This window comes from Podarcis bocagei (assembly GCF_964188305.1).
Source record: "Podarcis bocagei genome assembly, chromosome: 15".
Taxonomy (NCBI): domain Eukaryota; kingdom Metazoa; phylum Chordata; class Lepidosauria; order Squamata; family Lacertidae; genus Podarcis; species Podarcis bocagei.
Window position 1 is genome coordinate 11,993,682 of NC_138141.1, and position 560,414 is coordinate 12,554,095.

A 560,414-nucleotide genomic window follows, 5' to 3' on the forward strand; every position below is an offset into this window, starting at 1 on the left:
GCTATCTCTGTTTGTCAGGGACAAGCCTATCGTTTTGGTCAAACACTCGGTTTTTCTTTTTCTGCAAAGCTGAGATGCCCTCAGTAAAATAAACAATCCAATTACGCAATAAACAATAAAACACACACACAGGGTTTGCCCTGGTTTGATAAATGGGCATTTAGACATGCATATAATCCACACAAGGTTGCAGAATGAAGGTTTTCTTGCTTTGCAAGGGTAACACAGAAACAGAACGAAATAAGGACACCCCAACTCTTCAAATAATACCCTGTTCATATGACCATATCCAGAGACACTGGGTGGTCTCCAACAGACTCTCACTGAAAATATCTGCACTGCCTGCCCACCTTGAACCCAGCCAGGTTCAAAGTCCTTGTATTACCGTATTTTTCGTTCTATAAGACGCACCAGACCACAAGACGCACTTAGTTTTTGGAGGAGGGAAAAAAGAAAAAAAATATTCTGAATCTCAGAACCCAGAACAGCAAGAGGGGTCACTGTGCAGTGAAAGCAGCAATCCCTTTTGCTGTTCTGGCTTCTGGGATAGCTGCGCAGCCTGCATTCGCTCCATAAGTCGCACACACATTTCCCCTTACTTTTTAGGAGGGAAAAAGTGAGTCTTATAGAGCAAAAAATACGGTAATTTACAAAGCCCCGAACAATTTAGGGATGGCCTGAACCGTTACATCCCAACCTGAACACTGAAGTTGGCAAGGCTCATTTGTCAACAAAGAACTGAGTGTTAGTGTCATCAGCCCAATCCTGTGGGCCCACAGAGATTCAGCAGGCATCTTCTGTTTCAACTTCTCAAATGCTTGCTGAATTTTCTCTCTCTCTCCTGTCAGGCTTATGCAGGCAATTAAGAATACCTCTTTCCATGGTAGTCACCTGTTTTCTTATTTTAACTTTTCATGGATTTTATTGTGTAGTTTATGTACAAGTGTTGCAAACTGCTCTGGTCCCCCCCTTTCCCTTTCGGTATGAATTAGTGTTTGCATGTTGGCACCTGTCTGTCTCCTTTGGGGCTGAAGTCAAGCTGTTGGAAGGTTGCAGAGTCTGTGTAAATATATATATATATATATAATCAGTAGATTCATTTCAAGGCGGTGCTCCTGAGAACGACTAATACCAAATATTACCAGACTTCTAGTCAAGATGGCGACAGGGCAGGCTGTTAGCTCTGAAGCTCCACAGAAACACAGTTTTAATTGAGTTTTAATGGGTTTTCATTTCTTTGAAAACAGTTATTTCCACAACAACTTGCGTTTTGGTGCTGGAGGATAGAGGTATATGTGGAATATCACCATTTCGAATCTTGCTTTTCAGCTACAGTCCTCAAAAAAAGCCCACAACGTTTATAAAAATACAATTGGTGTGCCAAGAATAATATTCTTCAAGCGAAATGAAACAAGAACCAAAAAAACACAGTTGCCAAAACTATATGTATATATAGCTTTAAGAGCTATGGACAGGATTCACCTAAGAGCAGAAGCCCTGCTCCACCCCCAGCACCCAATTGTAGAATTGGAAAAGGTTCAGAAAAGGACAACCCAAATGACCAAGGGGATGGAGAAACTCCTGTATGAGGAAAACTTGCAGCTTTGGGGGGCTTTTAGATTAGAGAAAAGACTGGCAAGAATTGGTGTGATGGAAGTTTATAAAATTATGCGTGGCACTGAGGAAGTGGATAGAGAAAGCTTTTTCTCCCTCCCTCCAACACTAGATGTTGCGGACATCCAATGATGCTGAATGCTGGAAGATTCAGGAGAAATAAATGAAACTGAGATTGCTTTGCTATAAGAAAAAACTGCTCCCTTTCCCTTATGGGGTACCCAAGAGCTACACAGAGTCCTTATGTAGGTTCCCTATCAGTAGGAGAAAATAACAGAGGCCAATCAGAGAATTTTGAGAAGCAAAGCAGCTAGTAAGCCTGATCTTTATTCAACTGTTGCAACAGGGTCCTCACTCACCATACCAGGAGGGAGGAGGAACCCAGAACAATGGTGTGCAAGCCCTTCTAGAGACTTTTGAAATTGCCCACCTTGTAGCTCAAGACCCCCCTCCCCCCAAAAAACATCATACATACATCACAGAAGAGGCGGTCTACAGCAGAATTCCTGTCTGGCAAGAAACCTGTTAATGGGTTTACCTGGACAGCCTGGCCATTCTTTTGATGAATACTTAATTCCTGAGTCCAAGTCACAGGCTCACCCTATTCATCCATAAATGTACCCTTAAGGCAGGATTTGTAAGCACAGAGACAATGGGGAGGCTTTTCCCATTTCCATCCAAACTGCAGAGGAATATTTGAGGTCACTGAAAGAGTCAAAATGGCTGTTTTCCTGTACTGTTTTCAGACATGTGGTTTGTGCGGAGAGGCGGAGACCCCCCCCCGACCCTGGGCGACACCCACGTGGAATAATGACTCAAGACATGTTATGGGATTAAAATTTGGCCTCAACTTTACTAAAACTTCAGATGTACTCACCTTGGCTTAGGCATTGGGCGTTTATCCCTCCTAGTCCCTGGCCAGAGACCTGGAGAACATAAGGGTTATCCAGGATATGTGGGGATTGGGCTGGCTCTGGAGAACGTCTGTTCAAGCAGAGAGCCTGCCCCCCATTTCGCCACCGTCACAGGGGAGAGCAATGACAACCTAACGGCGTATGGCCAATGCCTCTCCTCAAAACTACCCCTTTAACGGGGAACCCTGGGATCGCCGCCGCGGGGGGGGCATGGGTCACTGCTTCACGCCCCCAGCTATGTCCTCACTCTAGAAGCTCTGAAGCCGGCTGAGAACTCCCAGGTAAGTTCTGCCCACTATTGTGTGGGTTGGGCGATCCCTCCCCTTACCTGGCCAACTCTCTCCTGGCAATGCCTCCCCAGCTGGGATTGGGTAACTGGCAGAGGTAGGTAGCTCCCTCTTGGTGTACAACAGCGTATCCAGGCTGTATGGGATTGGGGTGTGTGCTCGCGCACAACCTCGCAAAAGGCGCCCCCCATTTGATGTGGGCAGCGGTCACTATATATTTATGTATATAATATATAAAGAGTATTGCGGAAGAACGATGCCAATCAACATTTGATGATCTCCTTCTACCGGTCAACAATAGAAAGTGTCCTTTCATACTGCATCACGGTGTGGTACGCTGGTTTGACATCAGCTGACAGGAAGTGCCTACAGAGGGTGGTGAATACAGCACAAGATATAATGGACTGTCCCGTGAATCCGCTGGATGACATCGTGGAAGAAAGTTGCCTCAGGAGAGTGAGGAAAATTCTCAGGGATGATTCACACCCTGGCCGGCACTTTCTTGATCTCCTGCCCTCAGGCAGAAGATGTAAAAGCATGATTAGTTGCACCAACAGGGTAAAGAACAGCTTCTATCCGTGGGCTGTTAGGCTGCTGAATGGAAAGATAATAACAGGGCAACTGACTTTCAGGTTTGGTGTGTGTGTGTCAGTAAACGAGGGGAATTAAGACTAAGAGAGCTGAGAGGGGGTGCTCGTGTAATCTCACTGTATACAAGTTGTTGTTGTTGTTTAGTCATTTAGTCATGTCCGACTCTTCGTGACCCCATGGACCAGAGCACGCCAGGCACTCCTGTCTTCCACTGCCTCCCCCAGTTTGGTCAAACTCACGTTGGTAGCTTCGAGAACACTGTCCAACCATCTCGTCCTCTGTCTTCCCCTTCTCCTTGTGTCCTCAATCTTTCCCAACATCAGGGTCTTTTCCAGGGAGTCTTCTCTTCTCATGAGGTGGCCAAAGTATTGGAGCCTCAGCTTCACGATCTGTCCTTCCAGTGAGCACTCAGGGCTGATTTCCTTCAGAATGGAGAGGTTTGATCTTCTTGCAGTCCATGAGACTCTCAAGGGTCTCCTCCAGCACCATAATTCAAAAGCATCAATTCTTTATACAAGTTGTACAAGTGACAATAAAGTATTTTAATTTCAATGTATGTGTTTGCCTGGTACATTTATGAACATTTGTTTTATATCTTAGACCTTACAATTCTCATAACAGCTTTAAAAGAGAATTGGACAGATTGGTGGAGGAGAGGGCAACGGGAGGCTACTAGCCACGATGGAGGCACAGTTGGAGGCAGGAATGCTTATGAATCCCAGTTGCTGGAAACCACAGGAGCGGAGGGTGCTCTTGGGCTCCATTCATGCTTGTGGGTTTCCCACAGGCATGTGGTCAGCCACTGTGAGAACAAATGCTGGGCTAGATGGTCCCACTGAATTACAACACAGGTTATTTAGGGGAATTGAATTTAATCCTAAATTATATTCCGGAAACGTGGGAGATTTCAAGGGGTCAAAAAAAATGGATGTATAGTGGTACCTCAGGTTACAGATGCTTCAGGTTACAGACTCCGCTAACCCAGAAATAGTACCTTGGGTTAAGAACTTTGCTTCAGGATGAGAACAGAAATCGTGCTCCGGTGGCACGGCAGCAGCAGGAGGCCCCATTAGCTAAAGTGGTGCTTCAGGTTAAGAACAGTTTCAGGTTAAGTACGGACCTCCGGAGCGCATTAAGTACTTAACCCGAGGTACCACTGTACCGTGCTATATTAGAAGCCAAAAAACTTGTTTTGATGAATTGCAAGAGCCGCAAAAAAGATTCCATTGAGCACATGGATTGATAATATGGACAGATTAGCTACATGTGAACAAATTGCATGTTGACGCAAATTAAGAATGGATAAATATGAAGAAATCTGGAATGAATATTTAAGCGATAAGGGAAGTGGGGGGAGGAGAGAGAGGTGGGAAAATATTGTTAAAAGGGTGCAGTCATAGGTATATCAGTGTATTTAAATCTGAATTGTCAAATTGTGTTATTATTGTTATTATGTTTTTTGTTGTAGTGTCTTGTACGGTTGTTGTTTGTATTGACAAATAATTAAATAAATTTTAAAACCCACAAAAAACCCACAGGCAATCTACAACCAATCGCCCTGAGTGAAGGACTCTCAGATGCTAGCTTCTTCTTCAGCTGAGCTGTTAGGAATATAGAAAGCTGCCTTATACTGAGACAGACGGTTGGTCCAGCTAAATCAGTATTGTCCTACACTAACTGACAGCGGTTCTCCTGAGTTTCAGGCAAGGGCATTAACAGTCCGGCTTGGAGATGCTGGGGCTTGAACCTGTGACCTTCTGAATTTAAAGCAGTAGTTCTGCCATTGAGATACTTCTCATCTAGTTCCCTGTCTGAGGGTGGATCTATACACAGGGGGAAAATGCTGTAAATAAGTCAGAAATTAAATCGTTATAACAAAAGAAAAATAAAACGCTATGTAAAATTGCATAGGAAAGGTTTTTGCTCTACAGCGCCATCTGGTGTTGCATGTTTATAACACATTCAAAAAGCTGGTTTTCTGACTAACGTAGCTGAGTCCTACGTGTTACTTCAAGGGAGGCGCAAGCTTTTACTCCTTCCCTCCACCATATGGATGACTGTAACAGGGAAAGAGAGTGAAACAAACGCAAACGATTTTTATCAGTGCTGACTGCAAAAAGGATTCTTATCGCCGAGCAAAAATAGTGCAAGGACTTTTATTTTGCTTTTTGAGAGAGGGGTGCTTATTGAAAGCAGGTCTGGCAGCCTCTGGCAATTGGCAATGCAAGGATATAAAATGCAGAGATTAAAAATGGCTCGCCAAAGAGGCGGCGATGCTAGGCGCAAATTTGATGGGCTCCTGTGGTTTAGCACCCTGTGGTGCTGAGAAAAATTATGGCTCCCATTTCTTTATGTGTTTAAATCATGTCCCCTTCCCCTCCCTGCTGCCGCTGCAATATGATGAAGGTTATAAAAAAAGCATAATTGCCAGTCATGCAAGGTACATTCCACATAATTTATTAGGGTGCTTTCTGGGAGATGTTCTGAAGAGGCCAGTATCTCTGTTGAAGAGCTGCCATGCATATTCATAATCGCTTCAAAGCGGCAGATATGCAAATTGGCAGCAGAATTGCTGGCTGGTTTTTAATTAGCACGGCCAGCCGTAGATCCCAAAGGAAGCTGTGCGCTGATCACTTGCTTTTCTCACTGCCTCCCCCCTCCCAAAGATCCATTTCTATTGGGGTGGCATGTGCTTAAATCATTATATGATGCATCCTCAATGAAGAACTCTGCAAATGGCAGGACTGTTGGTCTTTGCACTCGCTATGGTTTGTGGGGTGGCGGGGTCAATCCAGTTTGCTTTTGAAGGGAAAACTCCCTAATTAGCACTTTCGGAAACAGCATGAGAACCAAAACACAGTCATCCTTCAAAATTTGCATGTCTCCAAATTTTGGTTCTCCAACCAAACGACTTTTACAAAAATTGTCATATGAAGGGGAAATGTGCATAGAAATGAATGCATTTGTGAAAATAACATACAAAATTGCATTCTAGTAGGGGAAATTATTGTTTTTGGGGGCGGGGGGGTATTGCATTACTGTGGCACCTTGGTTCTCAAACGCCTTGGTACTCAAACAACCTGGAACCCAAACACTGCAAACCCAGAAATAAGTGTTCTTCTGTTTGTGAGCTTTTATCGGAAGCCAAACGTGCTCCGTTTTGAGTGTTACACTTCCAATTTGAGTGCCACACTTCCGTTTTGAGTGTTACACTGATGATTTTAGTGTAACACTTCCGTATTGATTGTTAAGCTGAGGTCTGTCTGTTTTTGCTATTTATTTTGTGTTTTTGTTTTTGCAGCTTTTTTGTTTTGTTTTTGTGACCGTTTGGAACCCAGTTCAGCTACTGATTGATTGATTGTGTTTGTGTGACTGCAGCACATGGCTTATTGCTTTCATTTTATGGATCAATGGTCTCATTAGACAGTAAAATTCATGTTAAATTTCTGTCTTAGGGGTTGTTTTTAAAAGTCTGGAACGGATTAATCCATCTTGCATTACTTTCTATGGGAAAGCGCACCTTGGTTTTGGAACGCTTTGGTTTTAGAATGGGCTTCCGGAACAGATTAAGTTTGAGAACCAAGGTGCCACTGTAGTCCAAAGTGTATGCAAAAATGTGTTTATTAGGTGACACTCACACTAAAATGCAGATGAATTTTCATGAGGATTAAACATTTATATATATCTCAGATTGCTGCCAAAATGTGGTGCAATGAATCTCTAAGAGGCAAAATGAGAAATAGAGAACTGAAACTGACAGGCCTGCTCATCCCCTTCTGGGGCTGATAGGAGTTGGATCCAAACAACATATGGAGGGGATCACATGGGCTACAGCAATTTAAACCTTTGGGGCAGAGGGAACTTTTAGATTCACCCCCCCACCAGTCTTTGCCTTCTCACCTCAATGGCAAGAAAGGAGTCTTGGATCCTGTCAGGGAATTGCCATCAGCTCAGGAGCGAGAGGGGAAAAGCCAGATGGCTTACAGAGAGCCCCCAAAGATCGTGGGAAGCAGCACCTCCTCAGCGGAGGAGAGTAACCACACCTCCAGCGTAGAGGAGCTGCAGGGCTCGGAGGAGGCGAGACGGTGCCAGGACACCTTGCCTGAGCAAAATGGGGAGGAGAGAGGTCCTCTGTTACCCACGCCCTCCCTGCACAGTAGGCTTCCGTGCTGAGAGGGGAGGCGCAGATTGGGCGTCAAGAAACTACTCTGCTGGGGAAGGTTTAAGGACTGCCCACTCACGGATTCTGCCAGTGAATGAGCCAGCCACGGGTGAGTGGCGCTCTGCATGGTGAAGGGTTTTTGGCACCAATAACGAGGCTTTACAGCCGACCAGGGAGGCATTTGCCTGATTGCTCTCGAGTAACCCCCTGATATCCTTTGCTTGCCAAATGTGTTTATCCAAAGCGCACACAGAACAAAACCGTCGACCACATGGGATGCCCCAATAATTTCAATATAGATAGTGGATATGCAGAAAACACACACAACTATAATTGATAGCTTGGGACCAGATATTTTTGAAAGACTACCTTCTTCGGCATGGACCCATCCACACCATTCATTTAAAGTACTATGATATCACTTTAAGCAGTCATGGCTTCCTCCTAATCATCTTAGGAAGCATAGTTTGTTAAGGGTGTTGAGAGACTCCTATCCCCCCCCCCCAAGCTACAATTCCCAGAGTGGCTTGGCAAGCAATCCCTTTCCAGGGCATGCTGAGACTTGTAGCTCAGTGAGGGAAATGGAGGGTCTCTTAACACCTCTCAGACCCCTTAGCAAACTACAGTTCCCACTTCCCATGATTATTTTGGTTCACTCAGAAATGATATTATAGTGCTTTAAATGTTTGGTGCAGATGTGGGCTATGAGTCTGCCCACCCACTGGGCTCATCACTGAAGGCCTTTCAGAACCAGTGTTGACCCAAGACATTTTTCTGTTCTTGGAAGAGGACAAGGTGATGCCTCCTGTCCATACAGAAGGAGACTGGCCTCAGAGATGAAACTTAATTCAACACTGCTGATGATGGTACAGCATCTTCTACCTCAGCTAAGGCTTAGGGGATGCAGAGCTACTCACTTCTCTGCCCTCCAACACCTTGCTGCTGCTCCCTGTCCCTCAGCATCTGTGGCCTAAGGTGGCTGCCTCACCCCGCCCAATGGTAGGACCACCCTGTCTTGCTCTGGGCACTTTTGCCTTTAGAACAGAAGTGGGGGACCCTTTTCACATTTTCACATTCCATTCTGGGTAATCTTCTGGGGCAGGAGGCTAGGCGTGAATCAAGGCAGGTGGGGAGGATGCCCCTATTTTCATTGGAGAAACGTTGGAAGGTATGGGCTGCTGAGGGGTGTAACTCGGTGTCAGGAGGGCTGAACTGAGGGAGGAATGATGGGAGGCCCCTCCCTGCTCCTGATCAGTATCCTGAATCTTCCCAGGAGCAGGAGGACAGTATAGATTTGGAACAGTGGTTTGCAGAGGGACATAGTTCAGAAGGCAGAAGCTGGGAATACTGGGTGGGGAACAGCTAGGAGAAGTAGCACTGGGAGAGAGAGGGTACCAAACTCACTGTTGCTGGAAGGCATTCATCAGCTCTCCCCAAGGTCAAGGAGAGCAGATAAGGTAGCAGCACAGAAAGCACAGTGGCTGCGAAATCAGGTTGCAAGGCGCGGAAGTGAAGTGGGTGACAAGGGAGGAAGTGGGTGGAACCCTTAATTGGGAGCACCGCTATTCCTAGGACAGGGATTCTTTGTTCTCTCTCTGTGATCATTAAAATTTCTAACTGGTAAGAGACTCCTTTCACTTTGTTCTGCTTATTTACGGTCAAAGTGGGGGAGGAAGCCAAGTCACTGAAGCCTGACACTCGGGAGGGTGTATGGCCTGGGAAGAGTCAAGACGACTAGACAGAGATGCCTGGGAGTGGGTACATTTGGCCCCCAGGCCTGAGGTTCCCCATCTCTGCTTCAGAGGTTCGGCTGGCTGGGACCCATGACAGAATCTTCTCAGTAGTGGTGCCAAGGTTGTGATGCTCCTTCCTCTGAGAAGCCTAGCTGGCTCCTTCTTTCTTCAGGTGCCTGAAAGTTGTTTTTCCTCCTGCTGTTGTGGTTTGTTTTGCCGAAGCTCCTAAATCTTTTAGTTTTCTGTCACCAGTGTTATTTAATTGTGTATTGAGGGCCTCGTTGCAGAAAAGGGAGTGGGTTTATAATTTATAGTTAAATATATAGAACACACCCCAACTATTAAGCAGAGAGGACCCCCTATTTTGATCCCAGACTCTAAAAGAAACACAACCCCTAATTTGTCCCTATTTTGCTGGGGATGGGGAAAAAAAATTCTTAGTGGGGAGACTGCTTTCTGAAAAATGTCCAGTATAGTTGTTGGGTTTCTTCAGTCCCACTGCTAGCTCTCCAGATTTGAAATCTCCCAAGTTCGCTAGAGGCCTTCTGACCTTAGTGCTCATGCATGTGGATGCAAGCGCATGAGCAGTACAGCGCCATGTAGTGTGCATGCTGCAGCTGGCAAGATTTTCTACATACAGTAATCAACCATGGAACTTGACTATTGTGGAGTAAATTAATGCAACACGCAGGAGGGAGATAAGAGCTTTGAGCCACGTACTTGGAGTCAAATGCGGCGTAGATTCCCAGTACACAAGACCAATGATCTGATACATGCATGTGTATATTCCATACAGAAAGGGTGTTCAGGTTTTTTCTTCTTCATTCTTTGACATGAATGGAGGCAGCTCTTACACCTGTAGTAAAACTGTTACTGTGAAGTTTATGATCTACATGCCACAAAATTCAGTAGTGAGAAACCACGGCCCATCACAATGGGAACAAACCTGTGCAAGCCTTGGGCTTGTGTACACTGCCCCTCTTCTCTGCCCCAAAGGAATTTTCAGTTAAAAAAAATAATTAACTGCAGGTTACTGTCACAAAACTGTGATTAATCCTAGCTACGGATTTCAGAAGCAAGGAATCTTCAGAACAAGCTGGGATGCTTCAAACAAACCACATAGGATTAGCCACGGTTTGCTGGGTTCGGCCGACGTGACAAGCCATGGTTTATAAGAAAGTGTAAGCCATCCTTCTGAGCTCCTTTGTGGCTGTGCTGGAGGAGAGGAGTGGGCAAGCGCATGAGCCATTGGCTGAAATAACCATTGAGAATGGACATCTTCCTTGGGTGCATCATGTTGTGGCGAGGTAACATGGGGCTCCCTCCTGTCGACTTGGGTCTCTATTTATTCTTTATTCCTAATCCTTTTTACTAACAAGAGCATATAAATAAACACAATGAAATACAGCTGGAAAACCTCATCTGGTAGCACTTTATAATAAATGGACATGAATTAATACTAAATTACAATGAATTTTCTATGAAATTACATATTACATTCATGCCATATCAGTATCCAAAAAAACGGGAGCTCTCCTGCCCACTGATATTCCAATACATTCCCAAGGAATTATCATCGATTCAACCCTTAATGTAAAGCGATTGATCAAACCTCTCAACTCCTCTAAGAGCCAAAAGAAGGGGCAAGCTGAAAAACTGTGCTTCGTGAGGGAAGAATTGGAAGAGACAAATAAAGCTTTAATGGGTAATCAAAACATTAAAATTGAGGGTGGGGGAATTGTTTTGTCTCGGAAGTTTGTGGTTTGTTCGGCTGACACACTGAGGAAAGGAGTGTGGACCATTTGCAAGGGTTTGCGTGTGGCAGGGCAGATTGTGCCTTGCTAGGAAGGAAGACGAACCCCTAACTTTGGAACAGTGAGCTTCATTGCAATGACAGCATAGGAAAACAACAACCCCATAACAGATTGCTAGGATAACACAGATTATAAATAAGATTATTGGGGTCCTACATCTCTGTTGAAACAGCAGCTCCCTCCTCCCAGGAAAAATACATTCATTTCAGGGACATTTGACCACCAGATAATCCAGAGGTCCACAAACTGTTGTTCACAAGCTGACAATCCAATTTTTTTTTTGTACACTGGAGACATTTTCCTGAGCACAATGTACAAAACAAAATAATAAGTTAAGTGATGATAGGGGCAATGATAACTTAGGAGCTTTCTCTTGAAGCCCTCTTCAAGTGAGAGCCAGTGTGGTGTGAGAGCCAGTGTAGTGTAGTGGTTAAGAGCGGTAGACTCGTAATCTGGGGAACCGGGTTCGCGTCTCCGCTCTTCCACATGCAGCTGCTGGGTGACCTTGGGCCAGTCACACTTCTCTGAAGTCTCTCAGCCCCACTCACCTCACAGAGTGTTTGTTGTGGGGGAGGAAGGGAAAGGAGAATGTTAGCCGCTTTGAGACTCCTTTGGGTAGTGATAAAGCGGGATATCAAATCCAAACTCTTCTTCTTCTTCTCTTCTCTTCCATTTAGTTCTGGGAAGTGAATGGAAAGACTGAGTGCGAAAGTTAATTTTCAATTCTGAGAAATTTGCCCCTCCTAGATTATCATTTTCAACGTGGCTTCAAGTGACCATAAAAAACCTCAACACATTGGGGAGCTTGTTGGGTGCAGGCTCCAAGCACCTAGTGGGGCATTTGCTACCTTTTGATAATGTGGGGAAATGGAGGACCACAAAACCAAGGAGTAGAAAGAACTGGGCTGGCGTCAAGGGCTGGCATAACTGGCAGGGACGCGGACTTATAAAAAATATTGGGGGGGGGCCCGGGAAAGCTCATGAATAATAAATAAGCTCATGAATATGCAAATAAAGTGGCGCCGCCTCCTCGTGAGCGAGCGTGCTGCGCCTATTAATCAGCTCCGGAACAGCTGATATGCGGGAAACGTGGGGCTAGCCGGAGAAGAGAGGGCGAGCCCCCTCCGCTCCGGCCCTAAATAGGGCAAGCCACACCCCCCCCAGCCAGCCGATTGGTACCCGGTCGTTCTCGCGGGGGCTGAAACCGCCAGGAGGAAGGAAATTCCCCCCGGCAGTGCCTTGGCAGTGGCGGTGGTGCTGCGAAGCAGCGAGGCAGGAGCCCCCGCCCCCGGGGATTCCCTAATCTCGCGGGGGACGGCCGGGGCTCTCCGACTAGGGCGCGCGGCTGGCTGGCTGGCTGGCGAGGGAGCAGGTGGGGAGGAGGCGGGGGACGGCGGCGGCGCTCTGCTGGAAGGGCGCCCGAGATTATTGGGGGGGCTGAGCCCCCCCAAAATTTTTTTTGAGGGGGCTCGAGCCCCCTCAGGCCCCATGGAGTCGGTGCCTATGATAACTGGGCAAAAGTCTACAGCCTCACAGCCAATCCTGGGAGCTTCCTGGCCCTGTGAAGTTTTCCTCCTTGCTTGTGTTTATTCATTTGCTGTCTCCGAGTGCTGAATGGAGTGAGGAGGACCAGTAAAATCTACATCCCTTGCTGCCTTTCCATGGGAGGTGGGTCCAAAGAGAAAAAAGCAAGCATATGGGCAAGGGTAGCTGTGGCAAAGGAGCACAGACACCCACTCTGGTAGGGGGCCCGTTGAAATAACATTGCCCAAGGGCTCCCCCAAACCTGGACCCAACACTGACCAGCCCCCTATGTGGTTGGAACCAACCTACAGTTCTTTAGTAGCCATCCTGAGGTTTCTGGCCTTTCTGATTGGTCTGGGTTGCAGGGAGACTTCAACTCCCATCAGCCACAACCAGCATGGCCAATGGCCAGGAATTATGGGAGCTGTAGCCTGAAGCAACATTGGCTTCCCCCTGGTTGAGGTTGATTTGCATTGGTGCCTGCAGAAGTCACGTTGCACATGCTGTTCCATTAAGCATTCTGATTATTTCTGCCCAATGCGGCATTAGAAGTTACAGTGCATGCATTTGCCAGGGAGAAAGTCTCACTGAGCTAAGTATGTGGGGCTTACTTCTGAGAAAGGGTTTAGGATTGGTGGTGCAGGATATTGGGTATGCACTGGATGTACACTGACCGCATTTCCTCCTTTCATGGAGAAACCAGCCTGTGCTCCACCCTTGCCTCCTTTTGACCTCACTGCCGATGAGTGTGATGGAATGCTCTGACCCAGGACTGGTGCAACAGTACTGCATGCACGAATCTCAAAATGCAAAGCCTCCTTGGCTACGAGTCGCGCACTCCCCCCCTGAACTGCATGTTCAAATGTCATGCTCATTGAATGATCAGACGCACCACCTTCTGGTTTGGGAGTGTCTACGCTCCCTAGGAGGAAAGTGCAATCTGCTATATGTCTCTCTGTGGCGGAAGTATCGCAGGGGCTGGCTCCATGCGCAAATTCCTTTGCTGCACCTGCTATTTGAGGAGCTTGCATGCATGTGCTTTGCATGTGTTTAGGCTGAAGTGGGCATGTGCTGCTTGATGGCGAACTCCACCAGATTTAGGCAAACTTAACAGCTGAATTTCTAGGAACGCTTGTTGGAATTAAAAACGGCTGTTTATTGACTTACGGGCCACACTCATGAGTTTTAAGCGGCAAAAAAACAGCTTCAGAGACCAACAAGGCATTCTTACGGTTAGTGCTTATATCAACTCTGCTGCTTTAAAGCTCTGCCACCACAAGGCGAGCTGTTCATGTGTGGTGGATCCCCTCTTCCCCGGGTGCCAAATGGCTTTAAAAAAAAAGATTACTGCAGCACGATGGAAAATACAGGACAATCCACTTTTGTGAGCTACTGTGTGCCTCGTGTGGAGGGATTTAAAGAAAAGTCTGCCCAAAGGTCGTGAGTGATGGTGGTCAATGGGGGGAAGCTATTTTTCATCTTATCCTGGTCCTGAATGTATAAAATGCACCCAGCTGGATGTTGTGCCTGGGAGACCTTTTCATCTGGAGGTTCTGGAGGTGGCAGAGACACAGGTGGTAAAAGGTGACAGGTGACGAGTTCCAGGGAAATGAGATTGTGAAAGGGGCATTTATCTCACCATCTGGAGAGCAGTTCCACTAAGCTCCAGAAAACCTCTTCTTTGCTCAGAAACCTGTGAATTCTCCAAGCCACTTTTTGCTTGGCCAGTGAACCTGTAAACGTTTGGAAATCTGAGCCTGCTCATATTCAACCAATGAAATAAGCCGTAATGGTTACATCTCAATTTATGATCCTCTAAACAATTAACATAATTATTCAGGGGCATTCTCTTTTTTGGGGGGGCGGGGGTTGTTGACTTTGCATCTTGTAAGCAGGGAATCAAACCAGGCATGTTACTATTATGACATTTCCATTCAGAGGGCTAAAACCTTTCATTTCCCCTTCCCAAATGGTTCAGATGGCAGTGTGGTATCCATTTCTCAAATTAACCACAATGTGGCTCTCTCCACATGCCTTGGGATCTGGCGCACTGAAATCCTGAAGACTTGATATCCACTTCTTCAGAACTAACCAGGAATCTACCTGGGTCCAGCATTAAACTCTCGCTCAACGTCCAGTCGTGTGGTTGTTGTTGTTTTTGCAAATTTGCAAACTTGTTTTTTTCCTAATCTAGATATTTATAATCATTACAGTCTTTTAGTTTCTTTTTGTAAAAACCATCAATCTCTTCTCTCTCTCTCTCTCTCTGCATCTATAAATCTCTCATAAAAGCCGTGAAAATGAAAACAGACTTGCCTCTCAATTGCATGTCGCCAAAAGGCTTTGCATTAGAACATCCATAAAACATTCAGTCGTACAGAAAACAGCTTACCCTAAAAACACTTTTTGTTGTTATTATCAAAAACAAAGGGGAAAAAAGAAGAAATGAACTGGCCACAATATGTGCCTTGTAAACGTGTCTCCTTCACTTAAATAATCACTTTGCACATTCGGCAGGTCTCTTAAATGTGCATCATTCGTGTCTGCTTCTGCAACTGAAAGCAGGTGAGCCGGACTCGGGGTAAGGGCATTGTCGTTGAATGATCTCTTTAAAGGGGTGCAGGGCTTGTAAGTGAAAGTTCAGGCTCTCTTCTCAGACCAATGATTTAGGCAAGCAGCCAGGTTTCTCAGGAGGCGTATGCTTCATCACTGACCAGGGTCCTTTACTCAAGCGAGTCACTGTGCTCCAAGCCAAGGTCGCTAACATTTGTTGTCTGGAGTTCCTCGGTCTCCTCCTCCAGCTCCTCCTCTTCCTCTTCCTCCTCCTCCTCCTCTTCCATCTCGTCGTCCTCCTCATCTTCTGTCCCATCAAGTGAGTCATCGTGAGCTGCTGCCATCATGGCCTGCTGCATAGCAATGGTGGCATTATCAGAGGAGAGGGATTGCAGGTTGTCCATGTTTATAGAGCCTAGAACGGAAAAGCAAACAGCTGATATGGAGCACAGGCAAAAGCTCTGCTTATGGTACCACCACCGGGGCAGTGCATTAAACTGACCTCACTGAATTGTTTGAGGATAAAATTGAGGCGAACTGTTGCCCATGCTGAAGGAAATTGGCTTTCTTCAGTCCTGTTATTTATATATGAAAGATTTCCATACTGCCATATAATATCAGTGTTAAAACATAAAACACCATTTGAAAAATGCATATACAGTAGCACCTTGGCTTATGTTACCCTTGGGTAACGTAAACTTCGGGTTGCGAAAGCAGCAAACCTGGAAGTGTTTCACCGTGCACGCATGCGCAGAAGTGATCTACCACACCACGCGCATGTGTAGAAGCAGTCTGTTGCTGCACGCACATGCACAGAAGTGGTCCCTCCTGTTGCAGAAACCTTGGGATCCAACCAGAGCTCCGGGATGGATCCTGTCTGCAACCGGAGGTAGCACTGTAATCAAAATAAAAAATCAACAGCTGCATAAGAAGGTCTTTAAGAGACTCCAGAATGTCAAAAGTGAGGACGCCTACCAAATCTCTGCTGGAAGAGTGTTCCACCAGTATGGGACTGGGGACTCTTGGCTTCTAGTTGAGGCAAATTGGGCCTCTGTAACTCAGGGGATAACTTACAGTGCTCCTCTGGGTGATCTTAGTGATTAAGCTGGAACATAAGGTCTCAGGCAGTTCTTAAGGTATCCTGGACCCAAGTTGTTCAGGGCTGTGAATATCAACACAAGAAACTTGGGTCTGGCCTGGTACTATACAGGCAGCCAAGTAAAGCTGTCTCATGCTGCCATCTGTTGGCATTCTGAACTAACTGGAGCTTCCAGACCAGACCCAAGGGCAGCCCCATATAAAGCGCATAACAGCCATGCCCTGTACATGGACTTGGGGCAGGGGAGGGTCTCTGTTCATCTTCACATCCAAGAGTCTCTGTAGAGAAGGGGGTGGTCTTTCAGAAATTTGGGATCTAAGTTGTTTAGAGCTTTAAATGCTAGCTTCAAATTATTGGAACAGCAGGAAATGAAGCGCGGGCAAAGAGGAAAAGTGCAAAATCAGAGTGTTGCATGGATCCGATTCGAAAAACGTCAGAGGCAGAGAAACCTTATATAATATATCTAAGTAGTTCACCTTTGAAATGCTCAGAGTCAACAGCAGGTATAGGCAACCTCAGCCCTGTAGATGGTTTTGGGACTACAATTCCCATCATCCCTGACCACTGGTCCTGTTCGCTAGGGATCATGGGAGTTGTAGTCCCAAAACATCTGGAGGGCCAAGGTTGCCTATGCCTGGTCAACAGAATCAAAAAGCCAACTGAGGGTTGCAGCCACACATCAAATTCTTACCATCAGGGTTAGTACCGGGGTTGCCTCCTTGTTGCTGCAGTACTCCAGCCGCAATGGAGTTGGGCCAAAATCTCTGCGTAGGCCGGTGCTGGGATTTGATCTTCTTGGCTTTTGGGGCAGGATCTGGGTTGCTTGCATCAAGCATGGGCTGCAGGATACGTCGCCGGGCGTTGATAAACCTTCCCACGAGAAGGGGAAAAACCAGAATGAATGGATGCATTTATTTACGTATTTGGACCATCTCCATGTTAAGTGGCATCATTTTCAAAAAGAAAGACTTCTACACTTCTATTTCTTGTACAACTTGGGACAAGGTTACTTGTGAGATTGCCTTACTCCATATATGTAAAAAGCTAAAGGACCTCTCCTGGTCTGCCTCGCAGAGGACCTTAAGGTCCATGAACAACCATAGTTTAGAGGTCCCGGGCCCTAAGGAAGTTAGACTATCCTTCACCAGGGCCAGGGCCTTTTCAGTGATAGCTCCGACCTGGTGGAATGCTGTGTCCCAGGAGACTAGGGCCCTTCAGGATTTAACCTGCTTCCGTCGGGCCTGTAAGAAAGAGCTATTCCACCTGGCCTTTAATTTGAATTCAGCCTGATCTTTTATTTCCCTTCTCTTCCCTCCCCCTCCCCTTTTATGATGATCACCCACTCTGAGACTCCACAGCTAATTCTCCCTTGATCTCCTCGCTGGCCCAAGTAGGACCAATTCAGCCAGCTAGCCCTGGGGATTATCTAATGCTTATTTCCCCTAAACTGATTTTTGAATTTTATTGTTATTCATGGTTTTATACTGTATTTTATGCTGCTTTTATAATTAAGTGGTTTAAATTTGTTGTTAGCCGCCCTGAGCTCGGTTTTTGAACCGGGAAGGGTTCAAAATAAATAAATTTTATTTATTTATTTATTTATTTATTTATTTATTTATTTATTAATTATTAAAATATACAGGCACTGAAAGTGGATTCACACCATCTTGAGGTGCGTTTCTGCTTTCACAGAAAAAAAAAAGGGTCTGGTTTGTAAATTATCTAACATGATGGATACAGGTGAAATACAAAATATATTAATGCAAACAAACAAACAAACAAAGCCCAAGTCTTTTATAGCAGGGCTGAGGCAGACCTCACGCTTGTGCAATTTACTTAATTCATTTGTTTTACTAGAACCACGAGGTTCACAAATTGGAACCAGGTACAAAATAGTCTCTCACATTTCAAAAAAGCGGGGCAGGCTACCTCTGAGTACCTGCTCAACCCAGGAAAAAAATCTGACTCTCTCTCCCCCCCCCCATTCTATGTTTCTTAGCCCCTTAATTTAAGGTAGGGGGGTATTGCCAACTCAACCAACTAACCATCAACCATGCTAAGTCCAAGATTCTGATTTTCTCCAGAAGCCGGAGATTATACAAATGGAAGCTTGGTGGAGCAAAAATAGAGCAAGTCCTAAAATTTCAATATCTAGGAGTTATTTTTCAATACAACTTGGGATGGAAAGCTCAAATTCAACACCTACTTAACAAGGCCAAAACTCTGTCATATGCGCTCCTCCGATTTTTCTTTTCGGACGGAGCTTTGCATGTTCCCTCGGCCCTAAAGGTGTTCAAGGCAAAAGTGGTACCCGCGCTTGCTTATGCTGCCCCGCTCTGGGCCGTGATGACAGACCTTGCTCCCCTTGAGACTCTGCAAAGCCAATTCCTACGTCGGCTCCTAATGCTCCCCCTGTGCGTAAGCAACGCAGCCATGCGACTAGAATTGAAGATCGCATCCTTAGAAACTTGCCTGTGGAAGCAAGTCTTCAATTACTGGTTATCATTGTGGCATAGATTACCAAACCATTACCTTGTCCAATGCTTATGGCGAGATGAATTCTCCAGCCTTTGGACTAGTAAAATCCATGCCAACCTCCTGAGTTATGGAAGCTCTCCCTTAGATTCCCTAAAACTAGATCAAATCACTGCTCAAAGACTGATCCGCCAAAGACTGGATGACATCGATTTACAGCGAAATTATACGCTGGGGGGAGGTGTTTGTTCGCCCCAGAACATTGGTATCACTTTAACTTATTGCGTTCCATCATACCTCTCCTCCCTTTCGACTGTTGCCCATAGACTGGCCTTCACCAAAGCGAGGTTCAACGTTTTCCCCTCCAATGTCCTGAGACATAGATTCTCAAAGGGCCAAGCCTCCGCCACGTGCGAATGTGATAAGGTGACGCCGGAGTCGCTCCAGCACATTATGTTCACTTGCCCCTTGTTCAATGTGCCACGGGCAAATTTGTTGGGATCAATCATACAGAAACTAGAGGGTACCCCACCAAAATTCCATCTTGCCCAAATCTTGCAGGATAAGGATTCCCACACGACCCTGAAAGTGGCTAGGTTCCTGGTCGCTGTCCTCTCCCAAAAGCGACGCCAAGGAGCGCTACAAGCTAATTAAGGCGTAGCATGCCTTTCCATCTTATAGTATTTTATTGTTATAGCGGTGTTTTAGCGACTGTTTTTTTTCTTTTTTTTTCTTTTTTTTTCTTTTCCCCCACGGCACAAGCTGTCACTTATGTGTTGTTTTTACCTGTATGGGCCTATGGCCGCAATAAATATTATCTATCTATCTATCTAAGGTAGGGGGGAAGCCTTTTAGAAGCTACTATTGTTAGAAAGCCAAAAATCAGAAAATCTTGTTGATCTACTGCAAATCACCCAAAGATCTATCAGGAGATCCCAAGCTACCTGCTGCCCACCACTGTTTTACACTGCAGTCCTATGCATGCTTGCTCAGAAGTAAGCCCACTGAGTTCAATGAGGCTTTCTCCCAAGTAGGGATGGGTGAATCTGCCACTTTCAGTTTCTCTCCTCAATCTTAAGTTAAGTTTTCCGCATTTCCACGGCAGCTTTCAATTGTTTTTCTGTTTTTTTTATACAAGTCCTTCATTAGCATTTTATAGAACACTTCTCCTTAATATACACATTTTTGAATGAAATCTTGCCTAATTTACACGTTTTTGCAATGCAATCCCCCTAATATAATGCATTTTTGTATGTTACTTTCACTAATATATGTGTTTTTATGCTTACTTTACTCTCGTTTATGCCTTTTTGTACACATTACTTGGCTAGAGAATTGCACTGCAAAATTCAGAGAAGTGTGACTTTTGAAGGATGACTGTGTTTTGGTCCTCACATTGTTTTGAGAAGTGTGAGTTAGGTAGTTTCTCATTAAAGTGCAAATAAAATCGAATTTCTCCCTCCTCCTAGTGTTGTGCATGCGTGTTGCCAGAAATTGATTATTTAAGCCTTCTCAGCCCATCTCAATGCAATTAAGGCCTGATCCTCATGTTTATTTTTGACCTGGAAAAATTCCCATTGAAAGGAAGGCTGCCCATCTGGTCATTTTTTACCACCTACGTGAGATTAAAAAACTTTGGTGCATGTACGTATAAACATATCTGGGATATAGCTCCACTTCTGCAAAGTGACATTTTCTTGTTATTTTGGCCTGGACTTCTATTCGGAATGTGCCCTCATGTGGTGAGAGCTGGAATTTAGCAAACCCTGAAAACCTGCATAAAAGTATAACTCCCTCTCTCTCTTACACACGAACACACACGTGTATATGAATGAAGATATTATACACAAATGCCTTACATTAAGGGACGTGCCTTGCAAAAAGGCATACATTAGGCAGAAATGTGTACCAAAATGTGCGTGTTAGGAGAAATGTGCAAGGGTTTTTTTTTTTTGTGTGTGTGTGTTTTAGAAAAGATTTGCAGACTGGTGCAGAAATGGGCAAACTGAACTTAAAACAGGAAAACTGAAAAACTGAAATTGGCAGATACTTTTGTCTATGCAGTTTATTTCTAGGCATTTACCGTATTTTTCGCTCTATAAGTCGCACCAGACCACAAGACGCACCTAGTTTTTGGAGGAGGAAAACAAGAAAAAAAATATTCTGAATCCCAGAAGCCAGAACAGCAAGAGGGATCGCTGCGCAGCGAAAGCAGCGATCCCTCTTACTGTTCTGGCTTCTGGGATAGCTGCGCAGCCTGCATTCGCTCCATAAGATGCACACACATCTCCCCTTACTTTTTTAGGAGGGAAAAAGTGAGTCTTACAGAGCAAAAAATACGGTATTTGCTGGAAGAGGGTTCCTCACTGATTGTCTCCTTCAAATGTCCTCCTGCCTCACATAAGCATACTACTCAAAAGGGGAAAAGAAACATGTGGTTGGAAACCTCAAATGTGCTTCGTCACACGTAGTTCTGCCTGAAAGTTCCCCAGGACCATGTGGGCGAATCTTGACAAAGAATGTCTTAACTACAGAAGGACCAGAGGTGACTGTCAAGGCAGGATGGGCGTCTGCTTGCTCAAAAAATGATAGGTAGCCTTGTCCATTTCAGACCCAGGTTTTAATTTTTCTAAAAAGCATGAAACCTCCTTCAGCCCAAACTTCCTCTACAGGCCTATAGCCACAGGGGAGGAGGAGGGAGGCGGGGAATAACTGAGGAACTTCCAGAGACTCTGCACAGGGAACCTAAAGTGCTTATAAACATGTTTAATTGTATTCAATGTTAATAAAATCATTTACAAAAAATTGCAAACACAAATAAGCCTAATACAGTAATACCTCCTTGAACGTCTGCCTCGTCCAGTGTCCATTCCGGTGAATGTCCGCGGCAAACCCAGAAGTACTGGAACGGGTTACTTCCGGGTTTGCCGCTTGCGCATGCCCAGAAGCACTAAATCATGTTTTGCGCATGCGCAGAAGCACAAACCACTCGGTGCGCATGCGCAGACGCGGTGCTTTGCCCTGAGTCTTTTTCAGCTAGCGGCTGGGCTCCAGAACGGATCCCGGTTGCAAAACAATATACGAATGTACTTAACCATTGTCCTGGTGACTTTGTATTCATTGCCTGGAACCCTGGGGAAATATCATTTCCCCACAGTAACAGTTCTATCTATTGGATAGAATACTGGCTGCATAGTTTTCCATATCTCCCCACAAGTCAAAGGGTTAGAGCAAGGACAGCCAACACAGTGTCCTCCAGCTATTATTGGACTACATTTCCCATAATCTATTCTCACTAGTCAAGCTGGCTGGGGCTGATGGGAGTTCCAGCATCTGGAAGGAACCATATTGGCTATCTCTGGGCAAGAGGCTTACTTTTTTTATATATAAAAAAGGAAAGGAAACTGGAAGCCTGGAATATCCCTGAGAGGCCAGAACTTTCTACAGCTATGGCCCTGCTCTGCTTTGACCTGCGAACAACAACAACAACTTGAGACGAGAGGATAAGACGGTAGGTCAGAGAATGGCATCTTTGGTGAAGAAACCAACCTTTCTTCTTCAATTTCCAAAGAGGAGGTCGATAATTCACTCACCAGTTGTTGACTTGCAAAAGCGTGAGGTTAGTCTGTGCTGCTATCTGCCTTTTCTCGTCCTCTGTCGGGTATGGGTGCTGAAAAAGAAGAGAGAGAGAGAGAGAGAGAGAGAGAGAGAGAGAGAGAGAGAGAGAGATATAACGGTATTGTTACACCACATGCCACTGCAGGGATTATCCAGAGCTCGTCCTCTCTGCGGAGATCTGAACTGCTGTGGATATGTGCACTTCTGAAAGCTCAGCTCGCATGGCTTGTTTTCAGAATGGGTCTCCCACTCACTGTCCTTGTGGCATTGTTTCAAGCGGAAGCGCTCCTTGTCCTGCAACCCGGGACATTCTGCATGCAAAGCATGAACTCCAGCAGGGAGCCACGGTCCGTCCACTACCTTAGGGATGAGGAGCACCAGATATTGCTGGACTCAGCTCCCAACTGCCCCATCCAGCATCACCAATGGTCAACAGAAATGGGAGTTGGAGGGCCACAGTTTTCCCATCCTTGCCCTGGGCAATGTGGCCTATGTGCCAATACGGGCACCCCAGGAACTGTAGCATTTGGGGGATCAGGGAGGGCTAGCCAGATGCACTCTTCAGTGCCATGGGGCCACTCATAGAGAAGCAGCTCCAATCACCACACAAATTAGGCCAAGCACGGGGACCTGGAGAGATCAAGGCCTAAGGGAAGACCCTTGTTTTTTGCCTTAGTTCATTATGGATTTAATGTATTCTACATTCAACATGAATATGGCTTTGACTGGCCTTATGTTTTGAAAGATGCTCTGCTGACTGATATTTCATGTTAACTGAGTTATTTTCTGCTTTGCTCTTAGCCATTTTGGGTTTCTCTTGGGGAGAAAAAGCAGGAGATGGAAAAAGAAAGGTTATTTATGTATGCCACTACTGTGGCCTGTGTTTTGTTATCCCAAAAATGGAAAACCAGCGAGGTCCCAGCTAAAGAAGAATGGCAACTTAGGCTGACGGAATATGTGCAGCTTGCAGACTTAACACATAGAGTAAGAGAACAAGAAGAGCATATGTTTAGAGAAGATTGGAAAACATTTACTGAATATATGGGGGGGGGGAATTGTGTACACTTGAAAACATTGGCAGCATTACGATAAATTCAACAGTGTAAATAAGTTTTGATGGATGCAATAATGGCTTAGTTTTTGTAAAATATGCAGGGATTTATGATATGCAAAATGAACCATGGAAAGAGAAGAGGGGAAGTCATTGATATTTTAAGGATGTTAAATTGTGAAACAGAAAATTCAATAACAATTATATACAACAACAACAACAACAACAACAACAACAACAACAACAACAACAACAAAGAAATGAAATGTCCCAGCTTCAAGTCTCATCTCAACCATGGATCCACAGCAGAAGCAGCTAATATTATGCCTCTGAGATGTTGCTGGACTCCAACTCCTATCAGCCTCAGCCAATGGGAGCTGTAGTCCAACAACATCTGGAGGATGCCATGTTCCCTATCTCTGAAGCAGCGTTCCTCGGAGCATACATAGATGGTGGAGCTGGATTGGGCCCACTTGTGTCTGCTGGACCCACCCTATCCCCACACTTGCATCGATTTCTGAAATAGCCAAGTTGGGGATGCTGTTTCTCAAAGGCTCTCCAACCGTGCCTTTGGAGAAGGACCACAGCTCAAGGCTAGGGCATCTGCCTTGCATGCTGAAGATCCTAGGTTCAACTCCCAGCATCTCCAGGTGGGGATGGGAGAGGCCCTGTCTGAAACTGTGCTGGAGGGATGAGTGGTCATAGGATAAGGCTTGTATGTCCACAGGCTCTTTCGGACATTACGCTGGAAATGGTTAGAGGGTGGGCCAGCTGGCAGACTCTGACTGCCTCTCCGCATGCATTCAGGATAATGTTTGCACAATGCTTATCTCTGAGCTTCAGGCTCTCATCTGCAATATGTGGAATTAGTATTACTATCTTAGAGGGTTGTTTCAAAGGGATTATCGAAAGGATAAGGATTATTCATGGACAATAAGGCTGTCAATGGCAACTGGTCGCAATGGCTATATATTACCTCCCGTATCAAAGGCAGCATGGTTCTGAATACTAGTTGCCTGGGGAACAAGAGTAGGGAGAGGCCCACTGCCCTCATGCCCCACTCGGGGGCTTCCCATAGCAGCTCACTGTGGGAAAGAGGATGTTGGACTCAATGGGCCCTTGGTCGGATCCAGCTGACAGGCTCTTCTTATGTCCTTAAAGGTAAAGGGACCCTTGACCATTAGGTCCAGTCATGGCCAACTCTGGGGTTGTGGCGCTCATCTCGCTTTATTGGCCGAGGGAGCCGGCGTACAGCTTCTGGGTCATGTGGCCAGCATGACTAAGAGCAGTGCACGGAAATGCTGTTTACCTTCCCACTGCAGCGGTACCTATTTATCTACTTGCACTGGCGTGCTTTCGAACTGCTAGGTTGGCAGGAGCAGGGACTGAGCAATGGGAGCTCACCCCTTCACAGGGATTTGAACCGCCGACCTTCTGATTGCCAAGTCCTAGGCTCTGTGCTTTAACCCACAGCGCCACCCGCGTCCCTCTTATGTCCTTACGAGTAAGTATATGAAATACTTTGGACGCTCCAGAAATTCTGTGTCTGTAAATGGGGATGGGAAAATCTGACAATTTTCTGTTTCTCCCTGTTTTCCAGTCTTAAGCTCACCCCTTCACATTTCCACATCAGTTTGCAATTTTTTTAAAAAATGAAAGTCCTCATGAAAATTCGCTAGCATTTTACTGCAAATGTCTCCTCTCTCTCTCTCTCTCTCTCTCTCTCTCTCTCTCTCTCTCACACACACACACACACACACGTATGTATGTATGCAATTTTGGAGGCAAATTTCTGCAAATTAATTTCCCCTAACTTAGTGTGTGTTTGTAACTTATTTTCACAAATACATGTATTTTTACACACACTTTATGTCAGTATATTAATTCTGTGAACATTTTGGGGTTGCAAAATTCAGAGAATTTCAAAGGCTGGCTGTGTTTTGATTCTTGTATCGTTTTGGAAGCTGCAAATCAGTTAAAAGTGAACTGAATCAAATTTCTCCTCCATCCTTACATATAAATGCCAGGTACTTTTTCAGATTTTTCAAATGTTTTTCTTTAAACAGGTTTGTTCTACTGTTTGGGCAGCAGAGGGCAGCAGCAACCTAGCTTAGTGATGGTAGATGAACCGTTAATTCCAATTTTGCTTGCTGTATAGCAAGCAGAACCTTGATCTACAGCTTATCACCACAAAAGCTTCTGAATCACAACAGATTTTGGTTTTTGCTGCCATTCGTGTTTCTAAGTTTTAAGTGCTGTGTGTGTAAAACACACAGTGCTATTCCAATTGCGTTTCTGTGACCATGTTCAAAAAGTCAAGTTGATGGTACTATTTACTCTACATAACACTGGAGAGTAAGTATAGATGGACCCAATGACTCCCAGGCAGTCCCAGTTCTACACGGGGACAGAACTAATTTCATCCCATCCAGATGCAATGCAGATTTTAAAGGCAGAAGTCTTTTAAAATCTGCACAAAATTGTGAAGTTAAAATAAACAAATAGGAGGCCCAGTGGTTGCAGGGTTGCCTCTGTCCTCTTAACTATATGAAGGTCCCACTATCCAAATGCTCATGATAGAAAATTCACTTATCCAAATGTGAAGAATTAGTAACCAAACCTCACTATTCACACCACAGATTCAGATATACGAAGAGCTGGACCTGCGTGTAGTACTGTAAACGAATAAGCAGCCTTAAATAAGCCTTACTTTTTTGTGTTTTGCTGGTTCACACTGCCGTTTCACCAGAAACCATGATGGGAGGGAAGGTGAGTAGGAGAAAGGGGAAGAGACTGGACAAATGAGAGCATTTTTTTCCTTCTTAGTTTGCCTTTTGCAAGGATTCAGGGGGTTTTCCCAGGTTCTTTTTTGTCAATTCAGGGTCAAGATGCCGTGGTCAGGAACGCATTAGAAATTCCCCCATAGGAATAAATAGAAATCGTTGACTCCTTATGCAAATGTTCGCCGAGGAAACAATTTCCTGAGGGAGCACCGTGTTTGGAGTGCAAGACCTGTGTGTAATGTGCACCTCTCTCTCTCTCTCTCTCTCTCTCTCTCTCTCTCTCTCTCTGCAATTCTTCTTTAAAAGACCCATGCCGCCATGTGCTTCTGTCACTCTCAGAGGAAATCGTATGGAAGATTCATGGTTGGCTCTACATATAAACAAGGATCAGCCATGATCTTAACCTGCACCCCCCTCTAAGAGCAATGGAACGTCATCAAGTGAGGGGAGAGACTCCATCAGGCAAGGCCTCCTTCCACCTGCCTTGCTCTGCTCTCTGCATCCAAATGTGTATTGTATTGTTTTATGTACTGCGGCTTGCCGTTGTTTTATTGATTATAGTTTAGATATTATTGTAACTGTTGAGTGGGTTTCTGTTTAACTTTTATATGTTGATATTATTATTTTATACTATTCTAATGATTGTTGAATGTTACTTTTTTGATGGAGGTTGCCTATTTTAAAGTTATGTTTTATTATCACATTTTTGTATTGCATCAGATTGTTATAAGATGTACATTTTTTTGTTTCTTCAGCTTGTAAACCGCCTTAAGTACTGTAAGATAGAAAGGCGGTATACAAATTAAAAATGATGATGATGATGATCAAGTCCTGTTGCTCCCAGGGCGACTAGGATTTCAAAGTGCACAGAGATGAGGATCCCTGCACTAGATGGATGATGCACATTGGAACTTTTTTTAAAAAGAAAAGAAACAGTTAAAAGGATGGAGGTAATTCTGGGACCCTTGGACCACCTTCGTTGGAATCTGCTGGACTGCAGATTCTCAACATGATCTGATCTGAGTCTGCTTTTGAATCTCTGTGAATTCTTCTCCCATCCAACAGGATCAGTGGAGGCTGATACATCAGGGAGAATGGGGCACTGCAAACCCAGAAGTACCGGAACGGGTTACTTCCGTGTTTGCCACTTGCGCATGCGCAGAAGCACTAAATCACATTTTGCGCATGCGCAGAAGCACAAACCACTCGGTGCGCATGCGCAGACGCGGTGCTTTGCCCTGAGTCCTTTTCAGCTAGCGGCTGGGCTCCAGAACGGATCCCCACCAGCCTCAGTCTGCCACTAGCCAGCTCATTGTGGGATGTAAGAATCAGGTGCAGTCAAACACAACATGGCTAGAGTAGACATGAAGGTTATCTCATCCTCTAGCCGGAACTTCCTGCTTTCGATGCCACCTTAACAACAGCACTACTAAGATGCCCCCTTGGCTCCAGGCCAAGAGAAGGAAAGGGGGGCTTTCTCCCATAGGAGATAGTCACCACATTTAAACTATGTTCTAACCTTTTAAGTCTGCCTTCTGGGAACCTTTGTGTGAACAGATGATTACTTGTGAGTAAACGTTTTATGCTTTACAGAAGACTGTGTAGCGTCTTATTTTAAGAGGGATTAAACAGGGAAAATACCAGGAAATATTTACAGAGACTCAAACGAGTCTGAGCAAGCTATCTGCTGTGCGTGTGTTTAGGAAAAAGGGGAATGTTAACTCTGCTGATTTTGTTGAACTTGCAAAGACAAGTTGGGATAGGATATCTTAGACAATATATCCTCCCTGCATCCCTAAACATTCCCACACTCACAACTGCCCGCCTTCTTACAACTGACCCAGAGAGTGGCCCAGGCAGACAGTTCCCTCCTCCTTAGTTTCAGTTTTGCCCTTGCAGAACTTAGCAGGGAGCAGGATGGTGTGAAAAAACAGAATTAGTTGGCCCTGCCTGTGTCATTGGCACTGAATCCACCTACTGTTGCCCTCCCTGCTTTCGACCCCACCAGTGCCACGGGGCACCAGGTGCAACTGCACAAGATGTAGACATCTGTGTTGGAAATGGGTGCATAGCTGGGGTGGCCAACTCTGCGGCCAAGGAGGACATCTGCAGGGCCGCAGCTTCACCACCCCTGGTGTAAGGATTCAGGTATGAATAACCTTAAGCAGCGAGACCCCACTTTTATTCAAAGCTACCTGCCTGGCCTTGGACTTTCCCTTTTTATTTTTTAGCTCAGATGCCATTTTCAGTAAGCGACTCGTACAACACTGGCTTATAAAGAGGCTCTCGTTTAATAAAAGCTGCCCTTGATTTAAAGCCCTCGTGAGGAGCTACAACTTCTAAGCTAAAATCTATAGCAAGTGATATTGGAGCAATTTTGCTTTCCCAAGATGGTTACCTGATGGGTTATTTCTATCTAAGCAGAGGGGGAAAGTGCTCATTGGACATTTTAAGGCATTGCAGAGAGTGATTTCGAGCTATTGTCATAGTAAACTAAACTCAAGGACTGGAAGCTGAGAACGGAGGAATTTAAGAAATAGTACAAAATGCCAAATGTAGCTTAACAGGAAAACGTTTTCCAAGGAAACAATCTGATGGTAGCCCCTTCATTAGGTTTCACTGGGGTATTGCCCAAAGCGGGGCTTTCTTGCGGCTGTGAAAAATTTTTTGATTTGCCTTTACTGTACATTTTTAACCTTTTATTGTTTTTAAATAAAACGTTTTTGGTGTTGGTTTCTTTCGAGTCATGTTATAAGCAGGGTGATCTGGTTAGAATTTGGTGCCACCTGCCAGGGCATGCAGTGGCAGCAGAGCAGGTGGCGGCGGCAGGTATCGTGGCGGCAGCAGCAGCGGCAGCAGCGAAAGAGGAAACGCCAGCCCTGCCAGTAGGTATGATCCTCACCTGGGAAGTGTAGTTTGTTAAGCATGCTGAGAGTGTAAAGAGACCCCTATTCCCCTCAGAGAGCTACAATCCCCAAATAAATAATAATAATAATAATAATAATAATAATAATAATAATAATAATAATAATTTATTACTTATACCCCCCCCCCCAATCTGGCTGGGTTTCCCTAGCCACTCTGGGCTGCTTCCCACAAAAGATTAAAAATACATTAAAACATCAGTCATTAAAAACTTCCCTAAACAGGGCTGCCTTCAGATGTCTTCTAAAAGTCAGATAGTTGTTTATTTCCTTGACATCTGAAGGGAGGGCGTTCCACAGGGCGGGCGCCACTACCAAGAAGGCCCTCTGTCTGTTTCCCTGTAGCTTTGCTTCTTGCAGTGAGGGAACCACCAGAAGGCCCTCGGAGCTGGACCTCAGTGTCCAGGCTGAATGATGGGGGTGGAGACGCTCCTTCAGGTATACTGGGCCGAGGCCATTTAGGGCTTTAAAGATCAGCACCAACACTTTGAATTGTGCTCGGAAACGTACTGGGAGCCAGTGTAGGTCTTTAAGGACCCCAAAATTCCCTGGCGAGAAGGCTTGGTTATTGAACCACTTTGGGAGTTGTGGGTCTGCATGCTTAATAAACTACAGTTCCCAGGCTTCTCTGGGGGAATCAATGGCTGTGGTGTGGTACTGCTTTAAATATATAGTGCAGGTGGGTCCTGAATGTTGCTCTTGTCAAACTCAGAAGGGAGGAGGATGGGGACAAACTAGACTTAGTTAGCTCTGCCTGGCATTGGCCATGAGGGTCTCTTGCTTCCCACCCTACCAGTCCCAAGGGACACCTCCTGCTGCCGAATGAGAGGGAAGTTGCCCGACACATCAATGGCACTTGAGCAATATCTCTGAGCTTGGGTGCCTTCTTAGATTCCCACACGCACATGCAAGACCTCTACAAAAGCAAGCAGAGCTGTCCTGCCTAGGAAGAAGTTTGCTCTTCTCCCCTCGATGGTGCTGCAATTTGTTCCTTCAGGCTGCAGGGAGGACACTTGCAATAAAGCCTTCTGTTTTCAAAGCACCTTTCCCATTAATTAATTAAATTGCACAGCCGGCAAATCAGGGCTGTCAATCAGTTTCCATTGATTTGGCAGGCGGAATCAGTTCTGAGTTGCCCAAGGTCAAACTCTCAATCATGGAGAGATCCCAAATAGAGAACCTCTCGCAGACCTTCTCCCTTTGAGGTGGGGATGAGGAGGAGCTATAGGTATTTTAGCTCAAAGTAAGTAAAAGACGCGGGTGGCACTGTGGTCTAAACCACAGAGCTTAGGATTTGCTGATCAGGAGGTCGGTGATTCGAATCCCCGTGACGGGGTGAGCTCCCGTTGCTCGGTCCCTGCCAACTGCCAACCTAGCAGTTTGAAAGCACAGTGCAAGTAGATAAATAGATACCGCTCCGGTGGGAAGGTAAACGGCGTTTCCGTGCGCTGCTCTGGTTCGCCAGAAGCGGCTTAGTCATGCTGGCCACATGACCCAGAAGCTGTACGCCGGCTCCCTCGGCCAATAAAGCGAGATGAGCACCGCAACCCCAGAGTTGGCCACGACTGGACCTAATGGTCAGGAGTCCCTTTACCTTTACCTTTACACTGTATTAGTAGTATTGGTTACACTGACTGGCAGTGGCTCTCTAGGGCTCCAGGCAGGAATCTTTTCACAACTTTGCCTGGAGATGCCGGAATTGAACATGGGATCTTCTACAGCTGAAGCCCTTCCACATTTGGTAACATGGTGAGACTGCCAGCGGTGGAGGAAGCCTCTCGGGCACCTGGGGCGGTGTGCCCAGGGGCAGGGCGAACTGCCCATAGGGGCAGCATGGCCCATGCCTTCCCTATGGGTGCCGCGCTCCCCGTCTCTATGGGCGCCAAATGCCCCATCCCATCCCTATGAGTGCCGTGTGGTGCCCTTAAGGAGGGATGGGATGGGGTGCATGGTGCTCTTAGGGATGGGGCGCACTGTGGGGCCTCAGCCACCCCACAGACAGCGCACGAGCCTGCGGGCGCCGAGACGCGTGGCTCGTGCGCGCTGCAGGCCCCACGGTGAGTGCTGCTGGCCGATTTGTCACCCCCCGTCAGGGTGGCACCCGGGGTGGAATGAACCCCCCCTTCCTATGCCCCTGGAGACTGCTACCAGTTAGGCCTGAAAACAATCCTGTTTGGCCTTCATGGAATTTTGCATTTGTGAGCTTTTTTACAGTCACACATTACCATGCAAAGTGTTTTTCTTTAAATGTCCCTTTGGGCCACCTGTCTAGCAAAACAGGAAGATGAGAGCAAGGGAGGGCAGACTCCAGGCTTGCTGCATCCACTTGGTGTTGTTGTTTTTTTCAACTAGAACCTTGAGATCCCTAAGTGGAGCTGGGTGCAAAAGGCCCCCTCTTGGAATGAAAGACCAGGTTGCCTCTGAACAGCTGTTGAACACGGCACCTAGTCCTTCAATCTGTTGTAAGGACCAGAACGGGACTGAGGGAGGCTGGAGGGACATTGCTGCCATCGCGAGTGTTGTTGTAACAACAACAACAACAACAACAACTATTATTATTATTATTATTATTATTATTATTATTATTATTATTATTATTATTATTATTATTATTATATTATTATTATTATTATTATTATTATTATTATTATTATTATATTATTATTATTATTATTATTATTATTTTATTATTATTATTGTGGTACCTCAGGTTAAGTACTTAATTAGTTCTGGAGGTCGATTCTTAACCTGAAACTGTTCTTAACCTGAGGTACCACTTTAGCTAATGGGGCCTCCCGCTGCCACCGCTAGATTTCTGTTCTCATCCTGAAGCAAAGTTCTTAACCTGAGGTGCTATTTCTGAGTTAGCGGAGTCTGTAACCTGAAGAGTATGTAACCTGAAGCGTATGTAACCTGAGGTACCACTGTATTATTATTATTATTATTATTATTATTATTATTATTATTATTATTATTATTATTATTATTATTATTTTTATACCCTGCCCATCTGGCTGGGTTTCCCCAGCCACTCTGGGTGGCTCCCAGCAGAATATTACTACTACTACTACTACTACTAATAATAATAAAGTGATAAAATATCAAACATTAAAAACTTCCCTGAGGAAGACTGCTTCCTGCTGCATGGCCCATTTCCACCTGGCCTAGGGGGCGGGGCCCAGACTCACCTTGAACAGGTAAAAGAGGCTCCTGGGAGGCCAGAGGGAAATTGCTGGAACCACTCTTGGGTTGGGGCAGCTGGCTAAAATGTTTTAAAATGTTTAAAACGGTTTTGATTTTGGTTCCTCTGTTTTGTTTTTGTTGGTTTGGGGTTGATTAAATGTTTAGTTGGGGTTGGGCTCGCTTCAGCAGCACAAATACTAAAATTGTAACAATACAGAGAAGGTTAGCATGGCCCCTGCGCAAGATAAGAACATTGGCAGGATTACTGTAATAACCGGCAGTTTTATAAGAATATATATTTAAAGCAGATGAATAAATGAGTAAATTAAGTTAATTTGGAACATGCAGAAAATATAAAAAATATGGAACCACAGAAAAAAAAATTAAGGAACTGCAGAAAGAGGGGGGGAAGGAAGTCGAGTTTTGAAATGTTAAAACAGTTGTAAAATTATTGAAATGTATAAAACTGAAAATAATAAAAATAAAAATAAATGTTTAGTTGGGGTTGGTGGTTATTTTAATTCGGGTACAACTGTATATTGATTATTATGGTTATGATATGATCTTCTGTTGATTTATTGGTTTAATTATAGTCTGCATAAGATATTCTGGTTTTTTTAATGTTTTTTTAAAAATGTTTTTATATGTGCTGTAAGCCACCCTGGGGTGGCTGGGGAATCCCAGCCAGATGGGTGGGATATAAATAATAAAAATTATTATTATTATTATTATTATTATTATTATTATTATTATTATTATTGAGTTCACAGCCCTTCCACATACAAAATCCATTTCTGTTTGCCTCTCCCCTCCCCATTTCAGTGGTGGGGAATCATTTTGTTGTTGCAGTTGTTAAACAATAAGGGGTCAGGCACTGTTGTGGATCTACTGTTGTGGATCACCCAGGGGATGTGCCAGTAGATCTATCTTCTGCCCTCCCTTGGGCTACACCTATGAGAAATGGTTGCCGCGTGCCGTGAAACGCAGCCCATTGAACTGATCGCTAAATGAACACCCCCACACGCCCACACCCCCAAACTGAATGCGAAAAACATTTAGATTAAAAACTGCATCCTAACGACCCCCCTCTCCCCCAAAGCTTCAGGGATAATTGGGACAAGAAGCCTGGAATGCCCCAGAGTCTCTTTCTAACAGTGCTAATTGCATAAATCTGTATTAATTGCTGTGTAAAATAGTGCTCTGGAAAATCTGCCAAATGCCTTTTAATTCTTTTGCAGTTGGAGCCAACTGTTGTGAACGGATGATGGAAAAAAAAAAAAAAAAAACATGCTTCTCAAGGCAGCATCCTATAGGCTATGGCACATTTACAACAATGAGTCACAGAAAGGGCGATAAGATACACATTCAGCCCACCTCTTGTATTTCATGCAAGATTGCTTGCCGTGTTGTATTTTCCTGCCTTGTATCATTTTACAGGCTCCCAAGATCCCAGCATGGCTTTCCTGGCTTCTCCTAGAACTCATCTCAAAACATATATAAAAAAGGATGTGCCCGGCTGTGTAAGATCAGATGTAAGATCCACTCCAGTGATCTGTTTCCAGCAATTGCCAGACAGATGCCTTCCGGAGGCTCGTGGGTGGTATAACAGTCCCCCTTGTCCAATGTTCCCAGCATCTAAAGAAGGAGCTAGGAACCTGGACCTCACCAGAAGTTGTTGGGCTCCAACTCCCACCAGTCTTGGTCACATCGCCAATGACCAGGGACAATGGGTGCTATAGTGCATAATGAGTATTGCACCAGGACCAGGGAGACCTGGGTTCAAATGCTCATTTGATCACAAAGGTGAACTTGAGCCCCCCCCCTCTCTCTCTCTCTCTCTCTCTCTGCCTCAGCGCAGGGCTGTTGTGAGAATAAAATGGAAGCAGGAAGATGGGGACCATGCATTTTGCCTTGAGGTCCTTAGGTGAAGGACAGGATATAAATAAATCACATAAGTAAAATATAAAAAGAACTAATTAAATAAATAAATGATACAATAGACCTATCCTTTTCGAAAGAACTATCTGTGGTCTAAACCACTGAGCCTCTTGGGCTTGCCGATTGGAAGGTTGGTGGTTTGATTCCCTGTGACGAAGTGAGCTCCCCTTGCTCTGTCCCTGCTCCTGCCAACCTAGCAGTTCGAAAGCATACTAGTGCAAGTAGATAAATAGGTACCAAAGCAGCAGGAAGGTAAATGGAGTTTCCATGCTCTCTGGCACTCGTCATGGTTCTCCATGTGCCAGAAGCGGTTTAGTCATGCTGGCCACATGACTGGGAAGCTGTCTGTGGACAACCGCCGGCTCCCTCGGCCTGAAAGCGAGATGAGTACCGCAACCCCATAGTCGCCTTGCACTGGACTCAACTGTCCAGGGGTCCTTTACCTTTTATTATAATATTAATGGTGCCATTATGCATTGTGTAAAGGAGGGCATTGCACTGTAAATTGCAAACATGTTGGGTGGAAATCAACGTAGAACAAAGTGGGGTACAAACATGGGGGACAAGGTCTGCTTGCGCAATGGGATTCCCCCCTTCTTCCCGCACATTCCCTAAACCTGTTCTAGGGGTTCTCCCAACCCTCCAGAGCAGACAGTCCTACTGAGAGAGCAGAGCATGCAACAATGCCATTGAATCCTGCCTAGTGGATTATAGCTGGTGCCAGTTCTACTCAAAGTAGACACACTGAAATTAATAGACAAAACTAACTGGGGACCAATAATTTCAGTGGGCCTACTCTGAGTAGCTTAGATGGAGACATCTCATTGGTAATGAATCTCACTGGCTGACCCATCCCAGGTTGTAATATAAGGAGGGACACTCTCAGCATTAATAATTGTAACTCTACTCAACTGCTCTGCCCCCTTGACTTACTAACATATTTTATTTGTAATATTTAGTTGAGCTTTCTATTTACTTTCAGCTTTGTAACTGAAACCCAGTATAAACCATGTTTATCCCAAATACATGTGTATCACCCTTAGCTTAACTTAATGAAGCAGAATTTAATGAGCCAAATTTAAAAGTTAGGGCTGAAGCTCTTTATTCTCAAAGTGCTGAGGCTGATATTACTTGGTGGGTTGCATATATATGTCACCTGCTTCCTTTCTTACCCAGTGATTAACACATATACTAGACGAACATGGCCATTAGATTCTATGTTGTGCATTGCTTTGTTTACATAACACAGACCTTGCAAAAAGGGTGACATCTAAGGTTTAGAAACATGAACCGACATGAATCATTCTATAGCTCAAAATCAAGCTTTCTGGTGTAGAATCCAGAAAAGGTGCCTGCATGTTTCTAGTTCTCAATGAGATGTGGGAACAGAGTCTTGTAGGAAACACACAAATGAGTGAAATGAAGGGAAGTGGGCAATTCCAGCTTCAGTCCATCATTGGAGAAGAAACAGAAGGAATACTGATCCACAAGGGAGGGGGTGGGGCTGAATAACACATGAGAATGAAGAGGCCTGAACCAGTCAAAGAAGCCCAAGCCAGTAGGATACATCTACAAAAAGGCTATTATGCCCCAAAACTCCTTATGAGATTGTGGGTTGGCATATGCATGTATGTTGGTCGTTGGTTGTCTAGCAAATCGGAATATATTTTCTCTCTTGGGCACTAGGTGGCAGCTATAGCCCTAAGTATGAGAGCATGTATTGCTTCCACATAGTGGTCAGTTTCCCTCTATCCAATAATTTTGGCAAATAGGAGGGAAAATGCAAAGCATGGCTGAGCTTTCCCTCTAGAGGAACTCTACCATTTATTGTAGAATATGAACATATTCCGTGAGTTCTAGACATAGAGAAAATTGGTGCCATTGTGCAAATTGCTTGACTCCTCTTCCTTCCCAACTTCTGCAGCAGCTGAATATAGGCTGCTTGGGACTATGTTATCTTTGGCTAATCCAGAAGCAGCAGGCAGGCGTGACACACAGAATCCTGCCCGGGGGCTTCCTATAGGCATTTGGTTGCCCCCTGTGAGAACAAGGGGGACTTTTGGTCTGATCCAGCAGCCAGGATCTTCTTAAAGTTATTGTGTTCAACAGGCCAAGATACCTTGGAGTGAGATGTTTTGCTTTGTGCCAAAATGCCACATGGATCAAGTGAGTGATGTTTTAAACATTTTAAAATAAGGGGTAGGGATGGGGAGAAATTTGATCCAGTTCACATTTGAACCTGAATTTATAAAATCTGTGCTTTCTGAATCAACAAGGAAACGCAAACACAACCTTCCTTCAAAGTCTGAATTTTGCAATGCAGTTGTCCTATCAACCAATGCATGTATTAGGGGGAAAGTCTGCATAAAAATGAAGACATCAGTGGGACTAACATACAAAAAGCATTACGTTAGGAGACACTGCTTTCAAAAATGTGCACATCAGTCGAAACTACAAATGTCGAAAACTACAAAAATCAAAATGTAAGGATTTCAAAGTCCAGATCCCCAGATCTCAGTCTGTGGATGTATGAGAACTCACATCAGTCGTTCTTTCTGACATGCTCTCTGCCTTTAAGCTAAGCCTACACCAAGCCAAGTGCTGCCAGTCATGTCTTGTGGTCTGTCACATGCTTGACAGCTGCCTCTGTTTCCGAAGGCCAAAGAAGGTAGTAAGATCAATAGATTGATTGAATCCCTGATAGGCTACGAGACACAACTCATTTGATGTGGAGGATTATAAGTAGGTCTGGTTTGCTTTAGTCTGTGACAACTGTTCCACTGTCAGAGGCGCTAAGCTTCCGACTGCCATTTCCTGGATTCACCGGTGGGAAAAAGTGCTGTTGTGCTCAGCTTCTGCTCTCAGGCTTCCCAAAGACACCTGGTTGGTCACTGTGAGAGCAGGATGCAGGCCATGGGACTGAGGTCCATCTATATCTATATTCAGGAAGAAACGTGCTAAGAGGAAGGCACGCTTGGCAAATCCACACCATGATCAACTCCCGCCCGGAAACCCATGTCCCCACTGTGGAAGGATATGTGGATCCAGAATTGGCCTCCTCAGTCACTTACGGACTCATTGTTAAAACCGTGTTTATGGAAGACAATCTTACTCGGCTACAAGTGATAGCTACAAGAGGAAGAAGAAGAAGGAGGAGGAGAAGAAGTAGAAGTAAAGAAGTATTTATTCAGTAGTGACTGGTGAGGCATATGGGTTGGGCACTCCTCCTGGCTTTCCAACATAACGGGTTGCTACCACTTACCAAGAGGGAGAGGAGAGGTGTGAGGCATGGGGTGCTTGGTGCAATTTGGCGGAGCCAGTCCAACACTACCGCCATGACTTGCTGAGCTTCCTGCGCCACCCCTCAGTAAGCGACAGTGACCTGCTGTGCTAGGAAGCCGGGATGGCAGCAGTGCCTCACACGTTCTGCCTCACTGAATGCTACAGAATCTCTCTCTCTCTCTCTCTCTCTCTCTCTCTCTCTCTCTCTCTCTCTCTCCTCTCTCTCTCTCTTTCTGTGTGTGTGTGTGTGTGTGTGTGTGTGTGTGTGTATGTAGTATACAGTGGTACCTCAGGTTAAGAACTTAATTCGTTCTGGAGGTCCGTTCTTAACCTGAAAAGGTTCTTAACCTGAGGTACCACTTTAGCTAATGGAGCCTCCCGCTGCCACCGTGAGATTTCTGTTCTCATCCTGAAGCAAAGTTATTAACCCGAGGTACTATTTCTGGGTTAGCGGAGCCTGTAACCTGAAGCGTCTGTAACCTGAGGTACCACTGTAAAGGTAAAGGTAAAGGTAAAGGGACCCCTGACCATTAGGTCTAGTCGTGGCCGACTCTGGGGTTGCAGCGCTCATCTCGCTTTATTGGCCGAGGGAGCCGGCGAACAGCTTATTGGTCATGTGACCAGCATGACTAAGCCACTTCTGGCGAACCAGAGCAGTGCATGGAAACGCCATTTACTTTCCCGCCAGAGCGGTACCTATTTATCTACTTGCACTTTGACGTGCTTTCGAGCTGCTAGGTTGGCAGGAGCAGGGACCGAGCAACGGGAGCTCACTCCATCGCAGGGATTTGAACCACGGACCTTCTGATCGGCAAGCCCTAGGCTCTGTGGTTTAACCCACAGCGCCACCCGTGTCCCTTGGTACCACTGTAGCTGTATCTATATCTGGTGGAGGTTTTTTTCTGGGGAAACTCAAAGGTACACAGTACCAGCACCCTTTCCCCTAGAATAAAAGCACCGGTTAACAGTAGGCCACTTACTATAACAACTTCATGCTGAGCGGTGGCACCTCCCCCCCAAAAAAAGAAAGGCACTGACTATATCTGCAAGTGCCCATAGACATGTAGCTCAGTCTTGTTAGAAATTAGGAGTGCAGAAATTGAGAGTGCTACTGTATTTACTTTTTAAAAAAGGTTTTAAAAAATGGGTATTTAGCAAAAGCCTGCCTCCTGTTGGCTGTTTCTTTCCCAAGGGTTTCTCCAAGTATTTTCTCATGGATGATTGGCTGGGAACACCCATGTGACCAGTCCAGGGAGAGATGCCCCTGGCACCTTCACAACAATGTTTTCATCGAATACTGAAGATGCACTTCTTTACCCTTTGACCCTTGAGTTGCATATGTTTAGAAGCCACCCTAATCTTGCGATTATAAATTGTTTTTTAACGTTGTATTTTAAATCATTGTGGACATGCCCTGGGACCTTAGGATGATGGGCAGGTAATATTTGTTTGTTTGTTTTTACCCTCACTCTGAGGGCAATTGTCTAAGTTTACCCTCAGTAACGCTGCCCCATAGTCAAACCCGATTGGCTATGTAGTGCTGTGACATTCTATTCACTTGGTGATCCCTGATTGGTTAGGATAAATTGCCCAAGAAAACACAGCTTTAACAGGAAACAGATGAGCACAACCGCACTGAAGCTGGGAGAGAGAGGAGGAACAAACAACAGCAAGCAGGTACACCTAAACGGGTTTCAAAAAGGTGTTTCCAGGAAATATTTTAGTCCCGCTGAAAACAAGATTTTTTTGCAAACTGAAACAGGTAAACATTTGGCACATCCTAGGCCTGGGTACAAAGGTGTTTGATTCTGTGCCGCCAGATGCACCTAATGAGTCCCTTAGAGCCTGAGAAGTCTGTCATTCTTTGGTACAGCGTAGAGGAAGAAGGCCTTTCCTGCCCTGCTTGCCATTAGTATGTGCATGCTTAAGCTGCGGCGGAAAAAACCACTGCTTGCACCTACTGTACAGCTACTAAAGCAGATCCTTAGGAATGGGCTGCTTGGCTTTTCCCTCTAATCCACAAGATAAAGAATAGTGCACAGCTTCCTGTCTGCAGTCTCTTTCTCCGGCTATTGTGAAGATGTTTGTGCTTATCCTAGATAAGCAAGCCACTTCATGGAAACCCGGGCATTGAGCACCCTTTGGACTGGCTTCTCCTTAATGGGAAAACGATCCCAAGGGGTTAATCGCTCAGACACACTTGTTAACTCCTCTCACCATAAGATGCTGGAAGAGCCAGGACCGCATGATATTCGTGGCATGCTTCGGCAGGACACCTCGTTTGTTCTTTGACTTTTTATCTTCGCTGTCAAGGAGAGAGGTCAGGTCCAGGTTAACCTGCAGGGCAGGGAAAGAGAAAGGGAAGCTTAAGCAACAATGCAGGTGGAAAAGGGGGGGAAAGAAAAGGGAAAGAGGGCCTAGGTTGCCATGGTGACAGAGATCGCAACGTCGGTCCGATTTCACGGTGGCTCTTGCGAGGCTGGAGACGCTTGTGCTATTCAGAGAGGAAGAGAGCAAAACTAACTTAGGAGGAACACTTAGAAGCTGGGGAAGAAAGGGAGATCAGTAGGCTTTTCCGCTGTGCCAAAAGTTTGAGTTAAAAATAAATAAATCTGCTTATGAATGAAGATGCAAGACTGGAAGAGCCTTGCAGGGTCAGGCCAGAAGTCCATCTAGCCCAGTACCCTGTTTCATAGCAGCCAACCAGATCCCTATGGAAAGCCTGCAAGCAGTTATCTGAGTGCAAGAGCGCTCTCTACCTGGAGATTATTGATTTGTTTGTTTCCCCCCTTATTTTTATTATGTACTTTGTGTTTTTTATATTGTATTTTCGTGTTGTGACCCACTCTGAGATCTATGGATTGTGTTTAATAAATGATGATGATGATGATGATGATGATGATGATGATGATTCTAGCAACTGACATTCTGGGGCATACTGCTTCCAACAGTGGAGGCAGAGCATGCTATTCATCAAATTATGACCACACACATAAATGGCATGGTTTCATCATACATTTTCATCTGCACAGTGGTTTGGACAGGGAGTGACTTATGATCTTTCTCCTCGGAAAGCACCCTTGCACCAAATTCATGCTGGAAAGGTTGTGGAAAAGCTAATACATGGAAGGAATGATTTGAGCAAAGCTCAGGAAATCTCCTCTCCAAATGCCACTTTGGGAGTCGAGGCACAGACTTGGGGAGAATCATAAAGGAGAAAGTAACTCCAAGTTTATCAGGTAGACCCCAAGCTCCACCCACAGCTTCTCCAGGTAGTGGAGGAAAGGCTCTGGTCTGAAACCTTGCAGAGCCACTGCCAGTCAGTGTAGACTAGACTGAGCTAGATGGAGCAATAGTTTAAGGCAGCTTCCTATGTTTGTGATTCAAGGACCCACCACCCGCTTGAGAATAAGAAAGACACATGGACACGGTATATTAGGTTAATGGGCTAAAAAAGGCCACAACTTTATTGATTACAGGATGTGAGAGGTATTGGCTTAGGCATTGGATAAAACAACAGAGCGTGCCTGCACCCCCTCGGGGAGGGGTGAGTCTATCAAGGGTTAACCACCAGTGGGAGGGGCCTGTTGATGCAAATACAACTGAAAGCTCCCCCTGATGTCACCGGGGGTCGTGCCATGGCTCTAGCCACCAGTAAGGGCATCGGACAGGATCCACGACCACTGAATTCCTTTACCGGAACACCCATAAAGAGGAGGGGTAGGCGATGGCCACACCCTGCCCTCCAATCCACAAATATATTCCAATGCCTAACCGTCAATACCAAAAAGTTGTGACGATTTGCTACGAGGTAGGCGAAAAACCAAGTGGCCGGTGCCAATTTGCCAGTTGGATAAAAATTCCTACCAGGCCCCTTGGCCAACCAAGGTGACCAACCACAGGTCCATAGCAATGTCAAGAACCAAGCTATGAACTAAAGGGAGGGTGTGTGGGTAATCCGACAAAAACCAGCAGCAGAATAAAGGGGATGCGCTGCTGCGGTCGCATTTGGGCGGCTAAACCCCGCCCCAGAGCCTCAACCTGATTGGTTGGCCTTTCATCTAGGGCTGGATCAAGATTTTAGAGGCCCCAAGTACTGAAAAACAAACGGTGCCTGCCGTATGCAATTCAAAATTTGAAAAAAATACTAAACTGAAAAATAAAATTTGATTTTTCAAAGTGACACAAAACTTACATGCATGCTGAAATGAAATAGCGCCCCCCTCTCAAGTTTCTGAATGCAAAATCCTTTCAAACAGAAATTTCTCATATATATTTTTGGGTTCCCCTGCTTTGCTGATGTCTGAAGTGCCTACTGGTTAATATGACGCTGCTTTGGCCTTTTTGATTTCCCTGTAAGTCACTTCCCAGTAAATAGCCTTAAAATACCCTTCAATCTATTAATCAGTGTTAAAATGTAAAATTCTCAATAGGATTCTTCTTAGCAGAAGAAGGTTATTTATTTTTTTAAGGCTGGCAGAAAAGAAGAGGACATGCAAAGATCTTGGGAAGCAGGGGAAGAGAAGTTTTTAATGAGGTTGCAGGAAACTGGAATCTCAACGTCAAGTTAAAAAACACACACACAGACACAGACCCTTTTTTTTTTAAGGTTCTTCATAAAAACATTTCTCCTGCATGAATTAAACATCAGGATGGCAGCCCTGTGTCAGGTATAAATGATTCCCCCAGGTACCGCTTGGGATGTATTGCAAGGTCTGGGCTGAATAAATTACCCAGGCAATACAGAAATAACATTAGGAGTGCTTGTCCAGGGCTCCACCAGTGCCACAATATTCCCAGCATACTTGTATTCAACAGATCTGATCAATTTCACTCTAAGATCTGAGCTAGCAACAGCTTTTACACATTAAATAGAATTGAGATTCAGGTTTTGTTTTCCACTCCTCATCCCCGAGCTGAGAGAAAGACGAGGAATTGGGGGATATGACAGGCCTGCCAATGCCTTTTCCAATAGGTTTTTATATTATTATTAAGCTTTAAGTAAAAAGGGGAAAAAAAGGAAAGAAAGAAAAGCTCTAATGTAGAGAGAGGACCAGAGAGATTTTAAAGGAGCTCAGAGACTGATCGGGTGCAGTTGTGGTCCCGCCAGTGCTGACTCAGTAGGAAATGTCAGTACATCAATGCCTACACTTTTTCATTATTATTATTATTTTATAAAAAAAAGATCTGAGCTTATATAGCAAGCACTGTATGATTTGCTTCTCATTAATACAAAACAGGGCGGGGGCAGAATAAGTGGGACACATTTCAAGAAGTAGGTAAGGATTTTCTGCCCACAAAACTCTGATGGAGAAACTAACTGGGAATGCTATTTCCTACTACAATAAAATCTCCATTATTCGTACCTCTGTTCTCTGAATTTTCCAATTAGCAGAGTGATTTAAGTGTCTCCCAGGATGGAGATGGATGGTAGTGTTTTCTTTTGGGGCGGGGGCGGGGAACCCACTGAAAATTGTATTTAGGGGCATGGCTAGATTCTTAAAGCATTTAGGGAACAGGTGCACAAAAAATTGCATAACATTTGCATATACAAATTAGGAACAAACAATTTCCTTCCAGTCTCTCATTTTTTTCAAACTTAGGGTTGGTTTGCCACATTTTTGCACATTTAAAAAACCCCTAGTAAAAATTGATCAGCATTTTATCACATGATTCTCTAACAGATTCATGTTTACATGCAATCTTGCTTAACATACACATGTCTATAAAGAAATTTCACCCAGTACGATGCATTTTTGCATGTTATTTTCACCAATATATGCATTTTTACACCCACTTTCCTGTAACATATGCATTTTTGTTCACATTTCTTCAGTTGGCGGAATGTATTGCAAAATTTGGAGAAATGTGAATTTCACAGAACATCTGCATGTTGGCTTCTGTATTGTTTTATGATGGGTAAAATAGGTAGATGTGCATTTAAATGTGAAACAAACTGAATCCCCCCATTCCCAATGCAATTGGATCTGTACTGATGCCACTGGAAAATTAAAGTTGCGCATGGGTGAGATCTCACCAGCATTGCACTTTGCAGTGTCCAACAGATATCTTATAAATAAAGTTGTTGTTTTTTATAAAGTAAGTTAATTTTAAAACAGGGGGTTAAGAAGCAGGAGAACTGGGGCCAACTGCAAAAGATCCTGGGGCTGAGGCCCCCCACCAACATCTCCCATGGTGGTATTAGAGAAACGGCTTGGCCAGTGGTTTGTACACTTCTCCCATTATCACCTTGGGGTGGAACTACAGGTCATGTTAAAGCACAGCATTCTTGCTTCCCTTCCATAATGGGGAGTTACAAATTATACTTTGAAGGCATATGAGGCCACCATCTTGCTAAAGCTATGCAGGCCTGGGCCTAGCCAAGGTAGGTTAAAAAAGTAAAGGGCCCCTGCAGGGTTAAAGGTAAGGTAAAGGGACCCCTGACCATTAGGTCCAGTCGTGACCGACTCTGGGGTTGCAGCGCTCATCTCGCTTTATTGGCCGAGGGAGCCAATAAACAGCTTCCGGGTCATGTGGCCAGCATGACTAAGCCGCTTCTGGCGAACCAGAGCAGCACACGGAAACACCGTTTACCTTCCCGCCGTGGTGGCACCTATTTATCTACTTGCACTGGCCTGCTTTCGAACCCCTAGGCTGGCAGGAGCTGGGACAGAGCAATGGGAGCTTACCCCGTCGCAAGGATTCGAACCGCCAACCTTCCAATTGGCAAACCCAAGAGGTTCAGTGGTTTGGACAACAGTGCCACCCGCGTACCTATCCAAGGATCCACATTCCGAAACAGCATTTTCTACATATATTCAGTGGAAGAAGATCCTCTGCCAGGAGAGGCAGCCCTGCTTTGAATGTGGCAGCTTAATACCACCCTTTTATGGATCTTATGCCACATTCTCCTCTTTGAGAGGATAGATCCAGATCTGCGAAGTCTTAGACTGACTTCCATTTTGAATGCTTCAAAACAAACCAGAACCTCCTCACCCTCTTTGGTCCCCCAGTTCTCTTAGGCAGTTGGTCTTACCTGCGCGTTCTGGATCTGAATGGCTCCCTGTGGGATTGCTTGGGTTACCACCTGGCCCTGAGACGTTACCATAGTTACAGGCTGGTAAAGGGCTCCACCTGGCAAAGAGACAGGATTTCACAGCAGAATTTTAGGAAGACAGCTGAAATCTATCGGCAGAACAGAAAAGAGAAGAAGTTTCAACCAGCCTCATGCATTTGAATCAAAAGTTCAGTGGGGGAAACCTGTATCGGAAGAGATCCCCCCAGCCATCTTCACCTGAAAGATCCCATAGGCTGTCCAGTGGTCTTAGAAATCAGGACCAGCCAAAACATAATGGATCTAAAGCCATTATTTGGATTTAGTATATTTCCAGAGAGACACGAGAAAAAATAAACAGAATCATTTCCACCCTGCTAAAGCCACAAGACTTTTCTTGCAGGATCCCCCATAAGAAGGCATTTGGAGGGTAAAGACAAATGTCACAGGCAACATTTTTTTTTGTTTGCTCTTTTCAGCAAACCAGTAAGAATTTGCTCCTCAATGGACACAGAAGGATTTAGGATTTAGCCTTGATGGAGAAATTGACTGAACAAATACAGGCATTTGATGGACAAACACAATCAGACTCATATATTGATTGACAGATGCTTTACACTTATTTCTTATATGAACAATACTTTGGTTTGGCATTTCTCAAATCAGCCTGTTTGTTGTTGTTTTGTTCATTCTATGACAATGTGTCTTAATAGATGGCAGTGCTCAGTTTAGCTTATTGCATTTTCTGGTCTTCTTTGGAACTAAGAAACTTTATTTTGTCTGATTCACTTATGTTCTTTCTTAGAATTTTTTTTTTAAAAAGACAGTTTAAGGATGAAGAGAAACATAAAGGCTTTAAGGTAGGAAAGGGAAACCAGAGACCCTTCATATGGTATTGATCTCCAGCTTGCATCATGATCAATGGTTAGGGATGATGTGTACTGTAGTTGAGCAACATCTCGAGGGCCACAGGTTTCCTGGCTCAGGTGAAGATGAAGGGAGATGTATCATTCTAAGGCTACAGTCCTATGGACACACACACTTACTGAGCTCTGCTGAACTCAGTGGAACTAACTTCTCAGCAGACATGCATAGGATTGCACTGCTAGTGTGGTGAAAGTAATATGAACACATATCCACCGCAGACTAAGCCAATGTAGTGTAATGGTAAGCTTGTTGGACTAGGGCCTGGGAGACCTGGGTTCAAATCCCTACTTAGCCATGAAACTCATTGGGTGACCTTAGGTCAGTCGTCGTGTCTTAGCCTAACCTACCTCACATAATATACAAATACAAATTAATCAATAATAATAAAAAAAATTCAGGGAGGTGAATGTGTCTCTACCCCCATCATTCTGCCCAGAAACTGAGGTCCAGCGCCGAGGGCCTTCTGGCGGATCCCTCCCTGTGAGAAGCCAAGTTACAGGGAACCAGGCAGAGGGCCTTTTCGGTAGTGGCACCTGCCCTGTGGAACACCCTCCCACCAGATGTCAAAGAGAAAAACAACTACCAGACTTTTAGAAGACATCTGAAGGCAGCCCTGTTTAGGGAAGCTTTTAATGTTGAATAGATTATTGTATTTTAATATTCTGTTGGAAGCTGCCCAGAGTGGCTGGGGAAACCCAGCTAGATGGGCGGGGTATAAATAATAAATTATTAGTATGATTATTAAATAATTTCCAGGACATTTAAAATGATTGATCTGAATTTGGCTTCATTTTGATAGGAACAGAGAAGAAAGTTGTAACGCTTTTAGACGGGGAAGGGAGACTCTGCAAACCGCCAGAGTCCATGCTCTGGTACAAAGGAAGCTGTCGTGTCGAGTGAGACCATCGGTGCGTCTATCGCTTGTTTATCTTGACTTGCAGAAGCTTTCCAGGATTTCAGGCAGGGGTCTCAATCAGCCCTACCTGGAGATGCCAGGGATTGAACCGTAGAGCTTCTGCATGCAAAGGAGATGCTCTGCCACCAAACTAGGTGGGATGGGATGAGATGGGACTGGGAAGAATAATCTGCTGCAGATACAGGAATGCTGTGACATTTCAGCAGGAAGAGAGAGTGTGTGTGTAAATCTGATTTGGTCTCAATGACAAAGCAAAAGGCCTGATCCCGATCCATCATTTTCATGCCGGGAAGGAGTATAGCAAGAATCGAAAGTGAGGCCCCTGTGTCACTCTCCTGACAAGAGAATGCTTCTTGAATAACAATTGCTCACTAGCCCTATTCACATGGCAATTCAGGTAAAGTCAATGTGTGGACAAGGGAGGGGGAAGCACAAACAGAGCCTGCACGGGGTCTATCCATGTGCAAACTGGATTCTCTCTGCAATCTGTACTCTCTCTTATTGCAGGGAAGTAGCACACGGAGGGGACAATGGGAACGATCCCATCCCACACATTGACTTGATTTGAATCGGAGCCATTTCCAGGCCCTGGAATGCTGCCTGATACCTATCAGGCCATAGCGGCAGGGTGACACTACTTACCTGGTTTCCAAATTCTGGGGTCACTGTGGGTTACCGGGAGGGAGAGGGGCAAAGTGGCAGGGAGGCTGGTGTGGCATGGACGCAGTGGCAGAACCAAACCACCATTCCTGCCACTGTACCTCCACTGCACCAACCTCCTAAACCCTCCCTTGGTAACCGGCAATGACTCTGGGACTGGGAAGCCATTTTAAACTTCCCACGGTCCCACAAAGTACCTTAATGTTGCTTTAGGGTGCTGTGGAAAAAATTTAAATAGTGGGGTGGGAGGAAAGGGGGAAGAGCAGGCGACGCTCCACAAGGATGCCAGCCGCCGACAGTGGGAAGGGTCTGATTCGCCACCGGAAGACATTCTACCTGTTTGCTCACCTCATTCATCATAACACTTGGGTGCATATGGAATTCAGGGGTTTCATGGAGGCATGGTTCTAACAGACGTGCAGACATCCTCAAGAAACGGTGGAAGGAGACCAGATGAGACCATTTTCTGGGAATCTTTACTAGGACCGTTGGTCCATCTAGCTCACTACTGTCTACACTGACTGGCAGTAGGTCTTTAGTGTTTTGGGCAGGGAGTACCTCTCCGCCCTGTATGGAAAAGCCAGGCATTGAACCTGGGATGTTCTGCATGCAAAGCAGATGCTCTACCACTGAGCTGTGGCCCTCCACTGACAGACAGAAAGTAGTAGTAGTAGTAGTAGTAGTAGTAATAATAATAATAATAATAATAATAATAATAATAATAATTTATTATTTGTACCCCGCCCATCTGGCTGGGCCTCCCCAGCCACTCTGGGCGGCTTCCACAGAAACCAAAAAACACTAAAATATCATACATTAAAAGCTTCCCTGAATAGGGCCGCCTTAAGATGTTTTCTGAATGTCAGGTAGTTGTCCATCACCTTGACATCCGATGGGAGGGCATTCCACAGGGCGGGCGCCACCACCGAAAAGGCCCTCTGCCTGGTTCCCTGTAGCTTCGCTTCTCGCAATGAGGGAACCGCCAGAAGGCCCTCGGTGCTGGACCTCAGTGTCCGGGCAGAACGATGGGGGTGGAGACGCTCCTTCAGGTATACTGAATTATAATAATAATAATAATAATAATAATAATAATAATAATAATTTATTTATACGCCGCCCATCAATAATAATAATAATAATAATAATAATAATAATAAAATTAATAATAATAATAATAATAATAATAATAATAATTTATTTATACGCCGCCCATCTGGCTGGGTTTCCCCAGCCACTCTGGACAGCTCCCAATAGAATATTAAAAACACAATAAAACATCAGATATTAAAAACTTCCCTAAACAGGGCTGCCTTCAGATGTCTTCTAAAAGTCAGATAGTTGTTTATTTCCTTGACATCTGATGGGAGGGTGTTCCACAGGGCGGGCGCCACTACCAAGAAGGCCCTCTGCCTGGTTCCCGGCAACCTCACTTCTCACAGTGAGGGAACTGCCAGAAGGCCCTCGGCGCTGGACATCAGTGTCTGGGCTGAACAGTGGGGGTGGATACGCTCCTTCAGGTAAATGGGCCGAGGCTGTTTAGGGCTTCAAAACCCCTCGAAATATTACAAAAAAGCCCAACAATGCATGGTGAGTGATTTGTGTGTTAGAAGTTCTGTATTTATGCGAGAGAGACATCAGAGTGGGTCTGTGGGTGAATGGTGGTGGCTTTTAAGAGGGGAATGGAGAGTGCAATGAGAGGTGTGTTTTTTTACGCAGCCAGTTTCCCCAGGTTTTCCTCACGATTATGCACAATTCAAAGCTAACTATCTGAGGGAGTTTAAAAATACCAAGCATGCAAAAGACGCGACTAACATGGTCAGACGTACGCTCCACGCCTCCCACCTGACACAACTTGTGAGTTGACTGTTGTCATGGAGATGTTTCCCTGCTGCAGTGCTGATGCGGGCACCACGATTCCTTGGGGGTTGCCGGATACTGCAGTCATTGAGTTAGGAGAATTCTGCAGCATATCCTAGAGACAGACAGAGAGATCGAAAGAGAGGAGCTTAAAACACACGGTGCCCATCACAGGCCTCTGCTGCACTTCAACTCTGAAGACACCACAGAACTCTGCGGATGAGAATGAAGAAGACGTCCGCCCCACAAACAGCTGCATTATAGATGGCATGTATAATCTGGGTGCAGCCTGGTTGGCGTTGACCGTGACAGGGTCTTCTTGGTGGTGACTCCCCATTTGTAGAATGCTCTCCCTGCTAGGTGTATCTTGTTTTTAAAATTCAGGGGGATTTTTAAAAAAAACATTCCTGTTCACCCAGGCATTTGATGGCTGAAATATACTGTTTCTGGCAACCCTGAAGTCATTAGCTGTGAGGGTATATGATTTAAGTTTAAACGTTTTGAAATGTTATTAGTATTTTTACATGTTCTTAAATGATTTAAATACATTTTTCAGTTCTCATCCTGAAGCAAAGTTCTTAACCTGAAGCACTATTTCTGGGTTAGCGGAGTCTGTAACCTGAAGCATATGTAATCTGAAGTGTATGTAACCCGAGGTACCACTGTACATCAAAATATTTAAAAAAAACTAAAAATGCTCATCGTGCCATAACATACAAAGGATGAATGAAAAATGAAAAGATGAACACCAATTGTGAGCAAAATGTGTGGGTAAATAAAAATGTTTTCACCTGGCACCTAAACATTGACAATGCCAGGCACATCTCTCTGGGGAAAGCATTCCACAGGCAAGGAGCCACCACTAAGAAGGCCCGGCCACACATTGACACCCTCTACAACACCCCTGGAAGGGACACACAAATAAGAGCCTCAGGTGATGAACTCATTGTCCGGGTAGGTTCATGTAGGGGCAGTCAAAAACATCTGGAGAGTACCAGGTTGGAGTAGGACTGCAGGAAGGTCTGTAATGGTTTCAGAAATCTGTAGAAATGTCCCCTGTTGATGGGGGCACAGTGATGGTTTGCATGCACATAACTCTGTGGCAGAACAAATGCTTTGCTTGCATAAGGTCCCAGATTCAGCACTCTTCCTCTCCAGTAAAAAAAAAAAGCATTTCAGAACATAGCCATCCCAATTAGTCAAATCTCTGCCCTAGCAACCGGGGGCAACCAATGGGGTGTTGTGGCCATCCAAAAGGTCCCGCCCCACCACAGGGAGGCAGTCCATCATGGAGGCAGTTCCATGATGGAGGACACGATTTGCCCCATGATGGGTCATAGCTCTCTCCTTTGCCCCTTTGCTGCCCCCTTTTACTTCACCCCAAATTTCTTTCTTGGGTGATCACCTCCTTTTGCCTCATGCTTGCAGGGCCACCTCCACAAAGTTGCCTTATTTCCATTTCTATCCCTCTGAATCAAGCTGCTCCAGCAGCAAATTCATGGAAAATAAAAGCCTATTGAATGAATGTGTTGCAACACACTTGTCCTTCCATTTACTGAAACAGTAAATCCGTTGTGTTTGGCGGGCCAAGCATCTCTTGTAGTTTTAAGAGCTTAGTTAAAGATGCTAGCGGTGAACAAGGTCAAATGATAATCACGAATCCAAATGCTACATTTACTATTTTGAGAGAGGAGTTAAGAAAGAAAGAGTAGAGAAATGTGCATTGAAAAGGAATCTACAGTACTGGAGGCAGATTCAGTTTAATTCCTTGAACCTAACTCCTTTTCACGCCATTAGGGGTTCCTAATTTGTGGGGAGTGAAGATTCTAATCTGAATTAGCAACCCTGAGTCGCTGAACTATGAAAAATGGTAGCTATTCCAGATTAATTAATAAGGGATAAAATATTACTGCCTTATCTACATTCCCCTAAATAGTACTTGTCCTCCATTAGGTCTTGCTGACTCCCACACTAGTTTTAAGCTGATGCAAGTCTCCAAGGTCAGGCCTGGAAACTTAAACGGAGGGCTTGCGTTTTATTTTATCACTTTCTTCCTCCAAGGAGCTCTTCCTCTCCCACAATTTATCCTCACAACAATCCTGTGAGGGAGCTTAGGCTGACAGACGGCGATTGACCCAAAGTCATTCAACGAACTTCACGTCTTAGCAGAGATTTGCATCTGGATTTTCCAGATTCGTAGTCCAACATACTGTACTGGCTCTCACATTCTGCATCGAGGCAAATTCTGTAATGTACATAACTTATGTAAATGAGGGTCACCTGAATATATTTACATAGTGTACTTTGTTCTGCTTTTGCGAGCAATAGAAAGGAGCTATGAAGAATACCCACATTTTGGTCCTAATGGTCAGAAGACCCATTCTGGCTTTTGAAATTTAATCAGGTATTGGCTATGTCTATGTCTGCAGTCTATGTCTGCAGTTTTAAGGTCTAGCGACTCTTTCTCTTTCTTTCTTTCTTTCTTTCTTTCTTTCTTTCTTTCTTTCTTTCTTTCTTTCTTTCTTTCAACAACACTGATATTTTCCTGAGGTTGAACAACGTGCAACAGTACCAGTTTCTGTGCTTGCATGGTGCGATCATGGAAAGCTCATGACTGATTGCAGACTGGGGTTTATTACCTGCCGACTAAGCCATATGGCTTATTTCCTTGCTAAGATATTCAGTTGAAGCCCTGCTCTGGGTGTCATTGCCTTCAGAATTGAGATGCAGTGAGGCCCGTGGCTCCTGGGGACAGGGCCTTCTCTGTGGTGGCACCTGGAGTTTAGAACATGATTGTTTGGCCCCTACAGTGTTATCTTCAAGGCACTGATTAAAGTCTTCCTCCTTTATTTGCCCAAGCTTCTGGGAGTGTTTTCTGTGCATAACTTACCAGTTGTGGCTTATTTTGCAATGGATCACTTTTGTTTTTATTGCCAACAGCTGCAAGTTTAATAGTTTTATGAAAAATCAATATTAAAACCATCTAATCCCTCCCACCCTTCTTTCTGACTCAGTCACTGTCCTCCCTTTCCTGTCCTTGCTCCCGCCCTCTGCTTATCACTGTATTTTATACAGACCAACAAAAATAACAGAAGTACAGCTAGGACTGGACATCTGGGCCAAAGTCTAGGGTTCTGCACCTCAGTGTCAAATCAGGGGTGACATATGACACAGGCAATGTCAAACAGGTCCAACATCAGAAATTAAAGTTGGCAGGTGAACGCTGACTGACCCATTGAAGCTGATGCTGGTTGTTGCTAGAGGTGGACAATTCTATCAATTTTATTTTCTCTTTCATCTTTCATTTTTCCAGGCTTAAATCCAAGTCTCCACATTTCAGGCATTTCAGCAATTTGAATTCCTTTTTTAATCCTCACGAAAATTTGACAGCATGTTACTGTGAATTTCTCCCAATAAACACATTTTTATGCAGTTTTGAGCAATGTATACATTTCTGCAAGCAATTTTCCCAATAGAAAGAATTTTTGTTTGTTATTTTCACGAAGGGATGCATTTTAAAATTTGTCTACAACAAAATACACTTTCCCACAAGGAAATGTGTTTACTATCAGGGCAGCAGAAGCAAACACCATTTTATTCCAGTAGTCATAATGCTTTAAGTGAGTTTTTAAAACATGAAAACTCTCGTGCTCAGACAGGATAATAACATTAATAACAGTCAAGTGTCTCATGTTACCCTCAGGCAACAGAACCTCCCTCTCACCCCCTAAATTTGTTTTGGGGGTTCCCCCAATCCTCTGGATAAGATGTGGGGAGGTCTCAGGGCGCATGTGGGAGAGGGGGGGGGGAGTTCTGTTGTGTAAACATAAATTCTTGTGTGTGACGGGCAGGAGGGGATATCTGCTGTGCAAGTGGAAATTCTTGCACTGACAGTAGCCACTAAACTTGATGGCTCTAAAGAGGATTAGATAAATTCACGGAGGGAATCTTCCGCCATCCTTCACCTTCACAGCTGGATGCAGAAATGCTTCCAAAAATCAGTTGCTGGCAGCCATAGGAGGGGAAAGGGCTCTTGTGAGTTTTGCATGGGCATCTGGTTGCGCACTGTGAGAGCAGTGACTAGCTGGGTCATTGGCCTGATCCAGTAGGCTCTTAGGTTTACATAATGGGTGGAGAACTTTTTTGTTGTGGCTTTGTGGCTCTAACACAGGTGTCAGCAAACTTTTTCAGCAGCAGGCCAGTCCACTGTCCCTCAGACCTTGTGGGGGGCTGGACTGTATTTTGAAAATAAAATAAAAATGAACGAATTCCTATGCCCCACAAATAACCCAGAGATGCATTTTAAATAAAAGGACACATTCTACTCATGTAAAAACACGCTGATTCACGGACCGTCCGTGGACCAGATTTAGAAGGCGATTGGGCTGGATTCGGCCCCCGGGCCTTAGTTTGCCTACCTATGCTAACGTATCAGGTATGCAGACAGAGTTTTAAATAATGAAAGAGAAATGTTAATTGTATGCCTCACAACTGATGTAGTATACAAGGCAGTCTAAAGCCACCCCACTTCCCATAAGCTCAGGGTCTAAAATTACTTTGCTGCACAAAGGAAGGATGAGAAAGAAAGAAAGAAAGAAAGAAAGAAAGAAAGAAAGAAAGAAAGAAAGAAAGAAAGAAAGAAAGGGAAGAGAAGGAAGAGGCAAAAAAAGAGGCTCCACTGCATGACATAGGATGATATTGGCTTTTGGCTTTCATTCAAAGCTGCCTCAGAAACTTATGTTGGTTGGGAAGTCAGGATATAAATGCTTGAAAGAGAGAGAAGAATGTTTGCCCTCCAGGAAACCAAAGCCATTACACGTTTACTGAAAGGGTGACTTTTGTGGCACATTGCTGCTTAAAAAAACACACCCTTCTTATTCCTCTGACTTCCACTGTGTCCCCACAATATGGCACTCGTGACTCAGCTTTGAGGCTTGCTTAGTCCATTGTGCAAGCCATCTGCTCCTTTTGGCTGCCACCGGCCTTGCCGGCGAGATGCGCCTCTTGCCGAGGCGAGCTAAATATACAGCGAGAAATTCTCCTCCGTGAGCTGGCGGCACTATCGGTATACAGCTTGCAGCGTTGGGAAAGCCCCAAAGCAAATGATGCAGAATAGAATTATTCAATTATTAAAGAAGACATTCTTGTCATTGTTTGGGATAAGAGGTCACCATTCAATTAACACTTTTTTTGTCGCTGATTAAATATTTGCCTTATCTGAGTAAACCCATACGGCGTGGCATTACTTTCTCAACGTCGTTGCTTGGCGCACAAGTAAACAAGCATCAAGCGCCCAGAAAAAAACAACCACACCCCCCCCCCCCAGGAAAGTCTGAACAAACAACCCAGCACAAACACATTGGGGGCAGATTTTTAATTTATTTTTTTCCTCTGAACTTTCCATGCATTTTTTTTTTTACAGTGCTGAGATCCTGAAGAAGACTTTTATTTTCAGCCTGGCTCGCTATTCCAGACCCCCAGGAATGTTTTGCTGGTTCATCTCAGGGCCACTTGGCCCAATCCAGACCCTGCAGTTGAAAATAGGGACCTGCTTGTAATTGTGACTCTCTATTTAGTACTGTTCTCAGAGCGCTGTTGGTTTTTCTAGTGCACCGGTCACCAACAGGGTGCCTGCGGGCATCAGTGCAGCCACTAGTACAACCTATAGCACCTGATAAAGTAAATATCGCCTCATAAACCCTCAATACACCAGAGACTGTTAGCTCTTCCTGCTCAGTTCCAGTTTGCACTGTCTCAGCCTCCCCTACATTGAAGTCATTGTGCTGCACACAACGGCAACCATTTTGAGATGTGCAGCGCCCCCACGGCAGCCATTTTGTGACTGGCACCCACAGCACTCTCAAATCCCCAAATGTGCTCACCCCCTCCAAAATATTGACAACCCTTGTTCTAGCACAATGAACTGAATATTGTATCAGTTATTTAAATACAGTCATACCTCATGTTACGTTTGCTTCATGTTACGTTCTTTCAGGTTACATCCTGCAGTGACCCGGAAGTACCGGAAAGGGTTACTCCCGGGTTTTGCCGCTCACGCATGCACAGAAGCGGCAAATCACAACCCGCACATGCGCAGACGTGCCACTGCAGGTTGCACTCTTTTCATGTTGCAAACGGGCCTCCGGGAAGGATTACGTTCGCAACCAGAGGTACCACTGTAGTCTGTGGTTTTAAGTCTTAATGATTTTCCTAAAAAAGGCTTATCGGGCACACGAGTCAGGAAGCTAGACAATAACTATTATGCCTTACTCACAAACGGTATAGCAACTGGAAATGCCTGATTCTATCAATTTGCTGCCACGTCTTTCCCCGAAGCCTCACCAAGTAATTTTTTGGAATGACAACTAATGCTTTCCCTGAAATGTGACCCAGGCATTTTATGAACTTCTCATTGTATAACAGTAGAACTGTAGAACGGGCTTTATTGTCTTTAGTTTGTAATGTTTTGCATTTTATTCTACCCCACCCATAATCCCCACCCCGAAAAGACAATAGCAATGTTGTGGTACATACACAGAAGACACTTGGTTCAATCCACACCATGTCTCGGTTGCACTGGGAAAGACTTCTGTCTGGCACCCTGGAGAGCAGCTGCCAGTTAGTGTTGGAAATATTGAGGTAGATGAACCAATGGTCTGACTCAGTACAACCCCCCCCCCCCAGCTTCCTATGTTTTGTTGCGATGTGGTTTATAAACAAACCAATAAATTTGGCAATGAGCTTCCTTCTGATGCTGCTGTTGCGGCAAACCAATTTTGAATGCAGAAATTGCCATAGAGGGTCTTATAAATAAACTTGACTGTGTTCAACTGTTAAAATTCCCATTCTCATACCAACGCCTGAGCCGTTTATTTCATATTGCTGAAGGATCTATTTATGGAAATATTTATATGCCACAATATCATTTAAAAAGTTTAAAGTGGTTTACAATCTAATACCTACTCTGCTCTTTACTTTCACTTTGCAGCTGTGTTCGCACCCAGATCATATATGTTGCTTCCCTGCAAGAAACATGGGTACTATAGTTCACCCCACATAGCTGCAATTCCCAGAACCCATAACAAACTACAGTTCACAGGATTCTTGCAAGGAAGCCATGTCGTTAAATGTACTTTAAAAGTATAGTGTAAGGTAAAGGTAAAGGTAAAGGTACCCTTGCCCGTACGGGCCAGTCTTGCCAAACTCTAGGGTTGTGCGCTCATCTCACTCTATAGGCTGGGAGCCAGCACTGTCCGCAGACACTTCTGGGTCACGTGGCCAGCGTGACAAGCTGCATCTGGCGAGCCAGCGCAGCACACGGAACGCCGTTTACCTTCCCGCTGGTAAGCGGTCCCTATTTATCTACTTGCACCTAGAGGTGCTTTCGAACTGCTAGGTTGGCAGGCGCTGGGACTGAACGACGGGAGCACACCCCGCCGCGGGGATTCGAACTGCCGACCATGTAATCGGCAAGTCCTAGGCGCTGAGGTTTTACCCACAGCGCCACCTGCGTCCCCTATAGTGTAGTGTAGATGGCACCTAATGAACTTTGAAGAAGCTCTTATATTTTTGTCAGAGATCCACACTTTTGAAAAATTGTTTCGGAGGAAGCCCTTCTCAATCTGAGGGCCATATTCCGTTCTGGGCAACTTTCCAGGGGCCACATGCCAGAGAAGGGCAAAGCCAGAGGCAAAAAAGGCAGAGAAATGGATGCGGATTTCATCTTTGTACAGGAAGCTATTTTCTTTACTCTCACCCCCCCCCTCTATCCAGGCAAGAACGAAGCATGATCAGAATGCAAGGACAAATTCCAGCCAGGCAAAAACACTCAAAGCACAGCTGGTGAGGGGTGTGGCTTAGGAAGGGGTGTGTCCCAGGGAGAGCCCCAAGGCCCGGATAGAGTGGTCTGATGGGGTACACTGGTCACCTGGGTTTGAGGGTCCCCATCCCTAGGAAGATTATTTATTTGTTTATATCCAGGGCTTTCCCCCCAGCCAGGACTCAGTTCCAGCACCTCTCAGGGGAGCTCCATTGCCATTATAAGAGAACAAGGGAAGCATTCATGGGGAGTCCCAGCACCTCTTTCCCCAGAAAAATAGCACTATTAAAACCCACCTTTTCCGCAGACCAGGACTCAAGATTGGCGGTGGTGTATAACATGGAGGAAAGCTGATTTTTTTCTGGTACACTTTTCTGCTCTTGCTGATTTCCTCATTTAGGAACCCCATATAAGCTCCCAAGGAACTCCAGTGTTCCCTAGGGTGCAATTTATAAACACAGGAGGTTGATTAAGACTGAGCCAAACCATCATTCCATCTAACTCAGCATCTACACATGTCAGCCACAACCTGCTGCTCTCCAGATCTTCCTTCCATCGCAACTAAAAATTGGCTATGATGGCTGGGGAGCCGTAGACAAAACCATCTGGAGGACTCCAGGTTGGAAGAGGCGTAGCATGAGAAGAGTCTGCTGGATCAGGCCCATCTAGTCCAGCATCCTGTTCCCACGGGGGCCAACTGGATGCCTGTGGGAAACCAGCAAGCAGGATTCAAACACAAAAGTACCCTCCCTTCCTGTGGTTTCCAGCAACATTCAGAAGCATTGCAGCCTCCATCAATTTATCCAATACTCTTTTATAGTTATAGTTTAACTTTGCGGTATGTGAAGAAGTCCTTTCTTCTATCTGTCCTGAATCTTCCAGCCTTGACGCTGGTGGCATCACCCCAGGGTTTTCCAGACTGCCAGGAATGGGACCTGGGATCTTCGGCATGCAAAGCATGTGGCCTAACACTCAGAATGTAGGAGGCTTTCCTCATCAAGAGCTGTTGTTGTTTAGTCGTTTAGCCGTATCCGACTCTTTGTGACCCCATGGACCAGAGCACGCCAGGCACTTCTGTCTTCCACTGCCTCCCACAATTTGGTCAAACTCATGCTGGTAGCTTCGAGAACACTATCCAACCATCTTGTCCTCTGTTGTCCCCTTCTCCTTGTGCCCTCCATCTTTCCCAACATCAGGGTCTTTTCCAGGGAGTCTTCTCTTCTCATGAGTTGGCCAAAGTATTGGAGCCTCAGCTTCAGGATCTGTCCTTCCAGTGAGCACTCAGGGATAATTTCCTTCAGAATGGATAGGTTTGTTCTTCTTGCAGTCCATGGGACTTTCAAGAGTCTCCTCCAGCACCATAATTCAAAAGCATCAATTCTTTGGTGATCAGCTTTCTTTATGGTCCAGCTTTCACTTCCATACATCACTACTGGGGAAACCATAGCTTTAACTATACAGACCTTTGTTGGCAAGGTGATGTCTCTACTTTTTAAGATGCTCATCAAGAGCTACATGAACCTTTTTAACAGATGCTGGGGTTTGAACCTGGGACATTCTGCATGCAAAGCAGGTGCACTCTCACTGAACGATGGCCCTTTCTCTGTTTGAAAATCAGTACTGTAGATGCATCACAGCAAGCTCTACATCAGAGGCACTTTAAAACAAAGCCCTGTGTATTCCCAAAGTGCTCTGTTGCAGTTGTATTTCTGCGCAGCTGGAGTTTCGCTGCTGCCTTCTCCTCCTTTTCTTCTTGGCACTGCTCTAAAGGCCAGTCAGGTGTTTGCCCCATGTTCCTCTCAACAGTTAAAAATACACCTCGCCAGTTGTCGTGGGAGAGATGGGAGGCAGAGTGCCTGAATGTTCGTGGGCAAGAAGTCACATGCAGACATGTGTGCTAGGGGAAAAAAATTGGTTTATCTATTTTCTTCCACTCAGGGATTTTAACTTCCAGAGGTCCTGAGGAAGGAAAAGCTCGACCCTGACAACAACTTCAGCAACTCACAGTAACAATGGTTTAGCAAGACTTCCCCCACAAATGAAAAATGGTGCACAATCATAAAATTCACACAGAAACATATCATTGTTTACTTCAACTCGCTTGTGGGAACAACTCAGAGGCCGTGAAAGAACGAGGCTAACAACAGGAAGATTTAAAGGAACTATTGGAAATGACTATGAAAAGCAGTATATATATGAGATGATCAGAGCTTTCCCCCCGCCGAACTTGAAGCATGGGAAGTCCCAATAAAAAAATTATAATTTGGCAGAATATTTGGATTATTTGATAGGTAGATGTATAATTTGGAATATTTAATGTGATTTGATTGGATTGTTAAAATGGAAAACTTAATAAAAATGATTTAATAAAAAAAGAAAAGGGAAAAAATGGTGCACAGTCGAGGCAGGGGTTTATAAGGGACAGCTAGCAGTGAACAGGGACCACCTCTTCTAAACTGATCTCCGTTTGGTGATATAACAGCATGTGACTGGAAGGAAAGGAAAGGTTGTTTTAGACAGGGGCAAATCATCCTTCTCCTGCTTCCCACAGGAAGCTGGAATCCAGCTGTGAAGGCTTGTGCAGTCTCTGGTTCTGAAATGGATTCTTTTAGTCTGGTGGAGGAGGGAAGGATGAGTGAGTGCATGGAAGCAATATATCTAATTCCCTAAAAAGGCTTGCTAGTAAAATGTTCAGGACTGGGAAATCCAGGAAGCTACTAGATGACCTTAGACAAGCCTCTTGCTCTCAGTCTATTTGCAGCATGGGAACAATATTTGTCTACCTTACTGGATCGTTGTAAGAATTACAGTCAGATAATGTATGTGGAGTGCTCTGGGCTCCCCAGGGCACTTTATAAATAATATTTATTATAGATTTCAGACTGAAGATTGTGGCTCTGCACTTGTAAACTTGACATGAAATTTCTCCCAGCCCTTCCAAAATGCACATCTTTTCAACAAAATTTATTTAGGCGTAGTGCTTACACGAACCAATATGCTGTATTCTTGCAAATAATGTGCATTCACGCAAAATTTCAGACCTTTTGCACTGCACTGTATTAAAATTCAATCACCTATTTTCTTATGCTACTTTAGATACTGAATGCCAAACTGTCGTCATTCTTCTGATCAAACACAACAAGATACTATATATAGATATAAACATATATAAGCATAGATTATACCAAGTCAGAATCTTTGTCCAGTACTGACTACACTGTCTACAGGAACTGGTAGCAGCTATCCAGGATTTCTTAAAGGAAGTATTTCCCAGCCCTATATGGTGATGCTAGAGATTGGAACCTGGGACCTTCTGCTACTGCCCTTCCCTGAAATATGATGCACAAGATGCACAATATGCAGATTTTAAACAACAACAACACCCCACCCCCACCATGAGGCAGTGCAACTGTGAGAAAAGTATGCATACAAAATACTATCGAGACTTCAGTGAGGATGAGAAATTGATAATACGGAATGAACTACTGTGCAGCTATACAGTCCTCTGAAATTTAAACTGCAGATTCAATTTTTCATGGAATTCAAGTGCTGAAGATGGAGACTCACAACTGCAAAATGACATTTCCACAACTGTGTTTTTACGTTTGCCCATCCTAAACCGAGACCTGCAATGTAACATCTGTACAATACTGAAAGTAAGTTGTTTCCCTTATTTGGGTGAAAGTGACGCCCAAATTCAGAGTCCAATGTGAACGCACGTACAGAGTGAATTTAAAATTCTGTGAATGAACACACTAGACAAACATGCTTATTTAAATTTTAATGGAAATCAAACATAACAAGGCTGGAATCCCAGCCTTGAATGCTCTTGTGAAGTCCCAGTGTTTCCTATAGGGAAGGATTAACCCAAGTGTGTGCCTGTGTGAGGAAGAATCAGATGTGTATTGCATATATTACACCCATATTTTGCTTTTTCAATAATGAGTAGGACTTGGAGATTAGCACAATTCCTTTCTTTCAGTTATTTGAGTAGGCACCTTTAAGTGATGAATTGTCTTTGTGTTATATTCACAGATTCATTTCCTTCAATTCAGGGATGGGGACTCCAGATGTTGCTGACATCCAACTCCCATCAGTCCCAGGTAGCATAACAAATGGTCAAGTTAACTCTGATTTTCCTTGGACAGCAGCGTTCTTTTCTTTTAGGTTGTTACCCCTTTCTGTTCAAGTTCTGCCTGCTCTTATCAGTCGCATTTCAAGCTAACATCTGCCCCTTGGGGAATACAGAAGAGGATCTAACCTAAAGATGTCAGGCTCACTTCTCTTTAGATCACGTTTACACAAAGAACTAGAAAGCTAAATTTATTTTAGGCACACCTTACCATTGCTTCAAAATTCCAAATTTTTAAACTTGGTTGCAACACCTCCTAAACCCGAGGTTCTCCCCCACCTCAATGGAAGAGTCAATATTATCAGAACAGGGTACCTGGGCTCATTCAAGACACATTGAATGGATGGATAGCTGAGAAAATTCTGCCAGAGTTGGGAGAGGTGAGAGAAGCAACACTTGAAATCCTTCTTTCCCTTAACAGGGATAGGGAACCTATCGCTTCCCAGATGTTGTTGGACGACAGCTCCCTTCATCCCTGACCACTGGCCATGCTGTCTGGGACTGATGGGAGCCCAACAACATCTGGAAGGCCTCAAGTTCCCCATCCATTTTGGAAGTTCTTGCAGCTTCTGGAGCTGGCAAACTGATGCTGTGAGAGCCTGTCGACAAGTCTTGTGTAGTCACAGGTAGCTAGCTCTCTATTAGAATGTAATTGATGGACAGCCAAAGAAAAGAGAATCACGAGACCTCCAAGTTCATGCTGTTTGCGTGAGCCTCCTCAATTCATATGATTCCCAACAGATGATAAAACAGCATCCTTTTTTTTTGTTTTAAATGCCTGTGTAGCTTCCCCAGTGTGGAATTATTAAAGCCCCCTTCTGCTTTCTCACTTCCTTGGCATGAGGTTTCTGCTCCAGCTGGGGCTGATAAGCTGACTCCTCCATTCCTCGTAGCATCCTAGTGTGAGGCACAATGAGGTCGGGGAATAAGGGAGGGGAACGATGGCGAGAAAGAGAGCCATGATTTTCTCATGCCTGGCAAATGGGAGGCTGTTGTTAGCCAGGGAGAACTGCAGCCATTCCTAACCAAGCTTGTTCTCTGTCTATGTATCTCTTGACTGAGATTTTCCCCAGAAGTAGCAGAAAGGACCTCCTTTTTCTCTACCGTCATCTAGACTGCATCTCTCAAAATACCAAGGAACAGAGCAATCACGATGATGCAAATCACACCAGATATCATGTCAAAGGTAGGAATGGACCAATCTGTCCATTTGGGTTTCTCAGGTTCTCACTTTTCCAGTCTGAAGTCCAGTTCTCCACATTTCAACATCAGACTGCATTTCTTTTCAAAAGTCCTCATCAGCCTTTCAGTGCAAATTTCTCCTAACATATACCTGTTTGTGCGTAATTCTGCACTATATAGTAAAGCGATTTCCCCTAATGTAACACAACTTGGTAAGCTATTTTCACTCATATATGCATACTTCCCCCTAGTATATGGATTTTTGAGCACGTTCCTTGGCTGGAGAAGAACTGCACTCCAAACTTTGGAGACGTGCCCATTTCAAAGGATGACTACTATGTTTCAGTTTGTCTGTTGTTTTGCAAATTGCAATTTGGGTAGGTTCACCTTTAAATGAAAACTGAATAAAATCTCTCCCCCTGCCTCCGCTTCTAGTCAAAGGTAAGAGAAACAGGGAGCGAGGTGGAAGCAGCACCCGAAATTCCTGGCCCCGATCAGTAATGCAGACTATGCTTAAATGCTTCATTCCAGTGTTGTAATATTAGATCCTTTGGGACCTAATATCTTGCATGTGACAGAGTAGAGGCAGCCCAATTCTAGCGTCGCAGTGGGAAGACAAGAGCCCCACACCCTGGAGCCAGAATTGAGCATGGGGTTTAATATTCATCTTTTTTTTTCCTCCCAGAGACGACTTATTCCTCTCTCTCTCTGTAACACGAATCTGAGTAATTAACAACTTGAGAAAAACATTAGCAAGCTGCCTTCAACAAAGCTGGCAGCAGAGTGGAATTTTTAGCCTGCTGTATCATTTTCCAGTGGGGAGCAACCTCACCATGAGCACAGATGATGACTCTTCTATTTCAAGCTGCTGGGATTAATTCTGAACCATGACGAATTTCACACTCTCACTTGCTCTCTCCCGCTCTTTCTCTCTCTCTCTCTCTCTTTTAGAAAACGCATACTTAATGCCAAGTTGCTGTGGAAAAATCCCTGACCGGAGTTTTCCAGTGTTCCTACCCAACTCCTGCGAGATGCAGCCCTTTTCCGGAGCCCCCTAAACGCAGTTTAGTCGGCGAGTTTAGCCGAAATCGACCCCTTTGGCTTTAAAGGAAAACCCAAGAGCATCACATTTATGAACAACCCAACCTGCACTTTGCTGATTTCATGCAACCTGTCCCCTTTGCACTGACACTGCTGACACTGACTTCATGCTCCCTGCCCCCCCCACTGCCTTCAGATTAGATGCGCAGGTGGAAAATTAGAGGAAGTACAAAATGTGTCTCTTTTTCCCATGCGCACGGAGCCTGCTTTGCTTTTTTACTTCCCTAGGTGTAAAAAGTCAAGAGCAAAACAGCTGCAAAACAGGCTATGTTATACAGCAGAACACTTCCATCTTTTCAGTAATAATAGTAACAGTAATAGTAATACTGTAGTAGTAGTAATAGTAGTAGTAATAATAATAATAATAATTTATTTATACCCGGCCCACTTTGGGCGGCTTCCAACAAAATATTAAAAATACACCAAACATTAACAACTTCCCTAAGCAGGGAACATGGGATTCACTTTTAATTTTCTTCACTTCACGTGCCCTTTCTGCCTATCACTTTCCTATGCTTCTTTTTCTTTGCCTGAGTTGCAGACTCCAACTCTCTCTTTTAACGAATAGCGATTTCTAAAGAAAAGAAAAGACAAGACAAGACAAAGTGAACATGATTAGGCCACTGGAGCGACCTGCTTTAGGTTGTGTGTTGGGTGGCGGTACACAATCCAGTTTATTTATTGCAATATTTTCATTTGAAGTCCCCCATTGGGCTCATCAGTTTTTTTCCAACTTTGCTAATAGTAGGACCAGGGATCCTCCAATGAAGCTAAATTATGGGATATTCAGGACAGACAAAAGGAAGTCATTCTTCCCACAACACAGGATTAAACCATGGAATTCACAAACACAGGACTGGAGTGATAGCCACCCACTCAGACAACTCTGAAAGGAGATTCATGGATGATCGTGATGGCTATTATGCTATTTCCAGTATCAGAGACAGACTGCACCTGAACAGCCAGGGGAACAGGAGTGGGAGAATTCCTGCTGTCCTAATTGTGGACTTCCCATATGTATTTGGTTGGCTACTGTGTGAATGGAATGCTTGGGCATGGCTACATTCACAGTTTATCCCATTTCCACAATATCTCCACTGGGACACACAAATCAGGATGAATGCTCAATAACTGTTTTTAGTGCTTTCACTTCTTCTTAAAATCCAAATAATGATATGTGAGACGTGCATGCTATTGAGCTGAGTTTTCTTAAGATATGTACAAGTGTCCCAGTCAAAATAATTTCCAAAGGAAGCTTTGGGTTTCTTGACATTTAAGAACTGCATTAAGAGATTTTAACTTTATCACAGTTCTCTCCTAAACAAATATTTCAGTTCAATTACTTTTGCATACTGGACAAACTTTTCAATATTTGTACAGTATGTAATATTAACACGCTAGTTTTCAATTACTAAATGTAAGCCCTATTCACCTTATATCCAAGCTGGACTTTCCCTGCCCCCAGGATGAACTGCCATCAGCTGCTTTGGGGAAAGGATCCTGATGACTTTTAACATGTGAATATTGTTTATTGTAGGGAAACGGGTGGCGCTGTGGGTTAAACCACATAGCCTAGGACTTGCTGATCAGAAGGTTGGCGGTTTGAATCCCCACGACGGGGTGAGCTTCCGTTGCTCGGTCCCTGCTCCTGCCAACCTAGCAATTCAAAAGCACATCAAAGTGCAAGTAGATAAATAGGTACCACTCCAGCAGGAAGGTAAACAGCGTTTCCGTGCGCTGCTCTGGTTCACCAGAAGCGGCTTAGTCATGCTGGCCACATGACCCAGAAGCTGTACGCCGGCTCCCTTGGCCAATAAAGCAAGATGAGCGCTGCAACCCCAGAGTCGGTCACGACTGGACCTCATGGTCAGGGGTCCCTTTACCTTTACCTATTGTTTATTGTATTTTTAAGATTTGTTATTTAGAGCTACCTGTAAACTACCTTAGAAGGATTTGTATCATGAAAAGTCAGGATATAAATAATTGTAATAAATTAAAAGTCAAATAAACATGCCTGATCAGATCTCCATTGACTGGCAGAATCCCATCCCTCAAACATATCCCAACCTGAAATTTGTACAAAACGTAACGAAAACAAAAACGACCCAAGCAATTCCTCCTGAGGACCCACAAAACAGGCTTACCTGACCATTACCACAGAACCTCCAAATGTCCCTATTTTCCAGGGGCAGTCTCAGATTTACAGATAAGCATTTGCTGTTTTGCATTGTACAGTCCTTTGCCTGGGATTTTCCAAACCACTTGTAAACAAAGAAAAGAGTTCTTAGTTCAGTGCCAGAATGTCTCTCCTCGGAAAGAGTTGCTGACACATATTTTAATTTCCTTACAAGAATGTTTGTTGAACTGGTTTTAATAATATTTATTAGATAGCCGTTTTGTGTGGGTCACCACATTTGCTATATATTCAAATGTATATTTATTGTTGGAATTTCAATTGGTTCTGATGGCACTTATATGAGATCGTGATGTTAAACTGTTAGAAGCACATAGGCACTAGAAGGGTTGACATTGCAGTATCTAAATAAATAAACTGTAATACAATTTATTGTGGGTGAGTTCTTATTTTGTCATCTGTTTACTGGGCCAGCGTATTATATTTATTTATTTGTCTGGAGTACGGATGTGTGCTTTGCGCAATAAAGAGAGTGTGATTGTGAAACGACTGTGTAGCTCAAATTGCTGAGCTGCTGGTCTCTTGGGACTGGCACGGTTTCTCATTATTCCAAGCCTTTGCTCAGCACCCATCACTGGGAGTACCTCTGAAAGGTCATGTGGTTTTGAGAGGGAGTAATTAACATTTCCTAACTTTAATGATCAAATGCCCAGTGACCTCTTCAGCGCTGGGGTTTTAAATGACAGAAGCAGAGTAAAATCTAGCCAGGAAGCTGAGAAGCGATATATTGCCAGGTGTTCCAAAGCTCTCATTATTAGAAAGTTACAGAGCAACCCATACTTATGACTACTCAGATGTAAGCCGCATTGATCTCAATGGGATTTACTCACACTGCTAAGTCTATACAGGCATTCCCACCTCCCTTATGCGTGATCGACTTGTGCTCGACTGCATATATGTGTAACGCTGGGAAATAAGTTAAAAACTCAAACCCAGAAATGGTGTGCGGTTGCTGGAGAGTCCTTGTGGCTCGGAGGGACACCCTGGAGCCCAAAGAGGACATCGGTGGAGACCTGCGGTGCAGCAGGGCTTTGTTTACTCTGCCCAGCCTCTCCGCCTGACAGCAGATTTGCAGGGTAGCTCAGCAGCAGCGGCTGCTTCCCTGCACATCCCCCAGTCTCCAGCTGACCCCAGAGCTTCAATTCTAGTTGTGGATATTTTCTGATAAAGTATTTTTGGTGTGGATTGAAGAGAGAGCGGCAGAGAGGGCATTTAAAGGGAGTTTAAAGGTAAAGGTAAAGGGACCCCTGGCCATTAGGTCCAGTTGTGACCGACTCTGGGGTTGCGGCGCTCATCTTGCCAGCATACAGCTTCCGGGTCATGTGGTCAGCATGACTAAACCGCTTCTGGCGAATCAGAGCAGTGCATGGAAATGCCATTTACCTTCCCGCCGGAGCGGTACCTATTTATCTACTTGCACTTTGACGTGCTTTTGAGCTGCTAGGTTGGCAGGAGCAGGGACCAAGCAACGGGAGCTCACCCCGTTGTGGGGATTCGAACCACCGACCTTCTGATTGGCAAGTCCTAGGCTCTGTGGTTTAACCCACAGCGCCACCTGTGTCCCAAAGGGAGTTAAGAGGGTGCAATGTCACTTACGTGCATGGGGGCCCAGAATGTAACCCAGGCTTCCTCAACCTCGGCCCTCCAGATGTTTTGAGATGACAATTACATCATCCCTGACCACTGGTCCTGCTAGCTAGGGATCATGGGAGTTGTAGGCCAAAAACATCTGGAGGCCGAGGTTGAGGAAGCCTGATGTAACCCCTGTGTAAGTGGGGAGACTGCAGCCTTGCTTTAAAATTTATTAAGCCAGTCCTGCTGTGCTGGGGCCATGGACCTCTGCTCCATTGTCCTTCTTTAATGGCACTACTGATCGACTTCCACCCATTAAAATGAAGGTTGGTATAGAGCTGACAGGGGCGTACAACGGATGTACAGTGTACGCCATACATTATAACACTGAGTAAGACCCTTGGCCCATCTGGCGCAGAATTATCTAATCGTACTGGCAGTAGCTCTCTGGGGTTTCAGGCAGGGAACATACCCAGCCTGACTGGAGATGCTGGGGATTTAACCTGGGGCTTGGTGCATGCAAAGCAGATGCTCTACCACTGAACTATGGTCCTTCCGCATGTATAAGCAGACCTTCAAATGAATCTTTAAACCTGAAGTATACCTGAAGGAGCATCTCCCCCCCCCCATCGTTCAGCCTGGACACTAAGGTCCAGCTCTGAGGGCCTTCTGGTGGTTCCCTCACTGCAAGAAGTGAGGTTACAGGGAACCGGGCAGAGGGCCTTCTTGGTAGTAGTGCCCTCCCATCAGATGTCAAGGAAATAGACAACTATCTGACTTTTAGAAGACATCCCTGTATAGGGAAGTTTTTAATGTGTGATGTTTTATCGTGTTTTTAATGTCCTGTTGGGAGCCACCCAAAGTGGCTGCTGAAACCCAGCCAGATGGGCGGGGGAATAAATAATAATAATAATAATAATAATAATAATAATAATAATAATAGTCTGTCCATCTATACATCCAATGAACAGTCTGTCAATAAGGAAGAAATCCTTCCAAAAGAAGGACAGTGCTGTAGTGTAATGATGAAAGCATCAGTATATGTATATCGTGCTCCTCACCCAGGGCTCCAATTAAGCCCCTTGTATAGTTGAGACTATGCAGACTGCTTCCTTGTGGCAACAGACAGGACTAGAGTGCAGCGCACTTGGAATCATGGCTAATCCAGCCCTGCGCTTTAGACATACAGACAAAATGCCTATTTATATGATGATGAAAGCTGATATTGCTAAGCAGGGAGAAAACACCTCCTACATTTCTGTAGGGACAGTAGCATCAAATATTACAGAATGGATGAAAACATCGCAAGGTGGCTCAAGATATAAATCCAAGGTATTTATAGAACGGTCCTGTTGCTCCAGCACAATCATTTCTATGTAAGTCAAGAATCTTTAGCTGTGCTAAGAAGCTAAAATTCCTCCCATTATACACAGGGAAAAACAAAAATTCACCTTGACACTATCCTAAATTCTGTGCATTGATCACAGATATCTAGCTGGTGCACATTACTCCTTATGAACTTTTAATGTTCTATTAGGCTAGATTAACTCTTTCATTTTATTTATTTGAGGCTCTGCTAGTCCACTCTTCATTAAATCCAATCCAAGAGTGGAGCATAGCATAACTCCCAAAACATAAAACCTCATTATATATAAAATGAATATAACCTTAAAAGAACAACAGCAGCACGTTCATCAAGGGCAACAATAACCTTTTAGCTGAAAGGCTCAGTGAGTGAATAAATATGTTTATAATTGGTGCCAACAATTCCACCAGGGTCTTCATATCTCCTCCTTCTCCCCATCATCTGTGCCCTGAGTTTCAAACACAGCAGTTGCTGGACTAAACTAAGCTGGCTTTTAAACTCAATAAGTAATCTGGGTTGCAATCCATCTTCATTAAAAGCAGTGGGGTTTATTGCCTTCACTGGGCTAGCAAATATAATAGTCAATGGTACTGTTAGTAGCATCTACCAGCATCATTGTGCAAAATTCCTGTAGTCTCTCTGGCTTGAATTTGCATGGACTGTCCAGGTATTTATTCCTTCCTTCCTTCCTTATTCCTCCCAGTATTTTCCAGCTGACTTTATAAAGCAGGGAGCCAGTGGCCCTCCAAAGGTTTCTGGATTCCATCTCTCAACAACTCCACAGCCAGCATGGCCACTGGTCAAGGGATGATGGGAAATGTAGTCCAGGAAATCTGGAAGGCCACAGGTTAGCACCCAACTGGCAAATATTGATGGAATAAGGAGGGGAGGCTAGTCAAAGGATAATTTCTGTCAGTACCTAGGAAACCCAAGTGAAGTCAACTCACTGGGGAATTAGTATTACAGACTATTATAGTTTTACAAGTTTCTACCCTTCCCAAAATAAATGTTGGCAAAAGCAATTTTACACTCTGTTCCAAATCAGCTGTAATGGGCCCTAATCTTTATTAGGGCCCAGTGAAATGTCATAAAATGAGCAGGCTTTTGATTTCACCAGAAACTCTTCCTTAGACTGAACTTCAATCAATCAATCAATCAATCAATCAATCAATCAATCCAGGAAGAAAGAAGGGGGCAGGGAAAAGCATATCATGAAAAGAAAATTGATGGGCATCAAAAGTGTAGTTTGTAACAATCTTAAGAGCGAATTGGAGAAGATGCTTCTCTTATCCATACCTGAAGCAAAAAGTTCATAGGAGTTCACCAACTACTATCAGCAAGCCCCTTTCCCTTGGACTGGGAGTGGAGGTCCTGCAACTGGTGTTGAGCCAAAATAAATAAATAAAAATAATTTGCATGGAAATAATGACAGGAGCCATAATTTGGATTAAACTCAGAACTAAGCATAATCTATAAAAGAGTTACTAGCTTTTTTGTCCAGCGGGACTCCTGGGTCATTAAAAAAACTATAGGGCAAGCTAAAAATTCAGCAGGTAAAACATTTCTCCTGGTCTTGAGATGAATGGTAAAGGGAAAGTTTCAGCTGCTAAATTTCTTCTCGTCATGCAGATGTTAAAAGCACAAGGGCAATCAGTAGATAGACATGCACTGTTCACTTAAACTGGCCAATGTAGTGAAAAACTGAACTCCTTGCTTAGGAAAATGAAGTCCTCTTGTGGTGGGACTGGGCTGAGCCCTCATAGGACTCTGATAGGTTATCCACCCTCATTAGGACCAGAGGCTAATAGGAGTTGCAAATGACTGCTCTTTTTTTTTTTTTAAATGTATTTTTATTAAAGATTTTCTTGGTTTACAAAAGTATGTGCAATGTCTCTTTTTTCCCCAAGTAACATTTTTTACAGGTCAGTTTCATTTGTTGAGACATTAGGAAGAAGAGGGGGAAAGAGGTCTAGGAGGGTGAGTGGGGGTGGAATCTGGTGGCGATGTTTCTATTATACTTAATATATGTGGGGTTTGGTGTCAGCGTCGCTTGTGCAGGTTCTCTACTATTCACTTGTGTTCCTTTGGTGGTGAGAGAGGTTGGAGTTGGCCTAGTGTGTGGTGATTGGCTGTGGTGATCTTTGTTTTCGTGTGTGAGTGGGGTGGGTGGGTGTTTTGGATCAGGTTAGCCATATTGATTTGTATGCTGTTGGTGGATTTTTGTCATTGGCTTGTTGGGCTGTGTATGTGATAAAGGGGAGCCATACTGGGGTGAAGGCATCTTCTCCTGTTTGTCCCCATGTTAGTTTCAGTTTATTGGTTAATTTTTCTAGTAAGGCTGTTTCCCATACTATTTGGTACCATTGGTCCATGCTTACTCCTGACAGGTCTCTCCAGTGTCTGGTTATGGTGTTTCTGGCTGCTGAAAGTAGGTGGGTTATGAGTTCTTTGTGGTGTAAATGGGCATTACTGTCTTGGCGAATGACTGCTCTGAACTTTGTGTCTTTGGCTCACATTATCCCAATAGTGATTGCTGTACAGTGGTGCCCCGCAAGACGAATGCCTCGCAAGACGGAAAACTCGCTAGACGAAAGAGTTTTCCGTTTTGGAGGTGCTTCGCAAAACGAATTTCCTATGGGCTTGCTTCGCAAGACGACAATGTCTTGCAAGTTCCTGCTGTTTTTTTTCCCTTCCCCCCCCCTTTTTCTAAGCCGCTAAGCCGCTTATCAGCTGATACGATCAGCAGATAAGCCGCTAAAAGCCGCTAATAGCGCTAATCTGCTAACCCTTCAATGGGCTTGCTTCGCAAGACGAAAAAACCGCTAGACGAAGAGAATCACAGAACGGATTCTTTTCGTCTTGCGAGGCACCACTGTACAGAAAGGCAAGCATGAACACTCTTGGAAAGCAATGCCACACCATGCTTTGGGAATCTTTTCCAACATGTGCAGGGGCCCTGCTGTGTGAGGAAATAGCACTTGACAAGTTGTTCCCTTGGCTCATGTTGCAGCTTTGGAGTGCCAGCATACGCTTATAAGGCTTAAGGTAATGTGAGAAAGCCCGTTTGGACCCTGAACATCTGTCCTAGGAATCCAAAATCCTGACGCACCTTTGAGGAAGTACAGGAATTGTAACCTTGGTGGTGGAGGTGATGGGGGGGGCAGCAGTTGTTCATACAGTCATACCTCAGGTTGAAGTAGCTTCAAGTTAAGTATTTTCGGGTTGTGCTCTGTGGCGACCCGGAAGTAATGGAGCGCTTTACTTCCGGGTTTCGCTGCTTGCGCATGCACTCAAAATGATGTCACACGCACGCACGGAAGTGACGAAACGCGACCCGCGCACACGCAGATGCGCAGTCACATCTTACGTTTACTTCAGGATGCGAACAGGGCTCCGGAACGGATCCCATTCGTATCCAGAGGTACCACTGTATTAGATTGGATGGAATCAAAATGAACAGACCCAATACTAACCTACGTCCATTAACTGCAGTAGGTATACTCTGAGTAGAACTTAGCTGGATACAACGTTATGATTTTAAAATAGAACTACAATGCATCTCATAAGAGTAAGGGACATGACCAGGGGAAGTGTATGGCAGCTCAGACTACTGCTGAGCAGCTCATTACTAACAGCTCCTTCTGGTCTCCCTTCTTAAAGGTAAAGGTAAAGGGACCCCTGACCAATAGGTCCAGTCGTGGCCGACTCTGGGGTTGCGGCGCTCATTTTGCTTTATTGGCTGAGGGAGCCGGAGTACTGCTTCTGGGTCATGTGGCCAGCATGACTATGCCGCTTCTGGCGAACTAGAGCAGCGCATGGAAACGCCGTTTACCTTCATGCCGGAGCGGTACCTATTTATCTACTTGCACTTTGACGTGCTTTTGAACTGCTAGGTTAGCAGGAGCAGGGACCGAGCAACGGGAGCTCACCCCGTTGTGGGGATTCGAACCACCGACCTTCTGATCGGCAAGTCCTAGGCTCTGTGGTTTAACCCACAGCGCCACCCGCGTCCCTTTGCTCTCCCTTCTTAGGCTGCTTCATCTCTAAAGCAGTATTGGGGAAGACAGCCTATCAAACAGAGAACTGTCCTCTGCAAAGTAGGACACAAGGCTAGCCCAACCTCAGCTCGGGTTGCTGAGTTTACATTCCTGTTTTGCCTGCCTCCATCAAACGCCATGCAGAGAAGATGCTCCATTGCTTGTTCCTTGATTAGATGGAGGATGATGCACCCTCTCAAACTCCAACAACACATGACCTTTGCATAAGTCGATGCTTTTAAAACTAATTTTAACGGAAACGCGTGAACTTCTCCCCCAGCAGATAGTGGAATGTGCATCCTAGCAGCCTTGCAAGGGAAGGAGAGCTAAACCATTCCTTGATGGTAGAATGCCTTGTAAAAATGTCAGGTTGAGGAAAAAGGGAGCGGGGATGGGGGGGTGTTGTTCAGCGCCTCTCCAAGGACCCGATTATTTCCAAAGACTTGTGCTAATTTTCTGATATGATCCTCACATCTTTGTGAGGCGCTAAATCCTCATTACTTTTCCTGACCGATGCATTCTAATTAGATCAACACTTAAAAAAAAATTCACAATAGCCACAGGACGGCTTTCCATCTCATTAACTCCTCACATATTATTTTCATGAAAATTACTGATAAAAATGTGCATCTCCATTTGCTGGGACTTGGAGCCTTGTCAGCTCATATCTAACATCTCTCTCATCGCCCTGGATGCGAGGCGTTGCCATGGCGACTCGCAATAATAGAAACTAATAAATTACAAACGAGATGCTCGTTGAGCAATTATTGTTCTCCTTTATGCAAGTTTCTTGCTAATTTTGATCATAAGGGAAACTACAATAAAGCAGTGAAGGAATATTAAGTCCATTCCTAGAGAATATTTGAAAACACAGACAGGCCGCGGTGGCGGGGTATTTTTTCTTGTTTTGTTTTTAGATCAATGATTAAGTGATTTAGATATTTCAGTGTATCTAAATGGGAAATAAACTTTTAAAAAAATCTCCTCGTCTCTCCTTTTTCTCTTGGGCACCGTTGCCTTCATGCCGTATGGATCTGTGCTGCCGAGAAAGATGGATTTTAGATTATCACCTTAGATGCCCTAAGCTGAATCGAGCATCTCTGAAATAATACTCCACGGTCAGACATCATCACCTGGCAAAGGCAAATGAGTGTTTGTGTCGCGCTCTGTGCTAAGGCGAGGCGGAACTCAGGCAGGTTGAGGTAATGCTAGGTGTAGGATAGATCAGGCTGAATTTAGGGGACCAGGCTGCACTCTCAAACCACAAAGCTGCAGGGAAGAAGAAGAAGAAGAAGAGTTTGGATTTGATATCCCGCCTTTCACTCCCCTTCAGGAGTCTCAAAGCGGCTAACATTCTCCTTTCCCTTCCTCCCCCACAACAAACACTCTGTGAGGTGAGTGGGGCTGAGAGACTTCAAAGAAGTGTCACCCAGCAGCTGCATGTGGAGGAGCGGGGACGCAAACCCGGTTCCCCAGATTACGTGACTACCGCTCTTAACCACTACACCACACTGACTCTCAAACCACAAAGCTGCAGGGAACACACTGAGCCTCAGACCTATATAGCAGCAGCACAGCTGCCTCCTGTTTGAGAGATGCACCTGAACTTATAGATGTTGCTTTGATTAAAGGGGCTGTAGCGATCACACAGGGGCCTCAGACGTTTCACCGTCTATTGATCCCTGTGCCACCACTTTATTTCTCGCTGCCACCACCCAGGCCCTACCTGGGACAATACTGAGTCCAGTCAGGGTTAAATTGGAACATAAACTTCTGTTTATTTATTGCAGTTTAACAAGTGTGTGGTTTCATAAACAGTATCGGTCAATTACATTCGTGGGGTGCCTATCCAGACCTATAACTTCTGCTACCTGCTCTCACTCACTAAACCACCTCTCAGATATTTACTTGTCTGCCTAGCCCCTAACTGTTCCTGGCTCAGCTTATTTCACTACACTAACTCAACCTACCCACAGACTCTATCCCAATTCACTCCCACTCCAACCAACCACCCAACTCCCGAGGAACCTCTCCCTTCGCCCCTCCCAGAGCTGGTTTTATAGTCCCTCTGACTCCACCCCCTGGGTTCTGATTGGGTAACTTGTTTAACTATTTCACCTCCAGCGTTCTCATATGTCAACGTCACAGGGGCCCATCCCTCTTCATTAGTCTCTTACTGACACTGAGCAGGGGGAGTCTCTGGTCGAACATAGTCCCGCATGGAGCCTTCCAAGACCGAGGGTGTAAGTGCCACATCCTCTGGCTGGGGGCAGCGGGGGCACAGGCTCCTCAGGTAAGTAACGCTTCTGAGGTGCAACTTGCGTGCCCCTCCCCTTCTGTTTTAGGAGTCTTCGCCTAAAGAGGCCTCCGACTCCTGGACAGTTTGGTCCATATAACTAGAAGGCTTGCAGTGGTTCTCAACCTGTGGGTCCCCAAATGTTGTTGGACTGCAACTCCCATCATCCCTGAGCTCTGGCCTTGCTAGCTAGGGATGATGGGAGTTGTAGTTCAACAACATCTGGGGAACCACAGGTTGAGAAAGGCTGGCTTAGAGCATGGGTAGGCAAACTAAGGCCCGAGGGCTGGATACAGCCCAATCGCCTTCTAAATCCGGCCCGCGTACGGTCCGGGAATCAGCGTGCTTTTACATGAGTAGAATATATCCTTTTATTTAAAATGCATCTCTGGGTTATTTGTGGGACCTGTCTGGTGTTTCTACATGAGTAGAATGTGTGCTTTTATTTAAAATGCATCTCTGGGTTATTTGTGGGACCTGTCTGGTGTTTCTACATGAGTAGAATGTGTGCTTTTATTTAAAATGCATCTCTGGGTTATTTGTGGGGCATAGGAATTCGTTCACCCCCCCCCCCGGGCCCCTGCTGAAAAAGTATGCTGACCCCTGGCTTAGAGCCAGTGCTGGATTTATATATAAGCTAAGCAAGCTATAGCTTAGGCCCCCACTCTCTTGGGGCCCCCCAAAAAATAAAGGAAAAAAACACCTGGATGTACATTCCCAAAATATAAGATAAAAAAACGAATAAAATAAAACCTATATACAGCTACAGTGTTTTGTGTTGTGTAGGCTCCTATTTGTTATGTGGAAATGGCTTTAGATACCGACTAGGTCCATAAATTACCCTATAGCATATATTCAACACAAAAAACAGTGACAATTTGTTGTTGACAAAGGACAGCTGGACATATAAGGGCCCCATTACCTTCAGTAGCTTAGGGCCTCATCAAACCTAAGTCTGGCCCTGTTTAGAGCCAAACTAACCAATGACATTTGTCACCTAATTTGCCATTGCGTCCCGTTAAAAAAAATCTGGTACACCGACTGGGGCTCTGGAGGTAGAACTGTAGAATTGGAAGGGACTATGATGGTCATGTAGTCCAACCCTCTGCTGTGCGGGAATCTTTGGGCCCAACATGGCACTCAAATCCATGACCCGACCCTGAGATTAAGAGTCTCATGCTGTACTGTGTGGGGCTTTAACCTACCACAACCCCAACTAATATCCACAGCTGTCAACTTTTCCCTTTTCTTGCGAGGAATCCTATTCAGCATAAGGGAATTTCCCTTTAAAAAAGGGAAACGTTGACAGATATGCTAATATCACGTCTGGTTGGGTCCTTAACTTGAACCAGGGCCTCAGTGCGCACGTATAGCTCTGGAACGTAAATAGAGGGTTTCATCCCTCCTCTCAAAACACCCATTTTTATTCTGCTCCAAGTCTAAGGAGTTCAGGGCAGAGCATGTACAGTGGTGCCTCACAAGACGAAAAGAATCCGTTCTGTGATTCTCTTCGTCTAGCGGTTTTTTCGTCTTGTGAAGCAAGCCCATTGACAGATTAGCGGATTAGCGCTATTAGCGGCTTTTAGCGGCTTATCAGCTTATCGGATCAGCTGATAAGCGGCTTAGTGGCTTAGAAAAAGGGGAGGGGAGGAAAAACCCCCCACAGGAACTCGCAAGACATTTTCGTCTTGCGAAGCAAGCCCATAGGAGATTTGTTTTGCGAAGCACCTCCAAAACGGAAAACTCTTTCGTCTAGCGAGTTTTCCGTCTTGCGAGGCATTTGTCTTGCGGGGTACCACTGTAGATGTCTTCCACCCTGCTTCCTCCTGGTATTAGCCTCACAACCTGTAAGGAAGGCCAGGTTGATTCTGAGAGAGCGCGACTGCCCTAAGATTTTGATCAAGTGAAAAATTTAACCTGAGTTTGCCTGGTCTTGGTCAAATGCTCTATCTACCTCAAACTCAACCTGATAAAATATATATGTTGCAAACTATTTAACTGACATGTATTTACTTGCAACACCACTTAACACGTTTTTGCTTCTGTCCATCATGCATCATGGGAAGCAGGTGGCGTTGTGGGTTAAACCACAGAGCCTAGGACTTGCCGATGAGAAGGTCGGCAGTTCGAATCCCCGCAACGCAGTGAGCTCCCGTTGCTCGGTCCCTGCTCCTGCCAGCCCAGCAGTTCAAAAGCACCTCAAAGTGCAAGTAGATAAATAGGTACCGTTCCGGCAGAAAGGTAAATGGCGTTTCCGTGCGCTGCTCTGGTTTTCCAGAAGCTGCTTAGTCATGCTGGCCACATGACCCGGAAGCTGTACGCCGGCTCGCTTGGCCAATAAAGCGAGATGAGCGCCACAACCCCAGAGTCGGTCATGATTGGACCTTATGGTCAGGGGTCCCTTTACCTTTACCCTTATCAAGTTTTTAGAAAGAAGAAAAATAAGGCAGTAAATGGCGCCATTGGTGCCCTATTCAAAGTCTAAATTTTGAAGTTTGTGGCTCACACCATTGCCATATCCCCCCAAAGCTATTTATTTGGTGCTGCTCTTACACTCTATACAGCAAGTTTGGGCAGATCCTAGTGCTGGAGCGAGGGGTTGACGCATCTTATGAGTCTGGCATTGGGACTGGACTACATAAGTGCTTCAGTCTGCAGAGTTTTTTCTTGGGGAGAAATGAGAGATACTCTACTTTGGGATAGCTACATTTACAAATGAGACTCGATAGATTGCTGGATGTAAGCAAGAAGGAGAAACAATGGGATATTCATGAATTGCTACTACATGTGCTTTAAAAAGTATATTCATCTCTCCAAGCTGTTTTCTCGCTGTGCTGTATTTTTTTCCAAGAGGAACGTAAGGGGTAGAAAGGAAAGTTTGTTGTGTGTTTTTTTCTGCTCCTAAAGCAGTTTTTTTTCTTGCCAGTAACACGTAACAGAGATTTATTCGTATCTCCAGGGCTGAGAAATGAAACGCTGAAAAGCAAATTTTCTGCTTTGGAATGCACAGGTATGTTTAGATTTTTTTATTTTTATTTTTTCAAAAACCTCAGGAAAATGAAGAGCTCCCCCCCCTTTTTTTTTTACTGCAGTAAGACTTTTCTTTTCTTTAAAAAGATTTTTAAAAGCAGCTTTGTTTTTGCCAAGTGTGGGAGAAAGTAGCTTTATGCTGTGATCTTGCACATAATAGTCTAGGAGTACACCCACTGCAGCAGCAAATATAAGAATAAAATAAAAAAGGAAGGCCACTTTACAGCTTGATCCTATGCATGTTTACTTCGAAGTAAGACCTGCTGTGCACATATGGGCTTACTCCCATGTAAGTGTGCACAGGTTTGCAGCCTGGGTTTTTGAATTTCCGAAATGTTGCCTCAACATGCTCCCCCACGTGCCACACACATGCACTTTGGCAATCTTGCGTTAAAATGCACACGCAAGGTGGAAATGTGCCACCAACCACCGTATGTATCTGGGAGAAGCTCTGTTTGCGCACCTTTTGCACAGACTTCATAGTTTCCTCAGCCACATTACTTCTAAATTACAATAATGGCATTGCGTCAATGGGAAGTAGCAGGAACAAAGACCTTTTTTTCTGCGTTCATTGCTATTTCTCTCAACAACCTGTTTAGAAGGAGGGGGCTTAACTGGAGAATAGACAATAGAAAGGGCAGGAAAATTTTGAGCAAGGGCCCTCAATGATGGTGATGATGATGATGCTAATAATAATAATAATTTATTATTTATACCCCGCCCATCTAGCTGAGTTTTCCCAGCCACTCTGGGCAGCTCCCAGTCGAGTGTTAAAAACAATACAGCATGAAATATTAAAAACTTCCCTAAACAAGGCTGTCTTCAGATGTCTTTTATAAATATGATAGCTGCGTATTTCCTTGACATCTAATGGGAGGGCGTTCCACAGGGCAGGCACCACTACCGAGAAGGCCCTCTGCCTGGTTCCCTGTAACCTCACTTCTAGCAATGAGGGAACCGCCAGAAGGCCCTCGGCGCTGGACCTCAGTGTCCAGGCTGAACGATGGGGGTGGAGATGCTCCTTCAGGTATACAGGACCAAGGCCAAGGGCTTTAAAGGTCAGCACCAACACTTTGAATTGTGCTCGGAAACGTACTGAGAGCCAATGTAGGTCTTTCAGGACTGGTGTCATATGGTCCTGGCGGCCACTCCCAGTCACCAGTCTAGCTGCCGCATTCTGGATTAATTGCAGTTTCCGGGTCACCTTCAAAGGTAGCCTCACATAGAGCACATTGCAGTAGTCCAAGCGGGAGATAACTAGAGCATGCACCACTCTGGCGAGACAGTCCGCAGTCGAATTCAAATTGCTGATGGACTTTGTCATCATGGACATTCTAAATGTCATAGCTCTTGGCAGAAGGTCCCAGGTTCAATCCAGGAAGGGGAGTATCCCCTGCCTGAAACCCTAGACAGCAACTGCCAACCAGTGTAGACAATATTGAGCTAGGTGGACGATTAGGCTGAATTGGTATAAGGCAGCTTCCAATGACCTGCTATGTTCCTAAGACCTGATGTAGTGCAGTGCCCAATAAACTATCATATTTGACTGGATCTCACTTCTACCATGACCTACCATAATCTCCTCAACTCAGTCAACTATGCAGTACAGTGGTACCTCAGGCTACATACGCTTCAAGTTACATACACTTCAGGTTACAGACTCCGCTTACCCAGAAATATTACCTCAGGTTAAGAACTTTGCTTCAGGATGAGAACAGAAATCGTGCTCCAGCGCAGTGGCAGCGGGAGACCCCATTAGCTAAAGTGGTGCTTCAGGTTAAGAACGGACCTCCAGAACGAATTAAGTACTTAACCCGAGGTACCACTGTACAGTGGTGCCTCGCAAGACGAAAAGAATCCGTTCTGTAATTCTCTTCGTCTAGCGGTTTTTTCGTCTTGCGAAGCAAGCCCATTGACGGATTAGCGGATTAGTGCTATTAGCGCTATTAGCGGCTTTTAGCGGCTTATCGGCTTATCAGATCAGCTGATAAGCAGATTAGCGGCTTAGAAAAAGGGGGGGGGGGAAGGAAAAAAACCCGCAGGAACTCGCAAGACATTTTCGTCTTGTGAAGCAAGCCCATAGGAGATTCGTTTTGCGAAGCACCTCCAAAACGGAAAACTCTTTCGTCTAGCGAGTTTTCCGTCTTGCGAGGCATTCGTCTTGCGGGGCACCACTGTATATGCAAAATGGGGATATTGACATTGACCAATCTTACAGAGCTGTTGTGCACATCAGAACCTGACAATGCATCCGAAGTGCTTTGAAACCTGAAAGTGTTGTATTTCTATTACTAGTCAGGGATTGGACTCAAGAGGGCGAGATGGAGGAGGAGTGGTGGAGATCACCCCTCCCTTTCTCCTGACACTGCAAGAGAAAAGGAAGACAGCCTTGATTTAAAGCAGGGCTTTGAGGAAAGTTACAGCTCAGAGAGGGAAACAAACAGAAAGGTTGTGAAGTGTTAGAAGAAGGGGTGGGGACTGCAGCAGGGCAGCCAGATGACATGTTGTCACTGAAAAATATTTCTGATCCCCCTTCTCCCAGGACACGGCGTTCGCTAAGAATACAGGAACAAAGGACTCAAAAACATTTGAGTGTCCATGAGGGGCCACCATAAGGGAAGATGCTGTTGCTGGGAAGGAGGCAGAGGAGCCCAGTTTGGAGCAACATCATTGTTAAGGCTTGTTGCTTTCTTTTGTCTCTCACTATTAGGATTGAAGAAACCCATTAAAAAAGGACTCTACAGTGGTGCCCCGCAAGACGAATGCCTCACAAGACGGAAAACTCGCTAGATGAAAGAGTTTTCCGTTTTGGAGGTGCTTTGCAAAATGAATCTCCTATGGGCTTGCTTCGCAAGACGACAATGTCTTGTGAGTTCCTGCTGGGTTTTTTTCCTCCCCCCCTTTTTCTAAGCCACTAAGCCGCTTATCAGCTGATCCGATCAGCAGATAAGCCGCTAAAAGCCACTAATAGCGCTAATAGCACTAATCCGCTAATCTGTCAATGGGCTTGCTTCGCAAGACGAAAAAACCGCTAGTTGAAGAGAATCACAGAATGGATTCTTTTCATCTTGCGAGGCACCACTGTACCTTGTTTTCTCTGCTCTTGCTACAACGGGGGGAGGAATAGCTTTCCCAAAGCTTTGGCATTACCACTCCTCTTGCTCTTCCTATTCCAACTGCCCTGGCCTCTTTCAGGAGGATATAAATGCAATGTTGCTGTTGCTGTTTAGTGCATCTTTCAAAGAAGGATCCGTCAGGGATTCCTGCATTGCAGGGAGTTGGCCTACAATTCTCTGATTCTTAGACAAGCAGCAATACTACACTGCAGCAAGCACAGCACCCTTCCAGCAGGCTGTGTGATTGCTCTCCATGACTGGTCAAAGCTGGAGACTGGATCTCATTAGAACCTATGGAATTTCACGGCGGAGAACTGTGTTTACAGGCTGTGATCCAAATCAACTGGGCTGATGAGTGTGCAAAGGAACACACACACACACACACACACACAGTGGTACCTCGGGTTAAGTACTTAATTCATTCTGGAGGTCCGTACTTAACCTGAAACTGTTCTTAACTTGAAGCACCACTTAAGCTAATGGGGCCTCCTGCTGTTGCCGCACCACCGAAGCCTGCGTTACCCCAAGAGAATGTGGTCCTCCTTGCCGGGGTGAGGGTGGGGTGAGGAGGGAATACTACTACTGGTATAGAAGGAAGAGCCCCAAAATTACAATGTAAAAATAATGATAGACATTTGATAGTGCTCCTCTTTAGGACTGAATTGAAGGACAGGTAACTGCATATCCACCAGATCATTCAAATTAAGCTACTGCATTTCTGGGAGCGATGATTTGAATTAAAAAGGGCTGTTTCCCACATTACATGCCTCATTAACCATACTTGTAAGCAAGTCAGAAATAAGGCAGCATTCATGGGTAGACTTATAAAAGCATCGGAGTAAACGGTACTCAGGAGCAGAGAGGTGAGTTCGAGCTTTCATAATGAGAACATTCAGGTGATACCAAGAATATCAGGATTATAGCTAATATTTGTGGAGAGGCCATCAGAGCAAGTGCTTCAGTTGCAGAAGGCCCTGGGTTCAATCTTCTGTTGTTGTTCTATGAACGCATCAGATAGCAGGCAGTGGGAAAGACTTCAGGTATAATCTGACCTGATATCAATTAGATTCCCATGTTCGGCTAAAATTCTGCTAAAAGCGCTGCAGTACAGATTGCTATGGGACTTGTCAACCTGGGAAGGTAGCCTATTTAGGAAACTCTGATTCTAAACCTCCTCTGCCTTGGGGCTATACTGATTCCCGAGAAAGAGTTTGGGAGTAAACCCCTAGGGAAAAAACCATATCTGCTGCCTTGCAGGACATTTTTGGGAGAAAAGGCTAAGGAGCAAACCCTACACAAATCCAGACTGGAGTCCCTAAGACAGTTGGATGGTGTCTTGTATGCCTCCTTCTGGCAACTCCTGCAGCCAAGCTGGTGCCAAGCATATTGCTCTGTTTTCCTTTGGACCACATCAGCAAGGCCGGGGGGGGGGGAGGTCTTATGATCTGGGCAGCCCAGGACCTCCAGACACAAAGCCCAGGCTTGTGCCCCAGAGAGGTTGCTTTGGTGCTGCTAATGCAGCAAAAAATAAAAGAAAAAGAAAAATAAATGCAGGAGGCAACAGTTATGAATAACCAATCTCTGCAGCCCCAGCAGGTGCTGTGATTCTGCGGTGATTTCACTTCACCTTCAGAGGCGCACTCCATTGCCTCTCGAAACAGATGACAGCAACAACAGCTAGTACAGGGAAGTCCTGTTTAGAAGTGCTCACATGGAGTGCTTTTTTCGGGGGGGGGGGAGGGTCCGCAGGGGTCCGCACACCCCTAAACATTTTGTGAATCTAAGTCTGGCCTCATTGAGGGGCAGTATTTCAATATGAGTAGGAAAATGAGAGTACCCCTAAACATCTTTTTTTAAAAAGGCAACAAAGCACTGCTCACATGTCAAAACAACATATGAGTGAGGAGCCAGGCTATGTTGATTAACTTAGCTTCAATCCTATGCACATCAGCTTTCTCCCCCTGACATCAGTGCATTTTCCTGAACGCGGGCACTCTGTATCTGTGGGCAGGATGGCAGGGGTGTACACACAAACACTTCCCTCAACAGCCCTGTGCATGCTCAGTCATTGGCTATCTCGGCAATCAGCAGGATAGATCTGCAAGATGGCTTCCAACTTGTGTTCTCTTGAACACGGGTAGAACCTTCCATGCAATTGTTTGCATTTCAGCAAATATGGGTTGACGCTTCCTGCAGATGTTTCCTGCTCGATGTAGCAGCCAGGGCTTGTGTGCAGCCCCCTATCTCTGCCCAGACTTTGAGTGTTCACATGTTCAAGTGAATGCCTAAATACACCAACGCTGTATGTGTCCAGACTTTCTCTCTGCACACATCTGAGTGATAAGGGGGCAGTGCAAGCTGGTGTGCATAATGTTGGTAGTGAAGCTTTGTTCTCTGATTGCATGTTAATCCAACTTGTGAGTGAGCGTTCCTTCCGAACAGAGCTCTCTATGCACAGACAAACTTTTTAAGAACAACAGCAGCCAAAGCAGAATAGGGAATGGGTCATATAATGTTGACACTGTGAAAAATCGTACTGAAACATAACAGTGCTGAATTGAAGGCTTGTGTTGCACTAATCTTTTTCAAGGGTGGGCGTTAGTAAAAGGGAATCCCCCCCTCCTCCATGGATGTCCCATGCTATCCCCAAATCTGTTCTGGAGGATTAGCAGACCCCATGAACATATTTAGTGGATGCACAGAGAAAGGATAGGGGAAGAACATTCCATGGCACATGGAAAAATTGGTGTGCTGGTGGAACCTAAACTGAATACAACCAGAAAAGTCACATAGTAAGAGATCGCCCCCTCCAATTTACTAGTCCAAATCCCGGGTTCACAAGCCCCATGGGACAGAGGTGGACAAACATGGGTTCTAATTCTCCCCCTTTTTTTGCTAGAACCCCCCAAACCCCCCAAATAGAGCCATACATGTAGAATTCAAAAATTCTGAGCCCAGGAATTTGTTTGGGGCACCAGAACTGAAGCTACTTTGCAGTCCTTTTACTGAAATATCCATTCTACCAGCAGATCTTAATCTAACACCTGCTGACCTCAGTTATAGTTAATTCTGAGATTCTCTGCTTTTCTCCTTCTCTTTTAAAGTAACTTTGGTTCGGGAAGTTCTGCCGGAAGGCGGCTGGGTGAAGTCTCAGAAGCTGGGGATAAGGCTGGGGACTCAGTAGGATTTCCTGTGATCAGGGAAAAGCGCTTCAGTGCCCCTTCCATTGGCTATCAAAAACAGAATCAATCCTCAGTCATAGTTACCCAATAACACTGCTCAATGCTATTTATACAGGTTGCATAAATCAGTTTTGGCTCACCCTGGTGCAGAGTTTTAAATACCATAGCTTCATTTCTCTGATGCCTGGAAATATCCACGTTTCTCTAAGATCTTTTGCCAGTCCACAAAAGAAAAGAAAAAATGAAATAAATGCTAACTTTTCTACAGTAGAAAATACAGAACAGCTTGAAGAAACCCTGAAATTCTTTAAGGAGGCATGCTACATTGAGCATTTTTCAACTATTACCTGTGTGTGTAGGTTTATGGAGGACTGGTTTGGGGAGTAAGGCCCCCCGAGGTCATTCCTGAGTAGGTTGTCGCTGTGCATCTTAGTTTTGAGGCAGGTGATGTAACGATTACAAAAGTCCTTGCACAATTCATTCACTTTCTCCAGCTCCAGGAGGTGAATTCTCAGGACCTGAATGGCTTTCACCATCTAGGGATCAAGAAGAAACCCAAGAGAGCAGAGGGTCAGTCCACTGATAGAAAGCATTCACCATCACATTCAAAAGATAAGCATAGCAACCAGGGGTGCCAAAACGTATCCATTCATTGGCTGCCTGAAACAGTTGGAATATTCTTATGGATTAACAAGCCTCCTGCCTGATTAATTGCCTAGCAAATGGAATTTATTTGTTTCTACAACACAAGTACTGATAGAAACTGCAAAAGACAAGACCATCTTAGAATAGGTTCCCCCTCTCATGAGCAAGATAAAATGTATCTTTTATGAATAGGCCTATTGAGGCACCTCAGTGTATCATCTTAAACCAAAGTATATAATTTTCTTCAGAACTATCTTTTTTCATAGGCAAATTGAACTAAATAAAACTCTTGGTTATTTACCAATGTTTATTTAACCCAGTGGCAGCCCTACTAGTGACCTAAACATATACTAACAAGGATTTAAAAATAATTTTATAAGTTGTGTTTCCTGGCTTTTTATGTTTTGTGGTATTTTATGCATTGTGACTTGCTGTTGTTTTTACTGTTTAGTAATACTTTATTGTAATTGATAGTAGTAAACTGTTTAATTATTGCTTGCTGATATTTAATTTTACTGTTTACTGTTACAGACAGACCTTAGAAGTCGAATGGAATCCGTTCTTGAAGTCTGTTGGACTTCCGAAAAGTTTGAAAACCAAGGCGCGGCTTCCAATTGGTTCCCAATTGCGCAGGTGCACCGGAAACAATAGGGGAAGCCATGCTGGACGTTCGGCTTGCAAAAAAAGTTTGAAAACCAGAACACTCACTTCCGGTTTTCGGTCGTTCGGGAGCTGGCATGTTAGACTCCCAAGGAGTTCGGGAGCCAAGGTATGACTGTATTTTTAAATGGATTGCTGAATATTGCTTTATTTGCTATAAGTTGTATCTTTTAAAGATATTGTGAGCTTTTTTTGTATTGAATCAGATTGCTACTATTAATGTTTGATGTTTTATTATGTTTTTATATGTGTTGGAAGCTGCCCAGAATGGCTGGGGCAACCCAGCCAGTTGGGTGGGATATATATTTTTTAAAATATATTATTATTATTATTATTATTATTATTATTATTATTATTATTATTATTATTATTATTATTATTATTATTAGATGATGATAAAATCAGTGAACCAGGAGTGGGGAAATCTGTGGCCATTCAGATGCCTTTGGATTCCAGCTCCCATAATCTCTGACCATTGGTCATGCTGGCTAGGGCTGATGGGAGTTGGACCCCAACATCTGAACGGCCACAGGTTATCCATACCTGCTGTAAGGTATGCAGAAAGTTTCTAGTTTCCATAGCGATTTACAATTCTGGCATATCCCTTCCTCACTGATACTTAATGTTTGTGACTCTAGGTTTGGTGAAATGCAGCCCAGCCACACTTAGAAAGACAGTGAACTTCACAAGCTAGAACTACGTGTTTGAAACAAAGGTGCACACTCTCTCATTCATAAAATACTAGTCCACTAAAAGGTACCATGAGGGAACATGTCTAACAGTGCTTGTAAAAGTTGTCTAGTGTTTGGCAACTCTCCAGGGCGAAGGAGTTCTATGGCTGCAAGACAACCACCAAAGAATATTATTAATACTAATCATCCTTATTTATTTAAATTTAAAATAAATACATTTATGAAAAACAGACGTACATGCAAGTAAACAAACATACACTCAAACAAACAAATAACAGAAAAATCAAACAAACCACCACACGAAAGCTCATACCAAGAACTAACTTAGTTGATCTTTAAGGTGCTACTGGAAGGAATTTTTTTATTTTGACTATGGCAGACCAACACGGCTACCTATCTGTAACTGAAACCACCACACTATAAGATATAAGAAGATTAATATAAAGCATCATATATACTCCTGGTATTGAACACAATTATAAAATTTATAGAAAAGAAATTTAAAACTGACTTCCAATTAATCTCACTGTACTTTGTCTATCCATTACTTTCTACCACAAAGTTACATATTTCTTATATAATATTCATTCATATTCATCCAATGCCCTTTTAAAATGTGTTATTTTTTTTGGGGGGGGGGTTTATTGGGTTGTTGTTTTTTATTTTGATTATATATTTTGTGGTTTTATATTTTGATTTTGTTCTGTGAACTGCCCTGAGACTTCCGGGTATAGGGCGGTATATAAACTCAATAAAGAAAAAACAAACAAACATACCATTATTGTCAATCTACAGTTGGAAAGTCTCTGAGAATACAGGTGCTGCTTTCAATGAAACTCAGTTAGGATTGAATTTGGTTGGTTTGAGTCAACTCCTTGAAGGCACTCTATAGAGTGCAGCCAAGATGCGCATAGGAGCAATCTGATCCATTCTCAGCAGTAGATTGCAAACGTAGGTGCAGTCACTGAAAAGGCTATAGATTGTTTCCAATGCTAGTTCTAGTCAGTAGACCTACTGAAGTTAATCTACATGGCTAACTTAGGTTCATTAATGTCAAAGGGTCTACTCTGAGTATAACTTAGCTGCAGGTAGGTAGCCTTATTAGTCTGACGCAGTCAAAATATATATAAAATATAAAAAAATCAGTATCTGAAGAAGTGTGCATACATACGAAAGCTTATACCAAGAACAAACTTAGTTGGTCTCTAAGGTGCCACAGAGGGATGCGGGTTGCGCTGTGGGTTAAACCACAGAGCCTAGGACTTGCCGATCAGAAGGTCAGCAGTTCGAATCCCCATGACGGGGTAAGCTCCCGTTGCTTGGTCCCTGCTCCTGCCAACCTAGCAGTTCGAAAGCACGTCAGAGTGCAAGTAGATAAATAGGTACCGCTCCGGCGGGAAGGTAAACGGCGTTTCCGTGTGCTGCTCTGGTTCGCCTGAAGCGGCTTAGTCATGCTGGCCACATGACCCGGAAGCTATACGCCGGCTCCCTCGGCCAGTAAAGCAAGATGAGCGCTGCAACCCCAGAGTCGGCCACGACTGGACCTAATGGTCAGGGGTCCTTTTAACTTTACCTTAAGGTGCCACTGGACATTTTTTTTATAACTTAGCTGGATCAAAATGGAAAAGGGGGGCATTTGAAGGGCAACAAATACTGGAAGTGATTTATAATTTCCTAATTTTAAAATAAATTTTGGAAGAATCTCAGGGGACCACAAAAGCCTCCTGGAGGATTACATGTTCAGTCATCCCTGCTTTAAACAATAGTCAGTAAGAGCAAGCCAGAATCAAACCACGGTTTCTGACTCCAGCTGGCTCCTAAACTATAGCTTTAACAAACCATGCTTCCTTTCTCGAGTTTGGACATGCTGGGGGAATTGCACTTAAATTCCAGTTTAAAACTGGAAGCAAAGATGTTTGGCGTGCGAAAGAGAAGGGTAGGGGAGCGGACAGCATGCTCTTTCGTGGCTCCCTTGTGTGGCAGGCAACCATGGTTTCCCATTGATCTGAACCAGGTATTGCATCCATGTTTTAAAATGGATGTTTCTGTCCTCTAAGCAGGCCAAAAACACCAGAAGCTCCATTTGCAAAACTCAGCATCTCGCTCCCGGAGTGCTTTTGGGACCCAGCTGTAAGTGTTCTATGCAAAAGCGTCCCTGATTATTCTCAGCTGGCCACTCTGCCTAACAAGGCTGGAGAGTGGAAACATGCCTATAAGCTCTCCCATGAGCAAAGCCTTGGCCTCAGTAAAATATACCCCATAAATGTTAAAAAATTTACACATAAAACATTCCATGCATGGAACTGAGACCGTACGTTTTACAGCCCCGGCTCAAAATCTTGAATAATATATAAAATCCCAGCTATTCACCACAGGGCAATAAATCTGCTTTTTTATGTAACAAAGAGTCTTTAAATTTCAAAGCACTTTTTCAACTTGCTAATTTTAGTGGCCACCTTTACAAACTATTAGTCACAGGCTGCTCATGGGTAAGACGACTATGCAAATTAACTTGGGATGGCCCTCTAGTCTGCGAGGGAGCTTGCCATGGTACAATTAGGGAAGGAGTCCAGCACAAACAGGGACACCCCCTTTTTGCTCTTTGCCAACGGATGCCTACCCTCAGGGAAAGAAGCAGCGGAAGCGCTGGACAGTGATGAGAGCCTAGTGAGGATGACCTGAAGATAAGGAGGTGATTTTCTCTCCTAATGCACACTGAAGGCTTTCCAAATCGAATCACAAAGACAGAAGGGAGGCAGGAGGAAAGGGCATGGTTGTGTGTGTGTGTGTGTGTGTGTGTGTATGGGGGAATTGACAAACACAGAAAGAAAAAAGGTTAATCAGAAGCATAGCAACCCAGGATCAGATAGGGGGCAAATTCCTCTCGTTCCCTGCTCTACTCTATAGAGCATTGTTGAGATTAAAGGGATGACACAGCCCCCCCAAAAAAACCTCCTGGGAGTCCGTTGCAGCTGCAGCTTGGATGGGGCTTGTCCCTTGAATGGGAACTGCTGAAGCACTCCTGTACGCCATTGTTCATTTTTTACAGATGACAGGAAGGAGCAAAGCGACGCAGATGGGGTGAGCTGGGATGCCTTTGGCAGGATGTAGGAGCAGTACTAGAGGGACACGGGTGGCGCTGTGGGTTAAACCACAGAGCCTAGGACTTGCCGATCAGAAGGTTGGTGCTTCAAATCTCCACAACAGGGTGAGCTCCCGTTGCTCGGTCCCAGCTAGCAGTTCAACCTAGCAGTTCAAAAGCGCATCAATGTGCAAGTAGATAAATAGGTACTGATCCGGCGGGAAGGTAAACGGCGTTTCCGTGCAATGCTCTGGTTCGCCAGAAGCGGCCTAGTCATGCTGGCCACAAGACCTGGAAGCTGTACGCTGGCTCCCTCGGCCAATAAAGCGAGATGAGCGCCCCAACCCCAGAGTCGGCCACGACTGGACCTAATGGTCAGGGGTCCCTTTACCTTTAGGAGAAGTACTGCTTACTGGGCCTTTCCTATGGAAACCATGATAGCACAGTTGCCATTTTGGATTTTGGACGGGGAGAGCGTGTGAGCTCATGCGCACGCATGCATGTGTGTGATTCAGTTGTATGTGTGTACATGCGTGATTCGGTAGAAAGCAGGAAATGATGACTATGGGCAGGGCCTTTTTCTGGGGGCACATAATAATAATAATAATAATAATAATAATAATAATAATAATAATAATTATTATTATTATTATTATTATTATTATTATTATTTGTACCCTGCCCCCCGCCCTCCCTGGCCAGAGCTGGGCTCAGAGCGGCTAACATCATATAAATAACACAGTATACATAAAAACAGGCATCAATTAATTAAAATACATCTTCAAATTAATTCAGACAAATTAAAATCTGGACAAATTAAAATCTGCAAGGGTATGCAGGACTGGCACCCTCCCAAAAAAATCCCACTGACTACAGGCCCTTTCTGGAGCCACATCCAAGAATCACTAGCTCACGGAAACACAGGGCACCCCAGAACATTCACACAGGAATCCAAGACAGGCGATGACCATTTCACATGGGGTTCCATTCCCAACCTCCATGGGCATTGGCGAAGTGCGCATAAGGGTACCATGTGCTGTGACAGCCCACCCTGCCCCCGTTCTACCTTCTTCAGGGTCCAAAAGGACCTGCACATTGGCGAGCGCACGTCAATTGGATAAGCCTAAAATGTTCACCACCTGTAATACATCTCAGTAGTTTCAACCTGTCTTGTATAGGTTGCACCCAACGCTATTCATACTTGGAGAAGACCTCCTGAAATTAATGTTGTTGTTGTTTAGTCGTTCAGTCGTGTCAGACTCTTCGTGACCCCCTGGACCAGCGCACGCCAGGCACTCCTGTCTTCCACTGCCTCCCGCAGTTTGGTCAGACTCATGTTTGTAGCTTCAAGAACACTGTCCAACCATCTCATCCTCTGTCGTCCCCTTCTCCTTGTGCCCTCCGTCTTTCCCAACATCAGGGTCTTTTCCAGGGATTCTTCTCTTCTCATGAGGTGGTCAAAGTATTGGAGCCTCAGCTTCAGGATCTGTCCTTCCAGTGAGCACTCAGGGCTGATTTCCTTAAGAATGGATAGGTTTGATCTTCTTGCAGCCCATGGGACTCTCAAGAGTCTCCTCCAGCACCATAATTCAAAAGCATCAATTCTTCGGCGATCAGCCTTCTTTATGGTCCAGTTCTCACTTCCATACATCACTACTGGCAAAACCATAGCTTTAACTATACAGTGGTACCTCATGTTAAGTATTTAATTCGTTCCGGAGGGCTGTTCTTAACCTGAAACTGTTCTTAACCTGAAGCACCACTTTAGCTAATGGGGCCTTGTGCTGCTGTCACGCCGCCGGAGCCCGATTTCTGTTCTCAACCTGAAGCAAAGTTCTTAACCTGAGGTACTATTTCTGGGTTAGCGGAGTCTGTAACCTGAAGCGTCTGTAACCTGAAGCATCTGTAACCCAAGGTACCACTGTATTATTATTATTATTACTATTATTATTATTAATAATACCCTGCCCATCTGGCAAGGCTTCCCCAGCCACTCTGGGCAACTTCTTAACCTGAAGCACTATTTCTGGGTTAGTGGAGTGTGTAACCTGAAGCGTATGTAACCTGAAGCATTTGTAACCTGAGGTACCACTGTACAGATTTTTGTGGGCAAGGTGATATCTTTGCTTTTTAAGATGCTGTCTAGCCAGAAATTACTACATGGGTAATTATAAGTGGGTCTACCCTGAGTAGAGGTTAGCTGAATGCAACCTTGGATTTTTATCTGTCTGTTTCCCGACACACACACTTCGGTCTTATTCACACCATACACTGGGACTGTACTTTGTTAAGGGTGCTGGGAATTGCAGCTCTGTGGGGGATAAACTACAGTTCCCGGGGTTATTGGGGGGGGGAGGCGGCTTGTGCTTTAAACGTGCTTCAAAGGTCACCCTATGCACTTATTAAGAATCCATGAAATTTCACAGGTTGAGGCAAACTAATGTGCATTCGATTCGTTGCCTCCCACTTAGGATTGACACTAATGCATTGTCAGAAAAGGAAAGGAAAAGAGGATTTTTATCACCAAAAAAAGAAAAGAAAGGTAACATCAAGTTGTATAAAATTTGTGCATGGTATTTTTTTTGGTAAGCGTTCTTTTAATTTTAATGATTACATGGGGAAATAGTCTGACCAATAAAGTTGGAGGGAAAAAACTGAAGGACCATCTTGCCCTGAGAGGAGTGGAGAAGAAGCAGTAGTGACAGCTTTTTCTGAACAAACAGGTTGTCTCACAATTCTATTACACACACACACACACACACACACACACACACACACTTATTGAGCAAATTGAGTGCTGGACTGGAATGAGTGCTGGTTTCAAATCAGCAATCACCATCCTTCTACCCAGGCTTCCTCAACCTCGTCCCTCCAGATGTTTTGAGACTACAATTCCCATCATCCCTGACCACTGGTCCTGCTAGCTAGGGATCGTGGGAGTTGTAGGCCAAAAAACATCTGGAGGGCCGAGGTTGAGGAAGCCTGCTTCAATCTATTCTACTTCGCAGGCTTGTTGTGAGAATGAAATGCAGGCCGGAGGAACCACAAAGGCCACCTTGAGCTCCTTGTGAGGAAGGGGCAAGATAAAAATGTAATAAGTAACATAAACGAATGATAATAATAAAAGTCCTCAAGGAATGCTCTGTCAGCCCGGCGCGTCCATCCAACTATCTGCTTTCCTGAAAGTCAGCATTCAAGGGCAAAGGCACGAAGACTTGACATATACATGTGTGTGTATGTAAAATAAATCTCTCAATTATCTCAGCTCATTTGCTTGGGGTCTCTCATTTTATGTCCCTGCTTCGCTGAGCAGTATATCTGTCCGGATAAAGAGTTACAGTCCGATGGAATACGTGCGCGGGGTTGTAAAAAATACAGATGCTGAATTAATTGACTGTGTGGCACTCAGCAGCTGATTGAGTTGATAATGGCAAGATCTGACCTTTTTCTAATTTCTAATTATGTGCATCTCGCCTGTGAGGAATACATGATTCTTATTCTAATGATGCTTAATGTCGCTGGCCTTTTCATCTCCTCTTTGCCGTCAGCAGTGGTGGACAATTTACATAGGATTAGTAGCATTAAAATTTTGTAGATACAACAAACAAACTTTGGGGAAAAACCGTATTTGCTACAGCCTGTCTTAGATGGAGCCATTTCTTGCGGAATTCCCACCAAACTGCGACCCAGCGGGAAAATGAGCCAATAAGAGGAACGTGTGAGAGAATGATAATGATAAAAATATCTTATACTGAGTCTGCATAACCCAGTATTGTCTGGATTCATTGATAGTTAGGGATGGAGCGATTTGGTTCACTTTGCATTTTAATATGGGAGCTAGGAATAATGGGAGTTGTAGTCCAAAAATAGCAATTTTCAAGCGGTCCATGAGACAGGGTGGGGTGAGGTGGGGTTTGGGAATCAAAGGCTGACCAATTCTCATGAGTAAAAATGAGAACCTGATCCTGAAATTTACAGATTCATCCCTTAGTGGTAGTGGCTCTCCAAGGTTTCAGAGAGAGAGGTCTTAGTCAATCTACCTGGAAGTGCCAGGCAGTGGAGATGGGGCAAGCCGCCCATGGGGTGGGACAAGCTAGGGCAGAGTACGCTGAGCAGAACCTCCATGGAGTCCGCAGGCCCCATGTTGCCGTTTCTGCAGATGCCGGAGCCACCACAGTCCCCAGGAGAAACGTGTGCCTCGGGCGCGCTGCAGGCCAGGCCCCGTGGTCACCCCCCTCAGTGATGACACCTGGGGTGGCCTGCACCCACCGCACCCCCCTTCCTACACCACCGATGCCAGGTGTAGGAATGATCGTTGGGTTGTGGGGCACACTCCCCGCCCACGGGCAGCCTCAGCTGCCTCCACAACCTTGGGGTGCGGAACACACTCCCCTCATAGATAAGGCCACAGCTGTCTGAACATCTTGCCCTCTGCCTAACCTTCTGCAGTCTCAGTAGTCTGCTGTGTCCTGTCTGTGACCTTTGTCTCCTTCATCATACATTGTGTGCAAGGGGAAAATGACGCGGTGGAAACAGGTGCCAAAATAACTTTGGGCCACCCCACGATCTCGGGACTGGAAGATGTGTAAAGGTCACAGCCCAAAATGCATCTGCCTGGGTTTCCATATTGTGTCAATAAAAGGAGCCTCCACAGAGCTAGCTGGCAGCTTGCTTGTGCACAGCTCACCTGCATTATCAACTCCTGCCTCATGTCCTTCACTTCAGCCAGGGATGGAATTTGGGACCTTTTACTAGCAGTGCATGTGTACACAGTGATAAATACCATATATCACTGGCCAAGCTACATGTTTTTCATGCAGAACGCCCAAGGTTTAGTTCCTCGTACCAAGTGATGGGAAAAACCAAGCCTTGCATGAGATTATGGAGATTTGCTACTGGAACAAACAGCACTGGACTAGATAAGGCAGCATCCTATGAGGGTTACTTCATTGTGAAGTATGGTCACAGCTCCCTGGTAGAACACATGCGGAAGATCCCAGGTTTCCGCAGACAGAAAACAAACCTCTTGGAGAGGTTGGGTGATGTAGTTGTAGGGGGCTTTGTCCAGGAAATTATCTCTGCGTTCCTCCTCCTGGCAGACCAAGAGGAACAGACGACAGCAAAGGTTGCAAGGTTTTTAGCTGGGGCAATCAGAATAAGACCCACTGTTTGACTGCTGATTCAGGACCCTAAACTGTGTTTTATTATAATCGACTTTTATTTTATATAATAATAATAATAATTTATTATTTATACCCCGCCCATCTGGCTGAGTTTCCCCAGCCACTCTGGGCGGCTCCCAATCGAGTGTTAAAACAATACAGCATTAAATATTAAAAACTTCACTAAACAGGACTGCCTTCAGATGTCTTTTAAAAATAAGATAGATGCTTATTTCCTTGACATCTGCTGAGAGGGCATTCCACAGGGCAGGCGCCACTACCAAGAAAGCCCTCTGCCTGGTTCCCTGTAACCTCACTTCTCGCAATGAGGGAACCGCCAGAAGGCCCTCGGCGCTGGATCTCAGTGTTTGGGCTGAACGATGGGGGTGGAGACGCTCATTCAGGTATACAAGGACCGAGGCCTTTTAGGGCTTTAAAGGTCAGCACCAACACTTTGAATTGTGCTCGGAAACGTACTGGGAACCAATGCAGATCTCTCAGGACTGGTGTTATGTGGTCCTGGCAGCCACTCCTGATGTTTTGTGCACATCGTAATGCCCTTTTATTGCTATGGCCAATGGTTAACACAAATAAAGTTTCATTTCATTTCAAGATCCCAGGTATCTCTATCTCAGGTATCTCCAGCTAAAAGGATTAGGAAGCTGGTGACAGGACAGACCTCTGCCCTGAAGAACCACTGCCAGTCAGAATAGTTCGACGACAACTCCCTTCATCCCTGATCATTGGCCAAGCTAGCTGGGGCTGATGGGAGATGGAGTCCAATAACACCTGAAGGGCCACAGGTTCCTCATCCATGTTTGGACAATCCCGGGGTGGATGTATCAGTGGAAAGCAACTTCCTATGCAGAAGCTCAAGCCACATCAGTGCGAGTCGCAGGGAATGCCATTGCAGCAAGAAACACATGAAAACAACTGAGCTATTAGTCATTTTGTGGGATCGTTTTGCTTTAAGCAAAATACCATTCCGTCTCTCAAAGCTGCTCCATATCCTAACACACTGGTGGCGATGGCTGGACGGCTGTTTACTTCTGCAGAATCAATGGTGCTCAGTAAGGAGTAAATGTATTTCCTATACTGCTAATGCTTCGAAGCCAAAGAAATCCAGGGTTGGTGCCTATGTCTTATCTCGAATGCCCTGGTGTAATGGCTGGGCATTCCAGGGGGTGCGAGAAGATGGGATGACATGTTTTCTAGGCATGGAAATGTTCAAGCAGCAACCTGGCAGGCTGGTGCCAAGGGCTTTCTCCTATTTATTGCATTTAATTATGTCCCACAGATGTATTGCAGCGAGTTCAAGTGACGGCAAGGAATGGATCCAGCCGGCCTCGTGGGAAGACGGCAGCGCCTTGCAATGCTCCTGAATTCATTGGCACAGCTTTCACTTTGACACGGAATCCCTTGGATAAATGACACGGGATGCTGATATAAGAACGGTGAACTTTCATATAATCTGTGCAAAAATAGCAGGAGGCAGTCGCAACAAGCTGGTTATACTCTGCAGACAATCTCTCAAAACAAAGGAAGACAGAAGCCCAGGCGTTTAACCCATTGTGGTCTCCTCCAAGCCCCATTCCTGTCAATTTCACCGAAGGAAGCCGCCATACCACTGTAGCCTGGAAAAAATAACAAAATAAATAAACTGTCATATGCATCAAAATGAAAAACGGGAAGCCGAGAATGAAAAAAATCACAGCTGCTTTAAAATGATCAATGTTCTCAACGCACAAGAATATTACTCACCTCCTTGTCCCAGATCTAAGGATTGTAGGTCTTCTTTCTGGTTTGCAGGAAGGGCCAAGATCCTTCTGCTCATCACGTGCTTTGGATATGAAGACAAGAGATCCGGTGGCAAAGTACCTTCAACTGAAAGTTGCTCATCGTGGGTTGAAGTTGCAAAATTGTGGAATGCTCTCATGCTGCAGTTGCTTTCAAGATCGGATCTCTACAATGCGCTCTACGTGGGGCTTCCCTTATGCTTAATCCAGAAGCTGCGTTGAGTGCAGAACGCTTGCAGCACAGTTGCTGACAGGAGTGAGACCCCATCAGCAAATAACACCTGTGCTCAGAGACCTGCTGATTTCTTACCAGGCCAAGTTCAAGGTTTTTACCACTAATATGTTGTTGTTGTTTAGCCATTTAGTCGTGTCCGACTCTTCGTGACCCCATGGACCAGAGCATGCCAGGCACTCCTGTCTTCCACTGCCTCCCCCAGTTTGGTCAAACTCATGTTAGCAGCTTCGAGAACACTATCCAACCATCTCATCCTCTGTCGTCCCCTTCTCCTTGTGCCCTCCATCTTTCCCAACATCAGGGTCGTTTCCAGGGAGTCTTCTCTTCTCATGAGGTGGCCAAAGTATTGGAGCCTTAGCTTCACGATCTGTCCTTCCAGTGAGCACTCAGGGCTGATTTCCTTCAGCACTCAGGGCTGATTTCCACTACTATAGGAAGCCCTTGACAGCTTGGGACCAGTTTACTTGCAACATGGACTTATCCCATCCCTCATCTCAGCTGCTTTGACCTGGCACTGCTTACAGTTGCCACATACGGTAATACTTGTTCCACTGAAATCAATCTTTCAGTGTGGCAGCATCCATACTTTGAAACTCCCTGACTGTTGACAGAAGGCATGTGCCTTCACTGTGCAGTGGTACCTCGGGTTACAGACACTTCAGGTTATAGATGCTTCAGGTTCCAGACTCTGCTAACCCAGAAATAGTACCTCGGGTTAGAACTTTGCTTCAGGATGAGAACAGAAATTGTGCAGCAGCGGCGCGGCAGCTCCATTAGCTAAAGTGGTACCTCAGGCTAAGAACAGTTTCAGGTTAAGAACAGACCTCCAGAACGAATTAAGTTCTTAACCTGAGGTACCACTGTACTCTTTTCAGCGCCTGCTAATAACATCTTTGTTTAGGCAAGCCTATCCATAAATGTGGAACGTTGATGTGTATTCTAATCTAGTTCTTAGCTCAACTATTTCTGAATGTTTTAAATAGTTGTTTTTGACTCCTTTTACAGATAATTCCAGAGTTTTCTTCTTGTTGAGCTTGTTGTTGTTGTTGTTTTACAATCAAACGGTATGTAAAATAATAAATAAGAAAACACACCTGCTGCCAACAATGCCCACTTTTAAGCACCAGGCAAATATGTTCCTGTTCTGCCAGATTTTTGGATATTAATGTGGGATAACCTATGGCCCCTTCTGGCATTCAGCTTTTACTGGGGTGGAGTAGAATGTTTCCCTTGCCATTGATGTTGGAAGGGCAAATACTTTTAGCTTGTCTGCATTTTACTGTTTTGTCAATTTTATGGCATTTTTGTCTTTCAAATACTTGTGTAAGTCCCCTTGTATTTCTAAGTTGCTTTGAGACTTAGTTGTAAACAGCAAATCACCACCACCTTCCTAGCGGTATTTGGTTTACCGTTGTGAAAAACAAGATGCTTGGCTTGATGGATCTTGATCTGACCCTGTAAGGCTCTTATGTGCTTATTATGTGTCCACTTTCACTGCCATGGCACTCTGCTCTGAATGTGGACATGAGCGTGACCAAATATAAGACATCTCTCGGCTCATCCGTGCTCACCTTTGCATTTATTGGCACAGGTCTGGGCTTTCCAAGGTCCATGCCTGAGAGCCTTTCTTCCTGCCTTGGCGCTTCCCCTGCAAAAGTCTGTTCTTTAGCACTGAATCAGAGTAAAGAGCTCTCCACAGAAAACCTGTTTGCTCCAATTGCCGTTTGCTCCAATTCAGCATCAAAAAACTGCCTTCCCCTGCCATTCTCGAACATGGACCAGGAAAGCTTGGGCTTGTGCCTAGAATGCACAGGGCAAAAGTTGAGTGCCCTCTAGGTAACGTGAAACCTAACAGAAATTTTGAAGAGAGTCAAGAGAAAAGTAGGGGGGGGAATGATAAAGAATTAAGTGCTTGGTCATATTATGCAGGTTAATGCCTTTTTTCCCTTCTTTTTTTTTTTTTTTTTTTGCAAACTTCCTTCTTGGTATTTATTACTATTTAAAGTCCACTTAAGATTTCTTTGTGGGGGGTTCTTCTCCTAAAGGTGGCCTAGAAGCTGAGGTGGCAAATGTGCCGTCAGACCCTAAAGAGACAGAAAGGCTGGAAGACAGGATTATACTAGACAGTTAAAGGAATTATCAGCATATTTGCAGCGCGGCTACTGAGCCGTTCACAATGCTATAACTATTCAAAGCTACGTGCTCTATTTGGGTAATAATGGGGCTGGCCAATCACAATGCATGGATTTGCAAAGAGTACCTAAGAGAGATAACTATGCACTAATTATGCAAATCAGGCAGCCATTACCTATGTGCAGGGAACATCATTACTATGCGAAGTATCCCTTTGAATGCCAGTTTCCAGGTGGCAGAGTTTTGCTTGTCCGCAGGTCCTGCTTGCAGGCTTTCCATGAGAGTCTGGCTGGCCACAGTGAGAACAGGAAGCTGGACACGATGGGCCAATGGCCGGAGTCAGCAGGATCTGCTCATGTTATGCTCTGGGTGGCACTTTTCAAGGTATTTATCACCCGTACATCCCCCTTCTTCTGTCAATGAACTCAAAGCAACATGAACAGCATTCCCAGGCAGCCTCCCAACCAGGGACTGACCAGATTGTTATGTACTGAGTTGAATAGGATCCAAACTGCAGCAGTCTGATTGGTCCTAGAACAATAGGATCCAAATTACAGCAGTCTGATTGGTCCTAGAATAATAGGATTCAGAATGCAGCAGTCTAATTGGTCCAAGAACAATGCAGCAGTATGATTGGTTGGCAGGAACCACCCAATCATGCTCCAGATATAAGTGAATCCACAACCTGATTGGCTTACAGTAGAATTCCAGAATTAACCAATCATGTGCAGCCCATTGTGTAAATAATGTATATAAGCAGATACTTTGAGGGGACTTTTATTCATTCCTCCTCACCACTATGAGCTGAATAAAGAGCATGAAATCACTTTGCAACTCTGAGTATATTTCACAGATGCAGACCTACGAAGCTTGAGCAAGATGCCTGCATTAGGTGGGACTGTATTTTCAAAACCAGATGCCAGAGTCTTGCCCTGGTGGCAATAATCATGCAGAAGAGACACCATTATTTACATTTTTCAGCCATAACATTTTAACTGACATCACGTTATCAACACAATCCGACGTTTACATGGGGATCCGTGTATGCAAAATTATTGTCTGTGTGTCCTTTAAATATTTCTCATATCACACCAACCACATCACCCAAGATATGTAACATTTGCCGTGGAGTGGAGGGACGCTGGGTTTGACCAAGCAGACCTGGATATCATTAAGCTGTAATATGGAAACTTAAGAGGATGGCCGACAGTTAACGTTAGCTTTGCTAGCCAGGCTTTTCTGAAACCGTGAACTATTAGCATGTAAGACAGTGGCTGTAAATACCATTTTGCTGAGGCTAGGTGATTCTTGCCATTAATTATTATTACAACACCTGTAATAAGTACAGGTTCTTGGGAGAAAAGCAATGACAAACCTAGACAGCATCTTAAAAAGCAGAGACATCACCTTGCCAACAAAGGTCTGTATAGTTAAAGCTATGGTTTTCCCAGCAGTGATGTATGGAAGTGAGAGCTGGACCATAAAGAAGGCTATTCGCTGAAGAATTGATGCTTTTGAATTATGGTGTTGGAGGAGACTCTTGAGAGTCCCATGGACTGCAAGAAGAGCAAACCTCTCCATTCTGAAGGAAATCAGCCCTGAGTGCTCACTGGAAGGACAGATCCTGAAGCTGAGGCTCCAATACTTTGGCCACCTCATGTGAAGAGAAGACTCCCTGGAAAAGACCCTGATGTTGGGAAAGACTGAGGGCACAAGGAGAAGGGGACGACAGAGGACGAGATGGTTGGATAGTGTTCTCGAAGCTACCAGCATGAGTCTGACCAAACTGCGTGAGGCAGTGGAAGACAGGAGTGCCTGGTGTGCTCTGGTCCATGGGGTCACGAAGAGTTGGATATGACTGAACAACAACAATAAGTACATATACACGGAGCCAGCCATAGACATAGATCTAGGGTATCTGCAACTGGCAAGGGATGCCTCCAGGTGGTCAGTATTTTGTGGAAGGGACGGAAGCACATACTGGAACTTTGGGTTTGCACAATTAAAGTGGATTAAATGGCTCTGTCACCCTGGCAACGAAGAACTGGACTTTTTGTGGTTTGCAAAGTGATGTGTGAGATGCACTGGAGAGTGGGATGCGTGGATGGCTAACGGGAAACCAAATATACACTCTGCAAGCAAATCAGGATGAATGCACACTGCCCCGTAAACAAATCAAAATGGAGACTTAATAAAGGCTGGAGCTCATCTAACCTCCGCATAAGCTTTGTGCAAGCAAATCAGGATGAACGCTCAATACATAGGTCATGTGGAGGAGTCCATGGTTTCACAATCCCTTTGGGCTGCGAGGCTTCCTTAATGATTCCTTGTAATATAAGGCTATTCTCCAAAGGAACTATTGGTAGAGCTAAATAAATGCCAGAGGCGTTCTCCCTTTAGGCACAGTGTCCTCTCTCCAGATTGGCTATTTCCTTCTCAAAAATGTCAATTCCCAAGCGTAACCATTCTCCCAACGTAACTGATTCTATCCTCCCAAGAAGGCAGCCCCCATGAATGACTCCTGGTTCTTAGAAGCAGACTCTGTTATGCAAAAATAAGACACATGCACGTTTTCTCAAATGGCCTAACTTATTCCAGTAGCCCAACCTGAGTTTCCTTGGTCTTAGCCAAGCAGCACGGTCAGAGGTTTCTCCTTTTCCAAAATGGATTAGCTCTATTAAATGTACATACTGCCTCAAACAAAACGTCTTCTCCCTAACAGAGAGCACGTGTTGCGGTGGGGGCCTACAGGCCACCCCACTGTTGCTGGGTGGATGTTTGGAGAGACCCAGGCAGGGATTGGTTAAATTGGGTCTCTGGGGAGATTTTCTTGTTGCCAATTTGGAGGAGGGGACAGAGGTTTTAAATGCTGGATGCCCAGCTCTTGGCTGCTTGGACCGGATCACCCGCCCATCCTCCCTGAATTGAGGGGGGGGGTTTGTTTGCTTGACCTTGCTATGCCTGCTATGACTTTGCTATGCCTGCTATGCCCCTGCTTTTGAGGCAGGGGCCTGGTAGGAATTTTGTCCATTTGGCTGGTTGGCTGGTGCCATTTGGTTTTTGCCCACTGTGTAGCAAATCGTCACAACTTGTAAGGTTGGTAGTTAGGCATTGGTTAAAATTGGTTGGTGGAGGGGTAAGTGCCTACCCCTCCAATGGTGGTGCTGAGAGGGAATTCCGTTAAAGGAATCCAGGGGCTTGCCATCCTTTTCGTCCTAGTCCCTGGCATTGGACTTGGGCAGTGCAAGCCCCCAGGAGCATGTGGGTGAGAAGTGAGGGACTGATGCCCAGCTTCATTTCTCCCCAATATGGTTCTCCCTGACTGGCTTCCGCTGGAATCCGGAAGTCAGTTCTGTCCCTGGGGCAAGGACAGATAGTCGTAACCACTGCCTAAGCAACCACTCACATGTGTGTATTTAAATAAAATTGTGGCCAAAATCATACCAAAAACCTTAAACAAAATTGATGTGTAATGTGTGAGTTATTGGGGAGTGGCTTGGGGACCTCGACGTGCAAAAGGATTCCTGAAGCAATTTAAAGGGACAAGGCACAACATTGTATACTGTGTTCAACGTTGTGGGGCCAAAACTGTGGATCTTCTGCCCAACGAAGGTTAGGTGCCCTCCTTGCTGAACTTCAGGAACATGACAAAGGCTTTCTTATTCCAGCAGGCATTTTAATGTAGTGTTCAGGTTTTATGCTCAGTTTTATGATGATTTTTTTATAGTTTTATTCTCTGTGTGGTTTATTTTTATGTACACCACTTAGAAATGCTAATGGTTAATCGCCATATAAATGCCTTAAATAAATAAACGCCTATTAAAATGAAGCAAATGTACTAAAAGTGTTCGTCCACAAAAATCACGCAATGGCATAACTAAAGCAAACTCACCCCACTCCTCTCTTTTTTAAAAACAGTTTCTTCTGCTGTTGCTTTCCCATGGCGGCTGGCAGCCTCCCTCCCTTAGGGACCATCTTGCCCTGCAAAGCATCTGAAGGAGGACAGTAGCATCCTTCCTCAGATGAAATGTGGGGTGAGATGACCCGTGACAGTGGACTGCTGCCTCCATGGGAACTGCTGACAAAAACTGGTTAAGGCAGGAATGGCAGAGGAATAATGTTTAAAAGTAAGTGTCTGCGCTGCTGTCTCTAACTGCTGAAAATTAAAAATAAAAGCTCTCTGCCTCTTATAGCGCCCTCAAAAGTCATCAGAAAAGTCAACCAAAGAAATGGCAGAACCTGCCAGTTTTCTGTTTCTCTTAGTTTCTCATTTGTCCATTCTTAAGTTCTGTTCTCCACATTTTGAAACCAGTTTGCAAATTTCTCGTGAAAATTCACAAGCATTTCCGGTGCAAATTTCTCCTTGCACAAATTTGCTTATATGCAATTTTGCCTAAACTACACATTTTTGCAAAGCAATTTCCCATAATATAATGTGTTTTTCTATGTTATTTTCACCAGTGTATGCACACTTTATTCTAGTGTGCATTTTGAATCAAAAGTCTCCCTCATATCTAGTTTTCCACTACCATTTTCCCTACCCTCTCTTTTTGCCCCACCCCCACTCTATCTACCTACCGTGCCTATTGATCATCTATCTACCTATCTCCCCTTGAGAATGTTCAACACTCCATGACTAACTGGTCCGGGCAAAACCATTACCAGGTTGTCGAGCTCAGGGTCATCGCTGAAGAATGGTTTGTGCTCTTGTTCTTGCTGGTGTACAAAATTCTCAATGTCGACATCAAAGCTGGCAGAAGTGATGCACTCTGAGCCTTGCGTTGCCTGCTCACATTTCTCAAACAGCAGGGTCAGGAGGGGGAAGAGAGGATGTCTAAAGAGAAAAGGGAAACACAATGTCATTTTCACAGATAAACACAATTCACTTATGCTGTGGATGAGGTCCACCATTTCCTTTATTTCCACTGCCATTTATGCAACCAAAACACTATCACCTGTGCTCAAGTGAGTGGCATTAGCAGTTTTGGAGCAATCCCAAACTTTGCAGAAGGACAAAATAATAATAATTAGAAGGAACTCCTAAGGGGGAGGGACCCTCAAAAAACTGACCAATGAGAATTGAACATATTGGCCACACATTGTTGACTGACTGTTGAAAACTGGGATCTGGAGAGGAGAAGGGAAAGGAACATCCTTAAAACATGTATCTGGCAGGGGGAGTGTAAAGGCAGCTGCTAGCATGGAAAACTACATACAGGGAAACTGTGATGAAGAAGAAGTCCTACTCACACATCTGGGAAGTGACACTGGCTCTTTTCATACGTTTGGGGAATGGTGTGTGTGTGTGTGTGTGTGTGTGTGTGTGGCGCATGGGATTGTGTCCTCAGTCACTGCTCCTGAGCTACACACATCTATCCTCTCCAGTCTCCATGTATACAAGTTTTTTAAAAAGAAATTTATTTAAAAATGTTTGCATACTACCCATTCAAAGAGCCCACACAAATTAAAAACAAGCAACTAAATGCAGCCATCCAGAGAGTAGTACAAAAGAAGACAAATTAAAGCCAAACAATGAATGAACAGCACAAGCTAAGAACAGCAGCAATACAATAGGATGCTGTGCACAAGGCTCTGTATCCTTGTTCAGGAACAATGCAAAAGGCAGTATCTCTTTACAGCTGCCCAGATGCAGAGCTTCATTTGTACTTGCACAGAAAACACAGTGATACCTCAGTTCTCGAATGTCTCCGTTGACAAACGTTTTGGAACCCAAATGCTGAAAAGGTAAAGGTAACGGGACACCTGACCATTAGGTCCAGTCGTGGCCGACTCTGGGGTTGCGGCACTCATCTCGCTTTATTGGCTGAGGGAGCCGGCGTACAGCTTCCGGGTCATGTGGCCAGCATGACTAAGCTGCTTCTGGCAAGCCAGAGCAACTCACAGAAATGTTGTTTACCTTCCCGCCAGAGTGGTACCTATTTATCTACTTGCACTTTGATGCGCTTTCGAACTGCTAGGTTGGCAGAAGCAGGGACCGAGCAACGGGAACTCACCCTGTCGCGGGGATTCGAACTGCCAATCTTCTGATCGGCAAGTCCTAGGCTCTGTGGTTTAACCCACAGTGCCACCCGCATCCCCTGAATGCTGAAAACCCGGAAGTAAATGCTTCCGTTTTTGAAAGTGCCTCGGAAGTCAAACGGCTTCCGCTGTGTGTGTTTCAATTTTCTCAATTGTGTTTGCAGACAGCCCTTTGTGCCTCGGTTTTCGAACATTTCAGAACTCGAATGGTCTTTCGGAACAGATTACGTTCAAGAACCGAGATACCACTGTAGTAGATTTAGCTGAAAGGCAACACAAGGCAATGTACCCCGATTATTATTATTGTACAGTCATAAGTTTGTTGTATAATAAACAATGGCTGTGAGGGAATGTGGATGTGACTGTAATGAAGGGACCCTGTACTTCTGAATTTCCCACTACACTACTGGAGGGTACCCATGTAGACTCTATGGAAAACAACTCAACTACCATATGAAGGTTGGGAGTGTGGGAAAGGAGGAACAATCCTGCTCCATGTGTTGTTTACTCCTGAAACTAAGGTCACCTGCTGAGAGTTTAAAGGGGAAAACAAGTAAGCAGCGTTAAACTGAGGACAGTAAACTCACTTGGGCTACCCATCTGCTAACTGACATTACACTGAGGGAAACTAAGAAGGGCAAGAGGTGCATTGCAAGTAAATTAAGTACTCCACACCTCTGTACACTAATTTGGCAACAAGGCTGCTGAGATTGGCAGCGCAGGCCTAACATAATATCAGATATCCCATTTCCCTCCTGCCTTCACATATGCGAGGAGCTGGAAAAACCATATGCCCATTTCACTAAGGGCTGAAAAGTCACTCTTTATTTAATCAAAGCAAGTGTGTTTTAATTTCTTCGAAACCTGTTGTCTTGAATGCTTTAGTGCTAAAGTTATCCCAGGAGTCCGGTGGGTTGAAAGATCTATTATACACATCAACAAATCGGAGGAACCAATGGATTAGCCAAGCCTTCCAGGACCAAGGCAAAGAGAAAAGCAGGTGAAGGGGTTAAACTCTGGTATAAGTCTTCATTTGCAGCTACTAATACTGCAGCATATTACAGTCTAATCTAGACTGATCCCAGTTTAATGCAAGATTCTTCAAGCCATGAGCTGAATATGGAGGGGGGGGGGAATCCTCCCTGGTCGTAATTTAGGCAGCCCTGCCGAGGCTTAGCTAAGGGATATGAAAGGCAAATTCCAGACGGTGTTATGAATTATTTCGCCTTATGAACCTTCCCACTCTCAACAGATGCCTGCTGTCATTTAAACAGCCTCTAGATCAATTAGAAATGAAAGGCACAAATCGACCCTGCGCAAGGGCACTAAATTACTAGGAACTAATAATCCAAGCAGTAATGCCAGGTGGTAGGAGTTCAGCAACGCACCCCAACCCCCCCCCCTCCACATGCACACACCTTTGCACACAGCACAAATTCCTTCTCAATGTTATGGAGAGAATTAAAGTGCAGGCAGTGGGAGGAGAGAGAGAGAGAGAGAGAGAGAGAGAGAGAGAGAGAGAGAGAGAGAGAAAAGCAGCAGTTTGCAACCTCTTTGTACATGGCTGCGGCTCAAAAAGAACAAAGTCCTAGAAAGTGGAAGACTCTCATAACAGCATGTAATTTTTAGGGTGTGTTTTTTTGTTTGTTCCTTAAAACAGGAGCAAGTTGACATTCTATATCTGTATTGTCCCTGTTATACCCAATTGCAAATTCAAATGTATCCCTATCATGTTTTATGACTTCCCTGATATTGTATGTGAGCTGGAACTGGTCTGTGACCGAAATAATAAATTAATTTATTAAGTTGATATTCAAGAGAAATGATTGCTGCAGGGGAGGGGGGTGGTTCCAGGGCTTTTTGAGCTGTGCTTCATACATCCTGTCCACTTTGCCTCCCTTAAAAAAATAAAAACAAAAACTTGGGGTGGTATCCATTAACATGTTTTGTCAGCACAAAGATTTCCACTTGTGCTTTCTGTCCGTTTAAACCCAAACATAACACAACAAATCCCTGGCCTCGGAATTCTTATCATTTTAAACATATGCCTTATTGCATGTGACTCCTGTTGGGATTGTGGGGTAAAACAAAGCAGATCCTACAAGTCCGGCCACTGAAATTTATTCTAAAACGATCAGTTATGATCTTGGGCCAAAGATTTTGGTTATAATATACAACTTGATGAGTGGATAAAATTGTGGAAAGAAGGAATGAAATTCACTGCATGCACTACAATAAAAGAAAATGTTATGAAAATGATATATAGATGGTATGTAACACCAGTGAAACTTGGTAAGATGTATAAAGTTAGTAATAAAGAAGGAACATTTAATCACATGTGGTGGGAATGTAAGAAAGTGAAAGGTTTCTGGGAAATGATTTATAATGAGATGAAGAAAATGTTGAAATATACTTTTGTTAAGAAACCAGAAGCATTTTTATTAGGAATATTAGGGAATGAAATTAAAAAGAAGGATATGAAGTTATTTAGGTATGCAGTGACAGCAGCTAGAATTTTGATGGCCCAGAAGTGGAAACAGGAAGAAATGCCGACGAGGGAAGAATGGAGAATGAAATTGATGGAATATGCAGAAATGGATGAATTAATGGGAAGAATTCGGAACCAACGCAATCAGAGATTCACCGAGGACTGGAATAAATTTACAGAGTATATCAAAAATTTATGTGAGGAGCAATTAACGCTTGTTGGCTTTCAAGAAGCTCTGTGAAAATGATTGGTAGAAATGTTGCTTAAAAGATATGATAAGATTAAGATTGTTAAAGTGCAATATAAATTTAAGAAATGTGAGTAATTGTGATAATATGGAAAATTGCCAGATAGGCTGAGGGAAGTCTAAAAGATGTATATGTTAGAAATGGATGTTAAATATGGATAGAATGTATATTGGAAACTGAATAAAAATTATATATATATATATATATATATATATATATATATATATATATATATATGAGAAATTTATTCTAAAACGTTTTTTCTACTGTCAATCATCAAAGTTTGATTCTACAAAACACCCCCTTCACTCTACAGTGGATGCTCGGGTTGCGAATGTGATCCATGCGGGAGGCACGTTCAAAACCCGCAGCACATCTGCGCACGTGCGGGTTGCGATTCGGTGCTTCTGCGCATGCACAAAGCACAATTTAGCACTTCTGCGCATGCGCGACTGCCAAAACCCGGAAGTAACCCGTTCCAGTACTTCTGGGTTTCGGCGCATTCGTAACCCAAAAAAACGCAACCTGAAGCGTCTGTAACCCGAGGTATGAATGTAGTTTGATTCTACAAAACACCCCTCCACTCTTATTTTTGCAATGAGTCCTCACCGCAAAAATATTCTGAGTCCAGCAACTGTGGTGTGTGTGTGTGTGTGTGTGTGGAGCCAAGTTCCTTGTCTGGGGGGTGCTTGCCCCTGCTGTCTCCCTCTAGCACTGCACATGCATGTAACAAATAAATACATGTTCCTTGTTTGGAACATTGGGTTGTAGCCAATGCTGGTCCTACTCAAGAGTATACCCACGGAGGTTTAGGCTCCATCTGCACTATACATTTAAAGCAGTATCACTGTAAACAGCCATGGCTTCCCCCAAAGCATCCTGGGGACTGTAGTTTGTTAAGGGTGCTGACAGGAGACTTCTTTTCCCTTCACAAGCCTACAACTCCCAAAATCTCTCTTCTCTGGGAACTGCAACACCGTAAGGGGAAGAAGAGGTTTCCTCACAACTCTCATGACTGGATAACAAAATCACCATCATCTAACAGCTCTCCACATTGGATACAGCCCATTGTAAGTTTTGTTCCTAAGGAATAAATTTTGCTGCCCAGGGTGGAGAAGCAAGGCAAAGATGCATAATACCACTGGCCAGTCAAGTTATTTTAGCATCTGAAGAAGAAAATCCTACACATTCCATCTCCCCATCCTGGCAATAGCAATAAACTGAAGCGTCAATAATTTGCTGCCCTTTCATAGACAACACAAATCAGATGCCTAATGATCAGGTTGGTCCTGCTATTATAGTCAACATTTTAAAGTCTCAGCAAAGCATCATGGCAGAACTGGCGAGACATAGCCAATTTCCATTAGTGGTATCAAGCAAAGTCTTATTAGATGGTAAAGCAAGTGACCAAAAGTGCAGGCCCTCAGCCTACCCCATGATATAAATGTGGTATATTATCTCACAACTGTCATGGATGCTTTGGGTCCCTTCCAACTCTACAGTTCTAGGATTCTGAGTGTTACAGAAAGTTTTATTTTACCGACTATTGATACTATTTCTGTGCATGAAAGAGGCAAGGACACAGTCTCAGCTGGTGTGTTTTCTAGCCATTATCGATGGGAGTGCCCATTCATCATGAGAAACAGTCATTCCTAAAGAAAGTGAAGAAAATAACATAATATAGTGGTGGTTTTATTGATTCAACCCCCCTGGAGGTCACCTCATTCACTGAAATGGCCTCAAACAGAATGTTTCTGTGAAGGCTTTGAAGCTACTTGTGGCAGACAGAAAAAGTGGGTAGCTGACAACATGGCTGCAGAACAAGGATAATGTTGGGTTCCACTGTCACCCTAATTAATTGATATTATTATTGCCGTTATTATGACTACTAAAATTATTAAAATTTGTTTACCGCCTTATACCTCAAGATCCCTTTAACCTTTTTACCTCCAGATCTCGGGACAGTTTGCTACCATAAGATTACAATATAAAAGCCACAAAATACATAATACAAATAAGAACAAAAACAAACCATCGCTGACAGCTGCAGCACCAAAAGCTTTGAATTCAGGCAGAAGAAAAGTACATCTGCTTGGGAGTGAGGGGTCAATTAAGAGGAAGCAAGCCCTACTAATACTCCACTGCCAGCAGCTGCGGTTAGGGAGTAATTTAGGCTCCTAGGATCTGATTCAAGTTGCGCTGCCTTCCTCTGTTGTATGTTTCTTGAACTCTTTCTGATGTTGCCCTCGGACTGCTGCTCAGCTTTGTCTCCGAGTTGTGCTTGAACCTAGACTGCTTGACCTTGGTAGGTTTGGACTGAGCTGCATCTGCAACCCTGCTTTCATTGGGAAATGTTTATAACTTCTACAACAGGGAACCCGGCCTCCGAAGGCAAAGGTGTAGCTACACAACTGTAGAACCTGGATTTTGAGAACCATTTTAGGTGGCCACTCATATTACTTCAGTCACGAAGCACCCCATTACCATTTCTGTACTCCTCCACCCTCCTCCATTTTTAACACCAGATGTCAAGGAAGGCAGCCCTGTTTAGGGAAGCTTTTAATATTTGATGAATTATTGTATTTTAATATTTTGCTGGAAGCTGCCCAGAGTGGCTGGGGAAACCCAGCCAGATAAGTGGGGTATAAATAATAATAATAATAATAATAATAATAATAATAATAATTACAGCTGCTTCTACACCCCTAACATGCTAGAGCAAAAAGGCCTGTACATGCTCACAGAATTCTTTCAAAATCAGGGCTGGCTGCAAAACTGTGGCTTTTTCTTTTTTCTGTAACAGATAAGGAATGTAGAAGGGTTTTAAAAAAGACGAAAGGAAGGATGCTGTCAGATGTCATGATCAGCCTACGCCTCTGTGGGCACTGCTGCGGCTTCTATCATCTGCCACTCTCTAGACGCTGGTTGGGAGACTCATGGACTCGACTTTGCTCCCAGGTTTCAGGTCTAGTTGCCCCACCAATCCTTGGAGTCAGGGAAAAATGGGAACTGGTAGCTGGACCATAAAGGAGGCTGATCGCTGAAGAATTGATGCTTTTGAATTATGGTCTGGAGGAGACTCTTGAGAGTCCTATGGACTGCAAGAAGATGAAACTATCCATTCTTAAGGAAATCAGCCCTGAGCGCTCACTGGAAGGACAGATCGTGAAGCTGAGGCTCCAATACTTTGGCCACCTCATGAGAAGAGAAGACTCCCTGGAAAAGACCCTGATGTTGGGAAAGATGGAGGGCACAAGGAGAAGGGGATGACGGAGGACAAGATGGTTGGATAGTGTTCTCGAAGCTACAAACATGAGTTTGACCAAACTGTGGAAGGCAGTGGAAGACAGGGGTGCCTGGCGTGCTCTGGTCCATGGGGCCATGAAGAGTCGGACACGACTAAACGACTAAACAACAAAAATCAACCACCATGCTGGGTAAACTTGAAAATTTACCTGGCTAAAGCTAACTACCAAGTACTTGCAACGTCTTGGTGGTTTTGACACATTTGACAGCTCACTGACTACACCTGTACATCTGAAGCAGCTTTGCAAAAGGTTAAGACGGCATACCAGGCTTGGGGTGTTTGGGATATGCTGTAACGTCAATGGCACTTCATAATGATGTTATTTCAGGATATAAGCAAGGGCTGGCATGTATTAAGAGTGCCGTAATGGCATCCTCATCAGCTCAGAAGCCAAGCACAAGTTTCCTGGGGAACTTACACCAGCTTTGCTTTGATGCAAAGCTCAAGAAACACACACCAGCCATTCTCCACTGAATTCCTAGGACAGTTGCAAAAGGCAGAGCATTCCAAAATTTCATTGCTTTTGCAGACATCTCAGAAGCCCCTTATCCAAGTGGTTTTCTAGGTTGCTTAACTCTCTCCCCCCATTAGTTTAAACTTTAGTTTAAACTAGCCACAGTGTTAGCATTTTTTTAAGAAATGAGAAGTGCTGAATCTTAGCCACCATCCTAGAGGAGCTTTACCTTCTTGTTAAAGTCAATAGGACTTAAAACTGCCACAGTGGATCATACCCATAGTTCTCTGAACACAAAGCACTCTCCTTCTCAACTTCATATCTCCACTAAGGTCATTTTTCAAAGTCATGAAAGTTTGACTCCTTCCCTACAGATTCCTCCCAGGTATCAATATCAGCAGAAGATATCCTTTTGGTAGTTCCACTGATCTCAGATGGTGAGAGACAGCCCAGAAGAGGGAATTATATGTGGCAACCCCTAAGTTGTGGATTTCCTTCCCCATGGAGGTGCACCTCACCTAGTTTTCATCGTAAGCTAAAGACACACCTCTTTACCCTGACCTTTGACACATGCATATTTGGGGATTCTAATCAAAGAGTTGTAGAGTTCGAAGGTACCCAAAGGACCATCTAGTCCAACCCCCTACAATGCTGGAAGCACAGCTAATATCAGTTAATAGATCACAGAATCACAGAGTTGGAAGGGACTATGAGGATCAACTAGTCCATGGGTAGGCAGCCTAAGGCCCCGGGGCTGGATCCGGCCCAATTGCCTTCTAAATCCGACTGACCGACAGTCCAGGAATCAGCGTGTTTTCACATGAGTAGAATGTGTCCTTTCAGGGAGTTCGTCTGTCCAGGTAGTTCTTTACTTATTTGACGTTTGGGCTTAAGTCTTTTAACGCACCTCTCCCAGTCTTAGCTTCATCGGTCTTCCTGTTTGCACCTTACCGCTTCAGTCCCAAATTGGTCCTTCTTTTCTTTTAACTTCGAATCTTAAAGCTTAACCTACTCACGGGTTGTTGTTTAATAGCCGAATTGTCCCAGGAAAAAAAGGTCAGCGCTCTCCGGCAACAGCTGCGCGGCTTCACTCCACGGAAGTAGCGATCGACTCTCAGCACCACGTCCAACCCCTGTTTCGCTCCGGAGCCCCTCGCAGGGCTCCCTTGCGAGTTGGGGGCGTGCTGAAGGTGCCCGCCGAGTCCCACGGTCACAGGCTTCTCCCGCCTGTGGTTTTCGATAGGGTCCCCACTTCACCGTAGCGGGAAGACCCAATTTCCGAGGAGCTATTCCCTCAAGACTAGAGGGAATCCGCCATTGCCGATGGCGCCGCCTCCGGAAGTCTGTGTCCTTTCATTTAAAAGGCATCTCTGGGTTATTTGTGGGGCATACAAATTTGTTCATCTCCCCTCCCCCCAAAAAAATATAGTCCACCCCCCCAAGGTCTGAGGGGCAGTGGACCAGCCCCCTGCTGAAAAAGTTTGCTGACCCCTGTAGTCTAGTCCAACCCTCTGCAATGCAGGGATATTTTAACTGTTTTAAATACAGCCATACCTCGGGTTAAATATGCTTCAGGTTGAGTGTTTTCAGGTTACGCTCTGCAGTGACCCGGAAGTAACGGAACACGTTACTTCCAGGTTTCGCCGCTTGCACATGCGCATGCGCTCAAAATGACATCATGCGCATGTGCGGAAGTGGTGAATCGCGATCCGTGCACGCACAGACGTGGGTCGTTCGCATCCTTAGGTTCCACGGTATTGCATTTTTAGATTGCAGTGACCCCCTCTGGGACCTTGTAGTGAACAGCAGGTAAGGAATCTTAAATAATAATATTAAGAGTAAGAGCACCCCCTCAGCAAGCATATTCTTTCCATGATGATTGAACAATATTGGTCAGTATTGCTGTGAATGTACAGTATTTTTTTAAAAAATCAACTGGAAGGACCCTAGGCTGAGTAAAACGAGCCCTGATATTGAGCAGAACGCACTGGCGAATCCCCCCCATCTCCCTCACTCCCTCCCTCTCTCGAGCCATTCAGAATTTGGAGGAAATAAATCTCTCTACACTAATTCAGGGAAAGTTTGATCCTCGTCAGCGCAGAACAAATAAAAGGGCTGAACTGGCCTGACATTTTACTGCAGAAGAGAGGTCGTTTTCAGCCACTAATAAAAAGGATTTGACACACGCTAATAAAGAGAAATGAATTCCTCTAATGGCCTAATTTAGCACATTCAGCACTGTTCTGCCTGCAAGTGAGCCAGGAGGGGAACTGCCAGGAGAGAATGCGGACAGGGGAGGGAAGGCTGGGGAGGGGGGGGGGAGGAATCAGGATTTTAGAATATCAGTATGTGGCTCTTGCTGCCCAGTTTCCCGTAAGGAGCAACAGATAGGGATAAACTGTATGCCACTCTACATTACAAAATTAAAAGACAGCAAAAAACACATTAAAACTCTGATGTTGTGAAAGGTAAATAAAACCACCACCCTCTTTATTTATTAACAGGGTTCTCATTTCATACGGAAAGGGGAAAAAGATGCTGTTTGAGGATTATTAGCCCAGGGGCTGTTATCCTGGCATAAAATCCCATCTATACCACAAACAAGGATGTTGAAGCTACCAGAGCATGCTTGCTGATTTATTTTCTGTCATTTGCAGGTCACCATGTCATTTTATGGAATCTGAATCCCATCCCCAAGCATTATCAGGCCTCTCTGTGTTCCCATATAATTAGGGCCTGAGAAAATTGCTTTGCAGGCCAGATTTGGCTCATGGGCCACCAGTCGGCCATCACTATTTTGAATAATTTCTTATCCCAGGGGGGAAAAAAACCACCACAAGAGTCGAGTCAAGAGCATTTGGCAGGGGTTGTTGACTCACCAATCACCTCTCATATACTCCTTGAACATTGCAGGAAGCCAGAGGTTTTAAATGAGGTTCAGGGACTGTTACCTCGGGATAAATGACTGTGAAACGAGGTCTGGGAATTTGTAGGCCAAATAATGAATAAACTGTGGCCGTATTGCAGCTCAGTGTCCAAGCTGAACGATGGGGGTGGAAAAGATCCTTCAGGTATACTGGGCCGCGGCCATTTAGGGCTTTAAAGGTCACCACCAACACTTTGAATGGTGCTCAGAAACGTACTGGGAACCAGTGTAGATCCTTGAGGACTGGTGTTATAAGGTAGACTCTGCACACAACATACCCTCCGACACGTCGAGGCAAAAAAAGGGATGCTCTCCCAGAAGTCAAATGGCCTGCGTAAGATCATGGCCCACAAAGACCCACATTTTGGGGGGCCAGGCTCTCGCATGAGAGCACAGCACCCAAAAGCATGTGTTCTAGGGCACCATGTGAGGTCGCAGCCCTGAAAAAGTGCTTTCTGGGGTCAAGATCTGAGTGCAAAGATTGCAGCGCCCAAAATGGCTGCTGTGCTCTTGCGCAAAAAAGGGATGTCCCCGTTACCCAGACAGTTGAAAGGTATGCGCACATGCGTTCTGATGTGAACGGTCCCTCTGTTTCTATATATATATGATGAGCTTTCGTGAGCTGACCTTCTCCCTCCATAGCGAAGTAATGCTAAGTGACTTGCTTTTGCCAGAGCTGTTGGGACATATTTAACATCGCGTATAACGCAAATAGGGTGACCATTTACATAGAGTCCCCAAAGAGGAAATACATCATCTAAAAAAGGACAGCCATTTGCATAAGATTTGTGTACACTAATTTGTATGTATAGATCAGGGGTCAGCAAACTTTTTCAGCAGGGGGCCGGTCCACTGTCCCTCAGACCTTGTGGGGGGCCGGACTATTTTTTTTTGGGGGGGAATGAATTCTTATGCCCCACAAATAGGGGGGGGCATAAGAATTCATTCATCCCCCCCCCAAAAAAATATAGTCCGGCCCCCCACAAGGTCTGAGGGACAGTGGACCGGCCCCCTGCTGAAAAAGACTATATGGAATTGGCAGAAATGACTGGCAGAATCCGAGACCAGGGAGAAGAGTCAGTGGAAGAAGATTGGAAGAAATTTAAAGACTATCTACAGAAATATTGTAAAATTAATGAATGATAGAATGATGTTGGATAGCAATTAAGGGGTTTCCAGCTGTAATGATTTAAGAGAATATGAAAAAAGGGTTATAAATGGGTTAAAATTTAATGGTAAAACCTGATTGATAATGGGCTAAAATGAAAAAATTTAAGGTTAGACCGTTAAGATAAATTATAGAAAGAATTTGCTGAAATAGTTAATTGAATTAGAATACAAAAAAGGGAGGTGTGAGGAGGTCGATGAAACAAGTAAATGAAAGGTAAAGATATGGAATACTGGATGTGTGTATTGTTGTATTTTTTATGTTTTTCTTTTTATGTATTGTAATGTATGTTCTGTTAAACTTTTTATTGTTTTCCTTTTTTCTTTCTTTTGTAATCTTTAAACTTCTAATAAATATCATTTTTTAAAAAAAACAAATAACCCAGAGGTGCATTTTAAATAAAAGGACACATTCTACTCATGTAAAAACACGCTGATTCACGGACCGTCCGTGGACCAGATTTAGAAGGCGATTGGGCCAGATCCGGCCCCCGGGCCTTAGGTTGCCTACCCATGGTATAGATGCATACTTCAGAACTAGTTACTATAATTTAAATAGCAACCATGGTACATCTCCACATGCTGGGTAAAACTCCTCAGCCTTGTGTCTCGGTGCTCACTGTGGATGGACAAATTCTAGATGCCTCCTGCTCTCTCTTCTTAAGGATCTTTAATTTTAAACCAGAACTGGACAGGGCAGCCCTTCGAACAGAGAACTCTTTGAGAGATCTGTCCTATGTCAAGAAAGAGACAGAGCCCTCTTACTCATGAATGTCCATGACACAACTTAAGTTCAGCACCTTTTTCTAATCCTTCCACGTAGGAGAAAGAAATGTAGATTCGGGCTTTTATTTAGTTTTTGTTTTTCATGGCAGGGGAGAAACCATTCTTATGTACATTTTCTGAAGAGAAAGGGACTCAAGTCTGCTTTGCAGAGGCTAATAAAATAATAATAATAATAATAATAATAATAATAATAATAATAATCTTCACAGCATTTCTGTTCCTGCTTTGCCCAAACCGGCAAGGAAACCTCAGCTTCTAGAATATGAAAAGGTTGCGAAGAAGAAACCGTCACGCATGACGAAATTGAAAGCCATCTCGCTGAATAGCGGGGCTCTGGAAACATGTTTTGTGGAGGCAGAGCAAGGGGGAAGAAATAATTTTGCAAAGTTCTTTTTATGGGTGATAAAACTCCCGACACACTATAAACCCGAGCAGTAACTTCATAGCCACTCAACCATTTTCTTCCGAGTGACCTTGGCCAGGAAAGCCAACCTCAATTAGAGAGCCAACCAACTGTACCGTGGTCTGACTGCCGGGCAGTTCTTGCCTTCCCCCATGAGTGACCTTGGAAGCCTCTGCCGCGTGCAAGGGACTCGGCGTTTCGGCTTTTACAGCCAACACTAACAGACAGAAAAAATAATTTAGCAGGGCATTAACTCTGATATTTAGTTCGGGAGCCGAAGTTGTCTTTCACCTACCAGTTGCTTACTTGCCCCCCTCTCTTGCAGATCCACAGGACAGCTGGATCCGCACTGCTCATTTATCACAGATTGGCACAGAGGGATCTGAGCTGCTCCTTCTTCCACTATAAAGTGTGTGTGATTTGCATGACTACCACTGATAACTGTTTACAGGCACTGCGCCGTGTGGCAAAACCAAATGAGGTTAGCAACACAGACTGAAACCTGTGTCTCAGGCCTTTTCCATACCTGGATTACTCAAAGCTTGTAGCTGCAGATACGAGGGATTACACCTGGGATGTGAAGTCTACGCTCAGCCACTGAGCTATGGTCCCTTTTATTAAAGAGCAAAATTCACACACACACACACCCCGTGCTTGATCCTACATGCAAGAAGGTATTATTTATTAAACTATTTATATTCTGCTGTTTTGGGCTTCCAGTTCAACACTCATAGCAATAGTCCTGGATCCAACTTGATGAAGAACTGGTTTCTACCAAAATATTCACCACTCAGGTTGGTGCAAAATGCAGTTCAAAGGCACAGCAGGTGCTACATATGCCTATACAGTGGTACCTCTGGTTGCGAACGGGATCCGTTCCAGACACCCATTTTCAACATGAAAAGAGTGCAAACTGAAGCGCCGTATCTCTGCAGGTGCGCAGCGCGATTTGGCGCTTGTGCCCATGTGCGAGCAGCGAAACCTGAAAGTATCCCTTTCTGGTACTTCCGGGTCGCTGCAGGAAGCAACCTGAAAAAACGTAACATGAAGCAAACGTAACGTGAGGTGTGACTGCACAAGCAAAGACCCTGGTCCAACAACAACAACATGCCCCCTGCAAACACAACTTAGCGTGGCAAATGGTTCTGTTCTGGAGACTGGTCAAGCAAAGACTCTCCTCCCTGAAAGGGAGGGGAGTGGTTGTGGGCGGGAGCCCGAGCACCGCCCAGCAGGGGGCGTTGCCCCCTGCCTCCAACTCACCTGGCTGGCGCTCACGCCCCCCCGGTGGCCACCCAACCAGGTGTCGCGGAGGGGGCGTGTTCAGCAGCCTTTTGCTGCAGCGCCAGCCACTCCCTGGCCTCATTCCTCATCGTCGTCCCGTCGCGAGTCACCCACCCTCCACTCCCTCTTAGTTAGGGCTTAGGTCATTGGCCTTGCTATGGACCTTAGGTTGGTCGCCCTGGTTGCCCGGGGGGCCTGGTAGGAGTTTTTCCATTTGGCATTAGGCTTTTTGGTTTTTTCGCCTACCTCGTAGCAATCGTCACAACTTTCTTGGTATTGGTGGGTAGGTTAGGCATTGGAATAATGTGTTGTGGTGTGTCGAAGTGCTAGGTGTGGTCATCGCCTATGCCTTCAATATTTAGGGGTATTCCGTTAAAGGAATCCGGCGGTCGTGTATTCTGTCCGATGCCTGCTTGGCGGGAGGCCATGGCACGACCCTCGGTGACAGCAGGGGTCAGCCTATAGTTGGATTAGCATCAACAGGCTCCACCTACTGGTGAATAAACCCACTTGTTTCGATCCAATGCCTAAGCCAATACCTTTTCATTGCTGTAATCAATAAAGTTGTGGCCTTTTCGAGCCCATCAACCTTATATCTCGTGTCCTTGTGTTTTCATTTCACTTCGCGGGGGTCGGGTTCTCGAACCACAACCGGGCATTTCTCCAAGAAGGCTGAACTGAAGGCATGCCTGTTGACATCTGTGTGAGGTGGTGATGGAGGATGTTGGCATCTCTGTGAGCTGGGTGAGGGAGGAGGTGTTACTGCCTCATCAGAAGTGGATGGGACAGGTGAGGTAAGGTAATGACTACCTCTGGAGAGGTGGGACTGGACAGGATTTCTGACAACTCTGGAGGCAGAGTTGGTGGCCAGACAGGCAAAATGGACAAGCCAGAGCTGGCCTCTCGGAAAGCCCCAGAGGTGGAGCCCATGCCTTGCACTGCAGGGACTGATGAAGGGATGGGACAAGACAAGGAAGATCCATCCACACACACCCCCCATGGGAACTTCCCCATTATCCTTTCCCTTATGTTCTCCCAACCCAGGTAGAGGCCTTCCCAGCCCACTAGATGCCTCCGCAGGGTCACCTGTCAGCCCCATTCTCCCTCTCTGTCCTGGCCCAGGCAGCCCCATTCTCCTTCTCAGGGTCTACAACAGTGACAACAACAGCAACAATGGCAAACAGCTAAAGGAACAACCTTAGCTCTTATTTGGGGAGCAATGGGGCTGAATGGTGTGCCACTATATCCAAAGCTCTGCCACTAGCACCAGTCATGGCAGAAGGTTGGTGGCGCTTTATAGAAATTTAATAAGCCTAATCTTATGCTGGCTACTGCCAGTGGAAACACCAATGTCAGTAGCCTGTCAACAGCTCATGATGCCATGTGGAGGGAAATCTTCACTGCATCCTAACAGAGCCTCTGAGTGTCCCTATTTTTCAGGGCCATCCCTGATTTAGAGAAGCCGCCCAGGTTTCCGATTTGATCCTGATTTGACTCACCATGAATGGCTCCCTTGTCCTCTTATAATGGCAATGGCACCCACCTGAGAGGTGCTAGAACTGAGTGCCGGTGAGTTCTGCTGAAAAAAAAAAAGCCCTGGGTTTTTCTAAGGTGGTAGTGAGGAGGAACTAAGAGCCTTGGAAGAGCCTTGGAGGGACTTTCAGAGCCTGGGTGCCACTACTGAAAAAGTCCTGTCCTGTGCATGTGCTGCAAAGGATGAAGTAACTTGGAACAGAACATTCCCAGAAGCAGAGGTGCCAAGTTGCCCTCAGCATTGAGGGAGGCACAGCATGTGTGTGTGACATCACACGTGTTGAGCATGTGTGACATCATGTGTGTTGAACGTGTGTGATGTCACTCGTGTGCCGTCACACTGTCTGGAGGAGACCGAGCCCTCTGGAGGAGCCAGTCACTGAAGCTGCGCCATGCTCAGCTCCACACTTGGCCTCCTCCGAGCACTATCCAGTCATTGCTCTTCTGCTGTAAGCTACAAACGGAATTGCAGCTGAATTTCCGGTTATTTTGATGTGTCCACCCCGTTATGTTCTGTCTGCTGCTATGGGTATGACACAACTGTGAGGATGGGGAAGTCACAGTTCGCCTCAGCAGCCATTTTAAGGCTGATTTTTACCTTTGTGCCAAAGCACTTAAAAAAAAATCAATAAATTAAAGCTCTGTTGGATTTTTTAATTTAAAAAAAATAGTTTTTCAGTGTTACAAACTTTTCACGCAAATCCAAAGCTCAGAAATGATTGTGACCTAGAAGCAGTGGGGGTTTTTTATAGATAAAAAAGACAAAATAATATATTTTTTAATTAGCACCATGACACTTTTTCATTTAAGCACTATTGTGTGATTCTTTTTTTAATGTAACCGAAAGAAACATATTAACTCTACTGTAAAAGATGGATTACACACACAGAGATATGTATAAAATGTCGCTTACTGGAACAGGAATAGTGAAGATGTTCCAGAGGTTACAGTTCACACCTCTTGAAAACTATGGCAGAGTAGCACTAATGTGATCTATCCTTGCGGTGATTATTCCATTCTGTCTAAAAAAGAAAATGTAAGTCGTTCTGCAGGCAAGGTGGGCAGGGGAAGATGCAAGTCCCACAGGGGGCAAGCAATGGCACAACAATTTGATGCCAACTTCATGCAGATGCCCCACAGAGTGAACAAAGCATGGCAATTTCATGCTAACGTCCTAGTGCAGAACCACCTTTAGTTAATTCATCACCATCATTGTTGTTGTTTTGTCGTTTAGTCGTGTCCGACTCTTCGTGACCCCATGGACCAGAGCACGCCAGGCACTCCTGTCTTCCACTGCCTCCCGCAGTTTGGTCAAACTCAAGCTGGTAGCTTCGAGAACACTGTCCAACCATCTCATCCTCTGTCGTCCCCTTCTCCTTGTGTCCTCCATCTTTCCCAACATCAGGGTCTTTTCCAGGGAGTCTTCTCATGAGGTGGCCAAAGTATTGGAGCCTCAGCTTCAGGATCTGTCCTTCCAGTGAGCATTCAGGCTGATTTCCTTCAGAATGGATAGGTTTTATCTTCTTGCAGTCCATGGGACTCTCAAGAGTCTCCTCCAGCACCAGAATTCAAAAGCATCAATTCTTCGGTGATCAGCCTTCTTTATGGTCCAGCTCTCACTTCCATACATCACTACTGGGAAAACCATAGCTTTTACTATACGGGCCTTTGTTGGCAAGGTGATGTCTCTACTTTTTAAGATGCTGTCTAGGTTTGTCATTGCTTTTCTCCCAAGAAGCAGGTGTCTTTTAATTTTGCGGCTGCTGTCACCATCTGCAGTGATCATGGAGCCCAAGAAAGTAAAATCTCTCACTGCCTCCATTTCTTCCCCTTCTATTTGCCAGGAAGTGATGGGACCAGTGGCCATGATCTTCGTTTTTTTGATGTTGAGCTTCAGACCATATTTTGCGCTCTCCTCTTTCACCCTCATTAAAAGGTTCTTTAATTCCTCCTCACTTTATGCCATCAAGGTTGCGTCATCTGCAATCAGTACTAATTTCCCTAGATTCCCACTTTTCTCACATGGACACATTGCTGTTTACCTGTATTCTCCAGCTTATTTACCCGTTTGCAATTCAAATGGATATTTCTAACTTATCATATTTTTCGCCCTATAGGACACACTTTTTCCCCTCCAAAAATGAAGGGGAAATCAGGGTGCATCCTATGGGGTGAATGCAGGCTTTCGCTGAAGCCTGGAGAGCGAGAGGGGTCGGTGCGCACCGACCCCCTCGCTCTCCAGGCTTCAGGAAGCTCTGCGCAACCCTTGGGAGACCGGCTCCGAGGGTTGCGCAGAGCTGCCTGCAGTCCCCGGCTCAGCGCAGCTCTGCGCGGCCACCGGGAGCCAGGGGGGGAAGCTCCGCCCCGCTCCCAGTGGCCGCACAGAGCTGCCTGCAGTCCTGGGACCAGCGCAGCTCTGCGCCGCCATCCTGAGCAGGGCGCTATGTCCCGCCCCGCTCCGGATGGCGGCGCAGAGCTGCCTGCCGTCCCGGGATCAGCGCAGCTCTGCGCGGCCATCGCCAGCCCCACAAGCTCGGGGGACAGCGGGGAGGCAGAGCGTGCCTTCCCACTGTTCCCCGACCTGGTTCTTCCAGCCTGGGGGGGGGGGAATAATTTTTTTTTCTTTATTTCCAACCAAAAAAACTAGGTGCGTCCTATGGGCCGGAGCGTCCTATGGGGCGCAATACGGTAATCTGATTTCAATAAATTTTATAGTTCTTACTTAGAGGTGGGGAGTCCTGTTTGGATGTTCCAGGAATTCATTGCTTTTGGGCTGTCGAATGATGTCTGGACACTTAAGTATGCAAAACAGCATGGGTAGCATTAAGCATGTGAAGTCCTGCGGCCTTGATTTGATCCGCACCACCTAGATAGGGCAGAATTTCTCCTCCAGCTCTCGATTTGATGGCTTTTTGTTTAGTCCAGGTAATTATCCCAGCAGTAACATTTTTCATGGCCTTTTAAATCTGCCTCACTTGTCTTCCCCCCTCCAATAGTTAGAGACCATAATACCAAAAATCTGTCATCAAGCGTGATCAAGAATTCCCAGAGTTAGCACATATAAGTGCATTTACATTACATTAAAAGTCTCTTAGATGCTCAGTGACTCATTGTTTATAAGGCCAGCAGGGACATATACAACAATTTACTCCAATCTGTTGCACACACACAAGAGTGCTCACACATTTATTGGATTCAGGCCAATTTAGTTGCAATCAGATTCTACTGAAATTGATAGAATTTGGGGGTTAGAGATCTCTCAAGAAATCAAGCAGGAGTGTTTGAGAAGTTCAATACCTCCTTCAATGTCTGCAAGAACTGGGGTGAGAGTCACAGCCCACCTGAGTTTTCTAATTTCCTCCTCCCTCCCAATACATTTTCCTTTGGTGCTGTTTCTTTTTAGATTCTTTGAGCGATCTGTAAGCCCCTCGAAGCCTTTTTATTTTATTTTATGGCTGAAGAGCAGGAGAAAAATTCTTTAAATAAATATGTAAGGTGCAAATTAAAAAAAAAATTACTCTAATGTAGAAAGAAATACACCCCTTCACCCACTTTTATTTCTCTATTTAAGTATGATATATTTAACTAATGATAAAAATAATGGGCATTGAATAAAAAAATTTTGAATTGTTACTGGTACAAACTATTACTTGCCTGTATGTCCACCAGCCTAAATAACATCAGATGTTATTGTACATCATAATGCAATGGCAATAACTCTGCCATTCCTTCTCTTTCATAACTTGGTCTACAAGTTAAAAATGATATTATTTTGTAAGCCTATGAAAATGAATTTTTATTTTTTAAATGTGTTTTTTTTTAAAAAAAATAAATGTATAAAAAACAAATTTAAAAAGAAAGAAAGAAATCCAATGCATTGCACCGCAGAGGGAAAGACTGCAATGTACAACTGAAGCACTATCATGCCATTTTAAACAATCATAGCTTCCCACCCCAAAATCCTGGAGGCTGTAGTTTGTTAAGGCTCTTGAGAGATGCTAGGAGACACCTCTTCCCCTTTCAAAGCTACAATTGCCTGTGCGGTTCAGCAATCAAATCCCCCTCTTCCATAAGGGAACTGGGGGCCTATTTACTCTCAGCAGCCTTAACAAACTACACTGCCATGATTCTTTGGGGGAACCCATGGCTGTTTGAAGTGGTGCGATACTGCTTTAAATGTTTAGTGCAGTGGCTCAAGAATGGAAGCAAGAAGAATTACCGATGAAAGAAGAATGGAGGGTGAAGTTGATGGACTACGCAGAATTAGATAAATTAACAGGAAGGATTCGAAACCTGCGGGATCAGAGATTCTTAGAAGACTGGTGTAAATATATGAATTATTTGAAAAGTAATTGTGATGAACAGATTACGCTAGTAGGATTGCAAGAAGTTTTGTAAGGTGGATTATTTGAAATATTTCAAGAAAGACTATGAAGAGAATTATTAGTTAAGGATAATTATATGTAATACAGAAAGTAAGAAATGCAGAATAAGGGATAAAAACGGAAAATCATCAGAGGTGTTGACAGAAGTCCAAAATACTGTATAAGATGAGAAGTTATGTTGTATGACTGTTGGAACTGATATGTTAAAAAAATCAATAAAAATGTATATATACAAAAATAAAAATAAAAATAAATATTTAGTGTGGATGGGGTCTGCGACTGAGCCATGTAACTGTTGTTTGTTGTCCAGGTGTTGTTTTTTTACAGATGGGCAACCTCTGGACAGGGGCAGAGGAAGGGGGTGCGGTGGGGGCGGGTCACCCTGGGTGTGACCCCTGAGGGGGGTGACAAAATGCCAGGCGGCACTCACCGCGGGGCCTGCAGCTCACCAGAGCCACGCGTCCCAGTGGCTTGGGCGCGTGCAGGCTCTGCACTGCCTAAATGGTCCACCCGCTGCGTCCCTCCCCCACAGCTGTAGGGCGACTGAGTGGGAGGAGGCAGGCAGACTCCAGAGGCCCCACGGTGCACCCCGCCCTCGCCCTGCCCCAAGGGCAGCTCACCCCGCCCCTGGGCACACCCCCCCAGGCGCCCGAGTGGCTTCCTCCGCCGCTGCTTCTAGACCCCTCCTGCTCTCATGTCTAATGGTTGTTCATATTTAAACCAGGCTTTTTCAGACAACTGTCCTGTGACAGCCCTTCAAAGGCAGGGCTGTGCTCTGAAAAGTTCACCACGTGGCCATCCGAGTGCATGGGCTACAGACCCCATAGCACCACTGCTTCCTTATAAATATAAATATGTCGCATAAATATGTCTAGAAATAAAATTATTGATTATTGCCTCATAAGTATAGAAGAGGCAGAAAGAAGAACTAATTTGTCCATGGCTAGGGGGCACAATCTGGATGGTTCTGCCAGGGGTGCAAGATCGCCTAGCTACGGCTCTGATAAGGGGTAATCAGAAGGAACCATGGAAGGGAAGTCGATGTTTAATATACTGCTTTGTTTATGTGATTACGAAAATTATAAATAAAATTTATAATAAACTTAAAAAAAAAATTAAAGGGAATATCCTCAATTGGAAACTTTGGAGAGCTGCTGCCAGTCAGTGTAGTATACAATATTGAGCCAGATGGACTGGTGGTTTGATCTGGCATAAGGCCTATGTGCCTAACAGTAGTTAATCCCCATAACTCAAGGCAGAATGAGGCATCAGGATGCTGGATGTGTCTCCATTTGCTTTTTAAACAGTCTTGCAAATATGTCCACAAAAGTTACTAGCATGAGGGATTTTCTTTTCTTTCTTTTTTAGTGGTCTACCAAGAGATCACTAACGTGTGCTGCCTCGTTCGTGGCAAGATCATCCCTCCCATCATCCCTAGCTAGCAGGACCAGTGGTCAGGGATGATGGGAATTGTAGTCCCAAAACCTCTGGAGGACCCAAGTATGCTGGTAGGGTGAGGGGGGCTGGGTTGCGGGATGAGTTTACCTTTCTGTACAGTCAGCATGGAAACCAGGCAGACGGATGGGAAAAGAATGGAGAGATCAATGCCAGCAGCCCTCTATTGTCTGCACAGAATTCACGGTTGCCAGTGCCTACTAGGAAAATGGTTAAGTCTAAGGCTGTTTAAAAATCAAGTAAAAGAGAAGTGCAGAGGACAAAGTCAGGTGGACTTTATTTGTTCAGGGACTTGTTGCCTCTGATGTCTACCCAATAATGAAAGATTTAGCATTGCGGGGTACCATATTTTCCCGTGTATAAGACAATATTATTTTCTTAGAAGCTCAATAACTCTAGGCAATCTCCCCCCAAGAAAAGCTCAACAACTTTGGGCAATTCCACCCCCCCCATTTTTTGTTGTGGTCTAAAAAAATTAGGGGCTGTCTTAACACGGAAAAATACGGTATGTTGGGAGAGGAACTGGCCTGATTAAACACTGAAGCCCCCAGTCCTAGGGATTTTGTTGACAGAGGAGCTGCTTGACAGGCCTCAATTTATTTTCAGTTATTTCGTCCCTCATTTCCTGTGCAAAATGTTAGTGCAAGCTTTAAAATAACGGGACAGTTATTCCATAAAACTTTGTGCAGGTTTCAGAATGCTTCGAAGCATCAACGAAGAACTTGTAAGCAAGGTTTTGAGGTTTGTTGCAACCTGCACGAAGAGTTTTCCGCAGAATCTTTTTCAGCGGCGAGCAACCTCAAAGCCAAAGGCTCCCAACAGAAACATTTTATTCTATTGTCTCCAAGAAAAAAAGCTGCTTTTACTAGATATTAAAGGAAAATAAAATAGAAAATGATCCCCACGCAACTGAGTGAGTTATAAATTTCAGCACTAACCATAAATCTATCAGAAAGTGCATTTCTCTGGATGTCTACGGAAAGCGTAGAGTGCACTCTGGCAGAAGAAAGCTTCCGGATATAAATGGGGGTTCCGCTAAATGTTGCAATGACTGCACATGAGTTATGACTTTCAGGCAGCATCACTTCCACAACAGCCAAAAAACAAACAAGCAGAACACTTCTGTCCATTACGGTGAAATAGATTAAACCACTGTAGACAAAAAATGTGTTATCCTCAACCAGCTCTTTAGAGTCCAAGCTGACTCACATCACCACTAAGCACATAATAGGTGCAAACCACTTAAGAACCATCTCCCTCTCCTGTGACATAGTGGTTGCCCCACAAAGGATTTTTTGTGGGCTGCCATACACGCTCAAGCAACAATGCTGAATGCACTCTTCCCATCATCACAGCTAGGACCGCTGGTACCACAAATATGGCCAGTGAAATAGAAAGGGCCTCATTAAAAGATGCAATAGCCCCAACTGGTAAGTCAATAGGGATACAGGGTAGAGCAGGCATAGGCAAACTCGGCCCTCCAGATGTTTTGGGACTACAATTCCCATCATCCCTGACCACTGGTCCTGTTAGCTAGGGATCATGGGAGTTGTAGTCCCAAAACATCTGGAGGACCAAGTTTGCCTGTGCCTGAGGTAGAGCATCTGTCTACGCCAGGAATGGGGAATCTATTCACACACACACGCCATGATATTGTTGCAGTCTAATTCCTGTTAGCACCAACCAGCAAGGACAATGTTCAGGGATAGTGAGAGATATGGTTCAGGGCTGTAGGTTCCTAGTGGATTACACCCATTGCCTTTCTTTGAGAGAATAGAGCAGGCATAGGCAAACCTGGCCCTCCAGATGTTTTGGGACTACAATTCCCATCATCCCTGACCACTGGTCCTGTTAGCTAGGGATCATGGGAGTTGTAGGCCAAAAACACCTGAAGGGCCAAGTTTGCCTATGCCTGGAATAGAGCCACTAAAGCAGTGTTTCTCAACCTTGGGTCCTCAGATGTTGTTGGACTACAACTCCCATCATCCCTGAGCTCTGGCCTTGCTAGCTAGGGGTGATGGGAGTTGTAGTTCAACAATATCTGGGGACCCACAGGCCGAGAAAGGCTGCACTAAAGGCTTTCTGTTCAGGCGTCGGGTTTGGGGGAATCCAATCCCTCCCAGGGTGGCAGCCAAGAATCAGATAAACAATAAAAGTTCTTACCAAGTAATTTTATTCAGTATTCACAGAGAGAGACGAAGGAAAGCAGTCTTCCCTAGATAATGGCGTTGCTCCGAGTAAAGTCCCACCCCCTACGTCTCTCCTATTCTACATCAGTCCTACGTCGGCTAATCTGAGCTTTCTGTCTCTGAGCTTTCTGTTCTACTACTCTCAACTCTCACCTGGTCCTGGGAGAGGAGAGGAGAGGTCAGGAATGCTTTCCAAGGACACTGAGTCTGTCAGCTGTCTCTCCCCTGGTGCTTCTTCTTCTTCTTCTTCCTGCTGTTCCTCTCCCAGTACTTCCCAGCTTCTCTCCTCTGCAGCCTCTGAACTATGCCCTTCTGCAAACCACTGTTCTGAATCTATACTGTCCTCCTGTTTTGGGGAAGGTTCAGGAGAAGGGGTGACGGCCCCCACCATTCCTCCTCAGTCCAGCCCCTGACATCAGGTTGAAACTTCGCTTGGCTCATGATAGCCTTTCCTGGATCTCAGCTTATTCTTGCTGCTCCTGGATCCTACTGTGGTGACTTCCTTGCTCAGCTCCGACCAGCGCACTGTTGCTGCTATGAGGTATGCCAGCTCAACGAAGGAGCTCAGCTAAATGAGAACCAGGAAGTAAGAAATGAGAATTTGGCTGTCGGAATTTAAGTTTCTCTGAAGCTGCATCTCCTGGTGTGTATCTCTTCCTATCCTTAGCTGCTTCTATGGAGCACATCGCTGAGTGTACACAAATTAGACACGTACACCAGTAATGGCCTTAAGTAATCCAGAGCATTTTTCAGGCCAAGGCACCAGTTATTAAACTGCCTTTACTTTGCATTTGGGAGTTGCATGGGCCCTCCTCCACGCATTTCCATAGCAACTAATGTATTTCAGATGGGAAAAGTGGCAGAAGATGGAAGAGATCAAAGGCCAACTCCGTAAGTGGCATGAACAAAACAGGAGATGGGCATAATAAAGTGTGCCACAACTGAGTTTTGCTGTTGTCTCTTGTAGGCATGGACATACTATGCACTGGTGTGTGTGTGTGTGTGTGTGTGTGTGTGTAAGAAAAAAGAGACAGAAATGTTCCTGATATATCACTGATACACAGCCAGATTTCACATACATTAATATTATTTTGCAATTAGCATCACTCATTATTTTTGTTAAGGTAAAGGGACCCCTGACCATTAGGTCCAGTCGTGGCTGACTCTGGGGTTGTGGTGCTCATCTCACTTTATTGGCCGAGGGAGCTGGCGTACAGCTTCTGGGTCATGTGGCCAGCATGACTAAGCTGCTTCTGGCGAACCAGAGCAGCACATGGAAATGCCGTTTACCTTCCCGCCAGAGCGGTACCTATTTATCTACTTGCACTTTGACGTGCTTTTGAACTGCTAGGCTGGCAGGAGCAGGGACTGAGCAATGAGAGCTCACCCCGTTGCAGGGATTCGAACCGCCGACCTTCTGATCGGCAAGTCCTAGGCTCTGTGGTTTAACCCACAGTGCCACCTGCGTCCCTATTACATATATAAGAAAGTGTATATAGTTTACACCAGGAGAAAGTTACTTCTTTAAGTTCTATATGGATACTAATCAACGTCAGGGAAGTCTAAGACATTTTGCTGCACAAAATGGCACCACTTCTGATTCCACATTCACACACACACACTTTATTTCAGTCCAAAGAACCCCAAAAACAATTTCAAAAGCAAAATAAAACAGAAATACAGGGAAAGGGTTCCAAGGCGATCGCTATGTTTCATCCGAGCATGTAAGTTTCTGTTTCTTAATGCTTCTGAGAGGAACTTAGCCCCAATCATTCTTGTTACTTTAACTATTAAAATACTGAATTTTCTGTTTCATAACAACAAAACCCACCCACCCTCCATTGTTCCTACCCACCCACCTATCCAGCCACAGTCAATGTCCTACTGACCAACACAGAACAATCATGTAGACAACAACAATGAGGATTTAGGAAATCTATAGGTGCTGAACAAAAATTAGGAGCAATGGCACTAGCCCTGCTCATGGGCTTGCAGTCTAGTAGACACAGAGCAACTGGAAAAGGGGATGGAAGGAAAAGAGTAAAATAAGGACACCCAGGTACCGCTCCTTATAGAGAGGCTCTCCCAAACTGTGTTGTACTTTGGCCAGGTAGCACTCCTGCACGTTCCATTCAGAACCAGGCACTTTGTCCTGAAGTTTTGGATTTGTGGAAAGAGATTATCTTTCCTAACACATCAATCACCACCAACACAAACTTACTGCTATCACATTCTCCTCTTACTGCTCTCTTTTAGCTTAGGCTGGGGGATTTGGCGCATCAGCATGCAGGTGCGAGACGAGAAATTAAGTGCCACATATATTTTTCTTTTTTATCTGTCCTCTCCAAGAGGAGAGCATAAAAGATACAGCTTAAGCCTTAATTTGAATTGAATAGGGCCTTGTTAAATTTATTGACATGAAATGAAAAATCCCCAATGCGGTTTTGAACTGTCATGCTACCCAGAGGCAAGAAATTTTAATTAAAAAAACAAAAAAACAACAAAAAGAATCCCCTCTAGGCACTCGGTGTGATATACAAGGCTTCGATTCAAACACACTTCTTCTTCTTGCCTTGCCACCCTACCCCACCCGCCGCTGTTCTATCCTGCACCCCTTTTCTCGAGCTCCTTTCTTCACATATAAAACACAAATCTGCTAATATGCAGTGTGAAATCAAAAATTACAAAAGGACTCAAAATTGCAGGCTGCCTCACTCACGCAGCTCATCTGCAGAGGGGTTTTTCACATAGCGCTGGCATCGCAGGTCCCCTTCAGGAGTGTTGACAAACTCAAGCACCGCGCCGACAATTGGCTGCTCATTGGCAGTCGGCCGTGGGTGCAGAAAGCAAAGAGTGATTCCCCAAAATGAGTTATCACTGGTGGTGTTCAAGCAAATGAGTATTATATGCATGCAATCAATTACCACCGCTATTATGTCACCTCTGGTGAAGGCTCTTCTCTAAGATGTTATTTTTATGCTATACGTTTTAATATTGTTTTAAGTGTGCTTTTAGAGATCGACAAGTGGGACCAGCAACAAAACATGCTCCTCTTCCAGGTTCCAGTCAGCCATGACTTCTTCCAGGATACTAAAAGATGGAAAGGGTTTCGGCACAGCAACTAATCCTCTTTCTCCCTCCTACAGCTTTATTTCCAACTGACAACCAACTTCCTTTGCACCTGGTGGCTATGGAGAATACCTGTTTCTCATTTGGCTGCTTTGTGGAGTGTATAGCTGTCAACTTTTCCCTTTTCTTGCGAGGAATCCTATTCGGAATAAGGGAATTTCCCTTAAAAAAAGGGAAAAGTTGACAGCTATGGTGGGGTGAGCAGTGCTGGCTCCCTTTTCCATGTTCCTACGGAATGCAATGGAGCTTACTCCCAGGATAGAGGGATGCGGGTGGCGCTGTGGTCTAAACCACAAAGCCTCTTGGGCTTGCTTGCCAATCAGAAGGTTGGCGGTTCGAATCTCCGTGACAGGGTGAGCTCCTGTTGCTCTGTCCCAGCTCCTGCCAACCTAGCAGTTCAAAAGCACACCAGTGTGAGTAGATAAAAAGGTACCACTGTGGCGGGAAGGTAAACAGCATTTCCATGCACTCTGGCACTCGTCACAGTCCTCTGTTGCGCCAGAAGCAGTTTTGTCATGCTGGCCACATGACCCAGAAAGCTGTCTGTGGGCAAACACCGGCTCCCTCAGCCTGAAAGCGAGATGAGTGCCACAACCCCATAGCCGCCTTTGATTGGACTTAACCGCCAGGGTGTTCTTTACCTTTACCTACCCCCAGGAAATTTTTAGATTTCTTTAAATCAGGAGCCAACCTTACTTTTGAGTGCTCTGAATATGTCCGACCCCTAAAACTGAAGTGGTCTGCGTTCAGCCAGCGAGAATCAAGATGCATTTGCATTGCCAAAGAAGAAACGGATCACTCAGACAGGGCCCCTAAGCCATTTTCCCTCCATCGTTCAAAACATTCACTGCCACATCACCATTCTGTTGCCTGTAATTTAACTCCAGCTCCAACAAAGAAAGCAAATCTCTTTTAAGTCCTCAGCTTGAGGCTCACCTAGTTGAACATGCACTGGAACCTGTCTTTTTCAGTCTATTGACAAAGACGGCTAAGAAGCAGCCTCTGTGCAGCATCTCGCTGACAAGATAGCCCCAGGCCAGATTCCAATAATATCTCAGCATGCCGCTACAGGGATGGGAAGCGACATTAAAGAGCAGCCTGGCAGCAGAATCCCTCTGTACCTGTAGACAGCTCGCTTGTCAGCCTCCAGTTGTGCCTGAGGGTCGATGGGAGTGCTGGGGATAGGAGTGTTGGTGGCTGCCGAAGGTGTGTTGATGTGTACTGGCTGGGCTTTGGCCGGCTGTTGCGCTGTGGCAGTCATCTGTTAAGAAGAGGACAGGAAAGCAAGAGGTTTAAAGGCAAAAGAAATCAAATTATGCACACGCAGTTGCTTTTGGGAGAAGCGGGGAACTTCACTAGCATTTCTACGGGTCGCTTGAAAGTAGGGATGTCAGAAAGCTCGGTAGGAAATGGAAGCACAAATGGAAATTGCCACCATTCTCACGTTCGCCCGAGGTCAGGAATGGAAATCACGCAAGTGAATGCAACTGATATTTGCTAATCATTAGGGGGGTTTTCTTTAGTCCACCAGCATTGCATAAATAACCACATTGTTTTCTGCATTGCTTTTGACATTTTCCTCCCGTCGAAATGCATTCAGTTGCATAATTATGTCAGTTTGGGCCATAGTAACAAGACAGATAATGTACATTTTAGCAGAAGCCAAACTGTAGCAGAACAGAAACAGCGCTGGTTGCAAGAATACAGGTTGGAACAGAAAACTGATGCCTTCTTACATACTTGCTTACAAGCATATCAGAGCGTGAAAGAACAACATTTTCTGTATTCCATATGGAAATTTCAGTGCCACCAGCCTACTTTCTTCTATATGTAGCTGTTGAACTGTGTTTATGCCAAAATGATGCTGGCGTTTGTGGAGTTCCAAGAATCTTTTGCAGTTCATTGATTTGTTCTTGAAACAATTTTTAATCTTCTCTTTAGTCATGGATGCATGTTTGTATATAAAGGTTTTTATTAAACACTGGAAACTCAAGCCAATGCTACACATGAAGACACAGGAGATATCTGAACAGAGTGTTCTATTTTAAAAACGTATGAAAGAGGGCCTCAGAATCAGATCAGGTTTGTGACACTGAGGAAAGGGATATTTAACCCTGCACATGCCATTTCCCCAATATAACATGCTTCCCCAGAAACTGCTATTTGACCCATGGAAGGTAAATATATATAGAAAGTAGATGAGGTCAGATGGCCTAACCTGTTGCAGCTCTTATTCTATACACGATTTTTATTCGTGTTTTTACCCTTGTCTGTCTCCAACAAATTCATTGCAGTATATAAACTTCTTCCCCACTTCTTTATCTTTAGAACAACCTTACGAGTTAGGCAAGGCTGACCCAAGAACACCCTGTGAATTTCATGGCTGAGTAAGAATTTGAATTGAGCACTCTACCTATCCTTACCCAACCTGTGTCCTCCTGATGTCGGACTACAAATCCCATCAGCCCAGCCAACACAGCCCATGGTCAGGGATGATGGGAGTTGTAGTGCAACATTTGGAGGGCACCAGGTTAGGGAAGGCGATGCTAACCACTACACTGGTCAGCAGAATATGAACTCCTCTGCCTCTTTTTTAGCCCTTAACCCAGATCTTTTAATAGTAGCATTTATTCTCTCCACCCATCAAAGTAGAATCAAAGATGGTATCTGTTTCATGCCTTACTTTTAGTCAAACCATACATGGAATTCTCCAGCAGAAATCATTGTACAACCAGCACAGAAGCGGTTTGGCTGATGGGTTCTAGGCTGGGCGCTCTCTTTTTGCATGTGGCTTTTGCTAAACTATTATTGCTCCTTGGAATAAATGCAATTATCCCCATGCCTAATGGAGTCCCCTGTTAATGTGCTATAGTGCCAAGTTTAAAAGAGAAATAAAGAGCAAGGCCCCTGTGCAAATACCTCGAGTAGGTAATGTATCTGTATAAGGTTTCCTGGCAGCGAAAAGGGATTCCATGCCTCAGAAGTAGATTATGAGATCTAAATGCCCTTCATGTATTTTGCAGCAAATAGACAGAGGTCAGGCTGGTTTCAAGCTATACCAATAATGTACTAAGCCAGCCTTGGAAGAGGAGACAGGAATGTGGGCAATGCAGAGGTCTTTCCAACCTATTCTGCTCAAGAAAGTCAATGGAAAGAGACTCTGTTGGAAGAGACCAAAAGGTCACAGCTAAGAGGAGCAGGATCACAAGCCCACTGAGTTGCTTACTTTACTCTCTTCAGGCTGCAGTTCTATTACAGCAGGGTGAGGAACCTCTGCCTTTCCAGAAACTATTGAACTACAACTCTCATCACTCTCAAGCGGTATGTACAATGGTTGGGGGCTATGGGAGTTGCTGGCCAGCAATATCTGGAGGGTCACAAGTTCCTCACCTGTGTGATAACACCCTGCAAAGTGAGCCCCGGAAGTCTTGCCTGGCATACACATACTACCAATCACAAGTGCTAGGTACCTGCTAAGTTCTGGTGTGAAAGTTTATTTTCCCCCAAGATGATCATAGGACGTGTCCTGTTGAGTGGTTCAAATCAAAGCCTCAGATAGCCCAGCATATTTTAATAGTGACCAGCAAGATGTGTCTTGGAAGCCCAGAATCTGAGCATTAAATCCCTCTCTTCTTGTTGCCAGCCACTGGTATTCAAAGGCATGCTTCCTATGAACATGGGACACGGGTGGCGCTGTGGGTTAAACCACAGAGCCTAGGACTTGCTGATCAGAAGGTCGGCGTTTGAATCCCCATGACGGGGTGAGCTCCCATTGCTCAGTTCCTGCTCCTGCCAACCTAGCAGTTCGAAAGCACCTCAAAGTGCAAGTAGATAAATAGATACTGCTCCGGTGGGAAGGTAAACGGCATTTCCGTGCACTGCTCTGGTTTGCCAGAAGCGGCTTAGTCATGCTGGCCACATGACCCGGAACCAGTACACCGGCTCTCTCGGCCAGTAAAGCGAGATGAGCACCACAACCCCAGAGTCGGCCACAAATGGACCTAATGGTCGGGGTCCATTTACCTTTACCTTTACCTATGAACATGGAGATTCAATATGGCCAATGTGAATAGGACAGAATCTCCTACATACTTACTTGGGAGCAAGCCCCACTGACAACAGTAGGGAATGCTTCCAGGCAGACAGGCCAGAGTAAGAAATCACAGAGAATAAAGCATATGGTCTCACGTCATCCTGAAACTGGTCACTCCCAAACATAATAAATGTGGACCATTTCTAAATCAAGGTTGTGAAAAATGTATTATTTCTGACATAAGGGGAAGCTATGGAAAGGTGACCTATTTCAATGGGTTTATACTCTGCTTCTTCCTCCCAAAGGGAGCACAGGGTGGCCAGCAAATATATAATTAATGCAGGGGTGTCAACTTGAATGTGGGGGGCAGGGGGGGAGGTAAGCCCCACCCCCATTATTGATCACATGACACAGCACACACACACTATTTGAATGGACATGCCATCAACTTGGTGGGGGCGACTCCCTCAAATATTTTATTGACCTCAGTCCCTAGGAGTTGGCTTCTATGAATTAAAGTAACAACAACAACAAACCCCACTTAAAAACCAGCAGGAACATATAAAACAAGCAGAACTCAAGACCAGCAAGGTCAACAGGGAAAAAACTGTACACCCCAAAGGCCTGGTGGGATAAAAAGGTCTTCACAGCACACCTAAAAGTAGCCAGATTGGGAGACAACTGAACAGAAAGCAGACAGTGGTTTCATAATCTAGAGGCCACTACCAAGCATGTGACGTGTCACCAAAGCAAAGCAAGAAGAGCCCTGGAAACAGCTGTAGTAGCACTAAGAGAAAACATCTGGGTTGATCTCTGAAGTAGCAGATTGTATGGAGAAAAGGAGTTGAAAACTTCAGAGTAAAATAAAACAAAGGGTGTGTGTGTACAGACAGACACACACACACATATATAATAGCAATGGCAACAAGCTGAGAAAGAAAGGCACAAAGGGAGGGCTCAGACTAAAACTCCGAAAAATTCATGGTGCAAATGCCTTGTGGTCTCCATTGTTGCTGGCCTGAACAAGGCTAATGAATCACTATGGGCTTCCAAAGGGCTTTGGAAATTCTAAACAGGATTTAAAGCAATTGTATTGCCTCCATTGCTGCGGACTGAATGCATTTCACAGCCAAGTGACCAGAGGTCTGTGTAATGCAAGAGATTTTGGAGCTTTTAAAGAGATGAGAGGAATGTAAAGTGAACGTTAATGCATTTTAACAAAGTACCATTGTCGCCCGTTAACGCAGCTCTGACATGAAGCCATCCAGCCTGCCTTCCCCAGGTCACTTTCTTTGGACTTAATTAAACCAGAAGGTTGATGCTAATGATTGATCAAAGCACCAGCTTGCTGACTATGACGAACTCCTGTTGGGGAACGGTCCAAGGCTGCACTGGCTCACAGCACCTCTTTAAGAAGAGGCAAATATGAGAAGGTAAAATAAAGGAAGCGTTGGTGGCAAAAGAAGAAACTACAGTACCAGTATGTCTGTTTATAACTTGTGCATTTATTTACTACATTTATACTTATCTACATATTTATTTATATTGCTACTTTTCTTGATACCATCCATGTTGGGCTACTGCAATTCTCTCCTGGTGGGACCACTGTTAAAAAACAGTTAGGAAACTACAACTGGTCCAGAATCCATTTTAATTATTTCTAAAAGATACGCCTTGTCTTTCATCGACCAGTTGGCATTCCCATATTAGCTTACCAAAGGGTAAGAAATAAAAATAAGCTACAAATATTACAAATGGAACAGAACAGGGTAAAAACTGACAGTGGCTTGGATTAAGGAACTTGAGTCTTCACCTGACATGGAAATGGGGGACCAGAAACATGATGTTCTGGTCCTCCATTCGCTTTCATTTCCATGATAAAGCGGGTTCTCCTTCATGGAGAGCACGTGTTGTGGTGGGAGAAACCATGACATCCCCTGTTGCTGGGCGGGTTAGTTTGGACAGCCATGAATTTGATTGGACACCTTCAATTGTTGCTGGGGACAATTTATTGTTGCATTTTATTTGATTGATGGGGTGCTATATATGTTCCCTGCGCGCAGCGGTGAGCTTCCTCTTTTCGCTGCGCACATCGGATTACCTGCTCACCCTCCCTTTATTTAGGGTTTGTTCGCTCTGACCTTGCTATGCCTGTCATGGGGTCATCTGCTTTGGGGCAGGGGCCTGGTAGGAATTTTACCATTTGGCTGATTGGCTGGTGCCATTTGGGTTTTGCCTACTTTGTAGCAAACCGTCACAGCTTGTAAGGTTGCGGTTAGGCATTGGTTAATTTTTGGTTGGTGGAGGGGATGTGGTTGGCTGTGCCTGCCCCTCTAATGCTGCTGCTGCAAGGGTATTCCATTAAAGGAATCCAAGGGGTCGCCATGCTTTTGTCCAAATCCCTGGCAAAGGGCTAGGGCCAAGCAAGAGCCTATGAGAGCATTTGGGGAGAGGTGAGAGTCTGGTGCCCAGCTTTATTCTCTCCACAAAATTGTTTACCCTTACTGACTTCCTTTTTTTAAAAAAAATTTTATTAGGTTTTATCAATAAAAAAGTTTAGAAAAACGAACAACAAATGCAAAATACAAAAACACAGAACTACAAAATACAAAAATACAAACATTAAACACAAAACCCCCCCAAAAGAAAAAACACATATAAAAGAAAAACAAAATTTCTCTCTTAATCTCTCCACTTTAGTAACTTATTTTCCTGACTTCCTCGCGTCTCCCATTTTTGTATCCCTTTTAAATTTAGTTCAGCAAATTCATAATCTATTAGTTTATCTATTATTAATCCCCTCGTATTTTTTACCTTGTTGCTAGAGCCCCTTCAATTCATTTCAATGTCATCAACATTCAAAAATTTTACAATGTTTCTGCAAATAAATTTTAAATTTCCTCCAATCTTCTTCCACCGACTCTTCTCCCTGGTCTTGGATTCTGCCAGTCATTTACCCTTACTGATTTCCGCAAGGGTGCAGTTGTCAGTTCTGTTCCTACCACCAAGTGGGAACAGATAGTCACTAACCAATGCCTAAGCAACCACTCACACACTGTAATTCAATAAAGTTGTGACCAAAATTGTGCCAAAAACCCAAACAAAAATGATGTGTGAACTGTGTTTTTATTCAGGGGTATCTTGGGGGTCCTGGACACGCAACATGAGAAATGAGCATCAGCAGAAACATCAAAATGTATGCCTCATATATTTAATCAGGATAAGGTTTGTATCACCCAGACTCTCACTAGTCTCTCACTAGCATGAAAACACCTAAGTCAATTTGGGGTATACTGCTTACTGCAGTATACAGATGATTCCACCCTTCTCAGTTTTACAGCTGTACCAGATTTATGTAGTCTTTACTGTCCTAGAGCGAAATACCAAGACACAAAATCAGAAAATAAGAGGCAGCAAAACCGTCTTCTTGTTCATCTGACTGACAACAATCAAGTGCAGTTTCACCGCATGTACTCTGATCACCGGGGTTCATCTGCAACATGCTTGGAAAGATATTGCATCTTTAATGTATGCGCTCACTTTTCAGGACTTTATTCCCTAAACTTCAAGGACAAAATAGCAGGGAAAGAACTTCCATTAGAGATGCTTTAATTTATTATAAAGCAACATATGAAGTGCAGGATTTTTATGCAGATTCCCAATTTTCAAAAGACAGATTCTCCTGTGTATTTGGAGAGATTATGCTCAATATTACTGGCCCCTAGCAGAACCAGAAGATTATTAAAGCAGTTGCTCTGTCCTCAAAGGATGTTTTTCCCATTGCTTCCTCTTTATTTTCATAAAATCCAGCCCTTTTATGACAGTCAGTTCTGTTGCCTTTGAAAAGCCCCATCAAGCAGTCTTTTATATGGTGGGGGCAGGGGGAGGGAATATTTATGCTAAGCTACTGGAATAGGAAGTCTACTTTTGCCTTCTGTCCGGGCTTTTCTGTAAAAAACGATGCTTTCACACAAGGAACCCTTTCAGCAAAATCACAAACAGGTATGTTTCAGGAGAATCTAAATACCTTCCCAGGTGGGATGAGAGCCCACAATAACATCGGACATAAGACCTGTTTGGTGGGTTAAAGGCCGGGCAGAGAGTTTCTGCAATTCCCCAGCTGAGAGGTGGTTTGGGGCCCCTGGAGGTCTGAAGATTTGCATCTGAGATCCAAACTACGGCGTCTGGAATAAGGTGATGCTTTGTATGTACAAAATGTTTTTTTAAAAAACTTACAGTTTGTTTGATATGTTGTAAACCACTTTGGGAACAATTTTGTGGCACACAACTAAACAGGCTATGATGATGGTATGCTACAGAAGTGTGAAATCCATAGGCCCATGGTACATTAGGAACCTCAATGGTCATTTAGTCCAACCTGAATCCAGAGGCAAGTTCATTTCGTACTAAACACTCATAGGAATTTCTCTCTTACAGGCCAGATAACAGAATTAGAAACATAGAATCATAGAATCATAAAATCATAGAGTTGGAAGAGACCACAAGGGCCATCGAGTCCAACCCCCTGCCAAGCAGGAAACACCATCAGAGCACTCCTGACATATGGTTGTCAAGCCTCTGCTTAAAGACCTCCAAAGGAGGAGACTCCACCACACTCCTTGGCAGCAAATCCCACTGTCGAACAGCTCTTACTGTCAGGAAGTTCTTCCTAATGTTTAGGTGGAATCTTCTTTCTTGTAGTTTGGATCCATTGCTCCGTGTCCGCTTCTCTGGAGCAGCAGAAAACAACCTTTCCCCCTCCTCTATGTGACATCCTTTTATATATTCGAACATGGAATTAGATGAAAGCAGGAACATCTTTCAAACTAGGGCTATGCAAGGTCCCCCTGATTTGGTTTGGCGCCTGGTCCAGCATTTGTAATTAGGTCTCAGTTTGGGTTGGATCGATCTAGGGTGGTGGTGATGGGGCAATGCAGAAGAGACCTAACTCCTATTACATCAGGGTAAAAGGCTGCGGTGGCCCTTGGGAGTTTAAGGATAGCTCCAGACCACCAGTTTACTGAGCAATCATCCTGATTTGCTTGTACAAAGCTTACACAAGTTAGACTGCCCAGTCTTTATTGAGCATTTATTCTAGTCAGTTTGCAGGGTGGTTTATATATATAACAGTGGACATTCAGAGGTGGGTTTATGGCAGTCTAACCAGTTCTGCTGCACTGGGAGCTGGCTCTAGGGGGCGCTGCGGGGTGTTGAAACTGTGACGCAGTTAACTGAGCAGAATAGAAGCCAGGGGGTGTCGTGGGCAGATTTTGGCTCTGCACAGGGTGCCACTACAATTTGAAAGCCTGAAATCCTCATTTGCTGATGCAACATTTACACATCTTCCTGCTAATAGTTCATTACTCCTGCATTTTTCAGTGTGTTTCTCAGTCAATACCTAAACTCTGAAAAACCACTTTAAAAGGTTGGGGTGGACAGGGTGGCAGAGTGATTTAATCCACTTTTAACTGTGCAAACCTAAATTTCTGGTATGCACTGCCACAAATTTCTGTCTCCATTTCTGGTATGTAAGTAAAACTAAAAAGGTAAAGGACCTCTGGATGGTTAAGTCAAAGGCGACTATGGGGTTGTGGCACTCATCTTGCCTTCAGGCCAAGGAAGCCGGCATTTGTCCGCAGACAGCTTTCCGGGTCATGTGGCCAGCAGGACTAAACTGCTTTTGGAGCAACGGAACACTGTGACGGAAACCAGAGAGCACAGAAACACGGTTTACATTCCCGCCGCAGCGGTACCTATTTATCTACTCGCACTGGTGTGCTTCCGAACTGCTAGGTTAGCAGGGGCTGGGACAGAGCCACAGGAGCTCACCCCATCACGGGGATTCAAATTGCTGACCTTCCAATCGGCAAGCCCAAGAGGCTCAGTGGTTTAGACCACAGCGCCACTCACATCCCTTTTTTCTGGTATGCGCTGGTATCCCTGCCACAAAACACTGATCAGAGGCAACCGTAGCTTCCCAAGGAAACTACAGGGAGGGAATGCAGGGAGAGAGTTCAAGGTGCTTGGCCAGGAAAGTATTTTGCGGATCAGGGTCGCTGGGAGGGATGGGGGGGGGGGAAGCAACTGGAATCTGAACTGTTTCTGTGTTTGGGCATGGTGGTCATTCCTAATGGATTCGGGCAAGAGCGTCGGTGTTCTATTTCATTTTTAGCATCTTCTACTATTGCCCTTCTTTGCACAAGTAAAAGAATTCAAACAGACTTTGGTGGGAAAGTGTGACAGTATGATGAAGCTCTTCTAGTGTCAGAATCCGCACCCCCCCTCCGAAACTCCCAGTAGGAATGAACAGTTAACTACATTTCCCCGCTGCCTCTTCCGTCTCCAGTTTCAGCTGCCTAAGCAGGAAAGAAGTCACACTCAAGGAACAGCTAATGGGAAATGGAGCTGTGTTTTATAAAACACCACGTCTATTCAACTTAGTTCGTTGGAGTGGGGGTGGGGGGGTGGGAAGAGAAGTGAAAGAAGGAACCAAGAGGAGCAGCGAAGCGAACAAACGATGACACAGAAGTTCCAAGAGCCATAAAAACCCCACCAAGGTATCATTTGTGCAAAGTGACCTTTCTCACCAGAGGGACACATTTAAGAGATGAGGATAAAGAGGCCCGTGTGACTTTGAAAGAGGCTCATAACGCAAAGATTTCACTCCAGCCCAGAAATCCTCTACGAGGTGGCAAAGTGGCCTTCGCAATGCAGGGAGCTGCACCTTGCCACATATCTCAGAAAGCCAGAAGCGAAACAAATCGGCTCTCGCGCTCACACTCTCTGTGTGTGCACAGAACAATTGCATTCCGCTTTCCACTCCTGCACCTACCCAGGGTCAAAGCCATTTCCTCTCGTATTTTGTCAGTGCTTGGAAGGAACTAGTTCGGTTTAGTGACATTTGGAAATATGTGAACTACACCTGAAAGTAGTGACTGCCGGGTGAACAAAATGTGAATTAACTTCATTTTGGGGTATTCTAGCTGAAGGTGAACTAGAAATCATTCAAAGTTCTACCTCAAAATGAACTTAATTCACTCACTTCACTAACGTGGTTTTCTTTCTTCTTCTTTTTAAATGCTTTAGACTCTTTGGACCTTTAAGCCTAAAGATAATACTTGTTAGGGGAAAGAAAATTAAATAATTCACATTCCACTATGGTGTGTTTTGTTGTTTTTCTTAGTCTTCTTACATATATTTCATACTTTAGCACAGCAGCGTGTAACCCTTGGAATGCTGTTTTTAGTGGGGTTTGTGCTGAGAATTATATGCATGGGCTTGAACGATGAACCGAATGTGAACAAAAGCAGTTTGCTTCGCCAAAGGGCAAACACGAACTAGAATTAGTTCCTTTCCAAGCTCTGTACTGTGGCAACCAATGCCAGTCTAAAGTAGCCCTGCTGAAATTAACCAAGCTAAATTAATGAAGCCAATTAATGAAGTCTGTTAACTTCAGCGGGTTGACTCTGAGTAGAACTAGCCCCGGATGTAACCCTTTACCAGGACTCTCCCATTAACCTTGTATGCTGCATGGATCTGGCCCAAGCCATTTTTCTGCCTGAGGAATAACTAGTACCCCCAACCCCCAGTCAAGGTGCATAGGGTTGCATCCAATGTTAGTCCTACTCAGAGGAGGCCGTTTGTATTAAAGGACACAACTAAGTTCCACTCCTTTCAATGGGGCTACTGTGAGTAGAATTTGGTTGACTACAACCAATAGTATCTAAAAGCAGTCAAGCTACCGTATTTTTTGCACCATAACACTCACTTTTTTCCTCCTAAAAAGTAAGGGGAAATGTCTGTGCGTGTTATGGAGGGAATGCCTACGGGTGGCATGCCTACGGATTTTCCTCCTCTAAAAACTACGTGCGTGTTATGGTCGGGTGCGTGTTATACAGCGAAAAATACGGTACTTTCACACCTGAGACAATAAATCCCACAAGTATGTTTCCTGACATTAAAAACTAACTAACCATTTCCTTCCCTTTTATGACACCCCAGATCAGGCATAGGCAAACTTCGGCCCTCCAGATGTTTGGGACTACAATTCCCATCATCCCTAGCTAACAGGACCAGTGGTAAGGGATGATGGGAATTGCAGTCCCAAACATCTGGAGGGCCAGAGTTTGCCTATGCCCGCCCTAGATCATTTGCCTGAGAAGGCTTCCTTATTCTGGCTAATGGTTAGAGCTGGCCCTGCTGCTGCACATTGAGTGAGGCACAGGTGAGGCTGATATGGCTGCTCTAGCACCCAGAAGCTCTTGCAAAAGGGATCAGAAAGAGCTTGGTAGGCTGGCCAACAATTCATATTATATTATATTATATTATATTATATTATATTATATTATATTATAATTTTATTTTATTATTTTTATCTAGTACTGTACACGTTTATTGCACAGGTTGCTCAGGTAGTATACATGCCCGCTCCTCCAATTTTATCCTTACAATAACCCTGTGAAGTAGGTTAGGCTGAGAGATGGCAACTGACCCAAAGTCAATTGCCAGTGAACCTCATGGCCAAGTGCGATTCAATCCCAGGTCTCCCCATGCCAAGTCCAATGCTCTAACCACTACGCCACAATAGCTTTGACTAACAGGTTCTCAGAGAATCAGGACAAGTGATCCCTAGAAGGAAATTATGCTTTTGCTTTTCTAGGATCTCTTATGAGCAAACACTCCCTTGGTTTTTAAAAGCAATGGAAAGGCAGGGTCAGGAGAAGGCTTGCAAAGTTTGCCTTGTTATGGGGACATGGCTGTTATAAGCATGCTCCTTTGCGAAATGTGGGGAGGCCGTGTGCCACTGAGAAGAAGAAGAAGAGTTTGGATTTGATATCCCGCTTTATAACTACCCTAAGGAATCTCAAAGCGGCTAACATTCTCCTTTCCCTTCCTCCCTCACAACAAACATTCTGTGAGGTGAGTGAGGCTGAGAGGCTTCTGTATTAAGTTTTTGGTTTTCGAACGTTTCGGAACTTGAACGGTCTTCCAGAACGGATTACGTTCGAAAACCGAGGTACCACTGTATTAAATTCTGTTCTCCACATTTTGTAGCAATTTGCTATAATTACTGCCTTAAAAGCCTCCTGAAAATTCATCACCATTTTAGTGCAAATTTCTCCTAATAAACACATCTTTATATGCAAAAAAAAAAGGGGGGGGGGAGACGTGTGACTAGCCCAAGGTCACCCAGCAGCTGCATGTGGAGGAGCGGGGAAGTGAACCCAGTTCACCAGATTACGAGTCCACCGCTCTTAACCACTACACCACACTGGCTCACAAATTGGGCAATGAAATTTACAGCATATCAGATAGGGTTCCCAATTGTTCCTCTGCATGTGCTGCTTGCCTTTGACGCCATTTAAATTTGGCACCAAATGCCAGACGTGCTGATCAGGAGCCCTCAAGCCAGTGTGGTGTAGTGGTTAAGAGTGGTGGACTCGTAATTTGGTGAACCGGGTTCGATTCCCCGCTCCTCCACATGCAGCTGCTGGGTGACCTTGGGCCAGTCACACTTCTTTGAAGTCTCTGAGCCTCACTCAACTCACAGAGTGTTTGTTGTGGGGGAGGAAGGGAAAGGAGAATGTTAGTCACTTTGAGACTCCTTTGGGTAGTGATAAAGCGGGATATCAAATCCAAACTTCTTCTTCTTCTTCTTCTCAAGTGGATCTGACCCTGGCAGCGTGGCTTCCATTCGGCACCAAATTTACATGGCACTGAGTTGCAAGGGAATGATCAGGGAAGCTGAGATTCTCAATGTGCAGTATTTTTGTCACATTATTTGTCCTGGAGGTTAGAGGTGCCCCATCAATGTCTTGTCCCCATGTGGACTCAGGATAAGCTAATAAGAATTACTGCCCAGTTACTCACCTTCTAGGCAGGTCTTCTCAGGAGTCACTCCCATCGAGCCCAATGGGATTTACAAATGACTGCTGTTCCAAGATTTGCAGCCTTCATTTGCTTATTTGACAGGAATACTACTGTTCCTTCCCAATATGTACTGCTAATTCATAAAAGTAAATGAAGTATGAGCAAAAACAGGTCTCCTTTTAAAAACCTAAACATATATTTGACATCCCATTTCTGTTTTTGTATTAAAGGAAGATTTTAGTTCATTTACTGGTAATATAATAATAATAATAATAATAATAATAATAATAATAATAATAATAATTTATACCCTGCCCATCTGGCTGGGCTTCCCCAGCTACTCTGGGGGGCTTCCAACAAAATATTAAAATACAATAATGCATCAAACATTAAAAGCTTCCCTAAACATTAACTTCCATTTGGAGAAGGTAAAAAAACACACCTCAGGACTCTTTTTTTATGCTTACCTCAAACCACCTCAGCATTTCAAATGCCAAAAAATTATGCAATATCTAGGGTTTTTACCCACTTAACTAAATATTAGTTGATAATCCTTCCCCCCCCCCATGATGACCATTGTATGGGACCATAACTTCAACATAGGGTGCCCTTTGGCAGTAATGAAGTGTAAAATCATTAAAAATGGGGGGGGGGGGAGAGCCACCATTCATCTTTAGAAGGAAAAACCATATTTGATGGTTTCTTTTTACCAGCTCTCTCCCAGGCCACTGTCCCTGAACTTCTGAGGGCAGTGGAACTACCAATCTGATCTTAACACGCAAGAGGTTCTGTAGGAAATGAGGCGGTCTTTCAGATGTTTGGGACATAACAGCTTTGCTCCAAGGTACATAAATAAATGTGTGTTTGTGAGAGGAGATGGCTTGGTTGTAGAGATGATTGCTTGCTTGGTGTGCTATTTTTATAACTTTGCAAAAAACAAAAAAACAAAAACAGAACCCAAATCAATAAAAATGTAAAATGCAAAAAGAAAGAGAAGAAATGTGAAATGATCAGCATGGAACAAACTTTTCTGAAATGGATAACTATAGATAACTTTTATTTAGGCTAATTTCAGGAATCTTTAAGGAACCACTTAAATAATAAGTGAGCATCTGACAAAAGCGAACCTGTCAGTTAAAAGCTTCCATGAGGATTCCAAGTGCGTCAGGGCTATTAATATATACTTCTGTCCAAATCTGCAAAGCATCAGAGGACATGGCTAAAATCCAAAGGCAGAATTATGCAGAGAACAGGACTTTTACAAAAAAATGCACAGAGACTGGATGCTCAAATGCAGTCGCTTTGTGGCTTCAGCAGATGTGTGCGTTCACAAAGGAAGAGATCAATAGCATTTCATTGTCGTCCCAACCAGCAAAAATCCCTACAGATCAGAGGGCAGAAAAAGATGTCAAAAATCTGGAAGCTCATTCCAATAACACTATCTCTGTGGCAGATGCTTTCTTCCCAAGCACTCCTCTGTTAAGACTCTCACAGAACAACTTGTGCCTGCAACTTTGCCTGCCAAAGCCCAGGCCATTTTCAGAATTTCTGGGGTTGGGGTTAGGAGAAAGCCCCTCTTTCAAAGATTGGATTCATCTTTAGGAGATAGAATTCCCTAAGGGAACAACACTGATCCATGTTTCAGCACTGCTTCCGGGGGCATTCTTGGGGAGGGGTATGGTGGCAGTGGCGTAGCGTGGGGGGTGCAGGGGGGGCCGGCCGCACCGGGCGCAACATCTGGGGGAGGCGCGCTCGCCGCCTCCAGAGTCGCCGAAGAGCCTCGGGCGCAGGCTGTAGCAGAGCCCCATGTCTCGCGGAACCGACGAGCTGGCAGCGGCTCTCAGCACTGGCGGCGGTCCCCGCGCGTCAGGGCCGCGGAGGGCGCGCCAGGCAGCCCCTCCTCACAGCCCCCCCGCCGCCGCTGCTGCTGCTGCAGCTGCTGGGCCATGTTGCATTTTCCTCGCCTCTCTGCCCTCCTCCTCCTCCGGGCAAGCAGCGTCGTTTGGGCGGCAGCACCAGCGGCAACTCGCCTCAGATCACGTGACACAGACCCGCCGCCGCCTTGGCTACCTTACCGTAAATACCGCAGCCCAGGCAGCAGCAAGAAGACGCTGCAGCGGCGGCAGGTTAGGGGTTAGGGGGCGCAAATTACTTGCCTTGCCCCGGGTGCTGACAACCCACGCTACCCCGCTGTATGGTCGCTGGCCCCATAACTCTGTTCTCATGGAGTATTCTGTCCAAATGAATAGCAAACTAGCCACTGCTTTTATGTGGCAAAAGAGTGCTTTTATTCCTGTAAAGAAGAAGATATCTTGGAACACTTCATCTTTAATGGTACCCCTCCGCACACCTGGAAGTTCTGAGAATTTGCTCGCTCCCACCCCCATTTGCTGATGTTCATGGGGGAAATGAATGGTCCCATAGGGGAGACTTTGGCTCAGCCATATTTTTATGGTGGATCTCTAACCTGAGAAACACCGACAATTGAAGGAAAGGGATTTTCTGGCCTAGGAGACATTTCCCAGAGGAGGTGCTGAGCCATGAGTTACAACGGTCAGGGAAAACCCACAGAGCAGCAGTCCAGGATTTAAATCAGAATGAGGGATGGATGGTTGCTTAGCAGCAGGAGGTGCCAGAAAAGCAGCTTTCTGCAACCATGGAGAAAGAGATGGGAAAGCCACTTCACCAAACTGTGAAGGCACTTCCTGCAACCCTGGAAGGCTATTGCCAGTCAGTATCCCCACACTCGGCCCTTCAGATGTTTTGGGACTACAATTCCCATCATCCCTGACCACTGATCCTGTTAGCAAGGGATGATGGTAGTTGTAGTCCCAAAACATCTGGAGGGCCGAGTTTGCCTATGCCTGGATAATACCGAGCTAGATGAACCAAAACTCCCACTCTGTATCCTATGTTCCTAGAAGCACATTTTGAAAACTGACCTGCTACTTCTCAGGACATTAATTACTTTGATAATAATGAGATGATACATGAGATCTACAGGGAGTGACTGTGTTTCCATCAACACTACCCAGGAGCCCAGTGCAATTAGTTATATCATACTTTCATCAAGTTCCAACCATGTCCTAAGGTTTTCCAGCATGGTGAAACATATTCTGCAGCACCACTGCCAAGCTGCAACAGCTTCTGGAAGTTGGCTAATGGGGACATAGGAAAATACCTGCATGGCCAAATCAAGACTGCAGCGTGCAGCAAAGTAATGTCATGGCTACTTCAGGGTGTACCCCGAAATTCAGTCCTGCTGATTGACCCACCTTCAGAAGCATGTGAATCAACCATCAGGGGACTTTCAAAGAAACTAAGCCACATTTCTCCAGAGGGATCGCATTTCTTAACAACTTGAAATGCTTTCCAGCGATACGGATATCGCCGTAGATCCGGACTCTAAAGCCCTACTGCTGAAACATCAGTGCTGCTGTTTGGCAAATCCTTGGCCAACCCAGAAACGAGTGTTTGGAGCGCTGATCACTTTCTCCTGGGACATGAAAGCGCTTGGCACCATGACTAGCCATGGGGCCTCCTTTCAGCAGCTGCGATTTGTTAATCCACAGTATAATGTGAATTAAATTAGGCTCTTCACACTTAACTAACCCTCAATCTGCATTCTTTTGTAACTCCTGAGGTTTCCGATGCAGCTAACAGCTAATCCCTTCAGCCCTAAACTTCTCCCAGCTGCTGGCTCATAGCTGTTATGGAGGGATTCCAACAATTCAGGGCCAGTAAACTTAATCCTAAAGCTGTTAGGCTCTTCTAAAATAACGAGACCCACCAATTTAAAGCTGTTAGCCTTAATTAACAGGAAAGGAGGCATTCAGGTTACGTGCCGAAGCACAGGGCTTAGCCAGAAAGCCATGCTGCATTGCTTATTCCCCAGCTTCCTTGTGCTCTCTGGCCATGGCGATACTATTGTTAGGATCTTACAGATTATAGTATAGAAAATTCTGGCACTTCCATCCAGTGTTAGGATGGGCAGGCCAAGAGGATGTGACAGCTTTGCTCAGTTGGCATTAAGAGATGGGGGATAGTTTCAGTTCAGAAGGCAACTTGATCTAATTTACACTTTCAAAAAATAATAATAATTGCAGATCAAAACGAACCTGAAATTCGCATTCTCTGAATTTTGTAATGCAGTTGTCTAGCTACACAGTGAGCCCCAAAATGCATGCATATAAAGAGCGCATATAAATGCATATATCTGTGGGTATGACATACAGAAGTGCATTGTATTAGGGGAAATGGATTTGCAAAAGTGTGCCTATTAAGCAAAATTGCATACAGAAATTAGGAGAAAGTTGCACCAAAATGCTGGTGAATTCTCATGAAGATCTAAATAAAAAATAAAAAATTGCAAACTGGTATGGAACTGTGGAGGACTTAAGAATGGAAAAAATAACAGAGAAACCAAAATTGGCAGTAATCATGATTGCCGAACACCCAGGATTTCAAAATGTACAGGAACTTAAAAGTTGTTAGTGTTCTTGACTAAGTGCCTTTGTAGGGGGAGCAGGGCCCTGTTGCAATGGGTACCATTGCTAGCATGCTATCTTCATATTGACATTTTGAGTCCAGCTGTGCATGGGCAGCACTGATAGTTATGTACCTCTATTTATAGCACACATATGTACAAGAACAATATTGGCCGAAGCACCCATTGTGAGGGATGAATGAAATAGTCTTGATATGGCATGTGCCTCTTGCAGATGAGTAGACCGGAACACAAGGAATCCAGGAACATAAGGAGTTGCCTTACATTCAGACTATTGGGCTGTCTAGTTCAGTACTGTCTACACTGACTGGTGATGGCTCTGTAGAGTTTCAGGCAGCAATCCCTCCCAATCTCACATGGAGATGCCGGGGATTGAACTTGGGACCTCCTGCATGCAAGGCAGATGATCTACCACTGAGCTATGGCCCTTCCATGGATGGTCTACAAGGCCAGACTAAGTTGTCTGTGGGCTACTTGGGTACATGTCTATGCCTGACCTGGACACATTTCTCTCTGGAAATGGAAAGATGCTACCTTTGCAGCACCACATATATTTCCATACTGTCCTTCCTACTCATGAATCAACTCATTGGTTAATCTAGCTCATTCTTGCTACCTTTGACTAGTAATGTGGTTCTCCAAGGCCTCAGGGAGGGGTCTTTCCTTGCCCTGCTATTTAAATTTTTCTAACTAGAAGATTAATATTTTCTAACTGGGATCTTCTACAATCAAAGCATGTGCTCTGCTAATGAGCTACATATACATTTATGCTTAAAGGGCAATAAGGGTTGCTTGCTACAACAGGGTAAAGAATACATATCAATGGTAGGTATCAGGTAATTAACGGATGCAAATATATCACCCATCCCCCGCCCTGCCCTTCATGCATAATACTAGAATGCAGGGATACCTGGTGAAATTGATTAGAGGGATCATTAGCAGCAAGAGTTAATTGGAGCAATCAGATTTGGAGGCAATATGCACGCAAAAGGGATGGAATATCGCCACTGCAGCCTTGCTTGCAAGCTTCCAAAGGCATCAACTGGCCACTATTTTGTGCCAAATACTAGGATAGATGCACCTTGGTTCAATCTCACAAGCAATTCTCATGCTGATGTGGCCAATTTCTAGGCCTCACCCAGAATGTCTAGACATGGTTCAGTGCCAGATCCACTAAACTAGAAAACCTGCGTTCTGTTCCTAAACGCTCCTAGACTAGCGAGTGTGAAAAGGAAGTTTGACACATGGCGACCTGGGAGCCTCTTCTTCACATGACATCATGTCTTCTTCTTCTTTGGCGATCACGCATAGCCGAGTAAGACTGTCTTCCATAAACACAGTTTCAACAGTGGGTCCGTAAGCGACTGTGGAGGCCAATTCTGGATCCACATGTCCTTCCACAGTGAGGACAGCTACACAGCGGGAGCTGGGCATGGTGAGAGTTTGCCAAGCGTGCCTTCCTTACATGTTTCTCCCTTTCATTCTGAGTGTGATGGCCTGGGATTCCGATTCTGAGAGTGAACCGGAGGAATCCCAGCCGGCACAGGAGTCCCCGCCTCCAGGGCCGGCTGAACTGCGGCAAGGCCTAGATGCTGAGGAGCCTGCACCTGTGCCAGATCCTCAGGGGCAGGCACCAGGTGAAACCATTCTGGCCCCAGAGGTGCTGGAGGACTCAGTGGCTACAGGTGAGCCTCCCCCGGGGCCCAGTAACCCTTCGGCCTCTCCTGAACTGCAGAGGCTTAGAGCAGAGAGGCGAAGGGAACTGGTCTCTCCCAGGAGGAGTGCTCGCCTTAAGGCCAGGAGAGGCGGGGCTCCTGGGGGTCGGGACTGCCCCCGGCCTTAGAAGAAGATAAAGGTCAGGCAGCCCGGTCCCAGGTTGCGGGAGCAACATCGTTGTGGAGTACCTGCTTTTACCCAGACCTAGATCTGCACTCCCGGTGTGCCTGTTCCTCGCCCGGCTTCCTGCTTCTGACTCTCCGGTGTTCCTGTTCCTCGCCCGGCTGCCCGCTTCTGCCCTACCAGTGTTCCTGTTCTCCGCTTGGCTTCCTGCTGCTGCTCTACCAGCGTTCCTGTTCCCCCGCCTGGCTCCCTGTTTCGGACCTCGCGTCTCATCTAGTGATCATCTACCCTGCTAGTGACTCTGGACTGAACCTCGGCTACGGTATTAGTACCTTTCCCCCCCGGGACCAGCACACTGAGTCTGAACATCTTCATAGTCCATGTATTCCATGCCTGAGACCATGCTATTTAAACAGGTTCTGGAGCTCAGGGCTGACTGCGGACTCCATCTTGCTAAAAGCTTGAGGACTTATTTATTTACAATGTATGTCTAACCTGCCCTTCATTTACAGTCTAGGTGAAAGGGGCATGCGTCTGTGTGCAAACGGATAAGCTGGGGATGTTGTGTGTATGTGTGCCTGAGTGAAAGGAACTGTGGGGGGTGGGCATGCTTACTTGTGGTTCGGGCCCCAGCCATTGCTGGCATGCCACCCACAACACGTCAAGACAAAAACACCCCCACGAAGTAATTTTAGAATTTTGGAATGTGGTCTGAAAAACAACCCAATGTAAGGAAGGAGCCCTTCAGAGCAACTTAAAATGCTACTCAAAATGTGTAACCAATATGCTGAGAGTATTTCAGTGTTCTTAATCTACAAAAATGTATATGGCTGCCTCTAAGGATGGATTAGGTTATTAACTTTTTTTTTTTAGGTTTATTGGACTGAGAGCACAAAGTCAGCTCAGCATTTCCAACAGTCTCATATATGCACGGTAATCGTCTTGGTTCCTGTTTATCCCAGTTTTGTCTCAGTCAGGCCTTTTTCTTCCTGGGTGTTTTTTAATTGCCTTGGTCCTAGGGCTATAAATCCAGGGAGAAGGGAACAATTTCCAGAATGCCAAGCAGCGCTTTCAGCTCATAAAAAGGGGATTTGCCAGCCGCAGCCAGATTAACAATGGTATGGGAAGGGCCACATGCTGGGTGACTTCTGCAAAAGGATCAGACCATTGCTAACATCATTGTCACCCTCCCTCATTCGTTAAAGTATTGACCATAGGAATTATTGCATTAGCACATTTGCTCGACAGAAATGTTTAGAGAGGGCCTCGTGCACGTGTACAATAATGGTGCGAGAGACACAGAGGTGTAGTGATCAGAAGAAGGGTAGGCAGTGGTGGCTTGTGCCCACAGACACTGGTGGAGCAGAAAGCAGGGAGCCCAGCAGTTGGTGGAACCAGAGCCAATGGCAGGGAGGGCTAACTAATGCTACTTTTGCCTTCCGCCTCGCTGCTGAGTTCTACAACAGCAGCACAGAGACTACGGCAGAGGAAGCTGACAGCCAGGGCCACCCCCTGTAATATATAAGAAAGAAGTTAGGCAGCTGGGGACTGCCTGGAATTGGTGGAACAGCACCCCATTTGCCCTAGAGCAGTGGTTCTCAACCTGTTGGTCCCAAGATGTTGGATTACAAGTCCCATCATCCCTGACCACTGGTCAAGCTGGCTAGGAATGATGGGAGTTGTAGTCCAACAACATCTGGGGACCCACAGGTTGAGAAACACTGCCCTAGAGGACCACCCACCACTGAGGACAGGGAATCGGTGGACCTGCATAGGTTGTCGCGCTACCACTGTCCATTGGCTATGCTGGCTGATGCTGAATTGAGTTGGGTGTCCAACCACAACTGGGGTGCTACAGGTTCCCCATCCCCTAATTAAAAAATCAGGACCAAACTAGATGCGATGTTGTCATGTAGTTTGGCCTCTTTTTTTGTTTGTTAATTTAACAAATAGGCAATGCAGGCCCCCTCCCCCAAGAGCCAGAATGGGACCATGGCTTCAAGGGGGGAGGGATTTAACCCTTTGCACATGTCATGGTCCCAATCAGAATCGCCCACTCCATGCTGGTGATTCACAACGAAGGGAAAGCTCTTGTTGACAACAATGGGACTTTTCCTTATATTGCAAATCCTGGTTTGTTCCTGCTAACCATTGTCGCTAGAGTTTTGATGACGTGAGATACTATGGCTTGTTTAGAACCAGAAGTTCAAGCTGTCAATCACCTCTGTGAAGGAGACTGTGTTAGTCTGAGGCTATTGTAAACCATAATGGATAGTGTTGTAGGTATGATTATGATGGAGTGAAATTTTGCTCAATGGTTTTTTCAATGGTTAAGATTGCAAAAAAAATATCCATAATTGTAATGTAACACAGATATACTTTTTCTGGCATCTTAAAACACAACTTACAGTTGTTTTCAGCTTCTCTGCAATCTTTCCCACTTGCACTCCCACCCTCAAATGAAAGCTGAGATTCGCCTAATTTTAGCAGCTGGTGTGCTCTGAAAAAAATATCTAGAATCAAGAGAATTGGAAAGACAGCATAAATATGAAGTATCCCTGGTATGAGAACTTGATCATGCAAGCTCAATATTTGCTTTCCTTTCCCTAAACAAAACAAAAATAATTCGACTCTCTGTAATGAGTTTGAGAAGTATAGGCTGGGGACACCTATTTTTCCATGGTGAAAAATATCTTGGTAAGTATTTTCTGTGATTTACAAGAATTGAGGCCTCTTTATGTGGCCAGTTATACTTGGATTAAAATAACTGGATTCATTTTCGACTGTGCTTTGTCTATGCCAGCTTTTTCAAACCTGGTGGTTTCCAGATGTTTTGGACCCCAACTCCTACCAGTTACAGGAAGCACGCCCAATTGGTCAGAGGGGATTGGAGTTGTAGTCCAACAACATCTGGAGGGCACAGTTTGTAGAACACTTGTCTACACAAACACAGGAATATAGGAACATGGGAAGCTGCCTTATATTGAGTCGGATCATTGGTCTATCCTGACTGGTATGGCTCTCTGAGGTTTCAGAAAGGAGCCTTACCTGGAGATGCCAGGGATTGAATCTGGGGAGTTCTGCAAGCACAGCATGGGATCTGCTGCTGAATATTGTGTCACCTCTGACAAAAACAGGTAGAAACACAAAAGAAAGAGTGAAGGGGCTTAACGCATGAGTATAAGGCTTCTGCACATCTCTTATTAATAAGCTGAGATATGATCATCTGAACTGGGCCTAGTGAGCATGGAGAGATCTGGTTTTACCATGTTCCAGAGACTCTGAACTTGAAAGAGACCCAGAATTACCCTAAGACTCTTGTTAGAATTCCTGCTCTGTGATTGCAGTCATGGGATTGTTTATCACATGACGGTATATGTTTTGACTCCACAAAGTGGGAAGTGACAGAGACACGATGTTTGTGTTACTGTGTTCCGTGAAGTGGGACAATTGTCCTTTGTTTTGTTTCTCTTTGCTGTCTGATGCGAGAGAAAGAGGGAGCCATGTTGCAGTGCCCTGTGTGTGTTTGTATGTAAATAAACGTAGATTAGCCAAAATGCTGAGTTGCTGAGGTCTGTTACACATGATACGCAAACTCTGAGGATCCCTAAGTGTGCCGGTGTCAGTTGGCATCGGTCACTGTGATGTTTGGGCTGAAGAAAGCTTTTGAAGCTCCAGAACGAAAGACCAGGAGGGAGGGAACATGCCAGTTGGGCATGTGTCTCTGCCAGGGTCCTACTCGAGTGTAGGCCGAGCTCCTGACCTTGGCCTCTGAGTAAAAGAATAACGAGGGCTTAAAAGTCACTGGCTCAAATGTTAGTAGCCTAAGGGCTTCACCAGGATCTACTGGGTGTCGCGCAGGTACGTGTCCCAGTCGCTGAGAGTCTACAGCTGTCTTTTATAGGCTTGTATCTTTTACAGTTCTCCAAGGAGAGCATTAACTTGGGAATGCAGCAGTGTCTCCTTTCAGCTGGCCAGTCTCCAGCTCCCCTCCTCTGAGCCATTTCCTCTCAGGCAATGTAAATGCCAACCTAAGAAAGCTTTCCTGCTCATGCCAAGGTCTGGAAAGAAACTGCTTCTGGGGTTCCAAGGCAGGAATTACAAAAAGGGAGCAAGAAAGTGTGGCTGGCTGTTTCGCAGAGTCGGGGTTGGGGTTGGGAGGAATTAATTGCCTTTGAGTCTCTCTCAAGCTATTTGTGAAGGTGTGCGAATGTTGTTCACGTGGGGCAGATTGCCTCAGAGCGAACGTATGTACTATTTTGGTTTTTGCGGAATGTTCAGAACCATTATGCACATTTGATTCATTCGCTGATTTTGTCTATACAGTGGTACCTCAGGTTACAAACGTTTCAGGTTACAATCACTTCGGGTTACAAACTCCGCTAACCTGGAAGTAGTACCTTGGGTTGTGAACTTTGACTCAGGATGAGAACGGAAATCATGCGCTGGCGGCGCGGTGGCAGTGGAAGGCCCCAATAGCAAAAGTGCGCCTCAGATTAAGAACAGTTTTGGGTTAAGAACAGACCTCCGGAACAAATTACGGTAAGTTCGTAACCCGAGGTACCACTGTGTTATGATCATTTTATTATTTTCATTGCTTTAAAGTCCAGGTTGTTTTTTTAAAAAAATTTCAGGATTTTTTGTAGCATCAAGGTTTTTTAATATAAAAAAATCAAGCAATATATAAATCAATGGGGCCTTCAACAAAATGTTGTAGAACAGAGTACTCCTTTTCAGGGTTCCAGACATCCAACAATGCCTCTTCTAAGACCACACATGCCGTTCCCACTCTGCCAATTGCTGGTCAGCAGTCCACACTTACTAAGTATGCTTAGTATTCATTGGGATGCTTTGCAGTGTCTCTCCCTTAGGTCTCTCACCAAAAGCTTTGGGTTCCTCCAAGCCAGCTGCTGATATCCGTCCCCTGCTGGGTGTGAATGGTGCCGATTTGGCTCCATAAGGATCTGCATTTGCAGAGCTGAGTTCACTATTTGTATACACTGGCGGTGGAAGGGGCGGGGGAAGGCACCCCCCCGGCACCACAATCCCGGTGGGGTGCCATTGCGGCTGCCCCCCCCCCGCGCTGGGCACCACGCCCCCTCAGGCAGCACACCACGCCCCCAGGACACGCACGCCCCTGTGGGTGGCACGCCACACCCCCGGGATGCACACCTGCCATGCCCCTGCTTTCACTCCGCCACTGTTTGTATAATAGTAATAATAATATTTTTTTATTATCCCGCCCTCCCCAGCCAAAGCCGGGCTCAGAGCGGCTAACAACAGTAAAGTAATACAGCATTCTAAAATCAATTCATTCTAAAATCAGTTCAAAATCAAATTGATGGCAACCATTGGGCTAGATTTCTGTGAGGATTACCAAAGGAGAGGGTCAGGCTGTGCCTTGAACAAAGGCCTAGTGGAACAGCTCTGTCTTGCAGGCCCTGAGGAAAGATGCCAAGTCCCGTAGGGCCCTAGTCTCTTGTGACAGAGCGTTCCACCAGATCGGAGCCACAGCCAAAAAAGCCCTGGCTCTGGTGGAGGCCAGCCTAACCTCCCTGTGGCCCGGGACCAACAAGATGTTTTTGTTTGAAGACCATAAGGTCCTCCATGGGACATACCAGGAGAGGCGGTCCCGTAGGTATGAGGGTCCTAGGTCTATAGAGATCTGGTTCTTCTAAATGCTTAGCAAGGTTTAGAGATACCACTGAACTCCTCTGTGTCGATTTTGTGCAAGCTGCCTTGTGGACCTTTGTATAAAGGCGGGGCATAAACTGATAAGTCACCATCCTCTAGCGGGGATGTTTACAGAATTCTCCACATCTGAATTTCTCTCCAGAGTTGAGCTTTCAAATAACCTCATTTCATTTACTGACCCATCTTACTTTTGCTTCGATTGCTAGTCTTTCTCGGGGCTCTTGCATATGTGCCTCATATTTTGGCTTCAGTTGCCTCCAGCTCATTCTCAACTCCCCTCTCCTTTCCACCTCAGCCACTTGTGAGCAGTGACAAACCATAACACATGGACACACATGAAAGATTGGGTTGCTGCAATGCACCCTATATTACCTTGTGCTTGATCTGAATTCTGCAGTTAGTGCAGAATGCTACAGCTTGATTGCTGACAGGAGTGAGGCCTGTCGGCTTATAACCCCCCCTTTGATCATAATTCTGCACTAGTTGCTAATTTGCTCCTGGGCCAAATTCCAGGTGTTACTGTTAGCATATGAAGTCCTGAACAAACTGGGACCAGTTTATTGCCTTACCCACATATTCCCATTCAACCGTTTCCATTGGTGGAACTGCCACATAATATCCATTCTACCCATTGTAAGAACTTGATCTCTTAATGTGGCAACCCCCTAATATTAATATGAAGCAATCATCTTTGCTGTACAGTCGTACCTTGGTTCTCGAACTTAATCCGTTCCAGGAGTCCGTTTGACTCCTGAAACTGTTCAAAAACCAAGGCGTGGCTTCCGATTGGCTGCAGGAGCTTCCTGCAGCCAATCAGAAGCCTCATTGGACTTTCGGGTTCCGAAAAACGTTCGCAAAACGGAAGACTTACTTCCAGGTTTGCGGTGTTCAGGACCCAAAACGTATGAGTAGCAAGGCATTCAAGAACCAAGGTATGACTGTCCTGTTTTTGATGCTTGCTAAAAACATTTTTGTCTAGACAAGCCTACCTAGATGTTCAGAAAGTTGATGTGAGGTTTTAATGTGTTTTTACTTCATTGCTGCTTTTAATTTTCTGAAACTTTCAAAGTAGTCAATTCTTCTTATTGATAATTTGATTGCTTTACCTTTTTTCCCTAAACCGCTTTGAGGTTGCTGTTTCCCCCCCTTTCAATCAAGCAGCATATAAATTTTACAAAACAAACAGTAAGATGGGAGCAGGGCCTAGTTTTTGGAGAGAATGTGGAAATGGTAGACAGAAGGCTCCATAAAGGGAAGCTTCCTCGAAGGAGTCGTTTATATTGCCGGTCTAAAATAGCTGTTTCACTCTCTTACCCTCATGCTACATGTTTTGCATTCACACTGTGGATGTGGGAAAGGCAAAAGCCAATTTAAGCCTCATGTGTGAAAACTGCCTTAACAGTCTTTCAGTGCCAGTTTATATGGATCAAAAAATAGGGAAGATGTTGAATTCTCTAGTACTAAAAATTTGCAGCAGATTTTTTTTTTTTTTGAGTGCGAGAAGTGGGGTCCGCTTTGGAAAGAGTCCTGTTCCAATCGGGAACCCCAACTTTAGGGAACCCCAACTGCTTCTGCAAAGTCTGAATAAATTTTATGAGTTTCTCCCTGTTGTACTGTTTTATGATGTTGATGTTTTAAAGGTAAAGGTCCAGTCGTGGACGACTCTGGGGTTGCGGTGCTCATCTCGCTTTATTGCCCCAGGGAGCCGGCGTACAGCTTCCGAGTTGTGTGGTCAGCATGACTAAGCTGCTTCTGGCGAACCAGAGCAGCACACGGAAACACCATTTACCTTCCTGCTGGAGTGGTACCTATTTATCTACTTGCACTTTGACGTGCTTTCGAACTGCTAGGTGGGCAGGAGCAGGGACCAAGCAACAGGAGCTCACCCCGTTGCGGGGATTCAAACCGCTGACCTTCTGATCGGCAAGTCCTAGGCTCTGTGGTTTAACCCACAGCGCCACCCGCGTCCTTTATCTGATGTTTCATCTGCCTACAATTTTAATTTGGTAGAGTTCTTAATACTTGGGCACTCATGTTATTTTCTGTACACTCCCTGTGACCACGAGGAGAAGGGCATTATGTAAATATTTATAAGAATCAAAACAAAACAGGTTGCATGAGCTTATGAAGACTGCGCTAAGGCTTTCTGAGCCCTGCAAATATGATGACAACGATATTGTCAACAACCTAAATGAGTATGTACTACATTTAGGTCCCCACCCCCAGGACTTCACAATCTACAACTGTAGCAAAGCAGAGTTGATTTATTCTAGGGGGTCTATAACATTTTTTTTTTTAAATAAAACCCACCAGGTCCCTTATCTGTAATAAAAGCGAGGGTGCTATCATCTGTTTATTGACTAAATGTGGAGTTTTTAATCAATCAATTAAACTATGACAAAGCAATAATTTTGGAGAATAAAAGCATGTTTTCATTGTTCTTTGATGCTGAGTACATATATCTGAAAAGGCTCCCTGTGTGAGTGTAATGGTATATTGCCTCTTCTATGGCAGTGCCTTCTATCTGCATTCTTACATTATTATATTTAAAACAATTATTAGGTTGTGTGTATATATATATACATACATACATATACATACACACACATCTATCTATCTATCATCTATCTATCTATCTATCTATCTATCTATCATCTATCATCTATCATCTATCTATCTATCTATCTATATCTATCTATCTATCATCTAATCTATCATCTCTCTATCTCTCTCTCTCTATCTATATGTATGTATGTAGCCCAATTAATTAGGGATTCCGTTTAGTGGCCTTTTAATCATAGAATTGTAGAGATGGAAGGTTTCTAATCAATTGAATTGATCAAATGTAATCAATCGACACTCTACAAAAACCCCCAGAGGTAAACACTGGCTGCAGATGTGATATCTGATCAATGAAAGTTGCAAATGTGCCATTAGCTAGGGATGCAAAGATCAGTCTATTTCAAGTCATGTCAGTTTCACATGTATTCATTCATAAGTTTGTTTTGTTCTATTTCCACATAAATCAGTAATTTAAAGAACGTACAAAAAGTGTATTAAAATATGCACCTGATCACAAAAATACTATTTAAATACCCTAGTTTTCCTTGGGGAGGGCAGCTAGCTTGGGCTTTATGCATCCTATCACATTTATTTCTAACTCATTTTGATTTGTGTTTCGGGCAGAGTATTATACTGCAAAAATTTAGGGATGGGAAAATTCCAAAGGTCAGACCTGGATCAAAATGGGGTGTGTGTGTTCTGGGCAGTAGCGGTGGCGGGGGGGGGGGGGTGGCAAAGCCATATTCTGCATGGAATAGAGAGGAGAGAGGCATGTTGAAGCACATGCTCTGTGACCCCTTGTGTCCCAACTGGGTTCCCCTTATCAGAAGAAGCGGGTAGACTCAATTTTACTTCATGGTGGTGCTGTGGGTTAAACCACAGAGACTAGGACTTGCCAATCAGAAGGTCGGCGGTTCGAATCCCCGCGACGGGGTGAGCTCCCATTGCTCAGTCCCTGCTCCTGCCAACCTAGCAGTTCGAAAGCACGTCAAAGTGCAAGTAGATAAATAGGTACCACTTTGGCGGGAAGGTAAATGGTGTTTCCATGCGCTGCTCTGGTTCGCCAGAAGCGGCTTAGTCATGCTGGCCACATGACCCTGAAGCTGTATGCCGGCTCCCTCGGCCAATAAAGCGAGATGAGTGCCGCAACCCCAGAGTCGGCCACGACTGGACCTAATGGTCAGGGGTCCCTTTACCCTTTACCTTAACCCATTTTGATGTGCAGGATCTTCTCATGAAAGCCCCTATAGGCAAACCCTCAGGAGGAATTCACAGTCACCCCCCCCCGGCAGAGGCAGATTTAGGGGAGCACAATTGGTTTGGTTGCACTGGGCATGGAGCTTTGGGGGCGCAGTGGGGTACGGCACAACTATGACTTAGAAAGGAGTGCAAGAGGTGGGGGCGCTGAATTTTGGTGTTACACAGGGCACCCCTGAAATTTGAGACCCCAAGGTCTACTGCTGCCCCAAGAAGAGCCCAAAACTTTCAGGCAGCTGTTCATCTACTTTGTATATAAATTTATATATGGTGCCTGCTCAGGGCCAGATTTAGGTTTGATGAGGCCCTAAGCTACTGAAGGTAATGGGGCCCTTTATATGTTCAGCTGTCCTTTGTCAACAACAAATTGTTGCTGGTTTTGTGTTGAATATATGCTATATGGTAAGTTATGGACCTAATAGTTATCTAAAGCCATTTGCACATAAAATATGTATTTTATCAAAGTAATGGTTGAACTGAAATACAATTAACAAGAACTACAGTGGTGCCTCGCAAGACGAAAAGAATCCATTCTGTGATTCTCTTCGTCTAGCGGTTTTTTCGTCTTGCGAAGCAAGCCCATTGAAGGATTAGCGGATTAGCGCTATTAGCGGCTTTTAGCGGCTTATCTGCTGATCGGATCAGCTGATAAGCGGCTTAGCGGCTTAGAAAAAGGGGGGAAGGGGAAAAAAACAGCAGGAACTCGCAAGACATTGTCGTCTTGCAAAGCAAGCCCATAGGAAATTCGTTTTGTGAAGCACCTCCAAAACGGAAAACTCTTTCATCTAGCGAGTTTTCCGTCTTGCGAGGCATTCGTCTTGCGGGGCACCACTGTATATTGATAGTGAAAAACAATTAAGAAGAAGTATATTTTGGGGGGCACCCCAAGAGAGTGGGGCCCTAAGCTATAGCTTGTTTAGCTTATACGTAAATCTGGCATTGCACCCTCTCTCTCTCTCTCTCTCTCTCTCTCTCTCTCTCTCTCTCTCTCTCTCTCACACACACACACACACACACACACACACACAACAAACAACAAATAGCCATTTTAGTAGGATCCAGTAGGTTAGCAAAGCAAAGGGTGATGCAGCTGTCAGCATGCCAGACTTTGGCTGGGTGAGACCTGGGTTCACATCTCTGATGTTTAGTGGGTAATCTGTGGCCAGGCATTATCTGAGCATAGCCCACACCGCAAGGCTATTATTAGGAGGTAGAAGTGAAATGCCCACACCTGTGTATACCACCATGAGCTCAGGTGCTCTAGCAAATAATGCTATTGCTACTGTTCTGAAGAAAAAAGGAAGACCTGGAGCTGTGATCCCATTGCATCCCTCCTCTGCTACACTGCTGCTTAATGGTCTTCCTTCTTTCGCCAAATTTTTATTAGGCATTACAAATATAGCCATCATAAGACATCGATATATACATTTTAAAAATATATACAAGTTTTTAAAATACAGTGGTAAATCGGGTTACATACGCTTCAGGTTACATATGCTTCAGGTTACAGACTCCGCTAACCCAGAAATAGTGCTTCAGGTTAAGAACTTTGCTTCAGGGTGAGAACAGAAATTGTGCTCCGGCGGCGCGGTGGCAGCGGGAGGCCCCATTAGCTAAAGTGGTACCTCAGGTTAAGAGCAGTTTCAGGTTAAGAATGGACCTCCGGAACGAATTAAGTACTTAACCCGAGGTACCACTATATATACAAAGCAAGAGCCATATAAAAATGCAATGATGGCGAAGTTCATTGAGGTTTCTTCCCGCCATTCACCACTCTAAGAGATACTATTGACAAAAACTCAGTGGCCCTTGCAGTTACTTCCGGGTTAATGTCAGAGAGATAGAATCTAATATTTTCAATGGTCTTATGGGGGTTATGAATATCACTTCACTTTCTATAAAATATATAGAAAACCTCTAAAAAATATAGAAAACTCAAGCACTGCATTAGAATATTAACAACCTGAAAATTTATCCCCTAAGCTGGCTAACTCGCCACATCATCTAGGCAGACTAACCCACTGGGTGAATTCTCCCTGACCAGGTTACATATAATTCCCCCCCCCTCCCCATTTTACCATTTTAACAAGAAGAGCAGTTGGGCTGAAACATGTTTAGCTTTCAACAAATTTCATTGTCATCTATTGGTCCTATTAGGTCCTATTAGGTTGTTGATCAGGCACTGACCCACCTGATCAAGTCAGTTTGTTTTTGTATTTCAATAATTTTGGCTATATCTTAATATTCTTATTTTGGATTAAAGTTGCACTTAACATTTCTATATAATTTACAAGCATTCTATATCTTTTATTCTCCAGCTTTGGCATCAGCATATTCTTGAGTGTGAAAATATCAGAAAGAACTATTGCCTTTTGCAGTCTCGTATGTAATATATAACTACGTTATTATTATTTTTAATGCACACTTAGAAGTGACAGAGATGAACAAGCCCTTGCAAAAGTGAATGAGATTTGGTTTCTCAAGTAATTGAAAGGTTTCTAAAACTCCTATCTATTAATCCACTTGTGTAAGTAGATAATAAATGTGTGGGTCATGTTTTCCTTTTATCTGTTCACCACCCTCTGCTATGAACAGAAACACAAAAGATGGTGGACTATTATATTCAGACATGGACCCTTATAGGTAAGCACCATTCTGAAATTAAGAGAATTTCCTCCTGCTGAAATTCCTGAATAAGCATAACAGTCCTGAAAAAGTGGAGTGTTGTTTAAAGAGTGCTTAGGCACTCCATTTCGCGGTGGTGGTGGTGGGGGGAGGGACTTTGCCTTTATTGGATGAACTTGGCAATTGGCATTCACAACAGCAGACCTAGCCAGAAAAGCAAAGCAGAACTCCTTCGACGCTGAGCGATGATACTTGACATACACTTCGCTCCAAATCACAAGATGATAACCTCCTCCTTCTTTCCCTAGTACAGTTTCACTTGGCATTTGGCAGTAATAGAGTTACAAAGAGATTTTATGCTAGTGCCGAGTGTCTGATTCCATCCCAACCTCCTACAAAGTTGCCAACCCTTTGCAAGTGGCAAAATTGGGAGGCGGCCATTTTGGCAAAACTGGGGGAAGCCAGAAGCAATGTCTATTCAGGCATTGTGGCTGGTGGTAGGCGTTGGGTTTCCTCCCGGCTCATGGAACCCTTACAGGAAGCCCTGCTCTCACATTGAACGGCTTCCAAGTGATGCCATGCAATGCCCAGTTCCAAATCTAATCAGAGTGAAGGCAATTATTCCTGCCTCACCGCCAACCCTAAGACAGGAGTCCTACAGCCTACATCCAGTCCTCAAGGTCTCTCTATCAGGTCCTGGGGATGCTATGAGTGGAATAGCTCAATCAGTAAAGCATGAGACTCCTAATCTCAGGGTTGCGGGTTTGGGCCCCATGTTGGGCAAAGCATTCCTGCATTACAGGAACTTGGACTAGATGACGCTTGTGCTCCCTTCCAACTCTGTGATTCTATGATTCCCAGGCCACACCCCTTTCCCATCGGCCATACCATCTCTCACTAGGCCACACACCCCTTGAGTGCTTTTGCCATTCTGGAATGTGTTATAATGCCTCTTCCTTACCTGGAATAAGAATTCAGAAATGTGCATTTGTGTGTGTGTGTGTGTGTGTGTGTGTGTGTGTGTGTACATACTCCTTTTCTGTGACTAATTTTATTAAGACAGCATCTTGGAGGCCTTATGCTTAGAGCAGAATGGCAGGATACAAATATATATGTAAATAAATGCATGCATGCAGTACACACACAGAAAGAGACACACCCCACTTTTTCTGCTCTTTTCCTCCGCTGAAAAGTTGCTGTTGGAATGTTTTAAAGGGGCAGCAGGAGGTGAGGGGAAGAGTTTAACAGCACACTCACCTGTTGGGTTTCTTGATAAGGGGGAGGGGGCACAGTCTGTGTGGCCATCATTGTCAGAGCTGGCGCTGGGGAGACATGTTGCATCCTGGGGTTGATTCACATCTAGAACCTGTTGGTGGGAGAAAGTTCAACTTGGGTTAAGGAACCGCAGAAGGAAGAGGACAGAAGGAAGCATGACACACATGCAAAAAGCTCAGGAAGACAACCGGCGGTGGTGCCGTGAGGTAATGACTGGAGAGTCTGAAGGGGCTCTCTTTGTGTCGTAACATGTATGGCGAATATGATAAATTGTGTCTGAGTGCCCTCCTGCTCTCTCTGCTGAGTAGGAACCCTGTAAATCTGCCTAAAAGACCTGTCCTGAGTGCCCCACTCTCAGCCACACCAAATTAACCCATCATGAAACATCAGAGGAAGAAGAAAGCACAATGTCAACATCTGCTTGTGGCTCTTAGGAGCAGCTGACCCTTGAAAGGTATGCAAAACTCAAACAGCAAATGCTCTCTGCATGAGGACATGCCTACAGGTAACAGTCCAAATTTAATCTAATTTAAAATATTTCTTCTGAAGGCACACATTTATTCAGTGATTCTCTGCCAACCATTCCATCATAACCACACACACACACACACAATGAGATGGAGCTGCACTGATGGGTCTGAAATGGCCAGAATGGCATGGGGAGAGGATGCCTGCAAAGAGGTGCCTTCATAGAATGGTGCCCATAGAACATGTCCAGCAATGCCTCTGATGTTGTCATGCCCTGGAGAACATCTTCCTCATACCTCCATGCATTAGTTGGAAGGCCTGACAGTGAACACTCATGTCAAGGGCAAAGGTTAAGGTAAAGGGACCCCTGACTGTTAAGTCTAGTCACGAACGCTCATCTTGCTTTATTGGCTGAGGGAGCTGGTGTATAGCTTCTGGGTCATGTGGCCAGCATGACTAAGCCACTTCTGGCAAACCAGAGCAGTGCACAGAAACAGTGTTTACCTTTCCGCCAGAGCGGTACCTATTTATCTACTTGCACTTTGACGTGCTTTCGAATTGCTAGGTTGGCAGGAGCAGGGACTGAGCAACGGGAGCTTACCCAGTCGTGGGGATTCGAACCACCGACCTTCCGATCGGCAAGCCCTAGGCTCAGTGGTTTAGACCACAGTGCCACCCTTGTCCCTTTTCATGTCAGGGGTAGGGGTAGGCTAGTTTCTCATTTAGCCAGCGTGGTGTAGTAGTTAAGAGCAGTGGACTCGGAATCTAGTGAACCGGGTTTGCGTCTCCGCTCCTCCACATGCAGCTGCTGGGTGACCTTGGGCCAGTCACACTTCTCTGAAGTCTCTTAGCCTCTCTCACCTTACAAAGTGTTTGTTGTGGGGGAGGAAGGGAAAGGAGATTGTTAGCTCCTTTGAGACTCCTTAAGGGGAGTGAAAGGCGGGGTATTAAGTCCAAACTCCTCTTCTTTCACACAGAAACCAAATATTTTTTCATCTCATCTGGATCAGAACAAATTCAACATTCCCAAAGATAAATCCACACTTGATGTCTTGATTACAGGTTGAGTTTTCACACCACATGAGCCAGATCTCTAGTGGTGCAGCAATAAATCTGCTAGCACATTTGTAAAGCTAAGCAGGGTCTGGTATGGTTTCAAATTGGATGGGGGACCATGTGAAGAGATTCCTGCATGTCTGGGTGCTGGACTAGCTGATCCTTTGGGTCCCTACCCAACTCTACAATTCTGTGGTTCTACCTCAAACACAAGGCTATTCAGCAAAATCAGTTTGCTTGTTCAGCTGTGGCTCACTGAGTGTGTACCATGTAAGCAAGTGAAAAACATCCCAAAATATTTGGATGAGACCCACAAATTACTCATTCTGATCCTTTTTCAGCAGAATGATGGCAGAATAAAATATCAGGTCTTTATTGTCTTTCATCAACAAAGAAGAATTCTCGCTGGCTTCCAAGGTCTGTTCTAATTAATATCTAGGGTACCAAAACTCTTCAGATTATTCCCTCAAGATTCCGTGTTAAATTATCTACTCTTGCTGACTCAAAGTTTAATTTTAGCTGGTGTAGCTCTATGCCCTCTTTTGTTAAAAGTGGTGAAAGGTTCCTTATTTCCACACAGTCTCAGTCATGAACCCAGAACCTGAGCATGTTCATACATTCAGGGCAAACACATGTGGGCTTCAAGTGGAGACCCAGCCCCATAATGTCCTCATGCACATAAGCTCTACTTCAGACCTTTTGCATTTGGCACTAAGCTTTGAAGGGGGATTCTAAGTGAGGAATGAGGAACCCTGGTAACAGGGGGTTCCAGATCATGGGGTGGATTCTAGACACATCCACAATCCACCTTCACATTGAATGCAAAGGTTCAGAGTGGAGACAACATTTGTGTGGATGTTGGTGGACGTTGATGAGCTGACCTCTGTGCCTGTTCAGTCTCCTTGTCCAGGTGCTATTACATCCTGGCTTCTTTCTTAGGGCATTTGATCTTCAATCTGGATTTGGACTAGGCAGTCTTCCAAGCAGAAGACTCCTTCAAACACAGGACTGTTCTCCAACTGCTCTTCAGGACATTTGGCTACCCTGTGGCACCATGATTCACGGGTGGCATTCTGCTTACCTTTTTCTGTTCTGATAATGGGAAGCAAGCTGCACCAATGTATGGATGGAGAAAGAACTAATGCAAGATCAAGCCCTGGCAGATGTGGAGTTCTGGGCTCCGGAAGCTTGATGGCTAAATAAGCCCTCCTTGTTAGAGGCAGTACGACTCTGAACACCACTTGTGGAGGGAAGTAGCAAGAGAGGGCTGGCATTCATTCCTTGCTTCCCAGAGGGCATCTAGTTGGCTAACTACAAGGAATAGGATGCTGGATGAGATGGACCTATGGTGTGATCTAGTGGAGGTTGGCCCATTTGGGAAAATGGGGCACTGCACCACCAACCTCAGCCTGCCCTCAGCCAGCCCCCGCAGGCCTGCCTTCTTAATTACACTCAGTCTAGAGCAGCGGTTCTCAACCTGTTTGCCCCCCAGATGTTGTTGGACTACAACTCCCATCATCCCTGACCACTGGTCATGCTGGCTAGGAATGATGGGAGTTGTAGTCCAGCAACATCTGGGGACCCACAGGTTGAGAAACACTGGTCTAGAGGTTGGCACGTTCGTACTTACTGACCAGACCTTGCTGCTTCTTGCTTCTTATGACCTTGGACCCTCAGCTTTCTTGACTCCCCCCAGATCATCTGACTACGTGACTTGAGATATTCCTGACCTTAGGACTGGACTGGACCTTGTATATGGACTCTGCCTCCTAGCAAGTACCCCCCTGAGTCTTGGCTCGCTGGCTTTTCCCTCCACTGAGCTCCGCCATGGCTGGCAGCAACCGAAGGAGACTGGAAACCCTGCTTAAGAAAGCTGGATCCAGCTGGTTCTCATCAGGAGCAAGAAGACTGATAAACAGCAGGTGGAGTCACTTCGCCTTCTGCTCTTTCAGGCTGCTGCTCAGCAGGTGAAGCCGACTTCTGTCCCAGGACACCCTGCTTGCCATTGGCTCTGACTCCACCTTCTGCTGACCTGCCCACCTGCCAGCCTACCAATCCCAAATGGCACTAGGCATCACTGGAGTGAGCTAGCAGGGCTCCTCTTAAATTCCTTATAGTGCAACTTCTCCTGACATGCCTGATCCTCACATGACTTGCGAATTGTGTTTCTTATTTTAAAAATGGGAGTTGGATCTTCTATTTTTGGGCTGCTATTTTTGACCTCCCCTCCTCCCACGGAATACTGAAGTTTTCATAGCTTTGGTGTTGTTTTATGCCTTAGATGACGGAATGATTTTGATTATTATTAATAAAGTACATTTTGAAAACAGGCTTGAAAAACAATGGGCTCATTAGAGAAGCATTCATTAGATCTTGTTGACATTAAACCCATTAGACCAATTAACATTCCATTAAATGGCACTGAGCCTTCCTCAGAGCACCAATGAGTTAATCTCTGCATCATGATAATTGCTCTGTGAGCATCTGAGAGGTGTATCCTCAAATGCCGGAATTAACGACAGGCCCTCCCCCCTGAGAAAAATAAACCAGGACTAATTGTGAAGCCTCAAGACACTCAGGGTAGGCAAAACAACAGATCCACACCATCTCCCTAGCAGTGGAGCAAATGTTTGCTTAAATCAATGACTGTATCATGTGTGAATGTTGCATTCTCCTCCGCTTAGAGCCATGCTGTTTGAGGCAGATGGGAGCTAGGAGTCCCACAACATCTGCAGAGCAATCTCTGATTTACAGGATCCAAAGTTTGTAGGAACATACAAGTTTGTGGGAACATGCAAGCAAGGCAGGTGGGGGGGTTGGCCTTAAGAAGAAGAAGAAAAAATTACAATTATTCTGAGCAAAACCAGTAAAGTGTTGTGGCATCCTATATTCTTCCTTGAGGGTGGCACCACTCAAGGAAGCTTACAACAATCATCTAAAAATTACAATATCATATGAGCAAGTCAAAAAAAGAGGCATAGTCAGCTGGTATTTTTTTTTAAACAGCCCCCCCCCAAGCATTGTCTGCTTCATAAAATAGAAGATTGCTGGAATTAAAGAATCTTCAGATATGCTGAGGGAGGATGGAGCCAGCTACACGTCATGGAGCAAGCTGCTCCATTAGCTGGGTGCAGCCACCAAAAAGGCCCTGTCTCTAATCCCACCCAGCCATGGTTCCATCTTTTGCAGGACATGGAGAAGGGTTTCTGCTTCTGATTTTAAGGAATGGGCAGGATGGTATGGGAGGAAGCGATGCCTATGGTATTCTGGACTTAAGACATCTAGGGCTTTAAAGGTAATCCCCAAAACTTTGAACTGTACTCAGAAGCAAGCACAACTTTGGCAGGGTCGGTGTAACATGATCCCAAGGGCAGGCACCCACCAGCATCTTTGCAGCTACATCCCGGACCTAAAAAATGAGGACATTTATTGTGGCACAAGGTTTCGTGAACTAGAGTCCTCTTCATCATACGCATGAAGTTCAGTGCATCTACTGAAGTGGACTCTGGCTCCATGAAAGCTTATGCCATAGTAAATTTATTAGGATTGTATGCAAAGTAGTTTTAAGACAGTCATTCTGTTAGTTCTCTCATCCCTCCCAGTTTCTCCCAGTTACACTCTGGGTTTTCCACCAAGTCTCCAGAGCAGATTTGGGGAGGGCATGTGGCAAATATTTCCTTGGCACAATCATAAATCATAGGGCCAATGGAACATGGACATTGGATACCGTCCTTCGTCTTTTAAGATGCCACAAGACTCTTCCCACCCACCCTTCCCTGCAACAGATTATCATAGCTACCTCTCTGGGAATTACTCAAAGAGCAGTTCTAAATCCTGACATTATAAAAATAAAAAATAAAAAGAGGTTGAACTGTTCTTATCCCAAACAGAGTTTCATTCCAAGGTCTAATTTTATCCGTTGAGCATTTTTCTTCCTTTCTTTTCTTTTTTAAGGCACAAATTCTTTAGAGTTTAATTCATCTCTAGTTAATACAGCACTAATGAATTCTTGGCCATAAGCCCACATAGCTCTAAGTGAAGATAACGGCTATTCATATGCCGCAACTCTCAGCCGACTAAGAAGGAAGAAAGTCCCACTGAACATTGTGGTAGTTACTTCCAAGTAGGAATGTTTAGGATTTGGGCTATCAAGGGTTGGCTCCAAAGAACCCTGAGTTTGAAAAACACCCAGAAACTTCAACAGGTGCAGAACACAAGAAACCAGCTTGTTAAAAGACCAAGGGCCATGAATATATTCGACCAGTGTTGGAAGATCTCCACCAGCTTCCAGTTTGTTTTCAGGCTCAATTCAAAGTGTTGATTTGGTCATTAAAACCCCAAACAACCTTCACCTTCACAGGGAACCAGACAGAGGGCCTTCTCGGTAGTGGCGCCCACCCTTCAGATGTGAAGGAAATAAGCAGCTATCTTCTCTTTAAAAGACATCTGAAGGCAGCCCTGTTTAGGGAAATATTTAATATTTAATGCTGTATTGTTTTTAATACTTGATTGGAAGCTGCCCAGAATGGCTGGGGAAACTCAGCCAGATGGGTGGGGTATAAATAATAAATTATTATTATTATTATTATTATTATTATTATTATTATTATTATTCACCAACTTGGTCTCCTTCAGATGTATTGGACTACACTTCCCATCAGCCTCACCCAGCACATTTTCCTCTCCTTCCCTTTATCAGCCACACCAATACCCTGAGTAATAGTGTGAAGGGACACAAAAGCCCAGGGGACTATGGGAGTTTGCTACTACATTCTTATACCAATGTTTTAGAATGATAGCAAGGAGGTAAACAGCTGCAAGGACTGACAGTAGGTTTCCTACTGGGGCTTTGATGCTTCTTCCTGACACCCAGATATAAATCTAATAGCTTAAAGAAACAACTAGTCACCAAATTACACTTTATCAAATTGTGATCAAGCTGCTGTATTACAACTGAACAAGAAGTTCAGTTATACCTGTTTGGGGGATGAATGGAGACCATGGTTTCTTGTCCTATTAAAGCTGTTGATTCACTTAGCAATGCTAAGACGATTATGTCATCACCAATTACTGCTGTTGCGAAGGGTCACTGTGCTTATTTTGCATATAACTCCTATAATTGGATTGTCACAAACTTTTTGCATTTCATTACCATTTAATCCCAACCACTACGCTCACCTCTCTCATTTACACCTAGGTAAACCTGTCAGTTCAGGATTTCACTTCATGCATCTGCGGAAAGCTTATGCCATAATTAATTTGTTACTCTTTAGACTGCCTCAAGATTCTATCCTGTTTTTCCCCCTTTCCTGTTTCCCTTAACCCAGCATCTCTGAAATCCCCACAGTTGCTTACTCTCCTCGAAGCCAGGAGAAGAAGTGGGAGGAAAGTTGCTCAAGGGAGCAGAGCAGCTTCTAGCTACTACGTTCAGCTTAATTGTGGAGAACCACAGGTTTCCTCTGGGGAGCGCAGATCGGTTTGGCCTTGTATGCAAATGCTTGTACACAGGCTCCCTGCTAGCTTTTGCTAAAGATGTGTTTTCTTTCCAGTTTCAGGTGCTTCTCTAATGCAGAACAGGAAAAGAAGCTTGTGCTGCCTTTCTGTCTGGGATTCAGCCTTCACACTTGGGGGCCAAACCTGGTCCCCAGGTCTCTCTGGCTAGCCCTTGGCACTCACCCCAGGCCACACACCGTCTTTGGCCACACCCTCTCTCCCTAAGCCACACCCCTCAGCAGTCTTACATTTCTCTCTGTCCCTGCCTGTGATGGCCTGGGATTCGGACTCGGATGCTGAACCTGAGGGATCCCAGCCTGCACAGGATTCCCGGCCTCCAGAACCAGCTGGGGCTTGAGCCTGAAGGGTCCTCACCTGTGCTGGACCCTCAGGTGCAGGCACCAGCTGAGTCTGCTCTGGCTCCTGAGGTGATGGAGGGCCCATTGCCTGCAGGTGCTCCACTCTCAGCCCCGTCAGGGGAAGGTGAGGTTGCCTCTGGGTCCGGTAACCCTCCAGCCTCTCCTGAGCTGCAGAGGCTCAGGGCAGAGAGGCGGAGGGAACTAAGTTCCCGCAGGAGGAGTGCTCGCCTCCAGGTCAGGAGAGGCGAGTCACCAGAGGATCAGGGCTGCCCTATGCCTCAGGGCAGATAAAAGCCGGCCAGCCCCAATCCCCAGTTGCGGGGGCAACATTGTTGGTTGCTAGTTCCTGCCTGAACCCTGTCCTGCTTTCCTGCCTGAGCTCCTGACCCGCCCTGGCTCCCTGCTTGCAAGCCTGTTCCTGACTTCACCCGACTCCCTGCCCTGCACCCAGCTTCAGCTACTACGGACTGCCTCCACGTTGCACCTTTGACCACAGACTGCACTTGGACCTCGCTTCTCGGGTAACCCACGGGACCAGCACACTGCCCACCACTGCCATGTGGCCCCCAAGATGCTGCTCAGAAGGGAATGTGGCCCTCGTGCCGAAAAACACCCCCCACTTGTTGTATCACTAGAGGTCAGCTTTTAATAGGAAATGAAGGCATTAAGTGCCGATGCCAATTGAACAGTCAAAGCAGATGCAGAAAACCGGTGGCATTCAAGTTATTGTGGGATCACAGTTCCCATCATCCCTGACCATGCTGGTTGAGACTGATGGGAGTTGGAGTCCAACAACGTTGGGAGGGTCACAGGTTCTGCCCGCAACTGAAAGTGTACAATCCCAGAGTTAGTCACATCAAATAACCAGAATAACTCTGTATTTTCCAGTTTAAATTCCGATGGTCTTACATGGAGGAATTCCTCGCCCTATATTGTAAGATATTTGGCCTCTTTAGTCTTTTTTAAATATAATTTGCGGGGCGGGTTTATGAACATGCCCTGTCTATAGGTGATGCCCTTGAACATCTCCTAAGTCTTTTTAGGCAAGGGTCAATAAAACCATGTGGTGATGAGGGGGATTAGCTAACAGCTTTGTAACACCTTGAACCTTCTGAGTTCCTTTACTTGAGCCTTTTAAACTATGATTTTTGAACTTTCTTTTTTTCCTGGGTACTAATTTTCTCACCTTGAGTTCTACCTGCCTCTTGTTCAAACCTTCCGCACAGGAAAATTGCAAAGGCTGACATATTGATGGTTGAATTTTATGTGAACCGCCTTAGGAAGAGTTTTATTGTCAGAGGGCGGTACAGATATTTATTAAATCGATCAATATTGCATTTTTATTTCTGTGAAAGGCTTTGTCTCCTGATTTATTTTAAGCAGTTGGATTAGGTCAGTTTTATTTGTTTCATGGATTGATCAATAGTTTTCATTTATTTACCTACTGATATGGCTACTTGTAATTGTTCCTATTATGCTTTTTGAACTGTTATATTTATTATCATTCATCTGATGTTTTTGGAACCACTTCAGGCATGCAAATAAAAGGATATATTGAAGAAACATCTCCTGTCCAGGATCTTTTGTAGAATTAAAAACAACAACAACAACAACATTAAGAACATTTGTATTGTTTTATGGTATTTTCTGCTCTGCATTGATATATTTTACATGATTTATACCTATTTTTTAATGAATAAAATATAAATAAATAAAAAGAGCCCTGCCAGATCAGAGTAAAAGTCTATCTAGTTCAGTACATTGTGTCCCATAACTGGCTAAGCAGATGTCTCTGGGAAGTCCAAAAGGAGGTAGAGATGGAGAAATGTTTTAATTTCAGTTTCTTCCAGTTTCTCACTTTTCGATCTTAAATTCAGTTCTTCACATTTCCACAGCAAATTGCAGTTAAAAAGCAACACAAAGTTCCTCACTAAAATTTGTCAGCATTTTAGCGTGCGTTCCTCCTGTTGAACACACCATTGTATCCTTTCAACGTCTGTACTCATTCCTGCAAGCAATTCCCCATAATCTTAGGCATTTTTGTATGTACAGTGGTACCTAGGTTTACAAACTTAATCCATTCCAGAAGTCTGTTCTTAAACCAAAGCCATTCTTAAACAGAGGCGCACTTTCCCTAATGAGGCCTCCCACCACTGGTGCCATTCCACGTTTGGCTTCCATTCGTAGACCAAGGTAAAGTTCGCTAACTGGAACACTACTTCCGGTTTTGTGGAGTTCTTATACCGAATAGTTCGTAAACAGGGCTGTTCTTAAACCGAGGTACCACTGTATATGCATGTTGGTACACACTACATGTTGGGATGCGGTGGCACTGTGGGTTAAATCACAGAACCTAGGGCTTGCTGATCAGAAGATCGGCAGTTCGGATCCCCACAACGGGGTGAGCTCCTGTTGCTCGGTCCCTGCTCCTGCCAACCTAGCAGTTCGAAAGCACATCAAAGTGCAAGTAGATAAATAGGTCGGGAAGGTAAACGGCGTTTCTGTGCGCTGCTCTGGTTCGCCAGAAGCAGCTTAGTCATGCTGGCCACATGACCCAGAAGCTGTATGCCGGCTCCCTCGGCCAATAAAGCGAGATGAGCGCCGCAACCCCAGAATCGGTCATGACTGGACCTAATGGTCAGGGGTCCCTTTACCTTTACACACTGCTTGGTCAGAGAACTGCATTGCAAAATGTGGAGGCATGCAAATTTCTAAGGATAGTTCATGTTTCACTTTGTGCATTGGTTCGAGAAGAGGGAATTTGGTAGTTTCTCATTAATAATAAAAAAACCATAATTCGCGCCCGCAACCCTAAAACCAGGGCAGGGGCAACAGTTCTCTCCCACTTGTGATCAGTTTCAACTGGCATTCAGTAGCATACTGTCTCTGATACTAGAATATTGTATGCTGGTCTCTGGGAAATCTAGAAAGGCTTTATCATCACTAAGTGAACTTTTCAAATATCTTGCTCTTTAGAACTCTAGAAGAATAACTTGTAACTCAAGTCGTTTTTGGAAAGCAAGGAGCAGAACTCCCCTCCAGCAATTTGGTGCTCCCCCCAATCTTCTTATGCTTTGTAAGTGGGGAGGGATGCGATCCTGACAAAGAAGAGGAATGTGACACCTGCATTATACATTCAAAGCACGGTGATATCATTTTTAAACAGTCATGGCTTGCTCCCAAAAGAATATTGGGAGCTGTAGTTTGTTCAAGGTTCTGAGAGTTGTTAGGGGACCCGTATTCCCTTCACAGAGCTACAATTCCCAGAGTGGTTTAATAATCAGTCCCAGGGAACTCTGGGAACTGCAGCTCTGTGAGGACAAAGGGTCCTCTTAACAACTCCAAGCATCTTTAACTAATTACTGGTGACTGGGAGTGGCTGCCGAGACCACATAACACCAGTCCTGAAAGACCTACCTTGGCTGCCAGTATGTTTCTGGGCACAATTCAAAGTGTTGGCGATGACCTTTAAAGCCCTAAACAGCCTAAGCCCAGTATACCTGAAGGAGCGTCTCCACCCCCATCGTCCAGCCCGGGCACTGAGGTCCAGCGCCAAGGGCCTTCTGGCGGTTCCCTCACTGAGAGAAGCGAGGCTACAGGGAACCAGGCAGAGGGCCTTCTCGGTAGTGACACCCACCCTGTGGTACGCTCTCCCACCAGATGTCATGGAAATAAACAACTATCAGACTTTTAGAAGACATCTGAAGGCAGCCCTGTTTAGGGAAGCTTCTAATATTTGATGAATTATTGTATTTTAATATTTTGAGTGGCAGGGGAAACCCAGCCAGATGGGTGGGGTATAAATAAATTATTATTATTATTATTATTACAGCTCTAGGATACTTTGGGGAGAAGCCATGGCTGCTTAAAGGGTTATAATAGTGCTTAAGATGTATAGTGCAGATGGAGCTCAAGAAAACCGAGTAAAAAAACCAAACCAAACCAAAAAATATTTATGTGGAAAGAGGAAGCTAAAAGCCAGACTACTATTATTTCTTATCTACTTGGTTATACATTACACAGGGAGGCAGGGAAATGAAGCTGCAGAGGAAGCCAATATCAAATGAAAGAGAACGGGGGTTGGATGGATGTTTCTGGGGACAGAAATCTATAAGTTAATGCAACGGATAGAATTCTACATTCCTTTGGGTTCTCTTATTGGTGCATTGTGAAAAATAGAGGAAAAACCAATTTCCTTGCATGGAGAGAACCCCTTTTCCCTGCAGAATCTTGCAGTAAAATTTAGTTTTCAGCTGAATAGGCTCCAATGTATACATCTCTTCAAGGGTAATACTGAGCAATACCATTTGTTTTACCACCATGAATGTTGTTGCCTGCATTCTGAATACTGACATAAACAGAAGGAAGCAAAATGTCGCTTGGCTGCGTTGTCAGAGAAATATTTCTCATCAGGTGCAGCGCAGGATACCTACCCTCCCCAGAAATATCCACTTGGGATATAAAATGGCATTTAGGAAGCAAGTAAAAACTATTTTATTTCCCCAGAGCTTTTGGATAGCAACTTCACTGTGTTCTGTTACCTTTGACTGTGACCTGTTTAACTTTTTTCACTGTTTTCTGCTTTCACCATAGTATGGATTGTTCCAGAGATTGCTGATTTGTATGGCTCTTTTCAGAATTTGTCATCTGCTGCTTGGTTTTGAAGATCCTGGAAAGGTTTTAGACAAATCGCCACCCTTTATTAGTAAATTCGGTGCCCTGATGGCAACAGAAAGGTATTTTGTTCACAGTTGCCACACAACACTGTTCTGCACTTGCGAGGAATTGGTTGTTCATCATGGCATCACTCACTCTTCCTTCACAGTTGAATTAAATAGAAAATTGTCCAGTAGCACCTAAGAGATCAACTAAGTTTGTTCTGGGTATAAGCTTTTGTGTGCTTGCACACTTCTTCAGATACACTGAAACAGAAGTCACCAGACCCTTATATATAGCGGGAGGGTAGAGTGGGGTTTTTCTATCTATAGATTTGAAGAAGTTGCTGAATTACAACTTATTACTAAACTGAAAACTATGGAGAGACCTGGTCTGAATTGGATTCTTGTCTCGTTACATATGCTAAAGCTATTTTTGACCATCTGCATACTACCCCTTGCTTTTCCCCGTAGGACTAATTGCAGTCATTAACCGTCGTCAACAGCTTTACAATACCCATTGAGTCAATCACCCATCTCCCACTACCCTCCTGAGAAATACCCCACCTCACCCTCCCACTATATCTAAGGGTCTGGTGACTTCTGTTTCAGTGTGTCTGAAGAAGTGTGCATGCACACGAAAGCTTATACCCAGAGCAAACTTAGTTGGTCTCTAAAGTGCTACTGGACAATTTTTTATTTATTTTGACTGTGTCAAACCAACACGGCTACCTACCTGAATCTTCCTCCACAGTTACTGGTTGTGGCACGCTGTGCATTGTGTGATGTCTTGTTGTTTATGTGCAAGTGCTTAAACGCATGTGCACTAAAGAAAAAGTTCACCTGTGGATTTAATTTCTATGGAGGGAGCTGAATTCAAGACAGAAACCTCCAGTAACTCACCCTAACAAAATTTTAATAAGGCAACCCCCAAGATAAAAAAAAAACGGAAGGGAAAAGGGACCATGTTATATTTTTGCTTTTTGCACTGGGAGCTGTCCCTGGTAAATAGGAGTACCTGGAATCTTTGGATTACAGGTGTACATGGTTAGGATGGGATTGTACATTAGATAGCTTTGCGTGTTGCATAGGTCACTTCCAAAAAGGAGAGGATCCCTTTTGTGTGTCATCGCCAAGGATACAACTGATGGAAAATATTTGAAAACAAACCCAACCCTTCCACTGAGCGGATGATGCTAGATTTCTCATGGGACGTGTTAAGTCCTCCGACTCCCTCCAGGATTAAACCTCTCAGCTAAGGCCGGTGCATTCAGGGACTGGTTGCAAAGCATCATAACAGCTAATCTCATGTGGGAAAGGAGAGACAGCTCAGTGCTTCAACAGTTTAGACATGTGGGTTAGATACACTACGTCAGAAATATCACGGGCACTTCTGTGGACAGGGCTTTTAGTTTGTGGAGTGACCTCTGCTTCTTGCACACCATGGTGTGCCTTTACTAGGGATGGGGTAGAAATTAGGTTCAGTTTGCATTTAAAGGTAAACCTTTAAGTGGGGACGCCATTTTGTGGTTCACCTTGGGTGCCAAAATGTCTTGAGCCAGCCCTTGTTCTCCCTTGTAGAACTCAGTAGGGAGGAAGACAGGAAAAAAACTGGAATGAGTTGGCTCTGCCTGTCATTCACTCTGGCTCCACCTATCGTCAGCTCTGGCTCCTCCTACCAGTCTCGATGAAAGTTTGCCACTAGTAATAGCAATAGTAGGAAGCTTAATGGTGATAAAAATACTGCCCTGTTCTTGGCCTTCTTCATCCTACTTCGGCCCGTCTTCATGTCCACAATGTGTTTAAATTTTGATAGGTTTATCATCAATGTGGGTGGGCAGAAGTCAGTAATCCTATACAGATGTTCAGAAGAACAGATGTTGATGCTGAAGATGTTGATTCCCTGTCCTGAGGAACCAAATAGCCACAGACAGGATGAAATAATGACCTTCCACCTCAGGTTTTGGGTTTTTTTGTTTTGTATATTCCAGAGGGTGGCAGTATGGCACATTATTTAATTGTCTCGTGTACCATAAATGTGTTCCCTAAATCACAGCCCCTAAACACCCCAAGCTACTAAATCACAGGGCCTCGTGTCATAGGATTTACAGCTCTGGGTGTTTTTGGAGAATTGAACTTATAGTCAAATATAAAAACAAATAAAAATGAGAGACAGCTGTTGCTGATAACGCTATATTTATCTTTGGGACACAAATTCGCTTTGCTGCAATAAATATGCCAGGAAACAGCATTCTGTTTGCTAGAAAGATTTGGACAGCTCTCTCTCACTGAGAACCTTCAGCTATGAATCTTGAAATAATGGTGTAAAGCTGTCACCAATTTCACGTGGCTCCATGGATGTATCTGAAGAAAAAATACACATGATGAGTTCTGCAAAATCCATGAAGGGCTGAGAAGGGGTGGGGGAGAGGAAGAGACAAATAAACTGGACCAATCCAAGCCGCACATGGCTGAAGTAGAGCAAAACAGAAGGGATTCATCCTGCAACTATGGTCACAACTGCACCATACATTCAAAGCACTGGTATACTACCTCAACAGTCATGGCTTCCCCCAAATCATTTTGCGAGATATAGTTTGCTAAGGGTGAAGGGAATGGTTGCTCTGTGGGTGAGTAAACTACAGTTCCCAGGATTTTCACGACTGTTGAAGTGGTATGCATGTACATTAAATGTATGGATGTGACCTGAGGGTTGAACTGAGGGAATCTAGAGCATGAACATACTGAAAGGCAGGTGGAGAAGAACTTTGTGTGATGTCAGGATGTGGCTTTTGGCCAGTGATCCTTTGGCATCCATCTGTCTTGACAGACAATGGAGTGTGCCTCTGGGGGTGAAGTTAAACCACTCTGTCACAGCCTAGGACCCTCGTACCTATGGGATCGCCTCTCCCTGTATGCCCTATGGAGGACCTTAAGGTCCATAAATAGCAACACCCTAGTGGCCCCAGGCCCTAAGGAAGTTAGATTAGCCTCAGCCAGAGCCAGGGCCTTTTCAACACTGGCTCCGGGCTGGTGGAACGCTCTGCCTCATGAGACCAGGGCCCTGCAGGATCTGATTTCTTTACACAGGGCCTGTAAGACATAGTTGCTCCACCTAGCCTTCGGCTTGGAAACAATTTGATTCCCCCCCCCCTCTTCCTTTTTGTCCTTCCCCCTCCTGGAATGGAACTCCTATTTGGGGACTTCCCTGGCTTTTTTCTGGCCTATGTAGGACCAGTCTGGAAAGTTAGCCTTGGTGAAGACTTGACGTTTTCATCCCCCAAAAAGTTTTTGATTTGAGTCTCCATTGAAATGAGGCTGTATTTTAATATTTTAATGTTTTAATGTTGTATTTTAATCTTGTTTTTAAGTTGTATTTCAATCAATTTGTTTTTATATCGGGTGTTAGCTGCCCTGAGCCCGGTCTTGGCTGGGGAGGGCGGGGTATAAATAAAATTATTATTATTATTATTATTATTATTATTATTATTATTATTATTATTATTAGCAGTACTGAAGGACCTCCCTAGGGCACAAGCCTGTATGGAGCTCCTAGGCTGCCCAGATGACAAGACCCCCCTCTTGGCCTCACTGGTGTGGTCTCCAAAGGAAAGCAGAGCAAAATATCTGGCACCAGCTTGGCTGAAGGAGTTGCCAAGACTTGCCTTTTCTTCTCCTGAAGACATCCCACAAGGCAGCAGGTATTAATACTGGGATAATGTCCCTATTTTCACCTGAGTAAAGATGGAGGGTTTGGGAATAAGAACGCTTACTTTATGCTAATTATTATATGCACTAATTCGCACAGTCGCATGCATGCTCAGATTGGAGGCTCAAGTTGCTCTGTACCAGGGTCTCCAGGTGTTTCTGGACAACAACTCCTATCATCCCTGACCATTGGCCCAGCAACATGCGGACCACCGCAGGTTCTCCACTCCAGTCTGGAATTCACCAGCCCAACATGCCCTAGCCTTGATCAGAAAGACCAGGACGCATCTGTCATTAGCCGGAAAGTAAAAGCCAGGAGGAGAACAGAAGCAACATTCACGACAGAAACAGACCAATCTTGGCTTTATCCCTTTAGCTCATAATGCAGAAAAATCTAAAGTACAGCTGGCAACTGGCCGAGCCCAGCTCTCATAACTGATGATTGTTCACGTTTAGCCAAAAGTGACCTCTAGAGATCCTTAGCCAGAACTTTAATTCATCTGCAGGAATGGCAGCACTGAGAGAAACGAGTCTCATACCCATTTTGTGTTTAGTTCCTGTTGATTAACGGCATGACTTCATACAACAGTGAGGGGGGGGGGGGATAAAAATGCCCAGTTGGAATATTAGCTGCTGTATCACTCCAAAAGAAAATACAGCTGAGAGGGCTGGCTGCAGATGCCTGTGAACGGCATCTATTTGTAATGCATGCCACTCCAAGTGGTACAATTATTGATATCGGTAGGTTTCATTCATTCCCCTTCTCATTTGTGTCTACATCCAAACACACCGAGGGCAGGATTCCAGGCAGTGGCGGAGCATAGGCCCACACTGCCCAAGGCTGGTACACTCCTGGGGGGGTATGGGGTATGGAGGGTGCCCTCCCAAGCACAGGATAGCTGCTCTGGTGCATGGTGCGGCAAGCGCGTCCTGCAGCTGAGGGCAGAGAGAGCCGCCCACAGGGTGGAACGAGCTACCGATGGCAGACATTCAGTGTGCCGTCGACCCGCAACTGTCAAATGTCACACCCCTCAGTGAAGATACTCAGGGAGGGCCGCCCCCCCTCTGATTCCAGGGCTTCACTCAGCAGGGTGAACAGGACAACTCTCAAATGCAACACAGCTGCCTTTACCACCTTTACGGACATTAAAATCTTAAGGGGCTCCCCAGAGTCTGTAATTACCTAACTGCATTACTGCATAGGCTGCCTCTGCCTGAAAAAGTTAGGCAGGTGGCAACTACAAAAAAGGGCCTTTTTGGTGGTGGTGACCCACATATGGAAGACTCTCCTTGGAGAGGTCCATCTGCACCTTTCTCTGCTAAGTTTTAGGTGCCAAGTTAAGGGCCTTTTTTAGTGAAGCAATATAAGAAGAAGAAGAAGAATTTGGATTTGATATCCCGCCTTTCACTCCCCTTCAGGAGTCTCAAAGCGGCTAACATTCTCCTTTCCCTTCCTCCCCCACAACAAACAGTCTGTGAGGTGAGTGGGGCTGAGAGACTTCAGAGAAGTGTGACTAGCCCAAGGTCACCCAGCAGCTGCATGTGGAGGAGCGGAGACGCGAACCCGGTTCACCAGATTACGAGTCTATTGCCCTTAACCACTACACCACACTGGCTCTCATCAATACTGATGTTCAATACTCAGAATCTATTTCCAGATTCTTACTGGTTCTGATATTTTATTATGATTATTTTATTAACTTCTTGTTGCTGCTTTTTATTTTTTTCTGTTCCTTCCCCTATTTGATTTGATTAGATAAAGTATTTGATGGTACATTGTTAAGTATATGTAGTGTTTTTTAATTGATATTTTCCCATTGTGAGCCACTGAATGTGTCAGGCTCCATCCAAATAATTGTGTGTTGGGTTTGCTTAAACCTTTGTCCAAATGAACAGAAGTTGGGTTTGGGGTCTGTGGGACTGATCATGATTCCTCCCTTCATACATTCAGTGGGAACAAATGCATTGTGTAAAACAATCTGGAAGCTAACTTGAATCAAGGCTTCAGGAAGAAGGACGGTGGTGGTAGTAGAGAAGGTCCTACCAAAACACTGAGGAAATTACTCCTAAATCTGATTTGGGGAGGGATTGTAGAGCACACTTGAGATCCCTGATTCAAATCCTGACATCTCCAATGAAAAGACTTGGGTATCAGGCAACTAGAAAAGACATCTGTCTGAGACTTTGAACAGTCACCGCTAGTAAGGGTAGGCTGGGGTGTGGAACCTGTGGCCCTCCGAGGTTGTTGGACTATAACGTCCATTATCCCTGACCCTGACCATTGGCCAAGCTTGGTGGGACTGAGAGGAGCTGCTCCAGCAACCTCTGGAGGACTATAAGTTCTCCATCCCTGGGACAGAAAATACTGGCCTTAGTAGACTAATAGCCTAACCTAGTTTACATTCTGTGCAATGAACTCCTATATGCAACAGAAAGTCCCAATGTGCTCAGTGCAATTTACTCCCATGTAAGAGTGCACGCAAGGGACATGGGTGGCGCTGTGAGTTAAACCATAGAGCCTAGGACTTGCCGATCAGAAGGTCGATGGTTCGAATCCCCGCGACGGGGTGAGCTCCCGTTGCTCGGTCCCTGCTCCTGCCAACCTAGCAGTTCGAAAGCACGTCAAAGTGCAAGTAGATAAAGAGGTACCGCTCTGGCGGGAAGGTAAATGGCATTTCCGTGCGCTGCTCTGGTTCACCAGAAGCGGCTTAGTCATGCTGGCCACATGACCTGGAAGCTGTACGTCGGCTCCTTCGGCCAGTAAAGCAAGATGAGTGCCGCAACCCCAGAGTCGGCCACGACTGGACCTAATGGTCAGGGGTCCCTTTACCTTAAGTGTGCACACGTGTGCGCGCACACACACATATATCCACCAATGCTCACAGATCTGGAGGCAGGAAAACTAAACAGAGGCAGAGATGCACAACTCTGCGGGTCTCTCTCTAGCAGGTGTGAGAATCCTTTGGCCCACCAGATGTTCAAATGTTACTGAACTACAACTCCCACCAGCCCTAGCAATGACCAGGGATGATGGGAGTTGTAGTTCAGCAACAGCTGGAGAGCCAAAGGTTCCTCGCCCCTGCCAAGTAGGGTGAGCAGGTGAAAAGGAGGGCAGGGCTCCAGTTCCTATAACAGTTGTTGTAAAGCAAACTGTAGGGGTTACTCGTGCGCAAGTTGGTGCCACTCCTGGCTAGTTTGCCTTGTTAAACCTTTTCTGTCTGGACAGCCCTACACTTCATGGCTGTTCAGTCGCTGGCAGAATCCGTCAGTGGCCGTTTCTTAAACCTCTTCCAGCATAAAAGTTGTTTGACTCCAAGTCTCCTCCTGCTCTCCCTGCGCGGAAGTCTTCTGCGCAGGGAGGGCGTGGGTAGCGGAGGACCCCTGCTCTCCTCGCTGATCTCTGGCGAGGAGTCCTGAAGCCCCCTTGCCGATTCCCCCATCTGCCCCCCTTTATCCCTGGTGTTACGCTGATTTCCTTCCCCAGCTGGTGAGCCGCCTCTCCCCCTGCTGGGCCCTTCTCCAGCATCGTTTGAGAGCCTCGCCTCCGCCTCTGGCTCCGATGTCAGTTCCCTGACAGTTGTGTAGGGCAGAGCCCTGTTCTCTTTTTACCTGGTCACCCTACCCACAAAAGACAGTGAAAAGCAAGGGGTTGCCTCATTCAGCTGCATCAAACGCTGCAATAAGAGCAAGAGAAGCAGCCCACACATCTTCCTGCATTCTTATGGTGTGGAGAGGTTAGCGGGTGATTTAGAAGGTCACTTCCTTGCTGGGTCTCAAGATGCAGAAACAAAAGTCCAAGGGAAACAAAAGATGATGGGTGGTGGGGAGGGAAATGCCATGTGCCCCATGCCACGCACCCCCACTGGAAGGAACTACTACCCCCTACTATGAAAAGCAAAGGCTCTACCGTATCTGCATGCCCGTATCCTTCCCTTCCTTGTTCATAAAATCCGCATAAAGTATTGAACAGCTGAAATGCCAATTTAATTCTGCACCATAGTATCTCTCCATTCACGCTTCCTACTTAATCCTTTTCATCTAGCTGCTCGTAACTTCTTGATCTTCAAATCAATTCCGTAAATAGCGGCTGAATATTTCATTAATTCCTTGCCTGGGTTTCCTGCATTTTGATGGCAAAATTCACCACCTTCTGTAGCGCTTGCATAACGCTACCTGGTTCAGCTCCTTCATACAATTTAAGATGGACTCACAACCGATTCCAATTGATTCATCATCTCCTGGGCCTGCTCTTATTCATTTCTTTTGGCACTTGGCTGCCTAGCATACCAAAAAAAACATGCCAATGTTTTGTTTTGTTCTGTTTAGGGTTTTCATGAGAACTACCACCTAGTGACCTTCCTGCCTGAGCAAGGATTTGCAACCTTATTCAAACCACTCAGTTCAGTACCCTGGAGCAAATCCCTTGAGGTCTTTTCCAAATGGGTGGTCTACAGGTATCTGAAACAGAAGCTTTGAGTGGGAGAAAGAGAAGGTACTGTCTGAAGGGTAACAATTACAAATCAGCCACTTTCTCCCTTCCAAAGGAGCTAATCGCAAACCAATCTTTAAAAATAGATTGCTCCAGGGATATCTCTATAATATAAACACTGGGATTTTTTTCCTTTTTTTCTTTTGAACACCACAGCAACAGGCAAGGAGATCTTTAGCAGACAAAGTTAATGTACCTTGAACACCAGCATTTAAACAACATTGTTTTTATCTGTAAGTGGAAGCAGAATTTTAAAGTTTACAAGGATTCTAAAGTTCATAGATGGGGTAGTGTTCTCCAAAATAAACAGGAGTGGGGGAGGGAAAAGGCATTCACTTTGAATATTATATAAAGGCCATGGAAATATTCAGTGATGGTTCTGGGGCCAGACGTTGATGGAAAAGTTGCTGTGTGTCTACCATGAGGAACTGTGAGACAGGAAGTGAGTGGTTATAACAAAGGCTGGGAATTTGTGATCCTCCAGATGTTGGACTACAATTCCCATCATCCTTGACCATTGGTCATGCTGTCTAAGACTGATGGGAGTTGTAGTCCAAGAACAGTTGGAGGGGCAGAGGCTCGCCACCCCTGGATTATTAAGGAGAAATTAGGGTCCTCCAAAAAAAAAGAAAAGTTTATTTTCCATAGCAATGGTGACACAATATGAGAGAACCGAACTGGTACAAAAGCAACGGCCCAATGGTAGAGCATCTGCTTTGAACACAGAAGGTTCCAGGTTCAATCCATAGCATCTCCAGGTAGGGCTGGGTTTTGTATACCTGAAGGAGCATCTCCACCCCCATCATTCAGCCCGGACACTGAGATCCAGCGCCGAGGGCCTTCTGGCAGTTCCCTCACTGCGAGAAGTGAGGCTACAGGGAACCAGACAGAGGGCCTTCTCGGTAGTGGTGCCTGCCCTGTGGAACGCCCTCCCATCAGATGTCAAAGAGATAGACAACTGCCTGACATTCAGAAGACATCTTAAGGCAGCCCTGTTCAGGGAAGTTTTTAATATTTAATGCTGTACTGTTTTTAACACTTGACTGGGAGCTGCCCAGAGTGGCTGGGGAAACTCAGCAGATGGGCGGGGTATAAATAATAAATTATTATTATATTATTATTATATAACCCTGGAGAGCTGCTGCCAACCAGTGTAGACAATACAGATCTAGATGGACCAATGGTCTGACTCAGAATAATGGTTCTCTATGTTTCTATGAAGGTCAAAAACCCACTCAGTCATAAAAGCTCAGCCACTTGGTCTCTCAGCCCAACCCAGGCTTCCTCAAACTCGGCCCTCCAGATGTTTTGAGACTACAATTTCCATCATCCCTGACCACTGGTCCTGCTAGCTAAGGATCATGGGAGTTGTAGGTCAAAAACATCTGGAGGGCCGAGGTTGAGGAAGCTTGGCCTAACCTATTCAACATTTTTATGGGAAATAAATTCAAAGGGGCATCATGAATCGCACCCTGAGCTCCTTGGAGGAAGGGAGGAATTAATAATAATAATAAAAATAGTAGCATAGAAAAGGGAATTTCAATCTTTTTACAGTTTGATTTACAGCCATCTCACCCTCAAGGCATTTTGTGTTACGTAGGGTTGCCATATTTCAAACAGTGAGAATCTGGACAGAAAAGTTACTGAGCTTTTTTGAGCAAAGTTGTTGAGCTTTATTGGCAAAATAACGTAAAGCTATTTTTTATTTATTTTTTTGGAAAATCAGCAAAAAACACACACACACACAAAAAAAAACAGCACTGCCAACATGGGCTGCCATACATCTGGATTTCCTGGACATTTTTCATGATTTTCACCCAGACATTGCCGCTGGCTACAGGTGTTCCAGATATTCTGGACATATGGCAACCCTAACGTCTCGGTCTCTGTGCACTCTCTCCTCGTAGGATCTCTGTCTCCAACTGAACCCTCAATAGCTACCCTTTGCCATTCTGTCATATATGAACTCACTGGCTGTACCCAGATTTTTGACCATCTGCACAATGGTATTGGGCCCCTGATCCTTTGTTATCCTGTGATATTTGTTGAGAGCTTGGTTTTTCTGATCACTTCTGCTCAGTGCTATTTTACTAGAAAAAGAGGTGCCAGAACTCAGCTCTTTCTCTTAGAATGGCAATAGCACCTACCTGAGAGGTGCTGGAACTCACCTGAGATATTCCAGAACCCACCTAAAAGGTGTCAGAACTGGTTCTGGTGAGATCCCCTGAAAAAAGCGCTGCTTCTGCGTATAGTTACCCTATCTGTACATATCATTATGGATGTGGGTGGTGCTCTGGTCTAAACCACTGAGCCTCTTGTGCTTGCTGATCAGAAGGTCGGCATTTTGAATCCGTGTGACGGGGTGAGCTCCCACTGCTCTGTCCCAGCTCCTGTCAATCTAGCATTTCTAAAGCACACCGGTGCAAGTAGATAAATGGGTACTGCTGTGACGGGAAGGTAAACGGCATTTCCATGTGCTCTGGCTTCCGTCATGGTATCCCATTGTGCCAGAAGTGGTTAGGTCCTGCTGGCCACATGACCCGGAAAGCTGTCTGTGGACAAACGCTGGCTCTCTCGGCCTGAAGCAAGATGAGCGCCGTACTGGACTTTTGACTGGACTTAACCACCCAGGGGTCCTTTACCTTTTTACCTATCATTATATCTTTAACCAAAGGACAGGGTCCCCAACTTGGGGGGGGCAGCCTGAAACATTCTGAATTTTGAAAAGTGCAGTGGGCACCAGTCAGAAAATGGCTGCTATGTGGGTGTGGCATAACACAAAATGGCTGCTATGGGGGACATAGTGTGATAAAAAAAGTCTGTCCAATCTAAATGAGCAGGAAAAGAGACAGGACCACAAAATGGCATGCTGCTCTACAATCTATGGGGAAAGGATACTTACATCAGTCACCTCACTGAAGGTCATCTCTGACTAATGTATATTCAGAGTACACTTGTTAAAACTAGTGGACCTAAGTGAGCCATGTCTATTGTTTTTAATGAGTCTCCTCAGAGTAGGACTAGCACTAACTATAACCCTCAGCTCCATGATCAAAGAAAGGCAGGATACAAATGGAAGTAATGAAAAGCAATAACATATCATATATTTTCTCTGGTACGTAATAGCAAACCAGAGAGTTAAAAAGATACTGGTCTAATAGATGCTTTTGAAAGTAAATACGGTACTCATCTCACTAGAAAGAAGGACAGCACGAACCTGCTATTTCCCCAGGACTTGTAACCATCTAAATGCAGTTAGCAAAGAAGAGCTATTTATGAGGTGCAAAAAAGGTTCTGTAGATTCTGACAAAAGATCATTTGCACAGATCCTTGGACTTCCTGGTAACTCTTTTGCAGTTATAACTCAGACTCCAAATCTGAATGAGATACCTGGTGTACCATGAACAAATGAGTCCTCTGGGGTTCTTTTTTTTGGGGGGGGGGACCTAGCAAAACTGTTTTCCCTTCCACATCACCATTTATTTATTTTTTCAAAAAACCCGAACTCTTGGAAACTACAGACACCCCTGTTCACAGCTACTTAAACAGCCTTTCCGAATTGTGCAGAGGAATTAGCAGTGACAACACTCAACTCTTTTGCTAGTTTGCAGCTCTCACTAAGAAAAATGTCACTTTAAAAAATGGACACTCTCTCTCTTTTAAGGGAATCTAATTGGAATGTATTCCTATAAGCAGAAATCTATGTATCAAGAGCCTAAATGGCAAGACAATATAAAGTGGGCAGGGAATCATTGAAACCCTGTCTCTAGTCTTGTGACAGACACCTAAGGAAACAGTGTACAGAGTTTTCCAAACGAGCACTTCAATTTAAGCACAAACTGTCAGCCATATAGTGATTCTTATCCAAGTCACAGTGACATGCAGTTGGAATGCCTCTGAAATCCACGCCATGGGGAAACTGGAATAAATGAGATTGAATCCTAAGATTCTCCTCTTACTTTTGCTGGAATTGCTGCAGCATTCTTAAGGGTAACTCATTATGGCTCTGGTGATCAACAACCAGTTTTTCCACGTACAACACTTAGGCTTGTGTGTAGCATTCAGGTCATAAGCTTAAACGTTTAATACATTTTATCCTACATTTCTGCCATGGGGATCAAGCCAGGGAACAGCAGATGTAACTGCAAGCATCATACTCTCCAGATGTTATTGGATTCCAGTTTTCATCAGCCCTCTCCTATTGCAAATTGCCCCCAAAGAACTCTATTTAGGGGCTGTGCATATGCTCAGAGCATAATATCACATCATTTTGGACTGGTTGTACATGACTACTATCTAAATAAAAAAGAAATAATTCCCGGGAAAATAAGGAAGGTGATTATGAACAAAATTGGACCCGAACTCCCAAATAATGTAAATTTAATGGACATAGAATTGGTAATATTAATTTGTGGAATTAATATGAACAATTGCAAATAGACAAAGGATGAAACCACTAAACTCAAAACAAAACATAACCCATTGTGTTTTCATTGATTCTACACCCATGGGTTGGCTGTTTGTGGTTAAATAAAAAAAACAAAACAATGAATAAAAACAGAGATATTAAGACAAGGAGCTGAATACAGGGAGTGAGATGGGAATAATGCAAAAATATTTCCACTCTGCACTTCTGTAATATGTGGAACCCATAAATGCATTAAGGATGCATTCATAAAAGTGCATTTATTTCATAAAATGTATATACCGCTTGGCTGCCAAAACAAAACAAAACCCTCAAAGTGGTTTATAAAAAGATAAAACAGTAAGATTGAGAAAAAAAATCATAACCATGCTTTAAAAACATCCATCCATCCATCAATATTTATTTTATTCCCACCCACCCAGCCCGATGGATTCAGACTTTGTGAAAAGAAGTAGATGAAGGCTTGGAAGAGGACCTACAATATCTCTGTATGGGTCACAGGAGGTGAAAGGAAGAACAAAGGTCTACAAATCAAGGAACAGGACAGGAAGATGGGTGGACCTTCAAGAAGAGCGGAGGAAGAATGCCTAGAACAGCCTTCACCAACCTGGTGCCCTCCAGATGCTTCAGTCTACAGCTCCCATCACTTCCAGCCAATAGGGGCTCATAGGGATTGCCTCTGGAGGGTGGCGTGTTGGGGAAGGTTGGCCTAAAGACAGAAGGGAGAGTGGGGCTGAATTGTGCATTTTCACTGGAAATCGTGTGTGTTCTGCGAAGCAGTCTTCCAGCGGAGGGGGTGGGTGTTGAATGCTTTTGTATTTTTCTTAAAGCATCATGCTTTTTAAAAACTAATCAGTTAAATTGTTAAAAACCACAGGAAGAGATTTCTTCCTGGAGCCATAATACCCTTAGAGTGTCTTCAAATTACTTCTTTCAGTGGAGAAGGAGACCGATTTACATTTGAGTATTTTCCACCCTAGCAGATCTCTTCTATTTTGTTTTTCCTAAGCCAACATTGGGAGGGGGACCCATAAAGCCTACTGTGTTTGTGTGTGTGTGTGTGTGTGATGGGACAAACAGGACCTATATCATATTGCTGCACCCACACATCACAATTCAGGTGTTGGGGGTTATCTTATTGCAGGGCCCCACTAAAAATAACTTTGAAAAGGCATCCTTTAAAATGGAAATACGCTCCCCATCAATTCCGTATGCAAAGTAGCTTTTTGTTGGTTGGTGGGACTTACGGAAATCAATCTGCTCCACTGTTGTGTATGTGATACGATGGAAAATGCGGTGCTTTCTATGGAGTCTTCTCCGGGAGCCGCTTGTCCTTTGAAACTCTCCCCTCTGCCCTTTCTCTGCCGGTTACACAAAAGCTGCTTCTTCCAGCCACAGCAGAGCCACCTGAGAGGAGACAGATAAAACCATCAGTTGCAAAGAAAGAGGTGCTTCCTTTAGGAGAAACGATTTCCAAAGACAACCACCCCTGATAAGCAGCAGAAGCCAAAATCACCCCGGATCTTCAGAAACAGCCATTGGCCATGGGATCCTACCTGATCTCAACTAACATCAGAAATATATAGATATATATATATAGACATGGTTTATCCATTTGTTTTCCTGAGATTAAACCACAGCAACCATGACTTATGCAAATAGGCTACAGGGCACACAGCAGCCTTGCAAAAATGCCATATCCCCCCCGCTGCCCTCATTGACCAAGAAAAGACCCTATTTTGCTTCTCCCTAAAAACCAAAAGCAAAACACGAACTCTATTCCCCACCCCCTTTGGGAATGCGTTATAAAAATTTTGATAGTGCAAGTTGCTAGAGGCGTCATTTTTTTGCAGAATTCAGCTCTGCGCTATACTGAATGTATCTTAAGAGTCCGATTTCATCTCTGATACTCGCCTGGTTGGTTTAGATAGGCACAATAAGAAAAAAAAGGGGGGGTGAGGAAATGAATCATTGAAAAAGATATGCATTCAAGTTGCAGGTGACAATTTAGGTATAGACACACATTTAGAAATGACTACTATATTTTAAGGGATGCGGGTGGCGCTGTGGTCTAAACCACAGAGCTTAGCGCTTGCTGATCAGAAGGTCGGTGGTTTGAATCCCCGCAATGGGATGAGCTCCTGTTGCTCGGTCCCTGCTCCTGCCAACCTAGCAGTTCAAAAGCACGCCAAAAGTGCAAGTAGAAAAATAGGTACCGCTCTGGCGGGAAGGTAAATGGCATTTCCGTGTGCTGAAGCGGCTTAGTCATGCTGGCCAAATGACCCAGAAGCTGTACATGCTCCCTCAGCCAATAAAGCGAGATGAGCGCCGCAACCCCAGATTCGGCCACGACTAGACCTAATGGTCAGGGGTCCCTTTACCTTTACCATATTTTAAACAGAAATGTTTACAGGGAACCCCCAATTTGTGCAGGGGTTGTGTTCCAGGTCATTGTGTGTGACAGCAGTGAACATATGCCCACCTTGTTATGTCTCTTTTCCGGCCAATTCCAAGTCATTGTAATGTGTGTGCACATGGCTGTGCATCAGTTGGATGCAGGGGCGTCTTGCCCATAGAGGCTAGTGGCGCGGGGCGCCAGGGCGCCAAGTTCTGGAGGGCACCAGGGAAGAGGAGGAGGCTGGATGCAGCGCCTCCTGGCATCAGCTCGCTGCTCTGGCCCACCTCCGCCATGCCGTGCTGAAGCAGCGCTGGTCCTGGAGCCTCCGTTTGCCATGGCCACCATGGCACCAAGCGGCCAGCTGAGCTGGGAAGTGCCACGTCCAGCCCCTGCATCTCCCCCGCTGGAGGAGCCGCCCTCCAGCCACTGCCAGCCTCCTACAGCCTCACCGGCAGCGCCGTCCTCCCTAAAAAAAGGTCGGAAACGGGGCGCCGGAGGGAGCTTTGCACCATGGCGCCGGATATGCTTAAGACGGCCCTCGGTGGATGTGTGTAAATTGGTCGTAGCCTGTAATACATCTCACCTTTGCGGGGAAGACTGACCAGTGGACTCCCACGTCTGCTCAGTCCACTGCCCAGAAACTAAGTGATGGGCATCTTCAAAGCCCCCTTCTGCTCTCCCTTCTTAGAGGTCTTTATTTTTAAACCAGAAATGAACCAGGCAGCCCTTCAAATGAAGGACCCTTTCAAACAGGGGGCTGTTCTCTGACTCCTAGCTGAGTATGGTCCATAGCAGTGGTTCCCAAATGTATATACAGTGGTACCTTTGGTTAATAAGCACTTAATTCATTCTGGAGGTCCATTCTTAACCTGAAACTGTTCTTAACCTGAAGCACCACTTTAGCTAATGGGGCCTCCCACTGCCGCCGTGCCACCAGAGCACGATTTCTGTTCTCATCCTGAAGCAAAGTTTTTAACCCGTGGTACTATTTCTGGGTTAGCAGAGTCTGTAACCTGAAGCGTCTGTAACCTGAGGTACCACTGTAATAATAATAATAATAATAATAATAATAATAATAATAATAATAATAATAATAATTTATTATTTATACCCCACCCATTTGGCTGGGTTCCCAGTTGCCAGGAATTCAACCAGGGACTTCCTGCGTGCAAAGCATGTATTTTACAACCCTTCGCTACAAGTTTGCTATAGCAATCCGCAGAAACCTGAAACTTAATTGTCATTCCAACACCCTGAAAAGCAATTTTAGCTGTTATGTTTTGCATGTGTAGGATTGCCTGGAGAGAATATGCTCTCCCAGATCTTACTCCTATTTCTCCCTGTCTTTCAGTTTTCTTGAACTTCAGTATTGTTTGATGGCTGTGATCCAAAGAGCTACGGCAGCCAGGCATGCCCGAGTCTGAATTTTGCATTTGCATTTGTTTTCTTTGGATGTTTACACACTGGCTGTTTTCTCTGGAACCGACATTATTTCTTCACTCTGTTATTACAGAGAATCCAGATGATACTGCTGCCACAACATTGCATACCCCTGCTGTCCTCCAAGATTAAGTCTACAGTGATTCTCCCCCCCCCCCTGGTTTTCAACAGGGGCTCAACCAGCCTTTCTCCTGTAGAATGGCAGAGCACTACTGAAGTACCTGGCCCTTGATGATTTAGGTCTGCTTTTCTGCACATTTGCCCTTGTTTTTCTTAAGGCAGTTGTCTGTATTGGCAAAACCTAGTTGGTGTTTCGCAACTTTCTGACTAGTTGCAGGACCTTAGCCAGACCTAGCAGAGTAAACACAGAATCCCCGGAAGCAATTGGCGACTTGGCTGCAGACAGGATAGACGAAGCAGGAACTTGTAGTTAGGTGTTTATTATATACAGTGGACTATTTACAGGAACAGAACACGGATCTTTAGCTAGCTCTCTCTGACACAACTCACAACTCCTACACTGACACAGAACTACTGAACTCTGAAATACTGAACTAACACATTCCAGTTAGTAGGCCATTAATTATCACTCCCTTGAAAGAGCTTGACCAATCAGGGAGCTGTCTGCATGTCTCTGTTATCACCAGGCAGACTTACTCCTTCAGATTGCCTTCTGGCTGTCTGCCAAACCTTAATTGACTCTGTGTGAGTACACAGTTTCCCAACAGTCTGAACATGTGACTGCTCGAAGTGTGGATGTGGGCAGATGCACCCACCCACTGCTTGTCCTCCCTGCCTGGTCAGTCCCAACCTCCTCATGTTGCCCAGGGAAGATCTGCATGGGGCTTCTTCTCACACTTGTCTGAATGCAAATAGAACCCTCTGTACAATCCCCACAAGCAGGCTTTCCTCATGTTACATGGAGAAGTCAGGCACTGAGCAGGGACACACACTTGAAGACATTGGGGGCAGGGCTTGCAGGCATGCCTCTTCCCTGTCCACTGCTAGCAAAATCACTCAAACAACATAGACGGAGTCCAGAGATAAAGGAAAACCTGACCGCACTTTACTGAGGAATCTGAACAAAAACAGTATATAATTTGAGGAGGAAGTAACAGGTTTTGCCTTTCTTCAGATCTTGTCCACAGCAATAAGGCATGCAATCAAACACCCAGAGGAAAACTCCCTTAAAACTACACAGCCAATCAGAGCATGTGTTACCCCAGTGACCATCATGCCACCGAAAGGGAACCCTTTCAAAGAGGTTAAGATTTCACAGATCAGGTTTTCAAAAGAAGGAGAGGAGAAGAGAGGAGATTCAGTGCCCTACTTGCTCCTTCCTAGATAACAACTGTGTAGTTATGGAAGCAAGCAAACGGAAACTGGCAGTTCTAGGTTCTAGTCTCCGAATCAGCTGCCGTTCTTCAGCCATCATTTAAAAATATTTCAGCTTGTTAACTCTGACGGTCAAGAGACGTGCATCAGAATGTTCACAATATCAGACAAACACCTTTTTGACAAGGTACTGAAAAGCCCCAGACTCCTTTACTCAAACAAAGTACTGTGAGAAGCACAAAAAGCAGTCTATAGAGTGAAACTAGTGCAATTAAAATGGCTTTTAAAGAACTGATATCAAGGCGTTACTTGTTTAGCTCTATTGACTAACCAAAGCTTACTGTCAGAACTTGAAGCTTGCACACTTAGTTCAGGAGTGCTAGCAGGTTGAAAACCCAAGCCTGTTCCTCTGTTCCACCCTGCTTGTATTTCAGCAGCCCCAAACAGCTACAAAGTTTTAACAGGGCAAAGGTACACCCAGACAAGCAGATAGTATGGTGCAATATGTACTAATTCATGTGCCTCCTTCCTCTCACGAGCTCTAATTCCCCTTTACTTCCAATTTAGCAGCCATTTGCCATTATATTCAAGCCAGACAACCTAGGTCTGCACCAAACAGAGCTTATCCACAAGCCACAGTGTGCAGTCATGATTTGTGGACAAACTATGCTACAGACAAATCATAGTTTGCTCAGCTTGGATATAATTGGCAAACAATTGTAAATGAATAAATATCAAATAGATTCAATATTTGTTAGCATAGTTTATGATCTTAGAATGTTATTATGTTTATTGTACCTACTCCATTAGGGGACACGGGTGGCGCTGTGGGTTAAACCACAGAGCCTAGGACTTGCTGATCAGAAGGTCAGCGCCGGCTCCCTCAGCCAATAAAGTGAGATGAGCGCCGCAACCCCAGAGTCGGTCACGACTGGACCTAATGGTCAGGGGTCCCTTTACCTTTACCTTACTCCATTATATCCACCTATCAATATTTTAATGAGTTGGTAGACTTTAAATTTTTGAATAAACAATGAATAAATAAAATGGAAAGTGAGAAGAAATGAGAGCACACAATGGGCCGAGGCAACACCAAGCTTTGCCAAATCGTTCATCTGGCAAAGCAACCCACAGACATCGCACCAAACCATGTTTAAGGAACCATAATGCTCTCTTGCACCAATGGGTCTACTCTGAGTAGAACTTACTTGGCCACAACACACTCTAAATAATACTAACCAACCAACCAACCTGTAGCCTGAAACTTCTAGAGACAACCATGTTGGTTACCGATGATCCATGACCCTGTATCAGTTTCTTAGGAACAATGACTTTCCTGGCTCCATAACTGCATTCCCAAGTCTTTCCTCTTTGAATGCATAGATGCGAATGGCCCTTGCTGTGGAAAGTTCAGTATTCAAGAAATATGCTGCAGCCAGACTGCGTTGCAAGGGCATTCTGAATTTACGCTGCTACAGCTGTATGGCATTCGAGCAACTGGGGATTAATAAAACACATTCTGGAACAGAAGAGAGCATCTCAGGTGACACTGCCGCCCCTGACATTCTCGAGCCTGGGGGAAATAACCAGATTTTCTCTCTATAATTAATGCTCCACCTTGTTTTCATTTTCCCTACGACCGCCCAAAGAAAGCTTTCAGGTTGAAATATCCCACCTAATCTCATTTTCTCTGCCACTAAGCCATACCTTGAATTGTAAGTGCAACAATTTATATGACAGGGGAAGAAGAGAGAAGGCAAAACGAAAAGGGAAGGAGGGATGAGGAAACTACGGCCCGTGTCAAGCTGCCTGAATTTACAGCGTTGCTCTTCTCCTTGCCTTGTGCTGCTGCAGACCATGTAGGAAGGCCATATCCTCAAACATTTGACAGATTGGGGAGGTGGGGGAAGGATTGTGTGCTTTACACTAAGGGAACAAGAAGTGCTTTGCAGTATGGTAGTGAAAATCGAAAATGAGAGAGCCACTTGAACTAGGGTTGCCCAATGCTTTTTGAAATGCTATCTGCAAAATACGCACTTACCTCTTAGATTCAACAAAGCACATTTAACTGTAGCATAAAGCTATAGCTGTCTATAGCATATAAAGAGAAATATGAAATGAAAAATTTAAGGTCTTATACATATAATAGTAAAAGGTAAAGGGACCCCTGACCATTAGGTCCAGTCGTGACTGACTCTGGGGTTGCAGTGCTCATCTCGCTCTGTAGGCCGAGGGAGCCGCTGTTTGTCCGCAGACAGCTTCCAGGTCATGTGGCCAGCATGACTAAGCCGCTTCTGGCGAACCAGAGCAGCACACGGAAACACCGTTTACCTTCCTGCCGGAGCGGTACCTATTTCTCTACTTGCATTTTGATGTGCTTTCAAACTGCTAGGTTGGCAGGAGCAGGGACCGTGCAATGGGAGCTCACCCCGTTGCGGGGATTCGAACTGCCGACCTTCTGATCAGCAAGTCCTAGGCTCTGTGGTTTAACCCACAGCGCTACCCACGTCCCTCCATACATATAATAAATGTTCATAAATGTACCAACCAAGCACATACATCAATATGTGGACCACATGTCTGGAGCAGCACAGGAAGACTGCCCTGAAACCATTTTGACTCCCAAACTGACTAAATGTTTTCTCTGCAAAGAGGGAGAGGGTGAGGGAACCTTCCCATTGTCTTAGGAATTGGGAAATCACCATTTCAAAGGAATGGGCAGACTACCAGGAAAGGCATTATCAGATAACCTGGCAGACAGGAAAAGCAACATTCAAATTTCTGTTGTAGACCACCTTTTCTGTGATGTAGGTATGATGTTTGTGAGGGGGGGGGTCTTGGGTTACACCCCTTCTGTGATGTATGTATGGTGTATGGAGGGGTGGTCTTGAGCTCCAGGGAAGGCAATTTAAAATGTCTATATAAGGGCAGGCACACCTTGGTTCTGGGTCCTCCTCCTTTCCTGTGTGTGAGGAACACCCTGTTGCAACAGATCAGTAAAGATCAGGCTTACTAGCTGCTTTGCTTCTCAATATTCTCTGGTTGGCCTCTGTTATTTTCTCCGACCGATGGAGAACCTACAAAGGACTCTATAAGGGCTCTTGTGTCCCCCATAAGGGAATAAGGGCAGATTTTGTTTATTACAGATAAGACACATTTCCCCAGTCCTAAATTCAGTTCTACGCGTTTCTACGTCATTTTGAGATTCAAAAATATATATATTATTTTAGACACATTTTTGTATGCAATTTTGTTCAACATACACATTTTTTGCAAAGCTTTTAATTTTTTTCCTGTTTTTGTTAAGTTGCATAATATCGGCATTTCGATACACATTACTTGGCTGGATAACTGCATTATAAAATCGGGAGAAGTGCAGACTCTGAAGGACTGGCTGCGCTTTGGTCTGGGCACTGTTTTGCAAAGTGCAAATTAGGCTGATTGAAATGCAAATGAATTTCTCCCCCACCCCGAAGCCCACCCCACTTCACTGTGAAAAAATGGAGCAGTGCTGCACCCAATACTTTAGGAAATGCAAGGAAAGCGAGAGAACCTGGGTAGATTTGGCCCCAGAAGGTAAGCCCTGACCTATGGGATGGATCGTTAGGGTAAGTGAGAGTTGATCCCTTCTTTCCTGCGAGGGTGTTATGAGTCCCTAGAGAGCTTTCTCTCTCTTGAAAAAGACTATATTGGAGGCACTTCAGCTTGAAACTTTAGTTCAGCGCAGAAAGTCTGAATAGATTTATGATTAACCTGTTCTCCCTCCAGCCAACTGGCCCGCAGGCTACAGAATGGTCAGTGGCGCAGATATCAAGCTGTCTCTCCCCAGATGCCTAATTAACAGAGAGGGCTGGCTCTATTGGAGCACCATGGGAGGTAAGTGAGTCTGCAAACTGGGGGCGGAGGGAGAGGCTGAATTGGCTAATAAATGAGCTCCAGCTCAAACTCCTATCAAACTGCCTCAGTTTGCATACTGATCCCTTGCGACACATACGCCCACCCCCCAAAACAAGAAAACTCAGAAAGTCTGTTGCAATGAAGGAAATAGAAGGAACTTGTGCGAATGGAATATGCCAATATCACGAGGAAGATGTGAACAAATCAAAGATAATGAAAGTCAGGGGCGTCTTATCTATAGAGGCTAGTGGTGCGAGGCGCCAGGGCGCCAAGTTCTGGAGGGTGCCAGGGAAGAGACGAAGGCTGGATGCGGTGCCACCCGGCATCAGCTCACCGCCTTCACCCACCTACGGCATGCCGCGCTGAAGCAGTGCTGCGCCCTGAGCCTCCGTTTGCTGCAGCCACTGTGGCCGAAGTGGTCCAGCCCCCGCCTCCTCCCTGCCGGAGGAGCTGCCCTCCTGCCCACCTCCTCCAGCCCCGCACTTCCTAAAAAAAGGTGGACAACTCTGGGAAACAGGGGGGGGGGAGAGAGGGAGCTTTGCACCACGGCACCGGATATGCTTAAGACAGCCCTGACGAAAGGTCCCTTACCTGAGTGTCTGGGGGTGCAAGGACCAGGAGCCTACATCATGCCATTGCAGCTGTCCTACGTGGCAAGCTATCAGAATAGCACCTTATGGCTGGACTGGGAGAACCACAATCCTCGAGGCCCATTGCGGGCCCCCAGACCTCTCTGCCTGGCCCCAGGCTCCTCCTCTTCCTCAGCCACACCCCTCCTCCTCACTGGCTCTGCTTTGCACCTTTCCTGACTGTTTTTGCCGGGCTAGAATAGTGCCCTTGAACTCCAACAATGCCTCCTGCTTGCCTGGATCAAGAGGGACGTGTGTGGGTCTGTGCAGAAACTAGACTACAGTACAAGGAAAATTTTTACTTTTGCTGCCCAGACTCTGTCCCCACCCCCACTGTGTGGCCCCCAGAAGGTTGCCCAGAAGAGAATGGGGCCCTTGGTCTGTAAAAGGCTCCACAGCAATGTGTAGGGGGCTCTTCCTGGCAGAGCCACACCAATATTGATTTGAATCCTTTTTTTTTTTTTTTTAGAAAATTTCTGAGATTTTCCTTTACTTTCACAAACCTTGAGGGGAAAAAACCCACTTTTAAAATAATAATAATACTTCAACTTTTCTCCCCTATTTTTCCATTCCCACCCACAACTCATGCAAGCCCTGAAACTATAGGTAAAAGATAAAGGTAAAGGACCCCTGGATGGTTCAGTTCAGTCAAAGGTCAAAGGTGACTATGGAGTTGCAGCGCTCATCTCACTTTCAGGCTGAGGGAGCCAGCGTTTGTCCACAGACAGCTTTCCAGGTCATGTGGCCAGCATAACTAAACCGCTTCTGGTGCAATGGAACACTGTGATGGAAGCCAGAGTGCATGGAAACACGGTTTACCTTCCCACTGCAGCGGTACCTATTTATCGACTTTAAGGTTACCAGACGTCCCTGTTTCCCAGGGACAGTCCCCGGATTTACAAATCAGTCCCCTGACAAAATCCTATCATTCCTACTGAAGTTAAAAAGTGTCCCCGGATTCATTGAAAAAACCCTGGTAACCTTACTTGCACTGGCGTGCTTTCGAACTGCTAGGTTGGCAGGAGCAGGGACAGAGCAACGGGAGTTCACCCCGTCACAGGGATTCGAACCACCAACCTTCTGAATCGCAAGCCCAAGAGGCTCAGCGGTTTAGACCACAGCGCCACCTGAAACTATACTAAGCCCAGGGCACTGGGAAGGATGCTTTGCACATGGAATGTCCCAGATTCTAACCAGTCATAAGAATCAGGTGCAGCCGGTCATGAGAAACACCTTCTAGAAAACTGCAGCCAGTCACAATAGGCAGCAGATGAGATGGACAACATGTCCGACTTCATATCAGACTATTATATGTCCGTTCCCCATCACTTTGTACAAAAACCATTGCTGTTAGCACAAAGCAGATCCTAGCAGACCAGAGGAGGCCTCAATCCTGCTTGCTTCCAGGAACGCTGGGAGACACAATGCATGCACCTTTAGCTACAGTGGTACCTCTGGTTAAGTACTTAATTCGTTCTGGAGGTCCATTCTTAACCTGAAACAGTTCTTAACCTGAAGCACCACTTTAGCCTATGGGGCCTCCTGCTGCCACCGCGCTGCTAGAGCACGATTTCTGTTCTCATCCTGAAGCAAAGTTCTTAACCTGAAGCACTATTTCTGGGTTAGCAGAGTCTGTAACCTGAAGTGTATGTAACCTGAAGCGTATGTAACCTGAGGTACCACTGTAGTTGGTGCTTTTGTGCACGTGTATGGGAGCGGAAGTGTCTGGCCATGTGCGGGTCACCTCTGTGCGCTATGAATGTGAATCAGTGTGCATACCTAGGAGTGTGTGCGTGTAAAGATGATATGAAACAACCGTGATTAGATTTAACGCCGGTTGCTCAATGTGAAATCTGGCTTGCTGGCTGCACCGGGCCAATAAATAATAGAAAGTCACTGTGCCCTGTAGAAGCTGCCCACATACTGTTAGGCCTCAGGCAAAAGGAAAGGAAATTCAGCACCCACAAGGTCTAGAACAGTGGGATTAATAACACATCAATTTTAATGCGGATTCCTTCCCCCTGCTTCATAAACAGCAAAGTGAATGTTTGAGCATCTCAGTAGGGGGTTAATGAGGACTCTGATTAGTTATTCAGATTTCCTTACACTGCCTCAATCCATCCTACTAGAGGGGGAGGAGAGGAGGATGTAAAAAAGAAGCTCTTAAAAAAAGAAAAGCCAGCAACAACACACACACACAGTAAATACATTTGCTCCCCACTCCTGTTTCTCCAAGCCAGCTCCAGCTACACTTTGCAGATTCAATACTATGTTTCTCTTGGTGGTTTAAACTTTTCAGAGAGCATGGACAGAGAGAGTCCTTAGGTATATTGTATTATTCCTACCCGTCTTTTCTGCCCCACCAAAGAATGAGAGCTAACAATTAAAACCATAATGAAGTAGGGGGATTAACATCACTTGAAACTGTGCCTCTTACAAGGCAGCCGACCCTCTGCTCAGCTTCTTTATTGGAAAATTAACCCTCCGACAGCCCTTTGATGTACGTCTGGACTGTCTTCTATTATAATTTTTGTAAAACAGTAAATGGTTGGGATAGCTGCAGGCAGTGCTGTTTTTTTCTGGGGGTACACAGGGGTACGCATACCCCTAAACATTTTGTGAATCTAAGTTTGGCCACATTGAGGGGCATTATTTCAATTTGAGTAGGAAAATGAGAGTACCCCTAAACATTTTCTTTAGAAAAAAGCACTGTCTGCAGGTGAAAGGCAGTGTGTGTGTGTGTGTGCATGCGTGCGCGCACGCCCAAGGTTAGGAACCCCAAGCAGAATATGTAGCAGTAGTTCAAGGTGCATTTTAAAGAAGGGGGAAAATGAAATTAGAATCACAGCATATAGGAAATAGGCTTTTACAGAAATATCAGCCAATGTACTTGCTCCTTTTCACCAGGAAGTTTATTTCCTGGCTCTCTAACTTTATGATGAATGGCTGTCTCTCTTCCCTGCATCTTTTCATTTCTCCCAGATAGGGATAAGTGAATATGCCAGTTTTGGTTTTTCTCGGTTTCTGCTTTTTCAGTTTTTGCCATGTTTTTCAGGAAGAAAGTCTGCTTGAAAATTTATCAGCATTTTACTGCCGATTTATTATTTATTCATCTGTTACGTTCATATCCCACCTTTTCCTCCAAGGACTTAGAAGTGGTGTGCATGCTTCTCTTTCTCCTCATTTAATTCCCACAAGAACACTGTGAGGTAGGTTTGACTGAGAAGCAGTAACTGGACCCCCAGAATTTCATAGCCAGGCGGGGATTCGAACTCTGGTCTCCCAGGCCCTCGTGTGACACTCAAATCATTACACTACACTGGCCCTCGATGTCTGCTAATATCTTTGTGTGGAATTTTGCCTTTTTGTACATATTATATGGCTGGAGAACTACATTGCAAAATTTGGAGAACCGCAGGTTTGAAAGGATGACTGTATTTCCATTCATGTATTGTTTAATGAAAAAGTTTCTGCTAATGTAAAGGTAAAGGTAAACGGATCCCTGACCATTAGGTCCAGTTGTGACTCTGGGGTTGTGGCGCTCATCTCGCTTTATTGGCTGAGGAAGCCGGCGTACAGCTTCCGGGTCATGTGGCCAGCATGACTAAGCCGCTTCTGGCGAACCAGAGCAGCACACAGAAACGCCTTCCCGCCGGAGCGGTACCTATTTATCTACTTGCACTTTGACATGCTTTCGAACTGCTAGGTTGGCAGGAGCAGTGACTGAGCAACGGGAGCTCACCCCTTTGTGGGGATTCAAACCGCTGACCTTCTGATCAGCAAGTCCTAGCCTCTGTGGTTTAACCCACAGCACCACCCGCGTCCCTTCTGCTAATGTACACATCTTCAAATGCAATTTTGCCAAATATCCACATTGATGCAGAACAACTAAGCATAATGTATCTTTGTATTTTATTTTCATCAATATGTGCATTTTTGTAAACATTACTTAGCTGGAGAACGGCATTGAAAAATTCAGAGAATTTTGAACGGGGGGGGGGGGGTTGATTCTTGCATTGTAAGAATTAGGCCTTTTCACTGCCGAACGCAAACTGAATCAAATCTACCCCATATCCCTAATCTCAATATGTGCTCAACAACCTACAAAAGGAGCTGCTTTATATCAGGTCGGCTTAGAAGTCCACATACCTGGTCTGCTGCAAGCAGATTTTATTGGTGCATAGGATACAAGATCAATAAGCGCTACTGTTTGTAGAGGACTGAGGCAGGGACTGAGAAGGGAGAAGGGTCTCAGCACTGTAGGCCTGGCTGCTGTCAATGCTATCAAGACTGAGCAGGCAGAGCTGGTTTTGTGATATGGCTGACAAACCGAGAGCTTCATTTTATGACCTGAATTTGATTGTTGCCAGGAGGAGTGCTTGTTCCTGTCTGTGACCCGGCGAGAAGCTATGCTTTGAAATGAGCTAGAAGGGGGTGGGGGAAGCTAAACACTCAAGTTCAGCAAAACAAAAATAAAGCAGGAGATCAGTAGGTAGCACCTAAGATATCCCAGCTTCTTTCTCAGGACAAGAAATCGGCTTGGGATAATTGGGTTCCAAATCAAGGCTAGTGCTTCTGTCCCCTTTTCTGACGCTCCTTTCACGCCACGGGACCTGTGGCATTATGAGACTGTGGCTTTTGGAATGACATACCTGCACGGCAAGTTAAATTTCATGCAGACCAGTGGGCGTGGTGTGACATAACAACAAACACCATCGGTCAACATTGCTGCCACTCCCAACCCTTTCTGTGCATGTCTCATTCTGTCCCTCCACCGATTCTCCCTTCAGAGCATTGGCACTCTTTGTTTGTTGTTGTTTAGTTGTTTAGTCATTTAGGTGCGTCCGACTCTTCGTGACCCCATGGACCAGAGCACGCCAGGCACTCCTGTCTTCCACTGCCTCCCACAGTTTGGTCAAACTCATGTTAGCAGCTTCGGGAACACTGTCCAGCCATCTCGTCCTCTGTCGTCCCCTTCTCCTTGTGCCCTCCATCTTTCCCAACATCAGGGTCTTTTCCAGGGAGTCTTCTCTTCTCATGAGGTGGCCAAAGTATTGGAGCCTCAGCTTCAGGATCTGTCCTTCCAGTGAGCACTCAGGGCTGATTTCCTTAAGAATGGAGAGGTTTGATTTTTTTGCAGTCCATGGGACTCTCAAGAGTCTCCTCCAGCACCATAATTCAAAAGCATAAATTCTTCGGTGATCAGCCTTCTTTATGGTCCAGCTCTCACTTCCATACATCACTACTGGGAAAACCACAGCTTTAACTATACTTTAACTATAAGCTTTACTTTAAGCTTTAACTATATATTGGCATTCTTACTCTCGTCATTAACATTTCTTCAGATCCCCTTCCATCTCGAGAAATGCGATGGGGTGCTTTAGGGCATTTTTAGTCAATGTTCCACTAGTGACTGTGGGTTGGCCACCCACAATCGGCACATTCAAATTGCTGGTCCCTGTACAAGTCACAGCTGTGATTGATGTGCTAAAGATGATGACATTGCTATATGTGCTCATGGTCTTTCTAAACTAAGGATAGGAGACATGTGGTCCTGAACTATAATTCACATAGGTCCTAACTACTGGCCATACTGGCCAAGGCAGATGGGAATCCTGGTCCAGCAACTCCTGAAGGGTAACAGCCTCCCTGTTTCTGCTCTAACCACAGGTCCCCCATTCCTGCTCTCATGAGAAAAAGAGGGAGCACAACTTCCTTGAAGTGTCCTATGCTGCATTACCAGCACAGTTTGGAACACCTGGAAACGCATATATATATATATATATATATATATATATATATATATATATATTCCAAAAAATAAATAAATGGTGAAATCCAGCTGCTCCTGCTTGTTTCAGCTGAACTGACTGAGAGCAGCCCAAGTAACAGAGGCAACAAGTGAGAAACGCCCTTTGACTTAAGACGCATCTTAACCCAGGAAGAACACGGTGTTTGCAGCTGTTGTATATAAGGCGCCATCAAAAGAAACTTCACCCCGACTTTGAAAGCAAGCCCTGAGATCCTGCCACCTTTCACAGATGAAGAGGACCTGTAATTTTGTCCCTAAGCTAGGGATGAAGGAGAAATTCAGTCCAGAAATTCACTTCCACTTGCCCCATAATAAAAATAATACTAATAATACTAATAATACTAATAATAATTTATTATTTATACCCCGCCCATCTGGCTGGGTTTCCCCAGCCACTCTGAGCGGCTTTCAACAAAATATTAAAATACAGTGGTCTGTTAAACATTAAAAGCTTCCCTAAACAGTGCTGCTTTCAGATGTCTTCTATAAGTTTGGGTCCAAAAGGTTCTCCGTGTGTGCCATGTTTTCTAGGCAGGAGTCCAAGCAGTTTTGCCTTTGCCCTGCTACTTTCCTCTGGTAAACCTGCTCTTTAGCGCTAAATTCGAACAAAGGGCAATCAGTGGGAAATCCTATCACCATTTCTTCCTATTCAGCGCTAACCTTCAAAATTCACACTTCTCCTGATTTTGCGGCGCAGTTCTCAAACAAAGCAATGTGTACAAAAATGCATATATTAGGGAGAAGGATGCATAAAAATTTACATATGAATGAAAAATAACATACAGAAATGGATTATATATGGGAAGTCTGTTTGCAAACATGTAGTCAAGACTGCTGATAAAAATAGGTTTATTAGGAGAAAATGAAACTAAAATGCTGGTGGATTTTCCAGGGGATTTCAAATTGCTGCAGAAATGTGGAGAACTGAATTTAAGACTTGAAAATTGAGAAACCGGGGGAACTGAAATGGGCAACACATTCCATCCCTACCCTAAGCTCACACTTGAGGATCGCTGGTCAAGTTCGCTCCCTCCAGATCTCCCACCATTGATACCTCTTTTGATGCTGCATTCAAACACCTCAGTAATAGCTTGATTTAAAAGTCAAGGGGTTGCTGGTTCTCTTTGTTGAAATATACAGTGGTAGCCCGGGTTACATACGCTTCAGGTTACAGACTCCATTAACCCAGAAATAGTACCTCAGGTTAAGAACTTTGCTTCAGGATGGGAACAGAAATCGTGCAGAGGTGACACAGCGGCAGCAGGAGGCCCCATTAGCTAAAGTGGTGCTTCAGGTTAAGAACAGTTTCAGGTTAAGAACAGACCTTCAAAACGAATGAAGTTCTTAATCCGAGGTACCACTGTATGGTAGAAAGACAGGAACTCCATGCAGCCATGGACAACTTTCTAATACAGTGGTACCTCAAGTTAAGTACTTAATTCGTTCCGGAGGTCCATTCTTAACCTGAAACTGTTCTTAACCTGAAGCACCACTTTAGCTAATGAAGCCTCCTGCTGCTGCCGTGCTGCTGGAGCACGATTTCTGTTCTCATCCTGAAGGAAAGTTCTTAACCCGAGGTACTATCTCTGGGTTAGTGGAGTCTATAACCTGAAGCATATGTAACCTGAAACATATGTAACCCGAGGTAGCACTGTACACAGAAGGAGCTGAGGACAGCACCTCCAGGCTCCACTTCTGATGGCATATACCCCACCACCTATACCCCCAATGACCCCATTCCCACCCAGATCTACCCCTTTGACCTCCATGCTTTCAGCAAAGGACCCCATCTTCTCTCTCTCGTGTGGTTGAGAGCCATGTGCAATTGGGAGCAAGTGGCAGGTGCTATAGGGGCCACTTGTGGCATGGAGTACCTATGAGCATTGTGGATATTCTCACCACCTCTTCCTTCCCAGCCCTTTTTTTGCGTTACTATGTGAATTTTACAGCCAAGGAACTTTCTCAAGCTTTCCCCTTCAATGTAATCGGGAAGTCATTTATTCCTCCATAACATTTGCTTGAAGGAACGTTAGAGCTGAATTATAGCTAGGACCATTATCGCACAATAACTGTCTGGGAAATGTTAATGCCTGGATCATGCAGAATGCCATATTACAGTTTTTATGATGGACATAACATTTTTATGAACTTTTTCGCGGGTAAGACCACCATTTACTATGGAGAAGAGCACCAACCATGGGTTCATTAGCTTGGGCATAAACTTCACGAGAGCCTTGGGGCACCTTGCTGGAGACCTCCCAAAAGCACCGAAGACCTCCCCATCCTTTGTTTTCCAAGTGTGACAAACATACATGTCAAGGCTGGTGAGGGGGAATTGCCAAAGAATACACGATAACATAGAAAGCTGCCTTATACTGAATCAAACTATTGGTCCATCTATCTCAGTTTTGTCTACACTGACTTTCAGTGGCTCCCCATGGTATTGGACATGGGACATTCCCAGTCCTACTTGAAGATGCCAGGGACGGAACGTGGGACCATTAGCATGCAAGATGGATGCTCTAACATTGAGCTTTGACTTTCCCCAGGGAGGTATATCTACAGCTCCCATGTCTGTAGATGCAACAGAGACCAAATATCTGCTTTTATGTCACAGCTGTTATACTGCAAGCTCCATTCCTGTAGCAACCTGACTTTGCAAGGAACGGAAAGGGTACTATAAGGAAGGACATTTAAAATATCTCTGAAACAGCCACCATCTTCTGCTGAACTTTGGGGTCTCCCTCCAGAGAAGTCTGGATGATTATTTTAAAGTGCTTCTCATTCCGCTCTGCAAAAAACTCTTTCGAAGTAGCCATATTTTATACAGACTTTCATAAAAATAGTCTAATAAAGATGGTGTTTAGTATTTTATATCCTCGCACAAAAATAATGATCTTGGATCTTTGCTCCCCAATGCAGAGATGTTTTAAATGGGTTTATGTCTCTCACCTCTGGAATAATTCTTTCCTTTTTTAAAAAAGAAAGGCTGAATTTATGGCTTTGTTCTTTATCTGCCCCCAGCTTCCATTAAGTGTCATAACTATTCCATTATAGGCAAGCGGGGTCTTCTTACTTGCACCTGCATGTGGGGGTTACATCATTTCATTATTCTTCTAGACAGAGTGCTGCTTAACCCCTGACACTGCTAGTAAAATCTGGAAGCCTAACATCAGTTTACCGTAGTTAGGGCTGACAAGTGTCAGTGCAACACACCCAGGGGTGGAGGGAAAAGGCAGCAGAAATGACCCGGCAGCTCCCTCTAGATGGGCAAAATTACTTTTAGAATATTCACAGTGACATTAGACAATACAGCCACACATTTCCATGTCACGCCTCTCACCACCGAGCACAGCACAAGTGCAAAAGTTAACGACAGAAAATGCCACGTGGAAAGCGATGTGTTGCCATTTGCAAGCCCAGCTCCCGATTTCAGCTTTAAAAACCAACTAAGACATTATCAAAAGAGAGGACATAGAACTAATTTGACCGTACAGGAAAAGCATGGAGGACCGTCTTGGTAGAAGAAGAAGAGTTTGGATTTGATATCCCGCTTTATCACTACCCGAAGGAGTCTCAAAGCGGCTAACATTCTCCTTTCCCTTCCTCCCCCACAACGAAAACTCTGTGAGGTGAGTGGGGCTGAGAGACTTCAGAGAAGTGTGACTAGCCCAAGGTCACCCAGCAGCTGCATGTGGAGGAGCGGAGACGCGAACCCGGTTCACCAGATTACGAGTCTATCACTCTTAACCACTACACCACACTGGTAGAGTTCAGACTGTAAGGGAGTGGGAGGAAATGCACACCTGAACACAACAGTCATGTGAAAAACTCCCTGCACATAGAAAGATAGCATGTGGGGGTGATTTTCAACCTCCTCCATGGGCTATTCATCTTCAAGGAGGTTCATGGTATGTGTGGGCCTCAGACACATAATATACAACCTGCAGTCTGGACTGTGATAGTTCCAGAAAGGATTGGACCACTTGTTTTTCTGCACAATAGAGCGGGCTTTTACAGATAAGAACATGGGAAGAGGGCTGCTGGATCAGGCCAGTGATCCATCTAGTCCAGGTTCGAGTTCTCAATGTCTAATCAGAAGCCTATGGGACACCTGAAAGTAGGACCGAGGTGCAACACTACTCTCCCTGTGGACAGATTACGACATATCCAAAGCTTGTTCCCTATACACAGACATAGGACTTAGTGTCGCTTCACAGTTGTTGTTGTTGTTGTTGTTATCATCTTCAAAGTTGTGTTGTGAGTATAAGCTGAGTAGCCGAATGCAGCTTTTGGAGGTGGATGGAATTTTTGAGCATTCCTGCCAATCCCCCCCAGGTTTTAGTTTTCTAAAACCAAACAGGGCTCACACAGGAAACTGTGGTGCTTGAAGCACAGCAGCAAACACTGTTCCTCTCCTCCAAAGTCCAAGTGCCCAGCAGGTCCAGAGGAAGACATTTTGCTGACCGAGGCAACGGACAAGATGACCATCCTCCCTTCTCCAATGATAGCTGGAACGCACTTGGATGCTGGCAATGGGACAGAGCAGCAGGATATGTTAGGTGATGTGAGGCAGACTGTGTGGGGCAGACAGCTTTTTCCTCCAGCACCTCACCACTGCCCCTCAGTGCCCAGTGTCTAAGGCTGCCCCTGCCACACTCTTCCTATTGCGAAGAGTTGGGTCTGGTCCCTTGTACCCAAGGCTAGCCAATATTTTTCAGCATCTAAGGCATAAAATCACACAAGTGCCCATCTAACCCTTTGTCATTATAAATATGGTTCTCTATGGCAGTGTTTCCCAACCTTTTTTGGGCAAAGGCACACTTGTTTCATGAAAAAAATCTCGAGGCACACCACCATTAGAAAATGTTTTTAAAATTAACTCTTTGCCTATATTGACTATATATAAAGTAACTCTCTTTAATAGGAATCAAATAAACACAAAGAAAGTATTTTATAATTACTTTATTATGAAATGGTAAGTAAACAGAAATATGAAAAATTATAAAATACTTGATTCAGTGCGCAACCTGGGCCTGTTTGGCTGAACACAAAGCTGATATTCTGGCTGGAATCGAAGAAAGACACACACGTAGCTCTTCGTCAACAGCTCTCAGTCTCTCTCTGTATTTAGTTTTTATAGCAATCATGCTTGAAAAGCTCAACTCACAGAGATATGTAGTGGAAAATGGGAGCAATGTCAAAATAGCTTTGTTTGCCAGAAGGGGGAACTCCTTGGCAGTTTCCAACCAAAAACTGTCCAAAGGTAGATCAGCAAATCTTAGCTTGAAACCACGATTTTGTCTCAGTTCAGTTAGTTCCTCCTGCTCCTGTAAAGTCATGTCCTTTCCACCAACTGATGCTGAGCTATAAGGGTCCCTAACCCAGTCAAGGCATTCAGTGGAGACTGAAGAGAAATAAAATGACAACTTCCCCTCGAGAGTTTTTAAATGTTTAGCTATTATCTCACACAGTGCAGCAGTGTGAACACCTTGCCATTGCTTGGTGAGTGTGAACATTTCAAGATTGCCACTTTCCACGTGTTGATGCCAGAGTTGCAGCTTTGCACGGAATCCATTTATTTTATCTGTACTTGTAAGCAGGTTTTCATTTCGGCCTTGCATTCGTGTGTTCAGTTCATTCAGATGATGAAATATATCTGCCAGGTATGCCAGCCTTGCACACCATTCATCACTTGCAAGCAGCTTTGCGTAATCTGTCCTCTCATTTGTCAGAAACACTTTAAGTTCCTCCCGCAGCTCATACACACGAACCAAGACCTTGCCACGCGACAACCACCGGACCTCCGTATGAAACAGCAAGGTTTTATGCTTCGCTCCCATCTCCTCACACAAGGCTGCAAATATGCGACTTTTCACGGGTCGTGACTTTACAAAGTTTACCATGCGCACAACATCATCCAACACATGAACTAGGTCTGCTGGTAGAGTCTTGGCTACTAGGGTCTCACGGTGCAAAAAACAATGCGTAACAATAACATTTGGATTTCTTTCCTTCACTCTGCTTACAAAGCCTTTGGTGTGCCCGACCATGGCTGCAGCTCCATCGGTGCAGACACTTATGCAGTTTTCCCACTTAAGTCCTCCTTGTTCAAGGTATTCTGATGTGACCCGAAAAATTTCTTCTCCTGTTGCTTTTTCTGGCAATGCCTTGCAGAAAAAGAAGTTTTCTCTAATTGCATCACCATCAACAAAACGCACATTGGCCAAGAGTTGAGCATGTCCACTGATATCAGTAGACTCGTCCAGTTGTAATGCAAATTTCTCACTACTATGGATCTTTTCCAAAACCACACTTTCAATGTCTGCAGACATGTCATCAATACGTCTGGAAATTGTGTTGTTTGAGAGAGGGACCTTGGCTATTTCCTTAGCTGCTTCAGGTCCGAGCATCTCCTCCACAATAGCTTTGCAGGCGGGAAGTATTAATGTCTCTGCCACAGTGTGCGACTTTTTTGTCTTGGCTATAAGTTCAGCAACGTGATAGCTAGCTTTAAGAGCTCTTTCATTTACCTTTGAGGTTTGTCTCAGGAGAGTTGCCTGTTTCTCCGTGTTTTTACGCAGGCGAACAAAATAGTCCACATTCTTGTTTTTAAGCGAAGGGTGTTTCGTTTGGAGATGGCGTTTAAGTTTGCTTGGGACCATAGCACTGTTAGCTAGCTTTTCACCACACACCACGCACAGTGGAGTTGGTTGGTTTGCATCTCCGGTGAAAGTAAATCCAAATGAAATATAGCTTTCGCTATATTGCCTTGTGACAGAGAATTTGCTTGAGCTATCCATCTTTGCTTTCTTTTCATGCCCACTCGTACTTGGCCTCTCATCTGGCTCCAAATTTTGTTCAGAGTCCAGTTCTTTTCTTTTCAAAAACTTTTCCATCACTCCAGTATCCGGCCTCTCTGCGGTGCCGACTCCCGCTGGGTCCTGGTCTCTGTGCTCGGGCGGGAAGGAAGTCGGAAGATGATGTCCCACTGTGATAGGTCAAGGCTTGAGTCCGGACCAATCACAGCCAGGCAAAAACATGCATACTGTGTGAGCTCAATTCAGCGGCTCATTTCTGCAAAGGAAAAAAAATGGGCTTATATGGGGTGGGAGAGGCGGGGTAGTCGTTATACAGAACAGTTCTTACTGCCTGTATTACGGGCACGAATTATACATGGGAATGGCGGGAAGAGTGACGGCAGCACACGCAATAGTGGAAGCCACGAGGTCCCCGAGGCACTGCCGCGGAACAGCGGTTGAGAAACACTGGATTAGAGAGGGCAAGAGCAAGGCAATTTCCATTGAGCTTCATGGCTAAGCAAGGAATTGAACTTCCAACATGGATGTGTTCCCCAGTTTACAGAAAACCTAAAAAGGTTGAAAAACACTAACAGCGGTTGAAAAAGACTGTAATAAGGCCACTGTCTGTATACGCTGTTAAGTTTGTGAGAAACAGTTTTTGCTGTCAAGCCTGCTTGGACATACCTAAACCATCTTTCCCAAATAAATTTTATTTATACCCCGCCCTCCCCAGCCAAGACTGGGCTCAGGGCGGCTAACAACAAATTAAAAAACAAGTCGACTGAAATATAATAAATAATAAAAAATAAGTCGATTGAAATAAAAACAATAATAAAAAACAGGTTGATTGAAATATAACTTAAAAACAAGATTAGAATACAACATTTAAACATCAAAATGCGGTTGAGTTGCAGAATTCTGCAAGCAGAATAAATTCCACAGCCCTGATGCATTGGCACCTCGTGCCGTTTGAGTTGCATAATTTATTCAGCACACAGAAAATGGCCTTTTGGGGGGTGAATGTGGATGAAGCAGGAAGAGAACTTAAAAAAAAAAGGCATGCATGAAATCTAGCCCCAAACACACACACGCACACTTTCCCCAAAGTGGTTGACGACGCAGGATATTTCCACATGCTTCTAAAATGCACATTAAATAAAATGAGAGAGAGGAGTGCACGCACTCACCTGCCAGCCTCGGAGCTGTTGAATGCAGCTACATGAAGCAGTCTGTGTCCTTCCAGGCGCCAACTCACACCTGCCGTGCTGTTCCGTTCCCCCGGCGTCGCTGCCTTCATCCAGCCGGATGCCTCTCCTGCCCAAGGGACGTGTCAGCAGCCACCCGGCGTGGGGTAGAGGCAGGACAGCCCCACTTCCTGCTGCCCACAAGGCTTTGGGGTGAGAAACACCGAGGGGCAGGAGAGTGGAGGTTCCCTTAATTAGAAAAAGCAGGGAGGCAGGCTGCTTGATGCCTGCTGAAGGGAATCCCGAAGGCGCGATCGCGCACGCGCAGGCCCAGTAGCGAGCGGCGATGTGGTAGCAGCGGCGGCACACGAAGTCCCCCAGGCAGCGGAGCAGCTCGCCCGTCGAAGCCTGCACGATCACCCGCCGCGGGTAGCCGGGGGTGGCGGCGCGGTTGCCGGGCAGCGGCGGGGGTGGCGGTGGCTGCTTGCCGCCCTCCTGGGCGGAGGCGGGCACGGTGGGCACCGGCACGGCCAAGGGCACCTGCTTGGTGCCGTCAGATGTGGGAGCTCGCTCGCTCGCCGCCCCACGTGTGCTTGCCGAGCAGGCGCAGGCCCAGTAGCGAGCGGCGATAGCGAGCGGCGATGGGGCTAGCCGGAGAAGAGAGGGCGAGCCCCCTCTGCTCCGGCCCTAAAAAGGGCAAGCCACGCCCCCTCCAGCCAGCCGATTGGCTGGCCAGGAGGCGTGGCCGGATGGGATTCCCCTGCTCTCGCGGGGGCTGAGATGGGACTCCCCCTCACGTGGGGGCGGATGGGATTCCCCGGATGGGATTCCCCGCAACCCCACCTCCTGGGGCAGGCCCAGTAGCGAGCGGATGCGCAGGGCCAGTAGCGAGCGGCGATGGGATATGGGAGCTCGCTCGCTCGCAGCCCCGCGTGTGCTCGCCGCCGCCGCCCCGCCTCTCACCGCCCGACTCGGCCGCCTCCACGCGGAACACTAGGCAACGTCCGGCGGCACACTACTGTGCCGCGGAACACCGGTTGGGAAACACTGCTCTATGGGGCCCTTGCTTGTGGTGCCACAGGTGCTGGAGGCTTGTTCCATGTACAGATGGGCGAATTTGTCAATTTTGGATTCTCTCAGTTTAGCCTTTCCCCAAACTTAAGCAGTTCATTCCTGTACATTTCCACATCAGTTTTGGATTATCATTTTTAAGACTTCATGGAAATTCATCAGTATCTTAGTGCATATTTCTCCTGATACCCACCTAAAGTTGGGACATACTAACAAACCATTCCTCTACAGCATGCCACGTCCCATTTTTACCACCACCCACAAATTTATCAATCAAATTCCTCCCCTCCCTTGCAGAGCCATAGCTAGGTGATCTTGCGCCCCTGGCAGAACCATCCGATTGTGCCCCGATAGCCACGGACAAATTGGCTCTTCTTTCTGCCTCTCCTCCAAACCCCCCCCCCTTGCACCCATTCAATTCCTCACACACTTCACCTTGCAATGAATTCTTTTCTGTAACGAATTCTGATTCAAGGAAGCCACAACAGAGAGAGGATACCAAGATGGGGAAGGCTGACCTAGATGATGGTATACAGTCATACCTCTTGTTACGTTCAGTTCAGGTTACGTCTTTTCAGGTTGCGTCCCGCGGCGACCCGGAAGTACCGGGAAGGGTTACTTCTGGGTTTTGCCGCTCGTGCATGCACAGACACTCAAAATGACGTCACACGCATGTGCAGAAGTGGTGAATCGCAACCTGTGCACGCGCAGATGCGAGTTGCATTCTGCTCATGTTGCGAATGGGGCTCTGGAACAGATCCTGTTCGCAACAAGAGGTACCACTGTATAGGCGTCTCTCCACTTACGCACGGGTTACGTTCCAGGCCCCTGTCTGCATAAGTGAAATCACACAACCCCCAGTTAATGGGCATTGGCATTCAAATAGTGTGTGCACGCGCCGTCTCGATTATACAGGGCGGTGTTTACCTGACCCCCCCCCATATATTTTATTGACGTTGGCACCCTTGAAGGAGGGTGTGCAAGAGGAGAGAGAGAGAAAAGTGACTCCAGAGTATGCAGGCTTTGAAGTTGGCGACTCCCTCCCCCCCCCCAGCATCCGGAGAGGCAGTGAGGTGGGCTGGGCAGTGTCAGGGGCTGAGGCTGGTGGACCTTCCCAGACCTGACCCCAAGCGAGATCTGGGAGAGGCAGAGCTAGAGCCTCACAGCCAAATGGTATGGGGCACTGGGGCACGTGCAGGCTCCTCCGCCAGGCTGCCAGGAGAGCCAAGGAGGAAGGCGGGCACCTGGGAGGGCCAAGGGGGGCAGCTAGGAGCAGCTGCCACCTAGTGCGCCCTCTTCCCTGTCCTGCTTGGCTGTGGGCAGGAAGTGCTGGCTGGACAGGGCAAACAGTGGAGGGTCTCGACAGCTGATTTTGCGCCCCCTGCCTGTGCCCCTGGCAGGGGCCCAGCGCACCACCCCAGTTATAGCCCTGCTCCCCTGTCCCTGATTCCATGGTGGCTCGGATTAGACCTTTCAGTGTAATGGCACCTGACTTGTGGAACACACCACAACCCACTGAAGTCAGACAGGTCTCAATATTGTAACCGTTACATCAGATGCTTCGAAACTCTTACAGTGGTGCCTCTACTTATGAACACAATCCATTTCGGGGTGTCGTTTGCACCCTGAAAAGTCCATAAGTAGAGCGCCGCTACTGTGTGCGCACGAAGCATGCACATTGCTTCTGTGTGTGCTGCGAACCCAGAAGTAAACACTTCTGGGTTTGGCACATTCGTAACCTGAAAAACCACAATGTGAAGCAAACATAACACGAGGTATGACTGTATTGTGATTTTTTTACAGGCTTTCCCAAAACAATGGCTTGATTTCGCTGAATTCGCTGGAGAATTGCTCTACCTGTTTTGATGCAGTTGATTGTCATTGCATGATATTTTGTAAAGTTTTACAAATATTCCAAATAAATACCCCTCCCAAAAATACAATAATAAGCTGATTCACTAGCAATTTCCTGCCCTTTCCTGACACCCCAAGGGGTTTTAGGTGGGTGCCTCACTCTCCCCCCTAATAGGGATTGCCTAAAGGGTTTTCGAGGCAAGACCTCACAAAGCACCATGTTAACACAAGCAAGTGCTATGGCTGGAAACCTGTAACCATCCAAGTTCTGGACTGAAGGGTAATAACTCTGCCTTTGCTGGTCACACCAAAGCCACTTCTGTGCTGGCAAGGAGGTGGGGTTGTGGGCTTCACGCCCCTCAGCCCCCCAATAACAAGGGAATCCCCATCCACCTCATACCCTGGGCCAGCCAATCGGCTGGCTCCGGGGGTGGGGCCTCAGCTATTTAACCCGGCTGCAGCCGACAAGGTTTTCCCTCCCATCCCACACTTTAGGCTAGGTTCCCTGACGTTGCTATGAACTGCGGTTGGTCGCCGTCAAGGGTCCTGGTGGGGGTACAGTCCTATTGTTGTGCAAATGAAGGAGGGAAGGAGCGCCATCACCTTCCCCCAAACAAGGGTAGTCTGGTAAAGGATTCCGGGGGGCGTAGCCTTGTCCTAAGCCTAAGGAGGTGTGGGCCCAAGGCATGCCCCCACGCGGTGACACCGGGGGCAGGTCCTAGTTGACGTGCCTCAGCAGGACTCCTCCCACTGGTGATTAACCCTTCCGGCTTTTAGCCGGTTAGTAGTTAGGACCAATGCCTAAGGCCAATACCGCTCAATTCCTGTAATCAATAAAGTTGTGGCCTAATTTGACCCATTAACCTGAATTCTTGTGTCCTGTGTCTTTATTTCTTTGGGGGGAGGCGGGAACTCGCCACGCAACCAGGCATTTTTGGCATGGGCTCTGCAGCAACCTTCACTTGCTTGACTAGAAGAAGGAATGGCATAGGTTTTGGAGACAGGGAGCCTTAGCCTTTGCCGAGTTTGTCAAGAAGAGAAATCAGCCCCTGCGTTATGTCTTCATTTGCTGAACTGAAATCCACTAAGTCCTTAAAATGAAGATGTATTGCTGAAGCATTTTACACTAGACATTTGTTATTTCCCTAAAGAATGTGAATGACGGTGCACCTGCTCCTAAGCAGCTCAGGACCTGTTCTCCTCCCTCCCGCTGCAAGCAGACTGCTTTTCAGACTCCCTCTCTGATACTAAAGAGATGCTGTAAAAAGAGAGAGACTCTTTTCCTTGGGACCACTTCCATATGCTTCGCTTCAGTTTTAAACTGCATGTTAATTGTTCTGAATTAACAGCTCCAGCTGGAAAAAGCAAACAAGCAATTTGCAAACCTAAGATAACACCCAACTTGTCTGATGTGATTTAAGTTCCAAGGGAAAGCTACCCTTCTTGGGTGGGTGGAGCTCAAACACCGTCAGGGTTTCTCTAGGCCTTTTAGACCTGGAAGATATCCTCAGACATGAAAACGTGAGAAAGGGAGATAAATTAGAAGAAATCACACAATCTCATCAGCACACAAACTCTTAAGGGTCTCATAAGAGCACAAGTCCTGCTAGATCAGATTGGCCTCTTGCCTCCCACAGTAGCCACCGAGAAGAACACAAGGACATAAACTTTAGGAAGAGCCTTCTTGTATCAGGCCAAAGGCTCATCTTGTACCAAGATGGCCAACCAACGCCTATAGGAAGCCTGCAAGCAGGACATGAATGCAACAGCATGAGGGGTTCGAATCCTGATTAAGTAAAGAACCATGTGTGACGTTAACATATGAGAGTGCTGGAGGTGAAATAGTTAAACAGGTTACCCAATCAGAACCCAGGGGGGTGGAGTCAGAGGGACTATAAAACCAGCTCTGGGAGGGGTGAAGGGGGGAGTTTGTTGGGATTTGGGTGGTTGGTTGGAGTGGGAGTGAATTGGGATAGAGTCTGTGGGTAGGTTGAGTTAGTGTAGCGAAATAAGCTGAGTCAGGAATAGTTAGGGGCTAGGCAGACAAGTAAATATCTGAGAGGTGGTTTAGCGAGTGAGAGCAGGTAGTGGACGTTATAGGTCTGGATAGGCACCCCATGATTGTAATTGACTGATACCGTTTTTGAAACCACACACTTGTTAAACTGCAATAAATAAACAGAAGTTTATGTTCCAATTTAACCCTGACTAGACTCAGTATTGCACCAGGTAGGGCCTGGGTGGTGGCAGCAAGAAATAAAGTGGTGGCACAGGGATCAATAGATGGTGAAACGTCCGGGGACCCTGTGTGATCGCCACACCATGGTTAGCCACAAACATGGTTACGGTTGGTGCTGACACACAACTCTTAAGCACAATTAATGCAAGAGGGGAAATTAACTCTGGGAAGGCAGCATAGCTGGGTAGAGGATGTGCACCTCCAATTTGGTGTTTTTGTTGTTGCTGCTGCTGTATGCTGCAACAGGACATTAATGCAGGAATAGTGCACCGGTGTTAGATTTATACTGGAACACTCACACATTATCTGGAGGAGCACCCATGCACTAAAGTGCACTAAAAGTGGGGCAAACACCCACCTCCCCTGGAACATCTGTGGTATAAAAAGTTACAGGATTTCAGCAGGAAGTCACAGGACATGCATTTATTGGAAATTAGACCGCCCCAAGATGTTTGCGGAAGCAAACATTATTGAAGGTGGGATTCTGCACTACCACTCCAATTCCTTCTTGATGACAAATCATCACGAATGCACAATGAAGAGGCCTTATGTCTTAACAAGCTCCCAGAAACCCAGAGAAATTAGGCACCTCTGCTCTGCAAATCTGATACAGAGAAGCAGCTCCCTTACCTTATATAGGAGTACAGTGGTACCTCGGGTTACATACGCTTCAGGTTACAGACTCCACTAACCGAGAAATAGTACCTCGGGTTAAGAACTTTGCTTCAGGATGAGAACAGAAATTGTGCTCCGGTGGCGCGGCAGCAGCAGGAGGCCCCATTAGCTAAAGTAGTGCTTCAGGTTAAGAACAGTTTCAGGTTAAGAACGGACCTCTGGAACGAATTAAGTACTTAACCTGAGGTACCACTGTACCTGTTTGCGCTCACTTAAGCCAGGAATGGGGAAACTGTGGTCCTCTAGATATTGCTTGACTGCAACCTTCAGCCCCAGCCTGAATTCCCAAGGGTCACAGATGATGTCCAGCAACATCAGGAGAGCCTCAGCTTTTCCATCCCTGACTTTGGCTGCAATTCCAATCTCACTTACCTGGGAGCAAACCCTACAAAAATTTAACAGGACTTACTTCTGGGTAGACACAGCTAGGAGTACACCGCAAAACTGGTAGCACTAAACCTGAAACTTCTTACTCCCCAAGTAAATGGGAAGAATAGTATATGATCTCATTCAGGGCCAGATTTAGGTTTGATGAGGCCCTAAGCTACTGAAGGTAATGCAGCCCTTTATATGTCCAGCTGTCCTTTGTCAACAACAAATTGTCGCTTTTTTGTGTTGAATATATGCTATATGGTAATTTATGCACCAAACAGGTATCTAAAGCCATTTGCACATAACAAAATAACCAGTCCATGCAGAATGTAGGCACCCTATACATAGAAATGAGCATACCAGTAATATTTTAGGGAGCAGGCTAGCAGGTGGGGCCCATGACTTACATCATAGGAGCCTACACTACACAAAACACTGTTGCTGTATGTAGGTTTTATTTGATTTGGTTTTTTTATCTTATATTTTGGAAATGTACATCCAGGTTTTTTTTTTGAGCTTATTTGCAAATCTGACACTGATCTCATTACATATGAAAAGTTGTCTATAAACAGTAACTGGAATTCCTTCCCACAGTAGATAGAAGAAGAAGAAGAAGAAGAAGAAGAAGAAGAAGAAGAAGAAGAAGAAGAAGAAGAAGAAGAAGAAGAGGAGGAGTTTGGATTTGATATCCCACCTTTCACTCCCTTTAAGGAGTCTCAAAGTGGCTAACATTCTCCTTTTCCCTTCCTCCCCCACAACAAACACTCTGTGAGGTGAGTGGGGCTGAGAGACTTCAAAGAAGTGTGACTGGCCCAAGGTCACCCAGCAGCTGCATGTGGAGGAGCGGAGACGCGAACCCAGTTCCCCAGATTACGAGACTACCGCTCTTAACCACTACACCACAGGAATGGGCACCACCAGCCTGGATGGCTTTAGAAGGGGATTAGCCAGATTTATGGGGGATAAGGCTACCAGTGGCTACTGGCCACAATGGCTATGTTCTGCTGCTGCTGCTGCTGCTGCTGCTAATAATAATAATAATAATAATAATAATAATAATAATAATAATAATTTATTATTGGCTGGGTTTCCCCAGACACTCTGGGCGGCTTCCAACATAATGTTAAAATATTAAACATTAAAAGCTTCCCTAAACAGGGCCACCTTCAGATGTCTTCTAAAAGTCTGGTAGTTGTTCTTCTCTTTGACATCTGATGGGAGGGCGTTCCACAGGGCGGGCGCCACTACCGAGATGTCCCTCTGCCTGGTTCCCTGTAACTTGGCTTCTCGCAGGGAGCGAACCGCCAGAAGGCCCTTGGCGCTGGACCTCAGTGTCCGGACAGAACGATGGGAGTGGAGATGCTCCTTCAGGTATACTGGGCGGAGGCTGTTTAGGGCGTTAAAGGTCAGCACCAACACTTTGAATTGTGCTTGGAAGTGTACTGGCAGCCAGTGTAGGTCTTTCAAGACCAGTGTTATGTGGTCTCGGCGGCCGCTCCCAGTCTCCAGTCTAGCTGCGGGCTTTTTGCAGTCATCTGGTTGGCCAGTGTGAGAACAGGACGCTGAAGGACCAATGGCCTGTTCCAGCCAGCTCTTCTCATGCTGGACCTTTCAGAAGCTTTAAAGGCCACAAATAACCTGGCTGAAATTCAGGCGCAAATCTATCCGAAGCAGCAGATTCCTCAGCATGCCGTGTGGCACAGACTAATCCCCCTCGGTGGAGAATTACAAGGACTTCGTTTTTCGGAAGATATCAGCAATCAGATATCTTATCTAATGCCACCTCAATTATTCAAATAATCCCAGCTTCTAAACTTGGGCACTGTTTAGGGAAAGTGGGTCCCTATTAAGTTGCAGCCATTTCCCCATCACGTCCAGCGTTCTGAACTTCACGTCTGATTACAAAATTTGCATTCAATTTAATTTTTTCCCCATCTGGAGTAAATGAATAATCTGAGTACCTACCTCAGCCTTAATTACATTTGTTAAATTAAGAACTGGAATATGAGAAATTTAAATGCAGGCAGTTCTGCAGCCAGACAAATGGCTGGCTTGGCCAGCATCAGTGCCTGTCTATGTCTTCTGTTCCAATTTCTTTCCCATCTCTCTATAAGCCATGCATCAAAAAAATTACAACTGAAAAACAAAACAAAAAAAAATCCTTTATAAATGATGGAAAAATAGATGATCTTTTGACATTTTTCAGCGCTGCTTGAAAGAGAATGCGATAAAACGTAATAAATTCATATACTTCCGCCTGTTTCTTGGCTTTGGCGGCTAGAATTTCCATCTCTTTATGCAGGATTCCTGGGGTGCAGAAATCCTTGATAATGCCAAACAATTCAACACTTTATTTTCTCTTTGCTCTGCACAACACAAAATATAGACCTCAAGCTGCCAGCTGCTGGAAGTGAAACCAGATGCCATATTACTTTTGCACGTGGAAAAATCCTTGAAGCTCAGGGATGATAAGAGAACCCAGGACACACAACACACACACACACACACACACACACACACACACACACACACAAACAGGGGGGTGGGGAGAGAGAGATTGGCACTTCTGCCCTGGGCCCTGGATCACCTAATCCTCCCCCCTTTACAAAACTTGATTTTTTAATTTTAATTTTATTTTAAAAAAGCTGTGAGCTGTATCCAACTAAACAAGTGCTTTGGGCCCCACGTTCCCCCTGTGCACCCCTTAAATATGTTCTGGGTTTCCCTCCAAAGCAGATGGGGGGCCGGGTACATGGAGAGAGAAGAGGGAGGTACCTCGCATGGTGCAGCCCAAAGTGCTTGAGCTAGAGGAATTGTTTTGTTGGATACTGCCCTTTGCTTACACAGCTGCTGAACGCAGTGCTGGTGAGACCCCAGCCACCCAGCTTTTTAATCTGACCAGAGGCCTGAATTTACATCTAGCCCAGTGGTGAGGAACCTCCAGCCCACAGGCCTCATACGTTTGGCCCACCAGGCTTTTCGAACCACACCCACCTTTCAGACATGGCAAAGTTCAAGCCTAAAACTAAATTAGGGTCGGCAAAAAGCGAAAATCCGGACAGAAAAGTTGTTGAGTGTTTTTTGGCAGTTGTTGAGCTTATATGGGGGGCTTTTTTGGGGGGGGGGGAATTCGCCAAAAAAATCAACACTTCTGACATGAGTTGCCATACGCCTGGGTTTCCCCTAACATTTTAACCAATTTTATGCAATTCCACCTGGATGCTACTTTCGACGGACGTATGAAACCCTAAACTAAATGTTCACAAGTCTTCTTTTGTAGCGTCATGGCTTCATATCTAGAAGTGCACTCTGTTGTCTCTTGAGACAGATGGATGCCTGCAAACTTTTTTTAGCTGTATTCTTGGAATCCCACCTCGGCTCACAAGGCCACCTACAGCAGGAATGCGGGAATGTTCAGCGAGGCAGGAGAGGATACATTGTTTATTAATATCCTCCCTAACTTTCACTAGCAAGTTCCTTTACTTAGCAGAGTTTCATATGCCCCCTTTAAACGCACAGCGGAAAACTGGTTGCAAGCTTGTTTAAGCCTCTGACTATTAGGTTCCTGGTAAGTTCCACAATGGGTGGCGCTGTGGGTTAAACCACAGAGCCTAGGACTTGCCGATCAGAAGGTTGGCAGTTCGAATCCCCATGACGGGGTGAGCTCCCGTTGCACGGTCCCTGCTCCTGCCAACCTAGCAGTTCGAAAGCACGTCAAAGTGCAAGTAGATAAATAGGTACCACACTGGCGGGAAGGTAAATGGCGTTTCCGTGCGCTGCTCTGGTTCGCCAGAAGGGGCTTAGTCATGCTGGTCACATGCTGGCTCCCTCGGCCAATAAAGCGAGATGAGCGCTGCAACCCCAGAGTCGGCCACGACTAGACCTAATGGTCAGGGGTCCCTTTACCTTTAAGTTGCCTTATATCCTTCTTAAAAGAATAAACACACCACAATCTTGTGTAAAGTATATAAAAGTAGTTTACTCGCATTCTGTTCACAGTTGGATCCCAGGAGGCAGACTTAGTTATAAAGTATGTACATGCAGATCTATACCATATGGGGATAATCCCAGTGTCCTCTGTTGACTGCAAACCAACAGAGCATTTCTAGCCAAAAGGCTGCTCCAACGACAGAGGAAGTCAAAGAGGAAGAGTGTGCAGTGTGCCTTGTCCTTTTGTTACCTGGACAGGTAAGGTCACGCCCACCTCTAGTCACATGCAAAGGAAGTATGTCCCAGCCAGAAGGAAACAGGAAGTTTTTGACCAAACATTCCCCCACATGTCCACTCTAGGAAAACAAGGAATGTTGTACTTGACTGAAGAAGAAGAAGTTTGGATTTGATATCCCGCTTTATCACTACCCGAAGGAGTCTCAAAGCGGCTAACATTCTCCTTTCCCTTCCTCCCCCACAACAAACACTCTGTGAGGTGAGTGAGGCTGAGAGACTTCAGAGAAGTGGGACTAGCCCAAGGTCACCCAGCAGCTGAATGTGGAGGAGAGAAGGCGCGAACCCGGTTCACCAGATTACGAGTCTACCGCTCTTAACCATTACACCACACTGGCTCTCTTATGTATCACATCCCTCCAGACATTGCTGGACTACAGCTCCCATAAGCCCTGACCATTGGCCCTGATGCCTGGGGCTGATGGGAGTTGGAGTCCAACAAAATCTGGGAGGTACCACATCAGCCACCCTGGTTTACAAAGAATATAAAAGAGTGGACCATTCCAATGGCGTGCTTTCAAGGGTGCAAAGGCAGAGTGAAAGCAGGAAGCTCAGAAATATTTCTTTCTTCCATGAATGCCATGGTCTGTCTATGAACATATTGTGCTCATTTTTTCTCTCCCCTTTTCGAAGAGCATGGAATTTGATTTATCGTCAGGGAAAAAAGAACCTGAGAAACAAGCAAGTGGACACATCCAGCATTTAGATTTACAGCCCAACGCTCCCATCTGCACCAACAGTAAATCGCCTCTATTGGTACATGGATTCTGGCAGAAAGAACGAAACCTGCCGCATCGTAATCACCTGCATCAGGCTGGAGGAGCCTGTCATTATAACTTCAATCCCCCAGTCCTCCTGATTTACATGTATAAATAATCCTACTCACTGACATTCACCCTAGAGACTAATAATAGATTTTCTGTGGGAGCAGACTCAGAAAACATAAAATAAGAATGACACACACAGCAAGCTAGGGTAAGGAGACGGTGACAAAAGCCCAGGAGCAGCCCAGAGGGATGCGGAGGAATAAATGAATGGGCAACGGCACACATGCTCAGCACATACAGCCCATATGCAACATTTATTGGTCGTTTCAGCTTTGCTGGACACTTGCACCCAGGAAGAAAGTCCTCTTTAAGTGGCAAGTGATGGTGTTAAGGCTGGTATGCTAAGATGGTGGAGGATCCAACTCAGTTTTACCTATGAACAGACTCACTGAAATTCATGGACATAACTTATTCATTTTCAATGAATCTGCTCTCAGTAGCAGACCCTCCAAGTGTCCCTATTTTCCAGGGAAAGTCCTGGATTTACAGAAGCCGTCCCAGTTTCTGATTTCATCTTGGAATGTCCCCCCTTTTCCCTATTTTCATCAGAGAAATGTTCGAGAGTATGGAATAGAACTTCCCTATTTTCACTGGAGAAAAGTTGGAAGGGATGTCTCTGTTTACATTGGAGAAATGTTGGAGGATATGGAATAGGATGCCCCTATTTTCATCAGAGAAATGTTGGTGGGTTATGGAGTTACGACTAGTATTGGCTGCAACCGATGGAAACTATTCTGTGGGTCTGAAACGGAGATCAGAGAAAGTCAACTTTTCCTTCCAGATGATTCAGTAATATGTTATCAACATGGTTTTCCTGGCACAAGTTATGTGCTTCCCCATTTGCTGAGAGTTTGTGAGAGTTTTGTGGGGAGTATGGATCTAGAAGTTCAGAAAGGAATCAAATGCAAACATGGTTCAAACATGGAACTTCATTCATCACTGGGAGACCCTGCTCCTGGGACTTTCTGGCAGGAGAAATGAATTCACGGGGTGCTATTCTGCTAAGTTCTGCTCAGATGGCATAAGGTGCAACCTGCTCCAGGTTGTCTGGCAATAGTCTTTTCATAATAGTCCTTTGGGGCACCCAGGAGCCAAGGGCCCTTCACTGCAAGGTGTAACAATCAAACAACAACCCAGCAGAGAATAAGAAGCACTTTCTGTGCTTGCCCGAGAGGAAGCAGCAGCTGAGAGCGTAAAAGCTCTTCCAGGGGCTGCTGAGGCCAGAACTAGGAACCTTCTGGTGTGCAGGAGCCTCATGTAGTGAGCTATCAGAAATGCAGCCTGGAGCATCTACACAGGCAGCTGAGCACTCTCAGGCTTTGGAAAGGCCTTCCATTGGGCCCTCCTGGATGCAAAGTGTGAGCAAAATTACTTACAGTGGTACCTCGGGTTACAGATGCTTCAGGTTACATACACTTCAGGTTACAGACTCCACTAACCCAGAAATAGTACCTCGGGTTAAGAACTTTGCTTCAGGATGAGAACAGAAATTGTGCGGTGGCGGCGCAGCGGCAGCAGGAGGCCCCATTAGCTAAAGTGGACCTCAGGTTAAGAAGAGTTTCAGGTTAAGAACGGACCTCCGGAACGAATTAAGTTCTTAACCCGAGGTACCACTGTATATAACACAGACACAGTCTCTGATAACACAAAAAAGTCCCGATAACACTTTGCCGAACAAACTGAACAAAAACAGTGTCTCCTTTGGGGAGAAAAGAAAAGAGAGGTTTTATCTTTCAGTTCAGGCCTTGCACTGAGAAGGAAGACATGCAACCAAATATACAGAGGGTATATTCCCTCAGAACTACATTGCCAATCAGAACGTGTGCTACTTCACTGAAGATCATGACGCTCGGCCTGGTTGCTAAGCAACACTTCCATCTTTTCCCCTCTTGGCTAGTTGATGCTCACACTAAACAAAATTAACCCTTAATTTGCAAACTGGATGATCCTTGCTGTTCTACTTGCAAGGTAAAACGCTTCCTGTTTGGGTTGGGATCTTGTCTGGGCAACAAGGTATTTTGGGCTGTCTTGTACTTCTTCTGTAGGTTCCTCAGCACCAAATCCCTGTCTCGGTTCTTGGATCACCTCTGGAAGCTGTCTGAGGAGAGTATCTGTCTCCTCTTTTGAGAATCCTTGGAGATCTGGGGTTATCTCTACAAGGGCTCTAGGTATTCTTAGTTGTGGCCTTATGAAAACTGATGCTGGCCTAAGAAGAAGAAGGAGAATCAACTGATGCTAGTGTGGGTGTTCATGATGTTTCAGAGCAATTTTTCCTCCCTCATACAGTCAAGGGATGTATCTTCAAATATCAACCCACACACTGGCCTTATCTTTTCTGTTTTCTGAGACACCCTTTCCTTAAAGAGTAATCCCCATCACCACTGCTCCAATAATGCTGGTACATTTCCAAATTTGGAAGCGCTCATCTCCTGAAGCTTAAAATCTTTCTGAAGTTCCATTAAAACTTTTTAATGCAAAAAAAAAAAAAATGGAACAAATTTTGCCTGCTGAGTGACACCCAAGCTTCACGAGGTTCCTTTCTGTTTTGTTGTGGATTAACAGTTATTCTGCCAGCGGATAAATCGTCATGTTTTAGCAATGAGGTCCCTAGTGAGCCTGTTTAAAAATTAATTATCAGTACGCAACAACATATTTGCAATGAATAGTAATTTTTTTTCTATGATCCCCTTTACCCAATCACCATTCTTCCAAATCATTATTAGTATTTCCAGGGCCTGTATATATTTCTGCAAGGAAGCACCACAATGGTTCCTCTGTACATTAATGGTTGAGAACGCTGGATCAGCCCAGTACAGCTAGTTACTACTCTGACCTCCTAAGAGAGTGTGCAGATCATTTCAATAAGACAACTGGTACAATTTATGGCTAACGTGACATTAGCTCTGATCAAGCTTGCTGCATAAAATGATAACTAAGCAAAAAACAGTAGGGAAGGCTGAGAAGAGGGAAGCTGTTTCCCCAACTGTACAACTTTTCTACGGTTATCTGGTGAAAGGGACAAGACCAGAACCCTATTCAGATGACTGGCTCACAAGGTATATCAACATTCTAGTGGGAATGGGCCAACTAGCCAGGCCTTTGATACCAAACACTCTGACGTGGCCTACCTGCTGACATTAATATGCAGAGTACAAAAGTTGCATGTACAGCTGTACCCATGAAATCATCCGGACGAAGCGGAACCCTGATCACATACCCTCCAATATTTCTCAGATGAAAATAGGGATATAATCATAATAATTTTATTCTTTATACCCCGCCCATCTGACTGAGTTGCCCCAGCCACTCTTGGCGGCTTCCGACATATATTTTAAAAATAATAAAACATTAAACAACTTTGTTAGATAGGCCTGATATCAGATGTCTTCTAAAGGTTGTATGGTTACTTATCGCCTTGGCTCAGGAATTGCATAAGTCCATGCCCTCTAATATGATGAAAATAAGACGTCCTACCATACCCTCCAACATTTCTGTGATGTAAATATGGACATCCAAAGGAAAAGTGGTACATTCCAGGATCAAATCAGAAAGGAACGACTTCTGTAAATCCAGGACAGACCCTGGAAAATAGGGACACTTGGAGCGTCTGTTCAAATAAGGGCTTCCTTTTTGCAGATGTTCATGTGTCGGAAGCATGGTGAGACAGAGTGGGCAATCTGCTAGCTGATGTAGTCCCATTTATGTGCTGGTAGAATGTATGAATAGAGCTCTGATCACAGTTGCTTGTAGTCTAGTCAATTGCACTCTCAGAGGAGAAAGTTCAAGGCCTTTAGGAATACCTCCCCATTCAAGAAAAACAAACACCATTACCTGTACTGCTGGATAAGTGTTTAATGGTTATTGTATTCATATTCGTTAAAAAACCAATACAATTGGGCTACTCTCGAATATAGTTTCTTTGGACCTCTTGTAGGGTGGACTAAACTCGGCTCCAATTTTATGAAATATCCTATTATCCTGGAGACTATTAAAGCACCTATAAAAATTTGGATGAATATAAATAAAAATAATAAGAATGACCCCTATCAGAATGAGAAATTAACAATATGGGCCAACCCAAAATTAAACATTGGAAATCAAGTAATAATTTGGCAAAATTGGGTGGAAAAAAGGTATTTTGACATTGAATCAATTAATTGATGAAAATTAAAAATTTGTGGAATATAAGACTTTGCAAGTAAAGTATGGATTAACCAGTGAAACACAATGGCAATACATCCAATTGAAACATATGCTGGAAAGGCAGTTTGGCCCTGACCCTATAGCAGCATCAGAAACACCCATGCTGCTACAAGATTTAATCACACCAGCATGATTTGATCACTATTAAAAACTGATGTCTGTCTCAGCAGTTCTGTTCATACGTGCTGATGACTAGTCTAGGTTACATCCTAAGCTACATCCTAAACACTAAGGTAGCCTATAAAACTAGTTTTGATGGGGAAACCTGTAAAGAAATTAAAAACCGAACACATCAAAGCTATATAATACTGGCTCCAAGTTTCTAAAAAGTAATCCATATAAAACTTAAGTAAATCAAAACTTGACTTTGGAAATGACTCCTCTGCATTTACATCTTTCCAACGTACCCATTGGATATGCATAGCACACATTTTATTACTCTGTGTGCAAAATAGGGCAGTGCATAAATCCAAACAAAACAAAGCTTTGCTAAGGAGATCATTGTGGTCCTCATTTTGCTCTGCTCTACTGGACCTGTTCCATGGGGCAATCGGTTAGATCCAACTGCTTCCTGCCTTCCTTTGTGTCAACTCACATCAGGCCTACCAAAACACAGGATCAGGCCAACTGAGGCATGAATCAGGTTTGCAGTGCCAGCCCTGTAGAGCCATCTGGAGTGCCAGAGGATAGGGGCCCAAATGAAGCAATACAAGCTACCGCATGGGTAGGAACACAGGATGGATTTATTTATTTCACAAAATGTTCATCCTGCTTGACTGTGGATTGGGGCCTCTCCACCTCCCCACCCTTCAAGGACTCTACAAGACAGCAAGATGGGCCTTAACTTGATTACCGTATTTTTCGCTCCATAAGATGCACTTTTTCCCTCCTAAAAAGTAAGGGGAAATGTGTGTGTGTGTTATGGAGCGAATGCAGGTGGGAGGCTCTGCTCAGCGCTCCCTTTAAAGAGCCACGTGGAGCGTGTGTGTGGCTCTTGGGGGCTTTTCCCCGAGGAGGGAGAAGGGCAGCGACGAGATGCCCTTCTCCCTCCTCGGGGAAAAGCCTGCAAGTGCCGCACACACGCTCCATGCGGCTCGTGAAAGGGAGCGCTGAGCAGAGCCTGGGATGCATACAGGCTCTGCTCAGCACTCCCTTTAAAGAATATTTTTTTTTCTTGCATTCCCCCTCTAAAAACTAGGTGCGTCTTATGGTCAGGTGCATCTTATGGCCAGGTGCGTCTTATGGAGTGAAAAATACGGTAAATTACAGGCATAAATAACTGTTGCTTCCGACCAAATCACAACATAGATTTATATCCTGCCCTACTCCAAGTAGCTTGGAGGGCTGCGCATGATTTTTGCACACACCCCACAGCAGCCGCCAATTTCCCATTTTGTGGTGCAGATTAGTCTGAGGAAAAGGGTGAACATATGAAGCTGCCTTCTACTGAGTATGACAATTGAATTATCTGAGTGGAAATGGCTCTTCAAGGTTTTAGAAAGTAGCCTTTCCTACCAGGAGCGCCGACTTGGGCCCTAGACTGTGGGTGCTCAGTGGTTTGCACAATGTGACATGACGTCATGATGTCACGTCACACATTGTGCAGGCTGCTTGGCCTCTGCCCACTGGTGCCGCTTTCTGGCACCATGGAGGAGGTGGGGTCTCTGCCTCTGCCGCAGAACCTCTGTTGAGGCCTGCTGCGGCCGCACCCCGGGGGCCACAGTGGGCCCCAACAGAGGCCCTGTGGTGAAGGCGGAGGCCCTGGCCCAGTCTTCGCTGTAGCTCTGGAGAGTCGGCGTTAAGGCAGTGGCGGTGCAGGCCGGGGGAATTTTGTGGGTGCCCAGAAAACTGGAGTTGGCGCCACTGTTTTCCACTCCTATTTTGGAGGTGCCACGGACACTGGCAAACCAGCCAACAGTGGTACCTCAGGTTAAGTACTTAATTCGTTCCGGAGGTCCATTCTTAACCTGAAACTGTTCTTAACCTGAAGCACCACTTTAGCTCATGGGGCCTCCTGCTGCGGCCGCCACACCGGAGCACGATTTCTGTTCTCATCCTGAAGCAATGTTCTTAACCCGAGGTACTATTTCTGGGGTAGCGGAGTCTGTAACCTGAAGCATATGTAACCTGAAGCGTATGTAACCCGAGGTACCACTGTACTTACATCTTTAGCATCTGCCCTTGCCCGCTTTTGGATTGGAATCTCAACGGAGTAACTCAGTAGCAGAATTAAGCGCTTACCAAAAATGTCCATTTAACTCCCAACACCAGTATTTAAAGCCGTTTCGTTTTTAAAAAGAAAAGAAAATCTCTTGCTGCTGCTGGCAAGAACATATGACCACAACTAGCTTACACATTCTAGTAGCAACTAAATCCATCAAAGTGTCGGGTGTTAGCTAAGAAGGACAATGAGGTGAAAGGAAAAACATTTCCTACTCAGTAACATTCACGTAGGTGAAATGGAAGGCGGAGAATTCTTGGGGACATCTGGAAAGCATTAATTTTATGGTATGTTTCATATCACAGGCAGGTACTTTGAACTGAAAGCTGGTAGCAATCCTGCATCCCCCCCTGGGTGGGCTGCAGTTCGCTCTTTCAATCTACACTGCATCAACATGATAAAGGGGTTAGGGACATGGCAATGACATATTCCAAACACAGCTTTCTGCCTCTGGGGAGAGAAGTAAAAAAAACAAAACACAAACAAATTACAAACAGCAGCAGTAAACAAAAAGAAAGTATTTAAGCCTTTCAGATTCCTCCCTCTCCACTGTGCGCATCACACCATTAACAGTTCCATCAGAAATTGTAAATGACTTGGATAAATTAAAGGGCTTAGCAGCTGCTAAGAGCAAAACCACTGAAGATTCGTTTGTTTTGTGAATAAGTCAGTAAGGAATTCAAAGTGTATCTATAAGAACACAAGAAGTGCAGTCTTCTGTGTATCTTCTGTTTCTGATATTGGCTCACAAGCAGGACATGAAAGCTAACAACCCTCACGTGCTCTCTGCTCCCCCAAGCAGAGGTACACAGAGCATGAATCTGAGGTCTCCATGGAGAGGTCATGGTTAACAGTCATTGGATACAGGCTCTTTGGGGCTGGCACAAGACTTTTCGCTGTCTGGAGGGAAGTACAAGATGGCGCCCTCCTCCACTCTGTATATGGAAGCCAATTGGGCCGGCAGCTGAATCATACTTTGGTCACATCCACCACATATGCCTACAGCACTTTTCATGCCACAGTCACAGCTTCCCCCAATAAATCCTGGGAACTGTAGTTTGGTAAGAGTACTGTGAATTGTCACTCTGTGAGGGGTCTCCTAACAATGCTCGGCACCCTCAATAACCTACAGTTCCCAGGATTCTTTGGAAGATGCCTGGCTGTTAAAGTGGTATACATGGGCATCTGGGGCTGGACTGAAGAGGAATGGTGGGAGCCACCGCCCCCTTCTCCTGAACCTTCCCAAGGGCAGGAGGACAGTATTGATTTAGAACAGTGGTTTGCAGAAGGGCATAGTCCAGAGGGGAGAAGCTGGGAAATACTGGGTGAGGAACAGCTAGAAGAGGGCACACCAGGAGAGAGACAGCTGGCAGATTCAGTGTCTGTGGACAGCATTCCTGACCCCCCCCCACCTAGGACTAGACGGGCTCTGAGAGTGATAGAACAGAAAGCGCATAGGCAACAAGCTCAGGTTACCTGATGTAGGAGTGACGTAGATCAAGGGGAACAGAGGGGGTAAACCTAAACAGGGAGCAACACCATTTTTAGAGGGATATGCATTCCTTTGTCCCTCGCTGTGATTATTAAAGAAACTCTGGTAAGAACACTCTTTTTGTTTGATCTTCTTAATCACTGCCACCGGGGTAGGGATCTGATTCCCCGAAGTCTGACAGTGGGTTTCAAATGTATGTATACCTTCAGTGTTGGCAGTGGGGCAACTCCTCCAGCACACCTAGGAGCATGACACTAGCTTGAGAGAGGTAGTGAAGGTTGCTGCCACACAGAGTTCTGTTCTACAGATCCAGCACCTGCCAACGAAGACAGCTGTCACACTATGTTTAACGGAAGGGCTATCCGAGGCCTGTCCCTCCCTATAAGTTTGTTTCTTTTTCTTTCAAAATCATCTATGCTAGTGGTCATGCATGCATACTCAAATAAATAAATAAAACCCTTTTAAATATGTATGCAAAACAACCAATTCATTAACACTTATGATTGATAAGGATATATTTAAGTTATTACAGCTTAAATTTAACCTCAAAATATAATGTAAAATAATACAAACAAGACGGAAGAGGCATACGTACACATAAATCGGTTTGAGTGTCTATGTCTTTGTCATAAGCAGGAAAAGGTGGGTGTTTCATTATGAAGAAGAAATTTTGTGCACATATGTACATATAAATGTAAATATAAAAAATAAAAATAAAAAGGAAGAAATCTGGTTGACTTCCCTGCGACCTAGGAGTCTCACAGAGCAATTTCATTCATGTCTACTTAGAAGTAAGTCCCACTGAGTTCACTAGGACTTACTCCCTGGTAAGTTCACATATGTAGGATTGCAGCCTGATTTCCATAAATGTCACAAGAAAGAAGAAAAAGGTAAAATGAGAAACAAGAACACAGTGGGGGCTGATGGTTTGTACTGAAGACATGATTGCCTCCTTTAGGGTCACTGATATTTTCAAACAGCAGGGACTTGGATGCCTGTAGATATATATTCTTGCAGAGAGGGCACAAGGCAAGGAGCTAGGAAGATCAGCTTTAGAGCAAGCAGTGAGGAAGATAAGCTGCTAAAACATCTGGAAAGTGGGGGAGGGGAACACTTGGGAATGTTTGACTTGAAGAATTTACTGGAAGCCTCATTATGGCCAATAGGGAAAATCCTCAGGGTTTCCTTAAATGTACACATGGTTATTGCTTGTCACGAAAAGATTTATTTCCCAAGAAGATGCTATAGAAAACTGATGAGAGATCCTGCTCTGAAGGTCATTAGACACACACACACATCTCAGAAGGCTTGACAAGCATCTCCAGTATCACAAGAGCATACATCTGCAATCTAAATTTAATCTTCCAAGTTGTATGGCCGACTGAGGCAATGGTAAGGCCAGTGTGGGAGCTGTACTTCGCAAGAGGAAGAGATGAGCAAAATCCCAGACAACCCGTTACTTTTGGACATATGTACCACAGCGTTTCTTGCAGGAATAGATATTAAAGGAGTGGAGGTGGTGCAAGAAAAATAAAGTTGTAGTGGGGAGGTGTTGTGGAAACTGAGACTCTTCACCCTTGGCAAAGGTGGTACCATTGTTGAAAGAGAGGGACAAGGCATTTAACTTCAGATTTAATTAAAGCAACACTTGCACCCTTCTTGTTTCTTGTAATGAAATTCTTGAATGCAGTGCATTCACTTTCAGTTTCTTCTCATACGCTCAGTCTTTCAACCAATATACTTATTTGCTCGCTCACGCAGTCTGGCAGAAGACAACTTATTTTAGATGAGCAAGAACACTGAACAGTTGTTCTGTTTGAAAAGAGCCAGCGATTGATTCCTACTTTGTTCATTCTTAGGAAACATACCACTCAAAGACTGCAAGTTTCTAAGCAAACTTTCTGTCTCAAAGTGTTTGTGACTCAACCAGAGGCCATGCTGAGCAATCTGGCTTGGTGTATGGAGTAGAGGGATCGTCTCTGCAGTTTGATAGGTGTCTTTGGTTATCTCCTAATCTACCTCACAGGGCCGTTGTAAGCCTCAACAATAACAGCAACAATTCAATGTATATCCCACCATTCCTCTTGAAGAAGCCCAGCTTGGCAAACACAGCAGCAACAAAACAAGCATTCTGAAAACAGTCAAAGCATCCTAAAAGTAGTTGAAAACATTATCTCATCCAGTGATCCCAGGGTTGACAGGAACAGTATTGTTCAACCGTCAAATGCCCGAGTAAACAGGAATGTTTTTAAATTCTTCCTTAAAAAAATCAGTAACAACAGAGACAGGCACACCTCGCCATGGAGGGTTTTCCACAAATAGGAAACCACCACTGAAAAGGACCTGTCATGATTCAACAGTAGCCAAGCAGCCTTTGGTGAGAGCCGGTTGAGACATAAACATAAATAAGGGACACATGTCGCTCTTAAATTCAATAGAAATTCTAGCAGCCTACTCAGCAGGTGAGATGATAAAGCATAATGGAATACTGAAAGTGATATAAAAGGTTTAATTACTATTGATTCTATAGTGCCAACAATGTATTGTGCCTTATAGAGTACAAGACAACTCTGTGTCCCAAAGAGCTTGCAATTAGCTTTTCACGCAGTGACAGAGATGGAGGCATGAAGCTTCTTGTGTTTTTGAACAGTACTGACCTCCTTGTTGCTTCCCTCTCTGGGTAAGCAACAGTGACCCACATGCTGTGAAACTAGGATACAGCCTCTGCTCCACCCAGCCACAATCCACTTCTGAAGCATAGCTTTCCTCCCACGGTGAACTCCTCCCAATGAAACCACTGCAAGCAGTCAGTTGATCCGGTATGGTGAATGAACATGATGCATTTAGGTTAGCTGAACTGCATCCAATGAAGAACATGGACACAGGCTGGCTGCACAAAACACATCCTATGAAAGCAATACATACACGGCTGACAAAATGTGATGAATTAAAACTACATTTCTGTTCAGTCAATAAACAGAAATGCAGCCATCCTTTGAAACTTACAGTTCTCTGAATTTTACAAAGCAGTTCTCCAGCCATCTACAAAAATACTAGGGTGGAGTGTATGTATAAATGATAAATTAGTCAAAATAACATACAGGAATGTGTACATTGGCAAACATTCACACTAAAATGTTGGTAGAATTTTCATAAATACTTTTTGTAAAAAAATGCAAACTGATGTGAAAATGTGGTGGACTGAACATAAGATTGGAAAATAATCAGAACTTGGGACGAAATCAGAATCGGCAGATTTGCAAATCCCTCCTTTCAGACTGCATGTGTTGTGTCACTTGCTAAGTGAAGTTTTCAACGTAATAAGCCAACCTCTGCTGGCATGTAGAACAAAAAGCAGCAATCTGTGTACTTTAGGAACTCCTCTTGTACTTTACAAGACGTCTGGCCTATAAAGTCCCACGCTTGGCCATTAATGATGTGTTAAAATATTTATATTAGCAAGGTCTAAACTTTAAAAGGTTTTTGCCTACCAAGATTAAGCCTATTGTCTAACAGCCAGAGCACATGTCAAAAACATAATACGGAGATCCAAAGGGAACGGCCTCCGTGCAGTGAATTAGCCCTGCTACGTTCATCTTATGGTACCTGACGCACAGCATTTTCCAGGACAGTGTAGTGTAGTGTTGTGATAGTGTAGAAATGTTGACATGATAGGTGCTAGAAGATATGGCCCCAGGGATGGTGAGTTATCACGTCACCAGCTGTCTCTGCGCTGCATCCAACTAACTTCTACTCACAGCACAACCATAGGAATTAATGGACCTAAGTTAGCCATGCCTATTTATTTTAGTAGGTCTACTCTCTGAGCAAAACTAGTGCTGGCTATAGCCTGCTGTGTGATTTCTCTAAGCCGCACTCCAACTCTAATTCCTGGTTCTCCCCCGTGCCTTCACAATAAATAATTCCTTTGTAGTTTTGTACCCCTTTGCCTTACCTCACATTTCAAAATTTGGCCTATAAAATCCTGTCCAATTTCAGCATTTCAGAAGCTTTCATTCCTGGTTTTACTGGCTCCTCTTACACAAGAGCTGTTTTACATTGAATTCCAGATGTATAAAAGATGTAAAATATTTCTAAATTATTCACATGGCATTTAAATATGAATCTGCTACCACTGCAAAATTATGAGAAATAGAGGAGCTTGTATTAAAGAACCATCACCTCCATTTCGCCTTTTTCCCTCTTTTTATTTGAAAGGAAAATCATTTTGCATTTGATTGCATTAAGTGACTATGGAGAAAGGGCAAACAGAGAAAACTACATGAACCAAAGGCCACTGAACTCACATCCCAAGCATTGCTACCAAACTAGCCCTGCGTAGTCCATCAACCTGCATCTTCTACAATAGCTGATGAACTTTGCCACCAACACATGGTAATGCTTTGTGCTGGTGAACACGCCACTTGGGAAAGCCACTTACTGGCTCCTCTGATGGACCCGTCCAACAGTAAAAGCCTTTTGGGAACAAGTGGTCATAGAGATTAATGTCATCGCAGAAGACAGAGTGGCTCTAGATCCTAGGTTATGCTTATTCTCTGTATTTGATAGGAGAAAATGCTGGTACTGTTTGCAGACCCATAATTATTTATTTGATGGTAGCAGCACGCCTAGATATTTCACAGGGATGGAAAACTGTTCCATCAATTACTTTAGATAAACTGGCATACACAAGCTTTATTTATAGCAACTTCTGAGAAACTTACTATTTGTGCATGTTAAAGAGGGCAAGGAGCACTATTTAGCAGAGTGGTGGAATTTTATGTTGCATATGAATAATCAACCTTTCTGCTTTCTTATACCTTCCAAATACAAAATTATTCAGAGAAATTAGTAATGTCTGTGCATTTTTATATAATTATAAACTTAATTTGATTTTGGCTATTGTTCATTCTGATCTTATATTTTCCTCATGTGTATTCAAAGAGTATGTGTTTGTATTTTGCTTTGTCATAAATTTTAAGTAAGAAACAGCAGTAGAAATTGTGGATAACTGTCAGGGAACTGACATCAGAGGAAAGGGAGGTGGAAGGGCTCACAGGGGCTGGGAGGGAGTCCGCAGCTAAAGCAGGGACCAGCAGGGGGAGAGAGGGTACTCTGGAGGGGGAGCTCATGAATGCTGAGAGAGACGCAGCAGCCCAAGCAGGAAATAGCAGGGAAGAGGGAGGGGTGAGGGACACGTCCAGCGAGAACAGCGGGGAGGTGTCAGAAGCTACCATAGGGAGACCCATGCTTCGCCGGAAGCTGCCACGTCGTGAGTCCAGGAGACGCGTTTCCGTTAAGGAGCTTCTTTGCTGGAAGCGCTTCCGCAGACAGCCACTGTCAGACTCTACGAGTGACTAGAGCAGACATGTTTGAGGAGCTCTGTCACACACAGAGGTTTGTGGAGCCGCACAAACTCTGAGGGAGCACGATTTTACGCACAAGCAGCTAATCATCCCATTACAGCAGTCTGACAGTCTCTGTACGCTGCCTGTGCAGGAGAAAGCATCATGAGCGACCCAGCCGGAACCGGAGGAGCAGGGGTTGGAGCTGGTCCAAGCTTGGAAGAAAGATACCGAGCGTTGGAAGTCCAACTTGCGCTGCAGACGGCGAGGCTTGAGGAGAGAAGGGCTCAGGATGCAGACAAGAAGGGGAGAACCACTCAGTTCCCCAGAAAGGTACCAAGATTGGTGCAGAAGTTTGGGGGGGACCCCAAGGATTACCATGCCTTTAGGACAGAGATGCAATATGCCCTTAATGTGCAGTTTGATGAGTTCCCTGATGAGGAATCGCGAGTTGCTTTCGTAATTGGGCACCTTGAGAAGGGGGCGCGAGACTGGGTTCGACCCCTAATGGCAACGCACAATGACGTCCTAAAGGACACTATGAAGTTCTTTCGTGCAATGGATATCATGTTTTCCAGCGATATTGAGGAAGGGGTGGTGCGCAGACAGCTAATGGCTTGCAAGCAGGGAAGCCGATCTGTCCGTGAGTACTGGACTGAGTTTACCATGCTGGTTCACAGATTGGGGTGGGATTTATCGGCGGCACCCATTCAGATGCTATTTGAAGAAGGTCTTTCTTCGGCTGTGAAAGACGAACTGTCCCGGAGTCCCAGGGCGGTGTCTATGGATCAGCTGACCAAATCTGCGCTGACCATAGGAGCGCGCCAGGAGGCAAGAGCCTTGGAGAGGCGGGAAGGGAGAGGGGAATGTTGGAAGGAGTTCCGCATTCCAGACATTCCTGAGCCAGCTTTCCCGCCGGCAGAGCCGATGGAAATCGGAACAGCGCGCGCGCGCGCATTTTCAAAGCCCAGTGAGGGGGCTAAGAAGGAGGGAAAGGGCGCCCGGAAATGCTATCTCTGCCAACAGCCAGGCCACTTTGCCAGAGTCTGCCCCCAGAGGAAGGAATGGCAAGGGATGGTGGGAGCTGTTGAGGGAGGAGAGCAGGGAGAAACAGAGCAGGTAAAAGCCAACGCCTGGTTGCCACAGTCGGGGCACTGCAGCCAGGCCAAAGAGCAGTGAAAGTGCCCGTGCCAGAAGCTCCTCAACCTGCTCTAGTGATTGAAGTGTCGCTAGAGCTGCAAAATGGACATCCCCTAAAAATAAAGGCGCTGTTGGACTCAGGCAGCTCCTGCAATTTTATGAGCAAGGAGTTTGCTGCTGAACACCAGATACAGACTATCCCTTTAAGCAACCCCCTGCAGGTGACCACGATCGATGGCAGGGAGTTGTTGGGAGGAGGAGTCAGCTTGCAGACCGTCCCAATGATAATGAGGGTGGCAAGGCACACAGAGCTGATAGCGTTTAATGTGGCCACCTTGGGAGGCGCTCCCATTATTTTGGGAATGAGCTGGCTAGCGCTACATGATCCGCTGGTGGGCTGGCATCAAAGAGTGGTTTCCTTTGGTTCAGCACATTGCTTAGAACACTGCAAAGGGGAAAAGGGTTCAGCAGGGGCCCAAGCCACCCTAGCAGGGACTGAAGTAATGGAGAAGGTGAAGGTACCACCACAGTATGCAGATCTCAGCGACGTGTTCAGCGAGAAGGAAGCTGACCAACTACCCCCGCATAGGCCCTTTGATTGCCAGATCAATTTACTCCCTGGAGCACAGCTTCCTGTAGGCAAGTTGTATGCCATGTCAGACAGAGAAATGCAGGAGTTGCGAGAGTTCATTGACAAGAACCTGAAGAGAGGCTTCATCAGAGAGTCCAAAGCAGCGGGGGGTAGCCCAGTGTTTTTTGTGGATAAAAAGCACACGGACAAGCCGAGACTTGTATGTGATTTCAGGCGGTTAAATGCAGTGACAGAACCAGTGGCTTTCCCTATGCCCAGGATTGATGATATTTTGACCAGGGTGCGGAAGGGAAAGATTTTTACAAAGCTGGATCTAAGGGGGGCGTACAACCTGATACGTATAAGGAAAGGGGATGAATGGAAAACCACCATGTTCACCCCTTTGGGGGCATTTGAATATCTCGTTATGCCTTTTGGATTACAAGCAGGCTCAGCGTGCTTTCAATCGTTTATGAACCACGTACTGGGTCCTTTGCTCTACAAGAATTGCGTGGCCTTCCTAGATGATGTGTTGGTGTATTCGGAGAATGAGGAGCAACATGTGAGAGACGTCAGAGAAGTGTTGAGCAGGCTGCAAGCCAACAGGCTGTGGGTGAAACTGGAGAAGTGTCAGTTTCATACCAAGGAGGTGGAATTCCTGGGGTACCGCCTGTCAGACAAGGGATTGGCCATGGATCCCGGCAAGGTTCAGGCAGTGCTGGAATGGAAAACACCCAAAACCAAGAAGGATGTGCAGAGGTTCCTAGGGTTTGGAAACTTTTATCGTAAGTTCATCCGAAACTTCGCCCACCTGACGGCGCCCATTACGGACTGTCTCAGCAGTAAAAAGAAGTTTGTTTGGACGGCGGAGGCGGAGCGAGCGTTTGAGGAACTGAAAAGGGCCTTCGCCTCTGAAGGACAACTTCTGCATGTGGATTTACAAAAAAAGCTGAGGGTCGAAACAGACGCATCTGACAGAGCCATAGGGGCGGTGCTTCTTCTTCTGCAGCCGGGGAAGGAGGAGTCAGAGTGGCGACCGTGTGCCTTCTTTTCGCGAAAGCTGAACAAATCTGAGAGGAACTACACGGTGTACGACCGGGAACTTCTTGCTATTCATGAGGCCTTCCGGAGATGGAGGCACCTGCTAATTGGTGCACAACATAAGGTGCAAGTGTGCACGGACCATAAGAATCTAGAGTATTGGAGAACTGCGCGAGTGCTCAACCAACGGCAGTTGAGATGGGCCCAGGAGTTCTCCAAATTTAACTTTGAGATTTGTTACGTGCCAGGCCCAGAGAACGTTGGTGGCCCAAGGTCAGGGAAGATGTGCGGGAGTATGTGAGAGGGTGTGACCAATGCCAACGAGCCAAGGGGGAGAGGCGGGCACCGGCAGGTTTGTTAGAACCACTACCCACACCTGAAAGACCATGGGAAACAGTGGCAATAGATTTCATGACTGATCTGCCAAGGTCTAGAGGGAAAACAGCCATCATGGTTGTGGTAGACCTGTTAACTAAAATGGCCCACTTTATAGCCTGCTCACATGCGGTCACAGCAGAAGAAACCGCTAAATTGTTTGTAGAAAATGTGTTTAGGTTGCATGGCGCCCCCTTGAGGGTGGTTTCAGACCGAGGGAAACAATTTACTTCCAGGTTCTGGAGGAAGCTCATGAGCTTACTGCATGTAGAGGTTAATTTCTCAACTGCCCGTCATCCAGAAACCAACGGGCAGGCGGAAAGAGCTAATGGTGTCCTCCAGCAATATTTGAGGTGTTATGTGAATGACAGAGAGAATGATTGGGTGGAGAAGCTGGCGTTGGCAGAATTTGCCTACAACAATGCAGAGAACGTGTCCACGGGGATGAGCCCCTTTTTGGCTAATCACGGGTGCCATCCCCGAGCCTTCCCAGGGGGGGAAGGGGAGAACTGGAGTGTTCCAGCTGCAGAACAGTTCGTTGAAGAAATGGAAGCGATCCATCGCCAGCTCCAACTTAACTTAAACAGGGCTAAGGAGGAATATAAGAGGCAGGCAGACAAAAACAGAAGGGAAGGTGAAAGCATTAGGGTGGGGGACCAGGTGTGGCTGTCAACCCAAGGGTTACCATTCAAAGGGGGTTGTAAGAAGTTAAGACCCCAAAGGCTGGGCCCATTTGAAGTCACGCAGCAGGTCAACCCAGTGGCTTTCAGACTCCGGTTACCGAACCACATGAAGCTGCACCCAGTTTTCCACAGGTCGTTGCTGTCACCGTATAAAGGGGACAGAGAAGGGAGGGTCAATAGGGGACCAGCAATGGAGGAGAAGGAACACAGCTACCATGTAGCGGAGATTCTCGATTCCAGGTGGAAGGGAGATCAAGTAGAGTATTTGGTAATGTGGGAAGGGGAGCCGGAGTCGGAAAACACCTGGGTCATGGCAGAGGATGTAGATGACGAGGTTTTAATAGAAACTTTTCATCAGAGATTCCCACGTAAACCTCAGCCAGTGGCGAGGTTCCGGAGGGAATACTTTGCCACCACCGACGAAGAAGAAGAGTTGGAGGGGTTCTCTGATTCAGAGGAGGAGGAGGATTCAGCGAGCCGGAACGAAGACCGATGGAGGGAAATGTTCGAGACGTCTGAAGATGAAGAGGATTCTTTTCGGGGTTTTATCTCCTCACCGCCCAGAGGAGAGAGTATGGGCGGGGGGGAAGGGGGCCCTGGAGGGGAGGTGGATGTCAGGGAACTGACATCAGAGGAAAGGGAGGTGGAAGGGCTCACAGAGGCTGGGAGGGAGTCCGCAGCTAAAGCAGGGACCAGCAGGGGGAGAGAGGGTACTCTGGAGGGGGAGCTCATGAATGCTGAGAGAGACGCAGCAGCCCAAGCAGGAAATAGCAGGGAAGAGGGAGGGGTGAGGGACACGTCCAGCGAGAACAGCGGGGAGGTGTCAGAAGCTACCATAGGGAGACCCATGCTTCGCCGGAAGCTGCCACGTCGTGAGTCCAGGAGACGCGTTTCCGTTAAGGAGCTTCTTTGCTGGAAGCGCTTCCGCAGACAGCCACTGTCAGACTCTACGAGTGACTAGAGCAGACATGTTTGAGGAGCTCTGTCACACACAGAGGTTTGTGGAGCCGCACAAACTCTGAGGGAGCACGATTTTACGCACAAGCAGCTAATCATCCCATTACAATAACCAATGAAGCTGAATGTTTGAAAATTCAGTGCAGCGTAAGTGCATTTAACTCTAGTGAATTCAGCTTTACACACCTGGCTGAAAAGAAGTTAAAATGAAAAAGGGTTAGTCATCCCAGGGGAGGGGGTTAGTTGGCAATCCCACCCCCCACTGCGCTCACCTGGGAAGAGTATTTGGAGGTGCACAAGAAGAGTGTGCAGTGGCCCTGGGAAAGTGTGTTTTGACTATATGGGGATTTTGGCTTTATGAACTGTCCCCAGAACATAACCCCTGTGTAAGCTAAGACTTGACTGTACAGACAAAAGAAGTGCTTCTTCATGAAGCACATAGTTAAACTACAGAACTCACTCCCAAAGGAGGCAGTGATGGCTGCCAACAGAGAAGGTTTTAAAGAGTAGATGAATTTGTGGAGAATAAGGTTGTCAATAGCCACTAGCCATGATGGCTAGGCTCTACATTCATGGTCAGAGGCTGTAATGCTTCTGAATAGCAGGTCCTGGATGTTAGAATTCCTGCTCTGTGATTGCAGTCATGGGATTGTTGTCTATCACATGATGGTGTATGTTTTCATTCCACAGAGTGGGAAGTGACGGAAACAGGATGTTTGTGTTACTGTGTTCCGTGAAGCTGGACTATTGTCCTTTGCTCTTTCTCTTTGCTGTCTGATGCTAGAGAGAGAGGGAGCCGTGTTACAGTGCTCTATGTGTGTTTATATGTAAATAAACGTAGATTAGCCAAAATGCTGAGTTGCTAAGGTCTGTTACGCAAGCTGCGGAGACTCTGTGGATCGGTCGCTGTGATGTTCGGGCAAAAGAAAGCTTTTGAAGCTCCCGAACAATCGACCAGGAGGAAGGGAACATGCCAGTTGGGCATGTGTCTCTGCCAGGGTCCTACTCAAGAGCAGGACAAGCTCCTGACACTGGAAGCCATAGGAGGGGATGGTGCCTTTGTGCTCAGGTCCTGCTTGCAGGTTTCCCACAGGCATCTGGCTGGCCCCTGTTAAAGGTAAAGGGACCCCTGACCATTAGGTCCAGTTGCGGACGACTCTGGGGTTGCGGTGCTCATCTCGTTTTATTGGCCGAGGGAGCCGGCGTTTGTCTGCAGACAGTCATGTGGCCAGCATGACTAAACCGCTTCTGGCGAACCAGAGCGGCACACAGAAACGCTGTTTACCTTCCCGCCGGAGCGGTACCTATTTCTCTACTTGCACTTTGACATGCTTTCGAACTGCTAGGTTGGCAGGAGCAGGGACCGAGCAACAGGAGCTCACCCCATCGCGGGGATTCGAACCGCCGACCTTCCGATCAGCAAGTCCTAGGCTCTGTGGTTTAACCCACAGCGCCACCCGCGTCCCCTGTTAGAAAAGCACTAATACAATTTCATGGAATACCAAGGGAATACCAACCTGGATTCTCAAGATCTCTCACAGAGAAAGAGGCGGAGCTAACCATACATAATCTGTGAGTTGTGGGTACAGGTCAGAAGCTGGACTCACACTTCCAACAGCCCTCCACATATCAAACTCTCTCCTTCTTTGAAAAGCACTGGAAGCAGCACAATCTGTTTGTGCTGCCTGCCACGGGTAAACAGCCTCAGATGGAACTTGTGATTGCCTAGACACAGGAGCTAAGGGAGCAAAATAATACTTGGTGGAGCAAAAATGTTAAGAGCCCTGCAGGATTAGACCAAATCTCAGGCTGGTGTTATCTGATCTGTACATCTTTGGTTTCAGCTTCCTACCAGCGGCTCAAGTTAGTAAGCGACTGGGAAGTCTGAACTGTTTGGAAGCTTGACAGCAGCTCTAGGGAGAGCCTTATGCTCCACCTTGGGGTTTGTTAGTGAAGGAATGCATTTGCACCAAGGAATATTAATAGGAGAAAAACAAGTGGTTGGAAACTTTTGGATAGGTATGTTTAGTGCTACATGAAATCCTATACCTTGTGATGTTCAATGTGATGCGTCTTTGAAATTAGCAATGGAGGGGAGCAATTTAAGGGCAGCATTGAGAATGACTAAAGCCATCAGATTAGGTACAACGGTCACTAGAAGTTCTCTCTTTGTGTGTGTACATACACACATATAAACACGACCTCATCTTCTGTCCAGCAGACCACAGCATGGTATACAATATCAATCAAAAAATGAATCACATAAAACGCAAGATAAAATGAAGAATGTTAAAATGTTGCACTTATCATAGTGTTGTGAGCTTAAGGCTGTGTGCCAAGACCAGGGGTCAGCAAACTTTTTCAGCAGGGGGCCGGTCCACTGTCCCTCAGACCTTGGGGGGGGGCAGACCTTGGGGGGGGATGAATGAATTCCTATGCCCCACAAATAACCCAGAGATGCATTTTAAATAAAAGGACACATTCTACTCATGTAAAAACACGCTGATTCCAGGACCATCCATGGGCTGGATTTAGAAGGCAATTGGGCCAGATCCGGCTCCCCCGGGCCTTAGTATGCCTACCCATGGCCAAGACACTTCTAGCCCCTGGATCCAGCACGTGTTAAAATATAAGTCTGATGAAGTGATCGCCGGAGTGATGGGCCATTAAGGGGAACAAAGGGAAGGGGCTCTGTGTGAGACGGCAAATGGCCAACTCGTGACAGTTAGAAAGAAAAAGACAAAGTTGAGAGCAGAGCAAGCTGGAGAAAAAGTCAGAGCAATGTTTGATCCAAGGCTGTAGCTACAGGAGGAACAAGACCCTTTTGGGGGTGTTAATGCCTTGGACCCCTCCATCATAGGCTCAGGTATATATGTGTGTAAATAAACCATATTTCATAAAGACACCACAGTCTCTGCTGTGCCTCATTCCAAAAGGAAACACGAACCCTGGGTAATCAACCCCTGGAATCTCACACACCTTGGAAATTAGGGTGGCATGCAACAAAAACATAATATACAGCATCATCATAACAACTCAGCATTCTGACATCCAACTTCATGACACCCATTGTTCTGTACAAAAAATATTATACAGATTTGATTAGTTAAAACATTTCAGCTTCTGCCCTCTTCAGTAAAACAGCCAGGGTTTCAAATGAAAGCCATGGGACACAACAGTGGTGGGTTCACAACAGTGTGGGGTCCCTCTACACACTGAAACATGTAGCAATGTTGTCTAGTGCCACCCACTGCTGCTTCTATGTTTCCCTGACGTCTGCACAGACATAATGGTATGGCTTCTCCGTACAAGGCTGGATCCTCTCTAGTAAGGTGCTTACTCTTGCGTAGGAGCTCCGACCACATACTGCAGGTTGCTACAGGGAGAAATTGTGCTGGGTCTATCAAGAGGCTACTTTCTGCCCCACCACCTCATCACCCCTACCTGAGATTCTTATAAGGAGAAACCATAGCTGTCAGCTTTTCCCTTTTCTTGCAAGGAATCCGATTTGGAATAAGGGAATTTCCCTTTAAAAAAGGGAAACGTTGACAGCTATGAGAGGAACTGCTCCTGCAATCTCTGATATTTTGCTGGGTACTCCCTTTTGGCAGAAATGTGAATGCATTTTAGATTTTGTTTTAATTTTTCCTACACTATTTTTAAAAAATTATTTTGCTTGAATTATCCTTTGTATTATTCCTTGTGAGGTGCATTGGGGGCCTTTTTGGCTAAAAAGGCAGTGAAGAAATGAACTTTTGACATAACATATAGAAGTAGAATGGCTTTCAATATCCAAAGGGTGTGCAAATGTCAAAGGAGTGCGGTTATGGCAGCAGCCCAGATGACAGTGGTGGGTGACTGCATGGACCCCGGAACTCCCCCCCCCCAAGGTTCATTCAACATGTGTGAAACCCCCTCTAGTTTTATGAGCACCCAGGATGGAATGATTCTAAGGAACATGGCATGTGCAAAAGGAGAGCTCTTTTCTGAAAAATCAGAATCTAGGTTTTGTTTTGTTTTGTTTTTAAGAGTTTTGTCTTCTGCATTAAATCCCTGTGCTTTTAGGTCTTGGATCTCTAGGCCAAAATTAGCAGGGGTCCTCTCTGCTCTTTTCCAAACATCTTCTAAAAACTGTATTTTTCAGACAGGACTTTCAAACCTGAGATGCTTTGCTGTGCTTTTTAGGTTGTATACTGCCTTGAGATGTTTTATATTAAAGCGCAGTTGATAAATATTTAAATAGATTGATAGATCCAGAAGTTTTCCTTTCTAATAAAATTGTATATAACAGATTTATATCCCACCCTTCAAAGATTCCAGGGCATTTTAGGGCGGGAGAGAGAGGAATCCAACAATTCAATGGAAAAAGCTCCCGAAAGCAGCAGAAAAGCTCAATTTTGAAAAGTTATAAAAGGCCTGGGGGAAATTAAAGGCCTTTGCTAAGCACCAAAATTAAGAGAATGAAGGTGTCGCTCCAAATACAAACATTTTTGCAATGTACTTTCCGCAAATATAATGGATTTTTGTAAGTTACATTTACTAATATTATGCTTTCTGGAAAATTCCCTTTATGAGTTTTTACAATTAAGCAGTGTATAAATTTCATGAAATAAAAACAAATAAATAGCATATGCAATTCTATGCACATTTTACTCTGGTATATATATATATATATATATATATATTGCACACAAAATTCGGCTGGAAAACGTTACCGCAAAATTCAGAGAAGGGTTTCAAATTGTGCATTGTTTTGGAAAGTGCAAATTAAGTAGCTCTGCCTTTAAATGCAAGCTGAATCGAAATTCTCTGCCATCCCTACTCAGAAATGGACTGGAGGTCAGTGCATCTCTTGCAGCAGAGTTAAATGTATTTCTGGGTATCTCAGTATCTCAGTCGGTTAGAGTGTGGTACTGATAATGAGTGAGAGCTGGACCATAAAGAAGGCTGGTCGCTGAAGAATTGAGGCTTTTGAATTATGGTGCTGGAGGAGACTCTTGAGAGTCCCATGGACTGCAAGAAGAGCAAACCTATCCATTCTGAAGGAAATCAGCCCTGAATGCTCACTGGAAGGACAGGTCGTGAAGCTGAGACTCCAATACTTTGGCCACCTCATGAGAAGAGAAGACTCCCTGGAAAAAACCCTGGTGTTGGGAAAGATGGACGGCACAAGGAGAAGGGGACGACAGAGGACGAGATGGTTGGATAGTGTAGCTACCAGCATGAGTTTGACCAAACTGCGGGAGGCAGTGGAAGACAGGAGTGCCTGGAGTGCTCTGGTCCATGGGGTCACTAAGAGTTGGACACGACTAAATGACTAAACAACAACAACGACTGATAATGCCAAGGTTGCAGGTTCAATACCCATAAGGGAAAGTTGCACATCCCTGCATTGCATGGGGTTGGACCCCCTTGCGGGACCTTTCCAACTCATGATTTTATGATTCCACAACACCCAGTCCCAGCTGGCATTCCAGCAGCTGCATTCTGTACAGAAGCATAATCTCTGTTGTAGAATGGCTAAGCTGTGGCCGTCCAGATGCTGCTACAACTACAACTACAACTCCCATAATCCCTGGCCACTGGCCATGCTGTTGAGAGTTGATGGGAGCTGATCTATTGGGGTGAAAACAGGAGCCAAGCAAGAACATGTCATTGCTCCCGAATTGTTCTCATCCATTTCTGCTCTGTTCAGCTCAGTGTTTCTCTAGGCACAATCTGGGAATGGAAACCCAATACAAGCTAGATGAGGCAAGAAAAGTGAAACATAAAATCCTGATAAATCAGAGCACAGCTTGATGCTCGCTAATTACCCAGTAATACTATTTATATGCTGCTGGCACTCTCAGAAATGAAGCTTCTACTAAGGGAGGTCCACATCAATATTAATGCCATCACTCTCATGTTAATACCCTGAATCGCAGAGAGACAAAGACGCACGTTCAGGCAAAATGAAGAGGGAGGGGGGAAGAAAGCGGGGGAGAAAAGGAATACTTCCAAGTTCAGAGGATCTAAAAAAAACAAAAAATACAAAAGCCAGGGAGATAGAAAGAAGAAAGAAATTCATGCAAAAAAGAAAGGACAAAGCAAGGTGTGTAACAAACAATTGTAATTAACCCTCTCCACCCAAGCAGCTTTTGGGGAATTTATTTATTAACAAAGATATTTATATACCACCGTTCAAATAAAAAACCAGAGTAGCTCACAACAATGATACAATCGCACCTCGGAAGTCGAACAGAATCCGTTCCGGAAGTCTGTTCAATTTCCAAAACGTTCCGGAAGTCTGTTCAATTTCCAAAACTTTCTGGAGCAACAGAAAGCAAATTTGCTGTGCTATCTATGCCCTCCAAATATCTGAAGAGGGCTGTTATCGTTAGAATTCCTGCTCCGTGATTGCAGTTATGGGATTGTTGTCCATGACATGACGGTGTATGTTTTGACTCCACAGAGTGGGAAGTGACGGAAACAGGGTGTTTGTGTTACTGTGTTCCGTGAAGTAGGACTATTGTCCTTTGTTCATTCTCTTTGCTGTCTGATGCTAGAGAGAGAGGGAGCCATGTTGCAGTGCTCCGTGGGTGTTTGTATGTATAAAGGTAAAGGTAAAGGGACCCCTGACTATTAGGTCCAGCCATGACCGACTCTGGGGTTGCGGTGCTCATCTCGCTTTACTGGCCGAGGGAGCCGGTGTACAGCTTTCGGGTCATGTGGCCAGCATGACTAAGCCGCTTCTGGAGAACCAGAGCAGCGCACAGAAACACTGTTTACCTTCCTGCCGGAACGGTACCTATTTATCTACTTGCACTTTGACGTGCTTTCGAACTGCTAGGTTGGCAGGAGCAGGGACCGAGCAACGGGAGCTCACCCCGTTGTGGGGATTCGAGCCGCCAACTTTCTGATCGGCAAGCCCTAGGCTCTGTGGTTTAACCCACAGAGGGTTAAACTCTGTGGTTTAACCCACAGAGGGTTAAACTCTGTGGTTTAACCCACAGTGCCACCCGCTAAACATAGATTAGCCAAAATGCTGAGTTGCTGAGTTACACAAGTTACACAAGCTGCGTTACACAAGCTGAGTTACACAAGCTGTGAAGACTCTGCAGATTCCTAAGTGTGCCGGTGTCTGTTGGCATTGGTCGCTGTGATGTTCAGGCAGAAGAAAGCTTTTGAAGCCCCCAAATGTTCGACCAGGAGGGAGAGAACATGCCAGTCGGGCATGTGTCTCTGTCAGGGTCCTACCCGAGTGTAGGACAAGCTCCTGACATTTATATTGCCTCTTAATGATGTCTCCTCCAGCGGAAGATACCCAACTCCTTCTTAGAAGACAGTCTTTCCTGTTTGAGAAACTGGGTTTGGGGGGTGCGTTTGTGGGATGCCTCTTGCTACACCCCACATATGCCCCAAAAGGGAAATATGCCTTCAGCTTCAAACCTACTATTTTATACATAATCCCACTGATGAAAATTTTATCATTTGATTTACTGAGCCACTAAAACTTAAACCACCAGTCAACTAAGTTTACTTGTAATGCCCCATATATTGTGTGCAGTGATGCCGACTTTGCACAAATGGATTTTCTTTTCTTTTCTCCTTTTTGCTAAGCTACAGGAGCAATGTGAGGAAGGGAGGTTGTGGCTGGGATAGGGAAGGATTGACTTTCCCTCCCTACATGTTGTGATCTTAATACCACCACCCCTTGCTGCAGTTGCTATTAATCTAAGGAAAAGAAAGACATGTAGCCGCGTGGATTAAGTGCAATGTACAGTTTCACCCTGAGACGCGGGTGGCGCTGTGGGTTAACCCACAGAGCCCAGGACTTGCCTATCAGAAGGTCGGCAGTTTGAATCCCTGCAACGGGGTGAGCTCCCGTTGCTTGGTCCCTGCTCCTGCCAACCTAGCAGTTTGAAAGCACGTCAAAGTGCAAGTAGATAAATAGGTACCACTCCGGCGGGAAGGTAAACGGTGTTTCCGTGCACTGCTCTGGTTCGCCAGAAGCAGCTTAGTCATGCTGGCCACATGACCTGGAAGATGTACGCCGGCTCCCTTGGCCAGTAAAGTAAGATGAGTGCCACAACCCCAGAGTCGGTCACCACAGGACCTAATGGTCAGGGGTCCCTTTACCTTAACAAGAATGATAATGAGTGATGCTAATTGCAAAATTGGGTGTGTATCAGTTATATATCAGGAACATTTCTGTCTCTTTTTTCTTACACACACACACACACACACACACACACACACACACACACACCAGTGCATAGTATGTCCATGCCTACAAGAGACAACAGCAAAACTCAGTTGTGGCACACTTTATTATGCCCATCTCCTGTTTTGTTCATGCCACTTATGGAGTTGGCCTTTGATCTCTTCCATCTTCTGCCACTTTTCCTTACAGTTTCACCCTAAGGTTTCTTTAATCTGGTGACAGCCCTGTTTCATTCTTCTTGATTCTCTCTTTTCTGTTTGCTGCCTCTCTTCCTGTTTTATTTTGATGAGTTATTTTCTGAACTTGCAAGATATCCCCCTCCCTCTCTTTGCTTTCCATGAAATGCAATGGAACTCCTGCTAGCTCAAGTGTTTTTTGTATGAGGTCTCCTGTTGTCACTGGAAATGATAAGCATTTTTGCTCTCTCCCTGATTTTTCCTGCATCATCAACAACTATTTGTTCCAAGTATGCTAAATATTCTGATTAAATGTCAGGTTTCAGAGTTAAAGTTACTTTTGTAGCTAAACATTGGGGGGGGGGAGAGACTGCAATTCAACCCCAAAAGAGGGGGACAGTATCACTTCCCACCCCCACCCCCGGCCAAAACATTAAACTCACAAAGTACTGGAAAAATGGTATTATTTAAAAAAAGTACTTGCAATTGTCTACTGGGTATGCCCAATGCATTTGAGAATAGCACTCTTCACAAAAATAAAATAAAAACATATTTTTGTTCAGGAGACAAGAAGTGACTGCTGTTTCTCTTGATGACTCGGATTAAAGGACTCGGATGCAGGCTGTTCTGGTGGATGCGCTTGCAGGGAGAAATACAGCTTGTGAACCAAGCTCTTCCCAGAGACAGGGAGAACTTCCTGCTTCCACAATTCCAGCTGTGTTTTTTCAACTACAGGCAGTCATGGGAACAACTGCTGTGAAGCAGCAGCTGTTTCCTAAGGGGGTCTTGGTTCACACACTAAGGTTCTCCACACTAATAATAATAATAATAATAATAATAATAATAATAATAATAATTTATTTATATCCCGCCCATCTGGCTGGGTTTCCCCAGCCACTCTGGGTGGCTTCCAACAAAATATTAAAGGACAATAGTCTATTAAACATTAAAAGCTTCCCTAAACAGGGTTGCCTTCAGATGTCTTCTGAAGTCTGGTAGTTGTTTTTCTTTTTGACATCTGGTGGGAGGGTGTTCCACAGGGTGGGTGCCACTACCGAGAAGCCCTCTGCCTGGTTCCCTGTAACTTGGCTTCTCACAGTGAGGGAACTGCCAGAATGCCCTTGGCGCTGGACCTCAGTGTCCAGGCAGAACGATGGGGTTGGAGACGCTCCTTCAGGTATACTGGACTAAGGCCATTTAGGGCTTTACAGGTCAGCACCAACACTTTGAATTGTGCTCAGAAACGTACAGACATCTGTGCATTGTGCAAAACTGGCCCACAACTCAAGACTTGGGGAATACCAAAAGTTGCCAAGACAAAAAGGAAATTCTCAATTGGTTTGCACAGTACACGATCCATAATCTTCTGTAGCAGGACAGGGCAAATGGGATGTCTCTGGCCCCGGTTAGTTATCTCAGCTATGCAACGGTCCATTTTTCAACCTGTCACCACTCTGTGCCTGAAGCGGATGGGAACAGAGATGAGGAGAGGAAAACTTATTTAATTCCACACAGTTTAAGAGCTTCTCTTCCCCCTCTGAGGCAAAGCTGCATTCCTGCTCTTCTAGGTAAATTACATTCCCAAAACAAGCTTTGAAACCAATTCAAGCACAAACAGGAACTTCTTTGCAACTGGATTTTCTGAAGTAGCAGCCCGTGTGGTATCACTTCAACCCCCCTGCCACCCCCTCCTGCAAGAACATCATAGTTGTGTCAGACAAATGCAATTTGGATGGTCAACGTGGGGTTAAAGGCTTGAACGACATACAGCCTCTAAAAGTTTTGGGGTTTTTTTCTGCTTCTGCATTAACAAGAAGCTTTCCTCCATGTCCTGTTTACTTGACAGCAGAGATTACAAGATGGAAACACAGCCTGACCCATCGCTAGAGTGGTTTTAAGAGCCAAAATAATGTAAACAGGCAGAATACCAGGCTGCTCTGTGCAAGCAAGAAGTTCTCTCTCAATCGACAGCTATTTTTGGTTCCAGCTGTTCTCCCTGGTTACAATTTAGAGACACCCCACTTCGATTTGGGTGTGTGAGAATTAGGAAGAAATGGTCAACAAATCTTCAGGGCAGATTTTAAAAAAATACAGCAAGCAAATCAGCAAGTGTGTAGGAAAGCCGCTGTCAGATTATTCCATCATGCACCCAGATTGTGGATCCACCATCAGAAGTGCTTGAGGAATTCTATCTTTGCAATTCTGAATACGATCGGCTCTGTTCCATATCTTCCAGGGATTTCACATTTCTCTGAACATTATATAGAACTTACCAACTCAAAAATGCATTTATAAATACAAATTTTGAGGGGGAAATGCATCTAGAAAAGTGCATTTTTGGAGAAAATATGTTTAAAATGCATATTTAAAGACTTATGCACATTTTTTTTCATTGCTTTCTAAATTGGAGATTGATACGGAAATGGGATGGAATGAACTTCTAAGAGAAGACATGTAAAGGTGGCACAGACTGGAAACAGAGTGACTCATTCATCCCTTGGTAAGTTTCCTGTGGTGTTCTGAATACGGATGGGGAGAAATTCGATTCAGTTCACAGTTACAGGCAAACCTAACCCAATTCACACTTTCTGAAACAATATGTGGACTTCAACACAGCCATCCTTGTCATCTTGCAATGTAGTTTTCCAGCCAAAAATGTATTATATAAAACGGAATTGCTTTGCAAAATTCCCACTAAAATGTTGCTGAATTTTCACAATGACTTTTAAAAAAAGAAGAAATTAAAATTATCATCATAACTGCAAACTCATGTTGGAAGGCGGAAAAATGTATCTCAAATACTACCTCCTTCCCTACAAACCTTCTAGGGTGCTAAGCAAAGGGGTCCCCTCTTGATAATTCCGCTGGACAGTTATCCAAACTGACAGATTGGTTAAATGCTAGGCATTTAATCAGTTCAACCATCTTTAACTGATTGATAGCCTTCTATCAATCCGAGTCCATAAAATCACACCTATTAGTACAGGGTCTCATGACCATCTGAGACAATTGAATCAGTATTTTTTTCTAGTATGCGTGCTTGTGGCGTTTGCCTCCTAGGTGGGTCATAAGGACAGGGTTAAATGAGTGTGAAGTGATTGGCCAGTGGGAACCCAAGGGGAGGAGTTAGAGTTAGAGTTGGTGCTGTTAGAAAGTCAGTTGAGAGTTGGGAGGTAGAGAAGGAAGAGGGAGGATAAGTCTGTGGGTTGGTCGAGTTGTGTTGTGAGAGAGTGAGAGGAACTGTTAGGTGGAGTCAGATAGATAGTTGGGATAATCAGTTTGAAGTTGTTAGGAACGTATAGGTCAGGAAAGACACTAAGATTAAGAAACTGACAAGAAAAATTAACTGAAACCATAAACTTTTTCATGCTTATAAAATAAACTTGATTATTTGTTAATGTTAACAACTGTCTGGACTCCATGTGTACCCGAGAGAAATGGGTTGGTGGCAGTGAGGAGGCAATCACAGTGGTGGCACAGGGATCAATAGACCGTCAAACGTCCGGGGACCCTGTGTGATCGCCACAGTGCTGCTCTGACATAGGCTGAGTCAGTCACCTATGAGTTCCCCAGCAAGCTGAGATCCGATCGTCTAGCCCTGCACCATCACACTTGTAGGCTTTCAGACCTTTGTGGAAGGCCTGTCTCCGTCTCAGTATATGGCAAATATCTTTGATCCCATACATTCTGCCCACAATGTCACAGGTGGTGGAAGTCAATGCAGGTTGACGAATAATGGAAGCTGCTTTAGGGTCAATGGGCTGGATTAGAGGAGGCATCAAAACTGTTTCACCTGCCTATTTTTCACAAGATCCATTTGCCCTTGATCCAAAGAGAGCCTAGATTCTCTCTGTAGCTTGTAATAAATACGTTTGCATATGAGAAAGTATCTCACAGCACCATTTCTCCAGCTTATGGGAGCAAGAATAGAAATACACAGTTCTGTGAACCGCCCTAAGACCTCCAGGTATATGGGGGTATACAAATTCAAGAAATAATAATAATAGTATTTTTTTCACATCAACTCTTCTACTGTTCACTGGAGTGGCAGTGATTTTTTAAAAATAGTAGTAGTAGTACTGTAGTAATAGTAGTAGCAGTAACAACAACAACAATAATAATAATATTCCCCTGCTAGCTTTGGCTTCTGCTAGTTCAGGTGTAAGAAGTACCTTCTGGAAGAAGCTGAATGCATGTTATTTACTTATTAAATAAGCACCTGCATTCTTCCCCTCCACCATAAGGTGTTCAAGGTGCCTCACCATGACAATTCGGAACAACAGACATAGGAATAATATAGTGCAATAAAACAATCAATTCTTTAAAACTCTACAATAAAATGAATGCTTTCTTAAGCCATCAAGATGTATTGTGATGTTATACTATACTATCCCTCTTCCCCCACCACTGTATTTATAGCATGTTTTAATTTTTGCATTTTAAAAAGGCTCCTGTCTGTCCTGAGTCTAACAGTAATTAAACACACACACAATTCAGCACATAATTTTACATCCTGTCTGCAGATTGTTCAAGCAGAGATTGTAACACCATAAAACTCGAAGAGGTATTCTCACAGTTTGAAAAATTGAAAGAGGACTTCACATCAGTCTCTTTATGTATATCTCCTGGTTCTTAATTAGGAGTATTCTTATCTGGGGTGCTAAAAATGGCTAAGTTGTTAGCCCAGCTACAAATGGTAGGAGCAGGGTCTTTCTGAGTTATTAGTTCAATAAAATTGGTTAATGATGGTTCTATTACATTTAACTCCTCAGCACATTAACAAAAAAAATCTCAAGACAGTATTTAAAGTAGCACAAAAAGTCAAGATATTTACAAGTCACTGCCTAACCAGACAGCAGCAGGGAGTTTTGCTCAGACAAAAGCATTGCGAGGTGGGGAGAAATCAGGGTGGTGTCAAGGTGTTCAACAATATGAACCTGTGCGAATTTGGGTCCATGGTACCTGAAGGACCACCTGAGCCATTATATCCCAGCTCAATCGCTGAAATCATCTGTAGAAGCACCATTGTCCCTAGTGGCACAGAGGTCTGAGAGGCCACAGCTAGAAGCCAGGCTTTGAGTGTTGCATGTTCCAATCTTTCAGCAGAAACACAGCAGCCATCCTTGCTTTTGGCTTTCCCATGTCTTTTGGCAGAACTTTAGATGCCAGCAGGCTTTTTGCAGCTGTTTAATTTTTATTGTTATTATTTTAATGGCTATTTGCAGAGTTTTGCATCTCGCTTTCAGGCCAAGGGAGACGGCATTTGTCCACAGACAGCTTTCCATGTCATGTGGCCAGCATGACTAAACCACTTCTGGCGCAACAGAAACCAGAGAGCATGGAAACACAATTTACCTTCCAGCTGCAGCGGTACCTATTTATCTACTTGCATTGGCGTGCTTTCAAACTGCTAGGTTGGCAGGAGCTGGGACAGAGCAACGGGAGCTCACCCCATCGCGGGCATTTGAACCGCCAACCTTCTGATTGGCAAGCCCAAGAGGCTCAGTGGTTTAGACCACAGCGCACCTGCGTCCCTGGTTGTTGCCAATGCTAGTCCTACTCAGAGTAAACCCAGTGAAGTTAACGGACATGACTAACTTAGGTTTATTCTTTTCAGTGGATCTACTTTGAGTAGAACTTAGTTGGATATAATCCTATGTCCTGCTTTCTTGCCTAACAACATGTTATGTGTTATAGATACCATGACAAATCATAGCTAGGTCGCCTTTCCCTAAGCCAGACCCTACCTCAAGGAGAGCAATATTAAGCAGATGGTACTGCTTCTTCAGAAGGGACGTGGATGGCGCTGTGGGTTAAACCACAAAGCCTAGGACTTGCTGATCAGAAGATTGGCGGTTCTAATCCCCGCAACGGGGTGAGCTCCCGTTGCTCGGTCCCAGCTCCTGCCAACCTAGCAGTTCGAAAGCACGTCAAAGTGCAAGTAGATAAATAGGCACCGCTCCAGCAGGAAGGTAAACGGCATTTCCGTGCGCTGCTCTGGTTCGCCAGAAGCGGCTTAGTCATGCTGGACACATGATCCGGAAGCTGTACGTCGGCTGCCTCGGCCAATAAAGTGAGATGAGTACTGAAACCCCAGAGTCGGCCACAACTGGTCAGGGGTCCCTTTACCTTTACCTTTACTGCTTCTTCAAGCAGGTATTCATTCATTCATTCATTCATTCATTCATTCATTCATTCATTGTACTCATAGCATATCCTTCATCAATTGAACCACAGAAGGTTGCTACTATTCCTCCTCAACACCGAATGCAATGAGCATCCCCTCGCCACACACACTTTTTACGACTTGCTTCATTGCCATCTCACCTCACGCAATCCCTATTCAAGTTTTATGTCTACTTGCATTCAGAAAACGCTTGGAGGAGAAGGAGAGCTGTGCACATCACTCATGCTCTCCATGTCACCAGCGGCCCCACTTCCAGGAGATTCACGGTGAGTTCAGCTGAGATCAGAGAGCAGTCAGGGGACACAGACAGCTGGAATCCTTGCTTTTAGCATTATACGGAAAAATAATCATAAATTTAGTGGGTATCTACCTACTATAGGTTTTTCATGAACGCAACTCCTTTTGGGAAAATGAGTGGTATAATTGATATAGTAAATATAATTGATTCATATAGCTTGGTATGCTAAGCTTGGGAAAGTTTGTCTAAACAGAATAACTATTAAATGCTTTCTTGAGTCAATTGAAAATCCATACCTAGAGAGTACTTTTTAATGGGTTCTTCTCCAGCTGGCAAGAGGTAGCATGTGCGGTTCCTCAGCACTCTGTTGTGGTCCAGATGCTGTTCAACGTGTTCAGTGATGAAAATGTAGAGAGAAGTCCCATGAAGTTTGAAAAGTTTGACAATGCTGGTTCGGACGGAGGACAGTTGGATTGGCAATGATTAGAACTCAAGCCAAGCTTCATCAGTGGGCAAACTGATCTGAAAAACATCAAGATAGCAGTTAAAGGTTTACAATGGAGAAGAAGAAGGAGGAGGAGGAGGAGGAGGAGGAGGAGGAGGAGAAGAAGAAGAAGAAGAAGAAGAAGAAGAAGAAGAAGAAGAAGAAGAACAACAACAACAACAACAACAACAACAACAACAACAACAAAATAAATATAGTGGAGGAAATAATAGTTCAAATATATTCCTACGGCAATGATTAGTGAATGTAAATTTGACCATTTGAAGGCTTTATTTCTGATTCTTATAGAAATGTTGTATTATCTCACTACATACCCACAGAGCCTATGAGCTGCCCCCTTGGCAGGCCCATGCAGAGCTTATCTGAGTCTCAAGACGGGGCTCTTGTTAGCCAGTTTAGCCTTCCAAAGTCTTGGACAAGTGTACCCGGTTGCTCACCCCCCTGTACGGGCCGGCTCCTTGGCCATGTGGTGGTGAGGTCGGTTACTTTTCTCTCTCTTAAGAAGTACACAGCGCTGTAGGAGGAAGTTGGAAAACAGATATTGTCTTCCACTTCTTCTTTCAGCTCTATGTGCTTTTCAAGGCTCAGATTAATTGTACTGGATCAAACTTTTACCCAAGTCCACTGGGAAAGCGAAGTTTTCACTCTCTGTTGGGGGGCAGTTGAACTGGGGAACAGGTGAGAGAAGTGATCAGAGGTGGAGGTTTTGCTCAAAAATCTGAATGTGCCCATAGGCCTTGGCTATCCCTACTGACTCAGACTACTGATTCAGAAGAAGCCCCGAAGACATTTATTATATTAAGATAATTATGGCCTTTCACATAATAAATGTATTGGTGCTGACCTTTAAAGCCCTAAACAGGCTCGGCCCAGTATACCTGGAGGAGCGTCTCCACCCCCATCATTCATCCAAGACACTGAGGTCCTCCTCTGAGGGCCTTCTGGCCATGGCTGTCAACGTTTCCCTTTTTTAAAGGGAAATTCCCTTATTCTGAATAGGATTCCTCGCAAGAAAATGGAAAAGTTGACAGCTATGCTTCTGGCAGTTCCCTCCCTGTGAGAAGCGAGGTTACAGGGAACCAAGCAGAGGGCCTTCTCGGTAGTGGTGCCCGCCCTGTGGAACGCCCTCCCTCAGATGTCAAGGAAATAAACATCTATTTGACTTTAGAAGGCATCTGAAGACAGGGAGGTTTTTAATGTTTGAGGTTTTATTGTTTTTCAATATTTTATTGGAAGCCGCCCAGAGTAGATGGGCAACATCATTATGTCTCAGGCAATAGCTTCTTCACTACAGCCTTTAAGTTTCATTCTCACTGCACCCATAGCCTCCGACATTCTCTGATGGAAATTGGGACGTCCTTAGGAAAAGCGGGACATTCCAGGGTCAAATCAAACTGGGACAGCTTCTGTAAATCCAGGACTGTCCCTGGAAAATAGGGACACTTGGAGGGTCTGCTGCCTCTTCCCATATTTTTCTCTCACACTGCATTTGGGTTGCATCCATACCCTACATTTAAAGCACTCTCATAGAACTGCATGCAGCCAGGGCTTCCGGCACAGAATCACTGGAACTGTAGTCAAAATAAAAAAATTCCTTCCAGTAGCACCTTAAAGACCAACTAAGTTAGTTCTTGGTATGAGCTTTCGTGTGCATGCACACTTCTTCAGATACACTGAAACAGAAGTTGCCAGATCCTTCTATATAGTGAGAAGGTGGGGAGGGGTATTACTCAGAAGGGTATCTCAGCTATCTCAGCTATCTGCCAATCTCCCATTCCCACCACCCTTCTGAGTAATACCCCTCCCCACCTTCTCACTATATAGAAGGATCTGGCAACTTCTGTTTCAGTGTATCTGAAGAAGTGTGCATGCACACGAAAGCTCATACCAAGAACTAACTTAGTTGGTCTTTAAGGTGCTACTGGAAGGAATTTTTTTATTTTGACTATGGCAGACCAACACGGCTACCTATCTGTAACTGGAACTGTAGTTTGTGGAATACTCTTCCAGGGGTGGCTCACCTGGGCCTTCGTTGATGATCTTCAGGCGCCAGGCAAAAAACCCATTCCACTTCTCCCACGATTTCGTTGGGGAGATGTTTTTGTTTGTTACTAGGTTATGCGTTAAGGGACGCGGGTGGCTCTGTGGGTTAAACCACAGAGCCTAGGGCTTGCCGATCAGAAGGTCACGGTCCGAATCCCCGTGACGGGGTGAGCTCCTGTTGCTCGGTCCCTGCTTTTCCCACCTAGCAGTTCGAAAGCACATCAAAGTGCAAATAGATAAATAGGTACCGCTCCAGCGGGAAGGTAAACGGCGTTTCTGTGCGCTGCTCTGGTTCGCCAGAAGCGGCTTAGTCATGCTGGCCACATGACCCGGAAGCTGTACGCCGGCTCCCTTGGCCAATAAAGCGAGATGAGCGCTACAAGCCCACAGTCGTCCACAACTGGACTTAACGGTCAGGGGTCCCTTTACCTTTATATTATGCATTTTTGTGAGTTTTTTATTGTAAACTGCCTTGTGATCTTCGGGTGAAGATTGTTATGGAAATTTAGTAAATTATGATGATTATAGCAACAACAATCATTTACGAAGGCTTCTGAGAGTTGTTTAGAGACCCCCCACTCCCCCCCACAGAGCTACCGTTTCCAAAATTGCTTATCTAACTGTCCCTCTTCCCAGGGAACTCGGAGAATTGAAACTCTATAAGGGGTACAGGGATCTGGCAACTCAGCCCCCACAGCAAACTACAGTTCCCAGGATTCTGTGAGGGGTAATAAAGTGGTACAAGAATGCTTTAAATGTTTGGTGTGGATGTGGCCTTGGCCTACTCTCCTTGAAAGGTGGAAGAGCATCATCTCACCCTGGAAGTAAGTCAGGAGTTACACATATCAAAGCCATAGTTTAAAATCTGCATTGGGAATATGGCAATTATCTGCTCTCACCACATTTCTCAGCCCTGACTGAGGTTTAATTAAAACCAAGTTAAACACACACACACACACACACACACAATCTCTCTATTTCAGATATCACCCGACTGCATACCGTTCCTATTTTGAAAAGGGGAAATAAAGCTTTTATCACAGAGTTTTTAATTTACTGAAAGAGCCTTCCAGTTCAGCTGGATATTATTCGCTCATAATATTTCCTTTAAAGAAATATATATATAAATTAGCTAATCCCCCATAATCTCCTTGAGTTGCACCTAAAACACAGTTTCTTCCAAGTGACCTTTTTGAGAAAGGCTGTTTCTATGGCAACGGCATTGTTCGATTCAGTCAGGAGGAAAAAAATTCCGGTATGGGGGGGGGGAACACACTTAATTTTGCTGCTTTTGATGCCACATTTAATGCTGACAACATGCCAATGAGGCCAAACCATACCCTCTTCTGTGTTTTCGGAGCCATTTTGGATGGAAAAGCAATGACCCAGCGCAGAAAATGTCGATCTCCCTCCACATTTTACAGGTGTGTGTGGGGAGACCTGTGTGTTTAACAGAGGGGGCCATTATTACTACTCAGACTGACCTCTTGCATAAGACAGCTCATAAAAAACTCAAGCTGTAATTATTGAGGTAAGGCGATAACTTTTGGTTCAACTACTGCAGATCTCTGGGGACAAAATCAGAGAATGTATAAATACACAGGGTTTTCCGGCATACCCAGGCAAACTTTATTGCTCACAGCCAAAGGCCACCACAATCCAATATAGTTTTCCACTACTCTGGGAATTTGGTTCTTCGTGTGTGTGTGTGTGTGTGTGTGTGTGTGTGTGTTCGGAACCACATTTTCTTAGGTAGCAGGCAAAGCTTAATGATCTGGTCTCACTTTCCTTTTGCTCAAAAACTGAAAGGGAAACCAAGTCAGAATGGCCTTGAGATTCCAAACCCTTGTACTTCTCTCATTATCAGTATTTTCCAGGGTTTCCATCACCTACCTAAAGATCCTGCTGCACAGGAACACTTGAAAGATTGAATATGCAGCATTATCTTTCAGTAGACTATGGAGAGTTTTGGGGAATTTTGCAAATTCTAAGGATTTGGGGGATTCTAGTGTTAACTGATCTGACCTGCACCTTCCAAACTAATGTGCAGATCAGAATGTATTGAATCCTTCAGTTTCTGCACGTCTCTGAATTTTGCAATGCAGTTCTCAGAACACAGGATGTCACAATATGCATATTTTAGGATAAGATACATTTGAAATGCCTGCACCGATATAAATTCAGAGATCTTCATTTTGAAAAACTGCAGATTAATGCAGGAACAGACTTAGAAACAAACACATTGGAAGTGATACTTTGCCTAGTACTGCAAAGCTTTGCCACTCTGCCTACAGATTCCTCTGGCTCCACCAACTGGGAAGCAATTGCAGTGCTATGGTAGCTGCATGAGAGCAGTCTTGTAGCAAGCAGAAAGCAGGCCACGACTGAAATAAACTCTTATTTCTACTAACCTTAACCTCCGTTTTATCTTGGCTAGAAAGATGAGAGAGGGAGGGAGGCTGGGTCTACAAGCGAGGCAGAAAAAGGTGGAAGAACAGACTGCAACACCTCAAAGTGCAGGGATGTTTGTGGGGTACACCGTTTTGAGCACCCCCATGCGAAAGAAATCCCTTGCACACAGAGGAAACTTCGATTCAGCTTTAAACAGTTGTGTTTTCAAATGGCCTCCACCTTTCCGCTGAAGGAAATCACCTAGATCAGCAGCTAGGGATATATATATATCCCTGTTTGCAAACCGATCAAAGCTAACCACATCACGGACAGCCTGATATAGCATGTTGTGACTAACTGCATGTATAAAGTAATCTCTCTCTCTTTTTTAAAGTATTTATATTTTTCAGGTTTATACAATTCACTGATTTTACAATCATTTTGACATTTCAAAACTTGACTTCCTTCCCCCTCTTCCTGCCGTTCCTTAAATTTATTTTTAATATCTTCTTCATATCCTAATTAACTTAATTTGCTCATTTATTCATCTTCTGTAAATATACACTCTTATGAAACTGCAGGTTATTACAATAATCCTGTCAAAGTTTTTATCTGTTTACAATTTATCTGTGAATATTCACTAAACCATTTCCATTCTTTTATAAAAAGTTTGTTATCTTGATTTCTTATTCTTCTGGTAAGTTCCACCATTTCTGCATATTCCATACGTTTTTGTATCCCTTCTTCCTTTGCTGGGACTACTTCTTCTTTCCATTGTTGGGCAAGTAACATTCTTGCCGCTGTAGTCTCATACATGAATAAATTTCTATACAGTGTGGGTAGTTCTGTATGTAGAAAGTAATATGGCAACCCTACTATGATGTGACAACAGCAACAACACCACAGTAACTGAGTGTTACTTTTTGGTAAGCCAAGTTTTCCTCATTTTTTCCCATTTCTGTGTGGTTGTGGCAGTGGGGGTGACCTCTGGGCTTAGAGATTACTTTCTACATACAGAACTACTCACACTGTATAGAAAAGCTCAACAGCTTTCAGGCTTTTTTAAGCTATGTGGACACCAGGCCAACTTAGCATGTTGAGACAAACTTCAGGTGCTTGGTTGACAGGGGTCAACCAAGTATTTCCCCATTGCCACAGCCACTCAAATATCAGAGGAAGTGAGGGAAACTTGTCTTACCAAATAGTAACATTTGGTTTCCTATTATAACTTACACAGTTTTAGTTGTCTTATACAAAGGTGACTTATAACCAAATTAAAAGCATTTTTTTAAAAAAAAAAAACCCCAGTAATAATTAAGCATCCAAACAACAAAGTGATAGATTAAAAAAGGTAAAGGTAAAGGACCCCTGGGTGATTAGGTCCAGTCAAAGGCGATTATGGGGTTGCAGCACTCATCTTTCTATCAGGCCGAGGGAGCTAAGGCGTTTGTCCACAGACAGCTTTCCGGGTCATGTGGCCAGCATAGCTAAACCGCTTCTGGTGCAACGGGACACAGTGACGGAAACCAGAGTGCAAAGAAATTCCATTTACCTTCCCACCATAGTGGTACCTATTTAACTACTTGCACTGGCGTGCTTTCGAACTGTTAGGTTGGCAGGAGCTGGGACAGAGCAACAGGAGAGTACCCCATGACGGGGATTCGAACTGCCGACCTTCTGATTGGCAAGTCTAAGAGGCTCAGAGGTTTAGACCACAGCGCCACCTGTATGCCCTTTTAATACAGTGATAACAGGATCCTGGACTAGGTGAGCCACTGGCTTCGAACTATCTTCAAAGGCAGCCCCATGTATAGCACATTGCAGTAATCTAACCCGGAAGTTACCACAGCACCGATCACCAGAGCCAGGTTATCTCTAGGCAGCCTGCAAAGCTGGTGGAAAGCAATCGTGTGCAGAACAGACTGAGGCCTGCTCAACCAGCTGGGGGATCATTATTAATAATAATAATAATAATAATAATAATAATAATAATAATAATAAATTATTTATACCCCATCTGGCTGGGCCTCCCCAGCCACTCTGGGCGGCTTCCAACAGAACACTAAAATACAATAACCTATTAAACATTAAAAGCTTCCCTAAACAGGGCTGCCTTCAGATGTCTTCTAAAAGTCTGGTAGTTGTTTTTCTCTTTGACATCTGGTGGGAGGGCGTTCCACAGGGCGGGTGCCACTACCAAGAAGGCCCTCTGCCTGGTTCCCTGTAGCTTCACTTCTCACAGTGGGGGAACAGCCAGAAGGCCCACAGCACTGGACCTCAGTGTCCGGTCAGAACAATGGGGGTGGAGACGCTCCTTCAGGTATACTGGACCGAGGCCATTTAGGGCTTTAAAAGTCAGCACCGACACTTTGAATTGTGCTCGGAAACATACTGGGAGCCAGTGTAGGTCTTTCAAGACCAGTGTTATGTGGTCTCGGCAGCCACTCCCAGTCACCAGTCTAGCTGCCGTATTCTGGATTAGTCGTAGTTTCTGGGTCACCTTCAAAGGTAGCCCCACATAGAGTGCATTGCAGTAGTCCAAGCGAGAGATAACCAGAGCATGCACCGCTCTGGCAGGACAGTCCCCAGGCAGGTAGGGTCTCAGCCTGCGTACCAGATGGAGCTGATAAACTAATATCTTGTCTTGTCTGTCTTGTCTAGGCTGAGCTTCTGTTTATTGACCCTCATCCAATCCATTCCTACGACCAGGCACTCCCACCAGTTCCGTACATCCACCTTTTCATTTGAAGAACAGAGCTGTGTGTCATCAGCATACTGACACACTCCAAAACTCTGGATGGTCCCACTCAGCAGCTTCATGCAGATTGTGTTTACAGTTTTCAGATGCTACAGAAAACCACCGCTGTGCTCTGTATGTGGTTAGAGCTATCACACACAGGACATTTTTTATGTAGTGACATTTTTGGTAGTCGTCTGTCATATAACCTACTTACTTGGAGTGGGTTGGGGTGGAATAATACTCTTAGCTTCCTTACACAGCAAAGTGGAGCAATAGTCTAGCTATACACAACTTTCTTTCTGCTCCTAGATATTAACCTCTTTACGTGGTGGCTGATTGCAATTGGCAATTTTTGTCGCAGCATCGCAACAGGAGCCTCGCGTAACAGCCCCTTCTTCCTTTCGTGGAAGATAATCACCATGACTAAATATGACCTATATTTTTCCTCCCCTTCCAAATATTCACCCTTGAGAGAATGCTGAACCAAAATGCATGGTGCTCCACTGGACTTTGTTTAGCAAATAAATTCCAATTGCTTTCCCTAGGGAGACTTTCCCTTTCGAACTTGGCCAGCAATGGTTTCAGTTTTTTATCGGGGTAATATCAGAAGATTAAGCAGCTCTCATCCTGAATCCCATTTCTATCACACACCCACACCCACACAATCTCTCTCTCTCTCTCTCTCTCTCTCTCTCTTTCTCTCTCTCCCCACATATGCTATTTCTAGGCAGGAGTAAGGAATTTGTTAAAATCCTGAACGCCACATCATGAGCTGTAGGAAATCCATCTTATTTGCATATTTTAGCTGCATGTAATCAACATAATTTGGATATCATTTTCACGGAAAGGTGGCAGATGATAGCTGGTGGACACCTCACAATTGTTCTACAAAATTCATTCTGTGAAATTGCGGTGAACCCATTTGAGCCCCTGACATCCCCATGGAAGCTACTGCTATTTTTATTTATTATAATTGCTAGTCGTTTATTAATCACCTTCCACACAAGCATCTCAACTGCACAATAAAACAGCTAAAAACTGTTAAAGGAAGACAAAAAAAATCAGATCTGTTTCAAACACACATAGACACTACAAAATACACACCCTCGGCAGAGATCCCTTCACTCAGCTGGGAAAGCCTTTTGCAGGGGTCAGCAAACTTTTTCAGCAGGGGCCAGTCCATTGTCCTGCAGACCTTGTGGGGGGCCGGACTATATTTTTTGGGGGGGGAAATGAACAAATTCCTATGCCCCACAAATAACCCAGAGATGCATTTAAAATAAAAGGACATGTTATACTCATGTAAAAACACTCTGATTCCAGGACCGTCCGCAGGCCAGATTTAGAAGGCAATTGGGCCGGATCCGGCCCCCGGGCCTTAGTTTGCCTACCCATGGCCTTTTGGAACAAAAATGTCTTCAGTTGCTTATGGAAAGTTCAGATTACGGGCCCCAGTCATACATTGGCAGGAATGCTATTCCAGAGAACAGGGGCTGCACTGAGTCGTTAGAGCATGAGATTCTTAATTCCAGGGTTGTGTGTTCAATCAACCACTTTTGGCAAAAAACACCTGCGTTACAGAGGGTTGGATTAGATGACCCTCGTGGCTCCTTCCAGCTATGATTCTAAGAAAGCCCTGCTCTGAGTTACTATGCAACTTGCTGGAGAAGTCCTCCTGCAGACCTAATAGTGACCTAGTGGGCACGTAAGCAGTCTCTCGTGTAACCTGGTCTTGAGCTGTATAGGGCCTTTAGTACCAAGACTATTAATACACTGCTTAATAACCAACATTTCTTCCCGGTGTATGCAGAGATTACACAAAGCACACAGAGGATAAAGATCAATTAAAATGAATCAGGAAAACAGAAAGCTTATTTACAATTCCTGCTGAAATAGAAAGGTCTCTGAAGTGCCTGAAGTTCAACAGAGAGGGCATCTCTCTGACCTCTGGCAAGAGGAAGTTTCACAAAACTGGACCCACAATACCGACTTCTGGGGAATACGAACTGTGGATCTGAGCCATAGTGGATCACTAACAGATCACCCTAAGGATCTCAGTGATAGGGCAGGGATATAAGGAATGGACCGGTCCATAAGGTATCCTAGACCCAAGTTGTTAAAGGTCTCATTAATTTATACAAGAACTTTAAACTTGGCATGGTAACATAAGGACAACATATTATAGTTTCACTCCTATGAGAGTAGCTGAATATATAAACTGCTTTGACAGTTAAGGTTTCTGTAGACCAGGGGTCAGCAACCCGCGGCTCCGGAGCCGCATGTGGCTCTTTTACACCTTTGCCGCGGCTCCGGGGCGGATACTAGCGAGGGGAGGAGGCACATTGTGCGCCCCGACACTCCCCACTGTGGCGGGCGCTGTACTGGCTGTGATGTCACATGGGGGCGGTGCGTGCGTTAGTCACGCACCGTCCCGACGTCACCTTCCCGCCCGCCCGCCCGCCCGCTACATTGTAAGGGGCATGTACACTGGTCACTGCATTGAAAGGGGGCATGTACGCTGGTCACTGTTTTGAAGGGGAGTGAAGAACACACACACAAAAAAAGGTAACTTGTTAACTTGTTAATTTAACGTTTATTTCTATGAGGAGGAGTAATTCTGAGGGGTCAAACAAAGAAATAATAAAAAGTGACAAAAAAGTTATTTTTATAATGACGAGTTTTGCGGCTCCCAGTTTTTTTTCCTTCGGAAACGGGTCCAAGTGGCTCTTTTTGTCTTAAAGGTTGCAAACCCCTGCTGTAGACGTTTCTCTCTTTCTCACACATATGTTGATAATACAATTCAAACAAATAGGCAGCATTTTATTTATTTTAGGTGAGGCTCAGTTATAACAATTCTGCTTCAGAAAATGACAACACGGGAGGCAGCAGTTACAAGTTACTGGTCTCTGCAGCCACAGCAGGTGCTGTGATACTCTACCAGTTTGACTTCACCCCTGGAGGCACACTCCATTGTCTCTCAGACAGATGGATGCCAACAACATATATTTATTTATACTCTGCCTTCTTCCCTGACAGGAGTCTCAAGGTGGCTTACAGATAGAAATAAGAACAGCTAAACACATCCACACAGATCTATTAAAACCATACAAATAATTACAATAAAAACGGCATGGAACCAGTTCTTTCATTAAAAGTAGTCAGTTCCCAAAAGCCTGACTTAAACTTTTAATCAGCTGCATGCAACACTGGTTAAGGACCTTCATGACCTATTGACACCAAACTCATGGATTCAAAAATAGGATCCAGAATCTACGATATATATTTTGGGAAGTTATTTGTCTATTTGCCATGCATTTGAACACCTCTCGTTATATGGCAACCAAATTTCGAGAGCAAGGAGTAGGTGATTTTCTATGTTTGGATGCAAGTGGGTGTTGTTTTGAATAAAGATGGTGGAGTGAATCTTTCAAAACCGCACTGATTTTATTCAAATTTTGCATGATGGTTCCTGAGATCAAGTTTGGATACAACTGGGCACAGGTTTGAATCACTTCGCCTTCCAAAACCTCATTGCTTTGGATCACTGATTTCAAAACTGCACTGATTTTTCGGTTTCTTTGAGTCCCCAAGAAACACCAGGTACAAGGGCTGCCAGTGATCTATTTGCATGTCTTACAGGAACAAACAAACAATGAGGTTGGGTATGAATGGGTGCAATCACTACCTTGCCACCCACACAGCAATTCTGAAGTAGGGAAAGCTCTTAGCAGCCAAGTAACTTCAGCAAGATTGTCATGATTATAAAACGTAATAAAAATGAAGAGTGGGAGGAATAATCATATCTGGATGGACAAGGCACCCTTTATTTCCTTTGTCTGTGTACTGTCTTTATTTTTCAGGGACAGTTTCTGTTCTTGAAACCTGTCCGCTGCCACTGATAAATTGCTCGCCCCATTTTGACTTTCGGATTAATGCCTTGTTAAATCATTGCTCATGTGTGTCTCTAGAGCTGTCATTCAGGATTCAGCTGTCTCTTTCAGAGACTCTATACATTAAATTTATGTATTGTTATTTATTATAGTAATTTATTTCCCACCTCCTTTCAGGGCACAAACCTTTCCAAGGCACCTCACAACAAAAAAGAAAACAATGAATACCATTGAAATAATATCAAATCATCAAACTTTTGAACTGAGCAAACTTTTTTTTTTAAAAAAAGCAGGAATTATTCCAAAAGGGCATTGCAAAAAAAGAAAAAAACATTTGGCGCTCTTTGAAAAAAATGGGAGAAGAAGAAGAAGAAGAGTTTGGATTTGATATCCTGCCTTTCTCTCCCTTCAAGAAGTCTCAAAGCGGCTAACATTCTCCTTTCCCTTCCTCCCCCACAACAAACACTCTGTGAGGTGAGTGAGGCTGAGAGACTTCAAAGAAGTGTGACTAGCCCAAGGTCACCCATCAGCTGCATGTGGAGGAGCAGAGACGCGAACCTGGTTCCCCAGATTACGAGACTAGCGCTCTTAACCACTACACCACACTGGCTCTGCAAGAAGGAGCAGGGACATGACAGAACTATCGGGGAAGAGAGCGATACAAGGTGTTATGTACTGAGTTGAATAGGATCCAAAATGCAGCAGTCTGATTGGTCCTAGAACAATAGGATACAGAATGCAGCAGTCTGATTGTTCCTAGAACAATAGGATCCAGAATGCAGCAGTCTGATTGGTCCTAGAACAATACAATACAGGATGCAGCAGTCTGATTGGTCCACAGGAGCCACTCAATCCAGCTCCAGGTGGAAGTGAATCCGCAACCTGATTGGCCTACAGGAGAATTCCAGAATTAGCCAATCACGTGGGGCCCATTGTGTAAATAATGTATTTAAAGCACAAATTCTGGGGGAAATTCCATTCCTCCTCACCACTATGACCTGAATAAAGAGAATGAAATCCACTCTCAACTCCGAGTATATTTCACAAACCTGGGGCCATCACTGAAATAGCCTATCCTTAGCATCCTGCAGTCTATTTGTACCAACTGGTGAGCCAGAGGGTCCCTTTTTATTGCACATTCATGATGATTTGTGCTAATGATGCTATTGGGGCAGTCGTTCGTGATCCTTCTTTCAATACTATTTATGCCTGCAAAAGTTTTGGGGCAATCATACTGTTTCATTTCCAATTAGTGCATCTCCTGTAACTTACTGCTGAAATCCCATAACTTTTCATCCCACAAATGTTCTAGGGTTGTGTTTTTGACCTAGTTTTGTTGTGCTCTAGCTTCTCTAGGCAGTAATAATGGCGTAGCATTGGAGAAGCTTCATATAACAACTAATAAAGCAGAATAAATCCGCCACCAAAAACACGTTACAGAATACAGCTGCAATAAAAGAGTTTCCTGGATAAACCTTAAAGCCGGGGTAGGCACATACGGGGTCAGACAGTACTTCAAATGACCTGGCCCTAGACAAGGATAGCGAACCGGTGGCCCTCCAGGCAGCTGAGGAATGGAAAGGGAGATGTTTAAAAGAGCCATTCCCCCCCCCCCTTTGAGTGCCTCTACCTTTTTGATGTATTCAAACAACAGCAGAAGTAAAGAGTAAAGAAGTGGCTGAGGAACACTGAGACAAAAAATGTGGTTTTAAACAATGGCTCAGATTTGAGTAAACACTGCAGATTTTTTAAACAAACAAAACTAGTTTTAACAAGGATAAATAGCAGAGATGGGAAGAGATTAAGGCACCTTACTCAAAACCTTTTGCCATTTCCCTCTAAGTTCTCTCCAGCCTTGCTTTACTCAAACTCCTGTCATTGTTTTAAACCACAATTGTATTATTATTATTATTATTATTATTATTATTATTATTATTATTATTATTATTACCCTGCCCACCTGGCTGGGTTTGCTCAGCCACTCTGGGCGGCTTACAGCATATCTAAAAACATAATAAAAACATCAAGCATTAAAAACCCCTCAATACAGGACTGGGACGTGGGTGGTGCTGTGGGTTAAACCACAGAGCCTAGGACTTGTCGATCAGAAGGTCGGCGGTTTGAACCCCCACGACGGGGTGAGCTCCCGTTGTTTGGTCCCTGCTCCTGCCAACCTAGCAGTTCGAAAGGATGTCAAAGTGCAAGTAGATAAATAGGTATCACTCCAGTGGGAAGGTAAACGGCATTTCCATGCGCTGCTCTGGTTTGCCAGAAGCGGCTTAGTCATGCTGGCCACATGATCCAAAAGCTGTACGCCGGCTCCCTCGGCCAATAAAGCGAGATGAGCACCACAACCCCAGAGTCGGTCACGACTGGACCTAATGGTCAGGGGTCCCTTTACCTTTAATATAGGACTGCCTTCAGATGTCTTCCAAAAGTTGTGTAATTCTTTATCTCCTTGATATCTGAAGGGAGGGCGTTCCACTACTGCTACTGTGCAACCTGCCTTTTATTTTGGTCCCTAAGCTGACTTCATGCAAATCCAGGATTCTGATATTACACTACAAATTACCCAGTATGAGCTGTGCAACAACAGACTTACATTTTGATGTATGTAAGGAAGATATATTAGGACCCTCCCTATTGTTTTGGTTGTGAATTCTTTTAATTTATTTTAATACAGCTGCCCATGGACTTTATGGTGAAAGGCAGGTAAGAAATCCAATAAACAACAGCAGCATTGTGAACCCAATACTAAGAATTTGTCAAGAATGTATAATTTGCTGCTGAAATGGAATACACAAGATGAAACAGTTAAATCAGCTATGATTAAGTGGGCACAAGATATTGGTCATAACATCATGTTCGCTGACTGGGAATGGTTGTGGAACACTGGTATTAAATTTACGGAATGTAATGCCTTAAAGGAAAATATTATGAAAATGATCTATAGGTGGTACATGACCCCAGTCAAGCTAGCAAAAATTTATCATTTGCCTGATAATAAGTGTTGGAAATGCAAAGAAACTGAAGGTACTTTCTATCACCTTTGGTGGACATGCCCGAAGATCAAGGCTTTCTGGGAAATGATATATAATGAAATGAAAAAGGTACTTAAATGTACTTTCTCTAAGAAACCAGAGGCCTTTCTCTTGGGCATTGTCGGCCAATTGGTGTCAAAGAGAGACAGAACTTTCTTTATGTATGCTACAACAGCAGCAAGAATACTCATCGCAAAGTATTGGAAGACACAAGATCTACCCACCCTGGAAGAATGGCAGATGAAAGTGATGGACTATATGACATTAGCCGAGATGACTGGCAGGATCCGCGACCAGGGAAAGGAGACGGCAGAAGAAGAATGGAAGAAATTTAAAATTTATCTTAAGGACTATTATAAACTTGATGAATGTTAGAATGTCGAGGTTTTGAGTAAGAAAGGGTTACAGCAACATAAGATTAGACTGAAGGAAAGATTAAGAGGACAGAGGATTGACAGGAAAATTTAGAGTTGCTAAAAACTTCTGGACATTGGGATGCAGAAAGGGGAGATATGGGGGAGTCTGAGAAACAAGGCTTATGAAAAAAAGGTTACGAAACTATACGTGTTTGTATGTCTTTTTATATGTTTGTATTGGTTGTAAAAAAATTTTGTAAAACCAATAAAAAAATTAAAAAAAACAAAACAGCAGCATTGTGGATGCAATTTTATGGAACTCCCAGCTGAGGTTTAAACAGACTGTACAAGCTGATGACATACAAGAAGAAGAAGAAGAAGAAGAAGAAGAAGAAGAAGAAGAAGAAGAAGAAGAAGAAGAATTCTGTCAGCCGTTTTAGCCGTATTCTTATTTTATAGTTTTAATTCATATTTATTTTAATTGAATTGAGTTTTTTCTTTGTACACTACTTAGAGGTGATTGCAATTAAGTGGTATGCATCTTGCCTAAATAAATAAGGAAATAAAACACATTTAGATAATTGCGGCCATATTTGCATATCCCTCCTATAAGCAGTTTCTTTATTTGCCAATAGGTGGCAAAAGTACAGAATCATGTAATTTCAAAACGAGGTCACTTAAAACAGGGGTCAGCAAACATTTTCAGCAGGGGGCTGGTCCGCTGTCCCTCAGACCTTGTGGGGGCCTGGGCTATATTTTGGAGGGAGAAATGAATGAATTCCTATGCCCCACAAATAACCCAGAGAGCACACTTTCTACTCATGTAAAAACACCAGGCAGGCCCCACAAATAACCCAGAGATGCATTTTTAATAAAAGGTCACATTCTTCTCATGTAAAAACACGTTGATTCCCAGACCATCTGCGGGCCAGATTTAGAAGGCGATTGGACCAGATTTGGTCCCCAGGCCTTAGTTTGCCTACCATTGCTTTAGAAAGTACCACTATCCCTATTCAGGCTTTCATTGTTCTTGAATTAAGGCCATTGCAGGTGGGAGAGTGAGTGCATGATGCCAAGTCCTGCACTCTGAAGCATGGCCGCATCTCCTTTCATTTAAAGCTCCCAGGTTGCCCTTGTCAGTAAGAGACAATCGTGTAGGAATGACTGCTGGGACAAGCACAGACAGAAGAAACACCATGGCGTATTTGGTTCAGCACAATCGGATGCCTTCATCTGCCCCGTCTGCAACAAAACATGTCTCTCAGGCCATTTCTCTACAGCCACAGCAGGCGCTGTAACTCTTCAGCGATTTCACTTCACCCCCAAAGGCACACTCCTCCATTGTCCACCAAGACAGATGACAACAACCTATGAGACAGAGTGTGTAGTTCTAAAGCAGGGAACACCCTGTACTTATGGAAGCTTTCCACTTCAGAACTTTGCCTTCCATAAAAGGAGCCTTCCTGCGTCAGCTGCAAGGTCCAACTCACCCAACATCCTGTTTTTACAGTGTCCAGCATCTGCCTATGATGAACTATGCCGAGCTGGCTAAATTGACATACAAATTGTGGTACAAGGACAACTGTGACTTTAAGGAAGATTGGGAGCTTTTTACAAGTTACCTAAAAAGACAACAAAATGAACTGGACTCCTTGACAGGTTTTGAATAAGCACCCACAAATTTATTAGGCGAACATATGATAGACAAAATAAAGATATGTACAATTTTATAATATGCAGAGAGCGATATGTGCAAAGAAATCAGAGAGGGGAGCTGAGGGAAGTCTTTGGTGGGAGGGAGAGGGAGGGATGGGGGAAGCGGGGAAATAATGTAATTGATTAAATGGACTGATAATTTGTTATGTTGAAATTGCTTAATAAAAATATTGAAAAAGAGAGAGATGTTAAGTGCCACCCCAACAGGACTACTGGGTATGTTCTGACATGTTCGACCCTGTCCCTAAATTATCACGATCTTGGAAAATGTGGAGTTGGGGCCACACATTTGCCAAGCACTCACTCTGCTTGTGAGGCCCATCAAAGGCTATCCTGAAATATACCACCTCTGACAGTGGAGACAGAACGTAGACATTGTGGCTAGTAGCCAACACATGGAGGGCTGAAAAAAGAAGGGGGTACGTGTTCAAAGGGTGTGGGGTTTGGCGATGTGCCCCACTCCCCTTCATGAAAATGTCAACATGCATTGGAAGCCTGAAAGGGGCTAAAGTTTAAAACAAGCTGAAGAATTCTAAAATGTGGTGTTTATGGTTTATATTCAGAGGTTACATGGATGTTGGAAAGGGCAGACTAGAGAAACCTGGCCAGAAATGTTGGCTGGGAACTAGCTCGTTCTAATCCTGAGCAAAAATAAAAACAAAATCAAATAGCTGGATGTTCTGGGCTGGAGTACATATCTGTGTGTTTTGTTGTGAGAACACCATAAGTTTTGTGAGAACACCATAAATAAAGATTGTTCACTGCCAAGAAAATAAGACGTCTTCGCACCCACCCACATCCAACAGCAGAAAGCCCTCAAATATTTATTGGAGAGGAACTTGCAGGAGAGAATTGAGCAAAGAGTGGCAAGACTGATGGACACTTCACTTGTTAGGTTTCAGCTGTGTAGAAAAATAGGTTCAGCAGACACCTGAATGCTTTAGATGTATATTGATAGGTTCATCTGGTCAACTGGGATGGGAATTTTCTCCCCAGCTAGAGACAAGGAGTAGAACCCTGAACATAGTGATGCTTTGTAATTGTCTAAAGCAGTGTTTCCCAAACTTGGGTCTCTAGTTGGTTTTGGACTACAACTCCCATCATCCCTAGCTAGCAGGACCAGTGGTCAGGGATGATGGGAAATGTAGCTGGAGACCCAAGTTTGGGAAACCTTGGTCTAAAGAATGAATTGGCTGGCGATGGGATGAACAGAAACTGGAGATTGGAGTCTCCTCTTTGTAAGTGAAAAGGAAGGATACTGATTTGGGAGGAGAGGAGGCGGAACACAGAATTCTTACAGGGCAGTGCTATAATCACCCCAACTGCAAAACCAAAATGCTTGTTTACAAAGCTATTGTACTACCAACCTTACTGTATGCTTGTGAAACATGGACCACTTATAAACGCCATCTCCAACTCCTCGAAGAATTCCACCAACGGTGTTTCCAAAAAAAATTACACATCACTTGGGAAGACAGGCGAACTAATGCCAGTGTACTGGAAGAAGCAAATATCACCAGTGCCAAAGCAATGGTTCTTCAACATCAGCTTCGTTGGACTGGTCATGTTGTGCGAATGCCTGATTATCGTCTTCCAAAGCAACTACTCTATTCCGAACTTAAAAATGGAAAGTGTAATGCTAGAGGTCAACAAAAGAGGTTTAAAGATTCTCTCAAGGCAAATCTTTAAAAATGTAGTATAAACACCAACAAGTGGGAAACATTGGCCTGCGAGCACTCCAGTTAGAGAACAGCCTTTACCAAAGGTGTCATGTGCTTTGAAGACGCTCAAACTCAGGATGAAAGGGAGAAACGTGCTAAGAGGAAGGCACGTTTGGCAAACCCTCACTGTGATCAACTCCTGCCTGGAAACCTATGTCCCCACTGAAGAAGGATGCTTGGATCCAGAATTGGCCTCCACAGTCACTTACGGACTCACTATTAAGACCATGTTCATGGAAGACAATCTTACTCAGCTATGAGGGATCGCCAAAGAAGAAGAAGCAGCTTGTAGAAAAAGAGAGGGAAATTAGACCAACCCATGCCTCCCAGGCTGCCCATCCAGCTGCAATCTAAAAGAAAGGTTTTGTTTTAAGATGGGTCGTATCCAATATAGACTGACTCAGAATAGACCCAGTGAAAATAGTAGACCTGGCTAATTTAGTTCCATTAATTTCAATGGGTCTACTGTGAACATAAATTAGTTGCATATGACTTCACTACTTTTGAGTTTGTTTTATTTCCCATCACCCACCACCACTTTCCTCTGAAGACACATAGGATGGCAAGGATCGTTCTTCCGTCCACCATGCTATTCTCATAACAACACTGTGAGGTAAGTTAGTCTGACAGATAGCGACAGGCCCCAGGTTAGCTAGTGATCTTCACAGCTGCGTGGGGATTTCAAGTCAAGTCTCCCTCGTTCTAAATTCTAACCACTGTGCCACAGTGTGATTTGGGGGTCTTCCTGACATTTGACTCCTGGCCACTAGTTTCAACCTATTCTTCAAGCTGCTGTCAAAACTGACACAAGGTTAATTTTGAGCTTCTGGGGGTTAAAAAAAAAATCATTTACATTTATGTCTCCTCGTTCAACCAAAATCTCTTCATTCACTCTGGCAGCCCAGTGCAAAACTGCAAGCATATGCCTCCCCACCTTCTTCTTCTTCTTCACTTCCCCTACTTTAAGGGTTAAGAGGAAATTCAAAATATACGCCCCCTAGACCTTGCTAACCCAGCGCTCCCCAAGACACATACCCATCGGCTGAGCTAACTCTCCAACTCGGCCTGAGGAGGGGAATTGTTCTGAGAAAGTAGCCCATTGCCTGGTTGCTATGGAGACCGACATACCACAGTTCTGACCCTTGAGAGGTTTAGCACTTGCCTCAGCAGGGTTGCCAGCAGCTGGACTGCAGCTGTTACAGGGTACGGTCAGGCACACTGTGTGAGAGGAAGACCCTCCTGCTGCCGGTCCAGGGAGCAGCCGCTGCAGTATTACCGAGCTGAAGAGAACCTCCTTTGATGGAGATGAAGGGATGAATGTTTATGGGCCAGCGCTTGTTGTCAAAAGTGCAAAGCGACATGCACGAGGCACGGCACCCTCGATTGCGCATCAAAGAGCTTAGCAACCGCATACACAAATGGCTGATGGCAGGGCGCTCCGGGAATGGCAGAGCCCGTGATAATGTGGGAGGCAGAGGGTGTTGGTCCTTGTTATAAGTGCAGCCATTCACTTCTTATGGCCTTGATAGGTAGGAATCATCAAAGAGGGAGCTGAAAGGACTCTCAAAACACACACACACAAACACAGCAGCTGTTAACAAGAGACCCTTTGTATCCCTAGCTAGAGATGTGCGTCTTTTTGACAGACGCCCCTTGCAGGTCACAGCAAAGATGCTATCGCTTTTGCTGTCCGCAGTACAATATCTAAATAAGATCCCCCCTCCCAGTACCTTCTGCAAAGCCACAGCTCAACAAGATATCACCTAATGCTCTTGAAGAGTTGCAAATTGTTGGGGGGGGGAGGAGAGAGAAAACCCTGCCTCTAGGTTTTATTTCAGGCAGATCTTTATTAAATTTAATGATCCTGATTTTCAGAAGAAAGGGAGGGGGGACTGTTTTAAGTAGAAAATTGTTCCATGTTGGACACCGTGGAGCCATTTTAGAGAGGGGGAAATGATTAAAATTTGTTTCACCTAGCCATTTTCTGTCATCCCATAATCCTTTGCTCTCCCCAAGTGGTCTTAGATATACAGTGCCAAAGAGGCTCTGTGTATAAATGGAGAGCAGTGGGGCTCTGGTCAGGCTAATCTGTGCTGGGATTTTAAATAAATACACTAAATGCAAGGAGACAGGAGACAGGTTTTGCACAAGATCACCGTATCAGTGTCATCAATCAGCAACTGTGAGGAGTACAGAAGAGCATTCATTCCGCTGCATTTGTCCTACCCATTCATTTACTCCTGCATATAAAGCTTTCCAGTTTTACTGCGTGGTGAGTTGACTGTTACTCTCCAAGTCTTCCTTTCCCCCAGCAACAAATAAAATGGGGGCCCGTCCAAACTGTCGCCAGCAAATTCAACTACATGCCAGCAAATTTGGGTTGCAAAATAAAAGTCGATGTGGTGCTTTTGCACAACAAACCCACTCTTCCTCTACCCTGGATTGGAATTTTTTTGATAAGGAAAGTGATGAGGGGGAAAACACACTGCAAAAGTACTGCAAACCAAATTTGCATTTTTGTGCGAATTTTTCATAATGGACACATCTTTGTATGCAATTTTGCCAAATAATCACAACTTCTGCAAGCCCTTTTCTGTAACACAATGCATATTTGTATGATATTTGCATTGATATGAGCATTTTTATGCACACCTTACCCCAGTATATGCATTTGGGTACACATTACTTGGATGGAGATCTACATTGCAAAATTCAGAGGTGCCTGTGAAGGCTGTCTGTGTTTTAGTTCTAATACTGGTTTGAAAAGTGTGAATTAAGTAGATGCCCCTGTAATTGCAAACTGAATCAAATTTCTCTCACATCCCTAATGGCAATACCCCTACCGTCTCCCCTCCATTTTGCACTTGCTTGCTTCTTTGTGGGTTTATACAGCGTCTGTGGTAGCAGCTCCCACAATGTAATGGGCAAGGAACTGCTCAGTTCTCGGGCCAATACAACGTCAACATTGCCAGAGCCATGTCAAGGGCAGTCCACTCGTAAGTGAGCATCATAGAGAGGCTAGTGACTGCCTTATTCCTTAATACTTGCAGGCAAGTCGGCTTACCCAGCCACACTAAGGAAACAAAAAAAATACTGAGATTTCAGAGAACAAAAACTCCTGATAGCCTTTACTTAGAAAACAGGAAGCCAATGATGTTACTAGCTGCAAGTACCCCAGGTTTCATGAAGGCCATTAGCCTCAAGCAATCTGGCTCTATGAATAACAGAGCATTGCTTTGGCAATAAAATAAAGGGCCTTCTCCACAGTTTAGTATTTTATGGTGCTGTGGTCTAAACCACAGAGCCTAGGACTTGCCAATCAGAAGGTCGGCGATGTGGGTTAAACCACAGAGCCTAGGACTTGCCGATCAGAAAGTCGGCGGTTCGAATCCCCGCGACGGGGTGAGCTCCTGTTGCTCGGTCCCTGCTTCTGCCAACCTAGCAGTTTGAAAGCACGTCAAAGTGTAAGTAGATAAATAGGTACCGCTCTGGTGGGAAGGTAAACGGCATTTCTGTGTGCTGCTCTGGTTCACCAGAAGTGGCTTAGTCATGCTGGCCACATGACCAGGAAGCTATATGCCGGTTCCCTCAGCCAGTATAGCGAGATGAGTCATCCGCGACCCTGACCTAATGGTCAGGGGTCCCTTTACCTCTAGTTACGAACTTAATTCATTCCTGAGGTCCGTTCTTAACCTGAAACTGTTCTTAACTAGAGGCATGCTTTCGCTAATGGGGCCTCTTACTGCTGCTGTGCCGCCGGCACACAATTTCCGTTCTTATCCTGGGCAAAGTTCTCAACTCGAGGTAACTCTTCCAGGTTAGCGGAGTTTGTAACCTGAAGCATTTGTAACCTGAGGTGTTTGTAACTCGAGGTACCACTGTTTTCTGAATTGAGCACAGTTCACAACAGGTTACAAAATGGCTTCCCACTGGCTCGGCTTGTTGACTTTTGTTCTATGTTAAACAGTCCAATGCAAGGTGGGCAAACATCTAGGATCTTTCACAGGGCAGTAGAGGTAAGATTAGGCTGGCAGCTGCAGCAGCTCACCATCAGGTGGCCGTGGGCCCAATGGTAGGGGCACCAAGAACAACCACAATAGTCAGGGCCAGCTCAGACATTTTGCCTCCTGAGGCAAAGATGGCAGCCTTCCCCATTCCATGCACAGAAGCTGACCAGGCTGGAGGCTGAATTCCACTTCACTACTGGAAAAATAGGACAGTGTCTCCCCCCACACCTGAGGGCAGCTGGCTATCTTAGGGTGTACAGAGAAGAGTGCATGGTACACACACAATCAAAGTTTGCTTCTGTTCCCCGCTTCCCATGTTCTGTTCCTCAAAGTGGCTGCCTCACTCTGCCCAATGACTGAACTGGCCCTGCGGATCACAGAGGCAAAATGCTCTTCATTTCCCCACCAGTCCCACAGAACACCATCCTCATTTGCCTCCAAAGTCATTCCCCTCTGAAGTGAATAACACAGAAGAATCTTTTTGTCTAGATCTGTTATTTTGCCACAAAAGTTTTCACCTTCCCATTACTGGGAGAATGCCCTGTATTCTTCTCTCTGAGCTGCAGCAAAAAATCAAAGAGCTTCCCAACTCTGTGCCCAGCTGACAAAGACTATTCCTCTATTGCATAAATCAGGAGGTTTTCTCTCTTCACAGTGATCCTCATTAAGGAGGAAGGAGAACAGAAAATATAGTGCCTTTTACCAGTCTAAACTGTACAATCATGTCACCCACAGAGTTTTAACTGGACCTGTTTTTCCCGATCTTCGGCAATAAAAACAACCCAATAAAATGAACATGAAAATATATTCATTAGGATTTATAATGCTCATTAAAGCTGCCTGTGTGGAAACCGGAATCCAGAGAAGTAAGAGAAAATGCAAATTATACCACATGAGGGGGGAAAGGGGGATATTTCTCTAATCGTCCAATCAAATGCCAGCCCAATTATCTGTGGCCAGCCCAATGGGTTAAAATTATACTGTTCATCCTTGGACACAGTGAGGAGTCTAAAAAAAGTGTTTCATTTTAATAAAAATGAGATCTGGACGCTGCAGAAACCAGCTTCACTAATGACGTGTTTACACAGAAGACAACAATTTCTATTTAATGGTGATTACTACCAAGAACAAATTAAACTTCCCGAAGTATATGGGTTAGAGATAATGGGAATGGGGGGGGGGGGTGAAGGTTGCAGATTGTGTGTAAAAGTGTGTATACATGCAGATACCCAAAACTCAACATTTGCGTACAGCCTATGTGTGTGCATGATTATAAAAGCCTAAGGATGTGTCCACACTAAGGATGGGGAGAAGTTTTGTTTGGCTCACAGTTTCATGTGAATCTTACCCAATTCACACTTCTGAAAACAGCACACAACTCAAAAGACAGATATCCTTCAAAACCCATACTTTCCTGAATTTCGTAATGCAGTTCTCCAACCAAAAATGGGTAGAAAGATGCATATGCTGGGAGATGTGTGCATAAAAACACAAGTATTTGTGAACAAACAAAAATGTATAGCATTATGGGGGAAATGCTTGCAAAATATGGGGCAGTATCCAAGTAATACAAGTCATAAGCACAAGGATTTTTTGTTTCTACAACAGGACGTTCTCCATCTGCTCCCTTGCATACCCTAGGCCCTCCATAAATCTGCTCCAGAGGGTAGAGGGGAACCCCTAGAACAGATTTGGGGGGCATGCTGGGGAAAGAGAGGGGGCAGAATCCTATTGTGCTAGTGGAAATGCTTGTGCCGATTGGATACATTACTCAACACTGCTTTGGACAAAACCCAGAAAACTGCATACAATATATATATATATACCTCGGGTTAAGTACTTAATTCGTTCCGGAGGTCCGTTCTTAACCTGAAACTGTTCTTAACCTGAAGCACCACTTTAGCTAATTGGGCCTCCTGCTGCTGCCACTGCGTCGCCGGAGCACGATTTCTGTTCTCATCCTGAAGCAAAGTTCTTAACCTGAGGTACTAACCTTTATTGGCTTAAGTTAAAACAGCAAAATCATAAAATCATACAAAGTCATCTAAATACACTGACAGAGAGAGATGTGCATGAAAATGCTGATAAATCTTCATGAGGCCTTTTTTTTAAAAAATAGCAAAATAAAGGCAAACAAGGTTAAAAAATGAGAAATGCAAGAAAACCTGATGACAGATTCCTCCATCCCTTGTTCACATGTAGAAAAATGTGGAGAGCTACTAGTCAGATTAAGTGGAATGTCACTAGAACTAAGCCTAAATCGGGGGTCAGTGGTGGTAATTTCTCTCTGTGTGTGTGTTTTTTAAATGCCTCTCCTCCCCTGACTAATTTCAGCTATTTTTCTGTAGTGCCTGCAACCCTGGGCAAAAATGTCCACCCATTCAGAGTGAAGGCAGTTGTGCTGATTTGGCTTTGTGACACGTTCACGTAGCCAAATCAAACTGGCCATGGGGTTTTCGTTAGGAAACCTTTTCAGAATGACAGTGCTCCCTCCCTTTCCTCTGATTTGGCTTCATGATGTCATCTCTAATTCATATCTAGCTGGCTGCATGAAAGAGTGACATCATCATGCTGGAGATTTGTTCAGGGCAAAGACCATTTAAAAAAGGGTGTTGGAGCTGCAAACTGGGGGGGGGGGAGCAGCTGTGAACAGAATGTAAAAGTGGGGCAGGGGAGCAGCAGGATTCATGAATACAGTGGTACCTTGGGTTACATACGCTTCAGGTTACAGACTCTGCTAACCCAGAAATAGTACCTCGGGTTAAGAACTTTGCTTAGGATGAGAACAGAAATCGGCACGGCAGCAGCAGGAGGCCCCATTAGCTAAAGTGGTGCTTCAGGTTAAGAACAGTTTCAGATTAAGAACGGACCTCCGGAACAAATTAAGTACGTAACCCGAGGTACCACTGTATCCCTGATCCTGAATTTCCACAGGTGAATGTTCAGCTTGGTCCTAGATATAACAGTTGGCTAGCAGTCAGATTATTGGCTCCTTGTGTCAGCTTTGCAGGGTACATTCTGTATTCAACTACTTGGCTACTTTTTGCATTTGCTACAAATGGTGCACATCCCCTGGGTTGCTGCACCACTATATTTTAAAAAGGAAAGCAGAAATCAGGAAATGGGTGAAGTACATGCAAATAAACTTCATGCAAATAAACTGCAACATGCAGATCAGATTGCTACTATTAATGTTTGATGTTTTATTATTATTTTAATGCATGTTGGAAGCCACCCAGAGTGGCTGGGGCAACCCAGCCAGATGGGCAGAGTATGAATAAATTATTATTATTATATTATGCACAGAACCTGGATATCACATTCAAAGGACTTTGTAGTGATGGCCAGAAATTTGAATGGCTTTAAAGGGAGATTAGATTCAAAAGTAGTCTTCATTGCTGTGTACTACAGCTGGTGGCGCTGCGATCTAAACCACTGAGCCTCTTGGGCTTGCCGATCAGAGGGTCGGCTGTTCGAATCCCCATGACGGGGTGAGCTTCTGTTGCTCAGTCCCTGTTCCTGCGAACCTAGCAGCTCAAAAGCACGTCAAAGTGCAAGTAGATGAATAGGTACCACTCCAGCAGGAAGGTAAATGGCATTTCCATGTGCTGCTCTGGTTCACCAGAAGCGGCTTAGTCATGTTGGCCACACGACCCAGAAGCTGTACGCCGGCTCCCTCAGCCAGTAAAGCGAGATGAGCACCGCAACCCCAGAGTCATTCACGACTGGACCTAATGGTCAGGGGTCCCTTTACCTTTACCTCCAGTATCACAGGGGTACGGCACTGAATACCAGTTGTTGGGGGACATGAGGGAGGAGAGAAGCTATCTGAGCTCCTCACGGGTATCTGGCTGGCCAATGTGATAACAGGCTGCTGAACTAAGATGGGACTTCAGTCTGACACAGTGGAGCTCCTCCTGATTTTTTGTCTACCTGGATACAAAACATTGTGTGAGAAACCACCCTAGGTATATTGTCTGGGTATGCCAACTACAATATATTATTTCCTGAAAGGACATGATAATCTTTATAGATAATTTATATTTCCGCTACCCCAATAATTTGAGGTGGGGTATTAAGTTGTGCTGTCGGGCTTAGGTGTGTCACTTACCTTACCTTGGAAGGAAACAGGTAATCAAGCCTTTCTTCTCCCTCAGTCTACCTGAGAAGCTCAGCTGCATGGCTCTCACAAGCTTCCCTTGAGTTCTTATACCAATAATCTAGGAATTTTTACCACTTTCAACTAAACTGAGTTTTACCACCTATGCAACTTTTCTGAAGCACATGAAGCTGACCTTTGAAGAGTTTGTAAGTAAACATTTTTTTTACTTAACAAACATGGTATTTTTCCTATGCTGTGGGAATATGAAAACTTTGGAAAGACGCTTTTTAATGGGACATTCTGAAACTCATTTGGAGGGGTGAATGTTTTAAAGCTCTAACAGCCTATATTTCCATGCTCTACTTTGCTGCATATTTGGTGACTTTAAATCTCTGCTGGAGTTCTCTCACCAGAGTAAAGGTAAAGGTAAAGGTAAAGGGACCCCTGACCATTAGGTCCAGTCGTGGCCGACTCTGGGGTTGCAGCGCTCATCTCGCTTTACTGGCCAAGGGAGCCAGCGTACAGCTTCCGGGTCATGTGGCCAGCATGACTAAGCCACTTCTGGCGAACCAGAGCAGCGCACGGAAACGCAGTTTACCTTCCCGCCAGAGCAGTACCTATTTATCTACTTGCACTTTGACGTGCTTTCAAACTGCTAGGTTGGCAGGAGCAGGGACTGAGCAACGAGAGCTCTCCCCGTCGCGGGGATTCGAACCGCCGACTTTCTGATCGGCAAGTCCTAGGCTCTGTGGTTTAACCCACATCGCCACCTGCATCCTCTCACCAGAGTACTTGCCCCAAATTGGATCTTGACAGCCAGGAATTCTCCTTTCTATATATCTTTTTCCACCAACGGAGGGTGATAAAAACAGGGAACATGGCACGCTGGATAAGAGTGGCTTGCTAGTTGATCCCCACTTTTCCTTAGGTGGTTGCCATCACCTAAGGGAAGTGAGTGCCCAAATCGGGCTTCTGTCTCTCTGCAAAATGCAGTGGCTTAACTTCAGAAAGGGACAGGGCAGAAATTCAGATCAGTTAGCATTTAAAGGTGAACTTACACAATTCAAACTTTCCAAAGCAATATGTGAACCAAAGCAGAACAATTCTTCAAACTTTGCATTACTCTGCATTATGCAATGCAATTATCCAGTCAAGCAGTATGTACAAAAATGCATATGCTGGGGCAAACTGTGCACAGAAATGCGTATATTGGTGAAAGTAGCATACAAAATTTGGAAATTGCTTTGCAAAAATGCATAAATCTGGCAAAATTGCACACAAAATCATGCATATTAGGAAAAATGTGCATGAAAATGCTGGTGAATTTTTGGGATTACCTTTTTAAACCAATCACAAACTGGTATGGAAATGTGAAAAACTGAATTTAAGAATTAAAAAATCAGAAACTGGGAACAACTGAAATTGACAGATTTGCCAATCCCAAACTGCAGGTGAGCAGTTGTTTGGCCAGTGCTGATGGTTCTAGCTTTCAGCAATCCTCACTTTTATTTCCATTCCCCTAAATCGAGTCTTTCTGTGGCTGCACAGAGTTTTGTTTTATTTTCAGAGTCATAAGATTCAATAATAAGCCCTCTCAGGCCACATCTGTTTTGCCTCTGAAAGAGAGAGGATGTGCGGATGAACAAACAAAACAAAAAGAATTCCAAGGTATATATTATATTTCAGATGATGAACAGTTTGGACGCATCATTTTAATTTTATTAACATTTTGAACAGCCTTCCAACACCTGGTATGTGTCAGATGTTAAGACTGCAACTCCAATCATGCCTGACCGTTGGCCATGCTAGCTGGATCTGGTGGGAGTTGGCCTTCAACCACATCTGGAGAGCCAGAGGTTGGGGAAAGGCTGATACAGAATAACAGGAATGCTGTTGACCTATCTAGTTTAACTTTGAAATGTATGGTCCCGGTGGTTTTCTTTTCTGAAAATATTTCAAGGGCTGGCTGGTCCAAGTCCAGTTTAAAGATAAAGAACCAGAAGACGAGAAAACACAAGAATATGGGAAACCAGCTTATACCATTGCTCCATCTAGTTTAGTGTTGCCTACACTGACTAGCAGAATCTCTATGGGATTTCTGCATGTCTCTTCCAGCCCTAAGTGGAGATTCAAGGGATTGAAACTGGGACCTTCTGCATGCAGGGGCCTTGAATCACCAGTAAGCACCTGGAAAGTGGACCAGACCTTCACATCCTTCCACACAGTAGGTGGCACTGTGGTCTAATCCACTGAGCCTCTTGGGCTTGCCAATCAGAAGGTCGGCGGTTCGAATCCCCACCATTGGGTGAGCTCCCGTTGCTCTGTCCCAGCTCCTGCCAACCTAGCAGTTTGAAAGCACGCCAGTGCAAGTAGAGAAATAGTTACCGCTGTGGCAGGAAGGTAAGCGGTGTTTCTGTGTGCTGTGGTTTCCGTCACAGTGTCCTATTGTGCCAGGAGTGGTTTAGTCATGCTGGCTGCATGACCCGGAAAAGCTGTCTTTGGACAAATGTCGGCTCCCTTGTCCTGAAAGCGAGATGAGTGCTGCAACCCTATAGTCACCTTTGACTGGACTTAACCGTCCAGGGGTCCTTTACCTTTACCCTTACTATGGTGAGATTTGTTTTATTTCTATTTAAATCATATCAGTCATTTCTAAATTTGCATATCTATATGTTGTTGTTTAGTCGTGTCTGACTCTTCGTGACCCCATGGACCAGAGCATGTCAGGCACTCCTATCTTCCACTGCCTCCCTCAGTTTGGTCAGACTCATGTTGGTAGCTTCGAGAACACTGTCCAACCATCTCGTCCTCTGTTATCCCCTTCTCCTTGTGCCCTCCATCTTTCCCAACATCAGGGTCTTTTCCAGGGAGTCTTCTCTTCTCATGAGGTAGCCAAAGTATTGGAGCCTCAGCTTCAGGATCTGTCCTTCCAGTGAGCACTCAAGGCTGATTTCCTTAAGAATGGAGAGGTTTCATCTTCTTGCTCTGTCTTCTTGATCTATCTATATAAGCATGTGCAAAAATTATGGAAATTTGTGTCCTAGTTTTGTCCTTCTTTTTTGGGTGATGCAATTCTTTCTCAGTGATCGGTAAGTGGCTGCCCTAATATTATATGTGTCTCAGCCCCACACAACTCGGAGCCTGGACACTTAAAGGAGCATCTCTCCTCATATGTGCAAGCCCACACTCTGAGATCAACCAGGGAGGCTCTGCTGATAGTGCCATCTATAAGTGGGGCTTGGGCCATGGTTGGCTCATGGCAGGGCCTTTTTGGTTATGGCACCCTGATTGTGGAATTCACTCTCCTTGGAGATACATTCACCCACACTGTTAGCTTCCTTTAGGTTATTAACTGAAGGCATATTTGCTCTGCTTGACCCTTTGTGGTTCATAAGATGGTCGGTTGTTCCTATAGTCGCTGCTGGTTTTTATGATAATTGTATTTGTAATGGGTTTATGATGAACATTTTATTCTATGTTTTAATTTTGAATTATGCACCCCACTGGGAATTTCAGCTGAAGGGCAGATTAAAAGCACAAGAATAACTAGAAATCATAAATAATGATATGAGATTATCGTTTCACACCACTGGAAAAACTTTGCACTTTGTGATCTGTCTCACCAAGTCCCTGCTGTGAACAGAACACAAATGACCTGCATACCCTCATGAATGAAGATGAAATGAAATGAAATAAATCTCTGCTCTTAACTTTCAGGTAAACTAGATTTCCGGTATTGGAAGATCATTGGAGTAATATGCAAAATACATTTCCTCTTCCCACTTCACTGGCTCCATAGTGACAAATCAGTCCATAGGCAAGGAACCCCTGGGGTAGCATTAGTTTCAAGAGACAAAGTCGAAGAAGGAAGTGCATTTAGAAGAATATGACATATGGAATGAACAAGTCTGGAGTGCAAGACACAAGCCATGCCTGGCATAATTTTTGCTTTGTTACGATCCAGTATTCACAGTGAGTTCTTTGACAGTTTTCTCCTCTTTGTTGTGCAACTTGGGTGATCAAAAGAAACTCAAAAATTTCTTTTGCTTTTGCAATAAAGAATTAAACACACATAAAAATATCTATTCCCCCCACCCCACCCCAGCCAGTTTGATCCCAAAACCAAGCACACTAGAGCCCTAGACACATATGCAGAGAGTGGGGGGAGACACACACACAAAGTTAATATTCAGCCTTAATATCTCCTCTTTTGTAAAGAAGAACAATCAATCATTTGCAAAAGCAAGCCCAGATACTAACAGTACCCAACGCAGGGATTTAAACTCAAAGGCACATCACCGCACAATGTCTATGAAGATTTAATAATAGTAAAATTAAAATTGTAACTGAAGCATAATGAAGAATTTATTGCAAACAGGCGTGCAAACTCCAAGATTAGCCTCTGTGGAATAGCGATTGGTTCAGAGCAACAGTAAACAATGCACAGAAATGCAACTTAATTATCCTTGCTGACTCAAAAACACACAACCAGATGCACAGACGAACCCTTCGAAGGAGACAGAAGCAAGTGGGAAAGGGGGTAAGGAACACAGGCCGTTTTATTTCATGACTCCATGGGGGGAAGTCCATTAAAGACCTGAGTCAAGTTTTGTTCTGTGGTTGATGCTGTGGAGGCTAGTCTGTTATGGCAAATGGGGCAAATTGCGTGTTCGGACCCAGAAACCTCCCCCCTAAATAAATTCACACAAGTCTCAAATTTTTGGTTTGGTTTTTGGCAGAATTTAGTCCACAACTTTATTGATTACAGAAAGTGACTGGTTGCATAGGCTCTGGTTTGACTAGCTCCCTGCCATACAGGTAGCGCTGACCCAGGGTTCCAGCAAAGGTCAGCCAAGGGTGAACACCTGGATAAGCAGAAAGCCGGAAACGGGCTCACTCTGCCACCCAAATGTCCCCCTGGACTCAGGCACGGGCACAACCCCCCTCTCAGGGGTTGACCAAACCATCAAGTCCCAGATTCCTTTAACAGAATACCCTTCACATAGGGATGGCGAGAGCGTTCTCCCATCCCTATCACTTGAACCAAAGCCTATCCGCAACCTTACAAGTTGTGACGATTTGCTACACAGCAGGCAAAACCCAAATAGCAGCAGCCAATCAGCCAAGTGGGGGAAATTCCTGCCGTGCCCCTGTCCCAACGACACACGACGGCATAGCAAGGTCAAGCGCAAAGCCCTAAAAGTAGGGAGAGGTGGGCGGGTGTTCCGAATGCACACACCAAAAGAGGAAGCTCTGGGTCACGTGCATGGGCATAAATAGGTCCCTCAAACCGTTTGGACTGCGTCCCATTGGCCAGATTGCACCCAGCTTCGAGGGACCCACCAATTGGGTGTTGTGGCTGACCAAACGTACCCACCCACAACACAGGGTGTCAGTTGTCCAAGTCTCACCACAATACATGCCCTCTTTAAGGGAGGACCCAGTTTGTCCCACCAACTTTAGTCTGCACTCAGCCAACTCCCACCTGCCTGTCGTCTGAGTGGCTCTGCCCCACTTATGGCTGGCCTCCCCCCACCCCACCTGACCTATAGGGCCCCAGTTGCAACTTGGCTAATGCAATATAAGGGTCCCTCTCTTGTCTTCTGAGGGGTATTTCAAGCTGATCATCCAGGATGCTGACTGTCATGTCTTCATAATATTTCCTTGGCTTTCCTTATGTCCTACTTTATAGGTGAAAATCCTGTATCTGAAGGGCTGTCCACTTCCAGCTTAAGGAAGAAGAACCATAAACTGGAAGAGCAAAGGCCTTGAAGTTGCCCATCAGCAAGTTAGCACCTGAAGAGAAGATTTCCCTCCACTGCGTTTCTTTGTAAATCCGAGTCATTGTTTCAAAATTAGCATCTATACTAATAAATTAAGATACACAAATGTATGCAATTTTTTTTTAAAAAAAATCAAATATAAAAATGGCACACTATGAATTAAACATGCAATTATAGTTTACACTTTCACCCTAAAAATCTATATTTGGGTTTGTATAATTCCAATCAAACATTATAACCATGAATTCTCAATTCTACCCTCAATATTCCCTGGGGTACCAAGTGTGGGAGAACAGCTGTACCAGAAAGGGATTGCAAGTTATGACATATGGTCACATCCTGACAGCATTTTAAAATTGTTTTTGCTCTCAGTCGTGGTGAAGTTACCACTAGCTGCTCTGAGCAGCTGAAAAAAATTAAAGATAAGACAGTCCTCTGACCACCTTGTAAGTGTCACCAGTTGCATTCCCATACCCAAATGTGCACCACTTTGTAGATTATGCAGAAATGAAAGACCTCCTGCTTGGGCATTGTGAGAACAGCATGGTGAACTAGATGGGCCACTGGTCTGATCCAGACAGACTCTCCTTATGCTCTTACTAATCCAAATATCTACATTGCAATCCTTGCAAGGATCTGGGGTCGAATGGATAGCAATGCAGAGCAAACCAAAATCATCTAGTACATGGGTAGGCAAACTAAGGCCCGGGGGCCGGATCCATCCCAATCGCCTTTTCAATCCGGCCCAGGACGGTCTGGGAATCAGTGTGTTTTTACATGAGTAGAATGTGTCCTTTTATTTAAAATGCATCTCTGAGTTATTTGTGGGGCATAGGATTTCATCCATTCCCCCCCCAAAAAAATATATAGTACGGCCCCCCACAAGGTCTGAGGGACAGTGGACCGGCCCCCTGCTGAAAAAGTTTGCTGACCCCTGATCCAACTTTCTTGCAGAAATAGGATGGAACTGTTTAATGTTTTATGGAAAACACCTATTATTTGTCCTTTGTGTGAGTTAAGGCAGCCTTCCCTCTCTCTCTCTCTCTCTCTCTCTCTCTCTCTCTCTCTCACACACACACACACACACACACACACACACATTTAGGGAGTTACTGGCTGCTGTCAAGAGGCTGAAATAGATTGCCTTTTGAACCCATCTAATTCTGGGATTCAAATCAAAATGAAAACAAATGCTGTTTTGGGGAATGTGCTTGTGCATGGGGAATTAGCTATTTTAAAGAGCTAGGGATAGACTGATCATTCTATTTTCAGCCCAAAGACTCCATCCAATTCTGGAATTTAAATCAGAATGGGAACAAGTTATTTTGGGGGGATATGCTGTGGGAAATTAGTTATTTTAAAAAGCTAGGGATGGACAGAACAGTCTACAGTGGTACCTCGGGTTAAGAACTTAATTCGTTCCTGAGGTGCGTTCTTAACCTGAAACTGTTCTTAACCTGAAGCACCACTTTAGCTAATGGGGCCTCCTGCTGCTGCCGCACTGCCGCCGCACGTTTTCTGTTCTCATCCTGAAGCAAAGTTCTTAACCCGAGTCTGTAACCTGAAGTGTCTGTAACCTGGAGCGTATGTAACCGGAGGTACCACTCTATTTCCAGTCTGTGTCAATGTCACATGATTTAACTCATAGTCTGTACCAGGCTACTGTGCTCCACTAGCTGCTGCACCAAATATTCAGTCCACCAAGATGACATTTGATGCCGTTGTCTCATTCTTTCAATTTCATTCTTTTTAAAATATTTTTTTATTCAGTTTTACAATTTTTATATTTAACACAATCAGCAATGTCACAAAGAAGAATATGTAAATCCCAATATCCCCACCCCACCCCATCCCTCCCATGGCTTCCCTCAACCTCCTCTTCTGGTTCTCTAAATATTTGCTTTCCTGCTTATTTTATTCTACCTTAATTTTGTAATCTTTTAAATATCTATTCTTATATTATCGTTTTTATACCACATCTTTTCAAGTTACATCTTACATTTTGTTGTCCTCCCAATTGTTGCACCTTAACTTTTTCACTTGTTTGCTTAATTGTAAGTGTTTACTCAAACCCTGCTAGTGAGTCCACTTCTTTACAATATTTCTGTATGTACATAATAAATGGTTCCCATTCTTTTTTAAAGTCTCTATTGTCCTTGTCTTTAACTTTTCCCGTGAGTTTCACCATTTCCGCATATTCCATCAGTTCTGCATTCCTTCAATTTCAGAGAGGAAGGGATGCTGGAGCACGAACTGTGCCTCTAAGCAGGTAAAGGGATCTTCAGGTTTAAGGAATGAGGAAGAACATGGCTTCATTTGTCACACTCTATTCTGCAGTTCTGAAGCATCCATTTTCCAAGAAAGAGGATCAACAGGAAAGAGATTCAGAAACTTGAGTTCATGCCTGCTCACTGTAAAACTGCCTTTGCATTGGAACAGCAGACAGCCCAAAAGGTAGATTTAAATATCAGATCATTCACTTAGAATTATTTAGAATTAAAAATGCAACTACATGTGCTATTTAACTTTTAAATTCGATAACACTCCTTTTCACAACCCCTCATAAGAAGGAATGAGACGGAAAGATTAAGATGCTTTTTGCATGGGTGGGTGAGAAATTGTGTTTTGGGAATTCACTAAAATGTTCCAAAACATTTCCTGGTTTTCATTAACACTTTCTGCACAAAGTTTAGTCTACAATACATAATGCTTAAAAGAATTCTTTGCTCCGAGAAACAGACTTTTTAAAGTGCTGCCAGTTAGGACTGTTTTCTCATCGCATATTTCAGAGGTAAGTCCTTGCGCTGGGAAACCTGAAGCACGGATTTAGAGATTGAGGCAGCGGAAAGGTTTTAGTAAGAGAAGAGCAACACCAATATATCACTTGTACAATTCTGCTGCTGGTGGCTTCACTCTTGTGTAGCACAAAAACAGGGTACACTGGGTGACTTCCAGTTGCAAAAGTTGTGGGACAAACCCTTGAGCAACCACTAGCAATATTATACTCTATGACATTGCAGGTAAGCTTGTGTGCTATTGCTGGCATTATTCCTCACACAACAGTGGCAAAACTCTCCAATACCTTTGGACTAATACTACATCGAATCTCACCCATTGCACCCACCAACCCAATACAGGAGCACTGAAAACTGCTGTAGCGTTGTGGTTAAGACCACATGCAATCTGAGATGGAGGAAGGGGTGTGTGGTGGGTGAGGGCCACCCCGGGTGTCGCCACTGAGGGGAGGTGACAAAATGCAGGGCGGAACTCACCGTGGGACTGGCAGCGTGCCCAAGCCACGCGTCACTCCTGGGAGAGACATGGTAGCTTGGGTGCACACAATCTCCATGCTGCCTGAATGGTCTGCCCGCTGCCTTGCTCCAGCTGTAGGGCGGCTGAGTGGGAGGAGGCAGGCAGACTCTGGAGGCCCCATGGTGCGCCCTGCCCCTAAGGGTGGCTCGCCCTGCCCTCGCCCCACCCCTATGGGTGGCTCACCTCACCCCGGGCATGCTGCCCCCAGGCGCCCGGCAGCTTCCTCCACCGCTGTGTGCAATGAAACAGACTCACAGTGGTCTTTCACAGGAAACTGAGCTACATCAAGGCATTCCATGGATGTTTTTGGCCCAAATATGGTCTACTCTGACCAGCAATGGCTCTCCAGAGTTTCGGACTGATCAATTCTTTTAGCTGGAACTGAACTGAGCTGCTTGTAAAGCATATCTTCTACCACTGAGCCAGAACCCCAGCTCATGAAAAATGTGAATTACCCTAAACAGCAACTGTAGAACACAACTGATTGTCTTTCAGTGGATCAAACTGCAAGGTTTTTAGCAGGGGAAATTAGAATAAGATCTACAGTGGTACCTCTGGTTACAAATGGGATCCGTTCTGGAGCCCTGTTCGAAACCTGAAAGGAACGCAACCCACGTCTGCGCATGCATGGGTTGTGATTCACCACTTCTGCACATGCACTTGACGTCATTTTGCACGTCTGCGCATGTGCGAGCAGTGAAACCTGAAAGTAACCCTTTCTGGTACTTCCAGGTCGCCGCAGGACGCAACCTGAAAACGTGCAACCTGAAGCAAACGTAACATGAGGTATGACTGTATTATTTTATTATTGATGTAAACCTCCAAAATGTATATTGTATAGTTACGTTTTTACCTCTATCTTCAGTACATTTTATTTTATTGCTATGGCTAGTGGCTGGTGTAAATAAAGATTCTTCTGATTCTGATTCTGGATCAAACCGCATGGCTGCAAAGAGGCCTGATTAAGGAGCAGCATCAAATACAGCGTACCCTCCAACATCTTGAGTCCTAAAACTGGGCTGCGCATCTTCCCGCCCATGCTCCTGTGTGAGCCATGGAACCCACAAGAGATCACGGAGCCCAAAAGATGTGCTTTTTAAAGGGCTGTGCTTGTTTTCTAAGCACCAGCCGAAGAACAATGCTCTAACTTACTCATTGGTTGTTGTGATCAGGACGAACACCTACACCATGCATTTGAAGCACATGGCTTGCCTCACAGAGTCCTGGGAAATGTAGTTCTTTAAGTGTGCTAGAAACTATAGATCTGCAAAGAGTAAACTACAGTCTGGCATTCTTTGGAGGGGAAGACACGACTGTTAAAGTGCTCGAAATTTGCTTTAAATGTATGGTGTTGATGGGACAAGTAGAAGTGCCGCAAAAATGATTATGTTTTACTAGCAGGAGATAATCAGGCTCTGATCTTGGTAAAGCTTTTCTTAAAGAGTTGCTTTTTGAATAAAGTAAGTTAGGAGAGTGATAGGCAAAAGTGTTTTAAAAAGAATGATAATGCCCATTATTTTCCTTGTGCTGTTAATCTCCACAACAGCAGGGGCAGAATCCTTATTATCGCAAAGAAAAGGTATCTGCCAGGCAATAACAAGGTAAAAAATAGTCAGCAGAAAGTTGCTTTGCTTTTAATTCTGCACCTTTCTTCCAGACTTTGATGAAGAAAAAATAGGTGCATACTAGAAAGCTATATTTGCCAGCCTGTGGAGAAATAATTATCTGCTCTGGAGACAGGGATGGATGGATCAGTCTAAATCCAGTCCGTGCCAACTTTGCACAGGACCAATACAAAGGCTGTTCTATCCTGCTCACCCTTGCATGCGAGGTTTAAACATTTTAAAGATAAAGATTAAACATTTTAATTGTTTAAATAAAAATGCATTTTCGATTCATTTCATTTCTTTTTAAGCGCTTGCATGTTTGAGATGGTGTGCCTTTTAAAGGATTTCCTAGCCTCTTGGAGCAGCTAGAGAGCATTGCAGGTTGAAAGGGAGCCACGGATGTCTCTTGGGGGCTCTGGGGCAACTGGGGGCCAGGGGAGAGGAAGAAATACGATTCAGTTCACATTTAAAGCTGAACCTACTCCTATCTCTGTTTCTCATTTTTCCAATCTTACATTCAGTTCTCCACATTTCTACATCCATTTGCCATAAAAAAACCATATGCATTTTTTGTGCAAATTTCTCTCACTGTTCACATTTTTATAGCCACTTTTGCCTGATGTATACATACTTTTGCAAAGCTATTTCCCAGAATTTGATGCATTTTGTTATTATGTTGTTTTTCCACTAATACACACATTTATGTGAATAAAGGTAAAGGTAAAGGGACCTCTGACCATTAGGTCCAGTCGTGACCAACTTTGGGGTTGCGGCGCTCATCTTGCTTTATTGGCCAAGGGAGCCGGCGTACAGCTTCCGGGTCATGTGGCCAGCATGACTAAGCCGCTTCTGGAGAACCAGAGCAGCGCATGGAAACGCCGTTTACCTTCCTGCCTGAGTGGTACCTATTTATCTACTTGCACTTTGACGTTCTTTCGAACTGCTAGGTTGGCAGGAGCAGGGACCGAGCAATGGGAGCTCACCCCGTCTCAGGGATTTGAACTGCTGGCCTTCTGTGGTTTAACCCACAGCGCCACCTGCATCCCTATTTATGTGACTACTTTATTATTATTATTTTCCATTTATATGCCACTTACTCTCTAAAAGATCTCAAAGCAGTTTACGCACACACAAATACAATAAAACCATGTCAAATGATTCACATAACAAAAGACATGAAAATATTCATCAGCATAATATAAAGTAAATAAAATCAGAGAGCACTGCAAGACAGTATACTATAAAATTTCAAACTGTGCAACATACAACCATCCAATCTCACTCACTATCCATTTCACAAACACAACAGCCATTCTCTACCACAAGCAATATTACAACCCAACAACCAAGGGACACTGCCAGGCAAATAAGACACACTCCTAATATCCGAAGTACCAATGGACTCATGGCCCACCCCTGCTGAGAGGGGCCCAGATCTATACCAGAGCAGGCTCTCACCCATCACCACCATAGAAGCCTTTTTGTACATATTACAAAAACTAAATTGCAAAATTCGGCTAAGTGTTAATTTCAAAGAGTGGTTGTCTTTCAGTTCTCATAAGGTTTTGGAAAGCACAAAATTGGTAGGTTTGCCTTTACATGAGAACCAAATCAAATTTCTCCTCCACCCTGCACTGGACAAAGGGCAGAGCACGAAGCAGGAGAATAATGCTAATTTAAGAAATTTGTTTATTATTAACACAAAACGTCATGCAGCATATATAAAAAAAGAAATTAGAGCCAATAAGTACACCATGCCACAAAAATAACACTCATCTTAACAAAGTACACAACTTGAACCACAAGCACTCAATCTAGTAATTAACTCAAGACTTTAAAAAAGGAGCTCTTTGGAAAAAAATCAAAGGAAATAATAATAATTTTAATGGTGCTTGCTTTCCAGCATCCGCTCTTCAGAAGTGCCCTGAATTTGACACTTACAGGCCATTCTCCCGGGCTGAGAATATGACTCAGAGAGGAAGGGAACCGATGGATGCAAGACTCTGATAAATTGGTGGACCGCAACAGGCGTGGGAGAAGGGAATGTGATTCTTCTCCCATTCACTATCCATACCCAGTTCCAGCCTCTGTGCAAACAGGGGGAAATCCAAGAGAATTGCATGACCCCAGGAGAACCTAGAGCTTGGTGGGGCTTGCAAATCAGTTGGCATAATAACACTGTCTCCACTCCAAATCAAGATCTTGAGACATTAAGTTATCTTGTGCAGACATCTGGAATTGTTGTGGGCATTCTAAACCCAGTTCACTTCCGAAAACCAGGCGCTGTTGGCTGTATTCAAGGAAAAGTGGCCTTCTGTTCTGTTCCAAAATGTTCTGACACTCTGGGATTTGTTTTGCTTCTGTGCTACAAGAAAAGCTTATTACGACTATTGGAAGCGCCATAGCTGGGTGAGGGGAGAGAGAAGCCTGATCAGCAGCCTAGACAGAAAGCCTTTCCTGCATGCATTCCAAGCCAAAACAAGGGCACAGAAAATGCTTCAGGTGTTTGTGTAGTTCAGAAAGACACTGGGCAAAATAGCCTCTATTTACACCACACTGGATGTTCAAAGCAAACATCTGAAGATGGCAGAGTTGTTTTGAGATACAGTGGTACCTTGGTTTACAACCATAATCCGTTCCAGAAGTCCGTTTGTAAACCAAAACAGGTTGTAACCCAAGGCGCGCTTTCGCCAATGGGGCCTCCCAAAAAAATTTGTTCGTAATAATAATAAAAAAGGGTTGTAATCCGAAAAAAGGTTGCAAACCAGGTCACGCACTTCTGGGTTTGATGTGTTTGTAATCCAAAACGTATGCAAACATAGGTACCACTGTGTATAATCTTACTTGCTGCTCAGCTGCTCCTTTGTTGGTTCAGCTGCCATTTGCTTTTCGAGATGTGTTTACACCATGAGAAGAGAACTGTTCTCAAGCCACTTTCAAGGGGAAGAGCCATAACTCACCTACAGATCCTAGAGTTAATCCTTGGCAGACTTCCGGGTTGGCGCGATCGGGAAATGGCGGATTCCCTCCGAGCTCCGGAGGGAATCGGCTCAGCGGTGGATGGGTCTTTGCCGTGCCGGCGACACGGGGACCCTTAAAAACCGCAGGCGCGGAAGCCTGCGGACTGAAGACTCGGCGGGTGCCTTAAGCGCCCCCCCTGATTCGCAATGAGCCTTTTTAAAGGCTACGGAGGGGATACAGGGGACGGCGTGGCACTGAGAGTCGACCGCTACCGCCGCTGAGCGAAGCCGCGAGCCATAACTGGAGAGCGCTGACTTCCTTCCTTGAAATTCGGACTGAAAAAAGAACCCGTGAGTAATTTGGAACTGAACTTTAAAACTTTTACCTTTTGAATTTGAGACGACCGGGGGGTGTGCTAAAAGGAAGTCCCCACACCCCCCCTTGCAGACGATCCAGAGCAACGAAACAAGAACTAAGCTGGAGTGCCTACCCTGTAAAGGGTGAGTTTTAAAAAGACAGTAACTTCCAAGATTTAGAAAGGTAAATTTGAGCAGGAGAGTGGAGTGTTGGAAGAGTCTTTGTTTTGTGGTAAACAACCCTCCCTCCCGGGCCCGGGAGCGACCTGCTTTGGAGCCTGTATAGAGGAGCAGAATTTGACAGCTGTCAAAAGCTGTCAAATGGACTATTAATAGTGAAAAAAATTGCTGTTTAAGACCTCTCCGGATTAAAAGGAGTTACAATTGAACTAAAATTTTGAGAAACAAAGAAACAATAATAGGACAGAGGATTGTTGGAGAAAAGGTTACTCAGTAACCAGATTCCCTCTAGGGGGAATTCTGTGGAATTACAATGGCTGTGGGTGGAAAGATACTGAGAGAAATCGAAAGAATGTTCTCACTGGTGGGAACCCTACAGGAGCAGACTACAGCTATGAGTAAACAATTGACGACCTTGGATTTGGAAACAAGTAGTTCTGCTGAAAGTAGTGAGGGCCTGAGTGAGAAAGAACCCACAGCTGAATTTGAAACAATAAACAAAGAAGAGGAGAAGACAAAACAAGAAAGAGAACAAGTTATCTGGGAAAGTACTAACCAGAAGCCGACATCTGGAGAACACAAGCAAGGAGACTATTGGATTAAATCCACTCTAAGCCTACGAAAGATACAGAAGATGAAAGTGGAGGCCCTGGGACTTTATGGAATTCAGGAGCTCGAAATAAAGAAGTACAATTGGGGCCTCCACATAGACTTTGATTTTGACTATCAGCAAGACTTAGGCCTTGTGGAAATTCCTCAGCAGTTGCTTTTAAATATGGGAAGAGACTATGGACTGATTGGATTGATTGTTAAGGAAATCTTTCGAGACTCGATGATAGACAAAAAGGACTACCAACAAAACCGGCGGAGAGGGACTAAAAGAGAATTGAGAGCCTCGGATATCCGGAATCCAGGCTAAAAACTGTTATTTTGGACATGTCTCGGGAAAGGACGCAAAGCGGGGAGGGGAGGGAGGGAAGTATCAAATTTAAACAACACTCAAGACCAGGGGGTTTAGTATTAAGAAAATTATGTAAGAAAAAATGAGAAATCGAGGGAAGAGAATTGGGGTCCAACTTAGGGAAAATTTATTTTTGTTTTTTATAAAAGGACTAATATTAAGATGGAAGAAATGCCAACTTGCTGACATAAGTTTGGGAATAGGGATGCAGGGGAGGGGGTGGGGGGAAGTCAAGGACTAGGGTTAGAAAATAAGATTTTCGGGAACTATTCATGTTCGTTGTTTTTTATGTTTGTTTTGGTGTCTTGTTTGTGTTTATATAAAATGTGAAAACCCAATAAAAATATTTAAAAAAAAAAAAAAATAGAGTTAATCCTTGGCATCTCCAGGCATGACTGGCAAAGATCTCTGCATGAAAACCTGGAGAACCACCAGCTAGTTCAGCTGGCCCTGTCATTATATACTTTTAGGCGCCAGGCAAAAGTGCTCTTCTTTAACCAGGCCCTTGGCTGATTGACATCCAATGTCCTTTTAAATATGTTGAGGAGGGGAGAGGGGTTATTGGGTTGTTTTTGTTCTTATTTTTATTATGTGTTTTGTGTTTTTATATTGTGAACCACCCTGGGACCTGCGGGTATGGGGCAGTAAAGGTAAAGGGACCCCTGACCATTAGGTCCAGTCGTGGCTGACTCTGGGGTTGCGGTGCTCATCTTGCTTTATTGGCCGAGGGAGCCGGCATACAGCTTCCGGATCATGTGGCCAGCATGACTAAGCCGCTTCTGGCGAACCAGAGCAGCGCACGGTAACGCCGTTTACCTTCCCGACGGAGTGGTACCTATTTATCTACTTGCACTTTGAGGTGCTTTTGAACTGCTAGGTTGGCAGGAGCAGGGACCGAGCAACGGGAGCTCACCCCGTCGCGGGGATTCGAACCACTGACCTTCTGATCGGCAAGTCCTAGGCTCTGTGGTTTAACCCACAGCGCCACCCGCAACCCTTGGGGCAGTATACAAATATAATTAATAATAAGCCTTTCCTAAGCCTTTTCTTTCACTGCTTCTCCACCTCCCTGCCTTTCCTCTCCTTTTTCCAGCCCAACTCTTTATCCCTTCCCCCTAAGAGCCTGGGATCGCCACTGATTCATGGACCCTCTCCACTCATCTCAGGTGAAGTCCAAAGCCTTTTAAATATGCCAGAATCCTTTCAGGCTTCAGCCAAATCCAGCGCACAGCCTTCATTTCCACACTCAGAAGCATGATTACCAATATACAACACAGAACATGGTCCAACCACCCACAATGCCCCATGATGCTTAAGCCCAGTGTTCTCACAAATAACAAAAAGGACCCTGAAATAAAGACTGATTCCTACCTCGCTTGGTCTACTCTGCAAGTCGGCTGCAAATTGGTAACCCAAGTCCCACTGAATAAAAGCTAATGACTTCTCTGACTTGATGACCAACTAGCCAATTTCTATTGGATTCTCAAGCAGCATAACCCCAAATAGCTCTTTGTGCATTTTCCTTGCAAGCAAAGTGGCTTGACAGCTGTAGAGCTTTCAAAACAGCTTTCAAATTACACCTGCATGGATTGGTGCAAGCCTAGCGAAGGTGACCCACTTGATAGTTTTTCTCTCTTTCACACCTATAATGTGTCTAAAGGATGACAACTCTAGCGGCCAAAAGAGGTTTAATCAGAATAGAGAAAACAGGGGCAGTGACTTAGCAGAGACAGGCAACAGAAAGTATGAGCCATGCCTAGTATAATTTCAGGCACCGTGTGTGATGTTAACCTGTTAACACTTCATTCCACACATAGCTTTACAGATCATTTTGCAGGATGTCTCTGAACACCTCATAATCTGATAATGGAATAAAGAGAAAAGGTGAAATGGAACCGCAGAGGCAGCCGAAAGACACAATTAGGGGTTTAAAATAAACCTGTCCATACACAATTATACATATCTCTGCAATCCTGATACTAACATAAATAGCGTAATATTCCATAAGGGTGCCAGCCCCAGTTCTTCAGGAGCCTATTAGTAGTTAAGGAAAGTTGTGCTGCCGCCGCATGACACATCATGAATCAAACCAGTCCACAGTTTTATCATGCAAAAAAGAAACCCACCAAACTTAAACATTAAAAAATGGCGGCGGGCATGTTGAGGGCTGGCCAAAAGAAAGCAGGTCCACATGAACTCCATTAACTTCAAAGCAAGTTAACAAAAAAGAAAGCAGAATAGAAGCTAGTGATGGGGGAGAAATCCATTCAGTTCACATTATAAGGCAAAACTACCTGATATGCACTTCCCAAACTAACGTGCAAACCAAACACACAGCTATCCTCCGAAATCTGCACTTCGGTGAATTTTTCAGTGCATCAGGAGCCAAAAGAAGTAGAAAAATGCATATGTTGGGGAAAACAATATACAAAAATGTATTATATTAATGGAAATACAAGGGACGCGGGTGGCACTGTGGGCCTAGGACTTGCCAATCAGAAGGTCGGCAGTTCGAATCCCTGTGACGGGGTGAGCTCCCGTTGCTCAGTCCCAGCTCCTGCCAACCTAGCAGTTCAAAAGCACATTAAAGTGCAAGTAGATAAATAGGTACCACTCCGTCGTGAAGGTAAACAGCGTTTCCATGCACTGCTCTGGTTCACCAGAAGCGGCTTAGTCATGCTGGCCACATGACCCGGAAGCTGTACGCCGGCTCCCTCGGCCAATAAAGCGAGATGAGTGCTGCAACCCCAGAGTCGGTCATGACTGGACCTAATAGTCAGGAGTCCCTTTAATAATAATAATAATAATAATAATAATAATAATAATAATAATAATAATATCTTTATTGCCATTGCCCCCTTCGGGAACAACGAAATTACTTGACTGCTCCATAAAAACACTAATTAAACAATACCTAATTAAACTTTACCTTTTAATGGAAATACACACATACAAACATGCACCAGTTTAAATGCAGGGTTTGTTTGTTTAAAAAAAGTATGGCAACGGATGCGTAAATTGGGCAATCTGTAATTAAGATTGGTAAAAATTAGAAACCAAGACTGAAATTGGCAGATTTGTCTATCCCTAGCCCAGGGCCAACCAAGGGCAGCCCATCCTTAATGGAAACTGTGACCGTTTCATGACTGATCTCCCCTCTGTGTACTTCTAGTTTAGCCCAGCGGAGATGACAATTCTGGGGATCAGCTCTGCATGCGAGGAGTCACTAGTCCCACCCAGGGGCGATTCTACTATGAAACTAATGAAGCTTAAGCTTCAGGGTCCCTAATCCCGGAGGGACTCCAAAAGTGACTTTAGTCTACATTGCTTAAAAACTTTGGTTCCCGTAGACCCAATCTGAGTTGCACAACTCAAGTTGATTATTTCTGTTATTGTATATATTTCAACAATCCCAAAGTTGGGAGTCAGTAGCACAGATGTTGTAAAGGTGGAATGCTGTGGAACTTGAAAACTGTAAAGCATAGGCACACATTGGTCAATGGGGCATCCTGTAGTTAAGACTTCCTCAAATCAAAAACATAAGAAGATCTGCGTGACGGGGTGAGCTCCCGTTGCTCTGCCCCTGCTTCTGCCAACCTAGCAGTTCAAAAGCATACCAGTGCAAGTAGATAAATAGGTACCACTGTGGCAGGAAGGTAAACAGTGTTTCCATGCGCTCTGGCACTCGTCACGGTGCCCCGTTGCACCAGAAGTGGCTTAGACATGCTGGCCACATGACCCACAAAGCTGTCTGTGGACAAACGCCGGCTCCCTTGGCCTGAAAGTGAGATGAGTGCTGCACCCCATAGTTGCCTTTGACTGGACTTAACCATCAAGGGGTCCTTTACCTTTTACCTTAGAATGGCCCGCTTATGCACCACCAAAAAGGGCAGAGACCTCCTATTTGCATAATATTTGCATATGCTATTTCTTATATACAGAAACACATTTAGAATTTAAATATAATGTGAAAATAAATATGTCTCATCAGAGCAAGGAAGACTACGACCAAGTAACCTGTGGTGCACACTCAGGACTATTATTCAGCTACAGTGGCACCGCCGGTTGCGAACGGGATCCATTCCAGAGGTCCGGCCAGATCCTGAGGTTTTCACAACCCAAGGATCACTTTTATATGCATGCGCGGTGGTAAACCACTTCTGCGCATGCGCGCGTGTCAAAACACTTCCGGGTTTGCCGCTTTTGCAACCTGAAGTTTATGTTACCTGAGGGTAACGGAACCCAAGGTGCTACTGTACTAAATGTTGATACGAAACCTCCAAGACTCCCACTAGTTTCATATGTAGCACCTTAAAGACCAACTAAGTTAGTTCTTGGTATGAGCTTTCGTGTGCATGCACACTTCTTCAGATACACTGAAACAGAAGTTGCCAGATCCTTTTATATAGTGAGAAGGTGGGGAGGGGTATTACTCAGAAGGGTGGTGGGAATGGGAGATTGGCAGATAGCTGAGATGATGACTTAGTTTTTTGGCTGCCATTTTTCACCTTCTCACCCCTTGCCTTTTCCTGTAAGACCTATTGCAGTCGTTAAGAGTCGTCAACAGGCTCATCAGTGTATCTGAAGAAGTGTGCATGCACACGAAAGCTCATACCAAGAACTAACTTAGATGGTCTTTAAGGTGCTACTGGAAGGAATTTTTTTATTTTGACTATGGCAGACCAACACGGCTACCTATCTGTAACTAGTTTCATATGATTATTTATTTTTTAAAGGGAGCTGGACCAGAGAGGGCTATCATCTGTAAAGAAGGTAACATGGCCACCCCAAACTCACATCTGCCCCAATCAGCATGGCAAATGGTCCAACAGTATCTGGAGGAATATAGATTCAAAAGACTGTGCTGATTGAACTGTATGTTGCAAATTGACGTAGCCGCGAGCACCCACATGTGTGATCAGAGAACAGCACATTCACAGAAACGGTTGGCAGGTGCTGTACCTGAAACTATCTCTGGCCCAGTTCACAAAGATATTACGCAAACCCATTTTCAGAGAGGGACACTGGGGGAAGGAGCCGCTTGAAAAATCTAAGCAGGCTTCAAGAGAGACTGTAGCTCATTGGCAGAACACATCCAAAGTATTCACAAGGTCCCAGGTTCAAGCAGACAGGGCTTGAAAACACCATTGACTGAAACTCAGGAAAGCTATCGTCAGTCACAGTAGACAATATTGAGGTAGAGGGGCCATTGGTTTGCATTAAGGCCACTTTCCATGTTAGTGGCTACGTTAAAACTTGCAGAATTTCAGTTCAGATCAGTTTTAGTTCCCCATTAGGCAGAGGCAAACAAGAGTGTTGCAAAAATCCAGTGCATAAAATGATTAATAACAGAGCCCAAATTCAACAAATAAATATTTCTGAACCTGTAGACTTTTCTTCGTTATTGAGATTGAAATCACACTGGGGAGGGATGTGCTGAACTTCAGTGCACTAGATACAGATGGGGATCTATCAGGAAGAATCCATTTGGTCTGATGGTTTTTTAAAAAAACAAAAACTTACCCCTTCATTTTGCAGTTGCAGAAACAGCCCATGCTTCTTTCCTTCTTCTTCTTTTTTTTTGGCCATTCTTGAGCAGAAACTCTGCCCCTAGGCCTCCAGTGGAATACCAGTTACACCAGCAATGGCCTTAGGGTGAATGTGATTCAAGTTTCACATGCCAAAGCTGCACATGAAACAGAACCAGGAATACTTGCTCTTCAGACATCGCCAAGAGTGATGCTCTGAAATGTTAATAGCGTAATTCCAGCAGGGATGCAACCATTATGGTGGTTAATGGTTAACGCTTGTGCGTAGTGACCTGGCTGGGCTCACAGTACCTTAAGACCAGTATACTAGTGCAACAGTAATGGCGTCCCATACCTGGACATGTTTTTGGCAGTGGAACAGCTCACGGAATATAATCTTTCCAATGAAACTAGGTGGGGGCACCTCTTGTGTACATGCGATGCCTCCGTCTTCACACCAAGCTCACCCTTATTTTCACACGGTCCTTCACAATTTCACACTTTCCTGAACTTGCTACTGCTGCTTGTGCTGATTTACTCTGCATACCCTTGTTCTGCACTGGCTTTTGTAACATGTGTTACAAAACTGATTAAGTGGTTATGACGCTATTTGTTTTAAAAAAAATCCCTGAAAAAATAACAACCCCATGCATTTCGGCATTCTGTGGATTTCTGTTTCAAAGAGAATTTGGGATGGCACAATAAATCTAACTGTGTTTGGTATCTTCAATTCACACACGGGGATGAGAGACAGAAGCAACTGCAGGGCAGATGTGGGCAGATTTCAGCTGTGTCACATCTATTTTGTTTTTTGCTATAACCCCAATATTTTATTTTACAGCCTTACATTTATATTTCATCGTTCTTCTAATATGGCAATTCATGGGATCCCCAGGGTGTCCCCATCTAGGCTCTGAGCCAGATGTGCAAAACCTTTGGCCCTTCAGATGTTGATGAACCACAACTCCCACAATGGTCAAGGATTATGGGAATTGAAATTCAACAACATCTGGAGAGCCAGAGGTTCCTAACACCAGCTCTGACCAGGTCCAAACAACATAAACTTAGAATTAAGTAACAGAAGACTCTGGCCACATTCTGAGCTTGGGGGTTGTTTTTCAGTACAACAACTGAACAGAGCTCACAGTCCTTTCACACAGAAGTCCACTCCTGGTTAGCTTTCGTCATTTCTACAACCTAATTTAGGTAGAAATTATTGGGTATTTTGTTACTGCTGTTGCTCTTTTAAAACAATTGAGAGTCAGAAATCCTTACTGCAAATCACCTAGAGATCTACCTGGTCTAGTTCCTGGTCTAGCTACTGCTACAGATGGACTACATATGTCAATTCTGGTTTCTTTGTTTCTTCTGGTTTTAAATTCATTTCTACACATTTCTGCATCAGTTTGCAGTTTTTATTTTATTTTTCAAAGGCCTCATGAAAAATTGCCCACATTTTCACTGCAAATTTCTCATCACAAACACATTTCTGTATGCAGTTTTGAGTCCTATATGCATAGGACATTTCCCTAAGGTAATGCATATTTGCATGTTCATTTCACTAGAATATGTGTGCATGTGTGCGCACATTCAGATGCACACTGCTCCTAACATTTCTGTTGAGTTGCAGAAACCACCGCAAAATTCAGAGAAGTGCGAATTTCAAGGCATGTCTGCGTTTTGTTTCACAAAGTGCCAATTGGGTCATTTCTCATTAAAATGCAAAAACTGAATTTGTTCCCTGTCCCTTCCTTCTGCATATCCCTCCTTCAGAGCTCTGTATGCTCCTTCTAAGAGGTTACCTACAGCCGAAAAGCTGTTGATAAAAATGACCGAAAACAAAACAAAGAAAGCCATATATACATCTTAAGTTCCTTAAAACCAGTTTGGATTTAATCCACCGCCGCAGTGCAAACTCAGAGGTGGTGTGTACACGAAATGCTTAGTGCTGGGGGTCCGTTCGCATTATCTCCGGCATATTCTGTATAAATAATCCTACCAGGCAGCTGCCAAGAGAACTGAACGAGCCAGAGACCGATTAAAAACGCTAATGCCAAGCACCGTACCCTCACCCGGGGGTGCGGAAAGGGGGCAGACATATGCTCTACTGTATCTAAGCCATCCCCAAACAGAAGGAATCCTAACATTCTTGAGCAAGGACCTGAAGCAGTCTCGTCTGCGCCTTCCTTACATTCCAGCCAGGGCATGCTTGCTATGCAAAAACGCATGTATACATGCGCGCAAACTCACACATGCACAAAAGAAAGCATCTCCTGCGACTAAAAGTTGCTCCCTACAGAAGGAGGGGGGGAGCACGTTGTGAGAGAAAAGAAAAGAAGCTGTTTAAATGTCTCCTTTCCAAGCTAGCCCCACAGAGCCAGAGCTGAGAATACATTAGCCTTTAATGAAGTGAAACTCTCATCTTGCTGGAGACACCTCATTTAGCGCAATTGTTTCAGAGCCATTACAGAAAGACAATTACAAGGAAGCGGCGAGAGTAATTGGAAATGCTGGCAGGAGTTGGGCGAAATGATAATAAATAAAAATATTCACCCTAATAAGCTTCCAGGAGGGGGTGGGCTGAAGAAAATCAACATAATTAGAACTGAACCTTGGCAAGGAAAAACAGACAGCAGGGTGGCAAGTGTTCAACGTGTACAGGAAAGAGGAGGGGGAAGAGGGGGGAAAGTAAAATGAACTCGATTATTTACTTGATCTTCAGATCTCAGCATTAGGATGACCTCTGGAGAAGCGGCCTGCCATAAGGAAGAGGAGGAGGAGGAGGAGGAGGGAGCCGCTGTCTGCACAGGAAAGTTCCAAGATGCCAAAAATGATTACAAAGAACTCCCTTGAAAAAGCCCAGTCACAAATCAGCTTTGCAGCTGCCTGCATTTGCAGCTTGAAAAACGAGAAATGCACCATTATTCAGCATTCGCCAAATCTCTTGGGGGGAAAAAACACACCAAACACAAAGACTTTATCCCCATCCAAACAGTCTCCCGTTTCCAACTGAGAAAGCAAAACGTGTCCCCTCAACTTAAGCCGACACAGGACCAACAAACCCCAAACCCAACAATATGGAACTCCTCAAGTTTAGACCTAAAACCCACACCATAATAAGGATACATTGTAAAGCAGGAAGTTAGCTCAATAATGTGTTGCATGTGTGCATATGTAAAAAAAAACTGGGCCCTGGGTTCCGTCCATGGATAGGCACCTGTCAATTTGGGTTTCTCTCTTATTCAAATTTCCCAATCATATGTTTAGTTCTCCACATTTCTGCCTTAATCTGTGATTGTGTGTGTATGTGCGTAAAAGTCCTCATGAAAATTCAACAGCAAATTACTCTTAATATACAGTCGTACCTCCATTTACATAACCCTCTGGTTACGTAAACTTCAGGATGCGCATGAAGCAAACCCGAGCGTATTTTACCGGGTTTTGGCATGCACACATGCGCAGAAGCAGTCCTCAGGTTGCAGAAACCTCAGGATCCAACCAGACCTACAGAACGGATCCTGTCCGCAACCGGAGGTACCACTGTACAGGTATTTGTATGTTGTTTTGCTGAATATATGCGTTTTTGCAAAGCGATTTCCTTAATATACAGTAGTACCTCTGGATACGAACGGGATCCGTTCCAGAGCCCCGTTCACATCCTGAAGTAAACGTAAGATGCGACTGCGTGTCTGTGTCACGTTTCGCCACTTCTGCGCGTGCGCGTGACGTCATTTTGAGCATCTGCGCACGTATGCACTAATATGCATTGTATGGTGTGGTTTTTTTAATCAATATGTGGATTTTTACACACCTGTTCCCCTGACATATACATTTTTGTTACTTGGCTAGGCAACTGCATTGCTAAATTCTGAGAAGAGTGAATTTCAAAAGATGGCTGTTTTGTTTTTCAACATGACCAATAAATGGAACCTAGGATCAGGGCTGTCTGGGATCTCAGATACGTCCCAAAGAACTGAACATACACACATAAATGGACTATGTCAGGTTACATGACTGTGACAAAATCCAGTCTCTGAGAAGTCAAATGGGAAATCTGCACATCTGTGCAGGCAAAGCAAAGGACATAATACATACTTCCTATGCCAAGGTACACACTTCCTATGCCAAATACATACTTCTTAGACAGCATCTTAAAAAGTAGAGACATCACCTTGCCAACAAAGGTCTGTATAGTAAAACTATGGTTTTCCCAGTAGTGATGTATGGAAGTGAGAGCTTGACCATAAAGAAGGCTGATTGCCGAAGAATAGATGCTTTTGAATTATGGTGCTGGAGGAGACTCTTGAGAGTCCCATGGACTGCAAGAAGATCAAACCTATCCATTCTGAAGGAAATAAGCCCTGAGTGCTCACTGGAAGGACAGATCCTGAAGCTGAGGCTCCAAGACTTTGGCCACCTCATGAGAAGAGAAGACTCCCTGGAAAAGACCCTGATGTTGGGAAAGATGGAGGGCACAAGGAGAAGGGGACGACAGAGGACGAGATGGCTGGACAGTGTTCTCGAAGCTACCAGCATGAGTTTGACCAAACTGCGGGAGGCAGTGGAAGACAGAAGTGCCTGGCGTGCTCTGGTCCAGGGGGTCACGAAGAGTCGGACACGACTAAACGACTAAACAACAACAACACGCCAAGGTTCCCCCTGACTATACAAACCTTCGTTCTGTGCATTCCTTGCACACCTACCAACTAGTTAGTCTAGCCCTTTGGCTAGATATATATGAACAAGGTGGGGGGGAGGGAGAGAGAGTTATGTTAGGTGTCAACACAGGCTAACTTTGGTATTGATAAGCTAGGGTTGAGAGACTCAGCGCCTCTTGACAAAATGGGTGCCACTCTCCTCAGAGTCCTCAGCTATTCAATGGGCTTCAGGGCGCAATGCATGGCTAGGTAGGTAAGATGCTACTAGGGATCATTAGGAAAGGAATTGAAAATAAATCTGCCAATACCATCATGTTGTTTAACAAATCTATGGTGTGGCCACATCTGGGAGAGTGTGTACGGTTTTGGCCACCTCATCTCAAAAAGGATGCTGTAGAGTTGGAAAAGGTTCAGAAAAGGGCAACGCAAATGATGGAGGGGGTGGAGAGACCCCCATGAGGAAATATTGCAGTGTTGGGGTTTTAGTTGAGAGTAAAGATGAGTAAGAAGTAACATGATTTAAGCTTATAAAATCACGCATAGCATGGAGAAAGACAGAGAAAATTTCTACCTCTCTCACAACAATAGAACTTGTGGATATCCAGTGAAGCTAAATTTTGGAAGATTTGTGACAGATAAAATAAAGTACTTATTCACACCACACAAGGTTGAACTGCGGAACTCTCTCCCACAGTGATAGCCATAAACTTGGACAGCTTCAAAAGAGAATTAGACAATTTTTTATGGAGGAAAAGGCTATCAACAGCTACTAGCTATGATGGCTATGTTCTGCTTCCTCTGTCAGAGGCACTGAGCCTCTAAACACCAGTTGCTAAGAATCACATGTGGACAGAGTGCTATGGCGTTCATGTCCAGGAATCTGGTCAGCCTCTGTAAGATGGTGCACTAGACAGGCCACGGGCCTGATCCAATAGGCTTGTCTTACGTTATGTTCACCTTCAGAATTAGTCAGTACAGTGGTACCTCGGGTTAAGAACTTAATTCGTTCCGGAGGTCCGTTCTTAACCTGAAACTGTTCTTAACCTGAAGCACCACTTTAGCTAATGGGGCCTCCTGCTGCTGCCGTGCCGCCGGAGCACGATTTCTGTTCTCATCCTGAAGCAAAGTTCTTAACCCAAGGTACTATTTCTGGGTTAGCGGAGTCTATAACCTGAAGCGTCTGTAACCTGAAGCGTATTTAACCCGAGGTACCACTGTATTTATGACCACCACTGAGGTTTTGCCTGCAGTGAAATTGAAAAGGTAAATTTGGGGATTGGTCCTCAGGTGAAACATCGAAGTAAATTTGAGGAATGTCTACAAGAGTCTAATTCATTTATTTTTTTTCAGTCACTTGGCTAAAGTTACACCCCACCTTTTCACAAAATGGTGCTCAAGGTGCCCCAAAACTGTAAAATACAAAGCATAAGAACAAGTAGGTAAAACAGCAATTTAAAAATCGATAAAATTGATAGCTGCCAGTTGACCAAACTGCAACATTTACAGTGTCCAAAAGAATAGAGAATTTCCAGAAGTACACTTAAGAACAATTTGTTATTTTTGTAGTGTGTATTATTTATTATTATTTATATATAAATCTCTACCTTTCTAATACACCTGTAGAGCACAAAGCGCTTTACATAAATTAAAGTCGCAGCATAAAAAATGTACTAACAATATAAATAATTACAAAATAAAAGTATAACGACAATGCCAGCAAACTCACCAAGGGCTGGCACAGCAGGTAAAACCTACAGTTTCCCACTAAAACCAACTTAGCCTGACAAATTATAAGCCTAAAAGCACAGCTTCTCAATTCAGGACATGGTGATTTTATTTTATTTTATTTTATGGACTTCCAGACAAAACCAGAACAGGCAATTCTGCCGCACAAGAAGTCAGAAGGGAATGATCCACATGTTGGATGCCCCTCAGGGTTGTAGCCAATGCTACTCAACATAGATCCCATTGCAAATCATGGTGACTAACTTTGGTGCATTCATTTCAGTGGGTCTACTTTGAGCAGAGCTTGGTTGGAAACAAGCCAGAACGACAAAGATGGCAATATCTTTTAAATGGTGTGCCGTTGTAGTTAGCCACCCTGGGCCTTTGTGAGCAGTAGGATGAGATATAAGAAAATGATAAGAATAATCTCCATCCACCTATTTTCTGCCACTGTGCAGTTATACTTCGGGGCAGAGGAGAAATTAGATTCAAGTGGCATTTCTCAGTGTTGTGCCTTTTGTTCTGTCAATCACCACTCCACTTGCACTGCATTCTGCAGCCTCCCCAGGTGCCTACATGTCCAAATAACCCTATGACATCTTTGGCTGAGCTTTCGTGTAAGTTTGGGAAGGTGGAGAAGCGACTACCATGTGCATGGCAGCCGATTGCTAGAATTTTAATAAAAGTGAAGCCTTTTTTTTTTTTACTTTAAAAGAAATTGGTGCAGAAAAGTGTTTTCTTAGAGGTAAAAGGAAGAACTTCCCTTAAAAAAAACAAAACTAGCTTAAACACTCGGTAACCAGCCTCCCTTCTTTCCTGTGCTTCACTGAAAGCCCAAAGAGAGATGTCATGAGGCGGCTCCTTCCACTTTTCAGTTCGGCAAGTGCAGGCAGTTAAGGAGGCTGTCAGGCATGGGAGAGATGGATGGTGCTAAACACACACAACTCTTGGGCACACAACTTACCAATGAAAAGCTAAGCTCCTCAACACCACATTCCATGAACCTGAAAAGGAATTCTAGAGTGCCCTGTAAGTGAGGCAGAAAAGTGGAAGCCTATTTTGCAGGGGAATAAAACTTCAGGAACTTGGAGGACAGGTTGCAACATGAGTACCATCACTTCACATGCCAAGGAGTCTTTCCAATGCAACTATTTGGTTCCACTGGATTTAGATTTTTTTAAAATGTTGTTTTCTTCCCAGTGTTATTTTTCTAAAAAGCTGCAAAGTGTGCAATCCTATGTCTGTCTACTCAGAAGTAAGCTCTCAGGTAAATGTGTACATGCAGCCAAGCCTCCCCACCCCCAGCCAGAACTTGCTGGAACTCAGTTCCGGCACCTCTCAGGTGGGCGCCATTGCCATTATAAGAGAACAAGGGAGGTGTTCATGGTGAGTTCTGGCACCTCTTTTTCTAGAAAAATAGCACTGATTGCAGCCATAACCTTTCGTACAACACCGGAATCCAGCATGCCAGAGCTTGGCAAGTCTACATTTGGTGAACAAGCCGTGTGTGTTTGTGTATTTGCTGCTAGTTATACAAACAGAATCCAAAGTCCGGCCCCTCTCGTCTTTCCACACTCCTGCCTACGAAACACAGCTACCGAGCTTCCACGATGAATGGAAATTTGTTCAGTTCCCCCCACCCCAGTGATGCCAACCTCCAGGAAGTAATACAAACAGCTCTGAGGGAGCACAGAGCACCTTGGAAAGATCAAGCCCTCTTCACCCCTCCCCACCAACAGCGCATAACCTTGACTGTTGTTCGGCATTCCTAAGTTTAACCCTTGAATGGAGGGTATGTTTGGGAACATTCTATGACAGCCTAGGCAATGACTAAGGAAGGTTCTCAGTGACTTACTTGGAGGCGACAGCTGGCCTGTCAGGTTTTATGGAGCCCACTTTTCAGAGGATGTTAGTCAGATCCTGTTTCATTTGCCCTGGCTCCCCAGTTCCATTTCTGGGCATAGTTTGAAGTGTTGGGACTTGCCTAGAAAAGCCAAAATGGTACAGGACCAAGATATCTGAAAAAAAACCACCTCTTTACATCTTCTTTGGCAATTACTCGTAGCCGAGTAAGATTGTCTTCCATAAACACGGTTTTAACAATGAGTCCATAAGTGATGGTGGAGACCAGTTCTGGATCCACACGTCCTACCACAGTTGGGACATTGGTTTCCGGGCGGGAGCTGATCACGGTGGAGGAAGCGTGCCTTCCTCCTAGCACATTTCTCCCTTCTGTCCCTATTTTGAGTGTCTTCAAACCCCAAGACACCTTTGGTAAAGGCTGTTCTCCAACTGTAGCGCTCACTGGCCAGTGTTTCCCAGTTATCAGTGTTTATACAGTACTACATTTTTAAAGATTTGCCTTGAGACAGTCTTTAAACCTCTTTTGTTGACCACCAGCATTATGCTTTCCATTCTTAAGTTCGGAATAGAGTAGTTGCTTTGGAAGACAAACATCAGGCATCTGCACAACATGACCAGTTCTCATAAATCATGCTCAACCACTGTGCTCAACATCTGAAGTGTTGCTCTATGACCCACCTGTTCAGGTGCAATGCTAAGCCAAACCAAGGCTCAGCTCCCATAAGGACAGCAGCAGGAGGGAGGGAGGGAGGGAGAAAGTGGCTACAATTTCAGCAGCAGGCAATCACGTGCTATAAATTAACCACAGTTAAGCCATAGTTAAAGTGATGTGTGAACCAGGCCTTTGTGTGTTACAGCTGTCCAGTGTTATCCCACAGCTGTCTCTTTGTTTCTTTTTTTGTATTGTATTGGAACAGATTTTATTATATATCAATTTTATTGCAAGCTACACGGGCCCATTTTAGGAACAAATAATGCCACACATTTTTTCTTGTTGTTTAGTCGTTTAGTCGTGTCCGACTCTTCGTGACCTCGTGGACCAGAGCACGCCAGGCACTCCTGTCTTCCACTGCCTCCCGCAGTTTGGTCAGACTCATGTTTGTAGCTTCAAGAACACTGTCCAACCAATTTTTTCTTACAAATTAAAAAAGAAGACACATCATATAAACATTACTTAAATGTTTTTACTGCCAGGTAAGGTGCAATGTGGGACGCGGGTGGCACTGTGGGTTAAACCACAGAGCCTAGGACTTGCCGATCAGAAGGTTGGTGGTTTGAATCCCCACGACAGGTTGAGCTCCCGTTGCTCGGTCCCTGCTCCTGCCCACCTAGCAGTTTGAAAGCACATCAGAGTGCAAGTAGATAAATAGGTACCGCTCCAGTGGGAAGGTAAACGGCATTTCTGTGCACTGCTCTGGTTCGCCAGAAGCGGCTTAGTCATGCTGGCCACATGACCTGGAAGCTGTACGCCAGCTCCCTTGGCCACTAAAGCGAGATGAGCGCCACAACCCCAGAGTTGGTCACGACTGGACCTAATGGTCAGGGGTCCCTTTACCTTTACCTTTATAAGGTGCAATGTGGGAGAGAGGTTTGTGGAGTTTTCTACCTCAAGTGCCAAAATAACTTGGGTACTCTGCACTTTGACTAGGGGCCGGGGGCAACAGAGGTGCCAATTGCTGCTCTGCCACAGGCTGCAAAATGCCTTGGGTTGACTCTGAATTTACGATGGGCAAATCTGTCAATTTCAGTTTCTCATTTTTCCAGTCTAAAATTCAGTTCTCTCTCTCTCATTCTCTCTCTCTCTCTCTGTGTACATGTGTGTGTTTAAATTCATCAGTGGTTTAGTGTGATTTCCCCTAACATGCATACATATGTCTGTATGTAATTTTGCCTAATATACTCATTTGTGCAGAGCAGTTCCCCATACAATGCAGTTTTTATGCTATTTTCACGAACAGCCACATTTCTTCACATACTTTACCAAGGCATATGCATTTTGGTAGACATTACTATCCTGGAGAGAGACCTGCATTGCAAAATATGGAAAAGTGTGGGTTTTGAAGGCTGTGTTTCTGTTCTCGTATTGTTTCAGGAAGGGCAAATTTCATAGGTTTGCTTTTAAATATGGACTGAGTTGAATTTCTCCCCATACAAGTCTGAATCTGCCTTGAGCCCAGCTAGAAACTGAAAGGAAAAGATAAACAATGCTTTATTTTGAAAGCACCACACTTAAAAGCCAAACAAAAAACTTTTATGGGGAACCCAAGGACAATGGGCATTGTCTTAGCTTTCTCCCCTCAAGTAATAGCGCTCTACTAGGACCTACTGGAGAAGTGGAAAGAAAACACAGTGGAAGCACATGGAGGGCTGGCTTTCCATAGCATTGATAGCCTGTGGGCAGCAGAGGCAGGGAACAGCTGGAACACAGAGTGCACAGTTGTACTGTCCCACCTCTCACAACAGATGTTGCTGCAGGGCGCTGATGTTCAGGAATTCACAATGAGAGAAGGCTCACACAACTGGAACCTGGATTAAAAAGCGGAAAGTGAATTTTGGGAGTCACAAAACGCCCAGAACAAGAGCTACTAAAAATAAGGCTTGGAAAATGGACACGCTCTGTGCCTGCTGGCTGGAAGCACTAGAGAATGTATCCACCTCTCTTGCCAGAACAAGGGATTTTACCTCTCTCTGCAAAAGGCACAGCAGCTAGATGCCCAAAGCAACGGTGACAACAACGATGAAAAGACCAACCTCCAACAACTGTGTTTGTACCCAATGGGGAAAATCTAGATCCATGAAACAAAAACTGTTTACACTCATGCATGGCCCAGTGTCAAGCTAAAGATTTCTCTAAAAGCTCTCATGAACCTCACACTTCTCCCCTTCTTGATAGAAATTGCAGCAGGGGGTTGTCTATTGATTTGTTCTCTTAAGTGCTATCCCCAATTACTCCTCAATACAAGGGGAGTGAAAACTGCATAAAGAAGCAGCAAAATTGAACTTAATTAACATTTTAGCTGTTCTTGTCTTTTTGATCAATGGACTGGTTGCCAAAAGCAAGTTTTGTTGGACCACCCTGATGCAGCTCAGGGGTGTGCACATGTGTGTTTATAATATAAAAATAATAAAATATAGCCCAACTGCCCCTATTGTTCTGAGTTGTGGGTGCCAGATTTCCCTATATTCCTGGATTTGGTTAGAATTTAATCAGTGCTTGGAGAGTTAAATTGGAAGTCAGACTCTCAATAGAGTCAGCTTCCCATGCTCAGGAGATCACCTGAGAGATGGGCCATGAACAGAGAACAAAGACAGGGAGATGAGACATCAGTCAAGCAAAGACAGTGTGATGGGTGTGTGGGATGTGAAACACTTAGCAGTCAAGTACAACATTCCTAGAATGGACAGGCTAGGGGATGCTTTGTACCAGCCAGGAGAAAATGTCTGTTTCCTCCTGAGCTGGGACAAACTTCCTCTGCATGTGACTAGAGGTGGGTGTGGCCTAATCTGGGTAGGGGAGCACACCTTCTTCTGTTCCTTCTTCTATATTTTGTTTTTCTATGTGTTTTTCTACGTGTCAGCAGTCACTTGGGACTAACTCCCTTATGGGATAGTTCCACATGTATATATACTTTTGTAACCTAAGTCTGCCTTCAGGGATCCAACTGTGAACTAAATGAATGTGAGTAAATTACTTTTATATAGACTTTAATAAGATTGCCGTGTCTATTCTTTTTAAGAGGGACAAGAAGGGATCTTACCAGGAATCTTATAGAGAGAGGCTCAGATGAGCCTGCAACAAGCAAGCCGCTGTACGTTTAAAGGGGAATGTTTAAACTCTGCTAAGATATAGAACTTGCTAACACAAGTTAGGAAGGATATCATTAAACAACATATCCTCTCCTGCCCCCCTGAACGTTCCCACAGGGTGGAGCAAATCTGCCCTGAGCGTTGAATCAGCAGCGATAAAGCAGATTAGAGTTTAAGATTGCAGTGATATTGTAATATGTTAATTGCAGCAAGCTATACAGAGGGACAGAGGGCCATGGCTGATTTCTGTTCGGATCCAAGACTGACGCCATGGAAGAAGCAAGAACGTCTTGCTGTGAGCCCCTCCATTGTGGCTCAGGTTATATATGTGTGCAAATAAACCATATATCATAAAGATACCACAGTCTCCACTGTGCCTCATTTCCAAAGGAAACACGAACCCTGGAACCCCTGGAATCTCACACCACTCAGAGATTGGGGTGGTGTGTAATAGGATTATTCTGCTATGTGTCCCTCATGAATCTCTCTGTTTTCTCCCTATTTTTATTTATTTATTAGCTTTTTTAAAAGTTCCATTGCTACTTCCGGTCGGTGCCAGCGCTTAATGGCGGTCCTAGCTCCGAGCTCCGGAGAAGGACTGCTTCGCAAGTTCGGGTCTTACCCGCTACGGCAAGCGGGGGACCCCTAAAATCCCAGGCGCAGAAGCCTGAGAACAAGGAGACTCGGTGGGCACCTTTGCGCCCCCCGGTACCGTGAAAGAGCCTTTTTAAAGGCTACGGATCGACATCGGGAGTGAGCGCGGTGCTGAGAGTCGCTACCCAGCCTGCGAAGTGAAGCCGCGTCGCCATAAGCGGAGAGCGCCGATTCCTTCCTGAAAAGAAATTCGGACTGATTCCCCGTGAGTAAGAACTGAAAAATAACTGGGACTCTTTTATTTTTAAAAATTGGGCTAAAAACGGGGGAGATTTAAACAAAGGAAGTCTGCCTCCCCCCGACTGCATGAAAGCGAAAGCAACGGAACTTTAAACCTGCATCCGCTTAAATCTGTCCTTTGATCAGCTAAACCGGACATTTAAACCTTTGATCTCCCCTCTAGCAAGCAGGGCAGAGGGGAGGCGAATCTGACCATTAACTGCATGACTTATTTGGAGGAAAAAAACATCTGCTGTCTCATCTGTTTGATTTTACGAAACGGTCTGCCTTCTTAGTACACTGAACTGACTTTTCCCTGTGAAGTGATACTTTGATACAAAGTTTTTACACTGCCTGACTATTGTATATCACAAGAAGAAACAGTATAAATTGGGCAACTGTGGCAATTTGATTTAGTAACATTGGCTTGGACTGTGTTAATTTCCCCTTTTTCTCACTTTTTGGACTGTCTCCTTCGTTTTGGTACTTGGAAATTTTGTTCTATGGCCATCTTGATTTGCTCCCTCTAGAGGATAAAGTAAAGTTCGGCACGGCTTAAGACAGTGGAATTTTCCAAGGGAGAACAAATCCCGTGGGAATTGACCTTGACATGAGTGGCCCACAAGAAGAGATAGTGACAAGAGCCAAGATCAAGCAACAACAGCAACAACAACAGCTGCAGCTGCAACAGGCAAAGAAAAGAGGTTCAATTTCAGGCGCAACAGCCGGATCAGCAGGAACAACAGGTCAAGACAAAGGAGCAGCCGTCTCTATGGAAGCTGTGACAGAGGCCTTGCTCAAGATAAACCAAACCCTGGAGTCTTTGACAAAACAGACTTCAGAGAACACACAAAAATTAACAGAAATATCAGCAAGATTGAATCAGAATACAGAATCTATAAATAGATTGGTAGAGGAGAACGCCACCACGCGCCAAATTGCCGAGGAGGCCAAAGCCACTGCCGGAGAGACACAGGAGAAGCTAGAACCCCTTGCCAAGAAGGTCTATGAGCATGATGCAACATTGGCCTTGTGGGACTTACAGAGGAAAGAGAGAAATTTAAAATTAAGACTGATTCCGGAGAACGAAAGAGACAGCCTTGTGGAATACTTGACACGGGAGTTTGTGAATTGTTGGGACCTTGAGGAAGACGAATTTAAAATTACGACTGCCTTCAGATTGGGTAAAAAGCAAGATAGAAAGACACCGAGAGATTGTTTGATTACACTCAGATCCAAGGAGGAAAGAGACAAAATATTAGGATTACACTTCGAAAAGGCCCTGCAAATTGGAAACTCAGCTGTACAGATCTTTAAAGACATCCCAAAATACATTCTGGACTTAAGAAACTTTTACAAGGACCTGGTTCTCTTGCTAAAGAAGAACACTATTCGCTTTAGGTGGGAGTTCCCACAAGGACTGTCATTTGACTACAAGGCAAAGAAAGTGAAAATAAAGACAATTCAAGACAAAGACAAATTTTTGGCAAGATATCAGGAGGATTTACAGAAGGGGACTGTGGACGTACTTGCAGAACAGAGGAGAGCATTGGACATCTTGAATCTCTTGCCTGGACAAAAATCATTACCATCAGAAGAAGAGCAACAACTTGGAGCTGTTGGAGGAGTCTTAAGAAAATAACAAGATGGCTCTGCAATTCCTTAGTTGGAATTGTAATGGGCTCAATGGGCCTTTGAAGAGAAGACAAGTATTTCATATATTGAATAAAGAACAATTGGACTTGATATGCTTACAAGAAACTCACATAACCAGAGCCCATAGGAGATTACTTTCAAATAAAAGGCTAGGACAAGAATTTATCTCATCAGATAAAGTTAAGAAGAGAGGAGTTGTAATATATGTGAAGGAGAAATGGGCTCCAAAAATGATATTCAAAGATGAACAAGGGAGATATCTGGCTGTGGAGATACAAGTACATGGAGAAAAATTCTTAGTTGTTGGAATTTATGCACCAAATGAAGGCAAATCTGACTTCTTTAAGAGACTTCATGAAACCTTGACGGACTATTTGGATTACAATATGATAATCATGGGAGACATGAATGGCGTGGTCTCCACTAATATGGACAAGGCACAAAGATTAACAGTCACTAAAGAAGGGAGACTCCCTAAGACTTTTTTCGAAATGACAGAAAATATGGACTTGATAGACATTTGGAGAACAAGGAACCCTCTGGAGAGAGAGGGAACCTTTTTCTCCCAAGCAATGATGACCTGGACCAGAATTGACCAAATTTGGGTTACTAGTGGACTGGCTCCAAAGATTAAGAAAGTGGAAATCTGCCCAAAAACTTGCTCCGACCATAACGCCGTGAAGATGGAGATGAAACCCACAATAACTGGTCAATTTAGATGGAGAATGAATGACACCCTCTTTCGAGATAAGGAGATTCTCACGAAGGCCCAAAAGACCCTAAAAGACTATTTTGAAATAAACTTGAGGACCGACGTCGAAAAAAGAGTGATCTGGGATGCAAGTAAAGCGGTTATGAGAGGACTTTTGATTCAACAAAACTCAATAAAGAGGAAAAAACAAAATGAGAAAAAAGAGAAGATCTTGGAAATGATAAAAGAAGGAGAGAGGAAATTAAGAACAAAACCAAAGTCTCAGGACATTTTAAGAGAGATCAAGTTATATCAAACCCAATATATGGAATTGATGAACCAAGAGATTGAATGGAAGATAAAGCAAATGAAGCAAAAAACTTTTGAATCAGCAAATAAATGTGGTAAACTTTTGGCTTGGCAATTGAAGAAAAGGCAGAAACTGAATACAGTTACAAGCCTAGAGGTGGATGGAAAGAACATATCTAAACCCAATGAAATTAGAAATTGCTTTTTAAGTTATTTCAAAAAACTCTATACTCAAGGCCCGCAAAATGAAGAAGATATAGACAAATTCCTTGGAAGATATGGATTACAAAACATCTCTCAGCAAAGTAAGATGGACTTGAACCAGAGAATCTCAGAACAAGAGATAGAGGCTGCCATTCAGAACATGCAACTGGGCAAATCTCCGGGACCAGATGGATTGACTTCTAGATACTACAAATCGCTGAAGGAATGGTTGATTCAACCATTAAGAGAAGTTTGCAATGAGATCCTTGAGGGAAAAAGGGCACCTGAATCGTGGAAAGAGGCTTACATTTCACTCATACCAAAGTCAGAGACTGAAAAGACCCAACTCAAGAACTACCGCCCAATATCATTGCTCAATGTGGATTACAAAATTTTTGCAGACATTTTGGCAAAAAGACTTAAAAGAGTTTTGATGGAGATGATTCATAAGGACCAAGCAGGCTTTCTTCCTAAAAGACACCTGGCGGATAATGTAAGGAATGTTATAGACATTCTGGAAAAGCTAGAGGTGAATATAAATACTAAAGCAGTATTGATATTTGTAGACGCGGAGAAAGCCTTTGACAATATTTCTTGGAGTTTTATGAAGAAGAATCTGCATAGGATGGGGGTAGGTTCGGGTTTTGAGAATGGTATGGCTGCAATATACTCTGAACAAAAGGCCAAACTGATTGTAAATAATGTGGTGACTGAGGAGCTTAAGATAGAAAAAGGAACACGACAGGGGTGCCCGATCTCCCCATTACTCTTTATTACAGTTCTGGAGGTCTTGCTGAATATGATAAGAAATGACCAGCAGGTTAAAGGTGTGCAGGTCGGAGCTAAACATTACAAATTAAGAGCGTTCGCAGATGACTTAGTATTGACTTTGCAAGAGCCAAACACTAGTACGAAAAAGGTATTAGAAATAATACAACAGTTTGGCCAGGTAGCTGGATTTAAGTTGAACAAGCTAAAAACCAAAGTTTTAGGGAAAAACCTAACAGATATGGAAAAGGAGAAATTTCAAGAGGAAACAGGTTTGACTGTGGTCAAAAAGGTCAAATACCTAGGGGTTTATCTAACATCCAAGAATCAGAATTTGTATAAGGATAACTATGAGAAATGTTGGTCAGAAATCAAAAAAGACTTAGAAATATGGTCAAATTTGAAACTGTCAATGTTAGGCCGAATTGCAGTAATTAAAATGAATGTATTGCCTAGAATGCTATTTTTGTTTCAGACCTTACAGATTATTGACAAGATGGAATGTTTTAAGAGGTGGCATAAAGATATTTCGAAATTTGTCTGGCAGGGCAAAAAGCCCCGAATTAAATTTAAAATACTGACAGATGCTAAAGAAAGAGGGGGTTTTGCCCTGCCGGACCTAAAATTGTACTATGAGGCAGCAGCTTTTTGCTGGCTCAAAGAATGGATGCTCCTCGAGAATACAGACATTTTGGATCTGGAAGGTTTCAACAATGCTTTTGGTTGGCATGCATATCTTTGGTATGATAAAGTTAACAGTGCCTTCAAAAATCACATTGTTAGAAAAGCATTGTTTAATGTTTGGATAAGATATAAAGATCTATTGGAAAATAAAACCCCTAGATGGGTGTCACCAGTGGAGGCTAATGCTGTGAAAAAACTCAATATGGAGGTCGGATGGCCGAAGTATTGGGAAATCTTAGAACAGGATGGAGATAAGTTTAAATTACAAAGCCAGGAAAAATTGAAACATAAAGTGGAAAATTGGTTTCAATACCGTCAAATAATGGAATTTTTTAAACAGGACAGGAAAGTCGGCTTCCAGGTGGAAAAATCAAAATTAGAAACCGAATTGCTAGAACCTACCACTAAGAATTTATCTAGAATGTATAACTTGTTGCTGAAGTGGAATACAGAGGAGGAAACAGTCAAATCAGCCATGATTAAGTGGGCACAGGATGTTGGTCATAACATTATGTCAGACGACTGGGAATGGTTATGGAACACCGGTATCAAATTTACGGCATGTAATGCCTTAAAGGAAAACATTATGAAAATGGTATACAGGTGGTACATGACCCCAGTCAAGCTGGCAAAAATTTATCATTTGCCCGATAACAAATGTTGGAAATGCAAAGAGACTGAAGGTACCTTCTACCACCTTTGGTGGACATGCCCGAAGATTAAGGCTTTCTGGGAAATGATTTATAATGAAATGAAAAAGGTACTTAAATGTACTTTTCCTAAAAAACCAGAGGCCTTTCTCTTGGGCATTGTCGGCCAATTGGTGCCAAAGAAGGACAGAGCTTTTTTCATGTACGCTACAACAGCAGCAAGAATACTCATCGCAAAGTACTGGAAGACACGCTCTGTGCCTGCTGGCTGGAAGCACTAGAGAATGTATCCACCTCTCTTGCCAGAACAAGGGATTTTACCTCTCTCTGCAAAAGGCACAGCAGCTAGATGCCCAAAGCAACGGTGACAACAACGATGAAAAGACCAACCTCCAACAACTGTGTTTGTACCCAATGGGGAAAATCTAGATCCATGAAACAAAAACTGTTTACACTCATGCATGGCCCAGTGTCAAGCTAAAGATTTCTCTAAAAGCTCTCATGAACCTCACACTTCTCCCCTTCTTGATAGAAATTGCAGCAGGGGGTTGTCTATTGATTTGTTCTCTTAAGTGCTATCCCCAATTACTCCTCAATACAAGGGGAGTGAAAACTGCATAAAGAAGCAGCAAAATTGAACTTAATTAACATTTTAGCTGTTCTTGTCTTTTTGATCAATGGACTGGTTGCCAAAAGCAAGTTTTGTTGGACCACCCTGATGCAGCTCAGGGGTGTGCACATGTGTGTTTATAATATAAAAATAATAAAATATAGCCCAACTGCCCCTATTGTTCTGAGTTGTGGGTGCCAGATTTCCCTATATTCCTGGATTTGGTTAGAATTTAATCAATGCTTGGAGAGTTAAATTGGAAGTCAGACTCTCAATAGAGTCAGCTTCCCATGCTCAGGAGATCACCTGAGAGATGGGCCATGAACAGAGAACAAAGACAGGGAGATGAGACATCAGTCAAGCAAAGACAGTGTGATGGGTGTGTGGGATGTGAAACACTTAGCAGTCAAGTACAACATTCCTAGAATGGACAGGCTAGGGATGCTTTGTACCAGCCAGGAGAAAATGTCTGTTTCCTCCTGAGCTGGGACAAACTTCCTCTGCATGTGACTAGAGGTGGGTGTGGCCTAATCTGGGTAGGGGAGCACACCTTCTTCTGTTCCTTCTTCTATATTTTGTTTTTCTATGTGTTTTTCTACGTGTCAGCAGTCACTTGGGACTAACTCCCTTATGGGATAGTTCCACATGTATATATACTTTTGTAACCTAAGTCTGCCTTCAGGGATCCAACTGTGAACTAAATGAATGTGAGTAAATTACTTTTATATAGACTTTAATAAGATTGCCGTGTCTATTCTTTTTAAGAGGGACAAGAAGGGATCTTACCAGGAATCTTATAGAGAGAGGCTCAGATGAGCCTGCAACAAGCAAGCCGCTGTACGTTTAAAGGGGAATGTTTAAACTCTGCTAAGATATAGAACTTGCTAACACAAGTTAGGAAGGATATCATTAAACAACATATCCTCTCCTGCCCCCCTGAACGTTCCCACAGGGTGGAGCAAATCTGCCCTGAGCGTTGAATCAGCAGCGATAAAGCAGATTAGAGTTTAAGATTGCAGTGATATTGTAATATGTTAATTGCAGCAAGCTATACAGAGGGACAGAGGGCCATGGCTGATTTCTGTTCGGATCCAAGACTGACGCCATGGAAGAAGCAAGAACGTCTTGCTGTGAGCCCCTCCATTGTGGCTCAGGTTATATATGTGTGCAAATAAACCATATATCATAAAGATACCACAGTCTCCACTGTGCCTCATTTCCAAAGGAAACACGAACCCTGGAACCCCTGGAATCTCACACCACTCAGAGATTGGGGTGGTGTGTAATAGGATTATTCTGCTATGTGTCCCTCATGAATCTCTCTGTTTTCTCCCTATTTTTATTTATTTATTAGCTTTTTTAAAAGTTCCATTGCTAGTTTGCCTAGTATTGTTTATCTTCAGGGTTCTATTCCATCATTGGGGTCTCTAGAATCAGCATCTGCACAGCAGACACTTCCTCAGGGTGCTCTTCTGGCTACTTGTTTAGGTACGGCCCTTCACTCCAAGCCAGCTCCAAGGCCCGCTGGCCAAATTCCACTGGAAAGCTGTTGAGACTATTTCCTGAGCCATTTTTAAGTGATTTGTCCATTTGCAGCACAATCCAAACCATGTCTACTCAAAGGTTAAACCTATTGTATTCAATGGGACTACTCCCAGGTAAGGGTGGGGGCTGGGAGCCTTAGTAACTGAAGAGCATTTCTCTCTGAACATGACAAGTGGCCTTGACCACTCCACCTATTTATCTTGAACAGTTTATTGGTACAATTGGTACAACACATGGGTTCAAATATAATACTATTCCAAATGAGAATTTTCCTGGGGGCTCATGATGAGACGTGCAGAGTCAAAATAAGACGGGATATTCCTGGGGTACTATTGAGAAGTATCAATAGCCTGGCTATAGAAGCTTTCACTCATCTTGAAGGAGAGGAACAAAATCCCTACTTCGCTAGCTACTGAAGAGAAACTTGTGTGTCTTTGTGCAGAAGTCATGTTTCATAATGCAGACACACTGTGGCCCTCCAGATAGGTCCATCACCCAACATACAAGTTTATATGTATGCATGCATGCACAAAAATAAAAATGAACCTCCTTGTGTGCAATCATGAAGATACACAGTGGCGATGATGCTTTGACTTATATTTCTGCCTTTGGAAATCCAAGTTCTTCCCGTGGATAGGAGGAGATAAATATGACCCCTGAATTCTTCTCTGGCTCAGATGTTAATGTGAACCATTAGAGATGGGCAAATCTGTCAATTTCAGTTTCTCATTTTCCCAGCCTTTCAATTCAGCACACCTGATCTCTGCATCTATTTGCATTTTTTCCTTTACGGTGTGCATGGAAGCTCATGTGAATTTCTCCCAAGGTATTCGCTTCTGTCTGTAATTTTGCCCAACACACACATTTTTCTCAAACATTTTCTCCTCGCAGGGTGCAGCTTCATATGTTATTCTCACTGATATATGCATTTTGTACACACTTTTGGGTTGGAGAACTGGACAAGTGCAAATTTTGAAGAGTTCCCCCACTCCCACCCCCAGGTTTCTTATTGATTCAGAAAACTGGAATCAGGTAGGTTTATATTAAAATGTGAGTGCAGAAATGGCTTGCTATCTAGATGTCCTTTATGGGCACTTTGTGGGACTGAAGATGGCTTGGCAGGAAGACTTGGGTTTGGAAATATCCTATTCTTCTTGAGATACATTTCGGAGGAAGCCACCCTTCAAGTAAACTTCAGTTGTACTTGGGGAATCCTATCTTAAGTTGCCTCATAGATGGCACCAATAAAGTTGAGTTATATCAACAATCACCCATCTCCTAATTGTTGGAGGGGTTGTCTGCATGCACATTCCATTGCAGATTTAATAAACACTCAAGACGTAACCAGCTGTATGTTTGAAAAACCAATGTGTACTATTCATTGTATTGAATTGTAGATTTCAACAGAAGTAGCTCATAAAATTCAACGAAAAAAGGAGAAGACCCAGTGGATCAGTTCATTCTCTAATCAGTTTAAGCCAAAGGTCCATATATAAACTGATTAGAGAATGAACTGATCCACTGCGTCTTCTACTATTTTCGTTGAATTTTATGAGCTACTTCTGTTGAAATCTACAATTCAATACAATGAATAGTATATATTATTTTTTCAAACGTACAGCCGGTTACGTCTTGTGTGTTTATTGACTATGTTTCACGTAACCAGAGGTTGGATGATGGACTCAAGGGCATCCTGATCAAATTTGCAGATGACACCAAACTGGGAGGGGTGGCTAACACCCCAGAAGACAGGATCACACTTCAAAACGACCTTGACAGATTAGAGAACTGGGCAAAAACAAACAAGATGAATTTTAACAGGGAGAAATGTAAAGTATTGCACTGGGGGGGGGGAATGAGAGGCACAAATACAAGATGGGGGACACCTGGCTTGAGAGCAGTACATGTGAAAAGGATCTAGGAGTCTTGGTTGACCACAAACTTGACATGAGCCAACAGTGTGACGCGGCAGCTAAAAAAGCCAATGCAATTCTGGGATGCATCAATAGGAGTATAGCATCTAGATCAAGGGAAGTAATAGTGCCACTGTATTCTGCTCTGGTCAGACCTCACCTGGAGTACTGTGTCCAGTTCTGGGCACCACAATTCAAGAAGGACACTGACAAACTGGAACGTGTCCAGAGGAGGGCAACCAAAATGGTCAAAGGCCTGGAAACGATGCCTTATGAGGAACGGCTAAGGGAGCTGGGCATGTTTAGCCTGGAGAAGAGGAGGTTAAGGGGTGATATGATAGCCATGTTCAAATATATAAAAGGATGTCACATAGAGGAGGGAGAAAGGTTGTTTTCTGCTGCTCCAGAGAAGCGGACACGGAGCAATGGATCCAAACTACAAGAACGAAGATTCCACCTAAACATTAGGAAGAACTTCCTGACAGTAAGAGCTGTTTGACAGTGGAATTTGCTGCCAAGGAGTGTGGTGGAGTCTCCTTCTTTGGAAGTCTTTAAGCAGAGGCTTGACAACCATATATCAGGAATGCTCTGATGGTGTTTCCTGCTTGGCAGGGGGTTGGACTCGATGGCCCTTGTGGTCTCTTCCAACTCTATGATTCTATGATTCTAGGTTTGTTGTTGTTTTGTGCATTCCGTTGCAGAGGCATAAATCCTTGCACCAATGATACTGTTTGGGGACTGCCAAGCCTGAACTTCGGTGGGGCAGAAGGGCAGGTTGGACACAGCTCGTAAAAGGCTCAGGAATTCCAACCCACCCCTAAAGCCAAAATTTACAACCATTGCTTCTTTGAACAAGCATGGAAGGTGCTTTCTTCTCCCCTTTCCCTTGCCAGAGGCAGTAGAAATCTCAGGCCATTTCCAGGCACCAGACATCTGGAGTAAATGCTGTCCTCACCAGCTTGTATCACTGCACAGCCACAATGGCAGATCCTTGCACTGAGTGGGGCTTGGGAAGCTGGACGCCTCTTAGCATCTCAGTGACAGCAGGCAGAGAATCAGTTTCAGAGGATTAGGAGAATTACTTATTGCAGCAGAATTCTGGACAAATGTTAGGCGCATTAGCAGGCAACCAAAGCAACCAGCCTATCCAAAACTCCTTGAACGCGGAGAGCCTTGGCTCTTGATGAGAGGGGATGAGGAGTTATGTTTAGCTCCTGGAAAACGTGCTCTTTGTGAGGTTGCTTAGGGAGAGAAATCTGAAATGCTATATATCTCTCTATATATATTCCAGAAAAAAGGCTTGGTGGGGAAAGCCCTGCATGCTCACAATCCCAGAGCAGCAAGATTTATTCCATGTGTTTTCCTAAAGTGGACTTTGCTTTCTCCTTCCCTGCTTTCTAATTATGAAAACAGACTTGGCACTATCGAATTATTATAATAATAAATAAAACCCAAGGCTGTCGACCAATTAATATTAAATCAGTTAAACTTTTGAGTTTAAGGTTGTAAATTCAAACTCACTTACTATGGAGTAATTGCCACTGAACACAATGAGGATGTCTTGAGAGCAGAAATGTCAATTTCAGTTCCTAATTTTTCCAAATTTAAGTTCAGGGCCTCCCATTTCTATACCAGTTTGCATTTTCTTTCTTTAAACAGTCCACATGAAACTTCATATGCATTTTTGAGTATATCTTTCCTAATGTATGCAAATATACCTAATATACACCTCTTTGCAAGCTATTTCCTCTAATGTGATGCAGTTTTATCTGTTAATTAAAATAACATATGTGTTCTTATGCACACTTTGGGGTTCGACAGCTGAAATCACAGAATTTAGAGATGTGCACACTCTGAAGGATTACTGTTTTTTGGTTCAGGAAAAGTGAATTAATTAGGTTTGCACTAAAAAGAAAACTAAGCCAATTTCTCCCCCACCCTTACTTTAGACTAAACATGTATAATATTGAGTTGCTTGTCAATGAACATTTGCGCACGAGTAAAGGCAATACTTGGGCAATAAAAGCATACATTTTTTGCTATCAGAAGTCACATCTTAGGTAATAATTTGCACCATACATTTAGAGAATATTTAAAGCACGCAGATGTCCCCAAAGAATCTTGGGAACTGTAGTTTACCCCTGAGATGTACAATTCACAGTACCCTTAAACTACAGGTCCCACAATTCTTTGGGAGAATCCATGCACTTTAAATGCCTGTTGTGGATATGACCTTAGAGGCATGCCCTCCTTCACATGTAAGGAAAGCATATTTTGCAAGACAGTGCTTGCTATATACCTCTTTATAAAGCATGTTCTCCTTCATGGAGAGCACATGTTGCGATGGGGTCTAACAGGACACCCCCTCTTGGTTACTGGGCAGGACCGTTTGGATGTCCATGACTGTGATTGGGCTAATTTGGGTTATTGGGGAGATTCTGATGTTACCATTTAGAGGGTTGGCCTGAAGGTTATGTATACTGGGCACACAGTTTTTTCAGTCTCTTTTGCTGCGTGCATCAGATCACCCGCCCACCCTCCCTAATTTAGAGCTGTTGCGTTTGACCTTGCCATGCCTGTCATGGGGTCATCTGCTTTTGGGGCAGGGGCCTGTTGGGAATTTTGTCCATTTGCCAGATTGGCTGGTGCCATTTGGTTTTTGCCTACTGCGTAGCAAATCGTCACAACTTGTAAGGTTGCGGTTAGGCATAGGTTAAAATTTGACTGGTGGAGGGGTAAGGGTTGGCTGTGCCTGCCGCTCCAGTGCTGCTGCTGCAAGGGAATTCCATTAAAGGAATCCAGGGGTTTGCCATGCTTTTGTCCGTATCCCTGGCAAAAGGGGCTAGGGTCGTGCAAGCCCCTGGGAGCATCCGGGGAGGGGTGACGGTATGGTGCCCAGCCCGATTCTCTCCCCAATGTTGTTTTCCCTTACTGGCTTTCGCTGGAATCCGGAAGTCAGTTCTGTCCCAGGGCGAGGACAAATAGTCGTAACCAATGCCTAAGCAACCACTCACATTATGTATTTTAATAAAGTTGTGGCCAAAATTATTCCAAAAACCTTAAACAAAAATTCTGTGTGAATTGTGATTTATTTAGGGGGGTGGCTTGGGGACCTCAACATGCAACTACTTGAATTTTAAAAAAAAAAGTTTCTTAAAAAAATTACCTGTCCAATTGATTATAACTATATAATTGCTGAGAGCTTTCTAGAAATAAAATGGCTCTGAGGTACCTCCCCATAAACACTGATGAAGCAGAACACCTGATTTTGAGGTTGTGATCTGGTCATCAATTCAGTACAACCCTAGTTGTATGATTTCCACTCTCTACCCCCCATGAACTACTAGACTCAACATTACCTGTTGGTTGGGACAAGGGCTCTTGCACTAGAGGATGGGTGGGTTTTAATGTTGTGTAGCAGTGGGAGCTTAGGGTGAAACAGACTGCACAATCTACCGCGCAACAAAGGTACCAGCAAATTGCTGCCGAATTCTCTTGCGCAACAGTGCCCCACTAGAGCAAGACATTTCACTGGGGGGAACAAGTATAACGCTACGTGACTTCAATTTAATTCCACCATGGGTACAACCCACTATTTATCTCCCACGCAAACATATGCAGATTGAAATGGATTCCCCAGATTGTGTGACAGTCATCTCATGCACATACCACAACACACACAAAAGATATTTGCCTGTTGAACCACTCCGCTGTATTGCTGGCATTGATGAATATAACCTGAAGAGTTAGTGCTAACAACTGTAACCCATAGGCAAAGGTAAAGGTAAAGGTAAAGGACCTCTGGATGGTTAAGTCCAGTCAAAGGCGACTATGGGGCTGCGGCGATCATCTCGCTTTCAGGCCGAGGGAGCCGGCGTTTGTCCACAGACAGCTTTCTGGGTCATGTGGCCAGCAGGACTAAACCGCTTCTGGAGCAATGGAACACTGTGATGGAAACCAGAGCACACGGAAACGCCATTTACCTTCCCACCACAGTGGTACCTATTTATCTACTTGCACTCACGTGCTTTCAAACTGCTGCATTGGCAGGAGCTGGGACAGAGCAACAAGAACTCACTCAGTCGTGGGGATTCAAACCACCGACCTTCCGATCGGCAAGCCCAAGAGGCCCACTGAGACAGCTCCTGCCAACCTAGCAGTTCGAAAGCAGGCCAGTGCAAGTAGATGTTTCGTTGCGCCAGAATCAGTTTAGTCCTGCTGGCCACATGACCCGGAAATCTGTCTGTGGACAAATGCCGGCTCCCTCGGCCTGAAAGCGAGATGAGCGCCGCAACCCCATATTCGCCTTTGACTGGACTTAACTGTCCAGGGGTCCTTTACCTTGTAACCCATACTACCCTGATCAATGCCCAATAGTTCTCCCCATTCCTTTCCCCGCTTTGGAGAACGCAGATTTTTCTTTTTCTTTTTAAGCATGCTTGCAGCTGAGATAAATAGCTAGCATGAATACTTGGCTTTGTTGCTGTGAGAGCAGGGGTCTCATTCCGGGGACCGCAGCCTGCTTGTTTTAAATGAAGACAACCAGCCGCACAAAATGTAGCTAAATTCTTTGCTTGTCTAATAAAAGCAGCTCTGCCCATGTCCAGGCTCTACAAAATACCTTCAAAAAACACATCTTAAGCTGTCCCAACAGGTGGCCAGAAACCCAACACTTGGAGACTTCGGGCCTTATTGAATCTGTGTTAGTGAGAAACATCTGGCGGGAAGCCCAGAATGCTGCCCAGGATGGTGGGGGGGGGGTGAGAGGCCAGGGCAGAGCTCCGGCACCAGTTCAGGACTTGTGGAACAGAACAAACAAACAAGGCAGCCAATCAGAGAGTAGCAGCTCCCGCTTCCTGCGCTGGCCCAGAGCAATGGCATCCGTGACCCTGACTCCACAGGAAGCAAGGATGGAAGGCCTGGATAATTGGGGTGTCTTTGGGGAATTGAATTCCCTTGGCAGCTCATTGTCTCTACACTTGCAGCAAATCTGCAAGAGAGAGAGAGAGAGAGAAGATGGGGAAAGGGATGTCGGACTTGAGAAAAAGAAGGAAATTCAACGGAGAAGGAACAGCCACCGTTTAGACACAAACCCATCGTAATTCATCAGGAGGAAATATTCGTTGGATATCCAGGAAAAGAGAACAATTTCTCATTGCAGCAGGACAGCAACTGGGGACAGAATAACCAATTATATTGGGTTGCAAATCACGGTGCCAAAGTTAGTCGTGTACATTGATTTCAAAGGATCTGCTCTGAATAGGACTAACACCAGGCGCTGTTGGAAAGCCTGCAAGCATGACCCACGCACACTGGCACTCTCCTTGCTTGTGACAGATGAACATTTGGACTGATTCAGTAAATATTTAGAGAGCACAAAGGTGGCGTAGCATAGTTGTTAGGAGACTGAGGTACAAACCATAAAGTTTCCAATTCAAATTTCACCTCCGTCATGATGATCCTAAGCAAATCACAGTGTCTTTGTCTCAGGTAGGCCTACATTTGCAATAGTAAGACTGGCTTGCCTGGCAAGGACCGTTGGAAGGATTATAGCTAGATTGTGAAGTGCGAAGTGCTTTCAAACACCTGAAAGCGCGACTCAAATGCTAAGTGTTATTATTAGGTAGTGTTGTGTATGTTTTCTGCAGTGCGTCATGCAAAAAGTGCCATTTTTAGCATACACCCGTATGGGCAGAGATAATGGGCTTCAGTATCAGAGTGAGTAAGCTGGCATGCCAGCAGCCCAGTTAAGTACTGTTACTGGTTATGATCCACTCATATGATCCAAAATGTGGCAGCTGGAGGAGTGAGTTGGCATCTGCAAAGACTAGGCTGAAGGATTGCCTACATATGGTTCTGCCAGGAGTGTCCAAAATGGTTTCCTCCAGAGAATCACAGTATCGTAGAGTTGGAAGGGACAATGAGGATCATCTAGACCAGTGGATCTCAACCTGTGGGTCCCCAGATGTTGATGGACTACAACTCTCATCATCCCTGAGCTCTGGCCTTGCTAGCTAGGGGTGATGGGAGTTGTAGTTCAACAGCATCTGGGGACCCACAGGTTGAGAAAGGCTGATCTAGACCAAGCCACTGCAATGCAGGAATCTTTCGCCCAGCGTGGGGCTCAAACCCATGGCGCTGGCATTAAGAACCTCATCTCCGAGATGTTGAGAGTTGTAGTCAACAGCGTATGGAGAGCACCCCATTGGTCCATGTCATCAGCTCTTATAATGGAGAATGCAAACTTGCATGGGAGGAAGTGTCATATGAGATGTTAGGGGTTTTCTTCCCATGAAGGATTCTAAGGCGGTGTTGAATGTACGGCTCATTTCAGCACTAATGAAAGATCTCTTTTACACTTAGCCAACTCTCATGTCACTCACCTTGCAAGTGAAGTATCGCTGAACAGATTTAAAAGGAGGATGGCATAAGGAGTGCAGCAGGTGAGAGTGGCAGAACTTATATAGAGTCAAGCTACAGTTCATTAACCTGTTAGCTATGATTTACATCGCCACAAATTACTACATCCCATATCAAGGATTCATCACCCACAGCAGCAGGAGCTTGTGGTTGAACATAAATATTGTTAACTGCTGAAGTAGCCAACTTCATTGAGACATCACAGAGTAAACACACTGCATGGGTTTGGTTCCCCCCCCCTTTTTTCTTTGCCTCCTCAGCTCACACATAACACAGGTCAGATTCACACAATTTTTTCTCTCCCGCAATACGGTAATTCCTATCCTAGCCCCCAGAACCTCTACGATCACCTTTGGGGAAAGATCCATCTGCCATTATGGCTTTCTGAACAGTTCCAACATATGTTGGGAATGCAGGCTTGGCAAGCACCAGAAATCAGGTTCCCCAAGCAGGTGTTGTTAGCTTGAGATCAAAACACGAGTTAAGCCATTCGTAAGTCTACACAGCCAGTATGTAATTAAAAAATTAAATAACATTATGTAGCAGGCAAAAATTGCCATGTAAATAGACCCATCCAGGTCAGAAATGCATATATGTTGTTTGAATAGCTTAGCAGTGTTGGTCTGCCATAGTCGAAACAAAATAAAAAATTACTTCCAGTAGCACATTACACTAAGTTTGTTATTGGTATGAGCTTTTGTGTGCATGCACACTTCTGGTATCTGAAGAAGTGTGCATGCACATGAAAGCTCTTACCAATAACAAACTTAGTTGACCTCTAGGGTGCTACTGGAAGGAATTTACTTATATACAGACTCTCCAAGTGTCTCTATTTTCCAGGGACGGTCCCAGATTTACAGAACCTGTCCTAGTTTCTGAGCAGATCCTGGAATGTCCCGCTTTTCCTTAAGATATCCCTATTTTATCAGAGATATGTTGAAGGGTATGGAATTATCCAACCCCCAAGCCATCTGAAGTCAGCCCTGTATCGGGAAGTTTTTAAATGTTTAATGTTCTATTATGCTTTTATGTTTTTATATATGTTGGAAGCTGCCCAGAATGGCTGGGGCAACCTAGTCATATGGGTGGGGTATTAATTGTAAAATTGTTGTTGTTATCGTCATCATCATTGAATAGGATGTCCCTATTTTCATCAGATAAATGTTGGAGGGTATGTATATATGACAAAACAATGACCAAGACTCAACTGCGCTGAATAAATAAACAGAGTCTTTATTACTGCAGTTGTCTCTATGCTGTGCTGCCCTTGAACAGAACCAAGAATCTGTGTCTGATCCAGAACGCAGCTGCCAGTTATTGAGCAGGGCAGCACACAGAGCGTATTACTCTAGCTCTGAAACAACTTCACCCGCTCCCATAGATTTCCAGTTCCAAGTCAAAAAGGTTGGTTTTGATTGCACTGAGCATCAGCACCCAGCATGGTTGGGCAGGTCTGATGCCAACATTAAAAAAATTAAAGGTTATAGCCAATGCTAGTCCAGCTCGGAATAGGATAGGTCCCGTCAGTTCACCACCACCACCAATTTCCCTTCGAATGAGAAAACAGGATGTCCAATGAAAGATTGGCCTTAAGAAAGCCAGTGCACACAAAGCTTTACATGTGGGCATCTATGGAAGCAGATAAACTTCTCTGTTCCAAAACCACAAGTAAGGTAAAGGTAAAGGGACCCCTGACCGTTAGGTCCAGTTGTGGCCGACTCTGGGGTTGCGGCGCTCATCTCACTTTATTGGCCGAGGGAGCCGGCGTAAAGCTTCCGGGTCATGTGGCCAGCATGACTAAGCCGCTTCTGGCAAACCAGAGCAGCGTACGGAAATGCCGTTTACCTTCCCGCCGGAGCGGTTCCTATTTATCTACTTGCACTTTGACGTGCTTTCGAACTGCTAGGTTGGCAGGAGCAGGGACGGAGCAAGGGGAGCTCACCCCGTCGCGGGGATTCGAACCACCAACATTCTGATCGGCAAGTCCTAGGCTCTGTGGTTTAACCCACAGCACCACCCGCATCCCTAAACCAGAAGTGCCACACACCAAAAGGGTCATAGGAGCATGGGAATCTGCCTTCTGCAAGGCCATGTCACCTGTCCATACCACAGACTGGCACCAGCTCCACAGCATCAACTCTCAGAAGAACGCAAACAAGAGGCGCGCTGGATCAGGCCAAAAGCCAATATCTAGTCCAGAATCCTGTTCTTACAGTGGCCCACCAGTTGCCTCTGCGAAGCCCATAAGCAGGACATGAGGACAACAGCACTCTCCCACTTGCGATTCCCCAGCAACTGCTCTTCAGAAGCCTCCTGCTTCAGAAACTGAAAGTAGAATATATCTCTCTTGAATAGCAGCCACCGACAGCCTTATCTTCAAGAGAAAATGCCCCAAACTGTGAGGATCTAAGAATGACAGAACCTGGAGTTGGTTCTATTTCCCTGCCTCTCTATATATGGGAGCGTCGCTCCACATCTTTGGCCCAGAGCCCAGAGTCAAAGCCAACTGGCAATCCATCATCGTGCAAAGCTTTTGGCGTTTACATTCCAGCTAGCCCTGGTTGAACACAGGAAACATTTATCTGAGAGTAGTTAATTATTCAGGGGGGGGGTGCCAAAACCTACAGCAAAACATCCAGGCGATTGCGGTCCCTGTGTCTCGCAAACAATCCTGAGTGCCGACAAATTTCCAGCATCATTTCGAGTTTGTGCTGTGATTCTGGTGGCTAAATCACTTGGCAACTGGTGCCGGTTTTGGCTTGCAGCTGCGTTATGTGTGAGAGCGGTTATAGCAAGGCCTCTATTTGCAGGGACACTCTGCCGTACAGAAGGAGGGGGGGGGGCGACGGCAAACATTTGCAGGGGGATAAACAGCTGCTGCTACCTGATTTAGCAGCAAACACGCAGGAACAGCAGGAAGACACTCCAAAAACTGTCTGGCTTTAAAGCCTGCTGCAAGGCAGGCAATGTTATTCGACAGCCACCCTCGCTCACATACAACAAAGCATCTTTTCAGGGGTTTCTATAGCTAATTAATTTCCAAAGCAGTGTTTGGAGACAAGAATTCCTGGCTCCCCGCACCCCACTTCTGTAGCAGAGTGGAAAGGTTTATTTAGCCAGCAGTGGGGAAAGGATTCACAAACATTTCCCCTATCCCTGCAGGGAGAGTCACACCAACCAAAAGGAGATTTAATTAGCAAAATCTCGTTAGGCAAGCGAAATTATCCGTAAGACAATCCTCCTCTGGACAGGGGGTATGATTAAACAAAGCCATTAATTGAAAAAGTGGCTTCAGTAGCTCACTGATTTCATTCATCCTCTGTGCTGGCTCGATTTTTACCTCTTCAGGGTTGAGTTGAGTCGACTCTTTTTCTGAGTTTAATGCAAAGGGTTCTCTCCAAGCTTTCAGAAACATGGGGGAAGAGAGGGGGGGGGGAGAAAATAAATCAGGCCTTCAGATTTTTACATCTCATCAGCAGGTCCTCCTTGCCAGATTTCAGTTAAAGTGGCTTGATTGCATAATGCATATTTGCATAATGTAAATTGCAATCTACTATCACAGGAGATAAGAGATGTAGAACAGCCATTTAAAAGAAAAAGAAAGAAAGAAAGAAAAAGAAAGCCACTCCACAAAAATCCTAGATTTAGCAGGCAGATTAGAAGCTGGGGGGGGGGGATATATAAAACAAGTGAACTGAGAGTGCCATTAGGCGTAGCTGATTAAACGAACGGAGTTCTGGCTATGTCCACACAAGCATACAAATTTCCCAGGGGTTCTTTAATCACAAATGTAGTTTAACTCAGAAAGAGTTTCATTTCAGCTTGGCTCCACCCTTAGAATCCAGAAGGTGCTAAAACTAGATTAGGCAACTTGTTATCCGGATGGTCAGAGAAGATATCCCATATGCTCAAATTACCAGAAGTTCACAGAAGAAAGGGCCCGTTTACAGAGAGCTGCGCTGCGAGAAAGAGAAGATGCAGTCCATTCAAAGCGACAAGGCGCTGTTAGACAACAGAAGATCAGCTGGTGGTTTTGAACCAAGGAATCACAAACAGCAGGTCCAAATATGGCTTCTGTTTATGGCCTTTCTTTCTAAGAACAGAAGTGTCTGCTCCATATTGCAAGCTGCTGTTTGTATTACTGTTATGAAAGAGGAGCAAAAAGAAGTTCCACTTTATTACCCAGACATCATGTGCATCCCTTTAAAATTGCTCCTGCCTGTTTTTTCTGTGGGTCTGTCTAGGGTTAGGGGAGAAATTATGTTCACATTCAAAGGGGATCTTTTTGTACTTTCCTTTTTTTTAAATAATTTTTTATTAACAGGCCAATCACATCACATTATCCATATCACATTAATTCCAAATTATACAGCCAAATTTTAAATGTTGTTGGGGGTACCCATACATCAAGCTTGGCTCAAGTCCAAAACAGCATCACTTATCTTACTGCTTTCATTAGACAGTTCTGTCCAGTTTGATCCGGATAGTCCTTTATTACTTCCTTTCTCTTCTTGTTGTTATCATAAATTCCTTTCTTTGCGATCTCTGATGATTTTCACAAGCAGGTTAAAAGCTGGCATTCTATGTGGATTTTGTACTCTTCCAAAAATCATATCGGTCAGGGACAGCCTCTGTACAATGCTTCCATAAACAAAATTAATCTCCGATCTGTCCTTTATTTTTCTCAGGCTTACCAAATAAATCAAATGAGTCTGGGGGCTCTGTCAGATCAAACTTGCATTCCAACATTCCTTCTCATTCGAACAATCCTGATTCTCCTCCCCCAGTCCTTCTTCCTCCGGCAAGCCTGTCTTGGCGAGACGCCATTTTTTAACTGCGTCATAAAAAAATTTCTCTTTTCTCACCGTTCTCCAGTCTTCTTTCCTGTTATAATCCATCCCACATAGTTCTTAAAATCCTGCCTATGATTCATAAAAACGCAACGATCTTGTTTCTATCTGGGGTGAAGGGTTATTAATGTCACATCGTACAGAGAAAAAAAGAGGTTTTTTCCTCCACCCCCCCTTCGTTCCAAACATACAGTCTCCTTGTGGTAATTCATCAGAATATTTACTTATCCGTCCGTCACTCCTGGTCGCTGAGATCCATTAATCAGCAGTCTTATCAGTCGAGCTTTACTTGATGTATGTGCTTTCAGCTTCATTTCCAATCGTATGTTTCCAATTATAATTCCAAGCTGAAGCAACCAGCACGCGCTGATTGGAATCGGCGTCAGGAAGATCTGACTTCACCGAGGGCCTGTGCCAAGTGTTCGCCACTCCTATCTCTCGTTTCAGGGGGTGCATTGTGAACACCGCTGGCAGGACAGTGCCCTCCACATCCTGAGGGGGATTAGGAAGGCTGCATACTTCCCATAGCAGCCCCTTAGTACCTCGTATGGGTCAGAGAGATTTTATTGTTGGCCATCTTCCAATGCGCCACCTGGGGCCTCCCTTTTTGTACTTTCCAAAGCAATTCACGAACCAAGAGATACCCATCCTGAGAAAATGAGACGTCTCCAAACTTTGCAATGCTCTTCTAGAGCAAAAATGTTCTAACATAACACTTTTCTTTGGACCAACTTGCCAGCAATTTGATGCTTCGGGCAGTGTGAGCTGGCTACTGATGTGCAGATTTGGGGTGGTTGCACCTGTGCCCATCTTGAGGGGACAGGTGATGCTGAGTACACTGTGGGCAGTGGCAAAAAAACTCCTTTGGCAGCAATGACAGAGGTGCCAACAGCTAGGTTATCAAGGAAAGAACAGGAATATAATTGATATACTAGACTATCTTGAAATCAGGAATGAAAAGCAAGCAGCATTGGTGTTTGTAGATGCAGAGAAGGCCTTTGATAATGTGTCATGGACCTTTATGGAAAAAACTATGGAGGTGTTGAATTTTGGAGAATAATTTCAAAGGGGAATTTGATGCAATTTAGACAGACCAGTAGGCTATGTTGATAGTGAACAATTAAATATCGGAAAAGTGTAAAATCACAAAAGGGACAAGACAAGGATGTCTCCTGTCGGCATTATTGTTTATTTTGGTATTAGAGACTCTGGCGAGGAATATACTCTCTAAGAGGGTTTGCTGATTTTTTAAAGCACTATTTTTCTGGTGATTTGGTGCACAGGTCAGCTTTATTTGGCTGCTGTTGCTGCTGCTTCACAGAAGCAGGCGAATTGGACTCTACCCATCCTAAGTGTGTGTTTCAGGATGGGGAGGAAAAAGCCAGACATGCTTCAGGCACCAGGCTGAGCAGCGATGGGTCAACGCCCATGGGACTCACCTTGAGAAAGAGAGGGAGAGGAGACACCATGGGGATTATGCCTTTGGTGTCTCCCCTTCTGTGAAGCCACTGGCAGCCAAGGTCCACAGCCACATGAAAATGGCAGATGGATGGCAGAAGGACCCTGAATGTTAAGATCTCCCAGAGTGAGAGACTGAAAGACAGTGGGAGAAGAAAGGAAAGCTCCCAGATGTGAGCTGGGAGGTTCTGGCATTTTCTGTGGTGGTGGGGATTAAGAGGTTATTTTGAATAGAAAGAAGATTGCTGTATTGGTGTACTGTTTTTGAACTTTAGAGACCCTGCTGCTGATTTTATCTTCCCTTATTTTTTAGGCTGTTGCCCTTAGGTATGTATTATGCTTTACAGTAGCACCTGGGATACATATGTAATAGCATGCTGTGAGATGCTGTGTTTCAGACCCTCCAAGTGTCCCTATTTTCCACAGACAGTCCCTGATTTACAAAAGCCATCCCAGTTTCTGATTTGATCCTGGAATGTCCCACTTTTCCTTGGGATGCTCCTATTTTCATCAGTGAAATGTTGCAGGGTATTAAGTTAGCCAATCCCCAAGCCATCTGAAGGCAGCCCTGTATAGGGAAGTTTTTTTAATGTTTAATGTTCTATTAAATGTTCTATTATGGTAGCTGCCCAGAGTGACTGGGGCAACTGTCAGATGGGCAAGGTATAAATAGGAAAAATATTATTATAAACTAGGATGTCCCTATTTTCACTGGAGAAATGTTGGAGAGTATGTGTGTTTTATACTGTATTTGTATGTATATAACTGTTCTGTGGTTTTTTATATTGTATAGAGGTTATATTATGAATTGACCTATATTATTTGTTATATTCCATGATGTAAGCTGCCCTGTGTTTGTTTGTTTGTTTTTGTTTGTTTTTTACATGAAGGGTGATATATAAATGGAACAAATAAATAAATAAATAATACAGTGTGCTTTTAAAATGCGTGTATTAGTGAAAACAGCAGGCAAAGATAAGGGAAAGCTGTTCTGCAAACATGTGCCCATTAGGCAAAATTGCAAAGAAAAAAATTGCACCAAAGTGCTGATGAATTATCACAAGATTAAAAAACAAAACAAAACCAATAATCACAAATAGCTGCAGAAATGAGGAGAGCTCAACTGGAAAAATGAAAACAAAAATGGACAATTGGGAGTGGCGGGAAGACAACAGGATTCAAGATGCACAAATAATCTGGACCTTGCGTTTGTTTCCCAGGAATATCATTCTCCTGTTTTGCCTTTTAGAGAGATTTAGAGAGAGAGAGATTTTGCCTTTTAGAGAGATTCAGGAAATGCTTTATATTGGCATCATCAAGACGGAAGTTCAGAGCCCCACTCAAGAGAATGAGGAGAAGAAAACCACATGCACACCCTGCGAATGCAACAGAACTGGCTCAATACATTCCCATCTGAATAGCACACCCCATAACAGCATGGAGGCCAGAGTCTGAAATTCCCTGAATGCGCTACTGACATCTTTTTAGAAAGTCAAACAGGAGGCAGATGAATCACGCCTTATTCTCCCCGGTGGACGCACATGTAAATTAGGACTGTCAACCAATTAATCTTCCTTAATTAATCATATGAACTTTTATTTATCCAGTCAGTCAGTATATAAGCTGCCCTTCTTTAACAGGCAGATCATTCTGAATACAATAAACTCAGAAAACAAAAACGCAGAACTTTAAAATCGCAGAAGCCACACAAGAAGCTGCTCTATAGTTGATTAAATCAAACAAGGCGAATAAATAAAATGTGATCAAATCAGAATACAACTGAATGAGATTAAAAACAACAACAGTGTATTGGATCCAGCTCTGCCCAATTTTGGCCACTCCATCCACAGCATTGACTTGCATGTGTCACTGCCAACAATGTGCAGCAGAGTCACTCAACCCTCCAGAGGGGCTTTTTGGAACGGCTTTGCAGGACCCCTCTGATCTGATCCCAGATCCAGGCCCTAAATCAGGGGCCTTATTGTCATGGATGGGTTGGACTCTGAGGAATGGTGGGAGGAACCAGCTGGGGAACCACGAAGGGAAGAAGTCTCAGAGCTCAGGGATTGGTGGTGGGACAATGATGAGTGGACACAGGGAGAAGAGGCAGAAGAATGGAAAGAGGAGGTGTTGGAGCAGGACTTAGTGAGCAGGGAGAGTCTGTGGCAGAGAGAGGACCAGAAGAAGAAGCTGAAGCTGAAGCTGAAGCTGAAGCAGGGAGGCCAAGAGGCAGAGATGAGCCAGACTGGTGAAGAGTCATGGGTGTCCCCCCCTCCTGCTGCAACAAGCTTCCCTGTTCTCTGGTCTCCTAGAACCAGAAGAGGCATGAAAAGGGCAGAGGAGAGATTGGCTGCACACAGACACAGTCTCTGACTGCTTGGGGTGGGGGAAGAAACCCTGTAGAGCAGTGTTCCCCAACCTTGGGCCTCCAGCTGTTTTTGGACTACAATTCCCATCATCCTTGACCACTGGTCTTGCTAGCGAGGGATGATGGGAGTTGTAGTCCAAAAACAGCTGGAGGCCCAAGGTTGGGGAACACTGCTGTAGAGGACTTCGTTCTCAACAACTGCTTCATGGGGGCAAGACCTACCAGAGATGTGCTCTAATGTGCTCATTAGACCTGACACTCCACCAAGACTGTGCATTTCATGTTTTTGCTAATAAAGAGTTAACTCCAACATGCACTGTGTGATTTACTGCTGGCTCACTCCTGACACTTGTGCAGTGTTTGATTCAACATGCTGTTAGGAAGGGTTTGAGAAGGAGACCAATGCAGACAGTCTGCATGGGTGTCCTCCACCATCTCCTGGTCACCCAGCTAACCCTCTTTTGACAGCCCTGGATAGACCTGATCTAACCTGAGGTGATCTGGGGCTGCCTCAACCCACTCTGGCCAGATCCTGGGTTGAACTTAATGAGCCCAATTCAGTTCAGGATCCAGCATTTGGCTGGAGCCAAGACAGAGCCTTACTTTTTAGTGGGTACAGGGAACTACATAGGCAGATGGGGTGGAAATATTCTATTCAGTGAGTGGCCTTTTGCATGCACAAATTTGGATTGAGCACTGTATGTAAAGATCTAAGAGAATTTCCTTCAGTTTGCATTGTAAGTGAACCAACCTAATTCACACCTCCCAGACTAATATACAAATCACCACGTAATTATCCCTGGATTTCACACCTCTCCAAGGTTTGCAATACACTTCACAGCTCAAAAAGCATGCAGAAATTCAATAGAAAATGTGTATTTTAGGATAAAATGCATTTAGAAATGTGTACACTGAAATAAACCACCTGTTTAAATATGTTTTTAAATATTATTTTGATAGGTTTTTTTTTTAAAAAGCAAAACCACACAGACTAATGCACAAGCTAGATGCAGGAGACTTATGAATCAATAAATGTGGAAGTGGCACATACAGTGGTACCTCTGGTTGCGAACGGGATCCGTTCCGGAGGCCCATTCGCAACATGAGCAGAACACAACCTGCGTCTGTGTGTCTGCGCATGCACGGGTAGCGATTTGCCACTTCTGCGCATGCGCATGACGCCATTTTGAGCATCTGCGCATGCGCGAGTGGCGAAACCCAGAAGTAACCCTTTCTGCGACTTCCGGGTCGCTGCGGGACACAAACTGAAAACGCTCAACCTGAAGCAAACGTAACATGAGGTATGACTGTACTGGAAACAGTCTGATTCATCCCTACCCTATAGCTCTAAAGAAAAAGAAGAAATCAAACTTCTTTTGTTCTTTGACTGATGTGCTTACTATTGAACACAAGAGGGAATGTCTCTTCTAAGATGGTGCAAGCCATCTGAAGTTTTTAGTAAGTACCCGCCTTAAGAATAACCTACCAAAAACAAAAGGGAGGGGGAATCAAAAGTCATTAACTAATTGACCAGGGACAACTTTTCTAATGTTTTCAATTGATTGATTAATCAACTAAACGCCACAACCACAATGCAAATGCATGCATGTGAATACTAAGGCAGCAGATGCAATTCACAGCTTGGCATTTTAGACACAGGCAGCAGGTAAGGGTTCAATCTGAACTGCTGATGCTGTTTTGTAGGTCAATCAAGTCTTTTTCTTCCCTGGCAGATCTTTGAACCGAAAGAACAAAGCCCTCTCGGCTCTTAAAATCTGCACAGGGAGGGCTATTGCAAAATAAACGAGCACAATATATAGCAGGCAAAGTGCCTTCAGTAATGTGTAATTGTGAGGCTAGGGAGCAGCTCTCCGGCAGCAAATTCTTGGTGTGAAAACAGAGGTATTACAAGTACATAAGAGCATCCTTCTTTTCATCTGTGAGATGCTGCAGGCTATGATATTTCACATTAATTACTCAGATTCTAAGCACCTATTAAACTGTAGCATTAATGCGGATTTCATAAAGAGGAGGAAAAATAACAATTCCTCTTAAATGCAGGTTGCTATTTATAGCTGCTGTCTTGGGGACCTTCAGATGTAATCAATAACAAAGAATAACACAAAAAATTGCAGTCGGGGTTGTCGCCCATGAGCCATACAGTCACGCTAAAAGAGAACATTGTCCCTGCTCAGTTTTTTGAATGCCTAAATATTCTACCTTGATGTTGTATCCGTAGTATTTGAATTTGCTTTCCTAGGAATGCAAGGCAAATACTGTTCTGCAAAGATTTACTGGACAATGCAGCTCTCACATTGCATTATTAAAACTGCAAATAGATAATTTTAAGCCAGCAGGAACAAAGACTGGCCTGAGGACTGCAAATCATATAAAGTGCCATATAATTATTTCTTATATTATAGTACACTACTTATACAGCTGTCTTAAAAGCAGAAGAAACACAGTGGAACTGTTCTAACCGTTACGTACTGAAGAGTCACCGAAGTTAAAAAAAGTTAACTGTGGGAAACCTCTAGGCTTTAGTGTGAAAGGCACAAAGTGATATTTTATTCTGAATGTCCAATTCCCTATAGAGCTAGACATTGCTCTGTCTTCTAAGCTTAACACTTTAAGGGAACAAAGGTCTACATCCAACTTCCTTTCAAGTTCCTTTGATTTATACTGTAGTTCTCCTGTGCATGGATTTGATGTACACAAGCTGGGTCTCCTCTGCTATGATATATGCCTCTTTTGCTAGGTGAATCCTAGTAAGGTAAAAGGTCAAGGACCGCCGCAACGGTACCTATTTACCTACTTGCATTGGTGTGCTTTCGAACTGCTAGGTTGGCAGGAGCTGAGACAGAGCAATGGGAGCTCACCCCATCACAGGGATTTGAACCACCAACCTTCTGATCGGCAAGCTCAAGAGGCTCAGTGGTTTAGACCACAGCACCAACCGTGTGAATTTAGTAATGAATCCTAGTAAAGAAGCATCCAACCTGGTTCCTTCCATATTTTGCTGAACTACAACTCCCATAATCCCTGACCATTAGCCACACCAGCTGGGGCTGATGAGAGATGGAGTCCAACAACATCTAGAGGACACTAGTTTGCCTACCTCTGCTATAGTGCCAGAATACCATGAAGTGTACAGCCTGTCATTTGACATTCTGTAAAATGCTATAGCATATTATGATAGCATATAATTGAATCACTGCTAAGTTTAAGGTTGAGTGCTGATATTTATGAAGCTGAAACTGCATATCCACACCTAACAGAGAGGTGTCAGCAGGCATGGTTTGCAGAAGCATAAAAGCAAACCTTCAGGGAAATATCCCTGATTTGCAGAATGGATGGAACAAATTGTAGCCTGGTGAGGACTGAGCATGCTCAGTGGGTGTGGAAGACTGAATTGTTTGGGGGGAAATAACCAGGGGGGGGAGGGGGAATGGAAGTAGTTGGTAAAGTGGGGTGCCCAGCTGTAGCAGACCAAGGGGTTCCCAAACATCTGGCAGGCAGGCTGGCAGGTCTCTTTAGCTAAGAGAGAAAGCAAGGAGCACAGAAGGAAGAGGAAAGAAAGTGAAAGAGGGAGAGTTAAAGAACAACAGTTAAAGATCCATTTCTCCTCCAACTGAAACGAGTGAGAGGATGGAGAAGACACACATAGATATAACGAGGGTAGAGTAAACCATATCATTGCCTAGAGATAGGTCATTCCCTGTTTCACACTCAGAAACTATTTTTTTAAACATCCCCGGGGACTGTAGTGGGAGCTGCCCATAGGACACCAATGAAGAAATCCTAAAATTCCACATAGCTGAGAATGGGTACTAGCATGCCCTTCCTCCCCTAACCTCACCGAAACAAATAGCTGTGAAGAGAAGATCTTTCACACATTCCAGTTCTTCAGCATGAATTAAAAATAGTAAGAATCCTGCTAATGCAAATTTCAAAGCCAGGTCTGCCCATACTGCAGTCTGGAATGAATGGTGACTTAGAGAGAATAGCTTATGGCAGCCCAACATTGAAAGCTTCAGGTCAGGCTCTGAGTGGCTTACAACAAAGCCACTTTGGAGCTAGCAAGGAGGTGGGGTTGCGGGCTTCACGCCCCTTCCCCACGCTCGCGGGGGCTGGCTCCAGCCCACACGATAGCAGGGAATCCTCGGACACGTCATACCCCGAGCCAGCCAATCGGCTGGCTCGGGAGGCGTGGCCTCTCATGCTTAGGTCTGGCGCGGCCGAGGGTCTCCCTCTTTCCCACGCCGCAGCTGACCTGGTTTTCCCTCCCTTCCCAACTTTTAGGCTAGGTTCTTTGACGTTGCTATGGACTTCGGTTGGTCGCCGTCAAGGGGCCTGGTAGGAATTTTTCCAACTGGCAGATTGGCACCAGCCACTTGGTTTTCGCCTACCTCATAGCAAACCGTCACAACTCCATGGTATTGGCGCTTAGGCATTGGTGGGGGTACTGTTTATTGTTATGCAGATGGGGGGGAAGGAGCGCCATTACCTTCCCCCAAACAAAAGAGTAGTCCGGTAAAGGCCTTGTCCTAAGCCTATGGAGATGTGGGCCCACGGCACGCCCCCACGCAGTGACCCCGGGGGGAGATCCTAGTTGACGTGCCTCAGCAGGACTCCTCCCACTGGTGGTTCACCCTCACCGGCCTTCAAGCTGGTTAGTTGTTAGGACCAATGCCTAAGCCAATACTGCTCAATTCCTGTAATCAATAAAGTTGTGGCCTAATTTGACCCATTAACTCGAATTCTTGTGTCCCGTGTCTTTATTTCTATGGGGGGAGGCGGGAACTCACCACGCAACAATGTAGCTTTGTTCAAAGGCTTAGTACCACTAGTACAGGTTCAAGTAATGCGCGCATAGCAGATTTTTAGCAATACACTCTGTATGTGTGTCTGGGAGAGGGGCTTAGAGTGTGATCTTTAGCAGGCAGTGCAAGCATGTTCCTATTTCCACCTGTGAGATGCTGGAAGGCACTCACTGGCAAGTTTTGTCCAGATGCTTCCACACATCAGGAAGTCCTCCACTAAAACAAAAGCCAACTCCTGTTTGACGTTCATGTGTGTGAGAGAGACTGGGATCTGCACTGCCAGCAAATAAACTCTGGAACTTTAAAAGAGTTCAGTACATTAATTCTCATCTTTCACAGTTACTGGCCTCCTTGGAAGAGGAACTCAAGTGAGACGTGATGTCCTGAGACGTAACTTCTCTCCCTCTCTCTCTCTCTCTCTCTCACACACACACTCTCACACACCAAGTAATTAAAACAAAATCCATCCCAATTAAGCCCCCATAGACCTCCTGTAAAGAGGACTCTGTTGGAACTCTAGCTAGCAATTGCACGCACACATGCCTGCACACACACAAATTCACACAGTTCCTGGAACTTTCCTGCCAAACTCGAGGGAGAACTGTTCTCTTTGGTTTATGAACTGTATCTAAGCATGCTGGACTGGAGATGCATAAATGGCCAAGATACAGCTCCATTCTTTGTCCTTCGCTGTGCCATAAAACCACATTAAGATCACACTATCGTCTTTAAGTTCAAAAGACATTTTAAGGATGTGATTCCATAGGGAGTCCAATCTGCGTCAGGGATGTCTCATTGCTGGTGGTGGTGAGGAACCCCTGCAAGACAAAGGAACTGGTATTCGGACATGATCTCCCTCGCACCACAAGCAATTCTGCCTATTGTTTACATCAGGGTGGCTAAACTGTGACTCTCCAGATGTGGCTTGGCAACATCTCCCATTAGCCCTCACCATTGGTTTGGCTTTGATAGGAGTTGGAGTCCAACAACATCTGGAGAATGACAGGTTGGACATCCTGGCTAGTTTACATGATGTGTAACCAAGTGACACAAAATAGAATTGAGTCAAGAACCCCTAATCTTGTTATGGATTGCATATCTCTCAAAACCCCTTTGCCTCTGACTCAACCTTGAACACACAAGAGACCATTCAGGATTGTTATTCCAGAGTAACTGACGGAGTAAGTAGGCCTTAATTCTCAACCGAGAACTACTGGTCTGAGCAAGTATTTCATGGAATCAAAGAACTGTAGAGTAGGAAGGGACCCCGAGTGTCATCTAGTTCAACGCCCCCTGCAATGAAGGAATCTCAGCTAAAGCATCTATGACAGATGGCTATCCAACCCCAGCTTTAAAAACTCCCAAGGTAGGAGAATCCACAACTTCCTGAGGGAGACCGTCCCATTGTCAAACAGCTCTTACTGTCAGAAATACTTCATTCATTCTGCAGTTTCTTTGTTTTCAATCCCTGTAACCTGCTATTTATTATTATTTTTTTGTTAAGGAAAAGGTGGCAACTAATTCGTTTTTCCCTAAGCTACACAAATGCCTCAGGGCAAAAAGAGTGAAACAGAATGGCCTCCCTTCACAAAGCAGTATAAGTTAAATCGGTGTCAGCTACAATACTTAATGCACTGAGGAGAGAGAGAAAAGCCTCAGGCCAGCAGATCAGTCAAGGATACTAATGGTCTGTATCAACAGTCTACGTTTAGGATTGAAGTATATGTTAAATTGCCACAGACAACTGTGTTTATTTTATAACCTCGACACAGAAATGAGACTGGACAGAATGCAGGTTTGAAGATTACATCCGAAATTAGAATTTTATTCTTTTAAGCTGTGTCTCACTTCATAGAAACATTGGAAGAGTCCTGCCGGATTAGGTCAAAGGTTCATTTGGTCCAGTATTCTTTTCTCATATTGGCCAACCAGATGTGTGTGGGAATCAACATACGGCATATACTGTATCTATTGACATTAAAGATTTGTGGGAGGGTTGTCCGGTTTCTTATGTACACACCTGGGGAGAAAAATAGGCTGAATGAGAAATTCTTATAACCCTCGTTGAATTTAACTTGAGGAAAGTGTTCCATGTAGGGCTGTGCCAAATTTTAATCAAGCTCGGGGATGAAAGGGCCATTTTGGAGGTCCCAAAATGTTTGCTGAAAGAACCTCCAGGCTTTAGCCCTTTCACCTTGCTTCTCTCCTTTTTCTTAACTCTCCAGTGTGGTGTAGTGGTTAAGAGCGGTAGCCTTGCAATCTGGGGAACCGGGTTCGCGTCTCCGCTCCTCCACATGCAGCTGCTGGGTGACCTTGGGCCAGTCACACTTCTTTGAAGTCTCTCAGCCCCACTCACCTCACAGAGTGTTTGTTGTGGGGGAGGAAGGGAAAGGAGAATGTTAGCCACTTTGAGACTCCTTAAAGGGAGTGAAAGGTGGGATATCAAATCCAAACTCTTCTTCTTCTTCCCAGCAGTCGCTCTGTGCAATTTTCTTCTGCTTCAAAGAAGGTACTTATTGCTGGCTACAAGATCCAGCTAATCAGGAATCAAACAGCCTGCATGATGACATCACAGCACCATGTGTTTGGCAGGTGATAGCAGTTAGGTGATTAAGAGGGAGATTTTTGAGTGATTGGGTTGATGGGGTGTTTGTGTGTAGATGGATACATTGGGTGTTTGGGAGCAGAACGAGGTGAGGGGTATTGGATGAGCAGCAGGTACTGTATTATTTTCGTAGATGTAAAACAGAAGTTGTATATGATGTGCATTTGTGGAATGAGTGTTGTATATTACAAGTCAGGATGTGCTTTGGCAAGAAAGGATCTCAGACTCTTCATATGTTTTGAAAAGGTGCTGTAATGTCTTTAAATTTGGTTCTTCCACACTGCATCGCATTGCAGTTTCTGTTATATTGTAGTTTCCATGTTTGCTATATATTGAGCCATGTCATCAGCTGGTGTTGGTCCACTGTGCTTCAGCAGTGCCACAGGCTGATAGCATCCATGCCACGCCGCATTGAGGCAGTAAATGATGCAAAAGGGGCCCAAACCAAGCACTGAGTACATATGCATGCTTCTACTTCTCAGAGGTCCAATATTGCTCTATTTGCAGTCCTTGCTTTGCTGATTTCATTTAATATTCTAATTTTCTGAGATTATTAAATTGGGGTTTTCACCAGCTGTACGCCATGATCATCACAATTATAACAAATAAAGGCTTGACATATCTCGCTTTGCATGTCATGAGTCTATCTCATATATTAATTTCACCTTTTAAGTTGAATTACTGAAATAAATGAACTTTTCCATGATATTCTAATTTTCCGAGTTTCACCTGTATACATATTGTTATTTTGTAAGCCACTTACTGCCTTAGCCCTAAGCAGCATCTATGCGTGAGAAATAAATAAATGTAGCCAATCGATGAAGGCTGTGGTATGGTGTCACAAAGCCAACTCAGAGTAAGGGCAATGTTCCCCAGCTTTGCTTTTATATCTCCAAACTATAACCAGAAAGGAAGGGCTTCATTTCATAGAAGGTTTTCAGCTCAATTCCTATTTCAGCTGAGCCCTAATTCCATGTTGATCCACATCCTGGGAGCAACCGTTTCTTATTTCAGATATTGCAAACTAAGGGTTATACAGGAAACATCTCCCAAAGTATGGATGAACAGCAGAAACGTAGCACAGAGGAAATAATGAATCATTATGAATAATGATGTCATGCTCATTCTTTTAGATTCTTTCAGCTCTTAAAAAAAATCCAAAGTGAATGAAATATGAATTTAAATGATCACAGATAGGAGAAAGTAATATTGCTAGTTTTACTTATCATGCAATTAATATGAAATCAAAAGCAAAATAGGCATGTAATACTCCTAGCTAGCTGCTGTGGAACTCAACATGTGAGCAAATTCAAAGAAAAACAGATGGATCTGTTGTTTCATGACATCTGAGAACATCGCTTCCAGTATGGAAAACATGGTACCCAAGAATTCAACATGAAAGGGGGCTATTTAGCCTAGCCTCATTCCATCCACTGTCAGTCTGATATTGCAAAACGGAAGCCTAGCCTTTTGTGGATGTGAAGAGGCTGCAATTGAACATCCCAGTGAGATTGTTCCTTGTGCCAGAAGCCCTACGCTTCCTTCAACCCTTGGTACAGGTGACCCAGTCAAAGAGCCAGTTGGGAAATATGGAAATATGGATTATGCACATGGAGGGAGGAAATCAAGGCTTACTTGAAGACTGCAGAATGAGACAATACAGTACATCTTCAGATGGTCAGCTCTACACAGACTATGTGCTTCAAAAAGATGTCTGAAGGGGTTGGTGGCTGCTGTAGTTCAATGACATTTGCAGGCCATGGGTTCCCAATACCTTTCTTAGTAGATAGGTGGAATGCAATTTAACCAGAGACAATAAATAAACCATGACCAGACCAGGGACCTCTTTTCAAAGGATTTTAATTTATATTAAATCCAGCAGATGCTTACCACTGAAGTATATGAAAATGCATCAAAATAGATTTCTTGTTTTAAACCAATTCCACTGAAAATTTCAGCATCCAAATGGAAGCAGATCATCACACAAGAGCCCCCAAGAGGAGGAGAAAAAACCTATAAGGGTAACATTAAATGAAAGAAAGCCTTAAATGTCAAAGATTTTTCAAGTTTCCTGTCTTTTATTGGACTGGCCTATTGACTCAGAAAACCCAGCAAAGATTATTAACTCAGGCAGAAGAAGAGGAGAGAAAAAGGTATGACTAGCTCAAGGGGGAGATACAGATGGGGAGATGAAATTTTTGAAGTGGACAAAGTGAATGGGTAAGCAGGGGAGCTTGCTAGACTGGCAAATTCCACTCCAAGCGATGGGCATTGCAACAAGGAGTGGGGTAGATCAATCTACTTCTACTCCAGGTCAATTTTGTTTGTGTTCGTTTATTTGTTATTTATTTTTTAATCTATGCAAAGATCTGGAAGAAGAAGAAGAAGAGTTTGGATTTGATATCCCGCTTTATCACTACCCTAAGGAGTCTCAAAGCGGCCAACAATCTCCTTTCCCCTCTTCCCCCACAACAAACACTCTGTGAGGTGAGTGGGGCTGAGAGACTTCAAAGAAGTGTAACTAGCCCAAGGTCACCCAGCAGCTGCATGTGGAGGAGTGGGGAATCAAACCCGGTTCACCAGATTACGAGTCAGTCCACTGCTCTTAACCACTACACCACACTGGCCAAGGGTTTCTCACTCCTGCTCTAGACTGTGCTTGATGTTTCTCTGGGCTGCTCCACATGTGACTTGTCAACAAGCCAATCTCTGGCCCCAAATGGCAACCTGTCTTGGCTCCCTAATGAGCACCCCTGTATGATCCCTGTGATTCAAACATGGGGTTTAGCTCGTTCAACTTTAGATATTAAGATATGACAAACCCAACAACACTTGCATGTATATCTGAATAAGTAATGTGCACGGACTCTCTCAAAAGAGAAGGAATCACTTTTAGAAAATAATGCTACCTATCCATAAGGAGGAACAAGGCCCTCTGTTTCAAATTCATTATTAATTACTTATTTCTTTAGAAAAAAAGTTATAGATCGCTTAGTCAGAGGGATCTCCAAGCTTTGCAGGGGCAAACTAGGCTGGTCAAAGAACCAGTTTGGCACCCCCACACACACATGTGCATTTGTGTACACACACACACACACACACACACACACACACACACACACATGCACACAGGCTAGAAGCCTCAATGGCACCCCTCCAGAGGCTTCACCTGGGGCAAAAAACATGGCCAACCCCCCTTGTAGCTCAAAAAGTTTATGCATCAATGAGACACAGATATCAGCAAAACCTTTAAAACAAAAAAGATAACTGAGTCATAACTAGGCTTGCTGGAATTAAAATAAGTTTCTGCAGGAATCTAGTGAGGGCACGGCGTAATATCAATACACAGGCTGCTCCCCACACTAAGATACTGACTCCTTGCAAATGCAGAGCATACATTACATGGCATTTTTAAAAGTGCTAGTTCCACAGACTGAAGTGGTCAGATAGGCGATGTGGCGCTTGCCCATTCCTTGTGATTATGTTTGTACAGGGGGATGGAAATGGTTAATATAGATTGACCACTGAGAAAGCTCAGAGGCGGAGCCTACCTGGTTTTGAGGCTCAGCCCAGGGGTTTACCCGGGGGAGATAGAGGAGTAAGAGTCAGAGTCAGACAGAGGCAGTAAAAGTCGAACATAGTGGTTGTGACAGTTAGAGTGAGAGACCGGGATAGAACTGAGGGAGAAGAGTGTGACAGTGTGAGATAGTGCCACATCAAGTTAAGGGCACGCATTTGAGAAACCGTTCTGAACCTATTTAAAACTTGTTTGTTCTGCAATAAACTTTAATCTTCCTTGTCGACTTTACAACCTGACTGAGACTCAGGATTTCACCAGAAGAAACCTGGTTGGTGGCAGCGGAAGAATAAAGCAGTGGTGTACAGGTCAATAGTCCATGAAATGACCGGGGGCTCTATACGAATGCCACAGGCACCTATGGGATAAGGCGATGTCGATATCAAGGCAAAAAGGCTATTCAGATAAATAAATGAACCTTTAAAATGTAAAGGGACCCCTGACCATTAGGTCCAGTCATGACTGACTCTGGGGTTGTGGCGCTCATCTCGCTTTACTGGCCGAGGGAGCCGGCATACAGCTTCCGGGTCATGTGGCCAGCATAACTAAGCCACTTCTGGCGAACCAGAGCAGCACACGGAAACGCCATTTACCTTCCCACCGGAGTGGTATCTATTGATCTACATGCACTTCGTGCTTTCGAACTGCTAGGTTGGCAGGAGCAGGGACCAAACAATGGGAGCTCACCCTGTCGCGGGGATTCGAACCGCTGACCTTCTGATCAGCAAGCCCTAGGCTCTGTGGTTTAACCCACAGCACCAGCCACATACTTCGTCACAAAGTGAGCATAGGGAATGCATGCTTTGGGAATAGAGAGAAGGAAGCAGAAAGGAAAAGCGGTGCAGGGCCATGAGCAGCACCACTGAGAAGCCAGTGCCATAGTTTGTTTGTTTGTTAAACTTCTTGTCTCACTCTTCCTCCCAAATAAGCTAAAGTAGGATTAGGCTCCATCCTCCATCAGGAAAGAGCCATTCCACCAGGTGATAACAGCAAGAGCAAAGCGAAGCAGGGCCACTCCATCATTCAAGTGAAGAGATGTTTGCCTCCTGCTTCTCCTTGAACTGTTTTCCATTCCAACTGGTTTTGATAAGAACTTTGTGGCAAAGAACTAAGGCCCGAGTTTGTTCTCCTCCTCCTTCCTAATGCCGATCATTTTTGTGCCACGCCCTTTAGAATTTCAGCTTGGGGGAAGGGACTGTCTCAATGCTGATCTTTGCAAGCCGCTGTTGGGAGCTCAAGAGTGGGGCAGAAATGCTTTAAATAGCAAATAAATAGCACCACTACCTCTCTCCCAAAGTCAAAGTAAGCACAAACGTTTCTGCTTGGTACTCATCATCTGCTTTTCACACGGGTTCTATTGACAGATCCTCCTCACTGTTGCGGCACGGGAAAAATGAGGCAGCCGAGGTTTATTGCTGCAGGCAGATGTGTGCCCTTTTGAGATCAAAAAGGGAAATTCTGCAGTAGCAACTGAAGGATGACTCGTGTGAGGAAACAAAAACAGGGTGGAAATCAAGACAACCCCACACTTCACAGCCCTCAGGCTGTCCTGCTGTTCACAGATTCCATGGTCACAAGCCTTCCTACATCAGCCAGGCTGCCTTTTGTCTTAGTGGCTTTAAATTTCAGTGTGGGGACCAGAGGGAACGGGTGGGAGAGCGTGTCAGATTATGCACAAGGTAGCCCTTTTGATTTTGCAATGTGACATTCTGTCGCTACTCCTATGGTCCCCTAACTGCTGTCAGCTACAGAAATTTGCACTGGGATGGGAATGGGACCACTGCCTAGGTCTTGTGAAGCCACTTGTTCTACTGTTGCCTTTTCTTCCATATCTTTCCATTCATATCTGCAGAATAACAAAAAAGATCACATTCTTACTGAGGATTTGCCTGAGGCTTTCAATCAGGGATACGAGAGATAATACAGTGCGATTCACATTTTCATCCTCAGGCTCCTAATTTGCAGTTCGTGAAACAATACACAAACCAAAACACAGCTATCCTTTGAAAATTCTCACTTTTGTTGCCATACAGTTCTCCCACCAAATAATGTGTCTGAAAATGACTGTTGGGGGGGGGATGTACATGAAAATGTGTAACTAGTGAAAAGAGCACAGGAAAAAGCATTATACTGTATTAGAGAAACAGCTTACCCAAAAAGTTTATACATCGGGGGGTGGGGGTGGATTGCTCTAAAGTGCCAATGAATCCGATGAAGAATTGTGGAGAACTGAACATAAGCTGGAAAAATGAAAAACACTGAAATTGACAAAATGTCATGGACTGGCTGGATGCAGAGGAGCGGCGGAAGGTACCAGCTGGGGAACCCCCAAGAGAAGAAGGCTCAGAGCCAGAGGATTGATGGTGGGGCGACAATGAGTGGTCAGAGGGAGAAGAGGGGGGACTGGGAGGTGGAGGTGTGGGAAACTGAAGAGCTAACAGGGTTTAGTGAGCAGGAAGAGGCTGTGGCAGAGAGCAGTGCAGAAGCAGAGGCAGAAGCAGAGACAGAGACAGAGTGGAGGCAAGCTGCTGAAGAAGCCAAGGAGTCCAGAACACAGAGAGGAATGAAGAGGGCAGAGCAAAGAGAGACAAGACAACAGAGTCTTAGCTACTTAGGAAGGACCCAGGGGAGGAGAAGGCTGAGGCAACTGTGGGAAGGCGAGCACCTTCAGTCCTTGCAACTGCCTCCCTGGAGCAAGACCTACTGGGAAGGGTTGCTGTGACTACTAGGACTGAGCTCTTTTTTGTTTCTTTGAATAGTCAACTTCACTGACACTGGGTGCTTTTTTGCTGACCTGTCCTTGACTCCAGCTCCTTACAGAGATTCATCCATTCTTATTTTCAAAGCACCATCCATTTTCATATTGAACTCGAGAGTTTCCAAGTGGGATTGGTTACCCTAGGGTGTGTCTAATGTGCCTGAAGCTCATGGGGTTTGCATGCAAGAGGCATGAGGGCTTAGTGGCTTCTCTGCATAATTAGGAATTGTGAATCTGTCAGTTTTGGTTTCTTTCAGTTTCTCATTTTTCCACTCTGAAGTTCAGTTCTTACATAAATTTGCAGGAGGTTTTTTTAGTCCACATGAAAATTTGTCAGCATTTTTGTGCAAATTTATCCAGGTATGCACACTTTTGCTATGCAATTCTGCCTAATATACAAATTTTTGCAAAGCAATTCCCTCTATTATAATGCATTTTTATATGTTACTTTCACTAATGTATGGACATTTCACCACAATTTATGCATTTTGTACACTTTGCTTGGCTGGAAAACTGGATTGCATAACTCGAATAAGTGCAAAACTCTGAAGACAGTCCACATATTGTTTCAGAAAATGTGAATTTGGCAAGTTCCCTTTAAATGTGAACTGAATCAAATTTCTCACCATCCACACTCGTAATGCAAAGAGATGCGCAGGCAAAGGGATCATTTCCAAAACACACTACAAGAAAGAACAGAAAGGCAAGGTTCTTCTCATTACTCTGACCCCCTAACACAGTCCTTGGCCAACCTCAAAGCCTTTTGTCCATCTTTAAGGCTGTCCTGACCTTTGGCATCTGTGCTCCATGGAGATGATCAAAGGGTCAGATTCACGGGTTCGTAAAATTGCAGAACGTGACAGGCGGAGTTTGCAAACAGCTGGTCAAGCTTATGGAGCTGTTATTGCAAAGGGGTGGGATGAGGGGGCCTGGCTTTCAAAGCTCGCAGAGAAATGTGCTCTCAGTTTACCCTGATCAAGAACAAAGAACAAAGAAGAGTAGAAGATACACACAAACAGAAAGGGTACCAATGCCTCTCAGGAAAGAAGGAAGAAGAAGAAGAAGAAGAAGAAGAAGAAGAAGAAGAAGAAGAAGAAGAAGAAGAAGAAGAAGAAGAAAGGATTCTCTCTCTAGATACATTGGTTCTTCTATCACACACATCTATTGCCTGCGGAATAAAAACAGAAAGCTCTGGAAAAGCGTCACAGCCTTGCAGATGCTGAAGACCACTGCTTTATAGCTCAGTTGGTTAGAGCATGGTGCTGATAACACCAAGGTCACAGGTTCGATCGCCATACAGGACACCTGCATATTCCTTAACTGAAGGGAATTGGACTAGATGATTCTCAAGGGTCCCTTCCAACTCTATGTTTCTATGATCATGGCCAGAATCCTACGTCATGCAGGCAACTTGTTTATCATTCAAGAAGTATCCGGCTTCTTATTGGGGTCCTCTGCTGAGCAAGCAGGTTTATTTATCTATGTATTCATTCATAATAGTATTTCTGTTACCTCCATATCATCATCATCTTTATTTATTGCATTAGCCGTGTGGCCATAGCATAATATACATTGAGATAACAACATAAAATAGGGGTGGGGAGGTAAAGGTAGATATCGTCCTGGGCGATTACTTTAACAAACAAACAAACAAACAAACAAACAAACAAAAAACAACTGTTGAGGCTGGAGGAGGACTGTTAAAGGGTCCTTCAGCTCCTCAGATATGTCCTAGTTCGATTGTCCTTGTACAATAAGGCTACTTGGGACTTCGTTCGGTTGTGCGGCGTATCGACTGCAGCTGTGGTGTTAAAGAAGACGTTGGTGCCGCTTTCCTCTTCATCACACTAAGCAGGAAGTTTGCTGTCATCTCGGTAATCCAACAATCAGAATCCTGCAGAAAGAGGGACACTATCCAAGGCTGGATTGGGAGATGAAGCTTATTCACTAGGGGGGTTAAAAACCGAGATCTTTCATCTGTCCAGTTGGGACAGAAGAGCATTACATGGTCCATAGTCTCCAGGGCCGTGTCATTACAAGAGCATGTTCTATTTGCAATGGGAACTCTGGAATAACGACCCGACAGAACTGCTGTAGGAAAACAGTTGAGACGGGCACAGGTAAAGGCCCTACGCTTAGCCTCCGAAGAAATTGTGAAGCAGTATAGAGGGATCCCTTCAGGGGGTGGAATAGCTAGGGCTAGGCCTGAACACGGTCCTCTTGCATAGGAAGCTGTGTTAGAAAAATCAAGTTGCTGTAGTTTCTTTTTAATTAGAGGTAGGGCCGCCGGGCTGATACACTCTAAGTTAAGGACAGTTTTACAGTTCAAATTGAGAAGAGAGCGGAATTTGAGGTTAATTGTAGTTTTCCAAGGAGAATTATGAATATGTCTTAGGATCAGATTGGAAAAACCACCTCTAATTCGAGCATCCGATGTTAGTAGGTGGAAGCTGTAGGAAATGGCTCGGCTCCATGCTCGTTTAACAATTGAGGACTGGGCAAACTCGAGTCGTAGGGCTGCACCTGAGACACATCTCGGGACGCCGGAAAGAGATCTCAGAAACATATGAAGTGGGCGATCCAAGTTACCTGATATTGCTGTAGTCCATACTTCGCATCCATATAATAATTTTGGGACAACTTTGGCATTAAATATTTGAATTGCTGCTGGAAGGTGTTTGCCGCCCTTCTGGTGGTAAAATCGGACAATGGCGTTAGAGGTCGTGGTTGCAGCAAGAAAAGCAGATTGTAGATGGGTGGTCCAGGAGAGATTATAAGTGAATATTACGCCTAGATATTTACCTCCATATCGTGAAATAGCATGGGCGTTAACCATGTCGAGAGGGACACGGGTGGCGCTGTGGGTTAAACCACAGAGCCTAGGACTTGCCGATCAGAAGGTTGGTGGCTCGAATCCCCGCAACGGGGTGAGCTCCCATTGCTCGGTCCCTGCTCCTGCCAACCTAGCAGTTCGAAAGCACGTCAAGTGCAAGTAGATAAATAGGTACCGCTCCAGCGGGAAGGTAAACGGCATTTCCGTGCACTGCTCTGGTTCACCAGAAGTGGCTTAGTCATGCTGGCCACATGACCTGGAAGCTGTACACTGGCTCCCTCGGCCAATAAAGCGAGATGAGCGCCGCAACCCTAGAGTCGGCCACGACTAATGGTCAGGGGTCCCTTTACCTTTACTTTACTTAACCATGTCAAAACGTAAACCACCATTTTAAAAAGGCAAATAAAACTCAGGTAACAACATTAGTGCAACAGGAAGATCCCATTGCCCTGGACTCTGTGTCAGCAATGGGAAATTGCCATTCATAGGTCTGGTTCAAACATACATGTAATGTGATCAACACACACATACCCCACAGCAATGCCTCTGGAACAATGATAGGTCAACAGACAACATCATTCCAAGCAAGACAGTGTGGGGGAGGTTGTGGGGTCTGCTGGGCTCCCGCTGCTTTTTCCGAACCCCTACCCCCAATTTCTAGAATCTCCCCCCCCCTCAATATTCCTGGATTTCTCTCTCCCTTGACTCTCCTTCACCCTTCTCCCACCATGCCCCGCCAGCTCCAAATCTGAATTTAGTGGCCAAAGTAAATCTTCATCTTGATATCTAGTATTCATATAAAACAAGTGAACAGTCACAGATAATGGGAAAAGATTCACATTGGTCATTGTGTAACCTCACTCTGCATCCAGAGAAGTGAAGAGATATGTCTTAGTTTGGATCGTACACTGGGAATGGGGCATGGAAATGAGTGGTGAAACAGGCTCCCTGCGCGAGAAGAAGGTCTGCACAGCCACAACTATAAATCACCAGCTTCCATAAGCAAACACTGATCTCTGCAAGCCATACGAGGTCAAGGATGAGAACGCGCCTTGCTCAGCCAACTGCATGATGCTATGTGGTATCAGGTTAGCTGTTCTTATTATTTATTCAAATAGTCATCACAGTCTATTTTTGCATGGGAGTGATGATATCCGCTGATAACAATTAATCACATATACATGTAGATTAGTTAGGAGCCAGAGCATTGCTAAAATGGTGCCGGAAGCCTGCAGTCAAAGAATTGGCTGGTGGGTTCCATTCAATATGTAAAATGCAAGCCCAGCCACCGCTCTTCAGTTCTAGAGTTGCTGTAGTTACAGTAGAGGTAAAGCAAACAGTTTCCAGATGGAAAAATAAAGCCTTCTATGTTGTCCCAAAGGCTGTAGGCAACCTTTGGGACAACAATGGCACTGCCTCCATTATTCACAACAGAGCTCTCCTCTTAAGCATCTGCCTCTGCCGCCATCTTGATTACCTCCCCACCACCTCTAGAGTTGCCGCTTTTAACAGCAGCCTGATGGAGGCGATGCTTTTCCTGGAATGGAGGTACTATTTATTGATTTGTGCAATTTATATCCTGCCCTTTTGCCCAAAGGAGCCCAGGGCAGAAGACATGGCAGTGATGAAACATTAAAAAGAATCTACAAAAATGTTAAAACGTTGTTTTAAAAAGCTTACCCCCACCAGGGATCTCTGGGTTGCTGGGAACAAGGCTTTTTCAGCCATCAAATACCCGCGTAAACAGAAATGTTTCTCCTGAAAGTCTATAATAGGGGAGACAGCTGCACCTCACTAGGGAAGTCATTGTGCAAGCAGGGAACCACCACAGAAAAGGGCACAATGCCAACTGGGCAGTCTCACCTGCCGATTATAGGGTACAAGATGGGAAAGGAGCTCTTTTAGGTACAAAGTGGGGAAGCAGGCATCTGCTTAGTCCATCTGTTGACCAGAAGGAGTCAGAGCCAAGAATCTAAGCAAGGGGTCAGAGACAAGGAATACATTAGAGCCATGAAGGCTTCTGTTGCTCAGGCAAGGTCTTAGTCCAAACAGGAAGTCCTTTATAGCTCTTCCTGTCCAGGAAGGCCCAATGGCCACCTTAGGTGGACAGGGCCAGCCCAGACACTGACAGTACTTCACTGCCTGGGAAGATGCTCCAATTGGCTCCAAAGTTCTCGGTTTTAGCCCTGGCAGCTCCTGGCAGTCAACCCATTATTCTCTCAGCCTACTATTTCTTCACTCATTCCTCATTTCTCTTCTCCATCCCATTCCTTCAGCTCCATTTATCAACTTTGGGTGGTTTTAATCTCCACCAAACAGACAACCTTCCCTTGCCTCTACAAAATCTAGGGAGGATTATTGTCCCTGACTGGGTTCACAGTACAGGCATAGGTTTTCCTTAATCCCTTTACTTGTTGACTTGTGCCACATAATTTAACAATATAAGAATCCTCTTGGATCATACCAAAGACCCATCTAGTCTAGCATCCTGTATACAGTGCCAAACAGATGCCAATGGGAAGCCAGAAAGCACCAGATGAGAGCAATAGTCCTCTCCCACTGTTATTCTCAAGCAGCTAATACTTGTTTTATGTTCTTCATTTCCCTCCAATGATCTCCCCATCCACCCCATGCTACAAAAAATAAATAAATCACAGAGCACATGCTTTTGTTATACAGATTGATTGGTTTACTCAAGCAATGGCAGGTCCTCACTTCAGTTTAATACTTTAGCTGATCAGCTTGGTTGCCTCTCATGTCTTTTCCAGCTAGACAAATCTACGGTTCTCCTGGCTAAGCTAGTTTTCTGTGTAAATCAGAAAATGGGAAGAGGAAGCAAGGGGACTAGGAATAGAGGCAGAACTGGCTTTGCTCAACCAAGAGAACTGGCAAAGTCTCAATGCTTCTGTAAGCTCTGCCAAATGCACAGAACTTTCACCATAAGCTAACAGACGACAACTGGCATTAACAGTATAATGAGCACCAAAATCAATTACAGGCAGCGCAAACAGGCAGTCCGTGGCCCTAGGGCTCTCAGACTAATTTCAAAAGCCCTCTGCAAGTGATCTGTCCAGACCTTTGGCAACAGCCATTTCCCTCTCCCAAGAGCCTACTGGGTGTGGAGAAAGGGAGAAAGAGAGAGAAGTGGGTGATGCTCCCGACCAGACTCTGCTGTACACACTTATTCAGGAAACACTGAGTCCAGGAAAACCATGGACATAAAAGCCACAGTCCATCTCTCCATTTAAACAAAGGAGGACAAGGGACAGGGTGCCTGCAAACATTATACTCCAATATGTGCACCAACCTTTCAATATGTGCACCAACAACCAATATGTGCTTATACTCCAATATGTTCAGCAACCTTTCCAGATCATTGTTGTACATCAGGAGTGGCTAACCTGTAGCTCTCCAGGTGTTCCTGAATCACAACTCCATCACCCTCGGGTCAGGAATGATGGGAGCTGGAGACTGACGACATCTGGAGGGCAAGAGATTAGTCACCCCTGTAGAACTAATTGCACACAGAAAACATTGTTGGCTGTAACACAGGCTCAATGAAGACTAGTTAAAATGCATCACACTGTATCCCTTTTTCTTCGAATTGGGGTGTATTATTTCAGTAAGTTTCCAGAACACCAACTACAACATTGTGGGTGCCTCCTTATGGGCCCTGTAACCTCTGTCAAATGCAGGATAAAATGCCAATCAGGTTACTTACCATTCAGCGAACTCTGGAACAGATCAGCTGGAAAGGCAGATAGCTCAGGATCCAGTTCCAGAAGGTACCTATTAATATAATAAAGTATATTGTTTAAGGGATGGACAAATTCATCCGTTTTGGTTTCTCTGTGTTTCTCATGTTTTCAGTCTGCAGCTTGGTATCGTACATTTCTGCGTCAGTTTGCTAAATTTTCAATTACAAGTCCCAATGAAAATTGATTATTTTTTCCAAATATTCATTGCATTTCCATCCAGTAACTCTGGGCAACTTTCTCTCTCTCTCTCTCTCTCTCTCTCTCTCTCTCTCTCTCTCTCTCTCTCTCCTCTCTCTCTCTCAACCAATAATACAAAAATAATACAAACATATGGAAATCTAAAATACAGTGTAAAACCAGTATGAAACATCAATGCAAAAAACATATTTTTAAGCACTAAAAATACTGGCCTTGCAGTGTAAATAGGTCTTCAATTTGGTTGAAAAGTTCTGAACAAGAGCCATTTGGATGGATTTACACAGTTAAGGAAGCCCAGTACAATAACCTTGCTATTGACTTCCCATTAAGATGAGTACCACCACAGAACCATTTATTTCTCTAGGGCCCACAAGCGGTCTGGGACCAGGGTATCTGAACAGACACGAGACAAATTCTGTTGTATCTTTTGTCCTCTTTTGGCGATGCATTCCCTCTTTTTTGGAAATGTGCAAATGGCCAACCCAGCCCTGACTATGGCCTGATCCCATAGCTCCTGGCTCCTGGCTCCACCCCAGGCTGCTGCCCTCATCTCAGCCCAGACACTAGTAATATAAAGTAAGATACATGGCCAGTTTTCTCTCCATTTACAAGTAGAAGAATTTCAGCTTGAAACTGCAGCTGGTATCAAAAAAAGAAAAAAGAAAATGTGTGCTGTTATTATGAAAACAAAGTGCATTCATTCTTTACATTTCATGTTTCAGTCCCTGTCCCAATAGCTTTGAAAGTAAAAAAAGTAGTTTTATAGCCACATTTGCTACAGTGGACTTTGGTCTTTATGACTTGAGTTTAGCGTGGAAAAGTTTCTACCATTTACACCATTAGAGTTTCCACCTTTCGATGAAGAAGAAATATTGTACAGCACAGAGAATGCTAAGGCTGGGGCCAACAAAACCCTTTCCCTCAGCCAGAAAGCTCAAATTTCTTAGGATTGCAAGGCAAACTGCCCTGGATGAAGAACTTGAACTCGGAGTATGGGTTCCACCAAAATCTTCCATGCTCAGATCAATACGATACATAGGCAAAGTAGGTTTCAAGGGAATAGTGGGCAAGCTAAGACATTGATCCAACCCCTATGATCCCATCATAAGGAAACTGGGGGGCAAATGACTGGGCCATCCAAAGTAAGCTTTGTGACTGAGGTAGGATTCAAACCCAGAGCTCCTCAGGCCTAGACCAACACTCAAACTGTGACTAGGCTATGCTTGTTCCATCCTGAGACTTCTCTCAATCTAGATAGAACTCCGCAAAGTTCGCAAATATGTATCTTATTGACGTTCACAAGGCTCATGTAGAGGTATTTCCTCACATCCCAGCAGGCTGTTATTTTGACTCTGAATGAATATGGTTAGGAAGCTTTTTATTAAGTTCTGTAAGAATGAGTGAGCTTACCCCTCTTCCTGGACTTGCAAGAACTAAACAAAACTAAGTTGCAAAGGAGAGAGGGAGGATTTCCCCGCTCTGGGCAGAGCCAATAGAAACTAGAATATTACTGTGCCTTCATTTCCCAGCCTGCCTTGAGATCTGGAATGGGGAAAGGCACTGCCTTTTCTTAAAGATAGGAGTGGCATTATTATTCCTTCTACTTAATACTAATACATAGATTTGCTATCACCAAATAACTGAACCATATTGGTCTGCCAACTTGCTTCACTGCCTACAGTGGACACAAAGATCTCTCCAACGTCATCCCAGTGACAGTGTCGTTGCTATTCTAAAAGAAATTTTTAAAAAGCATGAAGGTCCCCAGAAAATAGGGGAATAATGGGAGCATAGTATTTTGAGCCTAAATCCACTTGTTCTGGATAGAGATGATTAATCCTGCTTGATTTTCTTATTTTCTGTGGGTGGTATTTTAATGAGGGTGAAAGAGGAGAGCACAAAATATGGTCTGAAGCTCAACATCAAAATAACAAAGATAATGGCCACTGGTCCCATTATCTCCTGGCAAATAGAAGGGGAAGAAATGGAGGCAGTGAGAGATTTTACTTTCTTGGGCTCCATGATCGCTGCAGATGGTGACAGCAGTCACGAAATTAAAAGACGCCTGCTTCTTGGGAGAAAAGCAAAGACAAACCTAGACAGCATCTTAAAAAGCAGAGACATCATCTTGCCAACAAAGGTCCGTATAGTTAAAGCTATAGTTTCCCCAGTAGTAATGTATGGAAGTGAGAGCAGGACCATAAAGAAGGCTGATGCTTTTGAATTATGGTGCTGGAGGAGACTCTTGAGAGTCCCATGGACTGCAAGAAGATCAAACCTATCCATTCTGAAGGAAATCAGCCCTGAGTGCTCACTGGAAGGACAGATCCTGAAGCTGAGGCTCCAATACTTTGGCCACCTCATGAGAAGAGAAGACTCCCTGGTAAAGACCCTGATGTTGGGAAAGATTGAGGGCACAAGGAGAAGGGGATGACAGAGGACGAGATGGATGGACAGTGTTCTCGAAGCTACCAGCATGAGTTTGACCAAACTGCGGGAGGCAGTGGAAGACAGGAGTGCCTGGCGTGCTCTGGTCCAGGGGGTCATGAAGAGTCGGACACGACTAAACGACTAAACAACAAACTGTAGAATCATAGAAATGGGAGGGGACCAAGGGTCATCTAGTCCAACCCCCTGCAATGCAGGAATTTCCAGGTTGCCCATATGGGAATGGAACCCACGACCTTGGCATTATCAGCACCACACGCTAACCAAATGTGCTAACTGACATTACTAAGTTAAATTCATTGTGACTATGCAAGAGTTGTGCTGCCACTGCTGCCACCCACATCCAGTTGTAGGCAAAACATTAACCGAGGCTTTAATTCAAAATTATGTGGGCTATTTTGTAGAGCTATAAATTTGTCCCCAAGAACAAAAACATCAAATGGTAAGTTGTTGTTTAGTCATTTAGTCGTGTCCAACTCTTCGTGACCCCTTAGACCAGAGCACGCCAGGCACTCCTGTCTTCCACTGCTGGACTCCTTCCATTGCTGGACTCCTAGCAACCCTGTCCATTGGCCATGCTGGCTGGGCCTGAAGGAGTCCAGCAAATTCTGAAGGGTCACAGATTTCTCTCCCCCCCCCCCCCCGCAACCCAGAAGCAATGAATGCATGCTTTGACATCTGAGCCACTCATTTTAATCCCATGCAAATGTATGCAGATATATCTGATTAATAAACTAACACTCGGATGATTAATTGACTAGATGTAATCATGTGACAGTACTGTTATTTTGCATTTGGGTATGTATATCTTGTGCTGCAATTGCCTGTGCCCTTAAGTACACAAAAGAAGGGAAACGAATTGAGCCCCAGCTCTGGCACATTTCTAAAAGGGGAAAAACAGAACAGACATGCACCACTCATAACTCAAATTGCATTTTGGATTTGAAAAACCAAATAGAAAATGTTTTGTAGAAAGGAGCCTTCTATCTGCAAAGGGACACAAATTGATCTGCACACACTCTCCTCTGCCAGCCCCATAGCATCTCATGGTCACAAAGCACTCACAAAACCACCCCTCTTTTCCCCAGACCTGCTTCTCAGTGACCCATTGTTCATAGCAACGCTTTAAACAGCTCATATTTTGTTAATTGTACAAGCCTAATGGAGGAATGTATTGGCAAGAAGGGGTAATAGCCATCAGGCCAGCAATAAAACAAAATTAATGGTCCATGGGAAGAAATCATGTCCACTTAATATCAGCTTTGAAACTCTAATAAAATAATGTGATACCAATGGCAGCTTCTCCCTCACACATATGCGCACCCCGAGCATGCAGATTGCTTACACCACGTTAAATCACTCATATAAAGCAGACCCCGTTCGGCTGAAGCCCACAAGATCCTCCCGGGAACATAGCAGACCGGAAACATTTAGCGTAAGGCTCATTACCGACATGCACAGCTGTAGCAACACCCACAAGATCCAGCCTAGAGGCAACACAGGAAAAAAACACACCAGGAATAGAGGATGAGGTCTTCATCAGTGCTCTCTAGTCCTTTAGCAAAAAGCAACCCATTAGTATATCGCCTGGAAACCCAACTCCACAACGGGCAAGTCTTATGGGCAAGCATCTCTCTCCATCATTAGTGATGGATGAATCTGTCCATTTCACTTTCTCTCGATTTCTCATTTCTCCAAACTTATGTTTCACACCTCTACATCAGTTTGCTAATCTTCTCTTTTTAAAAAACAAGAAACCTTCACAAATATTTGTTTGCATTTTAGTGCACATTTTCCCCAATCTACATATTTGCAATTTTGCTTTAAATACATATTTTTGCAAGCTGTTTCCCATAAACAACACATTATATTAGTTTGTTATTTTTATGCACACTCTCCTCTAACACGGCACATTTTTGAGCAAATTTTGTTGCTGCTGGAGAACTGCATTGTGAAATTCGTAGGAGGGAGAATTCCGAAGGAGAATTGCACACCTCGGGCCAAAGTGTGACCCAACTAACACGTTATGCTGGGTGCAATACTTTAGCTCCAATGTTTGGTGATGTAAGAGAACTTTGCAGCAATTCTGCCTCTCCGGATTTCTACTCAAATGTGAATGTGATGGCGGGGAGAGGGAATCATTCCACTTCCTACATGGTCACATGCACATCAAATTAGCATTAAATTAGCACGGCAAAGCTTAGAAAGATCGTGTGATCGCCACCCATCATGGTCATTGTGATTGCTTTCTATAGTTAGAAGCTTTGCAGAGACATGTCACAGACTGTACCTGAAGTTCATGGGCCATGTGGCCTGTTTGTTGAGAATAATGACAAACGATAGAAGCACATGCATTACTCATGTGTTTGCTTTTCATCTGCAAGCCACTCCTTTGTGGGGGTAGGCATTTGTTAACATAAAAATAGCCTTCTGGATGAGGCCAGTGGCTCATCTGGTCCAGTATCCTGGTCACACAGTGGCTGACCAGATCCCCATGCGAAGCCCAAAAGCGGTACCTGAGTGCAACAGGACTCCACATGCCCAAAATATTTCTATATGCACCGCCTCAGAGAACGCAGGAAGCTGCCTTATTTATACCTTGTTAGAACATTGCCCTTTGAACCATAATACTACAGAATTAGCAGTGGCAACAGCAGCTTGGTTATCAGACAGATCTCATGCCACCTGCTCCCTGGTCATTTTTCTACGTTTCCGAGCACAATTCAAAGTGTTCGTGTTGACCTTTAAAGCCCTAAACGGCCTCGGCCCAGTATACCTGAAGGAGCATCTCTACCCCCATCGTTCAGCCTGGACACTGAGGTCCAGCTCCGAGGGCCTTCTGGCGGTTCCCTCATTGCGAGAAGCAAAGCTACAGGGAACCAGGCAGAGGGCCTTCTAGGTAGTGGCGCCCGCCCTGTGGAATGCCCTCCCACGAGATGACAAAGAGATAAACAACTACCTGACATTCAGAAGATATCTATATATATATCTATATATATCTATATCTATCTATCTATCATCTATCTATCTATCTATCTATATATATATATAAAAGGTTTTAAACAATATAACACCATACCCATACACAACCCAAAAGCAATAAAAAACACCATCACCAAAATGCGAAAAAACATACAAAGAAGAAGAAGGAAAAAAAACAACTGACAAAAAATCATATGAAAGACATAAAACATAGTTAAACCAAATTTCCATGACCCTCTTTTCTGACTCCCTCACATCTCCCTTTTCTGTGTTCCCATTCATAAAATCATGTTCAGCAATACTTCACCTTCTCTCAAAACTTGTTTTAAATTATACGTTTCAACTATTATGTCTCCAGTTTGCCTTTTGTTATCAATTATTTAAATATTTAAGCTTGACATAATGTTATTCAAAATTCACCTATATTCTTATAATTCAGTTATTTTCATACTCCTTTCCGCTAAGTCACTAATGCCATATTATCTTAATATCCTGCATCATTCTAACATTCATACAGTTTACAATACTTTTGCAAATAGTCCTTAAATTTTTTTCCAGGACATTCAGAAGATATCTTAAGGCAGCCCTGTTCAGGGAAGTTTTCAATGTGTGGCATCTTAGTGTATTTTTGGTCTTTGTGGAAGCCGCCCAGAGTGGCTGGGGAAACCCAGCCAGATGGGCGGGGTACAAATAATAAATTATTATTATTATTATTATTATTATTATTATTATTATTATTATTATTATGGCTATGCCAGGGATTGAACCTGGGAGCTTTCGCATGCAACGCATGTGCTCAGCCATCTTAGGCTCTCGTCACAAAAGTCCTGCTGGGTCTGAGAAACAATCCATCTGCTCCGGCATACTGTTTCCAACCGCCGTCAACCAAACACCTCTGGGAAGTCCACAAACAAGCGGCGGGGAGAGGAAAATCCAATTTCCTGCTCTATTCCGATTCCCTGTGCTATTTGGGGCCAGAGTGCCTAGGGTTGCCATATTTCAGAAAGTGAAAATCCAAACACAAAAGTTGCTGAGCCGTTTGTGTCAGGGGGTGGACTGAGGAGGAATGGTGGGGGCTGCCACCCCCTTCTCCTGAACCTTCCCGAGAACAGGAGGGCAGTATAGATTCAGAACAGTGGTTTGCAGAAGGGCATAGTTCAGAGGCTGCAGAGGGGAGAAGCTGGGAAGTATTGGGAGAGGAGCAGCGGGAAGAAGAAGCACCAGGGGAGAGACAGCTGACAGACTCAAGGTCCTTGGAAAGCATTCCTGAACCCTCCTCTCCCAGGACCAGGCGGGCACTGAGGGTAGTAGAGCAGAGAGCTGAGTGGCAGAAGGCTCAGATTAGCCAACGCAGGATTTGCGTAGAATAGGGGAGATGATGGGCAGGGTGGGACTTCACTTGGAGCAACACCATTTCTAGAGAGAAACCGCATTCCTTTGTCTCCTGCTGTGATTACTGAATAAACTAATTGGTAAGATTTTTTAAAAAATCTGCTTCTTTGCTGCCACCGGGGGAGGGATCTGATTCCCCAAAGCCTGACAGTTTGTGAGCTATTTTGAGCTATACAGTGGTGACCCGCAAGACGAATGCCTCGCAAGACGGAAAACTCGCTAGACGAAAGAGTTTTCCGTTTTGGAGGTGCTTCGCAAAACAAATTTCCTATGGGCTTGCTTCGCAAGACGACAATGTCTTGCGAGTTCCTGCTGGTTTTTCCCCCTCCCCCCCTTTTTCTAAGCCGCTAAGCCGCTTATCAGCTGATCCGATCAGCAGATAAGCCGCTAAAAGCCGCTAATAGCGCTAATCCGCTAATCCTTCAATGGGCTTGCTTCGCAAGACGAAAAAACCGCTAGATGAAGAGAATCACAGAACGGATTCTTTTCGTCTTGCGAGGCACCACTGTATATTTTTTTGGGAAATCGGCAAAAACAACACTGCTGACCAGGGCCATCTTAAGCATATCCGGCGCCCCACCCCCCGTTTCCCAGAGTTGTCCCACGGAGGCTTGGGAGGCAAGCTGCACACCTGCCAGCCATATGGTTGACGGGGTGCAGCTTGCAGGCATGCAGGAGGGAAAGGGGAGGCCGCCGGCAAAGCCGCGCAGCTCCCCCACTTGCTGGGGCGCTCCTGAGAGGCTGGCACCCTGGCGCAACACACCAGTAAACCCAGTGGGAAAGACGGCTCTGCTGCTGACATTAGGGACATCTGGCCTTTAATGCAGGGTTTCCATTTGATCGACAAAAGCTTGTACTTCTTCCCTCTTCCACAAGAGGCAGTGGTGGCTACTGACTTGGGTGGCTTTGAAAGGATTCGACAAAGTCCTGGAGGACAAGGCTATCAAGGCAGAGACAGGATGCCTCTGAACACCAATTGGTGGGAACTGCAGGTGAACAAACGGCGTTGCACTCACAAATATCTTGGAGGTTCCCATAGGCAAATGGCTGGCCACAATGAGAACAGGACGGGCCACTTGCCTGATCCAGACACTCCTCGTGTGTGCAATTAATCTGTTAGCCAACCAGGCACCTTAAGAGCAGCGCTCGTTCCTTTTGTGTGCATTTGCTATAACACACTTGCTCCTATGGAAATTGCGCAGGAAGGCAAGTTAACAAGAGGTAACCAAAAAAATAGACGGCAATCTCCAACTACCCATAGCCAATGAAGTTCTTTCCCCCTTTCCTTCCTGTTGTTGTTGTTTAGTTGTTTAGTCGTGACCGACTCTTCGTGACCCCCTGGACCAGAGCATGCCAGGCACTCCTGTCTTCCACTGCCTCCCGGAGTTTGGTCAAACTCATGCTGGTGGCTTCAAGAAGCGATCAGGCTTCTTTATGGTCCAGCTCTCACTTCCATACATCTTCCTATCCTTCCTAATGTAACACTAATGTCTCAACAAATGAAACTGATTTGTAGAAAATGTAACTTGAAAAAAGAGTTGGTTTTGTAAACCAAGAAATCTTTAATAAAAATATGTTATTGTTTTTGTTTTGTTTTTAAAGGCAACAAAGGCATTTGTATTTGTACTCCCCCCCAATATTTTTTTATCATTTTCTTTACACACTTATTTAAACGGTACATTAATCAATGTATAAACCTTTTTGCTTTGCCGAGCTTGCGACTTCCCTCCCTCTCATCAGCTGGTATCCCTTATCGAATCCAGTCGCGTATTCTAACTCTTTACTTCGTAACATCCTATCTACATTGTAGGAATTACTTCAATCCTGCTAGTGTCTTTAAATTTTTACAGTTGTCATTTAAATATACCATAAATTTACCCCAGTTTTTCTGAAATTTCTGATCATCCTGATCTCGGATCCTGCAAGTCAGTTTGGCCAACTCAGCAAATTCCATCATCTTCGCCTGCCACTCTGCAATAGTAGGTATTACAATAGTAGGTAATACTAGGCATCTGTGTTTTTAAAATGAAGTTAGAACACCTCTTGAGATAGCGTGTTCTCCATAACAGAGAGCACGTGTTGCGGTTGGGAAAAACAGGCCACCCTGCAGTGACTAGGCAAATTTGGAGGAACCCAAGCCTTTAAGTGGTTAAAATTCGGTTGCTGGGGAGTTTTGATGGTTGCCAATTCGGAGGAGGGGTCAGAGTCTTTAAATACAGGGGCCAGACGTTGGACGTTCTCTTGGCCGTTTTGCACTGGATCACCCGCCCCCCCTTTTATAGGGTGGTTTTTTGTTTTGCTCAATTGACCTTGCTATGCCTGTCATGGGGTCGTCCGCCTTGGAGCGGGGGGCTGGTAGGAATTTTGCCATCTGGCTGATTGGCTGGTGCCATTTGGTTTTTGCCTACTGCGTAGCAAATCGTCACAACTTGTAAGGTTGGCGGTTAGGCATTGGTTAAATTGGTGCTTGGAGGGGTAAGTGCCTACCCCTCCAAATGATGCGGAAAGGGAATTCCGTTAAAGGAATCCAGGGGCTTGCCATTCTTTTCGTCCTTGTCCCCGGAGTCGGACCTGGGCCGTGCAAGCCCCACCGGAACATGAGGGTGAGAAGAGAGGAACTGTTACCCAGCTTCATTTTCTCACCCAATACTTGTTTCCCACGCTGGCTTCCGTTGGTGTCCGGAAGGGCCAGCTCTGTCCTTGAGGGCAAGGACAGATAGTCGGAACCAATGCCTAAGCAACCACTCACATTTTTTGTATTTGAATAAAGTTGTGGCCAAAATTATGCCAAAAACCTTAAACAAAAAATCACGTGTGAAGTGTGAATTTTTTGGTGGGTGGCACTGTGGGACTCAACACGCAACTACCACCTCTGGTCACCCTGGTGTGTTCCCAGTGGGAGAGGGGAAAGAATCTCAAAAATAGCCCTATAAGGACTGAGGTTGATCAGTGGCAAACCAGAATGCTGACTGGCTGTTGTGGGAAGGCAACAGAAAACTAGGAAGGGAAACAGAGCGGAGTGTGGAGTTCTGAACAATAAGGACTCCATGCTGCAACATTCTACTGCAGGTCCCAGTTGTCTATTTTATTCCTATTGTTTGAGACGTAGCATATACAGGCACCTTGCTTTGGTTTCCCTATTGTTGTTGTTGTTTAGTCGTTTAGTCGTTTCCGACTCTTTGTGACCCCATGGACCAGAGCAGGCCAGGCACTTCTGTCTTCCACTGCCTCCTGCAGTTTGGTCAAACTCATGCTGGTGGCTTCAAGAACACTGTCCAGCCATCCCGTCCTCTGTCGTCCCCTTCTCCTTGTGCCCTCCATCTTTCCCAACATCAGGGTCTTTTCCAGGGAGTCTTCTCTTCTCATGAGGTGGCCAAAGTATTGGAGCCCCAGCTTCAGGATCTGTCCTTCCAGTGAGCACTCGGGGCTGATTTCCTTAAGAATGGATAGGTTTGTTCTTCTTGCAGTCCATGGGACTCTCAAGAGTCTCCTCCAGCACCATAATTCAAAAGCATCAATTCTTTGGCGATCAGCCTTCTTTATGGTCCAGCTTTCACTTCCATATATCACTACTGGGAAAACCACAGCTTTTACTATACGGACCTTTGTTGGCAAGGTGATGTCTCTACTTTTTAAAATGTCTCTACTTTTTAAAATGTCTCTACTTTTTAAAATGATAGGTTTCCCTATTGGATCTGGTCAAAAACATTTTTTAAACGACGACAACAACAAAACACCACCCAAACTTCGGAACTGGAAGCAGGATGGGCAACACACACCACAGAGAGCAATCCACCTTTCAAACTGCCTCTAAGCCTGGGGAGATAAACGATCCGCCTTCAGTAAAAGATACCATATCTAACACATAGGCAGCCAAATGATTCCCCCCCCCCACCTTGATAAGAAACCCTTCTTAACCTGGCTCTTCAGTGATAGGGAACATTAATTTATGCAGAGGGTTTTATCGAGCCTATATGGTGATAATGATTAACATTCCTGAGAAGGTTGCAGCAAAACCTAGCAAGGGGGAAGGCAATTACTTTGATTTCAATGGAAAGTTTGCATCTTAGAGGGAAGGCTGGTTTGCAGCACTCTCCACGACGCTGTAGCTTTTCATCTGCACGTTATTTTTTATATATAAAACACTCCAATTTGAAGTAGTACAGGTAGGTCCAAGGTAGACTGTGCCACACACTTTTCTGCAAGTTTGCATTGATACATAGGGTGGTATGCAATGCTAGTCCTACACAGAGTAGACCCATTGAAGTTAAGAGACACGAGTAACTTAGGTTCATTCATTTCAGTGGCTCTACTCTGAATAGGACATAGCTGAATACCCCCTTACACCTTTATGTTGTGACTGAGATGCTTACAGGGCAATACTATGTGTGTCTACTCACTGGTAAGTCTCATTCAAGTCAATGAGACTGACTCCCAAATAAGTGCATACAGAATTTCTATGTTAAAAGAGATGTGATTTGTAAGGAGTGATATTACTATGAAGAAAAACAACTTGTTTATAACCATCTAATCTGAAATGGCATCCTTACTCACCAGATACCAGGCTGCCTAAGGCTACGATCCCAATCGCCTATAATTACATTGTAGAATAGATTCAGATTACAAACGTTATCTGCAAAATAGTATTATAAACAAGTGGACTTGAGTGTGGCACCCACAGCAGATGTCTAACGAGCGCAGAAGGATTTCTGCTCACACACAAACGAAGCTCCTATTCAAATGGCAATTCCATCATGGAGGCACCTCCAGGTCTTGCAAGGAGATGGGTGCGATTGTAATAATCTCCCTTAGATAACTCAGATAATCTCAGTTATTACAATGTTATAAATAACCCTTCCCTACGATCTGTTGCTTTGCGGTGCGTGTCACAGAAGCTGGTTCGATGACTGGCCAATAGTAGAGAGTAGTTTATATGGGCAAATTGGGTAATACCCAACCAACCAGACATTCTCCCCCTGCCTGCCTTCTTACCATAATTCAAGCAATCAAGGGCAATTTCATCAAAACTGGCAGATAAAAGATTGACTCTTCACCAAACATGGTCAGCATCCTGTAGCCTTCCAGATGTTCTTGGATTCCAGCTCCCAGCAGCCCCATGGTTATCAGGGTTGACGGCAGCTGTAGCAACATCTGGAAAGCTGTAGATTCCCCATTCCTGCCATACAGTCAACAGTTGGTTCAAAAATCTGGTGCAAGTACATTTTAAACTGCATTTCTGCCTTCCACGCCTGCACAGCGCAGTTAGTTGGAAGCTCAAATGGGCTTTAGGTGGGTTTTATGAAATCTGTCCTTGCAGATTCAAATGTTGTTGTTGTTATTGTGTTCTTTTTTTATACCCTGCCCTTCTGGCTGGGTTTTCCCATCCATTCTGGCCAGCTTCCAGCACATATAAAAACATAATAAAACTTTAAACATTAAAAACTTCCCAATACAGGGCTGCGTTCAGATGTCTTCTCCTGTGTAGTTCCTTATCTCCTGGACATCTGATGAGAGGGTGTTCCTCCCTAACTACCTAGGGCGACTCTGAGTAGAATACAGTGGTGCCTCGGGTTAAGTACTTAATTCGTTCCAGAAGTCCGTTCTTAACCTGAAACTGTTCTTAACCTGAAGCACCACTTTAGCTAATGGGGCCTCCCGTTGCTGCTGTGCCACTGGAGCACGATTTCTTTCTTTTCTTTTCTTTTTAAATGATATTTATTGGAGGTTTAAAAATTACAGAAAAAGAAGAAAAAAGCAGTAAAAAGTTAAACAAAACAGAACAATACCTTACTACACATCAAAAATAAAAAACAAAAAGCCATACAGGAAAACAAGAAGAAAAAACAAAAACATTTTAAAAAAACACATCCAATATTTCCGTATCTTTACCTTTCATTTACTTGTTTCATCGACCTCCTCACACCTCCCTTTTTTGTATTCTAGTTCAATTAACTATTTCAGCAAATCCTTTCCATCTTTCTCAATTTTTGTTCTATAAATTATCTTAACACAATCTAACCTTAAATTTTCCACTTTGGTCCATTAACAGTCTATTTTTACTTAATTCTTTATAACATTTCTGCTAAAGCCATATAGCTTCATTCCAGCATCCTTCTAACATTCATTAATTTTGCAATATTTCTGTAAATATACTTTGAATTTTTTCCAATCTTCTTCCACCGACTCTTCTCCCTGGTCTCGGATTCTGCCAGTCATTTCCGCCAATTCCGTGTAGTCCATCAGCTTCATCTGCCATTCTTCCAAGGTGGGTAGATCTTGTGTCTTCCAATGCTTTGCGATAAGTATTCTTGCTGCTGTTGTAGCATACATAAAGAAAGTTCTATCCTTCTTTGGCACCAATTGGCCGACCATGCCAGGAGAAAGGCATCTGGTTTCTTCAGGAAGGTATATTTAAATACCTTTTTCATTTCATTATAAATCATCTCCCAGAAATTCTTAATCCTTGGGCATGTCTACCAAAGGTGAAAGAATGTCCCTTCAGTCTCATTACATTTCCAGCATATATTATCGGGCAAATGGTAAATTTTTGCTAGCTTGACTGGTGTTATGTACCACCTGTAAATCATTTTCATTAGATTCTCTTTTAAGGCATTACATGCCGTAAACTTCATACCTGTGGTCCATAACTGTTCCCAGTCAGCCATCATAATGTTATGTCCAACATCTTGTGCCCATTTAATCATAGCTGTCAGAGCTGCTTCCAGATCCTAGCTCACAGAGGATCACGCTAGCCAGCGATCATTTTGTAAAAGTCTTTATTGAGTTACAGTTTCCATTCTCAAGCTGCTGCGTGCAACTCTACGTCTTATGGGTTAGACCGGCGAAGCTCCGTCTGAGTCTCCGCCCCCTGTACACCAGCTAAATGCCCTAGCCTTACTCCACCTTTTCCGCCTGACCGTTCTTCTCTGGGTCCCTCTGCCCCCCATAGTCTCTTCCTTCCGGGACGCTTCTGACGCTGACCCCCCGGACCCTTCTGTCTCCTTGCGTCGGGCTTTAGGACCTGGCTCCCTTCCCGGGCTGCTTACTGCGCCACCTTCCTGTGCATTTGAACTTGGCGCGCGCGCCCAACCTTCCACTTTCCACCTGACCGTTTCTTCGCTCCCCGATGGAGGTGTGGCCACTCCTGACTCATGCCCTCCCTCCTGCTGCGAGCTGCCAGAGCTCGGTACCTGGCGCCCTTCCTCTCCACTGCGTTCTGTTGGTGATGCTGGTCCCGATTTCCCACTGCTGCTCTCTGAGCCCCCTCTGGACCCTTCTTCCTGGGGTGTCCCCCTAGGCTCCCCCCTTGCTCCAGCCACTGGCGCCCCTTCCTGTGAATCTTCTGATTCACTGGAAAGACTCGGAGATCTCGGGTCGTCGTCATCACTCATCTTTTCTTCTGCCTCCTCCCCTTCGCTCTCTGTTTCCTCCCTTGCCCTCGCCTCTGCTCCTGAACCCCTGACAATAGCAGATTTCACCGTTTCATCCTGAGTATTCCATTTCAACAGCAAGTTATACATTCTTGACAGATTCTTAACTTTGGGGTCTAACAATTCTGTTTCCAATTTTGATTTTCCCACCTGGAAGCCTAGTTTTTTGTCCACATTATATGCTTCCATTATTTGATAATAATGGAGCCAGTCTCGCACTCTGTTTTTTAATTTTTCAAAACTCTGCAGTTTTAATCTGTCTCCCTCTTGTTCCAGAATTTCCCAATACTTTGGCCATTTGGCCTCCATATTGAGTTTTTTCTGAGCCTTTGCTTCCATTGATGACAGCCATCTTGGGGTTTTATTTTCTAGCAGATCCTTATATCTTATCCAGACATTAAACAGTGCTTTTCTGACAATATGGTTTCTAAACGCTTTGTGTGCTTTAACCTTATCATACCACAGATATGCATGCCAACCAAATACATTGTTGAAGCCTTCCAAATCCAACACATCAGTGTTTTCAAGAAGCATCCATTCTCTCAGCCAACAAAAGGCGGCTGATTCAGAATAAAGTTTAAGGTCTGGCAGGGCAAATCCACCTCTTTCTTTAGCATCAGTTAATATCTTAAATTTTATTCGACGCTTCTTGCCCTGCCAGACAAATCTAGAGATGTCTCTCTGCCACTTCTTGAAACAGTCCATTTTGTCCAAAATTTGCAATGTTTGAAACAGAAACAACATCCTTGGCAATACGTTCATTTTTATCACAGCAATTTGGCCTAACAGTGATAACTTCAAGTTTGACCATATTTCTAAGTCCTTTTTCACTTCAGTCCAACATTTTTCATAGTTATCCTTAAATAAATTCACGTTCTTAGCAGTCATGTTAACCCCTAAATATTTCACTTTCTTAACCAGTGTTAATCCTGTCTCCTTCTGAAACTTATCTCTCTCAATCACAGTTAGATTTTTCTCTAAAACCTTAGTTTTCATCTTGCACCGGAGCACGATTTCTGTTCTCATCCTGAAGCAAAGTTCTTAACCTGAAGCACAATTTCTGGGTTAGCGAAGTCTGTAACCTGAAGCGTATGTAACCTGAAGTGTATGTAACCTGAGGTACCACTGTACCATCTCTCCACCTAATATCTCAGAGGACTGATGCAAGGTTGCAGCAGGATAGCCCTTTGTGCACCACCCTAAATAACATTAGTACCTTGATGAATGCTCACCTAATCCAGCATCTTGGGAGCAGCCTTCATACAGTTGTCAAAGGAAAGGCAACATTTGGTGTGATCCTTCAGAAATGCTGAGACAGAGCCCCAGAAACTGCTTTGCTTGAAGGCAGCAGGAGGGAAAGCTGTTTGTTGTTCTTGGTACTGTTATACTGAATTTGCGATTTTAATGTTTAATATTGCATTTTGGTTGCTTTTCCTTGCAAGGGTCTTTGAATATTATTTTAATAAAATTGGTGTTGTTATAAAAACTGGGGAGGGGGAATCACATTCACTATATTACACACTTGCTGTTTTTCATTGCAAACTCCTCTGGATATTATTTTAACCGAAAAGCAAGAAACAAATATTAACTACTGCCACTCTAGCAGCAAGGTGATCTGAGTTTAAGCAGAACTTAGAAAAAGTTCTCCCTGTCCATAAAAAAGGAACAATACAAAAAATATTAGCTTGAATTAAAGTGTACTAGAACACTTTTACTGTACCAGGCATCCCCCAGGAACACTAAAGGTAAAGGGTAAAGGGTCCAGTCATGGCCAACTCTGGGGTTGCGGTGCTCATCTCGCTTTACTGGTTGAGGGAGCTGGTGTACAGCTTCCAGGTCATGTGGCCGGAATGACTAAGCCGCTTCTGGCAAACCAGAGCAGCGCACGGAAACGCCGTTTACCTTCCCGCCAGAGCGGTACCTATTTATCTACTTGCACTTTGACGTGCTTTCGAACTGCTAGGTTGGCAGGAGCAGGGACCGAGCAATGGGAGCTCACCCCATTGTGGGGATTCAAACCGCCGACCTTCTGATTGGCAAGTCCTAGGCTCTGTGGTTTAACCCACAGCGCCACCCGCGTCCCTTCCAGAAACACTAAGAAACTAAAAAAACACCATGCAGTTTTGCCAGGTTCAGTCTACCTGCTTGATTCAAAATGGCATCCAATTGTATCCAAACATAGATGAAACCTGCTCCTTGAACTCAGGAGCCAACATGCAAGATTTAGTCACGATATCTTGCAAAGTGTCCGAAGGCAGAGCAAACAAATAAATTTCCAAAATATATAATAGATGTGGGACACATCAAGATGGCTGCTCCCTAGATTTTCAGTTGGCACTGCAGCCAGAAAAACAAGATACCTTTCCCAGTTGACATGTAACAATCATTCATTGCTTTTATTACGCGAGCCAGATCGCTTAAAATGCAAGACACTGGAAACAATCGCATTATTTCTCCTCCTGCTAAAACCGAGACACATTTAGAACTCACATCTCAACTCAAAAGAATCGGGACACATTTCCCAAATGGCTACTCAGACCTGATATTACCTAAATTGTTTCCGTCTGTCAACCCAATGGCAGTGAATTATTCAACTCGCAAAAGATGCATGCAGCCATCCTAGAATGCTGGATCAAAGGACCCCAGACATTAGGGAAAGATGCGCTCCAAAATCAAGATGGAGGAGGGATTAGTTTTAAACAGATTTATACGGGGAATTTGGCAGTCCCCGCCCAACTCAGCTTTTCCAGCATCAGTCAACCTTTCGCATCAGGGTTCTCACTGTATGTCCAAGCTTCTCATGCACTGTTGCTTGGTGTGTTTTTTAAAAGCTGAAATATAAAATTTTTATTCTATATTTTTACATATATTATATTATCTCCTTCCAATTTTTTAATTCCCCGTACAGTTTTTCCTTCCCCTCCCTTCCCACCCCACCCCCCATACCCATTGGAAAGGTTCAAACAATTGTCCTCAGCCACGGGCATAAAAGCTGAAATAATTACACACAAAATGACATGGAAAAAATACATATATATGAAAGAGTCAAGCCCCCACATTGCACTATATTTTTGCAGCAAAATTTTGTAAGCATTACTACCTAAGTATATTTATACAGTTACACAGCCTTGCTGTACGTATCTGGTTATGTGCTGGTTATTTTGGGACTCCTGGAGTGCCGATGAGTATAATGTACATATAATGCTATATGTACAGCAATGCGTGAAAAATATATACATTAATGCACATAGTGTGGCAATTTTATTTTTAGCAAAACTGGGAGGGGAATAACTCACCTCTCTCCAAAACCAAGGAGTGCGAATGGAATTAGAAATAAAGAAAAAATCTGCGAGGGTTATGCTTGACACAAGATTTTCAGAAAATGATATCCCTAGTTCCAATGTAGGTATTCATTTCTACCGATGATTAATTGCAACATTCCTCATACACTGCTGACACTTATGGCATCAGTGATGAGCACATTAGTGAACAATTTGTTTTCCCTTCCTTCCTGCTTCAATCAAAGTCCCTTAGTCATTCATGTTCAAGCAAACAGCTCAGGGAACAAAAGCTTTTATTGTCATGGGAAAAGGTTGAGGGGGTTGTTTCTGAGGTCAGAAAAGAGGGAGAGAGAGAGAGATCCAACAGTCAAGGTGTTCCCACTAGGGAGGGGGGAGAAATTAGATTCAATTCGCATTTAAAGGTGCAACTCCTTAGTTCACACTTTCTGAAACTTGAGAACTGGAACATGAGAAACTCCTTTGAATTTCACACTTATGCAAATGTTGCGATGCAGTTCTCCAATCAAATAACGGTCACAAAGATTCATATATTGGGGGGTGCATAAAGATGAATATATTAGTGAAAATAATGTACAAAACTGCATTACAGTAGTCAAAACTGCACGCAAAAATGTGTTTTATTGGGAGAAATTCACACTCGAACACTGAGGAATTTTCATGAGCATTTTTTGTTCTGTTGCAAATTGTTACAGAAATGTGGGGGGCTGACTTAAAGACTTGGAAAATGAGAAAATGAGAGCACCAAACTTGACAGATACATCTGTCCCAACTACCTGCACCTTTGGTTGTTGTTGTTTTTTAATTTAGAAAAATTCAGACCATATCAGTGTCCATGTGATGTTAGGGTTTCCTGCCTCACTGTGTATCATTTTACACTGTCTATCTCAGTGGCGCTCCACATGTTTCAGAGGGGAGAACTGAAGGTGGCTTTGGAGAGACAAGGATGGCTGTAGCGGGCACACTCATAAAATCATAGAATCATATTCATAATAATGCATTATTTGTATGCTGCCCATCGACTAGGTTGCCCCAGCCACTCTGGGCGGCTTCCAACATCTGATGGGATGGCATTGCACAAGATGATGTTGTTCTAAAGTGGACTTTCAGCCAGGCTTTGATTGCAGTTCAGCTGACAATATATATTACATTGCAGCCTAGGGAGTGTAGGCATATTTCATCATCATCTGACACAGGATTAGGGAGCCTTTAGTCCTCTAGTTGCTGTTGGGCTCTGGCTCCCATCAGCCACAGCCAGCATGGGTAATGGTCAGAAATGCTGGGAGTTGTAGTCCAACAACAGCTGGAAGGGCATAGGCTCCCCACGTCTGACTTAGAGCACAACCAATCAGGAGAGCTGCTGCTTTGATCCCTTTCCACTCACCGTGCCACTAGAACAACTTGTAAATAGCTCAAGACAGGCAGTTCCTGCCAAATATATACCAGATAATGCCAAGAGAATGATAAGAAGGCCTTACTGTAAATGGAAGCAGATGGAAGTTAATTTTACAGGGCCTAACCAGGTGCTTGCTTTCTCAGAGAGATTTCATTGCGACACTCGAAAATAGTTATTTTAGGATAGGCAGCTGGGATATCATTGCACTATCTGTCCCTTTAGGTTTCAGATGACATCATTCGGCACTGTGCTTAAATCCAGCCCTTCCCCTGTATCAAATTTTTAAAAATGCTTTGGCTTAAAAAAAAATTACTCCACTACAAATGTAGTATTATGAGGCAAGAGCAGCAGCCAAATAATTAAAGATACAGTGGTACCTCGGGTTAAGAACTTAATTCATTCTGGAGGTCCGTTCTTAACCTGAAACTGTTCTTAACCTGAGGTACTGCTTTAGCTAATGGGGCCTCCCGCTGCCGCCACGCGATTTCTGTTCTCATCCTGAAGCAAAGTTCTTAACCCGAGGTACTATTTCTGGGTTAGTGGAATCTGTAACCTGAAGCGTCTGTAAGCTGAAGCATCTGTAACCCGAGGTACCACTGTATGTCATTTGGGCTGGATATTTAAGAAGTGGAAAACAGAGTTTCTCATACTGCATTTGACTGTAAGTGCTCTGCAAACAGTTGCTAATAAAGCCAAAGTCATCTGAGAGCTCTTTCTCATCCCATGTTGATCACTGTGATGAGCTTTAGGTGGGGCTGCACCAGGCAGGTTGTTCAGAGGAGCAACATGCTACTCTGCTGCTGAGACAGCTGCACTGGTTGCCCATTAGTTATCGGGCCAGAATCAAAATTCTTGTGTGAATTCACAAAGCCCTGGACAACTGAGGGCCAAAGCAATTTAAGGACCCCCAAATTCCTTATGCTCCACCTCGGTCACTGAGACCCTCTGATGGAGCAATTCTGACAGTACCCCATGCCCAGGGGCAAAGTGTGGGGAAGGCCGGGGGGCCACAGCCCCAGGCACATGATTTTGAGGGTGTGTGTCAGGGACTGGGCAGGGGAAGAATGGTGGAGACAGCCTCCCCCATCCTGCCTTCCAGGGAGGAGGAAGAGGAAGATATTATAGATTTACAACAGGGGGTCGAGGGAGGTCACAGCTCAGAGGCAGATGAGGGGGGAAGTTGGGAAATCAATGGAGAGCCAGATCAACACCTGGCTGACATGTTGTCATTTAAAAGCATTCCAGACCCTCCATCTCCCAGAACCTGGCGAGCCTTAAAAGTAGGAGAGCAAAGAGCTCAAAGACAGAGGGCAGGTAGCAGCACCCGGAGAGGAGAGGAAATGAATGACGAATAAGGAAGTGGGAGAGATGGGGGGTGGAGATTCACACAGGACAACAACATTACATAAGAGGCTGGAAACTTTTCCTTGTCTTTATAATTTCCTGTGCAACCAGCCGGGAGCCGTTGACAGCATCCTGACAGGGTGCAAGCCAGGTGCCCCCATACAGGAAACCCCTTCCTGCCTGCTGCTGGGGGTCTCTGGGCCCTGGAACCCAGCCTGGCCTAACCTTGCCACTTGCATGCAGTGGTGGCTGGTCCCATTGGGACTGGTAAGGCAGAAAGCAGAGAGACCAATAGTTGGCAGAGCCAACAACAGGCAGAGCCAACTAGTTCCAGTTTTGTCCCCATCCTGCTCCTGGCTGAGTCCCACAAGGGCAACACTGAGACTAAGGAGGAGGAAGCTGGCAAGCAATGGCACCCCCTGGGCTGCTTGCAAGCAGGAAGACCGCCAGGTGGAGGTGGCAGTGCCACACTCACCCTAATAGACCAGCCACCACAGCTGACTTCCATCCCATTTATTCGTTAAGTGACTTGCCCAGTTGCGCTCTGCGGCTGAGACCCATGGGGATGAATTCATATTGGACCATTTCTCCAAGGAGGGGTACATGGTTGACCCCCTTCTCATTCAATCCCCACATCAACTCTGTAGGGTAGGTTAGGCTGAGAGTGAATGACTGGCCTAAGGTCACCCAGATAGAAAGGGAAATGCTGTTGACCCTTCCCCTCTTTCTTATGGTTTTTTAAAAATCTTGAAGCCAGAGTTGGATAGGACAGTCCTTCAAGTAGAGAACACCTTGAAAGTGGGAAAGCTATCCTCTCTAGAGTAGGACACATGGCTTCTCAAAGAAAAATACAAGATGGGTAGACATCCCCAAATACTTTAGTTTCTGAAGGCAGAAATCTGGGCCTTTTCAGCAAGCAATTTAACCAGTTAACAAGGAATTGCAGACCAATCAACTCTGAATCCAGGCTCCTCAGCGTGGGTTTTCAAAATCCCACTTCTAAACATCTAATTATTTTGCATCCCCAGCACACAAGACTTTATCACATTCTCTCTCTCTCTCTTCTACCAAACAACTTATTCCCAAGATAAAATACCAAACTCCCTCTCCCTAACCCTGACCTGTAACCTCATCCTGGGAAACTCATCAGCGCATTTCTTCTGAAATGTTTTCAAACCGAACTTCTGAAGTACTGTTTTTGTCAAGTCTTTTTAGCCTTCAAAAGTTATTTCCAACATAAAATGTAAAGTACAGTGAAGGGAATTCTAAAGGAAGAATTATTCAAGATGTGTACGAGACATAAATCTCTTAACCCTCATTCAGAACCAGTCGCGCTTTTCTCCTAGATAAACCTACATACCCAAAACTGAAAATGAGGAGATAGTTTGCAAGTTTGAGTAGTCTACTTATTTTTGTGAGAATGCATTTTATTTTCTTGTTCTAATTATTGGACACCACCCTGAGACAATTGTTGAAGGACAGCATGGAATTCTTCTAAATAAAAGCATTTGACAAGCTCTTGAGCTGATCACCAACCCAATTCATGACTCTATTATAACTGGGGGGTTTGTGGCATGAAATCACACATGGCAGGACTGCCCAACCAGAAGTTGGGTACCATTCATCTGGATCTTCCTGATTTTCATATAGGTCAGGGTAGAGAGCATGTGCTCCTCAAATGTTACAGCTCCCTTCATCCCTGACCATGGGCTGGGGGTGATGGGATTTGGATGGACTGATATGGCTCCAACCTTCCCTCAAAGTCCTGTCCAGCAATAGTGGAAGTCAAGAGAGTGATTTGGTGGCTCTGCCTCATCACACCAGCTGCTGCCGCCATCAACCCTCAGCCTTGGACAGCAGTGTGAGCAGGCACCCAGATCGCTGGATCACGGTCTCCCCCACAACGAGACATCCTATTTACATCCTAGCAACTCTTTCTAAATTTGCATCTGTACATATGAACCAGGTAGAGAAGGTGACAAAGTTTGTCAAAGCAAGCAGAAAAGCTTGTTGATGGAATTGAAAAATTCGTACCCCGCAAAATATCCCACCTCACATCCAGCTGCTCATGAACACTCATCCATACTGATCATGTGATAGACTTTTCACTCTGAACTTCTCATCACTGTTCTTGATCTCCAAGCTTATGACTCTGCTTGGCTCTTTGTTATTTTTGCAATGGCTCCGGCTGCACAAATAAACAATAGTCATATCGCTTGGCTCACTGTCATTGTTGTTGTGGTTCCTATACAAACTGATGTGCTTAAATGTGTAGTGGAACCGCTTGTTCATTCTGAGCCCTGCATTGGCATTACAGACGACCTTTTTTTAAATAAAAATAACACCTCCAGATTCTCTCCACTCCTGATGGGATTTTCAGCAATCAGCAGGATGCATTGCCAAAAGCAGAAAAGAGAGGGTATAATATCTTATTTCTGAAAAATGTCATGATGTCATGCATTTATTACATTTACAACAATGCACACTTTTCTGCTTTAATCCCGTGCTGAATTATAAATGTTTTGAATGTTAAAAATATTTTCCAGAAAATATTCACTGATTAATTGAATACATTTTGTTTTTTAGAAAGCAGATTTTTTTAAAGGTGAAGAATAATCAAATGCTTGCTTACTTTTAGTATTTTATTACTATTATTATATATTTTGTATTTGTACATAAAATGTGAAGGTAGCTAGATTTTTCCAAGTGCGCTATTAATATTTTTTCAGTGCAGCATGGTAAACTAACAATTATGTTAGATTAGCATTAAATCTGGCTGACAATTCACATGGCGCTGGTTATTTACCCGTATTTAGACAACAGTTAAGAAATTAGATGTCTGCTTATCAAAACGGGGTGGAGCAGGGGCAGAGACTGGGGACAGAGTGTGCCATTGGTACTTCAGGTAATCATATTGAAGACAAAAAGGCTAAGTTGAAGAAAATATAATGCTGTTTGTTTAGACATCTATCTCCTGCTACCTGCCAGGGGCTGGGCAGAGGAGAAGGAGGAATGGTGGAGACTGCCTCCCCCATCCTGACCCTTCCAGGGAGGAGGAAGAGGATTTGCAACCGCGGTTTGCGGGAGGCCACAGCTCAGAGGCAGATGAGGTGGAAAGTTGGGGGGAAATGAGTGAGGAGGAGGAGAAGGAGGAGGAGGAGTGACAGCTGACGGACACGGTGTCATTAGAAAGCATTCCAGACCCCACCCCCAGAACCCGGTGAGTCTTGAAAGTAGGAGAGCAAAGAGCTCAAAGGCAGAGGGCAGGTAGCAGCACCTGTAGAGGAGATGGTGAGAATGATGAATGAAGAAGTGGGAGAGATAGGGAGTGGAGATTCACTTGGGACAACGCCATTATCCTTAAGGCTGGGTTCTATAGCCCCTCTCTGTAAATATTGAATTAAAAAGGAGGGTAAGGAACCTTTCCTTGTCTTTATACTTTCCTGGGCAAGCAGCTGGGAGCTGCTGACAGCATCCTGACCCTACCAAAGAAAGGATTCCCTAGTGAGGTGGCTGGTTAAGGCAAAGGTGACTGGAAAGGGGAATGAAAATAATAAATGTGGAATATCAAATGGGTGGTGGTAGTGAAACAAAACTGTTTATCTTGTGGAAGGGATATTAACAGCGTTAAAGCAACTATCGTATTGTAGAATATACAAAATAGGAAGAGCTTTAAAACAGGCCATTCTTCCCTGTGCTCATTTCTGTGTGCCCTAGGGGCAGATGTTCTGCACTGGAGTCGACATTTTCGAGCTACAGCTCAACACAGTCGGCTCGGCGGGCAAAAACTCAACAGCAAAGCCAAGTTCATGATCAAGCCAGGCCTGTGCTGCTAAAGAAGACAGAGAATCAGCACAAATCAAGCACAGACATAGCAGCAAGACCATCTCTCAAACCAGCACATTATAATGTATGCAAATTACCCGACATTTATGCTGATGAGTAAGTGGCCTGCCTATTAAGGGGGAGTAATGAGTAATCAAAGATTGGTGCTGATAAAAGTTTGCAAGCAGTTGCACGTTGAGCCCTTTACATCCCACACCTTGAGCCTCCGCATGTTGCACCCACCAAAATAATAACAATAAAAATTCAGGCAGGAGGGGACATAGGAACCCAGTATGTTTCCAAGCACAATTCAAAGTGTTGGTGCTGACCTTTAAAGCCCTAAATGGCCTCATTCCAGTATACCTGAAGGAGAGTTTCCACCCCCATCGTTCAGCCCAGACACTGAGATCCAGCGCCGAGGGCCTTCTGGTGGTTCCCTCATTGCGAGAAGTGAGGTTACAGGGAACCAGACAGAGGGCCTTCTCGGTAGTGGCGCCCACCCTGTGGAACGCCCTCCCTTCGGATGTGAAGGACATAAGCAGCTATCTTCTTTTTAAAAGACATCTGTAGGCAGCCCTGTTTAGGGACATTTTGATTATTTAATGCTGTACTGTTTTTAACACTTGATTGGAAGCCACCCAGAGTGGCTGGGGAAACTCAGCCAGATGGGCGGGGTATAAATAAATTATTATTATTATTATTATTATTATTATTATTATTATTATTATTATTACTACTACTACTACTACTACTACTACTACTACTACTACTACTACTACTACTATTACTGATGCACTCAGCAGAAAGTGACACCCCACATTTGATACAGAGAGTTTTGAAGATTGATTTTCAGCTGAAACCAGAACTTTTCCTGCTGGGATTTATGGATATACAGTTATAAAAGGACTATGGAACTTTGTTACGATATATGATTACGGCTGCGAGACTTCTACTGTATACGCAACAAAGATGGAAGGGTACATGGCTGGTAAAACGAACGGACTGAGCCGAGATGGTGAAATCGACACGTTTAATCAGAGAAAAGTCATTGTTAAAGTTTGTTAAAAGGTTTGAAACCTCTCATAGACTTTTTGCATGAAAAAGAAAATGAAATAACGACATCTGGATTTGAGGATTGAAGATAATGTTTGTTTATAGAAAGTGGCTTTGTGGAGTGTTGTATTGATTGGACGAAGTGAATATTGTTTTTATATAGCAGACACATGAAGAATTGGAATTTATTTTTCTGGATTTATTTTTCTATCTTTCCCTTTTAACCTATTGTCTACTCTTCTTTTTTCTTTCTTTTTCCTACTCTATTTCCCCCCCCCCCATGTTTTTGTGGTATCTATATAAAAGTCTTGATTTGGTTTTAAAAGGGGGAAAGAAATTAGGTTTTGTATTTTTATCTATAAAGCATTATAAAAAAAATTAACGAAAGTGACACCCCATCAATAAAGTGGACATGATTGGCAGCACATTCCACTGGGACATATATTCTCCATGCCCTCCTCAGTGGGAACATGATGCCTCCCCCCCCCCATCTTTCTCATCTCCTGCCCAAGGAAAGCTTTGGGGTCCTTGGGAGCAAGGGGGTGGGAAGAAGGCAGCAGTGGAGATGAAAGTAGGCACTTCAAAATGCCTGCAGATGTTTTGTCTTCACTTGGGACAGGTGTGAAAATAAAAAAACCCAAGGCCCTTTCTGGGCCAATGAAAGGTAGCTTGTACACCCCCTAAAAACATTAGTGCAAAGTCATATCCATTTATGTTTCAGCTTTAAAAAGAAAAACTTTGAAGAAAGGGCTGAGCATTAGCAGAATGTCTCTCAAGATTGCACCACCCTGTAAGCAAGGCCACCTCTGAGCCCTCCATCAGCTTCACTTCAGCTTTCATTGATTTGCCTGGCTATTTTCTTCTCTCGTGGAAAATGTGTGTGCAAGTCACATCCTCTCACAAATTGTTGGGGGAGAGAAAGGAAAGGAAACAGCCAACTAGCTGGAGAGAATTCGCTTTCATAAGGGCTGTGCGTGTCACAATCAACACGTATGCAAACTGTGCAAAAAATAAATAAATAGCTGAGCTGTACAGCCATACATGTAGCATTCGACAAGCGTGCAGTATGTGAATACCATACCATAGCTGAGCTGTACAGATCAGCAAGTGTATACACTCTTTCACACAAAAACATGTACCTGTGCAGAGATAGCTTGTTGTACTGGTGTTCAGTATAACATGTGAACAAGCCTAGAGCTGCTAGGCTTGTTCACTTCTGCGAAGTGAACTTTTTCTGGGATGACAGAACTGTTCTTTAGCCTATGGCCCAGAATTTGTCAGGATTCCTGGAGCCAAGCCACAGAGCCTAGGGCTTGCTGATCAGAAGGTCAGCGGTTCGAATCCCCGCAATGGGGTGACTCCCATTGCTCAGTCCCTGCTCCTGCCAACCTAGCCGTTCAAAAGCACATCAAAGTGCAAGTAGATAAATAGGTACCACTCCGGCGGGAAGGTAAGCGGCGTTTCCGTGTGCTGCTCTGGTTCGCCAGAAGCGGCTTAGTCATGCTGGCCACATGACTCGGAAGCTATATGCCAGCTCCCTCGGCCAATAAAGCGAGATGAGCGCCACAACCCCAGAGTCGTTCGTGACTGGACCTAATGGTCAGGGGTCCCTTTACCTTTACCTTTAAGAGCAACGGTAAACAAAGAGCCCAGTTATGTGGAACTACTTACTGCAGAGCTACCCACAATGCTTTCTACAAACTAAGGCTCAGATTCCTAACTAAAGCCAATTACTAGGGGTCAGTCTGAACCAACGCTACATCTGAAATATAATAATAATAATAATAATAATAATAATAATAATAATAATAATAATAATAATAATTGTATACTGCCTATGATCCCTAGATCTCGGGGTGGTTCACAACATAAAAATATGATATAAAAACACAAAGTACACGATAGAAACAAGAACCAAAAAACACAAACCAATACCCCCACCCTATCCCACAAGAATAATAAATGTCTGAACTACTGTCCAGGCTATCCAGACTCTAGGAGGTCCCAGTCTCTAAAAAGGGAACAGGAGCAATTTCCTTGCAGTGGGATGCAAATTCCCCTATATTATGGATAGGGCTTGCCAAGATATTTTGATGCTAATGGTACCACTTCTCCTAAAGTCAAGGTGCAGAGTCAAGGCCAGGCCAGCTATTCTGGCACCAAGGGCAGAAAAACTCACAAGTGACTCCCCACTTTCTTGGCAGTAAATCTACAACTTTGCAATCATGCTGTCTCCAGTTTGACTTTATCCACATTCTTTCCCCCAATATATATCCTAAAACAAACTGTAAAAAAGGATAGGGGTCGGGTCTGGCGATGCAGCCACTGCCAGAACAACAACTGGTTAAAACAATGAGCTGCTTGCTGTCCTTTCACAGCTTCGAAAAATCAGCTCCCTGAGTCACATTTCTCTGAATTTTGTGCGCAGTTCACCAATCAACCAGCATTAACAGAAGTGCATAGATTAGAGGGGAATGTGCATAAAAGTGTATTTGCGAAAATAACAAACAAAAGTGCACTATTTTAGCGTACATTTCTTGCAAAAATGTGTACATTAGTCAAAAATGTGTTTCTCAGGGAAAATTCACACTAAAATGCGAATAAATCTTCATGAAGTTTTTTTTTTTTAATTGTAGATTGCTGCAAAATGTAGAGAACTGAATTTAAGATGGGGAAAAGGAGAGACTGAGAGGACATCCTTAGCTCTGAAGGTCCGATAGGGACAGATTTGGCCACTGGGCCTGAGGCTCCCACTCCTAGTCTAGCTACATGATGAACATCTGAACAGAGTTATAATTTGGCTCCAGTAATTTGGCTGTCCCCGTTCACTGGCTCAACATCGAAATATGTGATGACTGACCTCTAGTCTTCCATGAAACCATTGGACTGCTTCCTCCTCAGTTGGAGTCCTAATTTGCTGCCCTAATTTGTTCATTATTAATAAATCTTAAAACTTTTGAATGTAATTCCCTTCTGTAGCTATTTCAACAGCACAAAAACGAAAATCCATCACTAATCAAGCAGCATACAGCATATCCTAGACTTTTAAAAGACCCTTTGTGGTGTTAAATTCAAAGCGTAAAATCTGAATATCACCAAGCAAAATATATTTGTCCGCCAAAACTCCTACTGACTGCGGAACGCCTGTTTGTACTCAAACCTCTCCCCACCCCCGTAAGTTTCCTCTTATGTCAGTTGCAGGTATAATTGCTTCCCACAAGTCTAGAGTGCAAAAATCAAACCGGCTCTGGAGGCAAGTCCATCTCTCTTCTGGCAACACAGCAAAAATGCTGAGTTAGACGCTTGCCAACAAATACCACTAATTAAACTGTTAAATGCTGGAGTTTTTAGACCGCAATATACTACATTACTCAAGTAATTTGATGGAGAAATGGCAGTTTATGTTATCAACCTGAAACTGACCATGGACTCACGCAATGAATCTGGTTAGAGGTTTGTGTTTGGAGGGGAGGGGAAAGGACGAAATCACTTGGAACAGGAAACATTAAGGTACATCAGAGCAGGCAGTTGCAGAGAGCACAATATGATGGTCGGGATGAAAGAGAAATTCAATTTGCTTTGTTTTTAAAGGTGATCCTAGCTAATTTGGACTTTCCAAAATGATGTGCAGAGCAAAACACAGCCATCCTTCGAAAGCCACGCTTCTTGAAACTGCAGTGCAGTTTTCCAGCCACGTAATGTGCGCAGAAAAATGCATGACGTGGTGAAAAGCAGGCTAAAAAAGCCTGTATTTGTAAAAATAACATTAAAATATTATTTATATTACAGAAAATTGCTTTGCAAAAGTGTGTTTTTTAGGCAAAATTGCTTACAGGTGTGTATATTTGCAGAAATTTGCTGATGAATTTTCATGAGAGCTCTTTTTATAAAAAAAAGGGGGGAATTATATGGAAATGTGGAGAACTGAAATTAAGATTGGGGAAAAGAAAAACAGAGAGAAACACCTTCACCCATCCCCTAACTGATGATCTGGGGTGGTGGCAGGAATTTGGTCCAGAGAGGGAAGTATAGACTGAATTGCGTGAGAATGGGTTTAAGAGATGGTTAGTTCTGATAACTCTGATCCAAAACTTGTGTTTACTGCCAACTTGTTTGCATTGTTCCTCAAAACACTGCCTGTTGATAGCTCTGTGTAATTCTCAGAGAAACCCACCTTCACATGATTTTTTTCAGTGTCTACTGCAGCACCCACCCAGTACGGTTAGCAACTGTAAGGCTGGTGTCTTACAAAGCTGCATTTGTAAATGGCATTTCCATGCGCTCTGGTTTCCATCACCGTGTCCCGTTGCGCCAGTAGCAGTTTAGTCATGCTGGCCACACGACCCGGAAAGCTGTTTGCAAACAAACACCGGCTCCCTTGGCCTGAAAGCGAGATGAGCACAGCAACCCCATAGTCGCCTTCGACTAGACTTAATCGTCCAGGGGTCCTTTACCTTTTTACCTATTTGGGACTGCAAAAATCCCAGGTCACACCTTTCACAACTCCTCCACTTTCGATAAAGGTAAACGTAAAGGATTCGAACCGCCAACCTTCCGATCAGCAAGCCCAACAGGCTCAGTGGTTTAGACCACAGTGCCACCCGCGTCCCTTCCACTTTCGGAGGACAGCTGAGAGGGCTTGTGCAAGAGAAAGTATGATGCAAACCAGCCTTAAGTGATATTTAAAAGCTGTCCTTCCTAGGCACACAAACTCTGGGGAGGAAGCCCCATTGAGCTTAGTGGGACTGGCATCTGAATAAACATGTCTGGGATTTTACAGTAAGAGTTTTGGAGGTTTTCACAATTCACATTATAAAGGAAAACATAAAAAACTGCAAACGCTTACATTCCCCCCCCCCCCGGTTCTTTAAATCAGAGTTGGCAGGTCCAAAAACACTAAGAACCTGGACCATCCATCCTCTCTCCTTTTTTAAAAGGGATTAATAAAGACAGACAACATATGCTCACCCTACACCAAAAAAACTGGCAGCATCAAATGTGTATGGGTAGCAGCTACCGCTCTCTGTTTACTGTGTTGCTATAGGGAAGGGGCCATGGTACTGGGGTTGAGCACGTGCCTGGGATGCAGAAATGCCCCAGGATTCAATCCCTGTTATCTTCGGTTAAAAGGGGATCTGAGATAGGAGGGCTGGGAAGGATCTCTGCATGAGACCTTGAAGCGCTCCTGCTGGAATGAAGCTGAAAATAGTTGGCGAGATGACGCGACGCAAGGATGGGGGAGGAATCTATTTCAAACAGGAATTTGGCTGTTCTGACCCGATTGAGCTATTCTTGCATCAGACCACTGCTTGTAGCAATTCCCTGGTGATGCAGCAATAAAACTGTTAGCACATTTGCTAAAGCTAAGCAGGGTCAGGTATGATTCCAAATTGGATGGGTGAGGCTGTGCGTTGAGATTCCTGCATTGCAGGGGGTTGGACTAGATGACCCTTGGGATCCAACTCTACAATTATATATGATTCGATTTAAGTGTCCGCTTATGTCCCTACTGCTTGCTAAATGTCATTTTTGAAAAGTTCAACTAGCAATATGCAGAGTTATATGTGGCCGGCTCCAGTGCTAAATTTACGTATCAGCTAAACAAGCTATAGCTTAGGGCCCCACTCTCTTGGGGCCCCAAAAAATTTTTAAAGGAAAGAAAAACCTGGATGTACATTTCCAAAATATAAGATAAAAAATAAATAAAATAAAACCTACATACAGCAACAGTGTTTTGTGTTGTAGGCTCCTAGGATGTAAGTAATGGGCCCCACCTGCTAGCCTGCTCCCTAAAATATCACTGGTTTGCTCATTTCTATATACAGGGTGCCTACATTCGGCATGGGACGCGGGTGGCGCTATGGTCTAAACCACTGAACCTCTTGGGCTTGCTGATCAGAAGGTCGCGGTTCGAATCCCCACGACAGGGTGAGCTCCCGTTGCTCGGTCCCAGCTCCTGCCAACCTAGCAGTTCAAAAGCTCACCAAAAAAGCACAAGTAGATAAATAGGTACTGCTCTGGCGGGAAGGTAAATGGCGTTTCCATGCGCTGCTTTGGTTTTGGTGTTCAGTTGTGCCAGAAGCGACTTAGTCATGCTGGCCAAATGGCCCGGAAAAACTGTCAGCGGACCAACACCGGCTCCCTTGGCCTGTAAAGCAAGATGAGCGCCACAACCCCAGAGTCGTCTGCGACTGGATGCAACTGTCTTCTTCTTTAGAAGAAGAAGAGAAGAGTTTGGATTTGATATCCCGCCTTTCACTCCCTTTAAGGAGCCTGAAAGCAGCTAACATTCTCCTTTCCCTTCCTCCCCCACAACAAACACTCTGTGAGGTGAGTGGGCCTGAGAGACTTCAGAGAAGTGTGACTAGCCCAAGGTGACCCAGCAGCTGCATGTGGAGGAGCGGAGACGCGAACCCAGTTCCCCAGATTACGAGACTACCGCTCTTAACCACTACACCACACTGGCTTACCTTTACCTTTTTACATTCGGCATAAACTGGCTGCATGGCAACATGTACAAATGGCTTTAGATACCTATTAGGTCCATAGAGAATATATTAAACACAAAAAACAGTGGCAATTTGTTGTTGACAAAGGACAGCTGGACATATAAAGGGCCCCATTACCTTCAGTAGCTTAGGGCCTCATCAAACCTAAATCCGGCCCTGGCCGGGTCCCATATAGTCCATGTATAAAAGAGTCAAGTCTATGCTGTATTTCTGCAGCACAATTAAGACCTAAGGGTGATATCCAACTAAGTTCTACAATGCAGGATGCATTGCTACAGCGGCCCTTATAGACAGTTGTCTAGCCTCTGCTTAAACACCTTGCATTAAAGGATACTGGACGACCTCCCAAGGCAGTCTGCTCCCCATCCAACATCTCTTAATATTAGGGAGTTTTCTGTCATGTTTGGCCAGGATATTCTGCGCTGCCATTTCTAGTCCTCTTTCTCTGCAGCAACAACCCGCACCATCTTTTGCGTGGCAGCTCTCTCAGCGATAAAGTGAAGGTATATTTTATACCATTTAGCTCCACTTAGTTGTAGCTGGTGGAGTGTTTCAAGGAATGTTTGATAATCCTGATGCTAACGGACAAGGAAGCAGAAATTGCTGTGGTTTGCCTGCTCGTCTGCAGTCAAGAATGGAAATCAGTCAAGCAAATACTATTGGTATGCATTCGCATTGCTGTTGTTTTTTCTAAGTCTGCAAAGGATATGTAATTAATGACTTTCTAAGAATTGTTTTGATATTTCTCTTAGATTGAAATGAACATACACAAACAGTTATGTAGGCTCACACGTTTATGAAACAATACGTGAACTGAATCACAGCCATCCTTTGGAATTTGCACTTCTCTGAATTTCGCAGCGCAGTTCCCAAGCCAAGCAATATGCAGAAAACTCCATGTATTAGAGTGTGCATACAAACGCCTATATTCATGAGAAGAGCATGCTAAATGCATTATATTAGGTGGAAGTGATTTGCAAAAATGTGTATATTAGGAGGAACTTTCAGATTAATTTTCATAAGGGCTTTTTTAAGCTAAAAAATCACATTGATGTAGAAATGCAAAGAGCAGGGTGGGAAAATGAGAAACTTAGAGAAACTTAGTAGATAGGTAGCCGTGTTGGTCTGCCATAGTCAAAGTAAAAAAAAATTTTTCTTCCAGTAGCACCTTAAAGACCAACTAAGTTAGTTCTTGGTATGAGCTTTCGTGTGCATGCACACTTCTTCAGATGTATCTGAAGAAGTGTGCATGCACACGAAAGCTCATACCAAGAACTAACTTAGTTGGTCTTTAAGGTGCTACTGGAAGAAAAAAAAATTTTTACTTAGAGAAACTTAAATATGCACGTCCCTAGGTACAAGCAGCTGTGCCTCAAATAAATCTCACAAGGGGGCATTCAACACACTACCCTTACATCTGCAATAGGAGCATTAAAATAATACTACTGACCCACCTTACAGGGCTGTTATAAGATTGTACACACAAGAGATTCTAGGTGAACATTTGAAAGCACTCACACAAATATTACACCTTGCTACCTGCTACTATTTCCGTTGCAATACTTCCTGGTTAGGTTTTATACATTGATACGTTGGTCTGCCTCTTAAATCTTGAGGTACCGGATTGGATTGGTGGTATTAAAAATCCCTAAACGTTTTTGTTTTAAAACAAATGAAAAATGCATACACAAAATGCTGGTGGAGGTGTGTGGAATCCCCAAGCACAGATCTGCTATGCATTCTAATCTGGCCTTGCAGTTAGACCTTTTCCTTTCCTTTCTTTCTTTTAAAGGAAGCTTCTAAACATCACGTTTTATTCCCTGTGGGCAAGGATGGCTGAGGAATTCTTCTCCTGTTCAATGGATTGGTAACAGAAAAGGTCAATTGGAGCCTTGGTTTTCTGCAGTCTCCAGTCCCCCTAAGGAAGTGGTTTTAAAGTGGTGTCTGAGATATGCGCACATGCCATGCCATCCCTGGGAGGATTCGTAGTGAACTTGGCGCCAGCGCTGCCTCCTTAGGATGCTTGACGCTTAGGATGAAAGGGAGTGGTAGGGGGTAAATGGGATCTGCAGGATGCTGTGCCGTGCTGTGCTTGGTGGGAGGGGGGCAGATTTAATCAGAGGGGAAACTTTCATGTTAGGCACTTCTCCTCTCACAACAGGAAATGTGTATCCAGCAGCAGCTGGGACCCTGTAGCCCTGATAGGTAGGAAGGCAGGGAGCCCAACAGTAGGTGGCGCCAGAGCAAATAACAGGTAGAGCCAACCGATTCTAGTCTTGTCAGTATCCTCCTCCTGGTTGAGTTCCACAAGGGCAATGCTGAGACTAAGAAGGAGGAAGCTGACAGGCAGGGCCACCCCCTAGGCTGGTTGTAAATAGGAAGTGAGACAGATGAGAAGCTGGCTGAAGGCAGGCTAAGGTTGTGGGGGAAGTTGACTCATTTGCCTTAATGGACCAGCCTTCACTGTAAAAGGTAAAGGGACCCCTGACCATTAGGTCCAGTTGGCAACAACTCTGGAGTTGCGGCGCTCATCTTGCTTTATTGGCCGAGGTAGCCAGCATACAGCTTCCGGGTCATGTGGCCAGCATGACTAAGCCGCTTCTGGCAAACCAGAGCAGATCACGGAAACGCCATTTACCTTCCCGCCAGAGCGTTACCTATTTATCTACTTGCGCACTTTGACGTGCTCTTGAACTGCTAGGTTGGCAGGAGCAGGGACCGAGCAACAGAAGCTCACCCCGTCGTGGGGATTCGAACTGCCGACCTTCCGATCGGCAAGCCCTAGGCTCTGTGGTTTAACCCACAGTGCCACCCGCATCCTCAGCCTTCGCTGTAGTTATCACTTTTATACTAAGTGAATGTAGGGCTTTGTAATGTGGTCAAAAGCCAGCAGATTAGTAAAGATACTGCAATGGGGAGATTCAGGAAAACCAAGAGATGGTACTTTCTAAGAACACGAGAAGAGTTCTGCTAGATTAGGTCAAAGGCCCATCTAATCCAGAAGCAAGACATGAATGAAACAGACTCTTCTGAATTGCAAATCCCCACAACTAGTATTCAGAGGCATACTGCCTCCGACAGTGGACAGCTCAAGTACGCAATGCACCATCACATGATTCAGTGGTGGTCACCTACTCAGCTGTCTTTAAAGGAGGGCTAGACAAATTCATGGGGCAGGGAGCTAGCAACAGCTAGAAGCCACAAGAGCTGTGAACTACCTCCAATATCATAGGCCTCTGAATAACAGCTGGCAGGGAATGTGAGCCTTATCCTCTCTGACTATTGGCCACGGTAATGGCTGGGGCTGATGGGAGTTGTAGTTCAACAACAGCTGATCCAGTGTGCAGGTGGCAAACTTCCTGCCTTGAAGAAAGGCCTGCTGTTAGCCTCTGTTCATGCTCCAGTGCTTGCTCAGCCAAAGGAATTTAAAAACTCAAGTACCACTGTCCTTTAAATCTTAAAAGTCTATATGTTCCCATCAGTTATTGTCATAAAGTCCTCCTAACATACTCCGAATGCAAAGTTGCAAAATTCAGTTCTCGAGAAAGGAAGTGCAGGGGTGAGGGCAAGTAATCTTAGACTCTTGCCTTGATGGTTTTGTGTGTGTCCTCTCCACCCCTTTCTAGCTAGCAATGTTTATTACTTCAATCTGGTAATATACTGCATTTGGGGGGTCCTGTTGCTCATTCTGCTGAGCAGCCCCCGGACATCCTGCCCTGACAACACCACTGAGAGAAGGGTGATGTCCCTATCAGGTATAGATGGTTGATAACCTTGTACTGAACCACAGAGCTCAATAGACACCATCAACCAGTACATCCACACAGAGAAAAGTAAGTGCTCTGGCCACAGGTACAACTGGAAGCAATGCAGGAATACAGCTGCTCATTGAGGCTGGTGGTCAACAAGGCAAGTCCTGTTACACATCTGACAGCTTGCCAGTTCTCCTTAAATGTCAGACATTGAGATTCCTCCTTGGCTACCTGAGTCCCCAAGATCACACGGGGAAATATCAACGTGCTTGACTTGGGCAGTAAATGTAGTATAAACATAGACAATTGGAGAACAGCCTTTACCAAAGGTGTAATGGGCTTTGAAGATGCTCAAACTCAGGACAAAAGGGAGAAACGTGCTAAGAGGAAGGCACGCTTGGCAAACCCTCACCGTGATCAACTCCTGCCCGGAAACCTATGTCCCCACTATGGAAGGATGTGTGGATCCAAAATTGGCCTCCACAGTCACTTACAGACTCACTGTTAAAACTGTGTTCATGGAATGCAATATTACTCGGCTACGAGTGATCGCCTAAGAAGAAGACCCACTGGTACACAGCCACTAGGTTTTCATTAATTGGAATGAATAAAGAAACAGAAACAGAAGTTTGCATCCAACTAACTTTTACCCAGAGTAGACCCATTAGAATTAATGGATGTAAATTACACATGACTGTTAATCTAACATTCTCTGTCCGCTAGTGTAAGAGTTCTGCTTATGTAGTCTCTTGCACAACAATGTCCAGCAGCCACCAAACATTTTGCCAGTGAAACAAACACAAGTGATCTTAACTTAGTGCTACATTGGAAACAACCAGGTGGGTCAACTCTGAGTAGAACTAACATTGGACACAACCCTCATTAAGAGCATACAGTTCTTTTAAGTGTAGAATGTGGGCTGTCAGCCCATAGACTTGGGGAGAAGAGGCCATTGAGAAAAGCACAGCAATTCATAGAGAGAGATTGACATACCATTTTGGACTGTTTGACAGGTGAAGATAGAGCAGCTTGCACTTCCAAATTTATCTTCCAGATCAGGAGTGTGCACATGTAGAACAATCAACAACTTTGCCACCTGTGAAGAAAAGATGGAATAAGACCTCTCTTTAATAATAATAATAATAATAATAATAATAATAATAATAATAATAATAATAATTGGAACCCCCAATAAGGCTACCATTGGGTTTGAATCCAATGGAGACAATTCCAAAAAATCATCATAAGAACACACAGCTAAAAGTTAAGCTCAAGGTGCTCTTGCCTTGATGTAAACCAGAGATTCATATGCAAGCTGCTGTCTATACCGTCAACCTATTTGTCTATCTAGTGAAGATCTGTTGACTCTAAGTAGTGCTGACTCTCTACAGTCTTGCTCCCTGAACATTTCTAACTGGAGATGGTGAGGACTGAACCTGGGACCTTTTGTGGAATTATAGGGACAGAACTACCCAAACTGTAAAGGAATTTATTCATATATGTGGCTACAGCAGCAAGAATTTGCCCAAAACTGGAAAGAAGAAGTCGTCCTGACAAAAGAAGAATGGATACAAAAACTTATGGAATATGCAGAAATGGCAAAACTTACAGGAAAATTGAGAAATCAAGATAAACCTTTTATAAAAGAATGGAAATGGTTTGTTGAATATTTACAAACTGTAAACAGATAAGAACATTAGCAAGATTATTGTAATAAGCTGCAGTTTTATAAGAGTATACATCGAAAGCCAACAAATAAATGATTAAGTTAATTTGGAATATGCGGAAAATATAAAAAATAAAATTAAGGTACTGCAGAAAGAGGGGGAGGGAAGTTGAGTTTCGAAATGTTAAAATGATTGTAAAATTACTGAAATGTATAAAATTGAAAATCATAATTTTTATTTTTATTTTACGAACCTGGGAACTTCTGAATACAATCCACATGCTCAACCCTTCCCTATCACTCTACAGCAACAAGGAGCTCATAGGTACAATGGACATCTTTCAACAGAATTTTATGGCCATTGTGTGATCCAGGTTCTACAGGCAGGATCCAGGGAGCCCCATGAACGTGCAGAAGGTACATCCACTTGTGTCGGGAAGCACACGAAGGAGTTCCACCATTTTTTCTGAAGTCTTCCCACCCCTCAGAAACAGCTGTTCTAGAGGCATGCATGATAGGAAAGCTTCATAACTCAAGTAGAATTTGGCTTCTGATTCTCTGAATCTGTGTTCAAATTTCTTTTATTTCATCCCATCTATTTGGTTTTTTTTTAAAAAAAAAACCTGAACAACTTGTATATGCTGCTTGATTGTAAGCAAACCTCAAAGCGGTTTACAAGAGAGAACAAAGCAATCAATTTATCGATAAAAAGGATTAAAAACGAGTATTTAAAACATTCAATGAATTATTTAAATCGGCAATAAGCTAAAACCAGATCAAAACACATGACAGCTTCTTTGCGTCTGGATAGGCTTCCCTAACCAAAAACAGTTTTTAGCAAGTGACCAAAAGAGTAGAGTGAAAACACGTCCCTGATATCAATAGGGAAGGAGTTCCAACGTCTCAAAGCCACATTTTGTACACCTCAAAGCAATTTCAGAATAAATTCAACAATAAAAAGCAATGTCATATATTTGCCTGTGCCGTGTGCCCCTTACCCAGCCTGCCCCACTTCCCACCCAGAACCATTACAATGGGGGGGGGCTTGCTTTCTCCAGCTCCTCTCCTCCCAGACACAACTTCCCTCTGTTTGGTGGTAAGGTACTTTTGGTTGTCCTGGTCAAGAAAAAGCGACTGACAAATTTCATATCCAAGATAGACATAGACTGGGATAAATATCTCCACTTAAAAACCTTGTTGGGAAAAACTGAAGGTCTTCAGTAGAGGCCCCAAACAGAGCCAAGAATAGACAATCCTCCACTGGCCGAGATGACAGGCAGAATCCGTGACCAAGGAAAAGAGACGGCGGAAGAAGAATGGAGAAAATTCAAAAGTTATCTTAAGGACTATTATAAACTTGATGAATGTTAGAGTGTTGTGGTTTTTAGGAATAAAGGGATACAGTGATATAAGGTCAGAATACAGAGATGACTAAGACGACAGAGGTTGGAAAGGAACAATTGGGAGTTGCTATAAAATTGTGGACATTGGGATGCAGAAAGGGGGGGTATGGGGGAGTCTCAGAAAAGAGGTCTATGAAAAAATGTTATGAAATTATACGTGTTTGTATGTCTTTTTAAGTGTTTGTTTGTTTTTTTAAAAAATTCTGTAAAACCAATAAAAAATTTATAAAAAAAAAGAGAGAATCAAAGTTAACCACCAAAAAAAAAAAAAAAAAGACAATCCTCTACTGAGGTCCATGCCCTCTGTTGGTGTAAACGTGCTAATGCCCTGCACGTTTAAGGAATAGTTGTCCTAAAGCAGGGGTGGGGAATTAGCCCATGGGCCAATCTTAGCCCACCAGGCCATTTTCCCCACCCACCCATCAGCTGTCATCACCGGTGATGGAGCCAAGCAGCTCATTGCAATCACCTCCCTTCCAAATCTGTGAAACCTGTGGGATGTGAAACACAAGAGCAGTCAAGTACAACATTCCTAGAGTGAACATGTTTACACATGGGGAGGGATGTTTGTCCAGCCAGCAGGTAAACTTCCTGTTTCCTTCTGGGCTGAGACAGACTTCCTCTGCATGTGACTAGAGGTGGGTGTGGCCTCACCTGTGCAGGTAATGACAAAAGCACAGGGCAGGGCAGCCATCTCTCTCTCTTTCACCACATGCATCGAAGAAACAACATCTACTGAGTGAAAGATGCCCTCTTGGCTCCCAGCCAAGAGAGAACAAAGGGACTGTCTTCTTAAGAGATAGATTCCAAGTGTATGTTACTTCATTAAGCTAAGTCTGCCTTCTGGGATCTGATTGTGAACAGAATGTGAGTAAACTCTTTTTATACTTTTGTAAAGGATTGTGTCGTCTCTTCTATTTTATGAGGGAATAAGGGGAAAATACCAGAACAGTTATTATAGAGGCTTTAGTGAGCCTGAGCTCACGGTGCCATTGCAAACTTAAAATAAAGGGGAATGTGTTACTCTGCTGAAATTGGGGAACTTGTTAACACAAGTTGGATAAGGATATAATCAGACAATATATCGTCTCCTGCATCCCTGAACATTCCCACAAAACCCACAACCAACCAACAACTTTTCAGTAGCCCTGGTCTATTTCACCCATTGACTGAGAAGCATGGCAACATCAGTGTAGGCTCATGAAAGTTTAGCGTCAGGAGTCCGCATTATTGGGCATGGGCCAAAGCTTACACCCCAGCAGGCAACCTCTAGAGTCGGCCCACATCAGCTGCTCACCTGCCTTCTTCAGATACATAGCAGCTGTTTAGAAGCTGGAACATTTTAGGCAATTTATACCTAAAATTTAAGAAGTTAAGTAAGAGAAGGGATTGGTTTCAGAAAGTTAAAAAATACCAGTTTGTTTGTTTTTATCCCATGGGCCTTAAATGTCATTACCGACTTGAACCAAGACTTTTAGCACATACCTATGCCTTGATTTAAGTGTGAGTCATTGCGTCGTGAAACAGACGCACAAACACAACACTACCATGACTGGGGACTCCAGCAAGCTCAGGCTGGAAGAGCTGAGAGGAGGGGGCAAATATTAGATGGTTGATTATGGAATACAGTGGTACCTCGGGTTACAAACACCTCGGGTTACAAACACTTTGGGTTACAGACTCCGCTAACCCAGAAGTAGTACCTCGGGTTAAGAACTTTACCTCAGGATGAGAAAATAAATCATGTGCCGGTGCTGGGGCAGCAGTGGGAGGCCCCATTAGCTAAAGTGGTACCTCAGGTTAAGAACAGTTTCAGGTTAAAAATGGACCTCCGGAAAGAATTAAATTCGTAACCAGAGGTACCACTGTACACTTGGGGATAGATCAGGGTCTTTGGTGGGTACTTCAAAACACTTGGGGGCAACAGGTCCACCACACAATTTCGCATATGCTAATTTATAATTTCTTCCAGGAAATTAAGATGCTGAGTGACAGAGGTCTCATAGCACTGCAAACAGATGCCCTATAAGCTAAGGAGAAAAGGGGAAGAAGCACAAGGAGATATGGGTTCGCCAGACTAGTTCCAGCACTGGCGACTTCAAGGCTGGATTACTGCAATGCTCTCCATGTGGGGCTTCCATTGCATTTGATCCAGAGGCTGCACAATGATGTAGAGTGGTTGTGGTTGTTGACAGGAGAGAGACCTTGTCATGTCATGTAACACCTGCGTTCTGAAATCTGCATTGGTTGCTGATTTGCAACCTAGTCAAGTTCAAGGTGTTACTATTTAGTCTATAAAACTCTTAACAACTTGGGATCAGTTTACCTGCAAGATCACCTTTCCCCATATATGCCCACTCAACCAACCACTGTGATCTGCAGAACTGCTACTGTTCTGCAGGTGCCATATAATATCTGTTCTGCATTTGAAGAAACCGATCTTTCTGTGTGACAGCACTGAAACATTGGAACTCCCGGCCTATTGACATCAGGCAAGTGCCTTCCTTCTACTATTTTCGGTGCTTGCTTAAAACTTTGTTTTGTTCGGGCAAGTCCATTCAGACATGCAGATGTTAAAGGTAAAGGGACCCCTGACCATTAGGTCCAGTTGTGACCGACTCTGGGGTTGCGGTGCTCATCTCGCTTTATTGGCCGAGGGAGCCGGCATACAGCTTCCGGGTCATGTGGCCAGCATGTATAAGCCGCTTCTGGCGAACCAGAGCAGCGCACGGAAACGCCGTTTACCTTCCTGCCAGAGAGGTACCTATTTATCTACCTGCACTTTGACGTGCTTCGAACTGCTAGGTTGGCAGGAGCAGGGACCGAGCAACGGGAGCTCACCCCATTGTGGGGATTCGAACCGCTAACCTTCTGATCGGCAAGTCCTAGGCTCAGTGTTTTAGATCACAGCGCCACCCGTGTTACGTGTCTTTTCATCTTTTAAATGTCTTAATACCTTTTTTCAATCTATACTTTCTAATGTTTCATTTTATACCACTGTAAACTGTTTTGAGCTGTTTTGCTTTGTTGTTACAACCAAACAGTGTCTAAATTTAGTAAAATAAATATTAATTAAAGGACAATCCCCCTAACGCCAGATCACAAGAGGACATCAAGTATCTAATGAGTCCTGCAGGTCCCACATTTGTAACACAACTATCTCAAACCCCTAAGAAAAACATGCATTTATTACATGAGCGCCCATCCTCCTTCCCCCCCCCCTCCACTAAACTGATTAATTAAATTAATACAAAGACTGTCTTGTTGGGCACTCTCGTCTCTCTGCTTTTCTGCTCCTTTTTTTTTTTTTTTAAGCCAGCCAGGCAAACAGGAAACAAAGGGTTTAATTCTGTCTGGTTTCATGAAGGGTGCTGTATGTCATGGCCAGGTGCTGGAACCCAGCCAGCTTCTTGGACCAGGAGCAACAAGGCTGTTAGACAGACCCCCTCAGCTCCACTCCCAAATTAAAAAATAAATATATCCAACCAGGCGCACACACGCAATCAGCAAGAGAAGGCAGCCTGAGAACCAGCTCCAAATACCAGCACAGTAGGGAACTGGCAGAGCAGGCGCAGAGAAATATTAAGAGAGCATTTGAAGGCAAACAAGCAAATGGCAAAAAGCAAAATAACTCGAAAGGGAAGAATGTGGAGTCTGTGCCCTGCGCTAATCCAGGATCAGAATGGTATCTGCCATCCATTCAGTGACACATCACATCTGCTAAGCACATTGAAAACGGCACCTCACTTTATTAAACAGTCAGGCTATTGGCTCAAATTTGCCTCCAGGAGGGCCTAACCTGAAAGCCAATTTGACGACACTGAAATAACTCGCATTCACAACTGATCACCCTGGCCCTCCAAATGGAGAGTTAAAAATCGAGACAAGTGTCCCATTTTATTTAGGACCAGCACATCTCTGCATCATCTATGGTAATTTGTAAAAAGGCGAGATGTAAAGCAGGGTGGGGAGGCTTTCTTAGAATTGATAAAAACTTAAGAAGGTTCTTTGAAATACAGTGGTACCTCGGAAGTCAAACGGAATTCGTTCCGGAAGTCCGTTTGACTTCCAAAACGTTCGGAAACCAAGGCGCGGCTTCTGATTGGCTGCAGGAAGCCGCAGAAGTTGCGTCGGACATTCGGGTTCCAAAGAACGTTCGCAAACCAGAACACTCACTTCCAGGTTTGCGGCATTCGGGAGCCAAAATGCCTAAGTACCAAGGCGTTTGGGATCCAAGGTACAACTATAATCTCAAACAGTAGTTTTTTAAAAAATGTTTGATGTTGTATTATGTTTTTATATGTTTTTTATGATGTTAGCTGCTCTGCTGGGGAGGGTGGGATACAAATAAATTATTATTATTATTATTATTATTATTATTATTATTATTATTATTATTAGTGTTGGAAGCTTCCCAGAGTGGCTGCAGCAACCCAGCAAGATGGGCAGGATATAAATAATCAAAATGTTGTTGCTGTTGTTGCTGCTGCTAATTCATAAACTTTTTGGCATGGCAACACACAAGTCCACATTCATTTGTCATGGTGTCAAATTGCATTATTGCCACAAGTGTCAGTGCAGCCTTATAATATGCCAACAAAACAAAAAGTTGTTAGTGGCATCCATCGTACCAGGATTCTTTTGGTTTTACTTATAAAAGCCCATGATCCACATGCACAGGTTTTGTGATCCACTTGCGGGTTGCAACCTGCAGGTTGGGAAACACTCACTGACCTAGGCAAGTCAGAAAGGGAGTATCTGTGGGTCCTACTTCGCAGACCTCTGTTTGAGGGCCTCTCCTTCTTAAATATAAAGAGCCTTGAGGAAGAGGAAGAGAGGCACCAGCAGCAAGTATCTGGACAGCAGACTGAACACTAAAGTGTAGATACAGAGGAATCTATCAGTGAAAATAGGATACACAAATGCATTGCCTTAGGGTTCACTGGTTTGCAAAAAAAGTGTACAGGAAACTCCCCATGTACACAGGAGTTACGTTCCAAGGCACTGCATGCAGATGTAAAATCGTGTATAATCGCAACACCCATTGAAAAAGCCTTCAAGCACCCCGTTTCCCCCTCCCGCCCCAGTCCACCCCTTTTGTGATGTTTCTGGGTTACTGCTGAGTTTGGCGCCATGTGCGCATGCGCGGTCGTGCACATATTAGTTGCGCCTAAATCAGTTTTATATTAGACAAAGGTACCTAACATGAGGCTGCCCTTGACGATGACTCCGAAACTGCATTTGACAGAAAATGAAGCGTTCAGATTACTGGCTGGAGTTCTGTTTAGCTCTTACAACCCTTGTGTTAGGGCAGCTGCACTGGTTCTCAGTGGATTTCCAGGCCCAATTCAAGGTGCTCGTGTTAGTCTTCAAAGCCCTAAATGACTCTGGCCCCAATACCTGAAAGGCTGTCTCCTTCCCTACAGACTCTGCCAGGTGCTAAGATCAACAGAAGGGGCCCTCTTGGTAGTTCTTCTGCACTCAGAGGTTTGACGGGGGCAGAAGAGGGCCTTCTCGGTGGCACATCCTGAGTTGTCACCTTTATTATACTGCTGAAGACGTACCTCTTTACCCTGGCTTCTGACACTTGAAGGGCTTATTTGTGGGACCCACCCTATTTTCACAGTTGCGTGTTCAGACCCAAAGACCTCCCTCCTAAATAAAGATACATTTGACTCAAATTTTAGTTTTGGTTTTTGGCAGAATTTAGGCCACAACTTTATTGATTGCAGAAAGATGAGTGGTTGCATAGGCTCTGGTTCGACTGGCTCCCTGCACCCTTGCAGGTATCGCTGACCCAGAGCTCTATCATAGGTCAGCCAGGGTGAACACCTGAGGCAGGTGAAAAGCCTGGGAGCAGACTCTATTCACTCCCCAGATGCTCCCCTGGACTCAGGCATGGGCACAACCCCTTTTCAGGGGTTGGCCAAACCAAGTTGAGTCCCTGGATTCCTTTAACGGAATACCCTTCACACAGGGATGGCGAGACCGTTCTCCCATCCCTATCACATGAACCAGAGCCTATCTGCAACCTTACAAGCTGTGATTAATTGCTACTGGGCAGACGAAACCCAAACGGCAACAGCCAATCAGCCAAGTGGGAAAATTCCTGCCATGCCCCTGTCCCAATGACAGACAACACATGACGGCATAGCCAGGTCAAGCGCAAAAGGCCCTAAAATTAGGGAGAGGTGGGTGCGTGTTCTGATGCCCAAGCCAAAAGAGGAAGCTCTGGGTCACGTGCATGGGTTTATATAGGCCCCTCAATCCGTTTAGACTGCAACCCCATTGGCCAGATTGAAACCCAGCATTGAGGGACCTACCAATCGGATGTTGTGGCTACCCAATGCACCCACCCACAACCAAGAGGTCAGTCTCCAGATCTCACCACAACACTGTGTCTTTTAGGGAGGACACAATTTGAAAGACGTTTTAAATTGTTTTTAATATGGTCTTTCACTGTTGCAACCTGCCCTGGGATCTTCGGGTGAAGGGCATGTAATTAATAATCACAATAATGTGTACAGGAGGAGAAATGCTCGCTAAAAATGCTAATGAATGCTCATGGGGAGTTTATAAATCAATCAATAAATGAATCACAAAGCAATGTGGAAGTGTGGAGAACTGAACACAGGACTGGAAAAAACAAGGTGCTGAGGGAAACCAAAACTGAAAGACTGGCCCATCCCTTGTCTAGGTACATACACACAGAAGACAATGAAGTCCTTATAAGTTATATATTTTCATGACCTAAAAGGTCTCCTCTGCTCTTGTCACCACTACAGGTGGGAAACAGACGGCATGCAGACCTTAAGAAAAAGTGTTCGAGGGAGGGGGAACGTCCTAGACCCACCCAAGGACATAAACACAATCAATGACTGCATTGTCAAGCCCGGCGCGTGTCAGCAACCGACTCTTACTGCCACACAGTTCTCCAGGCAGAAGTCAGAAAGCACAAATTTAGGCTGTGATTTGATACAAATGGACAAAGTGGCAGGTACCTGCAGATAGCAGCAGGCATATCCTTGTATGTTTGTCAGTATGAAGAAGGAAAGCGAGGGAAGGGTACATTTATATCAGGAGAGAACGGCTTCCCATCATGTGGTAAGCACAGAGTGAGCTAGTCCCACTAAAGGATTTCGAAAGCTGTATCTTCTGATGGCGGTGGGGCACAGCCATTGACACTTGTGAAGTGCAAACCTTTTCCTTTCACAAGGTTGCTTATGAAAGGGCCAAACTAGATGGGATGCTAAACACACAAAGTTGCACCCAATGTTGGTCCAGCTCAGAGTAGACCCACTGAAATCGGTGGACATAACTTAGATGTTTTATTTTTCAACAGGTCTCCTCTGAGTAGAATTTGGTTGCATATAATCAATTGGATCATATCCACCTAGCTTCTACTCAAAGTAGACCACTGAAATTAAAGGACAGAAGTTAGGGCCAAGATTATCCAAACCACCTGCCATGTATTCAGTTCAACTCTGTTCAGTTTATACTGTACATTGCTTCATACAGCCAGAAGGACTCCACAAAGTGATTTACAGCAACAGCAACATACACACACAATAAATATCCCTTAAAACCAAACAAATATACGGAAATGCTGTGGCAACCAGGGGTGCCAACTTGAATAAAATATTGGGGGGGGGGCAGGTAAGCCCTGCGTCGCATAATCAATCACATGATGTAGCCCACACACACAATTTGAATGGGAATGCCCATCAACTTTGTGGAGACCCAGCCACCTCCAATCTTTTATTGTGGGTGCTGAAGCCCCCGCAGCCCCTAGGAGTTGGCTCCTATGGTAGCAACAAATATTCACCCAACACCAAATAACCATCCCACCCACATGAAATAATATCAACCAAAAGCCAGGCCATTATAAAGCTGCCCTAATGCCCAAGTGAGTGTGTGGGGCCAGGATGACAAAATTAGGGCTAGGCGAGCCTCTCCTTGGAGATGATTTTTTAATAGGGGCTAACTCAGAAAAAAAATGGGAGGTGGGTGGCGCTGTGGTCTAAACCACTAAGCCTAGGACTTGCCAATCAGAAGGTCGGTGGTTTGAATCCCCTTGATGGGGTGAGCTCCCGTTGTTCGGTCCCTGCTCCTGCCCACTTAGCAGTTCAAAAGCACATCAAGTGCAAGTAGATAAATAGGTACCGCTCCGGTGGGAAGGTAAATGGCGTTTCTGTGCGCTGCTCTAGTTCGCCAGAAGCTGCTTAGTCATGCTGGCCACATGACCCGGAAGCTGTCTGCTGACAAACGCTGGCTCCCTCAGCCTACAGAGCAAGATGAGCACACAACCCCAGAGCCGTCCACGACTGGACCTAACGGTCAGGGGTACCTTTACCTTTAACTCAGAAAAGACCCATTCTCTTCTTTCTACCCTCCAAACATCTATTGAATTGGAAAACACACTACAGTGGTACCTCGGGTTAAGAACTTAATTTGTTCTGGAGGTCCTTTCTTAACCTGAAGTACCACTTTAGCTAATGGGGCCTCCCACCACCACTGCACGATTTCTGTTCTCATCCTGAAGCAAAGTTCTTAACCCAAGGTACTATTTCTGGGTTAGCAGAGTCTGTAACCTGAAGCATATGTAACCCCAGGTACCACTGTATAGGGCCTCAGATATTGGTCCCAGTGCTTATATAGGGAACGGTGTCGAGGTCCTGAGCCGTGCAAGGTGTTACAGGTCAAAACCAGCCTTTTGAATTGTGTCTGGGATTTTTTAGGGCTTTTGGAACACCTCTGCCACACTTAAAATGTGACCACGCTGAGAGATTGCTGGTGTAGCTGGATTCAAGCATGCAAGAACAATGAAGAAGAAAAAATGTAAGGGGGGATGGAAATCCCACATAAAATCGCTAAGCAAAAGACAAGAGCAGATAGCCTCCTGCATTACAGGCGCAATGTCTCAGCAACTCACATAAGGAGCTGACTTTGTTTTCACTTCTAAAAATAAAGAGGTTGGCAACTCACAAGAAGATCAAACTGGGACAGTCTTTCTTCTCGCTAACTCGAAGTGCCGAACAGCTCCCCTCCCCTACCGAGACAGCTTCCCAACAGAATCTCAGCAATTGACTTAAGCCTAAAATGAAAAGGCCCCCCAACTGCAAGAGGCAGCATGTGTACAGTATTCATCTCTGTTCTATTTGCGGTAATAGGCCTGCCCTCCAAAGAGAGAAGGGGGGGGGGGGAGAGAGAGAGAGAGAGAGAGAGAGAGAGAGAGAGAGAGAGAGAGAGAGTCGGAGGCTGCCTCGTGCCAAATTTTGCAACAATACGACCGGCTCTGCGAATGGGGAACTCCCACTTGAGCTGAGCCTTCCAAACTCGCGGCACGCAGGGACCTCAACTTGACAAGTGAAGATCATAGACCAGAGATTATGCACTAAGCCCCTCTAAGGGTACAATTAATTCTGAGTGAAAAGGCTTCTGTAATTCACACAGAGATAACAGCAGATTTCCCCAGTAATATCAGCCTGGAAAATTCGGTCTCTGTATAACAAAATCCAAACATAAATTGTTGCAGGAAAACAATAAGATGACCTACCTTGAGATCACCTTGGCTCCCTTCCAGGTGTTCTACCAGCAATGCTACTAAGCCAGATTGTTCACTTAACTACCCCCTAGTGAAATAGGTTTATTTGGTGCTTTTAGCATACATATTCCCATAGGAGTCTCCATCCCAGCAGTTTTGAGATGTTTGGCTTCGGGGCGGGGGGTGGATGTGAGGAGGGGTGAAGAGAGAAAAGGTAAATCGGTGCTTTGACTGCTTTCCTGTCTAGAAAGAGATATTTGAAGCTATCAACACTGGAGGATGGAGAGGAATTATTCAGCATGATACAAAGCTGTGTGCACCATATGGGAGGCAGAAAAGAAGAGGATGGAGTTCGCATCACAAAATGCAGTATTTGGTAGCAAGGAGCTTTTCTGAATGGTCTATTATTAAATAGTGGGATTTCCACCCAAGGGAAATGGGGGGAACCCTATTGCTAAAGAAATAGAAAGCCAAGGTCCGCTTACTGAGTTACTTCACAATAATAAAAAGCTTCAATAGATGATATCCATTGTTTTCCGGTCCATTTGGGTGCCAGCTCCAATGCCTTCCACAAAATGGGCCATGTGAGCTTCTAAGGTCTTGCAGTCCCATCTTTTCCTTGGACCCAAGTGAGGGAGGGGACCCATGCAAGTATTCTAGCATCACAATTCCACTGATTCCAATTATTGCTATACTCAATTTGCATAGCTGATTCCTGATCTCGTTAGCCGCACAGAAATGGCTGGTTCTGGCATAAGATTTCACATACAGGGGATCATACCCGGGACTCCTAGAATATACGCCAGGATGTTATTGTCTTTGGAATGGTCATCCATGGACTTTCCTCAAAAACAATCCCGTGAATCGATTGTTCCATTGTTGATTTTAACACAGAATCAACACACAGGGTTGGGTTACATCTATTTGCTCTGCTCATACATTTATCAAAGGCCTTTCTAGTACAAGATGCTCAATGAACGGACAAATATTCCAACGACAATAAACAATAAAGTATCTTTAAAAGGCTGTATAGTGAAACACTCAGACATTACGTAATCACATGTCTACATTTATATGGGGTGTGGGGGTAGTTAGGGGAGAGGTAGTGCAACTGATGAGGGAATGTTGTGCTCCTTCTGGGGTAGTTTTCCACCTTTGGTCCCCACTCTGCACTCAGCTCTGACCTTGGGCTCCTTAATGCTGTCAGCACACGAGAGCCTCCACACCCTGGGAAACAGCTGTGACTGGCCGGCTAAACCAGGTGAGGGTAGCTGATGGGTCTGAAACTCTCAGTGAGTTTGGAACTTCCCCTGCATGCAAAGACAAGCTCTGGCAGAATGAGTGGACAAGACCAATAGTGTGTCCAATGGTCAAGAACGTGGTTTCTGCATGTGCTGTAGAGGGAAGTGGGGGCCGATGGGGCTTGTCAACTTGGGAAGGTGGCCCATCTAGGAGAAGGAAAACTCTGCTATTAAACCAGGGGTCAGCAAACTTTTTCAGCAGGGGGCCGGTCCACTATTGGTCAGATCTTGTGGGGGGGCAGACTATATGGGGGGGGATGAACAAATTCCTATGCCCCACAAATAACCCAAAGATGCATTTTAAATAAAAGGACACATTCTACTCACGTAAAGACATGCTGATTCCCAGACCGTCTGTGGGCTGGATTTACAAGGCGATTGAGCCAGATCCGGCCCCCGGGCCTTAGTTTGCCTACCCATGTCTTAAACCTCTTCTGCCTTGAGGAATATCTTCAGAAGAAGAAAGGGCTAAGGAGTAAATCCTACACAAATCCAGAGAGGGGTTCCTAAAACAGTAGGATGTTGTCTTGCACCATCTTGCATCTTTGGACTAGTAGGGTAAACAAACAAACCCCTGTGTTGCAAAATGTGACTCAGCAATATCAAAAGCAACACAATGGCCAGAAACAATTACAGTATAGAAAACTTGGTGGAATAAAGCAAAACATCAGAATTATCAAACTGAAGTCTCTGAAAGTCCTTGAAGAAGTTATGATGCCAGACTTTACCCGGTGGAGATCAAGCTTTTTAAAGCCTTGTATAATTCTTTGGACCAGAACAGTGGTCTTGTCATCTGGACAGCCCAGGACCTCCACACACACTGCCCAGATTTGTGCCTCAGGGAGGTCACTTCACGTGCTGCTAAGCCAGTGGTTTGACTTCACCCCCAGAGGCACACTCCATTGTCTCTCGAAACAGATGGATGCAACCAGCAGCAACAACCCCCTTTTTATTTAGCAATTATACCCAAACCTACAACCTGGAGGACAAGGAAAGGCAGTGTGATAAAAATACCACAGTAGTGGACTTGGATCTGGGGTCAAAAATAGGCTTCTCTGTGAAGATAACCAGGGAGCCTTAGGCAAATTGTGATTTACCAGCCTAACCTATCTCACAAGGTTGCTACAAGGTGGAATAATAAAAGCTATTCTAAATTCTACAAAGGAAAAATGGGTTACAAAAGAGGATGAGTGATTTCATAAAGTCAAATCAAAAGCTGGTTTGTTTGGGTTTTTTTTAAAAAAAGTTGAGTGTGTATTTTAAATTGAAATCTGAAACACTGCTTTTCAAATATTTTAGATTTCTACATTAAAGTGAAATTTTAAGAGACTTTTTTTAAGAAATAAGAAAAGGCCTTGTTTACCAAGTTCATGCAATCACAATAAGTATTAACTTATTGGAAGCAAGTGTTTGTGCTTCTTTATTTTTACCAGTTATAGATCCAACAACATTCATCCTGGGAATGCTGTAAAAATATTCACATTTTAAAAGGGAAGAATGTGAATTCAAATTCATTTTTGAACAGCATGTTTTAGATGGGTTCCCCCCCCACACCCCAAGTTTGCTTAAGAACTGGCTAAAAAGGGTCACGGAAAGGCATTGCTATCCTATGTACATTCATGTGTAAATAGGGATGGGGGGATTCAGTTCAGTTTGCACCTACAAATTTGCACTTTCTGAAACACTATGCGATCCAAAAGCTAGCCATCCTTCAAATTTTCCACATCTCCAGCTAAGTAATGTGCACAAAAATGCATATACTAGGGTAAGCTCTACCTAAAAGTGTGCATGTTGGTGAACCATAACATACAAAAATGCATTATATTAGGGGAAATTGCTTTGCAAAAAAAAAAATGTAGGCATTAGGCAAATTGCATACAATGTAGTGTTTATGACACTAAAAAGCTGACAAATTTTAATGAGGATTTGTTTTTATTAAAAATTGTAAATTGCTGCAGAAATGTGGAGAACTGGATTTATGATTGCGGAAATGAGGAACAGAGAGAAGTGAAATTGTCAGTTCTGTTCATTCCCACTCATAATAATGGCTGACTGTGTTCAACGGGGAAGGTCGGCGGTTCGAATCCCAGCTATGGAGTGAGCTCCCGTTGCTCTGTCCCAGCTCCTGCCAACCAAGCAGTTCAAAAGCATGCCAGGGTTAAATAGGTACGACTGTGGTGAGAAGGTAAATGGCATTTCTGTGCACTCTGGTTTCTGTTACGGTGTTCCGTTGCACCAGAAGTGGTTTAGTCATGCTGGCCACAGGACCCGGAAAGCTGTCTGTGCACAAACACTGGCTCCCTCGGCCTGAAAGTGAGATGAGCGCCACAACCCCATCGTTGTCTTTGACTGGACTAAACCGTCCAGGAGTCCTTTACCTTTTTTGCCCTTACTAGAAAGTGTATTTAGGGTAGCAGCCTTAATTCACAGAGAGAGCTAGAGAGACCTAGGAAACTGCAAGAACCCCATCTATGGTATTCAAAAGACAGTGGGCAGGATTGTAGGAAAAGACATGCCAAGGAAATTAAAGAACTTATTTATGTATGCAACAACGGTGGCAAGAGTCTTGATAGCACAAGGATGGAAGAGTGAGGAAATCCCAACACAAGAACAGTGGCAAGGGAAATTGATGGACTATGCGGAACTGGCGGAACTGACAAACAAACTGCGAGACAAGGACAACTGTGGCTTTAAAGAATGGGAACTTTTTACAAATTACTTTAAAAAACCCACAAAATGAATTGGACTCCTTTGCAGATTTTGAATAAACATACACAAATTTATTATTCTTAACATAATAGATAGATAATTTAAGGATTTTTACAATTTTATAATATGCAGAGAATAATATGTGTTGAAAAACCAGAGAGAGGAGCTGAGGGAAGTCTGGGGGACGGGGACTGCGGGAGGGAGGGTTTAGGGGAGGGGGGGAAATGGGGCGGAATGAAGATGATATGTTTTTGATAATTTGTGATGTGGAAATTCTTAATAAAAACTATTTAAAAAACAAAAACAAAAGAGTGGGGCAAAGTACTATTACTGCAATGGACTGGATTCCAAAGAACAGTTCTTAGCAAGGGACGACAGCCACAGGCACAGGAGTCCATTCAACACTGTAAAAGGCAGGTCCTGTAGCCAGGGGTGGTGCCCTTCAGGTGTCATTTGACTACAATTTCCATCAGCCCCGCCCCCAGCCAGTGGTCAAGAAGGATGGGATCGGTAGTCCAGCCACATCTGGAAGGCACAACTTTGGGTCCCCCAATTCTATAGCACTCTTCATGCTTCCGCCTCTTCAAGCAGCCATGACCAATAATAATAATAATAATAATTTATTATTTATACCCCGCCCATCTGGCTGGGCTTCCCCAGCCACTCTGGGTGGCTTCCAAAAAAACATTAAAATACTATAATACATCAAACACTAAAAGCTTCCCTAAACAGGGCTGCCTTCAGATGTCTTCTAAAAGTCTGGTAGTTGTTGTTCTCTTTGATATCTGGTGGAAGGGCATTCCACAGGGCGGGTGCCACTACCGAGAAGGCCCTCTCCCAACAAAAGGTTACCCACACTTTCATACAATAAATGGCCTTGTGGGCAGAAATGGGTGTGGGATACGGAAGACATGCCGAGTTCAAATCCCGCTTGACGCTATTACTTGACACAGTCAAGCAGAATAAGCTTTTGGCGCCAGCCGGCAGATCGCTCCCTCAGGCCTCTCCATCCAGCCTCTCTTGAAAAAGGGCAACGAGCAGTTCTCAAAACATCATTCAGAAAGCAGACAAACAACAACACCGGGAATCTTCTCTGCCTGGAAGGCAGGCCAAGCACAAGCCAAACTTGGGAAGAAAGTTTTATTTAATTTTCGCCTGCAAGAATTAGCTTGGAATAAAAGAACTAAAAATGGTGAGTTGTTTCATCCCAGCATTCACCACAGAGGGAGGGTCCCATAAATATAGAGCAGGCAGTGTTGAAAATTCTCTTTTTGACTTCCTAAAAGGAGAGGAAGTGGTCCCAGGACTTCCAGAATGCTTTATGCAGGCGGAAAGTCGGAACGCGTGTTTTGCATCTGAATGGTCTGAGGTTCAGTCCGTGTCACAGGCAGAACTGAGCTAGACTGACCAGTGGTCTGCCTCTGTATGAGGCTAATTCCCACGTTGCTGTTAGGTTGCTTGTACAATTAAAGATGTCAGCAGCCAGCATTCTTCCAAAGGCTCCTACCTGTTCCACAATCTGTCATCTGAAAGACGCAACTAAATTGTACACATGCAACACAAAAAGATAGCCGAGTGTCTCTTAAGGAGCAAAAAGATGTAATAAATGCCAATCACGTTTGTTACCCGGAGACAGTGAAGCACAGAGCGATTCCTAGAGTAAAATAAACACGTCAGGTTAATTAAATTAAGATTTACTCCCATCAGTTTTTCTTCCGTTCCCGATTCTCTTACCCATCCCATCATTAAACGACAGCTCAGATTCTTACATGGAAAAATAACCCAACAATACAGTTTTATTAAGTCTTGCTCTCCCCCTTGTCAAGCGGCTTGGATTTATCGCCCCTTCGCTTAGCTCCAAATAGCTTTTGCATTCACTTTGCACTAAACATTTGCCAGAAGTACCCTTTTCGCCTCACAAACACATTTCAAAAGTGCATTTGAAATGCTATTTTTAAAAACGTTTCTAAATGCCCCAGCAAACAAAATGCCTTTCAAGACCAGCCCACGAACGAAGCTCACGAACGGGGGAAACTGCTCAGCTGACAAAACACGCCACTTAATTTTTTATGCTGCTAAATTAATTGCCGCAGTTAGAGATGCTGGATCTGTCACTAAGATATAAGGAAACCAATTTCTCCACAAATGCATTAAAAGACCTTTCCGGGGCACTTTTCTGCACAAATGAAATCACACTGGCAAAAAGATGTAACAAAACAAATGGGGGGGGGGGGGGAGAAGACGGTGAAATGGAAGTTGTTAATATGTTGTACCATCAGGTTCCCCTCCCCATCCCTGCTTTTTCGTTCTCTGCAGAAGAATAAATGGAGGGTTGCTAATGAAATACAACCCACTTTTTAAATGTAATATGCCAGTGGTAGGGAACATGAGGGCCAAGGGCCAAATATGGCTCTCTAGGCCTCTTCTATCAGGCCCTTGAGGGCCACACCCCTCTCTAGGCCACATCTCTCACTGGCTTTGTGCAACACACAATCTTCTCATGCCTTTGTTGTTGTTGTTTAGTTGTTTAGTCGTGTCCGACTTTTCATGACCCCATGGACCAGAACACGCCAGGCACTCCAGTCTTCCACTGCCTCCCGCAGTTTGGTCAAACTCATGCTGGTAGCTTCGAGAACACTGTCCAACCATCTCGTCCTCTGTCGTCCCCTTCTCCTTGTGCTCTCCATCTTTCCCAACATCACGGTCTTTTCCAGGGAGTCTTCTCTTCTCATGAGGTAGCCAAAGTATTGGAGCCTCAGCTTCACAATCTGTCCTTCCAGTGAGCACTCAGGGCTGATTTCCTTCAGAATGGAGAGGTTTGATCTTCTTGCAGTCCATGGGATTCTCAAGAGTCTCCTCCAGCACCATAATTCAAAAGCATCAATTCTTCGGCAATCAGCCTTCTTTATGGTCCAGCTCTCACTTCCATACATCACTACTGGGAAAACCATAGCTTTAACTATACAGACCTTTGTCAGCAAGGTGATGTCTCTGCTTTTTAAGATGCTGTCTAGGTTTGTCATCGCTTTTCTCCCAAGAAGCAGGCATCTTTTAATTTCATGACTGCTGTCACCATCTGCAGTGATCACGCTTTTACCTGGTTGGAATGGATCCTTGATCTGTGATAATACCTCTAGTTTGCCTGGATGGAAAATGGGGTGTGGGACCCACTTTTGCCACAGCTACCATTGGCACATGGCCCTCAGAAGGTTGCTTACAAGGAAATATGGCCCTTGTGTCAGAAACTGTTCCCTGATCTAGATGAATGGCACAGTAAAACTGGAGGGGACAGGGCTGTGTCTCAAGTAGGGATGTTGACGAATTCTGAGAAAAGCAGAAACAGAAGTGGAAATGACCAACATACATGCATTCATCCTATGTCTGTAACAGGAAATCAATCTAGCAAATGCAAGCGGTATTTCCATTATTGTTGCATTAAGTTGGCAAACCATTATCTCCTCCACCCCATCCCATTAGCATTGTGCTTCCTTTCCACTGAAACAATTAGGGTGAAATAATGCAGTGACAGTGTAATTCATATAACAAAATGCATAAGTTACGTCATTTTGTCACAGCAGACAGCAAGATGGATAATGCCATTTCTGGCGGAAGACGAACTGCAGTGGAACAGAAACAACGCCGCGTGTGACAAACACAAGTCAGAATGGAAAACGATCCCAAGAGTAGGGTTGGAAAAAAAGAGACCCCAAAATTGTTGAGCCACAATTTTTCAATTGACTTGTCTTTTCCCTCCCCCAGATGTCAATTCGGCCTTTGAAATCCTGGTAATGTCAGAGGAAATCCAAACGTATGGAAGCCTTACCCAAGAGACTTACAGTTCTTGTGAAATGGATGAGCAACGGACCTAGGCAGGGCTGGATAGGAAAAATAAGAAGCATAGATGGGGAGGTCAAGGAGTTCCCTGTGAAGAGGGATTTCTTGTTAAGCCACTCTGGGAATTGCAGCTTTGTGAGGGGATTAGGGACTTTCTAATAACTTTCAGCACCTTTAACAAACTAGATATCCCTAAGATGTACAAATTGGAATCTGATGTATTTTGGAAATGTGAAGAAGCAGAAGGAACATTCTTCCATATGTGGTGAGCATGCACAATAGTTAAAGAGTAATGGGAAATGATATATAATGAGATATTTTTAAAAACAACAAGAGGATCAAATATAAAAAGATGAATGGAAAAACTTTGTGGACTATTTGGAAAATAATTGTAAAAATGTGAAAACGTTAGCAGGATTAAGGTAAATTCAACAGTATAATATAAACTAAAGGAACAATAAAGGGAAAGGAGAACTTATATGGATATATAAGAATATGCAGGAATGATGGGGAAATCAAAGGAACCAGGGAAGGCAAAGAAGGGAAGTCGTTTTATTATAAAATAAGAAATGAATGAGGGAATTGTTGATTTCAATGTGCATGTGGTGTTGGAAATTGTAATAATGAAGAAATATTTTTAAAAACTTTTTAAAAAACTAGTTTCCCAGGATTCTTTGGGGGAAGCCATAATCGTTCAAAATGGCACAATACTGCTTTAAAGCTATGGTGTAGCTGAGGCCTTAATCTCAGAAGCACGGAGAGATCCTACAAACTGTGATGGCCGTGTTCTGCCTCTATGGTCGGAGGCAGTGATGCCATACCCTCCAACATTCCTCAGATGAAAATAGGGCCACATTTTGATCTTTGCCCCCCCCCCGCCCCTCGCTGCTTCCATTTTGGCCTGTTTATTGTGCTTTTATTTTAATAATAATAATAATGCACAAAAATTTGCATTTAAATTCATTTTGTACTCATGTTCCCACAAAACACACATTTCTGTCTGCATTGCAAAATTTGGAGACGGATGCAATCTGATGGGTAACCGTGTCCCAATCTGCATGTAAGCCTGGGAACTGCAGATGGGGTCTGTTCACTCTGAAACATACACTGAGCAAAATTCTCCTCCTTTCCAACTTGGAACTATGCAAATGATAAACAATAATCCTCTCCTCCCAGCAACAATTTCTGCACAGTCCCTGTTAACCAGAAAGCAACATCCAAGTGGGGAAACAAATTAACAGCTTGAAACAATTAATATATATATATATATAAACTTCTCCACAAAAAGATACAAAGCGACTTCACAGAGTTTTATATGCCGCATAAATTAGGACACGATGTTTTTCATTTATACAAACCGAGGTGCTTGCTTTCCCCTTTTTTCAGATTTATTGCTTAGGAGCATTAAAATGTCTAAAACAGTTTACATACACCATCACAGTGGGAATTTGCTTGGGGATAAGGAAGCTTGTAATTGCAATTCTAAAACTAGCCCTGTAAGCTTGGAGTAGTGTTTAAAAACATTTTAAGGGCTTTATAAAGCTATAAAGTGCCTTGCAACAAACCTAAAAGTAATATATCTTTAAAAAGAAAGGGAAAAGGAAACTAATCTCCCAACAAACTGCGGACATGGGATCACACGCCACTGATTATTACAATGCAAGGTTCTCATAAATGGCACAGTGGAAATGAAATATAATTTTTGAGAGGGATTAAGGAAATTATCTCCAAAATAAGGAGAGAAGAAATGAATTCTGGCAGGAGAGAGAAGGAAAGACTTCTGGCTTGCTGGGTGGTTCCTAATACTATTTCTCAGAAGCTTAAGGAGACCATGGCCTGCAGAACCGGGACATTCCGGCTCACTTTCTATTTAGGAGCATGCCAAGGTATCACACATCACACTTTGCAGGGGCCTCGTTATACGGAACAAATAGAAAGCTCCTCCACATAGGAAACAGCAGGCAAATTGTCACATGTGATTATCATTATTATTACATTTCTATCCCACCCTTCCTCCCAAAGGAGCCCAGGAAGGGTGGGTGGGCAAACGACAAAGGATAATAAAATAAATACATCGGAAAAACAATTCCAATACAGATGGAGACTAGGAAAGACCTTGACTTGAAGAAAAAAGATCGTTGGAAAAGGAAGGTCTTCAGTGGGTGACACAAAAAGACAGCAGAGATAGCACAAGTATGATGTTCAAGGGGAGGGAATAGTTAAAGCTATGGTTTTCCCAGTAGTGATGTATGGAAGTGAGAGCTGGACCATAAAGAAGGCTGATCGCCGAAGAATGGATGCTTTTGAATTATGGTGCTGGAGGAGACTCTTGAGAGTCCCGTGGACTGCAAGAAGATCCAACCTATCCATTCTTAAGGAAATCAGCCCTGAGTGCTCACTGGAAGGACTGATCCTGAAGCTGAGGCTCCAATACTTTGGCCACCTCATGAGAAGAGAAGAATCCCTGGAAAAGACCCTGATGTTGGGAAAGACGGAGGGCACAAGGAGAAGGGGACGGCAGAGGACGAGATGGCTGGACAGTGTTCTCGAAGCTACAAACATGAGTCTGACCAAACTGCGGGAGGCAGTGGAAGACAGGAGTGCCTGGCGTGCTCTGGTCCATGGGGTCACGAAGAGTCGGACACAGCTAAACGACTAAACAACAACAACAATGTTCAAGGGGAGGGAATCCCACAAGATAGGGGCATTATAGACCTGATGCCTGTCCTTGGGAGGAAAGGGACTTCCTGATCAGATGGTATCTGCAGGAGGCCCTCGCTTGCAGAGCACAGTGATGGGTTGGGTATATAAAGGGTGAGATTGTTTTTCAGGTATCCTGGTCCAAGCTGTGATGGGTGTGAGACTGCACCCTTTTTGTTTCATGTAGACCACAGCTCCACCACAGGGGACAGGGGACTAGTACTCCAGGAACCAGCATTTCCCAGCATTGTGTCCACACAGGCTCTTTTCAGTTCCAGACCTTATAAGGGTAAAGGGTAAAGGGACCTCTGACCATTAGGTCCAGTCATGGACGACTCTGGGGTTGCGGCGCTCATGTCGCTCTGTAGGCCGAGGGAGCTGGTGTTTGTCCACAGACAGCTTCTGGGTCATGTGGCCAGCATGACTAAGCCGCTTCTGGCAAACCAGAGCAGCTCACAGGAATGCCGCTTACCTTCCCACCAGAGCAGTACCTATTTATCTACTTGCACTTTGACGTGCTTTTGAACTGCTAGGTGGGCTGGAGCTGGGACCGAGCAACGGGAGCTCACCCCATTGTAGGGATTCAAACCACCGACCTTCTGATCAGCAAGCCCTAGGCTCAGTGGTTTAGACCACAGCGGCACCCGCGTCCCCGCCAAAACTTATACTATCCATAAAATACTCTTCTAAATACTGTTGAGGAAACAGAAGGCAAATTGTCACATGTGGTGGCCTCACAAATAGCTTTTCTTGCTTTGTGTGTACCATTTCTCTGATGAAAATAGGGATGTCCTATTCAACAACAACAATAACAATTTTATTATTTATAGCCCGCCCATCTGACTGGGTTGCCCCAGCCATTCTGGGCAGTTTTCAACATATATAAAAACATTGAACTTAATTAAAAAAAAAAAGACTTCCCTACACACGGTTGCCTTCCGGTGTCTTCTAAAGGTTGTATACTTATCTCCTTGGCTCAGGGGTTGCATAACCAACAATCCTCTGATGAAAAAAGGGACACACTAAGGAAAAGTGGGACATTCTGGGATCAAATCAGAAACCAGGACGGCTTCTGTAAATCCAGGACTGTCCCTGAAAAATAGGGACACTTGGAGGGTCTGTTATACTCCATGTATATGAAGAATAATCATGGGTCAGCATGTGCCTTGTGTTTAAATGGCCAGAGCGTCAACCCCTGATGTCTCATAAGACCCCTGTTGTGTTAGACCAAAGGTCTACCAAGTCCAACAATCTGTTCTCGCAGTGACCAACTAGATGACTATGGGACTAAGCAGAACATCAGCAACCTTCTTCTCACAATTTCTCTAGTTAAAAAGAATTCTCAAGAAGCAAGGCTGGGGAAGGGAGATCTGCCCATGACACGAGACGGCATCAAATATCATTTCATACCTGCTGTTGCACACAAGCGTGATGCTAGAATAAAAAAAAGAAATTCCTAATTCCATCCCTCTCCCCAAACAACTCACCAATTTTCCTGACAGCGGGTAGATTATCTAGAAAGCCTTAAGCTCTAAATCATTTTCTCAATCCTCAAATTCTAAATTCTGCAGCCACCTCCCATGTTAATACTTTAACAGGAAATAATTATGGGCCAGTTTCCTGAATTCGCTTGATGTGATTTTAATGGCCAAAAAACACCCCCATCTATTTTGGAGACGGATTCTCTCGAAGCTGATTGCATCCACGACAAAACACAAACTGGCTTATTTGTCAAGAGTGGTCTAAAGCAATACAGGACTTTTTATACATTGGTGATATAAATATATTATTTGGGGTGGGGAGGGGGGAGATTGGACAATTACCAGTTTTTCAAATTGGATTTAACAACTCCTGCTCCCACTCCTCTCTCTTTACAGTACAAAGCACCACATTGTAACAGAGAGAAACAGAGAGAACAGAGGCTGGCTGGCTGAGGGGGGAAATGTGTTTTTACTTACTTGTGTTTTCATAGGTTTTGCAACACCTTATTAAAGTTGAAAGCTACATGTATAAAATTACTGGTGGCACTTGCCTAATCCACTGAAGTTGTATTTCATTACAGTGCCTCCTGTACCAAAAAACGTTTTTTATTTTAAAAATCTAGTATTATTTGCCATGGCCTTTCCGCACATTGGATTTCCCCAATTTCTGCATTCCAAGAAAATATCCATCCACCACATATGCATGCTTCTCTACCTTTTCGCCAACTGCTGACAGTAAATTACAATAAAATAAACTTCTCAGCAGACCAGCTGTCGTTAAGAGAGGTTTGAAGGAGAGAGAGATTTCCCTTTAGAGCTACCTCCCCCTCCATGTTTTAATAAATCTGGTGGCCATAAGATGGGCATTTGGGGTTCTTAGAGGCCGATATTACCAGCGAGAGACTCAACAGTGGTACCTTGGTTCTCAAACGCCTTGGTACTCAAACGTAAGTGTTCTGGTTTACGAACGTTTTTCGGAAGCCGAACATCTGATGCAGCGGTCGGCTATTGTTTCCGGGGCACCTGCACCAATCAAAAGCTGTGCCTTGGTTTTCAAACATTTCAGAAGTCAAACGGACATCCAGAACAGATTAAGTTCTGGAAGCTTTTGTTTTTGCTGTTTATTTTGCATTTTTGTTTTTGAGGCCTTTTCAGTTAATTTGTTTTGCGACTGCGTGGAACCCAGTTCAACGACTGACTGACTGATTGATTGATTGATTGATTGATTGATTGACTGATTGTTGTGTGACTGCAGAAATGGATAAAAGTCCCCCATCCAAACAATGACTATCATCAGTTCAGGTAAAAAAAATAATTAATTTTTATTTTTATCATCTACATTACTGTTTTATTTTGTTTATAGTACAGTACATTGTTTATTGCTTTCATTTTATGAATCAATGGTCTCATTAGATAGTAAAATTCATGTTAAACTGCTGTTTTAGGGGTTGCTTTTAAAAGTCTGGAACAGATTAATCCGTTTTGCATTACTTTCTATGGGAAAGCGTGCCTTGGTTTGGAACACTTTGGTTTTGGAACGGACTTCCGGAACGGATTAAGTTTGAGAACAAAGGTACCACCGTATTGCGATATCGCTGTCAGAACAATAAACTGTGTTCAAGAGACAGAGAGGGAACACTGTCACAGTGACTTCAAATCTCACACCGGATGCCATGGTGTAACTGCAGGAGCCTTAGATTCAAAGCTCCTCCTCTCACACAGAATGTCAGGGTTGTGGGGGCTGTGGAGGTCATCCAGGACAGCCCCCAAATCATGACAGGTTCTATGATGCATGCAGCTACAGGGGTTGCCAGTGTGGTGTAGTGGTTAAGAGTGGTAGTCACGTAATCTGGGTAACCGGGTTCGCGTCTCCGCTCCTCCACATGCAGCTGCTGGGTGACCTTGGGCCAGTCACACTTCTTTGAAGTCTCTCAGCCCCACTCACCTCACAGAGTGTTTGTTGTGGGGGAGGAAGGGAAAGGAGAATGTTAGCCGCTTTGAGACTCCTTAAAGGGAGTGAAAGGCGGGATATCAAATCCAAACTCCTCCTCTTCTTCTTCTTCTTCTTCATGAACTAGAGGCACATTTAGCTGTTTGAGGGAGTGCTGGGGGCGTCAGTCACAAAACGGCTGCCACAGGTGCATACCTTCCAACATTTATCCAATGAAAATAGGGGCATCCCGTTTCATAATGATAATTTTGCTATTTATACCCCACACATCTTACCGGGTTTCCCTAGCCCAGGCTTCCTCATCCTCGGCCCTGCAGATGTTTTGAGACTACAATTCCCACCATCCCTGACCACTGATCCTGCTAACTAGGGATCATGGGAGTTGTAGGCCAAAAACATCTGGAGGGCCGAGGTTGAGGAAGCCTGGACTAGCCTCTCTGGGCAGCTTCCAACATAATAAAATATTAAACATTAAAAAAACCCCTTCCCTATACAGGATTGCCTTCATCAGATGGCTTTCGGGTCGGATAACTCCATACCCTCCAGTGAAAATAGGGAGATCCTACCATACCCTCCAACGTTTCTCCAAAGAAAATAGGGGTGTCCTAAGGCAAAACAGGACATTTTGGGATAGCCACTTCCGAGCTTGGGAGGAGGTGGGGTTGCAGGCCCACCCCTCCCACTCCCAGGGGGCTGGCCTTTAGCCACCACGAGAACGAGGGAATCCCTGGGCATGCCCGCAACCCTGCCCCCCAATCGGCGGGCTGGGGAGGCGTGGCCTAGCCCATTTAAGGCCAAGCACGCCCGGGGACAGCCCTCTTTGCCCCGTTCCAGCAGGCCGGTTTTCCCATCCCACCCACCCTTTAGGCTTAGCTAGGTCTGACCTTGCTATGGACTCCTGTTGGTCGCCGCAAGGGGCCTGGTAGGAATTTTTCCAACTTGGCGCATTTCCAGCCATTTGGTTTTTTCGCCTACCTCATAGCAAACGTCACAACTTCCTCAGTATTGGTGGTTAGGCATTGGCAGGGGTAATTGTTATGCAAAAGAAGGGGGGAAGGAAACACCATCACCTTCCCCCAATGAAAAAAGGGTAGTCCGGTAAAGGACTCCGGGGGGCGTTGCCTTGTCCGAAACCTAGGGAGGTAAGGGCCTCTGGCACACCCCCGAGCGGTGACACCCGTGGGATCCTAGTTGGCGTACTTCAACAGGACTCCCACGGCCGATGGATAACCCTTCCCGGTCTCCATGCCGGGTAGTCGATAGGAGCCAATGCCTAAGGCCAATACCTTCTAATTCCTGTAATCAATAAAGTTGTGGCCTTTTACGCCCATTTACCTTAAATAATGTGTCCGGTGTTTTCATTTCACATGGGGGGAGGGGACTTGCCACGCAACGAATTAGCAACCGGGATGGCTTCTCTAAATCGGGGGGCGTCCCTGGAAAATAGGGATACTTGGAGAGTCTGTAGGCAGGGGCACGGCAGAACACGCAGTTAGCAAGAGGACAATCATGGTGACGTAACTGCTTTTGCATACAGTGGTACCTCGGGTTACAGATGCTTCAGGTTACAGACACTTCAGGTTACAGACTCCGCTTACCCAGAAATAGTACATTGGGTTAAGAACTTTGCTTCAGGATGAGAAAAGAAATCGTGTGGCGGCGGCGCAGTGGCAGCAGGAGGCCCCATTAGCTAAAGTGGTGCTTCAGGTTAAGAACAGTTTCAGGTTAAGAACGGACCTCCAGAACGAATTAAGTTCTTAGCCCGAGGTACCACTGTATGAGAAAAAGCTTAACCTACTGAATATCTGTCTAGAATAGAAGACAGAAGCAGGAAGCATGCATTAAAGGAGAGAGGAAAACAACTGCCTTTTAAGACCCTCATTTTAATTTTTTCAGTTTGTATTCTGTTTTAGCCAATTCACATTTAGCTGCTGTGCCGTTCCTTAGTTGGTTCAGTAGCCGCACAGTTGTATGCAAGTTTGGTGTAATTTCTGGAAAGACAACATGGGCTAGCAGCATCTCACAGGCACCCAAGCTTGCAAAAAGGCACAGACATTTTACAGGCCATAAAAGTGGCCCCGTGAACCAGCTACATCTCCTGGCTTGTAGCATTTTAAGAGACCACTGTCTGCACATCTTAAAACAAGCAGGGCCACAGTCCACTCAGAGTTAAGACCTTCAATTTCCCATTGACTTCACTGGGGAAACAGAAGCACACACAATCGTTCCTGCTGAAATCTGTGGGACTTTAGTGTGCTTCATGTTGGCTAGATTTCCCCCCGTGGCCAAATAAACTATCAAATGATTAGAAGCCGACTTTGCTCTAGCAAAGCCTTTCCTTCATCAAATCTTGAGCACAAAGGGGGTTGTTTACGATGCTTCAACTAGTCCTAATAGCAGCCTGAACTAAAGATACATATTTGGAATCAATCTATTTAAGCTTAAATCTTTTAAGCTTTAAAACAGATTATCTATGAGAAACAATAGCCCGAGACATCCCACAGACTCAGAGCCAATTTACAGTACATTGTCCAATTAAGGTATTATTGCTGCAAGTAATATCCATAGAAACATAATGCAGGAATGTGTTAGGTATATGAATTGCTTCCCTGCTGGCCTGTTCGCTCTAAAATCAAATCCAGAAGCCTGCAAAGCACAGACTGGTTGGGGATTCAATTTGGGCTTTTACTCTATTTGCACATTACGGTGCCATTTGTATTCACTCACAGAGGTCATATACCCAAGCGGTCTCATGGCCAAAAACTGGAGTGGGAAACCTTTTTCAGCTCAAGGACCACTTCCCCATGAGCAGGCTTCCAGAGCCCCACATAGCAGTGATGGGCAGGACCAGATGTAAAACGTGGGAATAGCAATGAAAGAGCCTCTAACCCAGGGGTCAGCAAGGTTTCCCTCACCTGGACTGGTTCATTCCAGCAGAGATGCCTCCGTGGGCCAGGTCGTGAGCGTGCGCAGCCGCAATTTCCAGCACCTGTGCCTGAGCAAACATGCTTTCCGGTGTCTGCGCAGATGCGATTTTCTGCTCTCCCAGACTTCCACCCTACCAGTCCCAATAGGTACTAGCCTCCAGTGACTGGAGAGTCGTTCTGTTATAGCTTGGACCGGTTACTTTAGCACATTGGCACCTGCCCTGTGGAACGTATGGACCAGTGAGGTCAGACAGGCATCAACAACTGGATACATTTCATCAGATGCTGAAAATTTTCCTCTTCTGTCAGTCTCTCTCTCTCTCCCCCCCCCCCCCCGAGATGTTTCCCAAGCATTGTTTTTAATCTGATTTTATTTTTATTATTCTACACTGCTATTGCATTATTTGGATATTTGGTGGTTTATAACGCCTTCAAATAAACAAAGAACTCTGTGCAGACAATGCTAATAAGTGATCAGTACAACTGCAACAAATGTGTTTTCATGAACCAGACTGGGTGTTGATTCCGAAGAAAGTAGGGTAGAAACTTCGGGTTCTTAACAAGTTCTTATCGAAGTAGACCCAAGTTAGTCATGCACGTTCATTTCAATAAGTCTACTTTGTGAGTGTGACTAAGGCGACTATGACCCTTAGTTTAGAATCAGGAGCAAAACGCCATATTTATTTCTGCTGTATGGATGTAGCCATTAGAACAGTCGTAGCTAAAAAAACACACCCTCATTTCCTGATTCATTCTTCCTAAACTCTGAAAACTGCTGTCCTCTCTTTCTATAATAATAATAATAATAATAATAATAATAATAATAATAATAATAATAATTTATTCATTCATTCATTCATTCATTCATTCCATGCCCATCTGGCTGGGTTTCCCCAGCCACTCTGGGCGGATCCCAACAGAATATTAAAAATGCGATAAAACATCAAACATTTAAAACTTCCCTAAACAGAGCTGCCTTCAGATGTCTTCTAAAAGTCAGATAGTTGTTTATATCCTTGACATCTGATGGGAGGGCGTTCCACAGGGTGGGCACCACTACCGAGAAGGCCCTCTGCTTGTTTCCCTGTAACCTCACTTCTCACAGGGAGGGAACCAGCAGAAGACCCTCAGAGCTGGACCTCAGTGTCCGTGCTGAACGATGGGGGTGGAGATGCTCCTTCAGGTATAACCAAACCAAAGATGCGGTCTAACTAGTTGAGGTACTCTGCATCATAACCTAATTCATGAAACTGTGGCTCTGTTTAAGACTAAGGCCCCTTCTGTATGATACATTTAAGGATGTAACATACTATTTCAAACAGTCATGGTTTCCCCCAAAGTATCCTAGGAACTGTAGTTTGTTAAAGATGCTGAGAATTGCTAGGAGATCTCTATTCCCTTTATAAAGCTATGGTTCTCAGAGTGGAATAACTTTCTATCCCTCTTCCCAGAGAACTCTACGAATTGTAGCTCTGTGGGGAGAATGCGGGCCTCTTAACAACTCTAAGGACCCTTAAGAAACTACTGTTCCCAGAATACTTTGCAAAATGCCATAGTCGATTAAAGCGGTATAATACTTCTTTACATGTACAGGGGATGCTCAGGTCGCGAACGTGATCCGTGCGGAAGGCATGTTTGCAACCCGCAGCGCCGCATCTGCGCATGTGCAGGTCACAATTCGGCGCTTCTGCACATGTGCAAAGAGCGATTTAGTGCTTCTGCACATGCGCAAGCACCGAAACCCGGAAGTAACCCATTTTGGTACTTCCGGGTTTGGTGTGGTGCGCAACCAAAAACGCACAACCTGAAGCGTCCGTAACCCGAGGTATGACTGTATAGTGCAGATAGGGCCTAACAATCTCAGTCTGGCAAATTGTGGTTTGTCACAGGGATAGGGAACCCGTGGCCCTCAATATGACTCCAACTCCCATCAGCTCCCTGGACAGCATGGCCAATGGCCAGAGTTGAGAGGAGTTGTGTGTCCAGAAACAACTGAAGTGTCATTAGGCTCCCGAACCCTAAATTAACATTTACTGTATAAGTGACTGGTTTCCCACCTCGCTCAAAAATGAGAGACACAAATGAAAAGAGCGGAAAACATGAAATGGCTGAATGGCATTCTTGGAAGCATTCTGCTCAGCCCAAGAGAGCCACGCATTAAACGGATTCTCCCGCTCCATGACAACAAGCTCTAGTCTTCAAGTGTTGAAAAGGATGATCTCCCGAGTGAGTATAAAAATAGAAAACGTCAGGGATCAGCAGGGGGTCAGCGTTCTACAGGGGGGAAAGGACCAACCTGGCTACATAATCACAGTCTTTCATGTCCTGGAGCAGAATAATTCAATCTGAGCTCTCATCCTGCGGTCTGATTTTCTTGTACAGAAAAGTTGCCGTCATCAGCAAACTATTCATAATGCTGTATTAGGAGCACATTATGCAGCAGCAGGAATGCAATAGGCAGCGCACTTCGCTTATAACATCTGTGGTTAAAGTGGACAAAACACAATGAAAGCAGAAGGGAATAGAATTAGAGGCCTCAATTGTGTAATAGCTACTTAAATTCTGAAGGCTGTTTTTTTAAATGCCTACCTGGAAATCACACACAATAACCCTTTAACCCCAGATTTGCAACATTCAAGCACCCTCTTGCATTTTCTAGTTCCTGAGGACATGGACTCTAATCTGGATTGTATGGTATTTCTGCCATACACGTCAGATTTCAGAAAACTGTAGAGAATATGTACAAAGTGCAATAGAAGGGATTAACTCTCTGTCCAGCTGACTGTCAGCACTGGGAAGGGGCAGATTGGTTTGAATACTGAATCTTGTAGCAGTGAGCTCCATAAATTAAATTAAGGGTTGTACCAATGTTAGATCTACACAGAGTAGACCCATTGGAATGAATAGGCATGAGTAGCTTAGGTGCATTAATGCTAATGGGTCTACTCTGAATAGGACAAACATTGGCTACAACCCTGTTGTCAAAAAAGAAGTACTCCCTCTCTCTTGGACTGCCAAGTTTGAGTATTATTTTACTTATTTCATTTAGGATAGCTATAAATATAGTTATATTTATAACATAGTTATATAAATATAGTATAAATATAGTTATATTTATAACATACATATAAACATCATATCACAAACCATAATATAAAACACAACATTAAAAGGGAATTTTAACAGCTCCTTAAAACACTGTTCCAAACATTGCTGCTGAGAAGTCAACATCATCCTGTTATCAAACTACAAAAACCTAGATAACCAAAAACGTCTTCGATGTTTGAAGGCCAATAAGGAGGCCAACAGAAATATCTCTAGGGGGAGAAAAGAACATAAAAAGAGCCTACTGGATCCGGCCAATGGCCTGTCTAGTCCAGGATCCTATTCTCACAGCGGCTAACCAGGTGCCCATTCCATAGTAGAACTATGCCACACAAGAAGCTCCCAAGATTCTTCTGCACTCCAGTGCAGCTGTACCAAAGATATCATTCCAGAGTTGGGAGCTGACCATGGAGAAAGCTATTGCACACACACATCTTGATGGCAGCTGTGAATGGAAACAGCCAACCAATCTTAAGATCAAGTTTGCCAATAGTGAAGAAGGAGGCAAAATAATTTTGCCTGTACTTTTTCCATACCATGCGCTGATGTTTACATTCAGGTTACACTGCTCTTGAAACTTGGCAGTATTGAAGATCTTATTGACTAGGGGCGTAGGATCTGTGGCCCTCCAGATATTGTGGGACTACAACTCCCATCATTCTTGAACACGGGCTATGCTTCTTAGAGCTGATGGAAACTGAAGTCCAACAAAATCTGGAGGGTGTTAGCCACCCCTGTTGTAGACCATTACACTATTGTATTGGTTTACAGCTGCCATGCAGAAAGAACCCAAACTCAGCTTCTTCAGCACTCCAGTGCAGCAGTACCAAACACATGAATCTTCTCCTGGCAGGGGAAGGGGGATAAACTGGGTTACGGTCTCATTTAAAAACGAACCTACCTATTTCTCACTTCCCACAACAGTATGCAAACCAAAACAAAACTATCCTTCAAATTCTTCTCTGAATTTTGCAACACAGCAATCCAGCCAGGTAAAGTGTGCAAAGATGCCTATATTAAGGGTATATTGTGCATAAAATGTCATAGGATAGTGGAAATGGCATTCAGAACTGCATTGTATTCAGATAAATCGCTTGCAAACATTCAGATTAAAATGTTGATGCAGTTTTCATGAGGACTTCATTTTTGAAACAAAACAAAATCCCAAACGGATGCTGGAGAAGTAAACTTTAAGACTACAAAACTGAGGAACTTGGAGAAATCAAAACTGACAGAATTTCCCATCCCTACTCTTGACCAACAAATATCTCTGTGATATGGAATGCAGTGGTACCTTGGGTTACACACGCTTCAGGTTACAGACTCCGCTAACCCAGAATAGTACCTTGGGTTAAGAACTTTGCTTCAGGATGAAAACAGGAATCGTGTGGTGGCGGGGCAGCAGCAGCGGGAGGCCCCATTAGCTAAAGTGGTACCTCAGGTTAAGAACAGTTTCAGGTTAAGAACGGACCTCCAGAACGAATTACAGTAAGTTCTTAACCCGAGGTACCACTGTATTCAAATCTGGTAATGCCTACCCTCCCCCTTTCTAATCACCTCTGGTGTTTAAGCCTAACACTGAGGAATTCATGTTGCAAAAGACAATCACTATGGACTAGAAACATCCTCTTAAATATGAAGATTCATATTTCCCTGTATCTACAGCATCATAATAACTATACAGTGGTACCTCGGATTAAGTACTTAATTTGTTCCGGAGGTCCGTTCTTAACCTGAGGTACCACTTTAGCTAATGAGGCCTCCCGCTGCTGCCGCGCAATTTCTGTTCTCATCCTGAAGCAAAGTTCTTAACCTGAGGTACTATTTCTGGGTTAGCGGAGTCTGTAACCTGAAGTGTATGTAACCTGAGGTACCACTGTACAGATTTTGCAGTATTCCTTTTTCTGTAAGGACAGTGAGTTCTGTCATGAGGCAAGCAGCGCTGAGAAACAAAGACATCAGAAAATTATCCCCATATTCTCAAGTACATTTAGTATAGAGGCAGCAACAGCAACTGGCATCTCTCATGGAATTGTAATTGACAAATAAGGCTCACCCATGGGGATATCCGTCTAAGCTGACTTAAATGTTTGCTGACATTTTCAAGAGAGAATTCTGCTGCTTCAGACAGACAAAGAGAGAGAGAGAGAGAGAGAGAGAGAGAGAGAGAGAGAGAGAGCAGCTACATTCCTAAGATTTACAAATTCCTCTTTAAAGGAAACATCCCCAAAATGTAAATAAAAGGGAAAGAACAACATTCTCAGCTCTCTGGAAAGTCTGGAGAAATCAGAAGGTGCCAAACAGACTTGCACATTAGAAGCGAGCATACTCTCTCCTGCAAAAAGTAATTCGAATATAAAAAGGGGTTTTAGCAAGGCAATGAAGTCATCTGCTGCTGTCAGCTAAGAAGGGGTTTAAGACATCCGGAAAAACCCAGGGAAATTTTTTAAATCAACAAGAGGAACAAATACAATCGAGTTTAAGGATAAAATTCAGTGGATTCCAAATAAAAATTTCAAGGAAAGTTAGGTACAGTAAATGTTGGTCCATAACTTGTTCACTATTGAGAAAAACACTGAAATGTTTTTCTTGTTTGTTCTGTTGTTTAATAACGTTATTTTTAGCAACAGTGAAAATTTTTTAAAAATCTCTAAGTGGACAAAACATAGAAATGACCCTTCTGTTGTAGGTTACATGAGATTTGAACGTTACCTTGGAACTGCTGGTGTTGAAAATGCCACTCCATAGAAAAGAACTTTATCCAGTATTTAAGTGAGGAAATAGGTATTAAATGGGGTTTTTTTTGTTTGGGCCAGCACATTATTAAAGGAATAAATGCCTTGCTTGTAGGCCATCAGAAGTGCTAGTCAGCAAACCACAAGGTTTCCATCACAATGTCAGTAATTTGTCAATGAAGGCAACTACACCAAAGGCATGCAACCATCCATTCCATACATTTGAAGCATGTGGCTTCCCCCAAAGAATCCTGGGAACTGTAGTTTGTTAAGGGTCCTGGGAACTGGAGCTCTATGAAAGCTAAACTACAATTCCCAGGATTCTTTAAGGAAAGCCATGTGCTTTAAGCGTATGATATAGCTGTAACGTTTATCTACGTTTGGCAAGCCCAGTGCTGTCATGGTAAAACATGGCAGCTACAGTGGTGCCTCACAAGACGAAAAGAATCCGTTCCGTGATTCTCTTCGTCTAGCGGTTTTTTCGTCTTGCGAAGCAAGCCCATTGACGGATTAGAGGATTAACGCCATTAGCGCTATTAGCGGCTTTTAGCGGCTTATCAGCTTATCGGATCAGCTGATAAGCGGCTTAGTGGCTTAGAAAAAGGGGGGAAAGGGGGAAAAAACCGCAGGAACTCGCAAGACATTTTCGTCTTGCGAAGCAAGCCCATAGGAGATTCGTTTTGCGAAGCACCTCCAAAATGGAAAACTCTTTCATCTAGCGAGTTTTCCGTCTTGCAAGGCATTCGTCTTGCGGGGCACCACTGTACATTAATTTGCTGCTCAATGTGCCTGGATGCTATCACAAACTTTGAGCAGCAGTAGCCAGACCTGAAACCCAGTAAAACCTAGTGCCTTTTGGTTGGACATGACTTCCTGAGGGAAAGGGAGCCCATTTGGAATGGGCTGAGGGAAAATAGACAACATGGAATGCTGTGGCCCAACCCCCCAATTCCAACTTTGATACCATTCCTAAATATCATTTTTAGAGTTGTGCATACAATTTCAGTTCTAACACTCCCTGCAATTTGATGCTATGCATTTTATTGTGCCAAAAAGGGGATGAAAAATGCATATACCAGGGCAGGGTTTCAAAGGAGAGAAAAAACAGGGACCTTCACTTTCAGTAGCACACCCAAGAGGCATTAACTAAGCGTACAGAAGACACAAGAGTCTAATTTCATTGCTTCCAGTGGTTCAGTCTGTTAGTCTTTTAGCCACATTCCATCCTGTCCAGATCGCTGCTGGATCCTCAAAAGGCCTAGGGCACAAATCTGCATAAAAATTGCATGTGCCAATTTAGGCAGCCTTTCAGAGAGAAAGCTGCACAGCTAAGGCTAGGGAACCTTTTCCAGCCAAAAGGCTGCATCTCCTTCTTCACAAGTTCCTATGGGCCAGTGGCGGATGGGGCTAGACCATGGGTAGGCAAACTAAGGCCTGGGGGCCGGATGCGTCCCAATTGCCTTCTCAAGTCCGTGGACAGTCCGGGAATCAGCGTGTTTTTACATGAGTAGAATGTGTGCTTTTATTTAAAATGCATCTCTGGGTTATTTATGGGGCATAGGAATTCATTCATTTATTTTTTTTCAGAATATAGTCTGTCCCCCCGCCAGGGTGTGAGGGACAGTGGACCGGCCCCCTGCTGAAAATGTTTGCTGACCCCTGAGTTAGACGAAAGAATGAGAGGAGCAACGGATATCATCTTTACCATCGTACAGCCAGCCATTTTTCTGCACACACCTTTCTCTATCTGCCATTCAAGCGGGCAAGCAGCGCTGTAAGAGTTCAGAGGCTTGTTCCAACACCAAGAAAACACTCAAGGAGCGTCCAAAGCTGGTAAGAAATGTGACCTAGGGAATAGTTCCAAGGACCATGTAGAGAGGCCTGGGGAAGGGGCACATTAGGATGCCAGGGCAGAGGTCTCTCATCTCTGCTGAAAGCAAAAGTAAACAAGAAGCAGGAGACCCTGGGATGAGTGCAGATGACTTTCAGCTTGGATCCTCTAGCCCTGAGATGGCCAAACTTGGCCCTCCAGCTGTTTTGGGACTACAACTCCCATCATCCCTAGCTAACAGGACCAGTGGTCAGGGATGATGGGAATTGTAGTCCCAAAACAGCTGGAGGGCCAAGTTTGGCCATCACTGCTCTAGCCGCTCGCTGGGACCACAGCTGATTTCCAGCACCCCTCCGCATCCACCACCACTCCCACTACCAAAACATGTATCACGTCATTTTGAATGTCTGCCACCTTTTCCAACAGAAGTGCAAATTAGCGATCCCTATATAGATGTGCGCGTGCAGACACAGAGAGATATGCCTATATTTAAACTGGCAGCCGAACGCGATTCTCCCATGTATGGAATGCACCTGCTTCTGGGGTAGAGACAGAAGCAGCATTGGATCTGCAATGGACATTCTTTCTGCTAGGCAGGTTCCACGCTGGAAACCAGACACAGAAAAAGAAAAGGAAATTTCAGAGGCTGCGAGACGATTAAAAGAGGTGAAAGCACAAACCACCAAGGTGGGACTGGTAGACAAATGAGGGCTGAGGAAAATACCTGGGAAAGTAAAAATAGTCAAAGACAAAAATGGAATTTCATGTGAAATGATATGGGAGGACCTGACTGATAAAGATGGGAAATGATTTGGGAGGCTTTGACTGTGTTAGAGAAGAAATAAGAAGGGAGGGCAAAGGGTTTAAGACGCTGCCCTATGTGGTGGCATTGTAAAATTGCCAAAAAGGCCTGGGAAAAGACATATAAAGATTTGAAGAAAATGTGGAAAATGATTGTTGTTTTAAAAAATTGAAGTTATGATACTGAGATGTAAAGGACTTGATGGATTGTTTGAACAAAAGACTCTGTTCCGATATGCGAGACTGGATGCAAGGCCAAGACCAGCCAGTCCTCATGGAAGGAAGAAGCCTCGACCAAAGAAGATAAAGAAGAAGATTGGCAAAATAAATGACTGAACTATGCAGGGCATATTATTACAAAAAAAGACAATTGCTCAATGCATATTTCTTAAGATTTGTGTACAGACTTTTACATTAGTATAACTTCTAAAAGTCACTTGTAATAAGATGAAGAAGGTTTTAAAATTGGATTGTTATGTATATAAGGTTTTATGGACGTGCATAAACAAGTATATTATAATGGAACCAAGAGGGGGAGTGAAGTCAACCAAAAACATTATGGTTTAATCTGTTTATGATATTTTCCCTTTTTTCTGTTGTTGTTTTTTGTTTTGTTATTTTTGGAAAATCAATAAATTGTTATCGAAAAGGAAAAAGAAAAGAAAAGCAGGTATAAACAAGAAGAAGATCTGCAGAAGGGACATGGAAGAGACTTAAGGGCCTCGGACATAAGATCACCAGGTTGATGGACTAGATGGAATGGACAAGAAGGACTGACAGAACCCGAGACCAGGAAGAAGAGACGTTGGATGAAGATTGGAAGAAAGTTTTTAAAAATTTATTTTGAGAATTAGTGTAAAATTAACGAGTATTAGGAAAAATGTTGGAATGAAACTATTTGGCTTTAGTAGAAATGATATAAGGAGTCATGTACAAATAAGTATTAAGTTTTAAGGTTTTTTTATGGTAAGATAAGGTTAAAATAAATTAAGGTAAATTGAATGACAGAATATAGTGAAAGATGTAAAGGATTTGCTGAGTTAATTAATAGGTTAGACCGTTAAGATAAATTATATAACAAAAATTGAGAAAGATGGAAAGAATTTGCTGAAACAATTAATTAAATTAGAATACAAAAAGGGAGGTGTGAGGAGGTCGATGAAACAAGTAAATGAAAGATAAAGATATGGAACATTGGATGTGTGTTTTAATGTTATTGGTTTTTTTGCTGTATTGTTGTATTGTTTTTTATGCTTTTTCTTTTATGTATTGTAATGTACGTCTTGTCAATTTTTTTGTTGTTTTCTTTTCTTCTTTTTTCTGTAATTCTTAAACTTCTAATAAATATCATTTTTTTTAAAAAAGGAAAAAGTAAAGAAAAAAGACCCAGGAAGGAAATGGTTAGTGCAATGGAAACAGTTAAACACTGGTTGAAGAAAGGGGCAGAAAGCCATTAGCAGTGACCATGGACAGCCTTGGTACAGTGGTACATTGGTTTTCAAACTTAATTTATTCTGGGAGTCCGTTCGACTCCCAAAACTGTTCAGAAACCAAGGCGAAGCCTCCAATTGGCTGCAGGAGCTTCCTGCACTCAATCGGAAGCCGCACCGGATGTTTGGCTTCCAAAAAATGTTCACAAACTGGAACACTGACTTCCAGGTTTGCAGCGTTCAGGAGCTGATTTGTTCGGGAGCCAAGCCGTTTGACTACCAAGGTACCACTGTGTTCAGTTATGTCCTAGAAGGGCGACACCTTGAACAGCGCAGAGCAGGGGAGCCAGAAGGGGTGGAAGGATGGAAAGAGGGCAGTTATTTATTCTAGATCGTCTTCTGTGTGGCTGGCATGTGACAGGTCTCCTGTTGAATCAGAGTGAAGGTTGCCATCTGCTGGATCCCTAGAGCCATTTCCAACTAGCCCAATGACTTTCCATTCCAGGCACCTCCCCAAACCAGCCTGGGATTTACTGGATAAACGAACGCCATTACCTCTCCTTCCAGCACAACAGTGTTCAACCTCGGAAAAGAGGGATCCCTTATTTCTATACACCTTCATAATCAGATTCCCATGGAGTTCTGGGACCAGGGGGACAGGGAAAAAGAGCTCTGGGACTTCCTATGGTTCCCAGTTTCCAAAGGAGACCCAGGAAGTTACCCCAACTTTGCAGAACCTCTTTCACTTTATGCAGTTCATTGTGTCTAAGGAACCACTCTCCAACTTGGAGGGTTTGGCTGAAACACACACACAAGAACGAAGAAGTTTGGTCTGCATTATTTCCATATGAGCAGCCTCAGACCCTCAGCCTTAGGCAGCCAAGAGGATATATATTTTCAGGACCCACCCTAGTCCTGTGACAGTAATTTCCATTAAATTGTTTTTAATATTGAATTTTAAATTGCTGTAACCCACCCTGGAACCTTATGGTGAAAGCTAGACAAGAAATTAAATCAATAATATTTCACGCTATTGTCTTTATTTCCAAGCAAGATCAGTGTGAGGGCAATTCTAAATAAGGCGGCGAAGAGCCTAAATCTGCTTCTTTATCTTTTAAAATATACTCACACAGAAAACCAGTTCCGGGTAACGCTCTTTCAAAAACAGTTTTTCATTTTTCAGATACCAGCAACCTAAACACAGGTGGCCAACCAGCACCCAGGGAGCAGAATGTGGCCCCCAACCTCATTTTGTGCAGCCCCCAACACCTCGTGAAGCTTTGCTCCAAGGAGGCTGAGCACGTGGTTCTCTCCTTTTCCATATTATCTTCACAACAACCCAGAGAGGGAGGCGAAGCTGAGAGATGTTGACCGGCCCGAGGTCACTCAATGAGCTTCTTGGCTGAGTAAGATTTCAAACCCTGATCTCCTAGATCCTAGCCCAACACTGTAAGAACTAAACTGCACTGGTTGTTCTGCTCTGCGTGTGTATGGCATAGAGCACTAACATCAGAAAGGAATTGCATTCTTGCTGTCTTAGGACTACATCTTAATCATCCATTTGCTCAGACCATGATCTGTGGTCCTCCAGAAGTTGTTGGACACCGTCTGCCATTGGCCCCAGCCAGCAGGGTCAACTGTCAGGGTTAATGGAAGCAACATCTTGAGGACCACAGATGATTCAGATGATTATAGGACTTGCCTCAATGACTTCTTATGGATGTTTCCGGCCCAATTCACTGACTCTTACACTTTTCACAAGGGATGTTTCACACAACATTTTCATCTGCATGATTAAAAGAACTATTTTAATCATGAGAGCCAGTGTGGTATAGTGGTTAAGAGTGGTAGACTCGTAATCTGGTGAACCGGGTTCGCGTCTCCGCTCCTCCACATGCAGCTGCTGGGTGACCTTGGGCTAGTCACACTTCTTTGAAGTCTCTCAGCCCCACTCACCTCACAGAGTGTTTGTTGTGGGGGAGGAAGGGACAGGAGATTGTTAGCCGCTTTGAGACTCCTTAGGGTAGTGATAAAGCAGGATATCAAATCCAAACTCTTCTTCTTCTATTTGGGAACACACCTGGCAAATGTTTCTCCCAAATTCACAGATCACACAGGATTTGAAAAACATGCATTCTGCAAGTATACAGAACCAAGCAAATCCTGAACACTATGTGGACCACTCCTCCTGCCAGTCCTGCCCAACTACAGCATCTTCACAGTGCTCTCTACAACATTCACAATGTCATTTAATTAACGCAGATGGAGCCCAGAGAGAAAAGAAATCCTGATAACACTTTATTGAGCAAAACTGAACAAAACCAGCATATAATAAGAAAGCAACAGGTGATTATGGCTTTCCTAAGTCTGGCTTTGCACATAGCAGGGAGACATTCAAAGAAACATACAGAGGAAAACTCCCCTCAAACAGTCAATCAGAACACGAGTTACCTCTGCAAAGATCATGCTGTGCAACCCCTCCACCCCTTATTTTACCAGCCGAATGATCCCTGCTGTTGTGCTTCCAAAACTATGAGCAAAATGGACAAACAGAACAAGAATCTTCGTTCTCCTGTACTTCCTAACCAGCCATTCCCTCTGTTCGCACACAACTTATACTTCAGCAGACAATCTTGGCAGCGTTCCTCAGATAGGCAGCCTCCAACCTGCTACATGCATTGGCAAGAGTGCAAGGAAAATAAGCGAACGGGGCCCAATCGCTTGCTGGATGCAGGCGAAGATTAAAGAGATGACATTTTTTCGAGCACATAGCGGTATCCTTTCCCCGCTGACATTTAATATGACCAGCTTTGAGAGCTGGGCCCAACTTTCCGTTGTATGAGTAATAACAGAAGACAGCTGCTGTCTCCTCCTGCACATGATAGTCCTGGAGCCGAGGCTTCTTGCAATAGATCACATTTTGATTTGAGCCGCGTCGCCTCCTGACATCTGCACTGCAACAGACCATTATTCTGCAGCTATTGGGAAATTCCACAGCAGCAGCAGATGGAGAGAAAAAACAACAACCATACGCTTTGCAGGGTCCAGCACATCACTCCTTGAAACTCTGCCCATCACACTTTAACATTAAATATTTAATCCGGTGAGATGTCCGGATCTTAATGTTAATCCATTTCTTCCACCTTGCCATAGTCAAAAATTCAGCTTGCAGCATAAGTCATGGTCTTAGCACTTACGGAAGGGTAAAAAGGATGCTTTTACTGGCTGAGGAGGAAGTTTGCTTTCTTACATGCAGAAGTAGCTTCTGGCAGCTATCATATCATTAATAATGGAGGTACTGAGACACGGAGCTTGACAGCCAGGAAGCAGAAGCCTCTCCCTTGCCTTCCCCTCTGCATTCATCAAGCAACTCCTTTCTCTTCCTTCAAAGTCAGGCGAGCAGGGAAATATAATTTTCCCAGGGTACCCGAGCTCTTAGCATGGATGTTGAGGTGCCCTAGCAAAAATTAGTCAGGGCAGTGGAATGTTTGCGAGTGTTGGACCACGCAGGTTGGCCTATTGGGGGTGGGACACAGTGCCCCCCCACCAGCTTTCAGACAGCTTTCCTTTGCCTGCCTTCCTACCAGCATACCTGAAGGAGAGTCTCCACCCCCATCATTCTGCCCAGATACTGAGGTCCAGCTCCGAGGGCCTTCGGGCAGTTCCCTCGCTGCGAGAAGCCAAGTTGCAGGGAGCCAGGCAGAGGGCCTTCTCGGTAGTGGCACCCGCCCTGTGGAACGCCATCCCACCAGATGTCAAAGAGAAAAACAACTACCCGACTTTTAGAAGACATCTGAAGGCAGCCCTGTTTAGGGAAGCTTTTAATGTTTAATAGACTATTGTATTTTAATATTCTGTTGGAAGCTTCCCAGAGTGGCTGGGGAAACCCAGCCAGATGGGTGGGATATAAATAATAAATTATTATTATATTATTATTGTTAAGTTGTGGGTGAACATATCAGACGACACTGCAATTCTTCAAACAGCTCTTGTTTATTCACAGGGCAGAACAGAACTGAACTGAAGGGTTCAGCCAGCCTGCTTATATAGAGCTCCAGTACAACGCAACTGTAACAACTTTCTGTAACTATCCAATCACTGAATGTCACTTTCAATCCCTTATTTGCATATGTGGACCTGAATGAAAACTATCTACAGTATCTCCCTGCTGGCCCAGGGTGAGAACTTCAGTACATAACAATTATTTTTACTTGCGGCTGATCAAAGAGGTGGCACTGCCTGCCAGCTTCCAGCTCCTCAGCCCCAGTTAAGGATGGAGGAGAAATTCAATTCAGTCTGCATCTTAAGGCAAATTGCACCTAAGTTGCCCTTTGTGAAACAATACAAGAACCAAAACACAGCCCACCTTCGAAATTCGTGGCTCTCTGAATTTTGCAATGCAGTTCTCCAGCCCAGCAACATTTACACACAGACAAGCCTAAACTTGGGTAAAGTGTTTGTGAAAATACACGTACTAGCGAAACAACATACAAAAAAATGCATAACATCTGCGGAAACTGCTTTGCGGAAACACATATATTAGGCAAAAGTGCAGGCGAATGTTGTGTATTAGGAGAAATTAGTACTAAAAGGATGGTGAAGTATCATGGGGAGGTTTTTTTTAATTTAAAAAACTGGAAAGCTGATGTAGAAATAAGAAGAACCAAACTAAAGAATGGAAAAATGAAAAACCGAGAGAAACCAAAATGGACAGATTTTTATTGTTGTTAGCCGCCCTGAGCCTGGCTTCAGCTGGGGAGGGCGGGATATATATAAAAATTATTATTATTATTATTATTATTATTATTATTATTATTATTATTATTATCCCTCCTTTGTTCTTGCAGAACTCAGCAAAGATGAAAGTGGTAGAATCATAGAATGGAGGCGAAACAGTCACTGGTCCTGGCTTCACATGCTATTGGTTTCTTTGCCTTCAGACTTAGACTCTCCACCATGCTATGACTTTCATCGGTTGACAGGGGTCCAAGCCACACTCTATCTCGGCCAAAACTACCTCACAGGAGTGTTGTGCAGATAACATGGGGAGTAGGGAGCCATGTATGGCTGCTTGACCTCCTTGGGAAAGAGGTGAGATATAAATGCAATAATAGGCAGGTGACAAAAATACATGTGCCGGGGACACCGCAGACCCTGTTACACATGCGATTTCATTGGGAATTCAATGGGCCCAAATTGGGCTAGGAGAAAGTGAAGTTATTCTCAAGGGTTTTCTTTCTTTCTTTCTTTCTTTCTTTCTTTCTTTCTTTCTTTCTTTCTTTCTTTCTTTCTTTTTCAAATGATTAGGCTCTGCAGAATGAATTCACTTCATATTGACCCAAGGGATGTTTGCCCATTACTGGTTAATTCTCTCTTTCTAGCAAAGGAGGAAGTCAATGGGTTGTATCCAATGAGAGTCATATGCTACAGCAGACCCCACTCAAATTAATAGACAGGGCTAACTTACCCCCATTCATTTCAATGGGTCTACTCTGAGTAGGTTGGTTGGATGCAATCCAGCATGCCCTAACTTTCTCTTGCCTTGCTAACTTCCCAACTTCTAGAGTGGAAATGAATCACAGATTAGCCATTTAAGACGAACTGCCTTAGAGAACTGGGCCACTTGAATCCCACATCACCAAAGGAAGTTGGTACGGGACCAGGTTTAATCTGCAGCCTGAGCTAATTCTCAGACTATGCAAACTAGGTACTGCCTTTATTTGCATAAAAACTACATGAATGTTTTCCAACCGCCACGTTGACATCTTTCCTGGGCATTGGCATTCCCAGTAGATAGTATCCCTGCTTTGAAAGTCTCTCTCCTCAAACACACACTGCCCCAAGGCTCTTTCCTGAACAACAGTGTTAAGCGAGAGGTAACAAATAGCTGCGAATTTTGAAAAGAAGAGAATCAGATCTCTATAGTCTTAGGAGCTGCCATCTCCTTAAGTAGCTGTATGAACGGACAAATCGCTTTAGAAGTGGTTTCGTTCCTTCCCCCACCTTTAATATTTCATTTATTCATTTCAGATATTTATATATCACTGCAAAGTCAGAATTTCCAAGCAGTGTACATAAACAAAAAATGTTTTAGAAAAAACACATACAGGAAATAAGAACAATTAAAAAATACTCCGTAAGAACAGCAAGACTGCCTTAAAATGTCTGCTTGAATAAGGAAGCTCTTTGTCATGAGTCTGTAGGTCAGAAAGGAGGGTGCTTGTCTAATCTCAGTTGGGAGGGAATTCCACAGCCTTGGGCTCACAAGACTGTAAATGTGTCTCCTGGTCAGACATACAGCTGTGCCCTGGGAGACGATCAACAGAGACTCCCCCAAAGATCTTAGCGATCAGGTAGAGGTACAAGGGATCAGGCAGCCCTTAAGATACCGTGGACCCAAGTTGTTAAGGGCCTTGTAAAATTAACACCAAAACCTTGATCATGGCCTGGTAACATGTGAGCAACCAGTGTGAGCTTTTAAGCACCAATGTTATGCGCTGGCAGAGTCCAGTCACAGCATTTTGGACCAGCTTTCACATTATTACCTCCCAAGGCATACAGCAGGGAGGTTTGCGTGCTTCCAGAATTGCTCCACTTTTAATAGTACTTACTTTTTCAGAACAAACTGAAGGCCCAAACCCCGATGATGCAACTGCGAAGAGGCACCAATTCATGCCAAGTGTTTGCCTTTTGCACCTCACTCCTGTTGCTGGATCTTGGGGTCCAACAAAACACAAGGCAGATCCCACACACCTGAATTCTGCCCTACCATGGTATAGACAGGAGAGTTGAGCAGAGCTGGGACCCAGAATATCCATAAGGTGGCAACACTAAAAGCAGTGCGCCATTTGTTTGTTATTGGATTAAAAACAAAACAAAAACGCCAATCTCGTTTTTTGGAAATAAAGTGTGTCCCTTGACAAGGGGTGTCACGATACAGGAATTTCTCATGCAACCAATTTTTAAAAAGGTAATCTGTTAATTCTATAGGCCTATGCCATCAGCCTCAGGGGAGAAAAACCTTAACACAAGTCACAAAAGCAAACACAGGTATTTTCTTTTCAGAGAGAGAGAGAGAGAGAGGTTGTCATGCCAAGAGTGTCCTGTGTCATCTTAAAGACCAACAGATTTATTGCTGCATAAGCTTTGATGGACAACTTCCATCAGCTGCATACCATAAAGAGATTCTTAAAGTTGGCTGTAACTTTTAAAGACAACCACAAAGGAAACAAAACCTGGCTTGGGTGCATCAATAAAAGTATTTTTGAGACTACCACGACTAAAAAGGCCAGAAAGGAATCAGAATGAATACAAGGGTGCTTTCAACACTTTGGAGCATCTTCACTCTACAATGCCACAACAAATTTTAGGTATCGGCTTCTTCTTTTTCTGGCGGCGCTCAACAGTACTCAGTACCATCAGCTTTCTGCCCCCTGCCCAAATCTTGTGACGACCCTTGTGGTCTCTTCCAATTCTATGATTCAACTATTGCCTCCCCCATTCCATGCTCCCAGTTCCTAAGAAAAGGTTGTTTAGGTGGCAAGGCAAGCATCAATGATTTTATCCCCTTGCGCTTCCCAGCCACACAACAGGACAAGGCTTCGGAGGCACCCACAGCGTAGGCGCTTGGCTGTCGCGCATGCACACCACTTTCCCACTCTTTAGCCAGTGGCAGTGGTGGGCCATGGAAGGAGGGGAAAACAATAGGTCTGGGGTACGGAGGGGGAGGGAGGTGAAGCCTCCGCAAGCCTGCGCATGTGCGGTCAGGCAGCGGCACAGGCACAGTGCAGCCCAGCTGCTATGAGCGGACAGGACAGGATGGGTGGCTGGCTGGCTGGCTGGCTGGCTGGCCAGCCCATTGGGTGGCAGACATTTGGGGGGGTTCCCATGACCCCCCCCCCGTGAAAAGGGCAGTGGCAGTAGCAGGTGGATTGCTATGAACCTGGTGAGTACTGACACCTTTTTTCCAAGAAAAAAAGGCACTGGGTATCAGTAAGATGTGAGTGAGAGTGATGGAGCTGTTAGTGTTTTGGGCTAGGACCTAGGAGATAAAGTTTCAAATCCCGACTCAGCCATTAAGTTCACTAGCTGATTTGAGCCAGGCACCATTTCTCAGCCTAACCTACCTCACAGGGTTGTTGAGAAGATGGAATGGGATGGCGGAGGGGGGGGTGCACTTCAACTGGAGCAATTTGGAGGGGAAGTAGGGTACAAATGCCATAACAATGTCAGAACTCTTTCCCGCTAAAGCATTACTGCACAAGATTGTAATGCAGAACTTTCTCTTCTACCAATCAGGCCTGGAGCCATGCCAGGGTCACGACCAGGGGCTCAGGACCCCAACAGCAGGACTCACTAGCACTGAAGCTGGTCTCAGGTCTTCCATATGGGGCAGCTGGCTGTGTAAACCTCCATTTCAAAATTTCCAAGATGTTTTCCAATGAAACCATGTTAAGAATATAAGAAGAGACTTTTGAACCATCAATGGCCCAGCTAGTCCAGTATCCCGTTCTCCCAGGAGCTAACCAGATGTCTATGGAAAGTTGGAAGCCCGGAAAAGAGGAGACTGAGAGGAGATATGATGGACACCTTCAGATATCTAAAGAGCTGTCACATGGAAGATGGAGCGAGCTTGTTTACTCCTGCTCTGGAAGATTCAAGTTACAAGACAGGAGATTCCGCCTAAACATCATGAAGAACTTTCTGTTGGTAAGAGCTGTCAGATAGTAGAATGGACTTCCTCGAGAGGTTGTGGACTCTCCTTTGGAGGTATTTAATCCATCTGTCATGGATGCTTTAGTTGAGATTCCTGCATTTGAACTAGATGACACTTGGAGTCCCTTCCAACTCTCCAGTTCTTTGATAGCACCTAAGTGCAACAATAGTTGTGGTTCCCAGCAACTGATATTTGGGGGCATACAGCCTCTGACAGTGGAAGCAGAGCATAGACATTGCTCTGGGGCACGGTGGGAAATGGGCAGATCCCAGCCCCGCTTGGAGCATTGCTGGCAGTAAAGCTTGAAGAGGCCCAGCCAGAAGGTGTATTGTGCCCAGTTTATAGGGATGCAGGTGGCACTGTGGTCTAAACTTCTGAGCCACTTGGGCTTACCAGTCGGAAGGTTGGAGGTTTGAATCCCCACGACGGAGTGAGCTCCCATTGCTCTGTCCCAGTTCGAAAGCACACCAGTGCGAGTAGATAAATAGGTACCACTGTGGCAGGAAGGTAAACAGCATTTCCGTGCCCTCTGGTTTCCGTCACAGTGTCCCGTTGCACCAGAACCAGTTTAGTCCTGCTGGCCACATGACCCGGAAAGCTGTCTGTGGACGAACGCTGGCTCCCTCGGCCTGAAAGCGAGATGAGCGCTGCAACCCCATAGTCGCCTTTGACTGGACTTAACCGTCCAGGGGTCCTTTAACTTTTTTTTTTACCTTTTGTGCCCAGTTATTGATGCAAGGAACACAAAGACCCATCCTTGTCATTTCCCCCTTTCTTCCCCCAAAAGAAACAAAGGGAGAAAGCCCCACTTTCCCACCCCACATTTGAAACCTAAACTGACTCTCCTGACCCTCGATGGAGCCAGCTGCCTTCATCCACATTCCAGCCAAAAATAATAACAGAAGAGCCCAGTTTGGAGGAGAGTTAATCTAATCTTCATTGCTTCAGTTTTAAAATATCCTGCTTGGTTTTGGGTTTCTTGTTACATGGAGGGATATGTTTTTAGTGAGATAGGTCTTAGCGTAAAGGTCCTTCGTGGAAGCTTCGTGTAACCAGATACCGAGGAAAGCCAGCTCTGTTGCAGTCCAAACAACACACACACACACACACACAGAGAGAGAGAGAGAGAGAGAGAGAGAGAGAGAGAGAGAGAGAGAGAGAGAGACGGACAGACATCGGCATCTCCACAAGGCAACCCTTTGCAAGCAAGCTCTGCTGAAGCCGAACTCCCGACAGCCGTAATTATGTTAATGCCTCTGCAAAAACTATTTATAAATTGCGCTTCATTGTAGAAACCTGCAAAACGTGTCAGCAGCAGCTCCCTGATGCTTCCCACCCTCAAAAAAAGTTTACTTCTGATTTGAGAGAGAAAGAGATACCTGTATAATTACATTTCTTTCTCTCTCTCTTTTTAAAAAGAAGAAAACGACCCCTCACTCATACATTTTAAGGCGTCAAGCCAATATTTTCTAGCTTCTGCTACTATTCTGCTATCAAGGAGACTGAAAATTTTACCCCTTAGGAGAAAAGAGTTTAGGATACATTTCAGGGATGTGACATGAAATTTGCACACCTGTGCAGGCACATAGGATGATGTTCAGTTTGCATTCTCAGGTGAATTGAACCAAATCACACTTCCTGGACAGATCACAGCCAGATCATAGTGGAATTATCCTTCAGTTTTCACACTTTTCCTGAATTTCTGCAACACAACTTTCAGTTCAAAGAGTCCCAAAATGCCTATTTTAGGTTAAAAGCGTGAAAAGACAGAGTCTCACCCTCTTATATACCTAGCGATTACCACGCTCTGCAGGAGAGGACCTCTAGATCTCATCCTATCATTAGGTATTTTTGGTTAGAGCGTGGTGCTGATAATGCCAAGGTTGCAGGTTCGATCCCTGTATGGGACAGCTGCATATTCCTACACTGAAGGGGGTTGGACTAGATAATCCTCAAGGTCCCTCCCAACGTTATGATTCTAAGTCTTCCTTGTGTGTTGCTACTGGGATCCAATTCTCTCATGCCATATAGAGCCAAGGGCTATGCAGAAGAGCTCTTGTCCCTTCTTTATCCTGCTGTTCCTGAACAGCAGAAACATGCGCAGGACAAAATAAATAAATTTTACAGAAATCTTCCATGTACCTGTATTCCTCAGTGAATGCAGTGCTGTCATCAGGGCAGGACTTGAGGGCAGAGGTCAAGGGTCCCATTCAGAAGAATGAAGCTGGGCTGACTTACTACACTTGAAATGATACACATTACAGTCCAAAGAAGGGACCACTGAGCCCTAAAGTCTAAATGTACAGTCGTACCTTGGATCCCAAATGCCCTGGAACTCGGATTTTTGGCTCCCGAACGCCGCAAACCTGGAAGTGATTGTTCTGGTTTGTGAACATTCTTTCGGAACCCAAATGTCTGATGGAGTTTCCGCGGCTTCCGATTGGCTGCAGGAGCTTCCTGCAGCCAATCGGAAGCCGCGATTTGGTTTTCGAACGTTTTGGAAGTCGAACAGAATTCCGGAATGGATTCTGTTCGACTTCCAAGGCACGACTGTACTTTACTGCACCACTGAGAAATTTGGGTGCAGAGGAGAGAGGCTCAGCAATTGCTTACACAGGGCCCCCTCCAGGAAAGACTTTTACCACCAAGTCGTCAAGGGTAATTTCATTGATGGGCCTAAGACAGCCTTAGAATGAGAAAAAGGTCACTTATCCAATGTTGCAACTCAAAGACCATCTCCTGCAAACAGCTTGATCTAGGCAGCCATTGCTTACTCCAGGGCTGGGGAACCCCAGTGGTTGGAGATAATGGGAGCTGTGTCCAGCAACATGTATGCCCTCCAAGGATCCCTATTTTCCAGGGACAGTCCCAGAATTACGAAAAATTACAATTTGATCCAGGAATATCCCTATTTCCACCACCAGTGCCACCAGTGCCACCAGTGCCCAGCTTGGAGAGCAGGATGAGCTGGTATCAGCAATGGCAGAGGCCTCCCATTGCTTCTCCATGGCCACTGCCGCTGGCCTCCTCATTTGAGCAGCTTGTCCATGGAGGCGCAGGTCAGTTCTGTGTCCAGGGCAGCTGTTTACCAACTCCATCTGGTACCCAGGCTGAGACCCTACCTGCCCGCAGACTGTCTCACCAGAGTAGTGCATGCTCTAGTTATCCTCCTGCTTGGACTACTGCAATGTTCTCTATGTGGAGCTACCTTTGAAGGTGACTTGGAAACTACAACCAATCCAGAATGCGGCAGCTAGACTGGTGACTGGGAGTGGCTGCCGAGACCATATAACACCGCTCCTGAAAGACCTACATTGGCTCCCAGTACGTTTCTGAGCACAATTCAAAGTGTTGGTGCTGACCTTTAAAGCCCTAAACGGTCTTGGTCCTGTATACCTGAAGGAGCATCTCCACCCCCATCGTTCAACCCGGACACTGAGGTCCAGCTCTGAGGGCCTTCTGGCAGTTTCCTCCCTGCGAGAAATGAGGTTACAGGGAACCAAGCAGAGGGCCTTCTTGGTAGTGGTGCCCGCCCTGTGGAATGCCCTCCCATCAGATACCAAGGAAATAAACAACTATCTGACTTTTAGAAGGTATCTGAAGGCAGCCCTGTTTATGGAAGCTTTTAATGTTTAACAGACTATTGTATTTTAATATTTTGTTGGAAGCTGCCCAGAGTGGCTGGGGAAACCCAGCCAGATGGGTGGCGTATAAATAATATATTATGTTGTTGTTGTTGTTGTTGTTGTTGTTGTTGTTGTTGTTGTTGTTGTTGTTGTTGTGGCTGCCAGAGAACAGGCAAGGAGGAGAGACTACTGCTGCCTCTGAAGCCTAGCCTCACATTTTGTGTCAGCTCTGAGGTGTAGACAGGGGCAGACCCTCCATGGTCAGAAAGAAAGAGGGAGTCTTGATTTATTTTAAAACAATGCTTTGTGTGTCCATGTCTAATTTTGCCCCTTTCTAAAATTTATTAAATGGTGTGTGTTTGTGTTTTCTGTAAACCTGCCAAAGAATAAATAAAAAAAAAATCAGGATTGAGGGGTTTTCTCAGGACATTGGAAGGCATGTGTGCTGCGGCTCATTGATGTAGTGGCGGTAAAAATGCTCTGCTAGGGAGGGCAAAAATGGAGAGTTGAGGGAGATTAGTGTGGAGGTAGTGAGAAATGTCCCTATTTCCATCTGAGGAATGTTGGAGGGTATGCAACTGAAGGGCCACAGGTTTCCCACTTCAGCTTACTCACACTGCCGAAGTTGAACCAACAGGAGAAAAAGGTTTCCTTGTTACTGTCTCGCTTTTGGGCTGTAAACAATGTACAGTGGTACCTCGGGTTAAGTACTTAATTCGTTCCGGAGGTCCCTTCTTAACCTGAAACTGTTCTGAACCTGGAGCACCACTTTAGCTAATGGGGCCTCCCGCTGCCAGAGTACGATTTCTGTTCTCACCGTGAATTAAAGTTCTTAACCCGAGGTACTATTTCTGGGTTAGTGGAATCTGTAACCTGAAGCATATGTAACCCGAGGTACCACTGTACCTATGAAGCCAGCAGAGCTTTCTTCTGAGTGTAGGATCCGCCTGGGAATCTAAACCCTTTAAGTTCAGGTTCCAACAGATCAACAACTTCCACAGTTTCACTTTTGTGTCCCCTCCTCTTAAATACATCAGGCATCTTGTTCTTGAACACAAACTTTGGATGCATCAAGAAGCAAAGTGCCAAGTCTCTCTGCAGCACTGATGCAATTGTGTTCCTTACGAATTGAGCCTAGAATCAGAAGTCTGCAAAGCTTTTATTTGTGAATAAAAAACAAACAAACACTATTCATTCTTACATACTCATTGCAAACCCATTCCTCTCTCTGCACAGAAGAGGAACCTTGAAATTAATGAACCTCAGTTGGCTCTAGTAAGTCTACTCTGAGCAGGGCAAGCATTGGACACAACGGAAAGTTTGCAGACGTACAAACAGGGAAAAACAAATAACGCATGTGTATATAAGACAGGGCATAGCCCAATGAAAATGGAGCAAGCTCGGTGGGCACAGACTGTCAGCAGCTGGGAAATGAAAACTGGAGAGGGGAGGAATGGAATATCCTGGAAAGGGCATGGCTGGCTAGCTGGCACGCTAAAGAGGAGCATTCCACATTGCTACATTTTATTGCAGCACCTATTTGTATTAAGCCTCGGGAGCAGCAGCCTGCACGGGGACAGCCAGGCGCACAGGAAAGTGGCATCCTGGTTGGCATGAACGAGTGTGTGATGCAGAGAAGGCATGAGCGCTGTTGCAAGAGGGGCACAGAGGACGATGCTATGGTATAAATGAGAAGAGAGGAGAGTCGGCTGCAGAACACAAAGAGGTGGGGAAAACACTTGAAAATGCATACATCTCAACCTGGCATAAGTAATGTGAGGCTTCTAGTTTAAAAAATAAAAATAGATAAAATTAAAAACAAACAAGTATGAAACCTATGCTTCTCATCCCCCTCTAGTGGCTATTTCCTATAGAGTAGCTAAGAAGATTATACTGGCAGCTGCAGTTATAAGTGGACCACTGTTTCTGCTCCAGGTATGTTCACAGTACCACTTAATCTGCACCCAGTTTTTGAAGGCACATTCACACACCACCAGCAACAAACAATAGAGAGTCTGCATTTTCTTTTCTTTTTTCATACTTTACAAAGTTGTTGTGGTACTTCACCAGATCTTAACCTCTTACAATGTTTGTAAGAATGGGTTCCAAATATCATTGAATTTGTCCACGGCGAGTCTGTGTTTATATGCAAGTTGTTCATATGTTGCGAGTTTGTATAAGTCTTCAATCCAGTCAGAGAAGGGAGCCACGTTTTTATTTTCCCAATTCATCAGTATCAGTCTTTCTGCTGAGGTCAGGGCACAGAGAGTCCACTCATATTGTCCTTTTGTAAGGTTCCATGTGCCTGTATTTTCTTGACAAATGTTGCTGCTTGATGCATTTTTCCTCAAACTGGCTTCAATCAGACTATTGTGTTTAATAGACTATTGTATTTTAATATTCTGTTGGAAGCCGCCCAGAGTGGCTGGGGAAACCCAGCCAGGTGGGCGGGGTATAAATATATCATCATCATCATCAGATTAGAAAACTGGAGCTGTTATGTGAGCATACCCTAAGAGCCACAGCATTTTATGTATTCGTCTTGTTCATTCATCTCTCCTTTATTTATTGCATTTGTGTTCTACCTTTTCATCCAAGGAACTCGAGATGGCACCCATGGTTCTCCTCCTTTTATCCTCACAACAACCCTGTGAAGTAGGTCAGGCTGAGAGGCAGTGGTTGACCCGGGGTCACCCAATGAGCTTCTTGGCCAAGTGGGGATTTGACCCCTAATCTCCTAGGTCCTAGCTAGTCCCACGCCCTAATCACAATGCCACATCTGCATGCATGTGCAGTTGGCAACTTCAGGAAGAGGCGGGGCAGTTGGGGTTGCAGGGGTGGGGAAGCCAAAAAGGTCATGTGCGTTGGGTGAAGACAGTCTTGCCCCCCTCTAATGTAGACATCATGCAAATGCATCTCCAAAAGCACTGGAGACGGATAATCGCCTTGTTGTGTTTTACGCCACTAATGTGAACATCGCCTTAGATTACATGTGAGGTCTGTGTAGACTGCTACCCTTGAATTTCATGGCCCTTCAGCTCCATATGCATGGTCAGCGCTTTTCGTTTCGAGATACAACACAGGTAAAAGTTTCACACGTGTGATGTAGGCTCTTTAGCATGAACCAGGATACAGGACCTATCCAGATGTGGGGCGGGGGGCATCAAGATGCTGGACCACAGTTCATAAATCTTCTGGACATGCTGCCTGAAGCTCATGGGAGTTGTAGTCTAACAACATCCATAAGGCCACCAATTCCCTGCCTGGGCTCTAGTCTAGCTGTTCTTAAGAGAGGAACAACTGCTTTGTTGAGCTGTCTGTAAACACAGCTCTAAGTTCTGCACAGAAAAAGGTGTGCAGAATTAATTGAGGGGCCGGAGAGACTCACCTATGAGGAAAGATGATGAACATTGGGGGATTTTGAGTTGAGGAGAAAGCAGATTCAACAAGGATGATATATCTAGAAATATGCACGGTGTAGAGAAAGCAGGTAGAAGTGAATCCAGTGAATCTGAATGATAAATTTTAGGACAGACAAAAGGGAGCATTTCTTCACACAGCATAGATCGAAATGTGGGATTTGGCCCCACGAGATCCACCGAGAGATGGCCACCAATTTGGGAAGATTTAAAAGGGGGATTAGCTTTAGCATCTAATGACTTCGTCTAGCAATGGCTACCAGACATCATGGCTGCGTATTGCCACCAGCACCAGTGGTGACATGCTTCTGAATGCCAGTGTCTGGGGTACAGCATCAGGAGAGGACTACTGTACCCACAGACACCTGCATGGTCACTGCAGGGGGACAGGCTGTTGGACTGGACAAGTCTCAGATCAGATTCAGACTTTTCCTACATTCATCTTTCCTTCATCTTCGACCTTGAATAGCACCCACTTCTCCCCAAGGTGCAACTGAGCTCATTTTCATTCCAGGCCATTAAATTCCAGAGGCTCATTAAAAGGAAGCCAGGAGCAGGCAGAAACGCTATGGGATCTGCATGGGTTGGGCTATGTGAGCCACAAGAAGCTTCTCCACTGCCCCATAAGTTCAGGGATGCAGGCCATGGTGCCTTGTGGCTGGGATCTACCTCCACGGCCTGTGGATACTGGCTGCTAGGAATCACAAATGCAGAGAGAGCACTCTTGCACTCAGCTCCCGCTGGTTGCACTGGTTTCCTAGTGGCATCTGGCTGCCCACAGTGGGAAAGGGACGTTACACTAACTGGGCCTTTGGCCTCATGCAGCAGAGCTCTTCCTACGTCAGGCTTAAGTCTTGTTATGGTGGCTACAGGCAGCAAAAGGCATGGGGCAGCAATGGGGCAGGGAGGGAGCAGAGTTCAGCTTATGTTGATGAACCTTATACATCCCTCAAACAGTGGTCTACATTTCCACGTAAGAGGTCCCAGATTCAATTCTTCACATCTTCAGTGGAAAGGATCAGTGGCATCAAGGTATCTCCCCAAGACCTTTGAAGAGCTGCTCCCAGTCAGCTGCACAAAACGCTGGGCTGGGTGGACCAATACTCTCCGCTCAGAACAAGATAGTGCCACGAGCTTCGTATCAGAGATCAATAAAGGAGCAAGAGTGTGTTGGTGCTATCTCATTGGCTCAAGGCTGTAGATCTGTTTTTGGCAGCGGCCCAGATGAAAGGATACACCAGAGTGTCTGATTTCTACTTGGGATATTTATTTATTTTTCCTGTTAAAAACTTCTAAAAATATGAAGGCTAATTTAAAGTTGAAATGGATGAAGCCAGACACTTCAGACTTACGAAGCCCAGCACTCAAGGACTCCATGCAACCTTATTTTGTAGCTCTACTTTATAATCTGATACTGAATTCTATGCTGGTTGGTTTCACTCACTCAACTCTCTCTCACACACACACACCTTCCCCCTTCCAAAATAACTCTACAATCAGGCTAAGTTATGTCAGTCACAAACTACTCCTATTACAGTTTATTCTGACTGCAACTATGAAGTGGGGTTGGTTTGTCATAGTTAACATTTTTGGCAGGAGCTGAGTTGTGGGCGGTGGAGGGGGGGAGAGGCGGAGCTAGGAGTAGGGATGACACAAACAGATTTCAACATGCTGCAAGGAAGTGATTGCAAGTCTCTCCCCTGCTGTTGATGTACATGCGAAAGAGACACAAATACTGTGCTTGTAATGAGGTTAATATAAATGTACAGCAAACAAAGGAAGGTGTAGTTACAGCTGCTTTTCACCCTCCTTGCAGTTTTCACTCGTCCAAAGATGCATTCTATCCAAACAAGATCTGAGTCCTCCGACATCTGTTTTGTAGACTCTCTCTTGTCCACAGTGACTCCCTTAACCCTATAACTCTGGTCCATCTGCATCATCCACACACCGACCCTTTCCTTCACTTGATCTACCCTCCACTCTGGTCTGCAATGAAACTGACCAGTTTCGCTGGTGTGGAAGTCATTCCTGCTGTAGATGGATTGAAATGGAATGGAGAACTAGGTTCACCACCTTGAGCTCCTTGGAAGACAGGCAGACTGTAAGGGCAATAATAAGCATCCCATTTTTACCACTGAAGTATAGGTCATTCTACCTTAAGAAGGCCGCTACCCAAAAGCTCTTTCCCATCCACATGTTTCCCTCCATGTTAGTTTCCATTGGTCTTTCATTCCCCAAATGAGTTGGGGGAATTAGGGAGAATGGTCAGCGGTTCATTTCCATGGGGAACATGTGGCACATTGTTTAGAGCAGGAGGGGGGAACCTTTGGACCTCCAGATGTTGGTGGCTCATCAGCTATAGTAAGCAAGTCAAATGGCTAGGTCAGATGAGAGATGCAGTTCACCAACATCTGGAGGGCCAAAGAATCCCCACATCTGAGTTAGAGTGTAGGACCAGGGATAAAATCCCCACTTGACCATGAAGCTCCCTGGGTGACCTTGGGCCAACTCTCAGCCCAACCAACCTCACAGGGTTGTTCGTGAGGACGATATAGGGAGAGAGGGAGACAAGAACGCCATCTTGTGTTCCTTGGAAGAAAGTTAATATATAAATGCAATAAACCAACAAGGTTGAGAAATATCCAGGTCCTAACCACATTTCTGGAGTTGAGGTCTACCCACCCACCCTCAGGTAATTCTGGGGATTGCTGTATGCATGGATAGTGCTGGGTAAATACAGATAACAGGCAGGGCTGTATCTTCAGGCTCTCACAACCTAACCAGCCTTCAAAATACAAGGAGTTTTCCTCCATAGGGCTTGTTTGAAGACCAAGGCACAACTGCCAGCAAGAGCCAGCCACTGTGCTGTAGCGGTTGAAGAGCCAGACTAAGCAGCAGCAAGATCCAGATTCAGATCCCAGCCGAGCTGTAAGAAATCAACTGTGTGACCTTGGGCCAGTCCCTGTCCCTGGCCTAACCTGCTTTGCAGGGCTGCTGTGAAGCTCAAGGGGTGAGGACCTCAATGTGTAAGTCTTAGGTTAAAGAAATGACAGCTATTTGGAAGGCAGGAAAGGAACTATCCTAGATAAGGAAAGGCAGGAGAGGAGGAGGAGAATGATCTGAAAGGGAGATTTTAATCAGTATGTTCCAGTCACTATACTTGGGCTTCTCTGGAAAGAAGCACCCCAAGTGTAACACTGATTATATCCCAAGGTGAAGACCAGGAAACTCAGCTTAGTTTAAAATCACCTTTATGCACAATTGGTTTAGCCTTGACGTTCCCCACCGTACTCCCCTTCTCCTTAAGTCAATTTCAAATCCTTTAAGCTAACTCAGTCTTCCCCAACGTGGTGCCCTCCAGCTGTTTTGTGCTACAACTGGAAGGGACCAGGTGAGCGAAGGCTGGAAGAGGAGTCCAGCCAAAGAGAGAAAGTGGGAGCTCTGGTCTTGGGTGTTTCCCCCCCCCTTTTTCTTTTAAGTTATTATTAAAAGCCAATCTGGCAGGTCTTCTGCTCTGCCCCACTGGGGGATAAACATGGTGCAATACACTCCTTTTATTTCATCACCAGCTTTGCTGCAAGTGTTTTTGTCCAATCTTTTTTGCTCCTGAACTCGGGAGGCAACTGGGTTTGGGAGTTCATCAAAGGCGGCTCTCGGACCCTTTTGGAGGTGGGGGCAGACAGGGGTCTTTTGGTGGAGGATGACATACAGGCAAAAACACCCGCAGGCAGCCAGAGAAATAAGCTGGGAATGAAAGGGGGGGGGACAGACAGAGAAAGGAAGAATGAACGGCGCCAGCCCAACAAGCCCCCATCGGGACCACAGATCCCAAGAAACGGAGAGATGTTCTCCAAGGAAAAGAAGAGGAGCTGTTAACCGGAAAGGTTAGTCCGCTGGAGCCTCTTCGAAGTTTACTAAATCGTGCCTCAAACAAACAACAAACAAAGTGTTTTCTTTAGGTCACCACGCACCAATGAGATTTCATAACTTATTGCTATTTCTCCGGGATCTCGGTGTGCATGACCTATTGTCTTGGGAGGGGGGCGGCGTGGAAGAGAGAGACAGGAGAGAGAATCGAAGACATAACAAACGCCGAGAGAGGCAAACACGCCGAGGGTGAGAGACGCACAACTCAGAAAACGACAACACAGATTTCCAAGCCGGCCTCCGCCTTCCTGTTCCCTCTCCAGCGAGTCAAAGGGAGGGAGAAGCTAAGCCGGGACCAGAGGTCTCTCCGAAGACCCTCTCCAGATGGGGATGATCACAAGAAATATTATATATACATATACATACATACATATATATATATATATATATATATATATATACATACACACACACTGTATATAACTACATATATAATTGCATTTTTATCATCGGATCGGCATGATCACAACAACAATAATAATAAATTATATTGCTTTTTTAAAATAATAATATCACAGTGCTACTAGTTTTATTTATTTAAAATTTTTATTAACAACTTCCTGCGAAACCAACTCGCCTAGAGCCCAAACGTGGGAGCGAAATAATTTCTAACGCAGCGGCAGCAGCGGGATCCAGCCCACGTTTACCCAGAAGTAAGTCCCACCTAGTTCAAAGGGGTTTATTGCTAAGAAGCGCTGCCCTAGATGCGGGAAACAGAGAGCCACCGATTTCCTGACGGTGGTTTTATTCGGAGGGGGATGGGGAAAATGAGACTTAAAAACAGCTTCGCGACGTTTAAAGAAATAGATGGATGCTAGGAAGGGGTTTCTCCTTCGTTTGAGAAAACGGCCTCGAAACTCTGCCAAGTCGGCGAGCGCCCCGGCGAAAGCGCCCGCGCCGCCATCACCCCCGCCCCGGTTGCCCAGTTCAACGAGGCTCCTCGTTCCCACCGACAGCGCGGACCGGATCGCAGCCTCGCGCAAGAGATCCGCTCGCCAACGAACTCCCTAGCCGGCAACAAACAGACATCTTTTTGTTGCTCAGGCGGAACAGCCCGGGAGCGCGATTCTCCCTGCTCTCCGGAGTTTCTTCCCCGGGAGACGGGCGCCGCCCGAGGAGGCGAGAGAGACCCTGCCCAAGCCGGGCTCTGCTCCCCCGGCCCCACTCGCGTCCCCGGGAGCCTGCCGTCGCGCAAGGCTCGGGCGGGGAGGGAGCCAGCGAGCGAGCGCAGCCTGTTCTCCCCCCGCGGCGACAGCGACGCGCGCCCCTTTGTCTCTTCGGCAGACGGAGCGAGCCAGCAGGAAAGGAGAGCCGGAGAAAGTCTGCCTGAACGAGCCGCACCAGCCCGGCCTCGGTCACCGGGGCCCCCGCCCAGGTTGGCGGGGGTGGTCGCAGCCTCTGCCTCGGCGCCCCTCCAGCAGAGCGCCGCCGCCGTCCCCCGCCTCCTCCCCACCTGCTCCCTCGCCAGCCAGCCAGCCAGCCGCGCGCCCTAGCCGGAGAGCCCCGGCCGTCCCCGTCGCGCAATCGGCTGGATCTCCCTTCAGCAGGCCGAGCTCACAACTCGGCCCAGGGACCCCCCAGCAGCGGATCTCCGGCCCAGCGCGAGGCCCCGCTGAAGAATCCGGCAACAAGCCCCCTCCTCCCCAGTCGCTCCGCCTAAATACGCTCCAAAACCCCCCAGATAGGCCGCCGGCCGCCAAGTCTCGTGGCGCCCTGAGCGAGGGTCTCTCCCCAACACCGCCACCTCGAACTGCGTTCTCCCGGCTCCCCGAGCGAACCAGCGGCAGCTTCCCGGGCGGTCTTCCCGACTCTGCCTCCGAAGAAGAAGAAACAGCCCCCGCCGAGGTGCATCCCAAAAGTTGGAAGACGACGCGTCTCGGAAGCAGCCCGCCTCCGCCACTGCCGGCACTCGGAGCCGTCCAAAGCGCTACCGGCGAGGCTTCCCTAACCTTCTCCTGCACCGCTCGCGGCTCAAAAGTACGAAAAGGGGGGTGTCATTCTTTCCCCGCGCCCCAAGCCTATCACCTTCAAAGCCCCCCACAAATTAGACTCCCGCCATCGAACCCCGCACAGCCTCCAGGAGTCGGGTCTCTATCTCCTCGACCCCTCTTCTCTCCTTTCCCGACCCGTCCTCTCTCAACTTTGCGGTTCCGCCAGCCAAAAGGCAGCCCCGCAAACCTTCCGCATCTCGCGCCTCTCCTCACTCCTTCCTATCTCCGCCCCCTAGAACCCCAAGCCAGTCTCTCCCCCACCCCACCCCTTGGAGGGTCCCCTTTGCGCCTCCGAACCCTTGCGCCTTCGACAGCTTCGGGAGATCTCTGGGCGCCTACCTCTCCCCAAACACCCCACCGCCGCTCCACGGACCCTCGCACCTGCAGAGGAACCCAGAAAGACGCCCGCCCGCCCGTCCGTCTCCAAACACATCCTCACGGAGTCCTTTCCACCTCTGCCCTCCTCGACGGCACCGTCCCCTCCAAGCCCGCTTTGTCCCCCCACGCAAGTCGTCCTCCCTCCGTCCGTTATCAACCCCCCCCCCCCGGCCGGCTGCTCGGTTGTCCTGCCCGTCAAAAGGCTCAGAGCTCAGCCAAAGTCCCTGGCTCGGGAGAAGGAGGAGGGAGGAAAAGAGAAACCGGGGGGGCGTCTCCCCGACGGCGCTGCACGGAAAGCCCCCGCGTGCCCCCTTTCCCTCCCCTGCTCGCAAGCCTGGCTCGTGGCCGGTGCCTGCTGCCCAGCCAGCTGCAAGCACAGCAGCGGGAGCAGCTGCTGCTGCTGCTGCGAGCGCAGAGCCCGCTTTGCCCGCCCCTGCGAGTCTGCGACGCGCCGCGACTCGGCTCCCTGAATGACAGCTTACCTGCATGCCAATCTTCATCAGACTGACACCGGCCTGACAGCGCAGCCTATACTCACTGCCTGGCCCTGCCGCGCGTCAGCCCGGCCCCGCCCTCGACGGGCACACCTCCTCCTGCCGCCCGCGCACCGCCCCCAGCCCGGCCCCGAGCGCTGGTGCTCGACAGGCGAAGCGCGCACCCGCGCGCACTCGCGCTCCCAGCCGGCTTGTCTCCCCCTAGCGGACTCGCTCGCCTTTCAAGCGGCCGCCTCCGCTGCTAAGAGGGAGATCCTTTCCCAGAGCTTTTTGCCTGCTGGCGTCTAGAGATGCTCTCCCAGTGGGTCCCAAAACAGGGCGTCTCTATCTCTCTACTTTGAGGGAAGGAAGGGGCCCAATCCGGCAGGTGCGGCTTGCCGGAAAGAAATCCTTGGTAGTTCTTCTTGCTCCAGTTCTGGAGGAATGTTGCGGCTTAAAGAGTTGCCAACTTAATGGTTTCTGTGCTCTAAACTGCACAGCACTGCCTGCCGTGATTCCGGCGGATTCCTGCCTGTTGAGGTTTCTGAAAAGGGCACACAGGACTAGGAGAGACTGGATTTTAATGCTGGCTGGTTGCCCCCACCCCGCCTGTATTTTTACCGGAGAGTGAGTCCCAAGGCTGTTCTCTTTCTTCCAGTTGCTGCGAGAGGGAATGGGAAAAATAACATAGCCACTTGTTGGTAGCTTTTGTTCGTTAAATTGGCAATTATCTTGCACTCCCTTCCCTGCCTCTGTTTAAAAAGGCCACAATACTGAGGGTTTTGGGTAATATGCAAATTTATTTAAATTTAATTAACAATTAATCTGTCAGAAGGCGGAAGATCAATCAATTAAAATTCTTCAATCAGTGACAGCCCTGCTCAAATCTTTCATGATATTATTACAGTTCTTTGGAAACAGAAATAGGCTGGGATATTTTGGGAGGTAAGGGAGGAAGAAAAACAATGTGCTTTGGGGCTTTCGCCCTTCCAGAAAAATCAGGGCTGGGGAACCTGTGGCCCTCCAAATTTTGTTGAAGTTCAACACTCATCATCCAGCCCAGCTAGGCCAATGGTCAGCCATGATGGGAGTTGTAGTCCAACAGAACGTGGAGAGCCACAGCCCCCCCCCCCCACTGCTTTAGACCAAAAGCATAAAGAGTACATGTTTACCTGGAAGGACATGTCTGTGTACAAATTCTACCTTTGATGCACATTCGCAGCACTTCCTTTTCCTCAGAGGATTCTGGGCACTGCAGTTTGTTAAGGGTTTCTGGGAAAGGTAACTGGTGCCCAGAATTCACTGAGGGAAAGAACGTGCCGAAATGTGCTTTAAAGGTATAGTGTGTGCACAGCCCACGGCTAAATGTGAGACTGCCTCTGCACACTGAAAAGCTGCATGTAAAATATTCCATCATGTGCTACTTTCACGCTCACTGCTGTTCTGTGATAGGGAAAAAATATACCTGGTGAAATGTTGCCTTCTATGCAACCTCCTAAGAAGTACGGTGGTACCTCGGATTAAGAACTTAATTCGTTCCAGAGGTCCATTCTTAACCTGAAATGGTTCTTAACCTGAGGTACCACTTTAGCTAATGGGGCCTTCCGCTGCCGCCGCCACGCACTTTCTGTTCTTATCCTGAAGCAAAGTTCTTAACCTGAGGTACTATTTCTGGGTTAGCGGAGTCTGTAACCTGAAGCGTATGTAACCCAAGGTACCACTGTACAACAGCCTTCTTCATCATATGGACCCAGGAATCCCTAGGCATTCTTATCGCTTGTCTCTCTCCTTCCTACCCTTTTAACAAGAGTTTTGTATTGTATTGTATTGTATTTCAGCCATGCTTGAGGAGCTGCGGGGAAAACACAAGCAACTGTATCTTTCTTCCAGATAGATTCCACTCCTTGTGTTTCCTGTCTTGCAGTGTCTGGTACAAACCAGGAGTACCATGTTGCAAAACTTTGGGCTAGTGGCAAATTACTGTCTGGTATGAACCAGGAGTAGGATGCAGGTGGCGCTGTGGGTTAAACCACAGAGCCTAGGACTTGCCAATCAGAAGGTCGGCGGTTCGAATCCCCACGACGGGTTGAGCTCCCGTTGCTCGGTCCGTGTTCCTGCCTACCTAGCAGTTCGAAAGCACGTCAAAGTGCAAGTAGATGAATAGGTTCCGCTCCAGCAGGAAGGTAAACAGCGTTTCCGTGCGCTGCTCTGGTTCGCCAGAAGCACCTTAGTCATGCTGGCCACATGACCCGGAAGCTGTATGCTGGCTCCCTCAGCCAGTAAAGCGAGATGAGCACCGCAATCCCAGAGTCGTCTGCTTCTGGACCTAATGGTCAGGGGTCCCTTTACCTTTACCTTTATGAACCAAGAGTTTGTTGTTGTTTAGTCATTTAGTCGTGTCCGACTCTTCGTGACCCCATGGACCAGAGCACGCCAGGCACTCCTGTCTTCCACTGCCTCCCGCAGTTTGGTCAGACTCATGTTTGTAGCTTCAAGAACACTGTCCAACCATCTTGTCCTCTGTTGTCCCCTTCTCCTTGTGCCCTCCATCTTTCCCAACATCAGTGTCTTTTCCAGAGAGTCTTCTCTTCTCATGAGGTGGCCAAAGTATTGGAGTCTCAGCTTCAGGATCTGTCCTTCCAGTGAGCACTCAGGGCTTATTTCCTTAAGAATGGATAGGTTTGATCTTCTTGCAGTCCATGGGACTCTCAAGAGTCTCCTCCAGCACCATAATTCAAAAGCATCAATTCTTCGGCAATCAGCCTTCTATGAATCAAGAGTACCATGTTGCAAAACTTTGCGCTAGTGGCAAATTACTGTTATTGTTGCTCTTACCACCACCCAAACAAAACAAAACAAAACAAGAGTTTGTATAATCAACTTACTACATTCCTATGGAGACTTGTATCAGAAGCTGCCTTGTACCAAGTCAGACCATTGAGTACATCTAGTTCAGTGCTGTCTACACTGAGTGGCAGCTGCTCTCTTGCATTTCAGACAGGGTTCTCTCCCAGCCCTACCTGGAAAAGCCAGGGATTGACGCTGGGACCTCCTGCATGGAAACTCAACCACTGAGCTAGAGCCCATCTTATGGAAATAAAACTATTTTGCATTCCAGCTGTCACTGCAAAATAATGCCCCCCTTATTCCCTCTCATAGGGAATCTTGATGCTTCCTTGCAAATGGCAATGGAACCAAAATGGGACAGAAAAACAAAAGGTACCAGCACACTTCCGGGTGCTCAAAATTTCGCATAAGTGTCATTTTTAAAAAAAGTAATATTCTAGAACTACCCAAAAAGGGACATAAATCCTCCCAAATCAGTGTGATGTTGAATTGAGTGACTAAAGGGAAACTGATGAGGGAAGCGGGGCTGTGAATTGGCATCCTTCAGCCCCTAATTATAGCATCCCAGAGGAATGGTCGGTACCCTTTATCCCTGAGAATGAGTGATGTACTGCATCAGTTTGTTGCAACTTCCATTTACGAATGTCCAGATTTTTGCCTTTTGAATATACCTTATTAAAACAGTGCTAGTGCTAGTGCTAGTTTCTGGGGCTTTTGTCATTCATTGCCCTTTCCACAATCCCAATAAGTCCCTGAGTAGCACCTGAGGCTGCATCTTGTTCCTAGTGCCGAAAAATCCATGCGCATGAACACCACAGCACAAAGCAGCACATAGGTCTGCCATGATTCGTGCCAGTTCTATTCTTCATCCTGTCTGCCATGCATTTTAAAAAACCCTGTTCTTAAAATGCTTTCTAAAGATACATTCCTGTCCCCCACCCACCCATCCTTCCTCTCTACATTCTCTGACAAATTGGCTGTTAAAATTCCCTCTCCCTGCCAATAGGCACAAGGGAAACTCTGCAAAGTCATCTCAGCTCTTTCATGACTCTCTTCTCCAAAAACAACCAGCTCTCCTGAAAAGCAAACATCTCTCTTAGAGCAGCAGGGCTCCTCAATGAGCATGATGGACATTTAACTGCTTCCTAAAATATTATTTCAGTTTCCCCTGGTCTTGATATTAGCGAAAAGAAGGTCGCATTAACCCCACTAGGACAGCGTTGCCAAGATACCTGGCTCCTTCTTTTGCATTTAATGGGCACCTTACAAAACAGCCCTATGCAAATCCCACTGTGTTTAATAAGTCCTACTCACAAGTAATTGTATGTAGCATTGCAACCTTAGTTGCCAGCTAGTTGCTATTGCCTGTACATTTACTATAGTTGCTTTAATATACTGCATTTATCATTGCAATGCCATTTCTGTGGCTCTAGTGTTGTAGTTTTAAAACTTAGTTTTGTATTTTGATTTTGTTAAGCCTCTATGGGTTTTGCATAATAGAAAAACAGACGTTTTGATGGTGATGGTTGCGTTCAAGTAGCAGATTCAGTCCTAGGAGTTCTGTTCCCTATGCAGCCAAAATCAAACCATCCAGGAACAAGAGGGAAACCCCAAAGTTTGTGAAAGTACAAAACAAACACCCTTTAGGGGGGAAAGCAGCACTGGAGGCAGGATGGAAATGCGAAAGGGTGGAATAGAGCACTCTGGAAAGGGGCATGGCTGGTGCAGACATCAGTGAATGAAGCTTTTCATTACACAGAGCTAAATGTAAGCACCTGCTCCTGTCGACGCATCAGCCTGCTGTTATTGGCCTACGGAGAAAAGACCAGTTAAAACAAAAACAAAAAACTTGGCAACTCTACTCTGGAACAACTTTTTTAAAAATCATGATCTGGAGTTGCAGCAATAGGTGGACCAGATGCAAAAAGGGACATGGGTTCTGTGCAGAAGAGATTAGCAGTGGGAAGACCAGATACAGAGCACAACAAGTATTCTGTGTAGAAGAGACCTTATATCCTCTCAGAGCTGCAGTGTTTCCCAGAGTTTCCTGGGGAAAAGGATTGATTGTTAAACTACTCTGAAAAGTGTTGCTTTGGGAGAGGGAATAAAAAGGTAACAGAACCCTGACAGTTAAGTCCAGTTGCGAACGACTCAGGGGTTATGGCGCTCATCTGACTTTACAGGCCGAGGGAGCCGGCGTTTGTCTGCAAACAGTTTTTCCGGGTCATGTGGCCAGCATGACTAAGCCGCTTCTGGCGAAAGCAGAGCAGGGCATGGAAACGCCGTTTACCTTTCCGCCGGAGCGGTACCTATTTATCTACTTGCACTTTTTGGGGTGCTTTCGAACTGCTAGGTGGGCAGGAGCTGGGACCAAGCAACGGGAGCTCACCCCGTCGTGGGGATTTGAACCGTAACCACTGAGCCTAGGGTCGGCGGTTCAGATCCTCGCGATGGGGTGAGCTCCCGTTGCTCGGTCCCTGCTCCTGCCAACCTAGCAGTTCAAAAGCACGTCAAAGGGCAAGTAGATGAATAGGTACCACTCCGGCGAGAAGGTAAACGGCGTTTTCGTGCACTGCTCTGGTTCGCTAGAAGCAGCTTAGTCATGCTGGCCACATGACCCGGAAGCTGTACGCCGGCTCCCTCGGCCAATAAAGCGAGATGAGCGCCGCAACCCCAGAGTCGTCCGCGACTGGACCTAATGGTCAGGGGTCCCTTTACCTTTACCTAACAACTCTCAGCACCCTTAACAGATGACAGCTCCCAGGATTCTTTTGAAGAAGCCATGACTGTTTAAAGTGTTTGGTGCTGCTTTAAATTTAAATTTTAGTGCAGGTGAGGCCTCAAACTCACCTGTCTGCTAGTGCAAGAGCCCTTGCAACTAGCAGACGGAGAAGAGTGGATTAGGCCCTCTTTGAATAAAATTATGAAGTAAGAATTATGTACTGAATTATGTAGAAAATTTCAAACTTAGAAAGCGGGGAGTGATCATACAGTTACGTTTTGTGGGCTCGTTTTAAAATGGCTTACACCATGTAAATAGCTCCAAGTCTGCATCCATTAGCAAAGAATAATAATACATTGGCTGTTTTCATATTTTGAAGGGGAAGGGACTCGATCTCTCATTATTCTAGCTCTGTGGGTTAAAGCAGAGAGCAGCACAATTGGTCAAATTCGGAGCCATTTGCTCATGTTAATTTCCTGCCAATTTCTTTCTTTCTTTTTTCAAAGATGCAATTAAGGAACCAGATAACTTGAAACATTTCTTCTGCTTTTTTTAATGTTGAGATGGATTATAATCCTAATTTGAAAATGCTTCTTAATGGACCATTAGCCACCCTTGACTTCTTCTCGGGTCAGCTAAATACCTCCCACCACTGCGAGGCAGTTGGCAGCAAGAAGATAACAGCGTTCACCTCATTAGATATTATTGCTTCAGCAGCAGTGGGGTTTTTTTTGGGGGGTGTCTTTCTTTTTTTAAAAGTAGAGTAAAGTAAAAAAGGGTGACAAGAGACAACAAACCTCAACTATCACAAAGATGGATTCATGGTCCTCTAGAAGTTAACCCGTAATCTCCCAACTTACTCAGAACAAACCAAATGAAATCAATAGACTGACGTTATCTAGGCCCGTTGATTTCAATGGGTCTACTCTTAGTATGGCTAACATTGGTGAGCACCCTAAACGTTCTGCAAAAGTTCGACTAGTAAATACTTTGCCAGTTTATGATTATACCTTGCTGCATGTTTGCCAGAAAGAGAGAGAGAGAGAGAGAGAGAGAGAGAGAGAGAGAGAGAGAGAATGAGGAAAATGGCACATGAGAAGAAGAAGAAGAAGAGTTTGGATTTGATATCCCGCCTTTCACTCCCCTTCAGGAGTCTCAAAGCGGCTAACATTCTCCTTTCCCTTCCTCCCCCACAACAAACACTCTGTGAGGTGAGTGAGGCTGAGAGACTTCAAAGAAGTGTCACCCAGCAGCTGCATGTGGAGGAGCAGGGAATCGAACCCAGTTCACCAGATTATGAGTCCACCGCTCTTAACCACTACACCACACTGGCTCCCTGAGTTAGTATGTGGGGGGGGGGGGTCTGTGTGTGTGAGAGAGAGAAAGAGAGTCTAGTGTGGGCCTGTAAGCATGGGGGGGGGTGTGCATGCAGACGTGCGATTCCCTCACTTGTGTGTGTCTGAAAGTGTGGCCACGCCAGCCTTTTGGCCATTCCCAGGTGGTCCCTGAAGAGTTTATCATGGGACATTGTGATCTCTGACCAAACCTGCTTGGCTAAAAACACCAGGCCCAATAAATGATCTCTTTATAGTATGCTCAAGCCTTTTCTGAAACAGTACTAATTTGTGGAGAAAGCGTCATGTGATGGGCTGCTGTTAAGTGGGAACTTGTGAGCCTTCGAGATGTTGTGGAACCACAACTGCCATCACCCTCAACCAGCTGGCAAGTACAGCCTTTCCCTGCCTGCAACGAGAAGCTGCAAAATATATTTGCGTGTATAAGGAGCTAAAGGTGAGTTTTCTTGATGCAATTAATAATGATTTGTGTTGATGGAGTTTGCTGGGTCACTAGCTTCCTTCAAAAGAATAAATCTGTTGGACTAGCGAAGCCACCATATGGTCCACTATAAGACCCCCCCCCCCAAAAAAAACGACCCACCTTTGATTATGTGACACTGAAAGAAGATGAAGGAAGAGAAAGGCAACAGAAGGCATGTGGGAGGAAGGACAAGCAGCCATTTGTGGGGAAAGCGTGCCAGAAATTGTTTTTATTTTGGCTATTTATTTTCCAGGGCACACTTTGCCAAGCGACTGCCCTCAAATGTTATTAGCCTCTGCCTGCACCCTGGCTGTTTCTGTGCAGAATGATCAGACAGGTTTTTTTCAGCATCATGAATAAAGGTAGCCTCTTACAACATGACCCACACAAGCAAAAAGAGGGAAAGCATCACCCCAAAGTTTGCATATGGTCATTTGATGTACAGGTACAAATTTAGGAATAGCATAATTTGAATAGAAATCAGGTACATTTGACCAGGTGATCTGTATGCCCCCTTGGTCTGCTGTCCAGCTGCCCACTACTGACCAGCTTATTTCAAGGTCCCTCTTGCTTTCGCTTCTTACAGTTAGTATATTTTTCGCTCCATAACGCGCACCTGACCATAAGGCGCACCTAGTTTTTAGAGGGGGAATTCAAGGGGGGGAATTATTTAAAGGGAGCACTGAGCAGAGCCAATATGCATCCCAGACTCTGCTCAGTGCTCCCCTTTCACGAGCCACGTGGAGTGTGTGTGTGGCTCTTGGGGGCTTTTCCCCGAGGAGGGAGAAAGGCAGCCCATTACTGACGGGGAAAAGCCCCCAAGAGCCACACACACACTCCGCGCAGCTCTTTAAAGGGAGCATGGCTCTTGGGGGCTTTTTCGGGAGGTGGAGGAAGTGAGAGAGCCTCACCCTGTCCCTTCCCCCACCTCCCGCAGAAGCCAGGGATAGCGGCACGAAGCCTCTGCAGGGCAGCGGGACGAAGGCTCCCCGCTGCCCTAAGGAGGCTTTGCGCAGCTAAGGCAGAAGCTAAAACAGCTATAGGGAGCACTGCGCAGTGCTCTCTCTAGCTGTTCTGGCTTCTGGGGTGGCCCGCGAAGCCTCCGGGGAGCCTTCATCCTGCTGCCCTGCGGATGATTCAAGGGCTACCCCAGAGCTGCTTTAAAGAGTGTGCGGCTCCTGTGGGCTTTTCTACGAGGAGGGAGAAGGGACTGACTGGCCACGTCAGTCGCTTCTCCCTCCCGCGGAAAAGCCCGTAAGAGCTGCGCGGGGATTTTCCCCACCTGCCTCCCCCCTGCATTCACTCCATAAGACACACATACATTTCCCCTTGCTTTTTAGGAGGGAAAAGGTGTGTCTTATGGAGCGAAAAATACGGTACTTATCTTTAAGCCAGACTTGCACCAAACAGCTTTCCCAAAAGAGGATCGTGCTCTGTAAAGTAGGAGACATACACACGCTAAACCTACAGCTTTCTTTGTGGGTCTTCTTTTGGCTATCTGTGACATCTCAAGTGGTGCTGAGGCTCCCATTTCAGGTTGCATGCTGTGTAAAAACCAGCACATCTACCAAGTACAGATTTATTCTGAAGGGTACTCATAAAATGGCAGTGGGGGGGTTGGTCCATCTAGATCAGGACCGGCTGCAGCTCTCTGAGGTTTCAGGCAGGGGTTCCTTCCAGCCCAATCTGGACTGAACCCAGTACATTGCCAATGTATACAGTGGTACCTTGGTTCTCAAACGCCTTGGCACTCAAACAACTTGGAACCCAAATACTGCAAACCCAGAAGGAAGTGTTCCAGTTTGCGAACTCTTGTTTTGAGTGTTATGCTTCTGTTTTGAGTTTTACGCTGAGGTCTGTCTGGTTTTGCTATTTATTTTGCATTTTTGTTTTTGCAGATTTTTTTTTTTTGTTTCTTGTGACTGTGTGGAACCCAGATCAACTACTGATGGATTGATTGCAGTACGTTGTTTATTGCTTTCATTTTATGGAGCAATGGTCTCGTTAAATAGTAAAATTCATGTTGAATTGCTGTTTTAGGGGTTGTTTTTAAAAGTCTGGAACGGATCAATCCATTTTGCATTTCTTTCTACGGGAAAGTGAGCCTTGGTTTTGGAACCCTTTAGTTTTGGAACAGACTTCCGGAACGGTTTGAGAACCAAGGTACCACTGTAAACATATACAGTGGTACCTCAGGTTACATACGCTTCAGGTTACATACGCTTCAGGTTACAGACTCCGCTAACCCAGAGGTAGTACCTCAGGTTAAGAACTTTGCTTCAGGATGAGAACAGAAATCGTGCTCTGGCGGCGCAGGAGCAGCAGGAGGCCCCATTAGCTAAAGTGGTGCTTCAGGTTAAGTACACTTTCAGGTTAAGAACGGACCTCCGGAATGAATTAAGTACTTAACCCGAGGTACCACTGTATAAATTTGCTCTGTCACTGAGCTTTGGCAAGTATCTGCTCACTCTGTGCAGTGAATCATCCCTTCTTATACACAAATGTCTGGATCTTCATAGGCAATCGTCACAGAATCCATTTATTGCTTTTATATCCCACCTTGTTTCTCCCCAAGGAGCTCAAGGTTGTACACAAAGAATTGTAGAGCAGAATGGAATGGTTGGAAGGGACCTGGGGGGTCATCTAGTCCAACCCCCTGCAACACAGTAATCTCAACTAAAGTATCCATGACAGATGGCCATCCAAACTTTGCTTAGAATATACCTGTATACCTGAAGGAGCGTCTCCACCCCCACTGTTCTGCCTGGACACTGAAGTCCAGTGCTGAGGGTCTTCTGGTGGTTCCCTCGCTGTGAGAAGTAAGGTCACAGGGAACCAGGCAGAGGGCCTTCTTGGTGGTGGCACCTGCCCTGTGGAACGCCCTCCCATCAGATGGCAAAGAGATAAACAACTACCAGACTTTTAGAAGACATCTGAAGGCAGCCCTGTTTAGGGAAGCTTTTGGTGTTTAATAGATTATTGTATTTTAATATTCTGTTGGAAGCTGCCCAGAGTGGCTGGGGAAGCCCAGCCAGATGGGTGGGGTTTAAATTATTATCATTATTATTATTATTATTATTATTTATTAGAAACCTCCAAGGAAGGAGTCTTCCACCTCTACTGTTGAACATCTCTTGCTGTCAAAAAGTTCATTCTGATGTTTAGCCTGTTAGACGCTTTCAGGAGGGAGAATCCTATGCTTGCCTGGTATCCTTTATACTCTTTCCCCACAGATGTACAGGAGGATTGGATTCAAGAAAGCAGCCTGAACTTTTGTAACTGTGGAGCTGCACTTACGAAGAAGTGTAGCCTGAACTTCAGCTGGGCTTTCCCTTTTTTTGCTGTCTCAGGATGGTGTTGCTTGAAGGATTGAGCCCTAAATCAACTTTATGGGAGCCCACAGTCAGTGATTGCTCCAAAGTGTCATGACATTTTTCTGGGCAACTGCAATAAAGATATCGACCAATCTTTTTAACTTGGGAGGATGAGCCTCTGGGCATCAGACTAGTTTTGAGAATTACTGACAATAATAGAGTGTGCCTCAGTTGGAGGCAGTCAAATAAAAAATATAACGGGTGTAGAAATATGCTAGCCATCAAACAGAGGGAGACTTCTCTTTGAGGTGGTTCACAAGAGCAAGCCATTAATAAATTGAACTGTTTTAGGGGGAGGCAAAAATTTCCACCCAAGTCTAATACCATACTTTAAAGGTTCTGTTGGTGAAAATGGATATCCAGAGCTAAACAAGGTTTGTGGCTTCCTCTTTTTATTTTTAGCAAACAAAATTTCCCAGATCACTGAAATTGTGCAGAAAATATTATTTCCCCTGCAAAGTAGGTCATAGGAAAAGGTAAAGGTCCAGTCGCAGATGACTCTGGGGTAGTGGCGCTCATCTCACTTTATTGGCCGAGGGAGCCGGCATACAGCATGACCAGCATGACCAAGCCACTTCTGGTGAACCAGAGCAGCGCACAGAAATGCCATTTACCTTCCCACCGGAGCGGTACCTATTTATCTACTTGCACTTGGACATGCTTTTGAACTGCTAGGTTGGCAGGAGCAGGAACTGAGCAACGGGAGCTCACCCCGTCGCGGGGATTCGAACCGCCAACATTCTGATTGGCAAGTCCCAGGCTCTGTGGTTTAGACCACAGCACCACCCACGTCCTTTAAAGCAGGTCATAGGGCCTCCCTATCTCTGCCTTAGCTCCCTTCCCATATCGGCAGCATTGAGATGATGATCGACAAAATAATGGAGATGAGCACACTGACTACGCAAAACCACAACGTGAGAGTTAGGTTTTAGCCATAGCCACATTCAGTGGAGGTGGCGGTACAGCAGTGATACCAAGTTTAGCAATAATACAGTTTCGCCACATGGGTTGTGCTGTACCCCCACAAATTCTGCATTGCAGGAATTGCCAAACCTTTCGGGGTGCATTTGCAAACCAGAGAAATTGTTGCGGGTACCATGCACTACAATCACATGCATGCATAGCAATCACACTCACCACAATTACTGTATTTTTTGCTCTATAAGACTCACTTTTTCCCTCCTAAAAAGTAAGGGGAAATGTGTGTGCGTCTTATGGAGCGAATGCAGGCTGCGCAGCTATCCCAGAAGCCAGAACAGCAAGAGGGATCGCTGTGCAGCAATCCCTCTTGTTGTTCTGGCTTCTGAGATTCAGAATATTTTTTTTTTCTTGTTTTCCTCCTCCAAAAACTAGGTGCATCTTATAGAGCGAAAAATAGGGTACACATAACCACTGCAAACACATGCACACCTAAAATGCATCAGGAATTGGCATTTTAAAAGCTTTTTTGAAGCTTTATTTGGTCGGGGAGTGGCGGTGGCAGCAGCAATTTCCCTATAGATTGTAACTGGGGAGAGAAGATTCACCCTTGCTTCTTTCAACCCCAATTTCAGAAAGGGGGGGTTAACACAGAGCAAGACCCTCAGGGTGCTTCATGGCTGCAACGTTGACAAGCCATGCTGTATCACAGAGCAAAGAGATACTGGCCACAACCCAGGCAATAGGAAGTGCATTTGAGTCCCACTGATTTCAGTGGGAAGGTTAAGGATGAGCTGAAATGCTCTCTGTTAATTGAAATTAATGGGACTTGAAAGCATTTCACTTTGGCTGAATCATACCTGTTGTATTCAGAAGTACATTAGAGGAGAAATATAAATGACTCTTTGGGCTTAGACAGAAGAGGGAAACTGCAAGGCACAACAACATAATAGCGGTCCATTTGGATTTTAGTCCACAAGTTTTATCTGTGGCTCCATCATTACCTTCTGGGAAGAAGTTGCAGCTGAGCAGTAGAACAACTGGTTGGTGTGCAGAAGGTCCCAGGTTCATTCCTTGCCATCTCCAGGTAGGGCTGAGGAAAGACTCCTCTCTAGAAAGCGGCTGTCAGTCAATGGCAGACAATACAGGTGGACTTTTGGTCCATCTAGCTTCCTGTGGTCCTCTGTTTCCAAAGTTGTTAATAATCATCAAAGAGTCCAAGCTAGAAATAGCCTCCCCAGAAAGAGAGAGTGTGTCATATTCATATCCAAAGGTGTGCAGGTGCTATAGGTTCCTCCAAATAGCATGTCATCAGGCAAGGGCTTTTTCCACCTGCCTTGCCCCACCCTCAAGGCCTAAGAACCTTTCCCAGACCCTGACTTTAAGAGCAGCAGAAGCAGATAGGAAGAGAAAAGAGCAGTTCTGGGATATTTTTAAAAAAGATAATTTTATATGTTGTGTGTCCTTGTTTCTCAGTTTGACCTTCTGCATGGTTTTGTGGCGCTTTATGCATTGTGACTTGCTGTTATTTTTATTGATTATAGTTTAGTAATTCTTTATTGAAATCGATAAGTGTAAACTGTTTATTATTTTCTGATATTTAATTTTACTGTCTACTATTCTATTCTACAGGGACGCGGGTGGCGCTGTGGGTTAAACCACAGAGCCCAGGACTAGCCGATCAGAAGGTCGGCGGATCGAATCCCCACAACGGGGTGAGCTCCCATTGCTCGGTCCCTGCTCCTGCCAACCTAGCAGTTCGAAAGCATGTCAAAAGTACAAGTCGATAAATAGGTACCACTCTGGCAGGAAGGTAAACGGCATTTCCTTGCGCTGCTCTGGTTCTCCAGAAGCGGCTTAGTCATACTGGCCACATGACCCGGAAGCTGTACACCGGCTCCCTCCGCCAATAAAGCGAAATGAGCGCCGCAAACCCAGAGTTGGTCACGACTGGACCTAATGGTCAGGGATTCCTTTACCTTTACCTTTATTCTATTCTAATGGATTATTGAATGTTGTTTTATTTGATACAAGTTGCTTAAAGTTATCGTGACTTTTTTGTTTTGGATCAGATTGTTATTATTAATGTTTGATGTTCTAATATGTAGGGTTTTTTTATGTGTTGGAAGCCGCCCAGAGTGGCTGGGGAAACCTGCCAGATGGGCATGGTATTATTAGTAATAATAAATGACACCTAAGAATGGTCCATCACCTTGTACACAAAAGACCCATCCAAGCAGTCAAGGTTTTTTTACATCATCAGCATCAGAAAATTGGCTGACGTGTGGGCTCTACTTTTTCATCAGCCTCTTATTTGTCAATTGATAGCCAACTCTGTAGATTTCTCCTGGATCTGTAACTTTACCCTATGAAAGTTGCACTGTCAGGCATTTCAATGGATAACCTTCTGATACTCTGTGAATTAGGCGAATTTGGAAAGGGCTGCCGCTCAGAGGCACAGCATCTTTCATGCAGAAGGTTCCAGGTTCAATGTCTGGTATCGCCAGACCTTCATTCAAATGAATGAATACACGCCTTCATTTGAAGGACTCCTCTATTTGAAGGGATGTCTCCCAGTCTTAAAGATAAAGAACCATAATAATAATAATAATAATTTTTTATTTATACCCCGCCCTCCCCAGCCAAGGCCGGGCTCAGAGCGGCTTACAAGCAATAATAAAAACAAGATGAGTGATTACAACTTAAAAACAAAAATAAAATACAACATTAAAATAATGGAACATTAAAATATTAAAATGGAGCCTCATTGCAGGAGAAGGAAAAGAAAAAAGAAAAAGGGGGCGGAGGGAATCAAATTGGCTCCAATCCAAAGGCCAGGCGGAACAACTCTGTCTTACAGGCCCTGCGGAAAGAGATCAGATCCTGCAGGGCCCTGGTCTCATGAGACAGAGCGTTCCACCAAGTTGGGGCCAGTGCTGAAAAGGCCCTGGCTCTGGTTGAAGCCAATCTAACTTCCTTAGGGCCTGGGACCACTAGGGTGTTGTTATTTATGGACCTTGAGGCTCTCCGTGGGGCATACCAGGCGAGGCGGTCCCGTAGGTACGAGGGTCCTAGGCCGTGAAGGGCTTTAAAGGTCAAAAGCAGCACCTTAAATCTGACCCTGTACTCCACCGGGAGCCAGTGCAGCTTGAAAAGCACTGGATGAATATGCTCCCATGGCAGAGACGCTGTGAGGAGCCTCGCTGCAGCATTCTGTACCCGCTGGAGTTTCTGGGACAGCTTCAAGGGCAGCCCCGCGTAGAGCGAGTTACAGTAGTCAAGCCTGGAGATGACTGTCGCATGGATCACTGTGGCCAGGTCGGGGCGGGAAAGGTAAGGGACCAACTGCTTGATGCGGCGAAGGTGGAAAAATGTCGCCTTGGCTGTTGCTGTGACTTGCGCCTCCATGGAAAGGGAGGCGTCAAGGATTACACCCAAACTCTTAACGGAAGGCAATGGCACTAATTGGGCCCCCGCAAGAGAAGGGAGTTGGTCCCTCATCCCCATGCTATCCCGACCTAGCCATAGAACCTCTGTCTTCGAAGGATTTAGTTTCAATCGGCTCCCACGAAACCATCCAGCCACAGCTTCCAAGCATCTGGTCAGTGTGTAAGGGGCCGAGTTGGTGTGGCCATCCATCAGTAGATAGAGCTGAGTGTCATCAGCATATTGATGACAGCCCAGCCCAAAGCTCTGGATAATCTGGGCAAGGGGGCGCATAAAGATGTTAAAAAGCATTGGGGAGAGAATTGCGCCCTGCGGCACTCCACACACCATAAGAAGGAAGAGCCTTTAAGTCGTCCCTCCACTGTTAATATCTGGAGAGCTAAGTGTGCAGGCACATAGATTACCTGATTGTAGTCTTCACCACTGCAATGAGATGTATTGTATCCCCCCCCCCAATTATCACAATTATTTCTAAATTTGCATTTGTCCATCTAAATCAGCACATGCACCTTTTATCCAGATCTGTGTATTCTTTTGTCCTCTTTTTCAGTGATGTGTAATCTGCCACCTTGAAGAATGCCTTATTTTCCTTTGTTCTGCAATTTCTAAACTGCCCTTCATCAAGGAGATCCACAGGTAATTTGCTCCTGGACCCTCTGGGCCCTTGCTGCTCCTTCTCCTTGCCGCCCTCCACTTGCTCTCAGTTATACGAATCAGGGCGTGCAACAACATCTTCCAAGCTTTCCTTGCGCACTCTCTCTGGTCGGTTGTACACAATGGGCCCAGACAGAGAGGACAAACAGGAGGAGGAGTAGATTGCCCCATTCCAGGATAGGGGAGGTAATTTTACCCAAGCTCCTTCCCAAAAAAACCAAGACCAGCTAGGGTGCCTCCAGACTGTCACTATTTTATGAGTGGGGTTCAAGCACATACTGAAACTTTTACTTTGTGCCGTTAAAGTTGATTAAAGCACTGCATCACCCCAGCTCAACAAATTCACCTTTTTAAGAATCGGACATTTTGCTGTTTGGAAAGTTACAGGGAAATCCATTGGAAAGGTTGGGATGAATGAATGACTGGCGGGAAGATGGGTAAACACCGTACAAGGAAATCAAGATGAAAGCAAGACAAATGTTCATTGTTGTAAAACCAAACAAATCAGTATGCCCAGTAAAAACTGGATACAGTATAACAGTCATATACTGTATTTTTCGCCCTATAGGGCGCACCAACCCATAGGGTGCACCTAGTTTTTTGGGGGAGGAATAAAGAAAAATATTTTTATCCCCCCCCCCCCAGGCGTGGGGCTGGGGTGGAGGAAGCCCGAGCTTCCCCCGACCCCAGCCCCCAGAACAGGCTGCTATCCGCAAGCCTTGGGAGCCCGGCGGGAAGTCCCGCCGGGCTCCCAAGGCTTGTAGAGAGCTGCCCGAAGCCCGGAGTGAGCTCCGCTGCGCTTCCTGAAGCCTGGAGAGCGAGAGGGGTCGGTGCGCACCAACCCCTCTCGCTCTCCAGGCTTCAGCGAAAGCCTGCATTCGCCCCATAGGACGTACACACATTTCCCCTTCATTTTTGGAGGGGAAAAAGTGCATCCTATAGGGCGAAAAATACTGTAGGCTTAGGCAAACAAATCAGGATGAATATGTTGGAGATAAGTAGCAAAGCAAATGCATAGTCTTGCTAGTTAGCATGAGAAGAGGTTAAGTCCACAGAGCTGTATTGCTGTTAGGCAGATACTCAGACCATAGAAATACCACAACTGGTAGACAGACCTCATTTCCACACTCCTCCTGGAGAGGAAGGAGTGCATAGTACTTCCTGTTCCTTTCTCTCTCTTCCTTTGACCAGCATTGGATTCAGACATGCCTCTGCTTACTCCAGCTTTAGGTACACACCTGAAGCTGGTTATACTGTTAATTTTAAGTATTTTGCGTGGACCGGCGGAGTCCCCCCAACCCCAGGCGACCCCCGAGCAGAATAATGACTCAAGACAAAGTACAATGGGATTAAAATTGGCCACATCTTTATTAAGTTTCAGATGTAGGGAGACCTTGGCTCAGGCATTGGGCGTTTATCCTTCCCAGTCCCCAGCCGGGGATCTGGGAGACATCAGGGTTATCCAGAAAGTGTGGGGATTGGGCTGGCTCTAGAGAACATATGTTCAAGCAGAAGGCCCGCCCCCCATATCTCCACCATCACAGGGGAGAGCAATGACAGCCTCTTGGCGTATGGCCAATGCCTCCCCTCAAGACCCCTTTACCGGGGAACTCTGGGATCACCGCCACAAGGGGGGCGTGGGTCACCACTTCATGCCCCTCGCCCCATTTAGAAAGATAGACTAAAGGATTCCGCCCAAGGCCTGAAACCGCCAAAGTTGTGATGTGTTGCTACGGGGAAGGCAAAACCTGCCAATGCAGGAAAATTCCTTTCAGGCCTTTCAACAGCGACCATGACATAGCAGCGCCCGTGTACCTGTGGAGAAGCTTGCAAAAGAAAGCTTAACTGAGGGAGGGCAGGGTGGGAGAAGCTCTGGAGCCAAATGACGCTTCGCAGGTAAGATTCACCTTCTGTCGTGTGGGCAGGGCGGTCCCCCCCTACCTGGCCAATCCCCTGGCAACGCCTCCCCAGGCGGGATTGGGCGATTGGCTGAGGTAGGTGGAGACCTCCAGGTATCCAGCCTGGGGAGGGCAAAGCCAGCCCGTACTACCAGGAGCCGAACTGCGATCCGGAGGGGGGGGGGACTGTGCGCGACCACACAAAAGGTGCCCCCCATTTGATGTGGGGAGTGGTCATTGCCTACACAGTTTTTACTGCTGACATTGCTGTGAACCAATGCATGATTAGTAAGTAAGTAAATCTTATATTTAAACTTACTTTACAAGTTGTTGCCTGATTCTTTGTTGGGGGGGGGGGAGAAGGGGGAAGCCAGCTTACCTCATAGCTGGACTTGCTCTAAACAAGGTTACCTATAATTTAAATTTTGCTGCCAAGGACAGGATGTTGAAACTCTGTTCAACCCACACACATGGGTGCCTGGAGGGATAAATTGCAATCAATACAGCTTTTCCTACCCATTAAAACCCATCCCACAGAATGGTGACTGGCCAAGTAGTCTGGAGCATTCCCGTGTGATTTACCAGAAAAAGAACTCGGAAAATAAGGACTCTCTCTAGGAAACAGGGACAGTTGGAGTATGTGAGATAATCCACTGGGCGATGTTACATAAGAACTGGCCTGCGCACATGGATATTGCATAGGGGTGGTTGGAAGGAGGCAGGAAGGCAAGTAGGCAGATGCTTGCAAGCTAACAAGGCTTCATCTTTTGCTGAGAGCTGTGAAGAAACAGGTCACTGAGTCCTGACACTGCAATCACTAAGCTTTGACACAGCCTCCTTGATACTGCACCAAGCCTTCCTACTGTAAATCAAAGGGATATTATTCAGCCAATGAGACAGATGGAGGAGATGTCTTCGCAAGACACAGCCAGATTGCTATCAGTACAGCGTGTCAGTATGACAAACATCATTCGAAGAATAACTTGGAGTGACTCCCTTCTCTCCCTCCCCGTCAGGGTGCCTTTAGAGAATTTTTTTTTTCCAGGGGGTGGGGTGGGTGGGAAACAATGATTTATAATAATTTCTCACTGTTCTGGGCTTGGAATACAGTAGAGACCTCGGAGTGTCTTGTAAATCAGAAAACAGGATAGTCCTCACACACTCATTATTATTCTACAAGAGCAAGGCAAGACAAGGAGCTATAAAACTGTCTTCAGTGCTAAGTTGTTTCAGTTGGATTTGGTGCCAGATAAAAAAAAAATATTTTTAAAAAAATGAAAAGTGGGGGCGGGGGGGGAGTCTAGCTTTTTGGCGACGGCATAATTGGAATAGGATCAGTAAGTAGAGGAAAGCAGAAAAGCTCCATCTTGATATGCAAGTCATAGTTTGCATATCATTTTCTTAGGTGGAGGGGGGATGAAATGAGAAGGGAAACTACCACAAAAAAATGCAAATTCTTATGCAGGTCCAAGAATGACATTCCAATACTATTAGTATGGACTGAAAACGTTGGCCCCCCCCCAGGCCACTCTAACTGGCCCTTGGAACTCTCCTCCCCAAGGCACACCCCTCATCAGTCTTGGCCAACATCCCCTTTGAGTGTTTTTGCTTGTGTCCTTGAACATTGATAATAACTCCTGCTTGCCTAGATGGGGGATAGAAAGGGCTGTGCAAATGTTTGTTGAAACACAAAGGTAAAATTTAGATTCATTGCTGGCATGTGGCCCTCGAGAGGTTGCCCAGAAGCAAATGCAGCCCACAAGCTGAAAAAGATTCCCCACCCATCATCTTCCCTGATTGGCAGCAGCTCTCCAGGGTTTCATACAGTAAAGCTTTCCCAGCCCTACCTAGAGATGCTAAGGATTGAACCTGGAACCCTGTGTGGCCCAAGCAGGTGCTCTACCAGTGACCTATTGTGATGGTGGTTTAGGACAGGTAGGGATGCTGGTAATTTCCATCAGACATGGAAAGGGGACTGGAAATTGCCACAGTTCGCATTGTTGTCAGAGGTCGGGAGTGGAAATTAAGTAAACAAATACAAGCAGAGTTTGATGTTGTTATATAAATAATTAGTTATATAAATAATTTTCTGCATTGTTTTCTCCCTTCTGTTGAAATGCATTGAAATTGATCACAGAATCAATCAATCACAGAATCAAACTACAGCAGAAATTGATGTAAGAACAACAAGGTAGGCTTCAAAGGCAACTGAACTGTAGCAGCATGGAAACAGTGCTGATTGCAGCAAACACAGCACAGGATGGAATTCCTAGGATGGAAATTCACCGTGCAATATTCTTTCCTGAACCAGCTTTTCTCAAGCAGGCGTCTTTCTAATATGCACATGCACATGTGTCCAAAACCTTCACACCCATTGCCGCCTGCAAATCACAAGAGTTGATTTGGTATATCCTTATCTCTTTCCAGACCTAAAGAGGCATTTGAAGCCTCAATCCTTCACAGCTTATTGGGGTCAGCTGCAGTCTTGATTAGAGCTGATCCCTTTTCTTTTTCTGAGAATATTTTCTTCCTACCTTGAAGGGAGAAAATTACTTTTGCAGAATTCCCCCCTCCCAATATTCCCCACCATTTTTAAAATAGTGACCATCACATCCCCTTCCCTATCTCCAGCAAAACATTAAATCAAAATATAGCTCCAGAGCAATAATACCTTTGGTGTGGGGAGTTCACATTTAAAGGTGAACCTCCCCAATTTTCACTTTCCAAAACAACACATGAACCAAAGAACGCCCATCCTTCAAAATTCCCAATTTTGCAGTGTTCTTCTCCAGCCAAGTAATATGTAAAGAAATGCATTACCAATGGTGAAGTGTGCATATATTAGCAAAAACAAGGTGAAGTGTGCATATATTAGCAAAAACAAGGTACAAAATGCATGGTTTTGGGGAAAATCAATTCTATATTTTCCCAGTCTTTCATTTTTCCGGTCTTAAGTTCAGTTGTCCATATTTCGATATCAGTTTGTGGTATCGGGGGGGGGGGGCAGAAATCACATGTTGTAAGTGTAGTTAGCTCTTTATTCAAGGAAACAAGAGCTGCTCAGGAGGCCAGGCCTAGTGAGCACAGCAACTTGTCTCAGTAGATCTTGCCCCTATGAGGCCTCACAATCTCCTCCTCACCTGGGTCCTTCCCAAACAATCTGAAGCTCCTTCGTGTTGCCTGTCCTTTGCTCTGCCCTCTTCATACCTTTGTGAGTTCTGGGAGATCAGGGGGAGGGGAGCTGGTCACAGACCCACTGGCTTCTTCCGCTGCCTCTGAGTCTGGATGGCTCTCTGCCACAGCCTCTTCCTGCTCGCTAAACCCTGTGGCCTCTTCAGCTTCCACCTCCTCCCAGTCTTCTCTCTCTGACCACTCATTGGGGGTTCCTCAACTGGGGCTTCCCACCACTCTTCTGCATCCATCCAGTCTATGATTTTTAGGTTTAAATGCCCTCAAGAAAATTAATCAGCATTTTAGCATGAATTTCACCTGCTCAATAGCTCCGTTGGTTAGAGCGTGGTGCTGTTAACATCAAGGTCCCAGGTTCGATCCCCATAAGGGACAGCTGCATATTCCTGCATTGCAGGGGGTTGGACTAGATCAGTGGTGGCAAAACTCTGTGGGCATGCACACCATCGCCCCAGCAGGGCCGTAGCTTCCATGCTGGGGGGGGGGAGGAGGAGGAGGAGGGCATGCGCACACGTCCAAAGCCTGCAGCCCTTGTGTCGTAGCTTCCGTAGGGGAAGAGTGAGGAAGAGAGAAATGCTGGGTTAGGGTTAGGGTTAGGGTCAGGGTCAGGGTCAGGGTCAGGGTCAGGGTTGCTTTCTTTTCTTGTGATATTGATTCATTTGCAGTTGGTTTGCTTTTCTCAATTTGTTGTGTTGCTGCTTTTTCACGAGTTGCAAGTTTGTTGCCTTTGTGGTTTCCTGGAAACTTCCAGTTTTTATTTTGAATGCAGCCCTGTGGTCCCAGCGCTGTCACTGCCCCTGCCCCCCTCCCGCCCCCCAGCCTGCTCGACTTCTGAGAGATGCCTGTCTCCACTCCTGCTTGCAGGCAAGTAGGAGTGGGATCGGGCTGCTCCGCTAGGCAGCGTTGCTGCTTGCATGCACGGAAACAGGAGCTGGATCGGGGCTGCTCAGCTGGGAGGTGCAGGCTCCATCACACTTTTTGTTGAGAGGTTCACAGCCCAGAAGCCTCCACTCCACTTCTTAGTTATCCCCACCTCCACTCTTGCTTGCACACAAGTAGGAGCGGAATTGGGCAGCTCAGCTAAGGAGCGCCTGGCTGTCTTCAGGGGCTCTCGGATGCAGTTTCTGGGCTGCCTCCACCTTCCCCAACCCCAGCAACTATTCAGCCTGGCTGCCTTCACGGGGTTGAAGGGGATCTGATGTGGAGGTGGAGGCCCCTTTAAACTTCTCCCTTGAGTGCAGCCACGAACCCCTCAATGGAAAGTGTGATGGAGCCTGCACTTCCCCAGCTGAGCAGCCCCGATCCAGCTCCTGTTACCGTGCAAGCGGCAACACTGCCTAGCGGAGCAACCCAATCCTACTCCTACTTGCTTGCAAGCAGGAGCAGGCCGCGGGCGATGGCGACATCCCTTGTCTGCTCAGCTTGCCACTCCGGCCCAGCATTCCCTCGCTCAGCGCCGGGGCCCCCAGAGCTGGAGGAGGGGATGGTTGCTGTTCTGGTGGCAGCGGAGGGACCCTGTGCTGGAGGGCGGCAGGTGCCCGCTTGCTTGCCACCTGGCCCACCTTCCCTCACTGGGAAAATGGAAGTGTGGCACTCAAAACGGAAGTTTTCGGCTTCCGAAAAATGTTCCAAAACCGGAACACTCATTTCTGGGTTTAAGTGTTTAGGTTCCAAGTACAGTGGTACCTCGGGTTAAGAACTAAATTCATTCTGGAGGTCCGTTCTTAACCTGAAACTATTCTTAACCTGAAGCACCACTTTAGCTAATGGGGCCTCCCACTGCCACCACACGATTTCTGTTCTCATCCTGAAGCAAAGTTCTTAACCGGAGGTACTATATCTGGGTTAGCGGAGTCTGTAACCTGAAGCATCTGTAACCTGAAGCATCTGTAACCCAAGATACCACTGTAGTTTGAGAACTAAGCTGTTCGAAAACTAAGGTACCACTGTATTTATTTTTCCCAATTTGAAATGTATTTATTCCCTGTCTCCCACCCCCCGATGATTTTCTTGAGTCAAAATGAGAGTATTTCTAAACACTTTTAAAGGAAAAAAAGCACGGAATTATAACATAAAATTATATATCAATGGAGAGATAATTTAATGAAGAATGTAATGCAATAACTTTTATGAAGGATTGTTTTTTACAACAGCAGTCATAAAGAAGAAACATGAAACACACAGGAAAAATGAGATATACAGGTTAAATTGCCGTGTTGGCACTTTGCAATAAATAAGTAGGTTTTGGGTTGCAGTGATGGTGAACCTTTTAGAGCTCTAAAAGTTTCACCATCACTGGACTAGATGATCCTCAGGGTCCCTTCTATATATATATTTCCCTATATTCTTCTAATATAGTTTTCTGCATGCAATCTTCCCCAATGGCCACATTTTTGCAAAGCCATTTCCCCTAACACAGTGCATTTCCACACATTATTTTCACCCTGGTATATGCATTTCACTTAACTGGAGAACAGCACAGCAAAATTCTGAGAAGTGCACGCTTTGAATGATTACAGTGTTTGGTCTGTACATTTTTCTTCCGGAAATCATGAATTAGGTCGGTTCCACTTTAAATATAAACCGCATCGTAATTCTCCCCCACCTGCTACCCATCACCACCCAGGAGTCCAGCTTCAAAAACTCATGTGCTTCCATCTCACACTATTAAAAGACATCCCAGTAAAAGTATAATTACTACGTGCTAAGAATTTGTCACTAAAGGCACCATTTAATAGCTTTTGCGGTGACAAGAACTGGGGGGGGGGGGAGAGACCATCTTAAGTTTGTTAAAATATTAAACACTCTACAAGTGAAGCAGCGTGTATAATTTGTAATATTTACACTTTTACATAACAGGCTTAGGGGAGAAAACAAATTACATAAAAATCCATTGAGTTTGATTGTAAAGTCATTTCACTACTTTTACATAAATAATTAAATTCTGTTTACAAGATTATATTATTGCTGGTGTGCAGTTTCTCCACAAGAACTGTGTCAGGTTGCAGGGGGAAATTAATGCTTACAGGTTTATGTGTATGCGAAGAGAGAAACTTGTTAAATATACATAAGATTGAAGCAGAGTAAATTATTGAAGAATGTATGCCCAAAAATCAGCACCATTTTTATTTTTATTTTATCACGGAGATGCCTGCTGTAGCTCTTCAGATGAGGAAAAGTTGCCTTTCCCACTTCAAAAAGGAATAACACAGTTTATTTATTTATTTTGTTATATATCCTTTAAGAAAAAGATACGCCACACTTCACGGGAAGACAATGGGGCGGTTGACAGCATAATAAGCAGCATATAGCAGCCATACAAAGCAAGCGCTTAAAAACAATTACCTCAGTGCAGCTCACAATAAAGCAGAAGCATAAAATGGTTCATAAATTCATTCCGTCGCAGTTCCCTCACCCCAAAGGTTGACAAAAGAGGTGTGTCTTAACTCACAATGCAGGTAAGCACACCACAATGGGCACTGCATTCCACAGTCGTGGACCCACCACAGGGGGGAAAAACACACATTTGATTGGGCCTGGAAAACAACTGGCAACCAGGGTAGTTATTTTTAAATCAGAGCTATATCTCCTCAGCCCACATCTCCTGTCAACATGGGCCATTGCATTTTGCACTTGTATTATTGCAATGTCTTCAAGGGCAGTCTCACACAGGGTGAATTGCAGTAGTCTAGATTGGAGGGTACCAGAGCATGGGTGTCTGAAGGCAGGCTAGTCCTATCTGGGGAAGGTCACAGCTGGCACAGCATCGGAAGCTGGGCATAGGTATTCCTAGTCACGGAGGCCAACCACATTATAAATAAGTGCATTTTGGCCACTATAGCCTACAGGACCACACTGGAGTGTGTATGTTTGGACTCAGTGGACTATGTGGAAGTCAAAGGAATCCTTTTATTGGATGGTTGAAAGGAGACCAGATGACTGGTTTTTGTTTTTTTTAATCTACTTTTAAAAAAAATACAGAGCAAGTAATGCTGTACAGTAATACCTTGGTTTGCTGAATAATTGATGCTTTTGAATTATGGTGCTGGATGAGTCTCTTGAGAGTCCCATGGACTGCAAGAAGATCAAACCTATCCATTCTGAAGGAAATCAGCCCTGAGTGCTCACTGGAAGGACAGATCCTGAAGCTGAGGCTCCAAACTTTGACCACCTCATGAGAAGAGAAGACTCCCTGGAAAAGACCCTGATGTTGGGAAAGATGGAGGGCACAAGGAGAAGGGGACAACAGAGGACGAGATGGTTGGACAGTGTTCTCAAAGCTTCCAGCATGAGTTTGACCAAACTGCAGGAGGCAGTGGAAGACAGGAGTGCCTGGCGTGCTCTGGTCCAGGGGGTCATGAAGAGTCAGACACGAATAAACAACAAACAACAATACCTTGGTTCTCGAACTTAATCCATTCTAGAAGTCCGTTTGACTCCCGAAACTGTTCAAAAGCCAAGGCACAGCTTCTGATTGGCTGCAGGAGCTTCCTGCACTCAAGCAGAAGCCACCTCAGATGTTCAGTTTCCAAAAAATGTTCACAAACCGGAACACTTACTTCTGGATTGCGGCATTCGGGAGCCGATTTGTTCGGCAACTAAGCTGTTTGAAAACCAAGGTACAGTCGTACCTTGGATCCCAAACGCCTTGTGAGTCGAATGTTTCGGCTCCCGAATGCCGCAAACTCAGAAGTGAGTGTACCAGTTTGCGAACATTCTTTGGAACCTGAACGTCCGACGTGGCTTCCAATTGGCTGTAGGAGCTTCCTGCAGCCAATCGGAAGTCATGCCTTGGTTTCTGAACGTTTTGGAAGTCGAACAGACTTCCAGAATAGATTCTGTTCGACTTCCGAAGTATCACTGTATTATTGTATTGCATGTTTACTTGAAAGCAGACAGGTTTTCCTTTTGGTGTCACTCGAGTTTAATTTTTTTGTTTAGCTGTAAAAGCTCAGGTCAAGTCCTAAACAACTTTAGAATTAATGCAGTTCTTATTCTTAACTCCACATTGGCTTCTTTAAGATAAAGAGCCTGAAAGCTTTTGGCCCAAAGGATAGCATAAGGCTGCCATAATAATGATGGAAAGTTTTAATCCTGAGCTGGACCCAGTTCTGTAATTTTAAATAAATTTGCACTGGCTCTAAGATCATCACTCTCTAGTCCTCAGAGCACCGGAGGGTCAAGTGATGGAGATTGCGATGGGGACCAGCAACAAAATCCTTCTTCGTGGCGTGCTCTTGGTCAAGAGCATGACATTTTCCTGGAAATTTTATTCTGTTCCCCATCCCACCTGGTTTATTTCCCCAACTGCAACAACCATCAGCACTCTATTTCAAGAGAAGAATGTACACAGTCGTGCTTTGTTGAGGCCTGTCTGACCTCAACTGAAAATGTGTTCCATAAAATTGAGCCCAGACTACTGAATGCAATAATAATAAATAAATAAATTACAAATAAATAATTTATAAATAATTTAATAAATAATAATTTTTTTTATACCCTGCCAATCTGGCTGGGTTTATCCAGCCACTCCATTCCCCAGCAGAATATTAGTAATAATAAAAAAGCAATAAAACATCAAACATTAAAAACTTCCCTAAACAGGGCTATCCTCAGATGTCTTCTAAAAGTCATATAGTTGTTTATTTTCTTGACATCTGATGGGAGGGCATTCCATAGGGCAGGTGCCACTACCGAGAAGGCCCTCTGCCTGGTTCCCTGTAGCTTCACTTCTCGCAGTGAGGGAACCAGTAGAAGGTTCTCAGAGCTGTACCTCAGTGTCCTGGCTGGACGATGGAGGTGGAGACGCTCCTTCAGGTATACAGGGCCGAGGCCATTTAGGGCTTTAAAGGTCAGCACCAACACTTGGAATTGTGCTAGGAAACTTATTGGGAGCCAATGTAGGCCTTTCAGGACCGGTGTTATATGGTCTCAGCGGCCACTCCCAGTCACCAGTTTAGCTGCCACATTCTGGATTAGTTGTAGTTTCCGGGTCACCTTCAAAGGTAGCCCCACATCGAGCGCATTGCAGTAGTCCAAGCGGGAGATAACTAGAGCATGCACCTTTCTGGCGAGACAGTCTGCAGGCAGGTAGAGTCTCAGCCTGCATACCAGATGGTAGACATCTGCCCTGGACACAGAACTGGCCTGTGCCTCCATGAACAGCTGTGAGTCCAAAATGCAAGATGACTGGTGGATATGAGCCATGTATCCAAGTCATGGGGGACCATTACCCATGACACCCCTGAAGACCACTGTGATCCGGCAGGGATATAATAAGTCATGTGGTCCCTAAGATATCCTGGACCCAATTTGTTAGGGGCCTTGTAAATTGATACAAGAACCTTGAACCAGAATCATGTGCAAGACCTCCTCAACAAATTCAGCACCATTTGCTATTGTGACTACGTGAGAGGTCATAAGTAGCCTCGAGAGATACCTAATTATCCACGTAGCATTTTCAGGCCTGTATCCTGACCATTCCACCCCCACGCCCGCCTGCGTAAGAAATTGTGTTGTTTATGGAGCCAAATTGCAGTGCTTTAAATCCTCATTAGCAATGTGCTTCTCCGGAGCAGAAAATAAAGTTACTCTCTCTTTGAAGGAGGACGCCCTCAAAAGCCAAATTGATGGAGAAAACACGATTCGTGCCTGTATCCATTAACGCGAGACAGTTTTAGTTCTATCTGTCACTCAGGGAGAAGAAAAAGAATCAAAATATTTAATTCTTCCCTTGGCAACAAACAGAGTTTGCTGCTTATCAGCATGACTATTAATAAGTGGAGAGACGCCTTTAAAGATGATTCCTAATAACAATCCTGTAAAACACCAGCATCTTGTCATAAGAAAGTAATTATATAGGAAAGAATTCTAAGGCCACCTCTAGTGGCTGCATTTTAGAAAAGACATTGAAAATACTGGGGAAGTTTAGGGTAAACAATTCCTCTGAAAAAGCCAGTTGATGAGGACTTCTTCAGCCTGTCAGATATAGCCATGTGACAAGACCCCAAGTTCCTGTATGCAGAAATACCACACATCACCTTGGGATTCTTTTATTTACTACACTTTTATCCTGTCCTTCCCAGAAGCGCAGGGTGGCACATGGATTTGCCCCATCCTTTATTTTCTGTGAAGTAGGTTATGCCATGACGCCAGAGTCCAGCAGCTGTCAAGCCCTATCTGCACTATAAAGCGGTATCATACCATTTTAAATAGTCATGGCTTCCCCCACAGAATTCTGGGGAGTGTTAAGTTGTGGGTGAACATATCAGACGACACAGCGATTCTTCAAACAGCTCTTGTTTATTCACAGGCCAGAACAGAACTGAACTGAAGGGTTCAGCCAGCCTGCTTATATAGAGCTCCTCTAGAACGCAACAGTAACCATTTTCTGTAACTATCCAATCACTGAAGGTCACTTTCGATCCCTTATTTGCATATGTGGACCTGAATGAAAACTATCTACAGTATCCCCCTGCTGGCCCAGGGTGAGAACTTGAGTACATAACAGGGAGGGTAGTTTGTTAAGGGTGTTGCGGCAAGTTGCTGGGAGACCCTTATTCCCCTCACAGATAAACAATTCCCAGAGTTCCTCGGGAAGAGGGATTGCCTGTTAAATCACTCAGAGAATTGTGGCTTTGTGAGGAGAATGGGGTCTCCTACCAACTCTCAGCACCACTAAACTACATTTCCCAGGGTTCTTTGGGGGAAGCTGTGGCATTCAAAGTGGCATAATAGTGCTTTAAATGTATAGTGCAGATGGGACCTCAGAGTCACAGACTGCAGATTCTTCAGGTAGGGTGCCGGATCAGATTCAGGACTCTGAGCATCACATGGACAGACAGGAACCCACAGAACAACCATATCGCCAGGGCTTACAGGACCAGAGCCCAGACCATCATTGTTATGTAGTGAAGTTCTCACCCTGGGCCAGCAGGGGGATACTGTAGATAGCTTTCACTCAGGTCCGCATATGCAAATAAGGAATTGAAAATGACGTTCAGTGATTGGATAGTTACAGAAAGTTGTTACTGTTGCTTTGTAGTTGAGCTCTACATAAGCAGGTTGGCTGAACCCTTCAGCCCAGTTCTGTTCTGGCCTGTGAATAAACAAGAGCTGTCTGAAGAATCGCTGTGTCGTCTGATATGTTCACCCACAACTTAACAATCACGGACAGCTTAACCTAAGGAACCAAAGGCCTCACTCAGTACTTCACAATTTCAGTGGCACAATGGGTGCATCAGGCACAAGGCTATGGAACAGAGTGACCATCTTCAGGCCAGAGGCTTTTAAGAATCCTGATGTTATCCAGAAGGAGGTAGTAAAAATTTCAGTGGCTGCCAACTCCAGAATTTGGGGACAATGGGGTAGTAAAAGTAAGATTTTAAGTGCTGGTTGAAGAACCAAAAAGCCAATAGTTTGGTACATCCTGTATTTAAATGTGTAGTAATACACCTTTGATTGTTTCCCCAAAGATAAATGACATTCAATTTTGGCTGAGACAATATTTTATCCCTATTGATTCTTGCTTTCCTACCAGCCCCCTCGGGCCCCCTTGCAGAATCCTGCTCACATCCAGCACCTGTTCAAAAAGTAATCAAGCAGGAGCCCAAAGCCATAAGACCACCCTGCCTCCAATATAACTAGGAAGGCAGAAACCTAGACATGGTCACAACTCTTTAAAGATGCAAATTGAGAATCAGCCATCATAACAAGAGAGTTCTGTTAATTCTCTTATGAGTATGCAGATTTCAGTGCCGACTTTTGCTGGGCTTATTTGTTTTATTTAGCAATGAATTTAATACAGGCTCCCTGAAGCAAAGAGACAGATGGACTATAAACTTTGCATTTTTAGTAGCTTTAGTTACTAGGTTAGTGTGGGGTTTTTTTTTTATCCCTGCTTGAATTATATCTATGCGAGTTTATATTGATTGAATTCTGGCTTTAAAAATACGTGGCCTCTGGTGTGACTTAGGATCTGCAGGAATTCATTTGATTATCTGCAAGGATTCATTTGACTGTCTGTTCCTCATTCTCACCCCCACTTTCTGTGCACAGGATTGCTGGGGTTCGATATCTGCATCAGACACCGTGTGTCAGACATCAACACGGCACCAGTGACGAATCATTCCCAAGCAAGAGCGTCCCTGTTTGAAGGAAAGAGTTGTAGCTGCAGACAACTCAACACTGCCTCTGATGCTGTATACATACCACATATCACACAATTACACCAGCAATTACACATGTTTTCAGTGCAGCTGAGTAAGGATTTGAAGCCAAGTCTCCCAGATCCTAGTACAATACTGTTATGTACTGAGTTGAATAGGATCCAAAATGCAGCAGTCTGATTGGTCCTAGAACAATAGGATTCAGAATGCAGCAGTCTGATTGGTCCTAGAACAATAGGATTCAGAATGCAGCAGTCTGATTGGTCCTAAAACAATAGGATCCAGAATGCAGCAGTCTGATTGGTCCGCAGGAGCCACCCAATCCAACTCCAGGTGGACGTGAATCCACAACCTGATTGGCCTACAGGAGAATCCCAGAATTAGCCAATCACGTGGGGCCCATTGTGTATATAAAGCAGACATTTTCGGGGAACCTCCATTCCTCACTACTATGAGCTGAATAAAGAGAATGAAATCCACACTCGACTCCGAGTATATTTCAAATACCATACCACATGGAGACATAAAACTGTCTTGGCCGAGTCATTACTCTCCTGTTGTTCCAATAGCCAGGTGATCAGCAGACTGGGGCGACAGTTTCTCCAAGAAGGCCTCATGTACTCATGTGAGCATGTACTCATGGATGCATGTACAGAATAAGCATGCCCACACAGTGCTCCTAACTCCACTGTCCGGGGAGCAGTCAATATGTGCAAAATGTAGGTGGACAATTTTTGCACACTGGGGCAATGGTAGCCAGAAGGTTAAAGCAGGCCATCATCCCCCCCACTACATCCCCTATTATCCAAAAATTATTTTGCACACTGATGCTCTACCCCATTTGACAGTACCAGCAGTGGTCAGTGCCATAGGTCTTCAACCAGTGGGTTGGGACCCACAGCAAAGATGTTGCTGCCATGTTGGATTCCAGCTTGGGCTGATAAGACCAAAGGAGCACTGCGTGTGACTGGGATGAGATGCTAATTTTATGCATTTCCACAAGAGTTTCAATGTGGCAGAAGAAAGGTGCGAGCCATTTTTTAAAAAAATAAGATACATATTTCTGGCCAGCTGCATGTTCGTGACTTTCTCCTGCCCTATAGCAGGACTAGTTTTCCTTTAGCGGCAATGCTGAGGTAACACAATGCATATCACTAGGGGAATTGCCACTTTAGGATTAATAACATACATTGTTAGCGCTATTAAGAATAAATCACAAGTGAACACGAGTCCCATGTTGCAGCTTGGGAGTCAGAGGTGGGTCTTGGGTCTGGACTGGTCAAAGATCACTGGTCTATGCTGCTGGGTCGTAACAAGAATATAAATTGCCTTGAAATGAGGATGCTATATTGCATTTTTGTGACCATATCCACTCAACACCCCTTGTACAGGTACATGACCGTATGAACCCCTTTACTTGGACAATCACACTGGGCTATCGCTTACCCATCGCCTCGGTCCTGAGCTTTGGAGAAACCTCATTTTTCTCTCTTTATCCAGATTGAATTCGTAAGCTGTATTATAAAACGGACTTACAGAACACTTTCCAAGAAGTGGGCATTAGCTAATGCTGAACTGCAATAGAATTACTATGGATTAACATATTACAGGCCTATTAAAATCTAATGAGTACGCCATGATTAATGTCATTATGAGGAATACCAAAGGAACTAATGATGATTACCCACTTTACAGTTAAGCATTTCAGTTTCATTATCAATGACTGGATGGCTTCTCTTGGAACTCAGTCTGGATGCTGCCATCTGACAACATTTGCCATGTGTTCGGGGCATGGAATTTGCTCCGAGGCTTGGGATATAGATTTTCTTTATCACATTCTATGGAACAGAGAGAGAGAGAGAGAGAGAGAGAGAGAGAGAGAGAGAGAGCAGTGCAACCCAGCTGTGTTGAATTGAAGCTGACTAGCTGTACCAGGCAAAAGCATGGACATTAAAGCTTTTTCAAAACAACACCACCACAACACTGGAAAGTGGAAGCCCTGTTCCGAGAAATGCCTAATACAGAGGCAACTACAGGGGCCATTAATTCTAAACAAAAGCTACTCATTTTGCAGAGGCATAGCTGGCCTGATTTATTTCTGCTCCTGGGATGTAATGTGTGTCCGGAAATACAGGGGTGGGGAGCAAAAGAAGGGGTGCAATGTGTGCAATGGATAGCATTGCTGACCATGGATTAGAACAGAGCTGGGGAAGCTTTTTCAGCCTAAGGGCCACATTCTCTCATAGTCAACCTCCTAGGGGCCATATACCATGTAATGATTCAGAGTCCACAAAAAACAAGAGAAATGAGGAAGGGCTTGAGAAAGCTAAAATCTTTGGAACTGCTTGGATATTGTGACCTTAGGGCAAGTCCTCAAATTGCCAACTTCTGAATACTAAGCGACAATTTGTAATTTAGAAATTGTCCCTTAGTATTCAGAAGTTGGCAGTCTGAGGACTTGCCCTAAGGTCACAATATCCAAGCAGTTCCAAAGATTTTAGACTCTACCATATCCAAGCAGTTCCTACAATTCTAGACTCTACCATTACACACACACACACACACACACACACACACACAGGCCCAGGTTCAATCCCTGACATCTCCAGTCAAAAGGATCGGGTAGCATGTGATGTGGGAGGAACCCTCTGCCTGAGACCCTGCAGGGCTGCTACTAGGCAATGCTGAGCTGGAATAGATGGACTCCAGGATGATGCTGTGCAAATCATCTACCTCTGTTGATGCTAACTAGTGCTTCTGATCCAGGGCTGTAGGGCGTTAGAGGAGCAGCTAAGCCCCCTGAGAATTGCACAGGCAGCATTCTGCCAAATTGCTCACTAAGAAGAAACGCAATCAAATAACTTAAAACATTATTAGGCTTCCTGCATTCATGTTCTGGCTCTCTTGCAATGATTCAATGTCCCCTCTAGGGCTATCATGCTCCCTTACCACCATATTTCTGGCTAAGTGCCTGCAGTGATTTCTCGGACTCAGAGAGACAAAGCTACAAATGAGCAGAATGCCTGTAGATTGTGTATCGCCGTCGTTATCTGCACCCAGTAACTAACATTCAATTTGTGCCTTTCAGCCTTCCCTCGCTTTCCTTTTGGCCGTGGTAGGGAATCTATGGGGCAAATTGTTCTCTTCAAAACATGGCGCACGTTCAGACAGGAAGTGGAGGCAAAGCCAATGACAGACAGAGCCAGTGTGTCCCGTTCCTCACACTCTTCCCCGACGGGTCCTACAAAGGCAAGACTACATAGGATGAAGCTGACAGCCAGTGCTACCTCCTGGACCGGTTGTAATTAAAGAAGGCAGGCAGGTGGGGGCTTACTGTGGGGAGACTGAGACTGCTGGGGCAGTGATCTATTAGACCTGTAGGACCAGCATCCACTATCTCACAAGGTAATGCTGATGACTGGGGGCAGCCGCCGAGACCACATAACACCAGTCTTGAAAGACCTACATTGGCTCCCAGTACGTTTCCGAGCACAATTCAAACTGTTGGTGTTGACCTTTTAAAGCCCTAAACGGCCTCGGCCCTGTATACCTGAAGGAGCATCTCCACCCCCATCGTTCAGCCCGGACACTAAGGTCCCGTGCCGAGGGCCTTCTGGCGGTTCCCTCACTGCGAGAAGCAAAGCTACAGGGAACCAGGCAGAGGACTGTCTCAGTAGTGGTGCCCGCCCTGTGGAATGCCCTCCCATCAGATGTCAAAGAGATAAACAACTACCTGACATTTAGAAGACATCTGAAGGCAGCCCTGTTCAGGGAAGTTTTTAATGTTCAGGGAAGTTTTTAATGTGTGACATTTTAATGTATTTTTAATCTTTGTTGGAAGCCGCCCAGAGTGGCTGGGGAAACTGCTTACTGTAACCACTACTATGCTATAAGATCCACCATCCTGTAATATTACATATGGTATGTACAATTGTTTATGGTTTCTTATATTAATTTTGCTGTAAAAATGTGTGAGATTATGATATTGTATTTATTTGCATTACGTAGAGCCTGTTCTACTGATGAAGCCTAGGATGGCGAAACAAGGCTAATATTCTGGAAATCCTTGTCTTAGGCTCCGTGAAAGGATTCTGTGAAACGGTAACAACCCTGCATGTGGATTATTGGACTCTAAGAACAGACAGGTGGAATAGATACTTATACATGTATGGACCATATGCATGAACTGACTAAAGAATGAAGTGATCCACTGGGTCTTCTGCTTTTTTCGTTGAACTTTATGAGACTTCCGTTGAAATCTACAATTTGATACAATGAATAGTATACCTTATTTATTCAAAAGTACAGCCAGTTACGTCTTGTGTGTTTATTGAGTATGTTTCATGTTACCATAGGTTTGTTGTTGTTGTTTTTGTTGTTGTTGTTGTTGTTTTGCAAAACAGGTATGGGCAAATATGTCATTCTCAGTTTATTTCAAAAATCAACATTTTTTTCCCCAGTAGCACCTTAGAGACAAACTAAGTGTGTTCTGGGTATAAGCTTCTGTGTGCATGCACACTTCTTCAGATACACGGAAACAGAAGTCACCAGCCCTACAGATGGAGAATGAATGATCATTTATTTGAAAAAGAGGAGATGATTGAAAAGGCTAAAAACACTTTGAAAGACTACTTTGATCTAAACATTAATAAAGAAACAAATATGGATGTAGTCTGGGATGCTAGCAAGGCAGTGCTAAGAGGTTTTTTGATACAACAAAATAGCTATAGAAAAAAGGTGAGAGAACAAAAAAAAGAAGAGTTAACTACCCAACTAAGAGAGTGCGAAAAGAACCTGATAGAGAAACCGAATGATGAAAGAAACAAGCAACTGTATAAGATGTTACAAACACAATATTCAATATTAATAAATCAAGAGGTGGAATGGGGAATTAAGTTAATGAAACAAAAATTTTTCGAGTCTGCAAATAAAACTGGAAAATTCCTGGCGTGGCAATTAAGAAAAAGGAGAAAACAAAATGTGATCAATAAAGTAAAAGTAGAAGAACAAGTCTTGGAGGATCCAAATAAAATAAAAAAGAGCTTCCTTAAATTCTATGAAAATCTATATAAAAGAGAAGAAGAGGATGTAACAGAAATAGGAAAATATCTAGAAGAAAACAGAATTAACAGACTATCGGAGGAGGAAAGAAGTCTATTAAATAAACCCATAAAAGTAGAGGAAATTCAAGAGGCGATAAAGAAGATGAAACTGGGGAAAGCACCAGGGCCAGATGGCTTATCGGCCAGGTATTACAAAGTCCTAGAAGAACTCTTAACACCGGTGCTTTGTGAAGTAATGAATGAGATTTTAAGAGGAGGAAGAATACCAGCGTCATGGAAAGAAGCATACATTACGCTAATACCTAAACCTGACTCGGATAAACTTAACATTAAGAACTACAGACCGATTTCATTATTAAATAATGATTATAAGATCTTTGCAGATGTAATGGCGAGTCGACTTAAAAAGTGCTTAGTCAAATTCTTTCATAATGATCAAGCCGGTTTCTTACCTAACAGGCAAATAAAAGACAACATAAGACATATAATAAATCTTATTGAATACTTAGAATGCAAGAATGAGATCCCCGCGGTATTAATATTCATTGACGCCGAAAAGGATTTTCACAATGTATCCTGGCATTTTCTAATAAAATGTTTGGAAATGGCAGGGATAGAGGGCACATTCCTGGAAGGAATAAAAGCAATTTATTCACAACAAATTGCTAAACTAATTATTAATAATAACTTAACAGAATCCTTTGAAATTTCGAAGGGTACAAGACAGGGGTGCCCTCTGTCACCTCTTTTGTTTATTATGGTGCTAGAAATAATTACAAATAAGATAAGGAAAACTTCAGAGATACGCGGAATAAGAATTGGAGTGAAAGAATATAAATTGAAAGCATATGCCGATGATCTTATGTTGTCGCTGGAAGACCCCCAAAAAAGCGTCGGTAAAGTGTTAGATTTGCTAGAAGAATACGGAAAGTTATCCGGCTTTAAACTAAATAGAACAAAAACTAAAATGATGACTAAAAATATGATAGAAGAGGTAAAAAACCATCTTGAAATACAGACCGGGATCAAAGTAACTAAAAAAGTAAAATACCTCGGAATTTGGCTAACGATGAAGAATATAAATTTAATGGAAGACAACTACACAAACACATGGAAAGAAATAAGGAAGGACCTGGATACCTGGAATAGAATAAAACTCTCTTGGTCGGGGAGAATGGCAGCAATTAAGATGAGTTTATTACCAAAGTTGCTGTTCTTATTTCAAAATATACCGATAATCAGGAGAACCTCAGTATTTAAAGATTGGCAGAAAGTACTCTCGAAATTTATTTGGCAAGGGAAAAGGCCAAGAATTAGATTCAAATTACTCACAGATCAAAGAGATAGGGGAGGATTTGCGGTTCCAAATTTGAAGTTGTATTATGAAGCCTCATGCCTTTGCTATCTACCTGAATCTAGAATCAGTTTATTTCAGTATCTTATTTTTTCAGGATTCTGTTACTCAGATTTTCATATCCTTTTAAAAAAAAAATAAAGGCATCATGATGAAAATTAATCAGCATTTCAGTGGGATATATACACATGCACACATACATTCTATATGCAATTCTGCCTAATACATACCTTCCCCCAATATAACATTACATTCAGAGAAGTGCAAATTTCAATAGATGGTTGTGTTTCACTCCACATCTTGTTTCAGAAAGTGCAGATTAGATGGATTCCCCTTTCGACACAAACTGAATTGAATTCCTTCCCCCTGCGCTACTGTGAATCTTGCACCAGTGGAAAAGGTGGTCCCTTAGTAATGTTCAAACCATAGATGGCCCAACCGAATATGCTTTTGAAGTGAATCCAAACTGGTAACACATCAGACATGAGATGGGGAAAGGATCACAGCTCAAAGTGGGGTGGGGTGTGGAGAGCATCCTAACCCTTTTCAGGTACAGTGGTGCCTCGCAAGACGAAATTAATTCGTTCCGCAAGTTTTTTCTTCTTGCAAGTTTTTCGTCTTGCGAAGCACGGTTTCCCATAGGAATGCATTGAAAATCAATCAATGTGTACCTATGGAGACCGTCCGGGGACAGAGGGGAAGCGCCGCTCTGTCCCCTCTTTTGAAGCAAGGGGCTGTGGGGAGAAGATAGCTTCTCCCCGCCGCCCCTTGCTTCAAAAGAGGTCCGGGGACAGCGGGGAAGACGCGCTGCGCCGCAGCCCCTTACTTCAAAAGAGGTCCGGGGACAGCGGGGAAGACGCGCTGCGCTTCCCGCTGTCCCCGGACCTCTTTTGAAGCAAGGGGCTGCGGGGAGAAGCGATCTTCTCCCCGCAGCCCCAGGTCCGGGGACAGCGGGAAGCACAGCGCGTCTTCCCCGCTGTCCCCGGACCTCTTTTGAAGCAAGGGGCTGCGGGGAGAAGCAATCTTCTCCCCGCAGCCCCAGGTCCGGGGACAGCGGGAAGCGCAGCGCGTCTTCCCCGTTGTCCCCGGACCTCTTTTGAAGCAAGGGGCGGCGGGGAGAAGCGATCTTCTCCCCGTAGCCCCAGGTCCGTGGACAGCGGGGAAGACGCGCTGCGCTTCCCACTGTCCCCGTAGCTTGCGGGGCAAGCTTCGTTTTGCGAAGCAAGCCCATAGGGAAATTCGTCTTGCGAGGCAACTCGAAAACGAAAAAACCTTTCGTTTTGCGAGTTTTTCGTCTCTCGAGGCGTTCGTCTTGCGGGGCACCACTGTAGTTCTAAAGCCGTCACACTCTTTTCATTGGCTAGAACTGAACTGGCCCAGCTAAAAAACAAAATCTTCCCTTTACCGTATTTTTCGCTCCATAAGACGCACCTGACAATAAGACTCACCTAGTTTTTAGAGGAGGAAAACAAGAAAAAAAATATTCTGAACAAAACAGTGGATGTATGATTTTTGTGGTTCATGCTGTGGCCACAGACATGTGATTTGACTGTGAGTTTGGGGTAGCCCAATGCAGAAATCCTGAAAATCCATGTGGGTCCATGCTTTGTAACCATCTTTTTGCTCCATTGCGGCCCCAGGCAACAGTGAATGTGTGATTTTTTTGGTGCAGGCTGTAGCCATGGACATGCTATGTGATCTGATGGTGAATTTGGACTTTTACCTCCCCCCTCCCAGGCAGCCTCCTTTATCGCATCCCTTATCTCCCTCCCGATCGCTTGCCGGTCAGCTGCTTCCTTTCAACACTCCCTTCCCTCTTGTTTGCCTTAGTGTCTTTTCCTTAGCTGGAGCAGTTTTTTGCTCCTCCTTTTCTTCTAATTTCTTTCCTTATTGCTTTAGTCTTCATGTTTCCACCCTTTGCATGTTTGCTCCCAGGCAGCCTCCTTTATCTCTATCATCCCTTATCTCTCTCCCCGATTGGCAAACAGTCAGCCGCTTTGTTTCAACACCCACTTCCCTCTTTCAAACAAACAAAAAAACAACAACACAAAAAGCATAATCTGCTTTTTGCCCCTGGACAATTCAGCTCCAGGGACCACGCATTCGCTCCATAAGACGCACAGACATTTCCCCTTACTTTTTAGGGGGGGATGCGTTTTATGGAGCGAAAAATACGGTACCCCTTCCCCACCATCTCTGTGAACACTGAGGAATGCATAACAAGCATTCACTTAAGCATAGTTCATTGTAAGAAGATTGATCAAAAACATGACAGATTTTGGAATATCTGCCAGATTTTTAATTTTTTGGAGTAGTGGTTGGAAGTGACAGAACCACAATATTCGATCCAAGTTGCAATTTGGGGCGAGCATCAAGCCTAATGTGAAGAATATGAACTTGTAAATTTCTCTTGTTATAACTGACAATATGGCTCAAAAGCAGAATAATGGATTGAGTGATATTCCTTCTTATATATTTTCCCACAACGGTATTGCCTGTGGAACATAAATATGCCTGCAATTTATATTTATATTATTCAACTTGATTTATACTTTTAGATGTACACTGTTTTAACTGTACATTTCTGGCTATGCCATTTGAGAGACTTTTGCCAGACAGGGCTGTGGTGTTTGTATCTTTCTAAAAGGCTGCTCAGTTGAAAAAAAAAATCAGATTTTTCTAAACTTTAAAAATGACTTCATAACTTATTTTATTATTTCTGAACCTTGCAGGATTTGTTCTATTTGAAGTTTTACATCCTCGTTTCCTGTCAGTTCTATTAAAATTGATTTCCGCCATCAGCAAGAGAAAGATAATACAAAATGGGTTCCTGTGAGGAGAGGTTAAAAAAAAACACCACACACACTTTATCCCCACAGGAGCCATTACAACCCCTTATATTATTTGAACTTTCTTTTTTCTTGTTGTTCTTCCCAGAAAAGGCCAAGTTACCCCTTGGCTGATTATAGAACAAACTTGTATTTCAAGAAAACTGGCAAGAAGCGCTTGGCCTTCACTGTTTCCATGGCAGAATATGAATACACACACACACACAGAGAGAGAGTGAGATCTTGGTCCATCATAATGAATAATGGAAAAATCAGCTTTATATTTGGTTTCGTATCACATGTAAGATGGTCGTAGGTGATAGCATTATTTGTAAAACCGCACAAGGAACATTATAGATATCTATGCCATTGGTTCTTTGCTGTCTGTGGAACAAAGTCAGGGCAGCAGTAGCAGTGATAATAAAAAACAATTTGATTTATTAGCTGCCCTTCACCCAGGGTGGGCCACGACAATTTAAAATACCAGCTTAAAAACAATTTAAAATAGATAGCAATCCCAAGAATGGACTGGTGCTTTAGGGTTGAGGAGGCACCAGACAATGTACCCTCTTCAGTGGACCCTGTGGCAGAGTCTAACCGCCATTTAAATTTCTGAGAATGCCCCAGAATGGTAGTACACTGAAGGCCTTGTGGGAAACTAAGATGGTGGATGGACTTGGCCACCCCTGATGTTGGGAAAGATGGAGGGCACAAGGAGAAGGGGACGACAGAGGACAAGATGGTTGGACAGTGTTCTCGAAGCTACCAACATGAGGTTGACCAAACTGCGGGAGGCAGTGGAAGACAGGAGTGCCTGGCGTGCTCTGGTCCAGGGGGTCACGAAGAGTCGGAAACGACTAAGCAACAACAACAACAACAAGGGCAGGTGTCAGGCCTCCATATTGTTGGAGACCCAGTAGCTGCCCAATAATGCCAAGTGACGATACAGACCCCAAATTGGGGTGACATGTGTGAAAGTAAAGACCCCTTTAAGAGTTAGGCTGGAAGGAACGTGGAGCGAAGGGATTTAGCCCGTTGTAGAAAAGAGTGAGCAGAACAGCACAAGATGGGAAGTGGGGAAGAAGAAGAGGTTTGCATTTAAAAGCAAATCCAGCTAATCCACACTTTCTGAAGCAGTATGCGAACCAAAACTGAAATTAGGCTGCATTTTAATGTTGTATTTTAATGTTGTTTTTTAAGTTGTATTTCAATCAATTGTTTTATATCCGGTGTTAGCCTCCCTGAACCCGCTCTTGCCTGGGGAGGGCGGGGTATAAATTTTAAAAATATTATTATTATTATTATTATTATTATTATTATTATTATTTTATTGAAATGTAGCCTTCCTTGCTACATTGTAGTATGGCAAGACCGGGGGGGAGCTACAAGTTCTCTACACTTGCGCTAGTCCGCCACAAATTTATTACGTACTAAGAGTGCGGCATTCAGCGTTGCTCGGGATTGATAAGCAGGGGGTGGAAATCAGTGCCATTTTGAAAGTTTCAATCCGCCATCTTGATTCAAAATGGCGTCCAGCTGAATCGAAGCAATGATGAAAAAACTGCTTCATCACCTCAGGAGCCATCATGCAAAAGCTGGTTACGATCTCTCGAGAGCTGTCCAAACGTATACGAAGCAGACAAAGAACTTTACAAAATACATAGCGGGTGTGAGGAGGTTGATATGAACATTTCCTTGGGACACTTGAACCATAGCTGTCAACATTTCCCTTTTTTAAAGGGAAATTCCCTTATTCCAAATAGGATTCCTCACAAGAAAAGGGAAAAGTTGACAGCTATGACTTGAACTGGATTCAAATCTCTGCTAGCCCATTAAAGTCACTGAGTTGACATGGGGTGAGTCCCATGTCCTACCTCAAAGGGTTCTTGTGAAGGTAGACTAGGAACACCTGGTGCGTTCCATCCTGAGCTCTCTAGAGCAGGAACGGGGAGCCTGGTGGCCAAAAGTGGCCCCCTGGACCTCCCTATCTGGTCCTTAGTACTCTCCCCAGAATACATATTCCTCCCCAGTCACATCTTCTTTCTCCGTGCTTCACCCTACACCAGCCATGCTTCATAGCCTTCCTGAGCATTTTTGAATTCAGATCCAGGTCAGACTAAAAGCTTCCTTTGCAGGAAGGGGGAATGAATCTAGCACAGGGGGCGGCAACCTAAGGCCCATGGGCCACAAGCGGCCCACGGGGGTCGTTTAACCGGCCCCCGAGCCGCCCCCAAACTGAGCCGCCCGCTCAGCGAGTCCCCGCGCTAAACCAGTACACGCTTCCGTGGCGCCGGATATCGTGTCTACACAGACACCGGAAATCGCGAGCGCGATCCAGTCCACGGTGGGATTTCTGCTGGAGTGAACCGGCCCAGCCAAAGTAAACCTTGCCAACCCCTTATCTAGCATATTCTCTCTCCCCGAACCAGAGTCCGTCCCTTCACAAGCAAAAAGTTCCTGGCTCTGCCTTTCAGACCTGGGTCTGCCACCTAGTGGTGTCTTGTGGCGACGGGGATCGCCCTGCCTTTGCAAAGGAGAATAATTTAACGCTACTTCCCACTTAAGCACTATATCTACAGGGCGTGAAATTAGTTCCAGCAAGCAGCTAATAAAAATATTTAGCAATTCACTAGTCTTTAAATCAGCAGCAGAATATTTCTTTATTTGCATCAGTGCTTGTTTCTTCTAGTTCTAATATTTGATGATCAAGCCAGAATAGCTCTGCTAAAACTGTAAAAAAAACACACAAAAAACCTCCCAAGTTATATTCCTGTGCAAAAAAAAAAGTTCAGAATTAATCCCCATGGGGGCCAGACACTTCTTCCCCCCACACGGTAGCTGAAATCCAGAAACCAGGTCCTATTTACCAGAGAATAGTTCCTATTTTTGGATACTGGCTGCTGGTAAATCACAGCAGAATGAGTGTGTGTGTGTTTATTTATAAATATTTGCAAGTTATATATATGGCACAGTGTGTGTGTGTGTGTGTGTGTGTGCACGTGCGCAGTAAGTCCCATAGCGTTTAAGTGATTGCAGCCTCCCTGTCCTTATTTTGTTATTTATTTCCACAATTTATACCCTGCTTTTTAGTTAAAAGTATCCCAGGGCAGCTTACAAAAATAATTTCTGATGTAGCCTTTGTCCCCAGGCTCACTATGTAAAAATACATGGCACACAAGGAAAAGAGGAACAGGAGGGAGAAGGCGAAAGGAAGCTCAAGCAAAGGTTCTTGAAAGTTACAGTCCTTAAAGCTGCAGTCATGGCAGTGCCAGTTCTGATGGTCTTGCCCATGGGTAGGCAAACTAAGGCCCGGGGGCCAGATCCGGCCCAATCACCTTCTCAATCCGGCTCGCAGATGGTCTGGGAATCAGTGTGTTTTTACATGAGTAGAATGTGTCCTTTTATTTAAAATGCATCTCTGGGTTATTTGTGGGGCATAGGAATTTGTTCATTCCCCCCCCCCTTCAAAATATAGTCTGCCCCCCCCCACAAGGTCTGAGGGACAGTGGACTGACGCCCTGCTGAAAAAGTTTGCTGACCCCTGGTCTTGCCTTTGAAAATGAGCTTCTGAAATGCTTTTGCCTGCCCATCCCTGCCCCCATCAGATCTAGGAGCAGAGGGGGTGACAGTGTCCAGGCCAGAAGGACAGGTCAGGTCCTGTAATTCTGCCTGAGTACTGATAGCTTAGGGACGCGGATGGCGCTGTGGGTTAAACCACAGAGTCTAGGACTTGCCAATCAGAAGGCGGTTCAAATCCCCGTAACAAAGTGCAAGTAGATAAATAGGTACCACTCCGGCGGGAAGGTAAACGGCGTTTCCGTGCGCTGCTCTGGTTCGCCAGAAGCGGCCTAGTCATGCTGGCCACATGACCTGGAAGTTGTACGCCGGCTCCCTCAGGCAATAAAGCGAGATGAGCGCCACAACCCCAGAGTCGGCCACGACTGGACCTAATGGTCAGGCGTCCCTTTACCTTTACCCTTTACTGATGGTTTGATGGCGTTATAGTCCTCCCTCACCAATGCCTAGGGCTTTTTTCCCCATCCGGGACCCTCAGGTGGGCGCCATTGCCATTCTAAGAGAATGTGGGATGTGTTCCGCACCTCTTTTTTTTTCTAGAAAAATAGCACTGCCTATTATTTATGTATAGCATTTATACGCCTTTTTTCAGTCAGACCTCACAAAGCAATTTACATAAGATCATTCCAAGAAGCATCACTATAAAAAAAAAGTTACAAAAGAATGGAAAAGACAACTTTTGCATTTAGTAAAAAACTGTTACTGCTTCTTCTCCATCCCTCGCCCCTCAGGGCAAGAAGGTCCTTCAGACATCCCTGTTGTGTCAGAGTTTGGGTTTTTTTTTGGGGGGGGGGAGCATTCTGGAACTTGGATGGAGTCAGTTCTTCAAGATTGTTGTTGTTGTTTTTCCACTCTTTATTTTAAGAAGACCAAGACAGTTCACAAATAAAACAGCAAAATAACAAGGATAAAGCCAATTGTAAATGAACAGCTACCCATCATTAGTGCAGACAATACAGCTACCCGTAATTAAAACAAAACTACATTAAATTAAAACAACTGCATTAAAACAGCCATATGGTGGTTCTGGCTGCCTCGCCTTCTCTGAAAGCACACTTTCTCCCCAGCTGGGTAACATGAGAGTTGCAGTCCAAAATATCTTGAGGGCACCAGGTTGGGGGAATGTGGCCTGTTAATCTGGCCTGGCCTGTTATTTTCTCCTGCCTAGCCTTGCCGAAGAAACCATGTGATGCCCTACAATATTGCCTCCCTCCATAATAAAATGCTTAATGCCTTGTCATTCTTCAAAATCTTCAGATAGCCAGCAAGAACAAAGAAATCAAGGCTTGGAGGAAGAACAGAGAACTTTTGCTTGACTTTGAGCTCTCGCCGGGAGCCCCTCCCCATCCCAATATTAAGATTGCTTTCATCAGACACAATAAGAGCCGGGAGAAGCTTCGCTGGTTTGATTTCCGGCCCTCCAGCCTCATTTTGTCAGCTCCACATCACGGGGAAAAACTCAAGACTATGGGAAAAGGTTTATTAAAACGAAAAAGTAACCAGAACAGAGCTTTCTAGCATTGCACAATGGATTTTTCCCCTTTCTCTCTCTCCCCCACCCTCACCTTCCTGTTGGGCATCAAAAGCGGTTCCCCTGAATGGAAGCAGCTTAGGCAATAACAATGCAATTTGCTATTTTTGTCCAGCCCACTTTCTTCCCATACAATTCCTGTTAATTAAAGCATCCTTCGCACCGTATTCAAGCGGCTTTCTGATCACCTTGCACTGATTGAGATTCCGTGTTTGGAACGCCTCGGCAGCGTGGGAGCAGAAACAAAATGGAGGAAGTGGGCGGGATGTCGGGATTCTGCACTTGAGCGCCATGGGCATAGCCGGGGGGGCAGCTGCACCCTCCCCCCAATCAAGTACATCAGTTTAAAAAAATACTTAACAAACTGAGGTTTTGCTCCCCCTAACATAAAGCCTGCCCACCCCCCAACATAAATCCTGGCTATGCTCATGCCAAGCAATTCAGATGTAGAATTCATCTTGCCAGAGAAGACTGTGACCAGGAGATTTGGGACTCAGCTACATTGGCAAAGAAACGATTTGAATGCGCTATAAACATGCAATACCAGGTGGCGCCAGAGAGCAGGGAATTTTTAAACACGGTTTTCCATAAGGTTCCCCCCCTTTTGTTATAACGATCTAATTTCTGGCTTATTTATAGCATTTTCCCCCCTGTGTGTAGATCCACCCCCGGGAGCCTTCTCAGGCTGAAGCACAGGTGCTGTTAGCAGGCAGCTTCAAGGCTCCTCCTGGACACTCCTTTTAGGGTTTGTTTTCTTTCAAACCAGACTTGGACCAGACAAGGTTTTGAGCAGAGAATTGTCACTTAACAGCTTTTCTAATAGAGGACTGTCCTCCACAAAATCAGACACAAGGCCACCTTGTTTAGGTAAGCAATGTAATATCCCCCTAGCTAGCTCTCTCTACCTCTAACGGTACAGTTCGCCAGGTTGCAAGTCGGATATTGTACATCTCCGCAGAGGTAAAAAATAATGTAGTCTCCACCATGATCTTCCCCATTTTACACTCCCACCTGCTAAAACAAGTAAAACTGCTATTATGAAGTCTACCCCAATTCCACATACAGAACCTGACTGTGGTTGCTTCCAGATGACTTATTTGATGATTCATCCTGATTTGTTTTCAGGGAGTTTAGGTGATGTTAGCTATTTAGTGACTGCTCACCTTGATTTGTTTCTGGATGGGATTAGAGGACATCGCATTATCCCACACCTTCCAGTGCATTTCCCCATAACTTTCCTTTCAGCAAAAAGTCCAATCTTTGTGGGGAAGCAGGTTTCTTGCACAATAGTTCCAAATCAGGTTTCATTGCACAACCCAAATGTGCCTATCTGCAGGCTCACCCAGATGCTGTGTCTGGGTGGCATAGGTCTGGGCTTTAAACCTCTGTGTCCAAGTGTGTCTCCCCGCCTCCTCCTGGAGAAATCCACATTTTACCACTAATTAGAGCAAACAGTAATCAAGGGTGGATCTACACACGGGGGAGGGGGGACGCTATAAATAAGTTAAAAGTTAGATCGTTATAACAAAAGAAAAAGAAAATCCGTATTGAATATAGTATTTAAAAATTTCCTGCTCTCTGGCGCCATCTGGTGTTGCATGTTTATAGTGCATTCAAATTGCTGTTTCTTTCCTAATGTAGCTGAGTCCCGGGTTTCCCGGAGATTGCTGTTTGCTTTGATTCAATGATAAAACGCTGGTTTTCCCGGAGAAAGCACTCAGACACGGAGCTTTAAAGCACAGACCTGTGCCTGGAAAGTGCGATGCAAAAAGAAGCCTGGATGAGCCCTATGTGATTGAATCCAGCAGACTGGACCAGAATTGCCCCAGATGGGCAACTGAAACAGGTTGGAAGGGGACAGTGCTGCCGGAAGTTGCAGGCTATTTTGGGGGGTGTAAGGCAGACTGTGCTCTGTCCTCCAACACCTCACTGATGCGCATGGCTCAGTTGGTAGAGCATGAGACTCTTAATCTCAGGGTTGTGGGTTTGAGCCCCATGTTGCAGGGGGTTGGACTAGATGACCCTGGGGGTCCCTTCCAACTCTACAATTCCATGATCACCTTACAGCCTCTCTCTGCTGGTTGGTAAGGCCAACTTTGATGTGCTGCATAATCTTTCCCTGCTGTTAAAAGAAGACATGGAAAATCTCCAGGTGTTGTGACCTGATGAGCTCTGCCAGGGATCAGCTCTCAGTACTCTTGGCTTGAACATAAAGTTGGCGGACACACAAAACCAAGGGTGTTTTCACACATGACACCAGAATCACCTTTGATGCCTTCTTATCTGAAAGAATGGATGTTTCTGATGCAGAGTACAAAACTAGTAGGCTGGGATTGGGGGAGCTAAAGAGATTCAAAGCAAAACCTCTAGCTGGTTTGAATTTTGCATTCACATCACTCATCCTACAAAATGCAAAGAAAGTGATTTTGTGTCTCATCTATAATGCAAACTTAGACCACTATGAATCAGATTAAGTTGTCACAGGTTTCTTTTCGTAGAGCGATAGTTCTCAAGGTTCCTTGGTTGGGATTTGTTTGAGGGTTGAAAATGGGTTCATGTTTATATTAGAGTCTGTGTAGTGTAGTAGACGGTGTTAAGCTCTCACGCTGGGTTCAAATCTCTTCTTAGTGTAGCTTACTTATTGCACAGTATTAGGTACATTCTATGGGACTCACCCATCCACGGATAAGGGTATATGCCCTGATTTTGGCATAGACTGGAAACGAATAAAATTAAAACTGTTAAATAAAATTGATCAGTGCTGTACTGACTGATTCATAGTTCAAGACAAAGAGAGCTGCGCTGTGGGCTTGAATATTATGAATTCAATGCTGGGGATAAATCAGATGCAAAGGTTTCTATGTGCAAAAGCATCAAGCAACAGCTGTGAAATGCCATTTTAAAACGCAAATGTGTACAAGTTGTGTTAATGTTGCATTTATTCTGCTTTGTTAGAAATGGCAACATCATTTTCTATTTTCTGTCACCACAGTGCTTCTGTTTAGTTGCAACATCAGCTGCTGTTATTTCAAGAAAAGATGCATGGCTGTGTTGATTCTTCTTAGTAATTACTTTGCTTTGCAGGTATTTCATGATTCCATCGCTTGGCCGTGGCCACAAGATAGAATAAAATGGTACATGTTCAGAAATCTCTCCAGCACAGAGTTCTTTCCTGCTTCTTTTCATGGGAGAATCATGTGGTAATGGAAGCACACATGTGCAGAAATTGGGGAGAGTAGTGGTGTTGCCCAGTGACATTCATTGTTGTGTCACACCCAGAGGTGTGAGTGAAATTTAGTGAAACCTGTTGGTGTATCTGTCAAGTAGCCACAGTTCCATAACTCAACAGGTACTGGAGTGTGAAAGGAACATTAGAGCATGGGACAAAAGCACCAGCATTATAATCAGGAAAACTAATGTCACATTCCCCACAACTGAATGCACCCTCAGTGAAGACATCATCTGCACATGTGCAGCGGATGTCTAAAATGTACACCTCAGCTTAACCATATCTTAAGTTTTAAAATCAGGTGGCACCTGCCACCACAGAAGGACTTTTGGATTGATTCGGCATAAACACCAGTGTGTGAGGACATTCTGCAAATAATAGACTTACCAGCTGCAAAAAAAAAGGACAGTCATACAAATTTCACACAGAAGCACATTATGGTTTATTTCAACTCGCCTGTGGAAACAGCTCAGAAGCCACAAAAGAAGGAAGGATAACAACAGGAAGATTTAAAGAAGGAACTATTGGAAACTCAAGGGAGTAAAACATAAGATGATTGGAACCCCACTGAACTGGAAGCATGGGAAGCCCCAACAAAAATTTATAATTTGGCAGAATACTTGGACTATATGATATGTATTTGTATAATTTGGAATACGTAATGCGATTTGATTGGATTGTTAAAATGGAAAATTTAATACAAATTATTTAAGTTTTAAAATCAGGTGGAAGTTGAAGGAAAACACATCAGTAAACAGTATTACTCACGAAACAAGTGGATAGAGGTGGATTGTGGCTAGCATCATGTGTACTCAGCTTTAAACAGCAGTGGTGGAAGCACACTGGAGCCAGAATAAATGGTAATGTGCACATAGCCTAAGAAATCAGAGATGCTCCATTTTGGAACAGGTCTTAGAACAAAAAAAAAGGGGTGGGTGGGGAGAAACTGCAAGAAGAACTGGATGTCCGACAGAGAAATTCACTGCCTGTGTAAACTTGCAAAAGGTCAAAACAATCTTTCACTTTCACAAAGTAAAGCCTTATTCTGGAAGCTGTCGTAATATTAGCATTTACTGGGAACTAGGCACCTAAGGGCACGTCTTATGAAGTTCTGGCAGATCCACTCAGTAGGGGCTATAAATTGTTTCCTGCTTAATGGATGTTTGGCAGCCGCTTTAGATGAAATGAATTTCACAGAGCTGGAAGGAGCCTGTTCCAATGCTAGTGCATGGTGCAGAATCCTTGGTGTGATGGAGCAAACCTGGTAAGGCCTAAGGTGGGTTTGGTCAGCACCCAGAAACCTGGTGCATAATGACAGTAATAATATTTATTATTTTGTTAACTTAGACCATTTCCATATATATAGACAGCATCTTAAAAAGCAGAGACATCTCCTTGCCCAACAAAGGTCCGTACAGTTCAAGCTATGGTTTTCCCAGTAGTGATGCATGGAAGTGAGAGCTGGACCATAAAGAAGGCTGATCGCCAAAGAATTGATGCTTTTGAATTATGGTGCTGGAGGAGACTCTTGAGAATCCTACGGACTGCAAGAAGATCAAACCTATCCATCCTTAAGGAAATCAGCCCTGAGTGCTCACTGGAAGGACAGATCCTGAAGCTGAGGCTCCAATACTTTGAAGAGAAGACTCCCTGGAAAAGACCCTGATGTTGGGAAAGATTGAGGGCACAAGGAGAAGGGGACAAAGAGGATGAGATGGTTGGACAGTGCTCTCGAAGGTACAAGCATGAGTTTGACCAAACTGCGGGAGGCAGTGGAAGACAGGAGTGCCTGGCGTGCTCTGGTCCATGGGGTCACAAAGACTCGGACACGACTAAACGACTAAATAACAACAAATACCATCTAAGATCTGCACAGCAAACTAAAACATACAAAATAAATGCATTAATACAAATGTCTGCATAAATATATACCAGTCACCACCCATCCAATGATTTCAAGCCTGCTGGTCAGCAGTGTTCCAGGGCATCGTGCAAGACCCTGCGTGGTGCTTTGAAGTCCCAGCATCTTGTGATTTCATTGTGAGGTGAGCCGATTGACAGGTGTCCAGCCATGTCCACCTGTCAAATTTGGCCCCCGAGGGGTAGGAGAGATTATGATCTGGTTCGCCAGCCAGATCAGGTGCCCCACCCCTGAAATTGAGGGTTTCTTCAGAGTAGGACAAAGAAACCACACTAACAACCAGCAATCTAAGCAGCCTAATACCAAGTCAGGCTATTTATTAATATATCCCCACAATGGCTACACTGACTGGTGCACTCTCCTGAAGTCTTTCCTCCCATCTACTACCTGGGCCATTTTGGGGGGTTAGAAATCCAGGGTAGGGTCACTCAGTCTGTGATGTCAGTAATGTTGATCAAAGAAACACAGGCGATACATTAGGGAAGGTCCATTTTGTGGTGAGCTCCTCCACAAAATATTTCCACTCCTCAATGATCATTCAGGAAAGGCATACTTACCTTGAGCTAGCGATTATTTACGGTTCATGGCTGAGACGCCCTCGCAAATTTCTAAGATGCTTTTCTCTCCTGTGCCCTCCTTTATTGCCATTTGGTTAAAAGGTCAAATATTTTCAAAGGTGCTTTTAAAAAAACCACACCATTTGGGTTAATGGGAGGTCATCCTACGGCGTGGTTCCTAAGCCTGATTGTATTATTTTCCCCCTCCTACATTCTCTTTCTTACTATGGGATGGAATCTGCATTCCTGTCTTGCTGTGGCACACCTGGATCTGGACTGCAAATGCTGATTTATGGAAAGAGAAGCAAGGATTGCGTTATTCACATCCCCTGCCCTCTGTCTCTGGGTTGCTATGACCTTTCCCATCTGCATGTTCTCCTCCAAGTTAGTGGTGTTTCAGAAAGGTCAGGCAGCTGTAATTTGCCCTAACTTCTTTTTCCAGTTCAGTTCCATCACCATTTTTTCCCCTCTCACCCACCTCTTCGCCTCCCAACTCTGTCTCAAATCTGGAAAAGCTTAATTCCCTGTGTTGTGAAATCCTGTGTTATGGAACACAGAGGAAATGTATGAATATGAGTGTGGCGGAGAGAGACACTGGGTTCTAGAACATGGTTTGGGGTGAGGGTAGGGTGTCCAGAAAGACTGACAAGCCACTCCTGGAAAATAATGGAAACCTAGACAATCCCTGAAACCTCTTTGCACTGAAGGATTTTAGAGGGCATCTGTTAAATCTCTTCATATCCATTGCTTTCTGTTTAGCATGGATATCCCTTCCAGCTTCCACAATAACCAGCCAGATGCCTTCAGGAAGTTCACAAGTAAGGCATGAGGATAAATAGCCTTCTTGCTGTTGTATACAAATTGTAATAGTATTTATTATTATTATTATTATTATTATTATTATTATTATTATTATTATTATTAGTCTTATCTTGTATGAATGCAGGCCCTCTAAGAAGTTCATAGAGACCCAGGGCCCCTTCGAGCTTATGAGACCCCCAGCTATAATAACATTTTTTTAAAAAGATGACACACTAAATTTTGTGTCTAATCTTCTGCCATCAGGGTTGATATATTTGTATATATCATAAACATTTTGAAAACCCTTTAATACAGGGGTCAGCAACCTTTTTCAGCCGTGGGCCGGTCCATTGTCCCTCAGACTATGTGGTGGGCCGGACTATATTTTGAAGAAAAAAATGAACGAATTCCTATGCCCCACAAATAATCCAGAGATGCATTTTAAATAAAAGGACAGATTCTACTCCTGTAAAAACATGCTGATTCCCAGACTGTCCGCGGGCCGGATTGAGAAGGCGATTGGGCCACATCTGGCCCATGGGCCTTAGGTTGCCTACCCCTGGTTTAATATGATCAAATTTGTACCAGCTAACAAAAAAAAAGAGCTATGACTTTTACCAAATCGTATCCTCTTTATTTGCTTAAACTTGCAGCACGAAGCTGAGAGCTCATGTCACATTTGGGTCTCCTGTGCCTATAAATAAGATGAGAAACTTATTAAATGCCAACAAATCAGCAATTGTCTAAAATTCTGCACACCCACCCACCCACGCTGGGCCCAATGGCCCTCTTGCACACACACACACACCCCCTCCAGCCCTGCATCACAAATGTGTCTAATGCCCTTTTAAAGCTGTCTGCTGGAGGATATGTCAACATGAGGTAAAAGCAAGACTGAGCTCACACAGACAGTATCTTCATTTCTTACTGACGCTGCTGGACTTTTAAAGAAAACAGAAATCCAGATACTGCAGTCCCTTAGCAAATCTGGGAAAAGAGAAAAAAAAGGGGGGGAGGAAAAGGACAGATGGTAAATTAGTCGCAAGTTGATATTACAAGTGTTTCTATTTTCGATCTTCTCTTAATGTTCAAAATACCACAAGCATGACAAGCATAGGAATGTTTTCCTCTATATAAAAAAAAAGTTTTTAGCGGAGAAAATGCAGAGATACATGTGCATACACCACTATTTCATCTCTGCACCACCCACCACCTTTGCCCCAAAAATGAATTAATATTGTTGAGCTTTTTTTTAGGAAATCAAAGTTGGGGGCAGAATTGAGCACTTTCAATGCTTTTCACTTTTCATATTTGTGGATCTGCGCTACGCCCTCAGTACTGTATTGGGCTTTGGTACAATAGGAACATTTAAAAAAATAATAATAAGAATGATAACCCCCTATTTCAGTGTCACACATATACAAATATGCAAAAAAAGAAAAGGCACAAGAAAGAGAAAATACATATAACCAAGAAAATAACTAGAAAGTATTTTGTCTCTTTTCATATTTAGTTATTTATATTTATACCTCTATAAAATACTATTCAAAATAAAGAGGAGAAATGAAAGATAATGAAAGATATAAGAAAAAACAATAAAGAGAAAATAAAGAAGTAGGAGAAAAAGATCCAAAGTGAAAATTTTAAAAGTAGACAAGCTCTCACACATTTTATTGTCAGTGATCTTGGGCACCATGGGGAAAGGCGGAGTTAAACCCTCATTGTAAAAATGGGTCACAAATTCGGAATAACTTTGCTACTTTCTTGCGGAAGGGCTTCTCGTTATCCTTATTTTTAGCTCATCCCCAGCGCTAGCTAATTTGACAGTTTTGGGGAAAAACCCGGCATCTATTTAAATGCAATTAACATGCCCTTGGACAGCGGAGCGGCAGTCTGATTCTGCGCGACTCACGTCGAGAGCGACGGCTCTTGTTCCGACGGGGGAGGCCGGCGGGCAGAAGGCGAGAAGCCGATTGGTTCAGAGCGCGCTCCCCTTCGTCCCCTGAGCCAATCAGCCGGCGCATTCCCGAAAAGCCGCGGCGCCCTCTGGCAGAGGGCTTCGGGTTGCCCATGGTAACCTCCAATCCGGTCTGGAAAGCGGGATGAAACGAAAGTGGTCATTGGCTCCGCCGGGCGGGGTTGACTACAATCTTCTCTGGGATTGGTTAAGGTGGTTGAGGCGAGGATTGAAACCTTCCACGGAGGGGCCTTCACCGCCTGTGCGGGGCTTGCCCGCAGGTAGGGCGAGGGGCAGGCGCAGCTTTGGGCTCCGCTCTGTGAGGGCGATACCCCCGGGTCTGTTACAGCGGCAAAGCTTTGGTTTCCAAAGGGCTTCAATCTCGCACTTCCTCTCACACAACAGCCCTGCGAGGTTGGGCTCACCTTGTTGTGCCAGGCAGGGATTCAACAGGTGAAGCTTTATGGCCTCTCCCTGTTGGGAGAAGCTGCATCTGTCTAACACGCCCCCCCCCAACTTTCCTCTTTCACACAACTGTTAAAAGCATAGAAGCGCTGAATAGTTATTTATTTTACACTCTCCTCCCCCTCTCTCCTCCCTCCCCATCACTTCTTGGCCTGACCTACTTTGCAGGGTTGTTGTGAGGCCTGTTAATTGCTGGGAGGGGGGGGTAGTATGTTAATATTATTTTATTAACTTATTTTATTATTTATTATCAGTATTTATTATTTTATTAACTGCTGAAATGATTATTTTATTAATTCTATTATTGTTTATTTTATCATTTTTTTATTAACTGCTAAAATGATTTTTGTTATTTTGTTATTAGTTATTTCATCATTTATTTTATTAACTGCTAAAATGACTGGTTTATTAATTGTTATTTTAGAATTATTTATTTTATCATTATTAACGGCTAAAATGATTATCTTATTAATTGTTATTTATTTTAACATTTATTTTATTAACTGCTAACTGATTATTTTATTACTGTTTATTTTATCATTTATTATTTTATTATCTGCTGAAATGATTATTTTATTAATAACTGTTCCGTCGTATCGTTATGCTTTTTTATTATTATTACAGTGGAACCTTGGTTTTCGAACGTCTCCATTGACAAACGTTTCGGAACTCGGAACGCCGAAAACCAGGAAGTAACTGCTTCCGTTTTCGAACACACCTCAGAAGTCGAACTCCCGAGGCGGGTTCCGTATTGAGTTTTTCGTATTAATTTTTCCGTTTTGAGGCTTCCATACTGCGTTTTCAGTTTTCGAACGTTTCGGAAATTGGACAGTCTTCTGGAACGGATTACGTTCATAAGCCAAAGCATGTTCTTAATGTTGTACACCGACCTGGGATCTTCTGATAAAAGGCGGTAATGAATGGAATAAATAAAAATATAACTCAAATGAGGGTATGTGAACTATTGTGTTCTGCCCTGAGCTTGGAGATCCTTGGGGGGGGGTACTTTATTTATCTTTTACCCTGCACTTCCACTTCCCTGGAAGCCCCCAGAATAGCTTATGGATCAAGACAATCCCTGCCCTCAGGCTCAGATGTTGTGCTGGTCCCGAGGGTTAACCGTGCGGCGAGGTACGAGTCCGGTCCGAGGTCAAGGGAGCGGTATGGAGGCTGTCTGTCAAAGCTGAAGCTGGGTCCAAGGCAGGGAGTCGGGTGAGGCCAGGAGCTCCGACAGAAGAGCAGGACAGGGTGCAGGCAGGAACAGGCTACCAACAATGTTGCTCCCGCAACCTGGGACTGGGGCTGGCTGGCTTTTATCTGCCCCGAGGCATAGGGCGGCCCCGATCCACAGGTGACTCACCTCTCCTGGCCTGGAGGCGAGCACTCCTCCTGCGAGAACTTAGTTCCCTCCGCCTCTCTGCCCTGAGCCTCTGCAGCTCAGGAGAGGCTGGAGGGTTACCGGACCCAGAGGCAACTTCACCTTTCCCTGACAGGGCTGAGAGTGGAGCACCTGCAGGCAATGGGTCCTCCATCATCTCAGGAGCCAGAGCAGACTCAGCTGATGCCTGTACCTGAGGGTCCAGCACAGGTGAGGACCCTTCAGGCTCAAGCCCCAGCCCTGGATCAGCTGGTTCCGGAGGCGGGGACTTCTGTGCTGGGATTCCTCAGGTTCAGCCTCCGAGTCCAAATCCCAGGCCATCACAGATGTGTTATAAAAGGAAAAGGGAAAGTTCATGCTCTTGGTTACAAGTTCTTCTAGTGATCAGGTGGGATGGAAACATAACACAGCAAAAGGGAGAAAGCTTAATCTGTTGCATTTCTGCTCCTAGTTTGTGATGCTGCTTTGAAAGGCGCAAGAGGCCCCACCAGAAGGAGGAAAAAGCAGTGTTCACTTACTGTGAAGTAAGTCTGTAATATTTCTATTTTGCAAGTTGGGAACTGAGAACCTAAGATCAGACCTTCATCTCATCCAGGATCCTGTTTCATACAGTGTCCAACCACAAGTTGGGCATAAAGACAATGCAATGTTTTCATCCATGAGTTCTCTTAAGGGAGTTTCACATTTTATGGGGCAGCAATCATGTTTGACTGTGGCCAGTGACCTACATTTTTGGTTCAATATCCATTATTTTTGATCATTTTTTAAACCCATGTCTAGGGTTGCCATATGTTCCTCCTTTAAAATTTTGTCCCTTCTGCTAGACATTTTTACCAGCTTCCAGATGGGCAGTAAAGACTTATTTCTTTCAGTTTGCTTTTTTTCCTAAACAAGCCCTGGGTTCCTGTTGATCTTTTTACCAGTACAGTGGTACCTACAGACGCTTCAGGTTACAGACTCCACTAACCCAGAAATAGTACCTCGGGTTAAGAACTTTGCTTCAGGATGAGAACAGAAATCTTGTGGCGGCAGCGCAGCGGCAGTGGGAGGCCCCATTAGCTAAAGTGGTGCTTCAGGTTAAGAACAGTTTCAGGTTAAGAACGGAGCTCCGGAACGAATTAAGTACTTAACCCGAGGTACCACTGTAATTGAATGGCCGTACTGGTATCTGAATGGCATGTTCATGGCTTTCCCTAATTGGTTTAAATTACATTATGCTGGGTGATACTGTTTTTATGGTTATTTATGGTTCATGTTGTTTTTAAAATAGAATTTTACATATAATATATTCAAAAGTCATACAATTCAAAGAAATTCAAAATGTACACTACTTGGACACACTGCATTGAAACATCGGTAGTATTATCTTGTTGCATGTAATTGTAATGATACACCATCCTTATATATTTTTTTCAGGGGACACTGATGGTTCTTAAGATAATTTTTGTAATTTTTAAATTTCGATTCATAAGGCGTATTTAAAATCTATTTTGGGAACTGCCTTGCAACGTTATTTCCCCCTAAAAGATGGATTCTGAATATTGTAAATTAGCAACCTCGTACTCGGTGTTGTTCAAGAATTCTAAGAAACCAAAGAATCAGTGCAGTTTTGAAAGGTTCTCTCTGCCAGCTTGATTCAAAAAGCCACCAAACGGTATGAAAATTTATATGAAAATTTACCCCCTGATCTCAAGAGCCATCAAGCAATATTGGGTTGCAATATCTTAAAGAGGTTAGGGTGGATAAAAATTAATGATTTAAAAAAATATTAATAATGGTTTTTTGATTTAAATCAGATTTTTTTGATTTAAATCGGATTTTTAAAATAAAATGCTTTTGGAGGAAAAATCTTTCTAAAGATAGTTTTCTATTTAAGTTACATTATAGTCCAAAGGCTATTCATCAGGAAATAACATTTGTTTTAATTTTTTCATGTGTGCTAAAACTCTGTTGTTGTTTTTTTAAAATCATTTAACCACATCAGTTAGCAAACATGGATACATATGCTATAATGTTATTGTTTTAGTTAAGTAAATTGTTATTAGGGAAATGATTATTTTTCTCCTTTCAATAAAGTACAGCAGAAAAGTTGTTCAAATATAAACAATTTCATAATTAACTATGTATTTCTAATAGTATAACCAAATCAGTAATTTTTGATATAACTGTAAAAACTACTCTGAAAATTTATTATTCCAAAAATGAAACCTTCATATGGCTGTAAATATTAAGATTATACCAGCAAGAATGAGTCTTTCTGTAAAAAAAAGATTTAAATCAAGTCTTACTGACTAGTGAATTAAATCAAGTCTGACTAGTGATTTAAATCGATTTGATTTAAATGAAATCCACCCTGTAAGAGGTGTTGAAATGCACAGCTTCCACAGATACCAAACCCCCAGGAAGGGATGGGAAAGGTGGTGCTATGCTAACAAAAAGTTCTATGCTAACAAAAAGGTGGTGCTATGCTAACAGAAAGTTCAGCAATGCTTCTTTCTTTGCAGGATGCCTGGCACAATTCTTGGAGTTGGGCCAGGAGTATTTATCTTAGCGCTGCTCTGGGTACTGACCTTGCTGCTCTGCGTGTTGTTATCCAGAGCTTCTGGACTCGCTAGGTAAGGTGCCATCTCCTGCTGGGAAAGTAATTGGAGAGGAAACTGCTAACCACATGGATTTCAGGCAAATATTTCAGCCATTCCTCCTCAGAAGAAGGTTGGGTTCCATCATTTAATTAATTACATGTTGCTTCCCCACCTTTCACTCCAGGGAGCTCAAGGTGTGGTGATTTTTAGTGCTTTGTCACAAGAGACCCTTGATTGATTTTTGGAGGGGACAGAAAAGATATCAGAGGTGCTAACCAGCCTATTACTAATCTATTCTGAATTATTATTTTTCTGCATGTGTTTTTTTAGAGTGAAGCAACTATGTTTAGAGGGGAAGAGAATACTGCGGATAATTGGGGTTTTTAAAATAAAAGAACCCGGGGCAGCAATGTTTAGACGATGTTTTTTAAAATAAAAATTGATCAATTGAAAAGGTGCACCAATTCGTCACAGCTAATCTTTTAAAAATGCAGGTGCTAATGGAAACTGCAGATAGCAAGTACCAGCTTAGAAAAAACTTTCCTTATCTTTCTCACAGAGGAGTGAATGCCTTTTCTAGGGTGATGCCCGTGATGATGTCATGTAAAACAGGAGCACCCTTTTTTCCTTCAGAACTATTGTTTTTCTGAAGTTGCAAGTTTTATTTAATCAATTAATCCGCTGAAACTTGTATAATTAACCAGCCAAGATTTATTTAATTGGAGAGCAGCCTTTAAAAAAACAAAACCCCAAGTATTCAAAATGTGGATTGTGAAATTGTTTGAAAAGTATAATAGACTCATTAAATCCCCTGCCACCACCAAAACAGAATGAAAGACTTCTCCATGTTCTATCCAATTATTCTCAGGGAAGACTTGGGATATTTAATATCTTCCTTTTTACTGCATAATCTTTCATTTGTAAAATCAAATATTCATAGCATTTTTAATGAGGAAGGGTTACCTGATCATTTTGCTTGTGTACTTGGCTTTCTTTTCTTACTTATGATTTGATAAATTTGTGAGTCTTTGCTTGTCTAATTCATCTCCAGCTATTGGCTAGGTACCCAAATTTTGGTATGGCTAGGGTGTCTATTTCTTCAGCAGCTGGGAAGACCCAATATCAGGGAGGGAACCATCTTGTATCCTATGCCCCCCCCCCCCACAGGAGCCATATGATTGTCACCTTATGTCTCTGCCCACCCCCCTTTTTAAAAAAATGTAAACAACATTTTATGATTTTATCTTTGCAGTGGACATTATTGTCAATTTTTTTGCTGTTGTTCTTATTTGGCACAGTCTATAAGTAATAAACAATGTCAAAGGAAAATTGGCAGCCACATATCCTCTACCTAATCTAATAAGTGCATCTTTTAGCTTCTCAAGACATGGTGTATATTGGCAGTTATTGCACAGCCTTTTTCTATTTTTTAAAAAAAGGAAAGGAAGCTGGCATCAAAAGGATGTGGGTTGCAGAATACACTTTTTCCAGAACTGGCCATATCCTTCCGAGGATCCTTCCTGTAGTGTAGTGAGGTAGAATCCAGTCCTGGTAAATTCATAGTGTACTTTTCACTGGCGTCATTGCATTGATTCTTGAAAATTGCACCCTAAAGTTACAGTCATTAAACACTTTGGGCTGTATCCAATGTAGCACTAAGTTGCTCATTCCATTAGCAAAGATTTACACTTGTGCAGAATCGGACTTCCTGCCCGCCCCAACCCAAAATCTGTTATTGGGGTTCCCTCAATCCTCTAGACAGATTTGGAGAGGGAAGGGGGGTGGAGTTCTGTTGTGCAAACATAAATCCTTGCACTAATGAAATGGGTGCATTGAATGCCACTCTTTGCTACAGATTCGTCCATTTGGGGCTGCTCTGGGAGGTTCTATTGTCCACTGTGATGCAAGGGAGAGCTGAGGTGCATGCAAACAGCAGAAGATGCTAGCCTACTGGAAGCCAAATCCTGTGCAGGTCTTCACACCTGGATGCCTGGCATAGTCTGTTAAATTTCCTGAGTCAGTGGGAGAGAAGGCAGCCATAGCTCCCTTCTACCTGTTCTCACCACTTTCACCATCTAGATTCCTGGGTTCTTGCTTGCTGGTAGCAGACAAGGGAATGAGCGGATTCTATGACCAGGAAGGTAAAGGGTGGGAACTACCCTGGTTGCTTTCTGCTCTGCCCTATTGGGGCCTTTAAAGGAGTGTGTGCCTGGGTGTGTGCCCATGGAGCAACTCTATGCAGGTTTATTTAAATCTTCTACTAAGAAAGTGTGGCTAGGATTAGCAGTGATTCCTGTGGTTTCTCCTCTCTCTCTCTCTCTCTCTCTCTCTCTCTCTCTCTCTCTCTCTCCAGGTTCTCTGTCATTGTGGTTTTCTTAGCTGCTGTGATCATCACGTTGGTTCTGTTGCTTTTCCCTCGTGCCAGCGAGTTGCCTGCACCGGCTACAGAAATTAAGGTAAAGTTATTGAGAAGCTCGCCCTCCACAAATCTGTAGCATTTCATACTAACGGTTTCAAATACGTGCTGTTTATAAGCCAACACAGATTTCAAGAGGGCCAAGTTCTAGCACCAAGTATAGTCCCAGTGAATTTGCATCAGTACAAGCGGATGGCTAATTGAACATTTCCCAAGGGAAAGCAAATGCCACCAGGTTGAGTGAGTCATCGTTGGGAAAGGGAGAAGAGAAGTCAGCATGCTGCCACGAAAGGGCTGCTAGATGACTAAGGCCACGATTGGTATTTGGGAGTCAGGTGTTCAGGCTGAGAGTAGGCACCTATGTAGTTATTTGACTTATTAATCTCATGCTACCTTGAAGGTCTCCAGTCAGCTTACATTTAAATGTTGTTGTTTAGTCGTTTAGTCATGTCTGACTCTTCGTGACCCCATGGACCAGAGCACGCCAGGCACTCCTGTCTTCCACTGCCTTCCACAGTTTGGTTAAACTCATTCTGGTAGCTTCGAGAACAGTATCCAACCATATCGTCCCTTCTCCTTGTGCCCTCCATCTTTCCCAACATCAGGGTCTTTTCCAGGGAGTGTTCTCTTCTCATGAGGTGGCCAAAGTATTGGAGCCTCAGTTTCCAGTGAGCACTCAGGGCTGATTTCCTTCAGAATGGAGAGGTTTGATCTTCTTGCAGTCCATGGGACTCTCAAGAGTCTCCTCCTGCACCATAATTCAAAAGCATCAATTCTTCGGCGATCAGCCTTCTTTATGGTCCAGCTCTCACTTCCATACATCACTACTGGGAAAACCATAGCTTTAACTATACGGACCTTTGTTGGCAAGGTGATGTCTCTGCTTTTTAAGATGCTGTCTAGGTTTGTCATTGCTTTTCTCCCAAGAAGCAGGCGTCTTTTAATTTCGTGGCTGCTGTCACCATCTGCAGTGATCATGGAGCCCAAGAAAGTAAAATCTCTCACTGCCTCCATTTCTTCCCCTTCTATTTGCCAGGAGGTGATGGGACCAGTGGCCATGATCTTCGTTTTTTTTTGATGTTGAGCTTCAGACCATATTTTGCGCTCTCCTTTTTCACCCTCATTAAAAGCTTCTTTAATTCCTCCTCACTTTCTGCCATCAAGGTTGTGTCATCTGCATATCTGAGGTTGTTAATATTTCTTCGGCAATCTTAATTCCGGCTAGAGATTCATCCAGCCCAGCCTTTTGCATGATGAACTCTGCATATAAGTTAAATAAGCAGGGAGACAATAGACAGCCTTGTTGTACTCCTTTCCCAATTTTGAACCAGTCAGTTGTTCCATATCCAGTTCTAACTGTAGCTTCTTGTCCCACATAGCGATTTCTCAGGAGCCAGATGAGGTGATGCATTATACCATAGCAAGGGGGGGGGGAATAATATAAAACATTAAATGAGGAATAATATAAAACATTAAATGTTTTCATTCAATAACCAAAAACAGCCCCACCACTCCATGAGCCATAGGAAGGTGGGGAATGGGAAGCCTTTCACTAGTACTGAAAGGATGTAAGGGAAGGTGCTAGATGGAACTCAGCGGGGAGAGCATTCCACAGATGAGGAGCCACGACTGAAAAGACTCCCTTCTCATCACGCTCTGTATCATCCCTCAGAAAAGGGACCGGAGGGCCTCAGATGATGTGTCAGTGGACTGAAGGCAAGCTTAGAGGTCAGGTGGAGCCAGTAAGTTTGGAAGTGAAGAGAACCAGCTGGCATGCCTTAGTAGCTAATTGTCCAGACGGAGCAAAGTCAGCAGGATTCATTCATTCACTCATTCAGAAATTTATAGCCCTGCTTTTTGAGGAACTTTCTTCCCAGAGCAGCTTACAGTCTCTAGTAAAAACCAGCTCCACCCGATAAACAATAAACCCACCATAAAAAAGTGAAATACTGAAATGGAAGACAATACAGATGGGGCCTGTGAATACAGTTTTCTTGTCAACCATTAAAAACAAAAGAAAGTCTTGAGGGTGGGGTGGTGGTGGTTGGTGTTTAATTACATCTCTCAAACAGTCTGATTTAGCAGCAGGTTCTCTGTCCCTTTGACCCTTCCCATTCCCAAAGCCAACAAACAAACAAACAAAACCGCTTTCATTTGAAAAGTGGCTATGTGTGTGTGTGTGTGTGTGTAACTTGAGGATACTCTCTAGCTGAAATGGGGCCTTCCTCTTCAAGACAAGGAAGGTTGCGATTTGAGTGCCCTGCTTTCAAATACAGGCCTTTCTGAAGGCCTTTGTATCGCCTCGGCGTTACCTGACTCCCCAGGCCAGGAGAATACTGTATTGGAAACAAAATGACATATAACCATACCGATACATTAATACAAATCATCATGAATGCACAATGAAGACTTCTGGAGAGCCCCTTGATCTCTTCATTTGATTGATGGCATTAGGTAGGTAGGAAGGGGAAAGAACAAAACCATTTCAGATGTTGGTTCATGCAGCCCCCAGCCCCCCCCCCCATCATGCAGGCAGGCTTATTTGCAGACGCTGCGGACTGCACATCTTTGTCCATACATGGAAATTTGTGTGTGCCCCTGCAGACATTTTTATTTGGTACATCCTGGCACAAGGAAGGTACGTCAGGTGCATATGGATCACGTGGTCATGGCCTTGGATGCCTCCTTAGAGATGGGTGCAGGAGTGCCCTTGCTTCAGCAGTTCACTATGTTAAGGCCCTACATGCCAGAGAAATGTGAACCGGGCCTCTTCAGGGTTTGCATCTCCCAAACAAGAAAGATGGCTTCCCATTGCAATCTCCCATTAGCTGGAGATTGAGGGAGGTTGCAGTGCCAATATAAGAGCCATAATTACCATTAGGTGTAATGGAGATAAATGAAGGACAATCAAAATGCATTCAACTAATGTTTCATAGAAAATATTGCAGTGTGGGTGCGCATCATAATGTACCTCTAAAAGACAATGGTGTTATGTGTGATATAGTGATACACAGAAGGAAAAATCAATCTGTATAAAAAGCATTGTGGTTTGTCCGTCTACACTCTGCTTCCTTTTACCCAGCTGAAAGAGTAAGATCTCTAGATAGTGGGAGGGGTTATAGTTCAGGTGCAGGGCATGTCCTTTGCATGCAGAAGGTTCCTGGTTCAATTGCTGGTATCTCCAGTGTAGGGAAGGAATGGTAGCTTAGTAGTAAAGCACATGCAGAAATGGGTTTTGGATCCTTATTCAAGCCAAGAACTGCATTACCCCAATGGGAAGCTGTCAATGACTTTCCAGAACCTGGCAGGGCAAGAGCCAAGAGTTTGTACAATCCCACACCTTTAGTGCACGCAGAACCGCAAAAAGCAAGGCCTAGGTGCTGGAATGAGGGAGAAAGAGCAGGAGAGCATTTCTTTGCTACGCGCTGAGAAAGGGATTCCATTTCTCAGTGTGTAGCATAGAAGCAAAACAGTCTGCTTGCAAGGAAAGAGAGTGATTCCTTTCTCTTCATGCAGCATAGGAATGCTGCCATCTGCCCATGGAGAAAAGGAGTTCCTTCCTTGCTGTGAAGCACAAAAAGGAGAGCAGTTGGTGGGGAAGGTTTCATGGACCAGACCTAGGTTCAATCCATGGCATCTCTAGGTAAAAACAGTTCGGATGATGAGCAGGTAATGAAACGGACCCTGCCCAAGATCCTGAAGAGTACCAGTCAGAGGAGGGCAAATAGTCTGATCTGGTGTAAGGCAGCACCTTAAGTTTCTGCAATCCGCTTGATGTCGGAGGACTCTTAATTCCAAAGTAGGGAGTGAATTTTTTGTCTAGACAGTCCACGATTGAATCTTTGTTGGGGGCAAGTGGGATCTGACTGAAGCTAATTTTGTCTTCAGACATTGGAGTGGAGAACTTTATTTTTTTTAAAGAGTTTGAGCTAGGAAGATGACCCTGGAATGGAATGTTTGCATTATTTACCCAAGTCACCCTATTAGGTACATTATAGCAGCCTGAGGGGAAATGCTTTTACACTGAGGTCTGTTTGCAAAGTGAATCTGTTTCCACTCTGGGTCATTTGCAAGAGAAATAGGTTGCTTCACTAGAAGGTGCATAGAAGTTGCCTGGCTTTGCATTCATCATCACATGGGCATACTTGCCTGTAACCAGGTTTATTGCATATTAGCAGGAAACTCTGGTTGCGACTGCTTTTTAAAATATTGTGGAAGCTATCTGGTACCTCTTTCTGCTCCTTTTTCATTTTTCTGATATCCATCAGTAGTTGGAAGAAGATGGATCAGGATCAACTGGTAGATCTCTTGAGTAACTTGCAGCAGATCAGCAGGGATTTCCAATTCCTAGTGGAAGTCAACAATAGAGAAAACAAAAAAAGCTGTTTTTAGTTCCTAAATTAGGAAATCAAGTATGTGCACACATGGGAGAGAAATGGAAGGGATCTGTCTGAGAGTTCCTGGGCTGAATATTCAGCCCGTCACTTTGCATGTAGCAGGAAACAAGCCCAGAAGCCACAGTTAAACTATACCTTGGCTTACAAATCCCAGTTTGTACAGAAGCCAGCTTTAAGCCATTGCTGTGTAGCTTGGCTTCTTAGAAAGCCATTGACCATATTTTCGTGGTTTGCATGTAACAGGAAACTATGGTTAACCGTGGCTTCCTGGTGTGTTTCCCTGCTTGTCGGAAGGGACTGCATGTGACTGCAAGGAGCTCATGCATATCCCAGCTTATTAAACAAGGGTTTGATCATTTATACACGGTCCAGCTTTCCCTCTATGTGTTCCACTTGTTTTCCTGACAGCTCCTCGCATAGCTGTTTTAACTCCTGCTCCACCACATCTCATTGCAGAGAAAAGTTCTAAGATTAGAGCAAAGGTTCATCTAATCCAATGTCCTGTTCCCCACAGTGGCTTTGGAAAGCCCAGAAGCAGAGCATAAAGACAATAGCCCTCCCTACTCTTCCCCCCCCCCACCCCAAATGGTAATCAGTGGCACATGGCCTCTGAACACAGGTGTTTAATTTAGTCATCATGGCTAAATCAATGGATGTGTCCTATGTACATTTGTTTCATCCTCTCTTAAAAGCCATTTAAGCCAGTTGTTCTCGCCATAAGATAAAAAGAGCCCTGCTGGGTCAGGCCAAAGACTCACCTAGCCCAGCACTCAGCCAGGTGCCTTTGGGTAGCCCACAAGGAAGACACGAACACAACAGAACCCTCCCAGCTTGTGGTTCCCAGCAGCTGGTATTCAAAGGCATCCTGCATCAACATAGCTAGGGGCATGTATGTGTGAATTAGAGCTACTACTTCTCTACCTATCAAATCTTATCCAAGCTTCCATTAATGGTTGCCTTTGCTCTTAACTGAAATTGGCTTAATACCTATGTTCTGACTAAGAAACCTGCATAGGTTGAAAGCTTTCCACTGTGACCCCATGGTCACCAATGCCACATTCCTTATTATTCCTACCTCTTCTGCCTGATTATCGTGCTCTGATATTACTGCGTCCTACCTGTTTCCCTCCAACAGTCTCCAGCAGCCAGTGGAGCTTACTTGGGGTGATCCCCTGCCCAAGAAGTTACTTTCCCCTTCTATTTTTGTTCCACCTGTAACAACAAGACGGTTTTGATTTCTGTTGTTGCTTAATTTTAATGTATTGATGGTTAGTTCTGGCTCTTTGTCTGCTAGGTCTTTGATGTTAATTTCAGCCTGGCAATTATGTTTTAATGATGGATTGTTGTTAAATTTGTGCCTGTGTTTTCATTTTTGGAAAGCCCTTCAAGCACCTCCATTGAAAGGGAAAAGCATGGTATAAATCTTTGTTACTTGTAAGTCACTTTGCAAGGATTTGTAGCCTGGAAGGTGGAACGATAAATGCTGGAGTGAGATGCATAAATCTGTGCTGCTACATGCTACAAGCAGAAGGCAAAACTATTTGATCCAAAGAGTTACTAGATTCTTCTCCATGTCCTCTTTTTCAGAAGCCCTGAACCCTCAACCCATTTCTCTACATTGCCCTAAATTTAAAGAGAGAAAGAGAAAAGTTATTCACGGTGGAGTTTTTTGTTGCTTCAGAGTTAAATCTTTTGATTTAACAGACTGACAGTCTGTTAAGAAGACTTCTGTATAAATGGCTGGCAATGAAGATGCGGATTTTAATTGTGATGATCACATCATCTTTGATCCTGGAAGCTCTTTTTTAATTATCTTGGTGCTGACACTTGGCTGCTATTAGAGTGCTTATCCCACCTCCGGGTGCCCTTTCTCCAGAGGCAACTGTAATCCTACCCGCTTTCCCCCCAAACCCCCACTTTCACTAGCACAGCTGCTGCCTCCAGCAGATTTCACCGATAATCAAATGTTCCTTCTCAAGGCTTTCCCCTGCTGCAAGATTAACAACCTCCCCCCCACCCCCGGTCTGAATTTCCATTACCAGCAGTTTGGCTCCCTCATGGATCAGCTTCGGAGGAAATTCTCCCTCTTCCCAAAGGTTTCCTGGTCCTAATTATTTAAACTCCACATTCATTACATAGTCCTTCTCCTGTCTTCATCTCCTAGAGACACTGGGAATGTTTTGAGCTCTCTGGCGCAAAGGCTCCTTCCTGACTGCATTCCTCTACAAGGCCCCGCTGCCGCCACACTCCAACAGCAGGGGAAATCACCTACACTTACTTAGGACAGCTGTATCTTTCTTTCTTCTTCTGAAGAACTTTATTGACTGCAATTTCAGTTTATAGCACATGCGCCCTTGTTACAAAGAATTAAAGCATCATTTCTCGGACCCCAAAGCGTCTGTTGGGGGTGGAATTGCATTTTCCCTTGCCAACTGGGTCACTGCAATTTGGAGTACTGCCCAGAATGTGATTACATGGGAAAATAGGGATTTGCCCTGTACTGAGTCAGACCACTGGTCCTTCAAGCAAGTTACTGTCAACATGGACTGGCAGTGGCTCCCCAGGGTTCCAGATGGTCCTACCTGGAGATGCCTGAGATTCAACTTGGGCCTTTCTGCATGCAGAGCATGTAATGTAATGTGCCACTCTGCCACAGCAAGAGTGTCATGGACACCTGTGAAGTAGTGTCTGTGCTTCTAGGACAAGGACAGAATACAACTTCTCCCATCTCCTTAGCTGCAAGGAGATTTATGCTAGGTACTATAAATGTGACAAATCCAGACTTTGCCTTGATTGCGCTCCCCCACCCCCTGATGTGCTCTTGGATGCATGCCGCATGATATTTGCAAAAGAAAGGAAGACAGAGTGAGTGTTGCACAGCTTCCTCATATACACACAGCAAAGTTTTCCCTCCTCCCCACTCCATTCCAGAGAGCAACTAGAGATAGTAGAATTGCTAATTTCTCACTCAAGGGTAGGCAGAAGGTAGACCAGTGCCCACTTTTTGGACCACTGAACAGTGCCTGGTAGGTCCACTTGGTTGCTTGGAATTCCTGCAAAGAATGCTGACCTCGGTGTCTCATGGTCTGAACCAGCAAGCCACTACCTATGCTGGTTTGCAGTCCTGTACATGCACTTTTGCTTAACACTGATGATGGTGGTGGTGATTTTATACCTCGCCCATCTGGCTGGGTTCCCCCAGCCACTCTGGGCGGCTCACAGCATATCTAAAAACATAATAAAAACACCAAACGTTAAAAACCTCCCAATACAGGGCTGCCTTCAGATGTCTTCTAAAAGTTGTGTAGTTCTTTATCTCCTTGACATCTCAAGGGAGGGCGTCACTTCTGAGAAGACCCTCTGCCTGGTTCCCTGTAACTTTGCTTCTTGCAGTAATAATTAATAATGGCAGAACTCAGGGCACCCTTGATCCAGATCTGCCTTGTGTCCTGTAGGAGCAGACTGCTGGTGGCATAGGAGCTAAGTAAGGCACCAAGAAGTGCCTGTTGGAGACTGGTTCAATATGAGACATCCTAGCTTCTTAAGAGCTGGGAAAGGTGCTATGGGTTTGAGACCTCTAGGAGCCAATGGGGGCTGCAGCAGAGGAGTTCAGCAGGTAACAAGTCTATGTTGGAAATGAACAGGAGTCTGCTGTACATATGGAGCTGGCAACAAGTGATATCACAAGTATGTTCTGGCCTTGGTGACGGAGGTGGTGCAAAAAGGCAAGGAGAAGCAATGAAGAAAGAGCAGTGGATCCAGCAAAGAAGGCTGCATGGCCTAAGAAGTGGAGCAGCCAATGCCCTGTTCAGGCATTCAGCTAATGCCCTGTTTCATGGAAATATTTCTACCTAGCAGGTGTCAGCAAGGGCCAGTCGGCTGCTCTGAGTGTAGAGTCTTGCAAAGTAGTACCGTATTGGCCTGAATATAAGCCACACCCGAATATAAGCCGCTCCCTTAAAATTCCGCAGGCACTCAGACCCGTTCCATTTTACCGTATGTCGGTTTCAGCAGCGATAAAAGCCCATTTTTGTAAGGTTGTGAATTTAAGTCACACTTCAACTTTTCATGGTCAGAGTTTGGAAAAAAAGTGAGGCTTGTATTTAGGCCAGTACGGTATTCCTTCTACGGTTTTGGAACCCATTACTAGGTTAAGCCTGGTGTCAAAGCAAATCTGTCCCTGTATATCTGAAATTTCAGTCCTGGCCATATTTCAGCTACCACTCTCTACCCTCCATATTGTTCTTTTCCTCTATAGAATCACAGCAGGATCAGGAGAAACTGTGGAAGCTGGACTTAGCAGTGCAGTCTCTCTTTGAGAGACACTCCTGCACCGCAAAAGAGTCCATTCCGAGGATCTCTAGGACTCACCTCGGCAGCAGCCCAGCACAATATGGTATCAATAATACATGCCCTGAGCTTTCGGCACCCAAAGCCTGCTAATTGGCTAATTAAAAAGTGCAGTGTGTTGAGCGAGCAAACATGTCACCCACAGGAGACTTGTTCTGTAGCGGAGCTGAGGTCAAACTTGTGTTAATGCTGTTTCATGAAACTCACCTTTCCTGTAAGCAGAGTGTAGAGCAGTCCCAGGAGCTGGGAAGAGGGTGTGGGAACCCGTCTCTTACTGATGGGGTGGGGTGCCTCACTACCAAACTCTTCTTTCTATTATATTTTTTCCCCAGGCTGTTCAGGGGTTCTTATATGGCAGCCTTAACCTCACTCCTCCTCTCTTGTCCTAGCATGCATCTCTGCTTATATTTGTAGGGCAAACTGTCCGCTTTAACTTAACCGGAGTTGAGTTTTCACTGCAAGGGCAGGGGGGCAACTGTGGGGCAGGCAGAGCACAAGCCAGCCGGACCCATGGCTTCTTGCAAATAATTCAAGCCTTAACGAGCATGGAAGGAAAACTCAGAGACTTTTAATTTGTGCATTTATTCATTCCAGAAGCTTTTTTTTACTGTAAACAAGAATTGAAGTCACTCTTGCGTGAGAATATATTTGATACGAAATACAGTTTGTTGAATTTGGTGGGATAAGTCCTCTGACCGGAGGCCAAAGCTACAGTATATGCTGCTGATTCTTTTTGTTGCTGTGGTTTCTCTTTAACTCTTTCTTGATTTTTTATCCTGACATTGAATTTCACCTATCGTCTCCTTCTTGAAGTTGGCAAGGCATTGCAATGTTTGGCTTCTGGTTGTTACAGTTTTAGCATATGGCTCTCGGGATAGCTCATAATGAAATACAATCAACAATGAAATCAATGCAAGACAGGAAAATTCAAATTGACTATAAAACAGCCAACAACAGAGCAGTACCTAAAAATATACATACAATGGTGGCCAAAATTGTGGGAACCTTTTGGAAAAAGTGTTTTTTTGAGGTTTGATGGCTTATAACACCACTTTGTTTTGGAGTAATACCATAAAATTATATATCACTGGAAAGATAATTTAATAAAGAATGTAATGCAACAAAGTTTATTTAATTATCTGTATTCTGTCAAAAGTTATAGCCAAATTACCAGAAAAAGGAAGCACAACTTGCTTAAGTTGATATGAGTAGCTTTCCTTCATTTGAATGTAGCCAATGAGCATGAGTGTTAAAGAGCCAGTCTTCAAACCTCAGAAATACTCTTTCCCCAAAACGTTTCCACAATTTTGTCCACTAGTGTAGGACTTTAAAAGATGGGTCTTTGTATGGCCCTGAAAAGATACCAGATTAGGAGCCAAGCAAGCCTTCTTAGGGAGAGACTTCCATGAGCAGAAACACTCCATCACCAATGAAGAAACCCTTTCCTCAGTTTCCTGCCTCGCCTCTCACAATAAGGCCTCCTAGTGGAGAGCCTCTGTCAGTGAGCTTGGCGCACAAAAAGGTTGATGTTCAGGTCTTTCCGCAGTGTTTGCTCACCCAGGCAGAGGGAACAAGGGAGGAGATGCAGCAGCCATTCTATCTGGCAGTGGCTGTGTGGCAGGCAAGGAAAGAGGTGTGCAGGACACTTCATTGGCGCTCCTGAGAGACCCTCAATGCTTGGCTCCTCTCGTTGAACTGTTTCCCATTCCAGCTGCTCAGTGTAAGAGCTTTGTAACAAATAATTATTTCCCGAGTTTGCTTTCCCTGCTCCAAATACACTTTCCTTTTGCGTTGTGTTTTTTTAGATGGTAACCCTGAGCGCAGGAGATTTGTCTTGCTTTTAAAAGCACACCTTTTATTTAAGAGGGCCTTCTCAGTAGTGGCGCCCGCCCTGTGGAACACCCTACCATCAGATGTCAAGGAAATAAACAACTATCTGAGTTTTAGCAGACATCTGAAGGCAGCCCTGTTTAGGGAAGTTTTTAATGCTTGACGTTTTATCATGTTTTTAATATTCTGTTGGGAGTTCTCCAGAGTGGCTGCGGAAAACCAGCCAGATGGGTGGGGAGTAGATAAATGATGATGATGATGATGATGATGAAATGGAACCATCTAATTGCACATCTATGCAGCATTTTTCAAATTGGGCCTTGTGTGCCTTTAATGCAACCCTTCACTGCCTTCATACAGCAACAACTTCAGCCTGTCTGGCCTTGATCTGATCTCCAGCCAGCCATATTATCTTAGAATTACAGAGTTGGAAATAAACAACTGTCTGACTTTTAGAAGACATCTGAAGACAGCCCTGTTTAGGGAAGTTTTTAATGTTTGATTCTATTTTTAATATTCTGTTGGGAGCCGCTCAGAGTGGGAAACCCAACCAGATGGGTGGGGTATAAATAAATTATTATTATTATTCAAAGGAGAAGAAAAACAAGTAAGTCTTCTGTCATTGATATGCTCAGCTGTCACTTGTGCAATTTGTCTTCTCAGATTGTCGACACCTTCTTTATCGGCCGCTTCGTCCTGCTGTCCCTTCTCTGTGTGGTTTCCGTTGGGTGCCTCTTCATGGTTTTGGTTCACTATGTACTGCAACCAGTGTATGCCAAGCCCTTGAGAACCCCTTCTGTTTGCAAAGGAGTATAGGTTGGCTGTATTGATTCTGGTCCATGTCAACTATAGTATTAGTAGCTGCTTTTTTAACTAGGACAACTTATTAAATAAAGAGACATTTTTTCACATTAATTTCCGATTTGACTTTTAACCAGTTTCTGTTTCCCTCTATGCTGTAGTCAAAGAAACTATGCCTGTGTATTTCTTTGTGGTAACTTCTGTATTTAGTGGTTTTAATTTAATGGATCCCCAAGGGCTTATTTATTGTCTCCCCCCTCCTTCCTGACACAGGTGAGAGATGCTAATGAGTCCCTCTGAGAAGTGGCTGGGCTGAGTTGTTCCAGGAGGACAAAAAGGAAACAGATCATTTTTCTTAGTCACCAAATTATTGTTGTCCACCCCTTAAAAAAAAAAGTACAGAGAAGCCCATATATGATTTAATGCCTCTCTTGGGGCTGAACCTCATGGTGCATTTAAAAAAACAAAAACCTGAGCTGGGAGTCATTTCACATCTGCCTGCAGACACAGAAAGGGGGAAACGTAATGTCTGAATGGATGAGTTGGAGATCTTGTTTATGCTCACACAAAGCCCGGAGTTTCAAATTGATTTCATGGGTCACATAATTATATTACTCTTTATTACTTGCATATTTTAAAAATCCCACACATGATGGGGATTACAATTAGAATCCATGCCCAGGACTGCTTAGGGTGCCAAATCATATTTTGTGTATAAATTCTCTCTGTTCTTAAGTGGTGGTTCTCAGAACTAGATATCCTTGGATGCCACGCGGTTTGCAAAGATCTCCTTTGCCAAATAGATGGTTGGTTCTGACCAGTGCTCCCCCCCCCAAAAAAAAAATGTTTAGGGGTACTCACATTTTGACTCATTTTATAGTTCAAATTGGGAAAAATAAATACAGTAAATGGACAAAAGTACAAAGATTCACAAAAATGTTTAGGGGTATGCGTCCCCACAGAAAAAAGCTCTGGTTCTGATATTAACATATACCCTCATGACAACTTCGCTCTGTGGAACTGGCTGTGTTAGAGGTACCACATAATATTTGGTTTGCATTTGTATGAAATAGATCTTTTAGTGTGCCAGCCCCTGTGGAACTCCCTGCCTATTGACATTAGGCAAGTACTGTCACTGTTCTCTTTTCGGTGCCCGCTTAATGCATTTTTGTTCAGGCAAGCCTGCCCAGATATGTAGAATACTGACATGTGTTTTAATCTGTTTTTAGTCTATCATTTTTTTAAAAAAAATGCTTTAAATAGTTTTTTTTTTTTAAAAAAAGGTTTGTGTCAATAGTTTTATTAGTTTATTCTTTGTATAAACTGGTTTGAAGATTTTTACAATCAAGCTTTGTTAATGAAAATAATCAGATGGCAGATGGTCCTGTGTTCAAACTCTGGCATCTCCAGTACAGATAGAAATTCAGACAGCAGTTGATGGGAAAGAAACAAAATGGACACCAGGCTTCCAGGACCATAATTCTGCACCTAGTATCATATTTTATATTTGCCTTGTGCAATTGCAGAAGTGCGTTGTGGAATGCACGTAACCCAGATTTGGAACTGGCGAACCATAGTAGGGTCCGTATCCTTTACACACACACGCACGCACACACACACACACACACACACACACACACACACAGACATTTGAGGCTAGTAGTTCTATAGTTCTATAACTTCTGGATATTAAACAGACTCATTGCTTCAACTTATCGTCTTAGTTCTTGCTCCACCACCTTCCTCAGGCCATTCTAATTTTCCTTGGACTAAGATCTCGCATTTTTTCTGGCACTAGCTGCAGAATAATTTTCATTTGGCCTAAAAAATTAAACTTGAAATGGGAGAAGAGCCCCCTTTTTCTCCTAACGAAAGAGCTATGTGAGATGGCAAAGGGCTCTTTCTAACAAGAGTGTAGATACATTTTCTAACTTCATTAAAGGTGCTTGCCCCGGGAGTGGATTTTTATTTTTTTAATGCACCTTAGAATAATTCTAAAATAGCTGAACCTCATTTTTAACAAGAGAAATAAGTAGAAAAGTAATTGGCCAGCTAAGGAATACTTTAAAACCCAGCAAATAGCAGGGAGAGCTTCCTGAAATAGATTGCCAGTGTTTCCATATCACATATTAATTGGCAACAGCCCATTTGGAAACCCGTAAAAAGCTGGGGAGGTGGCAAGAAATTGCAAAATACAAAGTTGCCAGTTCTCTTGATTTCATCTTTTGCAGGAAGCAGGGGAATCTTATAGGCAGAAATCACAATCCTCACGATGATAAAGTAATAAGGCTAAGATTTCATTTCTGCAGAGGCTGAAAAGTATGAGCTTGGCCCCTAAATGGGGGGGGGGGGAGCAGCAAATAACCCATATTAATAAAAGTACATTAGTATTAATTCAGTACCAAGGCAAGTGCAATTTAAGTTAATTTAAATCCATGGTTTGTATGCAACTAAGCTCTCAATGAACCAAAGCAAGCAATGCCCATTGATTTCAGTGGACCCACTCTGAATATGACTAACCCTGGATACTACCCAATATATTTAACCGTGCCTATTTCGGCAGGCGATCAAGTAACGTACAGAATTTGGGTGTCATTGACAACTACTAGCTTAGATGGTTTCAAAACAGGGTAGGTAAATCAATAGGCAATAGGTTGGCCCATATTGTGTGGTTATTTCAGGGGAAGCTAATATGGTACCCTCTGGATGTTGGACTCCAGTGCCCATCAGCACCCCACCAATGTGGCCAGGGCTCAGGAATGATGGGAGTTACAGTCCAACAACTTCCAGAGGGCACAACATTTGTAATCCATGGAGCATTGGACTAGGCTAGGTAAGATCCAGGCTCACATCTGCACTCAGGAAACTCGCCGGGTGACTTGGGCAGCCACTATCTCAGGGGTCCCCAAAATAAGGCCCGAGGGACTCGTATATCCAGCCTGTGGCGACGCCTGCTGCCGCTGCCCACACTTACCGGCAGTGCGCTGCGCAGCTGCCCACTTCAGGGTTGGAGGAGCACGGGAAATAGCTTGCACACATGTGCAAGCGCTTTTTTCAGTGCACATCCAGGTTGGAGGAGGCCCGTGCACATGCGCACAAGCTATTTCCGGTGCTCCTCCAACCTGGAAGTGTGCCAGAAATAGCGTGTGCGCACGCGTATGGGCACGCGCTCCCCCGCACTCCGGCCCGCCGCGCAATCAGCACTGGAGACACCGGCCCGAGGTGTGGTAAGTTTGCTGACCCCTGCACTATCACCTAACCTAACCTGCTTTTGAATATTGATTCAGCCCCCCTCCCACGTGTTGCAACTGCACAAGCAAGCCACCATTTTAAATTTCCCACAATGCCCCAGAGAAGCACATGGAGGGCATTGTGGGAAACAAAAGAGTGCCAGGCCAACCTAACTGCTGCCAGACAAGGCTAGTTCCCGAGAGAAAACTGTATCCCTTCTGTTCTGCCCACAGGATGTCAAAAGGGGAAAGGGTCAAGGGTCTACCATTCCTCAGGCCCCCTGCTTTTTTAAGTCGCCCAGTTCTTCCTAAGTTTAATAAAAGTTGCAGCCTATTTGCATGGCAACCAAGCCCAAGAGTCAGCTCCCCTTGCTTCCTTCCCGTTGGAGAGAATCGCATATAGTTCTCGTCCAGGCCCTGGGAGACTTAATTAAATGTGTTAATTCTGCAGCCTCCTGCTGTAATTTGTCAAGTAGGTCTGTTTTAAGTCTCACAACCCTAAGGTCAGAGATGGAGTGTCCAGGGAGATGGAAATGCTCCATTGCTTCAGTTCTCCATGTTTCTGTCTGAAATGTCTGATCTGTTTGTCTTTATTTTTTCACAGAGGGACCAGCCTCCTTGACCAATGTAAAGTACACAGTGTTCTCAGTTATACATAGGAATTAGTGCTTCATACCACACAGCTCGGGACGCGGGTGACACTGTGGGTTAAACCACAGAGCCTAGGACTTGCCAATCAGAAGGTCGGCAGTTCGAATCCCAGCGACAGGGTGAGCTTCCATTGCTCGGTCCCTGCTCCTGCCAGCCTAGCAGTTCAAAAGCACGTCAAAGTGCAAGTAGATAAATAGGTACCACTCTGGTGGGAAGGTATACGGCGTTTCCGTGCGCTGCTCTGGTTCGCCAGAAGCGTCTTAGTCATGCTGGCCACATGCTGTACGCCAGCTCCCTCGGCCAATAAAGCGAGATGAGTGCCGCAACCCCAGAGTCGGTCACAACTGGACCTAATGGTCAGGGGTCCCTTAACCTTTACCTTATCACACAGCTCAGGGATGAGGAACCTGGGGGTCTTCAGAAGTTGCTGCACTCCAGCTCCTATCATCCCTGACCACTGGCCAGGCCACCTGGGGCTGATGGGAGTTGGAGTCCAACGACACTCAGGCCATATCTGCACCTTACATTTAAAGCCATATTATACCACTTTAACAGCCGTGGTTTTCCCCGAAGAATCTTGGGAACTTTGATTTGTTAAGGGTGCTGAGAGTTGTTAATAAATCCCTATTCTCATTGAGCTACAATTCTCTCTTTTTTTGTATATAATATTTATTAAATTTTCTGTTTTACTATTTTAAATACTCTTTTTACATCCTCATTTTTACATTCCCTTCTTCTCTTTCCATGGTTCATTTTACATATCATAAATCCCTGCATATTTTACAAAAACTATACCATTCAGTATTCCATTATTACATCCATCATAACTTATTTACACTGTTGAAGTTATCTTGATGCTGCCAGCTTTTTCAGCTGTACAGAGTTATTTCCCATATATTCAATAAACGTTTTCCAATCTTCTCTAAATGTATGTTCTTCTTGTTCTTATTCTATATGTTAAGTCTGCAAGCTGCGCATATTCTGTCAACTTAAGTTGCCACTCTTCTTTAGCTGGGACCTCACTCATTTCCATTTTGGGGTGAAGAAAACATGGGCCGCAGTACATAAATAACTTTTTTTGACACCTGGGAATTTCTGTGTGAATTATCCCCAACAGAAAGGACTCTGGTTTTTTGGGGAAAGTACTTTTAAACATTTTTTTTTCAATTCATTGTGGACCATTTCCCAATACTCTTACCCTTTTACAAGTCCGCCACATATGAAAGAACGTTCCCTCAACCTCTTTGCATCTCCATACAGTAGTGCCTCGCAAGACGAAAAGAATCCGTTCTGTGATTCTCTTCGTCTAGCGGTTTTTTCGTCTTGCGAAGCAAGCCCATTGAAGGATTAGCGCTATTAGCGGCTTTTAGCGGCTTATCTGCTGATCGGATCAGCTGATAAGCAGCTTAGCAGCTTAGAAAAGGGGGGGGGAGGAAAAAAACCCAGCAGGAACTCGCAAGACATTGTCGTCTTGCGAAGCAAGCCCATAGGAAATTCGTTTTGCAAAGCACCTCCAAAACGGAAAACTCTTTCGTCTAGCGAGTTTTCCGTCTTGCGAGGCTTTCGTCTTGCGGTGCACCACTGTAGTTCCCTGGTAAGAAGGATTATCTGTTAAATGGCTCTGAGGATTGTAGCTCTGGGTTGTTTGAAGGTGCTTGGATGAGAGGAATGAACTGAGGGTTGGGTGCTTACCTGGGAATCGCAGGTGGGGAGGCAAACAGGTTCTGCTGGTGGGCATCTTTTTGGCTACTGTAAGAGCAGAGTGCCAGACTCAATGGGCTTTTGGCATGATCCAACAAGGCCCTAATCCAATGGCATTCCTCAGTGGGCTGGTTTCAGCTCAGAGGCTGCCATTTCCCAACCTCTTATACAGTGGTACCTCGGGTTAAGAACTTAATTCGTTCTGGAGGTCCATTCTTAACCTGAAACTGTTCTTAACCTGAAGACCACTTTAGCTAATGGGGCCTCCCGCTGCCACTGCGCGATTTCTGTTCTTATCCTGAAGCAAAGTTCTTAACCAGAGGTACTATTTCTGGGTTAGCGGAGTCTGTAACCTGAAGCGTCTGTAAGCCAAGGTACCACTGTATCTGGGTTAAAATAAATAGTGTGGTTTCCTGAAGTGGGTTATTTTTGCCAGGCTTTTCATAAAGAAGCCAAAGGTTCACGCCGTGGGTTTTTTTATGAGGGTGGCGGCGGAAGAAATCCAGGCAGCTGGGAGGCCTGCAGGGAAGGGAAACAGAACTGTAAAACAGGGTCCCAGTCCTCTGTTTCTCCCTACTCTGGCTCCATCTAGTGATAAATCCAAAGGAAATGCAGAATAATATATACAGGGCTCCTCCAGATCACCAGTTTTCTCAGCAGTCTTCCTGATTTGCTCACATAAAGCTTATATGGAGGTTAGGCCATGTGTGTTCTTTATTGAGCAGCTGTTCTGATTTATGCGTAGGGATATTACAGTGGTGCCTCGCAAGACGAAAAGAATCCGTTCTGTGATTCTCTTCGTCTAGCGGTTTTTTCATCTTGCGAAGCAAGCCCATTGACGGATTAGCGCTATTAGCGGCTTTTAGCGGCTTATCTGCTGATCGGATCAGCTGATAAGCGGCTAAGCGGCTTAGAAAAAGGGGGGGGAGGGGAAAAACAGCAGGAACTTGCAAGACATTGTCGTCTTGCGAAGCAAGCCAGTAAGAAATTCGTTTTGCGAAGCACCTCCAAAATGGAAAACTCTTTCGTCTAGCGAGTTTTCTGTCTTGCGAGGCATTCGTCTTGCGGGGCACCACTGTACATGACAGTAAGCATTTGTCCCAATTTGCTTGCGCAGCGTTTACATGCCTTCCCTTTAACCAATCTGTTCATTGTGCATTTCCCCATCACTTTCCTAACTGCAGAAAGTATGTGGGTTGTTTTTTTAAGAATCCCCGCAACGGGGTAAGCTCCCGCTGTTTGGTCCCAGCTCCTGCCAACCTAGCAGTTTGAAAGCACGCAGTGCAAGTAGATAAATAGGTACCGCTCCGGCAGGAAGGTAAACTCTGTTTCCATGCGCTGCTCTGGTTCGCCAGAAGTGGCTTAGTTATGCTGGTCACATGACCTGAAAAAACTGCGGACGTGGACAAATGCTGCCTCCCTCAGCCTATAAAGCGAGATGAGCGCCCCAACCCCAGAGTCGTTTGCGACTGGACTTAATTGTCAGGGTTCCCTTTACCTTACTGTCTTAGAATCATAGAGTTGGAAGGGACCGTGAGGATTGAGTCCATTCTCCTGTAATGCAGGAATCTTTTGCCCGATGTGGGGCTTGAATGGGCTTGCCATATGTCAGGTTTCCCCAAGGAAGCTCAACAATTTGGATTCTACTTTTTGAAATATGGCAACGCGTGCTTCGTAGCCCTGAGATTAAGAGTCTCGTATTCTACCGACTGAGGTGCCCCTTGGGAGGTTGAAACAACCTCATTCTTCTCCCAATGTTTGTTGAGCAAGTTGCTCAGTGCAGTGCAACACTCTTGCCGCCATCTTTGCCTCCTTTTCCTGCGAGTTCTGGCATCACAGAATTGGAAGGGACCCTGAGGATCATCTAGTCCAACCCGCTACAATTCAGGAATATGCAGCTGTCTCATACGGGGATCGAACCTGCAACCTTGGTGTTATCAGCACCACGTTCTAACCAACTGAGCTATCCATGCTTTAGGACAAACGCCCAGGATCCTATTTAGCAGAATGAGGAGGGTCTCTAAGCACAGTAGGGCTAGCTCACTACATTGTGATGTAAGGCAATTAAGTGCAGAGACTACAGCTGTTGAATTGCGCCTGGCCAGACATTTGACTTCCATGAGCTGGAAGAATTGTGGCAGCTTCTGGATCAGGCTAGAACTTTGCCTTGGTAATAACAGTATTCACTGGTTTCTCATTTGTGGCTATGGGTGGCCCAGCCCTGAGGATTTCAAAATCAGGTTGCCACCTTTTCAAGTGAGACTCCTCTGCCTTTACCAGCTGTGTGACAGGTGGAAAGCCAGAGTTTAACACCTTTCCCCCATCAATTTACCCCCATGCTTCGAAAAGCTCCCAAAGGCACAGGAGTCACATCGGGATGGGGAGGCAGCAACCCTACGGAATACATTTGCCTTTTCTCATCCTTAAGAGAACCAGAGAACCGATTCTGCTGCTTCCCTTTCCACCGCTGGAACAGACGCACCTGCAGAGCCAGACTTTTCCCTGGCAGCCATCGCCATGCCCCGATTTGCATCAAAGAATGGGCCCTTCTCTTTTCAGCCTAAACCTCTGGCTTCATGAGCAAAGGGAGGGATTAACATGTGCAGGAAACCCTGGCTGAAAAGTAGCAGGCCAGCCAGCTGAGGATTAGCATCACCAGCACAAAGCGGCTGCAGTCATTAGTGCGAAAGTCTGCCACAGACTCCGTAATGCCCGACAAGGTGTTAATCTGCTCAGGAACCTTGCCTTCCATTAAAGACGGCTGCGCTGGGGGGCTAAACCATATAGGCAGGAACTTCTCGCCACGGCCTCTGCAAGGAACCGTGCCCGCTTACGGCACCAGCGATGATGCCAGGGGAATGCGAATGCAGAGCCATCCAATCAATGCGGTGGCAGGAAAACTGGAGATGCTGACCTAACCTTAAAAGCAGCTTTGTGGCTCCTTCTTATAAGATGTGGGGAAACAACAGCTGGGCAATAACACTCCTTCATTCTGGCACGCAGGACTCCTCGCACTGTCCTCCTTTTCTCCAGAGCAGTTATTGAGATCAATCGGGCCAGAGTCCGGCAAGAGCTGATCTTGCACTTTCTGCACTCGCAAATATCACAAAGCAAGCATCTGTTTCCTGCTCTTATTGTTCCAGTATTTCACTGGATGGGGATATTAGTAGTGTTCAAGTTCCCGTCCCTAGAACAAATCAGGGATCGATGTTCTGCTCAGTGTCTCTTGGTCCAGCACTATGCTCTCTCTTTTTTTGGCATAAAGCAGAGGCTATTTCTCTGACAAATGTTGACATGGCAACCTGCCAGGAAAGGAAAAAGAACAGCAGCTAAAATGCAGCTGGAGGTGTAGATTGCTCATCTCACCATGTATGCCGAGCATGGGTGTGAATTGCCCCTTAATTTCCCAGTTCACGGGTGTTAACAATCAGCAGAGTTGATCCAAAGATGCCTGTTTCCAAAAGGGTTTGTCTGTCAGGAGCTTGGCCTACACTCGAGTAGGATCCTGGCAGAGACACATGCCCGACTGGCATGTTCTCTCCCTCCTGGTCGATCGTTTGAGAGCTTCAAAAGCTTTCTTCAGCCCGAATATCACAGCGACCGATGCCAACAGACACCGGCACACTTAGGGACCCGCAGAGTTTGCACAACTTTCGTAACAGACCTCAGCAACTCAGCATTTGGGCTAATCTACTTTATTTACATATAAAAACACACGGAGCACTGCAACATGGCTCCCTCTCTCTCTAGCATCAGACAGCAAAGAGAAAAAGAACAAAGGACAATAGTCCCACTTCATGGAACACAGTAACACAAACATCCTGTCTTCATCACTTCCCACTCTGTGGAGTCAAAACATACACCGTCATGTGACAGACAACAATCCCATGACTGCAAACACGGAGCAGGAATTCTAACATTGTCTCTCCATAAAGATGTGGGGAGATGGTCTGAGTGGGCAAGCTAGATTTCGCTTTTCATCACCATTTGTGCCTGGATAGCTCAGTTGCTTAGAACGTGGTGCTGATAACATCAAGGTTGCATGTTTAATCCCTGTATGGGACAGCTGCATATTCCTGCTTGGACTAAATGATCCTCAGGGTCCCTCCCAACTCTACAATTCTATCATTTCCCCAGTTTTCCCCATGTCTGACACTTTGTTCCCTTGGAAATGCAACTGTCCTTGGCTGTCAATCTGCATCAGGTTCCTCCTATTAAACTCTGTACAGGAAAGCAGGGCTGGCCCTACCATTAGGCAGGTTTTCTTACTTACAGTAGCTGATTTTGAGTGTCATGAAAGGGCTGCAGATTATTGATCATTCACTTTAGTATAGTAGCAAGGGATGAGAAAACAGGCTTGTAGGATTTTTATCCTCTGGTGCCAAAACATCTTGATCGGCCTTGAGTGATATTCAGCTTGACATGAGGCGGCAGCAGCGATGGGAGAGGGGATTTGATTCACTTCTCATTTAAAGGCAGACTGAAAGCACCTTTCGAAATTTTCATTTTTCCAATTTTTTTCATGCAGTTCACCAACAAAGTAATGCGTATAAAAATGCATATGCTAAAGTGTGCATAGAAATGTGTGTGATTTTGCTTTTCAGAATTGTATATATTAAGAAAAACAGCATACAAAAATGTGTGGAGAAGGAGAAATTCACACTGAAATTCTGGTGAATTTGCACGAGTAGTTTTATTTTTAAATTGCAAACCAATGTGGGACTTACAATTTGAACTAGGAGAAACTGAAATTGACAGACCTGCCCACGCTTAGGCACCACCCTTCTTGTGCTTTAACTGCACAATTAAAGTATCTCCCTTCTCCCCAGCTTCTGATAATTGGTCAGTTTTGTTGGGGGTTAGTTTGTTTTAGTTAAAGGGGCTCTTGTTAAATTTTCATTTTATTTTTTAAAACAGTCTTTTGGCTCTTATGTGATTCTTGTTAACATTTTGCAAACCTCCTGGAAGGGGAATTTTGTTGTCAGTGGTGGTAAAAATGCATTTTAAATAAATAAAAGTGAAAGAGGGACTATGGTGTATCTTTCAGAAACCGGGACCGGAAAGGATTTGCTGGCGGTCATGCACAGTTGGTGTTTCGGAGCTGTGCTGTTGCCCCCGAGGTTCCTGTTCATCCAGGAAATTCCATCAGATAAGCTATGGATGCAGGAGCTGATAAGAACACAAAGAATGCATATATATATATATATATATATATATATATGCTTTCGTAGATTTTCACGGGAAAGAGAGAGAAAGAGAAATGCCAACTGGTCAGGAAAGGCGTGAGAAGGGGAAGGTCAGGAGACAGGAGGATATAAACAGCTAGGCTCTGAAGGACCTAAGCAGCTGGCAGGCAGCAGAGAACGACAAGCTTCCCATTTACCTGGCAAACCTAATCTGCAAAGATTTTAATTAAAGATTTTAAGAAATTGGTTTTATGCAAATGACAGTGTGGAGGGTTCTCTTCCTCTTGCTTTGAAGAAGGATACAGAACTCCAGCGAGGAGGAAGCCTGCAGGGGCCTCCGTCTTACGATTTCTATCACAACTCTCGTGATATTTGAGGGTATTTTTAAACCCCGCTGCTGGGAACCAGATTTGGAGGGGGAAGGCACTTTTCTTTTTCATGTCTTTTAAAAAGGAGGGGAAGGATTTGAAAGTTTTTCTTTCTTTTTTTCTTTTTTTTCCTTTTTAACGAAGCAACGGAGCTAAAACTTGAAGCGATAAAGCAAAATAACAGAAAGGATATCGAGGGTGGGGAACTTTCAAAGGAGAAACGAATGTTCTTCCGGGCAAGGGGAAATCTGCAGGCATGTGGCTTCCCCCCTAGGATCTGAGGAATGGTAGTTTGCTCAGGGCTCTGGGAATTGTAGCTCTGTGGTAAATAAACTGCAGTTCTCAGGATTCTATATATGGGGGGGGGGGGAGTTTATTTATTAATTAAATTTATATACCACCCTTCAGACCTGAGACCTCCGGTGATAGAGCGGTATATAAATTCCTTAATAAAATAATAAAATAAATTGATAAAATAATAATAAAAGAAATTAATAAAATAATAATTGATCAGAAGATCTTAGGGCAGTTCACACATTTGCAGCATCCAGTGGTGTTGGATCGGAGGCCACAGACACGCCCTGGTTTTGGATTCCTTGGTAGCCTCGGGCTGGCCACTCTTTCTTTCCCCATCTTTAAAATGGGTAGAATAGTAGGAACATAAGAAGTCTAGGAGTCTTGGTTGACCACAAACTTGACATGAGCCAACAGTGTGACGCGGCAGCTAAAAAAGCCAATGCAATTCTGGGCTGCATCAGTAGGAGTATAGCATCTAGATCAAGGGAAGTAATAGTGCCACTGTATTCTGCTCTGGTCAGACCTCACCTGGAGTACTGTGTCCAGTTCTGGGCACCACAGTTCAAGAAGGACACTGACAAACTGGAACGTGTCCAGAGGAGGGCAACCAAAATGGTCAAAGGCCTGGAAACGATGCCTTATGAGGAACGGCTAAGGGAGCTGGGCATGTTTAGCCTGGAGAAGAGGAGGTTAAGGGGTGATATGATAGCCATGTTCAAATATATAAAAGGATGTCACATAGAGGAGGGAGAAAGGTTGTTTTCTGCTGCTCCAGAGAAGCGGACACGGAGCAATGGATCCAAACTACAAGAAAGAAGATTCCACCTAAACATTAGGAAGAACTTCCTGACAGTAAGAGCTGTTTGACAGTGGAATTTGCTGGAAAGGAGTGTGGTGGAGTCTCCTACTTTGGAGGTCTTTAAGCAGAGGCTTGACAACCATATGTCAGGAGTGCTCTGATGGTGTTTCCTGCTTGGCAGGGGGTTGGACTCGATGGCCCTTGTGGTCTCTTCCAACTCTATGATTCTATGATTCTATGATTCTAAGAAAGTGCCTTGTGCCAACTCAGACCATTGGCTCTCCTAGCTCAGTAATGTCTACACTGGCTTACAGGTGCTGCAGCGCTTCAAGATTTGGAATGGAGTCATTCCCAGCTAACATGGCCACGTGTCCTTTGGGGCCAGTCGCGACCTTTCGGTCTAATCTACTTTCTCCAGAAGAAAGACATACCTAGCAAAACATTCTAGACACAGGTGTGAGCAGTTTTGTCTTTGCCACGCGACTTTCTCCTGGAAAAAGAAACCCCTCTCCTTAGTGGTAATTGGAGCAAACGGCAATCTGCAAAACATGATTGCCATTTGTTCCGACTCAGCGCTAGAGATTGGATTTTCCCGGGGGCAAAAAGAGGTGTGGATGAGCCTGGAACAAGAGGACATGTCACCTTGCCACCTAACTGTGGGATGTGATCCATGAGAGGCAGTCAAGTACAACATTCCTTGTAATGCTAGAGGAGACATGCAAGGGAATGTTTGGTCCAGCCAGTTGAAACTTCCTGTTCCTCCTAGCGTAGAGCATCCTTCCCTTTGCATGGGATAGGAGGTGGGTGTGACCTAACCTGTCCAGGTAACAAAAGGACGAGTCACGCAGCACCCTTCCCTCTTTTTGACTTCCTTCTTCGTTTGACCAGCTTTTAGCTAGGACTGCTCTGCTAGCTCTCAGCTAGCAGAAGCACTAGGATTATTCCCCCATATGGGGTAGATCCACATGTACATATTTGTAACTAAGTCTGCCTTCAGGAATCCAACTGTGAACTGATGTAAGTAAACTTCTTTTATTGACTTTGAATAAGATCTTGGCATCTTTATTCTTTTAAGAGGGATTCAAGAGAATTTACCAGGAACGTACAGTTCAATCTGAGACAGACTGAATTGTATAATAGTGAGAAGCTCACACGAGCCTGCAACTAGCCATGAACTGTGCATGTAAAAAGGGGAATGTAACTCTGCTAAGTAAAGGAACTTGCTAGCGCAAGTTAGGAAGGATATTAATAAACAATATATCCTCTCCCGCCACCCTGAACATTCCCACACTAACCGTATTCAATTTTAAAATCACCGCAAGAATTGGGCCTTAGTGGAGTCAGCGTTATTCCAGGTTAAACTGTGGCATCCTACATCTTTTCAGATTTGCTGCTGGTTGTTATGGTGAAGATTTATTTATTTTTTTAAAATAATATTATTAAACTTTTCCAAACATTAAAAATTACAAAGTTATAAATAAGAAAATAAAAAAGCATAACAATAATAAAAAAGAGAGAATAAATACAAAAATAGACAATAAAGAAGGAAGTTTAAAAAAGAAAAGAAAAACAATCAATATTTTCATGTCATATCTTTCATTTACTTATTTCCTGACCTCCTCACACACCCCTTTTCTGTATTCCAGTTCACATAGTTAATTCAGCAAATCCTTACCCTCTATCATTTATCTTTACTTATTATCTTAACCTATTATAACTATATATTTTCAGCCATTGTCAATCCGCATTTACATATTCTTATTCATCTTTTTACCAATACCGCTTATTTTCAATCCAACATTCCTTCAACATTCATTAATTTTACAGTATTTCTGCAGGTAGTCTTTAAATTTCTTCCAGTCTTCTTCCACCACCTCTTCTCCCTGATCTCGGATTCTGCCAGTCATTTCTGCCAATTCCATGTAGTCCATCACCTTCATCTGCCATTCTTCCAGTGTGGGTAAATCTTGTGTCTTCCACTACTTTGCAATCAAAATTCTTGCTGCTGTTGTTGCATACATAGTTATGGTTAAGATTTAGCTGCCTCTGGGGAACTATTCCCAGTCATCTCTGTGAGATCATGGTACAACCTTCCTCCCCCCCACCCAGCAAGTCTCTGCAACAGAAGTGGCCGATGTGGGAGTTCCTTCCTTGCCCATCACAGCCTTGAACAGGAGGGATGCAGGTAGCTGAAAATCCACTTTGGGGAAGCCAAAGGAAGCACTTCTGAAGTAAGATGAGCAGAACAAACAGCTCAGAAGAAGAACCCAGCCAACCAGAAAGCTGAGGTGCAAATGGGTATCAGGAGGCAGCTAACAATGTAATGGATTGTACAGAAGCTGACATAAAGCGGCCAGAGAGGACAGCAGGCAGAAGAGGCCTTGATTCCTTTTGCAGATGACTACATTCTTGCTAGGGAAAAACAAACACACATGGAGTACTATCCAGCTCCCCTGGGTATGAACGCTGCCCATTTCAGTTGCTTCGGAGTGTAAAGACTCACCAGGAACCCCTGTAAATCAAAACAACTCACTAAAATGATTTAACAGCCTATGAACCTACAGAAGGGTGCCTTGAGAGTTCTGGCAGCTTCGCAGATGCCCAATAGATGCGATCCGTCCAAGGGAGGATACCGATTTGCTGGACTAGAATTTCACCAGCAAGAATCATCTAGCTGTTTTAAGGCTTGGTGGAGACTGTGGCTTGAATCCAACAAAGTTATACTCAGTGTAGTCCCACTGAAATTAATGAGCCTAAGTTGGCACTCATTATCTTGAATGGACCCACTCTTGAATAGAACTAGCATCAGATACAACCCAACATTCTGTTTCTGCCATTGCAAGTGTTAAATTCAGCACTGCGGTGCAAGGAAGATCACACTGATTACTGTTCATTAATTAATTTGACACCTTTTTTTTTTTACAACAGATGAGTCACAAAGCAACTTATGTTAAAGTACAGTAAAAGAGAAAAGAACAAGCATTGCCATAATTAATACTGAAAGTGCTCAGTCACAACAGTCAACTAACAAGGAAAATATCCTTCCCCACCTATCCAAAAGATGGGCACCAAGAACTTAATAGCCAGAAAAGTGAACCATATCAAGCCCCAAATGCTTGGGAGAGCAAGAATATCTTTGCCTGACATTTAAGAGCTGGCAGTGTTGGTGAGTCTTGGGGGCAGAGAGTCTATCATCAGTTGCTGTTGTTTTGAATGGTCACAAGGTAGCAAGCCTTATTTTGTAATAAGCATCTGTGTAGATCTACCAGGTCCGACTTGCTATCTCCAGCTCCTCAAAAGATTCCATCAACGGTGTCTCCGAAAATTTTTACACATCACTTGGGAAGACAGGCGAACTAATGCCAGTGTACTGGAAGAAGCAAAGATCACCAGTGTTGAAGCAATGATTCTTCAACATCAACTTCGTTGGACTGGTCATGTGCGGATGCCTGATGATCGTCTTCCAAAGCAACTACTCTATTCCGAACTTAAAAATGGAAAGTGTAATGCTGGTGGTCAGCAAAAGAGGTTTAAAGACTGTCTCAAGGCAAATCTAAAAAAAATGTAGTATAAACACCAACAACTGGGAAACACTTGCCTGTGAGCGCTCCAATTGGAGAAAAGCCTTTACCAAAGGTGTCATGGGCTTTGAAGACACTCAAACTCAGAACGCAACGGAGGAACGTGCCAAGAGGAAGGCATGCTTGGCAAATCCACACTGTGATCAACTCCCTCCCAGAAACCAATGTCCCCACTGTGGAAGGATGTGTGGATCCAGAATTGGCCTCCACAGTCACTTACGACTCATTGTTAAGACTGTGTTTATGGAAGACAATCTTACTTGGCTATGAGTGATCGCTAAAGAAGAAGATCGGTGTAGACAATTCAGAGACAGTGCATGTTCTGACTTGGTATAAGGTAGGGTCCTATGTATCCATGGGGATGACCCTGGGGGAGTCACAAAGGGGAGTTCTGCTTCCAAAAACAATCTTGCCCTGCATGGGTGTGTTCATGCTCTAAATTAAATTGTCCCCACTTAGCTCAAGTTACACAGGCATTTGTAACAGAGCTGAATCTCCGACGACTTTCATTCAGCCAGCGCCCCCCGATCACTAATGCCGATCCTCAGAGCGCCACTCGTTCGCTGGAAATTTCATGGGTACTTCCAGAAGGGCCAAACCAATAAAACGTGATTGCCCTGGTTACCACGCACAATGAGATCTCCAGCGAGGGAGCCCTAAAGAACTCCATTAACGTTTATAGGTGCTGAATTAAAAGTACAGATTCAATTAAGAGACACAGCTACAGAGACATAGCGGTTGGCGAAAAACAACGGGTTGACAGGGGGAGGCGGGAATGTGGGAGGTCTGGCATGTCCCTCTCTCTTCTGCTGAAGGAGGCCATGCTGATGCAACTAGGTGAACAGGCACATGCGGGCCACACTGCCCAGCCACCCGTTTTATCTGCCCCACAGGCAGCTGTCGGAAGTGAACCGAGAGCCAAGACAGGGCACTGGAGCCGAGGACCAGGCTGAGAACAGGCCACTTAATGCATGACCAGAAGACAGGAAATGCATCATCCAAAAAGAAAAGAAAAAGAGAGGCGGGTGGGGTGGGAGACAAGCACACACACACAATCACACCCAAAGATTTGCATCAAATGTGCATATGCTAATTTATATGTGTAAACACACAAATAGTTAACTATAATTTCAATAGCAATACAGTCATACCTCAGGTTGAATGTGCTTCAGGTTGAGTGCTTTCGGGTTGCACTCTGCGTCAACCCGGAAGTAACAGAGTGCGTTACTTCTGGGTTTCGCCGCTCGCCCATGCGCAGACGCTCAAAATGACGTCACGCACATGCGCGCCGTCGCATCTTACATTCCATCCAGGAGGTAATTGTACCACTGTACAATGGTGGGTTTCAGCAAACTTGCATGCCTCCAGTCAGCAGAGGGCAGGGTTGAGACTAACAGGTAGTCAGGGTAAATACCCTTTCTTGCCAGAATCCCAGCTCCACCTGTTCCTGTCCCTGTTCCTCCTCTTCCTCCTCCCCTCTCTCTTCCTCCTTCTCTCTCTCTCTCTCTCTCTCATGTCACTGGGAATGGCGTGGAGGAAGAAATACGTCACAACTTCTTCTTTAGTGAGTATAAAATGGGAATTTAAAAAACAAACAAAAACCCAGATAAAATCTAACCACCCCTCTATTCCATCAGCGTTTTTTGCATGCAAACATGTGAGGCTCCCATCCTGCAATGGCATTAATTCTACATTAGGCTTTTGTTTTTGTTTGTTTCTTTGTCAGTTATCGCTTCTGCAACTCTGCAACGATGCAGCAGGTGTTGATCACACACCTATAACCCAGGGCTGAGCTGTGGTGGCAGCAAGGACAGGGCGGGGGGAAATAAGTAACCACAAATTTCATCAATCTCCCCCTGTCCAGCTGTGAAATCCTTTCCCCATGAGCAAAACATGTTTTCACCAGCTAGCAATAAATGTAAAAAAAAAGTGCAAATAATCCAACTAGAGGATCTATCATCTGCCTCTACCTGCCTGCATATATATTAGGGATAGTCAAATCTGTCAGTGTGGGAGGTAACATGAAAATTGCATTCACATGCACACACACACACAATGCATCTGTATTCCAATTATCCACTATATACTTTTTTTTTTTTTTTGCCAAATTACATCGCAAAAATTAGGGTGCGCATTAGATTTGATGGCGCCAGCAAATACTTTTTTTGGTTTCAAGGTTTTGAAAGTTGAGGTGTGCTTTAGATGCGATGGCGCATTAGATTCACATAAATATGGTACATAGGCTGGATCTAGACCATGGGTAGGCAAACTAAGGCCTGGGGGCCGGATTTGGCCCAATCACTTTCTAAATCTGGCCCACAGACTGTCCAGGAATCAGCATGTTTTTACATGAGTAGAATGTGTGCTTTTATTTAAAATGCATCTCTGGGTTATTTGTGGGGCATACAAATTCGTTCATTTCCCCCCCTTCAAATTATAGTCCGGCCCCCCACAAGGTCTGAGGGACAGTGGACCGGCCCCCCGCTGAAAAAGTTTGCTGACCCCTGATCTAGACACATCAAAGAAATGTTTCAGTTAAATGCGTTGCAAACTTTGTATGGGAAATGGGTAAGCAAAATCAGAACTCCGCAGCGTCATCTGGTGTCATAATGTTAGAATGCATAAATAACGCATATAAAGTGTTTTTTCTTATCCAATGTAGCTAAGTCCATAGTTTTCAAGATAGCTCACTAAGAGCAAAAACCTGTGCACATTTATTCAAAATTAAGTCCTAATTGAGTTCAAGGCCTTGTAACCCTTCAAATCCTAAACTCGCATACTAGGGAGTAGGCCACATGGATCTCAACTGGATTTACTTTTGAGTAAACATAATTAGGTTTATCCTATTACACCATTGTGCAGGAACAAATACCACTGGACCTTGTGGGGCCTGCTTCCGGCATACAGGCTCGTGTTGTAAAAGGATCGCAGAGAAGATACCGTACACTTGGAAAAGTGCAGAGAAGGGCAAGCAACATGAACTGGAGGTTGGCACACCTTCGGTGTAAGGAAAAGCTAAAACGTTCTAGTTCTTTTAGTTTAGGGAAAAAAGCAAGAGGGGACATAATAAAGTTTTATAACATGGTTCAGGGTATGGAGTAACTGGAAAGAGAAATAAGGTCGTCGTCCCCACTTTCTTTTCTTATCAGGACTTGGAGAGGGTCACCCAATGACTTTGACTCTCCAGATTCAAGCAAAACAGATACAGTGGTACCTCGGGTTAAGTACAGTGGTGCCCCGCAAGACGAACGCCTCGCAAGACGGAAAACCCGCTAGACGAAAGGGTTTTCCGTTTTTCGATGCGCTTCGCAATACAAATTTCCCTATGGGCTTGCTTCGCAAGACGAAAACGTCTTGCGAGTGTTGTGATTTTTTTCCTCTCCCCCCTTTTTCTAAGCCGCTAAGCTGCTAATAGCCTTTTAGCCGCTAAGCCGCTAAGCCTTTAATAGCTGCTAAGCCGCTAAGCCGCTAATAAGTTTCCTGCTTGGCAGGGGGTTGGACTCGATGGCCCTTGTGGTCTCTTCCAACTCTATGATTCTATGATTCTAATAGCGCTAATCCGCTAATAGGGTTGCTTCGCAAGACGAAAAAACCGCTAGACGAAGAGACTCGTGGAACGGATTAATTTCGTCTTGCGAGGCACCACTGTACTTAATTCGTTCTGGAGGTCCATACTTAACCTGAAACTGTTCTTAACCTGAAGCACCACTTTAGCTAATGGGGCCTCCTGCTGCCGCCGCGCTGCCAGAGCATGATTTCTGTTCTCATCCTGAAGCAAAGTTCTTAACCTGAAGCACTATTTCTGGCTTAGTGGAGTATGTAACCTGAAGCGTATGTAACCCGAGGTAGCACTGTATTTGAAAACACTGTTATACACTTGACCATCTTTGAACATCACAAGATGTTTCACATAGTAGTAGCACCACCTAGTGAGCTGATTTAGAAATACTTTTAAAAAAACCCAAACATCTAGGACAGAGCTTTCCAATCTGTGTATCACATATATGTTAAGTGTGTCAGCTGCAGTGTGTAGATGTGTCCCACGAACGCTCCTGGCACTCTTCCCGGGCCTGGAAAGGGGTTAATTTATCCTCCAGTTTGCTAGTAAAACTGAATTACCATGTCACGAAACGATGCATGTCTAAAAAGTGTGTCACTTGCATGAAAAGTTGGAAAGCTCAGATCTAGAGGAATAGATGGCCCTTTTCAGTTCTTTTCACATTACAAAGTAATAACTCAGATTTGAAGAGCGGTAAATAAATATCGCCTCAAACACAATACAATTGACTGTTCACACATTCAGCTGAGAGTCATCGAGTGGGAAGAAATGTTTGGTGTAAATGCAAATGGCTGAATCAAAGCACCATGCTGCCACTTTAAACAGTCATGGCTTCTCCCGAAGAATTCTGGGAGCTGTAGTTTGTCAAAGGTGCTTAGGAGACCCCTATTCCTCTCCCAGAGTGGTTTGACAGTCAATCCCTCTTCACAAGGAATTCTGGGAACTGTAGTTCCATGAATAGCAGGCTCTGAACTGAACAACTCTCAGCACCCTTTACAAACTACAGGCCCCAGAAGTCCCTGCATCAAGCTATCACTGTTTAAAGTGGTATTGTAGTGCTTTAAGCTTATGGTTATTGTAGTGCTTTAAGCTTATAAGGGACGCGGGTGGCACTGTGGGTTAAACCACTGAGCCTAGGACTTGCTGATTAGAAGGTCGGCGGTTCGAATCCCCGTGACGGGGTGAGCTCCCGTTGCTCAGTCCCAGCTCCTGCCAACCTAGCAGTTCAAAAGCACGTCAAAGTGCAAGTAGATAAATAGGAACCGCTCCGGCGGGAAGCTAAACAGCGTTTTCGTGTGCTGCTCTGGTTTGCCAGAAGCAGCTTAGTCATGCTGGCTACATGACCCGGAAGCTGTCTGCGGACAAACGCCGGCTCCCTCGGCCCATGGAGCGAGATGAGTGCCGCAACCCCAGAGTCGGTCACGACTGGACCTAATGGTCAGGGGTACCTTTACCTTTACCTTTAAGCTTATGGTGTGAATATGGCCTTAGATACCTCTTTTTGCGACTTGGGTGCTGAATGTTGGTTTGTCTCATGCCAAGATTTGAGAACCTTCCTTTTAAAGCAAGCTTCTGTTACGAGTGGCTCAACCAACGAAGTGCAAGAGATGTCAAATGCATGCTCAAAAGAAAATGGATCAGCCCCTCCACTTTGGCACATCTTCTTTCGTGCTTGAGATTCTTAAAGCCGCAAGTGACCCTTCTCCAGAGACAACACTGGAGTTGGTTTTGCAATTCAAAGCACGTGCACCAACAGAGTCCTCAAACAGCGTGTATTTATCTTGCCCTGTGCATAAAAAATTAAAAAATAAATACCTCACTTGCCTTCTCCTTTAAACACACAAACATCATAAATAAAGCAGGATGAAATGTCTTTTTGTGTTCCTCCTTTTGGAGCATGTTTGAGAGGCTTTCATTTCAGCTACTTTGCAAAGTATGGTGATCAGACGAAAAAGAAGTCAGGGCTGCTGAAATTCCCTCTTCTAAATAGCTATTAAAGGTTTCAGACCTTTCTTTTTGCACCTTTATGTTTGAGCTACTTCCCTTAAGTTACCAGTAACTACACACACACACACACACACACACACACACACACACACAGGGATGGGGTCTCTGTGGCTCTCCAGATGTTGGTGGATTACAACTCGCATCAGCAGTCTTCTTTGTGGCTATCAAAGTTGCAGGATCTCTATCCTTGCTTCCCCCCACCTTCCTTATATTTAAGCTACTTTCCTTAGTTACTAATACAGTGCACCCCCCACTCACCCTATAAATTAGGGAAGGACCGAGCAGTTGTTGTTAGGCCCCAACTTCCATCTGTGCCACATGGCCAATGGTCAGCTGCACGGTGGAGTTGTTCTTGAACTCTCATAATAGCTATTGCATATCCCCAATGAATGTCAATGGGACTTACTCCTAATTCCTGACTCCTGAATTAAAACCTATTTAATTAATTAATTGGATTTAATTAAATATAGCTTGCTTAAGGATTGTATATGGTGTACATCCTGGACTTGATTCGTATGTTAGGAAGTAACCAGTAACGCAATTTGTTACAATGACCGCTCCCCACATCAAATGGGGGTGTGTCTTTTGTGTGGTTGCGTGCAGCCCCCCGGATCCCACTGTGGCTCCCGGTAGTACGGGCTGGCTTCGCCCTCCCCAGGCTGGATACTTGGAGGTCTCTGCCTACCTCAGCCAATCGCCCACTCCCACCTGGGGAGGTGTTGCCAGGGTAGGGGGAGGGACTGCTCTGTCCACACAACAGAAGGTGAATCTTACCTGCGAAGCGTCAGTTGGCTCCAGAGCTTCTCCCACCCTGCCCTCCCTCAGTTAAGCTTTCTTTTGAAAGTTAACCTCTTCTCCACAGGTACACGGGTGCTGCTACGTCATGGTCACTGCTGAAGGACTGGAAAGGAATTGGAAGGTTTTGCCTTCCCCATATTCCTGCATTGGAAGATTTTGCCTTCCCCGTAGCAAAACGTCACAACTTTGGCGGTTTCAGGCCTTGGGCAGAATCCTTTATCTTCCTAAATGGGGGGGGGGGTGACCCACGCCCCCCTTGCGGTGATCCCAGGGTTCCCCATTAAAGGGGTCTTGAGGGGAGGCATTGGCCATATGCTGAGAGGTTGTCATTGCTCTCCCCTCCAATGACGGCAAAACAGGGGGCAGGCTCTCTGCTTGAACATATGTTCTCCAGAGCCAGCCCAATCCCCACACTTTCTGGATAACCCTGATGTCTCCCAGATCCTCGGCTGGGGACTGGGAAGGATAAACGCCCAATGCCTGAGCCAAGGTCTCCCTACATCTGAAACTTAATACAATTGTGGCCAATTTTAATCCCATCGCACATTGTCTTGAGTCATTATTCTGCTCAGGGGTCGCCTGGAGTTGGTGGGACTCCATTTGTCCACACAAACATTACCATTCAGCCTGTTGTGCTCTATATGTTGTAACTATTGCATCTACGTAACAAGGTATTGTGGGACGCGGGTGGCGCTGTGGGTTAAACCACAAAGCCTAGGACTTGCCGATCAGAAGGTTGGCGATTCGAATCCCCGCGACGGGGTGAGCTCCCGTTGCTCGGTCCCTGCTCCTACCAACCTAGCAGTTCGAAAGCACGTCAAGTGCAAGTAGATAAATAGGTACCGTTCCGGTGGGAAGGTAAACGGCGTTTCCGTGCGCTGCTCTGGTTCGCCAGAAGCGGCTTAGTCATGCTGGCCACATGACCCGGAAGCTGTACGCCGGCTCCCTTGGCCAATAAAGCGAGATGAGCGCTGCAACCCCAGAGTCGGCCACTGGGCCTAATGGTCAGGGGTCCCTTTACTTTTACCTTTAACAAGGTATTGTATTTGTTTTGAAAATTGCAGCCTTGCAGAAGTTAATTCTGAAGCAAGACCCACCGTTTCCAATGGGGCTTACATCCAAGTAAGCATGTATAGGATTGCCGTTGATTCCTCGTAAGAGTCTGGTGCAGCACACAGTTAACTGCCCTGATGGATTGCTTTGCATGCATTTTTCTCGCCCTCCCCGCCTTTACTGGAGGAATCAGCACTTAATAAAATAACATCAGGCACAGATGTTGCTCAGTGTGTTAAGTTCCAAGGAGGTGAAGTCAATTAGACTTCAGGTTTATACTGTAAATAAACACTGCACTTGGCACCAGTGTGTTTAATAATACCAGTGGAAAGATCTGTTGGGTAATTAGTCTGACTGCCACCTTGGCACATATTTTCCCCGGCGGAGAAAAGATCAGGCTGTCTTCGGCAAAAAGGACCCTTTAAAAGATTAATTTATTTCCAGCATATATTGCCTAAAAAAAAAAAAAAAGGACTTGGGCACAAAACTGCATCTCACATCTGGAGAACAGGACGGTTATTACACATCTGGTTACAATGTACCTCTTAATGAACAGTTGTGGTGGCGCTCAGCTTGCTGGGAGCCAAATATCTCAGGCTACTCTGCTATTTGGATGGATCGAGAGGCTTTTCCAACAGCCAGGTGGCCCAGAGGCTGGATCCAGTAGAGGTTCTTCAATGAAGTTCTCCTAACTGCAAATGGGGCGTCGTATTTATATATGCTATTCACGCTGCTTAGTGGTGGAAATAGGGGTGTTGTTAGCAAGGGGCAATGGAGTCCCTGTGTGTTTGTTTTTACAGTGGGTCCCAGACAAGGGTGCCAACTAGAATAAAATATTTTTTTTTTGGGGGGGGGATAATCTCCACCCTGCATAATCGATCACAATACAGTGGTACCTTGGAAGTCGAACAGAATCCGTTCCAGAAGTCCGTTTGACTTCCAAAACGTTTAGAAACCAAGGCGCAGCTTTCGACTGGCTGCAGGAAGCCCCTGCAGCCAAGCGGAAGTTGCGGAAGCCGCGTCGGATGTTCGGGTTCCAAAAGAATGTTCACAAACCAGAATAATCACTTCCGGGTTTACAGTGTTTGGGAGCCAAAATGTTTGACTCACAAGGTGTTCGGAATCCAAGGTATGACTGTATGTGGTATATGCATACCATTTGAATGGCAATGCCCATCAATTTTGCGGGGCCCAGATTCCTCAAATAATTTACTGAGTGGGGGGGGGGGGCAAAGGGACCTCTGCCCCTAGGAGTTGGCTCCTATGGTCCCAGACCTCCTGCACACTTCTCCACTTTTTTCTTTTAAAAAATGCTTATGTGCTGTCTGAGTACACTGTAAGCTCACCTACTGTCTTAATTTCTCAGAGGCACCTATGCTTGGAAATCAGCATAGGCAAATTTAATAAAAAATTTGGGTCCTGGGCCTCTTTGAGTGCCCAGCAGAGTCTCTTGTTGGAAACCATCCTATCCTAATTTTTTTATATATATGGACTCTTTTTGACTGCCATTGAGACTTGTATAAAACAATTGTTGTGCACTGGTATATCATGTACCTTTGTACCATATCACTGCATATTTGAAACTACATTATTTCTGTACTTAAACGTTGTATCTAAACTTACCATTACTTTAAAACCATCGTACTTACATGTTATATTTAAATTTACTACTAGCTTCAAACTGTTATTCTTAGCAGAATATATACGTTTTTCATTTCAACTCTTGAGTAGGAATTATTCCTCAAATTGAAAGTTGTGGCCAGAGTTCTTGGTATATCTTTTTCAGTGCATTTCCAACAAGAACTCCAATTTCTTTAACGGAAACCATCCTTTGGCAAGTGGAAGGCGGTGCTCTGGGGCCACAAAACATGTCGTTGTAAAATGAGGATAGTGTGTCAAGGAAATTCTTGACCCCTGTCATGTGCTGTTCCCCCAGGGGTTAGAAATCCAGGGCATAGCAGGAAAGAAAGCTGGGAGCTGGATGGCTCGTCCAGCCAGGTTGCCACATCATGCCTCTTTCCATATGAACCTACCCAGACCCTAAGATCATCTTCTGAGGCCCCCCTTCGTGTGCCTCCTCCTCGAGAGGCCCAGAGGGTGGCAATACGAGAAAGGGCCTTCTCTGCAGTGGCTCCCTGTCTGTGGAATGCTCTCCCCAGGGAAGTTCGCCTGGCACCTTCATTATACAGTGGTACCTCGGGTTAAGAACTTAATTCGTTCTGGAGGTCCGTTCTTAGCCTGAAACTGTTCTTAACCTGAGGTACCACTTTAGTTAATGAGGCCTCCCACTGCCGCCGCGCTGACACCACGCGGTTTCTGTTCTCATCCTGAAGCAAAGTACTTAATCTGAGGTACTATTTCTGCGTTAGAGGAGTCTGTAACCTGAAGCGTATGTAACCCGAGGTGCCACTGTACACCATTAAGTGCCGGGCAAAAACGTTCCTTTTTAACCAGGCCTTTGATTGACCTGACATCATATACGCTTTTAAAATGTGGCTCTTTTCAAGGGGGGGGTGTTATTGGGTTATTGTTTTTATTTTATATATTGTTATCTTTTTTGTGAACCACCTTGAGACCTCCAGGTATATGGCGGTATATAAATTTAAATTATTATTATTATTACTATTATTAATACTATTAATAATATTATTAATACTATTATTACTATTATTATTGTTGTTAATGTGGCAGTTCCTGGGACAAGCAGTGGTGCTGGAGGCCTGTGCACCACAAAATCTGCCTTGGCCCTCCTATGATAGCTTGCTGCCCTCGGGTTCAGTGAAGGGTTCTGCCTTGTTGTCAGTCTCGAAGGAGAATGTCAGTTCTGTCACCTTCCGTATGGAGAATGGGGGGCAAGTGTCATTTTGTCCTTTTCCACAAGCAGCAAAATGCTTTGGGCAAGTCCTGGTGAACGCTTTCACCTCCTGGGAACAGGGGTGCATAGCCAACAGAGGGCTTGTCCACACTTCCCCTTGTTCTGTGTCTAGAGCCAGTGTGGTGTAGTGGTTAAGAGTGGTGGACTCGTAATCTGGTGAACCGGGTTCGCGTCCCCGCTCCTCCACATGCAGCTGCTGGGTGACCTTGGGCTAGTCACACTTCTCTGAAGTCTCTCAGACTCACTCGCCTCACAGAGGGTTTGTTGTGGGGGAGGAAGGGAAAGGAGATTGTGAGCCGCTTTGAGACTCCTTCGGGTAGTCATAAAGTGGCATATCAAATCCAAACTCTTCTTCTTCTTCTAGAAAGCATGGGTCCAAGTGGCTTTCGGCTTGGCTTGTGCTTTCTAGACTTGGGTCTGAGCAGTTATGCTTTTGGTCCCCGTCCCCCCCCCCCCGAAAACACATTCTTTAGCGCTAAATTGGAGCAAACGGAAAACACCATTGCTGTCCATCCCCATTCAGCGCTAAACCATGGGTTTTCCCAGGAGAAAGCAACGGGGCGAATGGAGGTGCAGGCAGTCCAGCTCTGGCCTCCTGCCCCATTGCTTCAATCGCATTGTTCCACAAAGTTTGACCCCCACCCCCACCCCATCCCACTATTCACTCATGAGCAAAGCTATCTTGGGGCTTTCTGCCTGAACGCATATGCTTCATAATGATGAAGGTTTTGATGCTAGATGGTGCCTTTGGGACTATACAGCTTGACTCACTAGATCTATGCCAGGGCAATCCTGATGAAATAAATCCTAGCTGGTTTTAATTGCTTGAGGTTTCAGCCACCTAAATGAATAATGAATTGATTCTTTATCTGGGAGTAAGTTCTGGTGAATTCAGTGGGGCTTACTTCGCAACAGAAAGGCATGAAATGGCACTGTACTTGTGCATGAATTTGCTTATCTCTTCCTTGCCTGTGCATGATTAGAACGCGCCTCCTGTGCATGTCTAAGAGCCTTTGTATGAAAAGGTCCCCATTGCACACTCCAGCTGCACTGAGGCTCCCAGCCATGGGTAATTTTACAGAGTGCATTTTCCACAAGGACCTTCATCGCCATTACCCAATAGAAAAGTGGGTGGGATTGGGATCAGGTTAGGATTCAGAGCACTCCAGTCCCACAAAGTTTGCACTGGTTCCTAATTTGCTTCCAAGTCTCATTCAGGATTACATTGGCATATAGAGGCCTAGAAAACTTGGGTCCAAAATAGCGATGGGGCACCTCCTTCCTTGCAGGCAAGCTCTGGTGTTGAAGTCAGCTAGAGACGCCTTGCTGATACTGCCACTACCCATTGAGGTCTGCAGAATTATGGTATGCAGGCTTTTGGCTAATTGAATAATCTAGGGCCTTTTAAGCTGGGGGAGGGGTGATTGTTTGTTACTATGGTGTATATTTGTGTGTTTTTATATTGTAAACTGCTCTGTGATCCTCGGACGAAGGGCACTAAAGAAATTTAATAAACAAACAAAGCAGCAAGGCCTTATCTGGTGTAGCTCCCAGGCTATGAAATACCCCCATCACCACCACAGGGCACTTCTGTGCTTTAGCTTCTGTGCAATTGTTTAAGACTAGGGGTGGACAAATTGATCAACTTTTGTTTCTCAATTTCCTTTTGTTTCTCCATTTTACCCCCACATCAGTTTTCTTGCCTGGAGAACTGAACTGCAAAATTCAGAGAGGTGCAAATTTCAAAGGACGGCTGTGTTTCAGTTGGTTTACTGCTTCAGAAAATGGGAATTACAGGAGGTCTTTTTAATGTGAACTGAAAAAACTCCCACCCCCAACCCCTAGACACTTTTTTGCCCAGAACTTTGCTGTATGATTGAACAACACACAGCTTCCCTTTCGTAGTATTGCAATCATTGGCTGTTAACTGATATTTTAATGTATTTTCTGTTACTTTGATAGGTATAAACCCTACCCTTAGCTTTGTGGGTGCACCACTCCATGCTGTAGAACATTATTCCAGCAGAGATTTAACAGACATTCTCGCTTTTCACTCCCAGGTATCCCTAGATAACTCTTTCATGCCAGGAGGCTGATGTAGTTGTTCACAATTTTGTTGAGTAGGCAGCCATTTTAATGACTGTCCTGTATCGCTTTTAAATTGCCTTCTTTCCTAAGTGTTTGACTATCATTGCACACGCCACCTTGATATTTTATGAATGGGTGGTTTATATAAATACCTTTTATAATAAATAAATTCATGGCTAAGGGACTGAAGTCTTCCCCCTCAAAACCCACTGGGATGTGCATGTAAGAATAGCCTGCTGAATCAAGCTGGTGACCCAGCCTAAGTTGGTTGTCTTGTTTTCAGTGTCACAAACCAGATTCCTAGAAGCCCACATGCAGGACTTGGGAGCACAGCAGCACCACTCGCCCCGCCTGCGGTTTCCAGCAGCCGTTATTCCGAAACACAGTGCCTCTGACCTCGCAAGCAGAAAATAGCCATTGCGGCTAGTAGTCGCCATTGATAGCCTCTATGAATTTGTCTGGTTCTCTTTAGAAGCCGTCCGAGTTGGTGGCCCTCGCTGCCTTTGGGGGGGCATGAATTGCACAGTTTAATGATGTACCGTGCGAAGAAGTACAGTGGTACCTCGGGTTAAGAACTTAATTCTTTCTGGAGGTCCGTTCTTAACCTGAAACTGTTCTTAACCTGAAGCACCACTTTAGCTAATGGGGCCTCCTGCTGCCGGCGCACAATTTCTGTTCCCATCCTGAAGCAAAGTTCTTAACCTGAGGTACTATTTCTGGGTTAGCGGAGTCTGTAACCTGAAGCGTCTGTAACCCGAGGTACCACTGTACTTTGTCTGGAATCTTCCAGAATTCAGCTTCGCTGGATGTGACTGCAGAACGCCCCCCAAGGACAGGCTCAAGCACCCCTCTCAAGACTCCGAATCTGAGTCCACCTCCCACACAAGCCATGCCACACAAGCTGCTTGCACCCAGGCAACTGAGGGCGTGAGAAGGGCACAATGTGAAATATACAAGTTGGGCCTGCTGCCTGCCTCAAGAGCAGCTGCTCCACTCCGTGTTTTGCGAGCTGTGAAGAAAAGAGGTGCGACGCATAGGCCTGCAGGAGGTGTGTGTGTGCGCCGATTCTCTGAAGGTGGGTGGCATGCCTGAATTAGACCTCCGCTACGGACAGCCCCATCGTTAGGGCTGTAATTGCAAGCAGGTGACCGTAGAGCTTTCATGTATTTTCATTAGCCTCCCAGACCCGGAAAAGCTGGCGTTGTCCCCGCACGGGACTCCGTGGGTTTGAGTGCACCTTCCAGCTGGAGCCCAGGCACACAAGGCTAATTTGCCAGGTTATAGGAAGTTTCCTTTGAGTGATACAAAAGGCCTAAGATGTCTTGATACCTAAACTAGCACTTAACCGATAAACCCTCTCCTCCAACAGGAAGCTGCCTCACCCCAAGTTGGATCAGTGCTATGTCAGCCGGAGTATTGTCTACATCACTTGTGGTGGTAGATCTCTGGCCCAGGGGCCAAATGTGACCTTCCACATCTCTCTGGTCATGCTCCCTGCCTCGCATCTAGCCTGGTTGGACTTTGTCTTCGAACTCTGACAATGCCTTTTGTTTGGTCTGAATATGTGTTTTTGTGTGTGAACTAACTTACTTTCTAAAGGCAAGATTTACATTTGCTGCCCCACCCACTTTTGTGTCTGGCTCCACCCACACTAGAATGTGGAACCCCTACCCACCCCCAAGGTGGTTGCCTAGAAGGGAAAGCTGAAAAATTTCCTTGCCCCTGCTTTAAAATATAATCTGAAGCCTTATAGTACAGTGGATGCTCGGGTTGTGAACGTGGTATGTGTGGGAGGGACGTTCGCAACCCGCAGCGTTCGCAACCCGCAGCACCTGCGCACGTGCAGGTTGCGATTCGGCGCTTCTGCACATGCACAAAGAACGATTTAGTGCTTCTGCACATGTGCGAGCGCCGAAACCCGGAAGTAACCCATTCCAGTACTTCCAGGTTTAGGCGCGTTCGTAACCCCCCAAAAAAGTAACCTGAAGCGTCTGTAACCTGAGGTATGACTGTATAATATATACGCTCATTGGGGTGTCAATCACACTGTGCTCAACTCATTTCCAAGTCAGCATGCACAAGATCGCAGCCGTACGAGATTGCAGTTGTACAGATCACTGCTCTTTGCCTGGTATGTCGGGACCTGCTAGTGGGTTATGGCCTGATCTAAGGTGGGTTGCAATAGGAGCACGACCGGCCTGCAAATGTAAGATTAAGAAATAGGGCTCCAAATGCTTGGTGGGTTAAAAGTGGGTCCTGAGTCTGAAAAGGCTGATAGCTTTTAACTCAGAACCCAGAGTTTTCAGTAGCACTTTCTGCCCGGTAAGCATGCATAGGATTGCAGTTGATTTCTAGTAGGAGCATTGTGCAGCACCCTGAAAACTGCCCTTGTGGGTTGCTTTGTAGCCACTTTGAAGGGTTATAGAACTACATGAACTACAGAACTCCCAATGACAACAGTTAGAAGGGTATAGCTGCTCCCACTGGGCCACAAACAGAGTGATACATCAACTCCTATATGGGGAAAGGTTACAAGATATGGGGCTTCCTAGTCAACATGGTAGGAATGCAGGTGGTGCTGTGGGTTAAACCACAGAGCCTAGGACTTGCCGATCAGAAGGTCGGCGGTTCGAATCCCCACAACGGGGTGAGTTCCCGTTGCTCGGTCCCTGCTCCTGCCCACCTAGCAGTTCGAAAGCATGTCAAAGTGCAAGTAGATAAATAGGTACCACTCTGTCAGGAAGGTAAACGGCGTTTCCGTGCGCTGCTGTGGTTCGCCAGAAGTGGCTTAGTCATGCTGGCCACATGACCCGGAAGCTGTACGCCGGCTCCCTCGGCCAATAAAGCGAGATGAGCGCCGCAACCAGAGTCGGCCACGAT

At 44.6% G+C, this 560,414-nt stretch overlaps 3 protein-coding genes across 11 annotated transcripts; 2 read left to right on the forward strand and 1 right to left on the reverse strand.

Moving 5' to 3' along the window:
• Window positions 1-14,499: 14,499 nt before the first annotated feature.
• Window positions 14,500-458,387, reverse strand: PKNOX2 (PBX/knotted 1 homeobox 2). Of its 7 annotated transcripts, none has more exons than XM_081171729.1 (15): window positions 458,281-458,387; window positions 397,317-397,419; window positions 360,659-360,726; window positions 256,386-256,611; window positions 189,745-189,904; window positions 163,826-163,934; window positions 131,303-131,442; window positions 103,054-103,225; window positions 84,334-84,522; window positions 48,945-49,074; window positions 44,582-44,679; window positions 39,763-39,882; window positions 22,360-22,436; window positions 16,983-17,161; window positions 14,500-15,607 (listed from the first exon to the last, which is right to left on the reverse strand). In XM_081171729.1, the coding sequence occupies exons 6-15, from the start codon at window positions 163,907-163,909 to the stop codon at window positions 15,363-15,365; spliced, it is 1,434 nt and encodes a 477-aa protein (XP_081027855.1). In that variant the 5' UTR covers window positions 163,910-163,934; window positions 189,745-189,904; window positions 256,386-256,611; window positions 360,659-360,726; window positions 397,317-397,419; window positions 458,281-458,387; the 3' UTR covers window positions 14,500-15,362. The 7 variants fall into 7 exon arrangements, with proteins under 7 accessions (XP_081027855.1, XP_081027857.1, XP_081027856.1 ...); XM_081171731.1 differs by lacking the exon at window positions 458,281-458,387 and adding an exon at window positions 441,477-441,607; XM_081171730.1 differs by lacking the exon at window positions 458,281-458,387 and adding an exon at window positions 408,378-408,399.
• On the forward strand, window positions 449,697-460,241 carry LOC308574527 (uncharacterized protein; the record flags this gene model as incomplete). Its single annotated transcript, XM_081172420.1, has 3 exons — window positions 449,697-449,765; window positions 456,441-457,406; window positions 460,110-460,241. The coding sequence occupies 3 exons, from the start codon at window positions 449,697-449,699 to the stop codon at window positions 460,239-460,241; spliced, it is 1,167 nt and encodes a 388-aa protein (XP_081028546.1).
• A 51,074-nt stretch (window positions 460,242-511,315) lies between these two features.
• TMEM218 (transmembrane protein 218) lies at window positions 511,316-529,455 on the forward strand. Of its 3 annotated transcripts, none has more exons than XM_081171894.1 (6): window positions 511,316-511,403; window positions 512,212-512,500; window positions 513,417-513,489; window positions 515,470-515,580; window positions 517,901-518,003; window positions 529,204-529,455. In XM_081171894.1, the coding sequence occupies exons 4-6, from the start codon at window positions 515,471-515,473 to the stop codon at window positions 529,354-529,356; spliced, it is 366 nt and encodes a 121-aa protein (XP_081028020.1). In that variant the 5' UTR covers window positions 511,316-511,403; window positions 512,212-512,500; window positions 513,417-513,489; window position 515,470; the 3' UTR covers window positions 529,357-529,455. The 3 variants fall into 3 exon arrangements, with proteins under 3 accessions (XP_081028020.1, XP_081028021.1, XP_081028019.1); XM_081171895.1 differs by having other exon boundaries at window positions 511,318-511,575; window positions 512,212-512,539; XM_081171893.1 differs by having other exon boundaries at window positions 511,319-511,575.
• Window positions 529,456-560,414: the final 30,959 nt, after the last annotated feature.

Bases quoted from the DNA above. Each gene is read 5' to 3' on its own strand.
- TMEM218 (XM_081171894.1), top strand. From the start codon at position 515,471: ATGCCTGGCACAATTCTTGGAGTTGGGCCAGGAGTATTTATCTTAGCG. The intron at 515,581-517,900 runs GTAAGGTGCCAT...CTCTCTCTCCAG, and splicing joins AGAGCTTCTGGACTCGCTAG to GTTCTCTGTCATTGTGGTTT. The intron at 518,004-529,203 runs GTAAAGTTATTG...TTGTCTTCTCAG, and splicing joins CACCGGCTACAGAAATTAAG to ATTGTCGACACCTTCTTTAT.
- PKNOX2 (XM_081171734.1), bottom strand. From the start codon at position 163,909: ATGCAACATGTCTCCCCAGCGCCAGCTCTGACAATGATGGCCACACAG. The intron at 49,075-84,333 runs GTAATAGTTGAA...GTCTGTCTCTAG, and splicing joins CCATAAACCTACACACACAG to GATATGCTGCAGAATTCTCC. The intron at 44,680-48,944 runs GTGGGAGGCGTG...TCTCTTTGCCAG, and splicing joins CAACTCACAAGTTGTGTCAG to GTGGAGCCCTTTACCAGCCT.